Source organism: Felis catus, chromosome D1 (assembly GCF_018350175.1).
Source record: "Felis catus isolate Fca126 chromosome D1, F.catus_Fca126_mat1.0, whole genome shotgun sequence".
Lineage (NCBI taxonomy): Eukaryota > Metazoa > Chordata > Mammalia > Carnivora > Felidae > Felis > Felis catus.
In genome coordinates, this window is record NC_058377.1 from 17,403,562 (window position 1) to 17,973,106 (window position 569,545).

Sequence of the window (569,545 nt, forward strand, 5' to 3'; positions counted from 1 at the left end):
AAACCTAGAAACAGCCCAAATAGCCATCAGCAGGTGAAGAGAGAAACAACCCATAGTGTAGCTATACAATCAGTGGAATATTGCTCAGGAAAAAGGAAAGGAAGGAACTGATCATATATGCAACACAGTGCCTGCATCTCAAAAAAAAAAAAAAATTATGCTGAGTGAAATAAGGCAGATAAAAAGAGTACACAGTATATGCTTCCATTTGTATGAAACTCCAGAAGACAGAAATCTAATTTATGGTGACAAGAAAGCAAATCAGTGATTTCCCGGGACTGGCAGTGGTAGGAGATCAGACAGGAAGGAGCACAGGGGAACTCTGGGGTGGTGGAAATGTTCAGATCATGACTATAATGTGCTTTACAGGAGGGTATGCATTTGTCAAGACTCTCTGAGCTCTGTATACTCAAAAAAGATCTATAAATTATACCTCGATAAAGCTGGGGAAAGGCTGTGTACAAGATTATTATGAACAACCTTAATTTGGGATTTCAATAACACCTTGAAGTTAATAACACTTAAATATAACCCAAACTTAGAATAAAAGAATAAATGTCAACCCCCCTCCCCCACCTCCCACACACATGCTATTATTGATGGACGCTGGCCTGGGGACCCAGGAATACCTAAAAGCTGCCCCTAAGGAGAGTCCTTAAAGAGACGGAATATGAACAAAGGAGGAAAGCAAGACAAAGAAATAAGTTTTCATCAGCCACAGCTTTGCCCCCAAACGCCACTGCAAAACCCTAGTAAGCTAGCCTGGCCCATGTGGAAGTGTTCATTTGCTAGGCCAGGTGGCCTTGAATGGCATAAAACCACCTAAGCCCCACCACGCTACCATTGCTCAAATCCAGGTCTCTGATTATGCCCCGCCCATGTAAGCCACGCCCACCAGCGCCCTAGGGAAAGGAGCCAGAAATGGGCATTCACCCACTCAGGTTTATTTCATTCCCTAAAGTACCACCCTCCCAGCACACACAGCCTAACCCATGGCCAGCACATCCTTACTCAAAACAGGGCTCACAAATTCAAATTCCTATAGGGGTCCACAGGTAAGGTACAGAAATGGGCAACTACCGTGAGACAAGAGGGGGTGGGGGGACTGCAGTGGACCGGGGGATTCGCAAGTGCTACGTGGAGTGCCAGTCTGCAGACCCACTGTTGTGGCAAGCGGGAAGTAGGACTAGTGCTGCTGGGCCCTCTGATTTCTCAAGAAAAGCCAAACATTCAAACTTGTATGTGAACTGTCTCCATTTTAAATACTGGCAACCAGTTTTGGGGGCTACTGGCAACCAGTTTTGGGGACACCTGGGTGGTTCAGTGGGTGAAGCGTCCAACTCTTGGTTTCGACTAAGGTCACCATCTCAGGGCCGTGAGATCGAGCCCCGCACTGGGCTCTGCACTGAGCGTGGAGCCTGCTTGGGATTCTCTCTCCCCCTCTCCCTCTGCCCCTCCCCTGCTCACTTGCAATCTCCCTCTGAAATAGAAAAAAAAAAATCTTTTTTGAATAAAAATAAATAAATATTGGCAACAAGTTTTTAAAACGTTAAACACGGTATGAGCCAAACAAAATACGTGCTCAGGCCAAAGCAACGGAGAACCACAGGGTTGTGATACTGCTCTAGAGGCCGCCATGTAGGGGTCAAGGGCTATCTGTGCCCTTGAAAAGATCGCAGGTAAACTGCCTGTCAAGGCATAAATCCCCTGTTCAACATTTCCAGCAAGTTGTTTTCCAGCACATTCTTAAAATCTCCAGTGACTGAGAGACTGACCACTCCATCATGGGATGGATCACTTTATCCTCTACCCCCTCGGCTGGCTCTGACTATTCATCCGGGACTCAGCCGAGATGCTACCTACTGCAGGGAGCTTCACCGGACCCCCATACCTAAACTGGATACTCTTTATGTTTGCTCCAGTGGCCCCCCAAGACTTCCTCATCTCAATACTTTCCATACTGCATTACTTATCTGTCTGACACTAGACTCAGAGCTCCTGGGGGGGGTCGGGGTGGGGGAGGTGGGAGCTGGGAAGAGGGTGTGTATCTAGTGATTAACACATAGAGTAGGTGTATCAGCTAGCCTTTTCTGATTGCAAGTGATGAAAATCTATCAGGTTCGCTTAAGTGAACGGGAAATGTATTCTCCATGTTAAGTGGCCAGGAAGGCATCAGGTTAGACTCCGACATAACTGAATCAGGGGTTCATACAATGGCAGCCAGCGTACATGTCCATGTGGGAGTAAGATGGTGGCCATGGCGGGGGGGGGGGGTGGTGATCCAAAGTGTATATGTGTATCATCCCCCTTGTGGGAAACAACGTACACAGAGGGTACCGACCCCATAGCACACGCCATTCCCAGCACCTGGTGGGCAGCGAAGTTCTTTGTCCTCCCGTGTGTTTTCTGAGCAATCTCCCTTGGCTGCTGCCTTCCATGGCTGTGTTTGAGACGGCCACTGGGTGGGGAAGATGCAACCTCTAGAAAGGAGCGCTCCACTTACCGAGGTAGTGGGGACCTGAGGACCGCCTTAGATGACGGCATCTTACATAGATTACTTGACAGATTGGGTGTGTCTCTTATAGAATAATTCTCCTGGGTCTTTAGTAGGCTGTTGGCGTTTGCTTCGGGTCTGGTCCGTGGGTTAGAACCTGCAGTCAGAACTCTCGCTGAGGCATAGTCCTTCCATGTGCAACCTGGCCAGTGCTCTGCCCGTCCCCCTAGCCAACAGTTTCCCAAGTCTCCATCCTGGACTCCGCCTTCCTAAGGTCATTGCAGACAATGGCCTTGGGGTGGGAAGGGATTATTTTGCTCCTCAACCCCTACTGTATCCCTTTCATGGGGCAGGGGTTCATCACAGGAGGTGACTGGGAGGGGCCAAGGGGACCAGGGCGTTCCCAGGTCTCAACCCGGTCTCTGCGGCTTCCCACTTTCCTGCCCTTGCCCACACTAATTTTAGGTTTGGGAAAGATAATTGAGCTTTCCAACCCTGCAGGCCTCCATATTTCTGGATTCTCAGCTGTTTGGGATTTCAGGTCACAGCAGGAAGTGGCTCTCTTTGTCAAGCCTCATGGAAGGGCCGTCTGCTTTTAAGCAGGCCAGGTTCAACCTAACCTTTGCCATTTCCCAATCGCGCCTTCCTGAAGGTCACTTCTGTACAAGGTTCCCTCCTTTCAACCCAGGGGGCACCGTCCTGGCACTGCCGGGCACCCTACCTCCACACAGGGTGGTCTGCCATTTGGACATGCCCACTCCCGGAACTAACATCTGTATCACTTTTCTTAAAAAGTAAAAAAAAAAAAAAGAAACAAAACTATCCTAAGTGAAAAGACAGGTGTTGGCTCATTGATCTGAACATCCAGGGTCTGGCTCCAGGCACAGCAGGCTGGAGGGCCACACACAACAGTCTCTCTGCTCCCTTATGTTTTGCTTCAGGTTCCCTGTGGTTAGCAATGCGTAGCCCATAGTTCCAGACCTATGTTCTCACCGATCACCATCCAGTAGCCAAACAAACCCACCGGAGGCCACTCTCCCCGGACCAGACTTGTCAGAGTCCATTGTGGAACTGATCACAGGGCGCGGGAGATGCGGTGCTCTGATTGGCCGGTTCCTGGTCACATGGCTGCCTCTGGAGGTGGAGTCACCCTTACCTGAAAGGAAGGGGAGGAAGAAGGGGATTTCTTCGCAGCGAAAATGGCCGGCGTGTAGCTTCCTCCTACAGGGCGAGTGGAGGCCTAGTGACCAAAACAGCAGAAGTCCCTACAACGGATGCTCAATAAATACCTTATGAATGAACACACAAGGGACTCACCCTCTGAACAGGAGTGGGAACGTATTCTGGAAACACATGACTTACTGTTCCTTCTTACTGAAGGAAGTCTGAGCCAGCGAAAGCAGTGTGTCCCGAGAACATGTTTACATTAATAGGGACGCCTGGGTGGCTCAGTCCGTTAAGTTTCTGCCTTTGGCTCAGGTCATGATCTCGCGGTTCGGGAGTTGGAGACCCACCATTGGGCTCTGTGCTGACAGCTCAGAGCCTGGAGCCTGCTTGGGATTCTGTGTCTTCCTCTCTGTCTCTCTGCCTCTCCACCCCCCACCTCAAAAATAAATAAAGACATTAAAAAAAATTAAATACATTAATTGTGAATTTCCAATGTTCAGGGGTGGCAGATTCTCTCTGGATTATCCAGGTCATGTGTTGAAGCCTCCGCGAGGGTCGTCTGGCACTGCAGGGCTCCAAGCAGAACCCACGAGGCCCAACGAAATTACTTTGAAGTTCCCTTCAGTCGACAAGGCCTTGCCCCATTGCTCTGGACTGAACTGTGTCCTCCCCAATTTCATAGGCTGGAGCCCTCCCCCCCAGTGTGCCTATATTTGGACACAGGACGTTTATGGAAGTAATTAGCATTAAATAAGTCATGAGATAGGGCCCCAGTGCAACAGGATTCATGTTCTTATAAGAAGACGAAGAGAGACCAGAACCCTTCCCGCACACGCACCGAGGAAAGGCCACGTCAGCTGAGAGCAAGAAGGCAACCATCTGCAGGCCACAGAGTGGTTCTGACCAGGAATGGAACCCTGCCAGCACCTTGATCTCAGACTCCCCCACCTCCAGAACCGTGAGAAATAACACCCATTGTTTAAGCCACGCGGTCGATGGCATTTTGTTATAGCAGCCAGAGCCGATGGAGACGCCGCATTCCAGCCCTCGCAAAGGGTGTACTCAGGGAACGTAAGCTCATGTTAATGGCTGTCCACGCAAAGCAAACATAGGAAAACAAACCTGGTTTTGGTAGCAGGAAGCAGGGAGTGGGGCTGGCCTGGGAGGTCATAAAAATCCTCCAGAGTTGGATGTGCACATGCGTGCACACCTCGTATGTGGTTCGAGTTATCAGCCTCGCTGTCTCCAGCCACTGGCGTAGGTCCTCAGGACCCGACCGTCCTGGCGGGGCCACCACGCTAACCACCCCGATATAGACTATAAAGCGTGTGAACTCACTGCCGCTATCCACAAGCCTCTTCCGAATGTGCTTTGGGGCTGTCCTAAGCTGGGGTCCCCAGAAGCAGATCCTGAGAAAAGGAAACACGCGCAAGGTATTTATTAGAGGCACCGGGGAAACCAATCAGGCATTGGGGCCTTTAGTGAGCACAGGGAAGGGTGTGATTTCAAGCGAAGTCCCAACCTCAGCCTGACCCCATAGAAAGCTCTGGAATTTTACATAAGTGACACTGCAGAGGTTTTTTCCCCAAGTTGAGGCAAAGGTACCGGGCTTCTGTGCCACTGACTGGGAGGTGGTGGGTGAGGGTGAGGTCGTCTCACACGCAAGTCCGTGTCGGAGGGCTCCGGGAGCCCCAGGAGCCCCCCGCTGAAGGATGCCCACGCACGTTGTGAGCAGCAGGGCACTAGGCAGGGGCCTGGGTACACAGAAGCATGAGAGGGACACGAGGGGCCCTAGACAGGGCACCAGCCGTGTCCACTACAAGTGCAAAAGCACAAGGATGTTGTGTTAGTGCACCTGCCCCAAGCCCCACAGGAGCAGGCACCTCTTGTCCTCTGGGATCCTAACTCTGACGTGTTTCCTTCCACCTCCCCCACCTTGCTCCCTTCCTGGTGTGTGGTTTTCCCTTCCTTCCATCTCTCCGGACACGAGGTGGCTTGCTTGGAACTGCCCTTCTGCTCCTCCCCCACCGCCCCCCAGCCCAGGGCCCCCAGCGACGAGCAGGACACAGAGTCCTGACTTCCCCCAAATGTGCTGCTCGGCCGGGGGTTCCTTCTCAACAGATGGATTACAGCAAGTTCGCTTTCTGTATCAATCACGTCACAAATCGTTAAGCATATTGACAGAGAGAGGAGCCAGCCCGTGCGCTCGCAAAGGGGTGGGTGTTTTTCTGCTGCTGAGATGGAGGGACCTCTTCTGCCCTGTTGCCAGTCCTCAGGAGACCTGTCTCCCTCCAGGGCCCAAGGCCAGCCATCCCACCTGGCTTCTTAGGCCCACAGGGTGGGCACAGTTCATGGTGATTTATCTATATCCCTGTAAGGACCCTTCCACGGGCCACAGCTTTGCTCAGGGTTCTTCAGAAACCAGAGACAGGAGGGGCTACCAAAGGGAGTCCTTCTCTAAATCCATCCAATAGCAAAAGTTGGTCTAATAGATACTCAGGGCCTCAACCTCTATAGACAGAGCCCCACACCTTCAAGGAGCCCATGGGTTCCTCCAAGGTCATATCCTCCAACCTCTGTCTCTGCTCAGGACCATACTTTCTGACATCATGAGGCTTTCCACACTTTCTAACACTATCTCCTAATCCTCAGAAAAACCTCCAGGCAGTTCATATTTTTATTGGTATTTTTTTTATTTTTTATTTTTTCTATGTCTATTCTTGAGAGAGAGAGAGAGAGCACAAGCAGGGGAGGGGCAGAGAGAGAGGGAGACACAGCATCCGAAGCAGGCTCCAGGTTCCCAGCTGTCAGCACAGAGCCCAAAGCGAGGCTTGAACTCACCAACCATGAGATCATCACCTGAGCCAAGCTCGGACGCTGAACCGACTGAGCCACCCGGATGCCCCAACCTATTGGCATTTTATAGAATTGGCCCAGAGACGTCCAAGGCCACGCAGCTAAAAAGCAGCAGGGCCTGGGTTTCAGACTCAAAACTGTGTGGTTTTACAGTGAGTACCAGTAACTACCACACTATATTCTTTGCCTTTCAACTGAGGTTCCCCCTGTAATCCTGTCAAATAGTCCTCACTATATGTGCTTTCTGATATCTGAATTAATTCCCTCTAGTTGTAGCTTAAACCCACCTTCCGTCTCCTTTATACAGTTTGCCTTCATAATAAACTTCATTCACTAATGGACGGATGCTGGCCCAGACACACTTTTAATGTTTGTTTGAGCACGCTTGGAGGAAGGCGGAAGAGGAGAGGGGGAGGAAAGAAGAGGAGAGGATCATGTGGGAAACAGAGTCACCCCCACCCCTTACAGATGCCCACAGCCTCGTTCTCAGAACGAGGAATTGCTCCCTTCCAGGGTAAAAGGGACTTTGCCAGTGAGGCCTGGTTAAGGATCTTGAGTTGGGAAGATTATCCTGGATCGTCTGGGTGGGCCCAGTGGAGCCGTAAGGGTCCTTAGAAGAGGGAACAGGGGTGTGATGATGCCAGCAGAGGTCAGAGAGGGAGATTTGAAGATGCTACATGGCTGGCTTTGAGGCTGGAGAGAGAAGCCACAAGCTGGGGCAGCTGGAAGAGGCTAGGAAATGGGTTTTCCTGTCAGAGCCTCCAGAAAGAACTCAGCTCACAGGAAACTAACCCATGAAGGAAAACAAGAACGTTGCCCGAACAGTTAGGAATCTATTCTGGTGGCATATTTCCACAGAGTCAAGCTATGGTCACAAGGAGAAAGAAGCCCAAAGGGGTTAAGGTTGCCCAAGTTCACGTACTTAGCTGGCATCAGAGCCCGGACCGTTTGCCACATTTAACACTCCATTCCATCAGCCAACAAACAGATATTTGAGGTAGGAGCCTGTGGCAAAGGGAGTGTGGGGAAAGCTCTTGAAAACATTGCCATGAGTCCTTCCAGAACCAGCTTCCAAGAGCCTGGACCCCTGTCTGCAGAGCTTGACCTGGCCGGCTTGGGCAGCTACCGCGGTCCTATAATGGACATATGCAATACGTCCACGGGCGGAATGTCACAAACGCAGAGGCATGCAATGCTCCCTCCCCTCTGCCACAATTCAAAGAGCTCCCCAAACCATCCCTACCTCCTCCTCCAGGAAGTCTTCCCAGAGAGACAGAGGAGAGTCGTCTGCTCCTCAACCTTACCTTCCCGGACGGGACGGGACGCAGCTATGTTGCCCTAAACACAGTGGCTGTGCCCTCCTGCCTGTTCTCTGCACGTTGTCACTCCACCTTCTGTCTGTATCGTGGGTCTGTCGGCGGTGGGGCGGGGGGCGGATTGTGAGCCAGGACCTAAGTCGACGGTGCTCCCTCGGCACAGAACCCAGCCAGCACCCTGTGCCAATTAGAATCCATTTGCACAGACCTGAGAGTGCCACCCCCTTAAATTCTGTCCCCCAGGAGCCTCGGGCCTCACCCCAGTCCAGGCCCGTCAGACAGTGTGCAGGCTTGTCCCTGTCATCTCCCCCGCAGCTGCCCCAGACCCCCATTTCCCCGACCCCTGCCACACAGCGCCTCCCATCCCTGGCTCCGACTACCCCCACCCTCCCTGGACTCCCCCCCCCACCACTATTGCGTGAAGCCCCACACAGCCCTCCCTGCCAACCTCCTCCGAGCTCCAGCGCCCCAGGTCCAAGAGCAGAAGCTACTTCCCTTGCAGAAGCCACCACTAAAGAATTGTGTTGTGATTTTTCAAAGGAAATTGAAATCCTCTCTTTACTGCTTTCTAAATGAACCTTATAATTTTTCCTTGTCTACAACATCCCTATGAATTGCCGTGTGTGTGTGTGTGTGTGTGTGTGTGTGTGTGTGTGAGAAAGAGAGAGAGAGACAGAGCGTGCATGAGCTCAGTGCCGGCCAGGGGCCAGGCTGGGCCTGCGCCTCACGTAGGGGCAGGGACAGGGCCATCGCCCCGACGGCGTTGAGTGCAGGCTCCACGTCCAGGAGCCACACCTGCACAAAGCAGCCTTCCCCCACCCAATTCTCAGTCCCTTAGACTGGAGCCTCTGAAGGGGAAATGGCTCTGCCATGGCTGACCGGGGAATGGGATGGGACTAGCCCAACCTCAAGGGAACTGGAGGCTGGTGGGGCGGGGGGAGGGAGGCCAGCCTGGGGAGGGGCACAGCAGGGAACTCTGGAAAGTAATGGGTATGAGGATTAAAGGGTGGGACAAAGGTCTTGGGAGACCAAGAACAGAAGGTGGTCCTAGCAGAAAAGTCACAGAAGGATCTAGAAGAGAAGCATTGGGACAGGGAGGAGAAGGAGCCCGGGCCAGGGCAGCATGGGTGATGGGCACATTGTATACCGCATCTAGCTCTCCAGAAATCCCTGACCCTCCCTATGCCTGCCGCTCATCCAGGGAGGGTGGGAGATCGGGGACCCCTCTGTCAGTCAGTAGGAACAGGGAAAGGGGAGTCCAGGCAGAGGGTGAGCCAGGTCCTATCTGTGTCCTAGGAGTCAGCCAGTTCCCAAGTATCCTGCTCTGTCTGAGGACAGTGGTCTTGGATATTTGGGCTGCAAGTCTACAGAATATTGAGAGGGGTTTTTTTCTGCTACCCCGGAGGAGGAGGAAACCAGGACCGACAGTTGAAAACAGAGACATCAAGACTCCCATAGCCTACAACAGTTAGGCTTAGACCACCCCTCGGGGCTTACTAAGAGATAGGCCTGCTGTCCCAATGCCACTGACTCCTCCCCCTGTGCCTGTCCTTCTGTCCGTCGGGGGTGTGAGTCCTAGGCCTCTTCCGTCGGACAAAGAGCGAGGATAGGGGCAGATGTCATGCTTGGGGTAGGACTCCAAGAGACTCAGGGGCTGGCAGAGTCTTCGAGAAGAGCAGTCTGGCACCTCGCTCGGGCAGAAGGTCATCCGTCCGGGCAGAAGGCATGCCGAGCTGCCCTGCACCTGCTGGGCAGGGGAAGGAGACTGGAGATGGCAGGGTGGGGGGGAGGGACAGCAGGGAGTGGCCTGCACTCCCGTGATGCCACATAGCTGGGATAGATAAATTCTCCATGGGTCAGGGGACACTGCAGAACGTAATGGCTTGTGCCACCTCGCTGGTAGCACCCCACAAGAAAACAGCCCACCAGGCGAACGAGAACTTGGTGGTGGTGATTGGCACCGGCCGATGGAGAGAGGACCTCCATGCCCCTGGTCAGGACTAGGCTCAAGTCACGTGTCCCTCCCCTCCCTGTCCTCGCCTCCAGCGGGGAGGAGGCTACCAGCGTGGAGAGGGAACATGCCAGAAGGAAGCTGTCCCATCCCCACCCTCCCTGCACCCCAGGAGGAGGAGGAGTGAAAAGCAGACCACCTCCAGCCCCACTCCAGGCCCCTGGGCCACGGGCAGGGAGGAGAGGTGAGTTTCCAACAGAGGCGAGATTTGAATTCTTAAATCTGGTTTATTTAATAATCAGAAAGAAGTTACAGAATCTGCCCCGGATGCTGTCAAGGGACAGAAAAGAGAGATTCAACAGAGTACAGCTGAAAAGGGTGACTCGAGAAAAAAAACATTTTAAACAAGTATTTCATGTTTATGCCGAATTGAATTGAGCCTGAACGATACACCAGTTACAGGAGGGGCAGACTGTCTTAGACGAGCTCAAAAATGCATGTTGGGGGGGTGGGGGGTGGGGGGGGGTAAGGGGACTATATTTCAGGAGACCAACAAAGTAACAAGAAAGGAAACCACAACCCCAAGGAAATGCTAACAGTGGGGCCGAGCCTCCCAATAGGAGAATCCAAGCGCTGTTCAGAAGCAGACACTGTCCTATTCTCCATTCAGCCCCTGGACACAGCAGAGCTTTGTGGTTGGGATTCAAATCCTGGCTCTGCCACTGGCTACGTGAGCTTGGGAAAGCCATTAAGCCCCCTTGTGCCTCAGTTTTCTCATCCATAAAATGGGAGTGCAGCACCTACCCATAGGGTGTTTGTGAGGATTCCGTAAGTCAATACAATAAAAGTGCTTAGATTGGTGCCCGGCTTGGCCATTTTCCTTCCCTCCGGTGTCCCGTCTTTGGGGCTAAGTTACCCTCCCTGCACCTGCGCCTGTATCTCCCTCTGCCTCTTCCCCTGCTGCCCGCCCCCATCCCCGCCCTCTACCCAGCCTTTCCTCTACCTCCCAGCCTCTCTTTCGCATCCATAACGGTGGGGCGGGGGACTTGTGCGACCCGCGCTGGCCCAGAATCTGCATCGGGGCCTCTTGCGGTCTATGCAGGCTTCAGCTGCTGCTGCCGGGTTCACAGGCTGATGCTTCCTGGGTTTCCTGGTTCGGCTTCTCAAGAACAAGAAGCTGGATGGCCCAGCCCTCCAGTTTAAGCTTGCCCTTCACAGGCCGCTGAAAAGCCGGGGCCAGGGATGGTGGGGTCACGTGATCTCAACCCCGGGCCAAAGAGGCTGCCCCTTCAGCAGAGGCTGTGGGGGTGTGGGTGGGTGGGGCACGGTTTCTCACGGAAGGAGCTGTGTGGGAGCCAGACAGGCCCCACGAGTGGCACACCTTGCACAAACAAGGACACTTACTCTGTCTCAAGGCTCCCATGATGGTAAAACTGGAAAAGCGTTAGAAAGACTCGATGGACAATGATTTGTCCCATCCCATCTGTGTGCTCAGGACGCGGCTACGTGACCAACAGACCCGGCAGCGGAGGAGAGGAGGAAGGTGGTAAGGATGGTCCCGGCCCCCAGGTGAGGAGGCGGATTGGGTCAGACACAGACTTAGGGTCCCACGTGTGGTGAACACCCCAGGAGCCGCCAGAGCCACAGTGAGGACCCAGTGTGCCTCCCTCCCTCCCTCCCTCTCTCCCACCACTTCCCTGCGCCATAGCCTGTGCTTCCCCAAGTCCAGGACCCTGCGAGGCCTCGGGTCCTTGCTCGGCATCCTCCTTCCACCCCTTCAGCAGAGGAGCTCCTGCCTGCTTCGTGCCGGACGTTCTCTTCCCAAACCTGCCAGGTCTATTTCAGAGGAAGCTTTTCCTGGCCCCCCCATCAGCCATTCAGTCCCCGGGGCCCCTCTGTGGCCGACCTTTGTGTCTTCATTTTGTTTGCTTATTTACGTATCAGTCTAACTGAGGTCCTTGAAGGCAAGGATCGGGGCTCAGTCATCGCTAGATTCTGGCCCCTGGTGGCTAAAAAACAAAAAAAAAAACCTTTGTAAAATGACTAGCTGAGTCAATAAGGAATAAGGGCTAACTCTGCCTGGGAAAGTTTCCTTCAAGAGGGAGAGCTCTGAGAGCGGGAAGACAGGCCTGGGGGAAACGAGGCACGGGAAGACGTTCCCTGGAAACAATGTGGGCAGACACAGGGGGATGGGATGGAGCAAGGGAGCCCTAGAATAGTAAGACCACTGACGGGATGCGAGGGCCAGGTGGGCGGGGGGAGCACAGGACGGTCGTGTCCCCGGGCCTTCTACCACCTCAGCCATCTGTCACCGGGTGCCTGCCTCCCTTACCCCACCCCAGAGTCCTCCCCGAGGCTCCTGGCTTGACCCCTGCCGTGGATGTACCGAAAGCCCAGTGTGGATCAGGCTGGCCTGTGCAAGATTGATGCTAAGAGATGCTCCGAGCGCCAGAGCAAGCCCGTGGATTGATTGGCTGTCCTTACCTTGACAGTTGTCCTCGCCTGGAACCCTGCTAGGAAACCACCTCTTCACCTTGTCCCGCCAAGTCCTGGGCAAGCTGGAAGTCCTGTCCTCCTCTGGACAGCTCCCCCCGCCTGGTCCTCCTGAGACCTCCGGTGTCATTCTGGGGTCTTCTTTCTTTTTTTTTCCAGTTTATTTATTTTTAAGTAATCGCTATACCCAACATGGGGCTTGAACTCACAACCCTGAGATCAAGAGTCGCACACTCCACTGACCGAGCCAGCCAGGCGCCCCATTCTAGGGAATTCTTTGATGCCAGTTGTGGAGGGCTCACCCACGGAAGTCCCCTTTACTCAACATCAGGCGACCCAATCTTGCTACTGGCCTCAGAGAGGAAAAGAAAAAAGCCTCAGACCTCAAAGGGATTCTTGCAAACTCCCTCCCCACCTCCCTTTGCCTTCTTGGAGGACATTACGTGTTTTGCCGCATTTCTCAGTTCTCAGACTGTCTTTTCTGCCCCAGCCACCCTCGGAGGGAGTCGGTGGAGCCAGAGCAGGGAAGATGCCCTCCGACTGAGCTCAGACTAAATGCCACCAGCTTGGGGGCATCACCTCAACTTAACCCAGCAGCGGCAGTCTGAGTTCCCTCAGGTCACCCCCCCCCCCCCGCCCTCCCCCCGCCCCCCCGCCGCAACTCTAGACGTTTCACAGAGGAAGCCGTGAGATTTCGGAGGGTGAAAGAAAGCTCCTGTCTCCACTGGGGTTCCCCCCTCACTGCCCATCCCCTGCCGCCTTCCGGATCATCAGCAACCCCAGCTGTAGGAAGAGCCGCCCGGGAGACGTTTGGATAATGAGATGCCCAGGCCCCAGGCCTACAGAGTTGGGGGAGTCTGGAGTTGGCCAGGCTGCCCAAAGATCGAGAAAACAGATGAGGACCCAAGGATCAGAGGAGAAGTGACTGCACCGCCCCCCCCCCCCATGCGTGGCGAAGGAGGCTGGCCTAGAGGCTGGGCCTCCTCGCTTCTTGCCCTGTGCTCCCTTAGCTCCTCCATGGCAGCTCAGCAAAGGTCCTGCCTCCTCCGTACCAGCTTGCCCATACTGGCCCGCGCTGCTGGTTCCCGGACCTCCCTTTTTTCTCTGCTTGCCCGTCTCCTTCCCTCTTTGGGCACCGGGCACCCTCCCCCCGACCTAGCCTTGGCCTCGGCTGCTGCAGAACAGAATGAGCACTCCCATCTCTACAGCAGCCTGGATGCATTGCCTTGTAACCGCTCACCACAGACTGAGTCGCTGGGAGAGGGGGACCCTGACTCTGTATCCCCAGGGCCCGGCACCAGTCACGTGGAGGGAGCTCAGCGTTTGTGAATATTGAGCGGCTGGGGTAATGGCTTCCTTCCTGAGGCTTGTGGGGATATTTGCCGTGTTTAGGGGCAATGCTTGACCCCAGGGCATACCCTGTTAAGGGTGGGATTTTGACCACTGGTGAGGGTTCTGCACGCTTCTAGTCCTCCCCTCGTATCCACACAGGTCAGACGGGCCCTGAGACCTTTCCGCTTCCCTTTGGGGGTTCACAGGCCTCCTCACTTGCGAGGGCTTCTCCTTGACCGAAGGGCCGGCTCCCCTTAGCTCCCACCACCCGCCAGCTGAGCGCAAAACTCCAGGCTCCCCTCACACGTGATGCCCCGATTTCTAGATTACGGGCGAAGGTGGGAACCTGACAGGCTCATTCAGCGGCCTCTTCGGGCCTTGGCCAGGCCAGCAACCACCTCTGGCCGGGGTCTCTGGGGGACTGCCGGGGCAGAGGAAAGCAAATTCGCTTCTGTGGGGCTTTCGACGGATGAGCATACTGGTGCCTCTCTCCGGCCGGCTCCTTCTCTCCGCAGATAATCTCACAGACCCTTGAGCTTCCTGTGACAAGAGACAGGCTTTGTTCCGGAGACGGTGGCGGGCAGGCAGCTGGCGTTGGGAGGCTTTGCGTGATCCTCTGTAACCCCGCCGAGCCACCTCCTCACTGGAGCTGGACCCATGAGAAAGAGGGGAGCAGGCGGACAGGAGACAGACGTCTGCTGTGATCCCAGCTACGCCAAGTGGAAAAGGCCATGCAAATATTTTCCAAGTGATGGGTTCCAAGGAAAGTTGCTGGGGAGAAAGGGAGAAAGAAGAATCCCTTCCTGGACCCACAGTCTGCCTCATTGGCCACACATGTAACCCCAAGGGAGCCCAGACCCCCCACGGCACCTGCTCACTCCCCACACCCACATCTGTCCCGGAGATGGGCTCTCTGGCTCCCTCCTTCTTCTGTTTCTCAGGGTCTGCCTCACCCGACTCCCTCCTCAGAACACCTGGGATTTCAGGACCTAGAAAACTCACACCCTGGACCTTCTTCATCTTCTTCCCGACCAGCATTTCCTGAGAGTCACATCGTGGCTGCTAACACCTCCCACAGCCCTGAGGCGGGTTATCTTTCTCTTGGACAACTGAGACAACTGAGGCAACTGAGGCAACGGAGCCTCAGAGTAATTAAGGAACTTGCCCAAGGTCAATGCAAGCAGCAGATCAAGGAACCCAATCCGGGTCTGAGTTTCCTCCCCGCCTCCATGAGAACAGAGACCCACACACGGGCCTGCTGTGGTCCAGCTCCCTCCCTCCACTTTCTCCTCCAGGCTCCTGGTGCCCCAGGAGCAAGGTGAGGGTTGGGGGTGGGGCAAGAAGTCACCTTAAATCTCTTCCAGAACAAGATGGGGCATGAGCCAAGCAAACTCTAAGTGTCTAAGTGACAAAAACTGAGCTATTTTTTCATGAGGCCTGAGAAATGTGCTCGGGTTCATCTCTGTGGGTTAAATAATTCTGGTCAGAAGACTGTTTTTGTTTTTTTTTTAACTCTCAACTCTTTACTATGAAAAGAATTTATACATCTAGGAAAGCTCAAAGAATAAGACAATGGGGTGGCTGGATGGCTCTGTTAGTTGAGCATCCGACTCTTGATTAGAGCTCAGGTCATGATCCCAGGATCATGGGTTCAAGCCCTGTGTCGGGCTTCATGCTGAGCATGGAGTCTGCTTAAGATTTTCTCTCTCTCTCTCTCTCTCTCTCTCTCCCCCTCCTCCCCCTCCCCCACTCATACTCTCTATCTCTTCAAAAAAGAAGTAAATAAAATAAAATAAAATATTTTTAATTTTTTTTTAACATTTATTTATTATCAAGAAACAGAGAGAGACAGAGACAGAGCATGAGCAGGGGAGGGGCAGAGAGAGAGGGAGACACAGAATCCAAAGGAGGCTCCAGGCTCCGAGCCGTCAGCCCAGAGCCCGACGCGGGGCTCGAACCCACAGATTGCGAGATCGCGACCTGCACAGAAGCTGGACGCCTAACCGACTGAGCCTCCCAGGTGCCCCGAAAATAAAAAAAATTTTAAAAGAAGAATAAGACAATAATAGCCCATTGGCCCCAAATCTACATTCCACAATGAACGTTTTGTCAAATTCGCTTTATCTCTGTATTTTTCTAGACCATTTGAGTCTAAATCGCAGACACCAAGAGAGTACACTCTTAAATACTTCAGCCTGTATCTCTTACAAAGGACATTCTCCTATGCAACCAAAATGTCACCCGAACACCTTAAATAATTAATGATTGCCTAATATCATCTAATATCCAGCCCCTATTGAAATCTCCACAATTATTCCAGAAATGTCTTTCATAGCTGTGTTTTAATATTAGATGCCAAAGGTCGAGCACAGCATTTGGTTGTTATATCTGTTTAGTCTTCTTCTGTCTAAAAATAGTACCCCCCCCCAACACACACACCTTATTTTTGTCCCGACACTGACTTTTTGAAATGATTGAGCTGATGGTCTGGCAGAATGGCCCAGTTTTTGAGCTCTTGTGGCTGTTTCCTTACGGTGCTATTTAACTCGTTGCTTTATTCCCTATATTTCCTGTAAACGGTGCCTTAGATCCGGAGCTTGATTAGATCAGAACTGAAGATTTTTGGTGAGAAGACATCTGTGGTGGCAACTCCTAAGATCCCCGCCTCCTGGTATTCCCACTCTCGAATAGTCGCCTCTCCTTGAGCGCGGGCTGGACTTTGTGACTCGCTTCTAATACGTCGAATATAGCAGAAGTAATGGGTTGTCACTTCTGAAATTAGATGACCTAAAAGCTATGGCTTCTGTCACTGGTGTCCTCTCTTAATCCTGGAGGGAGCTAGATGGCACATTGTGAGGCCGGCCATGGAGGGGTCCAGGTGACTGACGTCTGCCCCCACCATGTGCATGAGCCTGAAAGCAGATCCTCCATTAAGCCTTCAGATGAATCCACAGCCCCCACCAACAGCTTGACCTACAACCTCATCAGAGAGCCAGAGGCACCCAGCTACGCCGTGCCTGGCAGATTCCTGACCCACCGATACTGTGCGGTAATAAGTATTTCTTGTTTAGGCCACCAAAGTGTGGGGTATTTTGTTGTGTTTTGCTATAGACTAAATTGTGCCCACCACCATCACCAAATTCATACGTTGAGACTCTAACCCCTAATGTGACCATATCTGGAGATAGGATCGTTAGGAGTAGATAAGATTAAAGGAGGCTATCTGGGCGAGGCCCTAATCTGATGGAAGTGTGTCCTCATGAGAAGGAGAGGGAAGCTCTCTCTTTTTCTCTCCCCACCATGTGAGGACACAGCCAGAAGGCAGCCTTCTCCAAGCCAGGAATAGAGCTCTTGCCATAACCAGCCGGCTCTGTGTTCTTGGACCAGATGACAGAACCGTGAAGAACACGTTTCTGCTGTTTAAGCACCCCCACTCCCGTGTCTGTGGTCTATGGTGGCCCCAGCGGACCAATGCAGAAATTAATAGTTAACACAACTTCACAGGCGATACTATCAACTCCATATTTCCTCCCATGAGAAGGCACATAAGGCCAGGTGCTCCCACTGATTCTCATCACTTGGTTAAGGTGGCCCCTGCCAGATCTGGCCATTGAGAGATGGTCTTTTCCCTTTTTACAATCAGTGAGTAGCCTGTGGAACAGTACCTCGGCCCCCTGGAATGTCCTGTTCTTCAACACGATCACCGATGCATTGACCATTTTATTGATGTTTGCCTGAGTTGACTATTTCTCTGAAGATTGCAAAATCATAATTTTTCTCATTCTGCCACTCATTCCATACTCATTGGCTAGTGTTCTTTGCAAAGAAGAGTTTCCCCTTCATCAACAGGAATTAACCATAATTCCTCCGACAAAGGCGGGATAAATGCATAATTCCGTCTTTTCATTACTAATTTCCTGAAAAGAGAACTGGTTCAAAAGTCGCTTCCAATAGCGGTGAATGAGCTTCTCTGTCTTTCAGCTCATACAGTTATTTATGTATCTGTTTATCTATCACCATAGTCTGCTGGATATCCATTTGTTCAATGTTTTACAATCATTTGTACTCATAATTCTTTTCAGTCCTCGTACTGTCCCAGGTCTTGCCAGTAAAAGCCCTTCCAAGCTGAGGAGCCTGACTTAAAATTCCAGGCCCCTAAGGAAAGGTTTGCAAAGGGGTCTCTCTTCAGCAGTTTGCCCGCTATTCTTAGAAATCCCTGCCAGACGCCATGGATGGGGTTGGGGGAAGACGAAAGGAAAGAATAGTAAGACCAAATGGCAGGGGTTTCCAGAGCATTTATTCTATTTAGAAAATAAGGTGTACTAGAAAAAGTAGAAACGAGGTATCCGGACCCCTGAGTTCCGGTCCTAGAGGCCTAACCAATTTTCTCTTTGTCATGGAGACCAGGGACCTACTTCTCCGTGCCTCAGTGTGGAAATTTGCCATAAAGCCTGGAGGACTCAGGGACTCCAGGCCTGGATTTCTAGCCCAGAGGGGATGAAATTAACTAGCACATCTGCATTGCCCAGAGGAGGACTGGCTTTGATGTCCGTACGACCCCTGGTGGCCAGGTCATGCCCACTCTGCCCTTGGAGTGGGCTGAACAGAGCCGAGTTCTGAGCTCACTTCCCAGCCCTCTCTCTTTCCGCCTGAATCTACACCGGCCCCTGACTTGAACTTCCTAAAAGGCAGTGAGTGAGCTTACAGGCCTTAGTGAAACCCATTCCGATTGCTTACTTCTGAGCTTTCTGATATTACTGCATAGTGAGAATGCTGTCCTGGCCTCCACTGAGAATCAGAATGTGACCTCGGCCCAGTTTGGGAGGAACCGGAGGCTCCCATTTTTCCTGTCTGCTCAGGCTCAGCCCTCCTGCCCTAGAGATCCCCCTTCCCCATCCTTTCTGTTCTCCCACTGAGACTGAATGTCAAGGTGTTCTAAAAGCCCATGGGTCAAAAGGTGGGGGCAAGCATATCACACCTCTACTCTAAACATGATGGAACTACATCTCAGGGAGAGACTTTCTCAAGGCCCCACCACCCCAGGCCCACTGCAGAGTGGAGAATGGACAATGTGTGAAAGCCTAAGAGAAACCCAGGAACACAAATGATTTGCGAAGTGTCCTTGTACTACAAGCTTGTCCCAGCAAGGGGCCTGCACCTGTGCATGTGTCCAGCCAAGACTCAGCCTGGTGTGTGTGTCCCATGAACACTCACAGCAATTGCTCAGCAACAACAGGCAGAAGTCACTCTAAGGAAAACACTCGTCACCCAGACGCCTCTTGGCTCTCTCTGGTGACAGAGAGCACGATTTCCCTGCGCACAGTCTCCATTCAAGCGCACACACACACACACACACACACACACACGGCTCTCCACCCTCTCGCAGGTGAACCCTCTTCTGTCTACTTCTCTCTCCCACAACCAGCACTCGCACAGGAAGAAAACAGCCTGCACTTGTCCTTGCCGGGCCCTCACTTGACCCGAGGAAGTCAGGGTAACTTCTCAGACTGCCCGGCACTTGCCAGGCACTACGCTGCGGCATCTCGAGCAGCTGAGCTCAGCTGGGGCAGTCTCATCTCTCTGCCTGTCGCCCTTACCTCATGCCAGCCAAGCACTCCTGCTTTCTATTCGGTTCAGCTGACATTACTTAGACGTGCCTGCATTTACCCATACTCTAACATATGTCAGCAATATAAAGATGAGTAAGACATCTTTAAAATTTTTTTAAATGTTTATTTATTTTTTGAGAGAGAGAGAAAGGGACAGACACGAGCAGGGGAGGGGCAGAGAGAGGGAGAGAGAGAGGGAGACACAGAACGCAAAGCAGGCTCCAGGCTCTGAGCTGTCAGCACGGAGCCCGACGCGGGGCTCGAACCTATGAGCTGTATAGAGCAGTCCTTTCTTCTTACACCTCAAGAGATCATCTAGTACACACCCCCTTGGAGACCACTAGTCTTGACTAAAGATGTAGATTTATAAACAACAGCAAATAGGTAGCATATGGCTGAAGCGCTGCAGCTGGACGAGATCCCCCGAGGAGAGCACGGACGTAGAGGGAGAAGAAAGTCCCAAGGACAGGAGATTAAGGAACATCAACGTTTAAGATATGGACAAAAAGTAAAGAAACAGGAATGATCTGAGAAACTGAGTAGGCACCATTGAGGGGTAGGAGGAGAAATGAGATATGGTGGCGCTAGGAAATCTGGGGATAAGAGATGTTCAGAAAAAGCCAACCATGGCGAAGACTTGAAAGGGGGCCATTGATTTGCCCATGCGAATGAAGGTCACTGGTAAACAGGCTGAGAAGAGACGAAACATAGGATGAACAGGTGAGGATTAGATGGTACATTGGCTTCTGTGTACTAGAAAAGAGGGAGCCATGGAAGATTAGCGAGTAAGGGAGTCACAAGAGGACAGCAGAATGTAAGGAAGACTCACTCGGGTATTTGTATGAAAAGTAGGTTAGAGGGGCCAGAGTCTGAAGTCTGGAGGCCCACTAGGAGGATGTAAACCCAGACCAGGCTGACCAGCCTAGAAATGGCCTCAAGCACATTGCTTAGGAGAAATGGAAATTGCCCAGTGACCAACGTGATATTGAGACTTATGGAGAAGGAGGAGAAAATGGACCCCAAGGTTGGAAGCCCTGGAAGCCGAGAAAGTGGAAGCACGATCATTGTTGGGTGAGATTCTCGTGGGCAAATGCGTGTGGGGTGTGGTTGTCCAGGAATGCTTCCTGGAGAAGGTGCCGTGGGAATGCCAATCCCTGGGTGCCTGGTCTTCTATCCTAGGCTCCTTCCGCACACCTAGGCCTACAGACTCTCATGGGTAGAGTCCCCAACCCCTGCCCCTCAGTGCCAAGGATGTGGTCGTGGCTGGATAGTATCCTAGAGACCCTCCAACCGGTCTCTAGCTGAGGAGGCCTCCCCAGTGGTCCACAGAGGCCCCGGCCTTGGATGGTGGTTCTGACTAAAGACACTGATGGGGAGGCCCACCCACCTCCACGTGAGGAGCAAAGGCTACTGACCCAGGTGCCTCTGCATTGACACTTCCTCCATCAAGCTATTTTAAAGATACAATAGGAAGCTATCACTCTCATAAAAAGGGTTAAATCCTGATATGTGGGCTAAATAATACTAAAAACTTCAAAGTTCCAGATACGGTTCTCTGGATAAATGGGGGGGGGGGGGGTGAGGGGACGACCCTGGATTTCCAGAGCATCTCCGAGGGTGGAATTCACTTAGCCTTGGTGAGCCTCCCCTCCGTGCCAGGCCCACGCTCTGAATCTTGAAGGAGGACGAAGAGGAGTTAAAACAAAGAGTGGAAGGTGTTCCAGGCTGAAGGAACTACTTGTCTAAGGGACCAAGTGAGAGGAAGCATTCTATGCCGGCCAGGGTTAAACACATGGTTAAATTCCAGAATAATCTGGCCGCAGCAGAGGGAGGAAGGACAGCCGTCATCCCAGGGCTGGAGAAGTAAGCTCTAGCCAGATCATGACGTTCTTATGTGGTGGGAGCTTGGGTTTTATCCGGAGGGCACTGGGGAGCCATTGAACAATTTTAAGCAGAGAGGAGACATGATCAGATTCGTCTAGAAATGTGGCGGGGTGGCTTAAGAATGTTAGGTGGCAGAATAGCCTATTGAAAGACTAGCTGTGTCTTGCTTTCTCCATTGCAGGTTCCTTGGTAAAGAATGAAAGGTATTTCCACCCCTCTTCCTCCTCACTCCCTCCCCAGGAGGGGAGCCAAGCCACTGTATCTGTGAGGCCTGGGCTTTCCTTACCCAAAGGGGGAACCGACAATGTTTTTGTGTATCTTAAGGCAAAGGAAGAAGTTGCCAGGCTGGACCGCCTCTTTGCTTTAGAAGGCCTGGGTCCAGCCAGGGAGTATCTGTGCTGAGAAGTGAGGCACTAGACCCAGAGAGGTTTGGGCATGAGTGGGGACTTCCAGACAGTCTGAGAATAGCTGTGAACCCAGGGGAGGGAGGAAATCTCATGGCTACACTGCTGCCAAGCAGCCTGTCTCCTCGGCCCAGGCGCTGACGCTCAGGAAGATCCCCGGGCTGGTACCGAAGGTGGCCGACTCCTTTGCACCGACGGGAAATACCCAGAGCGAGCTCCGACCTGGGACTCGGGATCCAGGCCCACCACAAAGCACGGTGTGAGATGAAGCCCATCCCAAGGGCTGTCAGGCTTCATCTCCCTCATTGGTAAAATCAGTGCTTTGTGGGGGGCGCCTGGGTGGCTCAGTTGCTGAAGTGTCCATCTTCGGCTCAGGCCATGATCTCGCGGTGCGTGAGCTCGAGCCCCGCGTCGGGCTCTGTGCCGACAGCTCAGAGCCTGGAGCCTGTTTTGGATTCTGTGTCTCCCTCTCTCTCTGTCCCTCCCCCATTCATGCTCTTTCTCTCTTTCTCAAAAATGAATAAACTTTAAAACAATTTTTTAAAATTAATTTTAAATTAATTAAATTAAATTTTATTTTATTAATTAATTAATTTAATTTTTTTAAAATTTTTTTTAAGTGCTTTGGACTCAGCGAGGCGCACGGCTCCTACTGGCCTGCACATTCCGTGAGGTCAAAGAACACCCTTGAGCGGCCAAACGGAGCATAATGCCTTGTCACAGCACAGTGACAGGCACACAGAGCAGCTGGGGAAGTGGCCAGAACCCCTGGAGGTCTTCAAGGAGAGATTCCTTAGAGATGGAGTTTTGGGGCCCAGCATCAGGCCCTGTAGCCGGGGCGCAGGGGTGCTAGAGTGCCTGGCTCCAGGGGTCCCAAGTTGAGCAGGTGCAGCCGCTCTCAGTGGGGCTGACATCAGCAAGACAGAGGACCAACGTCTCAAAGACCATCTCCAAAGTGCTGAAAAGACCTCCAGGTTTATATAAGGCAAGTACGGGGCAAAGGTCTGTGGGTTCCGTAGGTGGGCAATAAAGGTCAGGGGGATCATTGCCTTGGGGTCTTGCTGCCATGGGGTAGTCATTATTGCTTGAGGGGGGTAGTTTCAGCTTCACCCTCAGGGTCTTTTGCCTGAGGTAAGAGAGAAACGGGAAAGAAGAACTCAATCGGTTAGAAAGCACAGACCGAGGTCCAAATGGAGGTCGTCAAGTCGTGTTTCGGCCCCTGGGTTGCGCGAAAATCGAGAGCAGCAGCCATTTTCCCCGCCTCACGTCCAGGCCCTGGCCTGGGTGGAGGACGCCGCCTGGCCCCGGGCAGGGGTCCAAGGGACAGGGTGCCCGCTTGCTGACCGGCCCAGAAAGCAGACCAAGGTTTCCACTCCTCACTCCGCACTCCTAGCCTTTTCTCTGTGGCTGCACACGAGCTTCCTGCTACTCTCAGGGACACCCTCCCCTTTCAGAAAGGCCCTTTCAGAAGCTGTGGCTCATTTTCCATTCTCTGTCTCCAACCAACTCTGCTCTCTCTTCCTACTCTATTATCCGCAAGTCTTTGCTTTCCTGATTGCTGAATTCATCTCTCCTGATTGCCTTCCCCGGGGACCGGACTCCCCTAGAGAGAAAAGAGAATGTGTGACCAGTGACCTGATGCCCTGGAGGGTGGGAAGGGAAGCCGTTAATGGCAAGAGAAACATAGCTAACTTTACTGAGCAAACTAAGGGTCAGGTTTACAAGCTCTACACATAGGAGAATCATTTGAGGGGCTGTCACCCCCATTTTACAGATGAGGAAACTGAGGCCAAAGAGTACGATCACTTGCCCAAGATCACAAAAGCAGCATGTAGGGAGGGAAAAAAATATTTTCCTCTGTCCACCTTGGGTTCTCCAGCTGTGGCCCTGTAATTAGACTGACCACAGACAGGTTAACAAGAGAAAACAGAAATGTATTAATGTGTGCTTCATCCCACGTACATGTGGGAGCTCCCAATAGTGAGTAATCCCCCAAGGGGCAGATAGACTTGGACTCCTGTTCCGTCTTAGACTACATAAAGGAAAAGGGGGCTTTGGGGCCAAGGTGGCAAGTTGTGGGGTGGTAACCGGAAAAAATGGGGGGTATAGGAGCTGTTTAGTAGGGCTGGGTATGCAGATATAAGTCAGGACCTGTTCCACTAATAAGAGTTGCGAAAAGTCTGGGGCACCTGGGTGGCTCAGTGGGTTAAGCGTCCAACTTCGGCTCAGGTCATGATCCTGTGGTTCATGGGTGGTTCATGGGTTCGAGTCCCGCGTCAGGCTCTGTGCTGACAGCTCGGAGCCCGGAGTCGGCTTCGTGGATTCTGTGTTACCCTCGCTCTCTACCCCTCCCCCGCTCGTACTCTGTCTCTCTCTCTTTCTCTCTCAAAAATAAATAAAACATCAAAAAAAATTTTTTTTAAAGCTGTGAGGAGTCTCCTCTTCCAGGTACAGGAGAGACACTTTTCCAAATGGAAACTTCCTTGATTGATGTCAATTCCCTCTACAAAAGGAAAGCTCCTTCCCTTTTATAGAGCTTTCCCTATACCTGCTGGCTCTCCATGGCCTTTAGCTCTAAATAACCCATGCGCTAAGGAGACATACTTTGGGGGGGCGGAGTCAAGTAATGTCAGCATTTAAGTCCAAATGTCTTTGGCTTTCTTTGTATTTCCCTTCCCAGTCCCCCCCCCCAAACATTCACTGAGCATCTATTTTGTGCCAAACACCGTACTGTGGACCGGAGAGCCAAAGGTGAATGATGCCATGACGCTGTGGTCCAGATGGGGGACAGACCCGGAGACAAAGTGTGGTGAGTGGCATATGGAGGCGTGTGCCGTGTCCTACAGGCCCTCAGGGCAGGGCAGGCTAAGCGAGGCTTTGTTGGGGCGGGGAGGGCATCCCAGGGGAGTTCCAGAGGATGGGTCCCAGTCTATCAGGCAGAGGTGATGGTGAGCAGGGGTGAAGGGACCAGGGCACGAAAGCATGGGCTGTCATACCTTTGCACCTGCAGAGCAGGGGATGCTTCCTGCTGGCATCCACGGATGCCAGGATTGCTGTGAATGAAGGTCAGGGTCGTGCCCTTCCTCCCTCTCAGGGCCCCTTTCCAAGGGGCCTGGGTCAGGGACTCTACCCCGAAGCCTGGCTTCCTGGGGGATGGCTCCGCCAGTGCCCGAGGCCCTCCCCGACAGCCACAGCCCCCTCCCTCAGCCGGATCTTCAGTTTAGCTAAGCTGCTGGGTCCCTTTGGGTTCGATACCATCTAATTGGTTGTGGCTAATCCCATATTAACTCTCCTCGCAGAAGCTAGAGGGCCTCTCCCCACCCTCCATCACGTCCCAGCCCCTACAGAAGCTTCTGTTATCATGTTTATGAGCCTCCACCACCACAGACAGGCAAATTTGCATATAAATAACCTGCCAGCACAGAAGGCTGCAAGAGGCACCTGGTAACGACTCTGTTTATTACTCTGGAGAGAGAAGGGGAGCAGGAAGGCCTTGTGCTGGGTGGCCCAGTCGGGATGGTTACATTTCCACCTGCTGATTAGCTGAGAAAGAGTCTGTGACCCTCAACTGCGGAGGAGGAACAAACATAAAGCCTCTCAGTTCCTCCCCTTTGGGAAACCCTATACCAATCTACGTGTCACCTGAGGCTGTAGGACCCACCTTCGTCACCAAGGCTGGCCCTGCCTGAGCACCGACTCGGGTAGGCAGGTACGGCCCTGGGCTCGGTGCAGTTGGATGATGTGATGCAAAAGGGAGATGGGTCGCGTCCTCAAACAACTGTATGTTGCAGAGGACATGTCACAGACCTAGCCGGGGACACCGACCAGACAAAAACTTCGAGATGAGGTCTGTGCATAGCATGGTGCAGCCTGAAGGTGCTGGCGGGGGTCTTGTTTTGATATTTGCAGGGGGAGGAGCACGTGGGCTGGTTCCTGAAGAAAACCTAGACCTTGCCTGGGTGGAGACCCGAGGAGGATACATTCCAAGCCAGAAGGAACGAAGTGAGTGAAGGCACTTGAAAATAATGCAAGGCTGAGTGGATTATCTGCGGGGCAGGGGACAGAAAGGAATAGGGAGATAAATTGGAAGAGCAGCAGAAGTTATGCTGGTGGGGGGAGTGGCACATGACTAAGTTGTGACTTCACCTCTTAGACCTCAAAGGTTTTTGAAGACAGGGGTGATGTCAGTTGGTGGGGGGGCAGCTCTGCTGGCTAAAGCAGTAGTTGCTAAAACCTCCCCCCAAATGTGGGATGGCCTAACAGTTACCTAAGAAGGCAGGGAGGGATCACCCTTCGCTGGGGTCAGATACCTATTCACACACCAGCAAAGCTTAATTCAGAATAGACCACGCCCCCTGAGACCAGAAACCTGAACATCCATGAGCATCCAGTCTTAGGGGTGAGAGGCACACATTCAAAGCACAGGGAATCTATGATTGGAAAGGCAAAGGGACTGTAGGGGAAGTGAAATAAAAAAAAAAAAAATCTCCCAACCCAGAAAACCTCCACCAAGGTAGAGGGAACAGTGTTCTTATCGAATACGCATTAAACCAGAAGGCGTTGGGCATCACCGCTTATCACCTACGAGAATTCAAAGACAGAATGTTCCTTTATCAATGTAAATTTCCTTGACAAAAGAGCCATTTATGCTCTGATTGTAGAGGTTTTCCCGCATCTGCTGTTCCTCTGTGGCCTTCCGCTCAAAACAATCCATATGCCAAAGGGGCATACTTTGGGGTGGCTTATTCTGGTCCCCTTCGGTAGCCAAGTGGCCACAACCCATTATGTGCATACATATCCCTTGTTTATACACCATGATCGACGAGAACTCATCCTCATATAAGGTGTTGATAGCGCCATTTGTCACACATCCTGCCTTTACCTGGTAACTGGGCGACCATCTGTGTGTTAGTTTATTGGCTTTATCCAGAGGAAAAACAAACGCAGAATTTGCAACGGGAGGTAGTTTTGCAAACGGGAGCAAGGCACCCACCAAAGTTAGGCTCCTACCTTCCCACGGGAACGGAGAGTGATGTGCCCTCTCTCTCTTGATGTTTGCATTTCAAAAAGATGGCTCTCGGGTCTTTGAGGAAATGCCTGAGCTCTGGGACCAGCAGGAGACTCATCTAGCCGTTATAAGGATTTCCAAACATTTGAAAAGGACACAGGAAAAAACTCCGAAAGAAAAGGGAGGGGAGGAAGAAGTCTTCCCCTTATTTTCAACCGGGACAATTAAGTCTCTTATTTTAATTCTTGCCCTTCCAGGACAAACAGGTTCCTGAGAGTAGCTGGGTCCTCCTGGGACAAGTACCGACCATATTGCCAGACCTATTGGAATCCCACCTCTCTGCCTTGTGCCAGCTGGTGGACAAGTCAACTCTCCTCCGCAGGTCGGTTGGCTCACCTTTGAAATGCAGATTAGAATTGCCACCTCCCGGGGTCGTCAGGAATAAATGAGGTACTATTGTAAAGTCACCTGGAGCACATGGGGCATCGTGAAATACTCACCTTTGAAATTAAAGTGTGTGCTGCCGTGAGGGTTGGAAGGGCAGGATGAAGTCGTTCACCAAATCCCAAAGCACCGAACACGAGGGGATTCCTTTAACGCGCACATCAGATGGGTACGGAGCAGATCAAGGGGAACGCTCCTCTGAGCAGCTGGCCATAAATTCAGGGAGCTCATTCCCCGAAGAGATGTCACAGTCTGAAAATATAAATAGGTTAAGGGAGGGTGTAGGTCACTCATGAGTGCCATCTCCAAAGGGGCTGTTAGGGAAGTGGCAGGAGTTGGGGCACGATCCTAACTTTGAGGTTGACAGCTTCTAGGGTAAAGCCTTTCCCATAAAGTGGTCTTGGCAGCTCTGTCACAGGGAAGCTCTGGCCAGACAGATGTATCGCGGGTTCGGACTTAGAGGATAATTCTTTTATTTCTGTGCTCCGCGGCCCACGGGTCCCCCAAATCCCCCAGAATGACAGGCTGCCCTGGCAGTGGCACCGTCCCTGCGGCTCCCTTGCCATTTCTTGCCACAAAGCCCGCCGTGGGACACCTGCCCACCTGTGCTCCAGAAGGGCCACGTCCCTTGAGATGGGGGAAGGAGGGCACAACCAGCCACCGTGGTCAAATTTCATGTCCCTCTGCACTCTCCGGCTCCCTACCCTTTGTCTCCGTTGGGGGGGGGGGGGGCTGCCTTGTTGCCATAGCAACTGGATTCCCAGGGAGGCAGCCATCTTGGGACAGTGATGCAGCCCCAAGTTGAAGCTGCTGGAGTTCAGAGGGAGAGAGCGTTCTGTAGGGAAACCACACTCCCTGGCCACGGTGACCCGCCGCTCTGGGGCTTTTCCCAGCTTGCTTTGGTGAGATCCCACCTTGCCAGCCCCTGGGGAGAGTCTGGAGGCTGAAAAGGAGGAGAAGCCCCCTTCCCCCGCCTCCCATGTTCCCATTGCCCTCTCAGGGAGTCAGAGAGGAGCAAGGATAGGCCCAGCCCAGCGCACTGGGCGGTAAAATCTGATGCCAGGGAGGGTGGTGGGGGAAGGGGGGGGGGGAGAGGAGCCTGAGTGATGGCAGGAAGTAGATTTTCATCTGGGGTGGCTGCGGGCCAGAGGGGGGGCTGGTGGAGCAGGTGACAGGATCAGGCTGGGTGATGGGGGTGACAGAGCCCACAGGGAGGGCTGGAGCAGAGCTAAGCCGGGCGCTGGGGGGTGATTGAACGGGCGGCTGGCTCCGGAGGGATTGAAGCAGGAGACAAAGGATTTGCTGCGGAGCCCAGCGCCCTGATGGAGCGCGGGACGCTTTGATGCCGATGATGGAGATAGCCAGTCGGGGAGGGGGGACGAAGCCGGGGCTGATTTAGCACCTTGGCAGGCAGGACTGGCAGGACGCTTGCTCCTGGGACAGAGCCGCGTGGGCTTTGCCCATCCGTCCCCGGCTGAAGGCGCGGTGACAGAGCAGGCCCGGCCGAGGCGCGCAGAGCTGGGCCCGGAATGCAGCCCGCCAGCACATTTCACCCTTGACGTTCAAACCAATTCCAGGGCAGCTTTTCTCCGGAAAAGGAAGCGCAGTTCAAAGAGAACATAATGAATTGGCTGAAATAAATAGCTGATTAGTTGCAGATAACATCAGAAGCTCGCAGAGCGCAGTGGCGCAGCCCTTGGGCCCTGGCAGCCAGCCCCCCGCGCTCCCCCACCCCCCCACTGCTGGATACAGCCTCCCCTCCCTCTGGGGGCAGGGCTGCAGGCTCAGCCTGCACGTGGGTCCCAAGGCCAGCAGTCTCAGACAGAAGTCCTTGGCTGTCTGGACAGCACCCCCATGGCCATCCCCGAAAGGCCTGGCCTGTTAACGGAGTAAACAGCACGTGGGGAAAGGCAGTCCGGGCTCTGTAGCTGCCACCTTGGACGCCTTCAATGGCCTTTCTGAAAAAGGAGATAAAGCTCAACTAACGTCTGCCCTGACTGCTCCCAGGGAGCTTTCCAGAGCCAAATGAGAAAGGGTTATGGCACCAACTCTGGCCTCCATAAGACACCGCCCTCCATAAGGGAAGGGGGGCTGTTTTGCTCACCTTTGCACGCCCCGGATTGAACATAATGCCTGGCACCGATGTTTGTTGAAGGTTGTTGAATAAATGTGGACCATTCACTACCCCAGTGGCACCCCCAGCCATTCCTAGGTGGACTGGGCCCCCCAAACTTGGGGGTCCAGCCTAGGGGCATTCAGTTGTGACGCTGCCCGAAGGCCAAGCTCAAACGATATTTGGATTGGCCATCATTCTGAGTTAGCGGAAGAAAGGGCAGTTATTTGAAGTTTGATGGAAAGGGCGGGCCGTGAGCTAGATTGCCTTCCGTGGTCCAGAAGCCTCACACAGGAGCAGAGCTGGGCTTCTCCCTGCACCCCACCCCCCCAGCTGAAACTTCCCTGCTCCTTTTCCTCCCAGTCCTTTGTCGGCTTTCTGATGCAGAAGCAGGGATGGGGAGGGGGACCGGGTCATTTTATGACCTCCGTGCGCTATTCAGTCTGATACTTGGGAGGCCACACAATGTATCAATCATCTCAAGCTGCACACACACTCCACATTAATTATAATTTAGCATAACCGGGAGTTGAGTGAAGTGGCAGTTGACTAGTTGACATGTTTTGTAGACATACAATCAAACCTTTATTAATTTTGATTTTGCAGTGTTCCTTTGGCGTCAGGGGGCCAATCGGTTCTCTTTTCAGGTACCAGACACTTCTGGAGGGCCTTCACTTCAGAGGACCCGGGCACCCAGGCAGCTGGGGAAAGGAGGTGGTGCCAGGCCACCCTGTGCTTCCCTAGAGAGGGGAGAGGTGGCGTGGCCTGTGGCTTTGGCATTTTCGTGGGAAGTAGGAGACAGCATCTATGCCCAGAAACAGTCACCATTTGCCCTGTGACCCCGGGAGAGCTGCCGCGATGGTCTGGGCTTTAACTTGGAAGCCCTTTGGAATAGGGTTTTCAGGACTGGAGGCTCCAGGCAGAGGACGATCACCAAGCCTTGTCTCCCCCACATCAGAAGGTGGGACTGAGAGCGTGTATGGGGGCTCCAGGCACCAGCAAGATTCTTTGCCACCTGGAGAGACACCCTACGGGGGGCGTCGGCAGCTGGCACATGAAACCAGGGTCTGACTAGGCCCTGTTTTGGTCTCCAGTGACCCTCACTGGTCATCTCCTATAATTATTGTCCTGTTTCCTGTCCGTCTGGGGACAAGGGGCCTGGGACAGTGGGGCTCTGGCAATGCTGTGTCATCTTTCTTTCTTCTCTTTAATGTTTTTTAAATGCTTATTTATTTTTGAAAGACAAAGAGCACAAGAGGGAGACACAGAATCCGAAGCAGGCTCCAGGCTTGGAGCTGTCAGCACAGAGCCCGATGCGGGGCTCGAACCCACGAACCGTGAGATCGTGACCTGAGCCAAAGGCGGGCGCTTAACCGACTGAACCACCCAGACGCCCCGCGTCTTCTTTCTGACAACAAATAACGTGTGGCTTTTCCACACTACAACCAATTCTGTACTCTCTGAAACCAACCCTGTGTCCCATAATTCAATCCTTTTCTGACGCTAACGACCCAGAGTTAGTGTCAGACCCCCCAGGTCACAGGGCTCAGTCCCACAAGACCACCCCCACTCCAAACACCAGTCACAAGTCCTGACTGACTGGCTGTAAATCATGAGTTCTCACAGCCTCCTCTCAGGTGCAATAATTCCACAGAACGACTCACAGAACTCAGAGAAACACTTTATTTATGTTCACCAGTTTATTAGAAAGGACGCGACCGATGGAAGAGACGCTCAGGGTAAGAAATGAGGGAGGGGTGGGGTGGCAGAACTCCCCCGCCCTCCCTGCGCACCATATCCCCAGCACATCAGTATTTTCACCAGCGCGGAAGCTCTCCAAACCCTGTTGGTTAGGGGGTTTTATGGAGGCTCCGTTATGGAGGCATGGTTGATTAAATCAATGGCTGCTGGTAATTGGAACTCAATCTCCAGTCCCTCTCTAGAGTTCCAAACCTCTAACCCAGGCTCAGGCTTTCTGGCCACCAGCCCCCATCCTGAAGCTGTGTAGCCCCCCCCCCCCACACACACATTCCAACCCAGCTGGAGTCCTGGCATCAGCACGCAAAAGACACTCTTATCACTCAGGAAGATTCCAAGGGCTGGAGGAGCTCTTTGCCAGGAACCCCGGACGAAGACCGGACCAGATGTTTTTATTTTATTTTATTTCATATAGTATTTTTTATTATACCACAAGCAACTTGCAGTTACCCTCCAGTCCTCAGCGGGACGACCAAGTGTGGGCTGAGCTTGGGTTTCTCAAACATCCCCCCAAAGCATATCTTTGGGTCACCAGGCAGACCCCCAGGGTTTTTTCCAGTGGGACGTTTTCTAGGGCAGCCCCACCCTGCACATTGTCTAGTTAATCAGGCCCTAAGCGAAAGACCCAGAGAGACAGAAAGGAGGGTAAAGATACTCTCCCATCGCCTTTGAGCCCCTTCCTGGAGGACCTGAGAGCATCCGTCCTCATTTCCCGGGCTGAGTCTCCATGTCTCGGGAGCAGGACCCGCGCATTCCTTGATAAATAACGCATCTAATCCCAGTTTTTCAGGAGCTCACCTGGTCCAGACTTCACGATAGGGACTTCTCTTCCTCCTCCTCCCACCTGAACATGCAAACACCCCATCTCCCCAGAGGGTAGAGAGGCCAGAACAGACTTCTGGGAGTGTGTGGACAGAGACACGAAAACAAACTTGGCCCCTGGCAATTTTCCTCTCTGGGTTTTATAAACCAGTGCAGTTTCTGAGTGAAATCGGATCCATGTGGGTCCTGATTCATTTGCGCACTGGGAAAGTGTTTGTGCATGAGAGAGAAGGAGATCCCAGGGGCCCCTTTCAGTTGATTTAACAAATCCCTTTCAAGCTTTTATTTTTTCATTAGGAAGCAGAAGTTGCTTGTTCCCAAACCACACACGCACACAAAGGCACATATACACACACCTCACTGGTTTCAAATTCTGTACCTCTCCAGGCCCTTCAGCCTGGAATGTCCCCATGAACCAAGAGTTAGGAGACACTTTTCCATCTCCCCCACTTAGCACCTGCTGAGAAAGGGCCCAAGAAAGAAGTCTAGGAAGAACTTGCAGGAACTGGGTGGAAAGGAGGAGGGTGCCCTCCTGCCCTGGGAAGCCAGTGCCCTTGCAGCCTCCTGTGTCAGAAGGACAGTGGTGGCTCCAGACCCACCTTTCTCCCGTCTGGGTTCAACTTCAGTTTGGTGGGAGGGTCTTGGGCTAAGAACAAAGACCCAAAGGGGAGGGGGACGGCCTGAGCCATGCCGTTGGTTTCCCATTGTCTCTGCTGGGCAGGACCTTCCAGAAGCACCCACAGCAGCCCTTCACCCACAACATCAGACACAGACTCCAAGGTAAATGGAAGAGAAATGGAGTCCAGGGAGAGCTCAGCTGTGGTCCCAGCTCCCCGGTTACTGGCTTTGTGAACGTGACCACGTCACTGAACCACTGAGCCTCATTGCCCTGTCTCTGCAACATCTATAATCTGATTACCTTCCAGAAACCAATGAGGATGGGCACGAAGGTACTTTGTAAACTGCTAAGTCCTATGGAAAGGTGAGGTGTTGGAAGTACCTATCTTGGGAGGTGTCAGTTAACAGTCCTATTTGTAAATGTTCTCAGGACAAGGGCTAGGGCAACTTCCCCCAGTCACTGTGTCATAAGTGACATAAGGCAAGTCCTTCCTAGCATCCACTTGAGTTGCTTCTGAAGCATCTTGCGTCTCACGTCATCAGAGGACCTGAGCATGCTGTCCCGTGACAAGTTGTCCCGACTGTCTGTGTGCATGAACTGTGCACATGTCCCCCGGTGGGAGAGTGAGCGTGGCCGGGACGGGAGGAGGGCGGGACTCTGGTAGGGTCTCCCCTCTGAGGCCTGGACCTCAGGGAGCAGTGCAGCACCTCCGTTGCCTACCGAGCCACAGAGCAAGGTCTCTCTCCTTCCTTCCTCAGAAGGAAAGTCACCTGAGCCGCTTTGGCCGGTTTTCAAATCAGTGGGTGTGAAAACGCACCCAGATCTCAGGTTATGAAGTGGGTCATTTTCATCTGTGCAATTTGTACCCACTGACCTTGTAGCCTCCCCGAAGATGGGGTACCTTCTCACCTCCTCCCTCCAACCTAATCTGCATCTGATTTGCTGGCGTATCTCAGACTCATCTGCACCTTTTGGAGCCATTTCCTTCCACTTAGGAGTAAATGGTGGGGCCAGGGAGCATGCTGATGGGAATGGCACTCACCCAGGGGTGGCCCTTCTTTCTCTCGTGCCCTTCTAGGACCTTGCCTGGCACACAGGGAGGCCCCAGTGCACCGAGCTTTGCAGCCTGCCTCTGTCTGCACCCACAATGCAATCACACAACCTGTCTGTGAGCATAAAAACAGGTTTTCTCTTCTAATGACTCCCTTAACTGAGCTGGTGGCTGCCCTCCCTCAGGGCCCGTGGGTAAGAGCACGGGAGAAAGACGGCCCCTTGCCTCCGCATCCCTCGGCCCCTCCTCCCCTCCGTCTCTTGGAAGCAGAGGTGCACAGATGGACACATTCCTTGGATGGGCTCAGCGCGGGGAAGAGGGGAGAGTACGCTGAGCGACAGGAGGTGGGATGCACGGTCCCCACGGGGCTCCCCCTCTCCTGCCAGCCCCATCTCGGTTCCATTAACCTTGCTCCGCATGTGCTGTGTTAATGGGCTGGGAAGGACGGATCACCCTGCTCGCCTACAGAAAGAGCAGCTGCTACATGTTGCCAACCTCAACGGTGGCTGGGAGGGCGGGACTCAGGGCCCAGGCGGCCCTGGCTTGTGACCTGGCTTCCCGCTGCACCCCTCACCCCTGCCCCAGGGCGATGTGAAGGGTGAAGGGCAGCCTGATGCTGACAGGCCTGGAGGAAAAGTCCTCCCTTGATCCTCGGAGCCCCTCCTCAACAGCAAGGGAGACTCCATAATGTCAACTTCCTAAGTGCAGTAAAAGGGTCTTTGACTAAGCATCCGTTCTATTAACTCTTCCACTTCCGCCGGTGGGCCTCGGAATTCACTCACAGGCTTGTGAGGAAGAGGAAGCCGTGAGGCAGGTTTCACGGAAGCAGGAGGACAAGCAATGTGGCAAGTTGAATGTCACAGGCTCGAGTGGTGCAGAGACCCAGCACTGGTGATGCCTCCATGGCTGAGGATGGGCACGAAGGTACTTTGCAAACTGCCAGGTCCTATGGAAAGGTGAGGTGTTGGAAGTACCTGTCTTGGGAGGTGTCAGTTCTATTTGTAAATGTTCTCGGGGAAGGGCAAAGGTGGCTAGAAATCTCCCAGAGATTTCTCCTTGCCACATTTCACAGTGCTATCCCTGAGCGGGGCTAGACCCAGTCTTGTGAATCGAGGCAGGATCGCAGTGTCAACGGACAAGGAAAGAATAAAGCCATGGGCATGGGAGGGAGAAGTGAGAAGCCACAGAAGAGAGGGCAGATGAGTCCTTTTGGTGGTAGAGTCTGGAAAGAGAAGTGCTGGCTTTTGGGGGGCCTTGGGGAACCACCCTGGACCCTCCCCCCATGTCACCTCGTCTTCCTGCCTAAGCCTCATGCCACAGCTCCTGTCCTGGAATGTTGTCCTGAATATCTTTGCAGCAAATCTCCATGTGCTGGACAGACTCTAGATAAGCTGGGGGAAATAGCCCAGGGTTTCCCCATTTTACCTGATTAAAAATCACATGGGCAGTTTGTTAAACCTACAGATTCCTGGGTTCTTTCCCAGACCAAAGAGCGGGATCTCCAGAATGGATCAGTACGTGCACTTTTCACCAACACCCAGAGTGGGTCTTACAGCAAGTTTGGGAAACAATGGCTTACTCTCGTCCCCCTTAATTCATCCATGAAAGACGGCTGAGTTAAGTGAGCACAGCCACACTGCTTAAAAAAGAGGGGGAAATGCCCATCTGGGGGTGCAGCCGGGCAAAAAAGGAGACTGCACAAATTTCTTAACCCTTCTTTTCCTCCCTAGCCCCAAGGCAGGATATTCTAACAGTTGGAGCAGTTTCCCCGAGGATGGATGTGATATCCGGGCCCCTTCCAGGACCATGAATTAACTGCTGCTCGGTTACCATCTTCAGGGGTAGGCAAGAGGAAAATTCCAGTTCTGGAATTTTCTAAGTCCAATCGTCACTACATATCCATTTTCCTCTGCCTCTGTGGTAATAGAATTTTCAGCTGAACAACATAACAGCCGGAATTCCAGCCTCCCTTTCAGCTTCACGTGGCCACACCACGAAACCGTGGCCAAAGGGATGTGAGTAAAAGTAACGTAGGCAACTTATGGATCAAGGCTGGTAGAAAAGGTACATACCCTGCCCTCCCCTTTCCCCCTTCTGAGGCAGAGCTGGGGCGGGGGGCGGGGCACTTTGGCCCACGTGAAGAGGGGTATAGGAAGTGCCTCCTCTTCCGGGGAAGGTCAGCCTTTTGGTCCTGGTTGGGCGTTCAGCTGATTGGATGAGGCCCACCCACAATAGGAAGAGCGATCTGCTTTCCTCATTCTACCAATGTAAATGCTAAACTCCCCTAAAAGCACAGAAATACTCAGAATAACATTTGACCAAATATTTGGGCATCCCGTGGCCCAGTCAAGTTGACGCATAAGATTAACTGTCACCAAGGGCAATGCTGGGGATGCCAGAGCAGCCAAATGAAAAGGGCCTGGCTTTCTCTACCAGCCCTGTGGTAGGAGAGAGAGAGAAACTATTTGGTATAAGCCACTATTATTTTGGATTTTGGTACAACATTACTGCAGCTGATCCTGTATCTTAACTACAGGATCCTAGGGTAACTTTCACCCAAGAGATCTGTTCACCCCGGCTGTCCCACTTTATGGCAGGGCTCAACCACCCCTAGAAGGTTCCCCCACATCCCTCCTGTCCATCACATAGGTCCTTGTTCCCAGAGATGGGACATAGGTCTTATGGTTCATAGGTCCTTGTTCCCAGAGATGGGACATAGGTCCTATGGTTCATAGGTCCTTGTTCCCAGAGATGGGACATAGGTCCTATGGTTCATAGGTCCTTGTTCCCAGAGATGGGACATAGGTCCTATGGTTCATAGGTCCTTGTTCCCAGAGATGGGACATCAGAAGAAGGACTTGTTTCCCGTGGGCATCCCTAGCACATTCCACACTGAGAGTGGATTTTTAATTTTTTTTAATGTTTGTTTATTTTTGAGAGACAGAGCATGAGCAGGGGAGGGGCAGAGAGAGAGGGAGACAGAGAATCGGAAGCAGGCTCCAGGCTCTGAGCTGTCAGCACAGAGCCCAACACGGGGCTCGAACTCACAGACCGTGAGATCAAGACCTGAGCCGAATTCGGACGCTTAACCGACTGAGCCATTCAGGCGCCCCTCAGAGTGGATTTTTTTTTTAAAAAACCTTTTCTATATTCAACAAAGTTTTTTGCAGTAATAATCATGAAATGAAACAAATAATAATAAAGTACAGAAAAGAAACACAGAGAGTAAAAATGTTCTTATATTGAACTATATATATACAATCAGTCCAATAAAAAATAATAATATTTTAGGTAAATAATTTTCTAGTAATTAATAAGTGAATTTTAATAAAACCCAAACATTTGCAAATGGCTCAATTTAGGCCATACTAAAGCGTACCAATGATGTTATATTTTATCTTTCGGAATCATTCTTTACCTTTAAAACAATTAACAATTAATTTTTTTTAAAGAATAATACATTTTAATTTTAAAGATATTATTTAAATTAAGCAAAATATTTCATATATTTAAAAAAAAAAGCATTGCTAAAAGGATCTAGGCCTTTTTTGTCATTGGCATCATCATTGGCTGCAGCAGTGTTGTATTCAACCAACAAGTATCTGTCAAGATATTGGTTCTGTGCCCAGTGTCATTCTAGGCATGGACAATCGGCAGTGAACAGAACAGAGATCCCTGCCTTCCTGGAGCTCAGTCGTAATGGGAGAGACGTAGGCAAACATGGGAGTGAAAACTGCTAGGAGGAAAACTAAGTCAGGGTCAGAAGGTGGATGGTGACAGGGGTGTTGTTCCTACAGGGGTCCGGGAAGTTCTCCGTGAGGAGGGCTGTAGGAGCCTTGGACCCCATTTCCTACCTCCCTAGCTCAGGGCATCAGGCTCCCTGGAATCCAAGACCACAGGCCCTGAGCTGAGCACCTGTCACTAGGCGGGTGCTGATTCTCCCTCCAAGTGCAACCAGAATGTTACAGGACGTTAACAGGTGGTCCCATTGATCTCAATGCTCCAAGCCCCCAGCCGCGTGGTGTCGGGAAGGCTGGTCTTTTAGGGAGTCACGGCTATATATAGTCTTGAGACTTTTCAGGGAAGTCCCAGGTGGGCACAGGGCCACTCTAGCCTTGTTCTCTGCACCTACCACCCAAGGCCCAGGGCCAGCAGCATCCCTGAGGCATCACTTCTAGGACTCCATTCTACTGTTAGTATCTTGCCACCACCAAGTCCGCTGTTACTGTAGTGAAGCTGTAAGTCAGAGGCTAGGAACGCGGCCCATGATTTTGCCAACACCGGGGAAGCCGAAACTCGGTACCGTCGCTCTTGCAAAGTGAAAAGGGAGTAACACAAAGAGTAACACAGCACGAAGCTGTGCACGGAGAGTAACACAAAGAGAACAAAGAGTAACACAAAGTTGGTTCCTAAAATGTTATCCAGTTAGTCAAGCAGCAATCCCACTGCCCTGGACAGAGTCAGGGGAAGGCCTCCACCATGGCTCCCCATCCCTGGTGGCCATGCCAGGGCTCTCCCAGGCCAGAACAGGTGCTGCTCCAATGAATCACCCCCTGCTCCTACCCCAATGGCAGCTCTGACTTTGCAAACAAGAATAATATGTCTGATCACTCAGTCGAGGGATCGCACACAGATTGAGTGGCACGAGGATTTCTGAGGTGAGTTCGTTCTGAGTGCCCGCTGTCATTCTCTCGGGTGATCTGCTTTCCTTTGGGTGTCATCCCTCCCAGTGCTCCCTCTAACCCCCCATCCATCCGACATGTTCGTGTCCATGCTCCAAGAGTCGACAACGTTTGTCTCTTAATCCTATCTTTTGTATGAGAAAGAAAGGAAAATAAGAAAACGTATGTATCTACCAGCTTCGGATTACAAAAGAAACACAGGGCAGATAAACCAGAAAATAATGAGGTTGGTTATCTACAAGAAGTAGGAAGGAATGGGGCTACAGATGGAACATTTGTGTCTACTCAGAGGTTGACTTCATATGTTGAAACCTAATCCCCAGTGGGATGGTATTGGGAGGTGGGGCCTTTGGGAGGTGACGAGGCAATCAGGGTGGAGCCCTCATGAAGGGGACTACACAGCCAAAAGGACCCACAGCTTATGAACCAGGAAGCAGGCTCTCACCAGACCCAAAACCTATTGGTGCCTTGACCTTGGACTTCCAGCTTCCAGAACTGCGAGAAATAAAGATCTATTGTTTCTAAGCCCCCTGGTCCATGGTATTCTGTTACATCAGCCTGAGGAGACTGAGACAGATCGGGTGGAAGCATTATGGGAAGAAGTGGTACTTCTCTGAGTGTATCTTTAAAAAAAAAAAAAGCTTTTTTTAAATATTTAGTTTTGAGAGGGAGGGAGAGAGAGAGAGAGCAAGGGAGGGGCAGAGAGAGGGGGGGGGGAGACACAGCCTCTGAAGCAGGCTCCAGGTTCTGAGCGGTCAGCATAGAGCCTGACAGAGCCTGATGCGGGGCTCGAACCCACAGACCACGAAATCATGACCTGAGCCAAAGTTGGACACTTAACCGACTGAGGCCCCCAGGCACCCCGAGTGTATCTTTTTTAAAAAAATAGTTTGGGGCACCTGGGGGCTCAGTCAGTTGAGCGTCTGACTTCGGCTCAGGTCATGATCTCAGGTACATGAGTTCGAGCCCCGCGTCGGGCTCTGTGCCGATGGCTTAAAGCCTGGAACCTGCTTCGGATTCTGTGTCTCCCTCTCTCTCTGCCCCTCCCCCACTTGTGCTCTGACTCTCTCTCTCTCTCTCAAGAATAAATAGACATTAAGAGAATAATAAAATAAAAATAATTTTGACTTTTGTAACCATGTCAATAATCTACAAAATTCATACAGATGGGAAGAAAGGAAAGAGTGAAACCAGCGAGCCTAATTATATTTCAAGTGAGAATCATAGCCGCACTGAAGGGGGAGGAAAGAGAGAAAGAACTAATCCAAGTAACTTATGAAAATAGTTTTTTACTATTTACCCTTAACCTGGGGCAGGATAGAGTATGTGTGTGTGTTGGGGATGGCAGAGGAGGGGAGCAGGGGGACAAGCACAGACAAATCCCAAGTTCTTTAGAGATTAGTTTACTGTAGTGGAATGAACTACAGGGTTCTCACTAAGGAAAAAAAGCTATACAAATATAAAAGTGGGAAGGCAAGAAGAACCCTGTGTGAAGAGACTTGAATTATAATTCAAGTATTGGTGTGACCTCGTGATTTTACAAATGTGTGCATGTATATGAATGTTTACATGCATGTGCATAATCCAGGCAGGTGCATATGTGTATGCATATTTGTGTGTGTATTTGTATATGCGTGCACATATTTCCTAGCTCAACCACTGAAAGGGCCAAGAAGCAAAGACACCCCAGCAGCAATGAGCACACCCAGCCCCCAGATCTTGGTCTCTAATACCATTTTCCCTCTAAAAGGAGCCAGGACTTCTCAGAGAAGTGGCTGATTCTAGGACTAGAGCAGAGTAGGGACAAGACAAGCCTAGAACATCTTACGCCACAAAGTAAGGAATTGCTCAAGAAAAAACAACAATAAAAAATGATGGGGTATGTCACAGAACAGAGGAGCCACCATGCTGGGGCCCCCACTGGCCCAAATCTGGACAATTTGGACAACAACAAAATAATGGGCTAGAATAATGAATTATGAACCAGTGAAAAAATGGAAATTTATGAGTCCATATCAATAATAGATATTTATTTATTTAGATGATGATAGATAGGTGATAGATAGATAGACAATAGTAGATCAGCTCTTGCTTATAGTAGAATGTTGAGGACAAACCATAAATGTAGAAAGAACGTTAGAGCTGGGCGATTAGCATTTTACAACCATTGGTAAAGATGGATTGAGTTGGTCAAGAATCATTAGTAGATATTAAATCTAGGAGAAAATTCTGACAAGAAATGGTCTTCTCTTCCCAGACTGCTTACTAGCTGCAAAGGTGGGGGGAAATGATGGTAATTAATAGTGGAGAAATCAGGCAACATATGACTGGATGATCAAAAGTAAGATCACCTGTGAGGAACAAATGGCTGTTATGTGTCTCCAGATGGGATACCCCAAGAAACATGCAGCATTACGTGCATTGATTTGTTCCCAAGTATGCACAACCCCAGCCTAATCAAACTGGCACACAAACACAGAATGAGAAACAGCCTATTTTTAAAATGGGGGCGGGGCACCTGGGCCGCTCAGTCGGTTGAGCGTTCAACTTCAGCTCGGGTCATGATCCCGCAGGTTGTGAGTTTGGACCCCATACGGGGTTGGGTTGGTTGCTGTCAGCCTGTCACCGCAGAGCCGGCTTCAGATCCTCTGTCCCCGCCCCTCTGCCCCTCGCCCACGTGTGCTCTCTCAAAAAACAAATGATAATAAATAAAAATCAAAAACGGGGACACTGTATTCTTCAAAACTGTCAATATCCTACAAGGCAAAGAAGGGCTGTGGAAAGGTTTCAGATCAAAGGAAGTTAAAGGGACGTGACAACCAAACACAATATCTGAGCCTCCCCTGGAACCTGTCCTGGAGGGGAAATGCTATTAATAGATCAAGCAGAAAAAAAAAAAAAAAAAAAATTCTAATCTGGGTGATGGACCAGATAATGCCCATCTTCCAAGTTGGTAAGCACACTGTGGCATGTAAGAGAGTACCCCTAGTTTCAGGAAACATATACTGAAATGTTTAGGGGTATAGAGCCATAATGCATGTAACTTACCACAAATCACAAATGGTTCAGAAAAAAAATATGACATATATACATATAAAATTATGTGTGCATGATATAGATACATATATATAAAGAGAGAGAGAAAGTACACTGTTCTTAGAACAAAGTAAACTGTAAATAATACGGCAAATCTGGGCGAAGAGTGCGTGGCTGTTCTTTGCGCTATTTTTAGTTTTGCCCCTTTCGTGAGTTTGAAATTCTTTCCAAATAAAATGCTTAAAAATACCCTTATGTTTGCCTTGCACTTGACCATTTTTTGGCATGTCCATATGCTCTGGTACTTCGGGTGCTCCCAGCATCCCCCTGAGGCAGGCAGGACTCGCATTGCTATTTTATTTCCCATTTTTCAGATGAGGAAGTGAAGGCACCGGGCCGCTGAGCGTCTCGCCAAGTATTACTTCCGGTGCAACGGGGGCTCGGCCCCTCCCCTCCAGATGTCCAGCGCAGGCTTCCTCCTGTGACAACCACGCGCATTTCTCCCATCCTATCGCGATCCATTACGGTTCCTGCTACTGATCTCTCTGGGAGGTAATGAGTTTCATAATTCTGTTTCCCTGAGTTTATTACTCAGGCCTTTGAAACCCAAGGCGGGAGTCTGTTTCTTCAGTGATCCCCTGGCCCCCTGTGTCCCCTCCGCTGGCATTACAGCGGCCCCTCGTGTGTCCTCTCCGGTGCTGGACACACACTGACTTCAGAACGGGTTGCACGTATTGTCGCCACTTCCGATTTGTTTCTGTTTGTCTCCCTAAGGGCAGGGACCACGTATTGTACCTCTGACCCTCAGCCCCAAGCTCTGTGCCTGGCTCTGAATGCTTGACGGATAAATGGCTGTGGGGCTGAATGAAACCTTCTCTTATTTGACCTAAACTCACCTCAATCAAGTCTCAAAGTGAGCCTTTCATCATGGAATTGGAATTAAGTAGGATTAAAGTTAACACTGTCCTGGCTGGCACACCTCTCCGGCTCCTTCTCTCTTGTTGTTGTTGTCTTTTTGTTTATAAATGTTTATTGACTTATGGTGAGAGACAGAGACAGCGCCTGAGGGGTGGGGAGGGGCAGAAAGAGAGGGCGAGGGAGAGAGAATCCCAAGCAGCCTCCACACCCAGCGTGGTGCCCAAAGCGGGGCTTGATCCCATGACCCTGGCATCATGACCTGAGCAGAAATCAGGAGTCAGAGGCTTAACCGACTGAGTCCCCCCAGACCCCCTGGCCCCTTCTCTTTCTTGCAGGGGGTAGCAGATTAAGGGTGAATCCAGGTCATATGGAAGCAGGTGGGGGGTTTTCCCTAATACGGGAAGGAAGAGCTTCCTAGTGAAAGTGGTCCAGAGGGGGGTGGGAAGCGACAAGGTTAGGGGATGGAGTCGACAGAAGAGTTGAGGTCTGAGGCGGGTGAATAGGAACTTACTACTGAGTCCCAGGCTCCGCATCAGCGGGAGGTTCAGCCCTCAGGGAAATGGGAATTTTGGTGGACCAACCTTCAACGCAGTCTAAGTGACCACCTCCCCTATGTAAGTAGCCCAGAAAATAACTAAGGAAGGGACCCTGCACACCCATCTCAGGGAACCAGACTGATATCTGCCTTCCTGAGTCATCGCCCTCGGGGGACTGGGGGCTATGATCTTCCCAGCACAGCTCCGTACAGAGCGTGCGAAGGTAGAACCTCCAAAGAAACCCCTGGATTTGAGACAAGGCTGAAATCTTATTTGAAGGGATTTGCTTTCGATTTCCTTTTTTTAAATGCATTTTTAATAACAAGCCTGTTCAATCAAAAGGGGGTATTGGACTGCTCGGAAGAGCAGCGGGATCTCCCTCAATGTAATTTGGATCCTTTCCTAAACCCACTTCCTTTGATTCTGCCAGCTCAGATCTGTCTTCAGTCGGGAACTCACAAAGCCTTGTTGTCAGTGGTGTGGAAGAAATTCAGTTAGAAGCGTCCCCAAGTACATCTCTGGACCCATCCTTGGCGGGCAGGAGGGTGAGTTCCCTTTCGCCGGATACCAACGAGCGACATCACACAGATACTTTAAATGTTAGAGCGGGACCCTGGGTCGTATAAGCCCAGCCTCTCATGGCACTGACACCCGCAAGGGTAACCTCCTGAGCCCCCCATGAGGATAGACAGGTTCTGGCTCCTGTGGCTGACCTGTCCTTCCTCTTACAGAATAGGAGGCTGGACAGGCGGCCATGACCCTGGGGCTTGGCACCAACACTCCTGGTTTTCTGGACCATGGAAGAAACAATGAGCCCTCAGCTCTGATAGGCAAGTCTGGGGATTCTTGGGTTAAAACTCCCAAGGAAACCGGGGAGACGATAGGTACTGTTAACCGCTGGGGTTGGGCTGCTCCAAGCCAGTCTTGGCTGGGCCGTGGAAGTCAGTCTAAGGTCAGAGGGCGGGGGGCCCTGGACCTCAAACCGATCTGAGTTAGTCACAGTGGTGTTGCATGGATTCTTCCAGTTCAGAAGAGGGAGGTGTGATCTAAGCCTCTGTGCCCAGCAGCAGTGCCCATGTGGCAGAAGTGGACACACCGCCAGGGGAAGGAGGTGGCCATGGAGCCCCACGGCACAAAGCGAGGCTGCACGGCTTGGGAGAATTTGACCAGGGCAGGAGCCTGGGTATCAGAGCTGGCCATGGCGGGTGCCCCTAAAGCCAGGGTAGAAGATGAGGCCGGAGTCAGACCTAGATTGAGCCAAGTCAGCCTCCTCCCTCATTGGTACAAACATGGGACATGTTCTTTTCAATGTTTTCCTAGAAATGTTCCAATCCTAGAAGGGTACAGATAATCTGGCAATCATATAGACCTTCTCCAGTCCGGGGACAAGGACTGAGTGAGGACCTAATCTCAATTCAGTGTATTCTGAACGCAGTACCCAGAAGGATCTGTAAGAGCTCTCCTCTGTCAAACCTCCCTTGCAGTGGCTGCAAAGCCCAGGGTGTTGTGGTTGCCTGTTAGTTCTCAGACAGCATCCTCTATGGTTCCCCCCACTTTGTGGCCCCGTTCTGGCCAAGCAGGCCTTCTCCCTATTTCCCTGGCTCACCAGGCCTGCGGGTGCATGCTTGGTGTTCTCTCTGTCTGGGTCTGCCTCTCCCAGATATCCCCAGGGCTCTGGCTCTCTCCTGCAGTTCTCTACTGAAGCATCATCTTCTCAGAAGGGCCTGCCCTGACCACCCTATTTTAAATTACAACACCCCACACTCCCTATGCCCCTCCCCTAGTGTAGACCTTATTTACCATCTGATGCACTTGGTGCTTAGATGATCTGCTTATTATTGGGCTCCCCGACCAGAAAATGGAGCTCCACTGGGTTGTGATTTATGTCTGTTTCGCTCACCACTGACTTATGAGGACCCAGAATAGTGCCCGGCACAGAGTAAGTACTCTAAAAGATCCAGAGAGTGCGTGAAGGTGAAATCGGTTAAGATTCCTGGCTCCTAACTTGGCCAGCCATGTCGGCCTGGGCCCCATATCTGACCACCTTCTAAAAGGGTTCCTCTCCCCAGGCCCCAGATTTGCTTAGCTCAGCTCCTGGTCCCCCACTCCCCTGCCTGCCCTCTGCCCTCTCCCACCACCCAGCTCAATCCTGTCCCATCCCCACCACGAGAGAGGTGCCTAACCTCAGCATTTCCCTGTTTCCCGCAGCACTGGATCCACTTGTCTCTATAACAACCTTCTTTGATTGGGAGACTTTTAATTAGCAACCCAGTCCCTCACTGCCTCTCTCTTTCGGGCAAAGCAATTGACAATATCTTTAAAATATATATGTGTGTGTGTGTGTGTTTGTGTGTGTGTTTGTGTGTGTGTGTGTGTGTGTGTGTTGTGTATACCCCGAACCATTATACTCAGGCAAATAAGCCATCAATTTGGTCACAACAGGTGGTCCTCTAGCTATAAGGGAAGTTACAAGCCTTCCCAGTACAAGCCTGCCTGCCTTGTAACCCTCAGCCATGGGCAAACCCGGCCAAAGCCTCCTCCCCACTGATCATCAGCGAGCCAACGGGGAGAAGAGCCCCTCTTCGGGCCCCTTCCCTAAATCAAAGGAACGTATGCTTTCAGAATCATAAAGTATGGGAAGGCCCCAAAGAGAGATTCAATAGACACGTGTCCCATTTTGCCAGGGCAATTCTTTCAAGGCTCGCCGATGTTAACATCCAGAGCTTGCGTCTCAACAGCCCCACACAGACTCCAGGATTTCTCAAAGCAATAGAGCAAAACAGAAACACCAGCCATCTGTCTCTTGAAATTTCCTAGGAGGGGCAACCCGTAGCTGGGAAGACACTCGAAGGCAGTTTTCAAGTCTGAGACGCATCACACTGAGTTATGGGAGCAGAACTTTCGGGAGGCCTTCTCTCCAATGGTATGAACGTGAAGCAGGCATATTTCGCACCCACGGCCACGGCCATGGCCCCTCTACCGCCAGTGGCCACAGCTGTGGGGGGGGGACCCCGCAGGAGCCAAACAGCCTGCAAGAACGCTGACTCGGGAGAGCGAACCCTGGCCCAGCAACGTCCGCAGTCATTCCGGGCCAAATTCAGTTGAAATGAGACGCTTTTCAAAAACGATTTCTAGGTAAGTGGTGGAGAAAATAGGATCACCCCGAACACGCGGAGCAAAGAAAGGAGCAGCCCCGTAAGTGTAGAGATGGGTCCTCCGCCTTCGGCCAGGGTGAGCCCAGACGCGCCTTCACCGCAGAGGCATCGGCCGGGACAATGACTTGTGTGGGTTGTCATGACAATGAAATTGAAACTGGGATAAACAATAGCCACGCCGCCAGCCGCCTAACCTCTGAGCCGACCTGTCATTACGACAGCAGCTGCCTGGGCCTCAAGCAGACGTCAGGAGATGAGCATCCCTGGGGCAGGCTTTCCTAACAGGTGGCCAAACGTGAGGCTGGAAATCAACTGGGCCCTTTTGCTCATTCTTGAGCTACCCTAGGGAATCCAGCAGCCTCCTGTAAAAGGTCCCCGGAGCCTGTAGAGGGACCACAGAGCCCAGAAAGTTCATGCAATGGGCCCACAGACCCACAGCATGCCAGCAGAAAAGGCTAAGAAATGGTACCTCATCCTAAGTGCAAAACCTCAGAAACCAGTGTTTCCTGGGAGTGGCATTTCTTTTTTTTCAACATTTATTTATTTTTTGGGGGGGGGGGGACAGAGAGAGACAGAGCATGAACGGGGGAGGGGCAGAGAGAGAGGGAGACACAGAATCGGAAGCAGGCTCCAGGCTCCGAGCCATCAGCCCAGAGCCCGACGCGGGGCTCGAACTCACGGACCGCGAGATCGTGACCTGGCTGAAGTCGGACGCTTAACCGACTGCGCCACCCAGGCGCCCCTGGGAGTGGCATTTCTAAAGGCCGCTTTCAGCAAGAGCTTCCCGGCATTCCTCACCAAATGGACCGATGCAAAATTGAATTATTGTCTCTGATAGAACTTGAAAATCCCTTTGTACTTCCAAGGCAAATGCAAATGCACAGTCCTGTGGCACCTCTGTCCCACCCTCCCCACCGCCTCTGCTCGCCTCAGACTCCAGCCTAAGCCCCCACCGCATCTGCAGGAGCCGAGCACCAGGAAACAGAATCAAATATGCCCCATAGGGCTCAACTTGGCTTTAAAAAATGGTATTATTTATATTTAATAGCAGCTTCAGAAAAAGCTGCAAATCCTAGGGCATGGCAGAAATGTAAATGCTAACTGATTGTTATTCTTACGGAAACTTAGAATTCAAAAGTTTAATCAACCTCGTTAGCATAATTTGGGTGACTTCAGTCCATAACCTTACCCTGGAGTTGATTATTTATGGCGCCCTGAACAGAAGTCGAAAATTAACTTTGATTTAATGTAACAATTCCATCCCCAATATAATTCATAATGCAGATACGTTTGTCAAAAATAAATCACGTTGCTTCGCCCATCTCAGAACAGGAAACCCAGAAAGGAATAGAAACAGAATCCCTAATCTTTGGTTTCTGTAGTCGTTCTGGCTCTCCCTTCCCCTGCTCAAGTCTGTGCCTGCCCAGGGACAGGCTTTGGAGGAGGCTGAGAGCATCCGTGTGCAGAGAAATCTATGGATCAAGACAGACGGGCCCGGCGGGGAGGGGGGTGTGGGGATCTCTCGGGGTGGGTATCTTGCTTCTCTTGAGGGTTTTACCCGAGTAAGCAGCTTTTTAATGAGGCGGAATGAGAAAACATCACAGGAGGCCAGTCTGGTGAAAGGGCTGTTTGTGGAGAGCACGATCCGATGTCTTGCGTGTGTTCGAGGTGTATCTGTGTACAGTTTGCTTTCACCCGTATCACTGCCTCAGTCTTCACATCGATAGATGGGGCCGATGGCAACTGAGGCCCGAGGAAGCTGAACGCCTTGTCCACATCCCGTGGCTGGTGAAAGGCGGTGCTGATCCTGGAATGCTGGTCTCCCAGCACCATCTGTCAGCAGGTGGAGACAAAGGAGTCCAGCTAAGCAATCTGCCTCCTGGCCAAGGAAAGCAGAGTCCTTGCCCACCCCATCAAGGGACAGTAGGAGACCCCGCTCCCAGAGCGGACGGGAGAAATCCTCGCGACATCACCAGCGTAATCAATTTCCAAGAACTCAGAAGTGGCATTCGTTACGCCTGCTGGAAAACCTCAGAAAATGTAGGTTTCCCACACGTTTGGCAAAAAGCACCGTATAGAACCTCCCTAGATGATGGGGGGCATAGAACTGCTGGGATCCTCTTTATCCCCCTTCACATAAATTTACCTCTGCGATGGACCAAGCTCCCTGCCAAGGAAGAAATCTCTTTCCATGGGCAGTACCAAGGAGCCAGACTGGCGTTGCTGTGTGCTAATTCTCTGTCTGGACTGCTAAAGCCACCCAGACGTGCCAAGTTTTAGCGGCAACAGGTTTGCCTGCCAAGAACCAGCGTCCCCTGCTTCCTCTCCCACCTACAGGCCGGGCAGCGCCAGCTCCCCTTTTCCATGCCAGGCGGAGCCGATGCGATCTCACAATGGGCCGCAGAGCAAGGTGCCAGCAGCCAGAGCCTTGGCCAGTGGCTGGCAAACTCAGACTGTGCCATTTGGCTCTTTGGCTTCTGCTGTGGAAAAGAACTGGCTGAGAAGAGGTAAAAGCTTTTGGCAAAATATGAAGTTTGGGTTCTCTTGATCCCAACCCAGCGGGGATAATCATGACCTGGCATGGCTTGTGTGTGTGTGTGTGTGTGTGTGTGTGTCCTCATGCGTTAATCACATAGCTTTAACGGTTATAGAATTAAGATGAAACCAGGCCACCTGAAACTAACACAGCACTGTATGTTAACTAAGTGGAATTAAAATAAAAACTTAAAAAAAAAAAAAAAAAGACAAAACCAGGCCAAAAGATTCATTGTGAAACAGCACCCAGGGCCTTGGAATAAATTGTGACCAGCCTTAGATTGGGTCACCATGATGTCATAATGCATACGTGGGCACATCCACCACGGGCCAATACTCTATTGTGTCCTCCATCCATGTTCTTTCAGGTGATCTTCTCAATGATATGCAATCAGTGTTTTTATCGTCTGGACTTTAAAGACGAGAAGACTGAGGTTCAGAGCCGTTGAGTAGCTTGCCCAAGGTCACACAGCCACTTAATGACCTATTCAAGGCCCGGACCCATATCCATCCAGTTTTCTTCTTTACAGTTACATGTATGCAGTTGTCTCCTAACCAGACCGTAAGCTCCATGACGAAAGGGTTTGGATTCCCACATCTGAAACGGTGCCAGCATCCAGGCGCAGAATGGGCTCTCGGTAAATATATATTAAGTACGTGCACGAATAAATGAACGAGCCCCACTATGACTATGTCACGGAAGCAAACGGCTTCATATCCACTCCCTACCTGAAGCCCCGGAACAGAGTAGTTAAGGACGGGGCACTGGGGTGTTACACTCCCAGGGGACAAGGGTGAGGTGAGCCTACGCTCTCTGCTCTCTGCATGGTCTGGACGACAGAGACTGCCTGCCTTACTGTCTCCTAGATATTTACTTCATCACACCCCAGTGCAAGCTTCCCGTCGGTCACACGTCTCCCTGATAGGCCCCTGCGCCGAAACGCCCCGTGCCCCTTGGCACCCATGATCATGGCGTAGGCATCCGTCCTCCATCTTGTCAAACAGCTGTCACACCTTGACAGCAGATGGCCTTGGCAATCTTGGCAATCCAGCCGGACAAGTTTCTACCTGAACTTTGGCTCAGCCAGTGCCTGGATGGAGGAGTCAGAAAGGAGACCTAGAAAGGAAAGTACCTTCTGTTTTCTCATTCCCAACCGCACAGGGCTGGGGGAAAGAGATATGCTAATGGCCGTGGGGAAACACCAGTGGGAATATACCTGCTTTGGACAGATAGGAGCTAGGGTCCCCCACTCATCCCCTTGCCTCCAGGTATGCCTGCACACAACTCACCTGCGACAGACCTGTTCTTCCACAGCCCCCAGACAGGAAGCTCTCTGATATCATATCTATCTGCCACGTTCAGTCCCTCCCCATGGGCAACGCCACAGGGGTGGGGAAATCCAACGATCTGATGATTCTCTCCAGGGGCTCGGGATGGAACAAGCATCGGTTCTCAGCCCAGCTTCTCAAATGTATGTGTTGTTACTGCTGCTATTTTCCAGGACCTGCTCTATTTACGCCTCACTCCTCGTTGCTCCTCCTAGGACAAGAGAACTGAATAAATAAAGAAGGCAGGCTTAACCCCTCCCTTGGCAGGGATAGGAATTTGCCAGAGCCGAGTGGGAGCAGAAAGTCCGCAAGACACACACCTTGGGCCCACAAAATGCTTTGTATTTGGCAAAGCATTTGCTCATGTAAGCCCCGCAGCTGTGAGATATGAAGTCCATGTTACAGGTACGAACACAGAGGCGAGGCCAAGGCCACGAAGGTTGCTCTAAGCCATCTTTTGTCTCCTCGTCACCCGGGTTCTCGGTGCCTGGAGAGCAGGAGAAGAGAAACAGTGGTGCTAAAGGGCCCCACCACTGGCGGCCTGTCGCTGAGGCTCCCGTGTCCTGCTCTCCCTCCCCTCTGTGAGGGCTGGGGCGGATAAAGGGCCCGCGGAGCCAATCCTATGTGCCAACTTGACTGGGCCATGTGTGCGGTGCCCAGACAGTTAGTGGAACATTATCCTGGGTGTGTCTGTGAGGATGTGTGGAGAGGATTTACCATCTGAATGGAAACATCGGCTCCTCCTGGGCCTGAAGCCCTAGCCGAAAGGCGCCGCCAGCTTCCCCGCGGCACCAGCTGGCCCACTCCAGATCTTGGGACTTGTCAGCCTCCATAATCACGTGGGCCAGCTCCTTGGCGTAATTCTCTTTCCATTTTGATGTATCTATATCTACACCTATTGGTCGTTTCTCTGGAGAATCCTGACTCACACAGAGCCCCGGACGGGCTCTGAACGGGAAGATGGGCTCTGAACGGCAAAGCCAGGCTGGGCCGAGGCAGGCGGGGACCTCCCATCCTGGCATCCATCAAGAAAGGAAGTGTTATTAAAATTAAAAAAAAAAAAAAAGAAAAAGGAAGGAAGGAAGGAAGGAAGGAAGGAAGGAAGGAAGGAAGGGTTTTCTGCTCTCTTGCACAGACTCTTCCTCAGAAACTGCCCTTTCTCTCCTAAAGCATTTCTCCAAAAATATTCACTGATACCTGCCTTGTAGAGGCACTGTTTTTGGAGTATGAGTATATCAGTGAATGAAACGGACCAAGATCCCTGCCCTCAGGACACACAGTTCCCATTGCAGCTGTAATAAGGAACTTAGATAATATATTGCAAGGGGAGAAATAGGAGGAAAAAATTAAAGATTGACTAGGGTAAGGGGGACCGGGTGTAGCGAAGTGGGGGGCAGGTGTTGTGCTGAGCAGGTGACCAAGGAGGGTCGAGGTGGGAGTGAGATGTGAGAGGTACTGAAGGAGGCAAAGGGGTCAACCAAGCAGGTATTTGGAGGAAGAGCACTCCAGGAAGGGAACAGCCAGTACAAAGGCCCTAAGAGGGGAGATGCCTGGTGGGCACAAGGAATTGGAATGAGGTCAGTGTGGCTGGCACAGTGAAGGTGAAGAGGGCAGAGGGGCAGGCGATGGGGATGATGTCACAGAGGTAGGATGGTGCAGGGCCATCGGAAAGATTTGAAAGGGAAGCCATGGCAGGGCTTCCGGCAGAGGAGGACATGATCTGCTTTGGGTTTTAAAGGGATCTCCTTGGCAATCTCTTGACCCCTTTTTGCAGGGGTGGGGGAGGGGAGGGTCAAGGATAGAAGCAGGAAGACCAGTTGGGAAGCTCTTGCCAAAATCCAGACCAGAGATGGTGTTGGCCCTGCCCAACGTGGTGTCAATGGTCAGGTTCCAGATGGAGTCAGGCGGAAATGCCCCCCAGAGGAGAGTACGTGTTTTTTGGTCTTGAGTCCTGCTCTCTGCCCAGGGACATGCCCTAAGGTGTCCTTAGGGTCTCCTCCCCCCCCCCCCAATCCCAGATATCCCTAGTCACAACTAGGAAGAGTCTTTTTATGAATGGAGCTGGGGAGAATGATGAGAAGGTCAAATTCTATTCTCTTCCCCAACATCTGGAGCAGCATTAAGGGCTGATGATACCATTCAAGTCCTAGAGCCAAGTGTGGGACAAAAAGGAAAGGGATAGTGGTCTCTTCCATAAGTATAGTCAGTGGTGTGCTGGTGAATGTTTGACAATTGGCTCTCCAGGAAAAAAAAGTGTGTAATTTTATGATATGTGTGTAATTTTACTGATAAAAAAATATGTTGCATATATTTTACAAATACTAGGGCCACCTGGGTGGCTCAGTTGGTTATACTTCTGACTTCAACTCAGGTCATGATCTTACAGTTCATGAGTTTGAGCCCTGTGTCGGGCTCTGCACTGACAGCTCAAAGCCTGGAGCCCGTTTCTGATTCTGTCTCCCTCTCTCTCTGCCCCTTCCCTGCCTGTGTTTTCTCTCTCTCTCTCTCTCTCTCTCTCTCTCTCTCTCTCTCTCTCTCTCTCTCTCAAAAATAAATAAAACTTTAAAACAAATACTAATAAAATACACAATAGCCTTTACTGTAAATTCTATAACCAATTGGTTCTCACAAAATGCTCCTGTTGATTTTTGGAGAACTCGTATCTGTAACCAATGTATGGTTGCAATTGACAAATGAGTGTAGTTCCCACATGAATGTTGGTTGATATTTGTATTTACAGTAATGGGTAAAAAGAAAGTGAACCAGCAAAGATGTTCCTTGGGACTCCCTTCTGTTCGTCAATGATGTGAACGACATCTTTGCTGCATCTGATTACTAGTCTTCAATTACTGCGAGAATATTTCCTCGATTTCTTGTGCCATTTACAATGTAATAGCTACACACCCAAAACACTTTTAAGTTAAATGTGCATTATTAAGATTTTCCCCGTCACTGTTTAAGTCTAAACAAACAACAAACCATCAAAGGAAGTCCTGACTTAAAGCATTTGCCAATTTCCATCTCGTGAATACTCCCACCCTGGCGGATTTCAAGCTACCAAGGTGACATTACTGAATGTGGGCTTGGAAAGGGATTCTTAGCCATGAGCCATTATATAATATTTCCAACATACAGATACAGTTGATGTAAATAACCTCAAGCGTAAAGATAATAGTAAAATGGAGTAAAATAATTAGGAGCTAGTAATGAGTTTTGAGTATTTATTACCTTTGCGTTTAATATAGCTTATTTAATTGTAAGTTTATATAATTTAATTTTTAATAATGGCTGTGCTTATCAACCAGCTTGCAAAATCACTGGAAGTTTAACAGTCGACCCTCGTGAGCCAATTCGAGCAGCCCTAGCGCCCCGTCGACCGTGCGGTACTTTCTCAGACATCGCCCATCTTCCCACTGAGAGATCTGCTAGCTACCTATCAAAAACTGGGGACACTGGGGCTAAGGGGGTGAGGTGAGATGCCCAAGGCACCTAGCAGCTGGTGTCCTCGAGCAAGGGTGGCCTCAGGAAAAAGTAGCTGGTCTGTGGTCGGGGAGGGTGGGGGAAATCCGAGAGGGCCAGAGGACGTTTCACACGAGGGCAGTGAGGTCGGCAAAGGTTGTGGATGAGAGGGAGTTCAAGCCTGTGCTCACGTCGCCATCACCAGTTCCCCTCAAGCTGCCTGGGCTGGCCTCTTAGAACAGGATCTTGGCGGATCTTCGTGGAGACGTAGCTGCACCCTAGTTGCATAGGCCGTGGTTGATCAACAGCTTAGCTGCAAATCACTCGCCGATCAACATAAACACCAAGTTCGTCTGCATGATGGACGATCTGCTAGCACCAGCCCCGTCAGAGTCAGTGTATGAGGATCAGGCCACAGGGAGTCAGGCAGAGTGTCTAGCTCTATCTGCCCAATGCACTAGTGTTTTACTGTCCCAGAACTTAGAGAAGGGCCAAGAGAAGAGTTGAGAGGCAGGAGCTGGCAACCCAAAGCTCATAGGTGCACCTGCTTGCTGGGTAGGACCTGGTTTCCCTGGGGACAGCCCTACTGTCCCCTGTAAGTCAAGCAGGGCCCTGTTTCAGCTCCCAAGTTCCTTCTCTACGCACCAGTGCCCCCAAAAGGCCCAAATGACCTTCGGGGCTCCAGAAGTGAGAGTTTTGGTGGCGAGGCCGGGCCCTCCCAAGCCTCCCCAGGCCCACCCAGGTCATGGATGTGAAGGGAGAGTGCTGTGTCATCCTGAACAGCCAGGGAGGCCGAATGGTGGCCAAAGTGCGGTCACTCAGGTTTCGCCCAGCTTAGAAGCTGAGGGCAGGGCAGGCGTCCTTGGGTTCTGGACCCTGAAACAGGTGAGGGCAGCAGAGAGAGTGTAGTCTGGGTCTGGCCGGAAAGTGGTCTACACCCTGGCTTGTAAACACAGAAAGGAGAGCCCCCAGCCCACCGCTGTCTTTTCTGATTCCATTAGCTGTGTGACCGTGGGCAGGTTAAAAAACTTCTCTGAGTTTCCAGTTTCTTCATGTTACAAGAAATGAGTTAATAATACAATAAACCCTTGGCTTCCATGAATTTAATATTTGGCTTTTGGTTGTTATTGTTTTTTTCACTATTTACTGATCTGCCTATTTGCCTGAGGAGCACCCACTCGCTGGTCCTGTTTGCCTTCCCAGAAGTCCTTGGTCTCCTGCCTCACCAGCCCTGATGAAAGCTTGGGAAGAAGGACCCAATGTCTGCTTTTAGCCCCCTGTTCCCTACTCCTCCGTCCAAAAGCTCGTTCCCCCAGGGGGACTTGGGGTCTGGGTTCCGGTAACTCACACCTTATAGTGTGAGGTCCCAGCCAAGCACCGGGACCTTCACACAGGGCTCTGTGTGGCCCTGAGTGGGGCAGCTGTGCTCACTCCCCTGGTGTCTGTACTTTAACCACCTTGGGGATGGAGGAACATGTGGGCCGGGGGGTCCCACAGACCCTAAGGCTCAGAGTTGGCTCTGCTATTGAACAGTGACTGAACACAAGTAAGTGACTTGGCTTTTCTGCCTCCAGGTCCCCTTCCTGCCTCGTGGAAGATCACCTGGGACCACAGGGAGCATGCCTGCCTGGGCCTGGGGCTGGCGGTAGGGTGGGGGCGAGGGGAGGGAGCTTCTTCATCCTGCTCTCCCCCACCTGCCCACCCCACGCTCAAATTTCCTGGCCGCGAGTGACAGCTCAGCTCTAGAAAGGAGCTGAAATTAGGCCCAGCTCAGCCTTGGGCAACTCCTAGAGGGGGGAAGCAGGGGTGAGCAGCCGATAAAGGGAGGCGGACACCAACGTGGGAAGGTTAGGAGGGGAAGGAAGCGCTGATACAGCACTCACGCTGCAAATGTCTGCCATAAATCACTCTCAGGAGCAGCCTGGGAGCCCTCACAGCTGGAGGGAGAAGATTCTCGAAATCCCAGATTCTGAGCCTAAAACGTTCTCCTGGAGGGCTGGGGACCTTAGTCAGCTCTTTGCTCTCGCTGGGGGCCTCAGTTTACCCCACTGCAAAATAGGGAGCACTAGCCCCTCCTCTTAGGCCCTGTGCAGAGACAGTGTCCCCAGAAGCATTGAGGTCCCATGCAGAGGTGTGTACATAAGCAAGGGGATCGTTATTAGCAATTATCATTCCTGACAGTGTTAGTAAAATCAAAAACAAAAACAAAAAAGTCACACAGAGCTCAGGAACATGCTTGCTCTGGGGTGTGGAATAATAACTAATGTTTAGGTAGCGTCTCACAGCATGAAAACTCCAGTCATGTGTATTTTTCTTATTTGATCCCCACAACAAGGCAGCAATGCAGGTAAGGCAGAGATCTTTCCCCTGGTTTTATAAACCGGGAATTTTCCATTTATAGAGGTAAAGGGGCTGCCCCAGGCCACGGAACCACGTAGTTTGGGGGAGCAAGAATGAGAACCCACGTTTTCCCTTTCCGCTGCCTCAACTGAAGATGCTGGGAAACAGGAAACAAGCTGATTCCCAGGAAGGTGAAGGTATCACAGGATTTGGGGGTCCAGGTTTGGCTCCCAAATGTGCTGCTTACGAGTGGTGTGGCCTCAGCTACTTCCCCAGTATAACGGGGGTAATACAAGCAGTCCCAGCTCCTGTGGTCTTTGGACGCATTAGGAGAGATAATGGATCAAGGAGCTCAGCAAATTCCCAGAACAGAGTAAGTGCTCAATTGACGTCAGCGATTGGCTTTCTCATTCCTTTGTTGTTGTTTATTTTTTAAAATTTTTTAAAATTTTATTTTTTTAATTTACATCCAAGTTAGTTAGCATATAGTGCAACAATGATTTCAGGAGTAGATTCCTTAATGCCCCTGACCCATTTAGCCCATCCCCCCTCCCACACCCCCTTCAGTAACCCTCTGTTTGTTCTCCATGTTTAAGAGTCTCTCATGTTTTGTCCCCGTCCCTGTTTTTATATTATTTTTGTTTCCCTTCCCTTATGTTCACCTGTTCTGTGTCTTAAAGTTCTCACATGAGTGAAGTCATGATATTTGTCTTTCTCTGACTAATTTCGCTTAGCATAATACCCTCCAGTTCCATCCACGTAGTTGCAAATGACAAGATTTCATTCTTTTTGATTGCTGAGTAATACTCCATTGTATATATACACCACATTTTCTTTTTTTTTTTTTAACATTTATTTATTTTTGAGACAGAGAGAGACAGAGCATGAATGGGGGAGGGGCAGAGAGAGGGAGACACAGAACTGGAAGCAGGCTCCAGGCTCTGAGCCATCAGCCCAGAGCCCGACGCGGGGCTCGAATTCACGGTCCGTGAGATCATGACCTGAGCTGAAGTCAGACGCTCAACTGACTGAGCCACCCAGGCGCCCCCACATTTTCTTTATCCATTCCTCCATCAATGGACATTTGGGCTCTTTCCATACTTTGGCTATCGTTGATAGTGCTGCTATAAACATTGGGGTGTATGTGTCCCTTTGATGGATGCTGTATCCCTTGGATAAATATCTAGTAGTGCAATTGCTGGGTCGTAGGATAGTTCTACTTTTAATTTTTTGAGGAACCTCCATACTGTTTTCCAGAGTGGCTGCACCAGCTTGCATCCCCACCATCAGTGCAAAAGAGATCCTCCTTCTCCGCATCCTCGCCAACATCTGTTGTTGCCTGAGTTGTTCATGTTAGCCATTCTGACAGGTGTGAGGTGGTATCTCGTTGTGGGTTTGATTTGTATTTCCCTGATGATGAGTGATGTGGAGCATTTTTTCCTCTGTCGGTTGGCCATCTGGATGTCTTCTTGGGAGAAGTGTCTATTCATGTCTTTTGCCTATTTCTTCACTGGATTATTTGGTTTTTGGGTGTTGAGTTTGATAAGTTCTTTACAGATTTTGGATACTAACCTTTTATCTGATATGTCGTTTGCAAACATCTTCTCCCATTCTGTCGGTTGCCTTTTAGTTTTGCTGACTGTTTCCTTCGCTGTGCAGAAGCTTTTTATTTTGATGAGGTCCCAATAGTTCATTTTTGCTTTTGTTTCCCATGCTTCCAGAGATGTGTTGAGTAAGAAGTTGCTGCGGCCAAGATCAAAGAGGTTTTTGCCTGCTTTCTCCTCGAGGATTTTGATGTCTTCCTGTCTTACATTGAGGTCTTTCATCCATTTTGAGTTTATTTTTGTGTATAGTGTAAGAAAGTGGTCCAGCTTCATTCTTCTGCCTGTCGCTGTCCAGTTTTCCCAGCACCACTTGCTGAAGAGACTGCCTTTATTCCATTGGATAGTCTTTCCTGCTTTGTCAAAGATTAGTTGGCCATACATGTGTGGGTCCATTTCTGCGTTCTCTATTCTGTTCCATTGATCTGAGTGTCTGTTCTTGTGCCAGTACCATACTGTCTTGATGATTACAGCTTTGTAGTAGAGCTTGAAGTCTGGGATTGTGATGCCTCCTGCTTTGGTTTTCTTTTTCAAGATTCCTTTGGCTATTCTGGGTCTTTTCTGGTTCCATACAAATTTTAAGATTGTTTGTTCTAGCTCTGTGAAGAATGCTGGTGTTATTTTGATAGGGATTGCATTGAATATGTAGATTGCTTTGGGTAGTATTGACATTTTAACAATGTTTGTTCTTCCCATCCAGGAGCATGGAATCTTTTTCCATTTTTGTGTGTCTTCTTCAATTTTCTTTCATAAGATTTCTATAGTTTTCAGTGTATAGATTTTTCACCTCTTTGGTTAGATTTATTCCTAGGTATTTTACGGTTTTTGGTGCAACTGTAAATGGGATCGATTCCTTGATTTCTCTTTCTGTCGCTTCATTGTTGGTGTATGGGAATGCAACCGATTTCCGTGCATTGATTTTATATTCTGCAACTTTGCTGAATTCATGAATCAGTTCTATCAGCTTTTTGGTGCAATCTTTTGGGTTTTCCATATAGAGTACCATGTCATCTGTGAAGAGTGAAAGTTTGACCTCCTCCTGGCCGATTTGGATGCCTTTTATTTCTTTGTGTTGTCTGATTGCAGAGGCTAAGACTTCCAATACTATGTTGAATAACAGTGGCAAGAGTGGACATCCCTGTCTTGTTCCTGACCTTAGGGGGAAAACTCTCAGTTTTTCCCCATTGAGGATGATATTAGTGTTGGGTCTTTCGTATATGGCTTTTATGATCTTGAGGTATAATCCTTCTATCCCTACTTTCTTGAGGATTTTTATCAAGAAAGGATGCTGTATTTTGTCAAATGCTTTCTCTGCATCTATTGAGAGGATTATATGGTTCTTGTCCTTTCTTTTATTGATGTGATGAATCACATTGATTGTTTTGCGGATATTGAACCAGGCCTGCACCCGAGGTATAAATCCCAGTTGGTTGTGGTGAATAATTTTTTTAATGTATTGTTGGATCTGGTTGGCTAATATCTTGTTGGGGATTTTTGCATCCATGTTCATCAGGGAAATTGGCCTATAGTTCACCATTTTAGTGGGGTCTGTGTCTGGTTTTGGAATCAAGGTAATGCTGGCTTCATAGAAAGTGTTTGGAAGTTTTCCTTCCATTTCTATTTTTTGGAACACCTTAAAGAGAATCGGTGTTAACTCTTCCTTAAGTGTTTGGTAGAATTCCCCTGGAGAGCCATCCGGCCGTGGACTCTTGGTTTTTGGGGGATTTTTTATTACTAATTCGATTCTTTACTGGTTATGGGTCTGTTCAAATTTTCTGTCTTCCTGTCTCAGTTTTGGTAGTTTATATGTTTCTAGGAATTTGTCCATTTCTTCCAGATTGCCCATTTTATTGGCATATAATTGCTCATAATATTCTCTTATTATTGTTTTTATTTCTGCTGTGTTTGTTGTGATCTCTCCTCTTTCATTCTTGATTTTATTTGGGTCCTTTCCTTTTTCTTTTTGATCAAACTGACTAGTGGTTTATCAATTTTTTTAATTCTTTCAAAGAACCAGCTTCTGGTTTCATTGATCTGTTCTACTGGTTTTTTTTTTGTTTGTTTGTTTTGGTTTGGTTTCAATAACATTAATTTCTGCTCTAATCTTTATTATTTCCTGTCTTCTGCTGGTTTTTGATTTTATTTGCTGTTCTTTTTCCAGCTCTTTAAGGCATAAGGTTAGGTTGTGTATCTGAGATCTTTCTTCCTTCTTTAGGAAGGCCTGGATTGCTATATACTTTCCTCTTATGACTGCCTTTGCTGCGTCCCAGAGGTTTTGGGTTGTGGTATTATCATTTTCATTGGTGTCCAAGAACTTTTTAATTTCCTCTTTAACTTCTTGGTTAGCCCATTCATTCTTTAATAGGGTGTTTTTTAGTCTCCAAATATTTGTTACCTTTCCAAATTTTTTCTTGTGGTTGATTTCAAGTTTCATAGCGTTGTGGTCTGAAAATATGCACGGTATGATCTTGATCTTTTTGTACTTGTTGAGGGCTGATTTGTGTCCCAGTATGTGATCTCTTCTAGAGAATGTTCCATGTGCACTGGAGAAGAATGTATATTCTTCTGCTTTAGGGTGAAATGCTCTGAATATATCTTAAGTCCTTCTGGTCCAGTGTGTCACTCAAAGCCATTGTTCCCATGTTGATTTTTTGATTAGATGATCTGTCCATTGCTGTGAGTGGGGTGTTGAAGTCCCCTACTATTATGGTATTACTATCAATGAGTTTCTTTATGTTTGTGATTACTTGATTTATATGTTTGGGTGCTTCACATTTGGCGGATTAATGTTTACAATTGTTGGGTCTTCCTGGTGGATAGACCCCTTAATTATGATATAATGCCCTTCTGCATCTCTTGATACAGTCTTTATTTTAAAATCTAGATTGTCTGATATAAGTATGGTTACTCTGCCTTTCTTTTGTTGACCATTAGCATGATAGATGGTTCTCCATACCCTTACTTTCAATCTGAAGGTGTCTTTAGGTCTAAAGTGGGTCTCTTGTAAACAGCATATAGATGGATCTTGTTTTTTTATCCATTCTGTTACCCTATGTCTTTTGATTGGAGCATTTAGTCCATTGATGTTTAGAGTGAGTACTGAAAGATAAGAATTTATTGCCATTATGTTGCTTGTAGAGTTGGAGTTTCTAGTGGTGTTCGCTGGTCCTTTCTAGTCTTCGTTGCTTTTGGTCTTTATTTATTTGTTTGTTTGGTTGGGTTTTTTTTTTTTTTTTCATCTTTTCTCCCGTCAGAGAGTCCCCCTTAAAATTTCTTGCAGGGCTGGTTTCGTGGTCACAGACTCCTTTAATTTTTGTTTGTCTGGGAAACTTTTTATCTCTCCTTCTATTTTGAATGACAGCCTTGCTGGATAAAGAATTCTTGGCCGCATATTTTTCTGATTTAGCACATTGAATATATCCTGCCACTCCTTTCTGGCCTGCCAAGTTTCTGTGGATAGGTCTGCTGCAAACCTGATCTGTCTTCCCTTGTAGGTTAGGGACTTTTTTTCCCTTGCTGCTTTCATAATTCTGTCCTTGCCTGAGTGTTTTGTGAATTTGACCATGATATGCCTTGTTGATGGTCAGTTTTTGATGAATCTAATGGGAGTCCTCTGTGCTTCCTGGATTTTGATGTCTGCGTCTTTCCCCAGGTTAGGAAAGTTTTCTGCTATGATTTGTTCATATAACCCTTCTACCCCTCTTTCTCTCTCTTCCTCTTCTGGGACCCCTATGTTTCTGATGTTGTTCCTTTTAAATGAGTCACTGTTTTCTCTAATTCTTAAATTGTGCTCTTTTGCCTTAATCTCCCTCTTTTTCTGCTTCATTATTCTCCATAAATTTGTCCTCTATATCTCTGATTCTCTGTTCTGCCTCATCCATCCTTGTAGCCGTGGAATCCATTTGAGATTGCAGCTCAGTTACAGCATTTTTTTAAAGTTCATCCTGACTAGCTTTTACTTCTTTTATCTCTGCAGAAAGGGATTCTAATCTATTTTCAACTCCAGCTAGTATTCTTATTATCGTGATTCTAAATTCTGGTTCAGACATCTTGCCTGTATCTGTGTTGATTAAATTCCTGGCTGTCGTTTCTTCCTGATCTTTCTTTTGGGGTGAATTCCTTCATTTCATGATTTTGAAGGGAGAAAACGAATTAATGAGGTAAAACAAATTAAAAATTAAAATTAAAAAATTAAAATTAAAAAAATATTAAAATTAAAAAATTAAAACACACACACACACAAATCGAATAAATGATGCTAGATCCTAGGTGTGTTTTGGTCTGGGTGTTGAAAGGGACTTGACAGATCAGAGAAAAAAGGGGAAAGAAAAAAAAAGAAAATTGAAAATTTGAAAAAATGAATACACTGAAGTAGACTAAAATGAAATGATGGAAGTAAAATGGAATTTGAAAAAATATACACAAAAGTAAAAAATATAGTAGAAAAAAATAAACAAAAATGTTTTTAATAGAAATTGAAAATAAAAATGATTTTTTTCTCTTTCTGTATTCAAGAAAATGAAAAGAAACAAAAAAGAGAAAAAAAGACAGAAAATTGAATAGGTGGACCAGTGAACAGACTGAAACATGACTTCGTTTTCCCCTAGGTGTCAAACTGTGAAATGCTTTATTGTCCATAAACTAAGCAGGCAGAGAGACTTGTGTTCCTGAAGAACAAGGTTGGCCCAGTTGGGCTGGGCTTAGTGTAATGGCTCCGCTCTCCACTAGATGGCGCTGCTTAGCTTACTGGGGCAGAGCGTTGTGGCGCTCGTAGGTGCGTATGCGCATGCGTGGGAGCGGTTAAATGGCGTCACCCAGCCACCCGGTCTCTAGTGTCTGAATTCTGTTCTCCTCGATCAGCAACCGCGCACCCGTCCTTTGTCTTCGGCTTCCATCTACTCCCCGCTTTTACACGGTTCGTGACCAAGCCCCAGGCAGCACCTCCCTCCCGAGTTTTGTCTCAGATGCGGCTGTGTTTCCCGACTCCTTACTTCTGAGAAGCTGCGGCTTTGACCCGTTCTGCCCGTCTGCTGGAGGGTCTCACCGAGCAATGGCCGGGTGCCGGCCGCACCCAGGAACGTTGGCAGGACCGTGCTGCTGCTGCCCAGAGACTGCGACCGGGGGCCAGCCCGTCCCAGAAAGAGTTTGCGAGACAGTGTAGCAGCAGCATTTCAGGGACTATGGAAAATCACAACACCCATCCGGCACCAGGCTTCACCCCCAACGACCTTGTTCCAGCACCGGTGAATGTGGTTGTTCTCCCGGGGCCACTGGGGCCTTGCCTTTGGGGGCGGGGGAGCCACACAGCCTCTGCCAGGTGTCCTCCCAGCAGGGGAACCACCTCTCCCCGTGTGGCCTGAACCCCGGACCCCGCTCTGCTCCTGGGGATTCGCCCTTCCCACCAGAGCACCACCAGGTACCAGCTGCGGAGTTTCAGACTCTGCGCTCCCCGTTTATAGTCTTAATGGAATTGAAACCCTCTCCTTTCTCCCTTTTTAGTTCAGTCCCTGCTGCTGCTGTTTCCACTATTCCACTTTCTCTCCAGCTGCTTTGGGGGGGTGTGCTTTTCCCATATTCTCCTCCCCCCCCCCCCCCCCCCCCCCCCCCCCCCCCCCCCCCCGTCTCCATCCTCTCTCCACACGCAAAACACCTCCCTGCCCTCCGCGGCTTCTCTCTTCCCAAGTTCACCTCTCCGCGCCGTGTACCTGCTGAGTTCTGTGGTTCAGGTTGTGCAGATTATTGTGTTAATCCTCAGACCAGTTTTCTAGGTGTGCAGGATGGTTTAGTGTTGGTCTGGCTGTATTTTGGGGACGCGAGACACCTAAAAAACTTCCATGCTGTTCCGCCACCTTGGCTCCTCCCCTGTTGTTGTTCATTTATGAGAGAGAGAGAGAAGGAGAGAGAGAGAGGGAGGATCTGAAGCAGAAAGCAGAGACAGCAGCTCTGTGCTGACAGCAGAGAGCCCGACACGGGGCCTGAACCCGCGAACCATGAGATCACGACCCGAGCTGAAGTCAGAAGCTTAAGCAACTGAGCCACCCAGGCATCCTGGCTTTCTCATTCCTAAGATTTGAGGAAAGGGGGATATGTCCTTGGTTTGCCTGCCAACTAGAGGCTGAGGGATGGATGTGGTGACCCACCCTCCCCCAGTTCCCTCCCAGATTGAGGGACTCAGAAAGTCATTTCCATGGTCTTACTCTCCCCCGGAGTCCCCATCCCAGGGGCTTCCAGGCCCACAACAGCCAGCATCACCAGAGAGCCAGAGGACGTCACCAAGGTGATGGGTGTCCTGAGTTGAAGCAGAGGGAAGCATGGATCTAGACCCCGGAAGTTAAGAAGCTTCTGCTCTGACCTTGGCTTTGGAGCTGACTTGAGCTCAAGGCAAGTGCCCAGGACAAAAGATCTGCTTCTGACTAAAGTGATGATTTGGGAGGAAGCTTGGAGCTTCCCAGGAGCACAGGCTCTGGGTCCCGGCTGATCTGAAAGCTAACTCTGCCTCAGTTTCCTCTTCTGTAAAGTGGGCTATAATAGCCATAGTGAGGCTTGAATGTAGTTATCTGGTAACGAGTTTCCCTCCCTTCACCGTGGAGGCCGGAATAAGGCTCAGGAGGCCAGACCACCAGGCAGAGCCACCTGAAGACCTTGCTTCTCTTTTTGTGAATGCCCTCGGGTAGGGTTCCCCGGGATGGGACCCTCTCGTCAGGCAGAACTTGGCAGGTGGGTGTGCTGGTCACAGGAGCACTCAGGGGCTCTCCGCTTCTTCAGGGCATGCCAGCTGCCTCCCCCTTTCAGGATGCACCCACCCAGCTGACACTCTGAGCCCTCAGAGAATGCCCTAACCCCCTCTGTGGCTGCCTGACTTGCCCGGTCCCCGGCTCCCCTCCAGGGTCCCCTTGACCTCCATGCCACACATAGCCATCACACGTGGCCTCCTCCTGCCGTCCTCACCCCTGTGGTGGGCGAGCAAGTCAGGTGACGTGTCGCGAGGCTCCGAGGGCTCCCTGTTAAGTGCTGTAATTTAGCCCGGGTTCTGTGTTTTGATTTTGCCCAGCCGTGTCTGTGTGCATTTAGATTAATCCTGTTAGCTAGTGGGAGCGGGGCTACCTGCTGTTTATCAAGAGTGCTTGTGTGATTCCCTTTTGATGTGTAGCCACCGTCCCCGGCGGAGAAGCCTCCAGTTTCCTTCTGCCCGTAGGAGCAGGGAGAGGCGTGGGGGTCTGGCCTCAGCCACGTTCGATCTTGCCCAGACCCACCCACCGGCTTGCACCGCCTCTTCCATCCTCAGCCCCTACCCAGGTCCCACTTTCACTGCACAGCCTTTGACCTGCTGCATCTCGGAGTCCAGAAGGTCCCAAGGACGTAGCCGTGGCTGCTCTAAAGCCCACAGGAGGCAGGTGCTCTGAGTGTTCAGAGACCCATCCTGACTCTGTTTTCTCGCCCGCGAGTTGGGGTGACTGATACCCATTCCCACTTACGCAGACATTTGCCCTGAGGGTGAATGAGAGTACCTGTTGAGAGCGCTTTGACGGGAGTCGCCCCTGCCGTGTTGTCAGGTACAAGGCAGGAGGGTGGTGTGGTGGAGCATCATGGGAAAGCAGGGTCGGGTTCTGCTGAGACAGGTGAGGGACTGTCATTACTCCCATTTTGCAGGTGAGGCAAGTGAGGCACAGAGAACTTGCTAAAGCTGAGTGATTCCAGAGCTGAGAGCCACAATGGCGGATGGCCTTCCCAAGGTAGACAATCAGTGTGTGTTGACTGAATGAATGAATGCCTTCACCGCCAGGGAACTTACTACCTCACCAAGCAGTCTGCTCGACTGTTGGATAGTTCTAGTTACCGCAAGACTCTTTCATTGAGTAGACATTGTCTGCCTCTTATCATACCTCCTTGCCGTTGGCCCTAGCCCTACTCTGATGCCCAGGGGCTTGGGCCACCCCTGCTGTCTCCAGCCCTAGTGTGCAGCCCACCCCAGGCCAACTCATGTCCTCAGGCACAAGCCCAGGGACCGCAGGGCTGAGTCTGGGGAATGACCACCCCCTGCTGGGTACAGAAAGAGCCAGACCCCCCCTCCCTAGGGAGCAGGATCTAAGTCCTCCTCATAGAGACGAAGCTCTTGTTACAGTGATGTGGGAGCCGTGGGTCCTGGCTTTGTAACCCCCCATCAGCCACTGGGTCAGGGTATGGCAGGGGCAGGACCCAGGTGACAGCTGGCAGACGGGAGGGGTGCACACGGGGGAGCCGCTCCTTCCAGCAATCTGAGCAATCCCACGCTTGGTTAGCTCCGCAAGTGACATTGCCTCCGAGCTGACCAGTTGTGGCCCTGAGTCTGACCTGACTAGAGGGCCGTGAGACCCAATCTCGGGCTGTGAGGCTTGGAGGGCGCTCGGAGAGCCGCAGGGGGGAGGTGACTTCAGGGCGTGAGCCTCTCTTCCCCCCCCCCCCCCATCCTGAGGAGTGCAACCAGCCTGTCACGATGTCAGGCAGGAGACAGCACCTGAGTCCACTGGGGCCCCTCCGGACAAGGTGGAAAGTCTGTTTCCAGGAATCATCCTGCCTGAGCCCTTCACCACAGCAGGGGGCCCAGGGCAGGGCCCCCTTCTGTCTGCCCTTGAGAAGCCAGGCTGGGAGGCACAGGCTGGGGACTGCTCCCTCCTGCGTCTGGGACTGACACCCCCCAACAATCCAGGGCCAGGACCTCCGGCCATGTGCTGGATGCCGAGGGGACTCCCCCTGACAGGGGGAGCGTTGAGAGTCGTCGGTTCCAATGCCACCTGCAAGTCTGGGTGGCCACGGCGAGCCAGGTCTGGGACTCGGGATGAACCGGGCTTGAGTCCTGCTTCTGCCCGTTACGTCACTGCCCCGGCCTCAACTTGCGGTTCTGTAACACGTGGAGTGATGCTTACCTTGCCGCGTCACATGAGTCACTCAGGCCGACTTGCAAAGGTCACTACGTGTTTGGCATTCGTGAAATAACAAAATTAAAGAAAGGGAGAACAGATCAGGGGCAACCCCTCAGGGAAGGGGAGGAAGGGGAGGTGAGGACGTCTATAGAAGGGCAACAGGAGACATCCTCGTGGAAAGGATGGAAACCAAGGAAATGCTCTGTGCCTGGACCGCATCGGTGCCAGTATCCTGGGTTGCGATATCGTACGTAGGTTCTGCAAGATGGCGTTAGCGGGGGCAACATGGGATCCCTTCGTGAATCCACTGCATGTGAATTACCACTGCATGTGGATCTTCAACGGTCTCAATAAGCTTAATTTCTTGAAAACCGTCATTTTATGTCTGCTGAAGAGTAAGCATCTATGACATTATCTGTTCTTCCTCCTCCCCGCCTTGAGTTCTTCTGTGAGCTGGGGTGGCCTGGGAATTGGCATCATATAGAACTGTCATGGCGAATGGTGGGGGGGGGGCGGGGGGGCTGGGTGGGTAAGAAGCGCCTTGACTGTCTGTCTAGCATCTTTTATTTCCATGCCTTCCGTGAGTGCTTAATAAATGCACAAGTGATTGAATGAGTGTGTGCGTGCATGAATGAATGCCCATTACAGAAAGTAAACTGTTAACCTCTCACGAAGTGAAATGGGCTTAAAGCACGAGATACTTGAGGTAGACGCGGGGCCAGTCTTGCAGCCCCCAGATTGGCCAGCCCAATTCCCTGCCTGGCCTCGTCCACCCTGGGGCTGCATCGTGAGGCGTGTCGGGGGGGGGGGGGGGGAGCCAGCTTCGTGCCTGCGAGGACAGCAATGTGACACAGTTTAATTAGCACAAGAGTAAATTACATCAGACGTAGCGAGCCCCGACTTCTCCCGACGGCGTGGGGAAAATGGAAGCCTAGCATTTTCAATTTAAGGTTTAGTTAGATAATACCTATTGGTGCCAGTAGATTACAGAGTGGATATTAAATCCTGCAGGATTTGGAATCGGAGCGTACAAATGGAATCCATAAGTAGGGGGAAGCAGCCGGAAGGAGCTGGCCCTGTGTCCTCGGCTAACAAGAAAGCGTCTCTGCAGCCAGCTCAGACCCGGGTCCTTAAGCTCCCACCAAAGACTCCAGGCCGGTGAGAGGGGTTGGTGATCATTCTAGTGGCTCCCCCAGCAAATTCTCCCCACGTTATGGGTGCGGGTGCCGGGGCCCAAGTGCAACCCACATTTTAACAATCAGAATTGCAACTCACGTGTCGGCTCCTTCCAGCCCTTCCTCTCCTCTCCATCTGGTCAACTCCTACCCTACCTTCAAAATGGCTCAAGCCTTCCTCCTCCAGGAAGCCCCGAACTCCACTCGGATTCCTCCCTGAGCCCCACGAGCCTGGGCTTCTGGGCGTTGCAGTCACCACTGGTTATGGTCTTCAAGGATGACCTCGTACCCCCACCTCTCACTCTTGGAAGAGAGTGACAGGACTTACTCTCCTGCACCCTCGTTCTCAGGCGCACGGGAGAGCCAACGAACGCGGGCTACACAAATGGGCTGTTTGCATTACATGCGTTTTGATTTGTGGGCAGCCGATGAATTCTGAGGATGAGATACATGCGCAGCATTTGAGACTCAAAACGTAGAGAAGGACCTGGTCTGCTTTGCAGGGCCCCGGCTCCTCCCTGGGGCAGCCCGCGGCGGGTGCAAGCCTCCAGGCTTGAACCTCCAAGCAGATCTGTGGGTGCATTTCCCCCTTTCTTGACAAAACAGCAGCATTCGCTCCGTGTCACTCCCCCTTCACCGGCTTCCCTTCACCGCCTTTCTTGGAGCCTGGTCCCATCACTGCCGGGTGAAACATTTCTGGCAGGCCCGGCACGGAGGCTCAGACTCAGTGGAGAAGGAGGATATAGAAGCTTATTAGTCTAAGCAGGATGAAATGTGTAAATTAATTACCTCGGCCACCCGTGCATGTAGTGGCCCGCCCTGCACTCGGGGAAGACAAGAATTAGCCTCCATTCTTACAGTTTGGCAACCCTGCCAGACGCGACTGGGAGGGCCCCTGGCCGCCTGCCCGACACGGGGGAGGGAGGGCCCCAGGAACCAGAGTCGGGTGGTCTTGTGGGACAAGCAGGTCCCTCCCTAGATGGGGGAGGTTGGACTCTGTCTCCACCAGCAGCAAGAGCAGGGGGGTGGGGAGGGGCCTCCCTCTGTCCTGTCCTCGATGCCTGTTCACTGAGCACCTATTTACCAGGTGATACAAGGTGTCGGTCACCGTGGTGACCCTTTCCTAGTTTCCCTTCCTTTGATCCTCACAAAAACCCCAGGGGGCTCTATTATTAGAGCCCCACTTCACGGAGGAGAAAACTGAGGACCAGGAAGAGTAAGTAACTAGTTCTACTGACCCAGCCACTAACTGCCGGGGTCAGGATTCAGATCCAGGACAGCAGGCTGCCTCCCAGGAGGACGGACAGGCAAGGAGCCGTCTCTGGGACCCTGTCGCCAAATGCGCCTTCCCTGCTTCCATGCCCCCTGGCAGGACTCGTTCCCCACACCCCCACCCCAACCTCCCCTCTGGAGCCTGTGCAGCTGAGCCTTGGCCCTCCTCCCCCTGCAGCTGGGACCTCCCACCTGCCTCCCCTGCCCACGGGCTCTCTGCTCTCGGCCAGTTTCCCAAACTGCCTCACCCCCCTGCACACCTAGCCCCCTTGTCGTTGCTTCTTCTGCCATCTGGAATAGCATCACCCGCCACAATTGGCCCCACTGCCCGTGTCCCCGGCCACCACCACTGTCCGCCTGGACCTCCACTCCAGTGTCACCCCACCGTGTCCCGGAGCCCTCTTCTTAGGGCGCTAATGTGATCACTCACCCTCCTGCTGTGGCAGTGCCACCATTTATGGGAAGCCCCAATTCCCCACGAGGCGCTGTGCCCTGGGGCCCTGCCTGCCTCACTGCTGCCCAGGGTCCCCTCCTCAGCACCCCCAGCCGGCTGGCCCCCGCCATCCCCATACTTGCAGAACATACTCTTTCAGGCAGGTCCCCTGCTGGGCGATCCTCACCCCCAGATGCCCTCAGAGGGAGAGCCCGCCTCCCCCAGCCCTGCTCCCCGACGTCACCGTGTGTCATATGTCGTGCTCTGCAGGACACTTATCACATCTAAGTCAGCCCACATTCACCGGTGACTTTATCTTCAGCTTCCCCGACCAGCTGTAATTTCCACAGAGAGAGTGCATCCTGTCTCCCCGTGCTGAGATCTTGGTGCACCACGAATATTGGCAATGAATGAGGAAGCCCCTGGGTCCCGCCATTCGGAATCCTCACCCCCCAGCCCTCTCTGTCACCTGGGCCTGCGCGGTGGACCCAAACCTAGGCTTCAGGTCATCTGGTCCAGGTCGCCCTCTAGGAGGGTCCCCTGCCTGAGCCGTCGAAGACCCACAACCTTGAGTCCTTTTCAGTGACAGGCTCTCAAGGCCATGCCTTCCTCTGACAGATTCACCCTCTGCATGTTGCCAGTCAGTGCTAGGGCCTGCGGTCCACTGAGGGTCTACACACGAGGACGGAAATGCAGTTTGCCCCCAAAGCCACCCCAAAGCCAGTAGGGCAACAAACTGTCAGTCCACTTGGGATTAATTCCTTCACCACCAGCTAGCCAAAGACCTTCCCTTCCTCCTTGACCTGGCTTCTGCCCTCCTTGGAGAGCCCCCAGGGACTAGGGCATCGTTCTCAGTCCCTGGGGGAGGGGGGGTCCTGCCCCCCCCACTCCCCCCCCTCTTGCAAAAGGGTCTAGTGGTTCCCATGACCCCAGTCCCCGATTCCTCCTCCTTGCCTTGGCCCCTCCCAGCCTCAGCCTTGCCGGTTTTCAAACTTAATAGTCAATCCTCAGAAAGATAAAACTGCCTGGGTCCCTCCTGGGAGGCGATTTGAAGGTTTGGTGGGAAGAGGAGGCCCAGACAAGAGCTGGGTCCCCACCTCTGCCTCCCAGTGCCCACCCCCTCTGGACATTCATTCCTGGCCCCAACTTTTATCCTTCCGATCTCCCCGCACAGTCAGTCAGAAGGGAGATACAGATCTCCCCATCTGGTAAGCAGGAAATCTGAGGCTGACAGAAGTCAAGGGGCTCTGCCCCTCAATTTGCTGTCACCTTCGATTTTGAGGACTCTGCCTTTCTATTTACCACCTCACCTGTTGGTCTGCCCTGTACAGAGTCCCCTCAAGCTTCAGGGGCCGCAGAACTGAACCTGACATGCCCACCACACCCCCTCCCTCAGCCTGCCCGCCTGCAGGGAGAGCCCAAGGGCAGCAGCCCCCACACGGAGGGGACCCTCCCCATGCCCCACCCTGCAGTCCCCCGTGCCAGGCTAGGCAGAGTTCGGTGGGGTCAGCAGCAACCTCTCGTTCCTGCCCAGCTGGGGGACTGCTGGCCTGTAATCACACGTCCCACAGTCTAGGGCAAGATCTGCTTAGCTCATGCAGAAGGAGTGCAGAAAGGGGCTCCCCTTGAGAACGAGCTGTGGGGGGCCGCCTTCGGCCTGGGGAGGGAAGCTCAGCGCCCTTTAACTGCAGTGAAATGCTGCCACCTGCTGGCCGTGTCTCAGAACTGCAGGGAGCCGCCGGGCTGGTTCTGGGCCCGGAAAGCCGAGGGAAACCGCCCTTTCTGTGCTCCTGGTCCCTTGTCCAAGGGCGGAAGCTAACAAGGATGGGGTTGGGATGCTGTCGTCGCTGCCGCTGCTGGCTGCTGTTGTTAATGCGACCACAACCACATTACCACGTCTCAGTTATTGATCACTTGCTGTGTCAGGTGCTTTGCACATTGTTCTTGTCTGGCAATCCTTTAAGATGTTTCCTTCTTGTAGGCTGGGTAGCTTGCCAAGGTCACACAGCTGGTGAGTGCTGCAGCCGGGATTCTAACTCAGGCAGTCTGGCCAACTGTCGCCCGAACTCAGAGTCCCAAGTGTCAACTCCCCCAAGAAGTGTCCCAGATATGCCCTCAGGCCTGGCGCCTCCCCAACTCTTCTGTTAACCTTCCCCACCTCCCCCCACCCCCCAGGGAACTGCTCCTTAGCCTCCAAGACCTGTCCACATGGCCACACTCTTCTAGAACAAAACGGAATAACCCCTGACGTCATGGAGTCCCTACTGCAGCGGGTCCTGGAGATCCAGGCCCAGGGCAGAGCTTAGATGGCTCGGAGGCTCCCAGACCCTCCCTTCTGGGCAGGGAAGGCTTCTGTTGGGGAGGGACCCAGGCCCTGACAGGGCGTGGAGGTAAGGAGGGGAAGCTGGGCTGGGTAAGGGGAGCCTCGGGGATTTGCGAATCTGATCCACCCAGTTCTCAAGCCAGTCCTGGTCACGGAGCCCCCGCTGGGACGGAGCTCGATTCCCAGTCCTCCCAACTATCCTCGCTGTGATCCTTAGCTCACAAACTATCACAGCTGGGAAGGGACCTCAGGAATGATCCAGTGAAAACACCACCTCCTTCTGTAGATGGGGAAGGCCAGGCCCAGAGAGGGCAAGCAGCTGTCCCAGATCACACAGCCAGAAGCGACTGAGCCAGGAAGAGAACTCCCAGCGACCTAGCCAGGGCTCTCTGCTCAGCCCCAGCTCTGCCTCCCCCCTCCCGCAGCCCAGAGCCCTATGGCCCTTCCCCCACGTGCTGTAGGCTACCCACAGCAGGCCTAGAATTGCCTAAAGCCCACAGCCTTCGGGGACCAGACACAGGAGAGCAGGGACAGGGACTTGGCTGGGGCTGAGAGGAAAAAGAGTGGAAACAGCATTGATCCTCTCCTTTCTCTCCCTTTCTGGGAGAGACACCTCCCTTCCTCTGCACTCCCGTCCCTGAGCCCCTGTGTCGAGGCCTCCAAGGGGGCCAATGTTTTCACTCATGCTGAGGGAAGCATTCTCAAGAAATGGAAGCAAGGATTCTCCTGATCACTGTATTATCACAGCTCTCACGGTAATGGAGCCAGTGGGGAGTGACGGGGAGCACGGTGCTCAGGGGACATCCCCACCCAGGCCCCAGCAGAGGACCCGGGGCCTCTGGACATGGCTGTCCTCCCGCTGTGCCGGCCTCCGGGTTGCAGGTGGAGGTTCCCGGTGAGGACCCAGCCAAGGGCAGGCGGGGGCCCGGGGGATTCAGCGAGACAGGGGGTGCCCGTCCTTCTCTCTTCTGGAGCCAGTGGCTTTGGGAAGGGCCCCAAATGTTGGGGGACTAAGGCCTTTCTCGGAGAATCTGGGCATCCCTGGAGCCCAGGAGAGTGACCCTCCTCCCGCTCATAGCCACAGGATGGCAGGTCCTAAAGAAGGTCTGGGAGGCGGTAGGGCACCCAGTGCCCACGGGCTGGACCTGCTGGCCTGGGGGAGGGGCTCCAGAGAGCATTGCTCATGGTCAGGGGCTGCGGGGAGCAGCGGCCAACCTGGGGGGCACCGTCCTCACGGCTCCCAAGGGAAGGCACGGAGGTGACACAGCACACTGCTTCCGTGGTAGGTAGCTTCCCTCACACTGCTGCACATCCTCCCGAGATGCCCCGTGTCCCCTCACCATCCTTTCCTGTCTTACCCCTTCCCCTCTGTCCTCTGCTTCTGGCTCATTTCTCCCCTCCCTTTTCTGATTCTAAGGAGCCCCCTCTGGGAAGTCTGGCCACTGGCCCAGCAGGGCAGGGAGAGGGAGGGGGGAAGGGGGTTGTCCCTCCATGATGCACCAGCAGCTAGCTCATTTAGGCACTTTGACTACGTGGCAGGGGAGAGAGCTGCTCCCCTGGCGTCCCTTGGCCTCGGGTAGGGAGAACAAGGAAGGACAGTGAGAATGAAGGAGACTTGCGGCGGGGGGGGGGGGGGGGGGGGGGTCCCGGCCACACCAGGGAAAGGGTGTGTTTTCCTTGCACCCTCTTCCTCTCTCTTCCAAGTCTTGCTTGCCTCTTCCAGGAAGCCTTCCCTGACTACCCCTCCTGGCCTCTCTGGGCTTCCAGGGCCTGGACAGCCTCATCTCCTTCCCGCATGCCCCCAGCCCAGGATGGTGTTGCCCTCAGGAGCCCACCGGTTCTCCTGCCAGGCCTTGGCCGTGGGGTCCCCCTGCCCAGAAAGCCCTCCCCACCACAGAGAAGCGCTTGGCCAGTCTCGGCTCCAGCCACTCCTGGGTCCTGCTCCCCTCCAAGGACTGCAGGATCGGCTGGCTGGCAGGGGGGTAGGGGAGGCGGTCAGAGCACTCAAAGCCCTCTGGGTATTCAATGTACCCCAGGACCCTACCCCACCGTCCTCCCTTCTGTTCACTGTTAGCTGAGGCCCGCCTGACAAAGGTCCAGTCTCCTGCACTGCACCCCAGGGACTCTGATGGGAGGTGGGGAAGGAGAGGAGGGAGACCTGAAGGAGCCACGTCTTCTGGAGGAAAGATGACTCCAATGCCCCCAGCGGTGGGCAAGTGTTCAGCAGAGGGCCCCTCTGGTGACCCTCGAGAAACGCTTGTTCAGTACAGAAGTGGGTGATCAATGGTTTATTCAGGAGGGAAAAGCCCAGGCTGAATGTCCCCCTCCCCAGAACCCTCAGGGCCCTTGGGAGGGACAGCGAGAGGAGGAAGGGCCCCACCTTGCCGTTCCTGGTTTGGTCCCCTCTGCAGGCCCCGAGCCCCATGACGGCGTGTGACATGGAAGGTAGTCAGAGGGAGGAGGAAGACGGGTGCGGAGCAGTGTGGAAGGCACCCTGGGAAACAGCGGCAGTTACGTGGAAATTGCAAGTTACCAGCCCAGCCCCACTTTCCCCCCCCCCCCCCCCCCCCCCCGCTCACATTGCTGGAGAGGACACAGAATTGCAGAACCATGAAAATTCCATAGGTAAATGGCATTTCTCTTGGGGCAGCTGGGCCAGTAGCTGTTTTCGTGGATGGATTGTATCATGGTGAGGAAACTGCTTATCTCAGCTGGTGGAAGAGGGAAGTATCTTGGCTAAGACCATCCTAACAGCCAGGAGAGCCCATTCCCAGGGACTTCAGACTCAGAGTAGATATGGTGATGCCCAAAGTGGCCAGGATGATGCCAGACACTGGGAGCTTTTCCTGCATGGTGGCCAGGGCCTGCAGGCTCCTCCGGGCTGGGCACTGGTGGGCAGGACCAGAGCAGGGCACTTAGGGCCAGTCTCCGGATGGGGCCGGGCTGCTGGGAAGAAGAAGGTGGGCCCATGCGGGTGGGAGATGGGCAACTATCTTGGCCAAGCATCTACTGACCACATCACACGGGAAGGAGCCTTGGAGAGAAATGGCCAATAGGCCTCAAGACAGCAGGGGGGGCAGGAGAGGCAGGCTGCTACCACGTGGGCACCCACGGGAGCCCCAGCAATCCACCCCGGAGGAGGGTGGTGGGTTAGGGGAGGCAGGCCCACCTATGTCCCACCCCTGCGACGGCTGGCCTCTGAGCACAGGAAAGACGGTGACCATCAGAAGTCCCAACGCTGGAGAGGGGCCTGGATGGAGCATGGCTGATGGGGGAGGAGGGGGGAGGCTCCCATCCACCCAGATGAGAAGGATGCCAAGAGGAATAGGATCAGCCGGGGAGGGCAGGGGTGGCAGTGCCTCGCTTCTGTCCGTCTGGAACTCACGGGGCCTCGTTGGACCCCATCGCGTTGCCTTTGTTGACGTAGAACGGTCGGTAATGAGACTGCGGGAGAGGGGGGGGAACAAGAGTCGTTAGAGGAGGCAGATGAAAGCTGAGCCTATTAGCCAGACCCCCTAGCCTAATGTCCCCGCGGGAAGCAGCAGTAACCTGAACCCACAACTCTAGGGCCCTGCGGCCTCGCCTGCAAGCTCTCCCTGCCTTGTGAGCGGGGTCGGACCCCAGTATTATTGGAGTCTCTGGGCTCATATCCTAATGAGAGCTCATTCCCGTCCGTCGGTGAGCAAGAACCTCAGCCCCTCATCAAACCTTCTCTCCGTGGCCCAGGAACACCCCCAGCCCACCAGAGCCCCCATTTGTATACACTTTCACCTCTATGGAACTGCACTATGCTGTTACCAGGGTCTTCCATAGATGGACCCATTTAGGTTTTTACAGCCACCCAATTAAGTGGGTTATTATTACTATCCTTGTTTTATGCATGAACACATCAAGGCACAGAGAGGCTAAGCAACTTCCCACGGCCACCCAGCAGCTGAGTAGGGGAGCTGGGATTTGAACCCTAGCATTTTAGCTCCAGAGCACGCCCCCCAATTCCACCCATGTCTCCGAATGACCTCTTGGGTCTTCAAGCATTTGCTTCTGTCGCCTCCGCATGACTCCCACTGACAGAGAGGGTGCAGGTCAACACCCAGCTGCCCAAACCCAGCCCCTTTGCCTCTCTCATCCTGGCCCCTCATCGGGATTCAGGAAGCGTCCTCAGCACAGAGTCAGCAACAACTTTCCTCCCCCCACTCTGCTCCCAATCAGCTCACCAGGGCCCTGAGAAATCCTCCAGCAGCGAAGAGGCCGGGATTCGCTGCTGCTTGCCTGTGTGAGCACCCCCGGCCTCTCTGTGGGCTTCTGGAAGTGGCTCTGTCCCTGAGCTGGGTCAGGGACCGAGCCCATCTCACCCTCCACTGATGCCGGTACAGGAGACACCGAGGATGTTTCCAGCCCCTGCCCTTGACCTTGCTTGCCTGGAAACTTGTATCTACTGGTAGCTCCTTGCCCACGTCTGGTCCAGAGCAGAACTGGGGGCCTGAGGAATGTGGGGGCCGAGTCCTTAGCTCAGACCTCGGTTAAACTACTTATTAAACAATGCAAGAGGGGCGCCTGGCTGGCTCAGTGGGTAGAGCACGTGACTCTTAATTTCAGGGTTGTTGAGTTCGAGCCCCATGTTGGGTACAGAGATTACTTTTAAAAAACAAAATCTTTAAAAGTAAAAAAAAAAAATGTTTTTAAAAATAAGCAACACAAGAGACAGAAGCCCAGGAAGGAGAAAGGCATGGCCAAAGTCACATAGCTCCCCGGTGGCAGAAGAGGCCTGGACCCGAAGGTGGGCAACAAGGCAACATGAATAGACCTAGAAATGGATGAACTCTTTCTTTCTGGAAGGCTGGGTCAGGCAAATGGGCCACAGGTCAGCGAAGGGTGCTGTCCTGTTAAGAGCCCAGAGTGGTGGGTAGGCAGGAACAGAGCTTCAAGGCCTCTGGGCTTGTCCCCATTTTCCCAGCCTGCCCCTGTCCCCTCCCTGGTTCAGGGTCATGGCACATCAGAGGTGGGAGGACTGTGAGATCATCCAGGCCATCTGACTCTCGTTACAGATGTGGAAACTGTGGCCCAGAGGAAGAAGGACTCACATGAGGTCGCACAGCAAGTCGGTAAGAGGGTGGGGGCCAGACCCCAGGCCTCCGGACCCCCAGGCCAGCCTTCTTCACATACAATCACCTGCCTCATACTTACGAGCATCCTTCCAGTGCTGGGTGCGAGCTGCGGACGTCAGAACCCTACCTGCCAAGCGGTGCTAATGAGCCTTCTCTGCTGGCACCCAGGCTCTCGGAGGTGAGAGTATGTGGTCGGGAGGGGAAGGACCGAGTCCAGGAACAAAAACCCTCTTTCTTTCTCCCCATATCTGCTCTTTGCAGTCCTGCTGCTACCATGCCTCTGGACCCAGCTCCAAATTACACACACGATCACTTAGCTCCCCTCACCAGCAAATTAAAAGATTCTCTCCAATTAAACCAGCCCCAGTCGCCGTGGCCCGGAGCAAATCACTTCCCCACGCTCTGACCTCGAAATGCAAAGACAGCAGGGAGCGGGGGACTCGAGCCCCTGTCCCCGGCAGAGACCCTGATGCCACCCATACCCCAGGGCAGCTGTCTGACTCTGTCAGCGGAAAGAGATATGCACAGCAGAAGGTGGGGGCACAGCCTGTCGAGGGAGGAAGCCCCTGCTTGCCTAGGTCTTGGGTCAGGTCTAAAGGTTATCAGGGGTCACTTCCTCTCAGTACTACATTATAAAACGGGGGCAACAGTCTCAGAGAGGGAATCTGGGATCCCATGAGCTGGCTGGCCCCCAAAGTCATGCTCCCCTCTTGTGTGGCTTTTCAGTTCCTGGTTCAGGGTCATTAGCTACTGAACCCAAAACATCTCTATTCTTAACACTGTAGCCTCTGCCTCGCCGCACTATAACCCCCATGGCCTCTGTGCTGTCAGAGCTGGGGAATGGCCGCAGGGAAGTGGGACCCGTCACTAGGATGTCTGTCCCCTGGATGGAGACTATCACACTGTCAGAGCTGATGAGGACAAAGCTATCATTCAGCAAACACAGGCACCCAGCAGCCATCTGCCAAATGAAAAAAACCAAAAACCAAAAAAAAAAAAAAAAACCCAGGGCTGCCCACTTTACAGATTAGAAAATTGAGGCCCGGAAAGTGTGTGCTTACCCAGACCCACTGCCTATTAGCCCTAGGTCTCTACTGCCCTTGGCTGAGTGTCCGTATTCAGGCCACTGTCGCCTCCCCCCTCCATCCCAGAGATGTCCCCATCCCCCTATCACCTCCCCTGGGAAGTTGCCCCTGGGGAGCCCCATTCAGTGCCCATTCTGGACACACCTATGCCCAGGCAGGCTCTCCTGGCAGTCCCTTACTCACCAGCAAAGTCTGCTTGCCCGATTTCCAAGTCTGGGGCTGGGTCTTGGGGCTCTGGCTCCTGATGAGGGAGGGATAGCCTGCAGAAACAGGAGGCGCCGGTCAGAGGGAGAGGGGCTGGGCAGTCAGGGCCTCCAGGACCACAGCAACACGGGTGCCATCTCCAAAGTGACCACCAAGCTCCAGCCAGCCCATTACCAAGTGTGGCTACCCCTCAAGAGGTATGCAGCAGCTGTGGGGGGGGGGGGCAGTGGAAAACCCTGGGGAGGCTGGCCAGAGGGAAAAGGCACCCAGACAGAGGGAGGAGGAACAGGCCAGGAGGGTGGGGCCAGGCCGCAGGGGAGTGTGGCCGCCAAATCCAGGTCAGGCTCACATTACTCCCCAAGGATTTCCCCCCACCCACCCTGAAGGTTCACACCACTGGCTCTGGCTCTTCCCATGAGCACAACCTGCCAGCGTTTCCACCAGGAGGCGCCCTTTCCAACTGCCCACGCTGCCTGGACAGGGCTCCATTGTCACCACCGCGGGGACTTTGCACACGGCTTCTCCTTCAGCCTCACCCCGTTTCTGTGAGCTCAGCGGTTGGCCCCGGCTGCACGGCCAAGGGAGCGGCAGTGGGGATGTGAGCGCAGGTTTTGTGGGGTGTCGAAACCCATCCCCACGTTCCTCCTGCCCAGTTCCTCTGCCTCTGGCCTATTGCGGGGCGGGAGGCTGGGGCCAGGGACAGGCAGTAATTTGCCCGGTGGCTATGGTCCGGGCTTAAGAGAGCAAGCCCACGGAGCCCAGAGCACATGGGTGCTACCCGGGCCTGATCCTCCCACCTAGCCCACTCCCCTTCAGCCCAGTGGGATCTGGGAGGACCTCTGGACCACAGAACAGTGGAAGGCACTGTCAGCCTCAGCCATCGGCCTGCTGGGACAGTCCGCAGGGCCTGGGGAGGAACGGACTATGACCCGGACTAGAGAAGCTCAAGAAATAAACAGGGTCTGTCCTTGGCTGGGGCAGCCCGGAGCCCTGTCCTGGGCTGCTCTAGAGGAGGATGAGCCGGTCAGGCCCAGAAACCACCTGCAGCCCTGCCAGGCTGCCAGCCAGGCTGACCCTTCTCTTGGTCTGCCCTCCGCAAGAGGGTGGAGACAGAGCAGAGAAGCCAGGTCTCTCCCCGCATCTGGGGGTGGGGGAAGCCTTGGAAAGAGAGGGTTCCACGGGTCCTGAGTGGCAGATGGAGAGAGGGGGGGATTCAGATCTCAATTTTCAGTTCCCAGAAAGAAAAACCCATGCCAGCCATGAGAGAGGGGAGGATGGGGGTGGGGCCGGGGGGTGTGGTCCCGGAGACCAGACAGAAGTCCAGGGGAAGGGTGAGCTAGGGAGGGTGCTGGGGGGGAGGGAGGGGGTGGTGGGTGCGGGGATGCATCCCTCTTCCAGGGGACTCTGGGGAGGAGGGACCAGGGTCCCCTAGAACTGGCAGAGAGCCCCATAGGATGTCCCGTCTGCCCTGCTTGTGGGAGAGACAAGGGGAGGGAAAACAGGCAGGTACCAGGATTGTTTTTAAACAGCCCACTGCCGTCCAGGGGTTTGGAAAACTCTGTGGCGGCCTGTCCCGAGGTGGTGAACTGATAGGGGACTTTCCCAGTGCCTGCTGGGAGAGAGAGAGGCATTAGCAGCACGGCCTGGTCCCAGGAGGGGCCAGAGGGAGTCACAGCTCACCCCGGGGCCATGTTACTCTGGCAGCCTTATCCAGGCAGCGCTGAGCATCTCTGCCTCCTTCCAGGGCCGCGGGAGTAGGTGCAGGTGGGGTCCACCCTCACGGCGGGGGGGGGGGGGGGGGGGGGCTGGGGTGGCGCGGTGTGCGGATTCTGCTTGCACACAGGCAGGCACCTGCCCAGAACCCCCATCCAAGGCCATTACCGGCTGGGATGGGCTGATCTGTGTGAAGGCGACCACAGATGTTCCGGGGCTGTTCCTCTGGGGCTCGGTATATTTGAGGAGGGGCTGTCCTCGGGCCAAGCCTTTGACAGGGGAGGTACTGCAGGCCAATGGGGGGATCCAGGGAAGCCTGAAAGCTCCAAATCACACCAGAGGGTGACTGTCTTCCCTGACTGGTGGCCTCTGATCTAGAGGCTTGACCAGAGAGCAGGGAGGGATGTGCTAAGAGGCAGACAAGGCCAGGGCAAGTGCCGGTTTCCTGGGCCTGGCTCGGGGAGAGGACATCCGTGGGGGTCTTGCGGGCTGGGACCCTCCAGTCACATTGCCTTGTAAGGCAAGCAAGGGGAGGTGGTCCTTCCAAGAATCCCAGCCCTGGGTACAGGCTGGGATTCCAGCCCGGAAGGGACAGCTGACTGATAAAGCCACCCTCGGAGGCCACAGCTTGGGGGTCTGCTGCCCTGCACAGCCCCTTTCTCCTCCCCCTCCCTGACTCTGGCCAACCTGCTTATCCTTGCTTCCGGGCCGGATGCTTGTCCGAAGACAGACGGGCTTATACCGGAGTCCACAGAGCTGTCCCTGGGGCCTTTCAGAAGAGACACGAGGGCCCTGGGCAACCTCAGGGGACATGAGTCACTGACCGCTCAACTTCATCAAAGAATTCTGGGGAGCAGAGTCAGACTCGGGAGGCCTTAGAAGTGGTGTAGTCCTGCCTTTGCGAAAGAAGGCTTCACAGGACTCTGACTCTGCAGCGTGTTGGCAGCTGCTACGTGGCCACAGGGCTCTCGAGTCAACTGAGGCCGGCTGTCGCCGGATGAACCAAGTTAAGTAAACCTTCTGCAGCGGGAGGACTCCAAAGTTAGGCCCGAGGGAAGCACCCTGGGGATGGCAGGGGTGGCAGTGGGCATATGGCATGGTCACGTCCTGACGATGTGGCTCATCGTTAGTGGCCATCGCTGGTGTAGCCCGCGCTTCTCTAACAGCAGAGGCACAGGTGGAGGCAGCTCCCTGGCTCTCAAGCCGGGGTCTGTGCCCTACAGGGCAGGCGGCTGGTGAGGGAGGGAGCAGAGACCAGCATAGAGCTCAGCGAGTGACGGGAGAAGCAGGGCAGGGTGGGGACCGCTCACCTTTCAGGGAGAAGGAGGAGCTGCCTTGGACGGCAGGCAGGTCGTCAGAGCTCTGAATGGTGGAGGAGTATTCCCAGACCCTGGAGGTGTAGTTACCTGGCAGGACACGGGAAGAGGCGTCAGACCCGTGCTCCCCCCCCCCCACTTCCAGCCTCGTATGGGGGCACAGAGGGCAGGACGAGACCATTTCTGCCAATCCGTCCAGCCCCCGTCCCGCTTCCTGCCAATCCTTCCTGCCATCAAACTCATGCTAAACCACAAGGTGTCTGCACATCCCTGCCCAACCTCAAGGCCGGGACTCAGGTGCCAAGTCCTCAATCAGCACACAGCACTTTCCTGGGCCGCCGCCCCCACACTCACCGGCACCTCCACCTCCCGGCTTCACCTCCCTTCCCTCCTCTCCAACACTCCACCCTCCATCCAGGCTACCCCTGAGCTCCCCCAGCGCCCCAGGCACAGACACTCGACCTGCTCCCCATCCTCAACACATATGTTGGATCTTCTGACGTCAGCTTCCCTGTCACTCCCCCAAATCTGTGTGTGCCTCGGCCCCAGGCTTCACGTCACCCTGCACCCCTCGTCCCCCTGGGTCCTAATGGCAAGTTTCATCGTCTGTGTCCCCCCCGGGCTCCATGGGGCCAGGGGGCAGGCCTGTCTGGCCCAGCATCACACGCAGCACCTGGCACTGAGCCCGGTTCCTAGAAGATTTCCTTGTATGGTTGATGGAGGAATGAACGAAAGAACAAATAAATACAAACACATGCGAACACCCAGGGACGGAAGCGGCTGATACTACTCCTGAAACTCTGCTTGCCAAGTTGAACAGGGGGGCAAGTGTCCGTTTGGAAGTATGCCCCGTAGTCTAGAGGAGGAGAGGCAGCGGGGAGGGCACCATGGGGACGCTCAAGTCTGGGGCTTCAGAGCCCCCCATGGATGACGCAGCCGTCCCGGGCCCTCCCTCTCAGCAGTCCGGACAGCCGCCTCCCTGGTGGTCCTCTCCCACAGCTGCCTGCCTGGGGCTGACGTTGGGGCTTGGCGGTCAGAGATGGCTGGGGCCGCCTGCCCACCCCACCGTGAGCCCCTGCCAAGGGGACCTCAGGAGGGCTCTCCAGCACGGCCCCTGGGGAGCAGACCCACCCAGAGCTCCAAGGGGCCAGAGGCCCACACTCTTTCATCCACTTGTTTGGATCCACTCCTAACACTCTTCCAACTCTTCGGTCCACTCTCCACTCCTCCCCTCTTTCAACTCGTGTTTGCTGAGCTCCTCCCTCCAGGTTTGCAGCAGTGAGCCGGACAGACCCAGCGTCTGCCTGGGAGTGCACCGTCTACCATGCATGTGGTAGTAACAGTGTGAACCCAGTCCTGACACAGAGGCCTGGCCGGTGCCCTGTCCACGGGTGCCCTTGACCCTCCAACCCGCCAGATCTCTGGGGGCCCATGTCCTCACCGAAGAGGTCCCCCACCCCCTTCCTCACCTCTTCAGACCTCCCTGTGCCACATCCGAGGTGGGGGTTCTGGTGGAGATGCCCCAATCCCCTCCTTCCCTGCACATGGCTGGCACGCACCTCAGAGCCTCCCGGAACCTGGGTTCTTGGGGTGCATGGCCCTACCCTTGGCACGACGGTGCCCTCGGTGCACCGGGCAGAGGGGTCTCTGTGTTTGGCAGCTCTCCCAGAGGAAGCCGCGTCTCCGCCCCTAGTTCACCTTCTCCGGGTCTTAAGGGCATGCCACTCGCCTCGAAGGGTGGCAATACCTCCCGGATTTCCAGGGACGGCCCCAATTCATATGGTGCCATCCTCTCCCTTTACAGCTGCACTAGTCTGTCTTAACCACCGAGACTTCTCCGTGCAGAAGTGTCCAAATCCATAAAGGACCGGGTCCCCCTCAGGTCCTTGTGTCCCCATGCTTGCTAAGGGAAGCGTCTACACCTAACCCCAGCTCCCAGTCTCCCTGACTCACCCTTCAGGGGGAGGAAGATCGTTTGGACTCAGCGATGCCCAGGTGCCCGGCTGCCTCTCCGTAGCCCAACTAATGAGGTCACACCCGCCCCCCCCACACACACACGCACACACTCTGAGCTCAGCAGGCCCCCTCCCACCTGTCTCTGGGCCCCTAGCCCACCTCAGCCCCCACATTCCCCTCACATCACGGGCCCTGCCCATCTACACACTGGGCCGTTCTCTCACCTTTGGTGCCATAGAGATTGTTGAAGTTCTTCTGGTTCGTCTCCTTGGAGAGGCGGCTGGGGGACCCTGGCTGGTACGATGTCCTGGCCCCACCTGTGAAGCAGACGAGCAGGAACCATCATTGCAGAAAGGTGGGTCTGGTTCAAGGCAGGCCCATGGCTCCTGACTTGGGGGTTATATGGGACTCCTGGTCCCCGAACAGCCCCCCCCCCCCTGCCTGTCTCAGGACCTGGGTTTCACCACCGAGCTCCTCTGGGTCTAGGATAGGCAGTCACTTATTCTGCCCTCCAGCCAGGACACTTGGGAAGGAAGGAGGGCTATTAAGTATGCAAGAACATCAGGTGTAAACCTGGACAGACTGGGGCGTATGGTCACCCTACCCAGGGGGCTTTGAAGGTCACCAGAGGCTGGAAAAGCCAACACTTCCCTCCTGAGCCAGTCCCCTGTGTGAATGAGACCCCAGAGGCCAGGAAATGAGGCGCCCTTGAGGAAGGAGGATCACGTGCAGGGGGCCCAGGCATCAGGCCCCGGGCCAAGCGAGAGCTCTCCAGAGATGGTGAGCGGGTGCCCGCAAACACCTCTCGGGTGCTTCCCCGTCCGGGGACAAGACCTTACACTGCTCGGCAACCTCCAAATTCGGGTTCCCACAATCTTGAGAGGACAGCAGACTGGGATTCATACCCCCACCTCACAGGTGAAGAAAACACATTCCCCATATGTGCCAGGGTCCTTCTTTCGGCCCCTCCCCTCCCACCTAACCAGCACCTGCTGGTCCTTCTCTAAACCCCTGTGCCTGTGGTTCCTCTCACCCAGGTGCCCTCTGTCCGTCACAGCCACGCCTCTTTACTGAGCACACTGCCCGTCTCGGGGGGCCTGGAAGCCGACCTCCCCCGGGAAGTCTCCCTGCCCGAGCCCACTGCCCTGGGGCCCCCAGACTCATGCCAGTGGCCCTCGGGTGGGCCTTGCTTCCCGATCCCCTTGCCGACCCTCCCTGGCCCTTCCTTTGCCTCTACCCTGAGCCTGGGAGCTCCCGGAGGGCAAATTTCCTCCTTCCTCCTGTCCTCCGTGCAGGGGCGGGGACACCGGATGAACCTGTTTCTTCCACCTACAAATGTCACAGCCTGACTCAGTGACAAGCTGAAAGGCTTCCTAGCATCTGAGCCTAATCTGTCTCCTCTCAGAGGGGGCAGTGACCAGGCCAAGGTCACCAGGTCCTGGCTCTGGGACAGCCCCTTGGCAGCTCCGTGCTCCTCCCTCCACCCCTGTCCTTGCTCTGCTCCCCTCCCCACGACCAGACTCACGGTGGAACCCACACTCTCCTCGGTCTTCCACAGAGCAGGGGAGCCCAGCAGGGGCCAGCCAAGGGGAGCGATCGATGCACACCGGGGTCCTCAGAGGGACCAGCTTGGGCAAGGGATGCTGGGGAGGCTGGTCAGTGCAGCTCAGCCACTGACAGACCTGGGACAGAGCCCCGGGAGGGGAAGGGGCAGGCCTCACCAGGAATGTGGGGCAGGGGGCACCCGGGGTGCCCAGCTGCCTCGCCATGCCTCTGCCAGAGCCCAGGTGTTGTTTTCAGGTTGGGTGGAGCACAGAGTTTTCTCCCGCTGAGCTCATCTCTCTAAATCCCCTACGCCCTTCCCATGGTATGTGTGTGTGTGTGTGTGTGTGTGTGTGTGGCTGAGGTGTGTGAATCAGCACTCTGGCCTGGAGGCCCCCCCCTTCCCAGTTCCCTGCGCCTTCCCCACGTCTCCGGTCTCCTTTCCCACCTTTCCCCACACCCCCATTCTTCTCCCGACGCCCCCCACCCCCACTCACACACCTTCCGTCTGAGGGCCCACAGGCCTGGCACACCCACCCTTACATAACGGGCATTACTGTGGTTTGTTGCTAGTGCAAAAGAATGCGACAGGCTACCTACCGCCCCGGGCGAGGACAGGCAGGCTCTGGCCTATACCCCCACCCGGCTGGGACCGTCCAGGCCCAGAGAGGGAGGGCCAGGCGGCAGGCACGGGAGGGAGAGGTGAGGCAATGTGGAGTCAGCCGTCGGTCTCCCTGCCCTTGAGGAGCAGACTGGCTCTGGAGGAGCCAGCCTCCCACGGGACCACAAACACTCAAGTGGAAGCGGAACACGGCTCAGGCCTGGCAGACGGCCGCTGGTGAAAACAGCGGCCAGGGGACCCTCCGGGAGGAAAGGCAAGGAAGAGTTCGGACTGGAGGCAGGGACCCTCCGGAGGGGAGGGAAGCCATGAGGGGCAGGGTGCCAGCAACTTATCTCTAACCCGGATGCTTCTGAGGGTGAAAGAGGGCACTGTTCGAGGTTCTACCGGGACAGCGGGTATGTCCCAGGACTTCCCGAGGCAAACCGAGTGACGGTCACTCGACCAAGGCGGAACCCGGCTGAGTCTCCGGGCCCGTGGTCAGCAACGGCAGGGTCTCTCCCTTACCCTTGGGCGTGAGGTACATGGAGTATCTCTTCATGGCATCAGGTGCACTCCACTCGCTCGTGTAGCTGTTAGCGTAGTTGTTCATGTAGCGGTGGTCGCCCCCTGGGAAGGAGAGGGGTCAGTCACCAGAGGGGCAAGTGGAGAGGAGAAGCCAGCCCTTGGGGGCATCCCTGGGCTCTGCTGAGTTGGCCCATAGCCCCTCTGTCCCAGGGAGAGGCAAGAGTCTCCGACCTCAGAGAAGGCAACACCCTGCCCTCTGCTCCTGAGCTCCCAGGAGGCGAGAGAGACTCTACAGTGGGACATCCGCTTCCCTGGACTGAGCCTTGGCAGTAAGGCCACAGGGACAGCACCTTGCAGTTGACAAGGCGCTGCCGATCTCCGTTTCTTCTTGGTTGTGTACATCCTCATGTGACAGACAAGGAAACTGCGGCTCAGGAGGTAAGTGAAGCCACTTGCCCAATGACACATGGCCCATAAGGGCAGCGTTGGGGTGGGAGCCCTCGTCCCCGCTTCCTCACTTCGTCCCAGCCACTGTTGGTGGCCCGAGGGGATGGAATGACGTCCTCGTGCTGACCCCCATGGCCAAGGATCCAGCTGGCTGAGCAGAGGCACGCAGAGGGGAGTGAGCTGAATGGGAGGGGCACTGACTCTTCCCACCCCACCCCCACCCACCAGTAAACCCCCAAACCCAAACAGATCTGTGGAGCCAAGCTCGCCCTCCCCACCCCAATCCTTCCTCTCGCCACTTCCCCATCTTCTACTTTCCCTCTGCCCTTCCCTCTCCCTCTCCCCGGGGCAAGAGAAGGAACGAGAGGAAGCTCAGACCCCCATCCTGTATCTCCACCACCTGTGCCTAGCAGGGGCCCGACACACAGTAGGCACTCCTAGGTGTTGGCCCAGCCCCCACCCACCCTTCCACCACCATGGCGAGCCCCGGATGAAGGCGATCTGGTGCTTCTTAGTCTCCGGGCCTAAGGCTGAGTCCCTGGTCCGATGGGCAGGCTGGCATCCGGGAGGAGAGGAGGTCTGACTCACTGGCCACCCACCCATTCCCCCCGGCCACCCCGCCCTAGCCAGGGACACTCCCAACAACAACACAGCAGTGACCAAGAACCGACGTGGAGGCCCAGGGCCCCGGGCACAGGTGCAGGGCCACTGACATCAGCAGCACCACCACCCTGCTCCTCGCAGCGCCTCCCTGCACACTGTGCACCGGGCACGGGGCCACACCTGCACAGAGGCCATGGCCAGCACGGCCATGACCTAGAAATGGCACGGCGGGCGGGCGGGCGGTAGGGCTCACAGGCCACCCTGACCCAGTCAGGGCCACCCTCGTTGGTCTGGCCAGACCTCAGATGAGGGGCTCTGCCCTCGAGGTCCTACCCCAGGGACCGTGATCGTCACACTCCCCGACCCCTCTGCACAGCCACCAGCAGCAGCAGCTTCTCGGAAGGGAAGACGTGGAAAACTGAGTAGCTGAGTGTGAATCCTAACTACATCCCCTGCTTAGCTGTGTGCCCTTCGGAAAGCTGCTCCTCCGAGCCTCAGCCTTCTCGTCTGTGAAATGCAGTCCATCCAGCGTGGAAAACAGGCTGCGGTAAGTGGAGAGCTCCCACAAGGCCAGCACGCAGGGAGTACTCAGTCACTGTTAGCCATCGCCATCAGTGTCATCACCGTTGTCATTAGGAGGAGTTCAGGATCCGAATGCCTCTTGAAGCCAAATTATCGTCTTGCTGCAATGGCTCAAGAATCCTCAGGTGTGACTGAATGTCCCTCACATTTCACAGGGACACCGTGTGATGGCACCATCACCAACACATATAGATGCCCCCCTAAACTTCAGCGCATCTGCACGCCGTCATCCCCTTCTCATCCCCAAAGAATCACATGCTCCATCTGGAGACAAGACAGGGACCACTCACTTCCTTTGGGGTGTTTGGAGCCAGAAGTGTCCTTAAGGCCCTGTGTTGGGCCTGGGCCACCGGGTGGGGCCTTGGGAGAAAGTGCTCTGGCTTCAGGCCCTGAAAGGACTAGGCTGGGCTGGTGAGAAAAGACTTAATGGACTAGTTTCTCAGATGAGGAGGCTTTCTAGGAGATGATTCAGTTGGCCTCCGCAGGGGACAGCGTGACTCAGAAGAGAAGCTGACTTCAGGGGAGCTGGTGAATCACCGAGACACATGTATCACATTGTCCCCAGCCATCCCATTAGGCCAGGTCTAGCCTCTGGGCTCAACACCACTCAGTGTAGCCATGGTGACAGGTAAGCTCTCCCTCCAAGCATGATGAGGTTCTAGGTCATGTCTACTGGAGTCTGCAAAGCCACCAGGTTAGCGTCTGGCCCTTACAAATGGCAGCATCTGCTTTCCCACACAGCTGTTGGATTGAGCTCCGTAATCAGATGTAGACCTGAATGAAATTAATCCCTGAGTTTGATGGATGACCCACCGAGAGGAGGCATTTGTGCAGCCAGTGCCCAGACGCTCGCTGCCCTTGAGGGCCCTTGTAATCACTGCATGACCTTGGCAGCAAGTTCAACGGAGGCCTACAATCCCCGAATCCCTTGGGTAGGATGGGTGGTTTGGAACAATGAGGGGCTGGCTGGCTAGGTGCCAGCCCAGGCAGCAGGGACTGGCCTCAGAGGAAAGTGCCCGTGGCCGTGGGACCTGCCCACAGAGGGACCTACCGTTCTCCATGTGATTCCTCTCAATGAAGTTGCGGCTCAGGTCGGCCTTGCACATCTTCTCAACGTGGCGCATGCACACATTGAGTAGGTCATCCTTGAAGTTGCCAAGCGACTGTCCCAGGCCCTCCCCCTCCAGCAGAACATGGTAGGTGGGCAGAGGTGGGGGGAGGGAGTAATTGCTCATCAATGCACCGAATTCCTACCAAGGAAGGAAAGAAGCCATTAGCTTTCTAGGTCTTTGGGAGCTGGTGGGGGGAGGGGGGGCTCCTCTGCAGGGGGCTCTCAATCCAGCTGGAAGACTCAGTACCCGGAGCCAAATGTGCTGGATTCAAGACACAGCTCTGCTACCAACCAGCCACACTTGTCCTCATAAGTTTCTCCCTCCATGAAATGAAAGGGTTTGACCAAACTCCACTGGAGGCTAACAGCTCTGATGGAGCTGGTAGTCAGATATGCGACTCTACGGTTCCCACTTCCACAACTGGACACTTCATCCCACCTCACAGGGGTTTATGAGAGTGACACAAGCTGTAGCATCTTTGGGAGTGAAAGCACTAAGGAAATGCAAGGAACTTCTAGAACGTTCTGGGTCAGCCATGGCACTACCTCCACCTTTACGTGCCATACTCAAGCCTGCCTCACGCTTTGTGCTTCTCCCCTCCCTTCCCCCTCACTGGAGAGTCCCTCCTCTTTCTCAAACCTCTCTGGGCCTTCAAGACCCAGTTCAAATTCCATCTCCTCCACAAAGCTGTCTTAGATTACTCCTGCCTGCTTGCCCTTCCCAGAGCTTCCACAGAACTTATCTCCCGAACCACATGCTTTATCATTTAATTACACACTCTTCTATATTGCTCTCTAATTGTACACATCTTATCTTCCCAGCTGGATTGTAGCTCCTGGGGGGCAAAAACCATATCTGGTACTTTTCTATTCTCCACAGCACCTAGCAGAGTCCTGGGCATGCTGTAGTACCCAAAACACTCTAGCAGTTGGAAGGATGGGTGGATGAATAGACACACAGATAAGATCAAGGACAACACATGGTTAGCGCTTACATGCCACTCCTCCATAACCACAGCAGGCATCGCTAATCAATCCCAGAACTCTTTCCTGCTGAGCCCGAAGCAACGTTAGTACATATCAACTGAAGTTGGTACAAGGTGATATTTGTGTGCCATCTTTAGAGTAGACAGGAAAATGGCTTGGATGAAAAAAGTAAATGGGCAGATGGGATGATGGATGGATGGATGGATGGATGGATGGTGGATGGATGGATGGATGGTGGGTGAATGGATGGACACATGGGTAGTAGATAAATGAATGATGGACAGATGGATGCTGGATGAAGGTCTGGGAAAGCAGATGGAAGAATTGAGGGATTGAATGGTGGAGGAATTCCTTGTTACCTGCAGAAATAGCACTGAGTCACTGATGCTTTGCATCTGCTCCCTGGTCTGCTTGTCCTCATGCAACACCTTGGCCCTCTCGTCCAGAGCATCCACGATCACCTTCACTTGGTCCACAGCATCCTGCTCCCGCTGCTCCAGGGCAGCCCTCACTTCCTCCTTTTGTTTCTCCAGGTCCCTCACCAGGTCCCGGAAGTTTTGCTCCAAGATAGCCTTCTCGTTGGTGGTGAAGCTCTGGGTCCAGAGTGAGAGGAGAGAAGAAAAAAGGCTTTCCGTAATTAAAAAGAAACTCCCTCGAGGGATGTATCTTTAGGTTCCCAACCCAGAATCAGAGCCAGGCAGGGTATTTCTACTGCCCCAACCCAGCAAGCCTGTTTGGTTCAGAATCTCATTCAAAGGCACCATTGACATCATCTATTGACAGAGATGGCCAGGGTTTTTTACAGCCCCTTCTTCCTTATCTATCTGTGACTCCTCCCTGGGTGGGTTGACTAGAGCCATCATTCCAACCTTGGGCGATTCCAGAGACCCAGAAGTTCCCCCATGAGTCAGGCTGTGCTCTATGAAACTCAGCTAGGACCAAACATCATTCAGAAAGTGAATTGATGGGCTGTTTATGCAGCCAGGGTCAAGAGTCAGTGATTTCAGACTGTGGTTGGTAGTTACTCAAACCATGGCAGGCATACATCCAGCCATACTGGCACAAGTCAAAGGACAACGTCATGCATTTGGTGGTCGGGTGGTCTGGTAGACAGAACAGACAATGGAGGTCCCTGGAGGACCGGTTGGCTTTATTTGCTCCACCCCGGGAGGACCTGGAGGGGCTTTATTTGCTAGGATGATGTCAAATGAGCACAAGGTGATGGACAAGATCCCACCCAAATGCCTGGCCCAGACTTAGAAGGGGAACTGGTGGGGAGGCCAGAGGGGTGGGAGGAGCCAGAAGAAGCATGCAGCATAGATGGGGGCCAAGCCTGGCTCCTCGCAGGTGGGACAGGTGGGGTGAGCCCACAGCAAGGCTGAGGCATGGAGGCGGCCCACCTTGATGCGGTCCTTCTCTTTCTGCCACTTCTCAGCTTCGTCTTCAATCTCGATGATCTTGAGCTGCAGCTGTTCCTTCTGCAGCGACAGCTCTGTCTGCAGGGAAGGAGCCAAGGTTGGAGAAGTCGGGGAGGAGGAGCACCAGAGAATCCAGGAGTGGACCCATCCAGGGGGCCAGTTTGGGCAAGGTTCGCCACCCAGCCCTTTGGCCTCCATTCTGCAGACATTCATCGGGACCCTAGGTATGCCAGGCACTGTGCCCTTCATCAGGGATCCAGCAACAAGCCAAACACTACTTTGCTATGAACTCGGGCCTCGGGGGCTGGACATCCCAGCTGTGTCTCTATAAGGACTAAACCTCCGCCAGGTCTGTCCGCCCAAAGTGAGCAGGAAGGAGGTTTGTTTATGGGGTTCCCCCTCCTTTCAATGGACCTGTGGCCACTGGGAAGAGGGAAGAAAGCTCCTGTCTCCTTCAAGCTTGGGGGAGCAAGGGACCCAGCCAAGCTCAGCCCAGCCCAGCCCAGCCCAGGGAGTATCCCGTGGCAGTAACAGTGTGCAACGTTTCTGTGCCATGACGTGGGGCCTGTGTTGCAAGTGGGAGCCCAGACTGCAACCAGCGGGGACTCCTGTCTGGACAGGCACAGCTATAAACCTGTTTACAGGAAAGAGAGTGCAGTCTGCAGTTTGGGCAGGATGGGGACCTCTATTCAGGGTCCCTGGAGGAGGAAGGGGAGACCAGTGAGTGAGGCAGTGATGTGGGGGGGGGGGGGAGGATAAGAGAAGACAAGCAGAGATTCCAGGGACCCCCACTCAGGGGAGGACACAGGCTGCTGGGGTCTGGGGTGGGTTGGGAAGGGGACCAAGGAGAGGTGCCTTGGGAGGGGAGCTCTAATGGATATGGAAAGTATGGATAATACTTTCCTTCCATTTGGGGAAATGCCTTCTCTGGAAAGCAGATACCACAGAGACGAAAGGGGAGGCATGAAGCCAAGGCCAAGCCGATTAGGCCAAGCCAGGAAGCACCTCTTTGTTCTGCTGGGCCCCCTGCCAGTGCTCTCAAAGCACCTTCCAGCTCAGAAGACTGGTGGGTGATCTCCACCCAACAGGCAGGAAGACTAAGGCATCTGAGAATGCCTTGGGGTGCTTGCGGTCACCCCACTACCCTGGGTTTTGAACACAGAGTTCCAAGTCTTTCTCCAGCTGCCTCTTTGAGGAACCCACAAGAAGAGTCAAGATGAGGAGGCCACAAACCACTGGGAATGTGAGCTCTGTTGGCACGGGGTCCTGAGCCCGGTATAGACTTCACCACACGTCACACTTAGAGTGCTCCACCCGGACGACAGGCCGCCACCTGGGGTCCCTCAGCACATGCCCAAGGGGAGTGGATTGGTAGTGGAGACAGCTTCCCTGGCTTTCTTGGAAAGGGTGCCCAGAGGGCCAGGGAGCTGGTGGAGAAGATGGGGAAGGCCCGGGGCAGGAGGTGTGGAGCTCCCTGGCCCCTGATCCCACCCCACACCCGCTCTCTGCCCACGCTCCTGCGCCCTCCAGGCAAGGAGACTCTGAGTTCTCGGTAAGCATCCGCCCCACCGGCAATGGGCTGAAAATCCCATAACGTGGAAAACGCCGTCACCAGAGAGAGAAAATGGTGGTCCGGAGGAAAGAATGAAGGAAGTTGAGGACAGGGTCCGGCCTGGTCTCTGGAAAAAGGCTGGGGAGAAGCCAGGAGCTGATAGACACCGTGGTGGGGGAGCAAAGGACCCCACTGTGGTCACGGAGACTCAACCTTCGCACTCCCTGAGGATGCAGGGCCCGAGAGCCCAGGCCACAGAGAGTAGAGCAGATCCAGTGGCCTGGAAGGACCTGGGTCATAGGAAGAGACAAGAGTCTAGACAATGGGTCTGTGCCAGGCACCTTGCCCATCCCGGGAGAGCTGCTGGGTGAGGCCCGAGGTCAAGGGGACAGCTGGAAGCCACTTCCTGACCTGGCTGGAGGCGGGGAATTGGCCGGGCGCTCTCTCCCCTACCTTGGCACCCCCAGAACAAGGCCTGATGGACAGGAAAGCAGAGAAGGAAAGTGCATTCACTCCCACCCCCGGGCCTGTGGCTGGTGGGGGGCAGGGGCAGCCCTCCCATGCATGAGGCTGGGGGATCCAGCAGGGAGCCCACCCACAGCACGGGACTGTGAGTCTAAACATCTGGATCCAGTTACTGCTGCCCCCAGGCAGGCGACTTAAGTGCTCCGTGCCTCGGTGGCGCTATCTTCCGTGGACACAACAAGAGGCCCGCCCCCCAGGAGGTCATGGGAAGAGCTGGGAGCAGGACAGTGAAGCTGTCAGAAGGTGCCTGGCACAGAGAGAGCCCCGGCCTGTGGCCCAGCATCGTGTTGTGTGGGGCACCTTCCGTGGACCAGGAGCCGTGCCAGACGCTCTCGCTCGGGCCAGGCTTGGCAGCGTGAGTGCAGTGTGGCGAGCAGGCCAGCGGGCCACAGGCGAGCGGGGGGCGGGGGGGGGCGGACAGTGCGATCAGGTGAGGCCTAGCTGGTGTCCAGAGGTGAGGACCGCAGGTGCGGCCTTGGGATATACAGTGAAGGGTGCACACACAGAGGCCTGCATCGTGGGGAACAGAAGCCCAGGGGACCCTGGGGAAAGCGGAATGGGGATGAGGGAAGGCCGACCTTGCCAGTGGGAAAAGGTATGACCAGAGAAGGTGAAGGCCAGGGGAGTCACGTGCAGCCAGCAGCACCTGCTAGCCGCTGTGGGGGGAAGGGGGGACATGAGGCTGGGCTGGGGCCTGCAGGTGAGGAGAAGTCTCACCAGACAAGCGTGGATTCGCCGGCCAAGAGAGTGGAAGAACCATGGAGTAAGAAGGAAGGGGTTAGCACGATGGAGAGCCGGGGCCAGGGCAGACCCTAGAAGCCCATCCTGCGGAAGAGGAGGAGGGAAGAGGGCAGCGGGGCTGGCAGAGGTGTGGCGAGGAGAGCCAGAGGGGAGGAGGGGGAGGCGGCTGATCTGGAAACGTGTGAGGGCCGGGGCACAAGTGGAGCCACACTGTCTGCAGCAGTGGGCGGGAGACTCAGGGCGGAGGAGAGACTAGTCTCCTTCTCTCTTTGGGGCACTGGGGAAGTTGGACACAGGCTGGGAGGGGGCCTCGCAAGACCAGACTTGCAGGACGCAGCGGGATCAGGGAAGGGCCCTTGGCCTGGGAGCTCTGGGCGGCTAGAATGGTCCTTGCTCGCCTCTGGGATGGGGGCTACGCTCTTCGGAGAGGAGGGTTTGGGGTGAGACCCCTGGGGACGCAGCCAGCATCTGTGTGGCCCTTGGCAGTTTCTGCCCGCTTAGCAGGGCTGCACGAAGCTGGAAAAGGCGGGATGTAGGAAAGAAGGTAACGTAGGAAGGCTCCGCGATCCTGGGTTCCCCCACAACACTAGGAGGAGGAACGACACTTAACTGTATTATTGAATATCACCTACACGTCTGGCGTTGTCTCCTTTAACCTGGTGTCACCCCATTTCACAGACTCAGAAACGAAGGCCTAAGAAGATGACGTACCTTGCCCGAGTTCTCACAACTAGAAAGTGGCTGCGGCCAAGATACAACAAAGGACTCAGGTCATAGTATGTGGCCTCTTCACCTGCAGCCTCTTCTCCGGATCTTCCGGGACAGCGTCCTTCCCCTTCAGTCCTGCTGCTGGGGCCTCAGCTCCCCACCCCTCCGTCCCTGTCTGCGCCTTCCTCATCACTTCCTCCTACTCCCGGCTCATTCCCTCCACCCTGCCCAGGCCTGTCCCTAAATGCCTCCTTTGTTCCCTTCTCCTACACTCGTCTGGTTGCCTCCCGCTCTGTTGCCCAGGATGGGCACTGGGTAAGCCACCCTGCCTGCAAATCCTTCTGGCCTTGGGGGACCAGAGGTCTCCCTGAGAGCAGAGTGATGGCACAGCAGCCGGTGCCTCCATCCGATGGGGCCCTCAGACACACCCGAGCGAGCGCTCACCTGGACATGTGACCTGCATGCCCCCAGGGAAGGGGGCGAGGAGGCTGTGATCCTCTTCTGGCTTGATTTGACCGCACGGGCCGTTGGCTCTGATATTTGCCAAATGAGCCAGTTAATTGCCAAATTTGTACTCTCAGACAAATGGTAATTATCTGGATAAGGATCTGAAATGCTGGATGGATTTCCCCATTTCCACCCAGATGTCAAACAGCCCAGCATTAGTCTGTCTCACCGAGGCTTGCTGTCCCTTCTGCTTCCTCGGGTGTCAGGACAGGGAAGGGGCGACTAGGGGCAGACACAGTACCACCCAGGCTGGCTCCAGACCAGCGGCGGGCCCTTGAGAACGTCGCCCCGCCTGTCCAGGCCTCAGTTTCCTCCTGGTGATGTCGGACGTGATCCCTGACTCCCAACCTGGTTCCACGTTAGAATCCCCAAGGGAGACTTAAAAATACAAGATCCCAGGCCTCAAACCCCTGAACCAGAACCTCCCAGGGAAAGGCCCAGGAAGCAGTGTCATGATTCACCCACCAGGTGACTCCAACCTAAGGATGGCTGTTGGGAGCCACTGGGCCCAGTGGCCCCCCTGGAAGGCCTGCCATCACCTGAAAACAAAGTTTAAAATACTAGAGGGGCACCTGGGTGGCCCAGCCGCTTAAGCACCTGACTCTTGGTTTCAGTTCGAGTCTTGATCTCATGGTTTGTGGGTTCGAGCCCCGGGTCGGGCTCTGTGATGGCAGCGTGGAGCCTGCTTGGGATTCTCTGTCTCCCTCTCATCCTGTCGCTCGCACACTCATGCTCTCTCTCTCTCTCTCTCTCAAAATAAATAAACTTCGTTTTGAAAAATGGTAGCGAGGAAACAGTCACCGGAACAGTCCGAACCCCAGCTCTGCCGCTCTGCACTGTGACTTCAGGTAAGTCTCTTAGCACCTTCAAGCCTCTGTCTTCATCTATAAAATAGGTGAAAAGCACACACCCTGTGGGGCTGTTGTCAGGAGTAACATGTAAACATCTGGTGCATAGATGTGTCCATAAACACGGATGCGTCTCCTGCCACCTGCCGGTCCCTTTCTTCCCCTGTCTCCAAATAGTTCACAGGATAAACTGCTTCCCCTCGGCACCCACAGGCGAGTGCTCCCCCATTCATGCCTCTCCAGGCTGCCGACCCAGAGCGCAGGCCAGACCCACGCCAGGGCCACGCAGCTGGTGGTACAGAGGCCGGGCAGGTCACCCTCGAGCAGACAGCCATGGGCCAGGAGGAGTCCTCCCTCCCTAGTTGATGCAGCAGGAGGGACTTGGGATAAGACAGGAGGCGGGCCGTGAGACACAGAAAAGGAGGGATATGTACAATGTAATCTCATCAACCTACTCCAGCTCGTCCAGAGGCAGGAGGGCAGACCGGAGGACATCTGTGGAGCGGGACTAGAACATTCTGGTCTTGGATCCACCAGAGGAAGGACTGTCATGCTTCCGCCTCAAGTGGCCTTTTCCCCAACACTGCCTCCGCTCAGAGGCTCCAGGGAGAGTTGAAACCCAGGAGATGAGCACCCCCGCAGCCCTGGGTGTCCTTTGCAGCCTAATGCAACCATTCAAGGTAGGTCTAAGATGACCTCACCTGGGCCTTCACCAGCCGGCCTGCAGAACAGGTTCTGGACAGGGCTCCTTGCAAAAAAAACCTGTGTGTGGGTTGACGTTTGGGTCTGCAGGGGATGCCTCCAAAGGATGCCGGGATTGACACGCTTATTCATTTCAATCAGTCAACCCACTAACCCCGCTCTGTGCCAGCGTCCCCACGTCTGACATTCCAGCAGAGCCAGGCCTAGACAAACAGCCGTGCTCCAGCTCAGCCTCCCGGCTGGCCCGCACCACTCCCTGCCTACCCCCTTGGCTGCTGGTGCACGCTCGTGCACACGCACACACACTGTCTGAAGTTCCCACCGTTAGTCACTCCGGCGGATCAGACATTTTCCTCTGAAAGCCCCTGTAAAGCACGCGTATCCTGGATCCCATCCCCTCAATGCCCTGCCTCTCAGTTGCTCTCAGATCTTGGAAGAGAATTAGGGGGCTTCTTCCTCTACATGCTGGCACAGATCCCTTCCTCTCCCTGGGCATGTGTCCCCGTCTGCAAGGTGAAGGAGGAGACAGAGGAGACTGCTACAGTCCAGCTGGCCTGGCATTCCGCCCTCTACGAGTTGATGTTGATCTACGGCTGCTTCTGTGTAACTGGGCGGATGTTCCCCAGGCTTGTTTGTGCGTCTGAGCTCTGCCTCCTGACCTACATCGTGAGCCCTCAAGGGCGAGGGCTATGTCTCTGAGTCCTGTGGCAGCCCCAAGCACTGGAAGGTGAACTCTTGAGTTTCTGGTGCCTCCACAGAGGGCTGACCAAGACCCTCGAGTCCTCCAGGGGCACTTGGACTTTTCTTAGGTGATACTTTTGTTTCAGACGCACTTTGCGGGGAAACCCTACGTATAAAGCAGATAAATAAGAATGTATTCTGCTTGTAGAAGTGGGAGCCGGAAGCCCCTGCCTTCTTGGCACCAGTATCTGCCCCCCTCCTTGTCGGGGAGGTGTCAAAGACATCTCCAAGAATCCTAGGACTCCATGGGGGAATTTGAAAACCACCAGTCTAGTCCAACACCTTGGTTTCACACATGGAAAAACCAGGACTGAGAGAGCGGTAGGGACTTGTCCACAGTCCAACGGCTAACGAGAGGCAAACCCCAGGGCTGGACCTCGGTCAGGCCTTCCAGAACCCTCTGCAGGGTTTCGGTTGCAGTGGATGAGGATGATGGCCCTTGCTCTGTTGTGGTTTCCCAGGTAAGCTCCCAAAGGATGGGTTCCATGGCTCTGCCCCAGCCCCGTCTCCCAGCCTGAGGCTTGAAGCCAGGCTGGGGTCCAGGCGTCGGGAAACAGGAAACACCTCCCTGGGCTAAACGAGGCCTCTGAGAAGGATCTTTGGGTCTTTCCTCATTTGTAACCCGTCTCTCTCTGCCCAGGGCTGTGGGCACCAGGGGTGCAGGAAGACAGGAATCGGCCAACTCTCGGTCAGGAAGGCTGAGCAGGGAGGAGTCCCGGGCTGCCCCATCTGGATGGTCACAGAAGCTGTTGAGGAAGGTCAAGTCCCCCACATTGAGCATCAGGAGGTTCACGCCAGGGGGAGGCTGTCCACGGCCACCCGCCGCGTTGCTGTTACAAGAGAGCAGGACGCAGCATCCATGGGGCTTGGGGCAGCAACCACAGCTGAGCCTTTGGCCCAGAACACCTTCCCCAGGTGTAGCACATTCACAAGCCTCCACACGCCTCTGCTCCTCCCCGTGGAAGCCCAGACGCAATCACGTCGACAGAACCCATGCAAACACTTAGGCATCACCTACACAAACATATGCACTAAACACCCACACGCACATATCACACACACACATATACGTACATCCCGCCCACACGCAAACTCCAACCCTCGCCAAGTAGTGTCCACCTACGAGCATAGGCACGTGCACACGCAACCACACAAAGCACACAGGGCCGGCCCAGCTGAGAGAAGGACAAAGGAGGCCACTGGGGACGGCAAGAGACCGGCCCGGGGATCAGATAAACAACAAGAAGCCTCTGTACTGCAAATGCAAACTCTAAAGCCAGAAGAAAAGAACGTTTAAGTGGCCCCCAAATGCCCTCCCCCTCCCCCATCACCCCTGCCCCAGGGGTCAGTCCTGCTCAGGTGGTAAGAATTATTTGGCCCTCAAATTAAAAAAAATTAAAAAGAAAAAGAAAAAGAAAAGAATCGCCCCAGCCAGGCAGAGCGCAGGATTGAGCACTGATTCTCTGATCAGCCTTGAATTTATCCTATGACCTCGGTCAGGCCCCCAGTCGTTCCTGCCCCTCCGTTTGCTCATCCAGGCAGTGCCCCTGTCTCCAGAGGCCTCAGAGCATGAGGGAACTGCCTCTGCCCCCCAGCCTGCAGGCGCAGAGGGGCAAGAAACGTATCCTGAGAGAGCCAGGGACCGTCGAGACTCGAGGCCCAAACCCTGGGGGCCCCCAGCGCAGAAGAGGCCCCAGCAAATTACCTCCTTCTCGGCCTTGGCCTCTTCCACCGTCACCGTGCTGTGATTCTTGTGCTCCTGGAACATGCAGAGGTAACAGATGCAGGTCTGGTCAGTCTGGCAGAAGAGCTCCATGGTCTTGCCGTGCAGGGGACACTTCCGGGCCTCGAAGTCCCGGATGGGCTCGAGCAGCTGGTGGTCGCGGAAGGCGGCGCCCTCCAGGTGGGGCTTGAGGTGCAGCTCGCAGAAGGACGCCTGGCACACCAGGCAGGACTTGACGGCCTTCTGCTTGTTGCCGATGCACGAGTCACACAGGACCTCCTCGGAGCCCGACTTGGAGCGCAGGAGGAGGCCGCTGTCGGCCCGGGGGTAGCTGTTGCGCCGGGCCTCCCCGGGCTCCACGATGGACACCGTGGGCTTTCGGGGCTCCGAGAAGATAGACTTGCGCAGCTCCCCCTTCTCGGCGAAGGAGACGGGCTGCTTCCTGGCGGCCCCCAGCTGGAGCCCGGCGTAGGGGGACCTCTTGCCGTCCCTGGAGTCCATGCTGAAGTAGCTGGAGCCCTTGTCGTCCACGGACTCGACAAACTGGATGATGGGCCGCCGCCACTCATTCCCCGAGAACAGGGCGCTCTTGCCCTCCCCCGGTTTCGGGGCGCCGCCCAGGCTCTTGCCCTCGGCCGCCTCCCCGCCGTGCCCATTGGTGGTCTTGGCATCCTGGCCTTCGCCCTTGGCCCCGTTCTCCAGGGCGCCGTTGGGCCCCGGCGGGCTGCGGGCATCCCTGGCTTCCGGGCTGGCCCCGTTGCTTCTGGAGGCATCCGCGGCTTCCATGGTGGGTCACTGGGCAGGCGCGTTTGGGACTCGCTGGGGCTGCAGGTGGGTGACCTCTCGGGCCGGCGTCTCGGAGGGGAGTGGGACAGGCGGCAGAGCCCAGAGAAACACCTATAGGGAACAGGGGAGGGGGAGGAGGAGGAGGGGGAGGAGGAGGAGCGGAGGGAGAGGAGGGGCAGCAGGCCCAAGCCTGACACAACGGGCCCAGGAGGAGCAAGCAGCTCCCAGAGCCAGCAGAGCGGCTAATTATACAGGGGGCCACGCCCTGCACATTCATACCTAACCTGATTTCTAAAGGACCTGGGTTTTTGTTTTCTTTTTCCTCCCCGGTTTAATTATTTTCCACAGCTCAGCAAGCACACGGCCTGCTTCCTTCCGACGCAGCACCGTCTTCTCCTGAGGAAGTGGGGGGGGCCTCTGTCCTCGCAGGTGGGCAGGCTTTGCTGAGCCAAGGGGGCGCCTGGGGCGAAAGGTGAGGTGTCTGCAGAGGCCCGCGAGACAGAGGGCTATTAATTGGGTCACACAAGCCAAATAGCCTTGTAATTTGCCGGATTTCAGAGGAGAGATTCCCCACCCTGGGACGGCAAACTTGCTTCTCACCTTAAGGGGAAAGGTGGGTGCAGTTCGATAGGGACTGTAGGATGCGCAGCGAAGTGGCTACTGATTATTGAACCCCACTTGCCAACTTCCAGGCATTGACCAGGTACATCGCTTACATGAGCTCATTTCAACCCCACCATGACCTGTTCGATGATTCTTTTTTCATTTATTTATCCTTGTTCATTTATTTTTGAGAGAGAGAGAGACAGAGGATCCGAAGCGCAGAGCCTGACGCGGGGCTCGAACTCACGAACCGTAAAATCATGACCAGAGTCAAAATTGGACACTTAACCAACTGAGCCACCCGGAGCACCCCAATGACCCTATTTAATAGGTGAGAAAATGGAAGTTCTAAGAAGATGATTCGCTGGCCTACATCAAGCGGCAGAGTCGAGATTCGAACCCAAGGCGTCTGAGCTGCCGACGTTCCTTCTTCAGCCGGGGTGTCACAGAGCCGCCTGAACGTCTCAATGGAAGATGACCTCTAGAAGCCGTGCCTATCCTAGCAGCCCGAACGAGATGCACGCGGCCCTTACGTTATTTCTACCCGCCCCCCCCCCCCCCGCCACTGGTATTCTTTTTTTCATGTTTTTTAATAGTTATTTTTTACGGAGTTTTGTATTTTAATTCCAGCATAGTTAACATGTAGTGCAATATTAGCTGCAGGTGTACAACAGAGTGATCTGACAATTCCATACATCACCCAGTGCCCATCAAAACAAGTGCACTCCTTAGTCCCCGTCACGTATTTCCATCCCCACCCCCACCCCCCCTCTGCTAACCAGTAGCTTGTTCTTAAGAGTCTGTTTCTTGGGGTGCCTGGGTGGCGCAGTCGGTTAAGCGTCCGACTTCAGCCAGGTCACGATCTCGCGGTCCGGGAGTTCGAGCCCCACGTCGGGCTCTGGGCTGATGGCTCAGAGCCTGGAGCCTGTTTCCGATTCTGTGTCTCCCTCTCTCTCTGCCCCTCCCCCGTTCATGCTCTGTCTCTCTGTCCCCAAAATAAATAAACATTGAAAAAAAAAAAAAAGAGTCTGTTTCTTGGTCTCTGTCTTTTTTTTTTTTTTTTTCCTCCTTTGCTCGTTTGTTTTGTTTCTTAAACTCCACACAGGAACGAAATCATATGGTATTTGTTGGCCCTTATGTTATTGCTACCAGAGCAGGTTAGAACCTGTTTGGACTAAAAGAGTAACAGTAATGAGAGGGGTGCAAGCAACGGCAGGCCGGGTGGCTGAGGCCCTAGGCCCCAAACCCTTCACCCTCCTCTGTCTCCACAGCAGTTTTGCTGTATGGCTCAGAAAAAAAAAAAAAAAAAAAAAAAATCTGCCTGCCCCTTCTGGGCCAGGCCACAGAAAATACCCTCCGAAAAGAGGCCAGTGAGGGGTGAAACTCAGTCTCAGAAGGGAGCTGTTTGAGTATGACCGTCATATAAATACAGACCTCAGGGAGCAAACTGAGAAAGATGACTGCCACCGCCTTCTCTCTCTGACCACCTGCAGGAACACTGGGGACCCTCAGCTCCTGCCAAGACGTGCTCTCGGGTCACCTCTGGCTGCAACCCATTGCCACGGTCCTGGGAAGCCAACACCCCCATCGAGGAAAGGGCTGTACTTCGCCCAGGCTGGACGGGACGGGGCTTAGCGGCAGGTGAGTGTGGTGGGGGTGGCAGGGTCTGGGCTGTGTGGCAGGGAGTGGGTTTCCCTTTCTTTCCCTACAATCCAGGTCAAGTTCTGGGGGCCCTGCCCCTTTGGCTCACTAGGCTGAACAGCTAATCCTTTGCAATAACAGCCCCTGGGAGCAAGAGCAGAGACAAGCTTTTCACAAAGCAGCCAGGGTCTTAAGAAGAGGTGGGGGGTAGGGGCGCCTGGGTGGCTCCGTCGGTTGAGCGTCCGACCTCGGCTCAGGTCATGATCTCGCGGTTTGTGCGAGATCATACTGGCTTGGGAGCCAATAGGGTGCAGATTTATTGACATGTACTCATCCTTTTTTTTTAAAAAAAGTTTTTAATGTTGGGCCGCTTGGGTGGCTCAATTAGTTGGGCATCCGACTTTGGCTCAGGTCGTGATCTCACAGTCTGTGAGTTCGAGCCCCGCGTCGGGCTCTGTGCTGACAACTCAGAGCCCGGGGACTGCTTCAGATTCTGTGTCTCCCTGTCTCTCGGCCCCTCCCCTGCTCATGTTCTGTCTCTCCCTGTCTCTCAATAATAAATAAATGTTAAAAATATTTGTTTTTAAAAAGAAGAGGTGGGGGGTAGTGTTGGAGATGGAGAGAGCTGGCTTCACGAGGGGCTTTCTTCTTACCTGATGTCTCTGTTCCCAAGCCCTACTAAACCCCCTCTTGTTTTTACTCACCGATAAGTTAGCTAGCTCATTGGGCCTTCTGGGGTGGAGAACCGTTTCTCAAAAAGTCGGGCCCAATTCCCCTGGGCTTTTGCTTGAGGCTTGGAGGGAGAGGTAGAGAAAGAGCAGTACAGGACTGTTGGGTGGGGACACGTCCGTCCCTCTTCCCCTGATAGTGACTCCCCCACCCTGTGAGAAACGGCCTATGGAGAAGAACGAGCAGGGAGGGCAAGGAGGAGAAGAGGAGCACCCAAGCGTTCCGGTTATGGATCCAACATCAGTGTTGGCTGAACTGGACGTGCCATGCTAGTGGGTGTCTGCTATTCCTTAGAACTCAGGGACCTGTCTTCTAGGAGTCTAGGCAAAGATTTTGAGCCTTGGGAACAGGTCAACACAGAGTAGATGCTTGTGGATGGGTGGGTGGGTGGTTGGATGGATGGATGGATGGGCGGACGGTGGATGGATGGGTAGGTGGGAGGGATGAGTAGATAGTTGGCACATTGGATACAATAATTGAAAAGAAAGGGGAAGAAGGAAGATAGGTGGGAAGCAGAAAGGTAAGAGGAAGGAAGAAAGGAAGGAGGAGGGTAGGTAAGTGGGTAGGTAAGTGGACTGACAAACTTTAGCCTTGGCTCCTCCAGGGTGACAAAGCACTGATTTGTGGCATTTGCCGGTTTCTCCCACCCTGGCCGATTCCAAACTACCAACACAAGGTGTTCTGGGAACAGAGGCACGCTATTGGCTCCCAAGCCAGTATGAGCCAGTTCCAGCATATCACAGAGGATTGATGGGTGATTGAAGTAGATAAATTGACTGCAGGAGGGAAGATAGAAAGACGGATGCTGGAGAATGCCGCTCTCAATTGTCCTGGGGGAGGAAGACAGGTTCAAGGGATTTCAAGGCAATGGAAGACAAGGCTAATTTATCTCTTCCGCGAGCCTTTCCCTCTACTGCTGGTCCTCAGGGATGGCTCCCTCCCCTGAGTTCCTGGAACATCCCTGTGTCTCCTGCTAGAGGCATTTAGCTCGGACCACCCAATGTCGCCAATTATTCACTCATTCACACAGATTTCTTGAAAATCCTTCCATGTGCCAGGCTCTGAACAGGGACTGATCACACAGACATGAATGAGAGTCCCAGACCTCGCTGTTGGGAAGCTTACAGCCAGTCTGTTAAGAAAACAGACCAGTGAGTCAATTGTTGGAATCCGGTGTGAACGGCGAATGAGAGACATCTGTGTGAGTGGCTCGGGCTTCCCGGAGGAGGAAAGCCCAGGACGCGCTGAGAGAGGCCTGCGCCTCCCAGCAGGCTGAGTGTGGCTCACTTCCCCACTCCCCGTGCACAGGGGCACCCTCCCCGGCCAGCCCGAGGCAGCGTTTGACGTGGCTCCAAGGAGATTTATTTGGTTCAATTCTCAGTCGATGCTGGGGGACTGGCTTTTTGGTCCCCCTGAGCAGGGGTCCCAGTCCCCCCCCTTCCTTGGGGGACTGTTCCCTGCAAATGCCGGGTGGACAGTAGAGTCTCCTGGGGGTCCCCAGAATCCAGGGGCTGAAAAGACATTCTCAGGGGAAGAAGTCAAAGAAGGAGTTGTCCTTCCCGGACTGGTTGCAGCCTTCACACACTTCCCCAAGCCCATCGGCCGGTGGGGCTGAACCAGAGAGGCAAGGATTTCTACTCACTCGAGTGCTGAGGTCTGGGATGGACACTGAGGACCCTCCATGGGGAGTGATCGCCTCCAGAACCGCCCCCCCCCAGACCCCTCGCTCCAGCTCTGCCCTCTGTGCCCACCAAAGGGCCTAAACACACCCGACCCCACCTGCCCGAGGTCCCACCCCTCTGCAACTCCGAACCCAGTTGCCCAAGTCCCAAGAAAACACATTTCCTGATAACCTGCAGGGCCTATGTGTCACGTGCAAACTGGCAAAAAAGCCCCCAAAGGCCGATGCATCCACCCCTGCGGCTTGGGAGTGGGGGCTGGCTACAAAGGGGGCTCTTCATTTTCAAAGGCCTGGGAAGAAAGGGATCCCGGGAGCCCCCTCAGTCAGTCATCTCCCGTCTTATCCTGTTCACCCCCCAGCCTAGCTTAAAGCCCTCCTGCTGCAACATCTCGCCCTACACCAGGTGAGGGTGGAATTCGGCTGCAGCCCCTCCTCTAGCCCTTGCAGGTTTGGGAGGAAGCAAAGCTGGCAGGTGTGGCCTCCAGAGAAGCATCCTTATGGAGCTGGGGTGAAGTCCGTCTCTTCAGAGGAGGCAGGCCCAGCCAGCCCCCACCGAGTCCCTTTCTCCCACGCCCACCTGCTAGCCAACCCCAAGCTTCCTCCTGGCCTTCTTTCATGAGGCATCTCAAAGCCGTTCCCCTCCTAAGAAGCCTCGCTGGGTTCAACGGGTGGAGCAGCCTCCCCCACCCACAGCTGGGGCCTGGTAGCACCTGACTCCATCACCAGTCACCTTCAGATGAAAGAGGAAACCCCTTACGAGGAGTTAAAACTCCTCCGGCTTCCTTGAAACCCCAGGGTTGGGAGGGAGCCGCTGCCTCTGAGCGAGACTCTGTCTCGAAACGTCCTCCGAAAGACTGGCGAACGAAAAGCTGCCTCCACCTCCTTCGGCCATCCGCGACAAGCTCCGGGGAGGCTCACTGCAGTCTAACTTAGATACTCTCTGTTTTTCCCTCTGAGTCTAACTTAGTCTATACGTTTCAGCCGCAGATGAGGAACTGAGCCTCCAGCTCAGCAAAGGCCGAGATGAGGGGCCATGGCATCCGTGAGGGGGCAGCTCTGGTCCAGCCCCGGCGGTCCTGTGGTTCTTTTGGCCACTCGGCATCTGTGTCCTTTGGGAGCGCCTCTAGCTGTAGATAACAGCGGGAAGGCTGTGGTGGTTCAAAACTTTATAGAAAACTCCTCAAGTCTCATTTTCTCATGTCTGCTAGCCTTATAGTAGGGGGTTTATCCTGAAGTTGGAGGGGTTTAGATTGTATATTAAGAAGAACTTTCTAGGGGCGCCTGGGTGGCTCAGTCGGTTGGGCGTCCGACTTCGGCTCAGGTTATGATCTCACAGTTTGTGAGTTCGAGCCCCGTGTCAGGCTCTGTGCTGACAGCTCAGAGCCTGGAGCCTGTTTCAGATTCTGTGTCTCCTTCTCTCTCTGCCCCTCCCCACTCATGCTCTGTCTCTCTCTCTCTCAAAAATAAATGTTAAAATTTTTTTTTTTTAAAGAAGAACTTTCTAGGAGTCCCTGGGTGGCTCAGTCAATTGAGCGTCTGACTCTTGATTTCAGCTGAGGTCGTGATCCCAGGGTCATGGCACTGAGCCCCAAGGAAGGGTCTGCACTGGGATTCTCTCTCTCTCCCTCTCTCTCGCTCTCTCTCTCAAATTGAAAAAAAAAAAAAAAAGGAGAAGGAAGAGGAAAACAAGATAGACAGCAACAATAACAACAACTTTAAAACCAGGACTGATTTCTACCTGCCTAGGCTGTTTCAGGCCTCCACCTGGGAGGGAAATGGAAGGGGAAGGAACAGACACTCGTAGCACACCCTCAGTGAGCCATGGTCTCAGCCTGGGCGCAGAGAAAATACGACACTGTCCCCTCCTTCAAGGGCCCTTGGCCGACTGGGTCCTCAGGGCTCAAGCAATAGTGTTCTTACCCTTCCTCCTACTCCAGAACGTCCTCTTTCCTCCTTCCAGGGCCTTCTGCCCCCCTGAACAGACACTGAGCCTTAACCGTAGCTCTCAAGCAGAAGCAAGGAGGGGCCTCCCCAGGGGCAAGCGGTGACGTCTGGATCTGGCGGCATGACCCTGACCTAGGACACCTTCAAAATGAAGAGGTTCACAGAGGGACCGCCATCCCCAAGTCCCCTCGCTTGGCACTTGCCTGGGACTCTGTGGAAAAGGCCCTTTGGATCAGGCTGGCTTCTCCCCGTGGCTCCCCATAAACACCCATAAAGGAGGGGGTGATGATTAGTTTCATGTGTCAACTTGGCAAAGCTATAATACCCAGTTATTTAATCAAACACTGATCCAGGGGCTGCTGTGAAGGGACTTTGTAGACGTGGTTAATATCTACAGCCAGTTGACTTTAAGTGAAGATTATCCTCTATAATGTGGTTGGGCCTCACTGAATCGGTTGAAAGCCCTGAAGAGTAAAAACTGAAGTTTCCTGGAGAAACAGGAAATTCTGCCTCAAAACCATACCCTCAGCTCCAGCCTGAGTCTCCAACCTGCCAGCCCGCCCTCTGGATTTTGGATTTACCAGTCCCCACGATGGCATGAGCCAATTCCTCGAAACGAACCTATTTACATAAATATATATCCTGTAGGTTCTGGTCCTCTATGAAATCCTGGCCGATTCCTGCTGCGGCCCAGCTCTGGTCCCCCGGGGGGCGGGGGGTGGGGGGGGGTTGACAGGCTCTTCATGAGAGGGGCGCCTCCCTAAGGGCCTGCGGGTGCAGCCGGGTTGGGGTGCCAGTAACATGCCGGAGGGAGTTTGGGCGGAGGAGGCTTGGAACTTTCTTGGTGTGTGAATCTGGGCAAGTTACTTAATCCCTTGGAGCCCGGTTCTGGGCCTACAAAATGAGACTAATCATAGCTCCTTGGCAGGACTGTTGAGAGATTAAGGAGGTAACAATGGTGAAAATGTCCACAAGGAGCACAGCTCACAAAAACTGCTCGACAAGGTTTTTGTTTAATGCATCGCTTTAAGGGAAAACGAGCAGGGCTTATCCTCTGTTGGAGGAAGACTAAGGAAGGGGGAATTATCTAGGGGACAGCTGGGCTTCCTTCCCGCCCCCGGCCTGGGTGGGGCGAGGCCTTGCACCTGGCTCTGTTCCATGCAACTTCCAGGTACCTTCCAGCTCTGAAATTCTATGATTATAGGGCTGCAGCCCACAGAGAAGGGCAGTGAAAATAATTAAAGACTTGGAAAACACAACCGGAGAGGAAAGGGTGAAGAGCGCTGGGATTATTTAGCCTGGAGAAGGGGTGGTTTAATAACACCCTTCTTAACCAGGGAGGGTTATTTGGATGTAAGGCACCGGCCAGCTCCTCTCCCCTTCTCCAGAGGACAAACAGGAGGGGACAGGCTCACGGCACGGCTGGGGGGACGGGAGTCAGCCAGCAGAGTGTCTGTCTCACCTGAGATAACATCTACTCCTGTAGAGGGTTTGGGGTTTGGGAGGGTGATTTGCAGACCCGCCTTGTGGTTGGCAACGGATTGGGTGACCCCTGAGTTTCCTCCCTGCTGTCCGATTTCTAGAAAGTCATTTCCCCCAGGATGGTGAACGCTAGGAGGAAAGAGGAAAACCTGAGAGCAGACCCAACAGGGGTGGGGAGGCTGGCCCAGAGGTTAGGAGGGGTCAATCGGCTCAAGCCCCGCAGAGCAGGGACCGGCACGGAAAGACACCTGTGCCCTAGGCTGCTGCTCCCAGGACCTCGGGAGGCACCTGCCTTCCCATCCCTCCCACGCAGATTAAACGTGAACCTGCTCGGGTTCTGACAGCGCTAACATCTCAGAAGGACCTCAAGGAGAATAGAATGCACTTCTCACCCTGAGGCTGCAGCAGGCAACGCTCTCTCCCAAGGAACATGCACGTACGTCCACTTCCCTCCTGGACTCCTAAGCTTCTTCCCCAACTCTGTCATCAGAAAGACAACACTAGCCACTATTTTTTACTGTGGGCTCTCTGCCCACAGTAGGTTAGCCCTGATTTCACAACTCCCCCTGGAACGTGGTGCATGGTTCAGATGAGGAGGCAGAACACAGAAGCCCAGAGGGGTGAAGCAGTTTGCCACGGTCACACAGCAGAGCTGGGACTCAGCCCGGTGCTGAGTCTATCCATGCCACACCGCTGAACTTCACTACTAACCTGTAAGATAACATTGTCCCCATCCTGGCAACGAGGGAATGAAGACTGAGAGGTACTCGTGAAGACATCCCAGGTGCCAAACCTGAACATTTCCCCAAAGAACTGAGGATGATGGGGGTCGCCCCCTCCCCCAGTCTGCAGCTCTCTGATCCCCACAGAGGGAGGCAATAAATCCCTGTGACACCCCCCAGCGGATGGCAAACAAGGGTCACTCACCTGTCCACCAGAGGAATCGGACAGAATAATATTAACAAATAGCATTACTACCATTATTCACTAAACATGTACCATGCCGCAGGCCCTAGGCTCAACCCTTAGGTGGATTATCTCCCTCGATACTCCCATAATCTTACAAAGCGGCTACTTTCATTCTCCCCGTGTTGCAGAGGAGGAAACCGAGGCACAGAGAGGTTAAGTAACCTGCGCAAGGTCACGAGGTTAATAAGCAGCAGAACTGGGTTTTGAACTCCACGTAATCGGACTGCGGATTCTAACCCCTTCAACCGTACGGTTAATTTCTTCCTGCCGAGCTAAGCACGCGAACTGATTTTAGAGTCTCACGGCTACCACTGTGAGGTCAATTCCCTCCGTGCCTGCTCCCCTGCATGGCTGCCCCTGGCGCAGGGGTGGGGGAGGACCCTCCCCAGGAGGAGGCCAGGAAGCCAGAATCTGCTCACCCCCCACCCCCTTCCCTCCGGCAACATCTGCCTTCCTGTGGACGGCCTCACCAGAACCAGGGCCCAGACCGCCCACCCAGAATACGCTCCGACTCCTAGGGGGAGCCACAGCCAGAACTAGACCCAGACCCAGAATCCAGAGCCCCAAGCAGGACCGGGACCGGGACTGCAGCCAGCCGCAGGGCCACAACCACACCCAGAGCCAGAGCGCTCCCCGAAAGGCACAGGGGGCAGAGGAGGCTGCCCGGCCCCACAGAGGCAGAGGCGTAAGTCCCAGGGGAGAAGGTGAGGCAGGCTCTGCCTGAGTCACTGCCCAGCCTGAGGGCTCTCTGGAGGGAGGGCTGGTGAGGGGAGGACGTGGAGGGAGAAGGAGCACCCAGGCGCCAGCTCAGCAACACCCTACTCCAGTCCTGCTCTGTTCCAGGGGAGTCCCCCCGCTGCAGATCCGGGCAGAAGCACAGTGCCCTGGGGAAGGGGTGCACAGGCCGGCTGGGTATGGCCACTTCTGGCAGGGGTGCTGACCTCCGGGCCTCATCTCCCGGCCGGGCCCGCCCCGCACCCTCAGAGTCTGCCCAGACAGAACTGTCTGCAGTTTCCAGAAGGCCCTGCCCCTGGGGTCTCACTCTGGGGCTGTTTCCCCTGCTGTGTCTTTGCCATATGCCGCCGTCTCTGGGTCTTAGCTTCGTCGGCATTTCCTCTGAGAACTGCTTCTTGAGCCCTGCTCCCCCGGTCCAGGCTGGGCGTCCCCTCCCTGTGCCTCCCCAGCTCCTCCTGGTTCCCCGGTGGCTGTCCTTGTCACACCGTACGGTAGCCGTCTGTTCCTCCACGTCCGCCGCCAGCCCGTCTCTACGGCCACCAGTGTCTAACTCGGTGCCCAGCACGCAGCGGGTGCCCAGTAAATACCTGCTGAGTTAAGGGATGGTTAGAGCAGGAAAAAAGAGAGAGAGCAGACTGTAGGTGTCTTGTGGGGCCTGCCCTGGAGCCTGAGGTTTCCGGAACGGTGCCAGGCGCTCAGCTGGTTTGTGGCAAGAACTATCAGGGGCACATGGGCTGAGATGCTGACAACAGTCATGAATGAGGCAAGTCACCCCGACGGAGGGCGGGGTGGGGCAGGGCGGACCCAGAGAGGAGGTGCACTGGGGCGCAGCGCTGGGAACGCGGCTCAGATTCCCCTCAAATCTGACAGTTTTCGGGGAGGCCCGGTGAGGAGACATGTCAGGGCAAAGGCAGCCTGTCCGTCCTGTTGCAGGGAGCAGGCTGCCTGCTGCGTAGCCACAGGGTCAAGACAACACCCTGACCCAGGAGGCAGCTAGGCGGGTAAGAAAGGGGAACTGGAAGGAGAGCAGCAGTAGGGACGAAGCAGAACAAGAATGCAGCACAGAGCGCAAGCCCCGAGCGAGCGCAGATTCCAGAAGGGGAGGGAGGCGGATCCCGCGGAGAAAGCCAACGTCAAAACGTACTTCCCAGCCTACAAAACCCCTTCCCCAGCACTGTCTCCCAGGCACGCACAGCAGCTCTGCGAGGTGCAATTATCCTTTTCCTTCCTTTTCTTTCACTTCCTATTACGGGAACCTTCAAAACCACACAATGTAAACATAACAGTATAATTGAGATCCCTATATACCCATCGCCCCACTTCAACAATTATCAAGCTGAGCCGTTCTCTGTATTTTCACTATGTTTTCGCCCACTCAACTTTTATTATTGACATTACTAGTTTTTAGAAAAATTTGCATGCATTGAAATGTACAAATATTCACCGTAAGATGTTGATACATCTTTTACCCAACTCACCCACATCCCTGTCATAATATGGTACTTTACCATATCTCCCTGGAAAATTCTCTCCTGTTCGTTCCCTGTCAGTCCCACCACCCACCTCCACCCCAAACGAATCTCTTTATGTTATTATTCCTTAAGGTCTTTATTAACAGGTGTTTGCTGTTTGTTGACTTTTTTTTTTTAATCAAATTGTAAACTATTATTACCAGTTCAAAGTGAGGTTCTTAAAAAAATCTCAACTTCACCAGACATAAAATGATTTAAAAACGTTTAAAGAGCAGGGCGCCTGGGTGGTTCAGTCCGTTAAGCCTCTGACTTCAGCTCAGGTCATGATCTCACGGTCTATGAGTTTGAGCCCCCCGGTCAGGCTCTGTGCTGACAGGTCAGAGCCTGGATCCTACTTCAGATTCGGTGTCTCCCTCTCTCTGTGTCTCTCCTCCACTCACACTCTGTCTCTCTTTCTCAAAAATAAACATTAAAAAATTAAAAAACAAAAAACAAAAAAAACCTTTAAAGAAGTATTGAGAAAACCCAGGCTTTAAACACGCACATACACACACACACACAGGGGCGCCTGGGTGGCTCAGTAGGTTAAGCATCCAACTCTTGATTTGTGCTCAGGTCCTGAGCTCACGGTTCGTAAGATCGAGCCCCACGTCAGGCTCTGCCCTGGCAGCACAGAGACTGCTTGGGATTTTCTCTCTCTCCCTCCGTCTCTGCCCTCCCCCTGCACATGCGCACACATGCTCTCTCTCCCTCTCAAAATAAATAAATGAAGATTTTTAGAAAGTAAGCACAAGAGTGCCTGGGTGGCTCAGTCAGCATCCGATTTTGGCTCAGGTCATGATCTCTCAGTCTGTGAGTTCAGGCCCCGCGTGGGGCCCTGTGCTGACAGCTCAGAGCCTGGAGCCTGCTTCCGATTCCGTGTCTCCCTCTCTCTCTCTACCCCTCCCCAACTCATCCTCTGTCTCTCTCCCTCTCTCAAAAATAAATAAACATTAACAAAAAATTTTTTAAAGTAATCACATAAAGAGACATCTTGAGATAAACGTAATTAAAAACCCCAAGCTGCATACAGAGTAGAGACAGGTCCAGCCATCTGGTCGACAGGGAAAAAGCAAGCAACTTGAGGTCCTCAGCTCCAACCTTGTTCATTTCTTACTGCTGGAAGCTACTGTTCGTTTCTCCTTTTGGTTTGACTAAACCGGTGATGGTGGCATGAGGAGGCTGGCCTTGACTCAGACCGTCCTGCTCAGCCTCCAGAGGGATCAGACAAGCCGACGAAGTCTTAAAAGTGGGAATTACCCGAAGAGTAGGCGTATGTGGAGCTTTAGAAAAAAACTGTCAAAAGTGTTTCCGGAGAGATTGCACTCTTTTGCATTCCCACGGGCAATGTGCGTGCATTCCAGCTGGTCCACGGCCTTGTCCATATTTGGTGTTTGTGAGGCTTTTAAAATGTAGCCATGCTAGTGGGTGTGTAATGTGCATCGCCGTAATGCCCAAGGATGTCAAGCAATGTTTCATATGCTCGTTGGCATTCACATGTCTTTTTTTCTGAAGCACCTGTTCAAGCCTTTTGCCTGTTTTTAATGGAGTTGTCTGTCTTTTTATTATTGAATCATAGGAGCTCTTTGTATATTCTGGTAACAAGTCCTTGATCAGATATATGTCTTCTGAATATTTATTCCAAATCTATGGCCTGCCTGTTAATTTTCTTAATGGTGTCCTTTTATCAGATTTATCAAGGCATAATTCACATAAGATTCACTAATTTCAGTGAGCAATTCATTGAGTTTTTAACAAAAGTGTGAAGTTCTGTAACCACCATGAGAAGCAGGGTGTAGAACTCCAAAACGTTCCCTCGTGCTCCTTTGTAGTGAATCCCATACCCCTCGCCCCTGCAAATCACCAATCTGCTTTTTTGCACTATAGCTCTGCCTTTTCTAGAATTTCATATAAATAGAATCTGGCACTATGTAATCATTTACGTCTGGCTTCTTTCAGTGTAATGCCTTCGAGATTCATCCGTGTTGTTGCCTATGTAAGTTCTTGGGGCACTTGGTGGCTCACTCGGTTGAGTGTTCAACTCGATTTCGGTTCAGGTCATGATCCTAGAGTCATGGGATTGAGCCCTACATTGAGCTCGTCACTGAGCTTGGAGCCTGCTTTAGATTCTCTCTCTCTCTCTCTCTCTCTCTCTCTCTCTCTCTCTCTCTCTCTTTCTCTCTCTCTCTCTCTCTCTCTCTCTCATCCTCTGCCTCTCTCCCCCACTCGAGCTGTCTCTCATAAATGAATGAATGAATGAATGAATGAATGAATGAATAAATAAATAAATAAATAAATAAAAGTTCCTCTTGGGGCACCTGGCTGGCTCAGTGGTGGAGCATGTGACCCTTGATCTTAGGTTGTGGGTTTGAGTCCCATGTGGGGTATAGGGATTACTTGGAAATAAAATCTTGGGGCACCTAGGTGGCTCAGCTGGTTAAGCTTCCGACTTCAGCTTAGGTCATGGTCTCAGGGTTTGTGAGTTCAAGCCCTGCATCAGGCTCTGCCCTGTCAGATCCTTGGGGTCCTCTGTCTCCCTCCCCCTCTGCCCCTCCCCCACTCACGCTCTCTCAAACATAAACATTTAAAACATCAAATAAATAAAATAAACTCTTTAAAAAAAATTTTTAAGTTCCTTTTTATTGATGAATAGTATCCATTGCATGGATAATCCACAATTTTTTTATCCATTCACCCCTTGATGGGCAGTTAGGTATTTGCATTTGCAGCTGATATAGATAAAGCTGCTATGAATACTTACATAAATGTCTCTGTGTGTTTATTTTTATTTCCCCTGGGTAAATACCTAGGAGTAGGTTTGTTGGGTCATACAGTAAGAATATGTTTAACTTTATTTTTTAAATTTCTTTAATGTTTATTTAATTTTGAGAGAGAGAGAGAGACAGAGAGACACAGAGAGTGTGAGTGGGGGAGGGGCAGAGAGCGAGACAGAATCTGAAGCAGGCTCCAGGCTCCCAGCTGTCAGCACAGAGCCTGACGCGGGGCTGGAACCCACGAACCGTGAGATCATGACCTGAGCCAAAGCTAGATGTTTAACCAACTGAGCCATGCAGGCGCCCCAGCTGTGTCATTTAAAAAGCAAAAAAAATTTTCATGATGATAAATCAAATCTATTGATTTCTTTTTTCTTGTAGGGATTGTGCTTTCCGTGTCCTATCTAAAAAAATCTTGGCTAACCCAAGATCAAAAAGATTTTAAATCTCTGACCCACCATTTCAAGTTAATTGTTTATGGTATGAGACAAGGTTTTTTTTTGTTTTGTTGCTTTTTGTTTTTAGATTTTCAGTTGTTCCAGGACGATTTGTTGAGAAGACTGTCATATTTCTCCCACTGAATTACCTTGGCATCTTTGTGAAAAATCAATTAATCATCTATGTGTAATATATTTCTGGACTCTCTATTCTGTTCCACTGATCTAAATGTTCTACTCCATACCATACTACACTGTCTTACTGAAATTTTACTATAAGTCTTGAAACCAGGTAGTAATTTCTCCAAACCTTGTTATTTGTTTTTCACGTTTTTTGGTTTTTGTTTTGTTTTTTGTTTTTAGTTATTATAGTCCTTTGCATTTCCACATGAATTTTAGAATCAGCTTGTCAACTTCTCAACATACCTGCTGGGATTTTGACCGGGAGTACGTTAAATCTGTAGATCAACTTGGAAGAAGGACTTGTTACCCATATCAAGTCTTCTGTCCATGCATGTTATTTAGATCTTTAATTACTCTATTTAGATCTTTAATTTCTGCCAGCAGTATCTTGTACTTCTCAGTGTACTATATAACTTTTGCTAATTTGTCCCTAAATATTTCATGTTTTTATGCTGTTATAAATGCTATTTTAACTTAAATTTCTAGTTGTTAATTTCTAATAGAAAATCATTAATTTTTATAAATTACACTTAGATGCTGCAACCTGCTAACCTCACTTATTAGTTCTAGTATCCTCGATTTTTTATGAGTTCCTTAAGATTTTTCTAAACGGATAATCATATTGACTCCTCCCTTCAAAACAACCTACACTTTATTTCCTTTTCTTACATTTTTGCAGTGGCTAAGACTTCTAGCACACTGTTAAAGAAAAAGTTATAAAAGCATGGGTGAAAGTGGTCAAAAGGTAAAACTTCCACTTATAGCACTAGTAAGCACTGGCAATGTAATGCACAGCATGGTGACCATAGTTAATAATACCATGCTGTTGGGGCGCCTGGGTGGCTCCACTGGTTGAGCGTCTGACTTCAGCTCAGGTCATGATCTTGCGGTTGGTGCATTTGAGCCCTGCATCGGGCTCTGTGCTGACAGCTCAGAGCCCGGAGCCTGCTTCCGATTCTGTGTCTTCCTCTCCCTCTGCCCCTCCTGCACCTGTACTCTGTCTCTCTCTCAAAAATAAATTTTAAAAAAGGGGCACCTGAGTGGCTCAGTCAGTTAGGCATCCGACTTTAGCTCATGTCATGATCTCAAGGATTTGTGGGTTTGAGCCCCGCGTCGGGCTCTGTGCTGACCGCTCAGAGCCTGGAGCCTGCTTTGGATTCTGTGTCTCCCTCTCTCTCTCTGCCCTCCCCCCACTCATGCTCTGTCTCTCTTTGTGTCAAAAATAAATAAACATTAACAAAAAAAAATTTTAATTTTAAAAATTTTAGGTAATAATGCTGTGTTGTATATTTGAAAATTGCTAAGAAAGTAGGTAGTTCTCATCACAGGAAAAAAATTTTAACTATATGAGGTGATGGATGTCAACGAAACTTATTGTGGTAATCATTTTGCAATATTTATATTTACCAAGTCATTATTTTGTACGCCTTAAACTAATATAATGTTATATGTCAATTGTATCTCAATAAAACGGGGGAAGGTGAGAAATAGTTATGACAGATATCCCATCCTTCCCTTGTTCCCCATCTAAGAGGGAAAACATTCAACCTCTCACCAAGTACGATGCTAGCTGTAGGTTTTTTGTGGACATCCTTTGTTGAAGATTGTGTAAATTTCCTTCTATTCCTAGTTTGTTCAGGTGCCTTGATGTCATTTTTCTTAGTTTTATTCTACTTGGGTTCATGGTTGGGGGGGGGGCGGTTGATCTGTGGTCTCATACTTTTTATCAAATCTGGAAACATTTTAGTCATGAATTTCTCGGTTTTCTTCCTGCCCCCTTATGGAGTGCTAATTCCACGCATATGAGACGGCTTGACATTGTTCGACAGATACTGAAGCTCTGTTCATATTTTCCCAGTGTTTCTCTCTGAGCTTCATTTTGAATCATGGATACTGCTGCATCTTCAAGTTCATTGATCCTCTTTAGTATCTAACTTGTCAGTCATCCCTTCTGATCTATTTTTTATTCCCACATACTAGATATTCAGATATTTTCATCTCTGGAAGTTCCATGTGGGTCTTTTAAATATTATCTACCCCTCTCACATTATGTTCGTGTCTTCCTCCACCCTCTGGAACCTGGGCAGCCTCTTTACGACACCTCTTTTAACACCCTTGTTTGCTAATTTTATTATGTATGTTTCTCTATTGGTTGATTTATCTCCTGCTTGTGGGTTGCATTTTCCTAATTCATTTTATGCTTAGAAATTTTTATGAAATGCTAGGCATTGTAAATTTTATGTGATGGGTGGTGGTTTTTGTTGCACGCTTTTAAGTAGTGCTACACTTTATCCCCGTGCACAGTTAAGTGACTTGTAATCAGTTGGAGCCTTTTGAGCCTTGTGTTTAAGCTTCATTAAAGTGGACCCACAGCAGCGTTTAGACCGGAGTTAATTTAGCCCCACTCCTAAGGCCATAACTTTCTGAGCATTTTACCCCACGTCCCATTATGGTAAGGTCTCTCCACTCTGGCCGGAGAGAGTACAAGTTCCAAGTTCTGTGTGGGCTCCAGAAATTGTTCGGCTCCCTCCTTTCTGGTGATCCTTTCCCTAGCTTGGGGCCCTTTCCTCCCACACATTATGGATCAGTAGCCAAAGACGGAGGGGGCCCCTCTGCAGACCTCCAGAGCTCTCTCTTTCTGTGTAGCTTCCTCCTCTTTGGCATGTCGCCTGCAAGCCCTTGGCTCCCCTGAACTCCAGTCACTTTCTCCTCAATTCGATGAGGCCACCGGCCTCTATTTAGCCTCTCTCTCCCTCTGTTCTGTGACCTGGAAACTGCCTCCAGGAAATGAAACTTCACTTCATTTGTCTCCCTTCTCTCAGGAATCACGGCCCTGTGCTGACTGTTGTCTAATATCTAAGAAATATTTACTATATATTTTGTCCAGTTCTCTGGTTGTCTAAGGTGCCAGGTGTCTGTGACGCCGATCACCAAGCTGAAAGCGGAAGTGTTTCGTGATGAACACAGTTTGGGTTTAGTTGTTTTCTGTGGGTTTTTTGTTTTGTTTTGTTTTTTTTAATGAAGGCTAATTTATTATTTTTTTGTTTATGGTTATTGACTTTTGGGTCCTGTTTGAGACTTCTTTGCCTACCTTTGGATTTCAAAAATATTCTCTCCTATGCTTGCTTTAAAAATATTTTAGGGGGGCGCCTGGGTGGCTCAGTCAGTTAAGCGTCCGACTTCAGCTCAGGTCATGATCTCGCGGTCCGTGAGTTCGAGCCCCGCGTCGGGCTCTGGGCTGACAGCTCAGAGCCTGGAGCCTGTTTCAGATTCTGTGTCTCCCTCTCTCTCTGACCCTCCCCCGTTCATGCTCTGTCTCTCTCTGTCTCAAAAATAAATAAACGTTAAATAAATAAATAAACTTTAGGGGCACTTGGGTGGCTCTGTCAGTTGAGCCTCTGACTCTTGATTTTAGCTCCAGTCATGATCCCAGGGTCACGGGATTGAGCCCTGCCTACGGCTACGTGCTGGGCGTGGAGACTGCTTGGGATTCTCTCTCTCTGTCTCTCTCTCTCTCTCTCTGTCTCTCTCTCTCTGCCCCTCTCCCCAACTCATGCTCACTCTCTCTCTAACATAAAATAAAATAAAATAAAATAAAATAAAATAAAATAAAATAAAATAAAATAAAATAAAATAAAAAACTTTATAACTCTAACTGCTATATTTAGGTCTATGTTCCAACAGACTCTAATTTTTTTATATGTGATATAAGGTTCAGGAGTCAAAGCTTACTTTTTTTGTCTAGACAAAGATGCCCAGTTGTTTCAATACCATTTGCTGAAAGGTTTTCTTTTCTCTGTAGAATTGCCTTGATAACCTCCATCCAAAATCAATTAACTGTGTAAGTACAAGTCTATTTCTAGAACCTCTGTTGTGTTCCATTGATCTACTTGTCTATCCTTACGCCAATACAACAAGGCTTTGATCGCCACAGCTTTATAGTAAGTTTTACAGTGATCTACTATAAATTCTTGAGCTTTGTTTTTCTTCTTCAAGATTATTTTGTTTCTTTTGAACTTCCATATAAATTTCAGCATAAGCCTATAAAATGTTACCACCAAAGCCTTCTAGGATTATGACGGGAATTACATTAAAATCTAGGGGTTAACTTGGCAAAAATGACATATTGTCAATATTGGGTCTTAACAAATATTATATTTCTCTTCATTTTTTTAGGTCTTCTTTAACTTCCCTCAGCAATGTTTTGTAATTCTCAGTGCACAGTTCTTGCGTACCTTTGGTCAAAGACTTTCCTAAGTATTTTGTTATCTATAATACTATTGCAAATAGAATTTTTCATTTTCCAATTGTCTGCTGCTAGGATGTAGAATCACAATCCACATGTTTATATTGACCTTGTAGCTTTCAACCTTGCTAAATTCACTTACGAGTTCTAGTAAGGTTTTTATTCATGTAAACTCTTATGGCATCTGTGTTTTACTTCTTCCTACCCCAAATTTGTGCTTTTTTTAAATTTCTTTTTCTTGCCTTGTTGCATTGACTATGATTTCCAGTACGGTGTTGAATAGAACTAATGCAAATAGACAACCTGATGTTATGAGGAAAGCGTTCAGTCCTTCACCAGGAAAGATGACATTAACTATAGGTTTCATATAATGCTCTGTATCAGATTGAGAAAGTCTCTTATTTTCCTCGTTTACTGAGAGTCTTTATCGTGAACAGGTGGGATTTTGTCGAATGCTTTTTGTGCATTCATTGAGATAATCAAATGAATTTTCTCCTTGGCTCTGTAAATGAGGTGGGTTATAACAATTGATCTACAAATATGAAATGGATAAACCTCGTATAGTCAGATATGTTTTACATATTATTGGATTGAATTTGTGAATATTTTGTTAATACACTGTCTATACACTTATATATGTATAGTTGGATTCAACTTGTAAGTATTTTGTTAAAGGTTTTGTATATATATTTATGAGAGACAGTGACATATAGTCTTCTCGTCTTTGTCAAATTTTGGTCGCAAGGTTATGTGCGACCCTGACAAGACTTGAGAAATATTCCTGCCTCACTCTGTTTTCTGAAAGACTATGTGTAGTGTTGGTATTATTTCTTCCTTAAATGTTTGATAAACCCAACAGTGAAATCATCCAGGCCTGGAGTCTCCTTGATGAAGTTTTATAGCACAAATCCAAGGTACCGGATAGGTATAGGACTACTTTGATTTTCTATTTCATTTTATGTGTGTTTTGACAAGTTCAACACTGTGGTCCTCAAGAAGGGGTGGAGTGGCAGGAAGGCCGAAAAAGAAGAGACAGACATTTCCGTGAGATCCAGCAGTTCCTGGAGGAGACCTACCATATTTCTCCCGGGGGAGAACAGGGCTATTTCAGGCAGTAGGGAAGCATGCTCTGTCGGAGGATAGGGGGAATTCACTGGGCCTCACTAAGGACTTCCCAGTGACACTTTACAACGATGGATGAACCAACATGTGTTCTGAATACAAGCTCATAGAGAAACCTAAAAACTTAATCAGCATCCCAGAGAAGCAGCCTATTTGGTAGACCCCAAGACTGCACCTGCTTTACCTTCATTACAGTAATAACTTTCTTTGTACAGCTGTGTGTGTGTGTGTGTGTGTGTGTGTGTATCCTCAATATTTGAGTCTGCCAAATATGATGTGAGGATGCCTTACAACCTGTGAAAATAGTACAAACTGCATTGTTACTATGCTTTCTATTTCAGTCTCCTGTTTGTTTATCACGAATCAGTTTCCTGGAGATACATTGCCTCCAGGTGTACTGACAGAATCAAGCTTCAGAATGTGAAAACAATGGACAGACTACAAATTTCAGTGATACCCCCCCCCACACACACACACACCCACGGTACTGTGGGTACCCTTTTGAAGAAGGCCTGACATGTGGTCCAGCCAGGCACACGGTGGCTTAAGGTGGGTACAAGAAATGAGGAGGGGCTGGACCAAGGGCCGAATCCCACATACGTATGTCATTCTGGGCATCGCATCTGTCCCCATCACCACCCTGGACTTCGCAAGAGCCTCCTGCTGCACTCCCCACAGTGACTCATGCCCCGTCCAATTCATTCTCCATGCAGCAGCCAGAGGGACCTTTCTGAAACATAAATTTTAGCTGGCCATCGCCTCCTTCTTTCACATGCCTGCCCAACCGAAATCCCTTCATGGCTTCCCATTTCTCTCGGGGAAAAGACCCAAGTCCTTTCTCCTGGGATAAAGACCCTAAGACGGTTCACAGCCTGCATCCTCAGAGCTTGGCACGCAGCAGATGCTCACTGAATGAATGCGGTCCTTGGGCCGGTCAGCACCCCTGAGCCATCCTAATTCCTCCTCGGTCTGTGATGCACATTAAATGAGTAACTCGAGTGAACTTGCTTCCGAAAGCGGTAAAGCCCTGCAAAGTAGTGTTTATCCCCATCCGTGAAGTGGAACTTGGGAAGCACGCAAGCGGAGGGGGCAGAGGTGCGCGGGCGGGCGCCCCCGTGCGGCGAGACCGAACGAGTGCGGCGGCGGAGGCGGCTGGAGGTGGGAGCGGTGGGAAGCCAGCGAGGCCCAGGCTCTCAGCCTCCCAGACCTGCCCGGGCCTGCTGGGCTTTGATGGCTGCTCCCCCGCCACCCCCCCCACCTCCCCGCACAAAGTCCTGTTTCATGCCCAGCGCTGGAATGGGCTTTATGTGTGCCCTCGGGCACCCGCAGCCGGCCAATGGGGGACCTGGGTTAGGTGTCTAGTGAGCATCTGGGGGTGGCAGGGGCCTGAGCTCCATAGGTTCTGTCCAGCATGGGAGGAGGGGGAGGGGAGACCAACCTGACCAAGGACGCAAAGGGGCTGTTGCGAAATCCACCGTCCAGCCAGGTAACCAGAAAGATAAAGGCGGTGCTCGTTCTAGACGGCAGTCCAGCTAGTTAATATCTGCCGGTAGTGTGCTTTGTTCGGGGCTCTATGCCCAGCCTCATCAGGGAAATGTATCTTGGTTTCTGTCTCTGGGTCTGTGTCCCTGCCCTGGGTCTCCTCCCCCTCTTTGCAGGCTGGCACCGCAGAGCAAGGATTCATTTCCCATCCCTAACACCAACCACTGCCTGGCACAGAGCAGGACTGGAAAGCCTTGCTGAGTGACCGGATGTACTCATTTAATGCCACAAGTACCCTCTGCAAGGGTGGGGGTGTGCGTTTATCATTTTCATTTTCCTGATGAGAAATCTGGAGCCCAGGGAGGCCACCTGCCCCGCATCTTGCAGCTATAGAAGTGAGCAGGTGCAGGGGGCCCGGATAGATAAAATGTGCTTCTCATGGGAGATTCCCTGAGCTTCATGGGCTCTAACTAGGCAGCTTCAGGGCAGAGAGCCCACCCACCGTGACCGACCAGACCCACCCCTACAGAGCCCCCCAGCACTGCAGCGTGGGAATGGCTGTCCTTGCCTGGCTCTGAGGTCGTACTCAGGGTCGCTGTTGAAGCAGCATCTCGTGTGCTGGGCCCCTGGAAGGGTGAACAGGAACCTCACCCTCGTCCAACCCAACCCAGCTCGCCCTGCACAGCCAGCTCTCCGTGGCTGTGGTCCGTGGTCAGGGCACGTGGGCAGAGCAGACAAGAACCTGGGGAGACCCACTGGCTACACGGGTTGAAACCGAGAACGGCTGCAATGTGTCCAGGACATTTAAGAGCCGAGGACGAAGCAAAGCCTGGGTTGCCTGCTGTGGCCACAGTGCCCATGAGGACCTCATCGTCGACGGGACCAGCCTCTGAGTGGTCATCTGAGCACCCCGGGAAACAGTCCCTTCCTTTACCTTCTATCACGGAATGTGGCCCAGGCAATGATGGCTTCTGTGCCACCAGGGATCCATCTTCCACCCAGGAAGTCTCTCCTGGAATCCAACTACAATCCCTCCTGCTGGCGTTAGCTCACTCCTCACGCCCTGATCTGAGAGGTGAGGAAGACCGGATCTTCATGCTCTTGCCTTGCCCTGGGCCCAGGAAAGGTTGTCATAAAGCTGAGGAGAGAAAGTGCTCTTGAACATCAGACTTGAGGTCCAGGAGCCTGGCCACCAGATACCAATCTGATGTCCCACAGCTTCTGCCTGACCAGCGCCAGGAGTGACCCATTAGGTTGAGCCGCCAGGCGTGCTGTGGCCACGTCCTTGAACCCCTTATCCATTACAGACACGCAGGAACACGCCTATACTCGGACCGGCCCTGCCGATGTCAGACTGAAGGGTCCCAGCAGTGGGGAGCCAGGGAGGCAGCTGGGACCTGTGTGCTGAGACACTGGCCTGGGGGCTTGGGCTCCTGGGAATGGCTCTAGCATGTTTCGAGGTGAGGTTCCACCGTGGCTCTTGGGGACAGGATCCCAGCCCAGCCAAGCCACGACCACACCCCGGGGCCTGAATCGAAGCAGGACACAACCCCTGGCTGCGGGGAAAGAGAAAACAAGGGGTGACAGCAGGGGCGGTTCTCCTGAACACAGCTCAGGCATCAGAAGGGCTCACAGCTGCACAAGCCTACGCTCACCCCACCGCACGAACGATCCCCTGGTGATCCTCCTTGGAGAGCCCGGAACAGTGGGGAAGAAAGGTGGGTGAGGAAGGAGTGCCATTAGGAGCCTGCTGCCGATGTCCAGGTAGGATCGGGAGGGCCTGGAGGATGGCCTCGGAGGAAGCACACGGCGTACCCAAGCCCCAGCCTGGAGATAGGGCAGTTGGAGCAGTGCCTGAGCTCAGGGATGAAAAGGTAGTCACGGCCCTGTCTCAGCTCTGCCCTGTGCCCGTCCCATCCTGCCCAGGTCACTTGAATTGGCCAAGCCTATGATCGATCTCCTCTTTAAAATGGAAAGGAGAGGGGCGGCTGGGTGGCGCAGTCGGTTAAACGTCCGACTCTTGATTTCGGCTTGGGTCATGATCCCAGGGTCGTGGGATCGAGCCCTGAGTCGGGTTCCACACTGAGCGTGAAGCCTGCTGATGACTCTCTTTCTCTCTTTCCCTCTACCCGTCTACCCTGTTCTCGCGCTGTCTCTCTCACTCTTGCTCTCTCTAAAATAAAATAATAAAATGCAAGGGAGACACCCCACACCTGTGCCAGGCACCTGGTCCTGGGGGAATACAGGGGAAGTGGCCGAGAAGGGAAAGAGGAGGGCTGGTAACCCACCTCTTCCCACCTCTGGTCCTGCCTCAGTGGCCTGAGTTGGGCTGGTCAGGAAACCGGGTGTGGCCAATCAGCTCTCTTGCCCACCACCCCCACCCCCACCCCTCCCCCCCACCCCAGATGAGCTCTAGCTCCTACCCACTTCATCTCAGGAATAAACCTAGAACAAACACTCCACAGTCCCAGCTCTGCTGCTTTTTGTGGGGCGGAGTGGCAGAAACCCGGATTCGACCCCTGCTGCGTAAGTCCTTCCTGGCTACGTGACAGCGGGCATGACGGAGCCCCTCTACAAATGGCCAGCCTTGCTTTGGCCCTTCGTGCGTGCCAGATGCCGGGAGAAGCACTCTGCCCTCACCCCTGCGGCAACCCTCCTAAGTCTCCCGTGTCACAGGTGAGAAAACCAAGATCCAAGGGGTTGCGTGAGCTGCCGAGATCACGCAGCTGGTGAGTCGCAGAGCTATAAGGTGGACAGTCCCACGCTGAAGGAGGCGTTGGGATATCTACCTCCCAGAGCTGCTGTGGTGAGCAGATGAGCTCTCACTTGGAAAGTACCTGCCTGGCACAGGCGTGAGCTCAAATAAGCCTCCTTCCTATTTTGTCCCCGCCACCTTCCAAAGGGAACGGGACTGTGGTTCCTCCTTCTGACCACAGGGTGTCTCCACGCCCTTGCTCAACCAGCCACCCAGGCAGGGCCCTGGCTGACTTTGACACTGCCCTCCATGGGTCTGGCCTAAATCCTTCGTGCTCCTGGTTAGCATATCCATCCCCCCCGCCGCCCCCCACCCCTGTTTGGTCTTGACTGTTATCAGCACAAGGTCTGTGCCACCCACACCCCCACCTTGCCGGGTTGAGCTGAGTGGCCTGGAGGGCGTGTCACTTTCTGGGTGGGCCTGCATCCTGTGGACCCCTGGGTAGTTGGTGACCTCCTCAGGTTCCGGTCAGCAGCTCAAGGATCGGATTTTTTCAGGAAATCCTGCACCCTCCCCATGGTGGGCCTTGACCGGCCTGGAGAGAGGCTCCTGCCACCTGCTTTGGCGACCCCTGCCCAGCCTGACCGAGTAACTGGTGACCTGGGTTTTGCTTTCTAGTCTCCACCACCTGTGTTCTCCTGAAGTTCTCCCTGGGAGGGTAATTAGAAGACGCATAGTTCTCTCCTTTTGGAGGATCAAATGAGGTTAAGTAGGTGAAAAACACGATGTAAGCTTGTTATTACAGTTTAAATGTTGGTTGCCAAAGATAGGGAAACTGAGGCCCCACAAGCCACACAGCATGTCCAGCATGTCAGCGGTGGCCACGGGGGAGAAGCCCGGGCCTCCTGATCCCAACCTAGCCAACTCGCCCAAAAAATCACTTTTGGCTTCGAAATGGCTCCCCCCATGTGACCGCAGTCCAGTGGTTTGAAAGGGCAGCAGAACAGAGATCAGGGGGCCAGAGGAAGGCAGGGACGAAGGGGTTAAGGGGGGCCTGGAGCTGGATGGCTGAAGGCTATTAACAGACCAGTAGGAGAGGAAGAGGCCAGAGAGTGGGTCTGGCTTTGATTAGGTCCCAAGGCCATCTGGAGAATCAGACTCTGGAGATTGGTTGGTTTTATAGGGGGCAGATGGCATGAATTATAGGGGCTTTAATGGGGAAGGGGGCTCTCCCCACAGTGCCTCTGAAAGGGTCTGGGTGGGGCCTCTTCCCTCGCAGCCTGGACCGATTGCATCAGCTTCCGCCCCTGCTGTGCCTTCCTGCCTGCAGTACAGGACCCCTCTTCACGGGTCCCACAGTACCCACCCCCTGAGGCGTCTGAGAGGATGTGCTATCACTCACAGGAGAAAGAGACCCTCTGCTCTGTCTACAGAAGCCACATCGACATGTGGTACCAGCCAGGAGCCACTGTGTGATGGGTGAACCACCACGTGGCCCAGTGAAATGTGAGTAGCCATCTTGCCCCCAAGCTAACTGCAGACCTTAGACAGTAATCCACCCATATCCTTGATGGTGAGGAGCTCGGAGACCATCCTGTCCAAAAGCTTCCACAGAGGCCAAGACCACACAGCTAACCACCCAGTGCTGGACCTGAACCCTAGTCCCCCAACCCTCTTCCTGACCACACTCCCTCACACGGCCTCTCTGGGTGTCCTTTCCTCACGGAACCAACAATACCTGTTGGGCCTCCCTCACAGCTGGGATGGAATGAAATGTTGGCTGCAAAAGGCTTTGAAAAATTAGATCCACCCCGCAAAAGATCTCGGCATTATTGCAGTTTGGTGAACAGAGCCCGGAAGCCCACGGAGCTCCCTGGAAGCAGGTCAGCTAGTGGTTCCCCTCTGAGGAGAAGGGAACCCCACCTGACAGCCCAATTCCCTCTCCAGTGCCGCTCTGCTCAGGGGAAGCCAATAGGGCTCAGCCCAAGCAAACATCTTTAGGGCGATGGGCCATTCTGGAAAACAAAAACAAAAACGAAACAGCTCTCTCTTCCTGCATCCCAAGGCCAGAGATGAATTATCCCCGCCTGGCATCCCAGACGGGGAAGGGGGAGGGAAGGAGGGTTGATAACCAATTCTCCCACCATTTTGGATATTATCTTGGCCAGCCAGAAAACAGCCTGAGCCATGCCTATCACCCTAAGGTGTATATCTCTGACATGACAGTGCCTCTTCTACAAATCTACCCTCGGTTAGATTTGCACAGACGTGTGTGCAGAGGGCTGTCCATACAGCTTTGCAATAACGGAAGACTGTCCCTAGGGGACGGGGTAAATGCATTAGGGCACATGCATACTGTATAATACCAGGCAAAGAATGAAGTAGATGTATATGCGTATATAAATGAATATACGGATATATAAGTGAAATCGACGTACAGGAAGATCTGTAAGATACACTGTTAAGAACAAATCCTACATGGAAAGGTACCCTGTATAATATGTTCCTGTTTCCCACACACGCCAAAAGGAGATGTAAATAAAGCACAGAACGTTTCTGAATGATGCACAACACAGCCGTTAATCGTAGTTGCTTCCCAGTTGGGAGACAGATGGTGTGAGGTAACAGAGGACTTACCCTTAAGTACATGCCTATTTTAGCAATTGGAAATGTGCTACTTTTTCAGTGAAATGAAGGGAGGGAAAGCCAGTCTAGAAAAATAGCTGCTTGGGCTCGGCCACATCCCTCATCTTCCCCCTTCCAATTTCCCGAAGTTTTACCCCCGCTTCCTTTCCACCTGCTCTGACCCACGCCAGCCCATAAGGGTGTTTCCACCTCAGCCACCCTTCATTCTGTGAGGACCAAGGACTCCCTTTCGTGCCCAGCTGCAAGAGGCCTGTGAGGACCTCAAATGCTTGGAGGAGCAAGGTCGCCCCAGGTAGGAGCCGTGGGAGCAAGCCAAGGGGCTTGGTTTCCTATTAACTGCTGGAAGGAGTGGCAGTTAAACACCAAGCTTCAAAGAGTCTAAGATTTTCAAAACTCGCTTTTGGGGAATATGCAGCTTTTATTGGAGGTGTCAGACGTTAATGAGAGTTCTGGATCTTTCCCAGCCCAAAGAGCACTCTCCCTCTCTTCCCCACCCCCCCCACTCCTTCCAGCAACCGGCTAGCCCCCCTTTGATGAATGGGGAGAGGCTGAAGGTTCCAGGGGTATTCCTGTCCCACTCCTCAGCCCACCTCTCTCCACCCCCTACACCTCGAGAGGAAGGTGTGGAAGCTGAGAGGATCCAAGGGGAGGGGAGCTAGGAACCCAAGGGAAGGGCTGGGGGGCAGGTTCAGACAGAGGCAGAAAGGCCAACCTTGCTTACCTGCTCCTTTGGAAAACGTTTCATGGCCAATGATTAGTTGTCCTATGCCTGCCCTATGCCAGTTGGATGAAACCCTCAACACACACTTGCTCCCTCTTGGAAATGATCGTGTTCTCAGATATTCTGAGATCCTGACACAGAAGGAATTGTGAGTGCTCCATTTTGTCTGAATGTATGTAGAGTCACAACTGAGCTTTTCTTGACCACATTTTTAATGCCGGCTCACTTCCCAGTCTTGGAATGTACCTGGTGAGCTTGAAAGGTAGGCAGGATGTCCAAAACAGAGGGGCGCCTGCCAATAAATACACTCTGAGCAGAGGACACAGGCAAAAATATTTGTAGGATGAATATGTGCAGAAGTGAATGAGTGAATGACTTTACTTACAACACAAAGACGTGAAGTAAGACATTAGAATTTATACATTAGATCATGTTAGATATCTAGATTAGAGATTGGAAATTACTCCTGTTAGTTAGGCATTGGGGCCTCTGAAAAGACTATACCATGATTCTTAAAGGAAAGGATCTTTCTCTTAGTCATCTTTATAAAAGATGGATGGATAGATGGATAGATGGATGGATGGAATGGATGGATGCATGGATGGATGGATGAGTGAAAGAATACATAGTCTCATGATCCCTGGAGATATAGGGATATCTTACTATATAAGACAGTAAGACAATTATATATCAAAAGTTATATAGGGGCAAGGTGACCTATTGGGCCTGTTTCCAATCGAACTATCTGCGGCTAGAGCGAGTATTCAGGAATATTTGTATCTAGACTCTGAGCATATGATGGTACTCAGGCTTCTCAGAAGTTACTCCTTTCCAGTCTGTGAGCAGCCATCAGGGAATGCGCTCTCTCCACTGAATGAGTAGGGCGGGGCGGTCATCTCCAACACTACTGGCTCTTGGAATCATCTTCCACTGCCAGTAACCATGGTGACTCTACTTGGTGACCCACCAGGAGCTCGTGGGCCTCCAGATTTCTCAGCAAAATCCCCTGCGAGAAAATGGAGAAAGAGTTCTGTCCTTTTCTGAATACCTTCTTCCCAGAGAGTGTGTCTCAGGTCAAACAGAGAACTAAAGTGGAGATGTGCGAAGTTAATTTGTTTGTGTCACTCAGGGTAGAGCTTAACAGCAACACAACATTGGGGGAAAGTCAACTTGTCAGTTTCCAAGCACCAACAAAGAAAGGCGGCGCAACAGTCACTGGTCTTGAGACACAGCTCTGTCCCCTTCCCCTCCAGATCTCTTTGTTGTCTCTCAATTTTCCATTCTTTCCCTAGAGTCCCTTCCATCAAGTCAAGGACCAGTGTCCTTCAAGGACCTGCTCCTTCCCTCCCCACAGAAAGCCCTCGTGTTTATGGCCTAGAATTTAGCCAGATGCTCATGGAGACTCTCCTCTTGGCAACAGTCGCTGGTGGATCTCCCATGGGGACGCTGTGGCCAATGTCCTCATTAGCCAAGAAGCAAACATGTCTCCAGTCCTGATGAGCACTTGTTCTTTTCCCAGGACCAACACGGTCTGGTCTCATAGGACGAAGGGCTCTTTTTCCTCTTAGCTTGTCTTTGACCCTGCCCTTATAAAACAGTAACTCCAGCATTAATTTACCTAAGAAGGCATCACTCATTCCTGAGCTTGGCTTACAGTCGAAGCGTTACCACATCAGTTGTTAAATGTTCTCAGCCTCTACAATGACTACTTAGATTTGTTCTAGTTTCTAATACCCCCTTGATGAAAGATGTCATGGCCACCGGGTAGTTCATTCTGCCATAATAAGAATTATCATCTAGAATGGTCCATCCAGCTAGATCCTATCTCTGAGGATGGAGAATAGCCCAGATCCTATCTCTGAGCTATGGAGAATATACTGTTCCTGTAATATCACCACTGGGATGCTAGGGGGGAAATGCATCCGGGCATCCCTTATGCCCCTGGTGGATATGTACGAATAACTTGACCCTCTACAGTTTGCCAAGCGTGTTAATGTGCATTATCTTTTCTCGTTCAACTCCTGGGAGGTTGATAGTATTGTTATCCCTAAAGCACAGTTAAGGAAAAAGCAACTGAAATTCAGAGACTTGCCGAAGGTCATATAATTGGTAAAAGACCAAGTCAAGAATGGAACACAGGCCTCCTGACCCTCCTGCTTTCTCCACTTTACCCTTTTCAAAAATTTTATATTTCCACCTAGAAGCCGCTATGCGTGCTAAGACTGCTAATGTGCCCGGGAAGCGTTACAAAAGCCGTTCCCACTTCCTGAGGCTGGGCTGGGTGCCGGGGGCTGGGTGCTGGGTGTCCTGAAGCTGCAGAGAAGCAAATTCCAGCATTTCTGATCTTCTAATGCCTAGAAAGAAACCAGGCCATGAACAAAGAGAGCCCATTACACCATCTCAAGGGAGAGAACGGAGGAAGGAAAGAGAAGGAGAGAAGAAGGAGGAGGAAGGAAGGAAGAGAGGAAGGGAAGGAGGAAGAAGAGACCAGTAAACAATTTTCTAAGGATTTCTGGGAAACCACACATACTCCAACATGGAAAGCACGCGTGCGCGCGCGTGCGCGCGCACACACACACACACACACACACACACATACACCCTGCACATCTGTATGAGGGTGTAATGGAATGAGCATAAGCTTCCGAGCCAAGTGGACCTGGTCAGTTACCCAGCTCTGACATTACTGCCTGTGAGGCTGTAAGTAAGTCACCAGATCGTTCTTAGGCTCTGTTTTTTTCATTTGCAAAGTGTGGGATGTTATGGCCATCCAAAGACTGCAAAAGGCTCAAGGAAAACGTGGAGCCAGAGGCTGGAGGAGAAGGGGAGTAGGGGAATCTGAGCGGAGAGAGACTGGGAGGCCCTAATGGGAAAATGTTTGAGAACTTCAGATAAGTCTAAGAAGTCATAGCGAAGAAACCATTCTCCAGAATTCACAAACCCCAGAAAAAAGTTCAAATTCTTTTCTCCTTACGATTTTGTTACCGAGCCCAGCTCCCCTCCCTCTTGAGAATCCTTTCCTCCCATCCCCACCCTAATGTGTCCTCCAGACTTGGCAAGAGGACTCTCCCAGCTGCCTTTCTGCCGCCATGTTTCTTCCTGCTCTCACCCCCAGGCCCCCGGGCCAGAACCAAAGCCAGCTCTCCCCGGATGGGCAAACCTAAGACAGCCCTGAGCCTCCTGGCCCCAGCTGTCCTCCCTGCGGCCCACCGCAGACACAGAAGCCTAGAGAAAGAAGGCTCACACACGGGAGGCCAATGGCGGGACTTGGGAGGAGTCAATCTGGAATGAAGATTTGAAAAGGTCCAGGGTAGGGGAAGGGCCGGGCCCACTGTCCTCATATCGCAGGCCTAAGCAAAGGCCAAGGGAGAAACTGAGGGGCAGACGCTGAGGTTACCAAGCCAAACAAGGTTGGCTGAGTCCAGAGCCGTGCTCAAGGTCAAAGGGAGGAGGTGGTCGTGCTGAGGCCAGGAAGACACCAAGGGCCAGGGAGGGAAGTTTGGCGTCGATGAGATGGATGGTCTGCAGCCACAGGCGCCCCTGGACCTCCACCCAGTGGATGAGTCAGCAACCCAAGCTGGAGGCGTAGAGAAGGCAATGGGCTGGGTACGAGAGAACCCAAGGCAGCGCCATCAAGCAGGGCCCGTGAGAAGCTCAGGCGTTAGCGGGCCCAGCATTCTTGCACCGTTCCCAGAGAATGATGCCCAGGGCAGCTTTGATCCCTGCAGCGTGGCCCAGCATCATGGGGGCGGGCAGCCTCTGTCCAGGGAGCCGGCCCCTCTCCTCTTCTGCTGCCTCATTAAAATGGACCCTCCCTCCCCGCCCCTTCCTTGTGACACATCCTGGACTCTCCTCTGCCCCCGGCTTCCCCACGACACCCCACCCTCACACTCCCTCTCCTATTCTAGCCTGCCGAGATCAACAGCTCAGCCTTTCTTCAGCCTGAGTCAGCAGGCGGGCAAGCTGCCTCCTCCAAGCCTGGAAGGGCAGGAACGGACGCCCTCCGAAGGCTTCTCCTTGACACCTTGGTTCTACTCCTGGCTGTGTGACCTGGAGCATTCCACATCATCTCTCTGTGCTTGGTTCCTGCAGGGAAGATTCCTGCCAGCCCCCGTGCCCTACAATTCTCCTTGCAATATTACTAGGGCTGGGATCTCCTGCATCCTAGACACGGAGCCAAGGAACCTGTGAGGCAGTTGAAGTTCAGAGAGGTTAAACCAATTACCCAGGATTGCACAGCTGAGTGGAGACTCTGATCTGTTTGTCTCAGGCAAGATGCACAAGACCCTCGACAAGCATCGGTTGGTTTGCTGCAATGAACGCTCTAACAGCGACAGGCTGGAGAAACTCAGTGGGGTCAACCGGCCACAACGGCCTGGGGTCCCCAAGGCCTGGGGCTTTAGTCATGTTTTCCCCAGGATGAAAGATCTTCCCCCAAGGCGGCTGGGCCTAGTCCCAGATTCTCTGATGACTGCCGTGCACCCACCCCGTCCCCCATCTCTCCCACTTGGAAAAGCACAACTACGCACATTCGTCACTCGCAACAAAGACGGGAGGGGTCGCCCACCGCCCTGTCCCCTGGGAGAGTCCAGCCCTGCAAACAGCCTGTGAGTCCTCATGCAGGACTTCAGTCCTCTCTTCGTGGAAGGGACAGGCAAGGGGAAATCAGCCCAGCTCTTGCTTCCTTCTGCAACACCCCCTGCAGCCCAGAGCCTGAGGCAGAAGCCTAGGCTTCGGAGGTCCTGGGTTCTCTGGGCACTGAGTCAAGGCCTCATTCAAGGGAAAGTTGCCTCCACTAGGCTTGGGCCCCAGCTTTCTCCTGTTAATTGAGATAATGACCCAACTCCCAGGGCTGCTGTAGCTTGAAAGGGACTTTGAGATGCTGGGATGAAAGGCACCGGAGTGGAGTACAAAGCCAGTGCAAGCCTGGCCCTGGGCCTTCTCCAGCCCCCATGCTGACTCACTTCCTCCCTCCTGCCTGGATTTTGCCTCAGTGATCCAGAGGCGCTGAACTCTCCATTCAGGACAGTTAGGGGGTGGGATGGGGAGGTCTTCCCAGAGAGTGTAAGCGGGACACAGGCCAGGCATGATTCTCAACTCGCCACCACAGCCCCCCACACCCACCCCCGGGGGGGGGGTGCTGGTCTGGATGCTGGTGGGGATGCTACCACACATTTATAGGCATGACTCTCCTCTTCCCATGGGTGGGAGGGTGAGGTGGCTCAGGGATGGGCATCCTTTAGTTACACTTGAAGACACCGAGGAACAAAGAGGTAAGGAGGCTTCCCGAGGTTTCCCAGCACATCTGAAGGGAGAGAGCAGATCTAAAGCCTTCTAACCCCTGTATCCTTCCCCCAGAGGGCAGCCAGACCCCAGGTTACTCATTCTTTTGAATAGGAGGCCGTCCTACAAGCTTCTTGACCCTGTGCCTGGTGTCACCAGCACTTACACGGGCTTTGCCTTCAAGGAATTTCTGCTCCTGGTCAACCAGTATCTCTTTAATATGTGGAAGGGTCACTAGATAGTTTAGGGTGAAGGAAAACACCTAAGGGTCGGGCAAGGGAGGGAGGTCTTCTGGAAGGTCAGAGTAGAGAGGTGGGCATTGCCAAGGACAGGATCCTGGTGTTGGCCCCTGCCAATGGACTAGAACTGCAAAGTCCTCCAGGTAAGGCTCCTAATGCAATTTGGTTCCCTTCACCTGGTGGACCTCAACCCAGGGGGCTTGGGTTCCCTTCACCTGGTAGACCTCAACCCAGGGGGGTTGGGTTCCCTTCACCTGGTGGACCTCAACCCAGGGGGCTTGGGTTCCCTTCACCTGGTGGACCTCAACCCAGGGGGCTTGGGTTCCCTTCACCTGGTGGACCTCAACCCGGGGGGCTTGGGTTCCCTTCACCTGGTGGACCTCAACCCAGGGGGCTTGGGTTCCCTTCACCTGGTGGACCTCAACGCACCACCCCCCTCCCAAGAAGCTGGGTTGCCAATTCTGCATTCTGACAGAGGACAGCTAGCCGGACCCCACTCTGGGCCAGTCCGGTGCTACAGGCAAACAAGACATGCTTCGTGCCCTTAGAGTAAAGAAGAAACATGCACAAGGCCACCAGACCGAGAGGGACATGAGCTGGCAGGGAAGGAGGTACAGGCATCATGTTTGGGGACTGGGGAAGAAGGACTGGGTGAAAGCCCAGAAGGTTACTTGTTGGTAATTTGGAACCAACACCTCCCCCTCTTTATTGTGTAAGCCTCACCCCCCAGTTCAAGGCCTTCAGTGGCAATCCTTAAATCAGCCAGAACTAGCTGAGTTCAGAACGAGCTCTGAGTGGTTCTCCCCCTGCAAGCTTTCTCATCCCTGGACACCCAGAGAGTAGGGGCGATAATACCACCCGCAGCCAGCAGGTCGTGCGTTCATAGACACGGAGTGTTGGAACAGTTCTAGCCTGGAGCATGCACTTCGGAGGACCTGTTACTTTACTCCTGGTACTTTCCAAACCCTGCTTATTAGAAAGCAGTGGGAGGAGCTTGTGTGATGGGCAAAGAACTCTCCGAGGGCCAGGGTGGTTAAGCCCCAGAACCACAGGCTGAGGGAGATTGTGCAAGGACTTTATGGCAGGGCTTCCCAGGTAGTTGGGGTGGCCTGGACCTGAGGCAGGGCGCTCCCTGCAGCGACCTCTCGGGTTTCCTGGGGCTTGGGCCGGTCCGGAGGCCGCAGGCGGGTGTGCAGGACCCAGAAGGAGTGTGGGGGAGAAGCTCGCAAAGGGTTTGTTTTTCCTATTTTTCTGGGCTCAGGGCTGCTCCTCCTGGCACTGGTCCTTCCTGGGGCCCCAGCTCCAGCTTGTGAGTTTTAACTGGAACAATTTCCTTTGAACTCAGCTTGAATTAGCATCACCATGGCGATGGACCCGAGTTTTCACGAGTCGACCTGGTCTTCACCCCTCAAGCAATTAGCTCCTGGGAGCAAAGCAGGAGGAGGAGGAGAAGGAGGAGGGAGAAGATGAAAGGGGGAGGGTGGGGGGAGGTGGAGGAGCAGGGGAAAGGTAAGGGGGAGAGGGATGGATGAATGAGGAGGAGGGGGAGACAGGAAGCTGGAAGGAGGAGGAAGGAGACAGGGAAGTGTAGGAGAGACTTTCTGAGCACCAAGACTGCCTTTACCTACCTCCCAAGGGCGCACCTGCCTGCAGGAAAGCTAGGGAAGCGAGGGAACCAGCATCCAGAGCTTCCACACACACACACACAGCCTGGGAGGAAAGGTGCACTGTTCCCACTTTCTTAGGGGAGAGCCGACAGCCCAGCCCCCACGGAGCAGTCACCCCCAGGCGGTAAGCCCCTCCCTCCTGAAGGGACCAGGCTGGTAAGAGCCAGGACAGGGCTTTGGAGGCTGAGAGCCGAGGAGGGGTCGGAGATCCCATGCTTACTTGCCCCCTGTCCTCTGTAAATGGCCATGGGAGGGAGGGTTAATGCCAGGGCCACCCTGGCCTGGACTTCACGGTGGTCTCTGTGGCATCATGGCCTGCCCACTTGTCTGCTCCCTCCCTGGTCTGGGAGCTTCCCAGACACCAGCACAGCACCGTGCCTGACACATATTAGCAGGCAATAAGGATTTTTGCAAATAAATTAACAAATGGATAGGCTGTTGTGTCTTTTAATGAGTGGTAAGACCAGGAAAGGGGAATAGCAAACCAGGATCCTCCAGAATTTGATCGAGTTGAGATCCTCTCTTTTGTCAAGACGCTGTCTGTCCCCACCTCCTCCGGGAAGCCCGCAGGGACTTGCCACTCCTAAGGCTCCTCAACCCCTAAGACCCCTGCAATCATCCCCATGACCCTGCAGCTAATTACCGTTTCACTCATCCACCTCCAGAGCGAGGCCGGGCTCTGTGACAATAGGGGCTGTGCCTCGCTCTCCAACTCCTTCCGTGCTCCGAGTACCACGTGTGTGCTCTAAAAATGTCTGTGAATGCATCAACCCGAGTATTTGCACACTGCCTGGACCATCGTTCAGCTGTGTCCCGCACAGGGCCAGGTGGCCGGCTCTCAGCGTCCAGCAAAGGCGGTCCCTGGGTGAGACGAATGTGTAAACAGGACTGGCAGTTACAAGAAGCGAGCAGAGGGAAAACCAGAGGCCGTGAGACGGTGGGGCCGTGGGGGCGGGGCTTCCGAGGACCCTCATTCCTGTCTGCTCTCCAGAGAACGGAGGGGGAGAGGTGTTTCGTAGGCCCTGGGGGGCACAGAGCATTTGAAGACAGCAAAACAGCCTCGGTCTCTTCTCGAAAGGAGTCCGGTGGGAGGGAAAGGCTGGCAGACGGGAGGAAGGCGGTGTGTTCCATCCACGCTGTGTGGGACCTTCTGAACTGACCCTCAAGGAGGGACCCAGGCTTGGCTTTACAGCTGGCGTATGTGTACTGTCTTGGGACCAGGAGCGGGCTCTAGGCACGATCGGCTGGGGCGCCCCTGTGTTTTCTGTCTCCCCCTGGCTCGTACCGTGTCCCCCCAGCAGCCGCCGCCAGCTCTGTGGGTCCAGCCGCCCAGGGCTTCTGAGCTGGCTGACATTGGATCAGGGATCGGCATGCAGCCTAATTCCCCGGGCCTCCGGCTCTGCCCCCGTAAGGAGGGGATAATGACAGCCTCCTTCGCTGGTCTCCAGGATTCCGTGAGGGGCTGCTGGCGAAGCACTCAGCGCAGCCGCCCAGTGTCTCCAAGAGCTCAGTCGGCCTGGGTGGTACCACCTGGCGTCCCTCTGGAGTCTGGTTTCCCACGTGTACAACGGAAGTCAAATCCTTTCTTGGCCTTTTCAGGTCACACCGCCCCGCCTCCCCCGCCTCCACACAAATGACCACCTTTCTCTTCGGCGGACCTCTGTCCAGGCGCCATGCACCATTCGCATCGGTCCCAAGAGCTGCCCTTTTCCTTCCTCTGTCTGCATTTCTGGCCCTTGGCTTCACGTGCTCTGGTACCGTCCCCGCCGGCCTTCCTTCCGCCCCTCCTCACTTCTCCTCTCCCAAGTCCTGCCTTGGGCCGCTCCGTCCCTCCCTCCCCTCCCCTCCTCATTATAAAAAAGAAATCTTTCTCAATACGCCAAAAATGCACTCATCCCCCCACGGACCCCAGTCTAGCACAAAGGGCTGGTTCTTTCTGGCTGCTCTATGTGGTCTCCTTCTTGCCCACTGCCTTTGAATCGTGGCCTCGTTCACAGGGCTGGAAGGGCTCACTGGGGATTTTCCCATGTGGCCGGGCGGGGAGGAGGCAGGGAGGGCCTCCAGTTGGTGGAAGGGGGTGGAGACCGGCGGACTAGCATCTTCCCCAAATTTGGTTGATCCTCAGGGGGAAAACAAACTGCTCGCTTGATATCATGAATAACTCCTTGAAACCAGAAGAAGCCCACTGGATTTGCGGGAAGGATTCAAGACAGAAATCAGGAAGGCCACCGTGGGGAATATTGGGTGTCAAGGACACGACAGAGTTGGCCTTCTCCCTGGGGCTGGATGACAGTCCTTTGGCCTGGAAGCGGAGGAGGGGCTCCCTGATGGATCAGATGGGGTGTAAGCACGCTGGGGTTCTTCAGGGAGTGCTGTGCTCTCTGAGCTCTGGGCCCCTCCCCGCCCCACCCCCACCCAGTGCCCTCAGGTCTCTGGTCCGCAGGAGCCCTGACCTAACCTGGTGAGCAGCCCCTCCCCTCCAAAGCCAGGATGACCTTGCTCCAGAAAGAAAGTCTTCTGATGCATTCAGGAATGGGGGTGGGAGACAGGAGCAGAGGAGAGAGGGTATTCAAGGCCTTCTCAAAGAGGCTCAGGGACAGGCCCTGGGTGGGCTCGTGCAGGGCCTCAGAGCACTCTGCTCCTGGCTGTGACATTCATTTCCAGGCTGGAGAAGGCCCTGGCCTCAGCAGTTCCTGCCTTCCGGTCCCCTGTGGATTTCTGAGTTCCCGACTGTCTTTCCTACATTCCCCCACCAGCAACCTCCCCCTCCCTTCCCCACCCCTACAGCAGCTGGAAGTCCGTGGTGTTCCTGAGTTAATCAAAAACTCCTGTACTTTGCCCTTGAATCCCGGCCATCATTCCTTTGTCCCAGGGCAATAGGGTAGGCTTGCTCTCCTCGGGCTTAGTGTTGGAAGAATAAAAGGCGGGGAGAAGGAGAAGGGAATTAATGTTTAGCTTCCTGCTGTTAGCCGGGCACTGGGCTGGGTGCTCAGCAGATGCTGACCTCACAAGTGTCCTCCCGGTGGGGAGGAGTTAAATGCAAGCTCCCATTTGCAATTAAGAAATTGAGATGCAAAAGCCTTAAAGAAACTGTCCCCTATCTCCCAAATATGAAACAACGGGGGCGGGGGGAGGGGGGAGAATAGCTTGAGGCTTCCACTGGAGTTCTGAGGGGGTTTCTAACCCATGATTAGGTTAGAGAACTCCATGATTATCCGTAGAATACGGACAGGACGCTGAGAAGGGCCCTCCAGGAAGTGCTAGCAGGAACCGAAGAGTGGGGTCTGTGGACAGCCTGCCCTTGTAGGCAGAGGGAGGGTTCCAAGGGGGACTGGGAAGGCCCACGAGGCTGGACGTTTCTTTGGACGTGGAGGCACCACGACAGCCCTGTGTACAGATGGAGGGGGTGAAAGAGCGCCCCAGGCCCAGGGGTCCCCACACTGGGAGCCCTAGGGCATCCTGGTCTTGCTTGAGACAATCAAGAGTTTGGGACACATTGCTGGAGAGGCTGAGTTCATAGGTTGTCCTCATGTGGGCCAGGTGCGGCCTTAGAACGGGTGCCCAGCAAGGCAAGGGGGGCTCGGGGAGCATAGCTCCTTCTCTGCCCCCTCCGCACCTGCTCCCCTGGCCACCCAGTTGCTGGGCATCCTGCCACTGCACTAAACCGGCCCCTCCTCCCCTCCTGGGCCCGAGCGAAAGTCAGTTCTTTTTGCTTCTTTCCACTTTCTATTTCCCACTTACTCTCTCCTTCTTCCTCTGCCTGCCCCCTTCCCCACCCCCATCTGCCCAAAAGAGCAAATTCCGGGGAAGCTTTGCTGGAATCTGGGAGGCCTGGTTTGGCCAAGGGAGAAGAGGAAGCAACTGCAGATTTGAGAACAGGCCCGAAGGAATGAAAGGGGCAGGAGGAGGGGTGGGCAACGGGGACGCTTCTGGCGCGGGGGGAAGGGGAGGGGGAGGGCTGCTGAAATGAGTGGCCCCAGAACCCATGGAGCTTCTGGAGAGATCTAGGGACGCAGGAACGCAAGAGCTCCGGTCAGGTCCCCTGCTCGGCCCTACAGAGGGGGCACCCGGTGGGTGGGGACACTGGGGAGGGGCTTCAGTCCCAGGCCAGCCCACCGGGGTGCCTGGGTAGGCTGCATCGGAAGCAAAAACAGAGAAGAGGGGCCAGAGTCGCAGGAGACTGAGGAGTCTGCAGGAGACAGGCAGCTCTGCGGGCCCTCACCAGGAATGGTGGCCACTCTCAGTCCGGGCCCCGCTCCCGGCTCTCCTCGAGGCCTGTGTCTGAGAACAGTCTGAAACCCCAGCAGCAGGACCGGCTGGCCCCTTCCTCGCCAGCCCAGGTCAACCCCTGCACGGCTGGGCGCTGCCCCCTGTCTCAGCCCCGCCTGGCACATCTCGTTATGGCTCCCAGGACACAGTGACCTCCCTCTGCCTCCCCAGCCAGCTCCTGGAGCACTGCCCCCTTCCCTGTTCCCAGTCCTGCCTCCAGGACTCCCAACAGCCTGGAGACCCTGCCTGCCCAGAGGGCCCGAGCACTGGGACCTGGGAGGGTGGCCTGTGCCTGGCCCGGTCAGCCCTAGAGAGATAGGCCGGGAGAGTCCGGTGTCAGAGCAACATGAAGTCCAAGTGCCCTTTGCAAGGAGATGGCTGAGGCCTGGGGCACGTGGGTGCCGAGGGCAGCCCAGGGAGACCCAAGGAATAGGCGATCCAGGGTGCCCAGAGCCAAAGAAGAGGTGAGGGGCAGCCTCTGTGAGGGAAGGCGCAGAGGATGGGGAAGCCTGGGCATTCCCGGGCTTGAAAGTACCTGACCCTTCCAGGGGAGGGCAGGCCTATCCTGTTACCTGGAAGGACAGGTGCTGCCTGAAGCAGACTGGCTCAGGGTGGGATTCTGTAGGTGGCTGAACGTGAATCACACCTTCTGGGTGCCTCGCACGTCCTTGCGTGGGAGTTGTGAGTCAGCATGTGTTGTCCCGCATGTCTGAGGCGTTATACGTGTGGACGGGTCCCAGGGGGTGCCAGCCTGCGTGTGTCAGTGGGTCTCTGTACCCTGGGGAAGCTGTGCTTGAGGTTGTTCTCAGAAAGTGCCAGCAACGCCTGCGTGCTTGGGCATCCCTGTCCCGCCTCCGTGCGTTAACTGAAATGTCGGGTCCAAGAGTGTATTCGCATACGTGGGCGTGGGCGTCCAGGGACCAGCAGAGGGCTGCCTCTGGGCACAAGAACTCACTGCGGTGTGACAGTTGTGGGGAAGCGGGGAAGCGCCAGTGCGGTCTGAATTCCAGAAAATTCCAGATCCTGAGTTTCCAGCTGTCCCAGCTAAACCGCGCGCAGATGTGTGCTGCTCTGCGGCAGCCATAAACAGACCTCCCAGGATTTTTCCAGAGGAAACAGAAATATTTTGGTGTCTGCTCTGGGTAGGAGCGTAAGAACTGGGGATGGTGTTTGAGGATAGGGCTTTGAAACGAAGGGATCATAAATCAAACGAAAGCTGAAGAGGCCAGGGTGTCCCCCCAGAGGCCAGCAGAGCAGGAAGGGCTCTCTCTGGTGGCTTCTAATCCTTAATAAAGCCCCAGCTACCACCCAGGAGGGTGAAGTCCCAGCTGCCAGGGCCCCCAAGAGCCCAGACCACCACTGCTCCACCTCTCCCTGGCCCTTTCTCTGTGAGCGTGCGGAATCCCTCACGCAAGGGGTCCTGGGCACGTGCCTCGCTGCCTTCTGGAAGATCACACTAGCACACGTCCATACCCCCCACCAAGGGGGACACCTCACATACACATGGACACGAGCCACCACGACGCTGTCACCCACACGTCTAACCACACACCCTCCATCGTCACACACAGACACACACTCGTCCTATGCCAGTATTTCAGGCACGGCCACAGATCCCACACCAACGCCCCACCGCACACAGACCCAACGATATACTCTGGCAAAATGAACACGCACCCCACCACGCAGAGATCCCACACGCCCACCCCCTCCTCTGCCTCCAAGTCCGTTTACCCCTGCCCCCGTACACAGTTCCAGACCTTTCCAAGCCAAGAAACAGGCATGATACTCTTCTTGGCTGCTCGCTCCAGAGGTGAATGTGGGCAAGGCTTCCTGGGCAACACTTACCTGTGCGGGTCTTGGGGGTAGGGCAGAGAATTCGGGCTCACGCCCACCCCACGTCACACTTTTCACTGTGTTCACAGCACTGACCTGAATTTCCCTTGCGTGGTTTTTTATTTTTCATTTTTTAAAATTCATTTCTTTCGCGGGGGGGGGGGGGGGGCAGAGAGAGAGGAGAGGGAGAGAGAGAATCCCAAACAGGCTTCCTGCTGTCAGCCCGGAGCCTGAGCGGGCTCTATCTCAGGAACCGTGAGACTGTGTGAGATTGTGACCTGAGCCGAAATCAAGAGTGGGATGCTTAACCCCTTAACCAACTGAGGCGCCCCTACCTTGCTTATTTGCATATCTGTTTTTCTCTGGCTCCACCCGTGTCACGTAAGCTAAGTGAAAACAGGTCCACTGCACTTAGGGTCTGGAGCTCTTTAAATAGTGGAAGGGAGGAAGGGAGGAAGGAGGGGAGGAAGGGGGGAAGGGAAGGAGAGAGTCTAAAGTGCAGGGCATAGCGACATGGAGGTCAGCCTGGCAGGAGGAAGTTGGGGCCAAGCTCTGAGGCACAGGCTGACAAACGTGGACTCAGACGACTCCCCTAATGGGGAACCACTGATGTGAACAGACCAACAGGTCCCCGGGACCAGCTACTGAAAGTGCAAAATTCCTTTGACTGTGGGGCATCTGGGTTTTAGAAGTAGCCAGTCGATAGCTAAACTATATAGTAACAGGATTCAAGTACGTGACCTTTAGCATTCGTTTATACGCAAACCTCTCATAGCGTTACGGTTTACATTGTAGGGGTGGGACAGACAGAAGCAGATCGTCAATACGCAAGATAAACTCAGCTAAGTCTCCCCTCCTTAGCTTCACCCTGAGACCAGCCAACAAGAACCAACCTTAGATGGAGGCAAGTTATGAGGCAGAAGTCCTATTATCTTGGAGAAAACACATTTACGTGCAACAGCCACGTGGGCGCCTTTATCTAGAACACATGAGGAGTGCGGGCCCAGCGGGCCCCAAAAGGGAAGTGCCTTATCAGTCACCCTGTCCTGGGAGCCCCCCTTTTCCCCCTTCTGAGTGTGGACTAAGCCAGCACCCAGTGTCTCTGCTGCTGGGGAATAGCTCACAGGCGATTTCAAGGCCAGAGGGTAGGTGGGGGCTGAAAGAGTGTCCTTTTGTGAGATTGGCTACCCGCCCACTTTCCCCACAGTAGGATGCTGCGAGGGGGGCGGGGGGTCCCTTTTTAGGCTTCCTTCCATTGGAGGGAGGTTTTATCTCAGCAAACACCATGCAAGAAGGCCTGGACGTACAGGCGGGCACTCTGCAGAATTGTTAGCACCCCAGCCTGCTGTATGGCATGTGCTGAGCCCCCTGATAAGACCCACCATCCCAAATGGAGCCATCTGAAGACTCCAGTCCTAGAGCAGGAAGAGGCCCCGGGCGGAGGCAGGATCCTGGGTTCTGGTCTCAACTCCCGGGAGCCCTGCTGGAGCAGGGCAGAGTCTCACGTCTCCACTGGAGCCAGGTTGAGTCAGGTGCCTCGGGCTCCTGGACAGGATGGCGGTAGGGGCACAAGCTCCAGCCTCTGAGAACAGAACGTCAGCCCCGCCTCGGCCACGGGCCAGCTCTGCTTTCTTGGGCCGGTAACTCGGGCTTTCTTGGGCCGGTTACTCGGGCCCCACAATTTCCTCATCTGCAAAACGGAGGCAACCGTCACCAGTCGGCCCGCTTCAGAGGGAAGGCTCAGGGATCAAATGAGGCTGGAAACAGGAGTTTGCGCCGCGCACATGGGGAAAGAGGCCAGCCATTCCCTCCTCCCGGCAGCAGGGGAAGCGGCAGCAGGAGGGACCAGAAAGGCCCCACACTCAGGATTAATAAGGAGGCTGTTGTGTCTCACAACTGCTAGGCCTGAGTGCCAGCTCTGTCACCACACCCCCCCCCCCCCCCCCCCCCCCAGCTAGGTAACCTTGAACCTGACAGGCCAGCTCTCTGGGCCTTAGGTGCCTAATCTTTAAACCGAGAGAGAAGGAGATGATGCCAAGCCATTGCCAGGCTCCGAAGTTATTCCCTGGTCCCTCCATCCCCAGACTCTGGGGCCTGAGTTCTGTCTTCCATCCAAAGGGAGGCCGGGAAAGAGGCCTCGGGCTCCCGAGTGAATTCTCCGGCTGGCTGGCAGCTGAGAATGGCCGCAGGCAGGCACAGAGGATGGGACTCACCGAGTGCCAGGAACAGCAAAGGACCCCAACTCCTGCTTATACAGAGAGGCAAGAGACGCGGGCTGTGGGGTGCCACAGGGAGGCTCATTTGTGACCCCAGCAACTCATGCGGTACAGTCTCGCGTTTCATTCATTCGCCTGATTCTGCAGCAGACCTTCGTAGGGCCACTACAGCATGCCAGGCACGGATCTGGGGGGCTGGGAATACAGAAGTGAGTGTGTTGCATTAAGGAGGGCACTCTTGGGGCTCCTGGGTGGCTCAGTCACTTAAGCGTCCAACTTCGGCTCAGGCCACGATCTTGCGGTTTGTGAGTTCGAGCCCCCCATCGGGCTCTGTGCTGACAGCTCAGAGCCTGGAGCCTGCTTTGGACTCTGTGTCTCCCTCTCTCTCTGCCCTTCTCCTGCTCACTTGCTCACACACACACACACACACACACACACACTCTGTCTCAAAAATAAATATTTTAAAAAAATAAAAAATAAAAAAAAAAGGAGGGCACTTCTCAGGATGAGCCCTGGGTGTCCTACGTAAGATCTGAATCACTCCTGAAACCAAGACTACACTGTAAGTTAACTAACTTGAATTTAAGTTAAAAAACAAAAAAAGTGAGTATGTTCACAGCCTCGTGGGGGACGAGAGATGTAAACAGAGGGTTCCCACCCAGCCTGAGCAGCGCCGGGAGAGCGGCCATGTCCGGGTGCTCTGGGGCACGAAGGAGGTCCTGCACCCAGCCAAGTGGGACAGCTGTCTCCTTAGACACTGCAGTCAGCTTGCAGAGATGACGGGAAACCCAGAAATTGCTCCGGGGGGGGGGGGGAGTGGTAATGAAAAAATGCCCGAGAGAAAGGTTACCGGGTGAGATAATTAATGTTTTGCTAAGGAGGGAAATAAGAGTGCGCGTTGCTCAGCACGCAAACACCTCAACTAACAAACCACTCAGAGAAAACAGACGGAACCACAGGCTTTTTCTCACAAAGGCTTTTTTTTTTAAAACAGAACGGAAAAGAAAAAGACAGCAGTCACAGACGGGCCTCCCCTGTGGCTGAAAGGACATTCTCCACCAGGTGAGGAAACCAAGGCCCGCAGCTGGCTCCTTTCTGGGCAAAGGCCAACCTCATGCCCCAGCAGCGCCTGACCCGGGGGCTGCCATTTCCTTTCAAGGCCCCCCATCTCATCACTGAGGCCAGAGGAGTTTCTGGCTGTGTTACGGAACAGAGATTTCTAATTCCTCGGGGTGTATGCGGCAGGTGTCACTTTCAGACACCTGGCTCTTAACCTTCCGGGGGAAGGTCGCGTCTTCTGCAGCTCGAGTTCACGGTGGAAGGACCCGATGAATAGGAAAAGATAAAAGGGTTACTGTCGTTGCTGCTTACGTGAACTGTAAATTTGTATTCTGAATCTTCAGGGGCCAGGGCGGGCTCAAATGAGCCACTTTCCAAACGGATGCGGAGGCTTAGTCATGCTCAGAAAACCCATCAGAACTGGGTGCTGTCCGCTGCTCCACCCCTGGGGGGACGGTCTAGCGTAAGGCCTCCCTCTAGACCTGGTTCCAGGCCTCAAGACACAGAAGCTCTTTCCATTGTCATCTCCAGAATGTCCGGGGCGCTGGGGGGGGGGGGGGGGCCTAAGGGAAAATCTGTAAGACAGGGTTGCTGCTGCGACAGCAAACTGACCTTGAACTTCCCTTTTCTCCCCGACTACAACCACATCAGGCCCTGGGAGTGCAGGCAGGGGCCTCAGCTTTGCCAGATACTATTCGGTCTTGACAGCTTTTTTTTTTTTTTTTTAATGTTTATTTTTTTATTTTTTTTTTTCTTCTTTCAACGTTTTTATTTATTTTTGGGACAGGGAGAGACAGAGCATGAACGGGGGAGGGGCAGAGAGAGAGGGAGACGCAGAATCGGAAACAGGCTCCAGGCTCCGAGCCATCAGCCCAGAGCCTGACGCGGGACTCGAACTCACGGACCGCGAGATCGTGACCTGGCTGAAGTCGGACGCTTAACCGACTGCGCCACCCAGGCGCCCCATGTTTATTTATTTTTGAGAGACAGAGAGAGAGAGACTGAGCACGAGTGGGCAAGGGGCGCAGAGAGAGAGAGAGAGAGAGAGAGAGAGAGGCAGAATCTGAAGCCGGCTCCAGGCTCTGAGCTGTCAGCACAGACAGAGCCCAACACGGGGCTTGAACTCACGAACGCCGAGATCAGGCCCTGAGCCGAAGTCAGACACTTAACTGACTGAGCCACCCAGGCGGCCCTTGACAACTTCTTTAACCTTTCCTCAACAATAAAAGAGCAAAAATATTCATGTCGTAGATTTATTGCATTAAATGAGACGATCTTAAAAAAAAAAAAGAAAAAAGAAAGAAAGAAGCATCCTGCTGATGTCAGCTCCCTTCCGCTTCTGCCTGAAGTTTCCAGGAAACACGCTCTAAGAGATTTTCATGACTTATGGGGGTGCTGTTGGGATGAACCCCTTTGGGGGACAGAAGGGGATTGGTGGAAAGGAGATTGGGGGACACAGTGGCAGCCAAAGCCTGGGCCGAGCCAGCGGGCACTCTGGAGCTGGGTGGCCCACAGAGATGCCCCTGCCCTGAGGCAAGGGGGCTGGCCTTGTACCTCATGTCCATGGAAACTAGCCCACCGCCCACCTCAGGAGGGGACACAACCTTGGGCAACGGAGCTCGCTCCAGCTGAGGTGGTCCTTCAGGGACAGAGCTGCGAGCCTCCCAACGAGGGCCTCCCTCCTGAAGGGGGCTCTGGGCCCTGCGCCCCACCACCCACTATTACGGCCTCTCGTTTCTCTCCTCCTACCCCAAGCCTGATGCCAGTGACAAGAGGCAGTTAAATTCCCTGTAGCAGAGAGGCTGACTGGGAACCAGAGGCCTGCCCTTCCTGTTTGGGCCCAAATTCTTACTTAGATATGCTGCTTTGGACAAGTTCTTTCATTTCTTTCACCCTCATTTTTCTCATTTTTTTAAAAAGCTTATTTATTGGGGTGCCTGGGTGGCTCAGTCAGTTAAGCATCCTACTCTTGATCTAGGCTCAGGTCATGGCCTCACAGTTGGGAGTCTGTCTCTCATTCTCTCTGCCTCTCTCTCTCTCTCTCTCTGAGGGGGGTGAGGGGGGGAGGGGCAGTGAGAGAGGGCCGCGGGGTGGAGGGGGAGAGAGAATCCCAAGCAGGCTATGTGCTGTCATCACAGAGCCCAACGTGGGGCTCGATCCCACAAACCGTGAGATCCTGACTTGAGCCAAAGCTTAACCGACTGTCACCCAGGCGCCCCATTTTTCTCATTTTTAAATAGGATCCAATAACCTCTCTGCCCTCCTTTTGGAGTTGTGGGAGCACACGATGCCCTAAGTCCCCCCCTCCCTGCTGGAGGCACAAAACGTGTCACTTGGTGAGGTGAGGAAACTCGATCGCCACCGCCGTGGCGCCCCCCAGAGGGCCTGGAAGGCTCTGCTCCAAAGCCTGGGGGGAAAGCAGCTGCTTACAGGATCCGAAGTGGGTTTGGTGTCCAGACAGCGAGTCCCGAGCCCCTGGGCGCTGTCCACGGAGGGGGGGTTCGGACGCGGGCCTGGCTTTGTCAAGAGGTTGAAGGACAGGTGTGGGGGCGCCCGGGCAGCAAATGGCAGACGTGGTGCACTGGGGTGCTTCCTATGAGTACCTTGTGTCCTGCTGGCGAAACAGGCGGCCCCCCTGGCCCACTCCCCCGCCCCACCCCCACTCCTGACACTTCGGAAGCCTCAGCTGCCACATCCATCCATCATCAGCCTCTCTCCCTGGAGGGAGATGCGCCCCAGAAGCGTCCTTTAAATCGGCAGGACTGCCTGTGCCCCTCCGTGTCTGTCTGGCCCTCCACAGACGTGAATCATCCTTCCTTCCCCAAGCCCCGCGTCATTTCTGGGCATTTCGGAAGCCTGCTGTCCAGACCACCGTGCCCAATGTAATCCCTGCTCTTTTCTCTCCTCACCCCCTTTCCCACTAACCCTTTTTGGTGGGAGGGAATGAGGGAGGCCCTCCAAGGAAATTGAACGTCCGCACCGGTGCCCTCGATGGCCCGGGGAATTCATCGAAGGCACAGCACTGGTGTTCCACCATGGCCTCAGCCCAGCTCTCTGTGCACCTTGTGAACGCTGGTCCCCGAGGCTCTCGGGTGACTTGGAGGCGTGCACACTGGCATCTGGGGGTTGACCTGAGCCTCCCCCTCCCGTTTGCCTGGGCTGCAATAACAGAGGAAAGGAAGCCTGAATTCTAGCAAGACCCCTCATATACCAGTAGTATCAGCCTCCTGAGAACTGCGTAGACATGCACTTGTTGGGACCCACCTCAGACCTGCTGAAACAGAATTCTGGTGGTAGAATTCTCCCCCCACCCACCTCTGCCATTTAATGGGCCCTCCAGGTGATTCTGATGCCGGGAAAGAAGAACATGCCCACTTTTCTCCGGCCTGCTCTTTCTCCTGCATTCAACCTTCAAGAGAGCATGGCGACCTTGACCCTTCCTCAGAATAGAGCGGCCGCCAGCACCACTGCCCGTTGGTCTACGGAGCAAAGGCGAGTGTGGCCTCCCAGCAGAGGATCTTGGTGGAGGTGGTGAGGAGGGAATCCAGAGGAAGGTTCTGGAATGAAGCCCATTATTCATCGGGCCCTTGAGACCTGGGCTGTTCCACAGACCCCGACAAAGGGGTCATGCTTCTACTGTTTACACTACCACCCACCCCAGGGTCAACCTCCTGATCTCGAAGTGGCTTCATATGCTAGGGGGAAACACCCAAAGCCCCGGGGGAAAAAAAAAAAAAAACAACCCAAAGTTAGCAACTCGCCCGAGGGGTCTCAACAAATCACCGGCTGAACCAGACTCAGGCAGAAGGGAATCGATCCGAAAGAAATCCCAGCCTCCGTGGTTACAGGGATTTGTCGATTCATTTAGTCATTGGCCAAACAGCGCCTTCAGACTGCCAGACCCTGCCACGCGCTCGCCTCCACCAAGCCTGTGTGGTACGGTGGCCGTTTCCATTTTCCTTTCTCTCTCTCTTTTTTTTTTAATGTTTATTTTTGAGAGAGAGAGTGCAAGCAGGCGAGGGGCGGAGAGAGGGGGACAGAGGATCCAGAGCGGGCTCTGCAGTGACAGCAGTGAGCCCTATGTGGGGCTCGAACTCACGGACCTCGAGATCATGACCTGAGCTGGAGTTGGACGCTCAACCGACTGAGCCACCCAGGTGCCCCCCGCCCCCCCCCCCCCGTTTCCGTCCTTCTGATGAAAAGCATAGGCTTCCAAAGATGCCCTCGCTCTCCCAAGATCTACACCAAGTAGCCGAGTCAGGATTTGAAACCCGGTGCCCAGCTTGACGCCCAGAGGTTGACCCACAGCTTATTTCCCCCATAAAATAATTCTAATGGCCTCTGCCAGCTGCTCCTCTTATCCTTGAGAAGGCCCGTGAACAGTGAGATCTGTCCCCCGCGGTTCCCGCAGGGACGTAAGCCAACTCTGCTCCCAGGCCCAGGCCCAGCCCGAGCCTGGGCAGAAAGGGCAGAGGAGAATCAACCAGAGGGAGGGCTCTGGCTGTGCCCTTACACTTCGCTAGGCTCGGGGCCTGCCTCGAGACCTCCACCCCACTCTGTGAGCCGGGGGTACCTCCCCGCCCCCAGTTCGGAGGCCTTGGGCAGGGCCCTGTCATTAGTTGCAGACACCACGTCTCCTCTATTTATGGGTTTTTTTTCTTCGCTTCTGTGGTTCTCCCTGGATGAATGCCCCCTTTCCCTGGATTTACAGCATCCTCCTGCGGTGGGGTTGATGTCACTTTAATGAGAGTTACAGCTGCCTTCAACTGTGACTGCTGCATTCCAATTTACTGCCTGGCCTCCAGGAGCCCAGCGGGACTTCTCTGGCTGGGAGGGGTGGCCGTGCTCCCTGGCCTGGGATTAAGGTGGAGGCTGGGGGACTGAAGTCCCTTTCTTGTGCCTGCAGACTGCCAGCTCCGGCTTTGAGCTAGCGCCCCAGGCGCCTCGGTGAACCCCGACCAACCGGGAATGGTAGGAGTCAGGACAACGGGGAGGGGTGGAGGCCTTGTACGGGTTTCACCCCAACACTAGAGGTTTGGGAAGAGAGATCTCTGGGCTTTCCCCGACCCCTTCTCCCCACATCCACCAACCCCCCCCACCCGCCCCACCCCCGCCCCGTGAGAACCAAAGTTCTGAACTAGAGGAGGGCAGGGCAGGGGAAGGTGGAGGCCTTCACAGAAAGCCTGTTGTTCCTAGTTGAATCCAGATGTGGACAGCAGGGAGGAGGAGGGAGGGGGTGCTGGAAGCCGGCCTGAGGGAGGAGGGGAGAGAGGAGGAGGGGAACTGGGAGAGCTGAAGTACAAGCAGGAGGGCCAGAGATGCCCTGGGGTTCTTTCTGGATTTCGGTGCCTCTGATTGGGGTCTACAAGCGTCACCCCAAATTGCCCTCCGTTGTCTCTAATGAATACATATGAGGCGAGGTTGCCAACGGCTGACGCACCTACAGCAAGACTGACACCCCTTGCATGGCTCTTATCTGACATCTCTGTGCAGCCAGGACCTCCCACTCTGTGGACTTTCCCCTCTGCCCAGGACCTCGGCTGCCAGCCCGACTGTGGAGGTGAACACCCGGCCCTGACCAAGAGGCAGAGGTGTGCGTGGAAGTCAGGGGCATTGCACACGGAACTTCATTTAATCCTCACCTCAACCTGATGACATAGGAGATATTATGCCCCTTTTACTGACGAAGAACTGAGGCTCTAAGTCTTAGAGGTTGGTCCCTTATCCGAGGCCACTCAGCTAGAAAGCGGTCGAGCCAGTGTAGACCACAGCCCACGCAGTACTACCCATTCCGGGGCTACAGCATTTGCCCACCTTTACATGAGCCAGAAATCTGGGGGGAGGCTGAGTGATACCACCAACGATCCAGAGACACTCCCTCTAGTTCCTAGAAATCTGAGGTCAGCTCAAAGTTGCCCCATAGTCATGCCGGAGACAGACAGGCTCCCGAGAGCAAGACTTTGGCCGTGTGGATAATGCCCCAGCCAGCTTAACCCGCCCCCGTGCTCTTCTGGGAGGTGGGAGTCATCTCCCCAGTAGAGAGGCCAGTGCTGTCCAGGAGGGCACAGGGTGTTGATTCTCCTCTAGGCTCTTGACCCCGAAGAGGGGAAGGGCTTGTCCCTGCCCTACCCCACCCCCCTGTGGCCCGCCCTTTGCGGGAACAGGGAGCCCAAGATCAGGTCCAAAGTCACAGCTGGGAGAGAGGGATCCAAGCGCTGAGGCAGCACGGACATCTCCCTCTGCCAGCCCCTCTGTGGGACCCAGTAGAGAGTGAACGCCTGGCCCTGGGCAAGAGGCTGTGGCTGGGGTGGGGGCCCAGGGGGTGTAAGTGCAGACGGCCCTGGAGAGCAGGAGCAGGTGCCTAGACTTTGGAGTCAGATGGCCCGGCTGCAGTCCTGCATCCTGCCACACTAGAGGTGGACCTTGGACAGAACCCCGGACCGATCTCAGGGTGCCCCTCTGTAAAGTTCCTGTCTCCTGGGGTGCAAGTGGGTATTAAGTGGGACGCCATATTTAAAGCATCTGGGCCAGTGTCTGCCGTGTAGTGAGTGTAGTAAACGTTAGCTGTTATTGTTCTAGATCCCACTTCCCATGCCACCGCCGATGCCAGCCCCAGTCTCCGTATTCATGCTGGGGAAGAAAGCTCCTTCTGGATGAAACCAGTCAGTTTCTCCAGGACTCCCAAACCTCTCATTCCAGGGACCCAGGGGACCATAGAGGTATTAATTAGCAAAGCCTCAGGACAGGCCCAGGCGGCGAGGAAGCCTTGTTGACGTTAATTGGTACTATCAGATCTTTGCCCAGTGAGGACGAGCCGTGCAGGCTGAGACAAGGTCTCTGCCCTTGGGGTTCACAATCTGCCCGAGACTACACCCCTGGTTCTGCGGCCGTGGTGGGCGGATAGGGCCGGCCGCTCTTCCTCTCTCTCCCCTGCAGCAGGGGAAGACGGGCAAGGGGAATGAAGGAAGAGGGAGGGTTGGGACCATGTTCTCAGGCCAACCAACACTCTTTGAGTGACTTTATGGGGACCAATGCCAAGGGCTATGAAAGATGCCAGGCTCTAGCAATGGCTCTCAACTTGTTTAATGAGCCCGGGAAGCCTGTTTAAAATGCATAATCCCAGGCAATGCCCTCAGTGGTTGAGGTGCAAGGATCTGTATTTTTAACAAGCACCATGGGATTCTAATGAGGCGGGTCTGTAGGACCACACTTTAAATAACAGTGGTCTGATGTCTATGTGTGCAATATTAGGGCAAAGCCAAGCATATAATAGGTAACGGTAAATGCTAAGTGGTGGAATGAGTGAATGAATCAATGAGTCAAATAGGAAGAGACTGTGAATGGTTCTGTAGGGTCAAAGCCAAAGGTCTGCCTTCCCCTAGGAATTCCCTCCCTCAAAGAGGTGGGCCCTTCATCCCTGGTTCACTCCCTCGCCCAGTGAGGACGGGGCCAGACTCTTACTACACAAGTTGCAAGTTGCTAAGAAAAGTTCTAGAACACGCAGAAGAAGCCCCAGAGTCCCTCTCCCACCCCAAATCGATCCAGAGTTCAGGGATCCCTGAGGATTCTAATTCCAGAAAAATACAAATACACACACACATTTGCTTCTAATTTCCAGAGTTCTGGACCCTGAAACTATCTGTGGTTTAGGATCCCTACTGGGGTATCCTTTGATCTGTGAGCCATTGCTAATGGTGGGGAGCTGGACAAAGGGGAGGGGAGGAACAGGAGGAGGGTCCTGGCAGAGGCAGGGAGTGGCCAGGGCTCTGCCTCCTGGAACAGGAAGCCAGGGTTGGGCTTGGGTTTCTTGGCTCCCGGCTCCTTCTCCAGGAGAGCTCAGGAGCCCTAGGGTCACAGTGTTGGAGCTGGGGGGTCTGAGGGACAGCAAGGGGACAGGAAGCAGCGGAGGTGACCTGAGAGTGTTACAAGGCGGCAAAGGAAGGGGAGAAAAAAGGAGTTGTACTGGACTCCATCTGGGGCAGGCATTGGGCTAGTTGCCCACCACATCACATCTCAATGACGATCCCCACTTGACATGGGAGGGAGCAGACTCTGTGTGCGGGCAGGGCTATCTCCAGCCCAGTTTCACACAGCCAGTAGATGGGAGGGCCAAGATTTCAAATTCAGGCCCAACAAACACCAAAGCCAGGATCCCCCCACCCCCAATCTGGGAAACTGGGATGGGCTCAAACTGCAAACCCACTCACTACCAAGGGACAGTTCCTGCTTTCTGTCCTTCTCTGTTGCCACCACAAGCCCTTTGATGGGCTCCCTTCTGTTATTGGCAGGAATGATATGGGGGTTCTGAATGGGCTGTGGGAACCGGATTCCTGCCCCCCTGCCCTCACCCTGATGGCCCTGACCAGTTCCCCCCACTCCCACCTCACCCAAGGTCTAGGGTTTAAAAGCTGCTCTGGTCTCCTCTGACTGTTCAAGGCCATCAGGGCAACCACACACACAGAGAGAGGCTTTTAGGCCTCCAGCTTCCAAAAGGCAGCAAAAAGGTTTTTTTAAAAAAAAAAAAAACAAAACAAAACAAACACTGTAGTTGATTCAGATACTGGGACATTTAGGAAGGATAGGAGGTGGAGCCTAGAGCCCAAGACCTTGGATTTAGACGTGGATCCTAGGTCTAGCCCCCCTCCTTTCTGGCGTGAACTTGGGCAAGTGTATTCACTTCCCTGAGTTTCAATTTCATCACCTATTAAATGAGTAATAATAACTGCCTCCCAGAGATACTAGAAAAATTAAATTAGAAGATGAATCCGAAGATCCCAGGTTCACGGTAAACAATCTGTGCAAAGCCTCACAGCTTGTTACCACTTACTTTTAATCAGTGGGGTATTTGATTTTTTTTAATGTTTATTTTTGAGAGACAGAGAGACAGAGGATGAGTGGGGAGGGGCAGAGAGAGAGGGAGACACAGGATGCAAAGCAGGCTCCAGGCTCCGAGCTGTCAGCACAGAGCCCAACGTGGGGCTCGAACCCACGAGCCGTGAGATCATGACCTGAGCTGAACGAAGTCGGATGCTTAACCGACTGAGCCACCCAGGCACCCTTACCAGTGGGGAATCTGGGGGAAGTAATTTGAAATTCCAAATAGGAAACATAGATAATAATAAGAAATCATTTTTATTATTATTTTTTTAGGTGTATTTATTTATTTTGAGAGAGACAGAGACAATGTGAGTGGGGGAGGGGCACATAGAGAGAGAGAGAGAGAGAGAGAGAGAGAGAGAGAGAGAGAATCCCAAGCGGACTCCACACTGCCCAGCACAGAGCCCAACGAGGGGCTTGAATTCATGAAACGGCGAGATCATGACCTGAGCCCAAACCGAGAGTCAGACGCTTAACCGACTGAGCCACCCAGGTACCCCAATAATGAGAAATAATTTTTAAAAGCTGGGGTTATTGAACTCTCTTCTCACCTGAAAAATGGAAACCATAGTACTGCCTACCTCAGAGGATTGTTTGGGATTTGATGACAATTCGCAAAAAGCCCATGACATTCTCTAGCAGAACGGTAGCACATGTAAATGATTCCTATCATGGATCACACTCATCTGCTGTGCACAGGGACACCATATACAGGTGAAAAAACTGTCCACATGGAGAACAACGTGGAAAACTTAAATTCAAGGAGATTTGTGTTGTACATTGGGAAGAACTTTCTAGTTTCAACTTGCCTAGTAGTAATTAAGTCTCAGGACATTATGGGGTCCTCTCCCTTCACAGAGATTAAAAGGAAGATGAGGGGCACCTCGGTGGCTCAGTTGATTAAGCGTTCGACTTCAGCTTGGGTCACGATCTCACTGTCCATGAGTTCGAGCCTCGCATCCGGCTCTGTGCTGACGGCTCGGAGCCTGGAGCCTGCTTCAGATTCTGTGTCTCTGTCTCTCTCTGCCTCTCCCCTGCATGCACTCTCTCTCTCTCTCTTTCTCAAAAATAAATAAACTTAAAATTTTTTTTAAAATAATAAATTGATAAAAGATAGACGAAACACTCTGTCTCTGGGGCTGCTAGATATGGCCCTGGCTGGAGGCAGGACTGAAAGCCGATATGCAGAGAGCCAATCTTTGCAAAAAGCATTGTCATTATTCATACTATATTGATACATATTGGAATCATATTCTGATCTTCTTTTAAACCTTTTCTGCAAGAGCATATAGGGAAAAGATAATACCAAATGACCAGCATGAGCTTTCAATGATTTACACCATGTATTAGAAATTGATACCATGTTATTAGAAATGACACGTGAACGATGTCAATATACGGGAATACATGTATAAAATAACGCCGGAAAAAAAAAACACACACACACAATAAGAAACAGAGAGCGTGAAGTGCTAAGTTTACAAAAGCCACAAAGCTCAGAAGGTCATTTGGAATCAATATCGATCGGGTTTTATTTTCTCTCAAGTAGCCCAAGGCCATCGTATGCATTTTAAGTATATATATAATGGGATGAATAGGTGAGTTTAGGGCATTGAGAATACTCTGTATAATACCATAATGATGGATACATGTCATTATACATTTGTCAAAACCCATGGGATGCCCAACACCAAGCATAAACCCTAATGTCAACTGTAGACTCTGGGTGATAATGATGTGTCAGCCTTCTGTCATGATTGTAACAAAGGTACCACTCTGGTAAAAGATGTTGACCCTGTGGGAAGCTGTGTGTATCCGGGGGGGGGGGGGGCAAGGAGAATTTGGAAATGCAATACTTTCAACTCAACTTTGCTGTGAACCTAAAATTGCTCAAAAAACCAAAATCTATTAAAAATACGTAAAGCTCTGTTGCGATATGAATTCATAACACACTCAACATATTATATTGTTTTCCCCATCAATACCGTGGTATCTTTCCATTTGTTCAGGAAAATAAAAATAAATCTTTTTTTTAAAAAAGTTGTGACAGTGATCGTGGTTCTGAGATCCCGGTTTGGGAGAGAGGGTGTCCCCTATTTCCATGAGATAAGGAAGAGGTGTGATCCCCAATCTTGGCCGCCACTGGGACCTGACCCTCTGACGCTGGCCCTTCCTAGGTGATTCTGTCAGAGGCCCAGATGATGCCATCAGCCAGATGAGAGCCACAGAAAACGGAGATGCTAAAGGGCCCCAGCAGCAACTGTGACAGGAAAAGCTGATGGCTCTGGGCTGAAATGGCCCCTGTCCAGGCCCAACTTGCTCATACTCAGCTTCCTGATGAGAAGGCGGGACTTCTCAACCCACGCCATAACGTGTTCGTGCACCGAGAACAAACCTGGGCTAAAAATCCAACTGATTTTTTTTTTTTAGTAATAAATTTTCCTCGGAGCGTTGCATAAAGGAAGGCGTATTTCGCCACGAAAAATATAGTAAATACAAAGCACGCAACCCTGCCTGGCCCCCTCGTCTTGCTGCATGCAGACATACTAAGGTCTCTGTTGGAGCTCCATAGAGCAGAGGCCAGGCCCTTCCTCTCTAAGGTCTCTGGCTGTGCGACCTGGTGATGGAATTGTTGGGGTGTGAGGGGACCGGATGCTCTCAGAGACCCACATGTGTGTCTGCTGTGATCTGCACTATACTCTGTACCTTTTGGGTTTTCCCGAAGGGGGAAGAATTACCAGCATGTGCCAATGGCCTGAGGTCTTCCGTTTTGATGAGGTGGCCCAGCCTGCTACCTGGCAGGCCCTATTTTCCATGGACCGTGCCATTAATAGGATTCTTGACAGCAGGGACCCGTGCCCCACGTTCTCTTCCCTACAGCACAGTGCCAGGTACACGGGGCTACAGAAGACCTCAGTTTAGAGCATCCTCGGGGTATAAGGTGCAAGAGCTCAAGGTGGATACAAAGATGGGCGAGATCCAGGACGCTCTGTCCCCAGCAATGAAATGGAAACCGCATGCGGGGTCACAGAAGGAGGCTAGGCCTGGCTTCGGAATGCTAGACTTCTAATCTGAGCGGTGCCACTCGTCCGTGGCCCCAGTGCTCCTGTCCTTCTCGTTCGAACACAAATACTGTGAAATCATTACAACAAAAGCCAGAGGATGCAGAACTGCCAAAAAAGTAATCCGAGGGCTTCTCCCCCAGCCTCCCAATCTCAGCTCACGGTGCCACCCAAGTGCCCAAGGCAAAACCAGGAAGCTGTCCTTGGCTCCTCCTCTCCCTCGCCCCCAAGTGCAATGAAATATCAAACCGTATTTCCAAATTCTACTTCCAAACCACAGCCGAAGTTCGACATGTCTTTACATTCCTGCTGCCGCTACCGTGGGGCCAGCGACCATTATCGCTCATCTGGACAGCTGCAATCCACTTCCAGAATGCTCTTTTTAAAATACACGTCTGATCATGTCACTGCCTTACATAATACGGTGACTGCCCACTGCTCTTAGGAAAACAAAACCCACGTCCTACGTTGGCCTGCGTTACCCAGCCTCTGCCAAACTCCCCTGCATTACTTCGAGCTGCTCTCCGCCCTCACCACTCCTGGTACTTGGTGAAGTTTCTGGGAAGCCCACCAGACTCAAGCTCCACACACAAGCTGTTCCCTCTGCCTGGACCATCGTCCCTGCTCATCAATCCTGATTCATCTTATAAGTCAGCTTTCGATATTGCTGCCTTCCCAGGCCTCCTGGTCTAGGCTCACATCCCCTCTAATTCTCCACGGTACCAGCTACAACAACTGCAATTTAAATATTTGCTTTTGCACGTCCTCTATTAACACCCACTCCCCTTACAGCTGTAGGCTCCGTCCCAGGACAAGGAACCGCTTCATCCGCCCTATCCCACTGCTGTAACTCTAGCACCTGGCACAGCGTCTGACTCTAGATGAATGAATGAATGAATGAATGTCCAGGTGGGGAGCAGGAAAGGCCTTCTGGAAGAACTAGCCCGGAGAAGAAGACAGGTACGTTCAGGACCTTCAAGAGTCGCGGGCTTGGAGTCTATGAGTGAGATGTACCTTCTCTCGCAGCTCTCACTCTTCAAGCTTCTTTTTCTTTTCCTGAAAGTCATCGATTCAGCCGGATTCCATCTAAGCTTCCCCTTCGCCCGGTTTTCGGCCCTGGAAAGGATGGCTGTCCCAGCCTTCTCTTCCCTTCCCGCTCTCTACCCCGGTCCGTTGCCTCTCCGGTCCACTTTCCCACCACACCCTTGGATTTTTGTAACCGAGTAATTGTGTGATGCTGTAAGACTAACCTGAACTTCTGCTTGGGCAGAGAAGTGACGAGCTTCGCGGCCTGGAGAGGCAAGGGAGAGCAAGCACTCCTGCCCCAGCCCCAGCGCCTCCTCCAACTCACAGCGCAGGTGGCCAGCCCTGTGTGCCAGGGCCCAGCAACTGAGAGCCACACCACACCCCAAGCCTGCCAGCCACAGAAAGAAATTGAAAGAAAATAATCTGTCCACTGTTGCAAAGACAAGCCCCTTATCACATCCGTCCTCTCTCTGGATAGAGGGCATTGGTTCCGTTTCCCTTTCAGCCTTCGACGGGACTCTGTCGGCACCTGTTTTCCAAGTCACAGGTGGGGAGAGGGCCCGGCATTTCTCTTCCTACCAGATCGAGGCACGCTGAGACCAAAGAGCAAAGGGGAGACTCTTCCCGATGTTTGGCCGCCTACTCCCCGGTTTGAGAGGTCCCGAGCAAAAATAAAATGGAAGACCTAAAGAGAACACAGGGAAAAAGTGTTCGCGAAAGAGTGTGTAGTCGTACAGAGAGGGTGAGCCAAGGGAGGAGAGAGTCGTGTGCAGGTCACAGAGGGACTTTGTATTTGATACCATGGGAGAGAATAAACAGCATTAAATAAAAATAGCCACCATTTAGTTGGTCTTTACTCTATGCCAAACATACTGTGAAGGGTTTTGTATCCAGGGGCTTGGATTTAATTTTCAAAACGACCCAGTGGGGTAAGCATTTATGTGCCCACTTTACAGATGAAGAAGCAGGCTCACGGAGTCACAGAGCTCGCGCGTGGCCCAGCTCCAGGATTGAGGTCCCGACGCCCTTGCTTTGAACCACCACTTGCAACTGCTTTTCTAGGGCTCCAGATCAGAAAGGAAAGGAAATTGGTTTATGGTGGGGCAGAGGGCTTGAGATTTGACATAAAGAATGTTCTGACAATGAGGGCTGTTTGGTTGTAGTCAGGGTAATTAGGCTTGTTAGAGCTCTTCCTCTGAGGGCCTTTACATTTACAAAGAATGGATGTTTCTATGCCTGGCTGGTTTAAGGGACGCACTGTGTGCGCACTGTGTGTTCCCAGCACGGGGGCTGGCCTGTTTGAACTAACTGGGGCACAAGACAACCGCACATGAAACCGTTAGGTTACAGGAGAACATAGCACAGGCTGTGTGCCTGTGGCTCCAAGCAAGGGCTGTGCGGTCAGACCTGCGTCTGCGTCCCCGCTGGCTCCCCTACCTGTGTGACCTTGGGTATGTTACTTAACCTCTGTAAGCCTCCGTTTCCTAGTCAGTGAAAAAGAGCCTAAGAATAGAACCTACTTTGGAGAGTTGCCGTGAAAATGAACTAAGATGATACACGTAAAGCGCTTGGCACAGAACTTTGACGTAATAAGGATACAATGAATGGTAGGTGCTACGGTAATTGTCACTGGGGGAGTCCAGAGGCCAGAGAGAGAGGCGCTGGGCAGAGCTGTAGCTCGGTGGCTGAGAAAGTCTTCCTGGAAAACTCCAACTTGGTCCCGGATCTTGAAGAGTTTGGTCGGGTGAAACCAAAAGGCAGGACTAGGGACAAAGACAGGGCTTGGGGGGGGGGGGCGGGGGATGAGACATCAGCTCCCGTATCTCAAAAGAAAAATCTAATTTGATCTGTGGTTAAATTAACGGAGGAAGCTGATCGTGGCGAGGAAGTGATAGAGGAGACGAGGTCTTCTCTCTTCGTTTCCAAACCCAGGATTTGAATGGAGATAAAGACAGCCTCAGAGACTTAAAAAAGAAGCCAGACACACAGGGCTTCTTGGCTTAGGTCTCCCGGGATCTCACCGGGGTGACGGAAAGGGGCCTGGGAACACGGCTTGGGGCAGAGTTGACGATGCCTGGAATAGGGGAAGTTAGGAAATGTGGGTGAGGTCCCAGTGACTGTGTGGACTGATTCATGCGAGATCTAGCTTTAACGCCGGATTGGGATGCGTAGCCTATCAGGCAGGGGGACAGTTTCGAGACCCTGGGCATCTCTCTTCTACCGTCCTGCCAGCTCAGGGTGGGAGGGCCTCAGGAACAGCCTTTGCACTAATCCATCATTCTCTGACAGCCTGCCTTATCTCCCTGATGTGAAGATAAACTCCTCAGGGGCCAGGACAGTTCCCCAGGAAAGATGTTGTTTGTTTTAGATCCCCTATGCTGAGCCCTCTGTTAAGTAACAGCTGTCAGACCCCTTACACCAAGCATCACCTGGGCCTTTGTGAAAAATGCAAATCCTTGGTTCTTTTCTCTAGGGAGTCTGCGTGGCTAGCTTTAGGGACTCGGGTGTTTGTTTTCTTAACAAGCACCCAGATGATTCTTTTGGTAAGGCCAACTTGGAAAACACTGAGCTAGATCATCTCTTGAACCCCTTTCAGTCCTGTAAATGTAGGCAGCAGGGTGTAGTAGGAAGATCCCTGGGTGGGTAGTAAGGAGACAGGTTCCAGGCCCAAACCTGCAGTTCACAGGGTCTGGGGCTGCTGTTGGTGCCCTCACAGTTCTTGGCTGCCTGGGTTCCTGCTGTCATCTCCGGTACTAATAAGAACCCTGTGCTGAGGAGAACCTAGAAGGGAAGGAGGCTTCAGAGGCGAGGGGAGTAGTCACCATCTGTGATCAAGATCTCAAAAGAAACAGGGGGACCTAGGATCCACAGAAGTGGAACGGACCTCAGGGAAAAAACAGGTTCTGAGCACCTCCCCGGGGCTTTCTCTTCCGTGGAATTGGCAGGATATCGCAGGTCTCGGCAACTCCCACTGTACACGGGGGAACGCTCAGGCCCAAAGAATTTTTCAAACGTTCCCAAAGCACACAGCTGATCAGAGGAAGCAGGCATCCGGATCTCCCTGCCCTCACTCAGGTCACTGTTGGGGTGCATGGCAGCGTATATCGTTTTGGGACTTGTGGGAGAACCCCTGTTGGTCGATTGCTGGTGTCCCGCGTCCCTAGTCATTCTCCTGAATTTCCCTGGATTTGCTCAGCCTATGAGAAAGGGGGGGTGGGGGGGGGGGGTCTTGGGAGGTGGGCAGGACCGAGGATAGGCCATGAATGGGGTAAGTGAGGGCGATGGGACTGAAAAGAAAAGCTGTCCCGGGGCTCACAAAATGTGCGCAAGTCGAGGGGACGTATTCAGAGAGGTGGCCTGACTTATCAAGGCACCACACCGGAGGGATGTCAAATGAGGGCGAGAACCTCGGCTCACCTCTCCTGACCCAAGACAGTCGAAAGGCTGAAGGCGAGGTGAGGTCTGATTTTGCAGAACCGTTTTTAGAAATTCGCTGTGTCAGAGAAACTAAAAGACCAAACAAAACCCCTAAAACACCAAGCCCGATTATTTCGTCCACGTGGCACAAGAGCAAGCCAAAGGGGCGGGGGCGGGGGCGGGGGCGGGGGCGGGGGGGAGGTGGACGGGACGGGGAAGAGTCACCCGTCCCGCCCCTGCTGGGAGGAAGGGATTTGCCCGTTGAGCCAACTCCTGACACGGCCGGGTCGCGCGGGGCGCGGCAGGGAGGGAGGGAGATTGAGAAAGCCCTTTTCCCACAAAGCCGCTGCGCCGCGGTCCCCTGTCCCCGCCCCCTGCCCCGGGCCGCCGCCGGAGCGCGGGGAGCCGCCGCGAGCCCTTTAAGGGCCGAGAGGTGCGCGGTCTCTTTAAGGCAGGTCCTGGTGGTTTCTGTTTTCCGAAGGAAGTGACGGGGGGTGGGATTGAATGAAAAGTGCAAAACAGAGTCTCGCCGCGCCGGAGTCGGGGGCCGCGGCAGTCGCGGCGCTGGGCCGGTGGGCGGGCGGGGGGGGGACCCCGGGAGCGCCGCGTCCGCCTCGGAGCCGCCGGGGGGGCGCGCGGCGGAGCGCAGTCCACGTGCGTCCGCGCCACGTCGCGGGCCCCCCGCGCCTGAGCCCCCCGGGGAGCCGCTGCCCCGCGCGCGCCCCGAACTAGCCAGCAACTTCGCGCGAAGTTTGGCAGCGCCCCTCTCGGCTCGCACGCCGCGCGCCGGGCCCGCGGAGGGCGGCGGCGGCCCCCGGGGATGCGCCCGCCCGGCCGCCGCGGGGTCCCCACGGCGCCCCCCGCGCTGCTGCTGCTGCTGCTGCTGCCGCCGCTGCTCGTGCCGCTGCTGGGGGCGCCGCGCGGCGTGGGCGCGGGGCCGGGCGCGCCGGCCGAGCTGCGGGTCCGCGTGCGGTTGCCCGACGGCCAGGTCACCGAGGAGAGCCTGCAGGCGGACAGCGACGCCGACAGCATCAGCCTCGAGCTGCGCAAGCCCGACGGCACCCTCGTCTCCTTCACCGCCGACTTCAAGAAGGTGAGGCACCGTCGCTCGCCTGGAGGGACGCGGGAGCCCGGGCGCCCCGGGGTCCCCGGTCGCACTGAGGCCTGCAGGTGGAAGGCGGGCCAGGAGAGGCGAGAGACTGAGCCGGGGTCGTCGGGGTCCCCGGGGCCCAGATCCGGCCCCTTCATTCTGCTGGAGGAAATCCTCCGCCGGCCCTCCAGCCTTTCACCCCTTTGCTCTGGGTGCCCAGGCCCCTTCTCTCTCCCTGACTCCCAGCCTTCTGCCCACTTCTCTTCCAGCTCTCCCAGAGCCCTCCAGGTGCGGACTCTCCTTCAAAAGAGTTGACTCCCTTCTTGGAGTCATTTCCCTGTGCTCTAGAGGAGAAAGTCCTGGGCTGGCCATCAGAGGTCCTGGGTTCTTGCTGTGTGATCTTGGGCAAGTCCCTTTCCTTCTCTGGGCCTCGTTTTTCACCTCTGCACAGGTCGGTGGGGTGGCTCCAGGCCCCTCAGCTCTGACATCTTGGAGTCTATGAACCAACTCTCGTGTTGCACCGTTCTAGGCCGGAGGCATGGCGGGAGGGAGGCCGGGAGGAAAGAGCTGATTGTCCCTTGTCCCTCTGGGACCCAGGAGAAGCTACCTCTCTGCTCCTGGGTCTGGAAGGCTGGGAAGCTTGCAGAAGGAGAACCTGGGGAGAGGCCCTACGTGAGGTCCCCGCACTCTGGGAGAGTTGCCACTCCTTACCGCGCCTGGCAGGACGGCTGGCCAACCTCCATGTTTTGACCCAGATTTCAGGAAGGGGGAAGAAACCAGCCCCTATTCAGTATGTGTAAGGAACCAGAAGGTGGACGTGGCCCCCAAGGTTGTTGGGGTTGGGGGGAGACTGGAGGAACTGGGGGGTTATCAGTAAATGGGCCCGAAAGGGCAGTGAGTGACTAACGGTGACCCAGCAGCAGGAATTCTGGAAGGAAAGAGGGTGGGTGAGGAGTAGGTACTTGAAAGGAGTCTCCTGATACACACACACGCACGCACGCACGCACACGCACACACCAGCCCCTCTTCTGATAAAAGGAGGCCCTGTCTCTGGGGAAGTGGAGAGGTGAGGCCAGTTAGATAGCTGGGCAGCTGGAGAAGTTCAGGGCTATAGAGCCTCGCCCAAGCCATCTCTCTCTCCTCCCTCTTAGAGAGTGGGAGCTTGAGAGGAAAGGGGCAGAACTTGGGGAGGCAGCTAGGGACCCAGCAAAACTGCCATAGAGAAGCATGGTGAGGGGATCCAGTGGACAGCGGAGATAGGGCTTGACTGCCGACCTCTCCCAAAACTACTGAGTTGTCACTGACATGGGACATAGGTGGACCATGGGGTGTGGGCGGTCATCCCAGCTGGGAAGACTTTGTGGCCCTTCCATACTCAGTAGCCCCAAGCTAGGTTCTCACATTCAGGTAGAGGCAGGTGGGTTTGTGTGTGGAGAGAAGGAAGCTGGCGGGGCCAGAATACCTCCTGCCTCCCCACACCTAAACTCCAGGGGAAATTTTGTCAAATGCTTTCTTTTCCTGGGAAATCCCAGAGTAGCCAGACCCCTCAGGGGGCGGTGGTCTCATCTTCCCCTCTAACCTTCCACTGAAGCCCTTTGCACTTGAGAGTGCCCCTCTGGCCAGGACAAGAGTCTCCTAACCTTCCTGCCCAATGCCGACTGTTTTATGGTAGCTGGAACCCTGGGGAGAGGCTTCCCTATTCCTGGGACCTCTCCAGCAGCTGAGGCTGTGGCTAGGACATCAGTGAGAGACACAACGGGTAGGGCTGAGCTTTTATAGCCTCTGGCTGCAGCATAAACTCTTTTATTACTCTACCCTGTGGGCCAGGAGAGGGGAGTGCCCCAGTGGCAGTGGGGTGCGGAACTCGGGTCTGGAGCTGAGAGTTTAGTGGGGGGCTGACTGCCCAGTTGAAGAAGCCACTTGGAGCTGATGGCAAGGGCCCCATTTTAATCCCTGCAGTGGTTCACACCTCCAGCCAGGTTTGACTCTGGTCCAGAGTCTGCTTTTCAGGTTAGCTTCTGACCCAGAACCCGGCATTTCACACCCGCCCTGGCATCTCCTAATTCACCAGCAAGGACTGGAATTGGGGGGCGGAAGGCGCAGAAAGGGAACCCGCTGTCTAAGGGCTCTCCAGCTCCGGGTTTCTCATTTAGCCCGGGGCGGGGCATCATAGCCTTTCCCCCACCCAAGTCGCTGTCTACATTGGCCAGAGCAGCTTTTCTATGCGGATCCTTCCGCGGCCCTCTCAGTCCTCAAGGCCTTGTGCCCCATAGCCTTTGGCAGATTTACACAAGGTTCTCTGTAGACGTAACAATTTTTCCCGTGGGAAGAAGTCTTGAACGTTGTGTTTCTTTTGTTTTGTGTACCAAACACCCCAGTCCACTTAGGAATGGCAATGTTTGCCATTTTCTCACCTTTAGGAGACAGTCCAGACTGAAATGAGATCGATACGGTTTAACCCTGGGCAGGGGACTAGATCTCTGCAGGCCTTCGTTTCTTCGTCTGTAAAATGGGGGTGATAACGGCACCAATCCCGTGGCTATCCTGAGAAGTAAACAGGTAATCCACGTGAAGTGCCCACTATGCGTCGGCTCCCGTGCTAAGCGCTCAAGAAACGGAAGCCGCTAGCTTTCGTAATCGTTGCCCACATCACAGTGCAGCATGGGCCCTCCGTGCTGAGCCTGGACCCAGAGAGGTTGAATGATGGACCCAGAGTCAGTGCTGAGCCTGGAGGTGCCTTGAGCCCCTCATCATAACCTTCTCCTCGAAGCACGGCGTGTGGGCGCTCTCCAGAGAAACAGAAACAATGGGACGTAGAGTGAGATACACGGAAAGAGATTTGCTACACGAGATTGGCCCTCATGATCATGGAGGCTGAGAAGTCCTACGATCTGCCATTTGCAAAAGCTGGAGGCCCAGGAAAGCTGGCAGTGCGGTTCCAGCCTGAGTCCCAAGGCCTGAGTGCCAGTGTCTAAGGGCAGAAGACGGATGTCCCAGCCCGAGCAGAGAGAGCGCACTCACCCTTCCTCTGCTTTTTGTCCGATCCACAGCCTCCCCGGATTGGTTGGTGCCCACTCACACTGGCAAGAGCCATCTCTGCTACTCCTTCTGCCCATTCAAATGTTCATCTCTTCTGGAAACATCCTCACGGATACACCGGCAGTAATGTTTGACCAGCCCTCTGGGCACCCCTTTCCCCCAGTCACACCGCAGCATTGCCGACCAGCCCCTCCGAGCACGGAGCGGTCATTCTTGGCCCGCCAGAATACCCAGGGCTGCAGGGACTGCCCTTGTGCCGGATGCCCTTGGCCCAGCCTCTCCCCACCCCCAGCCCCCTCTCCCCAGCCCCTCCCACCCTCTCTGTTTGCCTCCACTGAGAGGCAGGCTTCTAGGACTGTCTGGCTCTCCCCACCCTGCCACGCTGGACCCGAAGGCGGCGAGGCAGTAACAGTAATCAGAGTAATCCACTCGCTGTAGGACACAGAGCCCGGAGCCCAGGCAAGGATTGACGATAGACTCCGCAGGTCGCTTGGAGCTATCAAGCGGCCCTCCTCTGTCGCTGCATACCCTGCCCCAAGGCTGCTGACCGTCAGGCAGACTGAGCTCTGGCTTTGAAAAAAGTGCCATGGCTCAGTGGCTCCCAGACTTCATGTCCATTAGAATCACCTGGGTAGCTTTGGAGAATCCCGATGCCTGGGCTGCAGCCCAGAGCAATTAGATCTGATCTCTGAGGGCAACGGTATTTTTAAAGAGGCCCCACGATTTCCAGCAGGCAGAAGGTTCGGGAACCACTGGTATGGCTGTTCCAGGGAAGGGAGGGGACTTGGAGGCGGGGCCCAGGTTGGACTCTTAAATACAGGGAGAGCCCACACTCACTGAGCATTTGGCAGCCCGTCATTCTACCCAGGGGAACCCTAATGTGCTTGAAGCAGCGTATAGGCGTTAGGCCTAATTCTACCTGCCCGAGGCACGCACACCGTCCTTCCTAATACACACCCAGTCGACGGTACTCTCCTTTATAATCCAAATCCCATGGATGCAATTATACTTGTATGTGCGTACTCACCGGGCAATATCTAATACCGGCCACGTCCCCGCCCCCAGGCTCTAACCTGGCTTTTTGTCAGTCAGATGGCTTGGTCCCCCTCCCCCAGGTCGGTGTCCCCGTCCAAATTCTCTTTCCCCTTGGCTCCCTGGTCTGAGTGTCCAAAAGCTGAGGGAAGGGATGAGTCATGTTGCAGGCAGTGTGGTTTGGTGCTGACCGGAAGGGTAGGGTGGGCCTGAAAGATACGAGAAAGTCATGTGCAACTGTTTCAGGGCAGTGGGTGCAATGGGAGGGGGGAGGAAGGAACCACAGCCTCCAGAAGTGTGGCAGGAGGGACCCTGAGGGGCTGTGCCGTGGAACCAAGATAAGGGGAGCCATATGGTGGCATGGGTCAGCTCAAGGTCACTCTGAAGGACCCAAGAAGAGTCCTTGAAACTTGAGCCCCGGCCTGAGCACCGATGGGTGAGTGGGAGTCAGGAAGGAACAGTCCAAAGAGCACCAGAGCCCCCGTCTTAGGGGGCTCCTGCTTGGGGTGAGGGAGCAGCGTGGGAAGCTGCATGCTGTCAGATGTAGTCTGGAAGATGTGGAATGTGCAAATGACCGCGCGCTGCCGGAGGCTGTTTATTATAACAGGATGTCACGTCACACAGATGTCAGGCCGGAGAAGCTTTGAGAGACCAGTCTCCCCCTACCCTTTCTGTGTTAGGCCTCTGAAGGGTAGCAGCTGGGAACACAGGGATGTGATGGACGGGCTGTCTTCTTGGGGAGCGGAGGGCAGCAGAGATGCTTTCGGGAGAGACCCAGGCTTTTCTGGAGTCCAGGGCATTTCCTCATAGGAGTTTATGAGCAGTGACCGGATGGAACAACCTGGCTTGTGGCCGTGGGGCCCCCGGGGCTCACAGCAGTCCCTCTGCCGTGTCTGAGGAATTCGTCCCTGGATCAGGGATCTAGAGCCCTGAGGGAAGGTTGAGATATGCTCCCTGAAGCTTGGCAAGCATCTCCCACCCCTGAATGCCAATGTCCAGGTGGAGTCCTAGCAAAAGATCCTGGGTCAGGCAGTGAAGACTGCCACCTGGAACCAGGGAGGAGTGGCCTGCTAGAAATAAGATGGGGAGAGGCAGGGTAGGGCTGTCTGTTTCACAGGAACGGTGCAGCCTCGTGATGAGAACCGCATGTCCCCGTATCTCACGCGCCAAGTGGTCCCTCAGGTCACACGCTGTTGGGTGCTTTCACGCACAGCCTCCTTTGATCCTCCCTACTGCCTCGTGAGGCAGGGGTTACCCCCATTTTGCAGATGTGCAAACTGAGGCTTCGAGCTGTGAAGTGACTGTGACAAGATCAAGTGGCTAATGACCCGGGGATTAGGACCCAGGGATCTTTCCACTGTATCGCAGTTGACTATGTGCACCATAACATAAGTAGGCTTCTTCCAGAAGGCCGAAGATACCTGAATAGGGGAGGGGAAAGGGAAGAAGGAAGCTGACGGAAAACCTTCATGCAGAGGAACAGATCTACAGAGAAACCCTCCTCTCTATAGACCTGAGCTGGACCCCTACCCTCCTGAGCTCATAACCCCTGGTGGATTTGAGTATTGGCCCTTGGCAGCTTTGTGCCAAGAGGCTCTTCCTCTAGAGAGATGGGAATGCAAGGCGGAGGAGGGGGGGGGGGGGTACAGGGACCGTTTGTAAAAGATCTCACGGAGACCACTGAGCATTCACTGTGTACATCTTTCTGCCCTTCGCCAGTTGTGCGTCCTGATGAGCCACTTGACCTCTCGGAGCCCCAGGCCCAGACACGGCACAGGCATGGCCGAGACACTAGTGTGATGTTCACGGTCCGATGAGAAGTGAATCAGAGGCTGTGGCAAAGCAGAGGCCAGAGTAGGCTCGTGAGAAGTGAGGTAGCGGTGCCAGCCAGGGCCCCGGCAGGTCCCCCCTCCCCGGCTCTCCTTGCTCGCTGGCAAGCCCATTGTTCTGGTGCTTTCTTTCTGCTCTAGGGGCCAGTGCGTCATTAGGCTCTTCCGTCCCTTAGGTTGGCAGGTGTTTAAGCGGCTGCCGCTGTGGATTCCGATAAAGGGCAGGGAGCAAGAGAGGCATTTGGGGCTGGGAATCCGGGTGAGAGAGGAGTATGGAGCCCCATCTTAGGAGCCCTGAGTCAGCGGGACAGTGGGGCACAGTCGATCCACATAAAGCCTCACATTGTTCCCCGGGGCAGTTGGAACAGTAGTGACCTTTGGGATTTGGCTGACAGAGAACTGGGGGCTCGGGGGGCTGGGAGGAGGGCAGAGGGCACTGCGCCTGACTGGTGGTGGTGCTAATGCCCCTTAACAAGAAGCTTTTGTCCCAGGACTGGCCCTGAGGGTATGCAGACATCCCTATAATGGGGGCAGCGTTAAGTCCCTGGGCACCCGCCTGGGAATGTGCCCCGCCTGGCTTTGGGTTGACCCCACCCACCCCTGTTCCTGCTCAAGTAGATAGGGCAGAGGGGCCAAGGTGCTCCCGTGTCTGCCGTAGGCAGTCAGCGTGGGTTAGGAAGGTGCTGGTTCCGGGCTGCCTCTCCTCGCCGCCACGGTCCAACAAAACTGGCCCCTTCTCTAGCCATAAAGCGGCCCCAGCCAGGAGCAGAGGAATAAATATTTAGATTGGCTCAGCCCGGGCCTCAGAATCATGCGCTCTGGTGTGTTGGGAAGGAGACAGAGATGGCCGAGGACACTCCCAGGAGACCGTGCCTGCTGTCCAAGAGCAAGGAGGGGTGGGGGGAGCAGGTGCTTCGCAAGGACCCTGGACAGAAGGGTGGGTGGCTGGGAGGGCACTGAGGGAGAGGGCAGCTCCCCACCCTGGCCCCCTTAGTTTTCGGCTCCCCATGGTGGAGTGCTGGGCTGGCGGGAGGTCTGAGATAGCAGAGGCCCCCTCCTCTCCCCAGGTGGGCTCTCTGGAGAAGGGGGCAGAGTGTGACAGTGGGGTGAGGACATTGTTAGACCGTGGGTGAGGGAGTGCGTGAGGCTGCGTGAGAGACTCTGAGAGACATCACACTGACTCAGAGAAAGGGGTGAGGTGGAGACTCCACAGGCGGGGGGACATGGAGGGAGGCAGTGCTCCTGTGAGCAACCAGCATGTGAGGCAGGGGGATGGGGGGGGTGGCCGTGTGCAGCCGAGCCGATGGGAGCCGGGGAGAGACAGGAGCCACTGCATGTGAAAGAGATTGTTCTAGAAGCAGCAAGTACACGTGAAAGACTCCAGACGCGTGGCCCGTGAACGGGGGGAGGCAGGCGGCCATCCCTGCGTATCACTTAGGATCTGACTTGGCTGAGACAGAAAACCGCAACAGCGGCTGAAGCAAAGAGAAGTTTGTGTCCCTCTCCCCCGTCTTATCTGAGGCTGGGGGTCGGCGGTCCAGGGCGGTGTGACCGCTCCGCTGTCATTGCAGCCGAACTCCTGTGTGCTCTGTCTGCAGCATCGCTCCCCTTCCTTGACATTAAGCTTCCCCTGGGGCCTCTCCCCAGGAAGGCTGCACCTGGGCCTGGCACAGGATGTCTGCCGTTCAAGTGCAGAGGGCTGCCCGCCCCCCGCCGCCCCTGTGCTTCCCGGAGTGGCCCTCCACTGTCTCATAGGTGTTCACCCGGAGCCCCAGCACAGCTGAGCCAGCACAGCCTTCCCTCTGCGAGCTGCAGTGGATCTCAGAAGCACAGCCTGGCGGGGAGTGAGTGTGGAGAAGGAGGAGATCTGGACAAGGGCGGACAGGGGAGCTTGGTGGGGGGCGTGAAGGTCACTGGACCGTGAGTCGGGAGACCTGGGCTTCTGGTCCTGGCTCTGCAGCTGTATGACTTGTGGAGGTCACGTCCTCCGCTGGAACCTCACTGGATCGTGAGCTCAATGATCCCCTAAACCCTCTAAAAGCCACAATAGCAGCTGGAGGGCTACCAGCCTTCTTGTTGGAGGCTAGGGAATTGATGGAGGCCCCGGAGCACGCGTGCACGCGTGCGTTCATTCATTCAGCTGATAAGTGGCGACCCAGCTCTGCGCCAGACCCTGAGGCTACGGCATAAGTAAGGCCTGGTCTCCGCCCTTGAGCCAGGGGCAGGCCATGCAGGGCTTGGATGACTTACTGCCCAGGCAGAAGATGCCACATGAGGACGGGGCCCTTTGTCGATGTAGATCAGGTGCACGCAGGCCCTGCACAACTCAAGTTTCCAGTCCAGCTCGAAACCCGTGGCTTCCGGGGATCTGCTAGATGAAGCCCAGACTCCTTAGCTGGGCTCTCAGACCCGCTGCCCCTCCCCTCTCACCAGCCTCCTCCTTCGACCTCTCTCTCTGCCCTCCCTCACCCTGCCCTGCCCCTGGTGGTTTTCCCAGAATGCTTCCAGGCTCTCGTTTGTGGGCTCCTGCCTTCATTTCTTCGTTGCCAGGCACTTACTGAGCACCTACTGTGTTCTAGGGGGGTGGAGATGGCTGCAAATAAGATACTGCCCCAGGCTCAGGGAGCTGAGTCCGGAAGGTGTGGCAAGACAGGGTTGCAAACACAACAGGACTCGCGCTGTAGAGGTTAGGAGTTGGGGCCGGCTGAGTCTGCTGGAGGGTTGGTGAGGGTAGCATTGGAGGGGACGGGCCAGAGCAGGGGATGCATTGGAACCGAGTCCTGAGACACGGTAGGCACATGAGGACAGGGCATCCCCAGCAGAGGAATCAGCTCATGGAAAGTGACATGGCCTCATCGCTTCTTCTGGGAACTACCAGCTCTTTAGTTGAATGCTCAGGGAGTCCAAGAGGAGCTGTTGGTGAAGTGGATGCCAGCCTCTGGAGGGGTCTTTGAAGGGCGTTAGGCATTAGGCAGATCAAGAACAACATGGAGGGATAGATGGGTGTTAAGAGAGCCTCACATTTCCCTGTCTTCTGTAAACGCCTCTCTCTGCTAGAAAGCCCCCCAACATCCTTTGCTAAGGAGCACTGAAATGTCCCTCACTCCGGGGAAGTCTTCCCTCCTTCCCTCCTCGCCTCCCTGCGCCATCGTTAAGGGGAAAACAAACGCCCCTCCGTCCATCCTTTGCCCCATAGCGCGTATCATAAACCTCACCCCTCGGCCGTTATTGGTGCACTGGCTTTGGTTGCAGGAGGCCAGCCTCTCCATGAGCCCCGTGAAGACAGGGGCCCCTGCCTTGGTTTTGGCCACTTCCCTGTCCAGCCTGGTGCCTGTGAAGGCCTTGCCCCAGGTCATGCTAACCAGTGCTCTCCCACGGATTTGCTGATTACCTGCCACTCCCAGAGGACTCCCCCGACCTCTCTGGGCCTCGGGTGCCTCTTGAGGAGAAAACCCTTTGCTCCTGCGTCTGCAGACCTGGAATAGATCACAGTTGGAGCAAGGCCAGAGATGGCAACAATAATAGAGAGTTCAGCCCACTGTGTTCTGAGACCTTTCGCTCATTTTTCCCTCCCAATAATCCCTGGAGGTGTAGGTATTGTTAGTTTAACTCATTTAACAGATGTGGAAACTAAGGTACAGGGAGGTTAATTTGCCCAAGGCTACACGGCTAGTATGAGCAACGCCAGGATTTGAACGTAGATACTTCTGGCTACAGAGCCTTTGTCCTTAACTACTGTGCCGTCCTACAACCTATCTACTCCTGATGCTTACTTAAAACCACAGGCCAGGGGCGCCTGGGTGGCGCAGTCGGTTAAGCGTCCGACTTCAGCCAGGTCACGATCTCGCGGTCCGGGAGTTCGAGCCCCGCATCAGGCTCTGGGCTGATGGCTCAGAGCCTGGAGCCTGCTTCCGATTCTGTGTCTCCCTCTCTCTCTGCCCCTCCCCCGTTCATGCTCTCTCTCTCTCTGTCCCAAAAATAAATAAAAGTTGAAAAAAAAAATTTAAAAAAAAAAAAAAAAACCACAGGCCAAGGGGGCTGGGGGGGGGGGGGGGGCGGGCACGGCCTGGGTGGCTCAGTCCACTAAGCATCAGACTTCAGCGCAGGTCATGATCTCACAGTTCATGAGTTTGAGCCCCACCTCGGGCTCTGTGCTGTCAGCACGGAGCCTTCTTCAGATCCTCTGCCCCCGCTCTCTCTCTGCCCCTTCCCCACTCGTGCTCTCTAAATTAAACAAACAAAGCCATAGGCAAAGGACTTCAGCAGACTGTCTCCACAGCCCACCCACCACACCGGCTGCACGGCTCAGGTCTCTGCCCCACTACCGACCTGCTCCCGCATCGGCCTGCTGGCCGGCTCCCGTAGGGCTGGAGGGTCCTGGGAGCCCTATAGAAACTTCCTTGGCCTGGGCCTAGCATCCGGCCAGATGTTTGCTAAAGCAGGGGGACTTCTTCCCCTGCCCTTTCCTCTGTGCTGGAGGGAAAGGGGACCCCGGGACCTTAGCGGTGAGTCTGAGGTGTAGAAGGTGGGTGGGAGGGACACTGGTCTACGGAGGTTCTGGGCAGGGCAGGCTGGCGGGCTAGGAGGGTGGTCCTGCCTCACGTCACCCTCATATCTGTCTGTGTCAGACGCTGCTTTTTGGTAGTCACGCTGAACCGTGAGTGGGAGCTGCCATACTCCCAGGGCAGGTCTTGCGCAGGACCTCCAGGCATGGCTGGGCCAGGGAACCGAGTTCTAATCCTGGCTCTGCCACTTGCCAGCTGTGTGGCCAAGGGCGGACCACACTGCCTGGACCTGAGCTTTGGTTTCTCGAGCTGGGCGTCAAGGACACCTGGGAGGCACCGGTGCATTGTGGTTGAGAGAACACTGGCTTTGGAGTCAGACCGCCGGGGGTTAGAACTCTGGCCACGTTTCCTCCTGTCCCATGACCTTGAGCAAGTAACCCGTTCCAAACTCAGTAATAATCATCCTCCCTACCTCCTGTTGTTGTGAGGATTTTAGACAGGACGATACATCCTCATAAGAACAGTGACTTATCCCTTCCAGTTATAAGCTTCAATAAATCTTTGCCCTCCACGAGTAAATCTTCTCTCTCAATGAGAAATCCTCGTTCCCTCTCTTCACCCCCAGTCAGATTCCCAATTTAGTGCCCCCATTTGCTGCCGTCACCAACATTGTTGTTTACTATAGAGGCAGGGGAGAAAAAAAAAAAAAACAACTCAAAGCAGGTTTGTTTGTTTTGTTTTGTTTTTAACCCTCCTGTCTGGTCTAAGAGTTCAAATGCTTTCTCTGAACGGTGGGCAGGTGATATCCCCAAGCAAAGGGACCACTCTGCGGCTGCCAGACCGCAGGCATTTGGCTGGGGTCTTGGAGAAGATGCTCTGAATATTCCAGATAAGGTTCTTTTAAAGAGTCATTGCTGAAAATAATGTTGGATCCTGCCTCGGGGTCCTGCCGGGGACACTCGGCTGCCCGGAGCCCTAGGAGGGGAAGTTTCGTATCAGGTCTCACCTGGCAGGAAGTGAGCCCCCAGTGGAAAATACACGAGCGTACCGGCCTCCGGTCTCCCCTCCGCCAACCTGAGCAAACGGAAGGAAGATCGGATGGCCCAGCCTGGCAGGACAAGGAGATTCCAGCCTCAGGGCCCAAGAACGGATTTCCTGTTGAGAGGAAGCTGGGTTAACCCAAGCTCTGATTCACCTTCCTTGAGATCTGGCATCGGAAAGAGCCCCGTGGAACCTCTGTCGCCAGCTGAGCCTCAGTCTCTCCTTCTGCAATATTGGTGGAAAATCTCCCCGCACGTGTCCACACCTCCCTGTGCTGGAGATCATTTGTAGGAGAGGAAAGTAAGAGACCCATCCCTGTAGTCAAGGGACCTCACAAGTGCACGGGGGTTATGGGATGGCAGCACACAGGCCACCTGTAACATTTGCTGATCACTGCCAGGACGAGACTCGAGATTCGCGACAGCTAGCACCTACTGAGTGCTTACTGTGGGCGGGCGTTCTCGGGTGGCCTCCACACTGTTTTCACACAAGCCTACCAGGGAAATGCCTTATCGTCCCCATCTTGCCAGTGAGGCTTACAGAGGCTGGAAGATATGCCTGGGCGCTGGCTAATACAAGACAGAGTTGGGGTACGACCTCCCCTCACTGCCTGTACAGGAGCCCAAGGGGAACCTTGGCCCCTGTCTCAGAGCACTTATACTCTAGGGGGCGTACCATACCCCCTGAGTCACCGCGGGCTCTCTCAGTGGGCGAGGCCAGGGCACGTACGTCGAAAGACGAATAACTACACAGGCCCGTATATGCTCAGTGCCAGTGCAGGGTCATTGGGGTTCTAGAGGAGAATGGTCCTTGTGGCCAGGGTACCTCCCTGGCAGGGAGCATCATGACAGATCCAGACCACTTCTGAGTGGGGCCTGCTAATTTCGCACTGGGAGCAGTTAGCCAAGGCACGGAGCTGAGTGAGAGCAGGGGGACACCTTGGGTGCAGCTGGGTCAGAGCACAGGGTTCCAGCAGCCAGATTGGCAGGGGAACCCCATCCTGCCCTGTGGCCCCTCTCCCTCCTCCCTCTGCTCCCCTCCAGCCTCCCCCACGCACGCAATGAGTGAGTAACAGGAAGGAGCCATTGGCCTGCTGGTAAAGCCATTAGTAACCCCGAGGGGAAAGGGGAAGTGGAGGGGGGAAGGGAAAGGTGAGCCATCCCAGCTCCCCCAGGCCGGAAGTTGGCAACAGCTGCAGCCAGCTTGGGCTGCGTCTGCCCTTAACCCCGTCCCATGCCCACTACCTCAATCTGAGATGGGATGGCCAGGGGCCTGGCCGATGAGAAGCACTGGGGGGCATTTTGAGGAGCACCAGTTTCTAGGCACCGCCCCCCTCCCCCCACCCAACCTACTGACCAAGAATATGAGAAAGACTCTGGGATCTGTACTTGTAAAAAGTTCAACCCCTCCCCTATTATAGCCTGGTCAGGTAGTTCTAGAGGCCGTGACCCGCCCTGATCAGGGTGACGCGGGTGCCACGGAGGGGCGGCATCAGCCTTGAAAGAGCCAGGCACCAAAAACAGGGTGCTGTTTCTTTCAAGGTGAAGTTCTGTACTTTTTAAACAGTTCTGGTTTGAAAAGACTTTTTAGTGGTTCACCATGTGAATTTTCCAGGGGGCTCTGGAACATCTGGGGTGTGCTCCTTCGAATCACGGGTTTAAATGGGAAAGATAAAAATTCCTAGACCAGCAGGAGGGAAATGTCCGTCGCGGGGCAGTGTCCAGGCACGTGTCCTGTCCAAGGCCTGGGCTGAGCGCTGGGTGGGAGGCCCCGCCCACTCCAGCTGGTCCCCATGCTCCTGCCCTTCCCCGTTAGGACGTGAAGATCTTCCGAGCCCTGATCCTGGGGGAGCTGGAGAAGGGGCAGAGTCAGTTCCAGGCACTCTGCTTTGTCACCCGGCTGCACCACAATGAGATCATCCCCAGCGAGGCCATGGCCAAGCTTCGACAGGTGAGTGCTCACTTCGAGCCTTCCCTGGCCCAGCTCCTGCCCCAGAGCCGCCAGCCCCGAGCCTGAACCGCACCCCGACCTCACTCTCCCACCCAGCCCCTGACCCACCCTCACCCCTGGCGCCCCACTCTCACCCCGTAGTCCTGAACCCCTGATATCGCCCCAGGCCAGACCTAACCCCATCACCCTAGATCGCTAATCTGCACTGACCCCTCCAGCCTCAGATTTCAGCTCCTCCCCCTTTATGGTGGAGATCCTGGGCTTGGACTCCGAGGTCAGATATGCCTTCAGACCCAGCGCCACCCCCTGTATCCCGGGGACGTTGCACACGTTGCCTTCCAAGCCTCTACTTTCCTATGGAGAAATGAGTTATACTGAGAGTTAAATGAGAGCATGCATGGAAAGTGTTCAGCGCCGTGTTCAGAACCCTTCAGCCCGTTGACCTGCTCCCTGTCCCTTCCTGGCCCCTGGGCCTCTCCCCCAGCCTCATCTGTGTTCCCTAAACGAGGTCCTCCCCTCCCTTCCCGGTCCCAGACTCTGTTCTCTGCCTGTTGGAAGGTGTGGGACCCCGGGGCATCTGTCCTGGGCCAGCTCGCCCGGCTGCCACCTCCAATAACCAGCCCTGATGACTGTCAGAATGCTCCGTCAGCCCCAGACGCCGGCCAGTGGCCAGCTGCAGAGGCTCGGCTGAGCCCTGGGGATTGGTGTCTCCGGAAGCTGGAGGAGAGGCCGGGTGCCCCTAGACTGCCAGCCTGCCCCAAGGTTCTGAAGGCAACCAGCCTCGGCGTGTCTGACTCTCAGCGATTAGGCAAAGCAGGGCAGGGAGCATTCGGAGGCCGGGTGGGAGTGGCTGTTCCTCTCCACACAGAAGAACCCACGGGCAGTGCGGCAGGCTGAGGAGGTGCGGGGCCTAGAGCACCTGCACATGGACATCGCCGTCAACTTCAGCCAGGGGGGCCTGCTGAGCCCCCATCTCCGCAACGTGTGTGCCGAGGCCGTGGATACCATCTACACCCGCCGGGAGGACGTCCGCTTCTGGCTGGAGCAAGGTCAGCTTGGGATCGCATCACCCAGGCGACAGCGTGGTAACGAGATGCGGGAGTTCAGAGGAGGGACCCCGAAACCGGGCTGGGGTCGGTCAGGGCAGACCTCCTGGAGGAGGTGGTGCCCGTGTAGCTCTTCGGGGAGAGGAGTCAGCCAGATGAAAGCGACCGTTTCCAGGTAGGGACCCACAGACCTGTGACTTCCCAGGTCGTGCGGAGGGAGATACCCAGGCAGCACCCACCTCATTCCTTCCATTAGTGAGAACACAGGACCTCTGTCGGGGGAGGGGGCACAGGTATCAGGGTCGGCACCCACTCCTCCCTGCCCACCCCTGCTGCCCCCCTCTCTCCTTTCCTTCATGCCTTCCCTGGTGCCAGCATCTCTCTCCCGTCTCTGGTGTGGTCCCTGCCTTTTGGCCTGTGTGGCTTTACTGCTGCCCCATTTCCTGATTCCGTTCCCAGGACTGTCCTCAGGTCCTCTGTGTAGAGGGGACAGGGAGATGCCAGGCCCCTGGTCCTCTGCCCAGCCAGCTGAGCAGTAGAGAAGTGCCTGCCCTTCCCAGGGCACCGCTGGATTTAGAAATGGCCAACAGGGGGAGCTGGGTGGCTCAGTCGGTTGAGCGGCTGACTTCGGCTCAGGTTACGATTTCACAGTTGGTGAGTTCGAGCCCCACGACAGGCTCTGCGCTGACATCCTGGAGCCTGCTTGGGATTCTCTCTCCCTCTCTGCCCCTCTCCCACTCCCATTCGCTCTCTTGTGCTCTCTCTCTCAAAATAAATAAACATTAAAAAAAAAGAAATAGCCAAGAGCTGTACTCATGCCCTCCACACACACCCCTCCCAGTAAGCTGCACTCCAAACTGAGGTTCAAGCTCAGTACTGTCCCCCCGAGAGGCTGGTCCGTCCCATGGCCACTGAGCCAAGCCAGGGGCCAGGTCACTGCTGTCTCCCCCAGCACCCCTGTGTGTACCCTGGCCACCCTGACTTCCCAGCATGTTTGTGCTGGTCCTTCCCTACCTGGCCCTCCTCAGATACCACCTCCTTTAAGAAGCTCTCCTCGATTTTCTATTCATTCTCCCCACATCTCTATTCCGTCACATCCTACTATAGTGGTATTTTATTTTTAATTCTTTTTAACACTTATTTGTTTTTGAGAGAGACAGACATGAGCAGGGGAGGGGCAGAGAGAGAGGGAGACACAGGATCCAAATCTGAGCTGTCAGCACAGAGCCCGAAGGAGGGCTAGAACCCACGAACCATGAGATTATGACCTGAGCCGAAGTCGGACGCTCAACTGACTGAGCCACCTAGGTGGTGGAAGGCCTTGAAGTCAGAAAGACCTGGGCTCTCTTCCCACTCCTTACTGTGTGACCGCAGTGAGATCACGAAACCTCTCTGGGCCGGGTTTCTGCTCTATAAAAACAAGAACGGAAATGCTCAGCTCGCAGGGCTGATGGGATGCCCCAAGAGGCCATGCGGGGCGGGCTCCTCCCTCCCTTGCCCCTCTGCTGATGCCTGCCTCTCTCCCGCAGGTGTGGACAGCTCCGTGTTTGAGGCTCTGCCGGAGGCCTCGGAGCAGGTGCACCTGTCCCGCTGCGGGCAGGTGGGGGATGGCGGGAAGCCCTGTGTCTGCCGCTACGGCCTGAGCCTGGCCTGGTACCCCTGCATGCTCAAGTACTGCCACAGCCGTGACCGGCCGACCCCCTACAAGTGCGGCATCCGCAGCTGCCAGAAAAGCTACAGCTTCGACTTCTATGTGCCCCAGCGGCAGCTGTGTCTCTGGGATGAGGACCCCTAGCTGGGCTGCGGTGAAAGGGGGCCGTCTCTGAGTTCGCTGCTCTGGGTCCACCGCCCTTCCCCCAGCCACTGGAGGGGGTGGCCGCCCCCCACTGAGGCCGTAGCTCCCTTCTCTTCCCTTGATCCCGGAGCCTCTGGCCCCATCACTCAAGACTGTGAAAAGGGGTGTGGCATGGCAGGGGTTAACTCATGAAGGCAGCCCCCACTCCCACCCTGTGCCTCCCTTGGGGACAGAGAGAAGGGGGTTCTCCAGATGTGTCCCCCTCCCCTTCATCTCCCCTGAAGTGTTCTCTTTCAAGCAAACAAAATGTGATGGCCCGTGATTCTGTTGAACTCTTTGAAGGTTTAGACCCTAAAAGGTGTCTGTGCCTGTTACACCGACCTCCCCCCCGGCCCCCCCCCCCACACACACACGCACCCCCACTCCCCCATCTGGAAGGAGCTGGCCCCTCTGCACCATCAAATGCCCAACGAGGAGGGGACCACGTCCCAGCGAGGGGGCCGTCGGGGCCCATTGCCATAGCCCCTCCACCAGATCACAGTGCATTCTGCTGATTGCTGTCGTCCCGACACGGGGGCAGGTGAGGGCCTCCCAGCCCGGACGCAAACCACATGTGCCTTTCCCCAGACCCAGACTCTGTTGGGAGAGCAGGTCCCAGCTTCCCTCCTCGAGACAGAAATATTTTTTGTAAAGTTCTGGGGCGGGGTGGGGGGGAGCACCAAGTATGAGGAAAACTTGAATTCCAGATTTTTAATGCAAAGTATTTATCATTTGTACCAGAAATAAAAGTTTAAATTTTTATTTGACAGCTCGTCTCAGAGTTCTGAAAGAACTCTTGGCCAATGCTGCCACCTGGTGGCAGGAGGGGCGTTCGCTCTGCCGGGGACCAGTCTCGACACATCGCTAAGGCACCTGCTGTGTGCTCATTCGCTGCGCAGCAGGGAGTGGATGGACCCGGGACGTATTAGGGAAGGATAAGACAAAACTTCTGCACTTAAGAAGAAGAGACATAGATGAGCAAGTCAGACGGTAATAGTATAAATAGATTAAGGCAAGCAATAAGGCAAAAACTCCGGAACCAAACTGCCAGGGTCCAAATCCTGGCGTGGCTTATTTCCTGTGCAATCTTGGGTCAAGTCACTTTACCTTCCTGTGCCTCAGCGCTCTCCGCTATAAAATGGGCTTAACGGTGAGACTTACATGGGTGTTCATACATCTGAAGTGCCCAGCACAATAGTGTTCATTTTATTCGCTATTATTAATATCGTTACTGTTAGTGAGAAGAGCAGGTATTTCCTCACCTGTGCACCTGAGACGGCTAAGCCAGACATCCTGAAGGTCTCTGTGCTTCCAAAGTACCTTCCAGTTTGAAGAGACTGTAATAGGAAGTGCCGAGCCGGGTGTTGGAGAACTTTCGGGAAGGAGGGATGGCGCAGGTTGAATTTATCGAGGGAGGTCTCCTGGACCAGATGGGATACGGCTTGAAGCTGGAGGATGGTAGGCATTTGGCAAGGTGGAGGAGACTGAGCACAGGGCAGAGACAGGAGTGCTCCAGGGGTCCCACAGGGGACCGGAATCCTTAGGAAGGAGGAGACGGGAGAGTCAAGTCCTTCCTTGTCCACCTTGGAAAGGGAAACAGGCTTTCAGGATGTCCCCGTCCCCTTGAAGTCTCCCCAGAACAGGCTGCTGCCACCCCTTGAAGCTGTATAGACCAGAGGGTTGTGGTGGGAGCCAGGCTTGCTCGGCCAGGGTCAAGTCAGAGATAGGTGGTGAGACCTCCTTTTCAGGTAGGCATGCCTCTTTCTGAACCTGTTTTCGAGGACCAGCTTTAGCTGTCCTTTGGTGGTGGGGGGAGGGGGGTGGCGGTTAGGGAGGGAGGTGTTCCTCCCCAGGCCCTTTCCTCCTTCCCCTGCTGCCCAATCCCAGCCCTCAGTCCTGAGCCCCAATCCCAGCTCTGGGTGGGGGAGGGGATTACTTGGAGAAGGCACCTCCCACTTCCCCACCCTGTCTGTGTGCCTTTTTTTACTGGAGGTGGGGTCCCAGGTCATATATGCCTTTTCACTCACAAGTGGCCAAAAGAATGCTGTTTTTTTTAAAGAGTGCTTTTTTTTTAAATGTAAGTTTGTTTTTAATGTTTATTTTTTCTGAGAGAGAGCGCGAGCGAGCAGGGGAGGGGCAGAGGGAGGGAAACACAGAAGAGCGAGCAGGGGAGGGGCAGAGGGAGGGAGACACAGAATCCGAAGCAGGCTCCAGGCTCTGAACTGTCAGCACAGAGCCCGACGCGGGGCTCGAACTCACGAACCGCGAGATCATGACCTGAGCCGAAGTCGGGCGCTTAACTGAGCCACCCAGACGCCCCTAAAGGGTGCTTTTCTGATCTTCCTTGGGAGTGACTCACACCTCCAAGCCTGCCTGTCCCAAGCAATGAGGGGGCGTCTGCACACTCATTACACTCCATTCTGCCTGGGGCCCCTTCTTTGGTCTTGGGGCATGGGGATGAAAATTAAGATTCCCTGAGACTTTGGGCTGACCCCACACTCAGGCCAAGTCCATGCTACCCCTCATTCCAAACGATCCTCCCAGCCTCCCAGCCCAGCTCTGTCAGGTGCATCCACTGCCTGCCACCTGTGCGGCATCAGAATCCCTTGGGAGCTCAGCCCATTACCAGGGTCAGCTATTTGAGAAGCACGCGGATCAGGCCTTATTTTCCTCAGGAGGCCTTTGTGCACGTGTAAAAACGTAACACACCTACGAGTACTCCTTTCTCTGGCCCGTTAGAGTTTACAAAGTGACTTCATATAAATGAGCTCACTGGTTCCTTGTAGCAGTTCTGTGACACTTTGTGGACGCGGCTCACCAATACAATTATGTGACTTGACCAGGTCAGACAGCCAGTTGGGCCTCCTTGCCCCAGGCATACCTACTAACCTAAATGGGTTATTAGATTGGCCAGCTGGAACCTCGGGGCAGCGGGGAGGGGAGAGGCACGAGGTACTCAGCACCCACTGGGGCCAGTCCTGCAACAGCAATCAACGAATACATGGGGAGGGAGAGGGGGGCTGCCCACAGGTCCCCTACAACTAGAGCTGGCGGGAACAGGCCTCCTGATGGGTCCCTTTTGTCAAGGTAAGCAAGGCCCTGGGTGGGAGGCCAGGAGCCTAGGCCTTGGTGGAGCCTCTTCAAGCCAGAGAAGATGAACACTGTGTCAGGTTCCCCCTGGCAGGGTGACCCCAGCCTGGACTGGGTCTTGCTGGGGTTTTCTGTGGGTTTACTTCGGGTTCCTCTCCCTGCAGTCTTAGTCAAGGGAAGTCTTGTCTTCGCCGAACCTTAGATGTGGTGGGTGGAGCCACGGAGAAGTCTGGCAAAAAGCGGGGGCCAGGACCTCTCCCGAGAAGCAAAGGTTGAGGGTGACCACGCCTACCTGGGAGGAAGGTGGGTACCGGCCTAGTCCCAGCTCTGTGCATTCTGGGGCGGGTCACCCCCATTGCAAGCCCCCAGCTCCTCATCTGCTAGGAGGTGGCCCTTTCCAAGGGCTTCCTGACCCGGCAATCAGTGGGTAACTGCCGGCTGGCGTTCTCCCTCGGATCGTTAGGTGTTGGGCGACTGGTAGACAATTGAATTGTCCACGACTTGCTCTTACAAGCCATGCTGTAGAGAAATGGTAACAATGGAGCACCACAAAGCCCAGGGTTTGGTCGAGGCTGCCAGATGGCCCTCCAGATGCAGTTGTCCAAATTTGCACCCTCACCAGCAGGTGTATGAAAGGCCCTTTTCCCCACATTCCTGCTGCATCGGGCGGGGTTCTTCAGAGAAGGAGAGCCAATAGGATACAGAGAGAGAAAGAGAGCGATTTCTAGTAAGGAATGAGCTCATGTGATTGTGGGGTCTGGCAAAATCCAAAATGCTGGCGGCCGGCAGCTTAGGCAAAAGATGATGTTGCAGTCTCGAGTCTGAAATCTGTATGGCGAGTCACCTGTCCGGAAATTCAGACGGGATTTCTGTTACAGTCTTGAAGCAGAATTGCTTCTTCTGGAAACCTCAGTGTTTGCTCTTAAGACCTGCACCTGATTGGATGAGGCCCACCCACATTATCAAGGGTAATCGCTAAAGCCAGTTGATTGTAGAGGTTAATCACATCTACAATAATACCATCACAGCAGCATCTGGCCTAGTGTTAGACCAGGCACCGTAACACCTAGCCGACCTGACACATAAAATTAACCATCGCACCTGCTGTCGCTGGATATCATGGTATGGTGTTTGCCATTTTGACCTTGAGAAACAGTAAAGCATTCTAGGGATTACTCTCAGACATCAACTGTTGACTGTAGCCAAGTGATGGCTGGTTGTTCCTGTTTCCCTCCCCTGCCCCCACCCCATTTCCTCTCTACCCTCCTCTGCCCTGCTCTGTGCCCCAGGATACCCAACCTGTGGATCGGCCTCGCCTGGGTTCCTTCACCTCTGGCTCAGGCCAGTGAGGAGCACCAGAGATCAGAGGGCAGGATGAGAGAGAATTCCAGGCATCTATCCCCACCCCTTGCTGCTTGCAGACCACACCTCTGCATTGGCTTCCTTTCTCCAAGCACCAGACCTCCTCGGGCCCCTAGACCACTATTTCCTCTTCCTGCCACTTCTGCCCTAGCCTCTCGGTGTCACTGGCCCTCTGGTTCCCTTAATCCCGCTCCCACCTCTGTAAATAAGCCATACTTTCATTAAAGGCACTCCGTGTTGAGTCGATTCTGTTTTCCCGCCCCTGCTGGGACCCCAGAGGAATGGAGAGTGGGAAGGAAGAAGGCAAAAGTGGGCTGGAAAACACAGGCTCGCACGACAGGGACTCCGTGCCCACCTTCTCCTTGGAGAAGATCCCGACCTCCCAAGGGGGCTTCAAGTCCAGCGAGGGAAAGAAGGCGGGTCACAAGCTACCTCGGTGTGGTATCCACATCCCCTGTGGTGGCCATCTCACCGCCTGGGCCCGGGTTCCGGCTGTGTGTCCTGCTGAGGCAGCGTCCTGACTCTTCAGCAGTGACAGGCAGGATGAAGTGACACTAGCTCATGGCACCCCCCTCCCCTACACCAGGGGAAGCAGAAACAGAAGCCACGTGTCTACCCGGCCCACACGCCCACATGCCTCTCCGGATCCCCTCCTGCCTTGATGGTGGGGGAGGTGCCCCCGCCCGACCAACCCCAGGGCTCTGAATCCCAGCCCTTCCCCCTTCTCTTAGGAGACTATCCCCTCGCTCTCTTCAGCTTCTCTCTCCTGCCTTCTTCCCATCAGCCCTGAGAGTATTTTTTTTTAATTTTTTTAATGTTTATTTTTGAGAGTGAGCAAGCACGAGCAGGAGAGGGACGGGGGTCGGGGGGGGGGGGGCGGTGGGGACAGAGGATCCAAAGCGGGCTCTGTGCTGACAGCAGTGAGCCCGATGTGGGACTCAAACCCATGACCTGCAAGATCATGACCGGAGCAGGTGTCCAACGGTCAACCAACTGAGCCACCCAGGTGCCCCCCTCCCTTGTGTTTCTCTACCTCTTGTGCTCTGTGATCTGGCCAGCCTACCCTGCTTGAGGGACTCCAACGTCCCATGCACCCTCCTGGGGACTCCAACGTCCCATGCACCCTCCTGGGGAATGCTACTGTTTCCTCTCCGTGTACTGCTTCCTCCTGTTCCCACTTCCTTCCTCTTTGCTGAAGGTCCCAGCTCCGATCTCTGTTCCTCCAAGAAGCTTTTCTTGGTGCCCAGCCCCCAGAGTCCGGTAGGTCACGCCCTGCAGCAGACCCCCGTCGCACCCTCCATTTTTCTGTGGGAGCATGTGCCCCGGTAGGAGGGACTTGCCTGTTCCTGCTCCACACGCATCACCAGGCTGAGCTTCCTGAGGACGGGGACAGTGTCTGGTCTCCATTACATTTCCAGCTCCTAGCTTAACCCACAGCTCCAGTGTGTACTCAATACGTACTCTGAACGGATGAATGGGCGAATGGCCACTGACCTTCTATGCGTTGGGGCTTAGGATTACACATAGCTCAGCAGCTCCAGAGGGCAGTATGGGAGGTAGGACATTTTAGCCAGCAGAGCTGCCCAGAAACAGGACGGCCACTCGACAAGACCAGGGACTCCCGTCACTAAAACTGATTGGGCTAAGGCCGGCTGACTCCAACTGGGGTTCCACGGGAAAGTCCGGCCTTTGGTGGCGAGCACGGACCAAAGCCCCAACATCACGCTGAAACCAAATTCAGTATCTCCACCTTGTCTGGAATGGGGGCAATTCACCTGAAATTGCCCCATCCACGGATGGGCACTCTCCTCTGGACCGCGGGGAGATCTCTCCAGTCTTGGTGGTAGCGGGGCTCAGGTTAAAGTCACACGCACCCCCCCCCATCACCACAAGAGGGCGCGCTGGCCTTAGACTTGCCCTGAGCGCGCAGGTGGACCCGGAGGCTTACCTGCTCTGAGTCAGGAAAGAACTGAGGCAGGAAAGGACTGAGGCAGGGTTCTTTTGAAGGTGTGATCAGAGTGGCCAGACCCAGGCCCAGTGTGGTCCCCAAGATCGAAAAGAAGGCCGAGTTTTGTTTTCAAACCAAATCCATGTTATAATTGTCTGTTTTTCAGAACCTTCAAGTGCAACGTGGGCCCTGGGCTTGTGTGTGCTCCCTCTAGAGGTGAGCCAAGGCTGGGTACAGGGTGAAGCGGGTGTCCAGGGCTGGCGAATCTGCATTAGGAATATCAGAGGCAGGGAACAGGTCGGTGTCCTGACTCCCGTGTCCTCTCTGGCCCACTCTGCTTTATCCCGGTTCCCAGAGCACCTCTTTCACTCTGTCGCCTTACCCCCTCCACCCCCATTCTTGGCAACGGTGCCATCAGGTTGCCTCGGAGGTGTGATTTTCAAAGAGGCCTGCAAGTTCTTCCTGGCCTCTCCGCTCTTTCCATCTGCTCTTGGGGGAAGCCTGAACTTGGATCCATTCCCTGTGGTTGCCCCAAGGCAGGGAGCTGACCCCCACCCTGCACCCCCACGCTCTGGGCCCTACAGCCCATCTGGCAGACAGAAGGAGCTAGAAGGGACTTGTTGTTTGGTGGCCTTCCAGGACGCCTCGCTCTCCACCCTTCTCCCAGCCCTGACAACTCAATCCAGCTGACATGACAGGAAATGAGAGGGAGCAACAGGGCCCACAGCCAAAAAAAGGCCACTTCTCTTGGCTGAGGTGGAGCACAGGGGCGGGGGGCCCACCTCCCTCCCCCAGGCACCTTCTCTACACGGGTGACGGCACCTCCAGCAATGGGTCTGAAAGGGGAGGCTGGACTCCCCTTTCTGTCCTTGAAGCACAAGAGGCTGAGGGCATGCTCCAGTAGAAATGGGGCCTAGGGAGCTGGTGTGACTTCCCAGAGGTGCAGCCGAGGGGATCAGATGTCACCTCGGGAAGACCAGGAGGATCTGGGGTGGGGTCAGAGTTGATCAGAGTTTGGGAACTACAGTATGCTGGACTCAGGTTTTGGCCTGTCGCTGAAAAAGCCCTCCAGCTATTGAGAAAGAGGGGGGAGGTAAGGGAAGCCGGGAGTGCTCATTTGTGTTTAATTTGCATCTCATTTGCATACGACTCTTTTGATGTCCAAAGGCAATGAAATTTCCTGCCCTTGCTTCTTTTTCCCTTTCTTTGCTCTGTTCCTTTCTAACCTCCAGGCAACCTCCCATCCCTCTTCCCTTCCCCACAGGTTTTCCTCTCCCAGGCCAAACAGAGCCGTGGAGTATTAGGCCCAGGCGGTTGGCACCTTCCCCGTCATCTCCCATCTGCCCAGAACCCAAAAAGTTGGTTTCGTGGAGACTCTGAGTTCTGGGAAAAGAGGGAGGGACACGGTTTTTTGTTTGTTTGTTTCGTTTTGTTTTCTTTCTGCATTCCCATTCAGCTCATCTAATTGAAACGATCATCAAGCAAGTCAGAGAGGGAAGGAATAGAGATTGTCCAACTCTGGCCTTTGCCCCCTACTCTCATGCCCCAAACCCACCCAACCTTCTAAGACCCAGGAAGACCACATGAAGGAGGAACAGGGAGAATGGAAGGGTCTCTGCTGTGCTGACTTGCCCACTTGCTGTGTGACCTTGAGCAAGTCCTTCCCCCGGTGGACCTGGCTTCCTCATATGCATGAGAATCGAGACTCCTTCCACCTCAAGTGACAGGATCTAAGAGGAGGGGAGACTTGCACAGACATTGGAGGGTAGGACTAAAAGCGCCAGCACTGCAGTCAGGCAGATCCGTTCTAAATCCTAACTCTACTAGCCATCTACTAGCTGCATTAGCCTCCCTGAACCTCATCTATAAAAGGAGCCTAAAAATCGTATCTTCCTTCTGAAGCTGTACTTGGTAAATAAGAAAGGACATGCCTAGCATGTCACACCTTTCCTGGCAGATAGGAAGCACTCGGTCAATATTTATTGAATGAATGAAGGTGAGGTAATGTCTGTCACCCTCTCCCCAGGTCTCCTCCTCCCTTCCTCCCACTCCAGGTCTGCAATCCCAAGCTGTGCTTCCAACTGCGAACCTCCAAGGTCCCGCCTCTGCCCCAGTGGGCCCCGTCCCCAAGAGCTCCACCCCCATCTCAACCCCAGGGCCCCAGAATCCTGGCCTGCTGGAGCTAGAAGGCCCTCAGAAATCATTAGACACATGCCCCCTCTGGCTTCTGGAACACCAAAGCCCAGAAAAGAAAGGTAACCGCACAGGAAAAGAGAAACAGGTCCCAGACGCGGTGGTCAGAGAATCAGACCCGCCGTGCGCCCAGCCACACAAATGCTATGCAAACTGACAAATGGAAATCTCAGGCCCACGGGGTGGGGGGGATATAAACCATGTGCAGGCATTTTTCTAGCATGATGGCAGGTGAAAAACTGTTGTAGATGAGAAGTGGCCATCAGGTGAAGGAGCCACACCTGAGGTGGAGAGGGGGACGGGAAAGGAGGGAGAAGGGAAGGAAGGGACAGGTTAGAGGTGTCCTAAGGGGGCGGTCCCTGGGCTCAGGAGGCCTCCAAGAAGCCTGTACCGATCTCTTACCCCAGCCAGAGAAAACAGGAAGACGGTCCTCTTCCCTCTTACCAAGGGTGGGAAGAAGAGAAGACGATGTGACTGGGGGAGGGTGGTTTGTGAGAACCTCAACAGGCACTAATTGGGACCTCCTGTTTCTCCGGGGCCACTGTGGCAGCCACTGGGCTCTCCCCGAAGCCTGTGTGTAACGGGCGCTGTGCTCAGTGCCGTGGGGGCAGCCGGTCAGTTAACAACCGGGAGGTAGGATAGGAAAAGCCCCCCAGAACCCGCCGCAAGGGCTATGAAGAACATTGAAGCGTTATGCTAATTTACTAAAAGATCAGATCACTTCCACCATCAGAAAAAGGAGGCGGCATTTGAACTGTGCAGAGGGCGTAGCATACAGTGCTCAGAACAGGAGCCCTGATGCTTACTGGCTGTGCAACACTGGGCAGGTTCTACTCTCTCAGCCTCACTTTACCCACCTGCTAAATGGAAATAATAACAGCCCCATTTATGAGCTGTTATGAGGACGAGACAAGATTGGAGGCCTTTAAAGTGTTGGTTAGCTCAGGGCCTGGCACCTAGTCAAAGCTCAATAAATGCTGGATATTGTAATAGGGATCATTGGGGTTGGTGGTGGGTAACATACCATCTGGAAAGAACACCTTAAACAAGGCAGAGAGGCAGAAAAGCTCTGGGCGTGTTCTGCGAGCAGGAAATCGTCCTTGAGACTAGGGTCAAGGTAGGTTGGTAGGGACACCAGTCTGGAAAGGAAGGCAAGGTCCTGTGCTCGTGGCTTTCTAGGTTTATAGGCACATGGTTCCTGGGCCTTGGTGCCACCTCCTGGGGCCTAAAGAACGGAGGATAAATATGGGGGGACCTCAGATGGTAAGTCCATGATGGGTGCTCACAAAGAGCATTGGAATGGGAGTCCAGAGACCTGACTGAGCCAGGCTCCATCACTAGGGATGTGTATGCCTTTGACAAGTCACTTCCCAGCTCTGTAGATGAGGCAGGTGGCTGTCCCCATACCCCTGGCGCCGGTAAATAATTGTCTCATCATCTTCTTCGAGAACCTCACGACCACCGCGGACCTGGAGGGCAGGCAAGGGGCGGTGTCTGCGCCGGAAAACGGACTAAGAAGCTGGGCCCCATCTAGCTCCCAGGATGTCGTGAGGATGTACTGGGGGCTAGGTGCGCTCGGCCACCTGTGAAACTCCAACCAGATAGCTGCGAGCTCTGATAGGCACCCTCGGGGGGGGGTTACAGATGAGTGAAACGAGTGCAGGAAGGGAAAGAGCCCGGTCTCTTGTCGCACAGCTGGTGAGCGCTTGAGAGGAGTCCAAAGCCAGCTTCTTTCCAGAACGTCCCCCACGGCTTTTCTAAAGGCTCTCGACTCCTTGCAGCCTTACCCTTGGGGAGTGCGTCCAGACGGAAGCTCCAGCTCCGGCCCCGGCCGGACAATCCCTCGGGGGTTCCTAAAAAGGGCCAGCGGGACCAGGAGTCTGGGTCTCTGCGGGCGCGGTAGGGAGAGGCTGCCAGGCCGGGTTAGGGCAGACAGGTGTTCCGCAGGGTCGGGACCCGCCCCGCCAGCAGCCCCCGGCCGCCTCCCCCGGGCCCCCCGGCTCCTCGGATGCAAATCACCGGTTTGCATGGGCCCGGGGCCAGGCGCGGGGGCCCTGCCAGGGGGGGCGTGGCCGGCGGCCCCCGCCCCGCGCCGCGCCGCGTGCTCACCTGGGGCGTGTGGCGATCCCGGCCGTGTCGAGCGCTGCCCGGGCGGGAGCAGCGGAGCGCGCGACAGCGGCGGCGACGGCCCCGGCAGCGGCTTCCACCGCGGCGGCGGCCGGGGGCGGGAGGAAGGAGACCCTGGCTTCCCAGTGGGCCCGGCCGGGGCAGACGCGAGGGGCCTGGGGGGGCGCTGGCTTTGGCCCCGCCTGGGGCAGGATGGTGAATCTGGAACCCATGCACCCAGGTGAGGGGCGGAGGGAGTGAGCGCTGACAGGTGTCCGCCAAGGGCAGCGGGGGCGAAGGAGAGGGGCACCGTTCTCGGGGGTCTTACTCCCCAGCGGCCAGGAGAGGGCAGTGTGGATAGCGGGTCAGCCAGGGGCCGGTGCGGGTATTTGGAGGGGTTGGGGAGGTGGGGTGGGGTGCGGGAGCCCCTGGAAAAGTAGAGAGGTGGGGAATGGGCGGCGGGGGGGGGGGGGAGGTAAGGGCCGGGAGGGCTTCTGAGGCCTCCAGTCTGGAGACTGGCAGATGTGTGGGACTTGTGTGTGCTGAGCTGTTACAGTCTGGCTGAAGTTGCCCTGCTCACTGATTGCAGAAGGATGGCTCACTCAGTCAGCCAGGGGTGTGGGCCTGGGAGTGCGTAAGTGAGGAAAGTACTTGTATCCACACGTTACGTGTTTTGTGTCTCGGGCGTTTATGGGAAGTGGAGGCAAAGTGGGCATTTGGAAGGTCTGGGGTGGGGAGGGGGGTCGCTAGGAGAGGTGAGGGGGGCCTGGCACTTACAGAGGCACACCTGGGACGGGTGCCATGCCACACATGTATCGATTAGGGCTTGTGGAAGCCTGTGTCCCTGTGTATCAGAGGTGAGTCTGCTGTCCTCAGGGGTGTGGGGGCAGGAGGTGGAGCAGACCCCATGTGTGAAGGCGTGCCCACCCACTCGCTCTGTGGCTCTTGGCAGTACTGTAGGCCCAGTGCATGGTGGTGCTGGGGAATCTGGGTGCAGGGGCTGGTTAGGAGCTCTGCGGCACCCCGGAGGAAGAGCAGCCAGCCACACGGACCTGTTGGATGGGTGCTTCCAAGTCCCCCTTTGCTCCGGGCAGGGAACCTAGGAGGTGCAGATGCTTCTTCGGGAGTCAGTTTCCCCTGCGTGTATGGCATGGGGGCATGGCGTGAGGCAGGGCCCCTCCGTTCACCCTGCTGCTCCATCCTTCCACAGACAGGCTAGGGCAGGAGCTGCTTCATCCTGAGCCGCTCGGCTTGGCGTTGGGGTGGGCTCTCTGGAGGTCGGAGGGTTTGAGTGGAAGACCAGACTCAAGGTGAAGAAGGCCAAACCTGATTTGGTCATTTCAAGTCGCCGATTTGCCTCTCAGAGAGGGCAGCACCACATGACCTTGACTTAGGCTTTCCGGCCTGCTGATGGGAATTTTGTACCACTCCTCCTTTCTGGAGGAGTAGAGAGGAAGAGTGAGGACAGGTACATTTCCTGACCTACCCCCAAGGAGCAGAGCAGTCGGGAGGCTTTGGCCCTTCCTGGTACGTGAGGAGCAGGTACGTGAGGAGACCCAGGGTCCGCAGTTCCCCAGACTTGGTCTTGGCGGGGCTGAATGAAAAAGGCAGGCTGCCGGAGAGATATGGACTCCGAGTGGATCCCCAGGTGCTAGGACATGTCAGGAAGGGCCAGGTGAGGCCAAAAGAAGCATCCAACTGGGTTTCATCCAATATCTGGAGGAAGTCAGTTTCCAGACCCCGTGGCACGGAACGTGGAGCTGGGGACCCCTGGGGGGCAGATCCTCTGTCCTCCCCGCTTTACTTCCTACCAAGAAGCCTCAGGCTGGAATGGGAGCAAGACCTCAGAAAGGTGGGCCCTCAGCCGGAAGTTCTGTAGGGCCAAGATCAGAGACTTCCTAGGGGTTTTCCACCTCATTGTCTCCCGGAGGTTCCTGCTCTGGGGGAAGGGCGAGGAAGTGGGACAGCTAGGACCCAGCAGGGATCTGGCGGAGAGAGGAGAGCTGTGTGGCTGACCGGGAGAGGGCCAAGCCCCCCCACACCTTGGCCTTGGAGGAAGCTCCAGGCTGACCCTTCCCTCACTCACCTCCTGGAGGCAGGGGTTCCAAACACAAAAGGGGAGATTGAGCTAAACCCAAGGTGGGGTCCCCATCTACCATGGGTGGGTTACCTGATCCACCTGTCCACACTTACCCCTCCCCAACCCACTTCTTTAGTCTGTCTGCACTGCCCTGTGAGCTTTCTCAGTCTTGGCCACTCAGCGGTATCTGGTTCCCCTTTAGTGGCACCCCAAAGGGATCTCTCAGTTTGGGACTTCCTGTGGATCTCTCCGACTGGGTCTCCGTTCGAGGGCTCTCCTGGCTGGGTCTTCTTGGGCTTTTCAGTCTGAGGTCAGCCTTGTGGGGCCTTTCAGTGTGGGCTCTGCCACAGGGTCTGTGAGGGAGGGTCCCTCTCTAGGGTCTCTCGGTTCAGGATCCTCTGGGTGGAAATTTGGTCTCTCCCGAGTTTTATTTTATTCCCTCCCAGTAATTCTGTGTCCTGCTGCTTCTTCACATCCAGCGCTTCCCCTGAGAATTTCCAGTCCTGGGCCCTCAGAGACTCCTCCTCAATTGATTTACTGGAGCAATTTGAGTGGGGAAAGGGGGAGAACAAGAGCATAAAAAGTAGGGTCCCGCATTCAGGTCCACGGGCAATGTGGCCCCCGACCCGGCCCAGCTTGCCACTCCTGTGACCCAGGTGTAAGCCATGATTCGGGTCGGCCTGGGTCTCAGCTCTTTGTACTTTCTAGAGCCATCTCTCTCCAGGAACACGAACGCTTGAGCAGGCATGAGGTCACCAGAGCTGGGGACACCCCAGCCAAGGGGGGTCCTCCCACTCCTGGGTCAAAAACAGGCAGAGGGGTAGATAAGAGTCAGGCAGACAGCTGGGGAGGGATAGAAGACACAGAGGAAAACAGTGGGAATGGAGGGGGGACACCGGGTTGGCCCCGGGGCGTCTCTTTCTCTGTCTCCTCACTGCGAGCTGTTTCCTGTCAGGTTTGGGGTAAGTCTCACAGGCTGATACCCGTTACAGCTCGGGAATACCGTTTGGATTTGGAAGATCTCACTGTGAGGGGAAGTGGCTTTCTCTTGAAGAGGAAGTGAGAGAAGTCTACTCCAGGAAAAGAGTTCGAGCCATGAGTAGTTCAGAAGTAGGACGGGTGGGCCCCCTGCTTTCCCTCTGGTAGATGTGCCCCCGTCAGCGAGTGTGTGAGGAAGAAGTCAGGAGGGACCTCCTTCACAGAGATGGATATGGACAGTAGAAGACAGAAGGGTGGGCTCTCGGCTTTCCCGGCATAGCCTGGAACTGGGGGTTCAGGACACTATGGACACTCGGCCTGTAGCCTGGGAGAAATACCGTCCCTTGGACTTGGCTCCTTCAGGCTCACGTGCACACCCCGATTCACAGATGTGTGAAGAGGGGCCGCTCATAGGTCATGCCAAGGCACAGGGAGGGCAAGGCCGACGTCTTGCCCCAGCTTCAGGGTGTGGTGGTGCCGGTGAGGCAGATGAGGGTCTTGTGTCTGGTAACTGGGATCCACACGGATCCACGTACAGAGCAGCCGAGCCTCCCCAGGGAAGGGAGTGATGGCCAGGAGCCTACTCAGTCGCCTGCCTGCAGAGATAAGAACAGCCGGGAAGGCTAGCCCCACCCCACACCTCTCTCGCTCAACCCCCGGCTAGTGCTGTCAGACAGGCATTCGGCTATGGTGGCTTGGGGAGTTTCGGTGTTGGCCCATTTTTAGGCTGAGACCCAAGAGCTCGTCCCACCCATCAGCCTCCTACCCACAAGAACTGGTTCTCAGTATCTTAGCATCCTGTGGGACTTCTGAAGGGCTTCTGTAGATCATCTCAGTCTGCCCCTCCATTCAGGCTCCAATCCCTGTCCAATCCCAAAGGGTCACCATGTCGCTCCCGTGTGGGTACATCAAACGAGAAGATGTCCTGGCAGAGTACGGCCCTTTGCCTCCTTCAAAAGTCATTTTTAGGGGCGCCTGGGTGGCGCAGTCGGTTAAGTGTCCGACTTCAGCCAGGTCACGATCTCGCGGTCCGTGAGTTCGAGCCCCGCGTCGGGCTCTGGGCTGATGGCTCGGAGCCTGGAGCCTGTTTCCGATTCTGTGTCTCCCTCTCTCTCTGCCCCTCCCCCGTTCATGCTCTGTCTCTCTCTGTCCCCAAAATAAATAAACGTTGAAAAAAAAAGTCATTTTTAGACATGATTAGGACTACCTTTTAAGCTAATTTAAAGGATATGTGAGATGACTCTTGGCTATATTTAAAGGCGATGCAGGGAAAGGGTGTCAGAAGGGAGTCTGGGTTACGGGCATGAAATTATGGTTTAGCTCAACAGTTACCCTGCTTAAATGTCAGGAATTGGAAACAGGTTGATTTGAGAATCTGGTCATCAATCCCAGCCTTACTGCCTCTTAAACTCTTACTGTCCCCATGAGCTCCTTCCCTGTGAAGTCAGCATTTGGAGGACGCCTAAGGCTTTCCAGGTAAAGGACAAATTACAGTAGCACCGAGACAGAAAACCAAAGCTATTTCTTGTTATGGGAAAAGGGGGCTAACATAAAGCTGAGGTATCTGTTTAGTTCATTCATTTATCCCGTGCTTACTTTGCACCAGGAACTGAGCCAGGCAGTTTTCTTTTTCTTTTTTTAATTTTTTTTTTTCTCCACGTTTTTATTTATTTTTGGGACAGAGAGAGACAGAGCGTGAACGGGGGAGGGGCAGAGAGAGAGGGAGACACAGAATCGGAAACAGGCTCCAGGCTCCGAGCCATCAGCCCAGAGCCTGACGCGGGGCTCGAACTCACGGAGCGCGAGATCGTGACCTGGCTGAAGTCGGACGCCTAACCGACTGCGCCACCCAGGCGCCCCGTGAGCCAGGCAGTTTTCATTCAGCATTTGGTTTGCTCCTCGAAAGAACTCTAGGAAGGAGCATTATTCCCCCCCCCTTTTTTTTTAGTTGAGAAAACTGAGGTTCAAATAGGTAGCCGGGGTCCCCCAGCTAGTTAACTATAGCACTGGGATTTTAATCCAGGTCTGTCTGCCACCAAAACAAGTGCTCTGAATTCCGTGTGCTACGGAAGCAGGTTAAAAAAAAACTCCTGAAAGGGAAGGCTTGCCCCCCTCCCCTACCTTCCGGGCAGTCTCTCAGACCTCTTCCTCGGCACCCCTGAAGAACCCCTATGGGGGAGTGTGAGCTGAGCAGATCTATGTTTGGTAATGCCCAGCTCCAGGGGTGGAACGAAGCAAAGCCCACTTCTTTATTGGAGCAGAAGATGAGCCGCAGCTGAAGCCCTTTGCAGATGCATCCAGGTGACCCACGCTAGTTATTCTGCATATTCCCGCACGACAGACCGTACAGAAAGTTTCAAACTGCAGCCGGAAGGACTTACATTAGGCTCAAGAAATGCCTTCCTAAACGTAGTGCAGTGGGTAGGGGTGCAGGGTCTCCCCTCCGGGTCTGTGACCGCGCAGGCCAGCGTGGCTGTCTAGAGAGGGCCGCGTGGGGCTCCGAGCATTTACCTGGGAGTCATCGCTTTGCGGGTCTCAAAATATTCCTCAAGTCACAGTGGCTCCTAAAGTTGCTTATTCCAGCCTCTGCTTCTGGGTCGTTCTAAGGGTTGGAGAGCCTCTGTCTGAATCTGCCCCCCACCACATGCCCCCCACCCCCACCCCACTCCGTCTCTGTCTTGCTTGGCATGGCAGTCACCCCTCCTGCACTATAGTCACTACACCCCCAGGGGCCACAGTGGAAATCTCTGCCAGAGCCACACACATCATTGCCCTAAAAAAAAAAAAAAAAAAAAAAAAAAAAAAAAAGTAGTTTTTTTCCCCCGCTTTTCCTGGGGCAGAGGTCCGCCCTTTTTCCTCATCCTGATCATCTCCAGACCTCCGGGGTCCACACTGCCAACTGCCTGATTACCTGATGCAAATTAAGACTGCCTGCTTCACTGGGATTGGCTGGGGAGCCGGGTATGCAAATTGCCTCACCAAGACTTTATCTGGTTTGAAAGAGTTAAAGTGCTGCCCCAGAGAAGAGGGTGGGGGTGGTGTGTGGGGGGGGGGGGGGGTCAACACGATTTGAATAAAATATTCTTCTGTCTTTAACGGCTTCAGTATTTGGGTGGTTTAATAAGGAGAGGAGCTGAGAAGAGTGAGTTAGTTCAAAGTTGCCTCTTTGCTTCTCTCTGCTGATCCTGGAGGAGACTTAGGGGCCTCTTAGGTGGTGGCAGCTGTCTGTTAAGGGTAAATGTTTAATTTATTGAAATGAAGCAGGGCAGAGAGGCCGGACCAGCAGCACTAGGGGGCTGAGATCAGGCCTGGTGTAGGTATTCTCTCTCTGCGGGGCACTGACCCACCCACCATCCCTTTCTCACTGAGCACGTTGAAGGAGTAGGAAAGAAGGTAAGGATTCCCAGAGGAGAGGATCTCCGGAGGGGCCACACAGGGGCTAGGATTTCATCCCCAGACGGTGGGCAGACCTCCGAGAGCCAGATAGAGAACAGGGGCAGGAGCTGGGCAAGAAAGGTGAGAAAGGCAAGCCTTGGCTCAAGGGTACTCTTAACCCCCAGGGTAGGGTTATGACAGGGCAGGGGTGAGGGAGAGACAGATATTTCTGACGCTACTTACAAAAATGAAATAAAATAAATCCCCCCAATCCCAAAGGAAACGAGGGTTGAAAATGGGAAGCCTTCTCCCCCACCCCCCACCTCGCTGTACCCCTCCCCTTGTTAAATTTTTACCAACTGAGACTGGTGATTGAAGGAAGTGGCCATGAAGGATGCAAAAGGTGAGAGGTCCCACAGTAGCTGTGGGGAGGGGGAAGAAAGGCCAGGGAAAGGAGGCAAGCCTGGGAGGAGGGGATTTGTGCCCTGAGCTCATGAATATTCTAATGGTTGTATGTTCAGGGAATCAGGAATTTGAAAGTCTGATGGTTGTTGTAATTACACATTCATCTTTGCTGTTTAGCTAAAGCCACATATGTCATAGCCAGAAAAATTGTGACCTGTTATTAAAATCACTTGTGTTTTCCCTGCAGATATCAAGATGAGTGGGGATGTAGCGGATTCCACGGATGCTCGAAGTGCCCTCAGCCAGGTGGAGACAGGTAAGGGTCTTCTCTTCTGGGGACTGCAACAAGAAAGCCCAGGCAGGAGAGAGTTGTTGAAAATCATCGAACAATGCGGTATTTTTTTCTCACTCAGTCTTTCGGCCAATCAGACCCCAAAGCTGAGAGTCTTAGGAAATGAAGGAATTCCTTAGAGACATGGGATATGCCCCTGGAGTCTTTCAACACTAGATGTTGGTCTAGGGTGGAACACAATCTCTGGGACTAGTCTAGGAAAGGGCCAGATCCTCAAAAACAAAATGGAAACAGAAAAGTTAGGGAAGACACTGACTTATTTTATTTTATTTTATTATTGTTATTTTTTTTTTAACATTTATTCACTTTTTGAGAGACAGAGACAGATGTGAGGAGGGCAGGGGGCAGAGAGAGAGAGGGGGACACCGAATCGGAAGCAGGCTCCAGGCTCTGTGCTGACCGCTCAGAGCCCGACGCGGGGCTCAAACTCACAAACTGCGAGATCATGACCTGAGCCAAAGTCGGGCGCTTAACCGACTGAGCCACCCAGGCGCCCCGAGACTGACCTTTTGATATGCCATTCCAACACCCTTAGAAGCACCAGGCTGTGTTTCTAGCTGCTGCTGACTGATAGAAAGCATGACCTGCCTTTAGTAGATGGGGATTAAGGCCTTTTAACCCCAGATTTCTCAATAGGCCTAGGCAAGGAACAAGCCAAGAGGCCAAATTATGTGCATGTGGGTGGTAAATAGACCCAGAAAGAAAGGCTTGGTGCCTGGAGATGACTTTGCTTTGTGAAGAAGAGAAAGAGGACAGGAAAGAATTGAGAAGAAAGTTTCGTAGCACTCTGCTTTTAACTCCACCGTCCAAGCTTTGCTTTGAAAGCTCCATATAATTAAAAAGAACTTAGAGAAACATGAGTATAAATTGTAACACCACCAAATAACTTTAATAGCCTTCCAACAAGACCTCAATTAGTCTTTCATCTGGATCATTAGAGACATAGAAATTAGAAGTGGAAGAGAATCAATGTCCCCCAGAGCTAAACTCTTTTCCCAAGTCTTCAGGTGCAGTCTAGTTCCATTCTAGAAGCTTGGGTCGAGGACAAGATAATTGGGGGTCTTGTCGGGGGCATCTGGAGGATATGTTTACCATAAGCTTTTCTGCCGCCCTATTTAATATCGAAACTGCCTATCGCATGGGTAGCAATACGCATTGGAGCTGTAGGTTTTATATTTTGCTTTGTGAGCACGGACAGCTGGGCTAGGAGAATACGGGCCAGTTCCACTCAATTTTCAACTGATTTAACCGCTGAGTATGTTTTACTGAGGGTCTGCGGAAGGGGGCACATTTTCTCCCCGGTTGAGAAGAAAATTCCCTCCAACCTGAAGAACTGGAGCAAGGCTTTAAAATCAGTTCAGCTGGAGAGTGGTAGGCGCAGCCTATTCCCTGGACAAGAATCAGACTCCAGAAGCCACTATTCAGGAGAAGTTGGGCGGCCCTTTCCTGGTTAGCAGGCTGGCGGGAGCCACCTCTGCTCACCTGGGCCAGTTGTACTGCCCCCGGTGTGTGGGGCCACAACTAAGAGAGTGCCAGTGCGGGAAGACCACACTTAGCAGGCTGGCACGGGTGTTCTGTCACCAGTGACGCAACCAAGTTCAGGGTAACAGTGTTGGGAGTGGGAAGGAGCTACGTGGGACCCTAGGAGGTGAGCCAGGGGAGAAATGGAGTTCAGATCCCTGGTGGGGGTTAGGAAGGTTAAGGCGTTAGAGATAAACCGAGCACTTTCTAGCCTCCTCTCTGGGACCGCGGGAGCTAGGTGCAGACTAAGTTGAAGGAGAAAGAATCCGAACATTAGCTGGGACTTTGGGAATCTGCTTGTCCTCCGGTTTCGTACGTGACCTTCTACCAGCCACTTTGCCTCCTTAGGAGGCAGGAATAGAAGACCTTTGAAGGGTATGGATTTAGAATCACACAGACCTAGGGTAAAAATCACAGCTTAGCTGCTCACCACTTGTATGATCTGATAAGTTAATTTAGCCTCGTCATTTCTGTACGGGGGGGGGGGCAATTAATGCCCAACTTAGAGCGTGGGTTGAGAGCTCACTGCAATGATGTTTAGCACGGTGCTTGACACATGGCCACTGTGATCATTACCTTTGATGGCATCATCAAGATTCTGTGATTCTGGAGTTTACAGAATGCACATCGGGGCTAAGCACTTTGGGGCTCCCGGTAGCTGGGGTGCCCTTCTCGTCAGGTCAAGTGGGTCAGCCCTGGAGGCTGGTTTTTCTCATTTCACATTCAGCAAAGGATTCTGTGTGGGTCTTCTTCTACTCCATGGAGACCAAGAAGTTTGTGCTGTCTGGAACTTCACCCCCTAGATTCTTTACTTCTAGGGACTCAGCGCCGTGGCTGGTAGCACCCATACTTAGGTGATCATCAAATTACTGTAGGTTTTTAAGGGCAAGAAAAAAGAGCTAGCTAATTAAAGTAACCAAACTTCCTGGAAAGTCATTCTGACTCATTTTTTTACAGAGAAAAGCTTATTATGAGTCACAATGGTTACCAACTTGGTTAAATGGCTTCCTTTGGATTTTTAAAAGGCAGATTCCCCTTCCCAGCAGTGCATGAATTAGGGGGTGGTTTGTCTCTGAGTTTTAAAGGAACTACAAACAAAGGCGACCTAGAAACCCCCAGCTCCCTGAGAGCACCTTCTGTGTTGTGTGAAATCCCCAAGGGGCACGAGGGTTGGGAACTGGGAAAGGGAAGGCATTTCCCCATCCACACAGGCTAGGACTGCAAAGGAGAGCATTCTCAGGTCCAGACACAGACCTCCTGGCTGGCAGAGACCTGGCAGGCAGCTCATTCTTCCCTTTCCTCCTGCTTACGAGGAGCCGAAGCACGGACAGAGGATCAACTAACTGCCGAAGACCTCAGAGTATCTCTATGGCAGCGCTAGGGACCAGAGAAGCTTCCTATCCCGTTCGGTCCTCTTCCTACACCACCTCCCCCCCGCCACCAAGAGAGGACTGAAGCCAAGTTTCTAGATTTCTGAATCATTAGCTTTTCTATCCTTTCTTTTATTTCCCTGACGGTTGTTTTGCCTTCATTCCTGAGACTGACAACACTTTTTTTTCTGTTCTCAATTGGGTATTGAGTGGTCGATAAAAATACACAGGCTTACCCACATTTCACAAGCCCCCAGGTCTGTAACTGACAACGCCTAAGCACCCAAACGGCTAACCTTAGGACTTTAGACCACACTGGTCACCATGTAGCCTCAAACACAGGCAAGGACAAATACGGTGGGCACGGAAAAAAGGAGAGAAAGTCCAGCCACATTCACAGAGCCTCTTCCCCACACCTGGGCACCTGTATGTGTATTCACACTCACCGTCTCATTTCACTCTTACCATCCCTGTTTTTATCAATGAGGGAACTGTGGCCGAAGAACGAGAAACTAGGGGCACCCGGGTGGTCCAGTGAGTTAACCATCTGATTCTTGACTGTGGCTCAGGTCATGATCTCAGGGTTCACAAGTTCGAGGCCCATGCCAGGCTCCGAACTGCTCGGGATTCTTTCTCCCTCTCTCGCTGCCCCTCCCCTGCTCGCGCCTGCGTGCGTGCTCTCTCTCTTTCAAAGTAGATTAATTTAACAAAAAAATAAAAACAAAAAAGGAATGGAAAACTAATTCGCCCAGGATCATACAGCTTCTAACCAGGAATCAAACTCAGGCCTGTCTGACTCCATTAGATTCTTATCTTGGCTCTGCCATTAACTCCCTGCAGATTATTGGGCAAACATTTCCCCACCGGGACCTTTATTTTCCTCCCATGAAAGAGGGATTTGGGCTGGATGATGTCTAAGAGCTGAACCTTGAAAACAGTGTACACGTTCTGCTTTTCCAAATTCTCTGCCATCACTTTCCACGTCCTGTATTCGTGGGAAGGCTTCCTTTGTGTGGAGCCCTCCCTCTCTACCCATGGCCCTCTGCCCCTCCCCCACTCATGCTCTGACTCTCTCTCTCGCTCTTAAAAATAAATAAACCTTAAAAAAATTTTTAATTTTTTTTTTCAACGTTTATTTATTTTTGGGACAGAGAGAGACAGAGCATGAACGGGGGAGGGGCAGAGAGAGAGGGAGACACAGAATCGGAAACAGGCTCCAGGCTCTGAGCCATCAGCCCAGAGCCCGACGCGGGGCTCGAACTCACGGACCGTGAGATCGTGACCTGGGCTGAAGTCGGACGCTTAACCGACTGCGCCACCCAGGTGCCCCTAAAAAAATTTTTAAATAAAAGAGCTCACTCGAGCACCTAATGTATTTGGCCTTTGCAACAATTTGGTGCAGGTAGATATCATCATCCCACTTTGAAGAGGAAACTGAGGCTGGTGATGGGAAAGAATGTTCACTGCTTTTCCCAAGATCCCACACCTAGCAAATGACAGAATCAAACCTGGGTCTTCCTGGTGACATTCTACCCCAAGATGGTGGTGGGAAGACTGGGGACCAACACAGGAACCAGGGATAGAGGACACAAGAAAGTGGTAACATCAGGAGAGATGCCAAGATTGTGGAGGGTGGCACTGGTCGGAGGGGCTGGAGGGAAGCCAAGCCTCTGGAAGGTGGGTTGGTCTAGTCCAAGAGGCAGAAGCCCTGTCTGGGGCCAAAACACGCTTGCCAGGAAAGAGCAGGAACTCTGGTGAACTGGAGGCAGGGGTGAGAATCTGGCCACAGAGAGAATTTCTCCTTCCCTTCTCTCCTCCTGAGCCGGCCTCACCAATGCACCAGTCTCCCCCGACCCATCCCTTTGAGGGGGCAGTGAGGCGGGCTTGCAAACCCAAACGGGAGCAAATTCCTTGGCCCCCTTGTCCTGCTCGGAGATATGGGAAGGAAGAATCCTGTGACGGGGGCCAGGGGAAGCCAGGGAGCTAGAGACGAGGGAGGGGCTGAGCTGAGTCACTTGTCCATTCCTGCTGCCCTTCTCCACCCTCGGTTGTCCTGTCTGTGAGGTGGCAGGACTAATCCCTGCCCCACCTTCCAGAAGGACCACCAAGGCATCTTAGCTGTTTGGGGACACTTTGCGCATCACCCTGAGAACCTCCAACATGGTTTTAGGAAGGAATGGGCATGATCACGTGGGGGGGGTGCATACAGGCTAGTGACTCTCGTGAGACCCCACAGGAAGAATAAGTAACTGACCCAAGACTACAAAGTCCCTCTGAACCAATTCATTCCTCGCCACCTCCAGCCTACTGAGTCCCCAAGAAAAGAAGCCGAGGGTAAAGAAACTGTCTCAAGACAACCAAGAAGCGAGCTTCCAGGCAGAAACAGGCAGAAGCCTTTTAGAGATGTCTGTGGCTTTCGATCCAAATATTTACGGAACACAAATATTCTTTCAATGACCGAGAGGACAGCAGGCATCTACGAAGTACTTGAGGGGAAGGTGAAGAATGGTCTCCTATTGACAGCCCGTTCTAAACGAGGTACACGTGCACACACACACCCGTCCTTTTCGTGATTAAATGGGAGTGGGTATGAGCGTGCTTTGCAAAGTGTGTGCCAGTGCACCAATACAATCCATCATCTTGGTTGATAATTATCAGAAACGTTCAGGAGACAAGACAAAGCTCTGTCACTGAGGAATGTGGGACAAGTCAACTTGTGCCCTAGACTTGAGTTTCCTCGCTGTAATGGGAGGGGGGAGCTGGAAGAGGAAGAGGAAGAGGATGGATTCATGGGCTCTAGGATTTGCCCCGGGTGGTGCTGGTCCTGTGGCCCAGTCTGCACCTGCTCTGTCCTCACCTCTCTCTCGAAGAGAAAATTGAAACCCCACAGTCCTTCCAAGTGTCCAGGAGGGACTGATACGAATTCTTGAGGATGTAAGGATTCTGGGGATGTAGGGATTCTTGTCCATGCCTCTCTGTTCCCTTGGAGACATTTCAAAACCATCCTTGGAGAATGAAGGAATCTACTGTTAGGTTTTCTTTCCTCATCTGCCCTCCGTCCTTAAGAAAAGCTAACCCCTGGCGCGCCTGGGTGGCGCAGTCGGTTAAGCGTCCGACTTCAGCCAGGTCACGATCTCGCGGTCTGTGAGTTCGAGCCCCGCGTCAGGCTCTGGGCTGATGGCTCAGAGCCTGGAGCCTGTTTCCAATTCTGTGTCTCCCTCTCTCTCTGCCCCTCCCCTGTTCATGCTCTGTCTCTCTCTGTCCCCAAAAAAATAAATAAACGTTGAAAAAAAAAACTTTTTTAAAAAAAAGAAAAGCTAACCCCCGGGCGCCTGGGTGGCTCAGTCAGGCAAGCGTCTGACTTCAGCTCAGCTCATGATCTCGTGGTTTGTGAGTTCAAGCCCCACATCGGGCTCTGTGCTGACAGCTCACAGCCTTGGGCCTGTTTGGGGTTCTGGGTCTCCCTTTGCCCCTGCCCTGCTCACACACACACACTCTCTCTCTCTCTCTCTCTCTCTCTCAAAAATAAACAAACTTTTAAAAAAATCTTAAAAAAAAAAAAAAGGGGGCACCTGGGTGGCTCAGTCGGTTGAGCATCCGACTTCAGCTCAGGTCATGATCTCACGGCTCTTGAGTTCGAGCCTGCTCAGAGCCTGGAGCCTGCTTCGGATTCTGTGTCTCCCTCTCTCTCTGCCCCTCCCCCCGCTCATGCTCTCTCTCTCTCTCTCTCTCTCTCTCTCTCTCAAAAATAAACATTCAAAAAAATTAAAAACAAAAAAAAGAAACAAAAAAATCTTAAAAAAAAAAAAGGAAGCAAAGAAAAGCTAACCCCATAATTTCTCTCGGCCACTTGTTCTTGTGGGATACAATCCTCAGCGCCTAGAAGTCCTTTCTCCTCTCTTGCGTGAGCCCTTCTACACTGCAGCGTAAGCCTGTTGCCTCTTGTTACAGCCTTCTAAACCAGAGTGTTTCTAGCTTCTGGGACAGGGAGTAAGTACTAACTTACCACCCACACTTCATACTGTGGCTCCGACTGCCAGAAATCTCAGGAGAACAGTCTGTATCCGGAGTTGCCTGTCTGCCTGTAGCCGTCAGAGAACCTTAGCGAACAAAACAACTACAGCAGCTGTCCTTTCCACTCACTGTTGTCCATCCTCGATTCCCAAACCCAAGTCCCCAGGGCAAACAAGGCAGGATCGTGCTGCCCAGATGAGCCACGGGTGACCGGGCCAGCCCTACCTGGCACCAGCCCTTGTCATTCTGGGGGGAGGGGGTCTCTTGAAGGAAGTGGCTCCCCACCACACTTGCCTCCATCTTTGCCCCCCCCCCGGAAGCTCGTGGACTTCCTTTCTCTTCAGCCTTAGAGGGGACAAAGCGAGCCCTTAGAGAGCCCAGAGCGGACCCCCACGTGATGTCTCTTACCACCCCCGTGGTTTTATTAGTGGCCATTCCTGACAGCATGGCCTCTCAAAGGATCTGGGGGTACAGGGCCAGGTGTTTTTGCTTCTAGTCTGTCACCGACCGGCACACGGTCCTACCGTGCGGGACCACAGATCACACCCACCACACACGTCCGACGGGGCCCCAACTAGTCTATACCTGCCATCAACAGCAAGAACCCACTCATCCCAAGCTTGGGTTGCTGTGAACATTTGTAAACTCACTCCCTATGTTTGTATGTATCCGGTCTCGGACCTTCGCAAACAGTTCACGGAGCGGCCCGGGCTGTTGGAGCACATTTTGGGGTGCTCTGACTTAGAGGAGTTTGCACTGTGTCCCAGAACGTCCCTGCCCCTTGACACGCCATGAGCGGTGGGTACATCCGACCTTGGGTATATCTTATGATCTTCTCCACACTCCTCCCCTCCCGCTGTGGGTGTCCTGGGTGCGATGACGAGGAGATCTAGCAGGAGAGGCTGGTCCCCGGCTGTCCTTTGCTGGCAGGGGTGGATGACACCCCACCCTCTGCACGCACAGTGGGAGACTCGGGCCACCTCTACCTGCTGGGCCTCAGCCCTTCATTAAAGTGCCCGAAACTTACAGCCCACCCTCACCCTCCCAAGTGTGAGTAAATGCTTTTGGTCTCTCGGGTCCACCCTCTTCCTCAAGAAACAATTAGGGCAAAGAACACCTGGTGTGGAGAAGCGCTGACAGAATGGGGAAAAAAGAATTTAAGGAGAAATGAGCTCCCCAACTGGGATGGGTTTTAGGGGCTTGAAGAGCAGCCCAGGTCCAGGCAACTGAAACGCCCCTCCGTCCCGCTGGCTCACAGACAGACCCGCTTACACATCCGCGCTCACAAAATCTCCACCTCGAAGCCCTCTGGCCCACGGGGGGGGGGGTGCACCCCACTGGTAATCTTCCCTGTTGGCAGAGGCTGCGCTTTCAAAGGCAGGCTGGGGTTCCTGGGGGGGGGGGCGGGGTGCGAACCTGCCGGAGGTACCGGGGAGACAGGATGGCAGAGTCTCAGGCCAGCACTTGCTAGTGGGTGCCCCCCACCACCCCGTCTTGGAACCACCTCCCCTGTGAAGGGCGTTGCCTGCGATCACCCATCCTTAGGAAGAGTCGCTGAGAGGGAGAAGCAGCTTTGGGCGGAGAGGGAGGGGATCGGAGCTGAGCATCCTTCAAAAGGAAGCTGGATGAGGTCACCCCAGCTAGGGCTAGGTCCCCCTCACGGGAGCCCGAGGGTCTGGCTGGGCAGGGCAGGCTCAGAGAGGGAGCTGAGCCCTCGGGCTGCGGCATTTCATTTCTAGAGACTTCAGCCACTGACTTCTCAGTCCCCTCCTGCCTCTTCCGTGGGCTGGTGCTCACTGGGGAGCTCTTCTGGGGTAACAGTAGGGCACTGGGAGGCTCAGGGAGGGCAGGCCTTTGTGCTACGCCAGGAGCATGGGAAACTGAGCTGCGGGCATCTCCCAAAAAGCACCAATGCTGTTGACTCAAAAAATAATAGGTGTTCATTTGCATGACATTTTACATATAGGTTCCACGCTGGGCTTTTCATCTCCTACCACTGGTACCTTGGCTAGGTCTCCCCTCTCCCGCCGCCCCCTTTGGGGGCCCTTCTCTGTCCTCCAGACTCCAGAACTTCCCCACCAACACCTAGCCCATCCTTGGATTAGCCCAGCCCAGGAAAAAACACAGCGGTTGACCCTCGCTTGGGTAAGCTGGGTCCAGATTTGAGAGAAACGCAGGCAGCCTGGCAGGTCTGGGCCCCGCCGGGCACCTTAGTTAGGGGTGCCCCACCTGCCTGCCCTGGGCCCCAGCGAGGACCCTAGCAGGGGGCTTGTTCCCTCCCCCGCCCCCTAACCTGGTCGGGCTGGGAAGAGGAACAAAAAATCTAAACCTGAGAGCCCAGAGAGGTGCCGAAAGGAGAGGAAACCCAGTGGTTGCTATGACGATGGGGTCTTGGCGCCCGATTTGCATAGGGCGATGATTTCCATACTGCAGGGTGAATTTCCATATCCCTGCCTCAAAGCCTGTTGGGGCGGGGAGGGGGAGAGGGGAGAGGTCATTTGAAATTCAAATGAGGATGATTAAGGTTTTCTTGAGGAGGGAAGCTCGGACAAAGGGGGTGAAGCTGGCTGGCAAATGTCTGCCCCAGGCTCAAAGTTATCAAAGGGAGGCGGCAGTTGGCTGGCTCCCTCCCACCCCGCCTCCGCAGGCCTCTGGAGAGCTGACGGTGGTCAGGCTGGGCTGGGTGCTACTGGCCTCTGCCTCCTGGAAGAACCAGCGAGGTCCCCCTCCTGCCATTGGACTCCGCTTACCCCTCCATGTGCTGAGGATGCCTGAGCTCGGAGCACCCCTGGCGTGTGTTCTAGTTCTGGGCTCAGGCCCACCTCCCTCTGGTGACCACAGACTGGCCACCTCGGTTTTTCTAGCTGTGAGATTGGAAAAAACAATTTGCCCTCTCTTGTTTGGCCGAGGAGATGTGAGGACGGATGGATTCTGGCCTCTATCACCAACCTGCTCTCTTAGACAAGCACTTCCCATGTTTGGGCCTGGAGGTCGTGCATTGGATGACAGGTGTGAACTTGAGGGTCTCTAAAAATCACCTCTGGCTCTAAGATGCTGTGATCTGAGAGCACTCTGATCCTTTGCACACACCAGTTATTATTTGTAAGATGCTTTGAATGAGGTGAATTGCACCAAGGTACAGTCATTAAGAGCGTAGACTTTGGAGCCAGGGTCTATATGTGAATCCTAGCTTCTCTCCTTACTAGTTTTATGACCTTGGGCCAGTTCCTTGATGGTTCTCTGCTCAGTTGCCTAGTCTGTAAAAAGGGGGTAGTAATTGTACCTACCTTATGAGGGTGCTGTGAGGATTAAATGGGTCAGCATTAAACTGAAACACGTACATCACTGCCTGCCGTAGAGTAATGCTGTTCGCTAGGATCAGTGTCAGAAGCGTGAAGTATCCACAGAGTGGAGCAGGGACTCGACAGCCAGTCCAGGGAACCTCCATGAGGACTATGAGTAGACCTGCCCATGAATCCATCCGCTTTGGCCAACACACTGTTGTGGCCGTTTCCACTTGGGAGCGGGGAGCACACTTCAGGGAAGGGCCCCAGGAGCAGCTCTCAAAGCTAGGTTGGCCTCCCCACTGAGCACCTGCCCAGCTCAACCCATGTGGGCTCCTCGTACTGATCCTGACTCTCAAGTCTGTCTTTATTTCTCAGGAGATACAGAAACGACAGAAAGAAGGGAAGGGAGCTGGTAGAGTGACGCGCCCTCCCCCCCCCCCCCCCCCCAGGATCCAGTGCCAAGAGACAGGCCAGATTCAATGCGATTAGGTGACGCTGATAGTTCTGGAAAACCCAAAAGTCTTTTATTTCTTGCCAGCTTCTGCGGCAACTGCGTATGAGGCTTCGTTGGCGAATGGCGTGAGGCAGCATGGACAGCCTTTGCCTGGTAGATGGACTTGGGTTTGAGTTTCTGCTCGGTGATTTACTAATCAGGAACCTTGGGCAAGTTGATTAACCTCTCTGAGCCCCCAGTTCCCCCATCTGTACAATGGGGTAATAAAAGCACCTACTCACTGGGCGGTTTTGAGGGTTGAATGGTGCATGTGTGTAAAACGTTTATTACCGAGCTTGGTGCGTAGTAAATGCTCAATAAATGTCAGCTAGTAATTATTCCTTATTATTTGAAAACAGTGTGTTGATGCCAAATTGTTTGAAAATTCTCTGATCCAGTCCTATTCTCCTGTTTTATGGGGAAGGAGACTGGGGTCAGAAAGGGGGAATGACTTTCCCAAGGTCACAGTGGGGGTTTGAGACCAGACATTTCTTTTGGAACGCTTTCCCCACCCCGGGGGCTGTATCCTCTGTCCTTTTTTGTTTTTGTTTTGTCGTTTCACTGGACTAAGCCTCCTCCCTCTCCCCAGCGCCCTTCCCTCAGAGGCGGCTCCTCCAGCCCCAGAGAAGAGAGGAAGACCTTACCCTGCAAGAAAGAAAGGAGAGGGAAAGGTCATGGGGTCTGGACTCAGCAGCCAGCTGTGTGACCTATAACAAGCCCCACCCTGTCCGAGCCTCTACTCACTGATAAAACTGGAGCCCTGTAGCTCCGGCCGGCCCGATAGACCCCACAGGCAGGTGAAGGTCAAACGCAAACAGGATATAGAAGGTGCACAACACAGCCAAGGCACGAACCCAATGCCTCTCACCGAGGCAAGGGCACTGGCCCTGGAGCCAGCTTTGAGGCCCAAGTTGCTTCCCCCTCCCACCTTCCGTGACCCCCAGGGCTGGCAGTGGGGCCCAGCCTCGGTTTCCTTGTCTGTAGAACAACTTGTGAGGAAGGAGTGAAACCAGAGTGTGTCCTTGGCAGCTTTTGGAAGTGTGAGTTGTTCTACAAGTGTGAGATAGCATCTCCCGCCTCAGCTTTCTTCCTGCACACGTGCCCCTCGGAGCTGTACAAGGACATCTGTGCCCACGGGAGAGCCGGAGCCCCACCGAGTGGCCCGCTTGGGCAGCTCCTTCTGTCCTTATCCCCCACGGCTTCTCACCCGCCTTCACTCTGGCCCCGGGGAAGAGGGCTAGGATAGAGCCGCTCCGTCTCTGGCTGACCTTAAACCTCTTTCAACCTCTTCCCTGCTAAGGCTGGGCCAGGGGCACAGTGGCGCCGGTCTGGACTTGACCTTTAAAGAACCCTCCGGCTGTCGTGCAGACTGGAGTCTGACCCTGGACCTCTGGCGATTTGTTCCTGCTGTGTCATTCGTGGCCTGTGTGACCTTTAGCTCATCACTTGTCCTGTCTGGGACTCAGTTTCCTTACCTGTCAATGGCGGGCATAGTACTAGGAGTCCGTAGTCCCCCAGAGCCAGAGAAATTTCTGGTAGCAAATAGCAGCTGAAGTGCTTCTCTGAGATGTCCTTAGTGCAGCCAGCACTAGGCTTATTTAACAGAGCTCTTCCCCTGGAGTTGGATTTTTGTATTGTTTTCCAGGCTCAGGGGACTAGGAGTGGAGACTTTGGTGGGGACCTGGCTCTTCTGGCCACATTCCTTGCCGCAAGGACCTGAGTCCCTGGCCTGTCTTTCTGGAACTTGGCACATCCGCCCAGATGCTCCTTCAGCGTCGCCTCTGATGGTGCTGCCCACTTTGGGCCTCCTTGGAGATGTGTGTGGCATCCCGTGTCCTGCCAGCAGGAGACGAGGGGGCAAAGTAGGGAAGCCCCAGGGAGTCCCATCTATGGCTCAGGCTGAGAAGTAATGCGATTGCATTTCCTAACAAAAAAAAAAGAGAGAGAGAGAGAGAGAGAGAGAGAGCAGACCGTGCACGTGAGGAGCCTTTCATTTGTACAGAATGACCTGGACCTGACCGATCGCAGAGGGAGCCGGGAGGATGCTGGACTTCTCCCCCAGCAAAGGGGTGCAGTGGGGCCCCTGTTCCCACCGTGGCTCGGCCCCAGGCTCCTGATCTGAGCGAAGGGGCGGGAGAGCTAGGCTTCGGGGATCCTTCTCCCAGCCGTGCATGTGGCGAAAAGGCATCAGGTGGCTCACTCACATAGGCCACGTCCTGAGGAATCCCTGAGGGTACCTGCTCTGCTATTCTACCTCGGGGCAGGGAGGAAGAAGCTTTAAGTCCTGACAATTCCCAACTGCACAGATGGCCGGAGGTCAAGGGAAGCTGAGAGGTCACGCTGTCCTGGGGTTAGCAAATGGGCTTCTTCAGGACAGCTGATCCTGACCATCAGTGGTGGTCGCTGAGCAGGGACTTTAGGAAAAAGAAGAGGGTGCAACGATCCACCAGTGGTACGGCCCTGGGCATGGCTTGCACCCACACGGCGTGCCTGTGCTTGCTGTCCACACCCTTAGAGGCAAGGTGACTGAGGACACTCAGCTAGTGGGCAGCTGGGAGCCAGATCTCCCCAACCCCTAAGCTAGAGCCCTTTCTAGGTCCTGTATCCCATTCCTCAGGGGTCTTCTGGGGTCCTCCTCAGGTTCCTCCTGGGCATTTCTTTGCCCCTACGAAGGAGGTGGCAGGAATGCGGACAGAAACTTTTTTGTTTTAATATTTAAGGGAAATTGAAGGCTACGGAGATTAAGCCACTTGCCCAAAGTCCGGCGTAAAACAGCCTTTGAAGTAACCCTCGAGCTCAGGTTCCCGAGTGTTCTCTGTACAGAACGCTGACCATTAGGCAACACCTTCCAGTGCCTTGGAGGAATCTCAAGTAACAAAAAAGGTAGGCATGGTGTCTGTGGGGTCCTGGAAAAAAAAAAAAAAAAAAAAAAACTGCTTTGACTGGTTTCAATGGGAAGTCTCCTGGCTGGCTCTGGTGGCTGGCTGCCCAGGAGCGGCTCCAAGGTCCTGGTGGCTTTAATAATTGCTCTCCCAGGAAGTGCCAGCCAGCTGCCAGGTGGTTCTAAAGTGGCGCTGGGAGTCTTACTGGGTTATACTGGGTGCGGAGCTGGAGAGCGGAGGAGCCGTCCAGAACTGGGAGAGGTTCAGCCTCGTTGCGTTGCCGAGCACTCTGCCTTGTTTGCCGGGCAGAAGTGAAAAATCCTGCTGGGACAGTTCTCCATTCCTGTGCTCTCCCTCCCTCCCCCAGAGAATTGCTCCCCAGGCAAACTCACATCCCAGTGCTTGCCAAAGCTATGCAAATCAGCAGGCTCTGCGGGCTCAGAGGTGGGAAGGCAGGGGGGCTGGGGCGGGCTCCTCCTGTCCACTGTGGGCCGGGGGTCCCCACAGGTGGTACGCATCCCTTAACCTGGCGAGACTCAGTTTCCTCCTCTGTAAAATGGGGTGTGTAGTAATGTTTCATCTTCCCAAAGGCAGGGAACTTGCCTTGATGATCTCCTGAGGTCTCTTCCCAGGCCCCTGAGCCAGGGTTTCAGGGTGTTTGTTCTCTTCCTGCTTTCATGCTGGAAGCCTCATGGCCCAAAGGTTGCCAGGGGACAATGAGAACCCAAAGAAGCCTGGAGAGACTCCAGGTGGTGGCTCTTCCAGCTTGGCACGGATCTGACCCGTTTGCCCCCCAACGCCTCCAAATGGGGGATTCTGAAGCTTCCTTCTTGAGCCCTTTCTGCCCTTCCTCTCGGTTCTGTGTCCTTATCTTTTATGTGTGTGCAGAACAAACAGGATAGAGGGAAATGGTGAGTAGAGCTCTCTGGGCCTCTGCACGGGCTGCAGACAGGGACCCGCTTCTGGGAGGGGAGGAGAGATCGGGGTACATTTCAATCAGCTGCATTGAAGGGAAAGACTTCCGAAATGGAAGGAATTTTAGAGGTTCCCTGAAATCCTCTTGCCATCAAATTGTCCCTCCATTCAAAAACCACTTCGGTTACATCCCTGAAACCAGCAGGCTCTGCTTGAATATTCCTAGCGATGGGGAGCTCTGTTGACGTGAAACTGTGGTTTGCACGGCTGAACAAATCCACTTTTTACAAAATCCTTTCTCATACTGAGATGAAACCTGCTTCCTAGAAGCTTCGCCATTGACCCTGTTCTGTTCTTTGCTGCTGTAGGCTAAGCCTGGTTCACTTCCATGCCAATATTTGGAGAGGAAGGAAAAGTCCGCTGATATTTATTTAAGCACTTACTATGCACGAGGCCCTGTGCCAAGTGCTTTCCAATGTTCCCTCATTGGACTGTCTTACAAAATTTTTATTTTGAAAAACTTCAGACAGAGAGAAAAGAGAGAAAACAGCTAGTGAACAGCCATACACCCATCACATGGATGTAATCGTTGTTAACTGCTTGCTATATTTGTTGCATCCACTTGTTTCTGAAGCATTTTTTTTTTCTTTTTCCATTTTTGAACGATTTTTATTGTGGACATTTTCAAACACACACGACGATAGAAATGAATACAGCGAACCCCCGTCTACTCATTGCCTACTCTCGACAACCATCACATTTCTGCCTTTTAAAAATTGTTCTCTTAATGTTTATTTTTTGAGACAGAGAGACGGGGTGTGAGCAGGGGAGGGGGAGAGAGAGAGGGAGACACAGAATCCAAAGCAGGCTCCAGGCTCTGAGCTGTCAGCACAGAGCCCGACGTGGGGCTTGAACTTACGAACCATGAGATCGTGACCTGAGCCCAAGTCAGATGCTTAACTGACTGCTGAGCCACCCAGGTGCCCCAAATTTCTGCCTTTCTTGCTACTGGACTATTTTCTTGTAAATTATAGACATTATAGCAGTTCCACCCTAGATGTGGCAAGGATGCATCTATAAAACAGGACATTTCCCTTCTTAATTACAATACCATTATTACACTCAAAATGAACCTCATAGTTAATTCTCATGGCAATGCTACAAAGAAGGCTTCACCTAAAGGCAAGTGTTCCCGGCACCCCTGGACTTCATCCTCTTAGAGCTGAAAGTTTGTACCCTTTTACCAACCTCTCCCGATCCTCCCCGCCCCCCTACTTTTCTACTCCCACGCTCTGTTTCTGTAGGTTTGACTCTTTAAAAACATTGTTTTGAGGTTCCACATGTAAGTGATACCGTGCAGTATTTGTATTTCTCTTTTTTCACTTAGCATAAGGTCTACAGGTTCCATCCATGTTTTTACAAATGGCACGATTTCCTCTTTTCTCATGGCTGAATAATATTCCTCTGTGTGTGTGTGCATGTGTGTGTGTGTGTGTAAATAATATCTTTATCTATTCATCCATTGATGGACTCTTAGGTTGTGTCCCTACCGTAGCTATTGTGAATAATGTTGCAGTAAACATGGGAGTGCAGATATCTCCTTAATAGCATGTTTTCATTTTCTTTGGATAAATACCCAGAAGTGGGATTGCTAGATCATATGTAGTAAATAGTCTCATAGTTGGGTATAACTTTGTGCAATTTGACGACTTTAGTGGACTGCCCATGTGAAGTAGACAAGTAGATTTCTGGGCTAAAGTATTTTATTTTTTTTATTTATTTATTTTTAATTTTTTTAACCTTTATTTATTTTTGAGACAGAGAGAGACAGAGCATGAACGGGGGAGGGTCAGAGAGAGGGAGACACAGAATCTGAAACAGGCTCCAGGCTCCGAGCGGTCAGCACAGAGCCCGATGCGGGGCTCGAACTCACGGACCGTGAGATCATGACCTGAGCTGAAGTCGGCCGCTCAACCGACTGAGCCACCCAGGCACCCCTGGGCTAAAGTATTTTAAACAGAATTCCTGATTTTAAAAAAATCTTTAGTTTTTTCTTTTTCATTTTTATTGAGGTAATAAAACATATAAAAATTAAAACTAAAATTTAAAGATAAAATGTACCATCTTAACCATTTCTAAGAGTACAATTCAATCTCCCCTGTCTTTTATATATACAGTTGATTTTCTTTAATCATTTTTTAAGTTTATTTATTTTGAGAGAGAGAGAGAGTACAAGCGGGGTAGGGGTGGAGGGAGAGGGAGAGAGAATCCCAGGCAGGCTCTGCACTGTCAGAACAGAGCCTGATGCAGGGCTCGAATTCACAGAACCGTGAGCTGACATCAAGAGTTGGACGCTTAGGGGCACCTGGGTGGCTCAGTCGGTTAAGCGGCTGACTTTGGCTCAGGTCATGATCTCGCAGTTTGTGAGTTCAGGCCCCACGTCGGGCTCTGTGCTGACAGCTCGGAGCCTGGAGCCTGTTTCAGATTCTGTGTCTCCCTCTCTCTCTGCCCCTCCCCCGTTCATGCTCTGTCTCTCCCTGTCTCAAAAATAAATAAAGCGTTAAAAAAAAATTAAAAAAAAAAAAAGAGTTGGACGCTTAACCGACTGAGCCACGCAGGCCCCCCTACACTTGATTTTTTCAAACCTAAGTGCAGGGCTTTGCATTTATTCCTGTTACATTTTACCTTTTTGGTTTCGGCTTCTTCTTAGAAGGTGCCAAAATATTTTCCAATCCTGATTCTATCATCCAGTTTTCTGTATTTAGTCTCCCACTCTGCCTTGAATCACTTCCAAGCTCAATCAGCATCCAACCTATTTATTTGCCTAAGCCGTTGATCAAAGGCGAATGCTTGGTTTGTCTGTGTTGGACACTGGATGCAGCGTATTTTTTTTTGATGTAAGCTCTACACCTAACGTGGGGCTGAACTCATGACCCCAAGATCAAGAGTCCTATGCTGTACTGACTGAGCCAGCCAGGCATCCCATACAGTGCCTTTACCGGGAACACTGTACGAGTCTAGGAGTTGGGAAATCAAGCTTTGGTCTTGATTCAAGTTCTCTGGGGCTGTGTGTCCTCTGCAAGGTGCTTCCCCTCTGAGTTTGGACATCAGTGTCCTTCCTTTCAACTCTTCCTTCTGTGTGTCTGCCCCTCTTTGGTTTTTTTTTTTTTGTTTTTTTTTTGTTTTGTTTTTTTTTTGCAAGTAGCTGCCACCTTCCAAAGAGGGAGCCAGGGCTTGGAAATAAGATGCATTGAGGTTTCAGCAGGTGGTGGCACCCATGATTTTCTCAGGTCAGAATCAAAGATTTCTTTTGGGAGCAGTTTCTTGGCAATCTGGATCAAACACATGGTCGTTCGGCACCTACCTTGTGTTGGACACTTTTAGGCCCTTGAGCTGTAGTAATGCTGGCCTCTGGGAGCTCATGATCTCATGAGGGAAACAGACACAGGAACCACTGGGTCTAAAAATGTGATATGTGCGATAAGAGGTATGAATAAGCGATGCAGAAATACAGACAAAATCCCTTATTTTGCTTCGGGTAAGTTTCACGGAGGATGTGACATTGGAGTGTGGTCTCGGAGGACAAGAGTATATTTTCTAGAGAGAGCAGGGCACAGCATGTGCCAAGTCCCTAACATAGGACCAGGCTCAGCCTGATCGAGGAATGGCCCAGGATGTCTGGAGCCCAGGTCTACACCTGGGTAGCGCCTCCCAGGTCACCAGGCACGGTCACCAGCTTTATCTCACTTGAGTTTTACTATATTCCCGGAAAACGGGTGGAGAGGGGATTATGACCTGATTTTGCCATCGAGAAGGCGGAGGCTGTGGGGCTGCCTGCCTCGACCAAACTCACACAGCTCAGGAGTGATGTAGCTAAGGCTTGAACCTTAGTTCTCTGACTTCAAGTCCGGGACTGTTTTCCAAGTACGCCCTCCTGCTCCTCCACAGGGCATCACAAAGGGGTATCAGATAAGTTCCTGGTCACTGTGGACCACTCTCTCACATAATATGGTAATTACATCCCCTCCTTTCTCTGTGAAAGAGCAGCAGCTTCCTCACTGTGTCAAAAAATGAATAAACTGAGTCCTGGGAATGGCTCACCGTCATCTCTCTATCTAGAACATTAGCAATGGGCTCAGAATCAGAGCAGGAATCGCTATGGGGAGCTGAGCCCTTACTACGTATGGCTCAGCTCAGACACTCTGCTCTGCTGGAGTGTCATGGGGCCTGTCTCCTGGGAGGGCCTGGCCAGCCCAGGGACCTCACTCAGTTGGCCTGGGATTCAAAGAAGATGAGGCAGAGATACTGATGCAGGTAAGAATGAATTTGATGAGAAGGAGAAATGTTCTCGCCAGGCTCCGAGGGCAGCAGAGGCATCCTCATGAGAAGAGGCCTCTTGAGAAGGCCATGGCAAACCTTCCGGGCAAGAGCAGTTGTTAATTTTGTTGGCTGGTGGGTTTTAAAATTAATCTCTGAATTCTGCTTGCTCATCTTTTGCATTTTGTGGATCTCATAAACAACACGATAATTGCATTCGCGGAGATCGGAAGCAAAGAACTTTTTTTTTAATTTTTTTTTTTTACTATTTATTTTTTATTTTTGAGACAGAGAGAGACAGAGCATGAGCAGGGGAGGAGCAGAGAGAGGGAGACACAGAATCCGAAGACAGGCTCCAGGCTCTGAGCTGTCAGCACAGAGCCCGATGCGGGGCTCGAACCCATGAACTGTGAGATCGTGACCTGAGCCGAAGTCAGACGCTCAACCCACTGAGCCACCTAGGCGCCCCAAAGGCCTTTTTTAATTGTCCCCAAAACTGATGACCTCCTCCAAGTCAACTGTCTTGGCCCTCCACCGTTTCTCTCATTTTGGTATTACCTCCTTCTGGAAACATCTTCCCCTCTTGTCTTCCAGACACCATACTTGCCCGGGGTTCCTCCTACTCGAGTGCTCACTTTTTCTCAGTCTCCTTTGCTGGCTCCCCCTCTTCATGCCAACCTTGACCACTTTATTATTCTTCATCTGGACTCAGTTCCTTTGTAACCTCACTGAGTCCTATGGCTTTAAGTACCACCTTTAGGCTGATAACTACCCAATTTATACTTCTGACCCCACACCTCTCCTGAGTCCAAACTCACTTCCCCGCCTCTCCTGGGATACCTAGTTGGCATCTCAAACTTAACACGTTCAAAAATGTAGCTTTTGATTCCCTACCACTGGCCTCCCCTTCCCTGATTACCCCCATCTCAGGTAATGGCACCACCACTGATCCCGTCAAAAAAGCCCAAACCCTAGGAATCATCTTTGATTCTTCTCCGTTCCTTGCACCACACCTCCCATCCACCTGCCGGTCCTGTCAGCCATCAGTTCAAAATGCTTTCTAAATCCAGGCCTTTCTCACCACCTCCACTGCTACTGTCCCACGCACCCTGCCGCCCTCTCTTCCCTGGGCCTCTGCAATAACACTCAATTGGTCTTCCTCCCTGCTCTCCAACCCCCTACCAGCCCATCGCCGTGGGTTCGAACACCTGCAGTGTTACTCCTCTGCTCAACCCTGCATCACTTCCCATTGTCCTTGGGTGAGAGCTGAAGCTTCCACCGTGACCTGTCTGCCAGAGCCACGTCATCTTGCCCCTGGTTACCCCATTCTTCACCCATGCCAGCTTCATTACTATTCCTCAGCCCATGCAAGCCTGCTCTTGCCTTAGGCCCTGATACTCGTGTCTGGAATGATCGTCCTGAGACCTTTGAAAGGTTGGGTCTTTGCCCCATTCAATGAAAGCATGAGGTCCCCTGAGTGGCCTTCCCAGACCACCTGCCTAGGAACAGCCTCTGACAGACTCTTCCCCTGACCGTGTATTATTGTTCTCCACTGTAACTATCTCCGAAGGAAGTTATGGATTTGTTTTCCCATTCCTTTTATGTCTCCTCAACTAGAAAAGAAGTCAGGGACTTCCGTCTGTCTTCTCCAGTGCTGTGGTTCGAGTGCCTAGAACAGTGCCTGGTGCCTCGAGGGTACTGAGTAAATGCTTGTTCAATGAATGAAGTTGTTCTTTTGTCAGATTTTAAAATTAGTCCTTATGAGGCCTATTTTACAATGTCATGAAAGGGTTTTTTTTTTTTTTTTAGATAAAAGCTCCTCAAAAAATAAAATACAGGGGCACCTGGGTGGCTCAGTTGGTTGAGCATCCGACTTCGGCTCAGGTCATGATCTCGCAGTTTGTGAGTTCGAGCCCTGAGTCGGGCTCTGTGCTGACAGCTCAAAGCCTAGAGCCTGCTTCAGATTCTGTGTCTCCCTCTCTCTCTGCCCCTCCCCTGGTCATGCTCTGTCTCTCTCTCTCTCAAAAATAAATAAACATCAAAAAATATGTATATATATATTAAAAAATAAATAAAATACATAACTACCTGATTACCTAGCATTTCCACCTTGGGGTATTTATCCAAAGAAAATGAAGACACTAATTCGAAAAGATATCTGCACCCCCATGTTCAATGCAGTATTATTTACAATAGCCAAGATAGAAACAACCTAAGTGCCTGCTGGCAGATGAATAAGTAGAGAAAATATTATATATACACATATATATACATATATATGTACATATGTATATGTGTACATATGTGTATGTATACGTGTACATATGTGTACATGTATATATATACATATATATGTATATATAATATTACTGTATAATATATAATATATAATATACTACTAATATATGTGTGTATATGTATATATAATATTTTATATTGTATTTAATTAATTATTTTTTTTTGAGAGAGAGAGAGACAGAGACAGAGACAGAGACAGAGAATGAGCAGGGGAGGGACAAAGAGAGAGGGAGACACAGAATCTGAAGCAGGCTCCAGGCTCTGAGCGGTCAGCACAGAGCCCAACGTGGGGCTCAAACCCACAAGCTGTGAGATCATGACCTGAGCTGAAGTCAACGGACTGAGCCATCTAGGGGCCCCTAAGTTTTATATAATAATAAATATAAAAATAAAATATATAAGCAACAATAAAATAATATAATAAATATATAATATATATACTAAACATATGTTGTAATATATATATAATGGAGTATTATCCGGCCATAAAAAAGAATGAAATCTTGCCATTTGTGACAACATGGATGGACCTTGAGGGCACTATGCTAAGTGAAATAAATCAGACGGCGAAAGACAAATACCATATGATCTCAGTTATACGTGAAATCTAAAATGCAAGCAAACGAAAAAACCAAAAGACAAGCTCATAGATCCAGAGAACAGATTCGTGGTTGCCAGAGGTGAGGGGTGGGATAGGTGAAATGGGTAAAAGGGGTTCAAAACAAAACTTCCCGTTGTAAAACAAATAAGTCCTGGGGATGTAATAGACAGCGTGGTGACTATAGTTAATAATACGGCATTGCATGTTTGAAAGCTGCTAAGAGAGTAGAGCTTAAAAATTCTCATCACGAGCAAAAAAATGTGTCACTATATATGGTGATGAATATCACTCGGTCTTGTGGTGCTCGGTTCACCGTGTATACAGGTAGTGAATCACGTGGTACACCCGAAACTAACATAATGTTATATGTCAGTTATACCTCAATCAAAAAAAAACGGATAAAAGCAACTTTGCCTTCAAGTCCGTCCCTCTATGCACAACCACTTTCAGTCTGTGGGCCCTTCCTACCTTTAGCACCCCTTTGCAGATTTTGTATATCCTCTTAATTGATCTCAAGGTCAGGCTGCTATCCAGAGGTCACTCCACATCTCACAGTGTGCCTTTCTTGTCATGTCCCCATTTTCAAGGAACTCATGGGCTAGCGGGAGAGAGAAGCACACAGACAAAGAAGGAGTGGTCTGATGGGCCATGTGGTGGTAGCTAGGGCTCCTGGAGTCCAGAGCGGAGGGGGACTGATTCTGCAAAAGGGCGCAGTGCACAGAGGCGTGGAAACAAGATAGGCTTGGTGTATTTGCACCTGAGCTCAGGATACCTGGTGGGGGCAGGGGGGAGTGAGGTGGGATTATGAGGGAAAGTCACATGGGGAATTATACATTGTGCTAAGAAACTGGGACTCCATTCCTAAGCTAATGAAAAGCAGAATTTTCTGATGGGAAGTTCTGAATTCATTCACTTGTGCATTTATTCTTTGATCCAACCAGTATATTTTGAACTCCTGTTATGTACTAGGCTCAGTGCTAGACTCTGAGTGTATGTATTTAGTAAATAGTCATTTTTCTTGCTACTACAGAGCCATGGGGCACAAAGGAAGCTTGTTTGGCGGTTCCTACCATAGAGTTATAGGAGAGGGAAACTGTTATTGTAGCTAACGGTGGAAGCAAGCCCCCTAACAATAGGTGTATGTTTAAGCAAATTATGGTCCACAGAAAGGAATATTAGGGAACCATTAAAAATGATGTTTGCAAGCATAGGAGAAAAAGAGATTTGTGATGCTCCTTAATAGTATAGGGGAAATATTAATGATGTTCACTGGAAAAAGCAGAGTAAAATTTATACAGAGTGGTGAATATGAATGAGGAAAAACAAGTATAAAAACAGACCATCATGTATACCCAAATATTAATTACAGCTGCCTCTCAGCAGAGCGATTTTTTTTTCTGCTACTTTATACTTTTTCTGTCCCACATATATTTCTCTATTAAGCACACATTTTTACTTGTTCAACCCAACGTTTATTATAAAAGAGAAGAGACAAGCCAACAAGAAAGGAAAGCTGGAGGGGAGAAAACAGACACCTGTCTACCTGGCATGACTTAGATGCCATCACCCCAGGAGGGCTGGGATAGTGGAGGAACCTCTTAGGGCAGCTCCATTCGGACCCGTGGCTGGTCACTCCTGGCTTAGCCACAAAAGCGTAGGCCATATCTCTGTGTGAGGGAGTGGATGTCTCCGGGATGGCAATTTCAATCCCAGTTGACTCTTTGTGACCTCTGACAAGTCAGTCTTCCTGGTTGTTCACCTCCCTGGAGGAGATATTCCAAAGACGCCTCCAGGAAGCAGGATAAGTGGAGGATCCTGGCCACGGGGGAAACGGGGGTTCTTTTTCAAAATATAGACAAGCCCTTCCCAACATCCCCATTCCTTTCCAACCTTCTATCTGTTCCAGTCCTGCTAGCAATTCATGTTTTCGTTTTTATCTCTTTCAGGAAATGATCGAAATGGCCTAGATTTCAACAGGCAGGTAAGGATTTTCAGAAGAAAACCTTTATAAATGTTTGGGAGCGGGGGGGTACTTATACTTCATCAGGTGCAGGAGATGTAAAGATTATATCAAGTTTGAGGGTGTTTATTTATGGACTCAGCTTTCAGGCTTAGACGGGTCCTATAAAGAGCCTTTGTGTCCACCCCCTCCCCCAATCCATAATCCAATGTTGGGGTCTCCTCTTCACTCTCCCCTCAAAAGAGTGCTGACAAGTGGAGACAATTATTATTGAGGAATAAGCATACGCCTGATGTGGTGCAGAATCAAGATGGCAGCTCTTCCTGTCCCAGCTTAGCCTCAGTTGACTCTCGAGCGAGTCTGTGGGTGTGGACCAACTGTGCGGAGAGGAATTCATGGAGGCACAAAAGATGGGGTACCTGGGTTCCTCAGGGATTGAAAGGAGAAGAGAAGGAACAGGACGGGGTGGGGAACAGAACAAAAGAGCCCAGGATGGAGTATCGAGCCTGGCTCAGTGGGACGATGTAGACAAGCTTGGTGCCTTTAAAGAAAACCAAGTCGGGTGGGGTTCGAGTTAGTCATGGCGGGGGAGGAGCTTCAGGGGTGGGAAGGTGGTGTTGGACAGACTGCAGGCTGTGGTGTGTAAATGGAAGGATGGAGCTGGGGGGGGGGGGATGACTTTCCCCTTGAGATCAGGGGCTTGTGGCGACACTAGGGGAGAGGACCGGGACAGGGTGTGATGTCAGAGCAGATGTGGGAGGATATGTTGGGGGGAGGAGAGCTAAGGTGGGGTCAGCTGAAAAATTAATTTATTCCGGGGCACCTGGGTGGTTCAGTTGTCTAAATGTCCAACTTTGGCTCAGGTCACGATCTCATGGTTCATGGGTTCAAGCCCCGAGTCGAGTTGGGCTCCTTGCTGACGGTGAAGAGCCTGCTTGGGATTCTCGCTCTCTCCTCACTCTCTGCCCCTCCCCTATTCATGCATTTTTTTCTCTCTCCCCCTCAAAATAAATAAATAAACAAAAAAATTAATTTATTCCATTTGCCGGGGGCGGGGGGCGGCGTGGGGCGCCTGTGTACTATGCCGGGTGTCGGAACACAAAAAAATTAAGACGTGGTCTCTGCCCTGAAGAAGCTTATTTATAGTCTAGTATGGGGAGTGGAAGAGAGAGAGAGAAGGAGAGGCAGAGGGAGGAACAGAGAGAGACTCCTAAGGGAATAATTATACGCTCGCATCCCTGCTTCACTACAAGTATGTAGAAGGTGTGTCAACCAGAAATGCAAAGAGTTCATTCTTCCTGGGAGCTCAAGGCAGGCTTCACAGAGGAGGTGATACTTGAATCTGGCTCTAAAGGGTGAGTAGGAGTTTGTCAGGCAGAGAAGAGTGGGTTGGAAGGGAAGACAATCCCAGTGTGGGGGTGCATCGGATAATCACGGGCTCCCTCCTGCTCTGATATACTCCGTCCAAGTTTAGGTGGCAGCCTGGGGTGGGACTGGAGAGCAGACTCAGGCTTATGTTCTCCTTTATCTCGAGCGTGATTTGAAGCCACTACTAACGTTTTCTAAAGGGCTGGGTACTTTCTGGGTGCATCCCTCGTGGTCAGAGAGAGGAATACTCTGGAGTCGTCAGCCAAAACCTGGTAGGCAGTCACTTTTGTGTATTTTGTTCGCTGGGGAAGTTTGCTAACGACTCTCTGAACTTGAGGCCTGAAACAGAAAGAGCCTTCGGTTAAAGAGACAGCCTCAAGGAAGAAATTGCCGCCAACCTGGTTGATTAAACACCGGAACGGCCAAGGGAAAGATAGCAGAATCAGCTTCTCACCCCTGGTCTTTAAATGGGAGACAGATTCTTCTCTAAGGGATGGTTTTGCCAGGTTTGCTTTAAGGGCAGGAGGACGGAGGAGATTCCCAAGGATTCTGTGATCCTGAAGGAGAGTCCTAAGCAGGTTGGGATGTTGGCTCACCCTGAGGACTCAGGATGGCAGCCTGGGGCCCACGTCTCACTGTCCAAGGCCCTTGGAGAAGATGCATGGGAGGGGCCCATTCCACACCGAGATATGACCACACCAGCCCAGTTTGGAGGTGGCCTGCTCCACAGGCCTGGTGGGTTTGGCTGCCTGTGCGATCTTTTGGAAGCTTGAGAAACCCTCGTGCTTGGGACGAGGCTGGGGGACAGCCCCTCTGGCCCTAGGCAGCCTGCAGAGAGGCCCCTGACCCTTTGAACATCTTCTGGGGTGTGGCTTCTCCACCAGTCGGGAGACAGTTCCTGGCTTCTGGCAAGAGTGGGCCTTGAGTCTCCTCTGCTTAGATGAGCCCCACGGGGTGGGTTGTTCCCTCCCTCCCTCCCCTGGAAAGGGTGTTTGGATTTCTCATTACTGATAAGAATGGACATGACATATCTTTCTTTTCAAGAAGAGGGGAGTTTTGGAGAAAGAGGCTCAGCCTGGTCACACTCCTTTACACGCTCATGCCGGAGCCCTCTGCTCACGAGCGTACACATCCGTGGGCCCCACAAGGCCCCTCCTTGCTACGTGTCACTCTGTCCCTTGAAGCCATCAGATACCTAGCCCCACCGCCTCACATTCACACGAGCTCGCCTGCAGGCCTCCAGGTGGGCACCCGGGGTCTCCAGGCCACCTGCACACTTCACCATGAGGGGGAAGTAAACCAACATCCAAGTTCGACGCGAGGCACTTTGGGCTCCTTACAAGTGTTACCATCCCCACCAGACAGGAAAAGATCGGTGACTCCTCGGCAGCCATCCCCTCCCCCCCTTTTTTTTTTGCAAAGGATTTGGGAGAGTAGATAATTGGCCAAAGGTCACATGACTGACCAGCTGGCAGAGCCAGGATTCGAACTCCCATCCCTTTGACTCCAGAGCCCATTTTTCCCCTGGTGCCTTGCTACATCCTCCCCTACGGTCTCTCTCCTCTCCCGGCACACACACGGTCCTCAGGGAGAGGCCTGGGAGCCAGAGGCTGAGCATGACCTCACGGTGACTAACTGGGAGGAAATGGCTGGCGGAGGGTGTGGGGAAGGGAAGAAAGAGCGGTTGCGTAGGAGCGGCCGGTATGGGACAGAGAAGGGGTTGGCAGACACAGGAGAGCAAAGGATGAGCCACTGGCCTCGGTGAAGCCCAGGTTGGAAAGCCTCAAGCCAGCTGTTGCAACTGGGAGTTGCAGTCAGGACTGGCCATAGGGCAGTCCTGTAGCTGCAGGAGCAAGGGACATTGGCTCATCAGGAAGTTTTGCGCTGAATCTGTTAACTTCCTGGTCCCAGGAAAGCCGCCTGAGCGGGGTTGGGGGATAGTTGTGGGAAGATCCAGGGACCCAGAAGCAGGGCCACTCTGAGCTCCCTCTGCGCTCCCTAGGGAAGACAAGCGAGTGGAAAGGCAAGAGGTTAAGGCCAGATCCCCAGACAGGGAGCCGGACTTGTTGTCCTTTATACAAACCTCTCCATCTTTCCGGGCCGCGGTTTCCTCTCGGATAAGATAAAGAAGTCTGCGCGAGGTGATCTCTCAGCCTCCCGCAGTCTGTCTGTTCCGTTCCCTCATTTTTCTCATGCCCTGTTCTGACTGGTTGGTTTGACTCCCACCCTCCTTTCGCTTTTTTCTTTGAAAAGAAATAGGGAGGAGGGTGTCCAGCTCTTCACCCTGAGCTGTAGAGAGGGGTGGGGGAGAACTGAGGCCCATGAAATCTTTCCAGTCGTTACGATTTTGTGTGATCCAGTGAAAAGAATCATTGGAAATTTAGGGGCAGAGGCAGAAGGACCCAGCAGCCTGGATCGGTGGCCAATCGTTCATTCTTTGAAGAACTGGGCGTTCCTAAGCGTGAGCGAGAGGGTGTCGTGAGTAAGGAGACAAACTGCAGAATTATGCCGTGGCTCCGTGAGCTCCTGGATACCGCCTGAGCACAGCACCAAGGGGATGAGGTCCGAAGCGGGTGACTTCGGGAAGGGAAGAGCAGGGGGTTTGACTGACAGAGTAGGGCGGCAAGAATATTCTAGGCCTAGGAGACGGTGAGTGTGAGGGCTCACTTGCAAAAAGGCCTGGCTTCAGGGCAAGTGTGAGAAGATCAGCATGGGCCCAGATGGTGGGTGGTGAAGGCAGGACTGTGGGTCAGGCCGGGCTGTGAAGAACTTTGAATGCCCAGCAAGGCATTTTGTCCTGTGGGCAGTAGGGAGCCACTAGGCATTTTCCAGGGTGACTAGTCTCATTTAATGGAAGGGCATTGGGGGGGGGGGGGTGAGGAGGGAAGGAGGGACGAAGGAGAGGCCTGATGGAATGTTGCTGTTGTAGGAAGAAGCAGGCAAAGCTAAGGAGAGGGATTATGGCGAAGAGGTCAAGCACGCGAACACAGAATCAGACTGCCTGGGTTAGAATCCTGGCTGTGTGGCCTGGGGCAAATGCTTCAGCTTTGGGGCACCTAGGTGGCTCAGTCAGTTAAGCATCAGACTTTGGCTCAGGTCATGAGCTCAGGGTTCGTGAGTTTGAGCCCCATATAGGGCTCTGCGCTGACAATGCAGAGCCTGCTTTGGGATTCTCTCTCTCCCTCTCTCTCTGACCCTTCTGTGCACGTGCTCTCTCTCTCTCAATAAATAAATAAACGTAAACAAATTCTTCACTTTCTATGTGAATCTCAATCTCCTCTTCCGGAGGGGCACCTGGGTGGCTCAGTTGGTTAAGTGTCTGACTTCGGCTCAGGTCATGATCTCATGGTTTGTGAACTTGAGCCCCACGTTGGGCTCTCTGCTGTTAGCACAGAGCCTGCTTCGGATCCCCTGCCCACCCCCCGCCCCCCCGCCCCTCTCCCATGTGTGTTCTCTCTCTCTCTCTTTCCCAAAAATAAATAAAAACATTAAGAAAAATTAACCTTCTCTTCTGGAAAAAGGGGAGAATAACGGTACCTGTCTCACAAGGTTGTTGTGAGGGTTAAATGAGAGGGTGTGTACCTTTGTGACAAGGGTCTAGAACGTCTGTGCTGTATAAGTATTTGCTATTCTTATGATTATGTCAGCATGCGTGGAGAGAACCAAGTTCAAGAGGGAGATCTGATAGAACGTCAAGAGGATTGGGGCAACAGGTTGGACGCAGACAGCAAAGACATAGGAAGAGACCAGCACGATTCTTAGGTTTCTAGCTCGGGATGCTAAGCATTAGAGGGACTGCAAGCAGAGATCAAGAGGCCAGGAGCTGGAGCAAGTATGTCCAGATGGTAGAAGGAGGAGGAAGGGGCAGATGATGGGCTGCAGGTACCGATACAGGGTGAGAAGTTGGGATCCGGAGCCTGGGGCACAGGTCAGGATGCATATCAGGGAGTCACCGTGGAATCATGGTAACTGAAATGGTGGGAGGCAGTGAGGTCCCCTGACATGGTTTGCAGAATGGGATGGGGACCCTGGGAAGACCCACAGAAGAAACACATAAAGGGACAGAAGAGTGGGTGCCTGTGGACAAGAAGAAGAAGGAATGGTTAGGGGGACAGGAGGAGAACCACACCCACAAAGGAGAGATTTTCGTGACAGTGGGGACAGGCCCCAGTGTCTGTAGAGCCCAAAGCCTGAAAACAGCTTCTGGTTTGTCAGTGACAAGAGCAGCAATGGCCTTATTGTGGTGGCCGTGGTAAGAGCAGATGCCAGATTGCTGTAGCCGGGGGACAAGTTGGAATCCAGGAGATGAAGGAAATATGGACATGAGGCGACAAAGGGGTGGGGTGTTGGCTTAAAATGGAGACGGTGTGAAAGGAAGGCTTTGGGGGATGATGGAGACCTTGGGTGTGGGCCTGGGGAGGGATAGGAGATGCCATCAGCATAGGTGACAGAAAAGAGAGAACATGGACAGAGGGCAGACCCAACTAGAAGGTGTGGTCAGAAGAGGAGAAGGACTCGTCCGAGAGAGTAGAGGGGCTGGGTGCCCTGTCACTGAGTTCAGGAGCCCAGAGGACCCCGTTTCCATTCCCTGCTCTTTGGACCAACAGCTAGCTTCAGAAGGACGTTGGGAAGTAGAACCAGCTTCCGGGGGTTGGAGAGCCCACAGTAGCAGGTGCGCACCTAGGAGGCCTCAAGCTGTTCTGTCCTGGTGACTTCTGAATCCCTCATGCCCTGGGCCGTGAGTTTCCACCAGGTGGATCAGAGCGACGTTTCCATGTATGTTGTTGAATGCCATCTTGCTGGAAGACTCCAAAAGTTCTCTGAGGCCAGAAGGAGATCTGAAGCAAGTTGGCAGGTATCCTTGTCCCTAAGCTTCCTGCCACCAAAGTGGAGAATCCGTGACCTGGGGTTTTCTCTCAGCCCTAGGCTTGATGGCTTTCTCAGCCCACCTGCGCCAATATATGACTTTCTCACGCCAGCCAGCCCAGAGCAGTGACCCCAGTGTGCCCCTGTATAGCAGTTAGCTTTAAATGGGATGGGATTTTTCTTCGTTGTTTTCTTGAACGTGAACGGCCATGGTTCTCTGGCAGTTCCTGGTATGTGTTGATTTGTAGTGTTCAGTTGGCTCGATGGGGCATCCTTTCTAAAATCAGCAAAATTCAGGGGCTCCTGGGTGGCTCAGTCGGTCAAGCGTCCGACTTCGGCTCGGGTCATGATCTCACGATTCATTAGTTCGAGCCTCGCGTCAGGCTCTGTGCGGACAGCTCGGAGCCTGGAGCCTGCTCTCCCCCCCACTCAGTCTGCCTCTCCCCTGCTCACGCTGTATCTCAATAACCATTTTTAAAAAATTATAAAATCAACAAAATTCAGCCTAAGGGAAGGTCTGCGAGGGTCCAGAATGATAGGCTTCTCCAGAGGGGCCCATGAGGGGAACACAGGGAAGGCCAGACCAGGCTCTCAGGCTGGCAAGTGAGGGTCTGCAGTGGTCGCATGTGAGCCCTCTCCCCTGGACACTCAGGCAGCAGTCTCAGGAGAACAGGCATCACAGGAGCCGAGCACCAGAGGGCAAGGGAAGGAGCTAATTGACCAAGTTCGACCATCTCATACCACAGACCTGTACTTAGCTGGGTAGTAAGGAGTCAGAGGGGACTAGAACATGGGCCCTGCCCATAGGAGCTCTTGGCCAGTGGGACAGAAAGTGCAGCGGAGGAGGCTGTGGAGGAGAGGGAGATCCCCTGCACCGTGATAATAATGCCAATGGGGCTGGTTCTGCGAGTCTCAAAAAGCTGGACAGGCACGTAGAGCCAGGCAGGGGTAAGGGACCCAGGGAGCCGGAGGGAGGCTCTGAGATCTCCCTGCGAGACCTTGGGGAATGGGCGTTAAGGATGGGAAGACTGTCGGTCCTCTGACACTTGTTTCCATCTGCGGCAGCACTCAGCTCTGGTTCCGTGCTTCCAAGTGGAGACAGGATTTGGGGGGGGATGGGGGACGGTCAAGCTAAGAGAGAAAAGAGGCCGAGGAGCCGGCGAACCTCATTTTGCTCAACCCCAGGCAGTAAGGGTGGGTTGAAAGTCTTGATACGTAATATCCCTCCTTTTTTTCCCCTCTGAGGTACCAAAGCAATTGAAAAATAGACCCTGGAGCCTGACAGAACTGTGGCTGGGGACATGGTTTTGCTGCAAGGCCACAGTGGGCTTTCAAAGAATTAAATACAACCCCCCCGGCATAGGTAGAGGTGATAGAGAACAGACCTTATAGTACCCTTCTAGCCAACAGGCAGGTCTGAAAAGAGGGACCAGAAGGGACTAACCCCCACACATCCACTTCCTTCTAAAACTTGTTCCGGGGGTGCTTGGGTGGCTCAGTCAGTGAAACGTCCGGCTCTGGCTCAGGTCACGGTCTCACGGTTCGTGGGATCAAGCCCCGTGTGTCGGGCTCTGTGCCGACAGCTCGGAGCCTGGAGCCTGCTTCCGATTCTGTGTCTCCCTCTCTCTCTTCCCCTCCCCAGCTTGCTCTCTGTCTCTCTGTCTCTCTCTCTTGAAAATAGATAAACATTAAAAAAAAAAAAATTAAAACGCAACTTGTCCTCAGCTTTACCAGACCCAATGTCCCTTGTAATAAGGATTCTATAAAGCTCCTTTAATATCCTAGAATGAAATTTATAGAAGACATAAATAAGCATCAACAAGATGCTCTGATTTTAAAAGAATGGGAAGTAATTTAAAATAAAATAATATGTATTTCAGCAAGGAAGTCTTTGTGCATACTCCCCTGGCATGTTTAGCGAGATAGTAGGATGCTTGTGCCCCGTGACAGACACAAATCCAGACTGATATCAGTATGTTCTACCGGCAGCTCAAAAGCCAAGATTTTCCAAAACGTTGTTAAACAACTCTCAATACAGGTCCAAGCAAAATAAGATAAAAATCTTTCCTTCATTTATACAGAAAATGGCATCCGTGGGAAAAGCCGGGGTGTATTAAAAGTGTGCCAAAGTAGGGCGCCTGGGTGGCTCAGTCGGTGAAGCGTCTGACTCTTGATTTTCGCTCAGGTCATGGTCTCGCGGTTCGTGGGCTCGAGTCCCGCATGGGGGTCTGCCCCGGTGGTGTAGAGCCTGCTTGGGATTCTCTCTCTCCCTCTCTCTCTCTGCCCCTTCTCCGCTCACTCTTGCTCTCTCTCTCTCTCTCTCTCTCTCTCTCTCTCTCTCTCCCTCTCTCAAAATCAGTAAGTTAACTTTAAAAAGAAAGGAAAAAATAAAAGTGTGCGAAAGATACTCTGTGCTCGCATGAATAATGAAATTGGGTTCTAGGCTCACGTGACTCTAGGCCGGCTACTGGCTGACACACAAATGTCCCATGGGGCATTTGAAAGTTGTATGAAAGGGGCATGGACACAAGTGGCCCTTGTTTGGTATAGTCTTCTGCATTGCAGGAGGTCTGGAGTGCCTGCCTTCTGCCCAGTCCATGCAAATCGAGCCTCCTCATTAGCCAGAAAAACCGCCCCATTGATTTCAGGAAACAATTTCCAGGTTGCCCGTCATCCCCAGCGAGGACAGCTGACCTAGACCCACCAGGAAAACAGGTCACTTCCACCAGGAGGCAGAGCGCAAGATTTACCCGTGGCTGTAGTCCTTGCGCGTAGAAATATAAGGGAGTGGGAAACAGAGTCTCCCCAGCACTAGAAAGACGCACCCCAGAAATAACACGCGCAGCCTGTGCCCTCAGAGAATGTACTTGCTATGCAATGGGGCAGACAGGTCCGAAACATCCCTGAAAATATCAGAACAGGGGCTATGTAAGCCATTGCTGCCTGAAGAGGAAATAAAACTGGGTTCGTGGAATCACCAGGTAGACGTGCAACAGAATTAATTTTCAGGCAGGAGATACCTGGTGAGATTGTATCAGTGCTTTCTCCAGAGTGATTTCCCCACCATAGCCAAGATACTACAATAATGGTATTTATTGGATCCTGCCTGTGTGCGGGCACGGAGTGCGAAATGCATCATCGCCTGTTATTATAACGCAAAGGTCCGTTGTTCCATTGAATACTTCTGTCAATCCTGTGAGGTATTGGGCTCATTCCAGTTCTGTAGATGAGGAAACTGAGGCACCGAGAGGCTAAGGAATTTTCCCACAATCACGCCATCCAGAAGCAAGTTGAAAGCCAAGCCCGCCGGACTCCAGATCTGCGTGGCTGTGCGCCCTCCACGGCCCTGCTTCTTTGGAGGAGGCATCAGTCACCATGGGTGAGCCGATCGGCTTCCCTGGACCTCACATTCCTCATCCAAAGATGAGAGACCACTAATAGGGCCTACTTGCTAGGCATGTTGCAAGGATTAATTATAGCCAGGATATAGGACTTAGAATAGTCTCTGACCTACGGTGAGCAACCAATAAACATCAGCTCTTATTATTTTCTGGTGAATGAGAACCCATCATTTTCTCTTCCTCTCTTCTCTCTGTGTGGCTGCTAAGCTGGGCTTGCACCCGTTTAGATGGACTACGGATGCTCCTAGAAGAGTACTTTTTTTTCTGAGATCCCCGAGCACTCAGTCTAAGCCCCGCCCCCCTCCACGCTTGGGTGGGAAGCAGGTGATAAGAGTCTTTGCTTTTGGAGAGGTGCGAATTCCTCTTCCTTTGCCAGCCAAGCTTGGCTCTTTGGCCAGAGGCTCAGATGGTCAGCTGTTTTGCGTCTGCGGCCCCGGGGCAGCGGCCCCAGCATTAGATGGACCGAGGCTTGCTGAGAGCAGGGCAGTGAGGCAGATGAGGAGCGGGAGCGGCTGGGGCTTCTCAGGAGGCCTGTGCCCAGCACACTCTGGTCACCAGGCTGCGCAAACACCACCACAGAGCCCCTCTGGGGCACCGGCTCCGGCACTGGCAACGAGTCCCTGGATGCCTCTAGACGGGGCGTGCAGAGTGTTCCTCTCTGCTCAGGTGTGGGTGGGAGAGCAGCAAGGATGCAAGGCAGAGGCACGCATCCAGTCTCCCTGATTCTGCAGGGATACAGAGGTGGACTTTCCTTGGAGATCTCGGTGAGTTGCCTTTGGCGGATACCGGTGAGACCCTGGTGGGACTAAAAGCAAGGCCAGGTCTCCCCCATGTGGGAATCCTTTCGGAGCAGCGGTGTTGACAGGGAAGCTGGATCTGGCCCCAGTCACGGAAGCAGCTGACACCACGCGCTGAGCCCTCGGCTTAATAAGCACCCTGGGTTGAGTTCTTCAGCAAGTAGTATCTCGTTTAAAGTCCAAAAGCAACCCAGGGCAGTAGCTTTTGTGATCCCCATTTTCCAGAAGAGGAAACTGAGTCTTGGAGAGCCCAAGGGACTTGCTTAGAGCCAGGATTCAAACCAAGGATGGGGGAAGGTGCCAGGCGCTTTACATAGAGTTATATCTTATTTGCTGTTACTTAATTGTTACGCCATCCTGGTGAGGTAAGCGTTATTATTCCCATTTTGTAGCTGGGGAAACGATAGCTCAGAGAGGTTAAGTAACTTACCCAAGGTGGAGCTCAGATATACAACAGGCCTGTGTGATTCTATACTGTGTCGGGCTGAGAGAGACGGAGAGAGAGAGCGCGCACAAGCACTCTCCTGCAGGTGAGACACGACCTAACGTTACCCAGAGCCCCTCATTCGACATCTCTACAGTACTTTTCCACGTCTCTAGAGTCCTCTCACTCATATCGGCTCCCGCAGACCTCTTACAGCCACGGCTTGCCAGCTGGGGTGACAGAGATCGTATCTGCAGGCCCAGGGAAGGTTGCCAGGTAAAGGGTGGGGTGGAGAAGGGTTCCCCTGGCCCCACGAGAAGCGCCTCCCTGGGCCTGTGCGTGAGAAGGGCGCAGGGAGAGGACTGTTTGCCTGTGTATGTGCCTGCAGGGCAGGGGGTGGGACCCGGATTTCTCTCTGCCCCCTACCAGGAGATTACTTCTCCCAGGCTCCCAGCTGCAGCTGAAAATACGCTTTTTCCATCTCAAACTTCCTTCTCTTGGTCCAGCCCAAGAATGGCTTTGAAGGCCACCCTCAGGGCTCAGGCGCTACACCAATGTACCTGGTCAGTCGCCTCAAGTGGTAAAGTGGCTTGCGGCTAAGTGGGGAGCTGAGGCCTGTTCAGTTTACCTTTATTCTGAGTCTCCTCGCCAATCGGCACCGTGTTCAGTACGGGTCTGTTGTCTCCAAATTCAGCTTATTCTGCGAATCGCAGCTGCCCCCGCTGCTCTCCAGAGTCAAGACTCCCCTCCCTCTGCCCTGCGTGGCCACGAAAAACCCCCTTGGCTCACAACCCCCAAGGATCCTTGGTTCACATCCTGTTTTGCTTTTGTTTCTTAGCGCCCCTCTCCTGCACCGGCATCTTCTGCGAAAGTAGCACAGGCTTTGTTGGCATAGACTACCGCAGGGTGTCCCTGCTTCGAGGCTTACAGGTGACAGTGTCGTGGTCAGAGGTCCAGCTGTGGCATCACACAGACCTGGATTCAAATCTTGGCTCTACCAATAGGCTCTGCGTCATCTGGTCATTCCACCTTCTCTCAGCCTCAGTTTCTGCCTCTGTAAAATGGGGGGAAATAATAGCACGGACCTTACAGCATTGTCAGGAGGAGGATGAAATGAGATTTTGAATGTAAAGTGTCTGGGACACAGTAGATGCTCAATGAACATGAGTTATTGGTGCTGTCACAATAACATTGGCCCCAGCTGTCCCATCTCGCGTCAGCCTGGCTCCTGTGTGCCTCTTCGTCTTAGCTCTGCCCTCAGAAGGCTCTGGAGGCCTGGGGTTCACCTTTTTCCAGGTGGCAGTTCTGCTCAGATTCAGATTCTCCTGAGTGTTCTTACCCGTGTCCTTGTACCTGACTCATGCCGTTGCTACCTCAATAATAAGAGAAATATGCCAGGCTTGGTCTGTGCCAGGTAAACACAGGCATGTCTCACTGTACCTAAGAGGGTGGCTCCTGAAATGCACATTTAAGTCAAAGTTTGTGAACTAAATCTGATTTTCCTCCCAAAAGAGAGCCTGCTATTTAAAGGAATGTTAGACCACATCTTTTCAGGCAAACGAAGAACGCCCTTTTACAGTCAGTTAGAACCAAGCATCATCTATAGTATTTGCTTAAGGTAAATTACAGATTAATCTTGCCTTTCCCTCTGATGACATCTTTCAAAGAAAAGTGTGCGATCCTGGGCACCTGGGTGGCTCAGTTGGTCGAGCGTCCAGACTCCTGATTTTGGCTCAGTTCGTGATCCCCGGGTCGCAGCATTGAGCCCTGCTTCGGGCTCCATGCTGAGCATGGAACTTGCTTAAGATTCTTTCTCTGTCTCCCTCTGCCCCCTCTCCCCCTGCTCATACTCTCTCTCTTTCTCTCTCTCTCAAAAAAAAAAAAAAAAAGAAAGTGTGTGATCATAGCAAGAAAGTTGTTTAAACTTTACCCCATCCCTATGAAGGGGTGCATCTGAAGGATCGGAAGCAGGCTTTGTAGACCCCTTGTGTAGCTGGTAAACTGAGGCCTGCAAAGATTTGGACACCCAGTCGCTGGGGGTACACGCTGATTCCTGCAGGGGGCAGTGGTGGAGTACTTCAGTCCCCCTCGCTCTGGCCCGGGACCCTTACGAAGAGGAGGGATCAAGTTGCTAGAGCAGGAACCACTGAACCACCGGGCCAGAACAGGTTAACACGGCTCTGTCTGGAAGGGGGAGCAGTGCAGCCGCCCAGAGGCAAGGAGTCTCTTCCTCTCTGACATGAACCAGAACCAACTTCCTTTCTCAGGACTTGGTACTTCCCCTTACACTTAGCCTGGCAACACGGAGGGCAGCTTCCTGGCTCGCAGAGTACTTCCCAGAGCTTGGCCTTGCCCAGGGGCCTGGGAGAGACAGACACTTTCCTGGCATAAAGCAGAGCAGGGAACAGCAGGACCTGGGGTTCGGACTTTGCCCAGGACCTGGCAGCTCAGTGAGGACCCAGGATTCTTCGGGAATGCTCAGGCAGGGAACAGGATGCTCTGCGGGAAGAGGATCTGGGGAGTCCAGCTTCACAAGAGGGCTTCAGCTCCCCTCTTTCCCAGATCCTAAGGACTTCTAAGTACTGCCTGGGTGCTTATTAGAACCCATGAGAATCCAGGGCTCCTGGGTGGCTCAGTCAGTTAAGCATCTGACTCTCGATTTTGATTCAGGTCATGATCTCATGGTTTGTGAGTTCAAGCCCTGAATCGGGCTTTGTGCTGACAGTGCGGAGCTTGCTTGGGATTCTCTCTCTCTCCCTCTCTCTCTCTCTCTGCCCCTCCCTTACTCACTCTCTCAAAATAAATAAGTGAACTTAAAAAAAAAAAAAAAGAATCAATGAGAATCCTCCTTGGGATGATGGAAGTGTCCTGAAGGTAGAGAGGAACAGGTATACACAAGCATCTTGAGTCTGTTTTGAGTGAGCCCTGGCATCAGCTTTCATGCCTCCTTCTCCAGGGCGCCCTCTGGGACCACCCCCTCCACCTTCTGTATCTCAACAGGCTTCTACTGGGAGTGGGTCTGCCCCCCCCGACCAGACTGTGAAATAATTGAGGAGAGGGTCTGTGGTTTATTTATTACAGTAGAGGCGTGTAATAGAGTAGACACTCAGTACATGTTTCCTAAATAAATGGATTGAGAGATAGTTGGCATGAGCCCATCCGCCCACCCACCCGTCCCTCTGCCCTGGGTGTCGTGAACTCCCATCTCTCTGCTTTCGGGGGCCTACTTCCCTTCGTGCTGCTCTGCTCCTGGTGTCTTTTTCTCAGCAAGTGATCCACACAATCTCACACCTTACCCCAGGAAGGTGAGCTTGTTGGGTTTATGCAAATAGAGTATGTCATGGGCTCCATCCAGTCTGCTCCGGTAAATATTTCCCAACTCCGCAGTTTGCTGGCCAGCGCTGGGAGCTGTTGGCTGAGGCTCAGTGGTTGCTGGGGTGCTAGGGGCCACCCTTCGGGGACCCAGGGTCTGCAGAGAGGACTCTGACCGACCCAGTGTTTTAAACTCTTTGAGCTAAGCTAGTAACCCAAGCCAGAACGGGCCCCTTAACAAATGCCCCTTGGTGGGTTATGTGGCTCTCCTGGGACTGCCCTCTCCTGGCCGTTTAACGGAAACAGTGGGAGCTGGGAATATCCAATGACACCTGATGTCACTGTGACTATTTTTCATCAACCGTGGAGACAAGTTTGGGTTGAATCTCTCTATCTGGAGTGAGTCAGAGACATACAGACTCTCAGGGCGAAAAGATCCCTCAGGTCAAAGGTCCCCTGTTCCCAGAAGGGCGCCACAGACCTCTGCTATCTGGCACAAAGGCTTTTTCTTCCTCCCTTCCATCTTGCGTGTCAATACTCTGGCTTATTCGTAATATAACATCTTAGGACTAAGCTTTCACTGTCTGCAGTGACATTTTAAATGAAAAAACAGAGCAAATTTTTATAAAGCCAGATATATTCAGTTTTTACCATCTGAGCTTTTGTGCGCGCGTGCGTGCGTGTGTTAAAATATTAATTGTATGTGATGAAATGGTCTCACACCCCTGTCAGATGGCCCTTGCCCCCACATCTGTGCCAAAGCTCGCTCAGGGCTTTTGGCCTCGCTACCCAAAATACAGCCTACTCCAGGGTCAGTGGTTGTACTGTTAGGCCACTTTTTCTCCTGTTGGACCCCGATCAATGTCCCCATGGTCACCATCTCTAGGAGTTGTCACTCTGCCTGCCTTAGCTCCAGGGCCTGAGTCCTTCTCCTCCACCTGACAGCCCTTCAATATTTGAGAAGAGCTATCACCCCAAAACCTTCCCCTTTACATGTAGACATTTGGAATTCCCCGGATGATTCCACACATCAGGTTCTCGACTGCTTTACTTAAAGCAACGACACGCAGAATACATGAATACCTCTGGTAGGAAAAAAAATTTAATAGTAGAGATAAAAAGGAAGACTTTGGATCCCTGTCCCTCTCAGCCCTCCTCCCAGAGGTAAATCCTGTTTTCACTGTGGTGTGTAAATGTCTAGAAGACTTTTCTTCCTGCACATGTGCGGACATGGGTACAAATGCAAATGTCCAAATGTTTGTGGGTTTTGAAAATTCACACGCATGTACGTCTATGTGTATAAATTATGCTGTGTGTATTCTTCTGCAACTTTCTCTTTAAATTAAAAAATAGGATTTACAGGGTCATCTAGGTGGCTCAGTCGGTTGAGCATCTGACTTTGGCTCAGGTCATGATCTCCTGGTTCACAGGTTCAAGCCCCGTGTCCGGCTCTGTGCTGACCTCTCGGAGCCCGGAGCCTGCTTCGGATTCTGTGTCTGCCTCTCTCTCTGCCCCTCCCCCGCTCATGCTCTGTCTCTCTCTCTTGAAAATAAATAAGCATTAAAACTTTTTAAAAAATAGGATATATAGGTTGTTTCATGGCAGATAGTTGTATGACTTTTGTTGACGACCATGTAACATTCTATGGTTTCAGTGTAATTTTATTTGCTTACCACCCTGTCGATGGACATTAGGTTGTTTCAAGTACTTCTTTTTACGGTGTTCTGATGACCTCTTTGAACTCATTTGTGCCTCAATACTTTGATACACATATATTTCAGTCTACCGATCACCCTCTTTAAGTATAATATCCACAGGTGGACGACGTTCAATTATCAGATGACATCCGGTTAGGCCAGAGCACAGTGGGATCATTTGTGCGTTCACTGATCCATTTACTCATTCAACAGATGTGTATCGAGGAGGTACTGTGTCTGTGTTGTGCCCTGATTGCAGTCATTCACAGCCCAGATGAGACAGTAGTAGGCCTGTCTTCATGGAACTTATATGGTCAAATAGGGGAAGCTTCCTTGATGCTCTACTTCCATTCGTGCCGCCGAGCCTCCAGATTTTTTAAGAAGATAATTCTATCACACTGTCAACTTGCATGCTCTTAGAATTCATTAATGTCTCTCGAGTATTTTTAAATGTTAAATGTTGCCTCAACTTGTACATTTAAGTTTCATATTCTAAGTAAACGATTGTGACATTTGCTCCCTATGTTTTATCTTATTCCTTTCTTCCCTTCCTTCCATATTTTCAAGCTTTCAAAAAAAAAAAAATTGACATCTTTGGGCAAAGTACTAGGTAGTCCTGTTCCTCACACGGAGATTTATGAAGTACGCGTGCTGTATCTTCATCCAATTTACTGATAACATTAGACTGGCCACACGCAGAGTCCTACGACATGTCGCCGGAGACCTCCCACCTGGATGACGGTGACGTGTTAATTAATCCTATCTCAACCCATGTGACCCCATCTTGACCTCCAGAGACAATACATACATACATACATGCATACGCGTATACGAGCGCACATACGTGTATGCTCAGGCCTACTATGTCTCATCTGTGCTGGGAATGGCTGCAATCAGGGCACAACACAGCCATAGTACCTGCTCGATACACATCTGTTGATGGAGTAAATGGATCAGTGAACGCACAAATGATCCCACTGTGCTCTGGCCTAACTGGATGTCATCTGATAATTGAACGTTGTCCACCTGCGGATATTATACTTAAAGAGGGTGATGGGTAGACTGAAATATATGTTTTATCAAAGTGCGTGCATACATGTACTGTACGCACGCATACAATAATTATAGCATTTGCCGGATCCTTATTTCTAGGAACCCTGTATGAAAGGAAATCAGCCTGGTGTGGTGTGACTTTTCAAGTCCGTGTGATACAGTGGAGAGAGAGTTGATTCTGGATCCGCTCAGAACCAGGTGGTATTCTGCCACTTCCTAGGTGTACGATCTTCGGGAAATCATTTGACTTCTCTGAGACCCAGTGTCCTGTGTTCTAGGATTGTTGAAAGTGTTCACGCATTCACTCCCCGTAGATCTAATAAGCACCTACGAAATGACAGGCGTCGTGCTCTGGCAGCAAGCAAGTAGGTCTCCCAGGTAATAAATGAACAACAGTCATTACCGTCATATTGTTTTGGTGACCAGAGCAAGGAGAGCCTTCCTTGGAATGTTTCATAGATATTTTAGCCCTAGCCCTTGAGATCTGAGTAAGAATCAGAGATTATTTCCCTTTTATAGGTAGGGAAACAGATACATGATTAGAGAATCCTCTGACTCAGGTTCACACAGCCTTTTCATAACCAATTTGGTAACTGCTCCCAGCCCTAGACAATTGAGTTTACACTGTCAATTACAGTGGTTTGAACAACCATCATGCCGAGAGCCCTATCCCAGGCTAAGAAGGGTAATAGGAGAGCTATGTACTCAATAGAAATTGAACCAAAGGGTGAGCCCAATGTAAAAGGGAGCTACCCAGACCTACTGTAGTGCCTCACTTATCCAGGGAGCCCGAAGCCTCACCCATTTAGAACCCAACTAAGAATAAGGAAGCAAAATGAGACCTCGTACCAAGCCCTTTCTCAGGGCCTTAAAGTTTTATTTTAGAAACAATTGTAATGTGTTTAATGATCTGGTGTTTCCATCCCTTCGCAAATAAGAACTGCAAATTTGAGCTGGTAGAGGGGGCTGCTAAAAGCAAGCATACCAACAGTAGCAGATAAAAACCTGGTGGGAGAAAGGAGTTTAAAAACCTGGAAAAAAATAGACCTGCAAAGGAAGGAAAGAAAGAAAAGAGAAGAGAAGAGAAGAGAAGAGAAGAGAAGAGAAGAGAAGAGAAGAGAAGAAAAAGGAAGGAAGGAAGGAAGGAAGGAAGGAAGGAAGGAAGGAAGGAAGGAAGGAAGGGAAAGAAAGAAAAAGAAAAGAAAAAGAGAAAGAAAGAAAAGAAAAGAAAAAGAGAAAAAGAAAAAGAAAAAAGCAACTAGGGACTATTTAGTGCTGCAGCCAACAGAGGCCAAACACTTGCTACCCCCAAGGGCATGATTGCTTTTAAGAGGAGTTCACAGTTACGACTTGAGTCATTGACTAAATTATCTTTCAAGTACTCTTTAAGGGAGAGTAGAGATATATACATTACCTTTTAGTAAGATCTCTAGTCAAAATGAAACCAATATATCTCTATCCCAAGCTGCAATAAAAGTCTTTGGAGCTGCAAGGGATAGGTTTTGGGACTGAAAATTCTGCTTATCTGGAGGGAGGATATCCTAGGGATTTTAAAGATGTGTGGAATTTTTGTTTTTAAGTTTAGTTACTTAATTTGAGAGACAGTGCAAGCAGGGGAAGGGCAGACAGAGAGGAAGAGAGAGGTGAGTCACCAGCAGACTCTACGCTATCAGCACAGAGCCCGATGCAGGGCTCGAGCCCACAAACTGTGAGATCATGACCTGAGCCAAGATCAAGAGTCGGAAGCTTAACCGACTGAGCCACCCAGGCGCCCCAAGATGTGTTGAATTTTAAAGCAGAGGACTCGGGTTCAGACCCTGGGCCTCCTGCTAGCCAGCTATGTATTTGGGGAAAACCTACCTCTCATGAACTTTGTTTTCTTCAACTATAGAATGGAAAGACCATCACCTACCTCTTCATCTTATGGGGATATTCTGAAACTCAACCAAAATTGTATGCTTGAAAGTGCTTTGTAAACTGTAGAACATCACAGAAAGTTCTAAGGTCTGTAGGCCACATCCTAGGTGTTGCCTGCTGGTATAGACAGTGACTCAAGAAGTGGGGAGAGAAGGAGATTGGGTTATTTTTGCTATTATTATTTTTAGCTATTGTTATTGCTAAACATGCACGTGTGCACACACACGCACATACAGCAATATCTGTATGTATGTTTATTAACATCGTGTGCCCCTTAACTTCTCAAGAGTCCCTCTGCCCAGGAAAAAGAAGGAACCCTACAACTAACTTTAACACCTCGTAAGCTAAAAAGTTCTATACGGATATGTGACATTTTGAGTGCTTACTGTTTTTAACCTTTCTTTTTTTTTCTAAGTTTATTTTTGAGAGAGAGAAAGAGACCGACAGAGTGCGAGCGGGGGAGAGGGAGAGAGAGGGAGACACAGAATCCGAAGCAGGCTCCAGGCTCAGGGCTGTCATCACAGGGCCCGACGTGGGGCTCAAACTCCGGAACCAGGAGATCATGACCTGAGACGAAGTCAGACGCGTAACCGATTGAGCCGCCCGGGCGCTCTTTAATCTGTTTTGTTTTTTTTTTTTTCATTTAAAATTCATAATTAGCTTTTAAAAAATTAAACATTGCCGAACTGTGCACGCCTTCTGGAAACCCAAACCCTCTCCGCTCCGGCTATTGTGAGCAGTTGGGGTTGACCGTGGCCTTTCAGATACCCGTCTGGGGTCGCTCTTTGAGGCCCGCAGGCGTTCACCAGGGGATTCCTGAAATAAACAGCCCTTTGTTACAAAGGATAAAGCTTCAAGGGTGGAAATATATGTTCTGTCCTAAAGTCTCTCCGTTTTGTCTCCTCTGCCTCGTCCTTATTGGTTTGGCCTTGGGCGCATGTATCCCTATCAGCTCTTACCTGGACTGTTGCCATCAATAGCTTCTTAATCAGCGGCCCTGCTTGCGGTTTACCCACTTCAGACCCGTATCCCACACCGCCGTCGGCGTAACTGAGCTGAGCAAAAGTCTCTCCGTGCTATTCCCCTTTCCTCTGGTGACCCTTTGCCCCCAGAGTCCGTCGAAACTCCTCTGCACGGTGTGCGGGGCTGCCAGGGGGCCCTGGCTGCTCGTCCAGGCCTTCCCCTCCGCACCCCCAGGCGGCAGCAACATCGCTGGACTGCTGGTTGCTCTCGTCCTCTGCAACTTGGGACGAGCCGTTCCCACTTCCTGACATGCCCTTCCGTGCCTTCCCTTGGGGAGCCCCCTTCCCCGTTCAGGGCTGCTCAGAAGGACTTTTCTTCTGGGGGGCTCTCCTCACCTCGCTCCCCTTCCTCTGGCCGTGCTGTGCCCTGCCACGGTGAGTCACAATCTTTCCGTGCCACCACGACGCGTGCTTGTGATTGCTGTAAGCATTGCGTGGTTGCTGTTTACTTTTCGTGTCCTGTGTCCTGATTAACCCGGCAGGCCCCCGTTCATCTTCGTGCCTCTAGTTCCCCCTTGGTATACAGTAGGTGCATACTAAATTCTCGTTGAACTAAACTGACCTGGGAAGGGGACCTTTATGGGACAGGAAACCTCTGTGTTTCAAGCATGCCGCGTGGAAGACCAGCTACTCCATGTTGTCAGAGCAGACCCAGTGTTGGAAGGCCACGAGGGGTGCCTCAGTTTATCTGGAGTTCCACAGCAGTTCAAGACACGAGGCCCTCGGTCTTGCTAGAACACTGTTCTCAAAGGTAAAAATCACCAGGGCGACTGGGTGGCTCAGTCAGTTGAGCGTCTGACTCTTGGTTTTGGCTCAGGTCATGATCTCACCATTCGTGAGTTCTAGCCCCGTGTGGGACCCTGGGCACTGACCTCGAAGCCTGCTTGGGATTCTCTCTCTCCCCCACTCCCTCTCTGCCCCTCCCCTGCTCATGCTCTCTCTGTCTCACTCAAAATAAATAAACAAACTTAAAAAAATAATAAAAGGTAAAAATTACCAGGGAAACCCATTGACTTACACTGGTAACCCATGCTCCAACTTTCAGGGGCAGGCTTCCAGGTCACAGGCAGTCACCCAGGAAATGCCAAGGAGAATCCCTTTCAGACTTGTTGCAAACTTTACGTTCCAAAGCTATGTAAGCCCCACATGCACATAAAAGTCCCAGGCCACCCTTATGAAAATGTTTACACCAACCACGTACCAATGTGAAAACAACATGGAACTTAGAGGAGGTAGGGGTCCACAGGGACATTTTCGGATGGGAAATTCTGGGGGGAGGCCAATGGGGTTGCCTCACTTGGACCAAGTGGTACAGAAGAAGAGGGGGAGGGTCTGGAGGCGAATGACCCAAGTAGAAAGTCACGCTGCGCTCTTCCTGGCTGCATGATGGTGGGCGCGTTCGGTCGGCTCTCCTGATCGTTCCTGCATCTGTAAAAACGTTTGATAAGATTATTGGCCTCGTGGAATTATCATGAAGGATAAATGATGATATATTTGCAAGTGCTTTTGGATCTCTAAAGTGCTACAAAAGTATTATGTTCTCTCTTTCTGGAGCTGATGTTCTTGTTCGCCTACCCCACTTAGCTTCCTGATAATGAGGGAGGGAAATGAGCAAATATCAAGCCCCTGGAGTGAATTCCTGCAGGGGAGAGTCAAGGAAATGCAGAATACTGGGTCCCAAGCCAAGTACTACGTTATCATATCTAGTCAATTGTGCTCTATCTGGACATGAACCTTAGTCTGTGTAGTAATGAAGAACTCTGAATGGGAACTTTTCTTTTGATGAAATCTCATTAGAGCAGTGGGATTAGGGTTGCTACTGAGTTATGACAAGGAAATGTAGGAAACAATATTTTGAGCGATCAAAACACGAGACCGAGCCATGCGGCCGTGCAATGGAATGGACGGAATAGTGTGTGGGGAGTTAGGAGACCTGTCCTCATGGGCCCTGGGTCTCCGGGCCGGGCTTGCCTGCCACTCTAGGTCTGTGGCCCTGAGCAAGTTGGTCTGCCCCTCCTTGGGCTTCAGGAGTCATAGCTGTGAAATGAACGGTTTGGGCCAGGTGCTAGCTGCATTTCCTTCCAGTTCTGATGGGGAAGGAAGGGAACCAACACTTGTTGAATGTCTGCCACGTAGCTGGCACGGTGTGCACCGTGAAGAGTCTATGATTCTGTGAATCCATCACTCGCAGGTGAGACTTAGGTTTACGTAGAACTATGGAGTCACATAGACTTGGACCGGAATCTCATCTCTATTATTTACCTGCAGTCTGACCTCAGGCAGGTTTCTTAATATCTACAAGCCTCAATCTCTTTTGTCATCTGTGAAATGGGGCTGGTGAGACAGTCAGCATACTTTCTGCTCCCAAGTCTGCTCCTGCTCTCTTTCATGCATTATAAATTTCTTAAGTAGATTCCATCTAGTCTCCTTTTCTTCTTTTGTCTAGGCCTAGAGAACCGAATGAAGTAACTTAAAATATTAGATCATGCAACCAGGGGTGCCTGGGTGGCTCAGTCGGCTAAATGCCTGACTCTTGATTTCGGCTCGGGACACGATCTTGACGTTCGTGAGTTCGAGCCCCGCATCGGGCTTCACGCTGTCAGCACGGAGCCTGCTTGGGATTCTCTGTCTCTCTCCCTCTTTGCCCCTCCCCTGCTTGTGCTCTCTCTCTCTCTCTCTCTCAAAATAAATAAATTTAAAAAAAGATCATGCCACTAGTTAGAAGCAGGGATGGGACCAAAAGTCAGAACTCCTGGTTGCTCCTGAGCCTTGCACTTGCTTCCTGGATGTCTTTTTCTTTTTCTTTTTCTTTTCTTTTCTTTTCTTTTCTTTTTCCTTTCTTTTCTTTCCTTTCCTTTCCTTTTTTTTCTTTCTTTCCTCCTTTTTTTTCTTTCTTTTTTTTTCTTTCTTTTCTTTCTTTCTTTCTTTCTTTCTTTCTTTCTTTCTTTCTTTCTTTCTTTCTTTCTTTCTTTCTTTCTTTCTTTCTTTCTTTCTAAATCATCTCCTGCTCTGAAAAGGACAGCAAAGGCCTTCCATGATAGGCAGCCCAGGTGTATGCAGAAGAACCCAGTGTGATGCCAAACTGCATTCACTCACCAGACACTTCCCAAGAATAGCCACTGGGCTCAGGAACCATTTTCAGAGTTTGATTCAGAGAACGTGCTCAGCATTTCTTCCCCCACTGCACCTCCTACCTCCTGCCGTTTCACTTCTTTGGGGGCAGAACAGCTCTCTGTGTGGGCAAATCAAGAGTTGTGCGGAATTCCTCTCAAGACAGTAGTAGCTCTGGGCTCTTCTCTACCAGGTGGCCTACTAGGAGAGCCAGAAGGGTGTGATTCAAAGGGGATCAGGGTCAGAAAAAAGAGAGCCTCCATCAACCCACCAGAAGGGAACATGGTGGGCATCTCGGGAAGGCTTTGAAGGAAGGGAGAGCGTGACATCGTTCAAGTCCTGGCCACCAAGAAACATTTGTGAGGATTCGTCCTCCATAGGGACGCAGCCCCTTCCCAGAGTTTTTAAACTTGAATGCATGGACTTATGTGCCAGAGGGAGAAGAAAACTTTTATAGGCTTAAAATGATGGGGTTTTTCACGCATGTGTCAGCACTAGCAATGCTATGTCTTAAGAACTGAAGCCAAAGCATTAAATAACATGACTGATAAGCTTGTTGCATTTCCAGAGTCGGTGCAAGCCAGAAAAACAAGGATGCCTCTTTGAAAAGGTCCTTTTCAGGAGGTAGCAACCCCAAGTGGCCCCGGCTTCCTGAGGAGCTACTAGTTTATTCAAGGGTCCCCCGTCTCTTCTCTTCCTTTGTCTAGAAGTTTGATGCGGGCAGGGAGAAGATCCCAGTGTCCCTGGGCAAAAGTGCCTCGAAGCTGGTCTGTCATTGCTCTGACTGGAAACCTGGGTGAGGCCATCTCCCCAGGCACTTCCCGGAGGCATCTGAAGGCAGGAGTCTTGGACTCCCAGGGAACAACCAAGAACCACAGAAAGAGGAGAGTTTCCCAAGCGAAAATGCAAGCCAACATCTCCTGGGGGACTTTCAGCCCTGTTCACCTGAGATGAGTTACTTGCCTGCCCCATTCTACCACTGGAAATATATTTTTAGGATCTTTTCATGAGCAACATGTTCGCTGCCAACCCTTTATAGATCAGTTACAAAACAGAAACTCTCCTTACTGCTAGGAGAAGTGTAGAAGGGGGGGGAGAAAGAAAAAAAAAAATCCTGCCTGTAATTGAAGGCAGGTTGGGAGATGTTCATGCTTTGAAATTCTCCTTCTTGTGAAATGTTTATGAAACACTTTCCACAAACGAGTTATGCAACCAGGACAACAGCTTTGATCGTTTTCATCGCCAGTGATCTGTTCATTAGTGTGGGGCTGCTTCCCCGAGAGAGAGAACCATGTGAAAATGTCATGGGTGGGGCTAAGGAGGAGTACCCCAGCACCCTCGTGCCCCATCACATGACCCCAAAACATGGTTCATAAGGAGGTCCGTGGGTCTATCTGGGCCAGAACGCCACCTTTTCCATCACCTACGGTCTGTGCTGTCTCCCACCCCTGGAAAGTTGGTAGTATTGTTTTGTAGAAAGGGAACCGGGGGGAAATCAGAGGGTCATTCCCTTAAGGGACTTGGCCAGTGTCTTGTTATGTAACTTTATCCCCATCTCTAAAACTCTCTGGGCCTCCATGAGATGGGAAGGCAAATACTTGTCCCCACACCCCTGGCTGGGAGTGTGAAGCCGAGTAAGGAACGTATGAAGGCTTCCAGCCCCTCAGAGGGGGCTCTCTCTTCGCGGAATGAGGCTACTGCTTTCTCAAGCAGGTGATGTCAGGGAGTTCATTGGGATTAGAAAAGATAATCACCCATGATGACTTTTTACCTCCCTGGTCACTGCCCAAGACTCAGTGTAATACCTGTACACAGCACAGTGGGTGGAGAAAATCCTGAGCGAACAAACCTTGTCTAACAGATGGACGGGACGGTCAGTGGCTATGACAGGGCCGAGCCCTCTGGGCGGCCCGTGTCCCCAGGGATTAGTCCGTCCCAAGCAGGGCCTGCAGAGATATCCCTTTGCGTGAGAAGAACCACCAAAGGGACTCTGGAGACAGTCTTCATGATTCCAGGCAGGCTGTGGGTTTGATTGGGTTTTCACAAGTACGGGGGAAAGTGGATTTTCGTCCAATTTGCCTCCGGTTCTCACATTAGAAGTCAATGGGATTCCAACAGAAGTCTCTCTATCTCGTCTTCCAGATCCACAGCCAACACCCAGTTGCCTGGAAAGGCTCCAATCTTTTCCATTCGACAGCAGTGAAAGGGATTTTTTTTGATTTGGAAAGGACTTTGTTTCTTAATTTCTTAGTTTCTTCCCCCGTGAACTCTTAAGAGAATTGCCGAAGGAGGCTGTTAAGAGCCGCTAACGTATCTTCCTCCCTTCCTCTCTTTCTGAGACCCACCCACCAAGGCAGAGACTTCTAGAATCTGTCACCGAAAAAGAAATCTCCTTTACTGTCTTTCAACCTGGTTTGTATAGGACTCTCTTCCTTGGGGGGTTACTGTCAGCAGCTCGCACCCATAGGCTGATGAAATATGAGAAATGAAAGAGTGAAACGTTGCCGAAGCAAAAAGTCACAACAATGACACACGGGGCTGTCAGAACGCCCCAGACGAACACCCAGAGGAATTTCCTGCTATCAGTCGCTTCATTTTTAGAACTGGGAGGTCAGCTGTGCCCCTCAACGAGTTTGGAGGGCAATTGATCCGGGAAGCAGATGAAAGGGTGAGTTTTCTTTTATGATGGCGCTGGTTTCTGAAATTAAGTGTTGCAGGAAGACCTGGCAGTGATTCTAACAGATAGCACCCAGGTTGGAGGCAAAGCACATGTTTTCAAGCTCTGTCATAGCTGCACCTTCTTATCTCCATTGCGCATAATGAGTCTATAAAGGAACCCTGCCACTTGCCTCTGAGCTGGAGCCCCGCCAAGCTGCCCGCGGTGGTTCTACCCAGCGTGGCTTTGGCTCCAATTTTCCATGTTCTCCCTCTGTCCCCCTTCCTCCATCCTGCCTCACCTATCCCCGCACTGGGAGAGGGATGCACCGGGGCAGGAGCGGGGGGGGGGGGATCTACAAAGGAGACGTGGCCCCCAAAAGGCTTTGCTTAACTAAAATCTCTTCGAACAAACCTTAAGGGTGGTGGTGGTGGTGGTGGTTTTAAATAAGTAGTTGTATCATCTATTTCTGGTTTTTTAAAAACCTGCTAACAAATGTTTCCCCAGAATCGAGGATGTGAAAACTCTTAATTTCTAGGGGAAGAAAGTAGGACACCAGAGCTTCTTAGACGGAGATGCCAAGCCTGGGTGGGAAGAACCGAGGGACCCTGGGGCAAGCGATTGGGGCCGTCTTGGCAATCCCTCCCGGCTGGCCGTGTCTTTAGAGTTTTCACAAAGTCTCAACCCTCTGCCCCCACTGTCCTACTTCCTGTCTCTCTCCCTTCCTCTTCTCTGCTTCCAGTGCCCCAGAATAAGTCTCCTTAGGTGAGAGAAGAGAGGAATGATTTGTAAAGACTGTCCCTGAAAGAAGCATCCTCTTCCCAACTTTGGTGGCACCAGCCCTTGTTGGTGCCCTTTTAGGTCTGCTTTAGAACACCGCAGCAACCTGGGCTAGCCAAGTCTGCCAAACGCACTATGGAACTGGAACTTGTGATTCCATTTTAGGACTGGAAGAGAGAAGAATCCCATAGAATCATCAAACAGATGGAGAAACTGAGTCTCGTACAGGCTAAAAGATTGCTCAGGGTTACGTAGTAAGTTCAAGTCGGGGTGAGGACTTAGACACAAGGTCTAGCTCCCTGTTCAACGTTTTCCTGACTGTATCCCCCTGGAGTCTATGGAGAAATGGGCTCTGTTTGTGTCTTTTAGGTAATTAACTTGCATTAATTCCCATTATGTGCAAGGTACCATATTTAGGACATTAGCTCTTTCCTCGGTCTCTGATATCACTCAGTAGGATCTGCCTAGCTCATCAACCAAAGGGAGTTCTTTCTTTAGTGATCTAAAGATTCATTTCACAACAATGAAGCATAAATATAGCCATTGGTCTGAACGTTTTACTTGGATTAAGTTAATACAGGAGTGATTCCAGGATGTCTGTGACATCCCCAGTGTAGACCAAGAAAATGGTTTAAGCCAGGACGTCTATGGCCAAGAATTTCCATCAGAGGGTCTCCCTAATGTCTCCCTAATGTCTAGATCCTATGCTCTTTGTCATATTATATGAATTCAGAGTCACTTGGCTCCCCCTGCCCCAGTGGACTTCCTGAAAAGCCGCAAGAGTATAGTTCTCTGGATGGGCCCAAATAGTGCACCCATCCAGCCCTGCCCTTGGACACCCGAGAGCCCCACAGGTGGGTGATTGGTGCTGTCATCCAAGACAGCACTGGGTGAGACAGCACTAGCCTCTCTCACTGGAGAGAGGCTAGAGAGGTTTTAGAAGCCATCACAGCCCCCTTGGGCTGCCCCTGCAGTAGTGACTATGAGGGAGACGTGTCCCCACCTGTAGGGAGACCAGCAAAGACTATCATCAGAGCCGCATGGGTGCAGAGGGCTGACTGCAGAGGCAGCTCACCACGCAGAAGATAGATAACTGTGGAAAACAAGGGGAAGAGAGAGGGGAAGCTGGCTCCCAGACTTTGGGATTTTGTGGACCAGGAAAATAAACAAACAGTATGGGGAAGACTGGTAAAGGGTTGCCTTTTTTTTTTTTTCCACTTTGCAAGGTGGGGAGTTTTTAAAATACCATTTAGAAAATGTTTTTTTTATGTCTATTTAGTTTTGAGAGAGAGAGAGAGAAAGAGAAACAGCATGAGCGGGGGGAGGGGGGCAGAGAAGGAGGGAGACACAGAACCCGAACCAGGCTCCAGGCTGTGAGCTGTCAGCACAGAGCCCGACACGGGGCTCAAACCACAAGTGGTGAGTTGAAGTTGGTCGCTTAACCCACTGAGCCATCCAGATGCCCCTTAAAGTACCATTTAGAATCAGCATCATGTCACAAAAGAAATTCTAACCTCTCCCCCCAAGAAAAAAGGAAGAACGCCATCTCCAAATTTAAAAGAAATGTTTCAAGTCCCTGCAATATCCTTCTTTTTTTCCCGTTTCAACGAGGAAGCGCGTAAACTGCACCGTGGGCCTGCACAGCCCACAGAATGTGCTGAGGAACCATGGATCTCCGTGAACCCCCCTCCTGCAGACTCTGACTCCAGAGTGCCATTTCCCTGTCTCTTACGGCTGCCCTGGGCTGAGGTACACACACAGGCAGGCACACCAAGCCCCAGCCCTGTAGGTACTGTAGGCACGGACCTAGCTCCTTACTCTCGGGGCTGGTCACTAATCCACCTTGACCTTCTCTACGTTTCTGCTTCTGCCCGCCTGGGGAGGCCCCGCACTGATGCTCTCCTGCCTCCACTTACACAGATTAAAACTGAGGACCTCAGTGACTCCTTGCAGCAGACCCTCTCGCATCGGCCATGTCACCTGAGTCAAGGACCTGCCATGATGTCTGGAAACCAAATGTCTGGGGTAAATGCCAGCCTGATGCCGGGGAGCCCTGATAGTATCAGTGGGCCGGGGAGTTGAAGTCGAGCATTCTCCACAATGCTTGACCTCTAGACCTGGCTCTCGGTGAATTCGTGGTCCGAAAAGCCCCCTGTAGGGAGTGTGACCGAGGGATTCAGGCCTGGGGTGGAGGTGGGAGTCCATAGGGGAAGCCCGGCTGCCTCTACCTGTCTGGGACCAAAAGGAGCCGGCCTGGCCAGAACAATGGACCTAGCGGCTGTGGAGCTGGCCCCCATTTCAGGGGGCCCTATTGCGACAACCATGGCTACAGATATAGAGCATTTCTGTCTCCAGTGAGCCCACTCTCCTCCCTCGAGGTTTTGCACCAAAGCCAAAGTAGAACAGAGTGTCGTGCGGGGAAGAGGAGGCACCCTGAAACAGTAACAGCAAACGTCAGAGAGGGCGGATGTCCATGTGGCGAGCCCCTCTCTTGGTCTGGATCACCTGGGGAAGAAATGCCACCCCTTCCCTGGAAATACTTAAGACCGGAACGTGTGCCCGTTCCTTCACTTCCTCATTCAGCAGGGGTTTACCACCTCTTCGTGTACAGACCTAAGCACAGCCCTCGGGGGGCACAGAGCCCTGAGGATCTCGATCCCCCACGTATCGGAACTGCTGTCTCCCTTTTGAGGGCTGGTGGGAGGAGCCCAGGGGCAGTGGCCTTTCTGCTTCATCAGATCGGTTGTGTTAAGAAATAATAACTTGTCCTCCTTCCAGGAAAGGCTCAGGCCCAGGAAATGGCCAAGACGTGGCTTTTAGTACAGTCGAGTGGCATGAGATTAAAGAAACAGAGTCAGACGATCGGGATTTCATGTCATTTCTAGGGTAAACCTCTGAGAGCCGGGTAACACTGAGCCTGTGCCTTCAACGTTTACCGTCTACTTGGGAGACAAGACTGACACGCACGAAAGTTAAATAACAAGGCAAAGTTTAAGTACACTAGGCTGAGAGGCACTGCTTGGCTGAGTGCAGGAGCTGTAACAATGCCAGCATTAATGGAATCGCTACTACGTGCCAGGCACTTGGGCTACACAGAGGCATAAGGCAGGGTCACTGCCAACAAACTCTCAGAGTCTGGAGCCCCACGGGACAGATGGGCAGCAGGCAGATGGAGCCGGCACCCCCAGCGTGTAAATTCGGCGATTTATGTGTCTCCCCATGTGCAGGACATGACCTCCCTCCATCCGCTCCAGCAGCTCGTGCTGGTTCCTGGCCACCTCCAGTCCGTATCCCAGTTCCTGCTATCCCAGACCCAATCTGGGCAACAAGGTAAGAACTCGGGCGTTTTCCACATCGATCAAGTCCAGCAAAGTGCTGCTGCGGCTTGCTGGATAAAGGAGCCCAAGTGTGGGGCATGGGTGAGTGGCTCACTCCTCTGGCATTGAGACCCGAGGAAGGGAGCCTGGCATTGCCCCCGCCAGGCTGAGAGTCCTCGGCTTTTCCCTCTCATCTTCCTCAACTTCACGGCCAGTAGAGACTGAGGTGCAAGGTGGCAAGGAGCTGGGGGCGGAGGGGAGCACAGGAAGGAAGAGCTCCTTGGGACATGCAGTGCAGACAAGTCCCAGTTCCTTGGAAATCTTTCAGGACTGATTCAGACTTTCACCTCCTGGAAGCCGGCCTTGACTCTGCTTGGGTAGAGCAGCAGCGCCACCCTCAGGCGGGAGAAGGGGTTTTCAGGTTTTCTTTGGCACGGAAATTACTACCAGAGACTGGCTCCTGGGCCAAGAGCAAACAGATTAGAATATTCATGATAATAGCTGGTATTTCTTGGACGTGATTTGCCAGGAGCCCTGATGAGTGATTTTCCTGGCATTTTTCAAAATAACCTTGTGTGGTAGATAGTCATAGTGTGTCTCTGGCGACATAAGAAAAGTCCGGAAGTTTGCCCGAAACCTGTGTTCCTGGCCATTGACCTGCACTGCCTGCCCACCACCCCCCTCTCTCTGGTCTCCACTGACTAGGGCCAAAGTGATAGAGGAAGTAGGAGTTTGCCACCTGTGTACAAATCCCAGGTAGAGGCTTTGGAAACCCAGAATCCAAACAACGTGCAACTCTGCCTTCCATCCCTAACACCTGCCTAAATTACAGTCCCTACCCCTAGGTTCTGAGGCATCTCAGAGTATTTTTATGATGATGACTGAGAACATACTTGAGCCTTTAAGTACTTATTTTAGCTAAACAACATATATCACATTCCTAGGTAACAGCTAATTCCCTTCTGTTTTAAAAGATAGTGACGTGAGGGGCACCTGGATGGCTCAGTCGGTTAAGTGTCCGACTTCGGCCTAGGTCACCATCTTCTTGTTCCTGAGTTCAAGCCCTGCGTCGAGCTCTGTGCTGACAGCTAGGAGCCTGGAGCCTGCTTCAGATTCTCTCTCGCTCTCTCTCTCTCCCTCCCTCCCTCCCTCTCTGCCCCCTCCCACTTGCGCTTTGTGTCTCAAAAAATATAAACATTAGAAAAAATTTTTATTTTTTTTATTTCATTTTTTATTTTTTTAACGTTTATTTATTTTTGAGACAGAGAGAGACAGAGCATGAACGGGGGAGGGTCAGAGAGAGAGAAAGACACGAATCTGAAACAGGCTCCAGGCTCTGAGCGGTCAGCACAGAGCCTGATGCGGGGCTCGAACTCACAGACCGCGAGATCATGCCCTGAGCCGAAGTCGGAGGCTTAACCGACTGAGCCACCCAGGCGCCCCTAGAAAAAAAATTTCAAAGACAGTGATGTGAAAATGGCCCAGAGGTAGACATATGACCAGTGAGGTCAGTGTATGATGCAGGGCAAAATAAACAAACAAAAAATTTTCTGAAGGCAGAAAACTCATTGGTTAAAAAAAATTCTTTTTTTTTTTTTTTAAATCACTTACTGGCTGTGTGTCCTTGGGAAACGTCACCTAACCTCTCTGAATAAAAACGGAGCAAAATAAAATAAAATGGAAAAACAGTAAGAAATAGAAAAATAGTAAAATTCTACCTCACGAGGTTATTGAGGGCTATTCCAAATAATGCATATAAAAAGGCTTCGTGTATTTCAAAACGCAGTATAAATGTTAGATTACTATTAGCATTTAAGCTTCTGACTCCTGGCTCGGAGCTCCTTATGAGAGATTTTTGTTTACTTTAATAAGGAAAAATTAAGCCCTGACTTTTATAGACTGAGGAGCGTAAAGGTCAGCTTCCACGGATGCCGTACATCAGTGACCTGGAGCCTCTTAGGGACCCCAGAGACCCCAAGGTTCTGGTCTGTGCTGAGTGGTTGCAGTGACCCGGCCCATTGTTCTGGTAGCTCAATGGCTTCATTCCCGCAGCGGCAGTGAGAGCTCCTGGCTGAGGACCTTCCTAGAGGGAGGCCACTCTCATGACCACCAGTCAGGCAGAGCCCTTCTTGGGCCGTTTTCCTGGAGAGGGAAGGAGAAAGCGGTCGTCAGTACGACGAGCAGGTGGAGGCCATACCACCAGACAGAGTTTCCAGAGGCTTGGCCCCTGGTCTTCCCCTTCTCTCTCAGCTCTTCCTCCCAAGTAGAAAACATCCTCGTTCTGCCAAGAGCCTCTGGCCAGCCATGTGCCGCCTTTTGGGGCTCTCTGGCCCCATCTATGTGGCCTGGCATATTTGCAGATTTGCCCAGGTATTTGTGGCTGTCTGCAGGCAAAATGGAGCTCCCCGGCCCCTCCGTTCTAGCTGCTTTTCCTTCCCTGTTGGATTTCTTCAGCCTGCTTAGCAGCTCCCAGAGCAGGCTGGCCTCGACCTCCTTAGCCCGTGCAGCACCATTCCAGGCAGGCGGGCGGGCAAGCCGGAGGACTGGTTTGCGGATGGCTGTTTACCTGCTTATCCGTGTCTCGTTCGCCTCCACCTGCGTGTGGCAATGCCTGGCAGTCCCGTGGGGGCCCTTTGCACAGGGCTCGGGGTGGGTTGAGGGACCTGACGAGGTAGCAGGGGGTGGGGACGGTTATCTCGGTCCCGAAGCTGTGGAGCGTGTCCTTCAGACGGCCTGGATTTTATTTTGTGTGTTCCTTTGTCCCTCCCCTTCCACTCAGGTCTGCAGCCAAATCTTCTCCCCTTTCCGCAGCAACAGAGCTCTCTCCTCCTCCCGCAGACCGGGCCTGGCCTGGCGTCCCAGGTAAACAACCACATTCTTCCTGCCTCCCCCTGAGAATGCCTCAGCTCTGGACAGAGCTGCTCACCGGTGTTCCCCCACCCCCTCGATGCTGCACTTACACCTCTGGGAAGAGGGGCTAGCGAGGGATTATCCCTGTTCACACACGAGGAATCCAAGCCACGGCCGGGAGAAACGATCCAACCAGCATCGCCAACAGCCCCAGGACTGGAGCCCAGAGATCTCAGCTCCCAGGCCGTCCCGCTCAGCAGCGCGGGTCCTCCACACCAGCCCTGGTTTCGCTCACTCCTCTTAGGACCATCCAGGTCCTAAGGAGGGCTGACTTTCAGGGATGCCACGGCGACCGCCAGCCCTGCCCGGGTCCTCTCAAGCCCCAAGGAGGAGACCAGAGTCCCCACCAGGCCACAGTCTCTCACCTCTGGGTCCCTGTCAAGACCCACTATCCTCGACCACCTCCTGCAGTGAACTTGTGCGGGTCAGGAGGTCCGAGACCGGCGCGAGGGGCTGTTAACAGAGCTGCTGTGTTGCCACACGGTACCTGTTTGCCAATTACAAGGAGGCACCTCTTCCTCTGGCCGGACGTGGCCTCATTCTAGGTGTGTGGCTAAGAGCAGCAGGAGCTGTCTGGTATGTGCCTCTCCTCCCCTCATCTGGGTGCCCCCGTGCACAGCTGCAGGAGATGGCTCTGCAGAGACAGATTACAGGGCCCCACTGGCCCTTCTGTGCTCGAAGATCCCCACGGATCACTAAGGGCCCTGACTCTAGAGGGCTAGAGTGTCCACTGAAGACATCAGGAAGGGGAGAGGGTGCCATCTAGTGGCTAATAGGAAGGGGGCCACTGGAATCCTAAACTCACTCTCTCCTGGGGACTCGGAATGTCATCATAGACTTACATCTGGAAGAGATCTTATAGAGGCCTGAGATCAACTCTCATATCTTACGACATGAGAATCCAAGAGGCCGTTCAGGAGGTTATTAAGATGGTCCGGGGCAGCGGTAATGAGGGACTTGCTCAGGGTTGTGGCAATAAGAGTAGAGAGGGAAGGGCAAACGAGGACCTGTTTGGGGAAGACAAACGAATGCAATTTGGCCTCTCGTTGGATATGAGAGGAAGGGAGAAGAAGGTCTAGCAAAGAGCTCAAGAAGTATTTGTTAAAGAACAAAGGAATCGATGAGAAGGAAGTCTCAAAGAGAGTTGAAGATTTCCACCCCCATCCCGCAAAACAGGACCAAACCCATAAGGCTCCAAATCATTCTGTCCTAAAAGATCCTTTGCCAGGGTCCTCTCACCTTCCTCATCCTGAGGCTGCCCATCTGAATTGTAAATCTGCAGGTCTCGGAAGAGAGAAGGAGGAAAGTTCACTTTAGTCTAGGAAAACCGTAAACTGGGAAGGAGAAAGACAAGGGCGGATATAGGTAGTGCTGTCCACGTGGGCAGTGGCACCTGGACGGGACGCAATGCCTGGACCCCTCGGTCTGGGTTCCAGAGCTTGTGTCATCGTGGATGTCTCCAGGAGGGGGATTCAATCCAACCCCAAAAGGGCGCCACATGAACTCTAGGTTTTAGAGCCCATTTTTCTATGAAAATGAACTAAAGGAAGACTATGTCCTGACAACATTAAATGAGATCAACGTATATTTAGATAGCACAGGAATACCTTTGATTTAGAAACAAAAAAACACAGGACGCTTGCCCCGCTCAGTCGGTGGAACATGCGGCTCTTGATCTCGGGGTCACGAGTTCAAGCCCCACATTGGGTGTAGGGATTACTGAAAAATTAAATAAATAAACTTAAAACAAAAACAAAACAAAACGAAACACACCCAAACAACACTCTCATGAAAGAAAATGATGGGTTCGAAAGTAAAATGGCAGTCATAAGGGTTTAAATTTTTCTGGAAGGTCTATTAATATAACAAGTCTCGGATGTCCTCTGTTATCTTCAGTTAATGCCTGTTAAACCCCTCAGTTACTTTGCTTTGTGGAAAAGAACAGGCAAGGCAAACAACCTTTTCCTTGTCCCATTCTGAGATTTGCTTTTGGAATCTTAGTAAACAACCCCGCTAGCTCCTTTTACGGCGGAAAATTGAAAGAAGGAAGTTACCTGCCCAGAGTCAAACAATGAGTCATAGACTAAAACCCAAGAAGGCCACCTCCCCATCCTGCAGTCCTGTGTCTGCCCCAGCTATTCTAGCTATTTGCTATCCCTTTGTAGAAACCCAAATTTTCACTTCCACGCCCCTGAAAAAAATAGGAATCAAGCGCGCCCAGACATCTGTCGCCTTCTAAGCACACAATAGAAAGTGCCATTTGATCTGTGCCATTGTGGATCTGTTTGGCATGTGTTCCCTTTTAGGCGATTGGGCGCCCCGGGCTGCCGGGATCTTCTTTAGACCCCCATCTGGAAGCGTCCCCACATCTCCCAGCGCCGAAGCATCTACCCAGCTCTGGAGGGGCTGATGAGCCCAGTGACCTGGAAGAGCTGGAGAAGTTTGCCAAGACCTTCAAGCAGAGGCGCATTAAGCTGGGTTTCACACAGGTTTGGTTTGCGGGGAGCTAGAAGGGATCGGGTTGAGCGAGCGGAGACGGGGCTTCCCGAGTGTACATTTGAGGAGCGGCCGGACGTTCAATGTGTTTGGGGCAAGCCCACGTGTCCCTGTGTTCCCTGAGAACAGGGCACATTTTCTATTGGTGAGGGAACTGGGGGACACTGCTGGGAAACGGGTGGGAGGAATGAGAGCCAGACAAGGGGTTGGGCACATGGGCACGGCCCTCTCCGAGTCTGGGGAGGGAAATGAACCAAAGTCTCCCTCTTAGAGGGAAAAAACCTGGAAAGGAGTCACGGTCACGGGTGGGTGCTTGAAGGTTCTGTCCGTGCATGATGGGCGCCAGGATGGTGGGGAACGTGGACGAAGAAGAGAAGGAGCCCGTCCCTCCGGCTTCTCCCTCTCGGTCCCCACATGCAGGGAGATGTGGGGCTGGCGATGGGAAAACTGTACGGTAATGACTTCAGCCAGACCACCATCTCGCGATTTGAGGCCCTCAATCTGAGCTTCAAGAACATGTGCAAGCTCAAACCACTGCTGGAGAAATGGTTGCACGATGCAGGTAGGCATCCGGGACTCCCGGGTGGACGGTGCCCCAGAGGATTCTGCAGGGAAGGGGCTGGTGACTTGTCTGAGTTGAGGCTTTAGGCGGTCAGTGTGTAAGACCCCTTCTCCTCCTGGGCCTGGAACCACCTAAGAAATAAGATACAGGAGACAGACAAGGGGAGAGGGAAATGTCCTCTTCGTTGCTGAGAGGGCCCCTTGAAAGAAATGGCTTCAGGTCTGTGGCCGTGAAGACTTGGCCCCCTTCCCTTGTCCACCCTACGGCCACCCAGCCACCTGGGGACGGCTCACCAGAGACAAAGTTTGGGTCTGCAAACTTACTCACCTTGCGCTCTGGACCCCTTCTAGGTTGGGAAGACAGGGGAATGGGTTCTCTAGGATCTCCTGGGGGAGCCGGGAAGGCAAGAGTCACAACACAAGCCCTCTGTCTGGCTAACCTCGAGGAGGTCTCCAGAGGGCAGGGAGTCACCGTGAGCAAGACTAGTGGGGGAAAGTCCTACAGCAGGAGCAGGGTCCGCAGAATTCTGTCAGCTGGGTGACCTGGGAGGCATTCCAGGAGGTCAAGGGTGCAAGCCAAGGGCAAGACGTTTGGAATACTGAATGGAGGAGGTTGGTGTCTGGGGACAGTGGGTGACAGGGTTCTTACCAGGACACCATCAACACATCGGTCCGGAGAATTCTTGGTTGGAAGAGGCTGTCCTGTGAATTATAGGGCATTTAGCAGCATCCTTGGTCTCTACCCCCCGGGTGCCAGCAGCACCTGCCGCCCGTTGAGACATACAAAAATGTCTCCAGATATCCCAAATGTCCCCTGGGGGAGCAGTCGTGGTGCAAAACCGCCCCAGCTGAGAACCACTGGTGCAGGCAGAGAGGGAAGGAGCAGAGCCGGCACCGGGCTGGGCTCTGGTCAGGAGACACATGTTCACGAGTACTTCCTGTGCAGAGGAAGGAAAGGGTGGGATGGGCAGACAAGGGGGTCAGTCACCCCCTCAGAAGTCCCTCCACGAGGGGCACCTGGGTGGCGCAGTCGGTTAAGCGTCCGACTTCAGCTCAGGTCACGATCTCGCGGTCCGTGAGTTCGAGCCCCGCGTCAGGCTCTGGGCTGACGGCTCCGAGCCTGGAGCCTGCTTCCAATTCTGTGTCTCCCTCTCTCTCTGCCCCTCCCCCGTTCATGCTCTGTCTCTCTCTGTCCCAAAAATAAATAAACGTTGAAAAAAAAATTAAAAAAAAAAAAAGAAGTCCCTCCACGAGGAAACATGGAAGGTCAAGGAAGCTGTCCCCAACGACTTGTCCCTTCGTCAGCTTTCTTCAGGGCACTGAAGTGACAGAGATGATCAGAGGGTCTTAGGATCTTTGGGAAGAGACCTTACGGGTCATTTCTAGTGCATCCCCCCTACCTGATGCCTGAATCCTTCCTGTGGGGTATATCTGCCCACCGATCATACAGCCTCAGCTCCAACACTTGCCCTGAAAAGAAAGTGACACCAGCACCAACATTCTGCCACCAAGTGCCATTGCTTTTAGCTCAAAACACCAGTTCCCATTTTACTGAGCATCCATATCCAAGCATCCTTGCAAAAGACAGACTCATGAGAGTCCCTTGTAGGAGCCCTGCCTGCACCCACTCACACCCACACATGCCGCTGATGTCTGAGTGTCCTTGAACCGTGACCGCAAACACTGGAGGCATTGGCGTGGGAGTCGCGGAAGACCTTTGCCCAGAGCAATGAGGACAAGCAGGCTTCTTGGCCTGTTCTGGTTCCCCTTCCGGGAGGAGGGGGCTGGTCCCAAAAGAGCCACTGCAGAGCCTACTGGGCAGCATTGGTGGATCTCAAGGCCATTGACACAGAGCCTCAACTGGCCATGCATTCTCTTCTCTGAGCTTCCTTTGTCTTTCCACCTCCGGACAGAAACCTCTCCATCGGACCCCTCGGGGAGCACCCCCAGCTCTTTCCCCACCCTCAGTGAAGTGTTTGGTAGGAAGAGGAAGAAACGGACCAGCATCGAGACCAATATCCGCCTGACTCTGGAGAAGAGATTTCAAGATGTGAGCGGCTCCTCCGGGTGGGAACGGGTGGGCTGATGTGCAGAGTTGGATGAGCGGACACACTGAGGCCCCTCGGTACCACACCTGCCCTGGGAAAGGGTCGGAAAGCAAGCCCAGGCACCCTCTCCAGGCACCCATGTGTCCCAGGGAGCGGGCGCCTTCGTCTTGGGTTTCAGGAACTTCTTCCCCCACTGACTCTTCTTGCCCTGACATTTTTAAAGGGCCCGTTGTCCCTCTCACCGGGAGATTTAAAGAATGGGATATAGGGGGACGCCTGGGTGCCTCAGCTGGGTAAACATCCAACTTCGAATCAGGTCATGATCTCCCAGTCCATGAGTTCGAGCCCCACGTCAGGCTCTGTGCTGACAGCTGGAGCCCAGAGCCTGCTTCTTATTCTGTTTCTCCCTTTCTCTCCGCCCTACCCCTGCTTGCTCTCTCTCTCTCTCTCTCTCTCTCTGTCAAAAATAAACATTAAAAAAAAAAAAGGGATATAGAGTCCCAGTGGAGCAAAGGCAGAACACTACATATAAATTCTTTCTTCTTTCTTTCTTTCTTTCTTTCTTTCTTTCTTTCTTTCTTTCTTTCTTTCCTTCTTTCTTTTTTACCTTAGTTGACATACAATATTATATTAGTTTCAGGTGTATGGCAGGGATTCAACAATTTTACCCATTACAAAATGCTCATCATAACAAGTATAGTTACCATCTGAAATTCTTTACTTTCTATGCATTGAGTTGTAGTTTTAGAATTATCAATGTAGTAAATGCTCGCTGTAAACAATTAGGAAAATATAGAGAAGTAGAAAGAAAAAGAAATCTACCATCAAATGGCACCTAAATGTATTTCCTTCTGTTTCCTTCTCCACCCGCATTTAAATACTTGTGATCATATAATATGATACATTTGTTTGAACTTGTAGCAAAAGCATATTCCTGAGCCAGTATGTAGACGCTAATAATAATACCAGCTTTGTGCCCTGTGGGAGCTAGGGAAGAGAAGAAGGAAAACAGGTGTGGTCTACACAGCTTCTAATCGGGATCCCTTGGATACCAGCCTTCAGAGCCTCTATCCACACGACCCAGGTCCCTAAAGGATGTGCCCTTGGCCTCATTTAATCTTGTGGGCCCCAGGCCTCCGAGACTGCTGCCCGCTCCAGCGAATTCATTCGCTGGTGCATCTGGCTCAAGGATTTGATGGCTGCATCCTGCTGGCACAATGACAAAAGCTGGCTTTTCCTGCTGATTAGGTTTCTGGGAGCAGCCTGAGCAAGGGAGGGGGTGTGTAGGAAGGAGGGAAAGGGGCTGAGATCAAAGATTGGGTGGAGGGAGGGGCTGGAACAAGAAAGTGCTGAATATATAGGTCTCCACAGTCTTGGGTCCACATGCTTTAGTTTACGTTTTCCTATTTTGAGGTGGGACAGGAAGCGATAACACAAGGAAAGGTTATCAGGTTGTGTGGCGAAACATGGGCTTCGGGATCCTGCCCGTCCCACACACATGTCAAAGGACTTCTCCTTTCAGAACTTCTCCTGAAGTAAGAAGGGAGGGAAGAGAGCTACATGTGTGGATCCTGTATTTTGTGGCAGGCCCTGGGCTTGGCAGTTTACACATGGTTTCTCATTTTAGCCTCGCAACAATCCTATACAGTAGACCTTATTGTTCTCACTTCATACATGGTAAGACTGAGGCTCAGAGAAGTTACGAAAGGCTTCTAAAGCTACACAGTAGACGATAGAGCCAGCATTCCATCCTAGGTCTGATTCTAAAGCTTTTGATCCATCCATTGGCCTATCTTGTTTCCTTGGAACCTCTGGCCCCCACCCCTGATTCTTGACCCTGTTCCCCCTTCCTGCTGACCACACTCTATCCCTTTGGTCTCCGCAGAACCCCAAACCCAGCTCAGAAGAGATCTCCATGATTGCAGAGCAGTTGTCCATGGAGAAGGAGGTGGTGAGAGTCTGGTTCTGCAATCGACGTCAGAAGGAGAAGCGAATCAACTGCCCCGTGACCACACCCATCAAATCTCCCATCTACAACTCCCGCTTGGTAAGTGGCCAAGAACCAAGCTGCCCGCCAAGCATTGGGGGGGGGGGGGCGGCGGGGGAGGGGGCAGGAACAGGAATGGTGCCTGGAAGGTGAAGAGTCTTCTCCACCCGGGGGAAGATGGCCGTCGGGTGTTGAGAGGGGCATACAATAAATAGGCAAATAGATGCCATATGTGAAATAAACATAATATAAAGGAGAATAAAGAAGGGTAAGGGGAGTGAACGTAATTATGAGGAGATGCTTTATTTTTTTTTAATTTTTTTTTAACGTTTATTTATTTTGAGACAGAGACAGAGCATGAACGGGGGAGGGGCAGAGAGAGAGGGAGACACAGAACCGGAAGCAGGCTCCAGGCTCTGAGCCATCAGCCCAGAGCCCGACGCGGGGCTCGAACTCACGGAACGTGAGATCGTGACCTGAGCTGAAGTCGGACACTTAACCGACTGAGCCACCCAGGCGCCCCAGAGGAGATGCTTTTTTAATAGAGAGGTCAGAGAGGACCTCCCTGGGGAAGTGACATTTGAGTGGAGCCCAAAGTGTTGGAAATAGATGAAGTATCTAGAAGAAAGAGTGTCCCAGGCAGAGGGACCAGCAAGTAAAAAAGTCTTGGCATGTTTGAGGAACAGAGGGAAGCCAGTATGGCTGGGGCAGAGTGAGGAAGGAGGCGAGAATAGGAGGGGAAATCAGAGACATAACAGAGAGCGGACCACCCAAAGTCATGGAGGTCACTGAAGGACCCTGGCTTTGGGTTTGTATGAAATAAGACACTGGAGAGCTGTGAGTGGAGAAGCCTAAACTGACTGAGGTGGAGAACAATCTACGTGGCAAAGGGACACCAGTGAGGAGAACTATAATAACCAGGCTGAGAGTAGAGGAAGCTTAGGGGAGGGTGGTAGCCAGGACGGTGACAAGAAGTGGTTGGATTCTGAATATACTTCAACCGTGGAGCCAACGAGATGTGCTGAGAGCTCAGATAAGGAGTGTGAGAAATGAGGCCAAGATGAGTTTAAGGGTTTTGGCGTGAACGACTTGTTGGAAGGCGCTGCCATTTTTTTTTTTTTTTTTTAAGATGATGAAGAAAGCCAGAGATACAGGTATGAGGGGGGAAAAGACTAAGAATTTGGAGCTGGTCAGATTAAGCTGGACATGCCTCCTAAGGATCGGAGAGGAAGTGTCAAGCGGACAGTTGTGTGTCTGATTTTGGTGGTCAGGGGGAAAAGTCAGGGCTGGGAATAACGTGGACGTTTGGGGAGTAGGAAATATCTTCTGCATCCAGGGAAAGATAGCGTCTGGAGGAACATTCTCTTCCTCCATCCCTGGGGATGCCATGGTTGGAAGGTTAAGGGAATTGGGGGCAAGGCCACTGTCCTATTCAGCCTTGTCTGGGGTGGAACACAGCTGTTTCATAAAAACAACACCATTGTTCATTCTTTCACCAAACATTCCTTGGCCATCTACCATAGAGTGACCTTTGTGCAGAGTGCTGGGGATACACAAATAAATAATATCTGTCCCCTGTCCCGGAGGATCTCACCATCTAGCAGAGGAGACAGACAAAGAAACAAATGATAAACAACATCATAATTTCTCTAGGAGAATTTAGGAGTTGCGGCTAACAAGGCCTTGCCAAGGTGGTGGTTAGAGAAGGCTCCCCCAAGGAGATAATTAATACCTGAGCTGAGTCTAAAAGGAAAAGGAGTGAAGAGGCAAATAGGTGTGGGTGGAGTTCTCCTGGGGGGAAAGTATAAGAACAGTACCAGGGAGCAGGGAGAGTGTATGGCATGTTCCCAGAACTATAGGTGGTCCCTGTGGAGGGATGTGGAAGGATGAGGCTGGACAGACCAGCAAGGGCCAGACTGAGGGGACTATGTACAACGCTAAGGAGACGGCTGGGAGAAGTCACCGAAGGATGTTGAGCAGGCCACTGACACCATCAGATTTGCTTTCCAGAATGATCACTCTGAGTGCAGTATAAAGGGAGGTTTGAGAGACATGAGACTGGTTGCGGGGAAACCAGGTAGGATGTGGCTGCAGTTACCCAGGAAAGAAAGAATGGGGGCTGAAGCAAAGCTAGGGACTAAGAACGAGGGGAAGGGAGAGAGTCAAGGGACAATGAGAAGGTGGAATTTTTGGGTCTTGGGTTATGAATCGGAAATCAGATGGCGGCAGGGAAATGACGAAGGAAAGACAATACTCTGGGCTGACTGTCAGCATTCAGGTTGTTGGGCTGATGGAGCCAGTGGTTGCTCCACGGATGGGACAGTCAGACACAGGTGGAGGAGCGGATTCGGGAGCAGGAAAAGGTGACGATTTCCATTCTTTACATTATTATAAGGTCCAGTGAGGCCTGTGGGACACCCACGTGGGGCTGTCCTTGGGCACTTGCATTGATGGGTCTGGAGGTCCGGAGAGAAGGCTGGGATGGAGACGTAGGTCAGGGAGTCATAAGCATAAATTGGTGGCTGAAATCCTAGGGGAGGAGGAGCTCAGCTATGCTGTTTGCACAACAGAGCCAAGAGAAAAGTCTAGTCTTAACCCTGGGGAACACCAGCAGGTGAGGGACAGGTAAAGGAAAAGGATCCAGGGAGGAAACTAAGGAGGAGCCAGAAGAGGCAAGAGATTGCAGTGAAGGAGATGTGAGAAGCCCTGTAGGAGTGCTCCGGGAACACAGACAAACACCGAAGACGAGAGACTCTCCGATCCGAATGGAGGCTGGGAGCGCTGACCCCCTAATTTGTTCTTCAAACACATTAGGAATTAGCAAGAGCGCCATACCAGGCGGGAGGAACCATCTGTGAGAAGGCATGGGATTATAAAACGATGTGCTGCATTTGGGGAATCACAACACTGCCCTCTGACTGAAGCTAAGGTTTAGGGACTAAGAGAGGTTGATGAGGGCTGGCTCACGACTGGCCACAGGTACTAAATTACCCTGCAGGCTGTGAGAAAGCAATGAAAACGTTAAGGTGGAGGCAAGGGATAGTCAGTCATCATTCTTTTCTTAAATATTTATTGAGCAGCCACCACATGTTTGGAACTGGGATATGGTGGCGCACAGGACCCGTATGATCCCTGCTTACGGTCCCAGCAGGGAAAATAAACACTAAGCAAATGCTCTTTGTGATGGAATCTCTAGAAGAGACGGAGGGTGATTTAGAGGGCCCTAACCTAGTCCCGGTGTCAGGGGCTTCTTGGAGGAAGGATGCTCAAACTGGCAGCAGCAGAATGAGTAGATGTTAATGGGGGTCGAGGGTGCACAGGGAGGACAGAGCATAGGGAAGAATATCCGAGGCAGAGGAAAGAGTGTATGCAAAGGCCCTGAGGCTGGGATGGGTGGAAAGGAGGAAGCATAGAAAGCTGGCATGGGCTGGAACCCAGGGAGTGAATGAGTGTGAATGAGGAGGCTGGAGGGGTAGGCGGGGGCTAGATTCTGTCAGGCGTGTCAAAGAAATGGAACCATGTCATAAGAGCATCGGAATCTTTAAACATGGGGCTTTGGGAGGTAGGTTCTCGCTTTGGTCCAAGCCCAATCCAAGACACCCACATGGAGAAAAGCAGTGGGAGGCATGGAGGAGCCAGGAAGGAGCCTGATTTCGTTCTCATCATTCATTTCACACTTACTTACTGAGCACCTACAAAGTCCTAGGCACTGCAGTCGGTAGACCTGAACAGACATCATCCTGCCCTTGGGAAGACTACAGCCTAGCGGAGGGGGGGGGGGGGGGGGGGGGGAAGATGTTAAATAAATAATTACATTAATGCTTGTGATGTTACAGAGGCAGCAGAGAGAGAGCATGTTCTGATCCTATCTTCTCCTCGGGTCTCATTGGCACAGTCTCCTTGGGACTAGGACATAGTTTCTTCCGCTTCTGATATGAAGTGATCTGCAGGATATACAGTTAAGCAAAAAAAAAGAAAAAAAGCAAAGAGCAAAACACAATGGTGCAAACCAGTGTGGGCTGAATGCTAGCATTTATGTAAAAAAGTAAAAAGGGGGAACCATAGATACGTCTGCTTGCATATGCATAGCCTGCCTCCAGAAGGAAACAGAAGAAGCTGGTCACAGTGACTGAACACGTTATTTATTTTAAAACAACAACAAATGTCTTGGGTGTGGCAGTAGGGAGGAGAGGAGAAGAGGGAGGGAAATCATTGATAACATCTCTTACCAGGAGGCCTCACACCTGCCTCCACCCTTCATGGGCCCCCCCCCCCCCCCCCCGGCCCTACTGAGGAGGCTCATTGTAAAAAGGGAGGTAAATGAAGACAGCAGAACCGTAGCTGATTAATTGGGAAATGAATACATGCCACATCCTGTTGGGATGAGAGGATCCGAGCTGGGGAGGGGAGGGATATCAAATCACAGCTCCCTGAGAACTTCCTTCCAACGTCCTTTGGGAACATCGATTGGAGCTTCCCCTGTCGGCAAGAGGAGAATAAAGGGAAGGCAAGGTATGCAGATTTCAGCTCGAATGAAGAGGTGACCGGTGTCCAGAGACAGTTGACAGCTTCCTTCAGGGGGGAGGGGAACGGACGCTTAACAAGCCTGGCACTCTTTGCCAGGCATTGACTTGGAAGCTTTATGGACATTATCTTATTAAATCTTAATTAAAAGGAAATATAAGGGAGGTATTACCTCTAGTTCACGGATGAGAAAACCAAATCTCAGCGAGGTTAGGTAACTCGCCCAAAGTCACGTGGATAGTTACGATGGAACCACGTTCTCACCCCCAGATCTGTTGGGCCCCGAAGCCCATTCTTTCTATTACAACTTGTTCTAGGTCGTGCTGAGGCAGTGATTCTTAAGGGGGAGAGTCCTGAAGAGTAAGGAGGTTCGAACTAAATGACCTTAAGTCCCTTCCCAATCTCAGAGTCGGTAATGCTGGGAGGTCTTCAGGGCAAAATGAAAGTTTAGCCCCTCCAGTTTTCTCTGGAGAGTGGGCGGTCGGCTCAGACACCAGGCCAGGAAGCCTGAAACAGGTTGTTAGGGCCGGGCTCTGCTGCACCGAGCAAAGGGATCTCATGGAAGAAAAGAACGAGGCGCTGTAGCCAACTGACAGCATCTGCCACGACAGGGGCCAAGCCCTCGGTACGCGAGCTTCATCCTGGCAGTGCCGAAGAAGCCTTGCCAGGGGGCACAGCAGGGAGGGCAGGGCCCCGGGGTCTGCAGAACTGGAGCCGATGCTGTATGTGGTCCAGAGGCCCTCTTCTGGAAGCGGGGGACCGAGCAGAGGTTTGGAACTAGGCAACCAGCCAGGAAGCTGAGTCCTGCTATCTGCGGTCTGGGGCCCAGCACCCTGGGAGAAGCAGTCAAGACTGGAGAAGGGAGCAGACACAAGACATTTACAAACCTCTGTTGCCTTTCAGGTCTCTCCCTCTGGGTCTCTGGGCCCCCTCTCTGTCCCTCCTGTCCACAGCACCATGCCTGGAACAGGTGAGCTTTACAATGGGGTTTCTGAAGAACTCCAGAATTCCTTTAAATGATGGGATAGTAGACCTGAAAGGTAACTAAGTCAGCCTTCCTTAAATGTATTTCAATGGCTATTAAAATCTCTGCCAGGTGGGGCGCCTGGGTGGCGCAGTCGGTTAAGCGTCCGACTTCAGCCAGGTCACGATCTCGCGGTCCGTGAGTTCGAGCCCCGCGTCGGGCTCTGGGCTGATGGCTCGGAGCCTGGAGCCTGTTTCCGATTCTGTGTCTCCCTCTCTCCCTGCCCCTCCCCCGTTCATGCTCTGTCTCTCTCTCTCCCAAAAAAATAAATAAATGTTGAAAAAAAAATTAAAAGTATAAATAAATAAAATCTCAGCCAGGAGAAGAAGGGTTCTGTGACCACCTAAGTTTGGGAAGTGCTGAAGAGGCCAAGTTCAAAACGAGCGTTTGCTTTCTGCTTCCGCTGCCGTACTTTCTCAGCACCAGAGTGCATTTCACATCCCTGAAGGAGCTGTATAGAAGGCAGGGTTTTCCAAACCAGTTTTCTGCGGAACTCTATTTTTCAAAAAGTACCTACAGCCTTCCAAAGAACTAGCAGGGGTGACCATACGTCTGCCTGTGCCCAGGACAGCCCCACCGTCTGCCTCTTGTCCGGACACGATCAATAGCACTGCTCCCACTCGTCAAAGTATCTTGGCCTGCTTGGATGGCAAGATATCTGTCCCCTTATTCACGGGACGTTGTTAGGGAAACCCAAAAATGAGGATCCAAGCCTGTCCCCTGGCTGTACTCTTTCTAGGAGATACACGGGCGTCTTTCTGTGGAGACAGAAACAGGAGAGGGGCCGGCGACCTTTAATTGTGGCCTCAGATGCTCTTTCCTCTCCAATTCCCTTTTCTCGATTTCCTCCCCTCCTCCTTTCCGAGCCTTCTTGTTCCTTTCCCCCTCCCGCCTCGCAATCTGGGGCTACATACGCCCAGCCCAGGGTGTGTCCCGGGGTAGGATGATTTTGGCATCTGTCCTTTTGCGTTTGGCAATTCTTGGACCCGCAGAACCAGCCATGCCGCTCTCCAGGGCCTGCGCTGCAAAGAGCATTTATGATGAGTGTCCCTCTGGGGCCGGGTGTTGATGCAGACGAGGCAGGAGGTGGGCCGATGGGTGGGCGGTAGGGAGGGGGCGGGAGTTCTTTGGGGATACACGTCTGAAGGGCCAGGTCACGAGGTCCCGGGACCCAGCAGCATTATTTTCCCCTTGTTTTGGCCTCTCTTCGTCCTCAGTAACGTCATCCTGTTCCCCTGGGAACAACAGCGGGCCTTCGTCTCCCGGCTCCGGACTCCACGCCAACAGCCCCACTGCATCTCAAAATAACTCCAAAGCAGCAATGAGCGCCTCCGGTTTTAACTCTTCGGGGTAAGGTGGAGGAGAGAATACGGAGACATTCCAGCAGGATCAAGGGACCATGCAAGAAGCTGGGTCACTCCTTCGGGGCAGGAAGCCTGCCACTTTCTCGGAGAGGAGAGTTGGGGTGGCAGGACGGGGACAGAGTGGACAGCCAGGCTGGACCGTATCCCTAGGGAGTGGGCTTTAAAAAGAGAAGCTTCGGCCAGCCAGCAGTCCTGGCAAGAGGCTGATGTCAACAAAGCCAATATTTCCATCCTCACGGGGAGGGTGGAAATTTCTAAACACTCCTATAAGGAAGGGCCAGGTCCTTCAGTGGGCTTAGGGGTTCTCCACTCCCTGCCAGGAACCCTGCTCTTGGGGCGTTCGGACGTGAGCGGGAGCTGTCAGTGTGGCTGACACAATGACAGAGGGAAGTATTGCCTCCCTGCCCCCGCCCCCATCTCGGGTTCCCACCTGGCATGCAGCGAGGTAAGCCGCCCCTGGGACCAAAGAGTCTGCTCCAAAAAGTATTCTCAGAGCAGGTGCTTTGAGAGATGGCTCACGGATTCAGAGCACAGCAGAGATTTGAAAGTTAGGCAGTACCTCGTCGGAAGAAAAGAATCCACTTGTCCAAACCCAGGCCATTCCACAAGGCAGCGAGGTCTTACTGACCGATAACTGTTGCACACACCAAACTTCTGGATCTCCTCAACCACCCCTGCCAAAAAAAAAGGGGGGGGGGCGAAAAAAACCATATAATGCACATGTTTTACTGTGTTTTGAGCTAGAATTCACATACCCTACAATTTACCCCTGAAGGTACAATCCAGTGCGTGTTAGTGTAGTCACAATGTGGCATAACCATCACCATAATCTAATTCCAGAACGTTTTCATCGCCCCGGAGAGAAACCCTACACCTGTTATAGCAGTCACTGCCCATTTGCGTCTTCCCTCAGTCACATTAGCACCTTTTAGCATTGACTCGTTTTTTTTCCTTCCTTCCAGATCTTGGTACCGATGGAATCATCCCACCTACCTCCACTGAGACCAAAAAGTTTCTCCTAATCCACCTGGCCCTGTATTCCCCACTGGAAGGAAGGGAATCACGCCTTCTGTGTATGGACAGCTTACGGTCAGAAGAGTGAAAGAGAATCCCCACTGTCAACCCAAACTCTTGCTTCTTCAGGAGCGAGGGCCCCCAGAGATCTAAACTGTGATTGAAGCATGTGCCGACTCCTAGTGCTCTTGAAACATATGCCCCTCCTCGCTGTTTACCATTTTCACCTTCTTTCCCCGTGCTCCTATCTCCTAGTTCTAAATATCTCAGACGGCTTCACTGTGGCAGTAGTCTCTCGGAGAAAGGACACCTTGCCACGATTTCCCAATGCATCCGTGGGCCTCTCGGGGACAGACGTTTGCCTGGTGTGCCAAACAACCGGAAGGAGAGATGATGGTTTTGACTCTGAACTTAGCCTCCACCTCTGAACCGATTCTAAAATCTGTGAAAAGATTTGAATCTGATGTCTCCACCAAAGACTTGATGTTCTCTCCGCTCAGCAAACTTTTCTGACTGAATCTTCATTTCACCCCATTTTCTCTTTAGCCCCCTTTTCTAGAACCAAGATCCAGTCCTGATTGCCTTCTCCATCTTCTTTACAGAAGGCTGAGCCACCCCCAGCCCCCGGGGCATGTTTCTCTGCCCACAGGTGCTCTTTTGTTTGCTATACCTGCCCCGGAGCTCAGGAGTGCTTACTCCTTCTCTCCCTCCCTGTCCTTACCTGGGTCCCCTCTCTCCCTCCCCGCCCCCCAACCCCGGCTGCAGAAGAAAGGACACAAAAGCAAATACGTTATGTTATGTTGGCAAAATACCTGTATATAGCCCTCTCCAATTTTTGCAATGACGTTCTCTCCTTAATGTGGAATTTTCCAACAAAATGTTTAACTCAGGTGTGAATTTTGAAGATATCTCTGTAATATTTTATCTTCTTTTTAAAAAAAAAAAAAGAAAAAGAAAGGAAAAAAAAATGCCAAAGTGTGAAATACTGTGCTAGCTTCCACAAGAGTTCCCACATGGGCTGGGAATCTTTGTTGACTTCTCGGGAACATTATCTCTAGTCTCCTTCTTTGTGGGCCAGTGTGTAGAGATGTAACATGAAGCCATTCCAGAGATGGTAACCTTTTTTTTTTTTTTTAAAGACTGTATATCCAAGAAAATGTTGAGATTCAAAGGAATCTCTCCGTTCCTAAATAAATTTGTATAGTTATGATATAAATGATTCCACCGCTGATAAGAAGAGGTTTAGATGATTGTTCTGTGTCTTTTGTTGAGGGGGATATGAGTGCGTATAGTGCAATGGGATGGGGGAGCACTTGGCTGGCTCAGTAAGTGGAGGAGGCAACTCTTGATCTCAGGGACATGAGTTCAAGCCCCACGCCGGGCGTAGAGATTACTTACAAAAATGGGATGGGGAAAATGTTGCCAATTGGTGCATTAAGTCTGTTACTCCCCAGACCTGCTGCTGAAGATGATCTACATTAATACAGGGCTTTGAAGAGTTCAGAGTTCTTACTCTTTCTGACAGAGGAGGAGGAGGCTGGTTGCCTCATTTTGTAAGGGGGAGGATAGAAAGGGGGAATTTTAAGGCCAAGTCATTCAGACTTAAGAGGTGGAGGCAGAGGCTGAGGAGGCTCATATCCCAGATATCCTGAAGGTCAGTTATTCAATATCCACAATGGAAAGCAATAGATATGAAAAACAAAGCATAATTCAACAATCAAATATAGGTGGCCTTGGAAATGCGCTGTGACTTTTGGTGAGGGGCTTGAGGGGCAAGCAAGCTCTCCTGGTGGTTTTTCTGAGGTTAATAAAAATTTCAATCGTTACCATGCCCGAGGTTGACAACTGACCTGTGCGAAAGGGAAGCCCTTCTAACGGCTGATGGGGAAAAACCAAAATTGGGATGAAGCATTTGTTGCAAATAATATCCAAGTGGGGAATCTATGTGTGAATAATCAAGACTTAACTGTTTCTGATGTTTGAATGGGCCTTATAGTAAGACTAATCTTTCACGACATGAAGCTGGAGAAGAAAGCCTATTGGTAGTAGTTACGGTCTCAAGAAAAGATCTGGTTGGAAGTGGCTACGTATGCAGCAAAGAGACAGCAAGAGGAGCCTTCGGCGCTGATTTAAGTATATGAAAGGACCATTCTGCCACCCACCAGCCCATGTGTACAAAAGTGTGCATACACACGCAGGCATGTGTATACTCTTTGTATGCTCATGGGTGCCAGAGCCAACCCTTTCTGTGGCCATCCTGGCTACCATGACATCTTGTTCAGGTAAGTGCTGAAAGCCGATATCCTGCGCTGTCCACACTGATGGTTTTCATCCATTTCACCTTTTAAAAAAACTTTATTTTTTTTTTTTAGAGCAGTTTTAGATTTAGGTACAGAGATTTCCCATATGCCCCTGCCCCCTCACATGCATAGCCTCCCCCATTATGAACATCACTCACCAGAAAGTCCTTTTTTTTTTTTTTTTAAACCAAGAATGAACCTACATTGGCCCATAATAATCACACAAAGTTCACAGTTCATCTTAGAGCTCACTCTTGGTGTTGCACATGCTACAGGTTTGGACAAAAATATGATACATACCCACCATTGTAATATACAGGGTATTTGCACGGCCCTGATTCTCAGTGCTCTACCTTTTCACCTCTCTGCTCCCTACACCCTTGCAACCACCGATCTTTTTACCGTCTCTAATAGCTTTGCATTTTCCAGAAGGTCATATAGTTGGAATCATAGCACACACCCTTTCCAGATTGGCTTCTTTCACTTAGCGGTGTGCATTTAAAGTTCCTCCATCTCTTCATTTCCTTTTAGCACTGAATAAATAATATTCTGTTGTCTGGATACACCACAGTTTGTTTACCCTCCACCAAAGGACATCTTGGTTGCTTCCAAGTTTTGGCAATTATGAAGAGAGCTGGGGGGCGCCTGGGTGGCTCAGTCGGTTAAGCGTCCGACTTCAGCTCAGTTCATGATCTCACAGTTCATGAGTTCAAGCCCTGTGTCGGGTTCTGTGCTGACAGCTCAGAACCTGCTTCAGATCCTCTGTCTCCCTGTCCCCCTCCCCTACTTGCACACTTTCTCTCTCTCTCAAAAATAAGTAAACATTGTTTAAAAAAATTTTTTTTTAAATATGAATAGAGCTGCTGTAAACATCTGTGTGCAGGGGGCGAGGTGTGGACAGAAGTTTTCAATTCCTTTGGGTAAATGCCAGGGAACATGATTGCTGGATCATACGGTAAAAGTACATTTAGTCTTGTAAGAAACCTCCACCCTGCCTCCCAACAGAACGTGGCTGTACCATTTTGCATTCCCACCAATGTGCGAGAGTTCCTGTGGCTCCACATCCTTGCCAGCAAGGTTTTGTCAAGCATTCTGGATCTTGGTCATTCAAATAGGCGTGTAACAGTATCTCAGTTATCTTAATCTGCATTTTCCTGAGGACATAGGGTGTGGAGCAGTTTTTCATGCACTTAACTGCCATGTGTATGTCTTCTTTGGTGAGGGGTCTAGCGAAGCCTTTGGCCGACTTTTTCATCAGGTTATTTGTTTTCTTATTGTTGAATTTTAGGAGCTCTTTGTATATTTTGGATAGCAGCCACTTATCAGCTGTGTCTTTTGCAAGTATTTTCTCCCAGTTTGTGGCTTGTCTTCTAATTCTCTTGATATTTGTCTTTAGCAGAGCAGAAGATTTAAATTTTAATGAAGTCCAGCTTACCCATTATTTCTGTCCTGGGTTGTGTCTTTGTTGTTGTATCTAAAAAGGCAGCACCATACCCAGGGGCATTTAGGTTTTCTTCATCTAAGTGTCACCTTCCTGAAATTTTATAGTTTTGCATCTTACATGTGTGTCTGTGATCCATGTTGAGTTCATTTTTGTGAAGGGTGTGAGGTCGGTGTCCAGTTGCCTTTTTTTTTTTTTTGCATGTGGATGTTCAATAGTTCCAGTACCGTGTGTTAAAGGCACCATTTTTTCTCCACTGTATTGCCTTGGCTCCTTTGTCAAAGATCAGTTGACTCCATTTATGGGGGTTTCTTTCTGGGCTCTCTATTTGACCATACTTTTTTATGAAAGAAATACAGAATTGTAGCCTAACTTCTCAGCCTCCAGTAGCTTCCATTGTCCATTGTCTCGGACAATTGTTCAGCAGAGCCAACCCTGGAAGCAGGCACTGATTTGCCTCTCACAGCCACGTGATGCCCTAAAATCCCAGTGAAGTTCAACCAAAGCTTGGTTAGCTTCTTCAGCGGCTAATTAGGCACAAGAGAATCGAAGGGCAAAACCCAGTCGTTGTCCAGGGGGAAAGAAAGAGAAGAATTGCTCCTGCTCCTTTTCAAATTTTCACACTTCAATTTTTTGTTGACTCAAGACTGGTGGGCCCCACCGTGGGCTGGAATACTAAGGCCTTTTGGTGCAACTCAGAGAATGAGTTTAGTTTCAGGACTCAAATGAGGAATCCTGCCCTGAGCCCCCCAGGTTTCGTGGCTCCATGCCTCTCCTTCCCACACACTCTCCGTGTGCCTCTCATAGCTCACGTACTGCATTTGCTGACTCTTCTGCTTCTAGACTGTGGGGAGCTCCCTGTAGTTGAGTCTGTCTCTTTTTCTCTATATGCCCATGACTAACACTGTGCCTGGTACCTAATGGGAAATTAAGATTTTTGAAAATGAAATTCCTTTTTTTTTTTTTTCTTTACCTCTAACTAACTTCTAGTGCCCTTCTTTGAGGTTAGGAGCTGTGAGCTGTGAATGCCGAATAATACAGGACACGTCTGTAGGGGCTTCTAGTCAAGTGCAGAGCCATACTGCCTGGGTTCATACTCAAATCTACCTCCTACTAATCATGTCACCTTGAGCAAGTTCCTTGAAATGCTCTGTGTTTTAGTTTCTCCCCTATTAAATGGGGATGACAATAGCACCCATCTCAAAGGGCTGTGAGAATTGACTAGTTAATATTTGTAAAGTGCTTGGAACAATGCCTGGTACATTAATAAGTGTTGTCTGCTATTATTGTGATTATAAACATAATTATTGTCATTATTATTCAAATAAATTGGTGGAGAGCTTCCTGTTCCTGTTCTCCCTTATAGCCCAGAACTTTTGTGGGGGGCGGGTGGGGTGGGGGGAGATACCACCGTTGAGGATTATCTGATCTGGTAGAACAAGTGTTATGGCCAAAGATATCTAAATTAGTAAATGTAATCCTAGGTAATGAAGCTTGAACCTGGACCATCAGTCACCCTAGGATCAAGGCTCCTAGAAAGAACTGGCCCCTTTCCTTATCGCCTCAGCCTTCAGACCCCTGAAGCCTTTTAATACTCTGTTCTTTCCCGGAAAATGGTGGCAGCAAGAAGGTGGCAGCAAGTAGGGTGATAGGGCTGTAACGAAAAGGAATAACTTCTAATTCCCGGGCCTGAGCACTTTCCTGGCTAATTAATTGCGTGCTTGTTTCACAACTGAGACTCCAGCGGGAGGGCTGCGACTACGTCTTACATCTCCCATCGTGCCTAGTAGGGGTGCGAGCCCTCAGTAGGTGCTCAGCCACTGGTTATTGGATGGGCTGTCCCCACATGGGGGGAGGGGGAGGCGGGATGGGTAATTATTGAAACAAACAACAACACACAAACAAGGGCAACAACCTGCAGGTCTCACGTGACCACCAGGTAACCCTCCGCTATCCATCCCCCCCATCCTGGGCCCCGAGCGAAGGAGGAGTACCCTTCGGCTCCCTTCACGGACGTTCCCCGTCCAGCCTGGGTTCTGCGCTCCGTCCTCCCAGCCACAAGGTGCCCCCAGACCCCCGGCTCCTCTTCCGCCGCCGCCAGATCCTCGTCCTCTCTCCCTCTTTCCGCCGCTTCCTGCTCCGACGATCCGCGCTCCGAGCTCTGGGGCCCAGGCGCCCGAGGCTTCCCGATGCGCTCGGCCAGGTAACAGCGCGGCGCGAACCGCCCGGCTCCTGAAGCGTGGCTGGGCTCGGGACGCCGGGGGCCCGGCCCGCCCGGCCCACTGGTGGGGAAGGAGGCGGGCAGATGGTCTGGTCCGGCCTGGCGGCCGAGGGGTGGGGGTGGGGGGCTCCTCCTGCCTCGGGGCGCGGGAGGCTTTGCTTCGCCAGGCTCGGCGACCGGCGGGATGCCCGTACAGCGGCGCGGCGTAGGTGCGCGCAGCCGGGCGTGGCCCGGTCCGCGGGCGCGTCCGAGGGAGATGCGCCGGTCGCGGTGCCTGCGGGGCGCCGGGGTTGCTGCTCGCCCCAGCCACGCCTGCTCCGCGGCCGCCCGCCAGGTGGGTCCGCCCCGCGCTCCTCCTCCCGAATCTGGCCCGGGAACGGGAGGAGCGAGGACAGGGGCCTTGGAATTCTGTGCCCGATCGGCCATCTCAATACCCCTCGGTTCCTTTACCCAAGAGTAAAAAACCGAAATCCAGAGATGGACTGACTTTCCCAAGGTCACAGACTTGTATCTGCCATTTACAAATGTCTATTCTTTTAAGTGTTTGTAAATAGACTACTGTTTCTTCTGTTCTGCCAGGGAATTAGGATTCAGGGAAGAGGACTCTAAAAATACTAATCAGCAGATCCAAATGAGCTGATCCGCATTACTGGCCGGTGACCCTGGCATTTAGAAGGAAATAAGCGAGGACGGTTCTTTTCACTCTGGGTACTTTGTATTTCTGGGCCTTGCTCCGAAAACTGGCCTAGATGCTTTACAAAATTTATCTCAGAACTCCTTGTCAGAACTGGGCCGGATTAGAGTTTACAATCCTCTTTTCTTCTCTCTTTCTTTTTCCTACCCCCACCCCCCCCCCCTTTTTTTGTAAGGGAGGCTCAAGAGGTGACAGTGATTTGCCCAGTGTTTTATGGCTAGTTAGGGGGCACAGACAGAATTGGAACTCAGGTCTGTGATTGACACCTACTGTTTTCTTGAATAGAAAGCTGCTTTCAGCTGAAGGCAGCGCAGAACTTGACCTTCATAAAGCCCTCTCTGGATAGCATTCCTGGGAGCGGCTTGTGTACTGAAGTGTGTTGGTCCTCAGATATTATTTCACTTGTCAGAATAGGGTTAAGCAATAAGTGTAGCCATGCAGAAAATTCCTGCAGAGATGAGACAGATACCTGAAATTTTTTTTTTTGTACGAAATTTCAATAGAGGAGCTAACGAATATTAATACCATCTTGGTTTTACTTGAAGATTTTAGTCCTATATGACTTAGATTGACTCAGTTACAGTCCTTCTTGGCCTGATATATTTCTCATCAGTAAAAATTTCAAAATGTAGCTTTCTGACTGTATGTTTAACTAAATAATTGCCTTAAAGATATTTTTCTTTTTCTTTTTTTTTTTTAAATCTTTTTTTTAACGTTTATTTATTTTTGAGACAGAGAGAGACAGAGCATGAACGGGGGAGGGTCAGAGAGAGAGAGTCACAGAATCGGAAGCAGGCTCCAGGCTCTGAGCTGTCAGCACAGAGCCTGACGCAGGGCTCGAACTCACGGACCGTGAGATCATGACCTGAGCCGAAGTCGGCCGCTTAAACGACTGAGCCATCCAGGCGCCCCAAAGATATTTTTCTATATCAACAAAAACTTCCCACATGCACCTCCACATCCCTCTGCTTCCCTCTTGGTTAGTCTTTGAATTGGGTTTCGGAACTGAATCGAACTCGGATTATTTTCTCTTCCAAAATATCTGGAGTCTGATTAGTTCTATGTTTAGGGTTACCTCAAGTTTCCATTTTAACTGGTAAAACTGTGACCTAAGTCCCAATTTCAGTTGAGTTTAATATCAGCTTCAAACCACATTAAACTCCTACATGTCATGTGACCTCTAGCAGAAACCACAGGCGGTAGTCCTGTTTTTTTCACCAGAGCTTCTCATTGGAGTGAACACATTATCGAAGACGTGTACTATGTTCCTCATGTATCATTGTTCAAGGTCAGTCATCACTGACAGATTATTGACATGTACTCATCCTTATTTTAAAAAAATGTTTTCAAAGTTGGGGCGCTTGGGTGGCTCAGTTGGTTGGGCATCCGACTTCGGCTCAGGTCATGATCTCACAGTCTGTGAGTTCGAGCCCCCCATCGGGCTCTGTGCTGACAGCTCAGAGCCTGGAGCCTGCTTTGGATTCTGTGCCCCGCTCTCTCTGCCCCTCCCCTGCTCACGCCCTGTGTCTCTCTTTCAAAAATGAATAAATATTTTTTAAAAAAGAAGAAGATTCTCAGCTGTGTAGATCAGGAAGAGTTTCAGTGAAGGCAATGTTTTTGTACTCTCCTATAGAAGAAATGAAGATTATATTCGAATTGACCCAGTGCTGTTTTCTTAGGGTATATCTTGTTTTTCTGGTTTCGGTCTTTTCATCATAGGATGGCACTAGGTCTGTGTCCGCAGGTGCTGTGCAGCCTGGGGGGCTGGCTCTCGCTCTACATTTCTTTCTGCCGCCTGAACAAGCACCGAAGCTATGAGTGGAACTGCCGGTTGGTTACTTTCACCCATGGAGTCCTCTCCATAGGCCTCTCAGCTTATATTGGCTTCGTTGATGGCCCCTGGCCTTTTACCCACCCAGGTAGGTGGAGACATTAGAGGGCTTTCCCTAACGGATTATATAATTTGGGGGCAGTCTTGGAAGGATGGGACATTTTCACAGAATGTGTACAATATTGAAGAGGAATTACCGTTATAATTTGTACCGGGAGTCTTCATTTTTAACTCTGATATTGTATGGGTCCCTATTTCTGCTTTTCATAACTCTCTGCTTTTGAAACAAATTTTAAATGCCTGTTACGTTGTAAGCCACCGAAATGTACAAAAACATAAAGCTAATATCAGTATCTTCCACCACCACTCCCAAACAGACACAAATGGACTGTATTACACATACTTTTTGATAGCCTGCAATTTTCACTCGATTGTATTTTCGAAGGACATCTATATAGATTTTTTTTACCCGTCTTAATTGTGATATAATATTGTGTTGTATGCATACATCGTCATTTATTTAACTCATGTCTCATTATTTGGGGCACCCATATTGATTTTTAAGCTGTTAAATGTCTGAGTATTACTTCCTTAGAATAAAAAAGTTGTGTCCCCTTGAATTAGTTTGCTTGGGCTGCCATAACAAAATGCCACAGACTGGGGAGCATAGACAATAGAAACTTATTTACTTCCGGTTTTGCAGGCGAGAAGTCCAAGATCAAATTGTTGGCTGGTTTGGTTTCTTCTAAGGCTTCACTCTTGCTTGCAGGTGGCTTCCTTCTTGCCGTGTCCTCACGTGGTCTTCCGTTGGGGTGTGTGTGTGTGTGTGTGTGTGTGTGTGTGTGTCCTCATTTCCTTATTTTAGAACACCAGCCATATTGGACTAGAGCCCACCTTCACAACCTCATTTTAACTGAATTACCTCTTTAAAGGCCCAATCTCCGAGTACAGTCACATTCTGAGGGAATTGGGGGTTAGGGTTTCAACACGTGAGTTTGCAAGGGACAGTTCAATCCAGAAATCGCCTAGGATGTGATTTTTTTTCAATTCCTTAGATCCTTTTTTGTTTTAATTTCCTTAAATTTCTATAGTGAGCTTCTGAGTTTTTCCCCAAACTGTCCAACTGATACGAAAGCAGCTCTTAAGCTTTGTGTCTCGTATGAAGGTTTCAAATAGATTTCAACGTGTCCTGTCCTTGTACTTGATTTTCTTAAGCTGGGAACACACTAACTTCTGGGGTTCTTTCCAAGGCCCGCTTTCAAGAAGGGTCAGGGCCACCAGTGTCCAACAATCTAACCCATTAAGCTAAGAAATTAATCCGACATCCAGGGCAGAATAACTGAAAGAGTCTGGAAACAGACCTTTAAAGCTGGTTAAACAAACACGTAAAATAAAAAGAAGAAGAAAGCAAGAAACTGTAAGATTTTAGTTGAAGGAACAAAATAACTGAGTGGACACGGAGATAATGGCTGTTGCTCAGATCACTCATTGAGAGCTGATTCATCAAATCCAGCATTTCCTGGGCCTGTCACATCATGTGGTTTGATAAAGACCAAGGTTTTAGATTTTAGTCTTGGTTGTCATTACAATGCATGTGCCTGCCTTTGTTTTTGCTTTCAGTGACGCAACTGATCATCGTGGCCCTGTTGTGGGAGACAACAACATAGGACCCTCGTGCAAGGTCACTGTTATTATACAATTCCCGGTCACTCAGTTTGCTTCTGTCTCGGTTTATTGCAGGCTCACCCAATACACCTCTCCAAGTGCACGTACTGTGTCTCACCTTGGGCTACTTCATCTTCGACTTGGGCTGGTGCGTCTATTTCCAGTCTGAGGGGGCCCTGATGCTGGCTCACCACACCCTGAGTATTTTGGGCATCATCATGGCCCTGGTGCTCGGAGAATCAGGCACAGAGGTCAACGCGGTCCTCTTTGGAAGTGAGATTACCAACCCCTTGCTACAGATGCGCTGGTTTCTCCGAGAAACAGGGCACTACCACAGTTTCACTGGAGATGTGGTGGACTTCCTCTTTGTGGCTCTGTTTACCGGAGTGAGGATTGGCGTCGGAGCTCGCCTCCTTTTCTGTGAAATGGTCTCCCCCAAGCCCAAGGGGTTTGTGAAGGTTGGGGGAGTGGCGATGTATGCTGTCTCTTGGTGTTTCATGTTTAGCATCTGGCGCTTTGCGTGGAGGAAAAGCATCAAAAAGTACCACGCCTGGAGAAGCAGGCGGAGGGAGGAGCGGCAGCTGAAACGTAACGGACATCTCAAAACGCGCTAGCCAAGGCTTCCTCCAGATGCCGGATCGGGTTAGTCAGCCACAGGACCCAGGTTGGAGATAACGGCTGTTCTAGAATCAGGCTCATAACACACTTAGGTTTCAAGAAAGGGCTAAACGTATCAGGCAGTGTGGTCAGTCTTTGAGGGGAGCCCATACCAGTATTAAAACACTCACGTCTACCGTGGCGCAGGTGTAGAAAGTGAGACTACTCAGTGGTAGTTGTGAATGAGTCAGAGCTGTGAGGTGGGGGTGGGCACAGCTGCCTTCCTTTTTGTTCGTGGTGTCCCCGGGTCCTCTTGTCTCTGGGATGCTTGATGGTTAGACCGCTCAGGAAGGAATTTGAGAATTTCTTCGAGAATTGACTCCTTGAAGAAACCCGTGTTCCTGCTTTCCGTGTAGCAATTTAAATAAAGTCACCCCATTTACTCTAAAGTGAGGGACTTCCAGGAAGATGCATGTCTGGCATTCTGAGCCTTGGATCAGGGAAGGGGCTGTGCTTAAACAAAGGGAAAGGATGAGAGAAGCGACCCTAAACCAACTGTCGAGGGGCCCCAAGACACCCCCAGGTTTGGTGCTTTGCTGAGGGGACTCAACATGACTCAGAATGTAGTGCAACTCCTAGCTGTGATCAATTACAGTGAAAGGATTCAAGGGAAGAGCAGTGAAGGGAAAAGGTGTTTGGGCAGAGTCCAGGGGAAACCGGGCCCGAGCTTCCAGAGTCCTCTCCCAGTGGGATCACTGAGGATGCACTGATTTCCTCTAGCAACAATTTGTGGCGATACGTGTAAAATGTCCAGCGAGGAAGCTCATTAGATGCTCAGTGCCCCGGTTTTTTACTGGGGGTCGTGCAGGCAGCCATCGCCTGGCATGTAGCAGAATTCCTGACCCCCAGAAGGAGAGCAGGTGTCCAGCCTAAACCATATTGTTCGCACAGTGTAGGCACGGTGAGCCATTCTCATCAGTTAATGAAAGGAGCCCTCCTGAAATCTAAGTTTCCAGATGCCAGCCAAGGGCCAACCTTGCAAGGAGGCCTTTCCAAGGACAGGAGTTCAGGCCTGCTCTGGCAACTCTTTTCTGTACAAAAACCAGGGAGTTAGGGCTTCGGATGAGAGATGAATGAGGTGTGGGCAGATTTACCGAGTCCTGTTGTACGGGTTCTGCCCTACCGAGAAAATGATGCCAATTCTCAGGGCTTTTGTGCATTAATCTCCTAGGCATGAGAGGCTGTGACTGAATTCCATAGGGATTTAGCATGTGGATTCCACTGTGCTTGAGATGGCAGTTCAGGTTTCAGCCCTGCTATACATCCTGCAAACCAGAACCAAAGAGTAAAGTGTACCGGCCTCAGGGGGATGAGGCGAATTTTATTTTATTTTTTCCCCACACACATTCCCTGTAGCCCACTTCCTACGTTTTCTTTTCTCTGAACAAGGTGCCACTCTCTATGGATAAAATCGGATGGCAAGGCCAGTCCTAGAAGGAAACAAACAAACAAAAATTTCTCAGTGCGATAGTCTGTCATCCCACCCAGGAAAAGCAAGAACGTAAGCTTAACATGAGAGATTAGGAATCAAGACTTTCTGGGTTCTTTTAACTAATTTTGCTCCTCACTTGCCAGATCACTTGGGCAGGTCCCTTGTGTTCTCTATCTCAGTTTAAACCCTGTTGTGAATGAATGTAGGACTTTTATGGGGAAAGGGACGATTTATTTGTTTGTGTGTTTGTGTGTTTATTTATTTATTTATTTGCTTGTTATTTATTTATTGGATTATGTCATTTAGACCCCTGGGGATTGATTTGCTTAATTGGTGAGTAAACGTGTGGGGCTACCGAAGTCTAAGCCTAGGTCAGTAGGAAGTCTCCGCCCATTCTGTGGTCACCGGTAATACGAACCTAACGAGGGGTCTTGAAAATGGATGTCAGTGCCCAGGCATGACGGAGCGTTGGAATGGCATGACGTCATCATTACTCTGGGAAAAGCAACTTTCAAGGCAGGTTGACAGTGGTCTTTTAAAATGACTGTCATTTGGTGAATGAGTTTTGCTGCAGATGGAAACAATCTGACAGTAGCATCCCGTCTCTTTTTTTTCCCCTGTGATCAGTATCCCCAGAATGCTGGTGAGCTTCTTTCCAACAAAACTGTGGTCAAAGTTGGATGCCGGGGAATGCTGATTCCAGCAAAAGCCTAGTGAAAAAGAGTGGCTTGGCTCAGGAGCTTAAAAAAAGAAAAAGCTGGCTCTTGAATTTTGGCTGGTACCAATTTTTTTTTTTCTTTTTACTCCTCAGACGTGAAGGGATTGCAGACCTCGGTGTTTTAGGGGTACTCCTGGGAATGTACGCAGGTTTCTTTTGCGTTTTGAATAACCTAAATAATAAGAGAAGAAAAAATAGCTCACTTCAGCTTTTCTTGATGCTTTAACTAGTAACTCTGAAGGAACCTCCCTGAGAGAAAAATGGGAAATGAAGGTGACTCAGCAGTTCAGATGCTGAGGTTTGACATCACGGGTAAACGAAGGGCTAATTAACCTGTGGTATGGTCGGACAAAATGAAGTATTTTAGTCATTTGCATTTGGATTACTATGTAATAATTCCTAACACTGCTCAAGAAAGATTTATATTTCAATAAGATTTGTACTAAATTTTATAAAAATAAATTTTTATCAACCCAGAGTCTGCCTTTGTATCTTTGGTGTGATTTTGCCAAGAAGTGTAAAAAAAAAAAAAAAAATGGCGTGTAGAAATGTTGACCCATATTTATAATTATCTGTGAAATACCACTTATCTGCTCTTAACCATCAACCATTCCTAATGCTGTTTACTTTTCGGGGCAACAATCTACATACAGAATACAGAAAACAGTTTGCTGAAGACTGAGGAAAAACTTCCTTTCTTTATTTTTGCCATTTGTCTGGGCAGTTGCCTTGAAGATGATGTTGAGTGGGCCCCATGAAGATAAGGACCCTCGGCTCTCTTCAGAACTGTACCTCCAATGCCTAGGGCAGTGCTAGACACATAGTAGGTGCTCAATAAACATTGAAAGAAGAATGGGTAAGGATGTGGTTTAGGATAGCCAGTCTCCCTCCCCTCCCCCCTCCCCAGGGAAACCTCAAAGAGCATGCATGGTGGATTGTGTCACTGGTGTCATTTTTTTAGGTAAGGGACCAATGACCATGGGGAGTGTGTTCCACCTAGACTGGTGGGACTCTTCTGAAGGCATTCTATAGTTAGAGCCTTTAGAACCGTCTAGAGCTACCAACAGTTCTAAAGAGGCTTTCAGGGATGTTTTTACCATTAGAGCTTTGTGGGTGAACGTAGAGATTTTCATCATTGAAAAAAATAGCTCTGGAATGAATAACCACTGGCTTAATTAAATCCTTTGCTTACCATCTTCTGAAGCTTTCCCACAGCAAATGCCTTCTTTGCTCACAGCTAGAACTTTGGGTCTGTTTAAGTTTGGAAAGATCTTGAAAGCAGCCTGCCAAGAGGTTTTGTATGCAAGGAAGGGAAGGTGAATTAGGAAGCTTTCCAGTTTGTTTTATTCCTGAAGCTCAAGTAGCGAGGCATTCTTGAAGGAAAGAGGAGAACTCCTTTTTTAAATGCGTGATTTGACGAGTCATTGGGTCCAATTAATTTCGTGCCTATTTGTTAGGGTATGGCAAAATGATATTTACTGTGTTTAAGAAAGATACAGGTTTGGAGATAAGGTTTGCATTTTGGTCATTTTATGCAGATGGATAGAGCTCTTCCCAGTTATATGCCAAAAATATGCAATTAAAGGAGTTCTCAGGGTAGAATTATCCTGGGGTACACCAGCAGGTGGCAATGTGTCCTGGTCTGATCATTAGGAAAGTGGCTTGGAACTTTTATCGGGTGCTATTCTTTCCCAAAATAAACATTACAAAATTAGCTGGCTGTGCCCTGAAAAAGTAAAAAAAAAATAAAAAATAAAAAATCAAGCAATAAAGAGTCATCTTTGGCCTCTGTTTATCTTTTCCTTTTTTTACCCCGTTCTAACGTCAGCCTTAGCTCATGCATCTATTCAGGGATAATGATCTTTTCACGAACTGTTGCAGGTTGACTTTTAGAACCAGCATCATGAAGAGGTCCTTGTTTCCCCTCTCCACATCCACTCTTTCTTAAATTTGCTTTATTACCTGACTTCCACAGAAAGGCTGAAGACGCTCACCCACCAATGCAGGTTTGAACTCATTGACTCTGAAAACAGGTAAAGGGACAGCCACTTAGGGCAGTGGCCCGAGGAACTGAACCATATTGTATGTGGTACTTACAATTGCTACACTACGGGATTATGCAATCATAAAACTAGATGGATATCGACATGTACCCGGTAGGAAAAAAAAATAAGCCCCCTCCCCAAATATTTGGGAACTCTTCAGAGAGAACTGCAATGCTTTCTACCGGATAAATGCACTTTATTTGCTGCTCCCATTTCTCTCCACAGCAAGCTTGTGAAGTCGCTGTGGAAAGCACCATGCTTTCTCCATTTGGCAACTCAGACATTTCACTTTGCCAAGGCAGAAGCAGCTTAGAAGCAATATTATACCAAGAAATCCTGGCTCCAATTCCCATACTCTCGTTCCCCCCAGCCCTACGCTCCACCGTCCTCTAACTTTGCCCCGGCAGCCAGGATTTGTGAGCGGCCGCCCCTGTCCTGGGAGGAGGCCAGCAGGTGCCCCAGGTGAGCGGCCAAGGCCAAACCCTCTCTTTGCTGGGGTTTGCTGCGGAAGAGAGGGATGGTGTCCTGGCACCTGGACCGGAGTGCGTTGCCAGCAGTTTACAAGTAGTCGTTACGTGTTATCAGAAAATAAGAACAAGTACATTCCATTAAGGAATAAACGTTTCCAGGGCAAGGGGGCGGGTGATGCCTCTCATCCCGGACGCCTCAGCACTGGTGGAGTGCTCTTTGGCGGTCTCCGGGTAAAGCCGAGTTAGTACAAGCTAGACTCCAAAGTACAGCTCTCCGGCGTTCCCGGGGCCTTGAGGGCGACGCTGGGTCGGTGGGTGGGACTCCCGGAGACGGCCGGTTCCCACCTCCCTCCGCCCCGCAGAACTACTTTTCCGCTCCCCCAAACAGGACTCCGGCGGAGGCGTCCGCGCGGCCCTGGCGCGCGGGCGGGCGCGGGGGAGACGAGCGAGGCCGGGCGGCGAGGGCGGCGGGGCGGCCCCGCGCGCCGCGGAGGGATCCCGGGTGAGGCGGCTTCCCGAAGTCAGAGGGGAGGAGGCCAAAAAAGTCGACGGGGGAGGGGAAGCGCGAGCTCGCGCTGGACGCGGCCGGGGCCGGGAAGACAGAACCGGAACCGGAACCCGTGCGCGCGCCTGCGACCGTCGCGCGGCCCCCACCGCCGGCGGCCTCCTCCGCCCGCCGCGCGCGCTCCCGCGAGGGCCCCAGGACCCGGCGAGCCGGTCCTGCGCTCCGAGTGGTCGCTCTCGCCGCGCCGCCGGCCTCCGGGGCCGGTGCTTCGAGGCCGGGCCGGACGGGAACCTCCCGCCCCTCGCGGGAACCGCCGCCTACCGGCGCGTCGGGGAGGAGCCGCCGCCGCCCGTGCCGACTGCGGAAGAGTCCGGGCCTCCCAGGGATGGGGAGCAGCCCGCGGCGCTGAGAGACCAAGTTCCTGTCACCTCTGGCTGCGGGACCCCTTCCCCCGGCGCCCGCGGTCGTCCCAGCGCCCGGAGCTTGGTGGGGGCGGCGAGGAAGACGAGAGGGGTCCCCCGGCCCGGGGACATGGGGCCGCGCGAGCCTGGCGCGGGACGGCCCGAGACGCTGCCTAGGCTGCGGCCACGAGCGGCCGGCAGCCCCAGATAGAGAGCGGAGACCACAGCGGCTGGCCCCGCGGCGGCGGGGACTCGCGAGCCCCCGAGACTCCGGAGGAGGAGCCGACACCCAGCCCCGAGCTGATCCCGCCCCAGCCCCGGAGGGACTCCCGGGCCCCTTCCCTGCGGCTCGCCGACTTCCCCCCCGTGACGGAGTTTTCTCCTTGTGCCTTCCCGAGGATTGCTCTCTAGCTCTAGAACTCGCCTTCTGGCAGACTTTCTCGGGTTGTTTTGGGAGATACCCTGTTTTGCTCCGACCTACATCCCCTTTCCTTGACCCCTTCCAGTCGGACGTTCTAGATGACTGAATGGAGTTTTGAGTTGGACTTTTGTGTCCCTTACGGAGTCGGGCCTGATCCCAGAGCACTGGGGGTGGGGTGGAGGTGTTACTGTAAAATGCAAGTTGGATAAAAGAAGGACCTCTCGCCAAGGGCCCCAATGAGCGGCACACAGTCCACTATCACCGACAGGTTGGTATGAAGCTCCCCTTGCGCTTTAGCTTCCCTGGGTTCGGCCTGACCTAGCAGAGAGTCCGTGATAGCCGATTGCCTTTGACCAGTGAAGTTGACAGGCATAGGAGAGAGGGTTGTTTAGGAGCTCTGCAATTAGTCTGGGGTTGCTGCCAAGTTACCCGGTTGATTGGATTTGGAAATGTAGCTTTTTTTTTTTTTTTTTTTTTTCTGGGGAGAAACTTTTCTCCAGATTCTCGGCGAAGGGGTAGGTAAAACCATGATTGTGGTTTTGTGTCTGTACCGTGCATTGGGATTCTGTACTTATCTTGGAACCAGAGGAAGGTCATTTTGGGTGAAGGTCAGTGCCCGAAGTCGGCTGGGGTATTGGTGCATCATCAGTTTTACTCCTGCCCTGTAGTTCTGCAGACCCTGTTAGATTTTTAGGAATTGCTATTTGTAAACTTCATTCTGAGACTGCTGCATGGTGGTTTTGGAACTTGATCTTTGAATGTTGACCTGCGTAGCGTTGATTATCTAATAATTTTACAGAATGTTGAAATTACTGGTAAATCACAGGCTCTTGTTGGAGCTAAAAAAGGGGGGAGAGAAAATCATGGGGCTTGATTTTAATTGCTGCATTTTTAGTATTTTGTCTTTGAGAAGTATTTACATTTAAGGGATACAAACCCTAAGCGAATTAGGTCGTACAAGCATGGCAGGTGGATTTGTTGAGTTCTGTGGGTCCTTTATAGGTTTTATTTATGTTGCTGGTGGTTGGTAAGTGGAGCTTCTTTACCCTTAAGGGTTATTCTTTGGAATATTATTTTAAATGATAAATTCCACTACTATATTTTATTTCTCACTTTCATGATGGCATTGTATGCTGATTCCAAATTTCAGTCAACCTTTTTTTTTAGTCACTGTTCAAACCATTACATCATCAAAAAAAAAAAAAAAATCAAATGACTGAACTAGGGGGCCAAAGAAAGCACTTTGATGAAAAGCGCAACCATAGTGCTCTTGCAAAAAAATAGTTGAATTTCCTAATAAGAGAGTTTCACCCAATTGTAAGACTCATTTGTTGATTTTAAAAGGGCCAAATTCCATTATCATACCATAACAGCTACTCCAGAAACAGAACTTCCTCTTCCTGTTGATGCTTTCCAGTGTCACGTGAATGTTCACCTAAAAGATTCCATCCAATATTTAAACTGTAGTCTTTGCGTATTTTTCTTTAAGACGAATTTTGGTTTTCAGCTCTTCAGATGGTACCCGTACCCTGAGTAGCAACAATTCTTATCTTAATTTCCTTGAATCATCCCCAGTCCTTTAACTTTCAGGGTGTTTTGGTACTGAGACATCACTTGAACGGGTGTGTGGGTAATTGTTTTTATTTTCCTGGTTCGTTCAATTCTTGCCCTCTCTGTTGAGCCTTTAGACAAGAAGTCTTATTAGGAAATAGGGTAGTGTTGGTAGTTTTTACTGTGGTATTAGGGGTGTTTAATTTTGTAGAAACAGAACCTAGGGTCACCAGCGCATTTCACATGAAAATCACCTCATAGTGCCCACCTGATAACCTTTCTTCTTCTCTGTGCTCAGAGATTTTTTTTTTTTTTCCTTTTTCCATTATCTTGGAAAGAAAATCTTGGGATTTGGGTTTTTTTTTTCTCATAGCTTAGATGAGATACAAATATACAATAAGCATGCAGTCAATGAATGTCCTTTACCAGGCACTGTGCTAGGCACGAAGGATTAAAAGATGAGTATTCTAACTATAAGATGAATCTGCAAATTGGTTTGGGTATTAGTATCCTTGAATTAGTTCAGGGGCTGGCTGATTTTATAGATTTTTTTTAAACAGTAAAAAAAACCATTTAATAGCCATTTAATTTAATATGCATTGCTGAGACAGTATGGATACCTGTATCTTAGGAATTTACTCGTTTTTTTTTTTTTAATGAGATTATTCTTGGGTGACTATTACATTTTCTTTACGTCTTCCGTAAATATCAAGCATCTATTTGTGCATTAGAAGAGTAGCTGTCTCTGATCTGAATATATGTTGGAGTGAAATATGGAAGTGCTGGGTTCGTGTTACTTTTTTTCTAGGGTACCTTAACAAAGTTATGAGTATAGAATAGTTCTTAGCTTCTCAGCTTTACCTCCTTCATCCTCTCTTCTCACGGTCCACTTCCAGCATACTGTAGGTATATTTTGCTGATTCTAGAGCTATTGGCAAATTAACAGTGCCAGTGTAGCTTTTTAAAGATCCTTTCAAGTTTGAAGTACCGTATGTGGTATGGCTTTGTTTTGTAGAGTGTGCAGACCCACCAGGCCAGCTGTGTGAGTTAGAGTTCTTTCATTGTGGTGCTTCTGACTACAGAGTCTGTCTGTCCTCAGTTGAAATCAGACTAGCTGGTTTTGGGCGTTGTTCTGTTTTGCAGTTTGTGGCAGGCGACACATGGCTGAACAAGATAAGAAGGGTTTTATTCTTGTGTTAGGGACGTGCTGGGGCTGGGATGGAATTCAGCTATGTTTAGGCTCTGATTGGTCACTGTGGATACTCAGAACTCTGTTATATCCTGTTATTATTTTGCAGTTAAATTAACACATTCATTTACTCCCTTCTCTTCCTCTTCATCTACTCTCCAGACCCCTCATGCTCCACTTTTTGAAAGGTACAGTCGTCAATTTGAAATCCAAACTATGTTCATGGTAGCTACTGTTTTCATGTAGGGTATATGAATAGGTTTTTTTGTTTTTTGTGTTTTTTTTTTTTTTTAAATCTAAGAAGCTTATGAATACCATCTAGTGTCTTGCTTTGTAACTTCTGTGAGATGTATAGTTTTCTTTCCACTTTGAGAATCAGCACTTGAAAAGTGGCAGAAATATCTGATTACTGCTCTTCACTTTGCGTTGATTGCCGTGTTCAGTCCCCAAACGTATCCTAATTGTTGGCAGTCCTCTTAGATGCCTGTCTTCTGTCCTGGAGCGTTTAGGGGTCTTATGGCCCTTGGAATTTCTTCTGAGAGATAGAGGCGAGGGAATGCTCTTTCAGTGGACTCACTAAATGATTTCAGGCCAGATTCTAGAACAGTGAATTTTCCGGGACGATACAGGTAGGATTTTGTTATAGGGGTCTTACTTGAAATAAATAGACCTTTGTCTGGTCTAGGACTTGTGGATTTTGTTACTTTGATTGATAAAACAAAGGTTTTTGATATATTGGCGTTTCCTTAGTACTGGGTTCAAGTTTGAGCTTGTTTAACTTCAGCAAACTTTTAGTGAGTATGCAAACCTGTGACTTTATACGCATGTACCCAGTAATTAACGTTTTCATTCATGATGCTTTTTCTGCCCTCATTGCCACATAATGCTTTTGATTAAAAAAAGAAAACAAAACACTCCTGTATGAGTGCTATTTTCAAGGTTGCCTGAGTCATATGCAAGGTTAGATTGTTTGTAATGTTTACTTGTGAAGTCAGTCATTTGATAAATACAAAATTGATATTGGGGACCAGGATCATAGTGCTAGCTTTGTATTCAGTTTAATGTTGTTTTCTTCCAGCACAGTATAAAATCTTGATTCATATAGGCGTGCATTAGTACATTCACTTGCACACTTTTACATGAGTCAGCATGTACAGTGTGAAGTTTTTAAAAAAGTGCAGAGCTATAGTCTTCCTGATTAATGGCACATTTATAAGATGTTCTCATTTATTTAAGTGAGGTGACAAGAGAATCTTTAGTTGAATCACTGCAAAAATATGTTAACCTGGTGATGCTGCTTAACCCATTGATGATTTCTTGTTAAAATGTAGATAGCATTGAGTTAACATAGGATTTTTTAAATTAAGTTTGAATTTTCAGTTTAGGAAATGAAATTTGAAGCAAACTGATATGGGTCACAGAGAGCAGGATATTTTAATGGTTTTCCAGAGGTAATTGGAGAGACTCTTACATCATGGTTGTCTGACAAAGTTACTAGAAATGTTTCTTATCATATAATTGCTTATCTCCTAGAAATTGACCATGTCACATTTTCAGGAACAGCGAGCTGGAGCTTAACTTCTTTCAGTCTTGTTTGTTAAAACTTGGTTTTGATGATGTTTTAAATGTTCGTTTGATGATATTCTCTTTTCTCTTTTAATAATTAAGAGTCTTCAAAATGTGGTGGCATTTGAACTGAAAGTATAAAATGAGTAACATTTTGTTTTCTTTTGAGTAAAACACTCTTGTGTATGTAACAATATCTTACTGTGGTGTAATTCTTTAACATTTACAATGTTTCTGACTCCCCCCCCCCCCCCGCCCCACCCCCCCACCCCCCCTTCCCGGGTCAGATCATCATTTACACTTCAGGCAACTCATAGAATTTAAGTCAAGATTATAAAACTGGAAAGGACAGAGCCACCATTTTAACTTAGATTTTTCTGGCTCTCAAGGCCTCCCCCCACTTTTTACTTTAAATTATGGTGTTTCTATGTGTATTATTTTTTTTCTTACTTTCCTTTAGTAATTTTCCAATCTGACCAAGTTAGATTTTTCTTATAGAATGCTTTCTATCCTTTATACATTCTTGCCTGAAGTATCTCTGGAGGATAAAGCTCTCGTCATTTCCTCACGAGACTGAACAACAATCTGATAGATCTTGTAGTCAGGAAGTTTTTCCTGATCTTTAGCTCAGACTTTTGATTTGTCCTGTTACTTGTATGTACTTGCTGTCCTCCCATTTTGTGTTTATATGACTCTAACTGGCTTAGACAGTTAATCAGCACCTCTTCCCTACCCCCACCCTATTCTTTGCTTAGCCAGTTTGTATTTCTGATTTGTTGTCTAACAATTATCCTGCCCCTCTTAATGTTTTATTAACTTTTCCTCAGTCGCTCTCCTAGTGCAAAGTGATTTTGTTCCTTAGATGTCTGTATTTTATCTTTACCCATATTCTAGAGCAGCAGTTTCCAACTTCAGTTTAATGTAATTCACAGGGTCTTCAGTTTTTTCCAGGCATAGCCCAAAATTAGGGCTATAGAGATTCTCACTTTTATTTTAGATAGTTTTTACAATGGATATGGGAGATATCACAATCAAATAAAACAAATTTATACAAACAGCATAATTACTAAATCAAGCAATTATGTATGTTCTAAAAGGCTTCTTTACAAAGTGATTCTTTAAAATATGAGTGCCCCTAATGTGACAAGTGTTATCAGTTATGTGACAAATGGGTAGCAAACAAAAATAATAAACATTAGGAGGAATCTTTGCTTGAAAATCAATCAGAAGTGAATATAAAACATTTCTGAACTTGTAAGTAAATGAAGAGATGTGATTGTAGCTCTAAAGTAAAATATCTGTTGCAGTGGGGTGAGATATATCTGGAAGTTGTTCCTTTTTTTTTTCCCCCTGCAGTAGTTTTTCAGTCTCACCTTAAATTGTATGTCACTTCTTGCATTTTTTTTTTTGTTTCCACATATTAGTGAAAAAGAAATAGACCTGCAATGCTTAGCGTTATTCTTCCAGTGAGATGCACTATTGTTAATATTGAAATAATACTGTCTCTTTTTGTCACTGTATTTATAAGAACTGTTACTAATGATAAAAGACCATAAAAGAAGGAAAAAGTACGCATTAAATTATTACAAAATACATAAGATTGTAGACCTCTTGAATGTTTTATTAGTAGACCTTTTTCACTGATGGTAACTTAGTTTAAAATTATTTAAATAGATGTCTTTGTTCTTTTGCCTTTTGCTCATGATTTTGTTTCCTCAAACTTTAGAATTTTGGAAACATGCCAAACTGAGGGCATTTTACTTTTGCAATTTAGAGTATGTAGAGGACCAAGATAGCCAAGTTTGAAAGGTTTTGTAAGGCAGCTTCTACCTCCCAGACAAGCTTCTGAAGCTAGTGCTTTAGAATCATTTTTAGCTTTTTGATTCTGTGGAGGTAACACTTGATGGTGCTGAAGGTTAGAGGCTTTGCCTAAATTGCGTAAGCATACATTATTGACTTTCAGTAAAAGAAGAAATTTACACCAAGTTTGCCTCATTGAATTAGCATGTACCAATGCAGCTGACAGTTTAGGTTCATACCAAAACAGGATCTTTTACTAATTCAAATGCTGAATCCTGGTTTTTGAGATCATAGTCACATGATAGGCCTGGGTGGCTTCCCAGTGTTGAAAGACAAGCAAATCTAATGGCCAATGAAAAATTAGATTTCCTGTCTTGGGACTGTGAGTAACAATTCACGAAGAAATTCACAGAGAAATCTAAGAAGACCCGGTTTAGTTAATGCTTACAGTTAATTGCCACTTGTACACGGCTTTTTCTTTAATGTTACAAAGCTTATTGTTGTCATTTAATGATACTGCTCTGAGACTGTACTTTTGGTCAAATATTACATTTAAATACTGATTTTAGGTTTACATACTGACAAGGTCAAAGAGGATTTTGTGGGTCTTCTTTGAATTCAGAAAATGTAGATTATATTGTCGTAAACCGGAGATTTCATCGGCATCTGAAGAAGTTATATGTAAAATTATATGTAATATAATTATATGTAAAATTATATGTTAAAATTGGTCATGTAATGCAGAAGGTGGCTGTATCTTATCTAGAAGAATCACAAGTCCCCAAAGTACAGATGGTTCCCAACTTACCATAGTTTTTTAAGACTTTAAGACAGTGCAGAAGCAATGTGCCTTCAGTAGACACTGTACTTTGGAATTGGAATGTTGGTATTGTTCTGTGCTAGGGCTGTGTGGCACGGTACTCTCTCGATGCTGGGCAGAGGCAGCACGTCCGCTGTTCCCAGTCAGCCGTATGGCCACAAGGCTAAACAACCAGTATACTTAGAACCATTCGGCACCCCGAGAATCATTCTGCTTTTCATTTTCAGTATTGTATTCGATAAATTATGTGGGATGCTCAACGCTTTATTATGAAAAAGGTTTCGTGTTACATGATTTTGCCCAGCTGTAGGCTCATGTACGTGTTCTGCGCACGTCTCAGGTAGGTTAGGCTAGGCTGTCATGTCCCGAAGGCTATGCGTTCAATGCGTTTTTGACTTACCGATAGTTCCCACTTACGATGGGTTTATCGGGACAGAACTCCATCGTAAGTTGAGGAAGATTTGTACACTTAAATCCGTGTAAGAAATCTCACGAAGGGGCTTAAATATATCCTTCCATTGATTTTAGATGGGTTATCTGCCTGCGCTCCGGACACAAGCTGGTATGATGTGGTTTGCCTTGTACTGTCTCTGTGGTTTACTCAGAGGAAGTGGTTCTTGTGGGTGAAGGTCTGATCTTTTCAGAGATTGTTGGTGGCACATGCACTGTCAGCTTATTTCCTGTTTTATTGGCTTTTGGGGCAAGGCCTTCTCAGAGCGAGTACTGCTGAAGGGGTATTGAAATATTTTGTAACAGCAGGATGGATGGTTATAATGTTATGTAACATCTACCTTTCAGGGGATAGGAAGGTTAAATTAATGTCTGTGAGATGCTTTGAGATCTTAAGATGAATAGTGCAGACATGCTTGTAATCATATTTGCAAGTTACTGCTTTGTTCAGATATTGCTCAAATTTAAGGAGAAAACATTCTTATGCAGTAAAGTGTTAACTCTGTGGACCTTGACTTCTGTAGCCATTCAGGTGTTGTTTAATCGCTGTGATAGTCAGGGTTAGGAGTTCTTCCTTTTTTTCTTTTCTTCTAACCATAATTTTACTGTACATGGGTTAACTTAATGGAGTGGATACCTTATCTATAGTACTGGTTAAGGCTTGTTCACAAAACTTAATGGTTCAAGCATGCTTCTTCACTAGTTTAACTGGCCTACAGAAATAAGAGAATTTCCTTTGAAATCAATGGCTGTACCACTCGTATACAAAACCCTGTACTGGCTTTGCTCGAACCTTAAAAAAACTGATCGAATTGCAGATGTTATACTTTTATTTATTTGCTTATTTTTGGCTTGCATTTACCCTTTGTTGCTTTAAAAAATTAACAATGAATACTTTCTGGGAAGAGGCTTTCTTTAAAGCTACATTGCCAACTAAGTTTTGAGTTCCTCAAAGGTAGGAGAATAGTTCTTATTCATTTTTAAGTGATTACTATTTGCTTTACTGTGTTTTTATTCTTTTTTAATATAAAGAACCATAAGAAGAAAATAGTCCAAATTAGTCAACCAGTCAGATAGTGTTGTTCAGGTTAAAAAAAAAAAAACACACACCAGAAAATTCCAGTGATATATAACAGTAATAATAAAGTCTCCCTCTGATCTTACCTCTATCCCTACACACCTACCACTTCTCATACTCTCCTCAGCTAAACTTTGTCTATCTACCAAAACATCCTTACAAATATAGCAGCCTATCATTTTAATATTCTTTATATTTAGCCGGTAGTAGGTATATCTGTTTCTGCTAGGTTGTATTACCATAACAACAGCTTCCAATTTCAGTGGCTTACAACACTGGTTTATTTCTTGCTTGCATTACACCTTGTTAGCTGTGGATTGGCTGTAACATTTTTGGAGCCCTGGCTGAAGGAGTAGTCCCTGTCTGGGATATGTCATTTGCATGGCAGAGGGAGAGAGCAGGAAACATGCAAACATGCAGTGGCTCTTAAAGCTTCTACTCAGTCTGGTGTACATAAATCATTCACGTGTCATTGGCCAAAGCAAGTCATACAGTCAGGTTCATTGCAGTGTGCCAGGGAGGTGTACTCCTCCTACAGGTGGCATTGCAAATCGCATACTGATGGGTGAGGGTGTATAAACCTCAAGGAAGGAGAGAGGAGAGGGAAAAATTAGGAACAATAACATAGTCTACCACAGGAAGTACTCCATAAATGCTTATTAGATGGGTTGTTTTGAATCTGTAAAAATTTTATTTTTTTAATGGAATATTTCAAAGATACACGGAAGTACAGAGAATAGTATGATGAACCTCCATGTACCTGTCATTAGCTGCAATAATTACCAGTGTATGGACAGCCTTGGTTCATCTGTTTGCTTGCCCTGCTTCTCCATCAGATTATTTTGAAGCAGTTTCTCAATATTTCACCCGTAAATATTTCACTAGCTCTGAAAGATAAAGTCTGAAAGTGTGACTTCCTTTAGTAAAGTTTTACTGTCTAGTAGTTTGAGGTAATGGTACCAGGGACTGACAGGTGTCAAGTAGGAGAGGATGTTCATGGAGTGTATCTGGATTTTGACAGCCAGAAACCTATTTTGATTTCATTTTGAGTGTTTCTGGAGGAGGCTTAGCAGCAGAATGTCATCTGTTTTCCCAGCACCTCCTTTTCTCCACTTTAGAGGGAGAGGGAAAGAGAAAGAGAGAGAGAGTGTGTGTATAGCAGAAGCAGGTAATTAACCCCTGGAAAAAATAACATGGCAACAGATTTGATTTGCAGGAGGTTTCATTTCTCACTGAGCCTCTGTTGGCGTGGTGCCAGTTGAAAGGAATCCCAGCCCTTAATGGCTCTAAGTGTTCTGGGAGTTCCCAGTCAGTGATGTTATTTACTCTGGAGGAAGAACATCAGAATCATTTCTAAAAATCTTCTATTCACCTTTGCTATTTGCTGGGCAGAGAAAGGCTCGATCAATCTGTAAGGAGATCCCTAAGGTGATCTAAAAGTAAGGAAGAGAGTCTAACTTTAGCTTAGAAATAATTAAAGCCACTTTCCTCTGCTCAGGTTAGTTGTCTGAGGGACTTCAAGCCTCCATTTTGACTTAAGACTTTATAGATATTATTAGCATACAGCGTAATACAATAACTTGTCATTTCTACGTTATGCATCTGTGATCATCAGCTTCACAAGGAAATTCTTTGGGGAAAGGGGTATTATGTAATCAACAGTGGGAAGCAGTCAAGCAGATATAATCCTTCAGTTTGTAGATTGGCAGGTGACAGTGAGGTGATCAAAGAGGATTTTTACAGACTAGTGAATAAATTATTGTATATAATTTGATTAACATGGTTATTTTAGTATAGTACGACTAGCTAATTTTGTTTTCTTAATGGGCTTCTGTCCCTGTGCTTAGAAACACTTAGGATAAAATGGTTTTTCTAGGTATCCAAGTGGTTTGTTTTCTTTAATTAAGTTATGTTGTTAGTCTCATTTCAGAATCCATGTAGTAACTGCAGTAGAAAATGCTTGGCTTGTAAAACCATTAGCTTGTAAATAAATTTTTTATTTAAATTTGAGTTTTTCTTGGCATTGAACTGATTCTGACTTTGGTTGCTTGGAACAATATAGTCTATTTAAAATGTAAGTAATATTTTCCCCATGGAGAATAACCCTTGGACTTGCCATTGTTCGTGTTATTTTTTTTGTTGTATCACAGTTGAAAAACATCGTTTTCAGAGATAATAATTTGTCAGCACCTTTGTCAGAGTAATATATTTGTACCTCGGTTGCATTTGTTAGTTGCACATTTTGGGGAAAGATTTGTGATTTCTAGTTACTGTATTTACTCAGAAGCTCCGCAAGATCAGAATTCTCAAGACAGCATTTAGAAGTAAGTTGGGTGTGTTGCCTGGATGCGACCAGTAAAAAAAGAGAAGCTTCTCATCATGCAGTTATTGCTTAATAGGATACAAGGTACAGTCCTGTTTCTAAAAATAGGAATTAAGCGAAATATTATGTGGATAAATATTAGCAATTATATTAATTTGATTCCACTGGCAGAATTCTTTTTGAGACTATCCTCTTTGTCAGAAATTAAAAGTAGCTGTGAAAGGAAAAGGTGTTTTAGTTCTTAATTTTATGTGTGTGTGTATCTATATATTATGTATATATATATAGTCACACATCATATGTATATATAGCTTTTGTAAAAGGGAGCAATGGAAGGGAACTGTTTGAGGATGATGCAGAGAAAAGAGCCTCCTGGGTTTAGGGTGTCAGACTTGTTCTGCTACTTCTATCTGGGACCATAGGTAGATTTACCTCTCAGAACAGCAGCTTAGTTTTCTCATCTGTGAAAATGCGGATAACAATACTTACTTGGCAGAGCTCTTGTGAAGGTGAAGTGAGAAAGTATTTAAGTACCTAGCGCGTAAGAGGTCAGTAAGTTACAGTAGCTGTTAGGTTTTCCTAAAATTTGATCTATGCATGTAAAAGGATTTTGAATTCACAGGTATTTTCTGCTGCTACTGCTGTGATGGTGTTTTCTCCTTGCTGAGATAGTATTCCTTATCCTTTATATTTCAAACTGTAGGTTGTCTTTAGAATTAAGATACATTTGGAAGGGAGGAATAGACAGGGAGAGACAGTTATTTCAATTCCGACTGAAATAGTAACTAACCTGTCTAGTTGCTGAAGCGGTAAGACTTTTAGGATTGGCAATCAACTTTTACATCTGCCTTGGATCCCTCAGAATTTGTTGAGTTCTGTCTTTACAACATTCCTTCATTTGTTTATTCATTTATTCAGTAAATAATGAATGGCTGCTCTTCCTGGGTCATTGTGTTGGCAAAGTTATTTTGAGCTCTTGCTACCTGTTGATTTATATTTAACAAGTAAGAAGTTTGCCTGTGAGAGTGACATCCATTGAGTCATGCTGTAGATTAAGGTGAGAAGTCGTGTATTTTGGGGAAATAAAATGATTACTGATGAAACTTACCTTATTTTCCAAATTAAATTATTTCCCATCACAAAAAGAATTCACAAACTGTCCTTTTATGTTTCCTTTTTCTTTTTTCAGTTTAATTATGTTTTGGTGAGTTACTTAAAGTGGAAAGGGCAGTGCTTTAAGGTGAAATTTAAGAAGCTTTAGATGTTCATTGCTTTTGAATAGAAGAAATCACATTTTATTGATTAGACATTGCTTTAGTCACTCTTGGAGGGAGACCCTCTCATTAGCTACCTCTTTGAAGGTGCTAGCAACCTGTTAAGCTTATACTTTGTACATCCAGTGGTAAATATGTTGATTTGATCAGTGAAAGATTCTGGAAAGTACAGTAGTTTGTTTAGCAAGACACTGCTTAAATCCTGATGACTTGGTATACTAGTATTTTATACTTCAGAAAGGTGGAAAGGTGAGTGTGGGTAAAAATGAACACTTTAAAGTGGATGCAGTTTAGTCTTACAAAGAAATTTGGGATGTGGTAAAAGATTTTTGTATTTATTGACTGCGTATTAAGTGCTAGGCACTGTCCCAGGAACTTTTTATGCATTGTCTTTTTTAATCTTCTTAGCTGTGTAAGTTAAATATTGTTGTCTCCATGTTAAAACAGAAAAATGAGGCTTTAGGACATTCACGAACTTGCTTAAGGTCACATAGTTTCTAAGCAAGAGAGTTGGGATTATGATTCCAATGTTCATTTTTCTTTGGCCTTCTGATCTCAGGCCTGCTTATACTGAGTCAGATTGGCTCATCTCGATCAGTCCGTTGATCTTTTGAATCAGTTGGACGAAGCCCAGAAAGTGGATTTTGTCTTCAACAACACCATTAAAGTGTTGTCTTGCATTATAATTTTATAACTATATTTTAGTCTTTCTATTTTTAATCACCTATTCACTTACTCCCTTTTCCAGATTGCTGACATGAGGGATTTTGTCTCATTTCCTCTAAAGAATGGCTACATTGTGTTTTGGTTTCTTATTCATTGCTTTAAATACACACATCTGTAAACATTGGACTTTTTTGAAGCCTGATATATGTTGCTTATAAATCATTTTCCATTATAACTATTCTAAAGTTCTTTTAAGAAGTTGAAGGCCCATCTAAAACAAGTTTTGTGGGGGTTTTTTGTTTTGTTGGGGGTTTTTTTGTTTGTTTTGGTATTGTAAGCACACAAAGCAGTAAGAAGGGACTTTAAAAATTGTTACACTGAGTACAAGGAAAAGAAGGCAGCAAATGAATGATTTTAATACTAGGTGCCTTTGTGAAGTATAAGTGATTTGAGTAAATTGGGTTTAAGTTTTTCCTAAACAAGAGTCTTTGGTTAAGTGGCAATGGAGATAATTTCCTTTTAAAGATTTCTTGTTTATGATAGTGATCTTTCGTTCTTTATCATTCATTTTATATATTCTACCTCTTAAAAAAACGTGTAAACACTTTTACTCTAAAGCTCTAGATTTATCTTCTGAGCCATAAAAGAGTTAATTTTAATCTTTGTTTTTTCCTCGTAAATGATTTTTTTTTGTTGTTGTTACTGAAATCCTGCGGCACGAATCATTTTAGTCCAGCCACTTTTTATGTCATAACATTGGAAAGGAAATTTGCTTAAGAGATATTTAAGTGTATTTTTAAAATCTAATCCTTTTTAGCTATAAATTGGTTTTTTTTTCCTTGCGTTTTCTTAGTAACCTTAGAGAGTCTAGAACAGAGGTAGGCAGATAGTTGATTTAAAAAAGAAGCCTACAAACTAAATCTTTTATTGAATAAGTACTACTTCTAGGTAGAGAAAGGCTAGGAAATTACAATTTGAGAATTTTACTAGGTTTAAAACCCACAGAGAGGATGCCTGCAAAAAAGCCGTGCCCTTTGAAGCATTCTTATGGATGTGGAGACTTTTCTAGCCCTTAGGGAGATCTGCAGACATCCGCTATGCTGAGTTCTGGGAAGCTGCTTTTTCCCATGCTTGCAGCCTCCCTGTGGGGTAAAGGTCTGTTAATTTTGCATAAATATTTACCATATCTCATTTTAGCTAGCATTGCTTCCTCACACTGTTAGCAATAAGGAAACCTTTGCTTATCCAGCTTGAAAAGTTTACTGTTCTCTATATGACTAGTCTGGAGTATGTTCTGTTATTTTCTGAGGGTTGCTGAAGGTGAAAATCAGACTGGAAAAAAATAACACGGAGGTAAATAACCAGTTCATAGTCTATAAATAATCTGGTTATTATAAAAATATTTGCCCAGGCTTATTTTTTGTAATTAAAAATGGGAAGATTATTATCTCACAACAGTGTAGTTCACTTCAGTCTTGTCACATGTGACAAATCAAACTATTGTCCCTTTCATATGTTTATTCGTATGATGCTAGTACTAGTTTACATTTATTATACTTTTACAGTTGTTTTCTCACTTAGTAACAATAACAGCTTCCATTTATGAAGCATTATTCTAAATGCTTTATAAGCATTGTAATTAATGCATAGAACAGTACCACAGGGCAAATGTTATTCCCATTTTACAGATGAGGAAAATCTTAGATTTATAGCCTTCATTGACTAGTCCAGTATTTCCCAGGTAGTACATTTTTGGACCCAAGTTTCAAATCCGGGTCTTTTGACTCTTAGTTTGTGGTATTTGCTACTGCACGTAATTTTGGGGACTCATCCTTTCTGTAAAGTCAGAATCCACAAATAGAAAGTATAAAATTATTTGACTTTTCAGCCAAAGAAGGTTGTTTAGTTTCTTTTAACATAATTTGAAGCAGCAATCCCTTTTTTTTTTTTTTAAGATTTAAAAATTTTGGGGCGCCTGGGTGGCTCAGTCGGTTAAGCGTCCGACTTCAGCCAGGTCACGATCTCGCGGTCCGTGAGTTCGAGCCCCGCGTCGGGCTCTGGGCTGATGGCTCGGAGCCTGGAGCCTGCTTCCGATTCTGTGTCTCCCTCTCTCTCTGCCCCTCCCCCGTTCATGCTCTGTCTCTCTCTCTCTCTCTGTCTCAAAAATAAATAAACAAAAAAAATTTTTTTTAAAAGATTAAAATGTTTTTTTTTACATAATCTCTACACCCATCTTGGAGCTTGAACTCACAACCCCGAGATCAAGAGTTGTATGCTCCATAGACTGAGCCATCCAGACTGCCCCTACAGTAGCAATTTCTAAATTGTGTTCCAGAGAACATCAGGACACTGTAGTAGAAATATCATTTTTTATTTTGCCAGATTGTGTTAAGATCCTTCCATTGTCTCTGGCACACAAGGCAAAAGGTAGAATATAAAATGGAATCAATATGTCATCCCCAAACTTTTATTCTGTTATTTAAAAAAGGCCCAATCCATCTTGTTAGTCAAAAGCAGTCCAGCATTTGTAGTTTCATAGGATTTATCCTGGGAGCTTTATCAATATGAGTACATCTTAGATCTTGTCATTGCTTGGAAGGATTCCACTTTGAAATTTTTGTTTTTCTATCTCTTCTCTTCCTTCTCCCTCATACCCTTTTGCATGAACTCTTTATTTGTATGGTCATCACCAGGCTTCTCTTCTCCTGTCTGATACCATCTAGAACCTCTGCTCTTCCTCAGGCTTTTATTTATTTCTAGTTGAGTCCTTTTGCCATTTCCTGCACTTTTCTAACCACATAGTAGATACCCAGTAGGCTTCCTGGATTACCTTTCATTTGTCTTTAGAGTAACCCAACAAGTTATTTCAAAGATGATACCTTCTATTTTGACCTTTCTAACCCTTTCTTTACCTACCTAGGAGGTAGTAACCCAACCATTAACCTCTCCACCCAAAATATATTTATTGAGTAAAAGTTATATAATAGGCGCTGTAATATTTTATACATAGTATTGTACTTAATTTTCATAATGATCATGTGAAGTAATGGGTTTTGTTATAAAATGTCCATTTGACACGGGAAGAAATAAGCTCAGAAAGGTTAAGTGGTGTGCCTAGTGAGTGATAAAACTAGGATTTTAGTCTGAATTTGTCTGACTTTACAACCTACGTTCTTAAATACTGTGGTATACTACCAGATATATTAGCATTGAATCAGGCAGTTTCTGCCTTTGAGGAGTTCTAGACTAATAGAGGGAGACAAACATGTAGGCAGCTAAGTGCACAAGGTACAGTAGGGACTTGGGAAGAATCAGTACTCTCTGGGTAGATCAGAAATAGCTTCACAGAAGAGGTGAAGGCTTCTGTTGAATCTTGAAAGATGGGGCATAGTTACCAGACAGGTGAGGAATGGAAGAGCATAGCAGGTAGAAGTAGCAATATGATCAAAGGCACAGAAGTGAATTACTCATGGTTTCTAAGAAAGCATATAGGTGATTAGAGCAGAGGGGTTGATGATGGGCATAGCAGTTTATAAAGTTTGTAAAGCAGTGATGGGAGGCACCAGATTATTTTTATGTTCTGAGGAGATGGGGTTTTATCTTCTGGATTGTGGGAAGCCACTGAAGACCTGGGACACCTGGGTGGCTCAGTGGGTTGAGCGTCCGACTTTGACCCAGGTCATGATCTCGCGGTTTGTGAGTTCGACCCCGTGTTGGGCTGTGTGTTGACAGCTCAGAGCCTGGAGCCTGCTTCGCATTCTGTGTCTCCCTCTCTCTCTGCCCCTCCCCCACTCATGTTCTCATTCTCTCTCTCTCTCTCTACTCTCTCTCTCTCAAAAATAAACATTAGAAGGGTAATAAGATCAGTGTTATGTCATAGCATGATCATTTGGGTGGCAGTGTGAAGAATGGATTAGTCTCAAGAAGCAGTTTTAGGGGCAGAGAGACCAAGAAGGGACATTTTTCAGTAATCCAGGTGAAAAGACGAAGTTCTAAACTGAAGTTGTACCAACATACAGAAGAGAGAAGAGACAAATAGAGCTATTAAGAAGGTGTTAAGAATACCAGCAGTATGAAAAGGGTAGGTGGCGAAAGGGAAGACCTTTCTGGCTTGGGTGTTTGGATGTTGGTACCACTTGCCAAGATGGGGAATGTAAAAGACAGGAGGCACAGTTTTGTTTCGTTTTATTATGTTTGTTTGGCTGACTGGTTAGATGAAAGATTGAGGAGAGGATAGATACAGTAAGGGGCAGATTTAGTTTAAGGTACTACAGTAGTTGTCTGTTGCTGCGGATAGATTATCCCAAAACAATGCATAAACTTGCTACTTATGTTGGCCATAAGACACCTGGCTATTCAAATTTAAACTAGTTAAAGTCAGATAAAATTGAAAATGTAATTCTTCAGGCACACTAACCACATTTAAGTGTTCAGTAGCCATATGTAGTCAGTGGGTACTGTGTCGGACATTAGACATAGAACATTTTAATCAGTGCAAAAAGTTCTGTTGGACAGTGCTGCTAAACATTTATTATCTCCTATAATTTGCTGTGATCAAATCAGGGAGCAACTTAGCTGGGTGGTTCTGCTTCGAGGTCTCTAATGAGGGTGTAGTCCAGATGGCTGCTTCTGAATAAGCAAAGGCTTCAGTGGAGCTGGTGGATCCACTTCCAAGGTGACTCACTCACATGCTGGGTGAGTGCTTGTCGTTGAGGCCTCAGTTGCTCATCAGGTGGACCTCTCTGTGAGGATATTTGAGGCAGCCGACTTCACCCAGAGCAAATGATCTTAGCAAGGTGGGAGCCATAAGAACCTTTATGAGCTGACCTCAGAAGTCACACTGCTGTCGTTTTTATAATTGTCTGTTGGTAACACAAATCGATTCTGTTTGGGAGGGAACTGTACAGAGCATGAATTCCAGGAGGCAAGATTCTTTGGAGGATGCTTTAGAGGCTGCTCACCACAGGTACCTATGAATATCTGGGTGTAAGTGGCTACTCAGTGACATATATGTGAGCTCTATAGAAGTGAGGTCTTGGCTACTGCTGTTGTGTTTGTTATGGTAGTTGAAGTAATTTGAATAGGTGAGTTCAAAAGAATAAGATTGTGTGGGAAGGCTGACCAAAATAATAGCTTGGGTCACATGTTTGGGGGAGGACAGAATTGCTCTCAAAGGCTATTAAGAAATGGTTACAGAGAATCAAGGGAAGGGTTACAGAGGAGTAGAGGAGTACCAGGAGAATACAGATATATGTACAAAGGAAACTTCATGAAGGTCTAAAGTGGAAAGTAAAATGTAATTAACATTGTTAAGTAATATAAAATAGTGAAGTAAAACATAGGAGAGTCATTCTTTCAAAAATTACTTACTGAATAACTGCTGAGAACCAGAGAAAGATAATATAGAGACTAAGATAGTTTCTAATAACTTATACAGGCGTACTTCAGAGATAGTGCAGCTTCAGTTCCGGACCACTAATAAAGCAAGTCAAATGAATTTTTTGGTTTTTCAGTGCATATACAGGTTATGTTTGCACCGTGCTGTATATAGTCTGTTAAGTGTGCGATTGTATTATGTCTAAAAAAAGTACATGCCTTAACTAAAAATACTTAATGCTAAAAAATGTTAACCATCATCTGAGCTTTCAGCAAGTCCTAATCACTGATTACAGATCACTATAACAAATATAATAATAATGAAAAAGTGAAATATTGTGAGGATTACCAAAATGTGACACAGAGACATGAGGTAAACCTGTTGGAAAAATGTCACCGATAGACTTGCTCAATGCAGGGTTGCCACAAACCTTCAATTGGTGCAAAACGCAGTATATGCAAAGTGTAATAAAATGAGACACGACTGTAATACAGTCTGAGGAGACATGGTTAAGGGAAGTTTTCTTGGAGGAAGTAATACCTTCGCGAAGAACTTCTTTAACAGGTAAGGATTCAAGTTAGATGTTTAGGTGTGTATGGGGGGAGGTGTGGTGGTGGTCGTGATATGGATAATACAGTGGATGTATATGAAAGTATATTTTTTTATGTGTGGGATATTGCTAGAACGTGAAATTTGTGGTGAAGGAAAGTGGTGAGAAAGAGAATGAGAAGATAGAGTGTTCTTGAATGCACGGTAAGGAATTGCCCTTATCTTGTAGGCTATTTTTTTCTGTACTGAAATTATTTGGATACTGCCTTCATAATTTGCCCTAGTCTTATAATCACAGAACTGTCAGTTACTTAATTTTTTTAGATGGAATTTTATACATATTTTTTTAAATTTTCTGGCTTTTTTTTTTTTTTTTTTTAGTTTATTTATTCTTGAGAGAGAGAGAGAGAGAGAGTGTGCATGCATGTGAGCAGGGGGAGGGGCAGAAAGAGAGGGAGAGAGAAAGTCCCAAGCAGGCTCTGCACAGTCAGTGCACAACCCACAAAACTGTGGGTTTTGTGGGGCTTGAACCCATGAAACTGTGAGATCATGACCTGAGCTGAGATCAAGAGTCAGACAGTTAACTGGTTGAGCCATGCTGGTGCCCTTGGAATTTTATATTTTATGTTGCTTGTAATTTTAACATGAGTTGTTGTTAATACGTTTTTTAACATTACTTTTTAAGTTGAAAATCCATTTCCAAAAGTAACTTGATTTCCTTATTATAAATAGAAAATCACTATTCTTGCCACTTACAGAAGGGAACGGTAGAAAAAATTACACAACTGCTCTTAAGTTTTTAAAAATTAAAAATGAAGTACAGTAATGCATCCTTTGATTAGCAGAAATGTCTGCCTGAAATAGCAGTTCCTCAGTGAGAAGACTGTTTTTAGTTGGCAATAGGGGATATTTGTTTGGACACTGCTTGGTGTATAACTAAGATGAGACTTGAGGTCATTAAGACAGATGCATTGTTAAAATTTTGATGTTAACAAATACCAAGAATCTCAACGCTCAAGTATTTTTAGTTGGAAAGGTCAGAAGCTAGTTAATGGTCAACTTTGATCAACAGTTTATACTAATAAATATTAGATCTTTTATTCCAAGAAATCGCGTAAAGGAATTTCTAGAGTCTGTTCTTCTGAATGTGTCCAGTTATTTATTAGGTGATGTTCATGAAATGGAAAAAGGAGTTCCTCGTCTACTCTTTGCTGCCATCTGGTTTGGGAAAATTCTTCTGAAAAAATACCAAATCTTTCAAGCATCTTTTATAACATTTGAAATATTTTCAGTGGTTTTTCAGAAGAGTCCTCAAGTGGTCCTTTTAGAGCAGAAAAAAAAAAAATCCACCTCACATATCTTGTGATTTTAGTCTTGCAGTTATCTTGTTCACTTTGTTTTGTACATGGAATACTTCAATTCGTTAGGATAAATTTAAGTTGTTCACATGAGCAGATATATTTGTCAAGATGTGCTTATTTGCAGAGCTTGTCTCAGTCACGCATATGATCTCACAAATTGAAGATTTCTTCCAAAATAGTTGAAATTCTTCCTGCATCCCAAATGGATGTGTGAAGACTTTTCCACTGTTTCTGCCAGACTATATACATAGTTCCAATTTTGAAGTTAAGATAGGGAGTACTTTCATAAGATTTTTAATGAATGTTTTTAAGCTCTAATGGCCGAGAAAAAGCATGCAAATAACAGCATTAGAGATGCTACAAAAGTGCCAAAAAAGAGTATCATTCCTGATGTTAAGATACAGTTTTGGAGTATCTCAAGATGGCTGGTTAGGGCTAAGAAACTGTTGGAGGAAATGTGGTAAAGATGGGTGGTCACTTAGGAATCCTTGAAGTACTGTAACATCAAGGGTAGCTAAACATGGTCAAGTCTTGAACGATGTAACTAACATATTAGGAAGAAGGGAGGGGAGAATCAATCTGTTGGTTAACCTCAATTTAGTGCACTCTATTTCCTCTGTAGAGTGTGACTTATACCTGCAGTGGGTTAAATGTTTCTGTCCAGTAGGCCCCTTTGTAATATATCTAAATACTTCTGCTTCCGGTTGAACTGTATAATCCTAACCTGTTGTACTTGTATTAGAATTAGATAATTTAGTTAAATACTATGAAAAACAATGAAATATGAGCATAAAAAGAGAAGTATTTCTATGACTGAGTTGTGTTCACTTTGGAAATGTGAATAGAGGCTTGTCTGTAAAGAAATGGCTTTTGTATTAGATGTGACTGAAAAACAACTATTAGTTATTTGGGAAAAAAGTAGAGCCTAGTGAGTATTTTTGGTTTCTTGGTCTACTGTAAGGAAACTGAAACAGGAAATAAATCATAGCTGAGGTATTTTAGTATAGTTCATACAAAAAAGATAATAGGGCACTTCAATCAACACATCCTTACTTCAGGAAAAGGCCTTGATCCTACATTTAAAAATTGGTAAAGAAATGTACACTTACATATTTTATTGGTTTTTTTTTTTTAACGTTTTATTTATTTTTGAGAGAGAGCAAGCAGGGGAGGGACAGAGAGAGGGAGTCAGAGGATCTGAAGTGGGCTCTGCACTGAGAGCAGCCAGCCCGATGTGGGGCTTGAACCCGTGAACTGTGAGATCATGACCTGAGCTCATGACCGGATTCTCAACCACTTGAGCCACTCAGGCACTGCTTATATATTCTAAATTGAAATGAAGTTTAAAGTATATATGAGGTTTTTTTTTTTTTTTTTTAACATTTCCTTACTTCAACTTTTTTCCACTAAATAACCTATCACTATTATCAGTGAATTGAATGGAAGTTTTTACTGTATGGCTAAAGGCATGTCATGACTTCAGATTTGAAGAGAAGGAAACATAGAAATGCCTCTTTTTCTAGGCTGCTGTAATGACCATGTAACAAGTCTGCTAATTATTATGTTCCTACTTCCAAGAATGTTTTATTTACATTTCACTTTTAATTTTTTAAAATTAAAAAATTTGTATTTTTTTGTATTTTTTGTCTACTATTATCTTCTATTTGTGGCAAATAATATTGGCTTTTTATTTATAATCGTGAAATAAAGTTTCCATGGTACTTAAAGGAAAACATTAAGCAACTAATAGTTCAGGGCTTATGTGACTGGCAAATCAGTAAGGTAGTATTTAAGTGTGAGAAACAGTAGCCCATGGGTTAGAGTCAAGTTCCTTAACATGCATTTAAGACCACTCACAATTTGGCCTCTAACTTTTCTGGTGATGTACCTCACCACTTTCAGTTGCCTCAGTTTTCATGTTGGTCAACACAGGGACAGCCTCTCCTCAAGAAAATTGAGCCCAGACTGGATCTGGAAGGTAGCTAGTCCAGAGGGAGTTTGATAGGACACTGCTTTGGATGCTTTGGTGCTTTTTTTTTTTTTTTCTTTTTTCAATTTCAATTTAAGCAAATATGTAATGCCAGGGAGGATTGTGGTAAGGACTGGTTTTTATACTCTACAGTTGAGCATATAAAGTAGTTTTAAACTTTATAGAAAATAATTGGACAGTATAGCTCAAAAGCCCAAGAAATATTTCAACCTTTTGATCCATTAATGCCAATTTTAGTATATATCTCAAGACATAAAAGGAAATAAAGATTTCGTTGTCAGTTTTTATGGAAAGATGTCAACCACACCATTATTTGTAGTAGGGGCAAAGAGGAATCAGTCTAAGTCTGGTGTCTCTGAAGAGGTAGACCTAGAAATTGTGGTGGCAAGGAGCTGTCAGATCAGTGTTAAGTTACTGTATGACGTTTGATAGAATATTTTATATTCAAGCACTGAAGACATTTTCAAGTAAACTTTAATGGGAAAGCATCCATGGCATGTGAAAAGTAGAAGATAAAACTTCAAATATAGTGCCAGTTATGTTTTAAAAACATACAGTGCTTGGGGCGCCTGGGTGGGTCAGTCAGGTAAGCGTCCAACTTCGGCTCAGGTCATGATCTTGCGGTTCACGAGTTCCAGCCCCCCCGTGGGGCTCTGTGCTGACAGCTCAGAGCCCGGAGCCTTCTTCGGATTCTGTGTCCCTCTCTCTCTCCTCCTCCCCCACTCAGACTCTGTCTCTCTCTCTCTCTCTCTCAAAAATAAATGAAACATTACAACAATGTTTTAAAAACACATATAGTGCTTAAAATATTTAATATATAGACTTCTAGGTCATGTACTAATTTTTAAAATGTTTCTGGGTTGGGGTGCCTGGGTGGCTCAGTCAGTTGCACATCTGACTTCGGCTCAGGTCATGATCTCGCGGTTTGTGGGTTCGAGCCCCACATCAGGCTCTCTGCTGTCAGTGTAGAGCCCTCTTGGATCCTCTGTCCACCACTCGCATGCACATGCTTTTTCTCTTTCCCTCTCTGTCTCAAAAATAAATTAACATTTAAATAAATGTTTCTGGGGTGTGAGATTATGGATGATTTTTATTTTATATTTTATATTTATCTGTATTTTCCAGGCCTTCAGCAATGAATATATACTGCTTTTGTAATTAGAAATGTTTTGAAGTGAAAACTCTATTTAGTTTTTACTTATTTATTTATTTATTTGATTTTTATTTTAATGAAAAACTTAGTAATCTGAAAGATGACCAGAGGGAAGTAATTCTTTTTTTTTTTTTAAAGTAAGCTCTAGGCCCAACGTAGGTCTTGAACTCATGACCCTGAGATCAAGGAGTCACATGCTCTACTGACTGAGCCAGCCAGGCACCCCGAGAGGGAGGTAATTCTTGAGACTAGGAAGGCAGTTGGGAGACTACAGTGGGAGACAGAAGTTCTACAGTGGGGCAGTGGTGATAGGATTGTAGAGGACCTGAGTGACCAATAAGATAGAGGGGTAAAGGAAAATGAGGGCTGTGGAAAACCCTCATTTCTGCATGTTCATTGTAAATATAAAGAATTTGAGACGGGGTGCCCGGGTTGTTCAGTAGGTTAAGCATCCGACTCTTAATGTGTGCTCAAGAGATCTCACAGTTCATGAGTTTGAACCCCAGAGGGAGTTCTGTCTCTCGCCCTCTCTCTCTGCCCTTCCCCCGCATGTGTGTGTCCATTTTCTCTCTCTCTCTCAAAATGAATAAACTTAAAAAAAAATTGAGACGAAAGTTTGGCTCTTAAAAAATGTATTCTTATTTGCAGAACATATAAATTTAATGTGGTCATTAACAACTTCAGATTCTGTTTTCTTTATACTTGAATTCTTTAAATCCTGTATGTTGTTGAAGATGCTGTTTGTAATTTGTTAAGGCTAAGAAGAACAAACGTATGACAGTAAAGATATATTTCTGACATCAGTCACCCTGTGGATTGCCAGTCAGTGGACCTGGGTTTCTTGACAGGTATTAGCTGATTTGCTCACCAATTTGTGAGCACCACTCCTGAAGTTATAATCTTAGTGAAAAAGAGCACCTCTCAAGTAGGAAGGATAATTTTTAGGTCAAACTGGAAAAATTACGTGTACCTCTGGTAGCACTTCCAACAACAACAACAACAACAACAACAACAACAACAACAACAACAAAAGAGTTGGGAAAAAAAATATCCTGCCAACTAACTCTTCCTCCACTGCAAGACTCTGGGAAAAGAGTTAATTAAAAACAGAAAACACTACCAAAGGGATATTTCTTGGTGACCCAAAATTTAAATTAAAACATATCTGCTTTGGGGAAGTTACATTAGATTTCTTTTAAGATCTTTTCATGATGCTGTGGGCAATAAAGTAATGCAGTGAGTGCTCTGTTCTTGTGTATCGAATATGAGGTTCCTTAATTTTCCACAAAAGTATTGATCTCTTCCTTTTTTTGACTGAGCAAACAGGTAAATTACTATGACCACAGTCTGCCCCCCAAATCCTGACTTCTGTTTCCTAATTCTAAACTTACCCGCCTTCCCTTCTTGGAGGTCACATGATAAATACTCCATAGGTGGATAGAAATAAATAGAAAAGGAAGAATTTTAACCAGTCACTGCTACACTATGGCCAAGTGGAGCCGGTAGTTTTAAAAAAGCTTCATTGCTGTCCAGTAGTCGTCTTACTGCATGGATTCTTTGAGCTGTTACACAAGTAGGGAGGGATCCCACAGCATGGGAAGGAGAGAGTGTCCGATTGATCTGGGTTCTGCTCTTCACATCTCAGAACTGTTAGATATGTGAATAGTCCTGAAACCTTTTCTGTAGTTTTGGGGAAAGGTATGTCAGTGGGAGTTTCCCAGGGATCACAGAGCAGCGCAAAAAGATCAATTATTTCTGTTGTTTACATGCTTTGAATGATTTTTGAAAGGTATTTTGGAATACTTTGTTTTACTGATGACATAAGACCCAAAGTTTCCACGTGGAATGTAGAATTTAAGATAGTACCTTTTATTTGAGTAGCATTTTTATTAAAGGGGATCAGCATTTGTTTATTACCTATATCTGAAGTACTGGGCTCTATCCTTATGTCATTTAATTCCTCACAGCATTCCTGTAAAGCAGGCCTTCAGTTTAATCATTTGTGAGGAAATTGAGGTTCAGCGAAGTTCAGTAAGCTTCTCAGGGTCACACAAAGCATTGAACGGCTGTGCCAGATTTTGACCTCATTCTGACCAATAGCAGAACCCATGTTTTTTTCTCTCTGTACATCCCTTTTAGAAAAGTTCTATTAATAAATATCGTCTGGCCTTTCAATTAGTTTTATTTGCCAGCATTTATAATATAGGTGGTTATTCTTTAGCTGCTGGAAAAGTAGAATTGGTTTTATCCTTGGTTTCTAGCTATCTCCGTGATAGCAGTGTGATCTTATTAGTGACTGATGACTACCGAAGTGTACACGCAAATCTTTTGTTTTTAATTGAAAACTTACAATAAATTTCAGAGATAAGGGAGAGCGATTTCAGAACTGGCGCTTGCTGATACGTTTTAGAGAGTTTTAAGTCAGTGAACTGGTGGTATAAGCTCTTTTAAATACTGCATCTATCATTTTATAGACGTTAATTGGAGTGTTGCAGTTTTAACAAAGGTAGTATTTGGGAGAAATATAAGAACATTTTATTCTTCCAATGAATTCTAAATTTAAAAAAGGAAAAACCATATGCTTTCTCAGTGTCATTAAACAGAAGTCTCAATTAGCTGTAACACCTAATTTTAATTTTTTCTTTTCCTCTCATTTCATTGTGAAATATTTCAGGCATAAGGCAAAACAAGAGAAAAGAATGTAATGGATATTTTTGCACCCTACTACCCTACTACCTGGGGAGAAGGCAAAGAACCAAAATAACAGTTTTATGACAAGTCATGAGCGGCTTTTTAAAATGTCTTTTCTAATGACCTCTGGTAAAAACCTGAAGTGATAATAAAGCGTAACTCACCAAAACTATCCTTTGCATGGACTAAGGTACTGTTACTTTGGATATTTTATAATCTAATTTACAAAGCATGAACTTGGATTATAATCTTGAAAAGTGGTACTCTAAACATTTTTGTGTTTATACTTGTGCTTGTACTGTACCTTCATACTTTTGAATATTGGAATTTTTAGTGGCACCCTTAAAGCCACTATATAAAAGAACACTTGAAAAGTAGTAGTAACTACCAAGTAACTAGTACTACAGTAAAACTGCCTTATAAATTACAAAAGAATCTACAACTACCTTATTATTTTTTTTTTAATTTTTTTTTTCTTTCAACGTTTTTTTTTTTTTTTATTTATTTTTGGGACAGAGAGAGACAGAGCATGAACGGGGGAGGGGCAGAGAGAGAGGGAGACACAGAATCCGAAACAGGCTCCAGGCTCTGAGCCATCAGCCCAGAGCCTGACGCGGGGCAAGAATCTACAACTACCTTATTATTTACTAGTCACCATTAGCACTATAATCTGGGTTTCAGTATAACTGTTTACTGCTCTCATCTGCTGATAATGTTTTTTTTTTCTTTTTTTTTTTTGCATTCTGGAAGTAAAATTCTCATGTATTCTAACAGAGATGTCATCTTTAACATGGGCCTGATATCATTTAATGCCTCTGAATTTATTTGTGCCTCAGTAGACGCACCGTGTCATATACCAGCGTAATACAGAGTTCTTTCTGGCAGACCTTTCTCCCAGTGTGTTACTAATCAGTTTGCTTTGCAGGGTTCAATCTGCTCTCAGACATATCTTGATCTTCCTAGGCAAGTGAGCAATAGAGTTTAGGAATCCTTTTGTGGTTAACTCCTTACATTTGAAAGAATTATTTGTGGGGCGCCTGGGTGGCTCAGTCGGTTAAGCGGCCGACCTTGGCTCAGGTCATGATCTCGCAGTCCGTGAGTTCGAGCCCCGCGTCGTGCTCTGGGCTGACAGCTCAGAGCCTGGAGCCTGTTTCAGATTCTGTGTCTCCCTCTCTCTCTGCCCTTGCCCCGTTCATGCTCTGTCTCTCTCTGTCTCAAAAACAATAAAATAAAACGTTAAAAAAATTAAAAAAAAAAAAAAGGAAAGAATTATTTGTGAGAAACTGAAGTTTGTTTCTTAGAGGTAAGACAGGTGCCCAATTTTTGTAGGGTTTCCCCCCCACAAAATTTTCCACCTTTTGATAGAAACAGACAGGATTTGCAATCAGATACGTTGGGTTTCTAATTTTGTCTCTAGCTTTTGTTAGCTAAGTGACTTTAAATTACTTAGCCTCTCTAACTTCAATTTTGTCTCTTTATCGGTAAAATCTGTAATTCTACTTCAAGAGGTTTTGAGTAATATATATATATTTTTTAGTTATTAGATTGTAGGTGGTTGATAGTTTTTTTGTTTAAGGGGAATCTAGCTCAGTAAGATACCTCCCTCTAGAGTTAAAAATAAATGCAGACACAAAGGCTAATTCAGAAAGAAACTAGTTGCAAACGTTTTTTTTCCTTAGAAGTAGTTTTTTAAAGTGCGCTTTTACATGATTTTATTGTATAAAATTTTAGACATACATTAAAGTTAGAATACACAGGGAACCTTCATATACCTGTTACCGACTTCAGTACTAAAACTATACTTTAATTTTTTTCAACCATAGAAGAAGGTATAATGAAGACAGATTCCCTCTCTTCATTCGCTTGCTTAATCTGATTTACCAGACATAACAACCATTAAGTTGCTTTATGTAAACGAAGTTAATCTATATGTATTGTTTTCTAACTTCAAGTTTTCAATTAGCAATATACTTTTCAAATATATTTTATTTCTTTATTATTATTATATTTAATGTTTATTTTTGAGAGAGAGATAGAGCGTGAGCAGGGAAAAGGCAGAGAGAGAGGGAGACACAGAATTCGAAGCAGGCTCCAGGCCCTGAGCTGTCAGCACAGAGCCCGACGCAGGGCTTGAACTCACAAACCGTGAGATCGTGACCTGAGCCGAAGCCGGGTGCTCAGCCGACTGAGCCACTCAGGCGCCCCATAATTCTTTTTTTTTTTTTTTTTAACGTTTATTTATTTTTGACAGAGAGAGAGAGAGACAGAGCATGAATGGGGGAGGGTCAGAGAGAGAGGGAAACACATAATCTGAAACAGGCTCCAAGCTCCGAGCTGTCAGCACAGAGCCCAACGCTGGGCTCGAACTCATGGACCATGAGATCATGACCTGAGCTGAAGTCGGACGCTTAACTGACGGAGCCACCCAGGTACCCCATAAATATGTTTTATTTCTATGTGAATGCCTATACTCTGTGGTTGTATAGTAATTTACTATATCGCTGTATAATTATTTAGTAGAATAATGATGGATGGTAAGACTTCAGGTGATTTTTCTATGTTTCTTTTCCATATTCTTTTCAGTGAACAATTTTTTTTTATAATGGTGGAAATAAAAAACTAATTTGTGAACAAAATTGAAATACGAAAATGTATTTTTGTGGTTATTTCCCTATATTATGCTTCCTTTAAATATGATCTAGTGGCTGTCATTAACCATCTCCTCCTACATGCCTCCTGTGTCCCTCTCCTATGATCATTTCAGAGTGTAACCTTTGTTCAGTGTAGGAGAGATGCTTTGATGTCTAGATAGGCTTTTTCTCATAAAAATGATGTGCCTAGTTAGTACTTTTTTAAAAAAAATGTAACAGTTCTGCAATTTTGACATTGCTGGCATATTTTTTCCTTGGGTAGAGAAGAAACATTCACTCCTTTGGATTTAATCACCTATAAAGAGTAGGGAGGTACTTCTGGAGATAAAGTTGGATTATTGTGTACAGCTAACTATGTATGTGAATGTTGTGATACTTGATAAAAATAGCTTTGTTGAACCACTGACCATCTCTAGCCAACTTTTCTGCTCAGCTCCAGAGGTTCATATAGCTAAGTATACGACACATATAACATAGCAGAAATCACCTTCCAGAAAGCAAAATTTACCTCATGAATTTTGGTATAACAGAGAGCCCTCATGTAGTTACAAATTTAGGGAAAAAAGTATTTTTAAAAAACATTTCTCGGGGCGCCTGGGTGGCGCAGTCGGTTAAGCGTCCGACTTCAGCCAGGTCACGATCTCGCGGTCCGGGAGTTCGAGCCCCGCGTCAGGCTCTGGGCTGATGGCTCGGAGCCTGGAGCCTGTTTCTGATTCTGTGTCTCCCTCTCTCTCTCTGCCCCTCCCCCATTCATGCTGTCTCTCTCTGTCGCAAAAATAAACGTTGAAAAAAGAAAAAATTAAAAAAAAAAAACATTTCTCTTGGGATAGTGAAGATTTTATATGATGGTTTTAGTGAAGACTATGCTCTTAGGAATAACTGATTACACTGAATCATACAGATAAGTGATTCACATCACTAATATAACTATTAAATCTACCATACAAAATATTCCAGATATTCCAGACTGAAACTCCAAATGCTTTTGGATATCAACTATCAGTTGAAAGGAACATTAATAATTTGCTTTTACCCAATCAAATTTTTCTGGGTGTGTAAAAGAAATGAAAGAGATTAGTATTTCACTGGAAGATTAAGAATGAGAAAGAACATAAATGACTTCACAGGCTGAAGACTGAAGAGAGAAGACTGACTTTAAACTCAAATGAACATGTTCAAAATTGCTCTCTCCATTTCTCCTCCCCCCATCATTAGCCACTGTATTTCTCAGATTTTAGGCAAAGTTAATCTTCTCATCATGGAAACTGTGAACATTCATTAACAACTGGGTTTCACTTTGAAATTTATACAGCAAACACCAAAGAATGAATTGTTGTTATAATCCATGGGAGTCTGGAGATTGACGTCAAAACACCAGTACAGCTGTATAAGCAGTAGGAAGAGTATTTTTAACGTCCCTGTTAGATCATCTTTTGACCTTTCTTTTTATGTTCTCTCCTCTTCCACTAAATAGTTAAAAAAAAAAAAAAGCTTTATAACATAATTTTCTGCCCAAGCTGTACTGAATTTCTTTAACACCTGTACAGTCCTTTTCTTGATTCCCTTCTCCTTGTGTCTTTCCTTTTCCGGTAGTGTTCTAAGTTCTGATGTAATGGCCTTTTTTATTTGGTAGTGGAGGGAGGGGGAGTTTTTTCTAACATTTTATTTTTAAAACAGGGTTAGATTTACATAAAAATTAGAAAGCTAGTTTAGAGAGGAACTTCAGACTTGCACTCAGCTTCCCCTGTTATTATGTATTACATCAGTACGGTACTTCTGTTAAAGTTAATGAGCTTTAATACATTATTATTCACTAAGTCCAATGTTTATTCTGATTTCCTTAGCTTTTATCTCTTGTTCTTTTTCTGTTCTAGGATCCTGTACAGGATGCCATATTTCATTTTGTTGTCATGTCTCCTTGGGCTCCTCTTGGATGTGACTATGACTTAGACTTACTTAGACTTACTTAATGATCTTGAAAGTTTTGAGGAGTACTGGTCAGGTATTTTATAATAGCCTCTACATTGGAATTTGTCTGTTTTCCTTGTGATTAGACTGGAGTTGTGGGTTGTTGGAAGGAAGATCACAGAGGTATAGTGCCATTTTCATCATATCATCATATCAAGGGTAGTACCATCAACACAATTTATGACTATTGATGACCTTGATCAACTGTCTGAAGTAGCGTTCATCAGGTTTCTCTACTGTAAGTGTTGTACTGTTCTGGCCAGAATATCCAAGTTAGGTGAATTGCTTTGATAATTGCTTGGGCTTTAGGTATTGAAGTAAGTCATCATATTGATATAGTAGTCATTGAAATGTTAAATATTCTTATAAATAATATGTTTGGAGCTAAGAATTAAATTTTAAAATGCTCAGCCTTTCAAGTATTATTTTTGAAATAAACATTTGTTTTTTGGTGGAATTCTAAGGATCTTATGTTTAAAGCAACAACTTGGGTTTTATATTTTAGGTAGGGAGTGAGAGAAGTTAGTTTATCAGCCTTTTAAATTCTGGACTTACTCTCTTCATTTTATCTTAAAAAAAAAAAACTTATTTTGAGATACCTATAATAAACTCCACTCATTTTAATTGTGTATTTTGAAGAACTTTGACAAGTGTATGTAGTTTTAAACTAACAGTACTGTAGTTAAGATAAGAACATCTCCATCACCCCCAAAAGCTCTCTCCTACATCTTTTCATTTAGTTTCCTACAACCATTGATCTGTTTTCTGTTACAGGAGTTTTGCCTTTTCTAGAATGTCATGTAAGTGCATCATCCAGTGTATGTAATCTTTGTGTCTGTCTTCTTTAATGCTTTTGTGATTCATCCAAGTTGTTGCATGTTACGGTAGCTGCTTCTTGTCATAATATTCTGTTGTGTGAGTATATCAGAGTTTCCCTATCTAGTTATTTGTTGATGGATATTAGAATTGTTTCCTGTTTGGGCTGTTTTGAATAAATCTGAACATTTGCATGTGAATTTTTGTGTGGTTTACATGTTCATTTCTCTTTCGTAAAAACCTTGAAGTAGGATTGCTAATAAATTATCTGACAAATGTATGCATTCTATATAAGAAACTGCTGAACTGTTTTCCAAAGTGATTGTATCATTTTACATTCCCACCAGCAAGGTAGGAGAGTTTCAGTTGCTCCATATTTTCATGAGAACTTCGTATTGTCAGTCTTTTTAATTTTAGTCATTTTAGTGGGTATGGATGGCCATCTCGATGTATTTTTTAATTTGTATTTCTCTTATGATTAATGATGAGGATTTTTCATGTGCTTTTTGCTGTTTGTTTTCTTTTGTGAAGTATGTGTTAAAATCCTTAAAAAATTGGCCTTTCTTCTTATTATTGAGATATAAGATATGAGTCCTTTATTAGGTGAGTGTTTTGAAAATTTTTCTCCCAGTTTCTGGGAGACACTTTCTTAAAAGTGTCTTTCAAAAAATAGAAGTTTTTAATTCTGGTTAAGTTCCATCTGTCAACTTCTGTAAAAGAACAACTATAAAGCTTTTGCTTTTTGGGTCCTACCTGAAAAATCTTGACCTAACCCAAGGTTGTAAGAATTTTCTCCTAATTTTTTCTAGAAGTTGAATAGTTTTGCTTTTATGTTTAGTCCAATTGATACATATCAAGTTAACATTTGTATATGGTGTGATGTAAGGATTGAAGTCTCTGTGTGTGTGTGTGTGTGTGTGTGTGTGTGTGTGTGTCTTGGCATATGCTCCAGTGCTGTTTGTAGAAAAGACTATTCTTTTTTTATTCAATTACCTTGGCATTTGTGTTAAAAACTCAATCAGCCGTCTACACATGATTCTTGTTATGTTCTTTCTGTATTGTGTTCTGATCAATATGCCTGTCCTTGTATCTTGAGTGCCTTAATTTTATCTTTTCTTAAAAATTTTTTTACTGTTTATTTTTGAGAGAGAGAGAGAGAGAGAGAGAGAGAGTGAGTAGGGGAGGGGAGCAGAGAGAGAGGGAGACACTGAATCTGAAGTAGGCTCCAGGCTCTGAGCTGTCAGCACAGAGCCCAGTGCAGGGCTCGAACTCATGAAGTGTGAGATCATGACCTGAGCCGAAGTCAGACGCTTAACTTGACTGAGCCACCCAGGGACTCCTACCTTAGCTTTATCTTAAGGCTTAGAAATAAGATAGTGTAAGCCTTCCAGTGTTCTTGTTTTCTGAAAAAAATTGTTTTGGTTCTTCTAGATCTTTTGTATTGAATGGATCTGAATTTGAGAATCAGCATGTCAATTTGTATTTTTTTTTTTTTTTTAATGCTGTGATTTTTTGAGGATGATTGTGTTGAATCTAGATTAGGTGAGGGAGAATCAGTAGCTTAACAGTATGAGTCTTTTGATTCATGGACATAATCTCTTCCTGTATTGAAGTATTTTATTTCTCTAAAAAAATCTATAGTTTTCAGTGTATATAGGTCTTGCACATAGTTTAACTTTATCTCTATATATTTCATGTGTTTTGAGGTTATTGTAAATGGTAATTAAAAATTAATTTTTAATTTGTTGCTAGTATATAGAGTATAATTGCTTTTCATATGTTGATATTGTGTACTGTTATCTTGCTAAACATTCTATTTTTTTTAAATATAGATTTCTTTTGGATTTTTTTAAATGTTTATTTTTGACTGGGGGGCGGGGGAGAGAGAGAGAGAGAGAGGGAGACACAGAATTTGAAACAGGTTCCAGGCTCTGAGCTGTCAGCACAGAGCCCAATGTGGGGCTCAAACTCCAAACAGCAAGATCATGACCTGAGCTGAAGCAGATGCTCAACCGACTGAGCCACCCAGGCGCCTCTCTTTTGGATTTTTTTCATAGATGATCATGTCATCTGTGGTTACAGACGGTTGTATTTTTTTCTTTTCAGTCTGTAAGCCTATTACATATTTACTTTATTATCTTATCTCTCTGGCTAACATGTTAAGTAGAAGTTGTGAGAGTAGACATGTAGACATCCCTGCCTTGTTCTCATAGAGGGAAGGCATTTAATTGGTTACCATTAAGTGTGATGTTATGTGTTTGTTTTTTATAGATGCTCTTTAGCAGTTTGGGGAAGTACTTTCTATCTTAGTTTGTGAGATGTTTTATCATTAACAGGTATTGAAGTTTGTAAAATGTTATTTCTGCCTTTATTGAGATGATCAGATGGTTTTTCTTTTTTTAGACTGGTGATATGGTGAGTTACATTGAACTTTGAATGTCAAGCCAGCCTTGCATCCCCAAATGGGGATAAACCCCATTTGGTCACTATGTATTTTTCTTTCTATATATTAATAGATTTGGTTGGCTAGTATTTTGATGAAGATTTTTACATCTGTGTTCATGAAGGATATTGGTTTTCATTTTCTTGTAATATCACTGCCTTGGTTTGATATTGAGTGTAATGTTGGCCTCAGAGACTAAGTTGGAAAGTGTCATGGGTTTTCAGAAAGAGTGTGTGTAGGATGTTATTACATCTTCCTTTAAATATTTGTGATGGTTCCTCAATGAAGTCATCTGAGCCTGGGGTTTTCTTTGTGGGAATGTTTTTAACCAACAGTTGAAGTCACTACCTAAGAGCACCTACTGTTCTGACTTCTAGTATTATATACTAGTTATTCAATAACTTTTGTTTTGGACTAATTTTAGATTTACAGAAAAGATGGAAGACAGGGTAGAGAGCTCCCATATATCTTACACCTAGTGTTCCTCATTGTTAACATCTTACATTACTATGGCTTATCTATCAAAACTAAGACACTGGTACTGGTATTAACTAAACTACAGACTTTATTCGGATCTCACCAGCTTTTCATTAATGATCTCTTTCTGTTCCAGGATCCTATTCAGGATACCACATTGCAGTTTTCATGTTTCCCAAGTCTCCTCTGGCTTGTGAAAGTCTCTTAAGCTTACCTTGTTTTGTATGACCGTAATAGACTTGAGGAGTAGTGGCCCAGGTATTTTTTAGATTTTCCCATGGTCTGGGTTTGCTGCTGTCTTTGATTATTAAGGTTATGCATTTTTGGAAAAGATGCCGCAGGGGTGAAGTGCTCTTTCATTTCGTATCGGGAGTATATGATGTCTGTATGGCATCCATATGACATCATTGGTGGTATTAACTTTGACCTCTTGGGTAAGGTAGTGTTTGCCAGGTTTCTCCACTCTGAAGTTACTCTTTTTCTGTTTCCATACTCTGTTCTTTAGAAGCAAGTCGTTTATGTCCAATCTACACTTAGGGGAGGAGGAAGTATCTACATATATGATTTAGAATTCTTCTGTAAGAAAGAATTTTGTGTCTTCTTTCTTTCTTTCTTTCTTTCTTTCTTTCTTTCTTTCTTTCTTTCTTTCTTTCTTTCTTTCTTTCTTTCTTTCTTCCTATTTATTCAGTTACTTTTATCAGTATGACTAGTGTATATTTATTTTATACTTTGAGTTCTAATCCAATACTATGTTTTTATTTTGTTGCTCATATTGTTCCACCTTTGACCACTGGAAAGACTTTCAGGTTGGCACTTGCATGTATCTCTTTTGTGTTTTGAGTACATCCTTATTTTCTGGTACTCTGAGATGCTCATCTTATATTTTCTTTGCCCTAGTTGCAGCCATTTTCCCAAGGAGCTGTGATTCCTTTTACTGGAGAATGGCATTTAGAGACCAAAATGTAGTTGTTGGGTATGCTCATGACTATTGGGATGCCATTGCTTTTAAGCCCTCTCAAGGGACAGAGCTAGCTAGGTAATATATGTATATATAGGTAATGTGTGTGTATGTTATGTGTGTGTATATGTGTGTGTGTGTGTTATATATATATATATATATATATATATATATATATATATATATATGGCCATATATACACACCTACCTGTAATTGTTTTTGTACCTATTTGTATATATATTAAACTTGAGTTCTTACTGGTATATCTGATTTTAATTCAGTACAGAGTTCACTCTGGTCTTCTTTTCTTGTTTATATGTGATTTCCCTATTTGACAGTGAGAAACCTGGCCCCAGCCATATATTATCCATTTACTTAGTTGTTCTACTTCAGTATACACGCAAAACTGTTTCAGAAGTGTTAACCTGTATACCCATGGAGAAACAAACCTTCCAATTAGAGTCCAGTGTTTATTTTTGTCATTAGCCTTACAATTTCCAAAGTTAGTTGGGAATTAACTAGTTAGGTCAGCTCCTTTTCCCTCCACCCCTTTAGTGCAGTTATGTCATAATTTGTAACACAGTTAGATTCATTTATCACGGTCTGCATTTCCTCTTGGAGTCTTCCAACATTTTGGCTGATGGATTTTTGCTATTGTTTGGTCTGTATTCATAGAAGTTCACTCTTCAGAACATGCAGTTCTGTGTTTTCTGACTAAAGAGTAGAGTCTTGTATCTATGACCCTAGTATCATATGGAAAAGATCCTGCATCCCCAAATGTTTCAGTCTGCATCTTCTTTGTAGCCAACCACTCTCCCCTCCCCTAATTCCTAGTAACTGCTAATCTGTTTTTTTGGGTTTTGTGGGGTTTTTTTTGTTTTTTTTTTTGTTTGTTTTTTGGTCTAATTTGCTTTTACTTTTGCATTTTTCAGAGTGTCCTATGAATGTAATGATATCAAAATCTTGGGGTTTTGCATCTGACTTCTTTAACATAGTGAAATGCATTTAAGATTTATCCGTATTGTTGTATGAAATGGTATTTCATCTTTTAAAAATTGTTGAATAATATTCCGTGTATGAATGAATCATAGTGTGTTTATCCATTCCCCCATTGGAGGACATATTGGTTACTTCTGATATTTAGCACTGATGAGTAAAGCTGCTGTAAACATCCACAGGCAGATTTTTGTGTGTACATACATCTTCACATCATTTGGGTAAAATCCCTCCAAATTGTGATTTCTGGGTCATATGGTCATATGGTAAATTGCATCACTGCTGCTGTACTAAGTGCTTATAAGTCACAAATGCAATAAATTTATTCTTTAATATTGTCCAAGGAGAGGATTAAAATCATTAGTGTCTAGTCTAGCAAATCTGAAAATCTACTCCTCTATCTGTCCTTTGGTTCTTCCTTCATTTATTTTTTACAAACTGAATTTACCAAGGTGTGGTTCCATGGAAGCTGATTCCTCATACATCACTGACTGATTCTGAGGTTATGTGAATTTGCTTATAAATTCACAGAACCCTAGGCTATAATTTAAGTGAGTGCAATGATTACTGGGTTTTAACTTAAAATTAGATACATTCAGATGTTTTAGGGAATATGTTTTATCAAACAAAGAATATGGTTTTTTGTTCATTACTAATGTACTGACCCCAGAAATTATGTGTGTACAAATTGTCAAATTGGGTTGATGCTTCAGAAAAGGAAAACAGAGGCTAACGAGTCCTCTTGGAGTGGCAGTGCATTTGTTAGGGAGCGGTATTTGAGGCAAATTACTGTTTTAGCAAAATTACATGGCTTCCAGGGATTAAATTGAATGACTGTGTGTCCCTCCCTCATTGTACTGTAAGTGGCAGGGATGCAAGTTAACAGAGTGCCAGACATCATAATGCCTGGGGCATAGTTAGAGACCAGGGAAGATTTACAATAATCAAACACAGACAAAGTAGCATGAAGAAATTTCAATCCTCTCAGCCTTGCTTACAAACTTAATTAGGCTTATTGGGGCAGAAACTATTTTTCCTCCTCCCATATTTTATCTGTTTCTCCTCCATCGCCACCTCCTGTCCCAGATTATCATTGAAGAGATCACACTACCAACAAAGAGACCTTTTTTATAAATCTTAATTTATTTGGTTGATTTGCCTGTAGGGAAAGGAGCAGTAAGCAAGAACAAAATTTTAAGGTATTTGAAAAACTGCATTTTTCATAGAGAACACACTGTTTTTCCAAAAATCATACTTTAGGGGCACCTGGGTGGCTCTGTCGGTTAAGCATCGGACTTCGGCCAAGGTCATAATCTCACGATTCATGGGTTCGAGCCCCTGCGTCGGGCTCTGTGCCGACAGCGGAGGCTACTTTGGATTCTATGTCTCCCTCTCTCTCTGCCCTTCCCCCACTCATGCTCTGTCTCTCTCTCTCAAAAATAAATAAATGTTAAAAAAATTAAAAAAAAAAATCATACTTTATTCAGGAAATTCTGAAGAAAATTAATTTTTTGTAGCTCTACAATTAGATCTTTTACGAGTATTTTCAATATTGTGGGAGTTGCTTGGCCTGCTCCCTTAAAAAAATTGTCAGTTAAATCTTTGTTTTCTTGAAGTATTTTTATGGTGTAACCGTTGAGAGTAGTGTTCATGGATGCTGTTCTTTGCCTTTCCCTTAGCAGCGTAGTGGTGGGCTTCGGTTGATGATAGTAGATGATTGGGGGGTGGGAGAAGAGGTGGGGTTTCTTCCTCTCATCCCTCTTGTGGGCAGTAAAATCATCTGGCAAATGCCTTTCCAAGGATGTCGAGTGTATATATAAAGGAAAAGCCTGAGATTGCTAAGGGAGTGGTGTTTTGGTGAGGATTTCATTCTCTTTTACTCCATGGAAACGAGCCTTTTGAGGTTTTACTTGTCTGCTGATTTGTCCGGTGATCCAGGTAATCTATAGCAGTCTTTGTTTTCTCGGTGGTGTATGAAATGTAGCAAAATGGTAGAAAAATAGCTTCAGTGAAAGGGATGTACCTATCACGGAGGAGCAAGATAGAAAAGGAAAAGGATGTTTTTACATTATTCATTATTCTTAAAATAGCTTTTAAGGTTTGTTTCATGTTTTAAAAAACCTAATTTGACCTAAAGGAAGAAAATTTCTAGTTTTGAAAATCTGTGTTTTAATTGCTTAGCTTGAGAACAAAGGTTTAACATCCAGCATTGCAGGGATATTTTCACTCAAAAGGATAGGAAGCAGCATCCTTTTTTTTACCTTTTTTAGAACTGAAATGATATAACTTCTCTTAATTCTGAGCTAGGGACTTTGATTTATTATTCTGTAAATTGTGATTTAATTATCTGAAGCTTCAGGATGGTGGTTTCCCTTTGATACCCAAGGGACCTCAGATGAGGTATGAGAGAACAGGGATTAATCCTATGGTGGGGGGAAGGGAATGTTTTTGTAGAGTAATTTTCATGATTATTTTTTAATTTGAAACTAAAATGCAGCAGCACACAGTCATTTGGAAAAGGTGATCTCCATGGTGCCAAACACTCCTATGAACTTGAATTATTTTATCCTTTGTTCAATTTGTGGTGTTTTTTGCCTTTGTCAGCTAAAATGTTGGTTATAAATATGAAGACGCTGCCGGATTACTATGTGATGGCATTGGAATTGCATTTTGCTTTTTTTTTTTTTCTGCATTCATATCTGTATTCATACCAGAGCAGAAGCATGAATGTGAAAAGAAATAGTATAAAATGCTGCAGGCTTTTTTGTTTCCTCCTGAATGTGTTTTTCATAGTGGAAGTTATTTTCTTGTGGACAGAAAGACCCAGGACCATGATTTATGACGCTAAAAACTGTTTAGTGCTACAGACAGCTCTGTTTAGAAAAGATTGCCTGAAACCATTTTTAAGTATACTTTGAAGCTTTCAGTTAATTTGATCATCCCCATCTTGGTGATTTGAGTTATCATACTGTTTGCCACATTTTGAAAGCTGGTTGACCCTTAGAATATTAACAAATTAACGATTACTTATTGAGTATTTACATTATGTTCTGTACTTTAGGTATATATGAGGTTTATAGTCTAGTAGAGGATATAAAAAAACTCATGCAAATGATGTGCTATTTTTGGTGCCAAGATATGAATACTGGTTATATACTCAGGTACTAATATGTAGGTATTTTTCATAAACTGTTACATTTAATTCTCATAACAACCCAGTCACAGAATTACATCTGGCCGTCTTTTGTAGTGGAGGAAATTTATATTTTGAGAGGTTAAGTAATATTAACAAAACCATGAAGCCTAGGCCTGTCAAATCCCAATCTCTTTCCACTGAGCAGATGAAAACATTTTATCACAATTATTGTACATGACAAAGAGTGTTGCCAATAGAGTGAACAGGAGATAGGGATCCTAATCTCTGCCAAGTACTGGGCGATTGTGTAAATAATTTAACATCATCTGTAAAATGTGAGATTAAACTAAGTCACCCTAAAGTAGAGCTCTAACATAATGTGATTCTATTTAGTGTAAGAGATTTTCACGTGTGGCTTATGGAAACAAGTCTCATTAATGTGTCTTGTTAAAGTATGTACCATCTTCTAACTTCTTACAGTATATATTTATTGAGATCATTATTATCTGTTTTCTCCCTCTTCCCTTTACCCCAGATATATTGCAAGGATCTAGGCTAGGGCTTGACTATAGAGTATGTAGTTATAAATTCATTTATTGAATAAATGAATGAATGAATGATAAACTTGCATAGTACATTGGTAAAATAGATAAGTAACTTTGTGCATTTTAATACCAACACATTCAGTTGGGGCTAAAATTATTCATTTTGTTATTCCAATGATCTTTTGAAGAACTAAATAGTGTGAGAATCTTGAAAAGAAGAGAATCTACAATCAAGTTTAGGCAAGTAAAGTTTGCTAAAATTTCTCCATATAAAATTATTGACAGTATAGAACTTGATGACCATAGGCTTGCCCAATATTATATTTAAAAATACTGTACTAAAGCATTATTGGATGCTGCCACATAAGCAAACAAACAAAACTCCATAGCTTTTTGGTTTATCCTTTAAGTTATATATACTCTCAAATGCTATTAGTTTACAATGAGTAGAAAATACTCAAACCATTGAGTCTTTTTACTTAAAATATTTCTTAAGTGGCTTAAGGTATGGACATAATGTTTACTGGCAGTTTTGGTTCATTTGACCATTAGGCTTTTTGAGATTTGAACAGCTTTATTGAGGTATAATTGTATAATAAACTATATATGTTTAAAGTATACAGTATGATAGGTTTTGATTTTTGTCAGTTAAGCATCTGACTTTGGCTCAGGTCATGATCTTGAGGTTCACAAGTTCGAGCCCCACATCAGGCTCTGTGCTGACAGCTCAGAGCCTGGAGTCTGCTTCAGATTCTTGTATCTCCCTCTTTCTGTCACTCCCCTGCTTACGCTCTGTGTTCTCTCTCTCTCTCTCTCTCTCTCTCTCTCTCTCTCTCTCTCAGAGTGTATTTAACTTTTTAAGAAACTGCCAAATTGTTTTTTGAAGTGGCTGTGTTATGTTTTTACCAGCAGTGTTCCAGTTGCTACACAGCCTCACCAATATTTGATATTGTTAGTCTTTTTCATTGTTTGTTTGTTTGTTTGTTTGTTTTGAGAGGGAGGGGGAGAGAGTGTATGAGAAAATGGGGCTGGGGCAGAGAGAGGGAGAAAAAAAACCCAGACAGGCTCCCTACTGTCAGAGCAGAGCTCGACATGGGGCTGAAACTCAATGAACCATATCATGACCTTAGTCGAAGTTGGATGCTTAACCGACCCTGCCACCCAGGCACCCGTGGTATTGTCAGTCTTTTTTTTTTTTCAATTTTTTTTTTTTTAACATTTATTTATTTTTGAGACAGAGAGAGACAGAGCATGAACGGGGGAGGGGCAGAGAGAGAGGGAGACACAGAATCGGAAGCAGGCTCCAGGCTCTGAGCCATCAGCCCAGAGCCTGACGCGGGGCTCGAACTCACGGACCGCGAGATCGTGGCCTGAGCTGAAGTCGGACGCTCAACCGACTGAGCCACCCAGGCACCCCTTGTCAGTCTTTTTAATTTCAGCCATGTTAGTGGGTGTATAATGGTATCATGTAGGTTTTATGTGCATTTCATGTAATAACCAGTGATGTTGAGCACCTTTCTATGTGTTTATCATTCATATGTTTTTCTTTCATGACTTGCCTGTGCAAGTCTTATTTTTTAAATTTTTAAAAATTAATTTATTTAAATTCAAGTTAGTTAACATACAGTGTGGTATTAGTTTCAGGAGTAGAACCCGGTGATTCATCACTTACATGTAACACCCAGTGCTCATCCCAACAAGTGTCCTCCTTAATGCCTGTCACCCATTTGGCCCATCCCCCTACCCATCTCTCCTCCATCAACCCTCAGTTTGTTCTCTGTATTTAAGAGTCTCTTACGGTTTGCCTCCCTCTCCATTTTTATCTAATTTTTCCTTTCCTTCCGCTCTGTTCATCTGTTTTGTTTCTTAAATTCCACATGTGCATGAAATCATACGGTATTTGTCTTTCTCTGCCTTATTTCACTTAGCATAATACACTCTAGTTCCATCCAAGTTGCAAATGGAAGTCTTATTTTTAATTATGCTGCCTTTTTCTTAGATACTTGATTTGGAAATACTTTGTTCCAGTCTTTGACTTGTCTTTAAATTCTTTTAGTATTCTCTCCTTATTTAAAAAACAACTTTATTGATATGTTGTTCATATTTCAAAGATCAGAAGTTTTTAACTTTGAATTCCAGTCTGTCAGTTTTGCCTTTTATGGCTTGTGCTTTTGGTATGTCTAAGAAATATTTTCCTAATCAATATTTTCTCCTATGTTTGCTTTTAGAAGTTTTATAGTTTTAGCTTTACTTTTAAGTCTGGGATACATTTTGAGGTAGTTTTTTAATATGTTATGAGGTATAAATTGAAGTGCATTTTTTTGCATATGGATATCCAAATAGTCCAACACCATTTGTTAAAAAGACTGGATTACTTTTGCACCTTTGTCAAAAATCAGTTGTCCATATACAGGGAGTTCTGTATTCTGTTCTGTTGATCTCTTTGTTTCTCTTGACCCCGATACCACACTGTCTTGACTACTGTTGGTTTGTAGTAAGTCTTGAAATCAAGTAGAGTTGATCCTCCAGCTATGATCTTTTTCAAAGTTGTTGGCTCTTCCAGGCCCTTTGCTTTTCCATATGAATTTTAGTCAGTTTATTCATTTCTGGAAAAAAGCCTGTTGGGATTTTGATTGGACTTGCCTTGAATCTGTTGATCAGTTTGTGGATAAATGACATCTTAACGGTATTGAGCTTTCCAATCCATGAACATGGCATATAGCTCCATTTAATTAGATGTTAATTTTTCTTAGCCATGTAAGTTTTCAGTTTACAAGTCATATATCTTCTGTCAGATTTACCCCAAGTGTTTAGTGTTTAACATTTTAACGTTACCATGAGTGATATTGTCTTTTCAATTCCTTTTTTTTTTTAATGTTTATTTTTGAGAGAGAGAGAGAGACAGACAGAGTGGGGGAGGGGCACAGATATAGGGAGACACAGAATCTGAAGCAGCCTCCAGGCTCTGAGTTGTCAGCCCAGAGCCCGACGGCAGGGCTCGAACTCACAAACCGTGAGATCATGACCTGAGCTGAAGTTGGATGTTTAACTGACTGGGCCATCCAGGCACCCCTCGATTTCAGTTTCTAATTGTCCGTTGTTAGTACAATATATAGAAATACAATTGATTATTGATTTTGAATCCTGCCACCTTGCTAAACTTATTAATCAGTTCTAGTAGCTTTTTTGCTGATTTCATATAGATCATCATGTACTCTGTGTAAATACAGTTTTACTTTTTCCTTTCCAATCTGGATGCCTTGTATTTATTTTTCTTGCCTTACTGCACTAGCTGTAAGAATAGTACAGTGTAGAGTAAAAGTGATGAGAGGGTATGTCCCTATCCTGTCTCTGACCCTAGAGGAAGAGCCTTCTGTTCTTCACCATTAACTACAATGTTAGCTGTAGATTTTTGTAGATGTCACTTATCAGATTAGGCTCTTTTTGTGAGTGTTTATTACTATAAGAACTAGAAATATAATCGATAATCCTGTTGTTCAAATTAAGTAAAACAAATTTAAATAGAAAAGAGCATACTTATGTTTTTAAAGAATAGAGACCTTCGACTGAGCCTGGTGGGCTCAGTTGATTAAGCGTCTGACTTTGGCTCATGTCATCATCTGGCAATTGGTGGGTTCGAGCCCCATGTTGGTCTCTGTGCTGACAGGTTGGAGCCCGGAGCCTGCTTCAGATTCTGTGTCTCCCTCTCTTTCTGCCCCTCCCCTGCTCATGCTCTGTGTGTCTCTCGCAAAAATAAATAGTAAACAGTAAAAAAATAAAAATAAAGAACAAAGACTTTCAGAGTATTTTTCAGTATAATAATTACTCTTTTTAACAGAAAATTCTACCACTGCCAAAATTCTGGCATTGCAAGAAGTTACAGCTAGACAAGTTTTTAGTATTTTCCCTGTATTTAATAGTTGTGACATAAATTTGAATTCAAATATATCATAAGAATATGAGGAGGAAGTAGAAACTATAGATATATAAGAAGAACTTTAATATACAGTTGACCTTTGGGGCGCCTGGGTGGCTCAGCCGGTTGAGCGTCCGACTTTGGCTCAGGTCATGCTCTCACGGTCTGTGAGTTCGAGCCCCGCGTCGGGCTCTGTGCCGACAGCTTGGAGCCTGGAGCCTGCTTTGGATTCTGTCTCCCTCTCTCTCTGCCCCTCCCCCGCTCATGCTCTGTCTCTCTCTCTCTCTCTCTCTGTCAAAAATAAATAAACATTAAAAAAAATTTTTTTAAATATGCAATTGACCTTTGAACAACATGAAGGTTTTTAGGGGCGCTGACACCCCTGAGCTGCCAAAAATCCATGTTTAATATTTGACTCCCCCCAAACCAAACTAATAATGGCCTCTTGTTGACCGAAGCCTTACGGGTAACAGCACATATTTTGTATGTCCTGTGTATTATATACTGTGTTCTTATAATAAAGTAAGCGAGAGAAAAGAAAATATTGCTAAGAGCATTGTAAGGAAAAGACATTTACAGTGCTGTACTATATTTATAAAAAAAAAATCCACATGTAAGTAGACCTGTACAGTTCAAACTCATGTTGTTCGAGGATCAGCTGTAATAAACTTTTTTTCATTCATTTATAGACTTTTTTAATAAAAAAATTGAAATACTGATTTTTAAGAATGAAGAGTAAAACCACGTTACTGTTACTGTAGAAGTATCTTTCAGATTTAGTGTAACCCTTAACATTTTACAGATGATGTTAAGTAGATCTCTGGGGGAATTACCCCTACTCTCATGAACTCTGTTGTCATCCAAATCTGAATTTCCAGGCCAGTCTCTCTGAACTCAAGGCCTTGGTAGACATGTCTACCATGGCATCCAGCAGGTACCTTGGCAAACATCAGACTGCTTTTTACCCAAGCTTGCTCTGCATTTCTTTCCATGGTGAGTGGCACAGTTAAATGTTTTGTCATCTAAGCCAAAATCCTGGGAGTTTCTTTCCTTCTCCTTTCTAGATCTGCTTGGAGGTTCAATGTTTATTACTGTAATATTATGTTTACTATTTATTCCCTTTTCTTCATTGCCTTTGGTATTGTTTAGATCCTCGTCACTTAAAATATCTGTGCTGTTACTATTTTCTAATTGGTTTTGCAGCCGCCAGTTTCATACTTTCCCTGCCCATTCTTCATTCTGTTTCCAAGGGGATATTTCTAACATACATATTGGGTCATATTACTGCCTGGCTTAAAACCTGTCAGTGTTCCTGCGTGGTCTCTAGCAGTGGTTCTTTGGAGAAGACCCGTGTTTTAATGGACCTCTTTTGAGATTCTCTCTAGAGATTCTCTCACCCCAAAATGTTCCATGCCTGTAGAAGCTGGAGTCTGGGTTAAGAATCTTTCTAGTCCTCCATATATATATATATATATACACACACACACACACATACATATGTCCTCCATATATATATATATGTATATAGACTCCTCCGCAGACATTATTACTCTCCCCCAACCCAACCCTCATGCTCTAGCCTTACTGAGCTACTTGCATTTTCTCCAGACACATCAGTATATGCTTCTTCCTTTGCTTAGAATGTCTCCATTTGTCTCTTTTCCTTGGTTGAAGTATTAATTCATTCAAGAAATATTTATTGAACACCTTGAGGAACTGTGCCAGGTGCTGAATTTACCATGTCTAAATTAGAGCTGATGATATAGACCAACATTAAATACAATATAATTACAGAATGTAAAAACAAACAAAAAAAGAGAGAGCAGGGTAATTGTGGGAGGCAATAGCAGGAGGAACCCAATTTAAATTGGGTAACAGAAGTTAGGAAAGGCCTTTCTGAGGTAACAACCTTGAAGCAAAGACCTAAAGTTTATTCAGGAATTAGGTTGGTGGGGAGAGTTTCCCAGATAGAGCAGCATGCACGATAGCCCTTTCTGGGGGAAGCATGTGAAGCACTAAGGGAAGGCCACTGGCTGGGGCATAGTGAGCCAGGAGAGTGGGAGGAGCTGAAATTAGAAAGGTGACAAGAGCTTGGGGCACCTGAGTGGCTCAGTCGCTTAAGCATCCAACTTCAGCTCAGGTCATGATCTCGTGGTTCCTGAGTTCGAGCCCTGCATCAGGCTCTGTGCTGACAGACAGCTCAGAGCTTGGAGCCTGCTTCAGATTCTGTGTCTCCCTCTCTGCCCCTTCCCCACTCACCCTCTGTCTCTCTCTGGCCCTCAGAAATGAATAAACATTAAAAAAAAGTAAGAAGAGCTGTATTTTATATTTGGGTCTTGCATGTCATGTTTGGTGTTTGAATTTTTTTTCTTTTTTTTTTTTTAATTTTTTTTTCAACGTTTTTTATTTATTTTTGGGACAGAGAGAGACAAAGCATGAACGGGGGAGGGGCAGAGAGAAAGGGAGACACAGAATCGGAAACAGGCTCCAGGCTCTGAGCCATCAGCCCAGAGCCCGACGCGGGGCTCGAACTCCCGGACCGCGAGATCGTGACCTGGCTGAAGTCGGACGCTTAACCGACTGCGCCACCCAGGCGCCCCTGAATTTTTTTTCTTAAGTGCACTGGGAAGTTATTGAAAGAATTTAAGTGGGGGAGGAACTCACTAAGATTGGTGTTTTGAAATTTTATGGCTCCTGAATAGGAAAATGAATTGGGGGATGGTGCAAGAGTAGAAGTGGCAAGACCTTTTAAGTGACTTTTTTTTAAATGTCCATTCATCTATTTTGAGAGAGAGCAGGGGAGGTGCAGAGAGAGGGAATCCCAAGCAGGCTCTGCACTGCCAGTACAGAGCCCGATGCAGGACTTGAACCCACGAACTGTGAGATCATGACCTGAGTCAAAATCAAGAGTTGGACACTTAACTGACCGAGCCACCCAGGTGCCCCTAAATTATTACAATAGTATAAACTTGTGACAAGGTGGCTAGCTCTGAGCTACCAGTGGCAAAGGTCAGAAATAAACAAATCTGAGATATGTGTTGAGGGTACAATCAGTAGAATGCAATGATGGATGTTAACCCATGAAAATGGAGACTTTTTTAGTTTGTGTCTTCAACCTTTAGAACAATGCTTGGTATACAGTAAATGCTCAATAAGTAATGTTGGATGGATGGAGAGTTGAATGTATTGGATGTGAGCGGGGACAGGAATGTGTCACTGATGACTTCTAGATTTCTAACTAGATCAGGTAGGTGGACAGATCTATTTATTTTAGATGGAGAAGAAGTTTTGAGAGGCTGAGTAAGGATTTAGTTTTGAATTTATTGAATTTGGGATGTCAGTGGTATATCTCAATGAATATGCCCAAATAGCAGTTGTTTAAAGCCCAGAAGATAGAAGAAGTCCATTTCCTGAGCCTAATACTCATTATTTCATCAGACAAATATTTGTTGAGCTCTGTATCTAGCACTGCCCAGGAATGTAGCAGTGAACCAGAGATCCTGCCATCATGGAGCTTATATTCCTGCAAGAGAGGGAGGGGGCATGAGTGGGTAGTTAATGTATCAGATGATCATTTTTTAAAAAGCATTTATTTATTGATACTGTGTGCAGAAGTGTAAGTGTAAGATATAGTGAGGATACAAAATGAAGACAAATTCTCCATTGAGGAGATACTAATGTTTTGTTGATTGGCAGTAGGAATGGCTTTTGTTACAGGTATTTATTAGTTTCTGTATGTTAATTGGTCCAGTGCTCACCCTCAATCCTTTTACTATGGCTCCTGAGTTCTTTATTTTGAAGATATTTTTATTGGATGGATTTTGTCTTTAAGTAGGTTTTTTTTCCCCCTCTCCAAGAAGGGCTCATAGGTGCTTTATATCCTTAATTTCTCTAAAGATTCCTTATATTTTAATTTCCAGTATACATAGAAACTTTTTAAAGAAATTTTAGACATTGTGTCATTATCTCTTACACTGGAGTCCTATATTATGGCATATGGAATCTTACTGTGGAGAAATCTTAGGCTAACTTAATCTTTCCTACTTGCATAAGACTTAGATTTTTTTGTCTAGGTACTGCTATAACTTTAAAAAAATAATTTTTAAAAAACTTCCAGGGGCGCCTGGGTGGCTCAGTCGGCTGAGCGTCCGACTTCAGCTCAGGTCACGATCTTGCGGTCCGTGAGTTCGAGCCCCGCGTCGGGCTCTGTGCTGACTGCTCAGAGCCTGGAGCCTGTTTAGGATTCTGTGTCTCCCTCTCTCTCTGACCCTCCCCCGTTCATGCTCTGTCTCTCTCTGTCTCAAAAATAAATAAACGTTAAAAAAAAATTTTTTTTTAAATTCCAGTTAGTTAATATGCAGTGCTATATTAGTTCCGGGTGTACAATATAGTAATTCAACAGTTCTGTACATCACCCTGTGCCCATCATGACAAGTGCACTCCTTAATCCCCATCACCTATTTCACCCATCCCCCCACCCTCTTCCCTCTGGTAACCATCAGTTTGTACCACTGTAATTAAGAGTCTGTTTCTTGGGTTCTCTCTCTCTCTCTTTTCCCCCTTTGCTTGTTTGTTTTCTTAAATTCCACATATGAGTAAAATCATGTGGTATTTGTCTTTCTCTGACTGACTTATTTTGATACTGATACTGACAGCTGATACTCTTTAGCTCCATCCATGTCACTGCAAATGGCAAGACTTCATTCTTTTTATGGCTGAATAATATTCCGCTGTATATATATACCACATCTTCTTTATCCATTCATCAGTTGATGGACACTTGGGCTACTTCCATATCTTGGCTGTTGTAGATAATGCACGTACTCCTTTGAATTAGTGTTCTCGTATTCTTTGGGTAAATAGTAGTGCAGTTGCTGGATCATAGGGTAGTTCTGTTTTTCACTTTTTGAGGAACCTCCATACTGTTTTCCATAGTGGTGGCATAAGTTTGCAACCCACCAGTGATGCAAGAGAGTTCCCTTTTCTCCACATCCTTGCCAACACCTGTTGTTTCTCATGTTGTTGATTTTAGCCATTCTGACAGGTGTGAGGTGATACCTCATTGTAGTTTTGATTTGCATTTCCCTGATGATGAGTGATATGGAGCATCTTTTCATGTATCTGTTGGCCATCTGGATGTTTTCTTTGGAGAAATGTCTGTTCATGTCTTCTGCCCACTTTGTAATTGGGCTATTTGTTTTTTGGGTTTTATTAGTTCTTTATATATTTTGGATGCTAACCCTTTTTCAGATAAGTCATTGCAAACATCTCCTCCTGTTCCATAGGTTGTCTTTTAGTTTTGTTCGTTGTTTCCTTTGCTGTGCAGAAGCTTTTTTATTGTCATACTGTCCCAATAGTTTATTTTTGCTTTTGTTTCCCTTTCCTCAGGAGACATATCTAGAACATTTTACTATGGGCAATGTCAGAGAAATTACCGCCTGTGTTCTTTTCTAGGATTTTTATGATTTCAGGTCTCATATTTAGGTCTTAACTTCATTTTGAATTTATTTTTGTGTATGGTATACGAAAGTGGTCCAGTTTTTCTTTTGCATACTTGCTGTCCAGTTTCCCCCCCACCATGTATTGAAGTGTCCTTTTCCCATTGGGTATTCTCTTCCACTTTGTCAAAGATTAATTGACCATTTAGTTGTGTGTTTATTTCCGGGTTTTCTGTTCTGTTCCATTGATCTATGTGTCTGTTTTTGTGCCGGTACCATACTGTTTTGATGACTGCAGCTTTGTAATATAACTTGAAGTCTGGAATTATGCCTCCAGCTTTGCTTTTCTTTTTCAGGATTGCTTTGGCTGTTTGGGGTCTTCTGTGGTTCCACACAAATTTTAGGATTCTTTGTTCTAGTTCTGTGAAAAACGCTGTTGTCATATAACTCTTTATTTAAAAATCTTATATTTTCATAACTTTAGCAGTGTGTGTGTTAGTGGTGATTATTTTGTGTCTGTTTTTAGAGTATGGTGTATTGTTCAGATTTCAATTATTTTGTATTTGGGGGGATTTTTTTCTAGTATATTTTTGAATATTCTTTTTTCCTGTAAAAAGATTACATAGTGATTAAGAACAAGAATTGTAAGGTCTGGGTTCATGTCTCAGCTTCTCTGCTTACTATTTGACTTTGGGCAAATTCCTTAATCTTTCTGTGCCTTAGTTTCTTCATCTGTCAAACAGGGATAATAATAGTATTTACTGAGGATTAGTTAATATATGTAATACAGTTACAACAGTTACTGGTACATGCTATATGCACAATAAATGTTAGCTGTTATTGTTAACTATTCCTTTTTTCTGTTACTTACTGTTCTTTTCTGTCTGTGTTCAAAAGACCACCTATGTGGCTCACAGCAAAGTTCTTGGTTACAGGATTTTCTGTGTTGTGTTCTGATGGCAGGTGCTGTCTTTCCCTCATTATCTCCACTTTACCTCCAGCAGTATCATAAACCTAGGAATGTGTCAGCATGTTTTTGTTTTTTAATTTTACTTCCTCCTGTTGTTCTGAGTCTCTACGGAGTCCCCTTCTCCTTTGTTTTATCCCCAAACTGGATATTGACTTCCTAAAAGAAGGACAGTTAGATCTTCATTTCAGATCTGTGATCTTTATGTTTAGGGAAATCAGTTTCCCGTTCAGGTTTACCAAGACTGTTTTGGTAGAGATCCAGAATTTAATAGATTTGGCAAGTATGTTTTGTAGTTAGCGGTTTAAGGTTATAATCATGTCCTTCTTTCATAGAAGATGGATTTTTTTTTCCCCCTTCTCTTTTTGCTTTTAGTGTCGAGGAAGGCTGGTGGAGTAAAATTGTTTTTATTATCTTTCATCTTTACTTGGAATTTCATGCATATTTATTGAAGGAACCGGTGGTTTGTGAGATGGTCGCCATGAAGAAACACCTTCAGGTGGAAACAGGTTTCCTTTATGATGCGTAGCTGGCAAGTTGCCTACGTGGCAAGTAGATGTTAACTGAATTCTCCACTGAGCTTTGGGATTTGGACACGCAGATTCCGTAGGATTGGGAGTTCTTTTGTAACCAGTTTATATTGGCTTGTCTTTGCCTGAAACTATATAAAGAGTGTGAACACCTTTCTAGCTAAATATTTTGTAGTTATATCACATCTAATTTTCTGATGCTCACTGAAATGAGAAAATGTGAAAACTTTTGGTCAACTATAAAAAACTATACAAAGGGAAGATAGTATTTTGTGGGAAGGCAGTGGTCTAGAGGTTGAGAGCAGGGACTCTAGACCATGAGGTTTTGAATCAAGGGTGCTCCATCAACTGATTATGTAACTGGTATAAGTTACTTTAACCTCTTTGAACCTCACATTTTTTTGTTACAAAAGGAGGCTAAAAATAGTATTTATCTCTTAGAATTATTGTTAGAATTTATATATATATACAAGATAATATATAATATACATATATATTATATGTAATATAAATATGTTAACTCCAGTGAAACTAGTCAGGTAAGTTTTAGCTATTATTATGATACTTGTAATTGTTAATCGTTATTCTTCTGAATAATGGAGGACACGTATTTGGAGCAATTTGTCTAGCGTTATTTTTAACTCCCAGGTGTGGACTTGAAGGTATGGAGTGTTCCTCAACTAATCCTTCTTTCCAAATGAGTATTTTTCAGGGAATCCAACCCCAGGAAATACGCAACAGCTTACTGTGTTATTCTTCACCTCTCTGACTTACAATTTCCAGCCAGTTCATCTCCTCTTTAAATACAAGTTCAGTAGAATGTTTTTTTCCTCATAAGAATTCAGAAACATTTGTTCTGATGATGAGCTCATTTAAATTTGGGTTTGAGCACTGATAGAAAACCGAGCTGGGTTCCCTTAATGGGGAGTCTGGCCATTCATCCTCCTTCACCCTCCCCGGGTAGAATTTTTTTTCAGGAACTAAATAGCTTTATCTAGCAGGGTCTTCCTGCCGTTAGCAGTGGAACAGTACAAAGGCCACATTGAGCATAGCTGCTGGGGAAACCCTTTTTCCTTCTCTGGCCTGTAAATGCTGTTCTGTCTCTCTGAAAAGCCCTGACATCAGCTCTTGGAAAAATCCAAATACTTGTGTTAGAACAGGACTGAAACACTTGCCTGGGCAGACACTAAATGGCTGAACTATAGTTCTAAGTTTACCAGATGCCTCTCAGTCATGTTACACTTAAAATTAGAAAAAGTTACGTCTGAGTTTCAGACATTATATAGACAAAAATTTAACAGCCCACCTCTCCTGTGCTCATTTTATTCTTTTTTTTTTAATAAAGTCTAACTTTAAGATAATGTGGAATTCATACATGGTGGGAATTCATACATTCATACATGTCATTCATACATGACAGAACATGTCACATTATAAACTTTGGTGTTCTTCACATGTTAGGTGCTTCATAAGTATTTGATGTTTGGGGCAAAATACACTGTTACTGTAAACAAAGACTGAATTAGACTTTCTTGGTGTTCATGTCTATGGCATATGAAGGTTTATTCATTCTTCAGAGTGCTCCTTTAAAACATGAATCAGATCATCACTTAAAACCCTCTAATTTTCCATTGTACTTTGAATAACATCTAGATTTGTTGACATGGCTCACATTCTTACATTATCTGGTCCCCTGTATCTGTTAATCTCATCTCATTACTACTCGGTCATTTTCTATGCTCAAGCCACACTGGACTTTGTATTTCTCAAATACACTCAGCTGCTTCTCCCTTGTGAACCTTGTACGACTGTTCCTGTGCCTATAATTCTCTGGCCCCATATCTCCTCATCGCTGGCTCTTTCACCTCATTAGGTGTCAGGTCAAATGCCCTGGAAGTCTTCTGTGAGTAAACAGAATTAACCCATTTAGTCATAGTCACGTCTCTTTTATTTTTCTCATAACACTTACCACTGTCTGAAATAATTTGGTACAATTATTTGCTTTGTCTAGTCTGTCTTCCTGTAGAATGTAAGCTTCTTGAGAGCAGAGGCTCTATCTGTTCATAGATATAAATCTCCCGTGACTAGAACAGTGCATGGCACAGATTGCTGTTTGTGTAACTTAGTGTGTGTTTGGTGGCCCGTTAACAGGAAATCTAAGAAGTAAGAACATTTACTGGCTCACATAAAAAGAAGTCTAGAGGTAGGGCTCAGGGATTTTTTAAAAAATTTTTTTAATTTTTTTTTTTTTAACGTTTATTCATCTTTGAGAGACAGAGCATGAGCGGAGAAGGGGCAGAGAGAGGGAGACGCAGAATCCGAAACAGGCTCCAGGCTCTGAGCTGTTAGCACAGAGCCCGACGCGGGGCTCGAACTCAGGAACCGCGAGATCATGGCCTGAGCCGAAGTCAGCCGCTCAACCGACTGAGCCACCCAGGCGCCCCAGGGCTCAGGGATTTTTGATCTCATGGCTTACCTGTGTCAAGAGCCCAGGTTCTTTCTAATTCTCCACTGTTGCCATTAGTGTCAGCATCATCTTAAACTAGTTCTTAAGGATGAATGCGAAGTAAGTAGCAGTCAAGGCTACATTCTTCCTCATTCCTGTCCAGTGGGAGAGAGGAAAAGAAGTTTCATGTTCTTTCTTAAGAGTAAGAAAATACTTCCACAGATGTTTTTAGTAAACTTTGTTTCTATTCTCATCGTCTCTTTCTGAACCAGTTACCCAGCAATGCATTTACCATTCAGTGCAAAAAGGCCCATCTCTGTTGCTGCAAATGGGGTCATCTTTCCTTGAGTCATTCTGGGGAAAGTGGTAGATAACTGAATAGAATTGGGGTTAGAAGGAGGGCTGTGGTGTGGATTGGGAAGTACTTATATCCTCTATAATTCTAAATAAACATGTTTTGAATGAATGAATTCATTTATTAAACATACATTGAATTGTCAAGTATAAGCTCAGTGATGAACTAGTTAATTAGAATACAAAATCAGATAAAATACTGTCCTCACCTTCAGATAATTTAAGATCTAGTGAGAGGGACAAGTTAACAGATTATTAACATTATTTCAAAAATCAATTGAAGAAGGTAATTTAATCCAAAAGAAAGCAAAAAAAAAAAAAAATGAACAGGGGAAACAAAGAACATATGAGACAAACAAGCAAATGGCAAGATGGATAGGCTTAAATCTAGACATATCAATAATCACATTAAAGGCAAATTGTGTAAACACCCCAATTAAAGGCAGAGGTGATCAGATTGGATAAAACTGCAAAGCCCACCTATATACAACATACAAGAAACACACCTTAATAAACATAAAGACATATATAGTTTTTTTTTTATATTAAATACAGTTTATTGTCAGATTGGCTCTTCCCAACAGGTGCCCTCTTCAATGCCCATCACCTACTTTCCCCTCTTACATATAGTTTATTTTTATTTTTTTTTATTTTGAGAGAGAGAGAGAGAGAGAGGAGACAGAGCATGCGAGTGGAAGAGAAGGCAGAGAGAGAGAATCTTTTTTTAAATTTTTTTTCATGTTTATTCATTTCCTGAGAGAGAGACAGAGTACGAACAGGGGAGGGGCAGAGAGAGACAGGGAGACAGAATTGGAAGCAGCCTCCAGGCTCTGAGCTGTCAGCACAGAGCCAGACACAGGGCTCAAACTCACGAACCAGGAGATCAGGACCTGAGCCGAAGTCAGAGGCTTAATTGACTGAGCCACCCAGATGCCGAGAGAGACAGAGAGAGGGAGGGGGAGAGAGAGAGAGAAAAATGAATCTTAAGCAGGCTCCACGCTCAGTGTGGAGCCCAACAGGAGGTTTCATCCCACGACTTTGGGATCACGACCCAACCCGAAATCAAGAGTCAAACGCTCAACCGACTGAGCCACAGAGGTGCCCCAAGACACATACAGTTTAAAAGGATGGAAGCAGATATGCCATGCTAATATTAATCAAAGGAAAGCTATAGTGATACATTAATATCAGATAAAGTTGGGGCGCCTGGGTGACTCAGTCGGTTAAGCGTCCGACTTCGGCTCAGGTCATGATCTCACGGTCCATGGGTTTGAGCCCCGCGTCGGGCTCTGTGCTGACAGCTCAGAGCCTGGAGCCTGCTTTGGATTCTGTGTCTCCCTCTCTCTCTGCCCCTCCCCTGCTCATACTCTTGTCTCTCTCTGTCTCAAAAATAAATAAAAACATTAAAAAATAATTTAAAAAATCAGATAAAGTAAATTTCAGAGCAAAAATATTAGGGATAAAAAAAGTCATTACATAATAATAAAAGCATCAAGTAAAAAAGAAGAGATAACAGTTCTAAACTTTTATGCACCTAATAACAGAGCTTGAAAGTTCATGAAAGAAAAACTGATATAACTTAAAGGACAAATAGACAAATCCACAATTGTTATCAGTGATTTCAGTATCCCTCAATAATTGAAAGAAGTAGACAGAAAATCAGCAAGGGTATAGATTCCTTAACACCATTGACCAATTTGATCAAATTGCATTTTATAGAACATTCTAGCCAATGACATAGTACACTTTTTTCTTTTTCCTTTTGGGCAAGTACACACAGAACATTTGCTAAGATCATATTATGGACCACAAAGTAAGTTTCAGTAAATTAAAAGGATTCAAGTCCTATAAAGTATGTTTTCTGACCACAGTGGAATTAAATTAGAAACCAATAAAAGAAAGATCTCTGGAAAATCCCCAAATATTTGGAAAGTAAACAACACACTTTTAAATTACCTATGGGTCAAAGAAGAAATCAGAAGGGAAATGGGGGCAACTGGGTGGCTCAGTCCGTTAAGCATCCAACTCTTGATTTTGGTTCAGGTCACAATCTCATGATTTGTGAGATTGAGCCCTGCATTGGGCTCTGCGCTGACAGCATGGAGCCTTCTTGGGATACTCTCTCTCTCTCTCTCTCTGTTCCTCCTCTGTTTGCTTGCTCTCTCTCAAATAAATAAGCTTAAAAAAAGGGGGGAAATAGGAAATTATTTTTTGCTAAATGAAAAAAAACCCCACAATTTACCAGAATTTGCAGGATGCCACTAAACCATTACTTTAAAAAGCATTAAACACCTATTAGAAAAGAAGAAAAGTCTAAAGTTGACTTCTTTTGTAAGAAACTAAAATAAGAGAAAATTAAAAACAAAGTAAGCAGAAGCACATTAAGGAGGGCACTTGTTGAGATGAGCACTGGGTGTTGTATATAAGTGATGAATCGCTAAATTCTATTCCTGAAATCATTATTACACTATATGTTAACTAATTTGGATGTAAATTAAAAACAAAAAGAAACAATAAGCCAAAGTAAGAAGGAAAGAAATAATAAAGATCAGAGTAGGAGTCAATGAAGTAGAAATAGAAAAACAGTAGAGAAAATCAGTGAAAGCAAAAGCTGTTTCTTTTGAGAATATCAATAAAATTGTTAAACCTCTAGCCAGGCTGATGAGGAATAAAAGAGGGAAGACAAACATTACCATTCTCAGGAATAAAAGAGGTGACATCACTACAGATTCTACAGATATTAAAAGGATAATAAGGAGGGGGGGGCGCCTGGGTGGCTCAGTCAGTTGAGTGTCTGACTCTTGATTTTGGCTCAGGTCATGATCCCAGAGTCATGAAATCAAGCCCCTCAACAGGCTCTGTGCTGAGCGTGGAGCCTCCTTAAGACTCTCTCCCCCTCTCGCATGCTCACTCGCTCGCTCTCTCTAAAAAAAAAAAAAAAAAAAAAAAGGATAATAAGGGAATATTATGAATACTTTTATGTCAGTAAGTTTAACAACTTAGATGAAATATGGTTTGGGATTTTAAAAAGTCTACCAATATACAAACATATGTAAGGTATAACTATGTATTATATATGCATACATATATATGAACATGTAAAATACATACATGTGTGTATGTGTGCAGATATACACACAGTTGTATGTATATACACACATATGTATACACATTTACACACACATATATAAACATATAAAATGAACAATATATTATAACCGAGTGGAGTTTATCCTCTGAGTACAGAGTAGATGGAAGCTAATTTTCTCATTGTCACATAAAGGAGTTAGGCAAGGAGGGAAGATCAATGAACCTTGTACTGGATTAGAATTATAGACATCAGTATGAACTCATGTTTAGCTTAATATATACATAAAGATGGATAGATACTGAGGCAGGTTTTGATTTTCTAGTTCTGTCTGCTGAGGAAGCATAGAAATAACAGGAAGCACACCTAGAACCCAGATCTTGGTTTCTAACTACCAATCCCCAGTGAATAGCTCATTGGAGAAATGGTTGATTCCAAGGCTGGATTAGGGGAAATAAAAGAGGAGTCTAGAGCACCTTATAGTGCCGGAAGCAAGGAAATGCTCCAAAAAACAAAAGGCTGAGCTTAGATGACTCAGTTGAGTCTGTTCAGCTCAGGTCATGATCTCATGGTTTGTGACTTCGAGCCCCACATTGGGTGCTGTGCTGACAGCTTGGAGCCTGCTTGGGATTCTGTCTCCCTCTCTCTCTCTCTGCTCCTTCCCCACTCGCCTTGTCTCTGTCTCTCTTTCAAAAACAAATAAACATTAAAAAAAAAAAAGCTGGGGACATGTCAAAAGGAAACAGGTACCGACCTGAAATACCTGTGAATGGCTTAAGTTGAAACCGTTTGAGCAGGAAAATAAGTAATGTATTGGATTAGAATTCCAAGTATAAAATAATACATATGAGTTCAGTATTGACATAAGTGATTGCATAAATAAGAAAACAGAAATACTCCTTACGGAAGAATTCCAAATAGCATGTGTACATTCTCCTTTATCCAGGAGATGGAGCTTAATCTTCCTAACCCCTAGTATTGGTTGGATTTAGTGACCTGCTTTTAAAGAATAGAGTATGAAAAGTGCAAAAATGTAACTTTACAGGGAGAAGTCTGGTAAACCCTACCTTGACCAAATGATCATGGTTAACATGATTACATGATTACAAGGGACAAGTCCAGTTGTACACCCCCTGATGTGTGATAAGAAGGGAACTTCACTTCTGTGGTATCCCAGAAATAGACCTACATCTTTACAGACAACTGATTTTTATTTTTATTTTTTTAAAATTTTCTTTTAACGTTTATTTTTGAGACAGAGAGAGACAGAGCATGAACAGGGGAGGGTCAGAGAGAGAGGGAGACACAGAATCTGAAACAGGCTTCAGGCTCTGAGCTGTCAGCACAAAGCCCGATGCGGGGCTCGAACTCATGGACTGCGAAATCATGACCTGAGCCGAAGTCGGCCGCTTAACCGACTGAGCCACCCAGGCGCCCCGGGACAACTGATTTTTAACAAAAGTGCAAAGGCAATTTAGTGGAGAAAGGATGGTCTTTTCAACAATTGATGCTGGAACAGTGGGATATTCATATATAAAAAAAGTAAATTTTTATCCATACCTCACACCTTATACCAAGATTATTGCAAAATATGTCAAAAGACCTGAAAGTAAACTGGAAAGTTCTCAAACTTCTACAAGCAAATATAGGAGAAAATCTCTGTGACTTTGAGTTAGTCAAAGACTTCTTAGATATGACACCCAAAGCATGTGCAGTGATCCTGTTTCTAAATGAGGTCATATATTCACAGGTACTAGGGATCAGGACTTCAGTGTTTTGGTTTTTTAATAATTTTTTAAAGTTTATTCATTTTTGAGAGAGACAGGAGGTGAGCAGGGGAGGGGCAGAGAGACACAGGGAGACAGACACACAATCCAAAGCAGGCTCCAGGCTCAGCTGTCAGCACAGAGCCCGATACAGGGCTCAAACCCATGAACTGTGAGATGATCTGAGCCAAAGTCGGACACTTAATCTACTGAGCCACCCAAGTGCGCCTTCAATGTACCTTTGTGGGGAGATACAATTCAACCTATAACAAGTGTGGTAGTGCCCAGTTTAGGGGTTGCTTTCACGTTTTTTTTTTTTTTTTTTTTTTTTTAAATTTTTTTTTTCAACGTTTATTTATATTTGGGACAGAGAGAGACAGAGCATGAACGGGGGAGAGGCAGAGAGAGAGGGAGACACAGAATTGGAAACAGGCTCCAGGCTCTGAGCCATCAGCCCAGAGCCTGACGCGGGGCTCGAACTCCCGGACCGTGAGATCGTGACCTGGCTGAAGTAGGACGCTTAACCGACTGCGCCACCCAGGTGCCCCTAGGGGTTGCTTTCACGTTTAATGCAGGGGAACTGATAATCTCTGTATGCACTTCTGTGCAGTTCCCACACTGCATAAGTAATGCATCTTCCTCGTCTATGTTTACTTGTTTTTCAAATGTAACTCTGGTATTATAATTAGAAAATATAAATACAGCTTTTTGGTAGTTATTCAATTTGTGGCTTTTATATGGTTCCTCTGTTTTGTTTTCACTTTTTTTAAAGCATTTTTTTTTCAACGTTTATTTATTTTTGGGACAGAGAGAGACACAGCATGAACGGGGGAGGGACAGAGAGAGGGAGACACAGAATCGGAAACAGGCTCCAGGCTCCGAGCCATCAGCCCAGAACCTGACGCGGGGCTCGAACTCATGGACCGCGAGATCGTGATCTGGCTGAAGTCGGACGCTTAACCGACTGCGCCACCCAGGTGCCCCTGTTTTCACTTTTAACAGAAAGAATCTCCTTCGTCTATTAGAAAAATTTTGTCAACTTGAACGCCAATGTAATGTTACTCTGGCCCTTTGTCTTACAAGGTCTGTTCCCCAAATGTCTCCTTTATTAGCTTCTTGCTGCTGTGTCTTTCCATAAGGGTTAGGCATGAGTCCACGGGATTGAGCTAAAGGAACAGTGTGTCCTCTCTTTTCTCTTTACCTGGCACACACACAAACTCCTCTTCAAGTCCAAACTCCCATGCGGATTCTTTACTATAGATAAATGCATCCTAAGGAAGAAATCAAGAGGGAGTGCCTAATTTGAGTTACAAGGTTATTTGTTACAACAATGCCTGTTATACTGAAAAAAAATGGGCCTAGTCCAAATATTTACAAAAGATAATTGGTTAAATTGAATAGCCTATCTCAAAGCACTCTGTAGCTATCAGGAATTATTTATTTAGAGATCTCTTTCTCAAATCTTTATCTTACTTGGAAGCTCAGAATATAAAATAAATAAAAGCTAAGCAGCTCTGATGTGCAGGGAACCTAAAACTCCCTCCCATCTACCCACTTGGGCTCTCTGAGGGATGTCTTTTGAACCCTTAAGGTTGTGTGCAGCACAATTTAAAATCAGTGCTGTAGTGAACTATTTAATGATGTAAAATTATGCCAATGTTTCATTAGTCAAAAAGTCTACCAAACAGTATGTCCTGTATGCTGTAATTGTTACAAAAAGAAACTTTTACACTGTAGCTATACTATATACAAATAGAGAAGTCTGTATTTTTAGTAAAGTTGGGGGAAGTATTCATAAAAATACTGGGTATTGAACTCTTGGGTGATTTTTATTTTCTATTTTGTCTTTTTAATTTTTAAAACTTTTGTGCATATATTTTTTGGGGAATAAAGAGGATATTTCTTCATGTTGAAAAGTAGAAAACTATTGCTTTCTAGGAAACTTTACACTTTTGGAAAGATGACAGTCTAATTCTTCAGTCCCTTGAGAGAGAGGAGTTCTCTTGAAAATGTTAGAAAAATACTATTGGTAACATAGATCTATTTAGAAATTAATGTCAGTAGTCTTACCTGTTGAAAGTGTGTTAGGATAAGTCACATTTTTAGTATCTAAAGAAGAAAATAGAACTAAATGTCAGTGAATTAAAAATGATTCCCAGATCTGGAGTGATGTAAGAACCATGTCAAAATATTTAAAACACACTTTCCCTCCAACTTTCCAAATTCAGTGTTGTGGTGAGCCATGTTACTGATAAGACTGTATACCCTCTACTCTAACTCCATAGTTTTGGGCCAAGAAAAACTCTTGTAGAAGAAGATGTGAGATAGCCTGCATATAACTAATTTTCTCACCTTTCCCTCTCAGAATCAGAGGTCTTTTTTTCCTTTGTGCTGGTTTGAAAGTTTGGGGTATTCAGATTTGTCATAGAAAATGTGGTTTCTTGATAGACTAAGTGGATGGCTAAGGGGAATTGAAGAATTGGTAATATTTGATGCCAGAACGAAAGCATTTATGAAGAGAAGTCTCTAGTTAAAAAACCAAAAATTGCATTATAACATTCACTGTATACATAGCTGGTAAAAGTGTTTTTAATGAAAAAAAATTTCCTTAGAAGAAAATAAGACATTTTTATGAAGGTGGGATGTGTGTTATATAGAAGATTTAATTGTAATGATATTGGCTATGATCAGTTTTTTTAGTAGCCTTATCTTTACTGATATTTTATATTCATATATCCTGTAAGTTTTATTTATTTATGGAAACATTTCACCAACTAAGGAGTGTGACATATAAATGTAATGATATGTAATCAAAATGCTTACTCATAATGCATTTCTTAAATAATTGTAACAATTATAAGTAGAAAGCATGGAACGTCCTTAATCCTTATTCTCTTAGAGTTCTTCCTGCAAAGTATCTGAGGTTTTTATTTCTTTGTAAGAAATAGGTCTATGTTGGTTTGGTTCAAAGAAATTGTGCACATTTTTAGAGTATATGGGTGCTAAGTTTATACTTTTCTCATTCCCTGTGTTTCCTTGTGCTGTGACTTTTGGGGGGTAAATCCTTGTTTATTCAGCTTTGTGGTATAGATATGATATGAATTAGCTTTCTTTGTAGTCAAGGAATGAGTGCATACCAAGTACAATAGCTGAAGGTACGCAGAGATCATGACTAATACTCTGTGATTTGGGTGTCAGTGTAAATCCTGACTGGTTTTCCTTCTCCTAAAAGATTCCTATTATCATTGTGTTGGCACTTGCTAAGAAATGTTTAGGAAAATTTAAGAGAAATCTGTTATAATTTGCTTTTTTGTTGAATTGGTATTCCTTGCTACAAACTGCTATTTTTATGGGTGTTTCAGACTTTTTCTTTAATAAAAATGGCCAACTGCAAATATGTCGTATATGTGCTTTAAAGTGATACAGAAGAATTTGTATTTTGAGTGGAACTTTTTTATATACTAGACAATATGTTATTTGACATATTATTTTATATTTTAATTTTACATTTTCATAACATTCTCCAGTTTACATTGATGGTGGAGTTTGTCTCAATGACACCTCAATATAAAAGGTAAAAGCTAAGACTTTCTGCTTTTTCAGAAGTACAATTGTGACCTTTGGCAAATCTACACAAAGCAGTTTGTCCTAACAAATTTTGCTCAGTTCTCTCTTCAGTTTACAAAATTTGAACATTCAATCTTAATGTATTTTATGTAAAATCTTGTTCGGAAACATGCCTATCCTAGATTAAGAGGACATTTTTTTCCCTCTTATTTTTATTATGCTCACAAACATATTCTGATTCTTTTTTTTTAATTATTTTTTTAAATGTTTTTATTTATTTTTGAGACAGAGACAGAGCATGCATGAGCAGGGGAGGGGCAGAGAGAGAGGGAGGCACAGAATCCAAAGCAGGCTCCAGGCTCTGAGATGTCAGCACAGAGTCTCACGCGAGGCTCAAACCCACGGACCGTGAGATCGTGACCTGAGCTGAAGTTGGACGCTTAACCGACTGAGCCACCCAGGCGCCCCAAACATATTCTGATTCTTGAAGTGTGTCTGCATTGCTATGAACTGTCCTCTTCGAACTGCTTTTGCTGCATGTCAGTTGTCTTTTTTTTAATTTTAATTTTTAATATTTATTTATTTATTTTTGAGAGAGAGAGAGACAGAGAGAGAAGGGGAGGGGCAGAGAGAGAGAGAGAGAGTGTGAGAGAGAGAGAGAGAGAGAGAGAGAGAGAGAATCCCAAGCAGCCTCCATGCCTTCAGCACAGAGCCCAATGCAGGGCTTGAACCCACGAACTGCGAGATCATGACCTGAGACGACACTGGGAGTCTGACGCTCAACTGCTGGAGGCACCCAGGTGCCCATTTTCAGTTGTGTTTAGGCATTTTTTTTATTTCTTAGATTTCTCTGATATCCCCGTGATTGTTCAGTAGCATGTTGTTTATTTCCACATTTTTGTGGTTTTTCCAGTTTTCTTCTTAAAATTGATTTCTAGTTTCATACATACCATTGTGGTCAGACTAGGTGCTTGATAGGATTTAAGTCTTCTTTAATTTATTGAGACCTGTTTTGTGGCTTAACATGTGATCTGTCCTGGAAAATATTCCATGTGCACTTGAGAAGAATGTGTATTCTGTTGCTTTTGGATAGAATGTTCCATATATATCTGTTAAGGACATCTGGTCTAATGTGTTGTTTTAGTTCAGTTTTTTCTTATTGATTTTCTGTGTGGATGATTCATCTATTGATGCCTATTGTATTGTTATCAGTTTATTCCTCTAGGTCCATTAATATTTATTTATTATGGTACTCCTATGGTGGGTGCATATTTATTTAAAAACGTTATATCTTCTTGCTGGATTGACCCCTTTATCATTATGTAATGCCTTTCTTTTTATTAAAGTCTTTGTTTTAAAGTTTATTTTGTCTAGTAAAAGCATAGCTACGATCAGCTTTCTTTTCAGTTCATACTTGCATGGACTATCTTTTTCCCTACCTTTAATTTCAGTTTCTGTGTTACTTCTGAAATTAGTCTCTTTTAGGCACCATGTATATGAGTCTTTTTTTTTAATCCATTCAACTATAATGTACGTTTTGGTTGGAGAATTTAGTCCATTTACATTTATAAAGTAATTATTGGTAGGTATGTACTTATTGCCATTTTGTTAATTGTTTTCTGGCTGTCTTTGTAGTTCCTCTCTGTTCCTGTCTTCTTTCCCTCTCCCCTGTGGTTTGATAACCTTCTTTCGTTTATGTATAGGTTTTTCTTCATTTTTTTGTGTGTATTTACTATAAGTTTTTGCTCTGTGGTTACTGTGAAGTTCACAAATAGCATCTTTATTTATATAATAGTCTGTTTTAAGTTGATGGCAACTTAAATTTGAACACATTCCAAAACTACATTTTTATCCCCCCCACATTTTGTTTTTGATGTCATATTTCATAGGTTTTTATTTTAGGTGTCCCTTACCTCACTATTGTAGTTATAGATATTTTTATTACTTTTGTCTTTTGACCCTCATACTAGCTTTATAAGTGATTAATTCACCACCTTTACTGTATATATTACCTTTCCCAGTGAGATTTTTTACTTTCATGTGTTTTCTTGTCATTAATTAGTGTCATTGCTTTTCACCTTAAAGAAGTTCTTATAACTTTTTTTTTTTTTTTTTTGATAAGGACAGTTTAGTGGTGATGAACTCCTTTAGCTTTTGTTTATCTGAAAAATTCTTAGTTCTTCTGTTTTGAATGATAACCTTGCCAGGTAGAGTATCCTCCTCCCACTCCCCCACCCCCCAGGTTGGGTTTTCTTGGTTGGAAGTTTTTTTCTTTTAGTACTTTAAATATGTCATCTCATTCCCTTCTGGCCTGCAAATTTTCTGCTGAAAATTCTGCTGATAGCCTTACCGGTTTCCTTTGTACATAACAAATTGTTTCTCTCTTGCTGCTTTTAAGGTTCTCTCTTTATCTTTATTTTTATTTATTTATGTTTTTGAGAGAGAAGAACAAAAGAGGGGGGAAGGGCAAAGGGAGAGGGAGAGCCTCTCTCCCTCTAGTGTGGAGCCTGCTGTGGGGCTTGATCTCCAACTGTGAGATCATGACCTGAGCTGAAATCAAGAGTCGGATGCTTGATCGACAGAGCCACCCCTGCACCCGGCTCTTTATCTTTAACTTCTGTTGTTTTAATTTTAATATTGCTTTGTGTGGATTTCTTTGGGTTTGTTTTGTTTAGAACTCTGGGCTTCTTGGACCTGGATGTCTGTTTCCTTCCCCAGATTAAGGAAGTTTTCAGCCATTATTTCTTCAAATAAGTTTTCTGCTCCTTTGCCTCTCCCTTTTCCTTCTGGGACTCCTATAGTGGGGCTGTTATTACACTTGATGTTATCCCATCTGTCCTTTCACATATCTTCATTTCCTAAAGTTTCATTTTCCCTTTTGTTTTTCTTTTTCTTCGCTGCTCTGTTTGGGTGGGTTCTGTTGCTTTGTGTTCTAGCTCACAGATTGTTCTTCTGCTTCATCCAGGGTGCTGTTGAACCCCTCCAGTGTATTTTTTAGTTCAGTTCTTGCATTCTTCAGCTCTGTGACTTTTTTTTGGTACCTCCTTTTATTTTCTTTCTCTTTGTTGATGTTCTCACTGTGTTCATCTTTTCTTCTCCCAAGTTTCGTGACCATCTTTATGACCATTACTTTGAACTCTTTATCAGGTAGATTACGTATCTGTGTTTCATAAAGATCTTTTTCTGAAGTTTTTGTCTTGTACTTTTGTTTGCAACCCATTCCTGTCTCCTTGTTTTGCCTGAGTTTCTGAGTTCGTTTCTATATATTAGGCAAAACGGCTACATCTCCTAGTATTGATGGAGTGGCCTTCTGTAGGAGATGACCCGGAGGCCCAGAAGTGCATTCCCCTTGGTCACCAGAGCCAGGCTCTCAAAGGGCATCCCCTGTGTGTTCTGTACATGCCTGCTGGTTGTGGTGGAGCTATGGCTATGGCATTGGAGGTGGTGAAGAGATGTTTGCCTGGCTGTGGCATGGTTGGGCACTGAAGAGGGGGTACCAACCTCCATTAGCAGGCTAGAGGGAGATTATAAAAACGGTGCCCGCCAGTGCCAGCCTTAGCACGATAGAATGTGATCACAAAAATGGCACCTGCCAACACTCTGTTCTTGGAGAGAGAACCATCAGGTGCCTTCTTCTCTGGAAGTTGCTTTAAGATGAGTAATTCGGTCTCCTTTACATGTGGTCTAGGAACTTTTCAAACTGCTGCTTTTGTGCTAGGTCTCAAGGTGAGTGAGTCTGCCTGCAAGACCTTTAAGAGTGTTTTAATTTTTTTTTAATTACCTACATTTCTATGGTTCTCCTGGATGTAATCTTAGTTGATACAAAGTTCTGAGGGCTTGTCTTCCTGGTGCAGGGCCCACAGGTTGGGGTGCCTGATGTGGGGCACAAACCCCTCACCCTTCTGTAAAAAGTTCCATATTTTTTGAGATCCCTCCCAATTGTGGGTCATTGCCCCTGGGGTGGCATTTTGGCAAGAGCATGTCTGTCTCTGCCTCCCTTACCTGTTTCAGTGTGGCCCTTTTATCTTTTGTTGTAGAGGCACTGTTCATTTAGTTTTCACAGAACTTTTTCGGAGGAAATTCTTCCATTTTAGCTGTTGAATTTTGTGTCCATGGGAGGAGGCGCGTTTAGGATCTTCAGGCACTGCCGTCTTGAGCCACTTTTCCAAACAAATTCTGAAATAGGGAATCGTGAAACAAGATTGAGATTTTAATCACTATCAAATGAAAATTATGTATCGTCATTATTTTAGAAATCATGAGATTATTCTGTTGAGTCCAGTTTATTGTTTATATAAGCCCAGATCCATATAATCATGGATTTGATGGTTTGACTGATGTTGAATGGGATGCAAATAACTAAGTAGTTTGAGGTTCTCATACTTTTTTCTGGCAGTTCTCTTTGTTTTTTGAAGTGAGTAATTTGAAGTCTAAAAAGACACTGTATAAGTTAATGGTGATACTCATGATTTCAAAGGAAAGTTATTTAGAAACCTTACAGGAAATATTTGCAAAAGTGATACTATTCCAGATTATCAATGAGTAAATGAGAGCCTGTAATAAATAAGCTGTTACATTAATTGTGAACTACTTTTCTCAGTTCCGAAACAACCAGTGTCCAGCTTACAATATCTGACAGAGGCAATTAAGATAATTTAGAATTTACTGTTTGATTTGTCAAAGTACGTCCAGGAAAGAAGAGCCACTTACTGAGGGTCGTCATGTGTTTCAAGTTCTTCAGTAACAGTGACAGTATACCAAACCATATTTAAGAAGTTAGCTTGAGATCTTACATTACATTTCAGTGAATTGTTTTTGGATTTTACACCAGAACTGAGCTCCTTGGTCCTTGTCATTTTGTGGTTTTGTATTGCAAGGTCCAGAGGTTTAAAACTAATAACACCATGAAAAATTCTCCATGAGTCATCCTGTCAGCTGTAGCTTCTGTCTGAGTCTTTCTGATGTAACTAATGTTTTATTGCCAGCTCAGCTAACAACTTTTCATGCTTTGGATCTATATCCTAATAAAAAGGTACAATGGTAGGTCATTTTCAGACTTTTATTTTTTGTTCTTTCCATAATTTTTAGTTCTTTTAGTGACTTTCAGCCAGGCCAGTTATAAATTGTAGGTGGTGACAGGACCTACGACTGGTGTTTTTTTGAAGGGGGAGGAGTGGTAGTGGTCATTACTACTTTTGGTTCTATGAATCTGACTGTCCAGAGATCTAAAGCTCGAATTAACAGTTTAGCTAAAGTCAGCAGTATGTTCTAAATCCCTATACTTATGGGTACTTATGGGTACAGATGCCCTTTTAGCTGTTTTGTTTGTTATTTTGTGAAAAAATGATGTAATAGTAGAGCTAGCTGGTTCGTATTCACGTTGGAGTAATTTCAAATTTAAGTGTTGTACTTTAGGCTATTTAAATTATTTTGTAGAAACAGAGAAGTAAAAAACCTAATTTATATCCAGGACACGGGATGCCTTAATCATTTTGATATTTTAAAGGAGATGTGGAAATAATGCACTCTCTTGCTAAGAAGTGACAGGTATGGTCAGCACAATTTCACAGCCTTAAAAAAAAAATCACTGACCCTACTTGCCATGAAAATTAAAAGTTTTGGTTGTAACCTGATCTTTTCTTTTACCCTGCAGCATCTGGGAAGTTTGTTAACTTGAGTATTGACGTTAATTTTATATAATATGGCTTGGCACGTTAAACCTATGGTTTCATCATTGGCTTTGGATTTTGCATTTCTGTGGATTTTGCTGAACTGAAAGCCTATTTGAATATTGTTAGTCTTTAAGTTTATTTTTCTCCTCTACTTAATTTGTAGTTATGTCTCTAAAGTTCAGATTTTATTTGCATTTTAACTAATAGCTAATAATCATTAAGTGGTTATTCTGTGCTAGGCAGTGCTTCTCATTTAATGTTCCTCATTTTGTAATCTAATCCTCAAAACAAATTTGTAAGGTAGGTAGTAGTATTATCATTATTTTACAGATGATTGTTAGAGAGGTTAAGCAACTTGCCCAAGTGCAAGCGCCTTTTCAAACTAGAATGTGAACCTTGTTCTTTGTTTTCTGAGACATCCCTGTTCCTGAGGCCTTGAGATCACACGTGATTTTCATTGCCTATAACTGTATTGGAACACTGTATTTTTTGCATTGATATTTGCCATCATTTTATGAGGATTGAGCCTTAGAATTATCTTAGCTGTAACCTATTTTGCAGAGTTCTTTGTCTAGAAACTCTCCTCACTGGCATGAATTCCAATAAACTAGTGCTATATGTCATGGATTCCAAGGTACACAGGCTTTTCACCCTGCATTTTAACATTGCTAAAGTCAGGATGTATCTTACAATGGAATTTTTTGGAATTCTAAATTTAGTAGCTAACATTGCTTGCTAATGAAAACTCGACCACAGTCCAACAATGTAGGTAAAATATCCTTAACTTTATTCTCCTCATTTCAATCATCCCTTATTAAGAACCATCCAGAGTCCCAAATTCTTCATCATTACTAACCCCAAGAAAAAAATATCTACCTTGAAGGAGAGAGAGGGTAGGAATTAAGGTTTGAGTGTGATAATCTCTATTTTTTCTTTTGGTAATACATTTCTCATAGGAACAGTGTCAAAGGCTAGCTCTTTTCTCACAAAAATCAAAAAAGGAAAAATGACTTCTTACAGGCTCTTCATTATAAGCAAATATGTGAAAACACAAAGGTTGGCGGCCCTTTCCAATTCTTTTTTCATCTACAACAAATTCTGTTTAACAAACTTAAAGGAATATCCCAGTTAGAAAATTATGTATGTGTGTATATATATTATATACTTAAATATGTGTATGTATATATGTATAGTTAAACCTGGCTATAATTAGAAGTTTTACTAGAATAAATAGTTAGTTAGGGTTTATGTAATTATCAAATCATAACTCCCTTTATACTGTAATAACACATGGGTGGAGTGTGAAAATAAAAACTTTGGGGAGGCCTCTATGTGTTGCTACCTGGGGCTTTAATATTAGAGCTCAGAACTTGTAAGAAAGGCATCCTGGACACTTGGGTGACCCAGTCGGTTAACCATCCTTCTCTTGATCTTGGCTCAGGTCATTATCTCACAGGTTCGTGAGTTTGAGCCCTGCATTGGGCTCCTCGCACTGACAGTGCAGAGCCTGCTTGGGATTATCTCTCTCTCCTTCTCTCTCTGCCCCTCCTGCACATGCTCTCTCTCTCAAAATAAATGAATAAACTTAAAAAACCTGGCATCCTGGGGCACCTGGGTGGTTCAGTAGGTTAAGTGTCCGACTTCAGCTCAGGTCATGGTCTCATGGTCCATTGGTTCCAGCCCCACTTTGGGCTCTGTGCTGACAGCTTGGAGCCTGGAGCCTGCTTTGGATTCTGCATCTCCCTCTCTCTCTGCCTGTCCCCCAGTTGTGCTCTGTCTGACTGTCTCTCTGTCTTTCTCTCTCAAAAATAAATAAACGTTAAAAAAAAAAAAAAGAAAGAAAGGCATCCCGAAGTCAAGTGAGTCAATGTAATTATAAGCTTGAGGCCCTTGGTTAGGATTTGTGGCGTATGAGTGTGCTTGCTTAAGGTTATCAAAAGTAAGGGCATCTAGTTGCTTTATCCCAGTGGCTCAAATTTTGACAACCCTTTCCTTTTTATTTATTTATTTTTTAAGTTTATTTTTTTGTTTTGAGAAAGAGAGCACATGCACAATTGGGGGTGGGGGTGGAGGGGGAGAGAGAGAGAGAGAGAGAGAGAGAGAGAGTGGGGGTGGAGGGGGAGAGAGAGAGAGAGAGAGAGAGAGAGAGAGAGAGAGAGAAAGAATCCTAAGGAGGCTCTGCACTGTCAGCGCAGAGCCTGATGTGTGGCTCAAACTCATGAACTGAGTCATGACCTGAGCTGAAATCAAGAGTCAGAAACTTAACCACCTGAGCCACCCAGGCACCCCAGTTTCCTTTTTAAATTATGGTTCTTCATATTAGTACTTGGACTTTGTCTTACATCTGGAAGAATACATACACGTGTATGTAAATAAGCACAAACATGTTCATTGTTGGCTAAATGCCCAAGTCATCAATATGGTGTTTTCAAAAGCCAGGTACAGTTTAATTAAGTACATTAATATAATGTCTTCATTCAACTGTAGCTCTTTTACATAAATATCGAACTAGAGGAGATTGTCAGTTTTATGCTTGGGTTACAGAATGGACAAGGACTTGAAAATAGAGGATTTTGTGTGGAACCGTTTCATCAGCCTGGTGTCGGGCTAACTGCAATTTAGTGATTAGAGAAAAATTATTGTGATTTAAAAATTTTTGTTCTTCATCTGTGCTTTAAGAATTTAGTAAGTAGATTGTGGTAAGCAAATTTTCCTGTACAGTAGTCCTTGCTCATCTTTTCATTCCATTTTTATCTTCTTTCCCCTCCTCTTCCATTCCCTCGTAAGAGAAAACCGCTCAGGAAGCTGGTTTTCAATCAGTAGTCTGGGAACTTCCGGGATTCTTTACCAGAATCTCCCTGGATGTTGCAGTCAGCCCCTGACGCAAGCGGCCATTGTTTTGGGGTAGGAGTTTCTGTAACGGCTATCAGGAAGAGTGGCTGAGGTTGCTAACTGCAGGTATTATCCTTTGCAGAAACTCAGCTGGGAATTCTTTCCTGCCAACTTTTATATTTGTTTCCGAATTAAAAAACATTCCCACCTCCCCACTTCCCCAACAAGTAGGGATGGACTTCTTAGGAACTATTTCTAAAAGTTTGATAATCGTTTGTAATTGGTACATTCAGTAGAGCAATGTGCTCTTTACCCCAGAACCCCTTTTCCCTGACTTTGTTGTGAGTTAACATGCACTTATCATGGAAGTTTTTAGATTCTTTGTCTTTTTCTTTGGATCAATTTTGGCTTATGTAGGAGTTAAAGAAAATTGTAATTAAACTTTTATGTTAGAGGGTTTTTTCTTTTTTTAACTAAACTATCTCCATGACAAAAGTCATTCGAGCGTCATTGTTTTGTTTTTTTTCTTACTGTGTTTACTAATAACCTTTTTTAAAGAAACATTTTATGGCTATTCTTAAGAAAGCCTGTTTTTATTACGCAGGCTAAATAATCTTTACATAAAATGCCATAGGTTGAGGTGATTTCTGAAAGGACAGACCTGAAAAGGAGAATGGGAAGAAATTTGGAAACACTTAGAGACTTAGTGTTTATATGTAACATCAGATTCTTATCAGGAAGCCCCAATAATATTTCTTTAAAAAAGACAACCAAGAGGAAATGCAGTATTCTTTATAGCTTATAGAACTGCAAGAAGAAAAGATGTAACCTTTGTTTTCTACTTTTGGAACATATTCTTAATAACTGATAATCCTGCGATGGTATTTTCTCTAGATTTCTGTTATAAATGCCAAATGTAAATAAACAAGAATTGTGATTTGACTATGATCAAAGGGTAGTAGATGCAGATCAACAGAGCAGTAATCAGCACCCAGATATCTTGTGGGGGTTGGGGAGGGGGTGACGGAAGGGAGGAAACTTTCTCTGCCAGGGAAACGAGGTAGAATATTTTAACGGTAAGATATTTCTCTTTACCTCAGTCTTTTTAACCTGTAAAATGGAAATAATAATATGTGTATATAAGTACATAAGGATTAAATGAGATAGTACATGTTAACAGTTTAGAATAGTGCTGAGCACTGAATATTTAGATTTTAGTGACAGCTCCTAGCACCTGAAATTTAAGATTTAACAAAGGAGTTAAGATATTAAAAAAATAGAATGTAGCTTTTTTTGTCTGCCTGTTTGTTGAATCTTGCTTTGGGAAAGTTAGTGTAAGATTTAAATCTCTTATTCTGGTTTAATAGAATGAATAAATTGAATAACAGTCTTACCAGTGAGATAACTACATTTAACCCTTTTTTTTTTCTTTCCTTTGTTTCAGGTTTCCCCTCAAAAAACCTATAAGGTAAGTTGTTCAGTTGCCCTTCATATGTTCAGGTTAACTCTTAATTAGAAGCATTCCTTCGAAATTATGGTGGATTTTTGTGGCTTTTGAAAATGTGGATTTTTTATATTAAGTAGTTTAAAATATCAAAATGTTTTACAAATTTAAAATATAACAGGTGTTGCATATTTTTTCTGGAGAGAGCATTGTTTTGATAACATTTTCAATGTTTTTAATGTAAGCATTTTAAAAGTTTGTTCAAATTGATAGTTAAGGTCACTCCCTATGAAGAGATTTAATTTTAAAATCTATTGTGACTGTTTTCAGTTGTGAGTAGCTTGGGGAGTGCGAATGGATTGCCAGTTTTTGATGTGTTTTATCACTTGGGTAACTACAGCTGCCTTTAGTTAATGAACTTTGGCAAACTGAATCAGTCTTAATTACTTTAAGCCAGTAAAGGGAAAAATCCAGAATGTTCAAATATGCCTGTGCCCACATCCATATCTCCATATGTATTCATACCCTGGGATTAAATGCCTTTTCCTCAGTACTTGTTCTTCAACATCTCTTTCTCATCCTGGTTGTTGTGAATATTATTTACAATGTAAGTAGTATATGATTCCTAACTATTATACTACTTTTGTCATTTTTAGTGACAGTGTGGTCCAGGATACCAATGCTGATCTTGACATTTCAGTTAATTAGTAGTGTATGTGTTACGGTGAGGGTCTTATCTGCTGCCCAGCCACTATTTGATCACTGTAGTTGGGTAGGCCATAGGAAAAATAATGATTCTAGTGTCAACTGGGCCTGCCTGACTTGTGTAGCTAGAGCTATAGTGAGGCTCGCCTAAGATTTTTTTTTTTAACTTTTCTCATCCATGCTATATTTACACAGTGATTTTGAAACTGATCATAGTATATGTAGAGTCTGGTTGAGGAATGTGTTTAATTATTTTCAGGCACTGTTTTCTTACCTGTTCGGTGGAAATAATAGTAACTTGTGAAAACCACTGAAAGAATTTATTTCTAAGAATAAAATAGATTTAATGCTAAATACTACTTTTATTATTTTTAAGCACTTTATATAACCAAATAAATAGACTCTTTATTACACATAGCATAGACTGAATTTAAAACTTCTTGAAAAACATACGTTAGAGAGATTTATGAGACTGTATAGGGTAAACTGATCAGCAATTTTTAAATTAAGTTTTTATTCTGTTGATTTGCTTGTAGTAAATATTTGATTGCTTTACTTTAATTTAGGCATGGAAGTATTTTGAACCGAGAGTCACCAACAGATAAGAAGCAGAAAGTTGAGCGCAGTGCATCACATGATTTTGATCCCACAGGTAAAACACCATTTTTCCAAAGACTATTGAGAGTAATGAAGTTCAGACTAATACAGCTTAAGCTGTACAACTACCTGAAACACCAGGAGGTACTGTTTGGTCTGTTCAGGACTCTCCTTCCTCCTCAGTGATGTAATATAAAACCTGTGCATTCAGGAGGAGTTGCATGCATTTTTAACACTCAACACTATGGATTCCACTATGGAAGCATCATTGTAGAGTGTGATTTTTAAAAAAATAATCATGAGAAGAGAAATAGTTATTATATCATAATTAGAGATTCCAGGCAGACCAAGGACTTAGTGTTAAAATGAATCATAAGTATGAACAGTAGTAATTCATGAAATCAAAGCAGTAACAACTACAGATTTCTGTAGTTATTTAAAAATTCATGTGTGATTGTGGTAAATTGGAGTATTAGATAAAATCCAACTTCAAAAATTAATGATCGTACGATTTTAGAGTAAGCAAATGAATAGAGATCCCTTTTTCTTCAGTCAAGTATTCTGAGCTTAGAGAGTCTTAAGTAATGTTGATCTTTCCTAAAGTTTTCATGCTAGTAGACTTCTGATTATTAAATTCTTAATTTTATACATACAGATTGAACTCCTTTTGTAAAATACGGTCTTTTGTTTTCTCCTTATAAACTCTCTCAGTATTTAATTTATAAAAAAATGCTTGATAATTTTGCTTTTGTCATTTGAAACTGATTTGTGTTCTCTGTGCTCATAACAATTTCACTCAGTTGTACGTTCCTATGACAAAAGATAAAGTAAATGAATGTTAAGGTCTTAGATACACAAATAAAATATCTTTTTTGATATTTTTTGTTTATAAATACGATTTTTAATTTTTAAAAGTATATTTTTTGTGTCTAATATTTCATATTCTTAGTATAAACTGTTATTTTGAAAAAATATTATTATCTAGACAGGGAAGAATAGGAAGTGAATAGCTAATAATTTACTTGCATCTTGAGTAGTAGGTAAAAATGAAGTCCCGATCATCAATTTAGGCTTTGTGGTGGGGTATAACTTCTGGATTTCTATTAAAAGATAATTATCTCTGATACTTAACTTTGACATCATGAGGCTCAGTGGCTTTTATTTATTTATATGATTAGTTACTGTCTTGCTAATGAGTTTCTGCCCAAGTGCACCTAAATAGTATAGTCTTGTTAGAATGACTTACTCTGTATTGTTCACCTGTGATGTGCTGTCTCCAAAGACAGATTTCGCGGAGGGGTATGCAGTGCTTCAAAATGAGATTATCACAGCTTTTGGTGCTTTTGTCATCTCTACAATTGTCAGATGATACATTTTGTAGACTATTCATGTGTTGTTTTGTTTGAACATATTTTTATTGCACTATCTTTTCTTCGATAAATCTTTAAAATATGTCATTACCTGTGCTGTTCGTGACTGTTCTAAGTGCTATCACCTGTGATGTTCATACTTTGTGTTTGCACGATTTAACTTGATCATGATTCATTCTTTTTTCCCCCATGAATTTTTCCCCTTACATTGGTCTCCATATTTTCTATATCTCTCTCCTTTTCTCCCGCTCTTGTGCAGATAGCTCCTCCAAGAAGACAAAGTCTAGTTCAGAGGAGAGTAGATCCGAGATATATGGTAAGCTAATGTAGCTGATTCAGCCTTGCACCTTTGGAGCTTGCTTCATGCTGTTTCCTTTTTTTTTTTTTTTTTTTTTTTTTTTAATAACTGCAGCCTTCCTTGTGTCTGCTCTGCATGGCATGACCTACTGCAGGGAAAGGGAGCCGGGGTTTTAATGTGGCTGCAACTGGGAAGCTTAAGGTTGCTAGAAACTAACATTGTAGAGTAAGGGTAGGCCACACGACCCATCTTCTCTTCCATCTTGTGGATGATGGGAAAGTGATGATGTCTGATATGTTTGAGTCAGCCTCCTCCATGTAGCATGGATGGGCTTTGAATTCTTGGCATCTTCTTCCGTGTCCCATTTGCAGAGATTGGATCATGTAGAATTTCATGGCACCAGTCTTTCCCTCTAAGTGTAGCACTGGTGTGATTCAGAGGTGTTAGCAGTTCTTTGGAATTCTTATTTGATTTTTTTATTTGTTTTTAATTGCCTTCATTATCTGAAAATGCTGTTCGTGTATGATTTATCCACAACAGCAAAAATACCTTAAGTATTTTATTTCTGTGGCTTGAAGAATTTGTTTATGCCTTTTATAAGTTTCCCTGAAGCTTATTCTGAATGGGAAAATTTCAAAATGGTACCTTTTAAAGGTATTTTTCACAAAGAGCAGGTTTAATCTGAATGGTTAACTTTTTGCAACAGAAGATTGAAACACTAATATTTCTGGACTGTGTCCTGTCTTCCAAAGAGAATATAAACCATGTTTGTGAAGTTCATATGTGTTCTTCCCCTTCCTCTGCACAGTGTTACCTGCCGTCCTCTTCCCTTGTTTTGGCATCCAGTTCGTTTTTTGAGAAAAGTGAATAGGAGAAGCACTGCTTGCAGCCAAGACTTTTAAAATAACTGAAAGACTAATAAGTTACTTCTTTTTACGAAGATTCCAAATTTGTCCTCAAAGGAGAACCAGGTCTTCTCTAAAAGAACAAAAAGTCTATCAAACGGAAGTTCCCCCAGATGTAGCTGTTTCCTAGCTTGACATACATGAAAGGAAACAAATATATGAGAATGCCCCTCCCCCCTTTAAGACATTTTGTAATTTGTATTTCCTGACACTTGAGCCCACAGTGTCACATACTTTTTAATATTACGAGGCTTCAGTGTTTGGTTATAAACCAGTTAATGCTTCTCTGTGGGATAAATACGGTTCTTTGCTTTGGTTTTGGTGACCTTTTTCGTGCAGTGAAACCTTTTACAGTAGTTCAAGATGAAATGTGCACCGTGCTGTATGGCATGGCAGGTTTGTGTTTTTCCTCCCTTCCAAAGTATTTGGCTTCCCATAAGTAAGAAATAGCTTCTGAATTTCTCGAGACTCTGTCTTTCTGTTCTACATAGAGAGCTTCCTATGGTTTATCCTCTCCTTCGGAATGTGAACACCATCTTTACGGCCCCCTTCTTTTCCAGTAGCCTTTGCAGTGTTGTATTTCACCTCCCCACCATTTTCCTAGATCTGTGGTATGTATGCAAAAGCTTGCTGTTTGATTTGGATGTTAATATTTCAGTGATAGGAATATCAATGCTAGTTCAGGCATGCCATTCGCTTGTTAGTAATAGAAACATTTTCAGTGGTAATGGGGAAACAAGGTGTGGCTTCTTTGTATGTTTGTTTCTTGAAAACCCTCGAAATACCTTTTCTGGAAGGAACTGAGCCGTGAGTCTTTAAAAAGCACTTATAAAAGGGATGAGTTGATCGGAACAGAGTTAGCATACTAACTTAAATCTCTTTGACATTACAAATATTTTGTCACCTGTGTGAATGGACTCCTTCAGACTTTGTGCAGTTAGCACAGTTGGAAAGGAATCTCTAGGGAGTCCAGAAAAGCTTGGAAATACTGAAATATGATGGAGTAGAATTGTAGCAACTGCTGACATTGCTTTAGTGTAGGGTCTCTTAACAAGCCCACTTCTAACTTTTGAGATTATATATGGTCTTGGGGTAAAATTCATTAGCTCACTACTTAGACGAATGCTAGTTCTTTGCTTACAAATTACTTATTTTGAACTCTCTTGGCTACTTTAGAGCTACTTTGTGAGGTAGATTTACTTTGCTCATTTTAAAAGGAAACCAAATGTTTGTTTTGTATGGGCTTCTTTTGTTAAGTTTCTGCCTGGTGCAGTAGGTCAGTACTTATTCCATTTCTCCTTATTTTTCCTTCTGCACCTTTTGGAGTCCGTTGATCACGAGCAGATCGTGTTTCTGATTTGCAATTTTAATTATACTTAATTTTGTCTTTTTCTCACTACTATCGTAATGGAAAATTCTGTGGATTTTTGTGGGATATGAGAGAAGGGCAAGGGAATTTTGAGTTTGCAGCTTCTTCCTACCTTCTGTCTTGTTTCATGAAGAGATTCTAGCTGATAGTATTATGTACAAGAAATTAACCCATGTCTTTTTGAAGCTGTCTTAATCTGCTGGGACTACTATAACAAAATACTAGAGACTTGGCTTAAGTAACAGAAATGTATTTTCTTGAAGTTTTGGAGGCTTGAAGTATGAGATCTGGGTGCCAGATTCTGGTGAGCTCTCTTTCCTGGCTTGCAGATGGCCACCTTTGGCTTTGTGCTCACATGGCCCTTCTTTGGTGTGAGCTCATGTAGAGAGAGAACAATCTCTCTGGTGTCTCTTCTTCTAAGGACACGAGTCTCATCATGAGGACCCCACTCTCTTGACCTCATCTCATTCTGATTACCTCCCAAAGGCCCCATCTGCAAATACCATTACGTTAGGGGTTAGGGCTCAGCATATGAATTTGGGGGGGGGGGGACACAAGCAGCAGTCCGTAACAGAGGCAGACTATTAGTACTTGAACTGTCCTGGTTGGATACTTCAGAGTGTATTTTTAAAAAATTCTTATTTTTTTAAATTCAGCTTCTTCAGATTCATAAATATAAAAGTCCTTGGTTTGACTCTTACTCTCACCAAGTTATTATTCTTTCTGCTTTCTTCTTTAGCCTGACAAACAGCATTCTACAACATGAACCTTTTATTTCCTCATAAGTCATTCACTTCTTAACCTCTTGAAATCTGACCTCTGAACACGTACTATCTGGAAGGTGAACCAGAAGATCCTTAAAAATCAGTACTTTTTCTCAGTTCTCACCTTCCTCTGAACAATTTGGCAGTGCTGATGCCCTTTTTTTTTCATTTCCATGGTATTGCATTAATCTGGTCCTTTTCTGTCTGCGATTGTTTTGGCTTTTCTTTACTTGATTGCTTTTTCCCTCTTATAAATGTAGGCATGGTCCACTTTTCTGTCCTTGATCTTTTCTCCTGTTTCCAGTCTTCTGTTTTTAACCATTTCCTGAATACTTTCACTCTAACCATCCTTCAATTTTTTTTTTAATGTTTATTTTTGAGAGAGACACACAGAGTGCAGCAGGGGAGGGGCAGAGAGAGAGAGAGAGAGAGAGAGAGAGACACAGAATCCAAAACAGGCTCCAGGCTCTCAGCTGTCAGCATAGAGCCTGATGTAGGGCTCGAAGCCACGACTCGTGAGATCGTGACCTGAGCTGAAGCCAGACGTTTAACCAACTGAACAACCCAGGTGCCCCTAACCATCCTTCAAATTCGGAATGGCCAGTGTGGGATTCATCATTGTTCCCAGTGGCCAGAAATCAGACTTTCTTTTGATTTCCCTGATTCTTTTCATGGTACTGCCGTTCTTCCATTCACCTAGTCTCATTTTCTTGAAGTTACCTTTGACTTCTCTCTTTCCCCTGTCCTCGGTAGTCCACTGTTTGCCAAGTCCCATTGATTCTACCCTCACGTTGTTTTTCAGCCCTCACTCGTTGGTTCTATTACCACCACTTTGTTCAGTTTTCCATCACAACATAAGACTATTTTCGTAGACTCGTAACTTTGTTTCACATTGATTCACTTCCTTTTCTCCATTCTACTCTTTCTGTTAGTACTACTAAAGTAAGGATTTGGTCATTCACTCACTTACTAGGAGAGTACAGATAGTTTAGATATGCTGTAATTTGTTTCCAGTTTATCATTCTGCCTTAATCTCCTACTGTTAACTTCTACTACCACTCACCTAGAGATACCAGCCCCTCCTCCAAAGTTTCACTTTCCAAACATAGCTTGGTATTCTTTTTTTGCTCATGCCATTCCCATTGTCTTGAACGGTTTACCTCCTTTTAACTCTCCTTCCTACAAGGCGCCATTCAAATACTACCTCCAACATAGGGCTTTCCTAGGTCCACCCCACTCCTCTGTTGTCTGACCTTCGACATCCTGCTTTGTGTCTACTGTTTTGACTGTCTTGTTATTTTTTATCTTCATCTGTGCGTCTCCTGTAGTGTCTGACACAGGGGGAGCACACATCAAGTGAGTTATGAATGAGTGATTATTGATATTGGAATAAAGTATTTTAGTAAAGAGAATCGATAGAATAAAATGGTAGCTCACCTTGATTGGATCTTTCTTGTCTTCAGAAAAATTTTAAGGTAGAAGAAAATTTAACTTAGAAAAGAGCCTCGTTGCTGGTAATAGTCTAAACGAATGAAATCAGCCTACTTGGAAGTTAAGGCTTCCTCTTGCTGGCAGCATTGTGCATTTAGAATCCAGAAGCTTCTTAATCAAAGGATTATCTGAGGTCTTACTCATAAAACATGTATGTCTGGCAGCAGTTTAAAAATGAGCTGTTTTTTATGAGGTTGCACATGGTCTTTCTCCACACCCTTCCCTGAAGCTAATTCTTAAGAGGTGAGACTTCGAGAAGTTTGGTCATGTAATAAAATCAAAGGTGAAGAAAGACTAATGTGCTTTCCCTGGAATAAATGCAGTATGGAAGGGTTCACATATTGCCTTGCGTATTTAACACTCCATTTTCCGTAATTTGCTCTTTGGCACTATGGTTGTTGCCTTTCTCCACATATGTCTTATAGTGAAATCAGAGAGAACTTTCTCCTCTTTTTCAGGGGACCTTTTCATGACTTCTTCCCTCCCCACTCCAAAGCACTACAAAGGCTTGATTTTTTTCACTTTTAAAATACCCTCCTTGGTAATTACCTTTTAAGTAACAAACAGTCATTTTATATTGGTTTCAAACCAATATAACATTCTGTTATAACAAGAAAAAGAAATGTCTTGTTATAAAGAGAAAATAAAATTTAGGAAAAGAATAGTATTTATATAAATTTTAAAGAACACTCTTCACTGATGATATGAAGTATGATGTCTGTTAGCTTCCAGGTGAAATATGATAAACTTTAAAAAACAGGAAATAAAGAAAAATTTATTTGTAACTAGAGTTATTTTAGGGTAGGTGGGGAATCAAATTACTTTAGTTAGAATTTAGGCAAGGCAGGAGATTAGTGTCCTTATAAAAGTACTTCACTACTTTGCATGGTTTTCAGGCCTATGATTTTACTTTTTCCTAAAAAGTGATTGAATATGGTTTAAAATTTCCCATATATAAAATACATGCAGATTTACTTAGTGAATATACAGTGAGTACCTATTGTATGCCAGGCACTATGATAAGGGATGGAGATGCAAAGATAATAGGATCTGTACGTGCTTTCTAGGAGTTCACAGTCTAGCACAAAAGAAGAATCTTAATACATTTTGGTAAGTACTGTAATAGAGATAGGCACTTGTTTACCAGTGCTCCGTATGCCCTTAACAAGTGGATAGCTGTGAAAACAATCTTCACGTGGCACTAAGAACAATGGGAATGAGGAAGTATTACCATGACCAAGTTTCAGGGGAGGTTGAGCCTCACCATTATCTTACTTGTTGAGCACTCTCTGCCTGTCTTCACACATGGCACTTGGATGCAGCTCCAAAGTGATTTGGGACCGTATAGAAACTCATACTCAGAGGTCAACACATTGTATGCAGTTATCACAGACAATAAGTGATTCAGCAAGACAGAGCCACAAACAAACTATGAACTACATGTGTTTGTAAAAACCAGAAAAAGTAAAAATGGTGGACGGTGTTTGTTGGTTGGTTGGTTTTTAATCAATGAAATTTGAAAATGGCTGTTTTGGAGTTAGGACTCCACTGTTATCTTTCCCTTCTTTTATAACATACAGGGCCTGTTATCTGTACCATACTTGGATTCTTTATTAAACATCGTCATTGTTTCTCTATTTGTTTCTCTTTTGTCCTTTCCTGCCAAGATTTTAAGTTCTTGGAGAGCAAAGGCTTCTAGTAGTTTTGTACTTTTCACAACACCTATAGACTGTGGTATTAAATAACTAGTAGACAGATGTTCAATGCAAATTTGTTTAAGAAAGTGGGTTCTAGTTTGTCAAAAAGGATATTTCAGTGATATAATAATTTAATCTTCGGTGATTTCATTGTTGGTGTATTGGTGATTTCAGTGTTAAGGGTGTTAAGGGTGAGATTTGGGTTAAAACAGCTTCTGGTCTACAACAAGTAGAACATTTCTCCCAATGAGGCGCCTGGGTGGGTCAGTTGGTTAAGCTCCTGACTTTGGCTCGGAACATGATCTTGTGGTTTGTGAGTTCAAGCTCTGCATCAGGCTCTGTGCTGACAGCTCAGAGCCTGGAGCCTGCTTCAGATTCTTTGTCTCCCTCTCTCCCTTCCCATCCCCCGTTTGCACTCTCTCTCCCAAAAATAAATAAATAAACATAAAAAAAAAATTTCTCCCAAGAAAAAAGAAAAGCATTTTATTTGATTTTCAATGGGAAGGGACATAATAGATCTAAGCATTTGAAAGACTGGATTTCTGAATTTTGAATGGAACAACAGCTTAGTTTTTAGTTAATTACGACCCCCAATCTAAGGTTTTGCAGATGGCATAGATTCATAGGACAAAATAGGATCATTAATTTGAATTCCGTGGATTCTGAATCGGCTGTATATGTAAGTCATGTTTTCTTTTTGTATTGTTCTAGTAGTTCTTATATGTTAAAGTATATCAGATTCTCAGATTAGCAGATAGAATAATAATAAATGGACAATATAGTGGGGTTGAGGAGAGGAGAAAGATAAATAGGATATGTACATAGCTCTTTCTCTGTTTGCTCTTCTCCTTTGGTCCTCATCTCCTTTTGATGTAGAATTAAGAGGGAAAAGTGATCAAGCTGGACAGTTTTGAATTGTAGAAAACAGGTTTGCAGTATTCTGAGGTAATTCTACTATATCGTTCAAATTTTAGCAGTCTGTTAGGACCCTAGACATAGTTGCTAAAATTGACGGTGATGGATTTTTTTTCTCTCTTATTAATGACTTTCTTTTCTGAACTTCCATCTCTAGACTCCTCAACTTTTCCAATTAAAGAAAATTTCTCTGTGTCTGAACATGTGCCAGTTCCTGAGATAAGATTGTAAACAAGATAGAGACCCTATACTCTTGAAGCATATAATCTAGTGAGAAGAGAAAAAGAAATAGGAATCAATTGTGAATGATAATGATACTGTGGGCATAACAAGAGGGTGCAGTCTGTAAGGGGGTACCCGACCCAGTCTGGATGTTTAGGAAAAGCTTGTAAGAGAAGGTGATTTGTTTCTTGAGGCCTTCTTGCTGTCTCCCATATTCTAACATTGCCTTCTTATAAGAAGCCCTACTCTGTAATATTTCCCGTCTCTATTCCTTCCCCACCCAAATCTAATTTGCTTGTTTTGTTAAAACAAAACAAAATGAAATTTAGACAAAGACATAAATGGGGATTGATCCTTTTAAGGAGCATTCCCATTAATGACAGGAGTTTAACAGAAAAATGTTGTGTTGTTGTTTTTTTTTTTAATTTATTTTGAGAGAGAGAGAGTGGAGGCAGGGGTGCAGAGAGAGAGAGAGAGAGAGAGAGAGAGAGAGAGAGAATCGCAAGCAGGCTCCACGGTGTCAGCACAGAACCCAACACAGGGCTTGAACTCATGAATCATGAGATCACGATCTGAACCCAAACCAAGAGTTGGACGCTTAATTGAGCCACCCAGTTGCCCATAAGTTAAAAGTGTTTATTAATTGATTTTTTAATTGATGGCATGGAGAGATGAGTATTATATTTCTGAGCATGAAAATCCAAGGGCATGCTACCCCTCATCATAATAAAATAATAACATTTATGAGCCGTTATTTATGTTTGTCAGGCATTAAGCTAAGTACTTAATATATATTATATTCAAGTGAAATACACAAACGTAGCAAAACTCTTAATGCCCATTGCTCCTCTCCCTCATTTTTTACAAGCATCCTATTCTCTACAGGGATCAAAAAAACAGTCTGTTTAAGAAGGCCAGTGGCTTAGCACAGCAAACCCCAACATTAGAAACCTTTAATTCACTGATTTTTCAGCTCTTGGGAGGTGGGATAGGAGAACTGGGGAACATAGATATAAGTGTGAGAAAAATCTCTATATTCAACGTTGCAGCTGTCTTGATTTTTATTTTAAAGTCATGATATCTTACTTTGAAATTTCAGGGGCACCTGGGTGGCTCAGTTGGTTAAATGTCCGACTTCGGCTTAGGTCATGATCTCATAGCTCTTGAGTTCGAGCCCCATGTTGGGCTCTGCGCTGACAGCTCAGAGCCTGCTTGGAATTCTCTCTCTCCCTCTTTCTCTGCCTCTCCCCTGCTCATGCTTGGTCTCTCTCAAAGATAAAAATAAACATTTAAAAAATTTAAAAAACAAATTTTAAATAATTTTAAAGGAAATAGATCATCAAATATTTATTTTTCTAATACCGGGCATGGATTTTAAAAGATTCTGATAAGCCATTGCTCTTATTCTAGTCTGATTCTTATATTGATTGTATTATGTACTAGAAATTTACAAAGAACACTTCTTCCTTGATTTTATAACTTTTCCCAATTACTTGAAGGACGCAACATTAAGTCAAACATTGAATTCTGATAGATTATCTTTCCTCTGTCCCGTTTCAATGTACTGTTTTGTGGAAGTGGCGAATTTGCTAATTCAAATACTGTTTGGTGTTTAGTAGTCTCTAGAATTGAGGGTTAACAGATTTTGATATTGAAAATCAACTTTCTTGAGGTACAATTTGTATAAAATAAGTTGCAGTCCTTTTAAGTGTACCGTTGGATGAGTTTGACAAATGAATACATTCATGTAACCATTACCTTAATTAAGATACAGGACCATCACCCCAGAAAGTTCCTGCATGGCTCTTTGTTCCTGCGTGTCTCTTTCTTACCCTTCCTCCCAACCCTGCCCCTAGGCAACCACTAATCTGCTTTTGTTACTGTTCTTCAGTTTTGCCTGTTCTCCATTGGAATACATAGTATGTACTCTCTTTTGTATCTGTTTTCTTCTGCTTAGCATGATGTTTTTGTGATTCTTACATGTTTGCTACACGTGTGAGTTATTCCTTTTTTTTTTTTCCTTGCCAAGTAGTATTTTTTATAACGGATACACGACAGTATGTTTATCCATTCACGTGTTGATGGACGTTAGAGTTGTTTCTAGTTTTTGGTTCTTATGAACAAAAGTGCTATGAATGTTTGTGTACCAGTCTTTATGTGGACATGGGTTTTCATTTCTCTTGGGAGTGAAATTGTTGTGTCATGTGTAAATGCATACTCACCTTTTGATTGGAGTACTCATGTTTATAAGAAATTTCTAAACTGTTTTCCAAAGCATTTGTACCATTTTACACTCCTATCAGCAGTGCATGAGCATTCCAGTTGCTCCACATCCTTGCTAACATTTGATATTATCAGTCTTTTTATTTTTAGCCATTTCTAGTTAACGTATAGTAGTATCTCATTGTAGTCTTAATGTGCGTCTTCCTGATGACTGCAGATGTTAAGCACCTTTACCTGTGCTTATTGGCCATTCAGTATCTTTCTTTGTGATGCGTTTATTCAGATCTTTTATTCTTTTTCTTTTTTAGATATAATTTTATTTTTATTTTTTTTTTTAATATGTTTTGTTTATTTTTGAGACAGGGAGAGACAGAGCATGAACAGGGGAGGGTCAGAGAGAGGCAGACACAGAATCTGAAACAGGCCCCAGGCTCTGAGCTGTCAGCACAGAGCCCGACGCGGGGCTCAAACTCACGGACTGTGAGATCATGACCCGAGCCGAAGTCGGCCACTTAACCAACTGAGCCACCCAGGTGCCCCAATATAATTTTATTTTTAAGTAATCTCCACACCCAACATGGAGCTTGAACTCACAACCCCGAATTCAAGAGTCACATGCTTCACTGACTGATCCAGTCAGGTGCCCCGAAATCGTTTGTTGTTTTTAAAAGGTGTCCCCCTAGGGGCGCCTGGGTGGCTCAGTTGGTTAAGCAGCTGACTGGCTCTGGTCATGATCTCGCCGTTCGAGAGTTCAGGCCCCCGTCAGGCTCTGTGCTGACAGTTCAAAGCCTAGAGCCTGCTTCGGACTCTGTGTCTCCCTCCCCTGCTCATGCTCTGTCTCTCTCTCTCTCTGTCTCTCTCTCACAAAAATAAATTAACATTTAAAATAAATAAAGTAAAATGTGTCCCCTATTGTTGAATTGTAGAGTTGTTGTTTAAATATAATAAAGATACAAGTCCTTTATCAGATATTTGTGTCGTGAATATTTTCTCCTACTCTGTGGCTTGCCTTTTCATTTATCAGTGTTTGGAAGAGCAGATATTTAAAATTTTGTGTCCAATGTATGATTTTTTTTCTTCTATGGTTGATGCATTTTGCATCCTAAAAGATCTCTGCCTACCCTAAGGTCTTGATGATTTTTTCCTGTGTTTTCTTATGAAAAGTTGAAACCTTTGTGTTTAGGTCCATGATTCACTTTAATTTCTCATGTAGGGTTATGAGTGAGGTTCATAGTTTGTGTTTCCTGTACTGTGATATATTTATTCCAGGCTTTCGGTTGTAGTAGGCTCACATACTTGTGACATTGCACAACAGCGAGAAATACGTGTATTCATTAACATGCAATCTTTAACATACCCTTTGTTTTGTGCATCAGACTTATTTAAAAGGTCATGCTCTTTGTATAAAAATCTTTATTCTGAAGAAATTTTTATTTTCTCATCATCACTATACTTGCATTATTTTCCATATTTTGTATATTGATTTTTGGTGAAGCATTTAGATACTGCAAAGCTGAAAGTGTTAAATCTCTGGCTAACACAGAGTTCAGGATCTTTAGATCTTGATCTGTGATCAAACAGCCCTGGGTGTCAATCAGGGTTCTGTGATGGGACATCTCTCTTCCTCTGGTTGTGGCCCTCTTTCTCTCGCCTTGCCTTGACTACTTTTGTTTGCTGTCTAGCTAAAAGGAAAACAGTTCTCCTGTAGAATCCAGGTGAGTGTGTGAAAGAAATGAACTGGTTGAGCTCGCAGGTTCTTTCTTTGTCTTTTCTACTTTTTTCTCCTTTCTGTTTATTTTTTCTATGAGCCGGGGTCTGTCTTTGAACTTGTTCGTTTTGGGAGAAGATCTGCCGGTGCTCTTCTTTGTATAGTCAGTTTCCCTTACATAGTCATTTTTTTCTGAGTAGATTTTTCTGAGAGTGAGATTGGATTTCTCTAGGGTTTACCAGGGGATGCCTCTAGCCTTATGTCCCAAAATACTTGATTTTCTTGGGTTTAAATACTAATTAGAGCACCAAAAAACACAGTGCGGTGGGGAGGATTTTGTGTTACAGATAAATAGCAGAGATGTGAATAGGCTTCCGTTCTGTCTCCTCTCTAATAATTCATCTTTTCCACTTTGCCGTAGCTGTTTTTAATCTTGAGGCAATTCTACTCTACCTGTCCAGTGAGAGACCAACATATATGGCTCTTCGTGATGTTCTTGTGTTTGTTTTGTTTATGGGGTTAGTACTCTGATTTTTGATAAAGGCCTCACATGTCATCTTGTGTTTCTCCAGATAGAATACAGTTCATTACAGTTCATTATTAATATGTAATAATGTCTTTTTCTCTCCATTTTCTCTTCCTTCTCTCTTTACCCTGTGGTTCTTGTGCAGGTCTTGTTCAGCGTTGTGTGATCATCCAGAAGGATGACAATGGATTTGGGCTGACGGTCAGTGGAGACAATCCAGTCTTCGTACAGTCTGTCAAAGAAGGCAAGGCATTTTTTAAAACAGTCTTGTCACTTGGGAGCAAACAGAGTAAGAACAGAAAAGCTTCATGTTTCTTGCGCATAATAAAATAATCACATGCATTGCTGGTCATGTGGCCTGTTGGGCTAGATCAGTCTTTAGTGTCATATTTATAGGTACAAATTTACCCTAGGTGATTTTCTTTGTACTCACTAGGACGAAAACAGTCTCATATAGTTCTAGAAACCGTATGACTCCTTGTTCATGTTTATTCATTATCACTTACAGAAATTTATGGACTTTTATTTTTTTCATGGTACCAGAGATATTTTGGTAGACCAGATTAAAGAAATGGTTATATGCTCAAAAACATCTACTTTTCCCAAAATGATAATAATAATATGTTCTGTTACTCTGTGTCAAATACTTTATTTGGGTACTGTAGTTTGAGGTAGGTATTTTTCATCCCCATTTTATAGGTGATATTGAGGCTTAGAGTAAGAAAACATAAAATTGACTGATTTTATGGTCACACAACTAGTGAGTGGCAGAGCCCATGTTTTTTAACCATTTGGTTATGTTGCCTTTTTCAAGAAGATTATCAGTACATGGCAAATGAATTACATTTTGAGTAATTAATTTTTCTTACAGATGGAGCAGCCATGCGGGCTGGAGTACAGACAGGTGATCGAATCATCAAGGTAAGGAAAAGATGGAATTTATGGTAGATTAAAAAAGCATATATTAGCCATATGTTGGGTTGGATTTGTTTTTTGGATTGGATTTTTCACTTGGAGTTTTACAAAAACAGTGCATTATATAGGATGTATTTATAAAAAACTTATTTATTTTAAGGTTAATATTATTCTACTGAAGGGCATAATAAAAGACTCGAATAAATGGAGTCTTGTTCTGGGATAGGAAAGTAAGTCAGTTATAAAGATCATTTCTCTACAGACTAATCTGTTAGCAAGAAAGTCTCATCAAAATATACTAATATGATTGAGGAGATGTGTCACTACTTGTGAAACTGATGATTCTTCCAAATGAATTTTACAGAGGTATAAGAATAGCTAAAAAAACAAACACATGTTATGTGTATGGGTGTGTGTGAGATGAGATGTAAGGATTAATTCAAAGCAAGTGGCTCTAGTCTAGATATAGACCTATCAATCCAGAAACAAGCCTGGAAATCTGACAAGCATGAAAAGAGTGGATTGGTTACTAATTACTCTTTTTTTTAAGCTTATTTATTTATTTTGAGAGAGAAAGAGGGAAAGAGAGCACGCACACAAGTGGGAGAGGGGCAGAGAGAGGGAGAGACACTTCCAAGCAAGCTCCACACTTGTCAGTGCAGAGCCTGATGCTCTGCCGTAATCAAGAGTTGGATGCTTAACCGATGGAGCCACCCAGGCGCCCCAGTTAGTAATTATTCTTGAGACAGTTGAGTAATTTGAATACTTAAAATCAAATTACTGTACAGGAAAACACACCATGAATGTATTTACAACTACCTGGAAAAAAAATATTTGAAACTTAGTATAGAGTAGGATATCCTTGCTTGTAAAGAGCATTTTCAAATTCCTAAGAAAAGAATAAATAAATAGCTTAATAGAAAAATAGGCAAAGAATTTTATCAGTTCCCCAAAGTAACTGAAATAAATATAGAGAATATGTCTCACCTCACTGATAACAAAGAAGTAGAATTTAAAATGGTGAGTGAGGGGCGCCTGGGTGGGTGGCTCAGTCGGTTGAGCATCTGACTTGAGCTCAGGTCATGATCTCACAGTTTGTGAGTTCAAGCCCCACATCAGGCTGTGCACTGACAGTGTGGAGCCTGCTTCGGATCCTCTGTTTCCTCTTTCCCTGCACCTCCCCAGCTTGGGTGCGTGCTCTCTCTCTCAAAAATAAACAAACATTTAAAAATAAAATGGTAGGTGCAAATATATTTGGTTGTGAGGAATTTTAAAGATTATTGATAATACACATTTGGCATAGTTTAGGTATGGTAAAATGGCTGTTTTCATAAACTTGTGAGTATAAATTGGGTAGAATCTATTTGGATGGAAATCTGTGAATTTGCATCAAAAATTATATACTTTCAAAAAGTATATAACCTTTGACCAGAAACTTTGCTTTTAGGAACTTAAACCTAAGAAAGTAAGTTTACAAATGTGAACTGGTATATATACAGGGACATTCATTTCATCCTTATCATATTGAAAATTTGTAAACAGGCCAAATGTGCATAAATGGAGGGTGAGAGAAAGAAATTCCATTTCATCTACATCTGTTAAAAAAAGAATGGATTAGGTCTGTGTGTACCTATATTGAAAGATATCCACAGTAGAATAAAAAAGTATTTGCAGAAAAAAAGACAGATATAATGTATATGTATATGTGCCTGTGTATCTGGTGTGTGTTTGCTAAAATAGTGTCTCACAGATTAAATTTCTTGGGTTAATAGTGATCATCTCTGGTGCACATGGTTAGTATTTTACTGCTGTTTTTGACACTGACATATTTGAACTTGTAAAAATTAGCATTACTTACATCAACAAAAATAATGTTAGATCCGTGTTTGATATTTATATCTTAATTTGGTTTAGTTGAGACTTTGGATAACCTTTCCCACAGTTAGCTTGTCTGAAAATTAATTTTCATTGTAAAGATTAGGTCACGATTGGAAAACTCAAAGTAAATTGAGTATTGTGGAAATATTGCTTATTTTTTTATCTTTCAAAAAAATTAGTATGATTTTGACAAGTAAGAGAATTTGTAATTAAAAGCAGAGAAGTCCTTTTTGTTTGCAAGAGTCCTTCACTGTGAAGGACTTATAAAGCCTGTTGCATGGTGTATTTTGTCATTTTTCATGGTAAATTGTAATGTCCTTTAAATCAAGGCCCTATTTTGCATTCAACTTCATTTGATTGCTGAGTATACGTTATAGAACAGTGAGAAAAGTGAATATTGCACCCAATACATACATATTTTAATATAGTTATGTGTACTATGTTATATTATAATGGGTTGTACTATGTATAATAATTCCTGAAGTCGATTTCTCCATTCTCAGTGAAATGTACCTGACATGCACTTTCCATTTTCTTAAAGGTGAATGGTACATTGGTGACTCATTCAAACCATTTGGAAGTGGTGAAGCTAATCAAATGTAAGTGTTATTCTTAGTGTTAATTGGTTTCTGAATTCCTTAAAGTAGGGATCAGCAAACATTTTCTGTGATAGGCCAGATAGTAAATATTTTAGGATTTGTGGGCCTTACAGTGTGCTAGTCAACTTTGTCATTGTAGCACAAAAACAGCCATACACAGTATGTAAATGAACGGGTGTGGCTGTGTTTCAGTAAAACTTTATTTTGTCAGAACAGTCTGGGCTGGACTTAGCCTCTTGGCTGGAGTTTGCTTTAACCCTGCATTAAAGGAAAGTCTGAGGCGAAAATTCTTAATTTACTAATAACTATCTTCGGTCCACTTCGTATACATGGTTGATTATAATATCCTTGTCATTCTTGGTAATATGGTAATACGGAAAGCATATGGTAATATGGAAATGCATGAGTCATCTGAGGGGGAAGAGATTGAGAATTGAGATGGAATGACCCAGATGAACTGAAATGGAACTTTAAAAATCATCTGGCATAATCATGTTTCCTCAGATAAGTAAATGATTAAATAAAATGCAGGGTAGTGATCTCTTGGAAATCTCCAGAGTTAAGAATTTAGAATCTTCTGCATCAGACTATTCCACAGTAAAGTAGACTACAGTTGGGGCACCTGGGTGCTCACTCAGTTAGGCATCTGACTTCATCTCAGGTCATGATCTCACGGTTCATGAGGTCAAGCCCGTCGTTGGGCTCTGTGCTGACAGCTCAGGGCCTGGAGCCTGCTTCGGATTCTGGGTCTCCCTCTCTCTCTGCCCCTCCCCCACCCATGTTCTGTTTCTCTCATTCTGTCAAAAATAAACATTAAAAAATTTTTTTTTAAAGTAGACTACAAATAAATAGTTATTTATAGCTGAGCAGAAACACTACTGTTTTATTTAATCCATTTTTTTCATAGACTGGACATCTTTTGGATAAATTTAATAAATGGCATTCCTCCTTGGCCATCTTACTGTTTAAAACAACCCTTGAATTCTTTTACGTTTATCAGACTCCCAGTGCTCTAAATGGTCACTGTGATCATAGTTCTTAATCTCAGTATGTTTTAAAAAGAAAAGGGACAATCAAAATTAGGTCTGCGTTTATGAATAAATTTGATTATTTATATGATGAGATTGTGATTTATGCATTTTTATGTGCTACATAAATATGGCTTATGATAATAACTAAATATATGCCTGATAACTAACTATTGCAGAGTATAAAAAGATGATTTCTTTAGTTTTTTAGGTTATATATTTTATCCATTCCAACGTAAATTTTACTTAAAAAATTAAATCCTAGCACTATAGCAAAAGATGACTTATCTAATAACGAGAGCCTAGCTAAAAACTTAAAGCATAAAACACTCTGAGTGTCCAACAGATATAAATTTGCAGTGCCTCAAACCTGTGTATACTATAGCATACTAAAGTATACTATACTTACACTGGAGGTCCCCCATGTCCTACTGTGTAATGAATGCATTTTCTAGACATAATACAAGTGATTTCAAATGGAAGCAGTTGAAACATAGCTGAGGAAGGGAAGGGAAGGGAAGAAATAGGAAGTTAACAGAGGCAAGCACATGGATAAGTAAATAAGACATAGTAGATGACTTTCTCACAGAGAGAAATATAATAAAACCTTGAAAAGTATATGTACCTAAAATACCCCCAAATAATAGCATTTGTGACCAATAAGTGTTAAAAAAAAAAAATGGTTTTTAGGACCCCAGACACTGAAATAATTGACAGTGAGTTCCATGGACAGTTAAATAGGGAGAAAAGTATGAATGCATTTAAAGGTTCTATTGGAAAGTCTAAGAGGAAGATTTTGTTATTCAAAGGTCAGCTATCTAGAAAAGTCCTTAATTTGAAAGTCTCATTTTTTCTCAATGCTAGATAAATGAGCATCTGTTGTCGAGTCTTTCTGGTCAGGGTTGATTTTGCTTTCTGTGCTTTCTTCCCCCTGTAATATGCTTAGTGAATTTCTGTCTTCTCCACAGTTTAAAATAAAAACTCACTATTTATTTATTGGGTTTTCTTCTCCAATTTTCGTGGGTTTTTTTGGTCATATGCATTTTTTAAAGTTAATTTAAAAGTGCATCATGATATTCTAGAAAATTGGTTAATCCCTGCCTCATTATAGCGTCTTAAAATAGGATCATTCCTTAAATTTACATTTGAGATATTAATTGAACATAACCATTAGTAGATGGTTGCTACTAACACACTCTTCCCTAAATTAAAAACAATTCTTGGGACTAGAAATTTTATTTGCTTTTATGTAATATCTGATATTTTGAGTGGTAATTTGCTATCTGAAAATGGCACTGTTCTTTTAGATTTTTAGGGGAGTAACAAAAGAGAAATGACAAGTTGGATTCTTTTTTTCTGGAGCGATGGTTAGCAGATCGTGCTTGCTTACATAACTGGATCTTATAGAACTGTCAAAGATGAAGTAGTGAAATGCTGTAAAAAAAGGTGACAATGTTCTTTTTCCTTCCCTCCCCTTCCTCTATCTACCCCTCCAAAGCTGGTTCCTATGTAGCTCTCACTGTTCAGGGACGCCCACCTGGGTCGCCCCAGATTCCACTTGCCGATTCTGAAGTAGAGTCATCAGTCATTGGACATATGTCTCCCATCATGACATCCCCTCATTCACCTGGAGCATCTGGGAACATGGAGAGAATTACTAGTCCTGTGCTCATGGGGGTAAGAGGGGGAACACTTCTTTATAAATGCTCAGTTTATATAATGGTGCCTTTGCTTTATATTAAGACTTTTGAAGTGTTGAGCTGACAAATTCAAGTTCAAGATAGTAGAAAACAGCTCCCTAATATAAAAGTTTACATAATACTTTGAAATGATTATAGGGTATTGGGATAACACATTTAAGTAACAAATACTTAACACCTGCCGTATACAAAACAAGAAGTCATTCACAAAAATACAGTTAAGATACCCTATGTTCAAGGTCCCTAGTTATCTTAGAATATATAGTTTAAGAAGACAGAGGTATTTTTGTTTGTGTATTGTTGTGTCCCCAATGCTTAAAATATTGCTCGGCATACAGTAGGTACTTAAACCTTTGTTGTTTGAGATAGAATCAAGGGTATATGAGTAATTACAAAGGCAGAATGTAGGCATTACGAAGGGGAAAATACTAAGTTCTGTGACAATTCAAAGGGAGGAAGTACATCCAGTTGTAGTAAGGAAGGACTTTATGGAAGGCTATTATTTGAATTGGACCTTGAAAAATGGGTATCACTTAAGTGGTGGCAGTGGGAGAAAAGTAGCCCAGGTAAAAGAAGTAGAATAAACAGAAACAAAGAGCCAAGAAAGCACCAAGTATTGGGGGGAAGTTGCCAGGACTCTCGTTTGGCCGGTGCCTATTAAGGCTTGAAGTAGTGGGAGATGAGGCTTGAAAAAGGTAAGACTATTTGAAAAATCACAACTACCAGACTCATTTACATGTAACTGGGTGGGCAGTAAGAACCTATTAAAATTTGGGGGGAGCGAGAGAGTGATTTTAGGAAGGCTAATTAGATAAAATATTATAGGGTTGTGAAGCAAAGAGAGAGGAGTTAGGGAGCTGTCTTAATATTTCAGGCGGGAAGTACTAGGAGTCGTGCGTGGGGATTGGTAATACAGATCCAAAGGATGGAAAGTGTAACATCTTATTCTTGTACTTAAGGCAACTTCATTTCTCCAGCTAATAATCAGTATTTAATGTTTTCTTGAACCTAGTTTAGTAAAAGTGAAATAAAAGGGCTGAAATTTCTCAATAACCTTGTCATGTCTAATAGCCTGTCTTCATAACTGCTATTTATTTTAGCTTCACTTTCCCTGTATTGGTTCTTTTTTGTTTGGTTGTTGTTGTTGTTTTTTTTATCTTTTTTCTAGGAGGAAAACAATGTGGTTCATAACCAGAAAGTAGAAATTCTGAGAAAAATGTTACAGAAAGAACAAGAACGGCTGCAGGTACTAAATTAGAAATGGGGCTGTTTACAGGCCAGTGGAAATGTGAGTGGGCATAGTTGAGTTGATATTTGTCATGATCACAATCACGCAGTATTGTAATCAATGCCATCTGCTAATTTATTAAGAATGGACTTTTTCTATATTTTCTTGACATAAGTAATTAATTCTCAAAATATTTTTATAACTTTTCAGTTATTGCAGGAAGATTACAACCGAACACCTGCCCAAAGATTGCTAAAAGAGATCCAAGAGGCCAAGAAACACATTCCTCAGCTGCAAGAGCAGTTATCCAAAGCCACAGGCTCTGCTCAGGTAGCATCGCTGTTAAAAATGCTACCCAACTTTTTGCAGGAGATTTTTCTTCTGGGAATGTGTTCAGTTCAGAGGGTTGCAGTTGCCTTTTTTAAAAGTGATTTTTTTTCTAGCCTAGGCCAACAGGATGTCCTGTGTAGCATGTTACAGAAATAATGATGAACTAAAAGAAATGTGGGCTTCTAATTCTCTGCTTGCTCATGATATCATGTTTCTTTGTTCCGTAATAACTTTAAAAAGAATTGAGTGCTTTTGCTTTGATGTAACAAACTACCAAAATGTATTCAGACGCATATATTTACATTTTTGAGACTCATTCTGCCATTTTGTAACAGAGTGGCAGTTAAGTTTTTAGGAACAGATTTTATAAAATGACAGGCATTATGCTAAATACAGAGGCAAGCGTTTTCTTGCTTAATCTTCACAACAAGCCTCCAAGACTAGATACTACTATTGTTTCCCCCCATTCTACGTGTACACTTAGAGAACCTCAGAGAGAGGAAATAACTTGTCTGAGGTCGTGTACCTCAAAAGCAGCGGAACTGGATTTAAACCCAGTCTGATGAGTTCAAAGCACTTTCATATTGTTTACAACTATATTTTTACTGGAATTTTAAACTAGATTTAAACAGAGTTTGTTACATAGGTATAAGTTATGGAGATGATGGTCTCATTAGAAAAATAGCTTAACCGGATTTATATTCTGTAATATTCATGTTTGGAATATGAAAGGCTCCTTATAATTTATCTTAAAGCAAAACGGACAAATTACCTGCACCATTTAAACTGAGTAAAAGCTCTTGATTTATCATGCTTCCTGAGTCTATAAGTGAAAAACACTGGTTCATAGAAAGCCGCAGATTCTTTGAGATCATCTAGCCTCATCTCATTTTAAAGTCAAAAAATCATGCGGTTGAGAAAATAAGGGGCTACACTGGTTAAGTGACTTACACAAGGTCGCAGAGCTGTCAGGTCTCCTGACTTCCTGGTTTGGTGTCCTTTCCATTTACACAGTATTTTTTTTTTCATTACTTTTAGTCCCATTATCCCTATGAAATTTTGAGTCATATGCCTCAGTAATGTTGACAGTTTTATGTTGTTATAATTACTGAGCGAAGACAACATTCTTATTCTGTTCAAACAATAAAAACGTGGTTCCTGATCTAAAAGCCTGTAATAATTTATATTATAGTATTGTGTCCCAGAATTGGCAATTTTTTTAAATTTTAAAGTGTTAGAAGGTAGTTAACCAGAATCTATAGTGTAATAATCTTTGCTGTAATGGGCAGGAAATATGAATTATACAATTTAACCTTTTTGTTCTCTTCAGAAGTTTGAACTTTTATTCTCTTTGCTAAATTCAGATCATGCCATTTTAGAACCACAGAATTAGTAACTACTGATGCTTTAAATTTTTAAAGGTTTAAACTTTCTTGATCGCATCAAACTGGCCAGCTTTTACCAGTCTCCGTTTAGATTGCAGCGTGAGTCTGTTTCTTTATGCAGTCAGTAATGACTTTTTTTTTTATTGTGTTGGTGTGTTTGTGTGTGTGTGTTTGTGTGTTTAATCTGTTTTAGGATGGAGCTGTAGTTACGTCCTCCAGGTCTTTAGGTGACCCCCCGACAGTCAGTGAGGTAGAAGCAGACCCTGGTGACGGACTAGGGAGAATTGACTACAGCAGCGGAGATGCTTCTCGGCCCAGTAGTGACAGCGCGGAAGTAAGTGTTCTACGTCTTGGTCTTGTATTCTTCTTTACAGCTCCTTTCCATATTTGATTTTAAGTTACGTGAATAAGAGGTGTTCTCTTATACTTTCTTTTTATCACCACCGCCTTTAATAGAGCAATCTGATGAGCAGAAATCCTGGCCACTGTTGTATATGAGCTTTTAATTCCAGAGTTCACTTTTTCCCTTAGACACACATTGCCAAATGTTTCTTTTGAGGAGGTGGAATTTCCCAGCAGGCCTCTTGTTTGTGGGTTGAGAAGTTAATAATGCTAGTGTTTTTTTACTGAACCAAGAAGCCAACTGTTGATATCTTTAAGTGCATGTTAATATTCCATTTGTGGTCAGAGTGACTCAGTCTTGAATCATGGGGCACTTTGCCATTACAAAGAGGAAAAGCCTTAGTCCTGTTAGATAGACTTGAGTTAATAGCCCTTGTTTAGTAATGCTTTCTTGATTAACCCCAGAATTGCCAGATAAACATGGGTATTTGTTAAGAAGATCATAAGAAAATATTTCAAATTGAATATGATGTAGCACCATAGTCATACGAGTACTTAAAAGCTAAGTTCACTGTTGCTTACTTAGCAATACTTTGTAAATGGTATGCAGTGATAAGGATAATGACTTAAAAAAGTAGACCACCCTCTTTAAAAGTGAGGAGGAAAATAGTCTAAACCAGTGTTTTGGAAACTGTAGATCATGGAGTCAGTTTAGTGGATTAGGGCTAGCATTAAAAAAGAAAGAATAGTATAGGAAATAATGCTTTGCAAAATGTAGATGAGGTAACTGTTACTTCTTGTGACTTTTGTTATATACACATGTATGCGTGTGCGTGTGTGTGTGTGTGTGTTCGTTCGTATGATGATTAACAATGTAAAATTTCTCTTTTTAAATTTTTTTAACGTTTATTTTATTTATTTTTTGAGAGACAGAGCATGAGCGGGGGAGGGGCAGAGAGGGAGGGAGACACAGAATCCGAAGCAGGCTCCAGGCTCCGAGCTGTCAGCACAGAACCCAATGAGGGGCTCGAACCCACAAACTGCAAGATCATGACCCAAGCCAAAGTCGGACGCTCAACCAACTGAGCCACCTAGGCTCCCCAACAGTTAAAATTTCTTTTTCTTATTGAAGGTTGTGATAAAAAAGTTTGGAAGCCACCAGTTAGAGCCATCATTCAGGCCACCTTTTGAAGCTTAGGCCCAATGACTCAGTCCTTCATTCAGGGAAAATTTGAGGATTTTTTTTTTTTTTTTTTTTTTTTGGAAAGACAGTGCTAACATAACAGTCTTATGATTGGTCGATAGGCTAAAGGTTTTAATGAAAAATTTCAATTTTGACTCAAGAAAAAGACATTTACTGGCCATACACACCATATGCTATAATGACTCGTTTATGTTACTTATTTTAGTTAATTCTCAAAACAGCCTTATGAAGTAGTACTATTGTTACCATAATTTTACAGAAGAAAAAACTGTGGCCAAAGGGAGTTAACTAATTTGCTGACTTACCCCGATAGTATGTGATCTGCCTACATCTAGCTCTAAAGTACCATTACCTGAAATATAAACAAAAGCCCTGAGGAGTAAAAATGCATAACATTTTGGGAGAGCAGTGACAATTTTACTGGTATTTGGGATGATGAATGGAATGGCTACAGTTTATCTTAGAAACAGAGGCTTGAGTTCAGGTTTTAGAGGCCTTCAAGTTGTTCTAGAAGTATTGTTTTGGGGAGGTCCTTCTCACATTCTCCTTTTGGATTCACTGCTGCTTCTCCTGTTTTCATGGCTCGTCTTTACCATTCGATAGTTTCTTGAGAGGACAGGGACAGTCTTATTTGACTCCATGTCTCCAAAGTCTGGCAGATCCTACAATCAGGAATTCAGGACAGATGGTACAAAAGAAAACTTTGAGTTTTACCTTGTATTTAGAGGAATGTTACAATAAAATATGTGGGTTAGAAATACAACTTCATGGAGGCACCTGGGTGGCTAAGTCAGTTGAGCATGTGACTCCTGATTTCGGCTCAGGTCGTCGTCTCATAGTCATGAGATCGAGCCCCACGTTAGGCTCTGCACTGAGTGTGGAGCCTGTGCTTAAGATTCTCTCTCTTTCTCTCTCCCCCCTCGTCCCCCGCTAAAAATTAAAAGAAAAAAAGAAATATAACTTTATGAAACACAGAGTGAATTGGCAAGTGTAGAAATAAACATTCCAGTGACTTGAGATTATTTGAGATGTACTTGGTGTTTAGTAAGTATTTGTTTTTTTATTTTTTATTTTTTTTTAATATTCTTTGAGAGAGAGAGAGCACGAGTAGGAGAGAGATGGAGAGAGAGGGAGACACAGAACCTGAAGTAGACTCTAGGCTCTGAGCTGTCAGCATAGAGCCCAATGCAGTGCTCGAACCCACGAACCTTGAGATCATGACCTGAGCCGAAATTGGACACCTAACCGACTGAGCCACCCAGGCGCCCCTATAATAAGTATTTGAATGAACAACAGAACGAATGCAAGTTTGGGCTCTATCTTGCTTGCAGTGGAGAGGCACGATCAGAAACATGTCAGTGTGGCAATAAATTGGAATAAAGAGACAGGGAGATCTGTAAGGAAAAAAGATTGCTTGGCTTAATAAGACCCTAGCAAATATGTGCTGAATGGCTAATAAAGAGTTACCATTTATTGACTTCCTCCTACTTTGTGTCCACAGTCATGCCTACGGTACAAATATTCTTTTATTAAACTCTCATAATAATATTAAAGAAGCAATATCACTATCTTATAGATGAAGAAATTAAAGCCAGGTAAATAAATGGGTGTTGTGGAAATCCAGATGAGAGATAATACATCGCAAACTAGGATATTTACTTGAACACATAACTAGTTTAATTCCTACAAGGTCTGTTGGAAGCTTAAGATGTGCTTTGTTTAGCTTGTGGATTTCCATGTTTGTTTCATTTGTACTCTGTTAAGACCACAGGAACCAATGGGTCTTACTTTTGAATCAGTGCTTTTACTTGTTTCCCATTTTCTGCTCCCATTTTATAAAATAATATTCTTGTAATGTTTGTGATACCATTGCTATTGTAAAATTCCCTGCTTATGCTCACCTCAGAGAAAGCTGTGAGGAACACCCATGTACCCGGTTCTCACAGCAGAAGCATGTACATCACAAATCAGCATCTAAAGTGTAGAGCATCTGTCTGGTTTTTGTGAATTTGTGGCTGATATTTTAAAAAAACTTACTTTGGAAACTTTTAAACCTATTCAGAAATAGAGGCTAACATAATGATCCCTTTTACGTACTTGATCACCCAGCCTCAGAAGTCATCAACAAGTGCTCAAACTTGTTCTGTCTGTATCCCTCATTCTTCACACCCTCCAAATACAGGATTCTTTTCAAGTAAATCCATGACATTATTTCATCAATATGTGTCTTGAAGAGAAAAGAGGACTTTTTCAAAAATACAGGCGTAATAACATTATCAAATCAAATTTCTAAGTATGTAATTTGATTACCCTAATTGTCTCATAATGATCTTTCTGCTGTTGGTTTATCTGAGTCAGGATCTAGTCAAGGTCTTCAGCCTTTGGTTCATAAGTCTCTTAATTTGTTATGTCCTTTTTTTTTTTTTTTTTTCTTGCTGTTCTTTTGTGACAGAAACTGGGTCATATGCCTGGTAAAGCAACCCACATTTTAATTGTATTTTCATGGTGTTGTTTAACATGTTCATCTCTCTATATTTCCTGAAAGCTACTAGTGAGATCTAGAATCTTGATCAGATTAAGAGCTGTTGTTTGGCCAGAACAGTTCATGGGTGGGACTGTGTATATCCTGTTACATCACATCAGGAGGTGGATGTCTGGTTGTCTTTCTCTGACTGTAAGTTTAAAGTGTGCAGACTATGTCAGCATGATTCCTTCATAATCAAATTTTCCATTAAGCTTTTATATAATGTTGTCACCAGTCACTGATGATCAAAATGCCTGCATCCATTCTTTAGTGGTTTCAAAAGGATGATATAATTTTGTCATTCCTTCTATATTTATCAGATGGAATCATCTTATTTTTTTAATTTTTTTTTTAATTTTTTTTTAATGTTTATTTTGGGGACAGAGAGAGACAGAGCATGAATGGGGGAGGGGCAGAGAGAGAGGGAGACGCAGAATCGGAAACAGGCTCCAGGCTCTGAGCCATCAGCCCAGAGCCCGACGCGGGGCTTGAACTCACGGACCGCGAGATCGTGACCTGAGCTGAAGTCGGACGCTTAACCGACTGAGCCACCCAGGCGCCCCCAGATGGAATCATTTTAAAAGAATTTTGTCTTACTAGCTTTTAGGTGACCCTAAAATATAGCTGATACAGGAAATGCGGGATAAATACTTGATTCTTATCCCATCATGTGCCTGTTTCCAGAGGAGTTGGTACCCTAACAAGATCTAAAGGTCACCAATGTGGGGATGTGTGTGTGTGTGTGTGTACACACACGTGTGTAATATTTTGAATTCATAGATTTTAACATATTTGCTTATTGTGTTTTAGTCCATTGCAGTCATTATTTCTTTTTGTTGCTTAAATTGTCCGTTTTTTGGGCAGTGGGAGCTCCTTCTAGTTGTCTTATGTGTTCTTTTAACATGATCTCCCAGTAATTTTGATAACAAGTTGTCAGCAACGCTTTCTGCTGTGACAAGATTATTCTATCTTTATCTTTATGTCTCTTGTCCAAGACCCAGAGTCGTCCATTTGTCCAAGGTGGAGCTTATATTTGAAGCTACTGTTTTTATCTTGTGCTGTCTTAGTATATGTATAAATAGCATGCGTGTTCCCCGTTGGCATTCACACAAAAATCTCTTGCACCTCATTTTCAGCTGCTCTGACGAGTGGCTCCCCTGCTGTGGAGTGTTCCTCATCCTCCAGAATCGAAGTTCCACACATCATATTCTTTGTGTTTTGTATTCGGTCATCCCAAACATACCCTGTAAATTTTAGAAGAATGCACACGTCACTTCTACACGATACTCACAGAAAAATAGAGACTTAATCTCACTCCTATAAATAGGCCAAAATGCTTTTAACTTGCATAGAAAGAAACAGTTGGGGGCAGAGGGGGTTAGAAGTGGTGGATAAAGACAGAGTTTGACTTTGACATAACTAGTTTGAGAGATACATAATGCATCCAGTTAGGTTTATTTGGTAGAAATTAGCCCTCAGTCCTGGAGATGAGGTACAACTATTCTGTTAGTGTGATATTGTTCATCAGCATAAAACTCAAAAGGCCAAGAGAATAAGTGCCTTGCCAAAGTCGGGGAAAAAAATAGTAGAGTGAGGTATGATGCAAGATCCTTTGTGGTTTCAAATACAAATGTGAAATCCGGAACCTTGTTTTCCACCCTATTTTTTCTTGTCCCTTTTTGGGGAGCCTGTTGAAATGAACTGAATGTCTTTTTTTTAGAGTCCCAAGAGTGCCCTGAAAGAGAGGATTTATCTAGAGGAAAACCCAGAGAAAAGCGAAGTGATTCAGGACACTGTGAGTATGGAGTCCATGAAGCGGTAGGGCTTCCTTTCGCTTTCCTTCCACTTCAGTAACAGACACCCCTGATATTTGTGTATTTGGGGATGGAGGGGGAGTGGGGAGAGAAGAAGCTTAAACTGATTCAGTAAGATTTGATAAATGGAGAGCTACTCCATGATAGTAGTATTAGGTGGTTCAGTGTTACTTTGCTTATTGTGGTAAAAAATGCGTAACGTAAAATTTACCATTTTAGTAATTTTTAAGTATACAGCTTATTGTCATTAAATCGTATTGACCTTCGTGTACAACCGTCACCGTATCTGTCTCCAGAACTTTTTCATCTTCCCCAGCTCAGTCAGTATCCATTAAACACTGACTCCCCGTTCTCTTCTCCCCAGAGCACTTAACAACCATTGTTTTACTCTGAATTTGACTAGGTTCGGAACCTTATATAAGTAGCATCATACAGTGTTTGTCCTTTTGTGACTATCTTATTTCACTTAGCGCAGTGTCTTCGAGGTTCATCCATGTTGTGGCCTATGTCAGAATTTCCTTCCTTTTTAAGCCTGAATAATAGTCCATTGTTTGCATATACCATGTTTTGCTTATCCATTGATCTGTCAGTGAACACTTGGGTTGTTTCTGCCTTTTGGCTTTTGTGAATCATGCTGCTGTGGCCATGGGTGTAAAATATCTATTCAAGTGCTTTCTTTTAGTTCTTTTGGGTATTTATTCAGAAGTGAGATTGCTGGATTTTGCATATTCTTATGTGAATACTTTTAACACTCTGCTTTTGTTTTCTAATTAGATTTGTATAAAGTTTTATAGTAAAAGATTTAATTAAACAGCAAGTGATCCGTCAATTATTAGCAACATAAGGGTTATTGAAAATTCAGAGACATGGAAACAACTATAAAATCAAAAGTTGTCTTGACAACCACTCTGAACAAATTTCTGTTGTTGCACCATTTTTTAAAAAATTACAAAAGCCTTAGAGTTTAAAAAAGAAGCAGTAAAAATGTCAGAATCAAGGTTAGAAGACGCAAATACAAAGGGCTGCAGCACACTTAAGGAGGGAAAACTTAGCTACATACGACTTCATGTATCTTGCGGCTACATGCGCGTACCTTCAGCTCTGAGATGCACGTGGCCCCCGAGTCAGGATCGCCCCACTGTCCTTGCTCAGCCCCAGATCCTGCATGGCAGCTGCTGTGAGGTTTGAGCCAAACTCATGCCTTCCTTGTTTCCTCCCCAATTTTTATTTCCTTAATACTGTATGGCCTTTGATTTTAGTATTTATGGACCTCATACATCGCATATTTTTTATATCGTATGCTCGTGCCCTCACACTGCCTTCTTCCTGCTCAGTCCGTCCTTGTGAGTGAGCTGACAAGTGGATGAGCTGTGGCACGGGAGGGAGATCTGCCAACCTACATTTTCGTGTTTGCAACTCTGGTTCTTTGTTTCTATACAAAATGATTTTAATTTTGTGCGATTGCTTGAAAATTTTGTTGCATTATGCCAGCGATTTGCAACCGGGAGTGATTTTGTCCCTCAGGAAACATTTGGCAGTGTATGGCAACGTTTTTGATTGTCATGGCTGGGAGGCTGCTGCTGGCATGTAGTGGGTGGGTAGAGGCCCAGGATGCTGCTTAACATCGTACAATGCACAGGACGGCCCCCACAACAAAGAATTGTCCAGCCCAAAATGTCAGCAGTGCCAGGGTTGAAAAACCCTGCATTATGCACTTAGGAAAATGAATTGAAAATGAAAAAACAGGGTTCAGTGACAGCTTTCAATTATGCGATGTTAATAGAAGTCTTTGTGTTAACCTCTTCACTCACTTCATCTTATCATTTCTATTCTCATTTTTCCTTTGTCTTGTTGTCTTCGTTCACTTTTCCTAATCTAGCTTTTGAGAATTGTAATTATTTACAGAAGCCAACTTTCTGTCTGGAACAAGGTTTATATGAAATGAGTGGAGTACACAGAGATTAGAATCAGATATCCAAGAGTGTAGTGAGCAAAAGGTGTTAATTATTTCCAGAGGAAATGTTTTTTTCTCCCTAAGAACAGTTGATACTGTTGTGGTTTTCTTTGCTAAAATGATTCATTGCCTTGAAAATTTGAGAACCACTTCTTTGAAAGTGAAGCACTTAAAGAAAATCAATAAAATGAAATCTGGTCGGTTGACTGAACCATTTCTTTTTGATGATTTGGCTTCATTTTTTCTCTGAATTTGACCAACAGATAATTTCTCTATTTTTTCTCTCTGAATGTTACCAGGACACTCAGTCACTCATCGGGAGCCCCTCTCCCCGAATGGCACCTCATATTATTGGAGCAGAGGATGATGATTTTGGTACTGAACATGAACAGGTGATGGCTTTTTTTCTAAAAAACAAATTATTAATTATTTGAGATGTTTACTTTGTTACAAAAATGAATGCTTTTGGGAGATTGAAATTGTATTTGTAAAGATTTGAAGCTGTATCTTAGAGCTAAGATTAATTGCTTGGCTTAGTTGTTTATTTTAGCTTTGACCAATAGAAATGACTTTGCTTTTAAAGCTGATAAGAAGTGATTGATTTACACTAAAGTACTTCCTTTTGGGAGAGGAGGGTGCAATTGTAAATATATCTTTTTTTGATTTAAAATTCCAATGGTTTGGAAATATGATTGGCTTGATTCTTGGTTTTGTATCCCATGATCTTGCTAATAAACTCACTACTTCTAGGAGCCTTTACTTTTTTTTAGTTTATTTATTTTTTTTTTTTAGTGTTTATTTCATGTTTGAGATTGAGAGGTAGCGTGAGCAGGGAAGGGCAGAGAGAGAGGGAGACACGGAATCCGAAGCAGGCTCCAGGCTCTGAGCTGTCAGCACACAGCCCGTTGCAGGGTTCGAACTCACAAACCTTGAGATCATGACCTGAGCCAAAGTTGGACAATTAACTGAATGAGTCACCCAGGTGCCCCTTGGAGCTTTTTAAAATAACTTTTTGGGGGCCCCTGGGTGGCTCAGTGGGTTAAGCATCTGGCTTGGGCTTACTTAGGTCATGATCTCTCAGTTCATGAGCTTGAGCCCCATGTCAGGCTCTGTGCTGACAGCTTAGAGCCTGGAGCCTGCTTCAGATTCTGTGTCTCCCCCTCTCTCTCTGCCCCTCCTTTGCTCACTCTCTCTCTCTCTCAAAAATAAAACATTAAAAAAAAAATTTTTTTTTAAATACATAAAATTAAATGGCTTTTTGGGATTTTCCACATAGACAACCACATCGATTTCTTTGTTTCCAATCTGTTTATCTTTTATTTCTTGTTGTTACCTTTATTGTACTGGTTAGGACTTCCACTATGAGGTTGAATTGGAGTGGTAAGACAGGACATTCTTGCCTTCTTCCTGACCTTAGGGAGAAAGATATTTAGTCTTTCATCATTAAGTGCGATGTTAGCTGTAGGTATTTTGTAGATACTGTTTATTAGGTTATGGAAGTTTATTTCTATTTCTACTTGCTGAGAGTTTTTTTGTCACGAATGAATGTTGAACTTTGTTAAATAATTGACATCATACAGGTTTTTTTTTTTTTAATTTAGTCTCTTAATATGATAAATTACATTGATACTAGTATGTTGGACCAGATTTGCATTCCTGGGATAAGCCACAGTTGGTCGTATAGTGTATTTTCCTTTTTATATATTACCAGATTCAATTTGCTATTATTTTGCTGATGATGTTTACATTGTTTTTTATGGGGTATATTGGTCTGTAGTTTTCTTTTTTTAGAATGTCTTTGGTTTTGATGTTTAGGTAATGCTGTCCTCTTAAAATGACTTCAGAAGTGTCCCCTCCTCTTGTATTTTTTGAAAGAGATTGTGAAGAATTGGTATTATTTGTTTAGATTAACTTTCTTTAATTTATTTAAACATGAGAAATTAAATGGAAATTGTGAGTCAAGATTACCTTAAGTTGAACTATTAGTTTTCTGTGTTCAGTGCAGTTAGGGAATACAATTATTCTAGGAGTTGTCTCACTTAAACTTATACATCTCCATTTTCGTACAACCATTTCTGCGATTAGCTCAAAAGGAAAGGAAGACACCTATTTCATTATTAGGCAAAAACCTCCCATTACCTTTTTAGAAGTGTTGCTACACTGCTTTTTTACTTACTGACTTGTAGACATCTGAGTTCCTCGGTAATTATCTATTGAACTTGCATTCTCCTAAGATGGTTTTTCTTCCAAGCTGTTTCCAAGAGATTATTAATTTCCAGAGGGAGAGATTCCGTAAGCCCAGGTGCTCATAAGTTCCGGTGAAGTTTTTAAGATGTTGAATTTTTTAGGGTATGTCAAAGTGAAATTTGGGTAGTTGTGTTTAACCGAGCTTACCTTACATTTTGCATCTGTGTGGTGGAGTTACTGATGTATCATTATTTCCTTTTCTAGATCAATGGACAGTGCAGCTGTTTCCAGAGCATTGAACTGCTAAAATCTCGCCCTGCTCACCTGGCTGTTTTCTTACACCACGTAGTTTCACAGTTTGACCCTGCAACGTTGGTAATGTATTTGATGATTTAGCCAATTCAGAGTTCCTACATTGATTCTTATACTGTAAAACTTTGCACTTCTGCAAGATGAGTTGCTAAGCATATACGGATAGATACATAAGATAGTTGAAAGTTATTTATTTTTAAACTTCCTTGCATGGTAATGATTACATTGTCTGTAGTGGCCTACTTGTGGGAAACTTTGCTACTCAGTGAAGATCTAGCAGGTTATATTTTTCATGATTTCTCACTTTCTTTCTCTTTTCCGTTTCTTCCTCTACTGCAGCTCTGTTATCTCTATTCAGACCTATATAAGCAGACCAATTCCAAGGAGACTCGGCGTGTCTTCCTCGAGTTTCATCAGTTTTTCCTGGATCGATCTGCAGTAAGTTACCAAGTTAATATTATGTCATCTGCACTGTCGTACGTTGAGTTATTGGTCTCCTACTTCCAGTCTGACCTCATATTTTTGGACATTATTGTTTTGGACTTTCTGACATCTATGTTGTGTCTCAGTTACTGATTACTCTTGACTGTTGCTCTTATTATTTTTAAATTAGTTGTAGGCTTTGAATTCTCACAGTAGGTCTTAGGGGGTATACACGTACATTTGGGCTTATACATGTGCATAATGAGAGAGTGAAAAGGAGAACCCAAATGATATATGTATATATTGGGATCCAGAGGATATTGCTGGTATAATGAACTCTGGTTGGCCTCTTTGAAGTTTAGAGGCACAAGTTTAAAAAGTGGTGGAAAAGATCTTACATGAATGATAATAGTGTTTTATTTTATTTTACCAGTAGAAGTCTTTATGAGATTTTTAAACTAATGGGTTTTATTATTCTTGGCCTCGTGGTAAGGTAAGTACCAGCCCGTAATGCTCCCTGGATAATTGTGCTGCGGTTCCTGAGGCATCTTCCACGTTTGCTCCTCTCTTCTATGACTGTGTCACAACTTCCCTCTCCTGAAACCTCATCGCCTCCTCTCCTGCCCTTTCTCAGCTCATGACCTTGCTGTTTCTTTGAGAAATTTGAAGTATCTGCAGGTGAACTTCTACCAGATATCAGCTGCCTTCATTCATCATAGTATATGCTCTGCCCTTTCTCCTGATGTTGTGGAGAGACTGTCTTGTTTTATACCAAGGTGACTCTTCCCCTGTTTACCTGGACTGCATTTCCTTCTTCCTACTTGACAACATCATCTAGCAATTGCCATCCTTTTCTCTGATATCGTCAACGTTTTGTTTTCTGTTGAATCGTTCATGTTAGCATGCAGACGTTGTGAGTTTACCAGTCCTAAAACAAACATACCCAGAAACATTTTTGTCTCCACTTCTCCCTCCAACTCTTACCTCATTATCTTTGTATTCCTTTACAAAGTTGCCTGCACACCTACTCATTGCAGAATACAGTTACCTTTTCAGTGAGGCCTTCCCTGACCAACCTACTTGAAATTTTATTCCCTTCACTTTCTGTCACCTGTCATGTGTTATTTTTGTCCATAGAACTTTTATTTTGTTGGTTTATTTTGTCTGTATTCTTACTCTTCTGCCCTGAATGTAAAGCTCCATTAGGGCAGATACTTTTGTTCTGTTTGTTCATTGCTATTTTTCCAACACTGATCGATCCTGGAAGAGTGGTCACTTTGATATTTATTGAGTGAATGAGTTAGGGTTCTGATTATACTGCCACTGTTTAAAATATTATAGGGGCGCCTGGGTGGCTCAGTTGGTTAAGCAGTCTGACTCTTGGTTTTGGCTCACGTCATGATCTCATGGTTCATGGGTTTGAGCCTCACGTCAGGCTCTGTGCGCCGCACAGAGCCTGCTTAGGATTCTCTGTCTCCCTCTCTCTCTGCCCCTCCCTCCCTCTCAAAAATAAAACAATAGACTTAAAAAATAAAATATTATACGTATACTCATTAAGATGATTTACTTCCATGAGGAAACTATAGTATATTGAAGTATATTTGAATTTCACATTTCCTTTTTTTAAAATCGAAGTATAGTTGACATTCAATATTATATTAGTTTCATGTGTACAACATAGTGATTTGACAATTACATATATAATGCTCACCATGGTAATAACTATAGTTATCATGTCACTATACAAAGTTATTCTAGTATTGTTGACCTGTATTTCCTGTGCTATACTTCTAATCCCTGTGACTTATTTATTTTTTTACTTTTCTTATAAGTTTTTAATTCCAGTTCATTAACAGACAATGTTATTTAGCTGAAAGTGTACAGCATAGTGATTCAGCAATTCCATGTATCACCTGGTGCTCATCACAAATGCACTCTTGAATCCCCATCACCTATTTAACCCATCCCCCACCCCACTTCCCTCTGGTAACCCTGTTTGTTTTCTCTAATTAAAGAGTCTGTTTCTTGGCTTGTCTCTCTCTTTTTTTCCCTTCGCTCATTTGTTTTCTTAAATTCTACGTATGAGTGAAATCATACGGTATTTGTCTTTCTCTGACTTATTTTGCTTAGCATTATATGCTCTAGCTCCATCCATGTCGCAGCAAATGGCCAAGATTTCATTCTTTTTTAAGGCTGAGTGATTTCCATTGTACGTATATATACCACATCATCTTTATCCATTCATCAATCACTGGACACTTGGGCTGTTTCCATATCTTGACTATTGTAAATAATGCTGCCATAAACATAGAGTTGCGTGTATCCCTTTGAATTGGTGTTTTTATATTCTTTGGGTAAATACCCAGTAGTGCAATTGCTGGATTGTAGGGCAGTTCTATTTTTAACTTTTTGAGGAAACTCCATCCTGTTTTCCAGAGTGGCTGCCCCACTTTGCATTCCCACCAGCAGCGCATGAGTGTTCCTTTTTCTCCACATCCTTGCCAATACCTCTTGTTTCTTGTGTTGTTGATTTTAGCCATTCTGACAGGTGTGAGGTGATGTCTCATTGTAGTTTTGATTTGCATTTCCTTGATGGTAAGTGATGATGAGCATCTTTCCATGTGTCTGTTGGGCATCTGGATGTCTTCTTTGGAGAAATGTCTGTTCATGTCTTCTGCCCATTTTGTAATTGCGTTGCTTTTTGGGTATTTAGTTTTGTAAGTTCTTGTTATACCTTGTATAGGAACCCTTTTGGGATATGTCATTGCAAATACCTTCTTCTGTTTTGTAGGTTGTCTTTTAGTTTTGTATGTTGTTTTCTTTGCTGTGTAGAAGCTTTTTGATTGAGATGTAGACCCAATAGTTTATTTTTGCTTTTGTTTCCCTTGTCTCAGGAGACGTGTCTAGAAAAAAGTTGCTATAGCCAATGTCCAAGAGGTTACTGCTTGTGTTCTCATCTAGTATTTTTATAGCTTCAGGTCTCACATTTAGGTCTTTCATCCATTTTGAATTTATTTTTGTGTATGGTATAAGAAAGCGGTCCAGTTTCATTCTTCTGCATATTGCTGTCCAGTTCTCCCAACACCATTTGTTGAAGACATTGTCCTTTTCCCATTAGATATTCTTTCCTGCTTTGTTGAAGATTAATTGCCAATATAGTTGTGGATTTATTTCTGAGTTTTCTATTCTGTTTAAAAATTTTTTTTTTCAACATTTATTTATTTTTGGGACAGAGAGAGACAGAGCGTGAACAGGGGAGGGGCAGAGAGAGAGGGAGACACAGAATCGGAAACAGGCTCCAGGCTCTGAGCCATCAGCCCAGAGCCCGACACGGGGCTCGAACTCACGGACCACGAGATCGTGACCTGGCTGAAGTCGGACGCTTAACCAACTGCGCCACCCAGGCGCCCCTATTCTGTTTTAATTGATCTATCTACGTGTCTGTTTTAGTGTCAGTGCCATATTGTTTTGATGACTACAGCTCTGTAATATAACTTGAAGTCTGGAATTGTGATGCCTCCAGCTTTGCTTTTCTTTTTCAAGGTTGCTTTGGCTATTTGGGGTCTCCCGTGGTTCCATACAAATTTTAGGATTCTTTGTTCTAGTTCTGTGAAATATATGGTTGGTATTTTGGTAGGGATTGCATTAAATATGTAGATTGCTTTGGGTAGCATAGACATTTTAACAATATTTGTTCTTCTGATCTTTGAGCGTGGAATGTCTTTCCATGTCTTTGTGTTGTCCTCAGTTTCTTACATCAGCATTTTATAGTTTTCAGAGTACAGGCCTTTCACCTTGTTGGTTAGGTTTATTCCCAGGTATCTTATATTTTTGGTGCACTTGTAAATGAGATTGTTTTCTTAATTTCTCTTTCTGCTGCTTCATTATTAGTGTATAGAAATGCATCAGATTTCTGTACCTTGATTTTGTATCCTGTGACTTAACTGAATTGGTTTATCAGTTCTAGCAGTTTTTTGGTGGAGTCTTTTGGGCTTTCTACGTATAACATGTCATCTGAAAATAGTGAAAGTTTAACTTCTTCTTTACCAATTTTGATGCCTTTTATTTCTTTTTGTTGTTTGATTGTTATGGCTTGGGCTTCCAGTACTTTGTTGAATAGAAGTGGTGAGAGTGGACATCCTGTCTTGTTCCAGACCCGAGGGGAAAAGCTCTCAGTTTTTCCCTATTGAGTAAGATGTTAGATGTGGGTTTTTCAAATATGGCCTTTATTATGTTGAGGTACGTTCCCTCTAAACCTACTTTGTTGAGGGTTTTTATCATGAATGGATGTTGTACTTTGTGACTTATTTATTTTACAATTGGAAGTTGGTACCTCTTAATCCCCATCACTCATTTAACTTATTTCCCACCCTGTTTCCCCTCTGGCAACCATCAGTCTGCTCTGTATTTATAAGCCTAATTCTGTTCTTTGTGTGTGTTTGCTCATTGGTTTTAATTCTTAGGTTCCACATGTAAATGAAATTATACAATATCTGTCTTCTCTGTCTAGACCATTTGCCTTGTATAATACCCACTTGGTCCATCATGTGGTTGTGAGTGGCTAGGTGTCATTCTTTTTTATGGCCGAGTAATAATTCCACTGTGTATATCTACCACATTTTCTTTACCCATCCATCTATTGGTGGATAGTTAGGTTCCTTCTATATCTTGGCTGTTGTAAATAATGCTGCTATAAACATAGGGGTGCATGTGTCTTTTTGAATTAGTGTTTTTGTTTACTTCAGGTAAATCCCCAGAAGTTAATGTCACATATCTTAAGAGCTCCAAGCTAAGTCAAATCTTTATTTTGCTGCTTGTGATCTGTATTAAATTTATCAGTATTAAAGTGTAATAACCCTGATAGATTTATTTGCTGATTATTCTTTCATGTCACAGGTGGTTTATTTATTTCATATAAATACAGAAATGAGCGTGTATATACTTTTTTACATTTATGCTAGCAATACTTCTAGGACAGTTGATTTGAGCTACTGTGTGACAACATCAGTGAAAGAGAAAACTTTGAAATCCATTTCACTGTTCTTCAGATGAATTTGGAGATCTCATAATTTGCAGCAGACTTATTTTTTAATGTAAAGCTTTAGATCTTACAGGAACTGTTTAAATTCTCAAAGTATATGACAAGTAGGTATACATTATAAAGTAAGCATGAAGAGGTTAAGATACTTTCTTTAATACAAAATAAGTTGTTTTCTAAGATACTTCCCAGATTGATGAGAGGGAAAACACAACTATGTGGTAATAGGACCGAAAACTGCAGTTATTATGGGGAAAATCCTAGCTAAGAAGAAGTTAATTATGACACGGTTACCTTAGATGGGTCAATAGTAAAAACTATGGATGGTTATTGGAGATTTAATACTGCAAAGGCTCGACATTGACATCCAGTACCTTCTCATCGGGGCATGAATGTTGTGAGGGTTCTTTCACTTTACATAGGAAATTACTGGTAATATGTGGTTTGGAGTCTCAAGTACAGCAAAAAAAAAAAAAAAAAAGTCATGATTATATATGACTAAATTTTTCATACCATATATACACAGTTTCGGTGTTAGCTATATTGATTCAAATGATGTATATAACTGATTATATTAACCAGTGATTATAGATATTTCCTGTATATGATTACTGGGGGAAAGGGCCTATTTTCATGTGGAAACAGTGGTACATTCCAGAGCTGTGAAATTTGGATGGGATAAGTGAGCTTAAACCTGAATGTGATTGTAAAAATAGTTATTCAATTTGTATCTCTTCACTTTATACAAGTCCTTATATATACACCTTATATAAGTATTTAGTGTTGTTTCACTTTTTGTTTGCATTTTTGTTTTAGCACCTGAAAGTTTCTGTTCCTGATGAAATATCAATAGATCTAGGTAAGTTTGGAGTATCAGTATTCTGGAGAATTATGTCTCTGTTAGGTATGTAGCACAGTTCATCTCTAAAGGTTTTATCTGTCATGTGATAATGAGCAGATCATCTGAATCACAACAGAAAATAGATTCTGTAATACATTAAACGTATATGAAATTGGAATTGTGAGGTAAAAAACAAAATGTACTGAAGACCTTCTCTTTGTCTTACTCCAACTTTGTACCAAATAGCATTGATATGTTGCCAGTTATAATGCACAGGATATACCTTCACATCAGGTAACTCCTTGCCTTTTCTTTATGCAGAAAAAAGAAGACCTGAGCTTATACCTGAGGATCTACACCGCCACTATATTCAAACTATGCAGGAAAGAGTCCACCCAGAAGTTCAGAGGCACTTGGAAGATTTTCGGTAAGCTTGGTGGCAGATATAAACTGATATGGTAGTTCTGAATTAACTTTCTGTTTAGGTAGGAAAAGGTTACACATTAAGTCCTTGGCTTAGCATATGGTCTTTATCACTGTGATTAAAATGTAAGGAATACCTAGAGTCGAACAGTTGGCATGGTACTGAGTCCACAGTCCCCATTCTGTATGCTTTCAGGATTTGAGCTCAGGTCTCCTCTAGGCTAAGTGTGTTCCTTCAGGATGTGTGTTCTGTTGAGTGATCGCCTCTAGAATTCTTTTCCTCTGGTGTCCTAGGTGACAGGGGCCCCAAAATAGAAAACTGTGACATTTCGCCTGTTGCTAGAAACTCATAGCCATGGAAACTCTGATGAAACATCTCCAGAGGGAGACGGTTCTTCTCTAGGCCACCTCAGGAAGCTTCTCCTGTTCCCTTTAGGCAGAAACGTAGCATGGGGCTGACCTTGGCTGAAAGCGAGCTGACAAAACTCGATGCAGAGCGAGACAAGGACCGGGTAACTTTGGAGAAGGAACGGGCATGTGCGGAACAGATTGTTGCCAAAATCGAAGAAGTGTTGTAAGTAACAGAAGCATGTGCAAATGCACCTCTCTCTTGAGATGCTCCCTAATGCCTAAAGCACACTTTGAACAAACTCAAAAGGGGAGTCAGACCACGTGTGTGGAGCCATGTATTTTGGTTTTAATATTTTAATTTTTTTTTTGATTTTTAAATGTTTATTTATTTTTGAGAGAGAGACAGAGCATGAGCGGGGAGGGGCAGAGAGAGAGGGAGACACAGGATCCGAAGCAGGCTCCAGGCTCCAAGCTGTTAGCACAGAGCCTGATGCGGGGCTCAAACTCACAGACTGTGAGATCATGACCTGAGCCGAAGTCAGACGCTCAACCAACTGTGCCACCCAGGCACCCCTAATGTTTTAATTTTTAAATTTTGCTGATGTTTTAGAAAAGTTCTTGTGTTTCTTTTTCTGGGTATCGGTAAAATGAGTAACTACAAAATGTCTAACTGATCAGAAACACTTCCAGTGGTTTTAGTTCATGGCCTTTGAAACTGTTTGAGGTCAGAAAACATTTACAGTTGATGACAGGAGTGAGAAAAGCCTGTAGTCCCCTAGAGGGTTAGGGTTTCTCTGCTATTTCATGCCAGGTGACAGATTGAGCTCTGTTCTGTTGCTTCAGGTATCTGAGTTAATAGCACCTCCTTCGTTAAACTTTAATGTTTGATTTTGAAATATTTTTACTTTTAGGATGACTGCTCAGGCTGTAGAAGAAGATAAAAGGTAATATAACTGGGTTTTTTCCCAAGAATTTTACAAAAAAAAGAAACTGTCTTTTCTAAGTCCTAAATTATGATTTCTTTTAACTTCAAAGTATAGAGTGTCTCCCTCTGGTGGCCTCTGTTTTATTTGACTAATATTCTAGTGTCTTGAGTAGAGTCCTTTTCTATTTGCAACCAGTAGATACCTGCTTAGTTTTTTCTTGATGAATGAATTCTAAGAATTCCAGTATTGAGTTTTTTTTTTTTTAAGTCATTTGATGTCTTTATTCTGCCCACCCTCCCTTCTCAGAGTCCTTCTTTGACTTAATCCTTTTCCTCCAGTTCAACAATGCAGTATGTTATCCTTATGTACATGAAGCATTTGGGAGTAAAAGTGAAAGAACCTCGAAATTTGGAGCACAAGCGAGGTCGGATTGGATTCCTTCCAAAAATCAAGGTAGGACTGGGTACTAGTGCGTTCAGGTCCCTGTGCTTCTTTACACAGGGTCGCAGTGCCTTCCTTCGTCTTCATATTTACCGATTCAGCAAGTTAGTGCTGGGCGTGCTAATGTGTGTAAGACGTGGTCCCCGTTCTCAAGAAAGTAAAAAATCTAGTGAGACATTCAGGCATGGAAACTAATGATCAGACAGTGTGAGGAGTGCAGATAGCACTTTACGCCGAGTGCCATCCCAGCTCTGTCACAGCCTCAGTCTTTCCTTTTACGGCGCCGGTCACAGTGTGTGATTATTTATGTTTTCGTTTAGTTTTTGTCAGACGGGGCGGCTCTGTGAGGGCGAGGGCCTCCTTCGTCGTGTCCCCAGCTTTTAGCACTGTGCCATCACGCAGGAAGGGCTTATTGTTTGTTCAGCAGAGGAATGAATTGCTTGGAACTGGCTCCCGGTAAATGTGTTGTCAAACTACTTCTTTGTTTTCCAAAATTGTCAGCTTGAAATAGGTTGAAAAGACATCTTGAGTTTGACGTGCACACGGTACTGTGTGCCGGCCTCTAACGAGTGCTGCGTGTGTGTCTCTCACTTGCATTTAGCCAGTTCTTTCAGCTGACCATTAGAATTGCGTTTCTGTGTTCGACAGCGACAAAAGAACTCGACTCTGTTGTGTGTCTCTTATCTCTCTGATTGTACCTTGACTCTAGCAAAGTATGAAGAAAGATCGAGAAGGCGAAGAAAAAGGGAAGCGCAGAGGATTCCCCAGCATCCTGGGACCCCCAAGGAGACCAAGCCGTCATGACAACAGTGCAAGTATGTGAAGCCGGAAATGGCGCGTTCTCACCACCTCCCTCCATCTTCCCTTCAGAGGCTCAGTTAACTAGAAGTATTGGAGAAAGGTGTTCTTGAAATGATTCCACTGAATTTCCAATCTACCGTGCTGGCATTCAAGGTTATTTCTGAGCTAACTATCCCCACGTGGCTCTATAATTATCTTAAACACCTTCTTTAGGGGCACCTGGGTGGCTCAGTCGGTTAGGCGTCCAACTTCGGCTCAGGTCATGATCTCGCGGTTTGTTAGTTAGAGTCCCGCGATGGGCTCTGTGCTGACAGCTCAGAGCCTGGAGCTTCGGATTCTGTGTCTCCCTCTCTCTCTGCCCCACCCCGGCTTGTGCTCTCTCTGTCTCTCTCTCTGTCTCTCTCTCTCTCTCAAAAATAAATAAACATTAAAAAAATTTAAAAAAGACTTCTTTAATTGTAGTATCCTGTCAGTTGTCCATAACATAATTTACTTACCTATTCGGATTTTATTTGCATTCAACTTCTGTTAAATCAAAAAAAAAAAAGTGCATGGATTTCTCCACCATTCTTTGTTTAATCTTTTTATACACGTATTACTCACTCTCTCCATACTTATACAATGTCTCCACCTCTCCATTGTGCTTTATTTCCTGATCTCCCTCCACCCTCAGGCCTAACGGAGAGAGTTCGGCCCTCTGCGGGAGAAATAGGGAGGGTGGTACCACCGGGCGGGAAATTAGGTCATGTAGTGGTCTTCGACCGGGCAGCACCGCGTTGGAAAATATTGGCGAGGTTGGAGTGGGAGTGGCATTGTGCTAACAGCGGTGCTGGATGTCCGACGCCAGTAGTGGTGTCGAATACCAGTAGTGCCCCAAACACTGAGAAGATGAAGGAAATTTTTAGAGACGAGGTGGAGAAAATGGAATATGTCTTTTTTTTTTTTTTTCTTTTTTGGAGAGAGAGAGAGTGCATGTGTGAGCAAGGTAAAGGGGCTGAGGCAAAGGGAGGGAATCTTAAGCAGGCTTCATGCTCAGTGAGCACAGAGCCTGACACAGGGCTCAATCCCATGATCCTGGGATCGTGACCTGAGCCGAAATCAAAAGTTGGAGGCTCCACTGGCTGATCCACCAGCTACTCCAAAAATGGAGTCCTTCACAGGTGCTGTCCATGAGTTCCAAGGGATACAGAAGGAGAATTTTAGGAATTAGGGAAGGGAGAAGTTTAGGATTAGGGAAGTACAGAGCTATGTGAGGGTGCGCAGTGCTGTGGGGGATGATGACCTAAGTGTCTTTAGCTTCTCGTGGTTACTGATGCAAACAGGGATAGTGAGCAGGCTGCAGATTAATCTCGATCGTGTCTGAGGCACGTTATGATGGTGCAGCTGTGAGTGTTGAGGGGCGGGCGGGGCCTTACCAAGGCTCACAGAAGGCTCCATCTTCACTCTTACAAGTGAGTACGGTTCTGTGTGCGTCCATCTCTTCTCTCAACACGCTCCCTCCCCACCTTTGCTCTCCTCTCCTTTTCTCCCTCTTGTCTCTCCTTCTCACTGCCACCTTCTCCTCCCTTTCTCTTCTACCTTCCTCCACCTTCCCCTGCCTTCCTCTCTCTTTCCCTCCCTCCTTTTCTTTTTTTCTTCCTTTCTTCTTTCCCCCTTTCTTTCCTTCCTTTCTTTTGCTCTCTTTCTCTCCCTTTATTTTTCTCTTTACTTTATTCTTCTTTTCCTTCTTTCATTTCTTCCTGTCTTATCTATCTCTCACACAGTAATAATTCACAAATATTTTCCATGTTCCAGACAATTTTTAGATCCTTTACATCTTCTTCTTCTTCTTTTTTTTTTTTAGATTTTTGAAACATACATTATTAACCATTGCTTTCTGTTCAGTTGGCAGAGCTATGGAACTACAGAAGCAGCGGCACCCTAAGCACTTATCCACACCCTCTTCTGTGAGTCCTGAGCCTCAGGACTCTGCCAAGTTGCGCCAGAGTGGGTTAGCAGGTGAAGGAACAGACGTTGGGTACCTGCCAGCCAATTCCATGTCCTCTGGGGCTTCAGGGGCCACTCTTTCCCAGGAAGGAGGGAAAGAGAATGATCTGGGTGAGCGAATGCTGTAGTGCAACTTAACTAAGTCTCAAGACTTTAAAACGGTCACACTAAGTCAGCAATAGAGTGGCATATTATTTTAATCAAGCCTGAATCCCAGTTTAACTTCATTTTAACGTTTTAATATCTTCTACAGCTGGTGATAAATCTGTGCTAAGTGATCATTTTGAATTCTCACCAATTGAGGAATATCGATCGAGCGCTCTGTCAGGCATTAGCTCTGTATCCGATGCTAGCACACAGAAGTGACACTTAGATTCTTGCCCTGTGCCGCTTAGTCCCGTGGGGAGATAGTCACACCAATAAAAAATTCAGATTGTGCCCGATCCAGTAATGGAAGGGTAAAAGAAGTGTTGAGGGGATTTAGTAGCTAGAAGCAGACCTGGGGGGAGGCTGAAGAAGACTTTTTTAAAAACCTGAGATACTAGAGGTGTTTTGTTGTTGTTGTTGTTGTTGTTGTTGTTGTTTTAATACTATAGGGAAGCCAGGAAAGAGGAGGAGGTTGAAGATGCAGGGGACAGACTATATATAATGAATAGGGAAGAGCTTGGAGAAGGAGAGAGGAGATGAGAGGCAGAGCGTGTGTGAAGGGCAAGGGGACTTGAGGAGTAGAGGAAGATGTAAAGTAATTGTAGGTCACTGGGAAAAGAGCTTATTACCATATTTCTTCATACTTGTTATAATGGGTTTCTTAAGCAAGTGAGCTGGGTGAATCAGTGGTTTTATTTGGAGAAGGGAATGCCTGTCTATACTGGCGATTTTGGAAGCAGTTCAATTTCTGGTATGACAGGGTCGAGGATAAAGCTATGGGAGTGGTCACTGAAATGGCATAAAGGAAGTAACTAGAGATGAAGAAAGTAAGGGGCCAACAAGCCAGGGGTTTGAATACCTTAATATCCCTGGGTTTTGAGGTCACCTCATGTGATAGCAGCAGAGAGAGGGAAGCTGTGAGCCAGCAGCCAAAGGTTCAGTATTGCTAGATGATTGTCGTGAGGAGGGAGAGCATGTGATAGTATCTCGGAGTGAGAGTCTCAGGCGGCAAGAGATTTTTATAGGAAGGCAAGATAATGGTCTGACAGTAGTATTGAGGAACAAGGGTATCTATCTCCGCTCTGCCCTGAAGTACACAGCGTACGATGGAAACATCTGTCTCCGTTTGAGAGCACTGTAGCAGAAGAGGTCATCGCCAGTGGGATAGGCAGGTTTTTATTTAAGGCAAAGAAGGAGGGGTGACATTTGTAGAAAACTCTGGAGGTTTTGTCTTACGTGGAATTCTGAAGATGTTGGGTTGAGTACGTGCATTAATTCATGGCTCCTAGCTCTCACTGAAATAAAAACATGGCAGATGGGTAACCAGTAACAAATAAATAAAAACCATGAAGAGAAAGGAAGTGGAGGAAGAGAACATGTTATCAATAAGTAAGAGATTTCAACAGAGTTTGGGGAGATTAAAAGTAGACAAGAGTGGTTTGATGAGTAAAACAACATAGAGGAAGCTGGAGTCCATAATCCGTACAAGGGGTCCCAGGCGGAGAGCCAGTCTGCCCATTAGAACCCTGGAAAGATGTTGGGCTCAGCAGTTGGCATGTGTTACATGGAGTGCATGAGTAAGAAATAAAGCTGAAAATAATTAATTGAAGGCCTGTAATCACAACAATGACGTCAACAGTTTCTGATCCTTGCATTGTAAAATGTGAGCCGTCTGTCATTTATGTACCAGAAGAACGTGAGTGTGCTCTTTTAGAGGAGTTGAGTGAGTTGTGTAGGGAGAGCTGGGTAGGTCCTCCTTGACATTAGTGCCCTGGAGGGCATTAATTAGGACATTAGTTCTAACAGTTGGGGGCCTGAAGCCTGACAGTAGACATGCCAGGGTCTCACCCTGTCCAGAGAGCTCCCAACTGAAATGGATCTGCTTGTGTATAGCTGCAAAGGAAAGCCCCAGCAGCTACTCAGATACGAATAGTATTACTCGCTGTTGAAAAAATTTGCTTGCTAGAGTCAAGACCTAAGATAATACATTAATGCCAAACCTATTGATGGCGTAAAAAAAGAAAACGAAATAAACAGAAAAACCGCCCCTAGCAGAAAACCGTAATTTAGGTAATAGACAAGAACGTTGAAAAAATACCTCTAAATTAGATAGTATACTTGGGGAAATTTTAAAAATAATTACATCTGTAAAACAAGAATAACAGTACTATGAAAAAGGAACATTCAGAAACCAAAGAGAAATGATTTAATGTAACTATTACAATACAATAACTACCATATTAGTTATCAACTGCTTTGTATAAACCACCTCAAAACTTTATAGCTTAACACAAAAAAACACTTATTGCGTCACATTTTTGGTGGGTGGGGAACTTGAGAGCAGCTTAGCTGGGCAATTCTGTCTCATGTGGTTGCAGTCAAGGTGTCTGTCAGTCATCTGAAAGCTTAGCTGGGGCCAGGAGACCTGCTTCTACACTCAGGGAGGTGGCTGGTGGCAGGGGGACTTACTTAGCTCCTTGCTGGAGGCATTGACTCCTCACCACACGGGCTTCTCCATGGATCTGCTTGAGTGTTCCATGACACGGTAGCCAACTTTCTCCGGAGTGATCCAAAAGACAGAGCAAGAAAGGAGCCTCGCTATCTTTAATGAGTTAGTCTCTGTGGGTGCACATTGTCACTTCAGCAAGTTAGAAGCAAGCCCCTAAATCTAGCTCACACTCAAGGGACAGAATAATTAGGCTCGACCCCTGAAGGAAGGAGTATCAAAACTTTGTGCACGTTTTTGAACCACCAGAGCTACCAAGAATTAAACAAAAAAAAAAAGTCCGTAAAAATAAAGTCAAGGAAATATTTCAGAATGTGTATCAGAAATACCAAGAGACAGAAATTGGAGAGACAAGAATTATATATAGAGAGAGAGACTCGAGAGGTCCTATATCTGCCTGTCTGATGAAAGATCAACAGAGGAAATGGAGGAGAGACAGAGAAATGATGAGAGAGACCATCTTAAGGGTAAAGAAGAATAGTTGTCTTCACTGGGAACCACCTACAGTGAATAACAAGAACAGTAATAATAACAAGAGCCATACCTAAAATGTCTCTGGAAATTTCCGTGCATCAGAGATACAGAGTCCTGAAAGCTTTGAAGGGAAAAAAAAAAAAAAAAAAACCCAAAAAAACGGGGATTATGCTGCATCACATTTCTCATTATAACACGAGGGGCTAGAATACAAAGGAGCCATGCCTTTCAACTTGCTGAAAGAAAATCATTGAACTTAGAATTCGATATCCATCCAAATTACCCATCAGAAATGAAGGAAGATACAAAGACATTTTCAGATATGCCACGATTCAAAGTTTAGCTGAAATGCACCCTTTCCTTGAACATGATTTGAAGATACACACTCCGGCAAAATGAGAGAAAACTGAAGAAGAAAATGTTACGGGATCCAGGAAATGGTGGAAACAACCCAGAAAAGTGGGGACGGGCAGGCAGTTCCTAGATGATAGTTATGTCACAGGCCAAGGGAGCAGCTGCTCCCGACTAGAGCACGAGACTAGTAGATAAGAAAAAGGGAGATTCTAAGCAGTTGATAGTATGATGTAGCAAATGAAAAACTCTGAGAATTGATAAAATGATAGTGCTTTGACAGTTGTAAAATAAAGCCATCCAGAAATGCTCAGCGAAACAGTTGTTCAAGAAAGTTAAGTCATGATTTAAATGTGAAACAAAGTTAAGTGGCATAATCTTGAAGTAGCTGATGGAGTGCCTGACCTTGATGCAATGAGCATTCTGTTTCTCATGATCCATGAGTTGCATCTTTGGACCAGCAGAAAAGGAAACATAATCCTAACTAATATCCCTCTTAACCTGGCAGGAATAATATGTATATGTAATGTGTTGTATTTTGCTTATGACACTGTGTACATTGACACGATAATGTAAGCACTCTGTTGGTTTTCAGGCTTTTAGAATCCACCTAATAGGCAAGGCACAGAATATTTAGTTGTGGCCATAGATCAGGGAAATGTAAAACTCCATCGACTGATTCAGGTAAAAATGTAGTTGAAAGAAATGAAGGGTAGAAGGAGAGAAATACAATTAAAGGGAAGGATATGGATAAACCAAATACCTAATTTGATATAGAGAAGATTTAAGGTACTAACTTCTTGATGGAATAAAAACACAGGTATAATTCTATCATTTAAACTTAGATAATAACCAGTAACTCAGCTAGTAATAATAATATAATTATTATCCATCAGGAAGAAATGGGAGGAAAGTGAAGGTGGGAAGTATAACTGAGCAAAATCCTCAGAGGGGGAAGAAATGTATATTACCTAAAGGTAGTAAATCAAGAAAAAGAAGTATGAGGTTATTATTTCAAATTGGACCACCATAATAACTAAAATTTGTATGAAAAAGATTAGCACAGGGGTTAGAGAAAGATAACGTCAGCAAATGTTTCTCTTCTGAGTTGTTTACGTGTCTTATGTTGGTTTTTAAAAAGTTGCTTAAAAATAATATTTCTGTTTATTTTTTAGTGCATTTTATATTAGAGTTTTGGTTCTAGCTAACCTGTAATTGAATTACGAATGTGCTACGGATGGATTGAAGCTCTCATTGGAGACTGATTTTTTTTGGAATCGTTGTCTTCATTAACACCGTCTAAGGGTCTGACTTTCGTCTTTTCAGGATCAAAGCAAGTTGGAGAAACACCTGCATCTGGAGACTGCATGGATGGCGCCCCTCGCACTCCCAATACCATCTTCGATTTCCCACCTCCTCCGTTAGACCAAGTGCAGGAGGAAGAGTGGGAGGTGGAAAGGTAATTCAGTGATATCTTATGGAGGACGGGTAGGCCAACTTCACCTATTTCATCGTATAGTATTCCTGCACTTTGTAGCGTTTTCCCCACATATGCTTTTAAGAAAGGAACTAGAGCTTATAGCTGGTAAATCTTAGACAGGTACTGAAATGTTTTTAATTTATTTTATATTCAATCATTATAACTTCCAGAAAAATTGTTTATTAGCCACTGTAGTTTAACCCAGTTTTGAGTATCTCTGGCATAAATTTCTTTCTCTTTTACTTTTTATTAAAATATAGTTGGCACACAATGTTACTTTAATTTCAGGTGTGCATCGTAGGGATTTGACAAGGTTATACGTTCTGTTGTGCTGGCCACACGTGTAACTGCCATCTGTCCCCCCACAGCAGCTATTACAACACCATTGACTGTATTCCCTGTGCTGTGCCTTTCGTTCCCCTGACTTACACACTCCATTAACTGGCAGCCTGGATCTGTCACCCCTTCACCCATTTTGTCCATCCCCTCACCACTTTTTTTCTGGCAGCCACCACTTCTGTATTTATAGGTCTGTTCCTGCTTTCTTTGCTTCTTTGTTCATTTGTTTTTTAGATTTCACGCATGAATCGTATGGTTTTTGTCTTTGTATTATTTCACGTAGCATAATACCCTCTAGGTTCATCCATATTGTCACACATGACAAAAATCTCATACTTTTTATGGCTGAGTAATATTCCATAGTGTGTGTGTGCGTGCGTGCGTGTGTGTGTGTGTGTGTATATATATATATGTATATGTGTGTATATATATCACATCCTTTTTCTCCACATTCTCACTGACACTTGCTATTTCTTGTCATTGTGATACTAGCCATTCTAGCAAGGTGATATCTCGTTGTTTGATTTGCATTTCCCTGGTGATCAGTGATGCTGAATATCTTCCCATGTGTCTGTTGGCCATCTGTATGTCTTCTTTGGAAAAATGTCTGTTCAGGGTCTTTGGCATAAATTTCTTGATTACCATTTTGTTTTTACGTTGACCCTTTATTCTCCATTATTTTTAGGGTGCCTGAACATGGGACACCAAAGCCCTTTCGAAAGTGAGTAATCCTGAAGTAACTTTCAGTAGAGGCATATTTTAAGAAATAGAAAACTAACATTCTAATTTTAAAGGAAAAAACCTGTGCATGGATCCGTTAGATAGTATAAAAGAAAGTTCTTAGTAAACACAAACTATTCACAAGATATTTATAGAGTTATATATAACACATGTAAATCATTTTGTATGAGAGGATGATGTTTCAGGCCCTGCGCTAGGCAGTACTTCAGAAATATGACTTATTTGCTGTAATATAAAAACTTGTGCTATTTCCCGTTGTCCACCTGATGTCCTCAGAATAGAATTCGTTATTTTTTTTTTCCCATCAGATTCGACAGCATAGCTTTTGGAGAAAGTCAAAGTGAGGATGAACAGTTTGAAAATGACTTAGAGACAGATCCACCCAACTGGCAACAGCTCGTTAGTCGAGAAGTGTTACTGGGACTAAAGCCTTGTGAGATCAAAAGACAGGAAGTAATTAATGGTGAGTGTAATTAGATTTTGTTGTTGTTCACACATAGTGAGTTTTATTAGACTAAAACAAGCCCCCGAGTCTTGGAGTTTGCTTCAAAATTTCTGCTAGCCTTTTGTTTTACATAAAAGGGAACTTAAACTAGATAGCTGATCCTTGAACTTTCCAACTCAAAAAATGCAAACGCTTCTATGATTCTTAATGATAATTTAAAAGGCAAAGGTGTTTAGCTTTCAGGGTATTTAAGATTCATAGCACTATAGATCTTGAACTTGAATAGTCATTAAGACAATATGGGTCCTCTCACTTCACTTTTATGCCAACTTATTTTTATGCATAGATTATAAGGAAGCTCAGGCTCAGGGTGATTGGTTGAATTAATCAAGACCACACGGCTAGCTGATAAGTGATAGGGAGAAAACTGGGAACCAGTCCTTCCTTTATCCTCGAGCAGTATTCTTTATTTTACCCCAGCATATATGTGACAGAAATGGGGGTGACACGGAGGCTGTGCCCTCCACTGACTTTAGGATGCTATTTAAATAAATATCCTTCCTGTGTCTGATCACTTTGAGACGTAGTGAAATAACAAGTCTGGCCTCAGAAATGAGGGTTTGTAGGCAAATGAGATAACCAAAATACTATGACTTCTGAAGAGGTCTCAACTGAAAGACTATATACTATTTGGGCTTTAGCTTTCTACTGTTGTTGGTGGGTACTACTGTGAAGAGACAGAAGTATTTGGGAGTACATTGTTACCTTTAATATACAGAATGGCTTTGAATGATATTTTTCATTTGTTGGCATTCAGCTCTTAGAGCCAGTATGTAGGAGGGTCTCATAGATTCAAGAAAGTGACATCAGAAATACTACATCCTTTCAAGACTATGAACAATGATTATAGAGCTAATTTGCTGCTTAATTCCAGTTAAAGCTTGTGTTTGGTCTCATGGAATCATTCTAAATGAGGTATATTTCATATTTCCTTTTTTTCTGCTTAGAATTGTTCTACACTGAAAGAGCTCATGTTCGAACACTGAAGGTTCTTGATCAAGTGTTCTACCAGCGAGTATCCAGAGAAGGAATTCTGTCACCTTCAGAACTACGGAAAATTTTTTCAAACTTGGAAGATATTCTTCAACTTCACAGTAAGAAAAATCAACTCTGATCTTTGTGGTTAACATTTTTAATAGATGAAAGATTGTGAGTGCATAAAGGCACCATAACAGTAAAATCTTCTAAATGTATCCATGTTAGCATTCCTGAAATTATATAATAATATGTGAGCACATAACTTAAATAAAGAAGTGATCTGATGTTTGAATACCTCCCTCCCCAAACACCCACTCACACCATCAGCCTTTTGTATATAAAGTATTAGCACCAGGAGTTAAGGTCTAAAGTTGATGTCTAAGATAAAAAATATGAATAATTAAAATTACCCTTGGAAGTTTCTTCTCAGTTGCAGTGTATGTGTTTTTAAAAATATATGTCCAATATAATGATGTATATATTTTTTGGATATAAAATATACAGTATATAATTTCATGATGGAATAATTTTCAGGAATTAAATTATTGTTGCTTCAAAGGTTTGAGTAAATATATAAAAAAATTCTACCTTGCTGGCTTTCCTTGGTTATAGTCATCTCAGACTTTTGTAGACAGTTTCTCTTTTTGTAAGTCACTGCTTCTCTGTGATCCTTAATTCTCAAGCTTTCTTGCATCAATGATGCCATCAGCACCTGCCAACGCCTGCCTACCAAATTGATGCCTTTTACGTCTTTGTGGGTGATCTTAGGTTTCACCGGCATGAACTGACAAGTTCAGTGTGATTATATCCACTGCCTGTGAATGGGAACGTTTTGAGAGCAACAGTAGGCAGAATCACCTGTTCTATTTAAATTTCTTTATGAGCATGGTTATGAGGGAGTCTTGAAGTTAGATGCATATTTGATACACCTATACTGTATGTAATGTGCTAGTTTCCACATTGTTTTATGCTTTGGCACCTGTTTTTCAGAGAGAGCTCACAGGTATCTGTACATATAAGAATTGTGTTCCGATTTATATTTAAGGAGGCAAGAAGCAGCTACACTACTGTGAAAAAAAATTTTTTTTTGAAAATTTAGGTTCTTGGTACAACCAGTAATGCAGGCTGTATACTTAATTATTTTTTGCTGTTTTTTTTTCCCCCCTTAGTTGGATTGAATGAGCAAATGAAGGCAGTTCGCAAGAGGAATGAGACCTCAGTTATTGATCAGATTGGGGAAGATTTACTGACCTGGGTAAGGAAATTTGCTATTTCATTTTAATGTTTTTATAGACACTTGAAGATCACATTCAGGGTTGAGTAACTAATCTGCAAATTTGCAAACTCATCCATGTTGCAAAGCTCCTGTAAAGATGAAAGGGGTCCAAGTATGTATTCTCTTGGGTAATATCAGTTTTTTGTTGTTGTTAGTATCTTAGAAAAGGTGCTCATTCAAATTAAGTGCTCTTTTTTCATCAAAGATATTCTTTGTGTTTTAACAAATAGCAAAGTGACTCTTGATAAGAATAATTTAACTAATGTAAAATTTTAGCCGTCTTCCGTTGTCCAGGTCTCAGAATCGTGCTCTAAGACATTAAACAATTGTAGATCCAGAGCTACCATCACAGAAGTAAAGAAGTGACAGTTATTTACAGTGTAAGGAAAGAGTTCGGAGACTGTCATAGCTGTTTCATAGCTGTTCTGTTTTTCTGTCCGACTCTGTGAGTGTGTACCCCACAGTATGTACTTCTGAGCCAAACCCTGTTTTAGATGCTAGGGGTACAGTGGCAGTCGAAGCAGACATGGCCTCTGCCTGCGTGGAGCTTACAATCCCTGGGAAGACAGTCATTAGTTCTTCCAAGTGTGTTAAGAGTTACAAAAAAGGGAGAGGACAGGTTATTAGGGGAAGAAATAGCAGGGAGACCCAAACTAGGACATAGAGAACATTTTCATAAGGGAAAGTGAATTTGATCCAAACTTTTAAAGTACTATAGTCAAGGCTGTGATAATAGTAAAGTATATGATCCTGTTCTCAAAATGTTAACCCAAGTTGAACAGGAACTGGTTAGATGTGCCCACAGAAACTTATTTTACATCAATATGCAGAGGGCTCGAGAAAATGCCACAAGATTTTGCTAACTCTACAATGATAACTTTTTAAAAAATTAAATGCTAGAAAGTTGACTAAAACAATGTCCATCTTAGTGCTTTTGTTGATGGTGAGATCATGGCTCAGAATCTACTAATCCAATAGTAGATCTTCTCTCAGCCACTTGACTCCTAGAAAAAATTGCCGAATCACAATCCGGTCTCATTTTGCATTTACCCAACTTTCCAAACCATCTTCTCACAAGGCCTGCTCTGGCATTATTGTTACTAAGGAGATTTAAGTCCTTGAAAAACCCAACTCACTTTACAACTACTTTGTGATGGTGTGGCTCGTTTTGTTCCTTGATCTCAGGGTGACAGTGAAGGTTGCAGTCGCGTTCTCTTGGCTTGGCAGCACACTACTCAACTTGAAACAGAAAATCCATAGTATGACATGGTAAAGCATCAATTTTCATGTCAAATTTGGACTTAAAAGCTTAAGTCATGTGGACCTAAGATACCAATCTTGATTCCTATACAGTTTCACTTGGATCTCATATAAGTAGTGTTTGCCACCAAGTGCCAAGTGAGATTTATCATTAATAAGGTACAGAGGTGCAGTCAGTCCTTTTGCCATAGTCCATTAGACTGCATAAACCTACTACATGGTACAAATAAGGTAGAGAAACCCCTTAACAGAGTGGGACAGAAGAAAATTAATTTTAGAACATGTAAGAAGAATCGTATTCTTTTGTTTTTTAAGATTTTTTTTTTTAAGGGGTGCCTGGGTGGCACAGTCAATTAAGCATCCGACTCTTGATCTCGGCCTAGGTCATGATCTCACGGTTCGTGGGTTTGAGCCCCGTGTCAGGCTCTGCACTGATGGTGCAGAACCTGCTTGGGATTCTGTCTCTCCCTCTCTCTGCCCCTCCCCTGCTTGTGCTCTCTCTCTTTGTCTCAAGATAAATAAATAAACTTAAGAAAAAAATTTTAAGATTTTATTTTTTTAAGTAGTCTCTGCACCCAACATGAGACTCAAACTCAGGACCCTGAGATCAAGAGTCGCATGCTCCACCGACTGAGCCAGCCAGGTGCCCCAGAAGAATTGTATTCTTGACCATTGTGATGTACCTATAAAAAGCTAAGGAAAAATAGAATGGACTAACCAATTTGGTTAGTAACTGTGAGGTACAAAGTGTTTGCTTAGGGCAAAGCATTGGCCAGAAATACTACAAGCAAAAATCATAAATAGGCCTTTAGATTTGCTCTATTTTTTAAAACAGGCTTGGAGAGTATTTTTCTGGTATTGGTCCCTTGAGATCACCTTATGTATACTAAGCTACTTGACAACTACTGTAAGAGGAAAAAAGCTACTTGAGGTTGGGATGTTACTTTCTTTTGTAAACCCAGCTGCTGTTAGTATATATATGGCACTCTGATTGACTAACATACCAAAAATTCTGCCAGTCTCATCTTTCAATGTGTTAAGTGTCATATTTATAATAAAATATCAATTGACACTGGAGCAAACTATTAAAGTTTTCACATTGTACGTATGCTACTTGAAGAAAGGATACCCTGAGTTTAACTACAAATGCACTACAAAAGGATTTTTCACAAAATACCTTCACATACAAACTTCTGGAAATAATGGCTTTATTTTTAAAAAAATTTTTAATGTTTATCCATTTTTGAGAGAGAGAGAGAGAGAGACAGAGCACAAGTGGGGGAGGGACAGAGAGAGAGGGAAACACAGACTCTGAAGCAGGCTCCAGGCTCTGAGCTGTCAGCACAGAACTCAACGTGGGGTTCTAACTCACGAGCCCTGAGATCATGACTTGAGCTGAAGTCAGACACTTAACCAACCAAGCCACCTAAGTGCCCCTGGAAATAATGGTTTTAAATGGGAGATTATATGAAAAGCTTCTATGTAAACTATAGAGCAACTATTATGAACATGAAGATGGTTAAAAAATAATTGAATCTGTACTTATATAAGACTATATGAGTGAGGCACTTCTTAGGTGTTTTATAAGAGCCTAAAATCAGTATATATACAAACTTAAATTTAGAAATTTAAAAATATCAGTAGAAGGTGTAATTTTTGGCAGAAGAGGTTCATAGACTCATGGGACCCTCCCCAGAGAGGTTGAAGGCATGGACCTCTACCCTCCGTGTGGATGAAGCAGCAGCGTTTCAGTTTTATTGTGACAGGAAAACTGATGACTTGTTCTGGGTTTTCATAAAAAGCCAGAGCCCACAGCGTTTCTTCCTAGAGCAGTTAGCAATTTTTGTGAAGGGGTCCGCTTATAAGAAAATCAAGTTTTAATCTCAGTCTTTAAGTGTTTTGTGTCTTACATTTCCCAAGTGTCAATCTTTCTGTTTCATGTCGAAGTGGCGTAGACTGAGCAAGTGATAAGCTGTGGTAGCCTGTGAGCAAGAAAACATTGGAACGTGGTCAGAAAAGGTCTGGCTGTATCAGGGTCGGACCCGTGTAACAGAAAAGCATTGATAGCGCACAGACATATGTAGATTTCCGTTTCTTGTCTTTTGAGAGTAATTAGTGGGACGTGGAAAGAATCGTGGTTGTCTCTCATTTTGCCTGGCCTGAGATGGGCTCCATATGCCGTTCTCTATTGTGTTCTTTGCATTCCCGGCACAGTTCAGCGGACCAGGGGAGGAGAAGTTGAAACACGCTGCTGCCACCTTTTGCAGTAACCAACCTTTTGCCCTGGAAATGATCAAGTCTCGTCAGAAAAAGGATTCCCGATTTCAGACTTTTGTGCAAGTGAGTTGAGTGAGTCATGTAAGGAAAAAAATAATGCAACTTTTTTTTATGGAATATGGAATAAACTGGGGGGAGTCTCAGACCAAGATTTTTAAAAGGATTATGTTAATATTTTTGCAAGTCCTACATGATCTCTTAAATTATTGGAGAGTATAAAGATGATGTTGGAATGGTAAATAATAAAGAATAATTATCAGGGTTAAAATACTTGACAGAGAAGTCCACATTACCACGGAGATATTGTCAGGAAGTGTCCCATGTACGCCAGTGACACAATACGGTCACAACATGAGAATGGGCTCGTAACTAGCCAGGGAAGAGTGTAACCACGGTTATGCTTACAGAGGTGTTGATATTGGTATATATCAAGGGTCAGTAAACTGTGGCCCACGGGCCATATCCAGCCTCTTGCCTGTTTTTATGGAATTTTATTGGAACACAGTGTAGTAGATTTTTACTGTGGTACAAATTACCACAAACGTAGCAACTTAATGGGAATGTATTATGTCACAGTTTTTGTGGTTTAGGAGTACAGGTGTCATTTAGCTGGGTCCTCTCTTCATGCTTTTTCACCAGGCTGAAATGAGAGCATCAACTGGAGCGGCAGCTCTCATCTGAGACTTGGGGTCCTTTTCTAAGCTCCCAGGTTGTTCACAGAACTCATTTCCTTGTAAACGTATAACAGAGACCCCTGTCTTCTTGTCGTCGTTGACTAGAAACTGCTCTTGTCTCCTAGAGAATGCCCATATCTCTGCCATGCAGCCCCATAGGCAGTTTACAAGATGGTTGTTTCCTTTCTTGCAGGCCAGAAGGATTGTGTCTGTCTGACAGCTTTCTTTTAAGGACTCCTCTGATTAAGCCAGACTCGCCTAGGAGTCACTCTCCTTTTTGATCAATACAAAGTTAACTGGTAGTAATCTAATCATATGAGTGATATCCTATCACATTCACAAGTTCTTTCCACCCTCAAGGGGAGGTGATTATACAGGTGTGTGCACCAGAGAATGGGAATCTAGAAGGCCGTCTCAGAACTCTTTACTACACACGGCCATGTTCATTCATTCACGTGCTATCTATGACTGCTTTCGTGCTAAAACAGCAGAGTTGAGTACTTGTGACAAAGACTGGATGGCATGCAAAACCTTAAGTATCTATCATCTGGCACTTTACTCAAAAGTTTGCAGACGCCCTGTTAGAGATGAGCTGGTATATATCCGGGCTGATGATCCATCGTGCCCACTTTGGAATGGCAAATACCAAATCAGCCAACTAACTTTTGGTAGGAATGCCAGTCATAGGAAAATGTAGCTAGATTTTCTGAATATGTAAAGATAAAACGTTTATCACAAACAAGCAGTTCTTAGAGTTGATTATGGATGTTCTCAGTTTTTGCTTAAACAGGTAAGAAAGAAGCCATTGGCTTAGTGATAAAGGCTCCCCTCCCCCATTACGTCAATAAAGGAGAAAGCCAGAAGTACAGTGAGACCGTGTTATACCTTGCCATGTTTTAAGTCTTGGTTTAATAACCAGAACTGTGATGTTGTAGACACATACATGATGAATATATGGTACATGTTAGGTAACTAATAAGAATCACAAATTCACCTATTTTACTTTAATTTTAGGATGCCGAGAGCAATCCGCTGTGTCGTCGTCTGCAGCTGAAGGATATCATTCCTACCCAAATGCAGAGGCTTACTAAGTACCCTCTTCTGTTAGATAATATTGCCAAATACACAGGTACAGCATTCTCACTGAAATTAAAAAGCCTAGGAACACAACAAAACAAAACAAAAAACCCATGTCCTGCTGAATAATCTCTCACAGAGTCCTGGTGTCCGAGGGTTTGATTTCCAAAGAATATGGCAACATTTCCTAACAAGATTCAGTCCAGTCTTCTTTAGGCTGTTTGATTTAATATGCTCCATTAGTAGCTCTTAACACAGCATTTGGCAAACTATGGATTGTGGGCCAGATCTGGCTCATCCCATATTTTGTAAAAAAGTTTTATTGGAACATACTAGTGTTCGTTTGTTGACAAATTGTCTCCGACTACTTTTGCACCAAACAGAATTGAGTGGTTGTGACAAAGGCCACTTAGCCCCTCAAAGTGTAAAATATTTGTCATCCAGTGCTTTACAGACAAAACGTACATCTGGCGCTTTACAGAGAGCACCAGCCCTTCCTCTAGCATACATCATATTTGCTTTGAAGAAGGCGTATCCTGGGCAAAGAAATTCTGTGTATCTAACACGTACCTCCATGAAGCCCCAGCAGTGCGCTGTAACCCCAGCTCTCCTGTTTAAAAACAGGAGGTCAGTCTGAGTTTCTGAGTTGAGCTTTTAGGTTCTTACACGTAGTTCTCATTAATAATTTTATGCAAACTATTTCCTGTACCTGAAAACTTGGAAATACTCATGCACGTTCATTTGTGAACACACCTGTTCCAGATAGGTGGGCCGTTGTTCTGAGGGTTGTTGTCTTAAATATTCTGGTTTTGTCATTCTTTACATTGTAGGCCTCAATGTAATCTCAACACATTTTGGTGAATTTTATCTTCTTTTAATGATAAAATGTTGTAATCTGTTTTCTTTCCTTAAATATATTCTCAAATTCAAAGAAACGTCTTCTGCAGTTATTTTGAGTTCAGTGTTACCGTTAAACAGTTATTGCTGAACAGGTTCCCTGGACATAATCACATAGGCTGTGCCCTCAGGGGAGATTCCAGGGGGAGAAGGGGTCCCACTTGTATAGCTTACAGCATGAATGAGACCCACCCCCTGGAGTATGTAACATGGTGGGGCTGACACTAATGCACAGCTCCTTGAATTTGGGCTTAATTTGGGCTTATTTGTCCTAAGACATCTCACCTGCCCAAAGGCTATCTGAATTGAGATTCTGCTGTAGATTTTGGCCTGATATAAAAATATTCAAACTCTTCATACATATATATATACATATGTGTGTGTGTGTGTGTGTGTGTGTGTGTGTGTGTGTGTATATACACACACATATATATGTAAAATGTATGTTCTTTTCTGACTTCCTTTATCTTACATTTTGGATTTTTCTTCTATACTTAGAATGGCCAATGGAAAGGGAGAAGGTGAAGAAAGCTGCAGATCACTGTCGTCAGATCTTAAACTATGTAAATCAGGCTGTCAAGGAGGCAGAAAATAAGCAGGTAAGAAGGGAAAAACAAGAAGATATAGGATGACATAGGGAGAGTATTAAATTAGTGTTACCTGGGATCTGTGAAATAATAATTGAAATTATCATGACATAATTGACAGGTGGAGCATTTGTTGGCTATTCATGTAGTAGGTGGGTCCGGTTCAGTCTGTGGTAGAGCATCAGTTTTGTATTTGGCTTTCTTGAGCATCTGTAGTAGTTCGGTCTTCCATTTATGTGTTCATTCAACAAATATTTCTAGAGCACCTGTATCCTGAGTGTATGCTGAGTATAGGGTATAGAGTGCTTAAGTAAATAAGTCAAGTAAGTGCCCACATTGAGCGTAGTTTCTGGCAGGAGAAGAAGGTACCGAGCAGATTGTGGTGCAAGTATTTTATGTAATAGCTGCTATGAAGGAGACTTTGGAGTGCTAAGAGTGTATAGCTTAGTGCTGGGGTACAGGGAGAGCCTGGTTTGAGGGTGTTGGGTGGTAGCCATCAGAGAAGTCTTCTTTGAGGAGGTGACATTTAAGCCAAGCCCTGAAGAATGAGTGGAAATCAACCAAAAGAATATGGAAGGGGGCATCCTTACAAGTAGAGGGAGCAGCATGTGCAAAAGTCCTGGGGTAAAGAGGAAGCATGGTCTGTCTGAGGAACTGAAAGATTAGGTTAGTGTGGACCATGCCTAAAAAGTGAAGCCGGAGTGCTAACAGAAGGACACACAGTAGGCCAGGACCAAGTCACACGGGGCCCTGTAGACCATGTTTAGATTCTGATTTTGAGAGCAGTAGGAATTCATTACAGACATTTATAAGAAGAGTGACGTGTTCAGATTTTACACTTTGTAAGTATCACTTGTACTGGTCCGTGGCAGAGGGGTGGAAGGGGGCAGGGAGGAGATGAAGGAGCTCAGTCTGTTGCAGCAGTTCAGGACAGGTAGTGGCGGCTCGAGAGGTACAAGAGTTGGAGAAGTGGAAAGTAAAACTAACAGGATTTGGTGACTGATTTAGAGAAGGATTTGAAGGGAGGTGCGATGGTAGGAATAAATCCCAGGTCTCTGGTTTGCACATTTGGGTGGACAGGACGAGTGAAGAAGGCCCCAGATTTGTAGGGAAGATGAGGAGTTCAGTTTGGAATATCAGGTGAAGATGTATAGTGTGCCGTTGGCTATCTGGACCCACCTCTAAGAGGACTGCGCTGAAGATAAAAATGTAAGATTGTGAGTATATATAGAGGTTAATTGAATCCGTGGACCTGGATGTAATTTCTTAGGAACTGAATTATGATGATGGCTCTGTTGGTAAAGCTGTAGGAAAACGGGAACTTTCAAATGTGTTGTTTGGAGTGTAAAATGATAAAACTCCAGAGGGCAGTTTGGCAATATGTACCTAAATTAACAATGCATACGTTCATACATCTACCCTTTGACCCAGCAATTTTGTTCCTAGTGATTTACCCAGGGAAAATGAAGATATGTGCCCACAGATTTGTACTGGAGTGTTTATAGCATAAAGCCAATGTGGTGTAGTCATAAACTAGAATAATAAATACCAGCATAAAAAGAAAGGAACCTGCTGATACAACGTGGATGAACCTCACCAGCATGATGCCAAGTGAAAGAGAGCAGATAAGAGCACATATATATAGTTTTATTTATGTGAACTTCTAGAACAGGCTCAACTAATCTGGGGTGGGAAAAAAAAGTCAAAAAAGTGGTTGCTATTGGCGATGCGGGGCCAGATACTAACCAGGAAGAAGGACGAGGGAACATTCTGAACATCACATGAGGTGATGGCAGTGTTTCATATAGGAGTTTGATTGCACAGGGGCATACGTGTGTAACTTGTGGAAAGGTACGCTTAAAGTGTGTGCATCTCACAGGTACATTTTACTTCAAAAAAGTAACCGTAGGGGCGCCTGGGCGGCTCATTCGGTTGAGCGTCCAACTCTTGATGTTGGCTCAGGTCAGGATCTCATGATGGCATCGAGCCCTGCATCAGGCTCTGTGCTGACAGCGTGGAGCTTGCTTGGGATTCTCTCTCTCCCCCTCTCCTTCCTTGCTTATGCTCTCTCTCTTCTCTCAAAATAAATAAATGAACTTAAAAAAATGTTTAAAAAGTAACTATAAATAAATATTGACTCTTGTTAATGATATGCACACTAAAATGTTTAAAGGTAAAGTGTGCTTACATCTGTAAGTTATTTTGGAATGCATTCAAAATGTGTTGTGCCTTGATGGATAGCTAGAGGGATGAACAGACATATAATAAAACAAATACAGCAAATATTAACTGTGGACGTAAGTAATGAGTGTATAGGTGCTCACAATACACATTCAGACTTTTCTGTTCACTTGGACATTTTGTAATCTTGGGGGAAAATGCACATACGCTTTGACCTAACAGTTGTTCCTTTAGAAATTTATCTTACAGATATATCTACACATGTCCATAAAAATATATGTTTTAAGGCCTTTATATCACAATATTGTTTGTTATAGGAGATGATTGGAAGTAACTTACATGTCCTTCAGTCAGTGTAGTTGGGTAAACTATAGTACGTTCATAGAGCTGAATACCATACGGCCATTTGAAAAGTGAGTTCTCTCTATATGTGCTCATGTGGAACAGTCTCCAAGATACAGTGATGAGTAATACACACACACACACACACACACACACACACACGTACACGTACACGTACACGTACACATGTGTATGTGAATATGTTACCATTTGAGTAATTAATATATTAATATGCTACCATATCTTTTTAAAAAGGATATATACACACACACAGCATGCACAGAGAGAAGCATACTTACATATGCATATATTCCGTTTGCTTAGAATTTTTCTCATAGGCTACCCAAGAATGGGTATCAAGATTGAGGAGGCAAGAGGACAGGATTGGAGTGAGGCTTCGTTTTCATTGTGTGTCTTATATTACTTTTCGGAATTTGTACCACGTACATGATTTACGTATTCAGAAAATAGCCACAAGCTAGATAGAGGTCAGTGAGTTTGGAAAGCAGATTGAACAGGAACAACCAAAGAGGCAAGAGGAAAACTAGGAGGGTGTGATGTCTCCAGAGCCAGCGGAAGGAGGGGGTTGTTTTAAGAACGAGTGAGCTGTCGGTTATGTCCGGTGTTGCAGAGAGCTCTGTAAAATACAGGTAAAAAGATGTCCATTTGGTTTAGGAACAGAGAGGTCATTGATACCCAAAGCAGTAACCTTGGCTCCATCTTGTCGTACTCGCAGCGCTTAGAAGACTATCAGCGTCGCCTCGATACCTCCAATCTGAAGTTGTCAGAGTACCCAAATGTGGAAGAGCTCAGGGTGAGAGATTGTCTAATCATAATTTAAAAAATGAAATACAGTTTACTAAAGACCTTGCAGGTAATTAACATCTCTGTGGGAACATCCATCACCTGAAGGAGTTCTTATATCACAGATTGTCTGTATTTATGATTCTTTTCTTCGTTTGCAACATCTGGTCTGCGTGAAGCTTAGTCTTTCATTAGAGGAATCTTTTGTGTGAAACGAACTCTTTGTAAGAGAAATTTGCAGGAGACTAAGGGAACATTAGTAATTTAGTTTTATTTTGTTCTTACAGTCTGAATGGGAGTAGGGCTGTTTACTCTGCGAACTTTCTAGATTGTTGAGTAAAACAAGATAATAATTTTTTCATGAACCTCTTCAGAAGCATAAATGTTGAAACCATTACAGGAATGGTAGTAAAATATCTAGTAATTGTCATTTCTGTTACATGGGGCTTTTGTGTTAAGTAACTGCTTAGGATTTTTAATCTTTCTTGGTCTGTTTTACTTGGTGGTGGTTTTTGGCAGATATATTTGGTGGCTGGTTAATCAGACTTCTATGTCCTATATAACAGCTTATCAAAAAGCAGGCTTAATATGCTTAGCCCCATCTCTTCCAGACAGTGGGATTTTTCTAGGGCTACCTAGACTAAAAGATGATTCTCTTACTAAATTATTAATATTTAGAGCAAGACTGATCACCGCCTCGACTTTTTTATGAGTACTGTTCTTCCTTAACTTGGTTTGGAACTAGAGTCTGGCACTCGCAGGCCTCCTGCAGATAAGCTAGGCACCCCCCTTATCTAGTTATTCATAGAAAAATGAGGGATGGGCTGCGAATCCGGTGCTGATCATTTTCATAAGCTGCTGTCATGTGTTTAGTGTGAGATTTATAAGACAGCACTCCTGAATATTTTCCTGCAAGATGCTTCCTCCCTTTTTAGGAGATTCTATGCAGCTTACTTTAACTTGATCTTTATTCCATGGTCAATAGTTGATAGATCTCGATAATGATACTGAAGGTAAATGGCGTCTTTTATGTGAAGAATTTTTTGAAAAGCGACTGTATGGAATATGATCTCCCTAAGTGTTTGGAAATAATTTGTGTATAATCGTCTTTGTTTTGGCAGAATTTGGATTTAACAAAAAGGAAGATGATTCATGAAGGGCCACTGGTCTGGAAGGTGAATCGGGATAAAACTATCGGTAGGTGTAATGTCTGTCAGTATGGGGGAGAGTGGAAGAAAGAAGAAAATAGTAAAGTTTCCTTATGCCCGAGAGAAGAGATGACCGTTCACAGTTTTCAGCTGCAGCCGTGAGCAGCGCTGCTCTTGTATTTTTGCAGATCTGCTTACGCTGTGTTGTTATATGTGAAGTGCATTACATATTCATTTGGGGTGAAGCAGAGGTTTGTCATGATTCTGCCCTGTCTCCATCATTCTTGTATTCTAATGAGCTTTCCAATAAGCTTTCTTTAAACTGCTCCAGTTCAAACTGTCTGTGGTGAGAAACCGTAGTGTTTTTTTTTCCTCATCGGTCCCAGATTGGCATGTGTGTCAATACAATATAAAAATCAATATTATTATTATTTTAAAGTTTATTTATCTTGAGAGAGACAGAGAGAGTACAAGCAGGGGAGGAGCAGAGGAAGAGAGAGAATCTGAAGTGGGCTCTGGGCCATCAGCACAGAGCCCGATGTGGGTGGGGCTCGAACTCATGAAACCGTGAGACTGTGACCTGAGCCAAAATCAAGAATCGGACGCTTAACCGACTGAGCCACTCAGGCACCCCTAAAAATAAAACTAAAAAAGGCAATAGCAAGTTAATTTTTAACATGTATTAGACTGTATTAGATTTAACAGAAATAAATTTTCTGTGTCAACTTGTTAAAAAGTTTATAAACCACATCTCAGTATCTGCACTCATCACCTTCTCTATGTTTTTGTTTCTAGATCTGTACACGTTGCTGCTGGAAGACATTCTGGTATTGTTACAAAAACAGGATGACAGACTGGTGTTACGATGTCATAGTAAGATTCTGGCATCTACAGCTGATAGCAAACACACATTTAGCCCTGTCATTAAGTTGAATACAGTGTTGGTTCGACAAGTGGCAACAGGCAAGTATGTCTGCAGAGTGACAGGAAGCTTCGGGTTCGTGATACAGTTACAGGAGATGTTCGGTATTGTTTAAGTAGCCCAACTGGTATAGAGTTTTGGTTTTTTAATGTTTTTAGACAAATGAAATTTATTTACTAGGGAGAAAGTAAGAGTTTGTGCCCCCAAATTATTTGGGATGCCTAGATTCTCTGAGCAATTTTCTGCACACTACTTTGATCTTTATTCTGTGTTCAAATCATTGATTGACACCAGTGAAGATGGAGAATTGAGAGGTAATCCCAACGAAAAGGCTTTCATGAGAGTGGTGTATTTTTTGATTTGTGAAAAAACCGCAAACAAACAAAAATGAAGAGATGGGTTTAGTTTGGGGTACTTGAAATCCGTTTAAGTCAGCAAGTTATATGTTAACTGTACCAACAATGAGATCCCTTTTAAAACTTGTTCGTTCCACAATGACAAGAAAAATTGGTGACCTCTTTTCTCCAACATCTAGCTGTTTAGCAAAAGGGCAATTCAAAATAAGTGCAAAAAAGTCAGTTCAGTAATTTAGATATATTGACACCTCTTGTTTCTAATAAGTGACTGTGGAATCAGTGCTGGTTTTTATAGTCTTTGTTTTATTGACATATGATATATACAGCATCGTCTACGGTAAGTCGCACAAAATTGTAACGTGTAGCTTAACAATTTTTTACAGAGTGAACATGTTTAAAAGTGAACACATTAACCTTTACCTAGATTAAGATGCAGAATAAATCAGGACACTAGAAGCATCCTTCATGGCCCCTATAGGTCACGTTCATGTCGTCAGAGTGATTTTTGTCTTGTTTCTTCCAGATAACAAAGCTTTGTTTGTCATCTCCATGTCGGACAATGGGGCCCAAATTTATGAACTGGTGGCACAGACAGTTTCTGAAAAGACTGTGTATGTATTAGATATAGCTACCTTACCCTAATGGTTTTTATTGTCCTGAATATAATATTCTATAAACTTCATTTTTGTAATCGTCGTTTGCCAACCGAAAACTATATGGAAAGAAGCTCTTCCTCTGTATTCTTTTAGAGATGTTTTTCTAAGAAGCTGTTCTTTTTTTAGGTTGACCTTTCCTATTTTGATTCTATTCTTTTGAAAGTATCTTTTCTGAAGAAAATTTCTCACAAGTGTCATGTGAAGCTTTTAATGGGCAGTGTGTGCATAACGCTGTTTGTTAGGTTTTTCATTAAGGTATAGCATTTTTTATAGTCTGCTTACGTTGCCAAAATAAAAATAACTCTCTGGCAGAAGTAGGGTTTTCTGTTGGATTGGCTTGGCTTGATTTCTGGTTTGTTTGTTTGTTTGTGTTGTTACTTCTTTCTGCGTGTATTTAAAGGACGTTTGTTTTTCCTTCCACTTTTGGATTCTGGAACCTTTTCAAACTTCTGCAGCTGGCAGGACCTTATCTGCCGGATGGCCGCATCAGTGAAGGAACAGTCGGCGAAGCCAATCCCACTGCCCCAGTCACCACCTTGCGAGTGAGTGTGCATTTGCATTGTAGTAGGACTGACTTCGCGTTTTGTCAGGAAGGGACTAGCTAATTCTTAGATCGTGTCACAATGATGTTTTGGCAACTCGTGAAGCTGAAGGATGGTTTTCTTTCTTCCATAGAGGAGACAACGATGAAGAAGAACCTCCAAAATTAAAAGTGGAGCATCATAGCATTTCAGTCCCTGGTCTGCAGAGTCCAGGTAAACTGATCTGTTAGGTTTGCCTGGAAGAGTGGAGTCTAAATATTACTAAGACGCAAAGAGCCTTTACGTCTTTTGGACTTTGCAGATTCTCGCATAAGCTGTTTCTTTTAACAGACTTCACTTATGAGCCTTTCGTGTGCCATTTTAACACTGCTCCAAGTGCCGTGTCTTTCACTTAACAGCAGATGATCTCTGTACTCTTGTGGTTATTTTTTCAAGTATTTCCTGAATGCTTCACATTGAAAGTTAAAAGTTTTGCTTAAGATCTATTCTACTTTTTCTGTTCCATTGAACAGACAGAGATTTGGGATTAGAGTCTCCCTTAATATCGTCAAAACCTCAGTCTCATTCACTGGGTGCCTCTGGGAAGTCCGAGGTAGATGATCTGTTTGTGGCTGAGAGACAGTTTGCTAAGGAGCGGCATGCAGATGGGACTCTGCAGGAAGCTGGAGCAAGTTACCAAATCCCAATCCCAGACCCGCACTTGCCTGCCTCAGAAGAACGGTGGGCCTTGGACGCACTAAGGAATTGTAAGTGCTGTTCATAAGTTAACACAGATGTTTGTGAAGTGCCAGAGTTGTGTCGTGTACCACGCAGCCATTTAGGGAGAACCCAAGGAAGTTTAAACTCTGACTTTTCCCTTAAAGAATTGTACTATCTCGTTGGGAAGATGATAGAACACTTCCTCCCACCTTGTAAAGTAACCGGTACGGGTTGTTACAGTTGATCTGGTGGTGGTGACCAGAGAGAGATGCATCAGGAAACAAGGGGGATGTGATTATCACCTTGAAGAATGGGCAGGATCCAGGTAGGCATGTAGAAAACATGCAGATCAGAATAGTGATAGGGCCAGAAGCACAGAGGCAGAAAACACTTGAGTGTGTTCAGAGAGCCGCAGGTAGACCCTGTGAGCTCAAGGAGGCAGGGGAGATAAGGTGGGAAAGGTGGAAGGTGGGACGCTGAGGCCAGCTGTTGTGAACCTTGAATACCAGCTTGAGTCCTCCGAATTTGAAGGGTGGCACAGCGCAGGGGCGCGCAGTGTGATCTGATCGACACAGGGCTCGATCCCACAACCTTGTGATCATGACGTGAAGTCAAAATCAAGAGTCAGATGCTCAACCCACTGAGCCACCCAGGCACCCTATCGTTTCCTTTTTTTATTTACCAGAGATCACGGGCTCAATTTGAAAACTGGCAAGCTATTTAAGAGGAAGTGACGAGCAGGAAGTTGGGAGTTTTAAGCCTGGAGCTTTGGGGAGAGGATAGAGAAAGAGATGGGTTTGAATGTCAGAGCCATAGGAATTCATCATATCTCTCGGGAAATGAAGGTAGAGCAGGACAGAGGGCCAAAGACTCAGACCTATATGGAGACAGTCTCCCTAAAGAAACAAGATAGAAATTAAGCCAGAGTGAAAAGTACGGAATTGGTCAAGTTCTTTAAAATCTAATTCATTCTAGAGTCTCCTGATTCTGACAGTCAGAATGATTTCTGATGGTTTGACTAACACTGTCCCACTAGTAAGGTCATTTTTAAAAAACTAATAAATATGTTCTTATCCTTTGAAACTATACATGCTACCAAATCATTGAAATTAAATTTTTATTATAAGGCAACCTTATTTTCTTCACCATGTAAGGAGATTTTTTGGATTATTATAAAATGACAAAATAAATGTTCTGTGTGTCTAATAAAATTAGAAAAAATAACACCTGTGTATACAGTGTCGGCTTCTGGAAAAAGCAAAACTTTCAGGGCTTCTTTTCTAGCATAACACAGCTTTTTAACATCTTTTTAAAAAGTACTTTCAGGGTATTATTCAGGTTACATGGAATCAAAAATAGACACAGGCATGGTATTAGTTAGCTGTTCTGAACAGGAGTATCTCCTCATTCAGAAGGCTTACTTATATCTTTTCAAGTCTTGTTTGATATTAAATCTTTTCTAGATGGTGCTTTATCTCATTTTTCAATACAAAACAAAAAAAATGATGGTATGAAATTAATATTTTGGCTCTACTAAAAAGATACTTTTTGAAATAATTGGTAGTTCCGCAGACGAATTTAATTCTGGCAGTCTGAGGCTATTGTTGTGAATGTGTGTTTTCTCCTCCCTCCTAAATCTTTCAGTGGGCTTGTTGAAGCAGTTGCTTGTACAACAGCTGGGTTTGGCTGAGAAGAGCACTCAGGAAGACTGGTCACGTTTCCTGAGATACGGAACAGCGTCTTCCGGGGTGCAGACAGACAGTGTAACCCAGAACTCTGAAAATAGTAAGGCCTGTCCTCCTGGTGAAGGACAGGTGTCCTTTAGAACTGAAAGTGGTGACATTTCCACTTGTTACAGTCCACGGACTTCAACTGAATCTTCTGCTCCACGAGATTCAGTGGTACTGGCATTCCAAGATAGCCAGGCAAGTAACATTTTAGTAATGGACCACATGATTATGACCCCAGAGATGCCTCCTGCAGAGCCAGAAGGGAGTCTTGATGAGAGTGGAGAGCACTTTTTTGATGCCCGGGAAGCACATAGTGATGATAATCCATCAGAAGGTGATGGAGTGGTTAAGAAGGAAGAGGATGTTAATTTGCGCATCTCAGGCAAGTTTCTTTCACATTTAAACTTTGATTTTGATGGTCATTAACTGTGCTGTGTGCTGTGCTGAGATGGATGTTTCGGTATCTACGCATTCTCGTGTGTGTGTGTGTGTGTGTGTGTGTGTGTGTGTGTGTGTGTGTGTAGCATTTATCTTTCATGCAGTAAATGATGACTGAATCTGCTCTATGCCAGACCCCAACGTAGGTGCTGGGAGATACGGCATTGATAACGCAGAAAAATCCACTATTCTTGGGAAGCTTAAGTACTAGGAGAGGAAAGAATAATGGTAACTGAGTAAACAGATGTCAGACAGTAAGAAGAATTAGGAGGAAAAATAAGTCCGAGGCGGCAGAGATTGATAGGGCAGTCGGCAACCAGGGTCGGGGTGCAGAGGACTCTAGGAGAGAGCGGCCGCTGGTCAAGAGCAAGCGTCTGGCGGTGGCTAGGTGCAGGGTGAGGGAGAAGGTGGTGCACCATGAGGTATGAGGACTGTTTGGCTAGGGCACTTGTGGCAGGATCATATGGGGACTTTGCAGTTTGCAGCTTTTGACTTTTAAGACACTAACACGAAGTTTTTTGGAGATTTACCATGAAAGTGTGCTAAGTTTAGCTTCAAGCCAAAGTGCGAAGACCCCAATGTACTTAAAACTGAACTTGAGGATCGGAGAATTAATGGCTTTTCTCCATCTTTAGTGGCTTTGAAAGTTGTCAGCATATCCCCTCGTCTCTGTTTTTTGATGCGAGGATGGCGGCACCAAGCTCATCAAGCTTTTCCGTCTCTGTCAATAGGAAACTATTTGATCCTTGACGGCTACGATGCGGTGCAGGAGAGCTCCACGGATGAGGAGGTTGCTTCCTCACTCCCCCCACCGCCCACGACAGGCGCCCCCCCCACGGACTCTGCCGGCCAGCAGCAGCATTCTCCCCAGAACGCCCATTCCGATGGGGCGCTCTCACCGTTCACCCCGGAATTCCTGGTCCAGCAGCGCTGGGGAGCTATGGAGGATTCCTGTTTTGAGATCCAGAGTCCCCCCTCTTGTGCAGACTCACAAAGCCAGATCATGGAGTACATTCGTAAGATCGAGGCTGACCTTGAACACTTAAAGGTACCTCAGATGTCCGTGTCCTCGTGGCTGGGGTAAAGAAACATACCTAACAGAGAGGACGTACAGAACAACTGACATGCTGATGACATGTCATGTCAGTAAGCTTGTTCAGGTTCTAGATTTGCTGTTTTCTTTGACCAGTATCCATGAACAGACCTGGATAAAAAGCCGAAATCAGCACTGTTTATCTGGTTGCAGATCACAAAAACAGGAAAAGGTTGTAGCACTGTAGACAGCGTGTTTGTTTGGGTTTCTAAGTTTAAGAACCCAAATATATTTGGGATGACTGGCTGGCCTCCATGAGAAAATGTGAATAGCAAGCTGACGGAGGTGGGGTTTGTGTCGTTATGAACCTAGGCTAGAAAATGCTTTCACTTATTAATTATCTGCAAATCGTCAGGTGATGCCAGTAGTTTCCCAGCCGCTTTGACACATAGACATTGGCTCCAATGGCCCCCGTAATCTGAAAACCTGGACATGAATGGATTTTTGTGAGTTGGTAGTTGAAGCTGTCACCGTATGGGCCACTATTTCAGAACTGACTTAGGTGGTAATTTCTGAGAAAAGGACTTTATCTTAAAGTTTGTCATCAGTAGATACAACTGCTAGAGCCCAAACATTTTTTCATTACTTTGCAGACAATATTAAAAGTGATCTTAGCCTTTTAGCTAAAGACTGGTCTTCCTTTTTTCTTTTCTTTATTTACACACACAAAATTTTTTTGTGTTTATTTATTCTAGAGAGAGAGAAAGAGACACAGAGTGTGAGTTGGGGAGGGGCAGAGGGAGGAGACACAGAATCGGAAGCAGGCTCCAGGCTCTGAGCGGTCAGCACACAGCCTGATGTGGGGCTTGAACCCACGAACCGCAAGATCATGACCTGAGCTGAAGTCAGACGCTTAACCGACTGAGCCACCCATCTTAGTTTTTCTTTTAACCTCACTTGGTCGGTGTTCCCCTCATCCCAGAGCTGATGAGATATCTCTTAGGCCATTGTGGGCAGATTGGCTCTGCCACCGTTCATGTCACCTATGGGACCATTTTCAGGGTGACTCTAGGGGTGGGAGAATCACCTTTACACGAGAAGGTTTTAAGTTATTCACTCAAGGGAGAATCTTTTTACAGGAATGAAGTTTCCTCTTCTTCCCCACTAACAAAATTGTTAACGACATTAATATGGACATTTAGAGGCATGTACCAGTAATATGCAAAAGCTTTCTTTCCTGTTTTCATAAAGAAAGATTAGGATGTTCAAATGAAAACCTATGGGTTTTATTTTACAGAAGGTGGAGGAAAGTTACAACATTCTTTGCCAAAGGCTGGCTGGATCAGCCCTCACAGACAAGCACTCAGGTATGTGAAAATTGTGGACTCCAGACTCTAGAATCATTCTGCCTGAACAGTACATCGGATGAAATGATTTATTATTCTTTAAAGTGGAAGCCTTCTGAGATTCCATTTCTCTCCTGTCTTTAAAAAACTGCTTGTTTCCAAACATCATCTATCAGGCAGAGGCTGCCATTTGCTGACTGTGCTCTTCCTCTTGTGAGAGGAGCCGCGGCCATCAGTTTCTGTGCGGTCCCTCCCCACCGCACACTCCCCCGTTCCCCCGCCCCCGTCTTTCTTCACCTTTACAGAAGCAGAAAGCAGGGCGGTGGGAAGCCTGGGCAATCCTAGGTTCCTTAGAGATCTGCCAGTGCTGCTGCGAGGGGGCTTGGTGCTCCTCGGGCCTGGCTGTACTCCGGTGTCTGTCCCGACAGCCAGAGCGGTGCCTCCCCGCGACCGCAAATGGATCTGTGCTCGGTGACGCGATTTGTACCCATCTGCTTACGTGCTTTCGAATGAGGCTGTTCTGATCCAGTGAACAAAAGACCCAGCCATGCCCTCAGACCTCACCTCTCGGTATTCTCTGAGTGTTCATTTGTTCTTCTTAATTGGATCTCCGCATGTCTTTATTCTTCCCAGATAAAAGTTAGAGCCGCGTGTCCTGGAGGTGACTGAAGGTTGTTGGATTTTGAGCGTCGGCCTTGTATCACCCATCCTGGCTCCACCGTGGGTGCAGAGAAGAGTGTGTCCCAGAGGGTCTGCCTGTGAACCACCCCCCTCCCCCCACCCCGGGGCAGCCATGTGCCCGGGCGCCCAGAGCGGGACTAGTTCTTCACAGTCTGGCAGCTGCACTGGTCTGTCAGTGAGGGAGTATTCGTTCTCTCACTCTGCTCTCCTCACTATCGGAAATTCATTTTGATTCACAACAGAAACCAAATGTATAGAGCTTTGGGTGTAGGATATGAAATTTTACTTAGACTTAAGAAAAAGAGAAAATCAGATGTATTTATTTGACTTCATTCCGTATTTGAAAGCACATTTTAATTTTTATTTTGCCATGTTTTGTTTTGAGTAGTGAGAGTTTTAGCCCTTTGTATTTAGTACACCCAAGGGTCAGTTGCTCCTGAAGCCAAGAGTTCAGGATAAGGTGTTAGGAGGTTGGGTAGAGAGGTGAAGGAGAGGGGGAAGTAAGCAGGGGGAGCAAGGAGCATCTAGCTTCCACTAAACTGTATTCCATGCCCTCTGCTGCCCAGTGGGCGTCGTCTTTGAGGGTCACCTCAAAGGCCTAGTATGCCCGTGGCTCCGCTCCTGTGTGCAGAGGACTTGAGCCGTGTGCTACCCAGATGGGCAGAGAACTAGGTGGGCTTCCTCCCACGTGAGGCGAGCACCTCTTCTCTGTAGCCGGGATCAACCCCCAATTAACAGAAATCCTCAGTGTACTAAAGAGCAGGCACTTGAAAATGGGTGTGTTCTTCTTGTCTTCTTTCTATCGAGGGTAGGGATTTGGGAGGGAGAGGAAAGCAAATTTTATTTTCTTGGCTATAAATTTGCTATTCTTGGTATTGTTTCATTTTTATAATTATACATTAGACTTCGGCACTTGTGTAAATTATCCCTGCAGGTTGAGCGGGAAGTAAAAACAAACGAATGGAGATGCTTCAGATGGTGGCAGGGGTGGGGGTGCTGAGGAAGGGGGGGATGGGAGCGGGGAAAAGAGTTTGGGAAGGTTATCTAACTGAATCACTACTGAGTTGAACCATGGCTCTCATTAGCCACGGGTACTGCTGAATATAAGGCCAGTAAAATTTTAGTACCTGGAGGTTTGACTCTTAATATTAATTTTGCACTGATGGGTGCCAAAGGGCTCTCTGAGTTCAGAGGAGAGCCGCGAGTGGAGTGGAGAGAGATGAGGTGGAGAAGGCAGAGCCGCTCAAACCAGCTCCCGAAGCACTTCCTCTGACTTCACTGCCGGAGCTTTTTCCACACTGGTGCATGACCGACCTTAAAAGTTGCAGACCAGAGCATACACTGGATACTGTGGGCAAGGGGTTGCTAACTGCCTGCTCTAGAATGAATTGTAGTATTGGCTGCCCCCTGCAGAGGGTAAATGTTTCAGAATTGTAACTTGAGAACGCCTTCAGTGATATTGGCTTTCTGTGGTTTTCTTTGTGCATCGGGTATATGTGTTTTGGAGTATTTTTGCCAACTAAAGCTAAATCGTGGGTCAAGTCTTCAAATTCTGTTACTACATAAAGAGTACCTCCACTGCTCATTTCAGTAGTGCCCTCTGAACTCTGTGGGTAATCAGGAAGTAATTTTACTCTTCCCCCGCACTCTCATCGCAAGCGGTAAGGATTCCCTACTGCTTTTGTAAACACCACTACAATTTAACAAGCTCATCTAAGTCCGGATTCCTATTTCCTGCCTTTTTCAAATCTGACCTATGTTTTGAAGTAGACCAATTTGGACTGTTGGACCTCATCTATAAATTAGAATTCTATTCTGAGTCGTAGACCAAGTATCAATTAAATCTGAGTGGGCTTAAAAATTTTAGAGGCAGAAGCTGGCAAGTGAAGCTTGGGACTTGAACTTTCTGTATCTCTTAAGAGAAGCGAGTGGAAAAGCCAAATGATCGTGTAGTGCTGCTGGAGATGACGTAGTCACTCGCAACCAAAAGGGCAGCACGCCCGTGGCCACCTGACACCGGGGTCATCAGCTGGCATTTAATCTGGAGAAAGGGAACTGTAAATGGAACTTTTATCTTAAATTCAGACAGTACAGGGTAATCCCATAATTCCCTAGCACTCAAGAAGCTTTGTAGGTCAACAGCGTTTGGGTTTCTCTTCTAGCTCAGCCAGTGTATCTCGCCCTTAACAACTATTGGCTTTGCTTTTCCTGCAGTTGAAGCTCTCCTTGGAACAGGGCTAACTGGAAAAATACTTTGACCGTAGCTCTAGTACTTCCAAATAAACTCATATCTGGATTTTTAAATGAAGCCCCAAGACAAAGTCTGAGTCTGAAAAGATTCCACAATTTTGAGTGTGTTCTTTTTATCCTCCCAGCCTACCTTCCTCCCGCCTCCTTCCCAGCATTGCCTCCTACACCTTCCATTTTTTTGGCCGTTATAATCACAGCCATTTTACTTTGATACCATATCTGCCTTTCAGGACAATGGAATTAGATATTCCTAGTGTCTTTGAGCGACAGTGGTCCCCAGCGAAGCTGTTTTCTCCCAGGTTACCTGACTAGAAGCTGGAATCAAGGGTGGTGAACACAGCAACCTTCCCAGAGCAGGAGGGCTGGGCTTTAGCCATCCAAGTGACCCGCTGTGACCCTGTGCTCTCTCTTGTGGGCCTGATGGCTCCTTTGCTATTAAGTGGCAAATTACATTTGGAGTGTCTCCTTCCTTTTCAGAGAACAGAGTTAATCAAGGCAAATCAGCAAGCCCCCAAAGTGCTATAATTTAAAATCATGATTACATACTTTAAAATCAGCCAACTTGGACTGCTTGAGTTATCTTGGCTTTTAGAACCTAAACTGTAACTATTCTATCGTACCGTAAGAAGGCGCATTTCATTAGTTTTCTGGCTTCCCATTCCCCAAAACAACTTCTAACCACTGTTTAAGACAGTTTTTATTTGTTTTTTTGGAGGCAAGAGGGGGAACCCAATGTGAGAGTAAAGGAGAAAAGCTTATTTTTTCTTCTTTTTAGAAGCTAGAGAAGATAATTAAGGCTTCCTGTGAGTTGTCTTTTACTTGCATACTTTTTTTTTTCTTTTGATGTTGGTAAATTTGGTGTATTACATGGAGCTTCTCTATTTCAAACTGGAAACTGTCTTCTCTGAAGGTGGTGTATGATGTTATTTTGAACTGCTAGAGCTTTGGTCAATATTTCCTTCTGTATACGTCACAGAGGGCACCATTGAGAATTGTGTACAGAGGACCTCAGAATACAAAATTGTCAGGACCGTGTAGTCATCTTTCTGCTGGCTGGTTTCTTCCCCCTCCTGTTACAATTTTTGTTTTAAATCATGGGGTTTTTTTCGTTTTTGTTTGTTCTGTTTGTTTGTTTTCTGACCCACCCCTTTCGTTGATCTGCAAAATAGTTCCTTCTTCGAGAAAAGAGTTTCTTTTGCCTCGTTCCGTATGCCTTCCCCACTGGTACTGATGGTTTTGATAATAAATTGGTGGAAGAACAACGTACCTCGTAGAAGGAAGCCCTGTCTGCCATTTCCAGGTGCCAATGGCTAAGCAGATGTACTGCAAAAGTGGTAACTGTAATGTGCACACTATTGGTTATTTTTAATAAGCCTCTTCCTACTAGAACGTTTTATTTTCCTTGTTCACCATACAATCATGTACTCTTTAACAGAAATTACTTTTAAAAAAATCTGGAACTATCTTTAAAAGAACTTTATTAATAATCATGTATTTTTACTGATCACATTTTGAAATGCCTAAAAGACTTTATTGTTCTAATTATCCAGATGTACCTTTGTAAAATAGCTCTTTTATGAATTAGCTGATAAGGCTGTATGTTTCTGGAACAAAATATTGGTCATCTAAAAACTTTCTGTTTTCTGGGGTCTGGGAAAATAGAAAATGAGAGTTCAAATATTAAATATGCTTAAAGGAACCAAGTATGTGGCTTTTTATTTATGTTCTTCTTGGTTTGTCTTCTCCGAGTTGCATTAGAAAAGTTGAGGCCCCAAGGAGGCCTTCACTCATCTTACTGGCAAGTGACTGTCGGGCAGCTTCCTGCTTGTTAGAGCATCTTTACTAGCCAGATGAGCCAGCTCGTCTCTGTGACGGGCCAGCGTCCGTGAGGACACCGACGGCGGGTGTTGCCGCAGCGTCCGGGGCGGTGCTTTTGCTCTCTCCCAGCTTCATTGAGACATAATTCACATTTCGCACGGTTCACTCATTTAATGTGTACAGTTCGATGATTTTTGGTATGTATTTTTTAAATTGTAAAACATATGTAACCTAAAATTTGTCATCTTAACCATCTTTTAAGTGTATAAATCAGTGGGATTAATGGGGCAGCTTTTATGGTTCACTTGAAAATGACTTTGGTTTAATGCCACCCTAAATGAAAATATGATGTCTTTATCACCATTCTTATCCGCAGTGCTGGACTTCCTAAAGTAGCAATATTTCTATGCTTTTATGGACCCCGTTTCAACTTTTTGGGCTTTTTGGTACGTTGGTTTTGACGCAGAGGTATCATTCGACTTATTCTTGGGATGATATTTTAGTTTTCAGTCATTCGGGGGCACATTTGGCTGATAGATCTAATAAGCGTGACAAAAAATGCTCAGTATTTTGTAGGATTTTTTAGTTAAGCTTTCTAAAACTGAAGAATACGCAAATGTGCTTTGCAGAAATGAACCTGTTTGTGCTTGTGGCTGTGTTTATGAACATAACCGGTAGGGAAACGCATGCCTGTTGCATCCCCACTCCTGGATGGCCATCTTCTAAGAAGAGTGGCAAAAATAAAATACTGTCGTTGCATATGAGCAGTTGCTTTCACTTTTTGCTGTCCTCTTCCAAGCTAAATGACTGGCTCACCGAAAGTTTAATACCACTTTGAAAGATAAGAGGGTCTATCTGGATGAATAGTTGCTTTTCAGTTGGACTTGATGGCTTCCTACTATGACGAATGTCCTAAAATATTACAGGTAAATAGCTAGATGTAGGTGTTTCCCATCTCTTTCTCTAATGTCAAGTGTAATTCGTATTACGAACTGCAAGCCCTTGCCTGATCTTAGCCGTCAGGGAGTGGGTTGGTTCTGCCACCTGTTATTAGGGAGACACCATCATTCCCTGAGCGTCAGCCGAGGCCTTGATGTGAGATCATTTAAGGTAGGTAGAGCTCTCTTTCTGTCCCAGTCTTTCCCCCTTATTTGCTTAGGGTGCTTTGGTACCTACCTATAACTTAAGGCTTCCTTTATAGCATTTTATTCCAGGGGATCTCTTTCTTTGTACATGTGACCATGGGGTTGGGGCCACCCAGTCAACATTCTGATCAGTAACAATAATGAGGGTGTATCTTGGTAATTTTTTAAAGTTTTTGGAGGAGCATCTGTACAGAAATTTTTTTCTGCCCTCTATTATTTTAAATAATAAAGGGCAGCCATTCTCAATCTTTTTTTGGGCAGGGGGAGAGTGAACAGGGGAGAGGGGCAAAAAGAGAGAGAGAGAGAATCTTAATTTAAATTTTTTAAATGTTTATTTTTTGAGAGAGAGAGACAGAGCGTGAGCAGGGGAGGGGCAGAGAGGGAGACACAGAATCCAAAGCAGGCTCCAGACTCTGAGCTGTCAGCACAGAGCCTGATGCAGGGCTCCCGGAGGATCGGAAGCGGGCTCCATGCTGACAGCAGCTAGCCTGATGCGGGACTCAGACTCACGAATCGTGAGATCATGACCCGAGCCAAGTCAGACACTCAACCGACTGAGCCACCCAGGCCTCCCTAGTTTTTCAAATGCCTTCAGCCTGTCCTGGTGGAAAACAACCAGATCCCCATTTCTGTTCTTGCATGCAGTCTGGTGGGCCATGTTGTCTTGGTTGAAGTCTATGAAGACAATCCGGCTTCACACATCTATTTTAAAAAGGGGAAAAGTATTTTAATAGCTTTCTTCAGATGATTGTGGATCTTCTTCTTGGATACCACACTGAAACTTCTGACAAGTAGTAGTTTCTTAAAAGAGCTGCAGTGTGGAATCTGAAGCCCCATCAGTAACATTTTTGTCCTTTGTTACACTAAAATCCATCAGTCCATTTCATACTTTAAATGGGTGAAGGATGGAATCTTTTACCTATGCATAATTTTGTAATATCCTGTATCAGTAATTTGGGAAACACTGATTTGCCGAATTATGTAGGCCTTCAAATGTTGACCCTTTTTTTTTTTTTTTTCTAATGTTTATTTTTGAGAGAGAACATGAGCGAGAGAGGGGCAGAAAAGAGCGAGACACAGAGTCAAGAGCAGACTCCAGGCTCTGGGCAGACAGCACAGTGCCCGACCCCGGGCTCAAACCCACGAACCTGAGATCATGATCTGAGCTGAAGTTGGACAGTTAACCGACTGAGCCACCCAGGCGCCCCCGTTTCTTTATATGGTATCCAAAGCTCACATTTATTGGCCTCAATGACTGATCTCATCAGAAAGCTTCATGGTGGTGGACACAAATTTCCAAATCGGTAGTTCAGTGAAAATAGTTATGACTCTTTATGTCCCTGAAAGAGTCTCGGGGACTGCCAGGGGTTTGGAGACCATACTTTGAAAACTGATCGTGTGGTGAAAAGACCCTGAACTAAGACAATCCAGATTCACTTCTGCTTACTTGCTGTGTCACCATAAGCAGGTTCCCTCTAGATTCCATTTCCTCAGCCGTAAATGAGAGTCAGTAATACTTAACGGAGTTGTTGCGAGGAGGGAATGAGAAATTTCCAGGCGTGCGATTGGTGCCTAAAGATGGTGGTGGTGGTGGTGTTTTATTCTAGGAGTTGAATACGTAAAGCAGGGACGGTGAAAAATGATTAATGAATTTAGAATATGTGAATATCTCTCTTACTAATGCAGCCATATTTCATGTTTTATAATGGTTTTGTATGTCCAAACTCTAGGCTCCTGTGTGTGGTGTGTGTGTGTGTGTGTGTGTGTGTGTGTGTGTGTGTATGAGAGAGAGAGAGAGAAGGAGGAAGGGGAGGAGAGAGTGTATGTTCATTTTTTCAAAATTCGTTGCTAGCCTCTATAATACACTCTTTTAACCTACTTGTTCTTTTAAATGTAAAGAAAGAAAGAAAAAACTTGATTTAGTAAGAACCTTGGTTTTTAAGAAACCTGTATGTTGGATGTGTGCTGCTTTGGTGTTACTGTTATAATGGGGCGGAGTGTGGTTGATAGTCGATGTTCCAGAAACTTCAAAATCATGTGTATGCAATGTGCTAGTACTCCTTGGGTTTATCTTCCAGTTAAAGCTAGATCTTGGCTGTTTTGAAACCTCTTTATTTCCTTAAAATATATGAGCTGCTTATATTTTTTTTAACTTTTTTGTTTATTTTTGAGAGAGAGAGCACAAGTGGGGGAAGGGGCAGAGAGAGAGGGAGACACGGAATCCGAAGCAGGCTCCAGGCTCTGAGCTGTCAGCACAGAGCCCAACTCGGGGCTCGAACCCACGAACCATGAGATCATGACCTGAGCCAAAGTTGGATGCTTGACCGACAGAGCCATCCAGGCGTCCTGTGCTGCTTATATTTTCAACTAATGGGAAACTGAGTTATATTGTGGTTATTTAATGAGACTTCGTGTTTTATCTTCCTGAAAATGCATATGTTGCCATATCTACTGTAGTGAAGACCATAAACAATTTTCAAATTCATATGAGTATGAGTTTCATATACTTTGAGACCTTTTCTAGAGAACCCAAACCCTGTAGCCCAGACATCATGGCCTGGAGTCCCATTTGTGGCAGGGTTTCTGGGGTTTCTCCCTGCCTTCTCCAGTTCTTAGGGAGAGCCATAATAAGACCAAGGAAGCAAGACCAAACTAAAGTTCTTTCTACTCTCTGCTCTTATATTATTAGTTCATTGTCTAACCTAGAACAAGTCATTTACCCTATCTGGACCTCTGTTTTCTCATCTTATACTGAGGAAGTTAGATGATTGTTCTCTTAGGTCCCTCCAATGCTGATAGTCCTGTGAAATTGATGGGTAGTCTCAGGTAAGCTCTATGCTTTCCTGACCTCATGTGTTTCTCCAAATAAGAATATAATTTTAACATCACTCACTGAAGTCTGTCCTTAGAAATTTTTTTCTCCCGTTCTTTGGAATCTCTTCTGATAGATGTCTCTAGTTCAGTATTATCTACGGTCTGATGAAGCATTATTTACATTTCTTCTTCTGTCCCAATCTCACTGCCAGTTTGTAAGAATCTTGGGGGCTTTGGTGGAAGCAAATCTGACATTGCTGGTTAGAGGAGACTTTTTGAGCATTGGCTGAGGAGAGACTGACAGATCTTACCTCCGTTCCCACTCGTGTCCTGAGTGATGGCCTCTTCTGAAAGGTTTATGAAATTTGGCAAATTCACAAAAGTTGAGTGCCCGGAACATGAGGTAGCTGGATTGATTATTTAGCAAGCAAATGCACCATCAGAAAAACTGGTCCAGCCAGCAAGAATAAGTCTTAGAGAACTTGGAAGCTTTCATGCAATCAAATGTCTGTGAACTAACAGCTCAAGTGAAAGGAAAAGAGACACAACAAAACTGTCCCTATGTCTTGCCACCTATTGAAAGTAAAAGCTTCAAATTTTCTCCACTTTTTTTCTTTTCCTTTTAGAAAGTGGCCTCTTCAAGATAAATTCTAACTCCATTGGACAGTCAGTGACATTTGGCTCGAAGACACAGAGAGCCTAACGTTTGCTTCCTGTGGGGGTATTTGCACCGTAAGAGGAGTATGTAGGGAAGGTTCTGGATCTTTAAATGTGAGTTATGATTGACTGGCTTATATTCTCAACTTTTTTTTTTTTTTCCTGTCTCTTCAGAGAAGTTCTGAGCAGATTGCAGTTAAGACTGGGCACATGTAGGCAGATTAAAATAAGCAGGGATCTTTCTATCTTGGGTCAGAGTATCTTGGCAGCCATGACTCGCGGGTTGACTGATTAATTGGTCAGTGTATTCCTAGCTTTGTTTCAGAAAACAAAGAGTTGGAGGAGCATGGTGTTTGAGATATTTTGGGGGGGGGAAATAAAATACGGGCCTTAGAGGAAAGAGGCAAAAGACCAGGATCCTTTACAGCATTTGTCACGAGGGCCTGTGATTTTTTTTTTTTTTTCCTCTCAAAGCACCTTCCTGATTTACCCCTTGCTCTGTTCCCACCACGACCAGGTCACTCTGCTCTTCTGTCTGTCATGCACATGGCTCCCTATCCCATTTTCCAAAAAGCCGCCAGTCCCCTCGTGTCACTGGCCTGCCCAAGAACCATGGTGGCTTTCTGGTGACTGCTGTGTGGAGACTGAACTCTGCTCAGTTTCTGAGACGGTCATAATTTATCTGGGCGACTCGATTTCCCTCTCCCAGCCACTGTGACCCTTCCCCTCCAGGAAGGCTCAGCCTCCTCCCCGCCTCCCTCACCCTGCCTCCCAGGGCCTGCCTCCACCTCGGCTTTTCCACCAGCCTGAAACCTACCTGGCCATGTATGTCTTGCTTATGTTTTCGAGCTCACTTTTTTCATTTTTATGCAACTGCCAGTTGCTGTTCGCTTTGCCTCATTTTTTTCTGCAGTTGTGCTTTTCCGCTGCATTCCACCAGACCCCCCCTTTTCCACTTAGCAATACGAGTGTAGGCGAGTAGCCACTCTGCAGAGTAGTGTGCTACGTCTTGGGAGGATGAAAAGCAGGAGCTACAGCGCACTGTGTGCGAACCGCATGTCAGGTCCTACCCCTAAGTGCGTGGCCTCTAATCTCCATGGGCACCCCAAGAGGTAAGGGGTTTTTCTCCCCCCAACTTTTTTTTTTAAATACAAATGAGGTAACTGAAGTTAGTAATGACTCTTGATGATCCTCATGGAATAGCTAGAATTCAAGAGAAAGTCTGGCTTCCACCAAAGCCTTGTCTTTACAACCCTGCTGTGGAAGTAGTTTCTTCCCTTAGAGGTGCCTACGGCCGAATAGCGAAGACAGGTGCACGACTGTCACTTCTCTGTCGTTCTCCCTGACTGACTTAGAAGTCACTTACGCCGGACCAAGGGGCAGAAATTTACATCTCATTTCAGCTGCTTGATCTTGGGACAGGTTTGGACACAGCTGAATTCAAAAAAAAAAAGGACAATTCCAGCAACTGAGAGTAGAGTGGAAAGGGGAGAGTTAGTACCTAGGGAGGCTGGCGGAAAGCTGTGGTAATAGCCAACGGGAGGCTCGAAGTCGCTCGGGACGGAGTAGGGGAAAATGGTGTCACTGAGGTACGATTTACAGATGTCGGCACGTGAGTCACCGTGCGGGGGAAGGAGGAGTTAAAAGACGGTCTCGTGGACCTGAGAGACTGGTGTTGCCATTAGCAGAAGTGAGGAAGCGTGAAGGAGAGAGGCCGTGGGGAGAAATTAGTTTCATTTGACACGTTGAGTTTAGACAGCGGCCTATCAACAGAGATGTCCCCCTAAGAAGCTGCAAGTGGGCTTCCGGAGCGTCACTGTATTGAGTCATACCTGCTAGTGTCCTGGCTGGATATAGAACCGGAACACCGTGTCCACAAGAGCTCGGGGTGGAAAGTACTTCAGAGTCCCATCAGCTGATGAACAGGTCAAGGAAAGGCGCATCCACACGATGGAATATCATCCGGCCCCGAAAAGGAACGAAGGACGGGCACGTGCCACAACAGGAAGGTCCCTGAAAACTCCGCGCCGAGTGAAGAAGCCGGTTACAAAATACCACAGATTGTAGGATTTGTTTACATGAAGTGTCTAAAATAGGCAATTCCATAGAAACAGAAAGCAGATTACTGGTTGCCAGAGGCCGGGACATGGGAGAATACGAATGGGTATGGAGGGATCAAAAGGTTCTGGAATTCGACGGTGGTGATAGTTACACAACCTCGCACATACACGAGCACTGAATCGTATGCTTTAAAAAGGGTGAGTTCTATGGCATGTGAATCATACCTTTTGAAAACTGGAAGAGAGGGGCGCTCAGTCGGTTGGGCATCCGACTTCGGCTCGGGTCATGATCTCGCGGTTTGTGGGTTCGAGCCCCGTGTCGGGCTCTGTGCTGACAGCTCAGAGCCTGGAGCCTGCTTCGGATCGTGTGTCTCGCTCTCTTTCTGCCCCTCCCCTACTCGCGCTCTTTCTCTCTCTCAAAAATAAATACACATTAAAAAAATTTTTTTTAAATGGAAGAGGAAACAGTACCTCAAAGATCACATACTTTGTTCCCATACGGGGTGACTCAGCGCCTTCTTCCATCTCTGCTCCCACTCGTTCTCAGTGCTTAAAGAGCTCCTGTCACAGGGACCTGGCTGTCTCACACACCTCATGGGCTTGTGTGGATGAAAACAAAGCAATAAATGAATGTAAAGCGTGTAGTACCCAGCACGTAGTCAACACTTGATAAATGGCAACAATTTTTTCTTGCTTCTCACCTGCCCTTTACAACACTAAGTACCTAGTAAGAGCTCAATTACCACACGTGTTTGGTCATCGGACGGCCGACAAAGCCTGTTGAAGCAATGACATTATTGGAATAATCTGTGAAAATGTGAAGGTTGGTTAGTGGTTTTATTTTTTAAAAAAAAGCCACAGGGCTCCTGGGTGGCTTAGGCAGTTGAGCGGCCGACTTTTGCCTCAGGTCAAGATCTCACGGTTTGTGGGTTCGAGCCCCATGTCGGGCTGTGTGCCAACAGCTCAGAGCCTGGAGCCTGCTTCGGATTCTGTCCTCTCTCTCTCTCTCTCTCTGCCCCTCCCCCTCTCACACTGTCTCTTTCTCTCAAAAATAAGTGAACATAAAAAAAAAAAAAAAAACAAGATTTGAAAGAATCTCGATGGGATCTACCCTGAGGTGCTTTCGGATCTGGACCGCTGCATGACAGCCCAGAAAGATGCCAGGCGGGCTTTGTGTTTAGTTTCAGGCCCTCCCCCAAAGATCCAATGATATTAAGAGCTGGGGGCTGTCTTTGTTTAACCTAGACCCCCAAGCCTTCGTAATATCCCTATGTTTCTTGGTAACTGGAAGACAGAAAGGAAGATAGTTTGGAAAGTGAACGAGAGTAATGACGGGTCGTCTCGTAGATTCTTGTCCTAATCTCGGAATTTTTAATCGTGGTTTTGGCTACGGTCGGGCAAGAGCTAGGAAATGATGCGGCGCTAAAATCCTAGACAGGAGACAATCTACGTAGGTTTCACCATCTGGAAGATCTGGTGACCTTTTACAAGCCACTTGGTAACGTTACATTAGTCCAGCGTGGTCCTGTGTTAGCTGGAGATGTCTGGGTGACCTGTTGCACGGCTTCATAAAACACTGTAATAAACCCAAGCAGAGAAGCCTTCAGTAGCTCTGCCCCCGGGGAGCGTCTCTCCCACCTCTCATTTCCTCTGCTTCCTGCTGCCCACTCCGTACCCGCTCCCCACACGGGGCGGCTAGAACCTCGAAACACCAGTGTGCCTTTCAGGGGCTCAATACAACTGAAATGTCCCCACCTGCTCCCTGAACTGGTTGGTTTGTTTCCAGATGTCGCTGGTGTGAAACATTTCCCCTAATCGATGTCTGAACCTCCTCGAAATTCATCCAGCTAGGTGGCACACACCCTATTCAACGGAACTCCGTGGCTGGGAAAGTAAACCTGACTTCTCTCGCCTCTGGAGACAGCATGGTATTTCTTATTATGTGAGGTTATTGTTCTGCCAGGACATTATTAATGAGCAGAGTCCCTGCTGGAGATGTCATTGCTCCTTCCTTCCTTCAGCTGCCAAACAGTTTGGAAGTAACTTGGAAACCAAACTTAATTTCTTGAGTCATCTCCTCTGGCTTTGCGTCTCTTTCTCCGTTGCATGCCACTGTAGATAATTTGGTGCCCTTATCTGTCCATTTCCTCTGACCCTCGCCACCGATAACATGATTAAACCCTCCACTCTGGTGCTTTCCATTTGCTTCAAATTATTTCTGATTACGTGTGCTGTATTTTCTTTATTTAGACCCAAGGTATAATTAGGGAAGAGAGCTGGACAAAAGAGTCCCTTTTTTTCTTTCTCTCACCATGGTGTTGGGGTGAAAAATGCCGTCCGGCACGTCGGGTGAGATCCCAGCTGGCCCACGTCTTTTGTAGCAGCCAGAGGGGGGAAGCTGCCTATCTACACAAATCCAGATGTGCGACGGTAGCTTGTTTATCTTACTTTGTGTTTAATGAGATTCTTCAGATATTGCTACTTTGAAGTATTGCTTCTATTTTTATTATCTAACATTTATTAAATGGCAACCATGTGCTCTGTTAAACACAAAGAATCGTATGCTTCTGTCTGAATTAAGAATCTAGAATGTATATGAGATCAGTTTCAATGCCAGCGACTAAAAATACACAGAGTGGACAGTGTATGTCGTCCTAGGGTATGTTTTCCAAATATTTTCTGTGCAATTAATAAACATTAGACCCTGCCCCTGGGAGAGACAGATACAAAACAAGGCACAAGATAAGAGAGATATAAATAAAATACACTGGAACTTACTTTAAAAGGAAGATGGATCTAAAAATAAGATTTAGGGGCACCTGGGTGGCGCAGTCGGTTAAGCATCCGGCTTCAGCTCAGGTCGGGATCTCGCAGTTGGTAAGTTCGAGCCCCGTGTTGGGCTCTGTGCTGACAGCTCAGAGCCTGGAGCCTGTTTCGGATTCTGTGTCTCCCTCTCTTTCTGTCCCTCCCCTTCTCTCTTTCTCTCAAAAATAAACATTTAAAATAAAATAAAGATTTAGTTTTTGCTCTTGTCTCAAGTGATAGGTTGGTTTTTCTAGCTACTTTGGGTTTTGGTCTTACCAATGTTTCCATTCTCTCAAGAACGTTTTGATCTTTTCATTTGGCCCAAGGCAAAATTGGCTTGGCTCAGTTACAAGGCAAAAGCCTGGAACTTTAAGGAGCAGGAATTTGGACTGCAGCTCACTTCAAGAAGTGGCAGAGACTTGTTCAATTAAACACTTTGTTCCACAGGTTCTGTATGTATTACATCATGGGGGCGCCTGGCTGGCTCAGTCGGTAGAGTGTGTGACTTTTTTTTTTTTCATGTTTATTTATTTACTTTGAGAAAGAGAGAGAGTGTGCCGGCTACAGAGAGAAAGAGGGAGAGGGGGAGAAGCCCAAGCAGGCTCCACACCGCCAGTACAGAGCCTGAAGCAGGGCTCGATCCCACAAACCGTGGGATCATGGCCTGAGCTGAAATCAAGAGCTGAACGCTCAACAGACTGAGCCACCTAAGCGCCCCACATGTGACTCTTGATCTCAGGGTCATGAATTCAAGCCCCATGGGCATGGAGCCCTCTCAAAATAAAAATTTTAAAACTGAACAAATAAATTAAAAAAAAATGTATGTCTTACATCAGGATGGCAGAGTAGCGGAAGGGGAATTTTCTGGTTTAAAATCGGAAAATACAACTTGAAGGCTCATAACTTACTATTAAATGGCTTCCTCTCCCATCTTTGAGATGCGGATGACACCAGTAAGCCCAGGGCCGTGATGAACAACAGATACGATCGATCGTGCCTTGTGAGAGCGTGTTATAAACTGTAAAGTGTTGTGCTAGTTGTTAGTGCCTGCTGTGTCAGAGCAGGTGGGCCAGGGGCCCACGTGATAGAAGCAAAAGGTATTTCTCTTGAGAATGCCTGCTATCTATTTGCATGTATATGTAAGAGATTTATTTTGTTTTTAGTGAGTAGGGTGCATGGGCCGCAGTGTTGAGCTGAGGGCTGAAACTGAAAGGGGCCAACTCCTAAAGAGGGGCCTCTCCATGCCTCTCAGGAGTGAGGGAGCTTCTGGAGGGCAGGGACCACGTCTGCTCATGCGTGCGTCCCCAGCACCTAGGACAGGACCGGGCGCGGAGCAGCCAGTGAGAAGAAATTGTTCACTAAAGCCAGCTGAACCCTGAACACCACGCCCCGCGGTAACTGTTATTTGACAAACTTTCTCCCCTCTGCCCCCACCCACTTCTTTACCCAACTGTGTCACGAAGCAGATCTTCTATATGAACGTGAAAAAAATAAAAATAAAAACATCTTGTCTCTGGGGGCTGGGAGAGAGGAGACTCTCATTCTATTTTGGTTATTAAATGTCTACCCATCTATATGTAGGTATTTTACGCTCAGGGCTGGTTTTGCCTTTTTTTTTTTTTTCTTTCCCCAAGTTCATTTCTCTATTTTTCTTACCCCGCCAAGAATCTTTTTTTTTTTTTTTTTTAATTTATTTGTAATGCTTCTTAACAGAATCTGAAGCGGGCTCCAGGCTGTCAGCACAGAGCCCATCGTGGGGCTCAAACTCACGGACCGTGAGATCATGACCTGAGTGGAAGTCAGAGGCTTCACTCCTTAACCGACTGAACCGCCCAGGCGCCCCTTAACCCGCCCAATTTTGAAGTCGACCGTCTCACCTCTACTGCCGGCCTAATTAGCGTTTGAAAAGCAGCGCATTCCATCAGACTGGGGTGGGGGGGAGCGGAGGAGACCTCGGAGTCGATTTGTATTCCGAGGAACAAGGTGTTATTGTGCAGGCTAAGATTCGCCAAAGTGCTTAATGCTTGAAAATGCATGAAGAAAACCATCCTTCCTGCAGCAGGTGTACAGCCTGACTCCAAGGCATAAAAGCAGTAGATATAGTGAGATACGTGTTCATTTTCCTCCACTCACTGTTTTGCTTCCTGAGTGTGTATGCATGTGTGCGCGTTGTAAGAAGTCATTTAAAAAACAAGCACGACGTTCATCTACTCAGATTGGTCTTATTTTGGAACTGCCGTCCTTTCTTGTAAACAGATTTCCTTTTTTAACAAGGCCATTAATGCTATTTACCTAATAACGCTTGAGTATATCAATCGTATTAATTTTGTCGATGAAGCATTTAAGTGATTATTGCATTTCCTAATATTAAGTATCTTCACTACATTTTAAAGGAAAGCGCCCACGCATCTAGACAGAAAAACCCAAATGCATACGGCATGTTTTTACTTTTGACAATAGGAGTTACATTTCTCCCAAGATTGAATTTTTTTTTTTTTTTTTTTTTTTTTTTTTTTGCCTTGGGCCAAGGAGACAGACTGAGAATCAAGGAATTTAGAGATGGAGGAAACCTCATTCAACCTCCTAATCCAATGCTGGAATCCCTTCTCTGGCAATCCTGGCAGATGGCCATCCATCTGCTTGTATACTTCCAATGCTGGGGAGCTCATTATCTCCTGAGGCGACTCATAAATTCTTTCTTATTTGAGCTAAAATTGGCCTGTAATTTCTATCCGTTTGTCCTGGTTATGGAGCAAATAGGAAAGGTCTTAAGTGTCACATCTTCCTTTAGTCTTTTTTCAGTTAAGGTAACTGGATTCTTCTAAATTAAGACTCTTGCCTGGAATCTGGAAGAACAGAGGTGGAAACAGCTGAGGGTTAAGCCATCGCAGAACACAATACTTGTCACAACTGCGGCTAGCTGGTAAGCACCCCCTCTAGGGGCGCCTGGGTGGCTCAGTAGGTTAAGTGTCTGACTTCGGCTCAGGGCATGACCTCACAGTCTGTGAGTTCGAGCCCCATGTTGGGATCTGTGCTGTTGGGATCTGTGCTGTTGGGATCTGTGCTGTTGGGATCTGTGCTGACGGCTCGGAGCCTGGAGCCTGCTTCGGATTCTGTGTCTCCCTCTCTCTCTCTGCCCCTCCCCAGCTCTGTCTCTCTCTCTCTCTCTCTCTCAGAAATAAATAAACATAAAAGAAAAAAGCGCCTCTTCTATATTCAAACTTGGGCATAGCCCACTACGTAGTACAGTTCTTGGATGTAACTCATCCCTCATTTAGGAGTTGTAAGAAATCTGTCCTGGGTGAAGAGAAATCCTACTATCTCATTCTTTTTACTATTCTGAATTCCTTCAGAGGGCACAGGCTCCTAAAACTCACTGTGAGCTAAAATGTAAAGGTTTTCCTTTACAAGGGAAAATTAGGGGCACCGGAACATAAATTTTTGAAAGTAGGAACCATGTCCAGTTTTTCTTTCTGTCCCCCTTAGTGCCCGATATCATTCCTGGCAGATAGAAGCTGCTTGCTGATTTATTGGTTTGTTGAGCTCAAAAAGAGAACTGGCCAACCTTATGTTGAAATATACACGTATTTGGGAATGCACATACACATGCATCTATCTATCATGTATCTTCCTACCTACCTATCTGTAGAGAGACACATATATACACATACACATTTTTTTTTTTACCTTTATACTATCCTGGGGTCATTTCATAATAGTTCATAGGAAGACTTAATGCCACAGTACAGACAAAACCGTTCTCTGGGTCAACTGCAGACCCTAAACACCTGGGGTAATGTGACATGTGGCATCTTATTCATTTATTTACTTATCTTGGCATCTTTGTATCCTGAGGTGGCTGGCTTGGGAAGGTAGACCCTCTCCTGTGTGCCCTCCCTTGCTAACGTGCTTGTGCTTTGCCCCCAGGTAGAATGTGCCCCCCTGGGCACCCCTATTCCTCATCTTCCCACCTCTCCCTCCTGCTCAACTGGATTGCCTCTTGTTACTCAAGTTACTCTTGTTATTGGAGATTGAGAAGGAAAACAGTGGAAGGGGGAGAGAAAGCATAACTTCTTTTTTCGTATAATTTTAAAAATTTTATGTATTTATTGAGAGAGGCAGAGGAAGAGAGATTTTTAATATTTATTTTTAATAAAATATTTTTTAATATTTTTAAATTTTAATATTTTTATATTTTAATTTTAAATTTTATTTTTTTTTCAACTTTTTTTTTTTTTTAATTTATTTTTGGGACAGAGAGAGACAGAGCATGAACGGGGGAGGGGCAGAGAGAGAGGGAGACACAGAATCGGAAACAGGCTCCAGGCTCCGAGCCATCAGCCCAGAGCCCGACTCGGGGCTCGAACTCACGGACCGCGAGATCGTGACCTGGCTGAAGTCGGACGCTTAACCGACTGCGCCACCCAGGCGCCCCTTTAATTTTAAATTTTAATTTATTTTTTAATATTTTTAATTTTTAATAAAAAATAAAAAATTAATTTTTTAATAAAAAATATTTATTTTTTAATATTTTTAATATTTATTTTTTATTTTGGAGAGAGCCAGTGTGAGTGGGGGAGGGGCAGTGAGAGACAGGGACAGAGGATCCCAGCGGGCTATCTCACCAACCGTGAGATCGTGACCTGAGTCAGACACACAGCCGACTGAGCCACCCAGGAGCCCCAAAAGTACAGCTTCTTCAGTCTTTGCCTAGTCTTTACCCAATTTGACTTAGGTGGGCTTACCCCTTCCTTCCTCACAGCGATCTTTGTCCGATGTCCTTCACGCAGCTCCCTCCTGGAGCCAGAAGCCCTGAGTTTTAACTCAGCTTTGCTAGATAGAAACCACTTCACTGAATGGTTTCTATCGATACCGTGGTATAATGGAACCTGCCTATACTGAGCGTGAGAGCAAACGAGGAAAGGTGGGTATGGAAGTATAAAGCCCACCGCAAGTAAAATGCATTTTACCCTCCGACCTCGGTACTGGTTACCAGCCTCCATGGTGCAGGTGAATGCCACTGCCCCTTTCCCACACAGGATGCAGGTGCAGTCGAGCGGCGGGCCTCCAGCTGCAGTATAGGTCTGTAGAGGCTCCAGGCAGAGCATTCTGGGTGCCCACCCAAGCCCGTGTGTGCTGAGGAACCTCGGTCCCAACGCTGCAATTGCCAAAAGCCACATGCCCCTGCCGCCACCCCCACCCAGTCTGCCAGCCTAGACTACGACCCTGCACCTGAGTTAACTGTATGGGAAATATCATACAGAAAACGACCCGGTCTCAGAATTGGGCCGTAAGCGCTAGAAGGAGATGTACTACCTCTACGAACCCCAAGAGGCCAAGCCCTGGATTCACCTCGTCTTCTATTTCGTCTCCAGTGCCTGGCACGTAATAGGCACCAAAGATTTCCTGAAGAAGAACTGACTGCCATGGCAGCTGATCTCCTCTGCAGAGCAGTAAATGGAAACTGAGACACAGGGTGGGAACGAATCTGGATCTTACATTAGGATAAGGAGCAGGACCACAGGAGAGGCAGGTTGTATTCTGAGCGAGGAGGATCCAAGTTTTCGCTGAAATTTCAGTGTGAGCAGTATTCTGTATGTCTAGACTAAGCAAATGGAGATAAGAGAGGTTGGGGGAAGGGAGCTGCATGATAACATAGTTGTCAAGCGGAGGTGGGGCTTCTTCCCCGTTCGACGGAGTCTTCTGCCGAGCAGGCTTGGGGGCTATGTACGTCGAAACCCACATGCACACAACCCTTGGCCATAATGTCGTTATGCAAAACCAACACTCAGCGCATCCTTTAAGGCATGAGTAAAAACTTGAAGTAAAAATCAAAGAACAATTCTCTCTCTAATTTCAATTCTGCTTCTAAACTGGTTCTGTTAGACATTATCCTTCAGGAATGAACCATTCATCCCCCACACAGGTGACGAGAAGGACACAGAATTATTTTCATGTAATCTGGAGTTTGAGCGTAGTATGCTAGCGGGGTTGCTGCATTTTTAACACCGCGTGGCGATAAGGATATTCAGTCAGGCTCTTGCCGGCTTCACCCTCAAGCCCCTCAAGTCGAACCCCACCTTCAGCTTACGTTTGTAAAGGCTTCAAGCTTAGCAGGGACCCGTGGTTTCATACCGCCGGTCAGGTAATCCCATCTGGCTCATTTAGGCCAGCGACAGAAGCAAATTTGATTTTCCAGAATGGCAGTCCTCCGTAGCCCTTACTTCACGTTGCTTCATTCATTCAACACAGTTACCAAGCACCTACTATCCCAGGCATTATGCTGTTAATATGGATTTTTTAAGTCCATACTCTCATTATGAACTTGTGATCAACGTTCAAAGGGATCTTTGGAAAAGAGATGGTAAATTTAAGAACAGCTATTCTGCTTTGTGGATATACCTGAGGCTAATACAAAGAAGGGAGAAGCTAAAAATAAATCCAGGAGAACAAGTCTGTAGTCTTTTAGTGAACGCAGACATGAAACAAGTAAGCAACCGTAAGCTCTAATAAGTGCAAGAGAATTCTAGAGAGGGGAGTAATTAATTCTGCTGGGAAGAGACCAGACAGCAGGGTAGGAGAAACTTCTTGTAGGAGGAGATTCCTAAACTGGGTTTTGTGTATATGTGTGTGTGCATGGGGGTGGGGGTGTCTCCAGGCAGAAATCAATGTGTTAAAGCAGAGAGACATAGAATAGGAGAACCAGAGAACTAACTGTGGGCAGCCTGGCATTGATGGGGTATGAGACGGGCAGTGGTGGACGATGGGCGAGGCCGGAGAAGTCAGCAGGGAGCATATATGCTGAGGCGTGTTGGACTCAGTTTTACTCTATAGGTCATAGGGGGTCGTGGAAGGGTTTTGAGCTGGGGGCTCATTTTAGGTCCATCCCTCGGGCAGCCATTTGTGGGGCGTTCGGAAGCCAGTCTAAAGGCGGGGGCATCAGTTTGAGACTGCACTGGTTTCTAAGAGACAGTGACACACTGATGGCATGTCCCATGAAGTCAAGCGTGGACAAGTCACTTGGTCACTGTGGTCCTCAGTTGGCCCTACCGATGCAGTGGGCTCGTTATGCACTAGTGATAAACCTCCAAAGGGACCTTTGGAAAAGACAGGGTAGGTAAATTTAAGATCGAGTAGTCTTCGTGGATATACCTGAAGCACTTTCAAAGAAGGAAGAAGCTATAAATAAATCCAGGAGCACAGACTCCTTCCTCAGATCCACTAGAACTCAGATCCATTAGACTTCCCCATGATGCCCAGGCTGTGAGGGATGCTTTACTCTGCCTTTTCCTTCAAGACATCAGGAGCACCCGGGTGGCTCAGTCGGTTAAGCGTCCGACTCTCGATTTTGGCTCAGGTCATGATCTCACAGTTTGTGAGCTCGAGCCCCGCGTCCAGCTCTGCACTGACGGTGCACAGCCTGCTTGGGATTGTCTAAGTAAATAAATAAACTAAAAAAAAAAAAAAAAAAAAGAGAGAGACAGAGGAGAGCATCCTTGAGGGTAGCTGAGCTGGACCAGCCTCATTCCCCTTTGACATAGCCCTCTGTGGAATCTCCAAAATGGTCTGGGCTAACCTCCCCACCCCATCTCCACCCCCCAGCGGAGCTTGGGAACTAAGCTTGTCTGGAATCAAATTCTGGTGGGCAAGTGGCACTGAGGTCGAGGAGTAAAGGAAGTAGAGAGCAAACTGTGAGTACTCAGCAGCCGGAAGCAGAAACAAGGCACAGCCGGGGCGGGGCTGGCGCCAGGGTGGGGCTGACCACGGGCTCTCAACCCTCTGACTTGGAAAGGGGCAGAGGCCTGAAGGGAAAGAAAGTCAGAATCACCCCTGCAGGGAGGGGAGCGACTGGGGTCCTCATTAGGTCACTGCCCAGGCCACCTCAGACCTGTTAGCAATCTCTCTGACCTTGTCAAAAGCTCCTTCCCGCCTCCTTGGTTAATAGGCTGGAGCTCACCAGGCAAAAGAACATGAAGCATTGCACTTCGTGTTTTTCCTCCCCCACCCGACAGCTTCTATCGTCTTGCTGATCTTGCACCCTTCTAGTTTAGGGCCCTGGATCCACGCTTGGCATTTCGGAGTTTGAAGTAACTTTAGAGATTTAGTCTGCTTCTCTCCGGTTTGGAGATGTGGAAACGGAAGCCGAGGGACGTGACGTCCCTTGCCCAGGAAGGATCCCAGGGATGCCCCTCTAATGTACTTGCTGCTTAGCCCAGGGCCGTCCTTCTGTCCATTTCGCCAAATGAGGCGCCAGCCCCAGGGACTAAGGCTGGAATTAGAACTGGATTCTGTGTAGCTTGTTCGCCCCCCGCGTGGCTGGTTTGCGGGCTTCCTCCCCTGCGAAGTGGGGTTAGTGTCACCTTGCAAAGTTGAGGCCAAGGTTATCGAAAACGGCACTGTTAAGTGCGGCAGTCACGGCACACAGTAGGTGCTAAATAATGTCTTCCCCGAAGAGCATGCACCACGCCAGCGTGTGGGGTGGGGGATGGGAAGTCAAGTCGGGAGCCACATTCCGGCCTGCGGCCCGGGTGGGTAGGGGAGTGGGAAGAGCAGGACGGCTGGCCTTCCCTGGGGAATGCACTGACCACGAGAGTATCCCGTCCCTTCAAGCCCAACCGGTGGGGCTGGGGACAAGCGGTCCCCGGAGGGTCTGATTAGGCTGTGGGTGTGCGGATAGTGGGTGTGGGGGCCCGGGCCCTCGAAGACGGGAGGGCTCTGCGATCAGTTCGCTTGTCTCCTCCCCAAGGCCGACGTGCGGGGTGGAAAAGAGGAATAACGTTTGAGGAGGTCACGTGGCCTCGGGCCTCCTTCCTCGGGATCGGGGCCCCGGTCCCCAGCCTCCTCCTGAGGGCAGCCGCGCCGTAGTAAAACGCGCACCGCCCGCGTGTCAGACAGTTGCGTTGCCCTCCCGGTCCCCGCCCCTCGCTCCCTTGCTCACTTGGGGCCCCGCGCTCCGGGCTGGACCGTGCGCCTCTCCCAGCCTCGGGGTCCTCATCCGAAACCCGAGGAGACGGCTCCTCCCCAGCCGCTTGTACTCAGAAAGCAGCGCCCGGGAACTCGTAGACGCACGCTGTGCCTGTCTCTCCAGCCCCCTGGTTACCATTCGCTCTTCTGCCTCCGCAAGCGAAACCTCCCGCTCTCCATCTTCGCCGCCGCGGGGCCGCAGTCTCCGGCCCCCGGGCACGCTCGGCCCCCGTGCGCTTCCCACGCGCCCCACCAGGGGGCGCCCTTCGCCCGCCGAAGCCGGCCGGGCCCTAACTCCGGGGGCCAGAGCGGGCTGCCCCCCTCGCGCCGGGCGGTGCAGGGCGCGGGCCGCGCCGGGGTTCCGCCCTCGAGGTCGCTACACCGCAGCGCCCGCTCCCCCGTCCCGCGGCCGCCGGGCCGCGCGCGCCCCTCGCGCCCGAGCCCCGCGCCTCCCGCTCGGCCTCGGTCCCCCCCAACCCCCCCGGGGCGGCGGCAAGTTTGCCCGCGGCCGCCCGCTCCTCCTGCGCCTCGGCTTCGGGGCGCGCCGGGCGAGGCTCGGAGCGGGCGCCCGGGGCGTGCGGGCCGCCCGGCCGCCGGGCCCCGAAGGGGCGCCCCCCCGGCCGGCGTGCGCGGGCCGCCGCAGTTCCGGCGCTGGCCGCCGGGCGGCGCCCCGCGCCTCGGCCGCGCTCCTCCCGCGCTGCCCGCTCCCCGCTCGCTCGCGGCCGGACACAGACTGCCTTCAGCTGCCGGCGGATCGCGCTGGGGCCGCCGCGGCTGCTGCGGAAGCAGGGAAAACCGGAAAACAACAGCCCGGCGGCCCGGCCCCAGCTCAACCCCCGGAGTGCGGAGCCGCCCAGGTAAGGGCAGGGCCCTCCGCGGCGTCCCCCCAGCCTGCCCCTTGCGCTGCCCCCCGCGTCCCGGCCGCGCGGGCCCCGCGCGCGCCCCCTCCCGCGCCCGTCCCCCCTACTTCTGACGTCTCCGCCTCTCCGTCCCCCCGGGGCCGCTGCCCCGCACCCTTCCCTGCCCCCCGCCCCCACCGTCTCCCCGGCGCCCTGCCTCCCCTCTCCCGCCTTCAGCCCGCCGGTCCCCTGCGCTCGGATCCCTGCGTCTCCCGGGCTCTGGACCCCCCATCGCTCCGCTCCGTAGTTCCTCCAGTCTCCATCCCCGTTTCCCTCCCTCCGCAGCCCTCCTCCGGGCTCGCGGTGCTCCCGCTCTGGTCCTCCCCTTCCCCTGTGCAACTCCCAGACCAGCGTCTGCCCCCCTGCAGGGCTGCCGGCCCCTGCCCGCCACCGGCGCGCTCCCCCAGCCCTCGTCACCCCCGCTTCCCGCCCGACCCCGGCTTCACTGCCCCATCCCAGCGCAGCCCCGGAGCCCACGGGGCCCCCCTCCCCCTTTCCTCGCTGCCATCTGCCTCCGCTGCCCCCTGCCCCTGCGCTGGACTCCGGCCACCACCACACCCCCACCCGACACGCCGGCTCGCTTCGGGGGACCGGCGTCCTATCAGGAATGACCCTCTTTTCCCCGGACTAATGAGGCTCCCACCCATCTCACCCTAGTTCACCCGAGTGGGAAGTGAGGGAGAAACTCTGGAGACCTGCATTTGGGCGTGTGATGGGGGAGGGGGCTGGAGGAGGAGGGGGGGGGAGGGGAGCTGATTGAGATTCTCTCCAGTGAGGACTGGCAGAGCGGTGAGCTGCTCAGACCTGGCCAGGGTGGAGGGCCGGCTTGCGACAGCTGGGACAGGGGTTTCAAGGCACTGAGAGCACCTGTGTCTCTTTCCCTGGCTCCCTTGAGCTGAAGAAAGTGAGAGAGGAGGAGCTGGAGCCCGGGGAGAGTTGGCCAGCCGGCCGGGGAGGGGGAGGCCGCGGTGGGGGGCTGGGCCAGGGCCCTGGGGCCTGCCTGCCTGGCAGTGGTGGGGCACTGCGGCCGGAGCTTCTCCCCCGCTGGACCTTTGGCTGCACGGCTCTTGGCACCTCTACTTTATGCTGCCATCTTCCTCCCGGTGCTGTTGTCTGGTGATGCCACGAGGTGCCACCTCCCTGCCTCCCTCCAGTGGCTCTCCTGGGCATGTCTCCCAAGGGCCTGGGTTGTCTGGAAAGAGGAGGGGAGCTCTGGGCACCGCTGGGGCCCTTCGAGACCAGACCAAGTGGTCCTGGGACTGGCCAGGAGTACGGAGTCCTGCCAGGAACAAAGAGAAGTACCTTCACTTAAGCTCCCTATGGTCACCTGGGTGACGGGGACACTTCCCGGAGCATCTGCAGACAGCAGGCTGTCCCCTGGGATAGAGGCGGTCTGGGCCGGCAGTGGGCAGCTGAGAGAGCAGTGTGGTCCCACTTTGCTCCCTGAAGTGTCTGCGCTCGTGTGATCGGGGCGAGGGGTCTGGAGAGGTCAGCCGTGTTCCGCTCCCACCTGGGACGGAAGCCCCAGGAACTCCACCGGGCATCATCAGGCCGGTGGTATTTGCTGAAGCTGCAGCCCATGTCTCATCATTAATCAGGTTTATTATTTTCCACACTGGCTGGATGTGTTCCTCAAGGTCGCGACCCTTTGGAGAGTTAATCTAATATGCACACATTACAGTGTCTGGGTTTGTTTAATTTTCCGTATTTTGTTCATTTCTTTCGGAACGAACCTTCCGCGGGGAGCCATGGCCCGGGCTTGCCCACCAGCTTCCTGCCTGCGTGGCCAGCTCCGTCCCGCAGTCCTCCTGTGGGCCTGCCACCAGAGACCAGAGGCCAGGCTGGTCCCCGGAGCTCTTGGCAGTGCTGGGTGGGGAAGAGGTGGGGTGCAGCGGAGGGGTCCTGGGGAGGACATTCTGGTTTCTCTTTGTTTTCCCCCTCCCCACCCCCCACCCCCCCCCCCAGGCGTCTTGATCATTGGCTGACATTTTCTCTCCAGCACCAAAAGTTCTTCGTAGACACTGGGTCTGCATCTTGGTCTGGCTTTCCAGTCTGCTTTTCCCCGGGGATGGAGAGGGAGGGAACTTGGGTGGAGTGGGAGAAAAGTGGGGACCCTGGAGAAGAGGTCCCAGCCGCTGGGCCGCAGGGGCTCCTGGAAAGAGATGGAAGGAAGGGAGAAGGGCAGGAAGACCTGTCCTGGGTGAGGGAGGGTAAAGCTTGCTGGAAAAGCAAGAGGAGCAGCAAGTAGGAAGTGGCGGTTGTGTGGCTGGGGTGGGGGGGGCAGTGGCAGTGAGCGTGTGGGAAGAGAGCACCTTCTGTTACTTCTGCGTAGTACGAATCCCTTATGCGTGGAACGAGTGCCACGGGTTTCCAAATGCTTCATCTGATCTCTGCTGGGGCCCTACAAGCATTTCATCTGTACTGTCACCCTCAAGGAGGTATCGTTGAGCCCCCAGAAACCGAGGCTCGGAGAGGTCAGATGACCTGTCCGACGCCCTGCAGCCGCTCCCGAGGCCGCCGGGCTCCCGGCCCGGTGCTCTTGTGCCGCAACTTGTCTCTGCTCTTCAGCCCTCTCTCCCCCCATCCCCTGCTCCGGTTCATCTTTACGTTCTCCGCTGTCTGCTCAACATTCTCTCCTCCCCGTGGGGTGGGCCGGTCGTTCATCCCCACTTCCGCCCCGGGGCTCGGATCTGGCTGATTCTTGGTTCTGCACCCTCAGCCCCTCGCCTGGCTGCTCCAGCACCCCGGATGTCCGGCCATCCCCACCCCAGGCAAGCTCTTCCTCTTGACGGCCTCCTGCAGAGAGTTCCTGCTCCTCCCAGGCACTGGTCTGGACCCCTCGGACCCCTTGGTTCTGTGTCCTTCTGCCTCCCCCACCCCACTCCTCTGCGCCTCCCCCTCTTGGCCCTCGGTTCTAGACAGCGGTGCTCAGCCTGACCTTTCCTTGCCCACTGCCACTGTCCCGCTTGGGGCTAGCAGCTCACCCCCGGGTTATGCTAACACAGCCTCCTCCCTGGGCAGCCTGCAGGCTCCGCTTCCCAGCACCTGCTGCCACACCCCCTTTCCTAGGAAAGATGGTGCTTGTAACATGTGACCACGTCTCGGGGAGTCTCCGTGCCCCGCCCCACCCCACCCCCCAGGGTTCCTGGTGTCACTCTCTGAGTGACCTTGAACAAATTGCTTAACCTCTCTGAGCCTCACTGGCCTCACCCATATAATGCTGAGAGCACCTGCAGCTGGGCTCCTCTTAACGCTGCCCTCTTGCCGCACTGGTTTCGCTCCCAGCTCCTGCCTGCCACTGCTGCTTATCCGTCTCTGTCTGTCGCCCACCCAGAAGGCAAGTCCCTTGAGGAGCCAGGCCTTCTGCCTCGTGCCTTTTCGCTCCCTGATTCCTCACCGAGCGCGCGCGGTCACTCAACACCCATAGATTGGCCCCTGGCTTAGAGTAGGAACGTCAGAAGTAGTTGTTGGTTGGTTGGAACGTTCGGTTCCGGAAAGTAGGGTATGCCTTACGTTTAACACGTCCACCACGAGAAAACAACTTATGCCACGGTACCGGGCAAGGTCACTCGTGGGAAGGATGGAGGGAATCAGTTTGAACACTGTATTGACCGCACTCTCTCTGCTGATTTCACGGAGTCGCCCCAGCTACCTGGTGAGTGACACGTGAGCACCTCCAGTTCTACAGATGGGGGAGGGGCGCCCATCGGAGCCACGTCGTAGCTCAGGGAGCGCTCCAGAACCCCACCACTCCCTTCCCCTCTCCCTGGGCCTCAAACTGGGAGGGAGCGGCTCTTTGTGAAAAGATTCGACACAGGTTTTCTTCGGACAGCTCGACGCTTCCGCCATTTACACACCTCCGCGAGGCAGGGCCCAGCGAAGCAGGTCTGGGGTTTGGGTGGAGAGCACAGGAGGGCACACATGAGGGCTGTGTGGCTGTGCTCGGGCCACCCCGTGGTAGCTGGCGGCCGCATGGGGCTGGAGCTCGGTGAGGAGGAGGAAGGACTCGGTGGGCAAGGCGGGCTGCCCAGGCAGAGTGGGGGCCGGGGACGTCCTGAGGGCCGGGGAAGAAGGGGCCCGGCTGGGCAGGGGCAGGGCAGGGCAGAACTGACTCAGAGGTAACCAGCCTTGAGAGCCGGAAGGAAAAGGTTCAGGTTGGTGCATCGGGTTCGCGGAGGGACCCTGGGCGGAGGAGTGAGGGCCCCATCAGGGGTCTGAGGGCTCCAGGGGGGGAGGTGGCGGGAGGAGGGTGCATCTGAGTGGCGTTTCCAAACTACAGCAGAACGCACGGACAGATTGGGAACAGCAGATGAGGGAGGGGCAAGTGTCGCCGAGAACTTTGAGATTTACAGCCCCGGAGGATGGTGATGCCGCATCAGAAATAGGGAAGCCAGAAGGGGAAGCCGGCCTGAGGGAGAGCTGACGAGTGTTGTTCCCAGACATGCTGTGAGGCAGGCGGCGGGAGCATTTGGGGATGGAGCCTGGGTGGCCTGGGGACTCTGAGCAGCCTTGTGCGAGGCGGGCGCCTCCGACCTGGCACCAGGCTGCTGTGCGGGAAATGACTCCTGTGTGTGTCACCCCCGGGGGGGGGCCCGAGCCCAGCTTCGCTCTGAGCATCGCTCACAGGAGTGTGTCCCCAGTGCCCAGCACTGGGCAGGTGCTACATGAGTATTTGTCTTATTAAGTGGCCCCAAGTCCTGTTTCACAAGTATTGGTTCCAGAGAGAAATTCCTGGTGGAACGCAGTGGGTGAGGAGAGTGGAGGAGGGCCGTGTGGGCCTTGGGCTTCCGGGAGTGGGGTGTGCCGGGGCTCCCCCGGCTGCCTCAGTTTACTCTTTGCGATCTCGGGCACATAACACACCTGACGTCACGGAGCGCCTGACTCATGATGATCATCCTCTGCTGGCTCTCTGGAGGGGGGGAGGTGGAGGGGGCACGACTCCCAGGATGGAGGTGGGGGGGGGCACAGCCGGTGGTCTGGGAGAGCGGCTGCGGAGTAAACACAAGTTGAGAATGGGCGTTTAAGGGCCAGAGTTAAAGAGGAGGATTTAATAGAATGAGAAATCAATAGCCCAGAGGAGGCTAAGATGCGAAAGTGAGAGGCTGCCTACAAGGGACACTTAATGAAAAAGAAAGATTTTAAGAAGCCGTGGAGGATGGCGGCACCTGTCGGGGCGGCCGGGGTAGTTGCTGTTCTCCAGCCCGGAGGCTCCTGAGCAGGGAGACGGGGTCTCGGGAGTGGACAGCGCTGCCCTCACCTTTTGGGGGCAGCTCTCTGCTGCTCTCGGTCTTTCCGAGACACCCTTTTCCCTGCGCCAGAGGCTGTGTGGTACAGTGGTCGGCCACGCCTGGCCCCGATGGCACGGGATGCAAATCCGGGCCTTTGCAGCTGCAGCGGCGCGCCGTTGGGCGGGAGCGAAGGAGCCTAGGAGCAACCCAGCAGGTGCCCCGAAGGCCAGCGAAGGGTTGCGGTGGTGGCTGTTACAAGTATGGTTACGTTTCCATCTTTACAGAGTTTCTCATAGCCCGGCTCGGCTCATGAGCCGCCACGGAATCACGTCCCTGGCGAGGCTGGTGACGGGATGGGAGATGGGGCATGGCCCTTTGGGACTTGTTTTTGGTGAAGTCACTTGGTCCAAGTTATGAGGTGGGTAGTGACGGAGCTGGGGTGTCAGCCCAGGGCCCCAGGCTCCCCGGCCTGCGTCCTTTCCGGGGGGCTCTGTGGCCCTCCACACAGGAGCGAGAGGGGAGGCAATGAGCGACATCAGTAAACCATTTGGTCCCATCTTGGCATCCAAACCAAATTGGATTGGCACCAACCAGGAGAACGATCTTAATTCTCGAAGGCTCTTAGATTGTGAACTCCTTGGGGGCAGAGATATGGCCTGTGTTTTTGTCTCTAGCAGAAGGTTCGAGTAGTAGGGACAAAGTGTAATAATAATCCCTAGTGCTTTTCAAATGCCCGTTATATATCAAGCACAATACAAAGCGCTTTCCGTATCTTAGTTCATCCTCTTAAGAACTTTAACCTTGAAGATAACTCTTTATGGTTCTATTATTATTTTAGGCACTATTTAGGGTACTATTATACCCATTTTATAGGTGAGGAGGCTGAGATTCAGTGTAGATGATTAATTAGCCCAAAGTCCCCTAGCTAGTAAGTAGCAGAGTTGGAATTTGTACCCAGACGGTGTGATTTAAAAAAAAAAAAAAAAGGTGTTTTTTTGTTTTTTTTTTAATTAAGTAAACTTTACCCCCAACATGGGGCTCAAACTCACGACCCTGAGATCAACAGTTGCATGCTTTACCAAAGGAGCCAGCCAGGCGCCCCTCAGGTGGTCTGATTTCAAACTAGGTGTCAGAAATCTCTTTGTGCCTGTGTGGGTGCACGCACGTGTATGTGACACATGTACTGGGTTTCCCCTGACCTCCTGGAGTCCCCCTGTGGCTGCTTCACTGTCTTGTCCCCCATCTTGTAGGCAAGGAGGCCAGCTTGGAGGGGCATAAGTCTTCCCTACACTCTGGTGCTTTGCTTGTCTTTCCTTGGCCTGATTTCTTTGACCCCCAAGCGAGAGGTCACTGGCAATGTGGGGGAATCGGTTAAAGACCACCCTCATCAGAGCCCCTGAGTGGGCCCTGAATCCTGTGTCAGTCTCTTCCATCCGGGCGAGGAGGGCCTGGGGTGGAAGCCAGACCAGGGCAGCGCCATGAACCATTGACGAGACTCTCTCGTCGAGATGAGAAGTTTGAGTGTTGATGGAGCTCAGGTGACCCTTGGCTCCTCGAGGTCACAGCCGCCCCACCCTGCCCACACCAACCAGCATCAGTTTACCAACCATCCCCTTTAGGGCCCTGGGGCCCAGCTGGCTGGCGTGGCTACCTGCATCATCAGGAGGGAGGTCTCGCTGGGGTCTTGGACTCTCAGAGACGTGACGGGGTGTCTCTGGAAGAAATCTGATGGAGCACCCCTGTCACACTTGGGCTTGGTGATCTTTCCAGCATCTCCCCTAGCCCAGTTTAGTTCGTCAGATCATGATAGAAGAACGTCCCCGGCAAGATGGAGACAGGGTGGGAATTTGGGCGTCTCTTTCTGGAGGCAGCTACCTCTCTCAGAGGCGGAGAAGACTAGAGGGAGGGCCAGAAGACCCCTGGGGAGTCATTTCCTGGGGGTGGTTGTGGAGCTTCTCCCCAGCTGCTCTCTGCTCCTGGGCTCCCGTCAGACAATCAGCCCTTATGCGGAAGCTGCCAGTGCAACTTCCTGGTGGGGATCCCATAGTCAAAGGCTTCCAGTGTTCTTCTTGGTGATTTCTGCCCCTGCCCCAAGGATCTCTCTCAGAGGTAGATGGGGCACCTAGGGAGTATCGTCCCAGACTCTCCGAATTTCAGCAACTAGCTGAAAACCAGTGTTAATTTGGTGGAGAGGTTGGATCAGATGCCAGGACTCCCGTCCCCCGCTCAGGGCTCTGTCTGCACACCCAGTGCCTTCTGAAGGTCACCCCGCGCTCCGGGCAAATAGTGGAGGCAGTCGTCCTTGGGCGCACCTGCTCTGCCCAAGGTTGAGACTATTGCACAGAATCAAGCAGCATTGGTCCAGAAATGCCTATTTTCCTGCTCGGAAAACTGAAACCCAGGGTAATGAAAAGTAGAGCCTTGTTCCTGGAAGGAACCTGATCATTTGTTCAGCATCCTACCTGATGCTGTCCTCTCATCTGCAGACGGAACGTCCGCTGGCTAGTTATCCAGCCTCGGCTGCCTCCTTTTCCTCCTGTTCCTCCTCTTCCTCCCCGTCTTCTGAAAGCTGACATTACTGAGCACTTACTATGTTCTAGATGCTTTACGTGTGCTAAGTTGACCTACCAACAACCAACCCTGTGAGTAAACTGAGGCCCAGAGAGATCCTATAGCTGGCTCAAGGTGATAAACTAGCGAGTGGTATAAATTTGGCTGTCGGGGCCATGCTCTTGACCACTTGTGCGACAGCTGGAAACGAGGGGACATGTGAGAACACCCAGCATGCGGTCTGGCATACAGAAGGCGCTCAGGAAATGCTAGCGATTTTCTTCAAAAAATACCAGAAGGTTTTACCTGATACTGAGCCAAATCTACTTCCCATGGGTCCTTGTTCTGCACCCCTCCTGGGAACCCCAGAAGGTACTTCTACCCTTCTTCCTGTTCCAGTCCTCGGGCTGTGAAGATACCTCATGAGCAAGCAGCAAAGCCAGCATTCAGTCTCTTCCTCACTGGGTTGCTTTCCAAGACTCTTTTCCCCACACGGAGTCCCCTGCCTGGGAAGATCAGATGGCTTGGTGGAGCTCAGAGAGATGTCTAAGGCCAGGACGCCTGGGCGGGTAGGTGCCTGACCTTTGGCCACAGGGCTCTGTGGGTAGTTGCCACACATCCATTCCCAGTGATCGTCTCCTGAGCGCCTCTGGTGTGCCGGGCACGGCCACAGAGTGGCACTGACCGGGCGTGCCCCAGGACCGGGCCCTTATATGACACGTGCACAGACCCCTTCTGAATCTGTCCGATGCTACACTGGGCCTCGTGTCCTGGGGGCAGGTGGCTGAGGACCGAGGTGGCCCCCTGCTCCTTTGAGCTCCTACGAGGCTAGGTGATGCTGCAGATACCCCGCCCCCTCCCCGAAAGGGCCAGAAAGTTCAGATGACCCAAATCTAGTAGTACAGAGTGGGCAACTAGGTGGAGAAAGCTCGCCAGTTTGAGCTAAAATAGCACCGTCCCGTTCTCCTTTGAAAAGTGAGAGTCCTGCCAGAGTCCAAAGTAAATAGGCTGGAACATGCGATCTGCCAGGTGGGGTGCAGATTGGAAGTAACAAGGCCACCGGGCTGTGTGGATAGTGGAGAGTCGGCTGAGAAAGTGCATTTCCATCAGCACGAGGCTGGCCAGGCAGGCGGCTGGCCGGCCGTCCCTCTGACCCTCTGCTCCTCTTTGGAGAGGGGGTTAGCCGAGGGGGATACTTGACCTGGGGCCTCGGGAGCTGGGACGGAGCCGCCCTTTGTCCCATGTTCCTAAGCCGATAACCGCTGCTGATCTTGTTGTGTCTTGTTGTGTCCATTGTCCTGTGTCATCACTGGAGCCCCGGCTGGGCACTGGAGGGGTTATTAGCTCCATCTGACCCAGGAGAGAAGGGGTGCTCCAGGAGCCGGAGTTACTTGCTTGCCTTGGGTCATGCAGCTGAACCACAGCACTGCCCTTTTTCCGCATCCATGGCTTCTCCACGGTGGCCTGTGCTTCTCCAAGGAGCCAGTAGGTGTCTCTGTTCAGCCCTCCAGCCCCCGCAGAGGAGGGACTTCCATTGGAGCAGCTCTCTTGGGGGAGGGTCAGGCCACACTCTGATGCCTCCAGGAGGTCAGCAGGGGTCATGGTCTGTCTGTTCTATGAGACGTGAGCTCCTCTGGCCCAGGGCCTGGGTCTGTTTCTCAGCATTGCATCCCCAATAACTAGGACAGTCCCACCATATAGTAGGTGCTCAATAAATATTTGCAGAATGGTCGGCTGCTTTTGTGAGCCCCTTGTCTGCAGAGGCCGTGGATGTGGCATCCCTAAGCTAGTGATGAGCGTTAGTTCTGGAAAGCTTGGATGGGCTGCTTCAACTCAGACTTGTTCAGTTGTGAGGATCTCAAAATACATTTTCTCCTTGCATTGCGGGGTTAGCGTGACCCATAACGAACAGAACCAGTACAAACAGTAACTGTGCATGGCGGGGGTAGGGGGGGTAGGGGTGGTGCCGGGATGGCTCAGTTGGTTGGGCGTCCACCTTTGGCTCAGGTCATGATCTCGCGGTTTGCGAGTTCGAGCCCCGCGTCAGGCTCTGTGCTGACAGCTCAGAGCCTGGAGCCTGCTTCGGATTCTGTGTCTCCCTCTCTCTTTGCCCCTCCCCTTCTCACACTCTGTCCATCTGTCTTTCAAAAATAAATAAGCGTTAAAAAAAAAAAAAAAGCAACCATGGGTCTTCCTGGACCTTGGCCCTGAGCACTTCACGCCGACCTTCAACCCAGCCGAGCCTGGCACGAAGGGCTGGGGGGCCTGGACAGGGGTGTCTAGTGAGACCAGAGGTGGCCCATGCGTGGGTGAGGGGCTCTGACTTGAGATCAGAGGGGTGGCTCGGGGAGCAGAGGCCTGAGCCCCGTGGATGCTCCTCCAGACACGCAGGGTGAGCTGGGACCGTGTGTGCCCTGAACTTCGTTCACTTGCACGTGGAGTTAGCTGTGTCGGAGGGCGGTGGGCAGGGCGGGGCGTGGCTAGGAAGAGGGACCCAGGATGTAGGGGAAGAGAGGAGGTCCTGCTTGACCTCCCACCCCCTGGATTCTGGGGCGTGATCAGGAGCTACATGTGGAAACGGGCTCAGTGGCTCCGGCCACCTGCTGCTGGCCATGGTCAGCCGTGTCAGCCTGGTTTCCTCCTGTGCCCATTTCTGCTGATGGGTGGTCGTGGGCTGAGAGGGGTCTGGGGCCGGGTCTGGGGTGACTTGTATTCACCGCAGGGGATTTAGGGATCAAGGGAGATTTAGGCTGACCATCTTGTTTTACAGTTGAGGGAACTGCTCGCAGAGGGGAGGTGACTTTGCCCAAGGTCACTCGGCTTGCAGAATCGGGGTTCCCCTGACCCCTGGTTTGCTCTTGTCTCGCGCCCCCTCCGACTCACAGGGAGCCTCCTTTCGAGCCAGGGGAGCCAGTGCCCTGCTCCACTGCCCTGCCCCTCCCTGGCCGGGGCCCTCCCCAGCTTCTAGCCATCCATCCTGGACAGGGTGCCGAATGAACCACAGATGCAGGCCCTCCTCTCTGGGAGTTGTGATCCCAAGAGACGTGGGGAGAAGAGGCGGGGAGAGGCATCACACGGACCCACGGCGGGCAGTACCCATGGGCCTGTCGGGTACGTGCCCGGGTTAGCTGTGCGTTGAGATCCAGGGTCCGGGTTGAAACGCACAGAGCAGGACAGGCCGACGACTCTCCTCGGAGCGATCCACAGAAGCTTCTTAGAAGAGGGGACTTCCTGGCAGCATGAGTCCCTGTCTCTATTTACTGTGTAGCCTTAGTCATCTCAGTTACCATATCCGAAGCCTCTGCTCAGCAACAAAATGGGGACAATAAAGAGCCTCTTTTCCTAGGGCTTGGGGAAGAACAAATCAGGTAGCATCTGTGAACGGGCATCTTAAATCACAAGGTGCTTTCAGTACATACTGTGTGACTTTATTTATATAAGATTCAAGAACCGGCAAGGCAATCTTCGGTAACGGAAGTCAGGATAGTAGTTACCCTTGCAAGGGGGCGGGGGGCTCCCTCTAGAGACTGGGACCTGCTCCGTGTCTTGATGTGAGAACTGATCATATGGGAAATTCACTGAGTGCTACGTGTATGTGCACTTTTCTGTACATACGTTATACTTCTGTTTTATTTTGTTTTATTTTAAATGTTTATTTTTGAGAGAGAGAGAGAGACCGAGTGTGAGCGGGGGAGGGGCAGAGAAAGAGGGAGACACAGAATCCGAAGCAGGCTCCAGGCTCTGAGCTGTCAGCACAGAGCCCGACGCGGGGCTCGAACTCACGAACCGCGAGATCACGACCTGAGCCGAAGTCGGACGCTTAACCAACTGAGCCAAGTATACGAGCCATATACTTCTGTTTTAAAAGTTTTTAAAAGTGGTTATAATGGCTAAAGTCTGGTCGCTTGAAGGGGAGGCCTGGAATGGCATTAATAGAAATAGAAGGTGATATTTGTTGAACACATTTTAGGCAGGGTGCCGCCCCTTTCCTGTGCATTTTCTCATTTGGTCCCTTACAACAAACCCCATTTTGCAAGTGGGGAAACTGAGGCTCGGAGAGGTGACATAAATTGCCCCGTGTCACCTAGCCAGCCCGTGGCGGAGGGGGGCCCAGGTCAGGCGTGACTCCGGGGCCGGCGTTCTCGGCAGAGTGTGAAGGACGGAAGCGTTGCCCTGACCGCCTCCTCCGCTAACCGGGGGCGAGACTCCTGGCCTGTGCTGTCGTCGCAAATCCGACTGTGCCAGGCTCCTGCTGGGCCCGGCAGCTTGTGGTGGAATGTGCGGAGCGGCCACTGTTGCCCTGCTGGTCCCAATCTGGAGACGCCTCTAGAATGCGAGTCAGTGGGAAGCAGGAGCCAGAAGGAGCGCGTTTGTCTGGAGAGGAGCGAGCCGTGCTGAGCTCAGTGCGAGGGTCTCCGGGGTCGCGGTGGGGAGGGGGCGGCGTGGAGCCCTCCGGGGTGGATCCCCGCCAGGTGAGAGAGGGGGAACGCAGTATTTCTCCCAGCAGTCGTAGAAGGAGGAGGGAGCCGCTCTTCCTAATGTATTTGCATCTTCATAGACACCTTCCTGCTCAGGAGAAGCCAAGGCACACGCTGGCATCTTCCAGTGGGCTGGGGGCTGGGGGGAAGATGGGAAGTCAGGTGCTTTTGTTGCCTGTATTATTTGGCTAAGTAAGTCAGCCAAACTCAGACTAAGCCGCCCTGACGTGTGGCCTTGTCTGCCGGGAGAGAGGTGGCATTGTGTTCGTGTTTATATGCAACTGGCAAAACGGATAAAGCCTCATTGTTGTCCAAGGTTTCCAATCAGATGGTGAAAAAGAGGGCCTGGTGGCTTCATTCAGGGTGCCGGAGGGCAGACAGCTTCTTTACCAGATGAGCCTGCTCACCTCCTCTGGGGGGCCTGCCCTGATTTAACCCCTTTCAGCCCTTTCCCGTCACATCCCGGCCCTCAGCAAGGACATATACACTGTGAATAGAGTAAATACATTTAGCAAGTTCTGGTTGTTTATGATTTACTTTGTCTGAAGTCTGTCTCTAGGACACTGATCCCGTTACCCCCATTTGACTGGAGGCTGACTGAGGGCAGGGAGTATGAGGACCCTTCCTTTGAGCCTGTCTTGGGGATCCCATCTACTTACCCATCTGCAGTGCTCACTCTAGCTGCCCAGTGTAGCCTTGGCTCTCTGCCCCAGGATGTTTGCACATGCTGTCTACCTTGCTTGGAACCCCTTCCTCCACCTCCTTTCCTTCTCTTGCTTCACTCCTGTATATGGATTCCTCTTCCAGGCAGCCCTTTCCTGCTGCCTCCCTCAGCCTGAACGAGGTCTGTCTTGTGTGCTCCATAGCCTCCAGCACTCCTTCCCTTTGGAGTCTCCTTGACTGGGCCGTGAACTCTGGGGAACCAGAGATTGGATTGGGCTGTCCTGGCCACTTCTGTGCCCCAGACTCCGACCCAGGGCCTGGCATCTCGCTGCATGTTTGTTGAAAGAGGTGAGACCATGGAGCGCCCAAGAAGGGAGCAGGGTTCCAGAGCTGCTTCTTCGGGAGCCCGGTTGCTGTGCCTGCCTGTGCCGGAAGGCTGCCCTTGTCTGTGACTCCTTCCAGCTGAGTTTGAGCCCCCGAAACAGCTGCTAGAGGCAGGGGTCGAAAGCCCAGCCTGGGCGCCAGCGACCGCATCCTTTTTTGCTCAACGCTGAGTTCCTGGCAGCTGCACACAGGTGTGTGTTCTGTGGGATAACGGTGTTCCACAAATATGCCTCGATAGCGAATGTGTAAGACCCCTGCAGGGAGTGGGGAGGGGACCAGGAAAGGGTCTGGCCATCATTTATCCTTCCATGGAAGCGGGTGGGGGTGGTACCCGTATCCTACGCTTCTTGGTAGAGAGAAGCCTTCCTCCCACGTGTCCCCCCCCTCGGCCACCATCTCCGCTACGGGCGTGCTTGCTTTTGGGTGCTCTCGTATCCAGCCTCTCCATTCGATGCTCCCAGCAACCCCGGGAGGTGAGTGTTACTGACCCATTTCACAGATGAGGAAACGGAAGTTCCGGGTGGTTTCGCAGGCGTGGTTGCACCGCGTCACCTGACTGGTAAGCGGGAGAGCTGGGATCCTGGGATCCAGTTCGTCCGGCAGAACAGCCCTACCATAGCTGCCCTTCCTTCCAGGCAGCTCGGTGCCCTGCTTAGGAATCGGGGAGCCCCAAGGGTGAGTCCTCAGAGCACCTTCCTCTTCTTGCTTGGTGCCCGAGAGTCTGTGACCTTGGAAGGGCCTGTGTCCCAACCACAAAGTGTGGGTGGGAGGGGGAAGTCTGGCTTTGACGAATGGCCCTGTGGTCCCAGGACATGCAGGGCTAATTCAAGTGCAAACAGTGTATTAGTATTTATTACTCATGCTCCACTGCTAATAAAATTTGAGTTTTAAAAATAATGGTGAGCAAATGAATTGGTCGATGGCCTGTGGGAAGAGGATGCAGAGAAGGATATTTCATGGAGCGGAGTGACAGGGGGACCTAGCTCCTGCAGGTTCCTTACTGGCTAGGGGATGGGAGGGACCGTTACTGGGGGCAGCTCTCCACTCCTGGTCTGGTTCGGGGAGTCGTTAATCTGCATGTTACGTTTGTCAGAGAGCATTTGTCAATGGTGGCAGTGCCACCCTCCGGGCTGGGTGGATACCTCCCAGGTATCTATTTCAGTTATCTGTGCTTAAAATGCGTACTTTGGAAAGTCACTTCCTGCAGTGACCTATGCCTGCGATCAGTGGGCACCTCTGCCTTTGACGCCGGAGTTGGGACAGCGGGCTGGTTTCTGCCAGGCAGGGCAGGGACCTAAGGAGTTTCTCAGACAAACCGAGGGACAGACCGTAGGCTCCGCGGTGTCAGAGTATAGGAAGAGGGAGAGAGGGCCCTGGGGTGTTGAGGGGACTCGGAGCTGGAGAGCATTTTGGGGGTGAGGACAGCTCTGATCGTTAGACCCCTCTCCCCTCTCCCCTGCAGTAGACCGCACCTCTAACCCCTGTAATTCATCGGTCCTGCTTGCGTCTCAGGAGCAGCGTGGGCTGGCAAGAGTATAATTTAAGAAAGACAAGGCCTGCTACTCTGTGACTTTGAGCAAGCCATTGACTGACTGATTGATATTTAATAAATTATTTAATATTTATATATTATTTAATGTTTATTTTTGAGCCAGAGAGTGTGAGTGGGGGAGGGGCAGAGGGAGAGAGGAGACAGAGAATCCAAAGCAGGCTCCAGGCCCTGAGCTGTCAGCACAGAGCCCGACGTGGGGCTTGAACCCACAAACCGTGAGATCATGACCTGAGCCAAAGTCGGGCGCTTAACTGACTGAGCCACCCAGGTGCCCCCTGAGCAAGCCATTTAACCTCTTTGTGACTTGGTTTCCTTCATCTGTAAAACGGGAATGATGAGCCCTGGCCCGTCATAGATCAAGAGGGAAAACGGGGCCGCATGAGCAGAAAGGAGGTGCCGGGCCTTCCGATGTTTGGAGACCGCACTCACCCTTTCCTCAAGAAACTGCTTCGCTTCAAGCTGGGCTTCTGGAGGGCTTAGAAAATGGGAGGGGTCTTGGGATTTGTGTGTGTAGGTAGTACTCGGGACAGCTTTCAGCAGGTACCTGTCGGGAACAATGGAAGGAGGAAGGGCATCTTCCTCTTCTCGCCCTCCCTGCCCCCACCATGCACCTGCTCCATAATGCTGCCCAAAATAGTGCTCGGACACCGGGCGTCACCAGTGCGCCGGACTGGGCGCTCTGCACGCCTGCTGTCTGGCTCTCACCCGGCCTTAAGGTGGGCACCCGTATGATCCCCTCTTCCTGCAGCAGGAAACTGAGGCCCCGAGCTGTGAGGGGCCTCCCCAAGGTCACAGTTAGAACCGGGCTCTGCCTGGCTCCTTCAGCACCCTGTTGCCTCGAGGTTCCGGCCCAAGGATGTCATGCCCAGGGTCTTGTCAGTGACCTTGGGGTGTCCCCGTGAAGTGGCTGCCCTCCGTTTTCTCCCCTTGACCCCAAAACGGAGGCCTCCGTCCTGCCCTGTGTCTGGATGCCCTGAACGTGAAGAAGGATGTCAGTGCCCCTGGCACGTATGTTGCCTCCGAAGTGCCATGGTTTTCAGGGAGCTGGACTTCCAAAGGCTGAGCCGGGGCCTGGGCCCACTCGCCTGGTTGCTTGATTCTGATTTTGGCCTCTTTGAGTCTGTGGTTGTTTCTCCCGAGTCCTCAAGTGAGCTGGCCACCTGCTCTGAACATCCTTGCCCCAGCCCCAGGCCCGGCTCTCTGCATCTGCCCAGGCCCACCCTGCACCCCAAGGTCTCTTGATCTGTGTGTCCCATTGGGGTCTACCTGAGCAGGGGCACAGTGACCCTGCTGGGCTATCGGGGAATGTCCCAACAACTGGGAGGCACTGACTCAAGATCTTCCCTGAGGGGGAAAAGGTATTGTTTAGACGTTGCGTGTAAATGAGTAATTTTGTAACTGTTAATTGAATGTCCATTGATTGCCTGTCAGAGGTTTGATTTAATCTGTCCTTCCCTTCCGAGTCTCAGCAGACTGCTTAAACACTTTGCTTGCTTGGTCCTCGTTTTTCTTTCCCTAACGCGGACTCCTCCCCTGCACCCCCCAACCTCGGTTTCATTTCACTGGCTTCATCATGAGCATCTTTTGTTTCCTGGTACCAGCCTTGGCCTCCCTGTAGCCACTAGTCTCTCCCAAGTGGATTCGCATGACTCATTCCCCAACTGGAGTTTTCTAAAGTATCTGGAGACCCAGGTGAGGACAGAGTCGGCCTGGTACATTTCTCTGGGGATTTAAATGCTTTGAGATGTTCTTTGGAAGACAGAGAAAAGGGGTCTGGAAACTTACAGGATGAGGCCTGCTTTTGCTCGTTCGTTTATTCGTTCGTTTCGTTCATTCATTCATTCGTTCATTCATTATTTTGGGGGCATCAGCTTTATAGCAGGCCCTGTGTTCAACTTTATACCAGGCCCAAATTGCCTGAGAATTTGGCATGATGTCTAGGCGGAGGCCAAGGCAGGGAGCCATGGGGACACAGAGAGGACATTGGAATCAGACATAGGCAACAGGGAAGGCTTCCTGGAGAAGGAACAATACTTGTACTGCAGCTTGAGCGGATTTCAAAGTACCAGTTGGAGTTCGTCTGGCAAAGGAAAGGGCAAAGGCATCCTGGGCAGAGGGAACAACGTGTGGTGGCTGGGCCAGAGCGAGACCGGGAGAGAGAGGTGGCCAAGAGTAAGGCAAGGGGCTGATCGTGATTACAACCGAGCACCCACTAAACATCAGGCAGGGGCAAAGGGCTTTCCTTGGATTACCTAGTTCACACCTATGACAATCCTATATACAGGTACTATTAGCATCTTTTTTAAAAAAATATTTATTTCTTTTGAGAGAGAGTGTGTGAATGGAGGAGGGGCAGAGAGGGAGAGAGAGAATCCCAAGCAGGCTCCACGCTCTCAGCACAGAGCCCGGGGTGGGGTTCCAGCCCACAAACAATGAGATCATGACCAGAACCAAAATCGAGAGTCAGATGCTTAACCGACTGAGCCACCAGGAGCCCCACCGTTAGCATCTTTAATCACTGAGTTGGCAGAGCTCAGATCCCACATGTCCTTGGTAGAGGACGAGAGATAGGAACTCAGGCAACTGATCCAGGGATGCTGGTTCCTTCAGCACCCCTCTATCTCATACCTGTTGTCTGGCCCCAGGATGTCGGGCCAAGGGTTGGGTCAGTGACCTTGGGGTATTCCCTGCAGAGCCAGATTATGGAAGGTCTTATGTGTGTGCGCTAAAAAAGTTTAAACTTTATCCTGAAAGTTACAGAGAGCCACTGAGAAATCTTAAATAGAGGAATAGATAGATGAGATTTGCTTTTAGAAATAATTGCTCTAGGGGCACCTGGGTGGCTTAGTTGGTTAAGCGTCTAGCTTAACCAGGTCATGGTCTCATGGTTTGTGAGTTCAAGTCCCACATCGGGCTCTGTGCTGACAGTGTGGAGACTGCTTGGGATTCTCTCTCCTTTTCTGTTCTCCCCCACCCCCTCTCTCAAAGTAAATAAATAAACTTAGAAAGAAAGGAAGGAAAGGAAGGAAGGAAGGAAGGAAGGAAGAAGGAAGGAAGGAAGGAAGGAAGGAAGGAAGGAAGGAAGAAAGAAAGAAAGAAAGAAAGAAAGAAAGAAAGAAAGAAAGAAAACAAACCACTCTGGCTGCAGTATGGAGGATGGGTGGGACTTGACCCAGACCAGAGGCATAGAGAGCAGTAACCTAGTTTGGCAATGACCCTGTGCAAAAGCTAGGTATTGACTAAGGCAGGGGGAGCGGGGGCTTTGGCGGCAAGGAGGAGGCAGGACACCTAGGGGTTGACTGCGTATGGGTGAAGGGTGGTGGGTAAAAGTCAAGTGTTTAGATGATTCTCAGATTCTTATTTTAAATTGTTTAAAATTTAATTCATTTTTATTTTTTTATTTTTTTTTTAAAATTTTTTTTTCAACGTTTTTTATTTATTTTTGGGACAGAGAGAGACAGAGCATGAACGGGGGAGGGGCAGAGAGAGAGGGAGACACAGCATCGGAAACAGGCTCCAGGCTCCGAGCCATCAGCCCAGAGCCTGACGCGGGGCTCAAACTCACGGACCGCGAGATCGTGACCTGGCTGAAGTCGGACGCTTAACCGACTGCGCCACCCAGGCGCCCCTAATTCATTTTTAAAATTTACATCCAAGTTAGTTAGCATATAGTACAACAATGATTTCAGGAGCAGGTTCCTTAGTGCCCCTTACCCATTTAGCCCATCCCCCCTCCCACAACCCCTCCAGTAACCCTCTGTTTGTTCTCCGTATTTAAGAATCTCTTATGTTTTGTCCCCTCCCTGTTTTTACATTTTTGCTTCCCTTCCCTTATGTTCATCTGTTTTGTATCTTAAAGTCGTCATATGAGTAAAGTCATATGATATTTGTCTTTCTCTAATTTCACTTCGCATAATACCCTCCAGTTCCATCCACATAGTTGCAAATGGCAAGATTTCATTCTTCTTGATTGCCCAGTAATACTCCATTGTATATATATACCACATCTTCTTTATCCATTCATCCATCGATGGACATTTGGGCTCTTTCCATACTTTGGCTATTGTTGATAGTGCTGCTATAAACATGGGGGTGCATGTGTCCCTTTGAAACAGCACACCTGTATCCCTTGGATAAATGCCTCGTAGTGCAATTGCTGGGTCGTAGGGTAGTTCTATTTTTAATTTTTTGAGGAACCTCCATACTGTTTTCCAGAGTGGCTGCACCAGCTTGCATTCCCACCAGCAGTGCAAAAGGGATCCTCTTTCTCCGTGTCCTCACCAACATCTGTTGTTGCCTGAGTTGTTCATGTTAGCCATTCTGACAGGGGTGAGGTGGTATCTCAGTGTGGTTTTGATTTGTATTTCCCTGATGCTGAGTGATGTTGAGCATTTTTTCATGTGTCGATTGGCCACGTGGATGTTTTCTTGGGAGAAGTGTCTATTCATGTCTTTTGCCCGTTTCTTCTCTGGATTATTTGGTTTTTGGGCATTGAGTTTGATAAGTTCTTTATAGATTTTGGATACTAACTCTTTATCTGATATGTCATTTGCAAATATCTTCTCCCATTCCATCGGTTGCCTTTTAGTTTTGCTGATTGTTTCCTTTGCTGTACAGAAGCTTTTTATTTTGATGAGGTTCATTTTTGTTTTGGTTTCCTTGCCTCTGGAGATGTGTTAAGAAGTTGCTGCGGCTGAGGTCAAAGAGGTTTTTGCCTGCTTTCTCCTCGAGGATTTTGATGGCTTCCTGTCTTACATTTAGGTCTTTCATCCATTTGGAGTTTATTTTTGTGTCTGGTGTTAAGAAAGTGGTCCGGGTTCATTCTTCTGCATGTCGCTGTCCAGTTTTCCCAGCACCACTTGCTGAAGAGACTGTCTTGATTCCATCGGATATTCTTTCCTGCTCTGTCAAAGATTAGTTGGCCATACGTTTGTGGGTCCATTTCTGGGTTCTCTGCTCTGCTCCATTGATCTGAGTGTCTGTCTTGTGCCACCCTTTTTTAGTTTTTTAGCCAAAGGTTACAAAAATGTATTTTTTGAAAAATACACGGATAAATCTCACCAAAATACAGTCTTGTCAGAAGTCAACTTATCGTTATGATTCCCAAATCAATGAGAAATATCTTTGTTGATCGTGGAGAGGCCTTACACTCACATTCCCTAAAAATGAGAAGGGAATACCTGTAGCTGCTGCAGGCTGGGTCTGCCTGCTGATGAGGAGACTCACTTACTGCACGGACCTTACACTGAAGACCGTTAGTTGATGGTGCATCCACTCACCAGCGTTATTTAATAGCATGTTTCCCCAAACACGGAAAAGATGCGTATCGAAACTCCACAGGGTGAAAAAGAAAGCATTCCTAGTACTTGGTACCGTCTAGATGGGACCGCGAGGCTCATTAGCTACAGGATTCCTCACCGCGGTTTCCCCATCCAGGACAGGGTGCTTGCTTCTCCCCAGTTTTACTGAGATACAATTGACGTGTGTGTCTCACTATGTAGGTTTAAGGCGTCCAGCATGATGGTTCGACTTACGTATATTGTGGAATTGATCAATGAATTTAGGTAGCATCCATCAGCTGGTAGACAGATAAAAAGAGAAAGCAAAAAAGAAAAAGAGAAAGAATTTGCTTCCTTGTGATGAGAACTTAGGGTCAACTCTCTCAATGGCTTTCTTGTGTAGCCTACACCCGTGTTAATGACAGTTGTCACATGCACGGCACCCTCTAGGACTTCTATTTATTTTATAATTGGAAGTTTGTGCCTTTTGACCACCTTCCTCCAATTGCCCCTCTCTCTCCCTGCTCCCCATCCCTGGTGACCGCAAGTCTGACCTCTTTTTCTAGGCGTTTGGATGTTTGGTTTTGGCTTTATTTATTTTTTTAGATTCCACATATAAGCGACATCATAGGGTGTCTGGCTTTTTCTGTGTGACTTGTTTCACTCAGCATAATGCCCTCGTTCGATCCCCGTTGTTGCAAAGGGCAGGATTTCCTTGTTTTTCGTAGCTGAGTAATAGTCCACTTACACCGTTCTCCTGTCTTTTCTGTTGCGAGTAAGCCTGCAGCGAACACTGGGGTGCGGATACGGCTCCGGCATCGTGTTTTCATCGTCCTTGGCTGAATACCCCGAAGTGGGATTGCTGGATCGTATGGTAGCTCTCGTTTTAATGTTTTGGGGGAGCCTCCATCGTGCTTTCCGCAGCGGCTGCACCAGTTTGCATGGCCACCAGCGGTGCACGAGGGTTCCCTTTTCTCCACATGCTCATCAACATTTGTTGCCTCAGACCCTTCTTTTGGGGCAGCTGGGAGTCATTCACCGCGGCCGGGCTGGGAGGAGAGGGGAGACCAGGAAAGGCCTCAGGCAGGGGCGCAGGTTCCGCCAGGGGTTCCTCAGCCCGAGGGACCTGAGCCCGGTTTACTGGCTGAGGAAGATCAGCAGAGGTAAAGAGCTGAGGGTGCCTTCATTTGCCAGAACTGACGGGTTTCCTGGGACCTGGGACTAAACCTGGGATGTTCCTGGGCAAACTGGAACGGTTGGTCATCCTGGGAGAGTTTACTTCCGCTGGCGAGCTGGTCAGTGTTTGACAAGGAGCTCTTCTGGAGGAAGCCCTGATGTGTAGTATCTACTGAATGCCGTGGTGTGAACGCTCTCGCCGTGGTGTGAACGCTCTCATCACGGTGTGAACGCCCGTGTATGGGGGGAACGGTCTTGCCACAGTCCATTTTAAACCACCAAGATGATGTCGCTGAAGGCAGAGTTGGGAAGAAGTATCACACCTAGTCTTGTGAGCTGGTTTGGGCTTGCTCTAGCTCACATCAGGAGAGAACCAGAGGGAGGGACCTGGGAGACCTGGTCCCTCGATGGGGACCAGAGCGAGGCAGAGGGGCTCTGGGTCACGGTTAATGTAGCGATTGGGCATGGATTTCAGACCAGTCCCGGAAGTGAGACCCCGCTTGGAGGGGGTGCGGTGGGCCAGGGACCAGGGCCGGGAGAGCGAAGAGATCAGCCTGGGAGGGCGCGTGACCCCCAAGGGCAGATGCGGTCAGGAGTGCAGGTTTCTTCTTTTGGGGAAAGAAGAAACAGTGACCAGGAGCCCTGCAGCCCCGGGGAGCCAGGTTTGGCAGGAGGGAGAAGCCCCATGGGGGCAGCCAAGGGCATGTTTGGACGACCATGTCTGTGCTGTGACTTGGCTGCTAAGGGGGGCAGTGGGGAAACCCTCTTACCAAGCGGGCAAGGTTGGGGTGTGGATCAGCAGCGCTGGGCGGGCCTGAGGAGTCAGGGGAGACATGGGCGGGGGCCTACCTGCAGGTTCTGGAGCCTCTTTCCTCAGCCAGGCCCCTCATTCTGACTGCAAAACTGAACGCCCAGCCTGGGAGCCGGCCCTCCCCCCAGGACTGTCCAGGCTCCCCGTTTGGAATAAGGCTCAGCTTGGAGAGTCCCTCTTTCTCTGTGCTGCGCTTTGTCTCTGCTCTTGGGCATGTTTCGGGGGTGACCCAGACAACAGGAGCTGGTGCAGCTCTAGACTAATGACTTCTGGGGCTTAGGGAGGCAGCATAGTGGCCTCGGCATCGGAAAGACCTGAGTTTAAGTCCCCTCCTCATCATTTAAACTCCAAGAGACCTTAGCCAGGATGTTTAACTTCTCCAGTCCTCAGTTTTCTCCTCCATTAAAGGGGAATAACAGTAGCCCTCACCGTATAGACCTGTGAGGATTCGATGAAATAATCCATGGAAAGCATCGGGCACCATGTGCCCGTGCGCATAGACATCGCTCAGTTCACGTTAGATGTGATCGCTGTGGACACGTGTCCCTTCCGGCTGTGCCCTCAGATGTTCTTTCGCATCCGCATCTACCTCCTTGGGTGAGTGGGGTGGTTTGACTCCCTGTCTCCACCGCTAGAGGTGGAAGGGAGGCAGCTGAGGGGACCTGCAGTTTCTCTGAAGCCCTGTCCAAGTTCAGGGTCTTCTTAAAGGAACACCTGCTGGTTGGCATTCTGGTTGGCACCTTCCAGTGGCAGCTGAGAATGAGTCTTGGACTACGACCTAAAGGGAAAACATCCCTGTCTGTCCCTCCTGCTCTCTATTCCCTCCCTTCTGTATTCCTATCACAACACTTCCTATCTGCTAGTATGCTGTATATTTTAATTATTTTGTTCATTGTCTGTTTCCCCTCGCTAGAATGTAAGCTCCGTGAAAGCAAGAATATCCGTGTTGTATTCACTGCTCTATCTCCAGCATCAGAAACAGCCAGGGGCACCTACGTGGCTCAGTCGGTTGAGCGTCTGACCTCGGCTCAGGTCATGATCTCGCAGTTCGTGAGTTCGAGCCCCGCATCGGGCTTACCGCTGTCAGCACAGAGCCCATTTCAGATTCTCTGTCCCCCCAGTCGCACTCTCTCTCTCTCAAAAATAAATAAAACATTAAAAAAAAAAAAGGAACAGTCAGTGCCTGGTATACAGTAGGTATCAAGTAAATATTTATTGAATGAATTAGTAAGTGAAAGCCCCAGACATCCTGCAGGCTTATCCTTGCTACTTTTGTCAGCTCTTACATCCCTGTTCCAGAATCTTCCACTGTTTATAAAGCCTGATCTAGACGGGCTTGCCATAGCGTAGTACAGACAGCTTGCTGGAGGCCCAGGAGGGAGGGAACAAATCATTCTACCTAGGGGGACCCTAGGACACGATTCACAGAGAAGACGGTATTGAACTAGGCTTCGAAGGATGAATAGGGGTTTTCTGAGTGGGCAAGAGGAGAAAGGCTGTTCCAGGCAGAGCCGGTGGTGTGAACAGAGGGCACAGTGGTATAAAACGTGGTTCATGCAGTGGTGTGAATGGCATGTTCACAGAATAGTGGGGGTCTAGATGTAAAGACGCTGAGGTCTAGAGGAGATGAAGTGTAAGGCTTGGGATGGGGTCTTGCCGATGTCTGTAATCAGGCCTAGGGGGAGGCAGCCGTCGTTGAGAGCCCAGCGTCTGAGTCCGGGCTGCTTGGGTGCCCATCCCAAGAGAGCTCTCTCCCCCGCTTACAGCTGCAGGCTTCTGTTTGCTGCAAAGCGGGGATAATGGCAGTACTCACCTACAGGACTGTAGTGAGAATTAAGTGCGTTAAATCTATGAAGCACTTAGTACCTGAGCGAAGTGATATAAAATATTTACTATTATTACTATTACAGCAGGAGCTCAGTGAATACTGAGTTTTTATATCCACACCCTTGCACATATGCTCACATTGGCATTGCCACACCTATTCACCCCTTGCTCGTGCATAACGAGCCGTCCTTAAGATAGGAAAACGAAGCCGTCACCTGCCTTCAAGTCAGCGGGCCTGGTGTTAATTTTTCGGTAGGAGGCACGATTGTATGTGCGTCGGGTATTTGTAAACTCAGCGGGCTCCTGCTGGCCGCCTGGCTGCATTTATGGCTCGGTGGGACAAAGCCAGGGTTGCACTGGGAACCAGGACCAACAAGAGGTGACGGTAAACTCATTCTCCGGGGAGCAGTGGGAAATCGTAAAGGCGGTTCTGGAAGCATCGCGCTGAGACATCGTGGAGAGGGTGAGAGGTGCTGGAAGTCTGCAGACAGGCAAATGTTTTCACAAAGAGGGAAAAGGTAGGCTAAAAAATCTGGTAAGACAATAAGTATGGTGCCCTCTTCCGCCAATATTTTGGAAGAGTCTGTGAAGCAGGTGGTTTTGGAGCTCTGGGAAAACAAGAGAGGCACTCACCAGGGCTGGCAGCAGTTCAGGAAGAACACGCCAGGTCAAAGCCCCCTCCCTTTCTTTTTCAAAAGCTTACCACGTTTGAGTATCTTAGACATGGGTGTCTTAATCTCAGAGGGTCTTAACCCATGTCTTGATGGTGTCTTTAGGGGTAAGATGGAAAGCTGTAAAAAAAAAAAAAAAAAAAAAGGTGGAGGAGGAAGAGGAGGAGGAGGAGAAGGAAAGAAGGAAGGAAGGAAGGGAGGGAAGGCTATAAACTCCCCTGCGGTACAGACAGGTGGATTCATAGCCAGTTGAACAGTCGGACCCAGGGCATTGATTAAGGATGGGGGTAGACCTAGCAAGAACTCATATTTGTGTGACGAATGTTAACTGAACCCTTTCTGTAGGTCTCTAGTGCCAAGGGCGTCATCCTTGGGTCCGTCCCGGGTGACATATTTATCGAGGTCTTGGATGGGGAGAGAGAAGGCAGACTGACGAATTCACACGTGGCACCAGGCCGGCCAGGGAAGGGCTACCCCACTGGCTGACACAATCAGCGTGTAGAACGATCGACAGGCAGAAAGATGGGCCCAAACCAAAGACGATGGAATTAGCCATGAGCGAATGGGAAGTCTTGCGTATAGATTTTCTAAAAAATCAATTACACGGTCGCAGGATGGGGAGGCCGGGCCTCGCACATCCTCGGCAGTGGGGCTGACCGCGAGCTCCGGCTGCCCAGTGCGTGCTGAGGACCACCGCGTGCTCCGCCGAGGGGCGTGTTCTCCACCCTGCACCCTCATGAGAGCGTGCTCACGGTGCTCTGTGCTCCGTGCCAAGAGTCTTGCTCTGAGACATGCTGACAAGAGCCGCAGTGCATTCCGGAGCAGGCTGGCAAGGTGGCAAGGGGCTGCAGGAAGGTGGGAGAGAAGATTCCCCGTGGCTGCTTCAGACGTTTGAAGGTTTGCAGTGTGGCTAAAGGAGAGAGCCTAACTTCTCTGTGTCACTGTCCCTTACTCTTTGCCCCACGAGTGGACCTATAGGGCTCCTCCTTTTCTTTCCCACAGCTCCATCATCCTCTCCTTACCTGGCTAATGGATTGTTTAAAAATGAGGGAATGGAAAGCAGGGGGAAATGTGAGTTGCGGTCAGTGGGGAGAGCACCTAGCTGGAGAAGTGTAAATACACTACGGTCCCAGCTGCATAGCAAGCTTCAGAATAGTCAGGATCACCTGGGTGGCTCAGTCGGTCAAGCGTCCTGCTTGGGCTCAGGTCACCATCTCACGGTTCGTGAGTTCGAGCCCTGCGTCGGGCTCTGTGCTGACAGCAGGAGCCTGGAGCCTGCTTCAGATTCCGTGTTTCCCTCCCTCTCTCTGTTCCTCCCCCCTGCACATGCTCTCTCTCTTTCTCTCTCAAAAATAAATAAACATTAAAAAAATTTTTTTAAACAAAATAGTCACTGTCCTTAATAGGGATATTGCATTGCTACTTATTGGGCACAAAGGCAAGGCAGATGCATGTGTATGAATGCGACCTCGGGGACCTCGCCAGAGCAGCTTCTGTACTGCCTAGGGGAGTCCTCCCTGGAACCAGACGCAAATGCCTCCTGGAAGTTCTTTACAAACCTCCCCCCCCCTCCCCCCCGCCGGACAGAATTAAGCCTTCCTTCTCTTCTGGTCTCCAAACACTTTGTGCCCACGTCTGCCAGGTGTCTGTGCATGTATACATTATGGCCGTGCGTTTGCAAAGCTGCCCTCCCACCCCCACCACACCGTGGAACTGCCTTCCCCTCGTTGTCGCTTCCGCCTTGGCCCCGCGCCACGCACAAAGTAGTTGCTCAATAATGAATGAGTGAATCTGTTGTAGAATAAATACACATTCTTCTGTGCACAGGTTGGAACGTATACTCATTTGTTCCTAAAAACCGCCCAAACAAACAAGCCTTTTCCTTGCTAAGAGGATGCAGCCAGGGTGGAGGGCAGGGATGTATAGATATTTGTATGTCATACAGCAAGGAAAACCACAGAGCAGTTTGTGATTTATTGCCAAGGCCAGTGTTTAAATAAGAACCTCGTCTTAATTACTTAGCTTTAATAAACAAAAGTGTGTTTTGATGTCACAGCCACCGACTTTCATACATTACACAGCCGTAATGAGGGCAGAAGGCTTTCTTTGGAGACAGGAAGAAACAGGCATCCGACAGCACCCACCGTGTCTGAAGCTCCGCACATCCCTCCGGGTCTGTGCTTGTCTCCAGGTGGGTCTCCTTTCTCAGACGGGTTTGGTACCAGGTCAGTGGGGAGGGGGATGTTTGTGGAGATGCTGTCCCTTCCTGGGAAGGAAAGTGGAGCCCGGCAGTTGGTTACAGGCAGGTGCTTGTATAGGGAGGTAGCCCGTGTCCGGGGCCACCCCTGCCCCCACCCCCGTCCACACCAGGCAGGTGTCTGATTCCCCACCACGAGGTCTACTTTGCAGAAGCCTCCCTCTCCCAGGGCAGGCGCATCCAGCCATTCCAGATCCTTGGGACTTAACATTCCAAGCATATTTCCCCTTTCTTTCTCCGTGAGTTAGAATCAATTTTCACATTAGTAATGAAATTGTCTGTATTGCATTAGCCATTATCATTGGCTTCCTTGCCTCTCAGGGCTGGCCGGGCACACTGCCTCAGGTTCTCCTTCTCCTTCTGAAGTGCCGAGATGGGCCAGGGGCTGGAGTTTGCTGCTTGTCTGAGACCTTTAAACAGGCAGCCTACTTGGTCAGTCACCTAGAGCTCATCCTAGCGAAGGAGGAAGTCAGGAGAAAAAGAAGGGCTCGTTTCTCCATGGGCGAGTCAGTGCGATTCATTGACAAGTTGAGTCTGCACAGTGACAGTGGTGACTCCAGGCCAGGACTCAGGGCTCCGACTGTATCCCAGGATGGGCGAGGAGCCTCCCGGCAGAGGGAAGGCCAGTGTCCTCGCTGGGCCAGGGGCCAGGTTGGAGGTTTCTTTTCTCCTGACTCTCTGTGCTGGGAAATTCTGTGCAAGGGAAGGGAAGTGGCCCTGACCACCTGCCCCCAAAGCTCCCGGGGAATCCCCAAGGCCAAAGCCACTTCCAGATCAGTTGAGAGGACTCAGGCTCTGGTTGGGAGAGGGCTCCCTAAGGTAGGAGGTTAGCACTGGGGCACTCTGCTGAGGGGAAGGTGCCCTAAGAGGGATCATCTCCCTGTAGGACGAGAGCACAGCCCCCCTTGCTGGGGTGCTGGGGTAGCTTCATGGGATGGTCCTGGGCCTTGCGTCACTATGGTCTTGAAGAGGCTCTAGGTAAAAGGTCCAGAAAATCACAGGGTGGACCCCTGTGGATGAACCGTGAGCATCTTAAACTCGCCGTGGTAATGGTCCCTTACCTTCATATCCGTGTCACAATAGGTCACCAAAGGAAGCCGTTTTGCAAACACAGTCTCCTTTGCTTTTTACGACAACACCATGGGAAAGAGTACTATTCGCCCCTCTTTACAGCTGGACTCCCAAGTCCAGTGCTCTGCCTGGGATCCACAGTTGCCCCTTGTGGCCATTTACCGTGAGGGAAGCTGGCCAGGGATCTAACTGGAAGTATTTTAGGTCCCACAAATCCTATTTGATCCGGGGCTTAATTCGAGCTGCCATCGGCAAAGTTATTATCATTATCCAAGGTATTTAAAGTGGTTAAATATTCAGAGCCATGTCAGCCTCTCCCAGCTGAACAGGGTCGCCAGACACAGAAGGCAGATGCCTCCACTGGGAGCTGGACAGTGGGTCTCTGCAGAGGGCGTGTGTGCTGGGGTGGTTCAGTGGATCCCTTTGGGGGGTAAGGAGGCAGCCAGGTAAAGGGAACCGGCAGCTGTAGGCTGTTTGGCTCTTGAAGGCCTTCCAAGGTTGCTCACCAAAAGGAATTTAAAAATACTTGAGTTACTGTTGGGGCGGGATGGGGGGTTGGCTATGACTTTGTCACAGGTGCAGAAAGTGTTTGGCAACAGACGGCGTAGGGTAGGGCAGATGGGGATAAGAACAGAGTCCGTTGTGAACTGGCCTGGCCTCGGTTCATTGAGCCCCTGTCCGTGATGGTGACCCCGGGTTTGTCAGAGGGTCTGGCAAGAGATCACCGAGGTCCCACAGAGCTGGGCATCCAGCCGGGAGAGAGCAGGGTGGCTTTATCATGAGAACGTATGGCATGTTGCTTTAAGGGGGGGAAATAACCCAAACCACACAGTGCAGGCTCTCAGCAAAGGGGTGTGGTCATATTACCAAGTTTCTTCCTGAGGATGCTCACCCGGGGTTTGTAACCTGGGGTTTATTAGCACGTAGGGGTCACTGATAGGGTTCAGGGTTGGGGTACAATGTTGACAGCATTCATCAGGTTCTCAAAGAGGGCTGTAACCTCAAAAATAGAAAGAAATGGGGCGCCTGGGTGGCTCAGTCGGTTAAGCGTCCGACTCCGGCTCAGATCATGATCTCGCGGTCCGTGAGTTCGAGCCCCGCGTCGGGCTCTGTGCTGACAGCTCAGAGCCTGGAGCCTGTTTCAGATTCTGTGTCTCCCTCTCTGTCTGACCCTCCCCCGTTCATGCTCTGTCTCTCCCTGTCTCAAAAATAAATAAACGTTAAAAAAAAAATTAAAAAAAATACAAAGAACCACTTGTTTGTTTGTTGTATAAGCCCCGCCCCAACTGGCCCTGCCCATCACTTCAGTGTATTCCCCCCCACAGCACCCCACTCCCCCCCCCCCCCACCGAAGGTTGGGGTCCAGGCACAGGATTTAGATACAATTTATTTTTCTTTCTTTCTTTCTTTCTTTCTTTCTTTCTTTCTTTCTTTCTTTCTTTCTTTCTTTCTTTCTTTCCTTCCTTCCTTCCTTCCTTCCTTCCTTCCTTCCTTCCTTCCTTCCTTCTTTTCTTTCTTTCTTTCTTTCTTTCTTTCTTTCTTTCTTTCTTTCTTTCTTTCTTTCTTTCTTTCTTTCTTTCTTTCTTTCTTTCTTTTAATGTTTATTTATTTTTAAGAGAGACAGGGAGACACAGAACCCAAAGCAGGTTCCAGGCTCCAAGCTGTCAGCATAGAGCCTGATGCAGGGCTTGAACCTGTGAGCTGTGAGATCATGACCTGAGCTGAAGTTGGATGCTTAACTGACTGAGCCACCCAGGCGCCCCTAGGTATAATTTCTTGAATGTGCTGTGCTAGCTCAGGTTTCAGGGACTTTGCTGGCGTTACTCTGTCTTTGCCTTCTTCCCCAACTACCGAACTCCTACTCATCCTCTAAAACCCAGTGCAAGCCTTTGCTGGGCTGTTCCCTCTGGGCAGAGCTGACTGCCCCTCCTTTGAGCCGCCACTAAACCTTCACCAACTTTCCTGGAGCACCTGTCACTCAGGGTGTTGACACTGTTGATTCCTGGGTCTGTTTCCCCAGACGACTAGGCACTAGCCCTTCCTCAGGGCAGGGCTGGTCCTACTCACTTTTTTAAAAAAGTTTTATTTATTGTGAGATACAGAATGTGCGCAAGTAGGGAAGGGGCGGAGAGAGAAGGAGACAGAAAGAATTTCCAGGCAGGCTCCACACTGTCTGCGTAGAGCCCGATGCAGGATTTGAACTCACGAACCATGAGGTCATGACCTGAGCCAAGGTCAGACGCTTAACCGACTGAGCCACCCAGGTGCCCCTGAGAGCACATTTGTGTGTTTGGGAGTCAACCCGAGCATGGAGCTCTGCTCACTCAAAACCACCTTGTCTTCTAGTCTTTAGACTGTTCTTTCGGCTGAAACTATATTAAGTCAATTTAATGGAAGGTTATTTTCCTCAGATACTTTGTTTCTAATTATAAAATGATAGATGCTCGTTGAAGATCATTTAAACATACAGCGAGGCAAATGTGAGAGGGTGGGAGTCTTCAATCATCCTACCATGGAGAGTAAAATTAATAACAGTAATAATGAGTGACATGTGTTGAAGAATTGTGACGTAGTAAGCAACCATTCTGAGGGCTTTAAGACATTATTAACCCGTATTCATGATTTTTTAGTTTTTACTCAAAAAAAAATTTTTTTAATGTTCATTTGTTTTCGAGAGAGAGAGACAGAGCATGAGCTGGTGGGGGGGAGGTGCACAGCGAGAGAGGGAGACACAGAATCCGAAGCGGGCTCCATGCTCTGAGGCGTTCAGCACGGAGCCCGACGCGGGGCTCGAACTCACGAACTGCCAGATCATGACTTGAGCCAAAGTTGGTTGCTTAGCTGACTGAGCCACCCTGGCACCCCAACCCTTCTTTATATGTGAGGAAAACAGATTCAGAGATGTTAAGTAACTCAGCAAAGGTCACACAGCCAGAAAATGAGGACATTTTAATGTACACAGTTTGGCTCCAGGACTCCCTGTCTCTTACACGAAATAGCAACAGGGACACCTGGGTGGCTCAGTGGGTTGAGCGTCCGACTTCGGCTCAGGCCATGATCTCGCGGCTCGTGAGTTCGAGCCCCACGTCGGACTCTGTGATGACAGCTCAGAGCCTGGAGCCTGCCTCAGATTCTGTGTCTCCCTCTCTCTCTGCTCCTCCCCCGCTCGCACTCTGCCTCTCTCTCTCACAAATAAATAAAAACATTAAAGAAAAAAAAAATCACTCTCTAAAAAAAAAAAAAAAAGAAAGAAATAGCAACAGCTATGAATTTTGAAAGGGAGGAGTTGGAGCTGTTTACTAGGTTTTAACTACTCAGGACTCCAGAAATCTTGATTATAATTGTCAGGTAGGGACCACCAATTCCAAGAATCTTTAGATAACAACACCTAGAGGTTCTTTAATTCAGGCTTTATGAAGACAGAGCAAGAGTTATTGAGAACCATTGAGCTGCACTCCATAATGAGAAGTTCATTCGGTTGATGCTGTGTGATGAGCCGTGGATGGAACAGGGTCCTTCCCGCCTCAGCGAGGGGCGTGGCTCAGGGCCCGAGTGCTTCACACTTGACCTGTGGGCCCCACGTTGTGGTCAGGTGCCCCACAGTGTGGCCTGGGTACCCTCACTTTCTCCCTGAGGCGCCTCTGTGGCCAGCGACCAAGAATCCTTGGTCTTTGTGGTTGGTCCAAGTGTTGGCCCTGAGACACAGCGGGTTCTGCGTCCCCTCTCCCCTCCCCGCCCCCCCCAGGGTCCCTTGGGACGACATCCTCCCTCGCTGAAAACCACCCCTTACAGCATTAATTTAGCCATTTCAGACTCGTCGATTCATCCCCCGTTGATGGGGGTTTGCTTGTGGATTTCTCGGGGCTGCACCTCAAGAAAAATGGCCTGGAACTAGATGTGGTCCAGAGAAGTGATCAGGGGTGTGTTCCAAGGAGGCGGAGAGAGGGGAGGGAGGGTGAGCCTGTGAGAACAGACCGGACAGTTTGGAACGATTCCCTCTGGAATAGCGAGGGACTTCCTGAGGGACTGTGCCCGCCCGCTTCCTGCCAGGCTGTGGGTGTGTGGCTTCTGCACCTGCTGTTCCAATCGCCCGGTTCCTTCTCCCCAGAGATCCACTCTGAGGAGGGGGGCTGCAGTCTGGGCCGCAGTGCAGCACCTCGAGGGGGCTGGGCACAGCATGACCCCGTGGGAGTCCTGCCACACAGAGTGTGTGGAAGGCGGAGACTGGAGTCTCTTGTGTGCACAAGCAGGGCGCCTGGGGCCGTGGACACCTCCATGTGTCCCTGCCCCTTCCGAGTCACAGACACCCTCCCATCTACCTCCAGCTCCTTACTGTGTGGTTCCTAGGACTAAGGAGGGAATTTGGGGGTGCTTTAGGCCTCCACGGACAGGCTCTAAAACGGAAACATAAGAAGTCTTATATTTCCAAGATTCAGAATCTTGCTGGAGAAACCAATTAGGACTTCGATCTCTAATCCCAGGGTCTGGGACCGAGCACAGCTTCCGAACGGTGAGGGGGCTCTGCCATCGCTTTGGCCGTCCAGCTTAAACCTCCTGCGTGCAGAGGCTCCCCCCGGGAACCTCCCCCCCGGGCTCCAGCAGCTTTCCCTCTCCACGCTGGCGCCTGGTCTGCTACAGGCCCTTGCCTGGGCCGCCCCGCTACGGAGTGCTCCCTCCTCTCTCTCCCCTCCTCCCCTCGTCCTCCTCCTCAGGCGCTGGTGCGGTGCTCTCCACCAGGAAGCCTCACTTGGAAGCTTTTCCTAGAAAACACTCCTCTTCTCTTGCCCCCTCAGCACCCCGGGCAGACCTCCACCGTGGCCTTTAGTGTCTTTGCTAGTTTGTTTTGACATCTCTCTTTGCTGCTAGACCCTGGGTTCCCGGAGGTCCGAGACCTTGCCTTGGGCATCTCTGCGTGTCTAGCTCCTAGCACCCGGGGACCTCAGCGCGTGGCTGGATGGCTGCAGGGACAGACAGACGAATGTGGTGAAGCAGAGCGGGACTCCCTCAGGCTGGTCACACCGGCGTGAGGTCTCACACACGCTTTCAAGACAGTAATCGGATGAGCGAGGGGAGAAGGTGCCCGAGTGGGGGCTGGAGCTGGTGAGCCCAAAGCACGGAAGTCTTCCTCCTGTTTCCAGCCACTCAGAGGTCGTTTTTAGTCCTAACAAAAACATGCGGGTTCTCTGCATGGAACATCAGAAAATCTTTCTTAGGGAGAGACCAGAAATTACGTGAGCTCATCATTATTTTTTAATTAAAAGACAGCAACTGCTTGGTATTTGGTACATTCGGGCCCCTCCCTGTGGGTCCACTAATGCGCTGAATTTATTTTTTATAAGAATCTGTTATGAACCTGCTCGGTGGAGAGAGCCTTGTTAGAGCTTTAAGAAACTTCTCATTAGCGGGATAAATGTGCTGGGTGCAAGGGGAATGTGCAACGCACGGCTGCTGGGCTCCTGCCAGGGTGAGCAGGCTGCCTGGCCTTCTGTCGGGGGGACTCCCGAGTGTTCCTGAAGGAGCACACACGGGGGAAGGACGCCGGGGAGACGCACGCGTAGGCATCCAGCTGAGAGTCTTTACCTGGTGCCGGGACGCAACTCAGCCTGCCAGACTCTCCAGAGGCCCCTGCTCCCCTCCCCTCCGCCCTGCCTGCACCGGGCCTCGGGCCATGTTACAAGTGCTGGCCGTGGTAGGCGTGTAGATAAGTAAAAGACCCAGGACACGGATGTCCAGGTGATGGGCCTTTAATTCTGACTGTGCGGCAGGGGTGGGTGAGGACGCACAGAGGACGTTGAAGCGGAGCCTTGATCGTTAGGTAGAATGGCATGAAGTTGAGGAAAAGGCGTGGAGGCCGGGAAGGGATGCCAAGCAGAGGGAACACCCGAGCCGAGGCATGGTGGCGTGGGAATAGGAGGGGTGGTCAGAGAAGGTCGCTCTGTCTCGCTCTGCTGGACGTCAGGCTTGTGGGAGGGAGGAGAGGAGTAGCGGCTGGAGGTGGCGTGGTTCCCGATTGCCTTGCTGGGGGGGGGGGGGGGCGGGGATCAGAGCGTTCTTTTCTTTTTTTTTTAAAATTTTTTTTTCCAACATTTATTTATTTTTTTGGGACAGAGAGAGACAGAGCATGAACGGGGGAGGGGCAGAGAGAGAGGGAGACACAGAATCGGAAACACGCTCCAGGCTCTGAGCCATCAGCCCAGAGCCCGACGCGGGGCTCGAACTCATGGACCGCGAGATCGTGACCTGGTTGAAGTCGGACGCTTAACCGACTGCGCCACCCAGGCGCCCCCAGAGCGTTCTTTTTGAGGCAGGAGGGTCTAAGGGGAACGACGGGACCCTGTTGGGGTTTTGGGAAGGGTATTGTGATGGCAGTATGGAGGGCCAACAGGTGGAGAGTGGGGGTCTCCAGAGAGACCTGAAGGGCACACGCCCTAAAGTGGAGGCACGTCCCTGGGCCGCCTACCCCAGCCCCGAGACCCCTTATGTTGCATCAGCAAACTTCTTTGGGGTCAGACATTTTGTGCGGATGCACAACTCCAGACTCACGTTCTAGGCCAGAGAAGCGTTGCATGTCAGAGCCGGAATAGGCCCGAAGGTCACTCTCCCAGCCCCTTCATTTTACAGACAGGACGCCAGAGTCCTGAGGGGTTGAGATTCATCGAAAGTCGCTCAGCAGAGGCGGCGGAATTTGCAGGGGAGAAAGGGCAAAGAACACCTGCGCCCATACGATGCCCCGTCAGACACGCAGGCCCAGGCGCCATACGTGGGCTGTGGTCTTGTGCGGGGCCGGGTCTTCCCTCTTCCCTGCTTCACCGTGGCAGGCAGCTGAGGGATCGTGGGCTCTGAAGGATGCTCTCTTTCCTGGCTGGTCCTCTCGTAAGAGACATGCCCCCTGGAGGCCCAGTTAGTGGCAGTTGTGGACAGATGCAAAGTGTAGCAAAGAACGAGTGATAACGTCCGGCCAGATGTGAGCGGTAGTAGCAGGTGTTGAAAGGGCTCTTTCCTTTAAAAGGATTTAGAGAAGGAGAGAGCGAGGGGAGGTACAGCCAGCATCCCGGCCCTGAGCCTGGAAAGGTGACGTGTCCCGGAAATGCCGCTCAGCTCATAGCAGCCAGTGGACCGGGGGGGGGGGGTCAGTCTCTGAGTGGACAGAGCCCCTTGGGCCTGAGCACCCCCCCCCACCCAGCCCCTGACCCCCAGCTGCCCGGGGTGCCTTCTGGAAAAGGCACCCGTGGATATCGAGGTAGGAAGACGTAAGCTCTGCAACACCTCCAGCCACTCTGCTATCAATAAATTAGCTTTTATCATTTAAGCCAGTTTGAGTTGGGTTTTTTGTCACTTGCGTGGATTTGATTCCAAGTGCAATGAAAAGCCGTTAAAGGATTTTGAGCTGAGGGGTGACAGGATCTGATTTATATTTGAAAAATACCGCTCTGGCAGCCATGGGGAGAAGGGACCGTGGCGGGGTGAGAGTGGGAGCTGGAGACCACTCAGGAGGTGGGAGAAGTGGCTTAAACACGGGGGGCTGGTGGTGGCCGAGCGGGCAGATGCCACGGTCACGGTGCACGCTGGCATAAAATCAGCGGGACTGCCACCCACCAGTGATCTGGAGGGATGTGGGGCGTCTAGGAGGAGGACCAGGCTGCAAAGTGACATCTGACAGGTTTGAGGAGGGAGGGGCTGGGGTTTCTCCATCTGAGATGCTGATTATATGACCGAGTACAGAGATAACAGGTCAGCAGTCGGATGTGGGTCTCTTACTCAGGCTAGAGGTCCAGGTTGGGGAGTCGCCGATTATTAGGAGGAAAGACAGTAATGTGCGGAGAAAATAGAGATGCTGAGAAAAAGAGGGGTGGGGACGGAGCCCTGGGGGCTGAGAGCCAGGCAGAAGTGGAGAGAGCAGCATGGAGATAGGGAGTGAGGAGGCCAGGGCAGTGTGGTACCCAGCATCTCACGGTGGGGAGGGCCTGGAGAATGGGGAGGGGAGGGAGCAGTCAATGGCGTCCATGGTGCTGAGGGGTCACACGGGAAGGAGACAAGTGCAGAAGTGTCTGCAGGGTTTGGCAATAGGGGGGTCCTTGGGGACCTTGATCAGAAGCCAGACAGGAGCTACGGAAGAGCAGACAGGAAGAGGGGACTGGGGGAAAGAGCGTGGGAAGGTCTTTGAGGGATGCTGTGAGCAGACGCAAGGACAGGAGTAGTGGCTAGGGGTTGGAATGGAAGGTGCCAGTGAGCGTGTTTATTTTTATTTTTTTATTTCTATTTTTTTTAAGTTTATTTACTTATTGAGAGAGAGAGAGAGAGAGAGAGAGAGAGAGAGAGAGAGAGAGAGAGAATCCCAAGCAGGCTCTGCATTGTCAGTGCAGAGCCCAATGCAGGGCTTGAACTTCCAAACTATGAAATCGTGACCTGAGCTGAAACCAAGAGTCGGATGCCTAATAACTGACTGAGCCACCCAGGTGCTCTGAGCGCATTTTATTTTTAAAGTCTGGAGACACCAGAGCGCGTGTGTATAGTGATGGAAATGACAAGGGGGTACAGTGACCAAACTGATAATAGGGGAGAGGGGGTGACTTCCAGAATGAAGACCTTGAAAGAGGGAGGGGTTGGAAAATAAATGGTTTGGCGTATAGTTGGACGGATGACAGAGAATGTGACAAAAGACAGAGGCAAGTCTGTAGACCAGGTGGTGGGAAGTTTAGGGGGCTCCCGTTGACTTGTGTTCTCAGTGGACTGGGGGTCAAGGCCATGAGCTACAAGTGATGGGCAAAGGCGTAAAATGCCAGTCTGAGGGAGTTGGGGTCGCTCTCCCAGGGATCTGTGGGGGGAATTGCAGACAGGACAATGATGAGCGCCTATTGGAAGCTTCTGGTTATACACTAAGGTGCTAGTAGCCAGCTGGTCGTGTGGGTTTGTCCAGAAATGTTTGGGTGCTGAGGTGCGGGCATGGAGAAGATGTGTGGTTGAGGGCAGGGGGACTTGGGATTTAGCTAGGTGAGAAAAGGTGGGGAGGAAGGCGCAAAGGATTAGGGGTAATTTGCAAGGGGGATATGCATCATTATAGCGTGGTATAATGACGCATATCCCCCAACTCTCTAGATAGAAGAGACACTGGAAGTAAAGGTTTGGGGTCATCAGCTAACAGGCAGCAGTGAGGGTTTAGACAGATCGCCACGGGAGAGTGTGGGGTGAGGAGGAGGAAGGTCACTGACCAAACCTGAGAGTCAACACTTATGGGGTGAGTGGGGGAGCCTTTCGGGGAGACTGAGGGAGGAAAACCAGGCGAGGCGGTGCCATGGAAACCACAAGGGATGTGGAGATGCTGTGGCCAACTGTGTGGCTTGCTTCCAGGCAGTCCCCGAGGCTAGAATTGTTTACGTGGAGGCCACCCGGGAGAGAGGAGAAGGTGAGAGGAGAGAGGTGGAGGGGCCAGCTGGAGCGGTGAAGGAAAGGGAGGAGGCAGCAACAGGGAGTGGGGTCAGAGGATCAACAGTGTTAGATACGGAGGGAACCAGACCCAGGTCTAGAGAAATGAGAAATCAGTTAATTTTCCAAGAAGCTGTAGGAAAAAGAAGTTATGATCTGAACTCGGGGGTTATATTTGGAACCAGAAAACAGCACTTGTCTTCCTCAGGGCCTGGAGCTGTGAGTGAGAGAGTCCTCTGGGCCTGGAGAGGCGGGGAGAAGTTAAAAGGGGTCAGAGAACAGGCCAGGAGTGAGGACTGGTACTGTTGACTCTGAACAGGCCGAGTAAGTGCACGTTGCCTGCCCGTCTGTCACCTGTGCCCCGAGATTTCTCACCCTGTACAGAAGCTGACTGTGGGCTCCCAACAGATTGTGGGCTCTTAACACTGGCAGAGTGGGGGAGGGGCCGGGGGAGGGTCCAGGCCCCAGGGTCAAGGTTAGGCTGTAAACCCAAGAAACCACTTTGGAGGGAGGTGCTGCTGTGATGGGTTCCATGCAGGGACACTTACGTTAAGGCGGATGTTGTAGATTTCGCTCCCCCCCCCCGCCCCCCTACCTCCACAGCACCCCCCGCCCCCCCCCCCCCCCCCGTACCTGCCCCATGCTATCGGCAGCCACAAAGCTCCCTGAATGAAAGAAAGGTGGATGAATATCTGACGTTAAAAAACTAAGGTCAGGCCCAGACGGGATTAGCAAAAATATCCGTGGATTGCACGAGTGTTTTGAACCCAGGCTATCACTGGCAGGGACAAGTTTCTGCTCTGAATAGTCGGCGGGGGCAATTCATTATTCTTTGCCGTGAAAGCCTTTGCATGTGGCCTAGCTTGTTCCGCCCTCTGTTTTGGTGTCAGGGCGGTGGCCAGATCTCCGTGTGGGACCACAGTGTCTCTCAGTCTTATAGCCACCCCCCCCCAACCCCCGCCCCGCACGGGCTCCTGCCTCCCCCTGGGTTTTCTTTTTCTCCAAGCCTCTCTTCCCTCTCCCCAAGCTGGTGTGTGGCATAAAGTCAAGGGGGGAGGTCCGGGGCCCTGATCCCTTCCGGTCTCCTGTGAGGGGCTCGGTTGGAGAGCTCCTGGGCATCTTTTCGCCTCCTGCCAGATGAGGAATGTGCTCAGCTTGGGGGTGTGGGGAGGCCATCCCTGGAGGAGGTGGGGGGAGGAGACTGCAGCCACATTGTAATGCCAGCATCCTGGAAGGGTGGCCCACGGGAGCCCACTGGCGGGGCGGCTGCTCCAGCTGCCTGGGAGACCAGACCACAAGCTGCTGCCCACGCGCCCTCCAGGCTCTGCACGCTTGGGTCAAAGTGCAGGTGTCGCTGTGCCGTTGACCCATCCTTATCATGACTTCATGCTCCGCTCCCACAAATGGAGACGTGAAGCCCCAGAAAGCACGGTGTTTCTGTGCTCTTCGCAGGCTGGGATTCCCAATGCAGAGCCCAGCTAGCGGCTTCCTGTTTATTCATTAGGTGTGGGAGCTCTCATTACTGAGTGGTGAACCAGAAGCCACGGTGAGGCAGCGGGGCCAGAGGAGGAGTGGAGAAGCGTCTCCGCAGCTGACACAGCACTCGGAGGTCTGGCTTTTGTTTCTCTGAGTCGGATTTGCACCGAGGTTGCTAAGAAAGCTTTCTACCGGGTCTGCTATGTGCTCGGCTAGCCTAGCCAGCACTCCCAGACTTGCTCATCTTCCCTCAGTAGAATTCACAGTGGGGCTGAGGCTGCTGCCAGATGCACACAGCGGGCATCCTTCCCTCTCCCGGCCCACCTGCCTTTCCTGACCTACCCACTTCTAGGCAGTTTCTTTGGCAGATAGAATTGAGAAGCGTCCAGTGTCTCCATAGGGAGGTGGGAGGAGGGGCAGAGGCTTTGCCCTCCACCTGCAGTTCTGTCGCCTCCCAGGAGAGCTGTGAGTGGCACAACGTATGCAAGTTCCTTTTATGTCTGTCCCCAGCCACTCTGTCATCATGAGAGGCCTTGGGGCTTGTTCCCACCGTCACCGTTACAGATGCCCCTGCCCACTGAGAATCATGGCCGGGCTCAGGCCATTAGTCTCAGGGGCAACAGAAATTGCTTTGCCTTGGATTTGACGAGTTAGGCAATGACGGCGTTTATACGGGCCCTTCCTACTTATGTAGAGGTCATATTTCTAGTGGTTTATTTACAAATTGGCTGTTGGCGACTTGAAACCGGTTCTTAGAGAAATACACTTTCAGGTGGTGATTAGGTTTCCATGCCGGCATACAAAGGGCTGTTGAACTTGGATGAAAGCCAGGGATCAGATAGTTGGAAGGGGTGGGCTACAGGTCAAGGTTTAAACTGAAGAGAAGATTGCCAGGGGTGGGGGTAAGCCTGGGTAAGGAAAAGGTTACTGCCCCTGGGTTCCACATAATAATGCAGTCAGACTGGGGCATGCATTCATTCATTCATGATTCCTCATACCCATATACCCTCATACCCATATACCCATATACCCATATACCCTCATACCCATATGCAATTCCTGTTTTCTCCATCCTCAAAATATGCCCCAAATCTAACCCCTTCTGCTGGCTACCACCACCCTAGTCCCATTTGCTTTCCCTCTCCACCTCCCTGCTTCCATTCTCCCCCTCCCCATGCATCCTACCTGCTCCTCCCCCCCACACCTATTCTTAATATCACAGCCAGAGTGAGCCGTTTAAAATGCAAGTCAGCTCAAGTCATTTTGTCAGGATGACACAGGGTGCGTCCAGGAGGCAGCACCTACCCCTCCACCCCCTATCCGATCAATTCCGCTTACCTCCTGCCAACGCCACGGAGAGACAGGGATGAGGGTTTCTCTGGCACCTGCTTTCTTTTGGATCTGCCTAGTTTCCTTTCGTCCCTAGGTTCTTGCTTACTTCCTCAACATCCTGGGTGACATCTGTCTTTGGAGCGGGCTTAACACCTAGCCTTTGCTTTAGGACAACAAAAATGGCACCTCTTTCCTCTTACCTACTATGTATGCACACGAGAGGACAGGAGAACACTTCCTTCTTTCTTTCTTTCCTTTTTCTTTTTTTTTTTTTTCCTGCTGTGCTCCATAGGTTCATAATTGCAGTAATTCATCTCTTCTCCACTCTGTCCTTAATTGTGAGTGGCAGTCACGTTCCCGCCCCTGTGTCAGTCTAGTAGAGCCTCTGATTCCTCCTCCTTAGTCACTCCCCCCTGCTCCATCTGGCCACCCTTCCCTCCTGGGCCTCCAGCCTCCCCTTCCTGGGGTGGGCTGACATCCCCCACTTGGCTGACCCCTCCGGGCAGCCTCCTGCCCCTGGAAGGCACCCGCCTCCCGTTCCCGCTGCAAAGTTGGCCTGATAGGCTTAGATCACCCCGACTCTCGGGCAGGCAGCTGCCTCTTGGAGCTGCCCCGTGCCAGCCTCCGAGGCTGACTGTTTTCTCCTCTGCCTCCATCAGTGCGTTTCTGGGCCCTGTGTGACGACCACATAGAATTAAGGACTGCAGGAGCCCCTGGGGGTCATTTTTCTCTTCCCTTGCCCCCTGCCGCTGGCGAGCACCGAGGACGAACCCTCTTCCCCGGCCAGGGCCTCCCATGTCCAGCTCATCTTCCATTCCCTGCACACCTCTTGCAGGCACCTGTCCTCGCGTTAGGGGAAAGAACGCTCTACCTCCTGCTGCTGGAGTCACCTGCCTCTGATGCTGCACTCCTGCCGTCCCAGCCTCTTCTCTTGACCACTTGTTCAGTGTCTCAGCCTCTCTGCCGTCTGGGTGACGGGAGCACCCAGCCAAGACAATCCGAATTAATTTTGCAAGTAAAATTTCATCAGACGACCTATCAAGCGCTTCACTAAATCAAGACATATTACATCTCGTGTGTGCCCTGGGCCCATTTATCATGAAAGTCAGCCCCCGAAATGCCAGACGAGCTTAGGCCCGAAAGGAAGAACATTCTTATGTGAAGTGAGAGGGGTCTTCCTTGTCTCCAGACCCGTGACCCCAGAGGCCTTTCTCTGCTCTTTTGCCGAGAAGGCATTGCTGGCGGTACTCGGGATTCAGGGTTAGATGGTCTGGGAACAGAACCCCTGCTTTGATGCTTTCTAGCTCTGCAGCTCTGAGCAAGTTGCTCAACCTTTCTGAGCCTCAGTTTTCTTAACGCATAAAATGGAAATAATATCTACCTTAGAGGGCTATTACGAGATTAAATGAGACGATGGGGCACCTGGGTGGCTCAGTTGGTTAAGCATCCAACTTCAGCTCAGGTCACGATCTCGCGGTCCATGAGTTCGAGCCCCGCGTCGGGCTCTGGGCTGATGGCTCAGAGCCTGGAGCCTGCTTCCGACTCTGTGTCTCCCTCTCTCTCTGCCCCTCCCCCGTTCATGCTCTGTCTCTCTCTGTCTCAAAAATAAAAAAATAAACGTTAAAAAAAAATTAAAAAAAAAAAATGAGACGAGCCTACGTGAAGTGTCTGTATTAGAGTAAGTGCTCGGGAACTATTAGCTCCTTTCCCCCTTATGAAGTAAGTAAAAAGCCTCGTGGATGTTTTTGGTTCATTCATTCATGCTGACGTAGAGGTATGAACAAGTGAGTCGATGAACAATGAACGAGTGATCGATGATGTGCCCGTGACGGTTCAACGAATTCAGTTGACAGAGGGGAGCGAGATGGTTTCAGGGGACGTTTTAGGTTCACATAGAAAGAGAGCAGGCAGACGTTTTCACCTTTGGGACATGGTATGGGTTCCATCGGTGGGTCCCTGTCTTGTGTCTTACTTTTCTTCCTGCTCTGGCTCATCACCTGTGAGTGGGTGGTTTTACAGAGACCTCTGAGGTCCTTGATTGGGCCTCACCATAGTGATGCTGAGGGACGCTCACCTTTTTGCTTTGTTGTTTGGCTTTGTTTTTGTCACCTTTCCAGGCTAGAACCGTTTAGGAGCAGGCAAAGGGAGGTAGAGGCACCTCCTCTCTTATGTGCTGACAACCTACGTTAGGATTCCTTCCAGAGAAGGAATGGTGGTGGTGACTCCGTGGGGGGTAGCAAAGACCCCCTTGGGCCAGGGAGTGGCGATTCTGCTCTAAGCTCGGCCTCCTGGGAGCTGGGAAAGTGAGGTCCTGGGCTCCCCAGGCCTGGTTTTGGAGGGGGCCCGGGCTCCCCAGCTTCCTCTATCTTCTCAGCTGTGCATGCATGAGGCATGTGGGCACCAGCACCCCTGTGAAGGCCGGTCATGTTTCGTTGGGTGCTTACCAGTGCTGCGTCCTGAGCAGAGAGGGCCAGACAGAATCTTTCCACCGGGAGCTCCCAGACCTAGTCAGGCTGTGCTGCTTCACTACAGAATGAGTTACAGGGTATAACTTCCTTCTTTAAGTGCCAAAATGTAAAAATATATATATATTTTTTGGCCACTTTAAACATTGCCATCCAAATGGCCATGAGAAAAGTATCACTAAAGGGCGCCTGGGTGGCTCAGTCGGTTGAGCGTCCGACTTCGGCTCAGGTTGTGATCTCACGGTCCGTGGGTTCGAGCCCCGCATCGGGCTCTGTGCTGACAGCTTGGAGCCTGGAGCCCACTTCGGATCCTGTGTCTCCCTCTCTTTCTGCCCCTCCCCTGCTCGTGCTCTGTCTCTCTCTGACTCTCAAAAATGAATAAACGTTAAAAAAAAAAAGTTTCACTAACAGGCATCTTTTTTTTTTTAAGTTTATTTATTTATTTTGAGAGAGAGAGGCAGGGGAGAGGGACAGAGAGAGAAGGAGAGCGAGAATCCCTAGCAGGTTCTGCACTGTCAGCACAGAGCCCGACGTGGGGCTCGAACTCACGCACCGTGAGATCATGACCTAAGCGGAAATCAAGAGGCATTCATTCGCTTAACCGACTGAGCCACCTGGGCGCTCCCTGTACACAGAACACAGTTTGATCATTTTTCTCATTACTCAGGGTCATTATGATAAACATGAGCTATCCCCCGGATATTCTGTGGCCCACATCACGTGGCCCCAAACCGCTAACTTCTTGGGTCCTTTGTCTGTTTCATGATCTTCTTCCCTCTCCTCTTTACCAGTTGCTTCTTGTCGCCCTTGCCAGCCTGCCTGCCTCCCTGATCTTCATGTCCGTTTTTGCATTTAGTGTGAATAAACTCTATCTGCATTAGGCATAGAGTGGAGTCTGGGAGGGTCTGTTATTTATTTTGAAGTCTTGTTTCTTCTTTGATCTCAGAGTTGAGTCCCCTGGGTAGGTGGTGGTATCAGACTGCCTTGTTTTGTTGCTGCATTGTTTGCACACATGCCCGGTTTGGGTTTTTTTTGTTTTTGTTTTTGTTTTGTTTTGTTTGTTTGTTTGTTTGCATACATGCCCGGTGTTTAAGTTCATTTATTGAGACATAATTGACATGTAGCATGATATTAGTGTCAGGTGCACGACATAATGATTCGATATCTGTATAGATTGTGCAGGGATCGTATATGACCAGTTTTCCAGATGGATTTTTAGATCATGGTAGACAAGAGACCTCACCTTCCATGTGTTATGCTCTCCCCTCAGCAGTGTTCCGTGTGTGACAGGGACCTCAGACATATGTGCACACTGAATTTATCAGTGACTCTACTTAATGAGATAGGAGGTGAAATTGAATATGGCATAGAAGTACTACTTACTAGAAAAAGAGTATTTCTATCATGTCTACAAAAGAGACAGTATGATGGTGGGTAAGGCTCGGTAAAAATTGGGGCTTTAATTTCAGCCCTTCCCTTTACTGGTTGGGTGATTTTAGATTACTCTGTGCCTCAGTTTCCTCGTCTCAGAAATGGGATTGTGACAGTGGCTGCCTCATAGAGTTGTGAATTAAATGACAAGATAGCTGTTAAAATCGCTTAGCACGTACCTGGCATGTAGTAACCACTCGGGGATGTTAATAACAACGATAAAAAGCCTAAACGTTTGATCTGGTTTGGGAGAGTGGTGTGAGCTTCGTGGGTGGTTTTCTAGGGGTCATTCCTCTCTGCCCAGGATTTCCCCCTCCTCCTCTTCCCCCCTCCCATGCCTCTGGGAAGATCTTTCTTTGGCCTCGGCGCTAGATGGATATTAATGCAGAAATATGAGGGCTGGAGATTTCCACAGCCTTTGAATAATAGGCATTTGGAAAATTAAATATTTCTGTCAAGTATGCTATCAATCTTGGCTGTTTAGGAAGGTGAGAAATTAAAATTGCAAAACAGCCCGGGAGGGGAGCGAGTTGGCCAGCCCCCTGTGTGTGGTCTCCTTACGAGGGTGGCTCTCAGCGGCAGCAGCTTTGGAACAGGAACGGGAGCGTTCCCCGGGGGGTTGAGGCAGGCAGGAGAGGGTAGCTTGCGGCAGACTTTGAAGTTCAGCCCGTTTTGATGGCGACTTCCCGCTTTGTGTTCTAGATCTGCATCTGGGGGCAGCTCCTGCTGGGCTTGAAGCCGCCTTCTCTTCTTTCCCTCCTGCTTTGGCCCTACTGCCCACCCACCAGCCCTGCCCACCCACCAGCGAGGCCCCCTGCCCTCCTGCCTCGGAGGAAGCGGGGGTGCTGCTGACCAGAGCCGTTCCGTTCTGTTAGTTCCTTCTGCTGCTGGAGAGCCACACTGAAAGGGCATGCCACTCTGGGCGTCCTCTGCCCCCGCAAAGGCAAAAGCTGTGAGAGAGTCTTGTGGAGAGGAAGGGCCTCCCAGACCACACAGAGGAGCAGCACACATACTCCCCAGGGGTCAGGATGCAGCAAAGACAAGGAGACGCGGGGGAGGCCTCTTTACATAGGACACCGTCTGTCTTCCAGAAGAGCACGACCATTCCCGCAGTTGCTTCTCTCCTCCCCAAGCCCCAGGGTGGCCCAGAGACCCTCCGACTTATCTGTGTTTCTCTTTCCTGCTGCTTACCCATCCAGGGATCGGGGTTTGACTCTTGTCTACACTGCATACATCTGATGTTAGGAGTGTGAACCAGCCCCCAGGTTTTGTGGACCCACATGAAACAGGCTACCAACAAACCAAAGCCCATCTGGGGGAGAAGGGCCAGGGCTGGTGAAGATACCCTAAGCCACGTGCTGTTCTTCCCTTCATGCAGTCACTTACTCAGCAAGCGTGGATAAGTGGTTGAAACACGCCCTATGTGCTGGATACCGAGGAAATACACGTAGCGGCGAGAACAGACCGCTTCCCTTGGGCCGGGCATTGTGCGACATCCTTTAAACACATTAATTCGTTTAGCCCCAAGTCTTACGATAATATTGTTATCATCTGTTTTAGTTGCTTTTTTAATATTTATTTTTGAGAGAGAGAGAGAGAGAGAGAGCGAGCATGCGTGCGTGGGAGAGGCGGGGGTGGTGGTGAGGAACAGAGGATCCAAAGCGGGCTCTGTGCTGATAGCAGAAAGCCCGATGCGGGGCTTGAACCCACGAACTGTGAGATCATGACCTGAGCCCAAGTCGGAAGCTTAACCAACTGAACCGCCCAGGCGCCCCCGTTATCCCTTTTAATGAGGAAGCGGTTGTGATTCAGAGAAATGAAGTGACCTTCCCAGATGGAAGAGCTGAGAATCAAACCCATATCTGACTTCTGATCACTTTTGATCATTTGCCAGTAAGGCCTTGTTGAAAAGTCAGGAGGGAGCCGGGCTCTGTTCCTGAGAAGCTCAGTCAAGAAGGAGAGCAGGTGAGTATATCTGAGGGGCAAACTCAGGGAGTAGGGAGGGCTTCCTGGAGGAGGTGACGCCTAAGCTGAGTCTAGAAGGATGTACAGGAGGCAGCCAAGGGAAGAAACAGAGGTGGTGCTGTTATGCTCAGAATTCGTGATCCCCAAACACCACCAGGGAGCCGAGTCCAATGCAAAAGCAAAAGAGCCTTTATTCGAGCTAGCTCGAGCTCAATCCCCTACCTGCACTGATGCAGTGGTGAGATACCGGGGAGAGAGAGCGAGTTTCAAAAGCACAAAGGTTTTATTGGGGTCTAGGGGCAGTTGGTGAGGTAATGGCTGTGGCTTCAGTTGATTGGCTGGGGAAGGGTCTGAGTCCTCTTACGCAGGTCGCCGGGTGTGTTTTGATCAGAAAGTTTGAACGGGGGAGGTGAGCGGGAGGTAACTCAAGGGGAGGAGGCGTGGTCAAGGTGAAGGACACAGAACAAGATGGAGTCGGCCGGTGTAGGCCCGCCCTTTCAGTGCATAGTAAGGCTGAGGGAAGAGCTTCAACAAACACCCAGAATTGAGTGAGAATTTGTGTCTGGGTAACGGCTGGCAGGCTGGAGCCAAGGTGCAAGGGAGAGAGAAGCCAGAGAGGTGACAGGGATCAGACGTGAAGGGCCTTGTGTCAGGCTAAGGGCACCAGAAAGCCACTGGCAAGGATTTATCCATAAGGGAACAGGTTGAGATCCTCTGGGGATGGTAGGGTGGCTACACGACAGGAGGTGGAAAAATCATGAGGCTGCGACAGATATTCACGAGAAATGTAAGCTTAAACTAAGGTCTGCAAGTCGACAAACTTGGGAGATCTCTAGAAGGCAGAATCCACAGGACTTAGTGCTGGTTAGATACTGGGCTGTCATGTGGAGAAAAGGGAGAAACTGGGTCTGAGGGACCAGGGTGGGCAGGCTGTCCCCAAAGACGTGTGGCCCACCTGCTTGGTGGCAGTGGGGATCCTCACCATGGACACGAGCCCTGTTCTGGCCTTATGTGGTTGAACTAGATGCATTCTGACCACTGGGCTGTGGGAAGCATGTGATTATTGAGATGTCAGTCATGCAGGCAGGGGCCCAGCTGGCTCAGCGCCTACCCCACCCTCCCCTCCCTGAGGCAAACCCCTTCTTTGTCCCTTACAAACGAAGTAGGCTCTTTCTGTATTGGACATATGGACGGAGTCTATTATTGGCCTCTTTTCCTGTATGGCCTAGGGGTTGCTTGGCCAGTGAGTACTGCGTTTGGACCTAGCTTCTCCTAGGTTACTAGCATATGGCCATGGGGAAGGCAGCTGTCGGGAAGCCTTCAGTGCAGGAGAGCCAAGTTCCAAGTTCCCCTATCCCCCAGCCTCTCTGGGCTCTAGGGGACACTTTCTAGGGCCTGGATGAACTAGTGCCCAAGGAAAAGCTTGTAAAAAAAGAGATAAGACAACCCCTATATGTCCGGGTTCCGGGGAAGAAAGCAGGGTGGGTGGGTGACAACCTGAACTTTCTGGAGTAAAATGTGAACTTCTACGAACTGAGGACCAAAAACTAAGTTCAGTCTGAGGCCAAGCTAGGCCAGCGGCTGGCAGGGAGTGGCAGCAGCCATCTTGTGGTTAAGGGTGGGATGGGTGCCCTTTGTTCACCATCCAGCAGGCTTCTTCTCTCGGCTTAGCTGACCTAAGCACTCATGGAACTCTGTCCTTTGGTCCTCCATCCAAGGAAATTCCATGTGGCACTCCTGGTTATTGGCTCTGAATTCCCCGCCACCCTTCCTGGAGCTTCATAGAAGCCCACCTCTTGTTCAGAGAGTTTATGAATCCCCATCTGCCTGTTCTGGGATCGGTTGTGCCTCCCGGGCCTACCTTGAGCACCAGCCACCAGTCTCGTTTGACTCCTGACTGATGCCCGAGGGCCTGGCACATTATCTGCCCCTCCCGGAGTAAGTGTGCCAGCTGTGTCTCATGAATTCAATACAGACTTCCAGGAAGCCTGTGGAAGCCTTTGGAAGTTGGGGTTGGCGCGGGGTGGGAGTGCGGGGCGGGGGGAGGGGGTCCTCGTCGCCGTCGTGGTGAGAACGTGTGCAGTGGGGAAGCTGGGGAGTGGGGTTGGTGACGTCCGGGAGGAATGGATTGGTGGCCCGAAGGAAGAGCCCTGGGGCCTGGGCGTGGACGGCGGCGCGGTGACCGGCCGAGCTTGAGCCCCCGCCCGGCTCCCTCTCACCACGTGTGCGCTAGGCTTTCGTTACTCTGGCAACTCGTCCAGCTCAGACGGCGGCAGGCAGCTGAATCCAGCCCCTTGTTAGGGGAGAAAATGCTCTCATTGAAGCGCCCGAGCGGAGCTTCTGCCTTTTATTGCAACCGGCGCCACCGGCTTCCATTTGTAAACTTATTAGTGTGCGCGCGCGGCGAGAGGGCCCGGGAATCCGCGCTGCAGCGCGCGGGGCGACGGAAGGGGGCGACGGCCGCCGCATGCTAATCAGGGGGCCGGGCTGAGTCGAGGGGTGAGCAGGGGCAGCCGGCTGTGAGCGCCCCTGCCCCTGCGTTGCCCTTGGCCCTGTCTGCTCCGATTCTCCGACGTTACGCTACGCCAGGAGTGGGGTCCAGGCGACTCACGGTTGGGAAGGGTCTTAGGACCCAGAGAGGAGACAGGTGTTTCCTGGGGCAGGATCCCCACCCCCCCCCAACTCGCCCACCCATCGGACGCAAGAGACTGAGAGGCTTCCTGCCCTTGGGGGGGGGGGTTCCCCAGGCCCTGGGCTCCCTGCAGACGCAGCCCGTGGGCGCTTGCCCACCCCGCGTGGGGAGGCAGCCGGCGCCCGGAATGACGATGCGCCCGCGCCTCCTTATTCTGAAAGGGCAGCGGCCCGGCTGCGGTAGCAGGTAATCAGCCGGACAGATGGGGCCGGGCGCGGAAGTAGATGTTCTCAGTGGAGACGGGCGCCCTTCTCCCCGCCTCGCTCCCCGAAGCCTCCCGAGTGGGATGACGAACAAAGCGTGGGCCTTCCGGAAGTCGGCTGCTTTGGACCCATCTCAGGACTTCGCACAAGGGCAGCTCTTTGTTTACAGCGCCTCTCTCCCCACACCCGACCCCCCCCCCCCCATTTCCTTCTCTCCCACCTCCTCCCCCTTTCCGGTGATCTGCTCCACGCGGGGGCGGGGCGAGGGGGGCCTGTCTGACACCCCCTCCCCCCTTCCCTCCGCCCCAGTCCTGCTTATCCTGCTGGGGACCCTTCACCAGGGAGGTGACACACGCTTGGGGCCGAGGCAGTGATGCTGGGGCAGGCGTGGGAGGACCGACTGCGGAGCCCGCGTCATCCGGCCCGTGGGGAGCGCTGTGCTGCTCTCCTGCCAGCGGGCGGAGGTGCCCGGCCACCACCGCCACCGCGCGCGCGGCTCTGCCGGCTTTGTCGCCACCAGCTGCTGACCTCATTAGGGCTCGTATCATGGAGGAGCGGGTGGTTAAAGGACCATAAGAACCAGAGCTAAGTGGCTGCGAAGATATTGACAGCCTCCCCGGAAACTCGCTTTCCAATGAGCTGCTGTATCCCCTCCTTTAATTAGCAGGAGGGAGCTGGACAAGTTGTTACAACTGCAGGGAAAACGATAAAAGATGGCTTTGTATTAGTGTGGCAAATTTTATTAAACTGAGAGAAAGGGTAACTGAAACATGACAGCCGTGTGTGTACTGCCTCCTGAATTTGTAATAACCCAATCTTGTTCTGAATCATCCCTGCGTTGGCAAACGGAATATAAAGCATTTAACAGATCCAATATTGTAGGAGGTACAACAGAGAACAGCCGAGTGGGGAGGGACAGGTAAGGGAAGAGGGCCTCCAACCCAGGGCAGCCTTCACTGGTTAATGAGACGCGAGCAGAAATAGGGGGTCTGGCTCACGGCTTTGTCTCATTAATTACTCCTGCCCCCCCTGGCTCTTTCTTACATCTCCGGGTTTCCGCTTATAATTCAGAGGTAATATCTGGCCACAAGAGAAAACTTAACTAATAGCACATTAGTTGGTAGGGAATGGACAAAGCCATCTTTTCCTAAAGGGAGTAAAGTAAGACAGGAAATCAAGGGGAAAGAGCTGAGCTAGGCGGCTGTTCTGGGCTTGGAGGGTGACTCTGGTACTTAAGCTGGAAGGGGGATGATGCCATGTTTAGTGTGCATTAGCTGTGGTGCCAGTGACTGTCATCTTGATGGACACGTGGGTGAGGCCCAGAGAGGTTAAGTCCTATATCCAGGGTTTAGTAACATGGCAGCTTGGTCTTGCACTTTGGGCCTTCAGACTCTAGGTCTCAGATTTTAGCTGAAAAATGAAAAGGGGGGAAAAAAAGTATTCGTTGGTAGAGACCCTTCAGTGAGGAATTGTAGTTCTTGAACCCTAGGGGATTTCAGGATCTTCCGATGGAGGTAAGATATTATTTACTCTACCCTCTGCTCTTTGGGGAAGTGACTGGTCCAGAGATGTTCAGCAACCTGTTGGGGGTCATCCAGCCTGGAGTTGACTGTGGAGAAAGGAGATCAGATCCCACATTCCTTCCTACTGAATAAGGCCTCAGATGTTGGATAAATCCATGCTTTTTAAAAATAGGGTCTATTTAAGATGATCGAAAGCTACATCTGTGGACTAAGCTTAACAGCTTCTTCCTGCCATTTTCTTCTCTCCTGTTCTTAGTGGAGACAGACGTGCAGATGTGGAGACATGCTTACTTGTCCCTCTTCCTAGATCTGAAGGCTGGCCTGTAAGGCTGACCTCTCCCCTCGCTCAAATTTTTCCTGCCGAAGACTGAGCTAGACCCTCTGAAGGGTTTTGCTTCCCATTCAGGAGTGATTAACATGTCCCTTTTCCCAGCACGGAGCGGAAATGAGCAAAACAGCTCTGCTAAAAAAAAAAAAAAAAAGACAAAAATATGTAATACAACCCCAGGCTCCAGTTTGGGTTTGCAAAGTGGAAAACAAAACAGAACCATTTTCCAGGTACTTTTATGTTATTGCCTCTATAATGTGCCCAAAAATATTTTCCAAGTGATTCATCTACAATCCAATAAGAACAACGGCTGTTGCCATTCGTATGGAAGGAGCCGGAGAGCATTAGTGAGCAATTTTATTTTATGAAGGGGAAGTGGCACAGGTGTTTGGAGCCATTTGCCTCAGGCATCAAGGACTGTGCCCGGGGCGTCTGTAGCTCCAGGCAGGGCAGCTGGCACTGTTGCAGGTTGGATAACAGACCAACCAGACAAGAATACCCCATGGTTAACTTTGGGACAGGGCTCCCCAGTGGTGGAGGCTTTTAACTTCAGTGCTCTGGTCTCCCGCCACTCAAAGATCTCTTTGTAGTCTGCTAATTTTCAAAAAGTATTGTTAACAGTAATAATTCACATTTGCGAGGGACTTTGGAGTTCACAGCGCTGCCTTTTTTTTTTATCCGTCATCTGATGGAATCTTGAGAACCACCCGGAGATTGAAACAGATACTTTCACCCCCATTTTACAGATGAGAAAACTGAGGCTTCGGAAAGTTTACTACTTTGTCCACAGTAAGAGCCTCCCCTTTTTTGTCCCCCCTTCTCATTTCCATATGTGAGTGTCCCCTCGTAGATTAGTGGGGATTTTATGTTGAATTCTGGCTTGGAGCAGGAGGTGTGGGCTTCCCTAAAGGGTAACGCTGCACAGTGGCGGTCAGCGGGACAAGAGGAAAGCTATTAACTAGGCAACATGAATGGTCAAGAGCACGTCGAGGTGGCAGAGGAGAAACTTTGGGCCTTACTCTGGCGAATACAGACTTGGAGGAAGCCAGACTGTCTCCGTACAGATGGGCAGGGGCTAGGAAGGGTAAAGCGAGAGCCCCGGAGAGGGTCTAAGTGGACCGACGAAGGGCAGATTGGGTAGATGAGTGTCCCTCTTGCTCCTTTCCCCTTTGTATTTCTAGGCTGTTGGAAAAGTCTTACCGAATCATTCTAGTCTCATTGGTTGTGCTTTGGGGATTAAGGCAAAGGAACTGTGTCCGCAGCAGAGCATTATTTGAAAGGGATGGTGGCTGTTTTCTGAGACCACCCTGTTGGTGTCTGCAATAATGAGTGGGACAAGAAGCAGCTTAGGGGACAAGGGTAGGGGAAGAAGGAGCCTGCTGTCCGTCTCCCTGGAAAGCCTCCCTCTACTGCCAACCGTAGAAGGTCAGGGTTTGAGGATTTTGAAACCTGATTGTACACCGTGACACGAATATACTTGCAACTATACTGAACTGCACACTTCAGTGATTGAGATGGTAAACTTCATTTTGGGTATTTTACCAATAAGAAAAATCACTGATTGTAATAATTGCTCATAGTTATAAGTCAAAAGGCTTATAAGGGTTCTAACAACAGCCAGTATTTCTCTGCCTTACCCTTCCCTTACCTCTCAGCCTCCCTCCTTAGAAGCGATGGCTTTCAACTTGGTATGTTTCTTCTGACATTTACATATCTCTATAGGTCTAAATAATATGTACAGTGCGGTTTAATGCATTAATTATATTATCTATTGACTTTCTCTTTATGGTAATGAGGATTTAGTTCTCTTACATTGCCGTGTCCTCTGATTCTTACCCTCTATATAGAATATTTAAATTTTAGTTAAATCAATACTCAGGATTTACATTGTGCCTATTTGAGTATTATTCACAGCGGACTATTATATTATGGTTGTGTTTCCTTTTGTTTTTTTCTTTCCCTGAAGTTAATAACTGCTTTGTTTGGCTTAATTTTTTTGCTTTCATTTTCTTGGTACTTACCAGTAGCCTCTCAGGAGAATTTTCCTCAGCGCACCTGGATGGCTCAGTCAGTTATGTGTCCACCTCTTGATCTTGGCTCAGGTCATGATCTCACGGTTCATGGGATCGAGACCCACGATGGGCTCTGTGCTGGCAGCACAGAGCCTGCTTGGGAGTCTCCCTCTCTCCCTCTCTCCCTCTCTCTCTACCCCCATTTGTGCTCTTTCTCTCTCTCGCTCTCTCTTGAAATAAATAAGAAACTTAAAAAAAAAAAGAAGAAGAAGAATTTTCTTCTAGGTCAGTCTCGTCAGACACTTAGCTCCAACCTGCTCCCTGGAGACTTTGCCTCCACCCCGCTGTTGTGGCTGGATGACCAGTAAGGCTGTTATCCTGGGACTTTTTCTGGGACTTTTCCTCGTCTCTGGTCCCGGGGATTCCCTTTGCCTTCCTGCATACATTCCTTATTTCTAGGGCCTCACATCTTCTTCTTTTTTGGCTTGGAGTTTACTAGGAGTTTTTCTCTGGTTCAGAAAGTGTGCAGTGGCCAAAGGCCTGGTGAGGACAGTTCTCAGTGTGGTGCTACGTGCCCTGGGCTGGTGCCTTCCGCACCAGGTGCACAGCACTCTCCTCTCCTCCACCCCCCATTCCCCCGCCCCCCCCACCCCCCCAGCCGCCTGGGTAGGATCTCCTGCTTTCTATAGCCCCTGTGACCCTATTTCTTATCCCTTCCCCCTGCTGAAGCATTTTGATTTTTAGGAAGGCAGGGCCCTCAGACATGTCACACTAGTGAGGATCAGAACTGTCTTGAACCCAGATCCACAGGGTCAAGTCCAGTGCTCTTCTTCCCTCTGAGCTGTGTGATCTGTACTCCTCCTACCATGACCAGGACCAGTGCTCCCTGGTCCTTGCCACTGATCATCCCTCTGGTCTCACTCAGCATCCCTCCCTTCTTCTCCCCTTCCTCCCTAGCCAGTCCCATTGTTGATGTCTGTCTCTCCAACAGTCCCCTGCGCCCTGGCCCGGTCCCTGTCCAGGGCATGGTGTCCCCCGGGGGAAACCCCAGAGTCTGCGAGATGACCCGGCATCTTATCCTTTTCTGGGTGGCCGGTCTGCTTGGTGCCTCCTCCCTTTGTCTGCCACAGAGCCCCACTCCCTCTGAATTAGCAGGAAGTCAGTGGAGGGGATTCCCTCTACGACAGGCCTGGTTGCCTTTGCCTGGAAGAATTCGGGTCTGAATCAAGCAAGGGAAGGAGTAGCGCATCGGGGAGAGAGTCAGGCTCCTGTCCATCAAGTCCCTTGTAACTCTGTAGGTAGGCACGTGTTGTGGTGGCAGACAGGGTGGGAGAGGCTGTCTTCTTCACAGGCCGGCTCTGGGAGGACTTGCCTGGCCCTGCTGGAGGAGGCTGCCTCCTATCCTCTCCTTTTTCATCCTCTCCTAAAGCATCACCTTTCCTGGGAAGGTTTCCGGGCAGAGTGGAAGCAAGACGGCCATTCATGCCGGAAGTCCTGCACAAATACCATCCACAGATAATTCCCGCTCTGCCGTAGCTGTTAGTTTTCATCTGCCTCTCCACAAAACCTTTCTCCGAAGTGCTGAAGGGAACATCACTGATTGATTTGTGTCTTTCTCCTTTACATTTCCTCCGCTCCCTCCCTCTCCTTCTGATTGAGCTAGAAATTAGCAATGAAATGACCCAAGTAAGGCCATTAAATATTCTGCAAGGAGAGAGAAAATCAAAACTGTACACCATTCATTCATTCATTCATTCACTCACTCTATGGTATCTTACTGATCGAAGAAAGCCCTAGGCTCCGGTGTCATAAAAATCACAGCATCTTGCTGTTTGAGGTATTAAGCGTATTTAAAGCAGTGTGACCACTTGTGGACTGTAGTCACCCCAAGGCCATGAGCCCGGTTGGTTTTGCTCACTCGGTATGGGGCCCTCAGGATCCAGCTTGAGCAGCAGGACAGGCAGTTTGCTCAGAGTGAGAGCCCCATAAATGTTTGTTGTTGATGGTGATGCTTGATCAATAAAGCTAATCCTGCCATTGTCATCAGGGGATAAATCAGAACTCGCGTGTGTGAGAATTTCCCCTTGAACGTGTTTCTGAGGGTGCTTAATCAGGCTCTTTATGGTTTCCAAGAGCTGGGGCATGATGAAAAGGGCCTTGGCAATTTGCTGCTACGGAGAAGTTGAGCAGAAAACAGGGACTCCGTGAATTAGTCCGGGCCCCACCGCCCACCCACGCTACCCCACAGCTGCAGGGGACCCTGGGCCTCAGCTCAGCAACCTTCAGCTCAAGCTTGCAGGTTCCTTGATGTCAGCTCAAATCTTGTCGCCCAAGGAGGGGGGAGGAGGAGGTGGATGTCAGGATGGAAAGTTGGAACTGGAGCATTTGGGACTCAGATGGTGGGGAGCCGGTATATGAGAGAGCAGAGTGGGAGGGGGCAGGGGGAGCGGGTGGGGCTAGACTTGCAGTCAGCCGGCTGTGGTCCTGGCCACCACAGACGGTGTGTGCAGGGGCCTGAACCAGGAGCCAGGGAGCCACAGAGGTCCAGGGCTTGGGGTTCGGGACCCGCTGCCAGCCCCTTCTGGGTAGGGGCGGCCTGGACCAGCAGTTAAGCCTTTGCTCTCACTCCGGCTCTTCTGTACCTCAGAGGCCTGGACAGAAGGTGGCTGAAGCGTGGCTAATGGCAAGGCCTTGGGACTCCTGCTGACTCCCCTCCACTGGCTCAGTCCTGACAGCCTCTCCTGGCACGTCCTCTCGCCTCCGGGACCAACCCAGGGCCTCCAGGACAGACTCCCTGATGTGAGATTTAGCTCTTCATCACGTGCCTTCTCTGCAGCCTTATCGTAGGCTTCCCGAGAGCAAGTTGGGAACCCCTTCCCTAGTCCCAACATGCCCTAGCATGTGTCAGGGTGTGGCAGGGGCTCCATACGTGGTGGGCGAGTGGAGCAGTGGGCCACACGCGATGTGGCTATGCCAGAGTGGGCAGGGAACCGGGCAGAGAGCAACTATCCAAGATGGAGTCTCTGGGCAGGATGGACCGCCATGGTTATGGTGTTCCCTCAAGGCGAGAATGATGGCGGGCTGGTACTAGTAATGACAGCAGCAAACACTTGAACAGTGCGTGCTCTGCCCCAGGACCTGTTGGAGCACCTTACGCAGATATTTTTCACTTAATTCCTCTTTATTTTTTTCTCGTTGAGTTCTTAGTACAGCCTTATGAGGCAGGTGTTCTTATTACTCCCATTTCACAGATGGGGCAATGAAGGCACCTGGCTTACTCCTTGGCATTCTTCACGTCTCTCTCCTTCTGGAAGGCTCTAATGCTCTCCACCTCCCCGTCACTGCGTTTCTTGCTCCTCCTGGCTGTTGGCTTGTCCCCCTTCCCTAGGACTGACCGTGTCTGGGCAGGGATCAGGCGTGTCTTGCTCATATTGCAGCCCCTGGGGCCTGGCGTGCAGTGCATATGGAGTAGATGCCCAGTAAATGGGTTTGAAGGAGTGAATGAGCAGACTGAGAGCATCCTTTGCTGTCTCTCTGCTGAAGCACTCCCCGATCAGTCCACGGGGGGGGGGGAGCTCTTTCTTCTGTATTTCCCCACATTGCCCACTGAGGGTCCATACTGAGTGACAGGGAAGGGGTCCCTGCCATCGAGAGGTTTCCCACATCTTCTGCAAAAGAATCCCTCCCCTGGAATTTCTCCTGAAGCTCTCCTGTGCTTTTTTGAGTACCCCCCACCCCCCACTTTGCCTTCCGTGAGTTCTAGGAAAGGGCACATGAGGGCCGTTCCCAGTAGCCTTCAGAGGACCCTGCCATACCCGCCCCCACCCCTTCCCTCAGGTAGACGAGCTGAGATGATTCAGTTTTGCACATTCGTGCCACGATCCTTTGCTTGCTCCGTTTGGGGACATGCGTATTTTTGGCAAAATCTGCAGCGTGGTAAGTTTTCTGCTCAGCCTGTGGCGGGCCGGGGGTGTCTTTCCATTTGTTGTCTCACGCCTCTCCTCCCCTCTCCTGGCCCAGCCACTGCCTTTTACCTGATTTAGTTTTCGCACCCGATTTGGTGGCTCCTCAAGAAACCCACCTGCATTGCTTCCCTCGGGCGTGTGGGTCTTAGCACCATCCTCCAAGCCCTCCTGCCCCACCGTGATGTTTTTGCAGGAGACGCCAAGGGTTTCCCGAACGGGGTGTGCTTGTGAGAGTGAGTGTGTTGGGGGCACGTGCCTCACACACTGACCCGGGTCCCACTGTGTGTACAACTCCTGCTCTTAGCTGGTTCTCTGCCACTTTCCCTCCAGAAACCACCAGCCCCTCTGACCTCCTGCCTGGCATCAGAAAGCTACTGAGGGGGGCCCTGAGCAGACTGGCTCAAAGGGGGTCCAGGCGGCATTCAGCCACCACTGGAAGATACAGCCCCTTTTGTTTTCTAGGAGGCGACCATAGGAAAAAACAGAGTATGAATGGTCATAATTTACTGGGCTCCTGAGTGAATTTGTATATCATTCTGATTATTGAACGTGTTGCCTAATTGTAGCTATAAAAAGGAATGGTCCGTCTTCCCCATGAAAGCCTGGTGCTGGCTAATTGTTGTTTAATTAGTTGATTCCAGTGGTCGAGGGGTGAGTTTGGAATTATAATTACAACTCCTATTATTTCAGAGAGATTGCTGAATTAATTAGTGGGACAATAGGATTCTTCATTGTTGACATCTTAAGAATCCATAATAATAACTTTAAACTGGGTTGCGATAATGGAAGTTGGTAATAGATTTGTCTTCTCCGCTGGGAGAGGCTGGACTTCAGGAGGACCAGGGCCTCCCTTTCTGTCCCCTCCGCCCAGGAGAGGGATGGGAGTGTGGAGAGGCAGGGGTTCTTGACTTGGTGAGTTTTGCCTGGCCAGGGGTGGTGGAGGAAGTAGGGAGAGATCACACAACACAGCGGTGCTTGGCTTTCTCATGACCTGAGCAGGTGGAGGCCAAAGGTAATGGGAGATGAGAGAGAAGAGGAAGGGAAGGGTCCAGCCAAGAACGTGTAGGGTTTAATTCGAGGGTCGATGACGAACCTTGCTTGTAGCTCTGGTGATCGTGGACAGCCATGCTGGCCAGGAGCAAGTGGCAGTGTCTCTGGAGAGGCAGGCCCAAGTGGTGACATGGCCAAGGTCATGCAAGGAGCTGTTGGAGCTGGATGGGTCCTCGTGAGCCCGTGTTCCCAAATCCCCTCTGTGACTACCAGCCTGTGCCGTGCCAGGGACAAGGTTGGCTGCTGTTTGGTTCCAGGTGACCTTCTGCTTCAGATCTGACCGTAGCTCCCGCTGGGCATGCCCATGTGGGGGTGGGGAGCTGGGAGGATTCTGCTCCCTCTTCTCCTAAGCTTTGCCCTCGCCTTCCCTCGTCATTTTCCTCCTCTCCCCAGGAGTCACCAGAAGCATCTTCCATTCTGGATATAAAAGAGAAATACTGCACTGTTGCTTCAGCAAGAGAGGTGATAATGAGAATATAGGAGAAACTGTTTATCCAGGTAGTTAATATATGAATCATCTGAAGGTCACGTGGCATCTTCCTTTCAAAGAGAGATTCTTGTCCCAGCCTCAGCTGCGCACGTGGAGAAGTAGGGTGGGGTACGGTTTTGTCCCAAATTCTGTGTCTTGTGGAGTCGAGCCGTTAAGCAAATGCCTGAGATGGAGGGGGGCCAGGTGGTTTTCTGGGTGGGTGAGTGGGTGGTGGCCTCTGAGTCTGAGTGTGGAAGGGGGTGAAGTCCTGTGGAAAGCACAGGATGGGATGTCAGAGATCTCTTGGTTTGGAAGGACCTTCTTCCTTTAGCTTCTGAAGACAGTTGCCCAATGAGAGCGGCATGGGACCCCATTCCGGGCAGCATGTCTTGGGTGCTCATTTTCCCCTTTCCCCCACCCGTGTCCCACTCTGCTCTTCCAGGGCCAGGTATCCACGAAGGGAACAGGGGGCCCGGGGAGCTTCTTGGAAGGCAGATCATTAAGATTCAACGGGACATTTCCTGCCGGACAGGGGGCTCTTAAAATGCAGCTAATTTAGATAGCTAGGGGATCACAGAGTCGTTTCACCTGTCGGCTAGCAAAGGCCAGACGTGAAATTATGCCAGTCCGTGCTGTTCTGTCTCCAGCCCTGCACAGCCTCACCCCTGGGCTGCAGCTGCGCTGGCCCAAAGCAGCTGCTGGCCAGCGTCCCTCCCCCCTGGCGGCCAGGTGTTGCAGCACAGCCACACTGGGGGTAGTTAACAGTGCCGAGAGCTTCATGAGGATCGGTGATGCCGAGCAGGGCCCAGCAGCCGCGAGCCCCTGTGCAGTGCACAGACTCCTTGGCTCTGGCCCTGGGGACCACAGCCGCAGCCCAGACATCCTTTTGATCCCCTTGATCCCCTGCAGCGGGTTTTCCAGAGCCTTGATCTGTCAGGATCCTACCCTTTTGGCAGAGTGAGCCGAACAGCTGAAGGGAGTGAGTTAGAGAAGGGGGTGCAGTGTGCGAATGCGTGCATGCGCGTGCATGCGTGTGTGTGAGACAAAGAATCAGACGGGCAGACAAAGGGAGAGAGACAGGGCAGACCGGGAGAAGGAAAGAAACAAGGCTGGGGGCAGGGAAAGAGTAGGGCGGTGGTTGCCTTCCCCAGAGCAGGGACGTTTGGTCAAGGCTGGTCTCAGCCGTGAGTCTATACCCACAGGAACCTGGAAATAAGAACATGGAGGGGCCCAGGTGGGCACAGTCCACAGTCCTCTGGGGCTCTCTGGTCTGCGTCTCCCCACTCTTGGGCTGAGAATGTGCTGGATTAAAGACCTCCAAGAAGCCAGAGAGAGGAGGGGGGGTTTAGAGCTGCCCGTAGGCACGCGATGGAACCAGCTGTAGGTGTGGACCCCAGGAGGCTCTGCCACTTACAGTGGGGGCGCCCTCTCTGAGGTCACGTAAAAGTGAGGATGCTGTTGCCAACTGCATGGGGTTGTCACGAGTGTTAATGAGACAACACAGCAAAAACTTCTGGGACATACCGGGCAGCGGGCGAGCCGCTGTTAGCCACCTTCCCTTCCTTCTGTAAATGAGCTGCCTAGTCATACGCATGCTTGGCTCTTAGTCCAACACGGTATAATCAGACTCTGGAACCCGAGAACCATTTTGGAGCTGCACAGCAGGATGGGGAAAGGGGGCTGGGCTCCCCCCTACAGTGCCCTGTCACGTATTCCTCCGTCTTGTGTGGCCCACCTCCACAGGTACTCAGAGTGAGAGGTGGAGAGGGTTGCTCATGCCAATAACCCCCCAGCGGCCGGGTTTGAGCCCTGGCTCTGCCCCTCACTGGCTGTTGCAAGTTCTGGGTTAGGTGCTCCCACCCGGGGGTGGGACATTCACTGTGCCTTCCCCGTGCCTGAGTCACGTCTCACCCCACGGTGAGTGCCCTGGAAGGCTAGGAGGCAGATTCCTTCCTGAAGATACCAGGAAGTCCATGCAGCCTTTGTGCCTGCCTTGGCACCGGGGATTCTGGAGAGGCTAAGGCTGGCATGATGGCATGTAGGGGGAACTGGCGGGGCACCTTTCCAAGGAGGTGACATTTTACTCTTAGACCTGGAAGGTCAGAAGGAACCCCACACACAGAGGTCAGGGCAGAGCCTTCCGGGGGAGGGGGATTAGGCTGGAGCAAAATCCCCCACATAGGTCATGCTTGGTGTCCTTGAGAGACAGAAAGATGGCCAGAGTGGCTGGCTCGCGGCACACAAAGGGGAGGGTGTGCGGCCAGAGCTCCAGGCGTGGCCTTGGGGGCCCGGGAGGAATTTTGGATTTTGCTCTCAAATGAGACGAGGAGACAGGGGCGTCTTAAGCAGGGGGTGACATAATCTGATTTATATTTGAAAGTAATTCTGACTGCTCTTTAAGAATAAACTATAGGGAGGAAAAGTCAAGAAGTGACTGAGTAGCAGGCTGGCTGAAAGCTGACAGAGGCTTGGGCAGAGGGCGGCCCTGGTGACAACGACACAAGCCTATCGGGCAGGATTCAGATACGTGTGCTTTCCTTTTTTTTTTTTTTTTCTTTTTTATTAAGGCCCACTTCACATGCACTAAAATTCACCATTTAGCGTGAAGTTCTGTGAATTTTGACAAATGCCCACGTTGTGTGACCACCGCCAGCCAAGATACGCAGCGTTTCCCATCGCCCTGCAGATTCCCCTGGGCCCGTTTCAGCCCCTCCCCTGCCACCACCCCTGCCACCACCCCTGCCAGCCACTTGTCTGGTTTTGTCCCTATGGGTTTGCCTTTTCTAAAAAGTCATGCAAACGGAATCATACAGGATGTAGCTTTTGGAGTCTTAGCACCATACGTTCCTTCAGTTAGCGTCACGTATTTGAGAGTCAGCCATGCTGCTCATAAATGAATAGTTCACTCCTTTTTACTGCTGGGTAGTATTCCATCTATGAAAGTTCTGGTTTATTCATTCACCACTTAAAGGACATTTGGGCCGTTTTTCATTTTTGGCAGTTTCAAGTAAAGCTGCTGTAAACTATCGCATACAGATTTTTATGTGAATGTAAGCTTTCATTTCACCCGGGTCAATACCAAGAGTGGAAATCCTGGGTCATCCGGTGAGCATGTTTAACTAACCACTGACCTGTTTTCCAGAGTGGCTGTGCCGTTTTGCATCCCCGCTAGCGATGTATGAGAGTTCTCGGTGCTCTGAATCCTCACCAACACTTGGTGGTGTTCTTTTTTTTTTTTAAAGTTTATTTATTTTTGAGAGAGAGAGAGAGAAAGAGAGCTGGCGAGCACAAGGCGGGGAGATCATTACTTGAGCCAAAATCTAGAGTCAGACACTTAACCAGCTTAGCCACCCAGTTGTCCTTTTTTGAAAAATTTTTTTTTTCAATTTTAAAAATATCTTTCTCTATTCTAATGGATAGGTAGCGATACCTCATTGTGGTTTTTTTTTCTTTTTTTTTTTTTTAACATTTATTTATTTTTGGGACAGAGAGAGACAGAGCATGAATGGGGGAGGGGCAGAGAGAGAGGGAGACACAGAATTGGAAGCAGGCTCCAGGCTCTGAGCCATCAGTCCAGAGCCTGACGCGGGGCTCGAACTCACGGACCGTGAGATCGTGACCTGGCCGAAGTCGGACGCTCAACCGACTGAGCCACCCAGGCGCCCCTACCTCATTGTGGTTTTAATTAGCTTGTCCCCAGGGACTAATGATGTAAGTATCTTTTCATCTGCTTATTTGCGGTCCGTCTGTCTTCTTGGGTGAGGTGTCTGTTTAAGTCTTTTGCACATTTTTGTATTGCTTGTTCGTTTTCTTATTGTTGAATTTTGAGAGTTCTTTATATATTCTGGATATAAGTTCTTTATCAGAGATGTGATTTGCACATATTTTCTCCCGGTCTGTGGTTTGTCCTTTTCTGGTCTCCCACACTTGCTGTCTCTTGCTCTCTCTTAAATCATAAGACCCCAGGATATTTATGAAAATAGAAGGAAGACTAAAACCTCTGTAATTCTTTTATCACAGCCGACTCCTCTGTTGTCATTCAGACAATGGTTTCAGAAGACAGCCTCTCTGAGGCTTTTATCTTGATGGTCCAGATTTTATAGTTTCTGTTTTTTTTTTTTATTGTAGTAAAAATAACACAAATTTAGTATCGTGACCATTTTTACCTGTAAAGTACCAGAGCACTAAATACGTGTATACTGTTGTGTAACCAATCTCTAGAACTCTTTTCATCTTTCACACCTGAAATCTTACACCCATTAAGTAACAGCTCACTACTTTCTGCTCCCCCAGCCGCTGGCAATGACCGTTCTTTCTGACTGTCTGAATTTGGCTACTCGTTAAGTGGCATCATTCCGTATTTATACTTTAGTGACTGGCTTATTTCACTGAACACCGTGTCCTCACGGTGTATAATCCATGTTATAGTATGGGACAGATTTTCCTTCGTTTTTAAGTCTGAATGATATATTCCATTGTATACACATACTACTCTTCAAATGTCAGTGGACATTTGGATTGCTTATACTTTTTGATTATTATGCCTCTATAAAATTATAAAAATATAAAAATATCTATAAAAATATCTCTTTGAGACCCTGTTTTCAACTCTTTTGGCTTCTTTTCATATCTCTTAACAGTGCCTTTGGAAGAGCAGAAACTCTTAATTTGATAACGTCTAATTTGTCAGTTTTTTTCTTTTATGGATTGTAGTTTGGTATTGTATCTAAGTACTCATTGCCCAATGCAAAGTCACAAATATTTCCTCTTCTGTTTTCTTCTAGAAAGTTTATAATTTTAGATTTTTTTGGTTTGGTCCATGATCCATTTTGAACTATTTTTATATATGGTGAGGGGTATGGTATGGGTTAAGGTGTTTTTTTGTTTTTTGTTTTGAATATGTGTGTGTGTGTGTGTGTGTGTGTGTGTGTGTGCAAATGGATATCCACGTGTTTCAGAACCATTTCTGTTTTTAAAAATTTTTTTTTCATGTTTATTTTTGAGATAGAGAGAGAGACAGAACATGAGTGGGGGAGGAGCAGAGAAGAGAGGGAGACACAGAACCCGAAGCAGGCTCCAGGCTCCGAACTGTTGGCACAGAGCCTGACATGGGGCTTGAACCTACAAATCGCAAGATCATGACCTGAGCCCAAGTTGGACACTTAACCAACTGAGCCATTGGGCCCCCCTCAGAACCATTTCTTGAAAAGATGATCTTTCCTCCACTGAGTTTCTTTTACATTAGATATGTTTTTGAGATGGGATCGTTAAGATTTGTGTTTGGCTGTGGAACACGAGGGAAAAAAGAGAGGAATTAAGAGTGACTGAGTGTTGGCTCAAGCATCAGGTTGGATTATGGTGCGAATTTCTAAGATGGGGGAACATAGGGGAGAACAAGTTTGGGAGCTGGGAGTTTGGAGTGATGTTTTGGAAAAGCCCATGAGGCATAAGAACATTTGGCAAGGAGACAGCTGACAAAGGAGTCTGGAGTTCAGGACAGAGGTAAAGGCTGGAGATATACGTTTTGCAAGTCACTGGCGCATAGAAGCAGGTCAGCCAACACGTAGAGTGCCATGCGCCCAGCGCAGCAATAGAGTTGTGTGCAGGGGGTGGCGGGGCTCTGGGGTAAGGCATAAGGTGGGGAGCACGGAAGGACCTTAGGGGAGGTCACATGAGTGGGTCTCAGTGAGTGAGTAGGAGTTTGCCAAGAGAGGACTGGGGAATGGCATTTCAGGGGAGGGATTAGAACGTGCACAGGTGGAGGGGCATAAAGTGTACGTTCTTCAGGAAGCTACAAAGAGTTTGGAGAAGCCAGAGGAAAGATGCATGGGCAGGAGGATGGGGAGGGGATGAGTCTGGAAGAAGACAAGGCCGATTCAGGAAGAGCCATTAGTTAGAGAGCAGAGTTTAAACTTTCTCATGTGGACATTGGGTGAATCAGTGACAAACTTTCTGTGACGTTTTGACCATCCCTCTGTCGTCACATGTTTGTTTCAGGTAAAGAACCAGGGCCATAGGGACCAGGAGACAGGAAGCAGGAAGGTCAGGGAGGAGGAGTTTGTTCACTGTGAGAAGCAGAGTGTCTGCACTTGACAGGGGTCGGAAGGATGGAAAGTTAGAGATGACAGTGAGGACATTTAGGACAAGTACCCTCCTCTTTTAGTGTCCCCTCCTTCCGCCCCACACCAGCAAGACTTACCCTTCTGAGTTGTAGAGTGTGTTTGTCCCTAGGGATCCCTGATTAGCTGAATCTCTCTGTGCTTTGGCCTTCCCCAAACCTGATGTGCAGTTGAAATCAAGACACCTGCTCGTTTCTCCTGTGCCCGGGCATGGCAGTGAGGGGGGGGGGGGGACCAGACAGGCCTTCCGTGGATGGGTGATGGGTCTGATCCTTCATCTGTTGGCCTAATCAGACCCTGTCTGTCCTGACAGGAATACAGATGCGATGCTTCTTCTTCACTCTGTCTGAAATTGCTTTGTAATAACAGTAGGAGTTAGAGAGGCATTTTTATTGATTAAACAATCGAGGCGATTTGTCTTTACAAAACTGAAAATATAGAGGTGTCTCTTTCTCCCTCTGTATACATTACGCATGCTTATTTATTAGAGGCAACAGTCTCTGCTTATAATCAAGCTGATGTTTATGATGGGGCTGCTTTACAATGCCAGGCTGAGATGATATAATGGGAGCGGGGGTGAAAAGAAGCCTCATGTAATGACACTGACAATCAGGGGTGAGAGGCCCCCAGGGAAGGCGGCGCCGGCGGGGATGAGTGGTTGCAGGGAATCGTGGAGCCATTTTGATATGGAAAAAGGATTCTTCTAATGTCGCATGGGGAGAACAACGTGGCTTTGGATCGGATGGCTCAAGGTTGGAATCCTAGCCCTGCCGTTTATTGCCTGTGTCACCTGGGAGACATTACTTACAGTCTCTGACACCCCAAATAGGGATAAGGACATCTAATAGGATGGCCTATGTGAATCGCTTAGCACCGCATGAGACATAGGGACAGAAGGGAGTTACTCTCTTTCTTGATCTCTCCAGAATGGGGTTCCGGGTCGGGGTGGGCGTGTTAAGGTGCTTGGGACGGCAGCTTGTGTACCGGGCAAGTCGGAGCTGCTCAGGATTGAAGTTCGGGCCCAGCACATTCATCCCAGATCCTGCTTGTGAGGCCAGCCTGCTGGCTCACGCAGCAGGCACGCCTGGTGTTGGGCTGTCTTGGGCCCTGTTGTTGGGCCCGGATTCCCGGGCCAGGTACCAGTTAGCTGTGGTGCTGGGTGTGTTTTCACGGGGAGGCAGCAGGCGGCTGGAGGTTGGTGAGCTGCCTTTCCCACTGGGTGGGTGGATCATGGCCTTGTTGGACAAGGATGCCGCTGCTGGAGCAGCCGGCTGCATTATTAAGAGATCTTTCTAATTCCAAACTGATATGGCGTAATTGTTCCAGCCCTGCAGGGCTCTGTATGAAAACCGCTGGCAGTCACTTGGCTCCCGGGTTTGCTAAATCGTATTCATGAATTCAGTTTATCACCCTGGATTGTGAGCCTCGGCCCACAGACAGTGGGCATGCAGACTCAAGAGGGCGGGCGGCTGGAGGTGAGCAAGACAGATGTCCGGAGCACTCATCTCTGCTGGTTTGTGGCTAGACTTGGCCTGCCTTTGGGGACGCCCAGAATCCAGAGGGAGGCGAAAGAGCTTAGGTGGGGCTCTCTTCATGCTTCTGTCCTCAGGTTTCGCGGTGCCTGGATTTGGGGTCCGTGGGGGCAGAAGTTTCTTGGAGTATGGTGTTCTTGGTGTTGGAGTGTTAGGGCGAGGTGACCACCCTGCCAGTCAACTCTCCTTCTTACTGCCTGGCAACTGATCAGTAAGTACATATCTGGTACTTACTGTGTGAAAGCACAGAAGGGGATAGGGTTTCACCGGGAGGAGGAGGCAGCAAGTAATACAAAGTCTTTACTGGCTAATCTCGAGTAGGTTTTCAGAGGGCAGGGAGTTACGGTGAGCTAGATGAGTGAGGAAAGTCTTACAGCAGGAGTGGGGTCTGTAGGATTCAGTTGGTGGGGTGGCCTGAGAGGCATCCCAGGAGTCAAGGGTGTAAGCCAAGGGCAAAGTGTTTGGAATAATGAATGGAAGAGTTTGGTGTCAGGGAATAGTGCGGGACAGTGTTCTCAACATTTTGGGTCAGATGATTCTTTGTTATGGGGGCTGCCCTGGCATCGTAGGATACGAAGCGGCATCTCTGGCCTCTACCCACGAGGTGCCAGTTATATCCAAGTCTTACAGCCCCAAGTTGTGACAACCAACTATGTCTCTAGACTTGCCAGACATCTGCATGCAGAGTTGCCCCCAGTTGAGAACCGTGGTGTAGGGGATAATCAGAGATAAGAAGAAAGGTTGGTTGGGCCATGTCTGGAAGGGCCTTGGGTTTCACATTAAGAAGGTTGGGACTGTATCTAACTCAACAACAGAAAAAAATCAACCTGACTGAAAAATGGGCAAAAGACTTGAACCGGCATTTCTTCAAAGATCAATAAAGGGCCAATGAGCATATGAAAGGATGCTTGATATCATTAATCATCAGAAGTGCAAATCAACATCACAGTGAGATATCACTTCACACTCAATGGGAAGGCTACTACCAAGAAAAAAAAAAAAAAAAAAAGAAATACTAAGTGTCGACAGGGGTATGGAGTTGTGCACCGTTGGTGGGCCACAGTGGAAAACAGTAATATGATTCCCCCCAAAATTAAAAGTACAATTGCTGTATGATCTAGAAATCCCACTTCTGGGTATATAGCCAAAAATAATTGAAAGCAGGATCAGAAGAAATATCTGCACATCCATGTTCATAGTGGCACTATTCACAATAGCCAAGAGGCGGAGACAACCCAGGTACCTAGTGATGGATTGGTGGATAAACAAAACGTAGCACATACATAGAATGGAATATTATTCAGCCTTACAAAAGGAAGGGAATTCTATCACAGGCTACAGCATGAGGACATTATGCTAAGTGCTATAAGCCGGTCACAAAAGGATGAATTTGGTTTGATTTCACTCATACAAGGTATATTGTCAAGTTCATAGATAGATGAAGTAGAATGGTGGTTGCAGAGCTGTGGAGAAGGGACAAAAGGAAATTGTTGTTTAATGGGTATAGTTTCACTTCTACAAGAAGAAAAGTTCTGGAGATCTATTTCACAACAATGTAAATAAAGTTAACACTACTGACCTATGTGCCTAAAATGGTTAAGAGGGTAGGTTTTAGGATATGTGCTTTTTACTATAATAAAAAAATCAAAAAAAGAAAAGAATTCTGGAAATAACGGGGAGATATGGGCAGGTGATTCAGAGGTACTACTGTGCAGCCATCACCACCATCCATTTCCAGAACTTTTCCAACTTTGCAACCTGAAACTCTGTACCCGTTAAATACTAACTCTCCATTCCTTCCTTCCCCAGCCCCTGGGTCACCATTCTTCTCTTTGTCTCTATAAATTTGACTACTCTAGCTCTCTCATAGAGAGCCCCTCCCTTTTGTTTTTTGTTTGTCTTTCTTTTAAACATTTATTTATTTTTGAGAGACAGAGCGCAGGCAGGGAGGGGCAGAAAGAGAAGGAGACACAGAATCTGAAGCAGGCTCCAGGATCTGAGCTGTCAGCACTGAGCCCCATGTGGGGCAGGAACCCACAACCTGTGGAAAACAGTGGAAAGATCATGACCTGAGCTGAAGTTGGATGCTTAACTGACTGAGCCACCCAGGCACCCCAGAATATTTGTCCTTTTGTATCTGGCTTATTTCACTTAGCTTAATGTCTTCAAGCTCTACCTTTTCATTAAATGTTTTTATTTATTTTTAAGAGAGAGAGAGAGAGAGAGAGACAGAGCACAAGTGTGGGCGGGGCAGAGAGAGAGGGAGACACAGAATCTGAAGCAGGCTCCAGGCTCTGAACTGTCAGCACAGAACCTGGCGTGGGGCTCGAACTCACAAGCCGTGAGATCATGACCAGAGCTGAAGTAGGACACTTAACCGACTGAGCCACCCAGGTGCCCCACGCTCCACCTTTTTAAAAGCTGAACAATATTCCATTGTGTGTGCATACCCCGTTTGTTTACCCTTTCATTCATCGAAGATTCCCCCCCCCCCCCCCAGTTCTTTCGTCATCAAGAGCTTTTGCTCAGTTTGGAACTACCTTCTCTGCCAAGGGTCACCAAAGTCAGATGCAGTATGGCACCCGGCTGGCTGGTAACATAAATGTCACAAGCAGGCCAAGTGGAAGGCAGTTGTTCAACAGCTTGTATTGGGCCCAAGAATGACCCCTATCTAGTTATACTAGCTAAGTGGTTCTCAAGTTTTACCGGGCATCTGCATCATGTGGAGAGCTAGTGAAAACACAGATTGCTGGGTCCCACCCCCAGAGTTTCTGAATCAGTAGAGAGTCAGGAATTCTGATGAATAATTCTGATGCTCCCGGTAATTCTGATGCTGCTGGTCTGGAGAGCCATTCTACTTTGTAATTTTAACTCATTGCCCAGGCCAAACAAGACAGCTTGCAGGCTGTAGGCCTCTTCCTAGCAGAGGTCAACATCCTACCCTGGCCACCTTCTGAATGGTGAAGACCTGCCTTGGGAAGGCTTGACAGTTTGGAGGCTCCTACTTTTGGCCCAAGATAGTGTCAGGAACTCCTCTTGGCTCAGCCACTGGAACCTCCTCCGTGTTGGTTACCCATGTTTCGTTCTACTGGGCCTCTTGAATAAGATGACACTACTGGGCTGGAGGGCAGAGCTCAGAGTGTTGGGAGAATGCACAAAGACACTGAGCCTTTGACCCTTTAGCTTTGGGAGCATTTCCTGTTTGCACTCTGTGCCTGCCGGTGGGGGGGACTCAGGCAACAAAACATGACCCTTCCCGTAGAGGATCCCCTTGGGCCTCTCACCACCCCCTGCCTGCATTGCCCGTCTGTCCATGATAAAGGCTGTCCTCCGCAGGGCAGAGCACATTTGTCTCTTTTAATGTATATTTAAAAGGTATTGATAGCCAAAAGGGCCGGGGGGACCCATGCACAGCCCTGCCTTGGCAGCTGGCATTTTCCCGTGTAAAGGCTTCTTTCTCCTTCGCTCCCAGAAGGCCAGACCAGGAAAGGGCCTTAAAGGTCATGCGACCCAAACCCTTGAGGCCAGAGAGGGAGGTAAGGGTCACAGGGTCACTACCTCAAGCAGGGGCAGAGTTAGTCCTGGGACCCTGGTCTTTCTTACTGGTGCATCTTGCCAATTCAAGGACATACCTATGTATGAGGTACGTGCATAGGTAGAGGTACATACATACCTGGAGGTCTCAGTACCTTGGCTTTTTCTTCTTTCTCTTTAGTGTTTTCACCTCCACCCCAGCACCTGCCCCTGACGCTCCCTCTGCTTCCTCTCAGCTGCCCCGCCCTTCCCCCCAGGCCCTTGTGCCTCACTTCTTGAGTTCATCCTGCCTGAGCAGGACATTTCCTCGCGGCCTCTGACTCGGTCTTTCCTAGGGCAATAGAGTGAAACTGTCACGCAGGCCCTGACGTCCTACCTGGAACAAACACTTGGCTTTGCGTATCAGCCTGGTGGCCTGGGTCTGTGGTCCCAGACGAATTCTTAGTTATTAATCCCCTGCACCCTGCTCTCCAGCCACCTGCTGCTGGCCTGTTGTCTCCCGCGCTGCTGTACCTCTAGGCTGTGCACAGGGCCTGAGATGTAATTGGGACTCAGTGCGATTGTGGAGTCATAAGTGGGTGCATAGATATGCTTTGTTCCTTCCCTTGATTTGGATTTGGGTGTCTTCTTGGGAACTCCAAATCCGACCTTACAGGGACTCATGCTTGAGCGAGTGACCCATGTCAGTGGGATCTTAGGCCCTTAGGAGGCGGCCTGTGCCACAGGGTCCCTTTCTCCAGGCCCCACCTAACCTTCATTTGTGGCACACTGACTAATGCCAGGCACCTGCTAAGTGATTCACACCCATTGTTGATTCTCTCAGCAGCCCCTGAGATGGGTAGGGCCATCTTTATTGGTGTTGAGAGGTTGAGGGACTTTTAAGGGTCTTGCCTTAACTAGTCCTCGGCTCCCTCCCTTCCTTGGCTTTCTGGAGGCTGTTCTTGAACTGAGGCTTGAGACAGTCACTTCCTTCTGGTCTGGAGGGGTAAACAGAGGCAAATCACCCCACGTGGAAGGATCTGGCCCTATCTGGGGACTGGGCTGTCTCACCCCTCTTCCCAGGCCTACAGCCGGCCTCTGGCGGGCGGGCCTGGGCATGACGGTGCCCCTGCTTGGCAGGGGAGCGAATCCGTCACCAGGGCCATCCTACAGCCGCCTTCCCTGAACGAGTCTGTGCAATTCCATGTCACTTCACACTCCTCCTCCTGAGGTCTTCTCATCGTAGCCAGAGTTCTCATGTCGTCAGTTTAGCCTAACAGCGTGTTGGAAAGGTGAACCCCAGATGCCTCAGGGTGCGCCCCTGCTCCCTTCTGCCCTTCCCACCCTCCCCTCTACTGCCGCCTCTCCTCGGAAACTTCCCTAGGTCAGGGCAGTCACACACAGCTGTCCCCTGTCTTTGTCCGGGGGCTCTGGTGTTTGTTTGAGGCTCTGGATTGATGCTCACAGACCAATGTTTTTGGTGCCAGGGAAGTGCTGATACTTCCGCTTTGCTGAGTTGCACGGTCCTTGTTCCGGGCCCCCCTTCGAGCTCCCCCTCCTCATCTGTGTTTGCCGGCACAGGAGCTCGTGTTCCCATCAGATGAGTCAGGGGAGAGATCTTGGAAGAGTAATTAATTTGAGCAGATGCGTGTCAGTGTCCTAGGAAATACAAGATGTCGGTACAAACCACCTGTGCTTGCTCTGACCGCAGAGCTCCAGGAATGCAGGTGGGCCCCTCTTTAGGAAAACCCACTAGGTCAAGGCCGTTTGCATCATCAAAAAAAAAAAAAAAGTCACTTTACAGAAGGATTTGCTGCTAGGTTCCTTAAAATTGGAGCTCTGTTAGTTTATGTAACTGGTTTACAGGTCATTAAGTACTTGACAGAGAGGCTTTAGGGACCGAAAAACTTTATGTTCGAGCTGAAGAACCAGTGCCAATTACAGATTCTTCAGAAATGAAGCATCTCAGAGATTGTGCGTAAGCCCTTGGGGACATGCTGTCTGGCTCGCCAAAACATGGCCGCACTCACCCTTTTAGAGATGGTTGCCGGGGATTCCTACAGAAATGTACCTGTTTTTCTTTAATGATGGACCCTGCGCTACTTTCCCGATTGATCCCCCCCTCAGCGCTACATCCCCTGGAGGCTCTTAGGGGTGGGAATACCCCGCTGAAAATCAGGGTTCAGTTCCTGACCTTAGAAGATTTTCCTGTAGTCTCCTGCTTCTCTAGTAGATTCCCGCTCTGCTGCCCAAGGCTCCCTTGCTTACCTTCTCTCACTTCGGACCTCCCTGCTCCCCTCCCACCCCCCCCTCAGGCCGAGCCCAGCATCTCTCCGCAGAGGATGCGGACCAGAGCCTGCTCCAGCTCTGCCCCTCTTCCTGGCCATGAGCGGAGTCGTTGGCACACTGGGCCCAGCTCCCTCACCTCCCAGTCACTCTCCTGCCCGCTTCAGTCTGACCTCTGTCCCCACCTCCCCTCCCCCCTGGGCAGGTCACCGGTAGCTTTCATGTGGCCCGGTCCTCCCACGGACCCTTTGCTCATCTTGGCTTCTCAACAGCATTCGGCACCCTCTTCTGCTTGGAGACACTTTTTCCAGGCTCTGGACACTGCACTCCCCTGGCTCCCTTCCCACCCCCCCCTTGTGCTTGTTCCTCCTTTCCTCTTGTCTAGATATCGCTTCTGCGCTGTTCTTGCTAGGTGAGCACACCTGTTCCCAGGCACTAAATACCATCTATACAGATGACTTCCAGATTCCTCTCTTGAGCTCTGATCTTGCAGTTCCTTCCGTGTCCTTGGATTTCTCATTCAAATGTCCTACAGGTATCGCAAATGTGTGTGTGTGTGTGTGTGTGTGTGTGTGTGTATATATATATATAATCCCCCAACAACCCAAATGCTTGATTTCTTTCCCCAAATCTGTTTCTCCTTCAATCGTCCCCTGTCTCACGAAATGGCGTCCAGCAGTTTGCAATGCCAGAAACATGGGTGTCATCTCTGACTTCTCCCATCTCTCACCTCCCATCTCCTATCCCGTCACGTCCAGCCGGGGTACCTCCCGCATGTGTCTCGAATTTATGCCATCTCCCCTACCACCCATCAGTCCAGGCCACCATGTTCTTTCCTGACCTAGGACAGTAGCCTCCTCCTTGGTCTCTCTACTTCCGCGTTTGCTTCCTGTCCTTCCCTTAGCACGGCATTTTAAAAACATAGGCCATTTCATGTTACTCCTCTGCTTAAAACCCTTCAGTGGTTTTAAGGATAATGAATAAAATCCCGACTCCTTGCTGTGCCTTATGAGGCTCTGTATGATCTGGCCCATCCTTGTAATTATCCAGCCTCAGCTTGTGCCCTCTTCTTGATTTGGTTGTCCTCCAAACAGCCATTTCCTCTTTCCTCCCCTCTTCCATTGGAGCAGAAGCCTGATTGTGTTCACACAGAGGGGATTTTTTCCACGAAAGTGGTGGTGGTATTTTCAGGGGAGATGAGCCCTTCCCTCCACCTCCGTGCCAGGAGGGGGATCATGGTAAGGCCATGACTTCAGTGCCAGTGATTGGTTTCATGGCGGGTGTGTGATTGGTTCTGTGCCTTGGGACTCAGGGAAATGTCTACCGGCAGCTTGTAGGAAAGGCGGGAGATTTGTGCATGGAGTTGTTGCCTCCATGGCACCCTTCCTGCTTCTCAGATGCTGGGTGAGGATGTGGTCCTGGACACCATGAGGCGAGACGCTGCCAGTGCCGAAGGGGTACAGATGGGGGAGCAGGTCCTCGAAGACATGATTAAACTGCAGAATCCAGCCTGTAATCAACAGTCTCCTCTTGAGTGGGATAATACATGTCTTTACGGTTCCGGCCACTTTTCGGAAGGCTTTCTGTTGCTTACAACTGAACCCATCCTCACTGATACTCTTCCTCCACTAGCTGTGTCAGCCCTTGGGCAGGCCACGCTCTTTCCTGCCCCAGCAGGTTTGCACATACTGTCCCCTCTGTTTGGATCCTCTCTACCTGGTCGTGGCCAGCGCGTTGGGTCCCACGTTGCCTCCCCATCCAGATTTTCCTGCCCCTGTTGTTTCTTTGTCTCTGCTCTGATGAGTTTCGTTGGTAGCCTCTAGCACATTTTGATAGTATTTCTTGTGTTTTACTCTTTTCTTCCCGTCTAGACTGTGAGCTCCATACGGGCGGAGACCGTGTCTCTTGTATGCTACTTTGGCCCAGCCGCCATGTACAGTACATCACGGAGAGAAGGTCCTCAGCTCCTGTGTTCACTGATCGCGTGAATGGAAGAACAGTCTGATCCATGCTAATTCTCCCACCTTTGTCTTCTGCTACTCAGTGACATCTCACACTTTGTACCCTAGCTGTACTGCCCTATGATATTATAGTTTCTAGAATGTTCTCTAGTCTCTTTCTCTCTAGACCTCTGCATGTGCCTGGCACAGATCTTTCTTCTTCTCACGGATACTCCCAACACTTCCGTAGGTCTTGGCTGAGATGCAACCTCTTCCCAGAGCTTCCCTCCCCAGACCATGTTCTTCCAGGATGTTGTTCTGACCCAACAGAGCCCTTACTGGTTACCACCCTGGTAACCAGTAGACATAAGACAATGTGGTGAGTGTGGGCAAAGGGGCTGTGGGGACACGGATGAGGGAACGGTGAATTATGCCTGGATAGTAGGATATGGGGAGCCAGGGAGAGCTTCAGAGATGAAGTAGGGAAACAGCCGGAGTAGGATTCCAGCCCACAAAGTTATTTCCAAAGAGGAAGGATGAATATCTGTATTTATGTATCTTTGTTTATGTCTGGGTATCTGTGTCTATAGAATGTATAGAAGAAGGGGCCAGGGTAGGGAGGTAAGTGGATGGGGGGGTGGAGTCTGAAAAGGGGCTTCAGCAGCTAGACATGTGTTCCATCCAGTTTCCTCCTCACCTGGTGCTTCTTTATGTGTAAATACTGGGACGGGGCATCGGAGGGTGGGGGGTGGGGGGGGTGGCAGTTGCTTCAGGACCTTGGCTTGGTCAGGGACTACTCTCACACAGCTGAGAACACACCAGCCCCACGCCAGTCCAGCCTCAGGTGACTTTGTTCCTACAGTCCCTGGTCGCCAGAAGCATCTCCATTCACCTTGGAAGGCTGACCTCTTTCCTCCTGGGTTCCAATCTGGTTCTGCTCCTTAGCTGCTGGGTGACAGGGTGCAAAGCCCCTCCCGCTGTGACAGGGTGATGATGCTTCCCAAGTGGGGTTCTTGAGAGGACTCAGGGGGATGCTGAAGCATGCAAAGCACTCTGGGAGCTCCGTGATTGCTAGATCCCTCCTTGCTCATCCCCTTCTTGGCTGGCTCTACCCAACAGGTGTTGCCCTCTCCCCTGCTCTTGCCTCAGCCCTCCAACTCCCTCAGCTGAACCCCATGGCGGACAGCAGAGTCTCGGTGTAATGTGAAGGCAATTTCTTTCGCTGCTTCTTTTTAAACAACAAAAATCAAATTGCCTCTCCGTCGTACTTGGCTGCCTCAGCCGAGCGCCTTGCCAACATTTTACATTAAGGGATCTGCGGGGGTCCTCCAGGTTGTGGGCTGTGTGTGTTTTGCCTATTTGGTGCGGCTCCCACTTTGTCTAATTTCCTGGTACAGTGCAGCATGCTAATTTTTTTCTCCTCAGGTACGAGAGGAAAAGGGAAATTGCGGCTCTGGATGAGTCCCTCCTCAGCGGCCTCCGTGCGATGCCCCCAAAGTCGTGCTGTAGCCCAATTAGAAACCTGCTTGGCTTTTAGGAGCCCGAGTGCCTGCCGACGAAGATTCCTATTCTGGGCCCTAATTACCGCTTGATGGAATGAATAAAGACATTGTGTTTTCTGCATTTTACTTACAGAGTTGCTGATGCAGTGAATGTTGGATGAAACGTCTCTTTCCTCCAAAGAGATTAAAAACCAAGCGCCTCAGCGACTGATCCAAGTGGCTGTCTTGGCGACAGATTCCCTCCTGCCCCTGTGTGGCCCTGCGGTTTAAGCTGATCTGAGGTCAGGGAGCGTGGGTCCTAAGAGGGACCTGTGCCTGCTACTCTTGTGTGCATCAAGGTGGAAGGACGCCTTGGCCGTCTAGTGTGGCTGAGTACAAAGGAGACGAGGACTTATGGAGCGTTTGCTGTGTTGTCCAGGGTTTTCCCATCCATTCTGTCATTTCCTTCTCACAACGACATTTTGCAAGAGGTTGCCAGCCCTATTGTGAGGGTGAGAAGCTCGGAGGCCTGAGGCCACACACAGCTAGCAGGTGGCAGAATGGTAGTTTGAATTCAGCCTTCTGGTGCTGACTTTATGGTCTTTCCTCACTGGCTCCCGGACACTTCCTGGCCTGCTTGGTCCGGTCCGCCTTAACCCTGAGGGAACCAACCAATTCTTTTTCTGAAGAGTGGATGGCAAAGCGTGGTGGTTAAGGTCCGCTGTGTAACAAACCTCCCCCCAATTTAGTGGCTTAATGCAACAAACATGGGGTGCCTGGGAGGCTCGGTGGGTTGAGCGTCCGACTTCAGCTCGGGTCACGATCTCACGGTTCGTGAGTTCGAGCCCCGTGTCGGGCTCTGTGCTGTCCGCTCAGGGCCTGCTTCGGATCCTCTGTCTCCCCAACTCTCTCTGCCCCTCCCTTGCTCATGCTCTCTCTCTCAAAAAATGAACAAACACTAAAAAACAAGCAAACATTATTGTTTTTCACAGCTCTGTGTTAGCACAGTTGTTCTTTGGGTGTGGACTGACTTGACTAAGGCAGGGTCTGGGATGGCCTCACTCGGTCTCTGCTGGGGCAAACACTGTAGGGTCTCCCCCTTTCCCAAAAGGCTATTCTAGGCCTCTTTTTCCATATATATTATAGGTGGATGTAGACAGAGACATCGGTACAGATATCCATCCTTCCTCTTTGCCCGTAACTGTCAGTGTGAACCCTATATTTACTCGTTCATGAGGCAGTAGAAGGTTCCTCGGAGCAGAAGAGGGACATCCTAATGGACAACCACTTTTAGAGCTTCTGTTATTTTATGTCAGCTCATATCTGGTTGGCCAAAGGAGGTCACACGTCCATGCTCAGATTCAAGAGGTGGAGAAGAGACGCCTCTTAACTGGAAGGGCCAGGGAGCCCCATGACGAAGGGCATGCGTCCAGCAGTGGGAAAGCTGTGACCATTTTGCGATCTCCCGTAAAGGGTAATGTTCTTCAGAAGGCTGTTTCTCGATTCCTGGTCCTGCAAACTAAGGGCTTGGAGAAGGGGGCCTTATGGACCCTCTGTATCTGGACAGGATGTCACCAAGGCTGTGCCAGACAGGTGTTTCTTTTCTTTTCTTTTTGTAACGTGCAGAGAATGAGAAAACAGCACCTCCCTTTGGTAGTTTTTCCACAGCCTCATAACTGGCCATTATCTTCCATTATTTTTTTCTTTCTCTGGACCAGACGCTGGAGAGTCCATGTTTGGACTTGGTGGTAGGGCCTGTTCCTGCTCCGTGGCTTGTGGCTGCAGGCATGATGGAGGGGACAGCTCTGAGCTCCATGCCTCATCCTTTCTCTGGGGCTCATTTCTCCGTCTGAATTTTACATCTTTCCACCCCCGTGATCTGGGAGATGCAGACCGGAGAGTTTTAGGCTCACTGAGGGAGGGAGAGGTTCAGAGGAATCAGTGCGGTGATCGAGTCTCTATCTATCTTGCCAGCTCCATCTCAGATCCTGTATTCCTGGCCCACCAGCTCTCTCCGCCAAGGCCTCCAAGGCCGTAGTGACCGGTTTTGGGAGTAGAAACCGCTCTCATCAGAGATTTGTGGCCACCAGTTCCAAGGCAGCCTGCCTTCGGCACTTTGGGGGCGTGGGCTTCATTTCAGGGTTGCTTCTGAAGCTCTCCTTCCAATAGGGAGAGAACAGGGCAGTAGGAGGTATAAGCATCTTGGGCCTTTCCCAAGCTGCACCTTCTTGGGATCTGTTACTCTGAGAGCAAGTCAAACACAGCAAGGCCCCGAAGGCCTGTGACCCAAAGGTGAGAGGCTTTGGGGCTGCTGAAAACTGTTGTCTGGTTTTTGGTTTTATCCTTTCTGGCCTTGGCTCGAGCACCTAGCACAGGGCCCAGGAGAGAAGCTCCAGAAGGGAACTGGAATTCACCCCTTGACCCCTGTGCAGGTGGCTGAAGCCCTCTGGCAGAAGGTTCTGGGGAGGACGGTGTTGGCAGCTCCCATTTAGATGGAAATGTAACTGGTGGAAGGGGGGGGGCGGAGAGGTGAGACCCTCAGTGTGGGGGCCCTGAGGCTATCTCACCAAAGGCTACACTGTTTGCTCTCAGAGGAGGCTGCCTCTCTGGGGGGGGGGGGGGGTGGTGGAGGGGGGGTGGGAGTGGGTGGGGGGGGGGGGTGAGGCACCCAGCCCCTCCTGGCCCCAGGCTGACTCCTTAGGCACCTGTACTGTCAGCCTTTATGGGTCGCTCAGAGCCTAGAGAGTTTTGAAAAGGTGTTATGAGGGTGGGTTTTTTTTTTTTTTCCCCTTTGTCTTAAAAAAAAAAAAAAAGATAAAGTGTTTTCCTGCAAATGAAATGTCAGATCAGCTTTGTTGGCCCAAATGGCAGCCTTCCAGAAGCAGTGCCTCAGGCTAACCCGGGGAAGGTGGGGTTCCCACTCTCGGGCCTCCCCACAAGGCCTGCCTGGTTCTTGTCTGTTCCTTCAAGAGGGCTGAGGAGCCGTGGGTCTTCATTTTGCTCCTCCCCTCGGGGCTGTGTGGGGATCCCCTTCGGGAATGTTTTGTATTATGTATTAAAAGTGAAATCGGGGGAGGGGTAAATCTGTCGCTTGCTTCACATACCCAGAGAGGTCGGGGACCTGGAAAAAATAAAAAAAAAGATCGAGGACTCACGAGAACTCACCCAGCTCCCTCATTTTGGGCCAGAAGGGCCTCGGGCAAGTGACCGGATTCGAATCACACAGAACATCCTCGGCAGTTTGTTTAAAGATCAGATCCCCATGTTCAAGGGGGAGGGAGGCCGTAGCGAGGAGGGGAGGCTTTTTCCCCTTTGCTGGCGATTTGCAAGCAGCTTGTTTCTTAATTGATTGTGTGTGTGGTGGTGCCTTTGTTGTTGTTGTTGCTGTTGTTGGAATCACTCCCAGAAGTAAAGGGGCTGAGATGAGCAAAATAAATAAGGGATAAACAGGCCCCTCGCGTGGGGGAAGCGGAAAGTAAAAAGCCACTGAGAGTTTGGGGTAAAACTGACTCCAAGCTGAATGGGGCACAACTGAAGCCGGCCCGGATGTGTTCTTCATCCAGAGTTAATGAGACGGAAAAATAGCAGCATAAATGATGCAAACCTAGGGCGCGTTTCCATATTTTGTTTTCTGCTACCGTGGGGCTAAGGGGTTGGTGTTTTCTTTAAACGTGGAGCCCCGGGCTTGAGGTGGGGCCCGACTTTTGCAGGCCCCTGCAGGCCCAGAGGACTGAAATGGAACTCTAGCCTTCTGGGCCATTGATCCTCGCCTTTGATTTTGCCTGGGTCCCTGCCACCCAGCTCAGGCACCCGCCAGGTACCCTGGGGCCGGCTTCCGTCTGCTCTCATCCTTCTCTTTCATCTGGGCATCTCCTTAAATTTCCAGCTCGCACCACTTATGGTATTGATCCCAGAGCTCCTGAGGGCCAGCTCCATGCAGATTGGCCCCTCCTCTCTGGGTGTTACCTTTGACGGGCCGTGGACCCCCCACTTCCGGTTTCTCTGTAATGATGAGGGTGTAGGAAACATCCTTTTGCGATTCTCAACTGGTAAGCATTTTTGCTTCCTGGGGCCAGTCTCCATTTAGTGGAGAAAATAGAGCTCTGTAGGAATTGATTACCACCCTGCTGACTTCTCACAGGCCGGCAGCCCCATTCAGGGACTGCTAGGCCCTTTCTGGGATTGGGTGAATGGCCCTAATGGGGACTGCCTGAAGAGGAAGGAAGGGACCGGCTTGGCATCACAGCCCTTTGGGGCGAGCATTGATAGCCCATTTTGAAGATGAGAAAATAAAGGCCCAGAGAAGTGAAGGAGCACATGCCAGTCTTTTTTTTTTTTTTTTTTGAATTATTTATTTTTGAGAGAGACAGAGCATGAGCAGGGGATGGGCAGAGGGATACAGAGAGAGAGAGAGAGAGAGAGAGAGAGAGAGAGAGAGAGAGAATCCCAAGCAGGCTTCACACTGTCAGCACAGAGCCCAAGATGGGCCTCGATCCCACGATCCATGAGATCCTGACCTGAACTGAAACCGAGAGTCAGATGCTCAACCGACTGAGCCACCGAGGCACCCCCTTACTGTGTTTTCATTAGTATTTCGTTAATACTAGAAACGTGCCCACTGTGTTCAGTGCTAGCTCTGATAAGAGAGGTTGAAGGCAGAAGAGAAGGAGGAAGAAGGCTGAGGAATGATTTTTGACTGGGGACTCTCCAGAGCTGAGATCACAAATTGGGGGCAGGGGGGTTGGGTCCCATGGGCAGACTTGCTTTGTCCAGAAATGCCGTTCCTTTGAAATGACTTTGAACATCTTTGGGCAGGGAGGCACTTTCCAGTGAGGCCACAGGCCCACCTTTTCCCGCTGCCACCTGCCTGCCCAGGTCACACTTAACTTTATTGGCTTGGCTGGCTCAAGAGAGTGATTCTACACATCTCTCCCCAATTCCGCGTTCAGTGACATCAGGTTGGTAGCTTAAAATTGGCCATTTTGGGCCTACTCACAGCATAGATATCAGCAAACACTGCACATCAGAGCTTTTTATTTATTTGAGTTAGTTTATCACTTGAAAGCTGGTGTACCTGCACCCCACTATGGATGGGCTTTCATCACTTGCTCTAAAAACCTCTCCCAATTTGTTCTAGCTTGTTTACCTAAGTTAGTTTATTTAATTCGGTCTCATTTTCTTCTCTCAAAAACTCTGCATGGGGGATGTCATTGATCCTATCTTGAGGACAAAGAAATGCCTGTAGGGTAGGGCCAGAGCTGGGATTAAAAGATAAGTCCTTTGCCTTCAAGTTCAATGCCCCTTGCCGGCTTAGCTCCTTAGTTCTCAACTGGGGGCAGTTGTGCCCGTCAGGGACATCTGGCGACGTCTGAAGACAATTTTCGGTTTTCACAGGTGGAGGTGGCACTCTTGGCATAAGTAGACGGAGCCCAGGGGTGCTGCCGCCCCTGCTACAGTGCACAGGGCAGCCTCCGCAGGAGTCATCCAGCCCCACGTGTCAGTGGGGTCAAGGTCAAGGCGCCCTGGCATAGCTGATGTTGCCCCATTGAATATTTCCCTTCTTTTCCTGTTTCAGGGAGAGAGGAACTAAATGAAGATAACTTTCATTTTGGCCAGGAAGGGGGAGCACTGTCTGGGAAGAGCTGATGGTCCAGCCAAGGCAGATTTTAGAATGGGGCTGGTTCAGCCCTGACTGGTGTAGGCGCAGACCAGGGAGTCCAAATAAGCTCATAGTCACCACCAAGCAGTGGGAGCTGTGCCCTGAATGGAGAGACATGGGAGGATTTCACAAGAAAAAGAAGTAGGGGGAAGGTGATAATAAGCAGAAAGAGTTCCTGTCCCAAGAAGGACAGCCAGCCAGCTGGATTCTGTTAGCCCTAAAATCTGAGCTGGAGAAAAACGTAGTCACAATTCAAATGAGAGGTTTAGAGGGGCCACATTGGTGGTTCCCAAATCTGCCTCATTGTCAGAATAGGCCAGGGAATTTTAATAAGGAAAAAAAGGGGCGCCTGAGTGGCTCATTCCGTTAAGCGTCCGACTTCAGCTCAGGTCATGATCTCATGGTCCATGAGTTCGAGCCCCGTGTCGGGCTCTGGGCTGATGGCTCAGAGCCTGGAGCCTGCTTCTGATTCTGTGTCTCCCTCTGTCTCGGCCCCTCTCCCACTCATGCTCTGTCTCCCTCTCTCTCTCAAAAATAAATGTTAAAAAAAATTTATAAGGAAAAAAAATTTTTTTTAAGTTTATTTATTTATTTTGAAAGAGAGAGAGGGCACGCGCACACACGTGGGGGAGGGGCAGAAGAGTGGGGAGAGAATCCCAAGCAGGTTCCGCACTGTCAGCACAGAGCCGGATGCGGGATTTGAACCCATGAACTGTGAGATCATGACCTGAACTGAGGTCAAGAGCTAGATTCTTAACCTACTGAGCCACCCAGGTGCGCCATTATAAGGAAAAAAATTTTACATGGCCAGTCCCCACCCCAGACTTAACTGGAAATACCAAGAGCGAGGCCCAGAACTCATGAGTTTTCAAAAGTTTCCAAAGTGATCGTGATGATCCACCGGGTTGGAGGTCCCCTGGGATAGATGGATGTGAGGGCCACTCAACATCCAAATGAGTATTTGAGGGAGGCTAGGAATCAGTAGTCATTCATGCACCAAATGTTTGAAGACTCGCCCCAGGCAAGGCTCTGGGCTTGCTGCAGGAGGGCACACAAGCCTCCTGTCCTCTAGGTGAGCACAGGATAGTGTTAGGCACGGGTGACAGTCGCTCTGAGCCTTGTTTTTCTCACCCGTTGGACAGGACAGGTACTACTTAGAGCATAGGGTCTCCATGAAGTTGACTTCAAAGAACAATGTGAAAACCATCAGCAAGTTCCTAGCTGAGCCTCTGGGCCGTTGGGTTGTGTCCAGACTGTTCCAGGCGCTGAAGGATATTGAAGTGAGGATAAACTCCAGAGAGCTTAGAGTGTGGTAGGGAGGTGAGTGTGTAAGTCCCCAGCTGTCACGTACAGAACACCAGGCCGCTCTGTACACAGAGTAACACGTGCCCTGCTTTCCGTGGGTCTGGGGCAAGAGCGTACAAGGCCAGGGGAAGCCTCTTAGAGAGAATTCTCAAGGAAGTTGCCAGATTTTGCAGGATGAGTAAAGTTCTTTAGACAAGTAAGGTGCAGAGGGCTTGTAGACAGCCAGCGCGGAACGTGCAAAGGGGCAGGGGTTTAAACAAGCTGTGTCCCGGGGCCTCTGGATCTCACCTTCCAGAGTCTCTAGGCCCTTCATTGTTGCCCTCTTTTTCCCTCTTTCTTCCGTCTTTTCCTCCTGGGGAGTGGCACATATCAGGTGCAGACACTCGAAAAAGTTCACCTGCTCGGCGCTTGATTTATCGTTCAAACCTTCGGTAACCGATTTCCAGTCTCATAAAATATTAAATACATCCATATATTGAATATCACATTTTGATATGTTTTCACGCCTCATTTGCCACTGAAGTCAAGGACAGACTCACATTTTTCATGGCATGGGGCCCAGATTTGTCCTCGTACGGTATCTTATTATATCCCCTTCCCCACCCCTCCGGTGCAGACCCGCATTCCTCGGTGTCTCACTTGAACAGCCACCCTGACAGCCGCTTGGCATGGACCCGTGAAGGCCCAGGGCAGGGAGGCCACATATATCATCTCCAGGAAAGGTTATTTACATAGCACTGTAAACATTTGCAGAAGGGCAAGGTCTCTGCCAAGCATCTCCAGATCCCACATCAGACGGTGGCCAAGCCAGTGGCAGAGGGTGAGGGGAAGAGGCTGTATGATCGTTCTTTCCATCCAGTCCTGCTCTTATGGCTTCAGCCGACATGTATTGAGCACCTCGTGAGTGTCGGGTGCTGAGCTAGGCCTTGGGGGTTTTAAGATGCTAAACCATTGGCCTCACCTTCAGAGAGAAAGATAGGTACGCCATTCAGGGCACGAGAGTGCCCCAGGGGTCCAGATAGAAGCATAGGGGCTGTGAGTGTGGAGAGGAGGGCATGGAATTCTCTCCTGGGGGGCCCTGGGGGGAGGCTGATGGGCAGCAGGAAAGACTTCATAGAAGGAGTGATCCTTGAGCTCAGGGACTAAGAGTAAGTGTGCAGAAGGAACAGGGAGGATGAGGACGTACCGTGAGGGAGTGTGTGCTGTGGAGGGGTGTCCAGGCACTTGCCAGGGGCTGCGGGCGGGGAGCTGCCAGCATCTGTGCGGTGGGTAAGCGAGAGGGGCATGTGGAGAGTGATTCCCGGGATAACGGGGTGGTGACGCCATTCAGAGAGAGAATTTAGGAGGAATAATCATTTGGGAGCAGAAAGGGGGTTGGCTAGTTCAGCTTGGGCGTGTTGAGTTTGGGGTGCCACAGGGAAGCATCCAGCAAGCGGCTAATTGATGGGAGGTGGAATTTAGGAGAGGGATGTGGGCTCGAGACACAGATTTGAGCTTCATTTGGGTAGAGACGCGGCCAACGCCATGGGCTCAGATGAAGTCAGTTACAGTCATGTAAGGGGTGAGAGGAACGGGTGACTGAGGAAAGAGCTGGGGAACACGAGAATTTATGGCACAAGCTAAGGAAGAAAAGCCACCTGAGGAGTGACCAGAGAGGACAAACAAAAGCCAAGTGAGACCGCAGGAACCCAGGGAGGCAGTTTCCAGGAAGGAGGCGGGAGGAGGTGACAGGGGCTACCAAGAGACAATAAGATGGGACTGAAAGCATCTGTCGGGCAGTGAGGAGGTCAGTGAGGGGACTCTAGGCTGGGGGCGGGGGGCGTTCTCAGTTGAGTGGTGGGAGCAGAAGCTAAGAGCAGAGGCAGTTGTGTGACGTTTATGAGCAAGGAAGTGTCAAGGTCAGTGTGGCGTTTCAGAAGATGTTTCTGGAGCTGGCGTGCACGATCGGAGAGAGGAGAGGCAGCGAGGAGGCTGCTTCAGGCATCCCGGGTCCTGGCCTGGAATGTGGCAGTGGGCTTAGAAGAGAGGAGACAGATGGGCGGCAGCTTGTGTGGAAGACTTGATAGGGCTCAGAATCGCTAGGCTGAGCGGGGCGCTTTTATGGTGGCTCTCGGGCCGGCCCCGCTGGTCACACTCTGCTGGGGGCTTTGCAGACTCTGCTGTATCATGAGTGTGTGTGTGTGTGTGTGTGTGTGTGTGTGTGCAGAGGGGTGGGGGGGGGATGGTTTCAGGGCTGAACGCTGTTGTCATTGACACACACATAGCCGCTGCCCAACCCCTACCGAGAGGGTGACCTTGGCCGCGCTCCTAACCCCTCTGAAGCTTTTCCTCATTGTGGGGAAAACAGTGATGCTCACCTCCCAAGTTGTGAGGCTCCAACGGCTGGTATTTTCAAAGCGCCGCATGGGTTGTGATGACCTGTGTGGGTTTTTAACTATCATCAGGACCCGCGTCTTTGGGAGGCCCAGGACGGTACCCGCCGGAGCTGATCCTGCTCTCCTGCCCTGCTTCTCTGCTCGCTGGGCCCCGAGCACCCCCCGGTCGCACCCTTTTGGAAGCGCCGTCGCGTGCTGACCTTGGGTGCTTCCCCCTCAAGGTGGACAGGCCTGGCTGGATGGCAGCCTGTGGACAAAAAAAGTGACCTAGCAGCAGAAGCCTTTTCTTCTCTTCCCTCTTCCATTCAGGGCTGGTCGGCAACCCACTAGCAGGGAGCTTATTGAATCTGATTTGCTGAAGTACAATAGCAAATTGATTTTGTAGCCACCAGCGCCTGTAACAAATTCCGAGTGAAGTTTGGATAGCACCATTGTGGGGTAATGACATTTTAATTGCGTGTCATATTTAGTCTGGCTACGTTTTGGAGGCCTGGGGCAGAGGCCCAGCCCCAGCCTCTCCCTCCCCCGCAAGCCCAGTCTGTGTGTCCCCTATCAGAGGTGTTAAACCCCCTTGCCCAGCTGCCTCCTGCCTGGGGGACTGGGCAGTCGGGGGTGACGCTGGAGACCGCTCTGGGCTCAGATTTCCCCCCCTTTCTCGCTCGTCCTTTGTTCTTCCCTCTCTGCTGCTTTCTCTCCCTCTTTGTACTGTTTTACAGACCTGCCCCCTGCCACTTTGTCCTCCTATTGCCTTTGCCTCTTCCACACTCAGTTTTTCTACCCCTTCTTTTTCTGATCTTCCCTCTAACCTGCTGTGTGATCTTGGGCATGCCACTTACCCTCTCTGAGCCACAGTCCTCTCATTTATGGAACCAGGTGGTTAGGCTCGTGTTGGCCTCTGTGATCCTTTGGTGGGGATTCGATTCCTCCATGTCCCTCTCTCCCTCCCCCGTGCCTTTTGCTCCCTCTTGGGCTTTCTCCCCCTCGCTTCTTGGCTTCAGTTTTGCTTTTTATGACCAGCCTGCATTTGGGCCAGGCAGGGAGCAGGACCTTCCGCTCTCCATGGTACGGGCCTAGGCTGCCTTTTATGGCCTCTGAGCCATCCACAGGAGACGGATTTAGGAGACAGCCGACTGCTCCCCTCCCCCAGAACAGCCGAGTAATTGAAGAAAACATGAATGTTAATGATGCATTTAGCATTTGGAAGTTAGAGGGGTGATTAATATGTTGTAAGTTGTATATTAACACCTTCACTGTGGCATAATGAAGACAAAATATACACTCTGAGATGAGATTGTTTATTCTCTTGTGCAGCACTCCTGGATCCCGGCCCCTTAAGCCTGAGAAAACACCGTGTTGCTGTGTGTGTGCAGGAGGGAGTGGGTGGGAGGGACAGCTTTCTGGCATCATGGGTCCTGCTAGTGAGCTGTCCCTCCCACCTGTCTCTCACCTGGCCCAGGAGCTGGGAGCGGAGGGCGGGGGAGCATGGCAGGTGGAGAGCTGGGGTCAGCGGGGGACCAGACGGTGGAGAACAATGTTCTCCAGAAGCAGTGTGCCCGGAAGACGATGTGGCATGTTCTTTGTGGCTCGTGGAGTAGACTCTAGGGGTTGGAAGGAGCAAACGGGGTGCATCTTCAGACAGCCCCACTTCAGAGAGGGTGAAGTGAGGAAAGACAGGAAGATAGGAACCCCCTGGGGCGTCAGGAACTTCAGGGACTTTGGGGATTCGCCCCCCTGCTCTGGGGAGGTCTCCCCTCCTGGATGGGAGGTCCTTGCTAAGTCATAGGCTGGCCCACATGAAACATGTTGATGGGACAGTCTGACTACATTCTTTTTCCCTGTTGGTGCCTTGGCCAGGCCTTTTAGACTAGAGCCAGGGGCGCCTGGGTGGCTCAGTTGGTTGAGCGCCTGCCTCTTGGTTTCAGTTCAGGTCATGATCTCATGGTTCGTGAGTTCAAGCCCCGCGTCGGGCTCCGTGCTGACAGTGTGGAGCCTCCTTGGGATTCTCTCTCTCCCCCTCTCTCTCTCTGTTCCTCCCCCACTTGTGTGCTCTCTCGCTCTCAAAATAAATAAATAAACTTAAAAAAAAATAAAAAAAAGACTAGAGCCAGAGTCGGAGAATGTCAGAGCAGGGAGTCTTGAAAGAGCCTGCCATAGTTGATCATTGGAAGTGGGGCACAGCTTGAGGCAGAACCAGGGATGCCAGACCGGAGCGCTAAGGCTGGGGACGGGTCCCCCCCCCCCGCCCCGCCCCCCGACGGCGTCGCTCCTTTGGCTGCGTGGACCTGTGGATGGCTCAGTTGTGCAGGGTGGCCAGGGAGGAATTCACGTGTGACCGTCCCCTGCAAGTTCCAAAGTACAGAACAGTGGGTAGTATGGGCACAGTGGGCACAGATTTGAATCTCAGCGCTGCCGCCTACGGGCTGCACGGCTATGAGAAAGTCATTGCTTTATCCAACGAGGCACTAATACTTAAGATGTAGTGCCGCTATGAGGACCGCTTGTATCCCCAAACAGACCTACTCCACCGTGATCGGAAGTGGTGTGTGCGTGCGCGAGGGGGAGTGTGAAATACCAAGCACGGTTTCTGCCACCAGAGGGAGGCACTCCCAAAACTGAGGCTACCAGTGGTGCATTGTAATTCTTGTAATTCTTGAACTCTTGTCATCATCGTCCCCTTGTGTGGCTGCAGCCTGCCCACCCGCCTCCCGCCTGCCCTTCAGGATTGAACTGATCGCCTCCTCTGGGGCTGCCGCCTTACCGCCCCCCGCCCGCGTCCGGATGTCCCCCCTCGTGCCTGAACGTACCAGCTTCTCATTTTCCAAGATTAATCATCAGTTTTTTCACGCTTGGCGGGGAACGCTGTGCTTTTGGGGTTAAGGGTCCCCTCGTAGGGACGGGGAGCCCGAGACCCAGCTTACCTCTTTACAAGGCCAGTGGTACCTTCGGTCCTGCTGCTTCCACAAAACCGTCCCTGATAATTCCATCTTTTCTGCTCATTCTTCTCTTGACTTCCTTGTCATCTTACCTTGTCCACCGCTCACTTGCTTACGTAGTCTATTTCCTGCAGGCTCTTTGGGGATATACCTTATCTCTATCCCTGTTGGACACCTCTCGCCACTTTGAACTTTCAGGGTATGTCTGTAGTAGACTCTACTATTAATATCGTCTAAATGGTGTTTCATTGAATAAATGAATGAATGAATGAATGAATGATTCCTTCCTATATTTCTAGTACAGGAACCTATCAACCTGTTATCTCATTGTTTGTTATGCTAATTTTCTTACTCCTCCAGGGTTCTAAGCTCTCAGAAAGCGAGGATCTTTTGAAATACTTCTGTGTCCTCAGAGTACTGGACAAATAATGTTTGTTTGTTTGTTTTGTTTTCTTATTTTTTTTTTCTAATTTTTGAGAAAGAGAGAGTGAGAACAGGGGAGGGGCAGAGACAGGGGGAGAATCCCAAGCTGGCTCTGAGTTGTTAGCACAGAGCCCAACATGGGGCTTAAACTCACGAACCATGAGATCACGACCTGAGCCAAAATCAAGAGTCAGATGCTTAACTGACTGAGTCACCCAGGCTCCCTTGGGCAAATAATGTTTAATGGGTAATTAGTTACTCATTGATTTCTTCAAATTCTCTATCCTATTAAGACTTTTGAAGAAAAAAAAAAACCTTATTAGCCTTGCTAAGGGGTGACAGCATTCGAAAGAATTGACTGAGCCTGAGTCCCAGCGATGAAACATATAGCATGTAGGATTCAACATGATGGGTAGAAATCCTAAGAGTTTTTCTGATCATGCCCTGATAGGCACCGATTACATTAATGAAGGCAAAAGATTTCAGTTGAAGGGAATTATGAGACTTGACAATAGAAGCTGTAAATGTCTCCCTCATTAACAGCTTGGTTAATTGAGCTGCCTCCTGGTGGCTAGTGACTGGCACTGGGGCTTTCTCTGTGACATCTGTGGAAGGAAGAGGGGACCTCTGCTTGCTCTGCCCCAGGCTGAGACCATGCCATGGCTCTGAGCTGCCGTCACGGGTGGAGTCCTGGGCTAGGGGCTCTTGTGGGCATGGGGTAGGGAGCATGGGCAAGGGAAATGACCTCTGAGTCCAGGGAGGCGAGCGGGGCCAGGGTCACGTGATGTGAACCTGAGTGTGCATGAAAAAAACACTCCAAACAGTCACGCACCTAGGAAGTGTAGAGCTCTGTGTGTGGGTGGTGGGGATTCTGGGCTAGACAGTCATTTGAGCCGGAAGGGCCGGCCTCTGCCGGGTCATCTTGGGGTGTGAGGATAATGGGAATGATCACCACTATCTGTATGTAGTCGTGGGTGAGAGAACACGGGTTCTGGAGGCTGGAGAGACCTACGCTTGCAGCTGAGGCCAGCCACTTCCCAGCTGACTGACCTCGTGTGAGTCACTAAGACCCTTTGTTTCTTCATCTCTTGTGTGGGGTATTCTAGTAACTACCGGCACACCCGTTTTATCGTGCTTTGCTTCACTGCACTTTGCGGATACTGTGCTTTTTACAAATTGAAGGTCTGTGGCAGCCTTGCCTTGAGCAAGTCTGTTGGTGCCGTTTTCTCCAACAGCGTTTGCCCACTTTGTGTCTCCATGTCTCATTTTGGTGACTCTAACAATATTTCAAATTTTTCATGATTACTATGTTTTATTTATGATGATCTGTGTGATCAATGATTACAACTCACTGAAAGCTCAGATGATGGTTAACATTGTTTTAGCAATAAAGTATTTTTTGTTACCATTTTATTTTTTTTTTATTTTAGAGAGAGAGAGAGTGAGCAGGGGAGAGGGGCAGAGGAAGAGAGTGTGGAGTCCCACATGGGGCTCAATCCCACGACCCTGGGATCATGACCTGAACTGAAATCAAGAGCCGGATGCTTAGCCGACTGAGCCACCCAGGTGCCACTAAAGTATCTGTTTTCATGTTTATTTATTTTTAAGAAAGAGAGACACAGAGTGCGAGGAGGGGAGGGGGAGAGAGAGAGGGAGACACAGAATCTGAAGGAGGCTCCAGGCTATGAGCTGTCAGCACAGAGTCTGATGTGGGGCTTGAACCCACAAATGATGAGATCATGACCTGAGCTAAAGTTGGATGCTTAAACAACTGAGCCACCCAGGCGCCTCTAAAGTATTTTTTAACTTAGGGACATACATTGTTTTTTAGACATATTGCTATTGGACACTTAGTAGACTACAGTTATAGTGTAAATATGACTTCTGTATGGACTGGGAAACCAGAAAGTTCATTTGACTTGCTTTATTGTGATCCTTGATTTACTGAGCTGGTCTGGAACTGAACAACGTCTCTGAGGCATGCCTGTATTTCTCTGCATCTTGTAGAAGGAGACGTGGCTCCCCAGCTGGGACTAGAACCCGGGTCTTGTTAATTCATGTCTTACACTTTTCCACACGCTACAGCCAAGGGAAAGGGGACCGTGTCTGTTTAATTAGCTAATGTTGGTAAGAGCTTTGGAGATACAAAGCTTTCGATAAGAGCTAATCCTCTTAATTCTGCATAGGGCTAAAGTGTGAATGGAATGTACGAGGCAAATAGCACTGAGGGAATTGGCCAGGAGTGCAGGGCAGTCGAGAAAGAGAGGGAGGGAGAATGCGTTTGTGCATTTGTGTGTGCATACATGTTCCTACGTGTGTCTGTGCGTGTGCACACATTATATATGCTCGCCTTGAGGGTGCTGCGGAAATGATGGAAGGGGAATAATGTATCAGCTCGGATTTGGGGGAGACGCCCTCCATGTCTTTCCATTACAGAAACTGTGTGATTCTATCCTTGGTTGGAAGGTGACCCCAGATTTGGAGACAGGGAAGCTCTTACGTTCTGAATACACATCTATGTGGTCCAAGGGTATGATCTAAGAGCCTGGCACAGGGTGGGCTTTCTGCAAGCCTACCCACTCATTGTCTCAGGATGTCTGGTAGGATTTAAAAATCGGCCTGATGAATCCTTCTGGCGACGTCAGCAGCCCTGCTGTAACCTGGAATTGGGGAGTGCGTGAACGCTCTGTTCTACTTTGACTCAGTGGTACACGACCTTTTCTCCCAGCGTTCAGTTTTGGTCTTACGGGATTGGTGGGTTCACCCTCTCCTCTGTTCCGTCCTTCTCTCCATAGGAAGGCTCTGCCCACGTCCTTGCCAGTTTCTTTCTTCTTCCCTCCCTCCTGCCCCCCTGCTAGGTGATGAGAGCAGGCCCTCGCCACAGGGCCCGGCCCACACCCTGTGTCAGGCTTGCTCCCCAGAGGCCCATCTGGGATGAAGACCCTAAGTGCAGGTGGTTACTCGGGAGGTGATCCCGGGGAACCATCATTTGCCTGAGAAACGAGAGCAAAGAAGACAATAGAGCAGGTTCGAGGTTGTCACTGTGGGCAACCAGCACCCAGACCACTGGGGACTGTGAGGGATCCAGCAGGGCAGTGGGCAAGCTATCCTGTTGGCCACTGACTGCACACTGTGGCACGTCTGCCTGTGTACGTGGGCTGCAGAGACCAGAAAGTTCTCGGGTGAGTCGCAGGTGCCTGCAGCTGGAAGTTCTCGGGTCGCTGAGTGCGAGGGGCAGTGGGTGGGGCCCCCTGGCTTCTCCCGGCCACTCTGACCCGTGCTTGGCCCGCTGGGGTAAGGGGAGCTCCTGCAGCCGTCCCCCGCTCGCACTCAGATGCCGGCCACCATCTAGGCTTAGGAGCATTTCTGCAATTTGTATTTCCCGAAGAGCCTGGCAGTGGTGATCTGATTTATGAAAACCGCAAACAGGCAATCATTTGTCTAGGGTTTCCTGTGTGCCCAGACAGCGTCCTAAGTGATTTTCCTGCACACCTCACCTTAGTTCTCGTGCTCTTCCGCTAAAACAGGTCTCATTATGCTTAGTTTCCATTTGAGGCGACCGAGAGGCGCGGGGTGCTTAGGTGGTTTGCCCTGGTTCATGCAGCTGGTAAGAGGCAGACCTGGGACTCTAACCAGGCCCTTCGACCTGCCCTGCACAGCTCTCCCGCTTCGTCTCAGGCTCTGGGGGCCTGCTTATGCCGGCGAGCATGTCGAGGTGCTGAACGGGGTGGGTGGGCCTCCTTCTGCAATGACACCCATATGAGATAGAGTTGGTCTCAAAGTCCGTTAATTACCCCCTGGATTATGGATTGATTGGTACCTGCACCTGGATGGATGGAAGCCGCCTTTAAACCAGGCTCTGAGGCATGGCCCAGCCTCCGGCCCTTTGATGAATTTGTCTCTGCCTGGCAGGGTCTGGCAGCTGCCCGGGCCCAGCTCTCTCCTCCATTCCAGGAAGCCCGGCTATGCCAGCTCCTGCTTGTCACTCTCTTTGTCCCAGGGAGCCCCTGGAGATCGCTCCGTAACACATTCTACCTGTTGGGCCTGGCTGGCACTCCCCTTGCCCCCAGGGCCTGCTGCAGTCACTTTGTCATCAGGCTTCATGATTGTAGCTCACGGACCGAGGGTCCCAGGGCCCTCTTTAACTGGGTGCTCAGTTTTCATTTTAATCGTACAGCTGAGGAGCCCTGGAGTAGGAGATCTTGATTTAAAAACCACTAATTGCTTGTGTGTCCTTGTACTTCTCTTCTCTGGGCCCTAGTTTTTTCATGCGATAAGTAATAGAATCCATTATCCCTTGTAGCACTTAGATCCCAGGGGTCAGGGAGACGTAGGATGTGACTGGGTTACACCAAGGGCAACAGGCTAACGACTGATTTCAGACACAAGTCTCCCTTGGGTCCTCGCCATCTGCCAGCCCACAGTTCAAGCACCCAGGGTTCTTATAACAGTCACAGAGACCTGGGATCCTGCCTGTCCTAGAAGCTTGAAAAAATTGCTGGCCATTGATCTTTTTTTTTTTTTTTTTTTATATTTATTCACTTTTGAGAGAGCATAAGCAGGGGAGGGGCAAATGGAGGGGGACAAAGCGTTTGAAGAGGGCTCTACACTGACAGGCTGACAGCAGCGAGCCTGATGTGGGGCTCAAACTCACGAACCATGAGATCATGACCTGAGCCAAAGTTGGATGCTCAACCGACTGAGCCACCCAGGCGCCCCACTGCTGGCTATGGATCTTTATGGGGGTAAGGGGCAGAGGGAAAATGTGGAGACCCATGCATGCCTAGTGTGGCTGGGGAGAAGGGCTGTGGATGAGGCCAGATTTGAGCCACTGGAGCTTGGGCCAGCCCCGGGAGCTGAGGGGCCAGAGGAACAGACCAGGCCATGATGGATTGTACCCACTGGGCTTTTGGGTCAGTAATCCCTTCACTGAGGGATCCCAAGGTACGGCTTAGCCAGAGCTAAGTCATAAAGATAGCACTGGAGAACAGAGCTTTCATAAGGAGGTCCGGAGGAAGAACCCATTAGATTGTTCTTTCAAATTGGCTATGACAGACATGGCCCTCTAGGAGCCATTACCAGCTCTCTCTCTCATCAGATGCAAGCTGGCTACTTTGTTCCAGAAGATTTGACCCTAAGCTGTCCAGCCAGGGTGGATGGAATAGGAGGTTGGCCCTACAGTGCCTCAGCCTGAGCTGGGCTCAGCTAGCATGCCCGAGTGTCTTCAGCCTCCCAGCCAGCCCTCAACCCAGCCCTCTCTGGACACCGTCTCTGCTTTCCCAAAGAAGAAAGCAACATTGACCGAGCCACCTGTTAGATGCCTGGCACTGTGCTAAACTCTAGGGGATTCACCGGTGGGCCAGACAGAGACCCTTCCCTCGAGGGGCTTAGCTCCCATGGGCAGAGACAGGACATGTGCACACGTTCCTGGCATCTGTGGAAGATGAGTACAGAAGAGGAGAGAGTGCCGTGGACTGGGATATAGGTGAAAATTCCCCAGGATTCACCAGTGTGAGGGTGGGGAGGGGGTGGGGTTTCTCTCTAGGACAACGGCATAAGCAAAGGCCTGATGGCAGGATCGTGTCCCGGCCCAGCATGGATGAGCCAGGGGAAATGAGGCTAGATCTGTAACAAGCACCTGGGAACAGTGGGCAGCTGTAGCCCATGTGCAGGAAGGGAGGCAGAGCCTTGCGTGGGCGGTAGAAAGCTTGGAGCTGGACAAACGCCAGGTGCCGAACCCCTCCCAAGCATGGTCAGAAAACGCAAGGTCAGCAGGTGAAGCCAAGTCGAGCAGACAGGTTGCAGACATGAGACCAGGCTGCTCGGATTTTACCAGGTACCCCTGTGCATCAGGCAATGAACCGATGAGCTTTTCTCGCTCTGAACAAGCCTGTGATACACCATGATGGCCTGTGCGAGTGATGCCAGTCTCCACCCCTCCGCATCAAGCTCTTTTTACCAGGCTCGGGGGTTCCTTGAAGGCCCCCCTCAGCCTCTGCTAGATTGGTCAGAGGGGGTTCCGGGAGTGATAATAGACCAGTGCGGCTGGAGCAAAATTCGCTTAGGTCAGAAATTCTCCTTGCCAACCTTCTCTGAGCCCCCTGAATGTTGGTGAAATGTTACACATACGTAGCGATGGGTATTTTTCTGGAAAAGAGTCTGAAACTTTCAGTCAGATTCTCAACATGGCCTTTTCCCCTCCACCAGACGGCTAAGGTTTAGCACCGCAAGGAGGTCTGTGAGAGCAGCATTCTGTCTGCCTCCCTTTGCATTGTATTCCCGGGTCCAGCCCAGCACCTGACACTTACTCAGTGCCTGCCTTGGCCCCTTGGGCCACTACAACAAAATACCACACACTGGGTGGCTCAGTAACAACAGGCCCTTGTTTCTCACAGTTCTGGAGGCTGACGGTCCAAGGGCATGGCAAGTTCAGTATAACCATCTTTTCACTCTAACCTCACATGGTGGAAGGGGTGAGGGAGCTCTCTGGGGCCTCTATTATGGCCCTGATCCCATTCACGAGGGCTCCACCGCCATGAGCTAATCACCTCCAAAGTCTCCCCCTTCCCGATGCCATCACATCGGGGGTGAGGATTTCAACATACGAGTTTGGGGGGCGGGTATATGCAGTTTAAAGCAGTGCTCAATAATTGTTGGATGACTAGATGATTAAAAGGCATAATGGTTCATGTGGATGGGGAAAGCTTTTAATGCAGACGTTTACGGCCCTGTGGAAAACTTCTTGTTCAATTTATTTAATAAGCATTTAGTTAGCGCCTGCCATTTGCCGAGTGTTATAGAACTATTACTGCCTCAGCGACTACCACCACTCTGTCTGTGCTTCTTCCAGCCCCTATTTATTAGGCCTGCGTGATGTGCCAGGCATTGTGTTAAGCCCTCTGCAAACACGATCTCATTAATCCTTACAACAGTCCGGTCGAGGACATATCACTACAGATGAGGCTCAGACAACAGCTAAGTCACTTGCCCGAGATCACACAGCCAGGAAGCGGAAAAGCTCTAATTCCACTTCAGGTCTGCCTGACCCCAAAACCTGCATCCTCAGGTTAATTTCAGGGCTGGGTGGCTCAGTGCTGAAAACAAGGACTCCTCTAGCCTCGTCTCTGTTGCTGCAGATTGGCTGAGTGATGCCATAGAGCGGTCTACACGGCCTGCCCAGCCCAGAGCCCCTATCAGCTAGGGAAGGAACATCACTCCGAGTCCTGGGTGAGGTCAGGAAAGCTGCCGGGGCTGCACTGAGTCTGGAGGGTTGGCGGGTGACCCCGAGGGTCCTCTCCCCGCTCATGCCTTCCTCGCGGTCCATTTTCTTGTCTCTGATCAGCTGGCTGCTTGGAGGTCTGCAGGCCCCTCGCCAGATGGGATCAGGGGATCGGGCACTTGGAGCTGTCAGGGAGAAATATTGGAATCATTTGAACAGGTAATCATAGGATATTGTGAGCTTGTTCGGTGCAAAGAAAGCTCATTGGCGCAGAAAGCCTCTCCCAGATAATCAATGGGCATTGCATCTGGGGGATTTCCTGTGGGTTGGACACAAAGGAGGCTTATGTAGGGCCCTGGGAGTGGGACAAAGGCCTGGGCTGGAAAGAGGCCACCAGGAGTGGTGGCCCTGCTGTCCTAGGGGGAGTTGGAGTTAGCGTGCCTCTGCCTTAGACTGGCAGTTGAAAAGACTAAGATCTAGTCCCATCTTGGTTATTTACTAACCACACGGCCTTGGCCAAGGCATTGTTCTTTGGGCCTCAGTTTCCTCCTCGCTGAAAGGAAGGGGCTTGCTTGCATGATTTTAGTCCATTCACTCTACACTTCTGTCATCCCTAGATGCTTCTCAGCTGGGGCAGCAAAGGGCCTTTGTAATAATTAACACGGCATGGGGTGTAGTTTGTGCTTGTCTTCGTGTGTCTATTATTATTAGCCACAACAACAAATATGGAACAACTGACGTTCCTTTAGGACGCAGTACACAGGGACTCTGTGGGACAGGAGGCCTAAAGAGGGTAAGTGACTTGCTCCAGGCCACTGTAGCCTGCAGGGGGCAGAAGTGAGTTGCTTGTCTGCACTTGGACTCCAACGTCCGGGATCTCAGCCGGAGAGATGGACCAGCTTTTCCGTCTTTCTGATGTGATCCAAGAAATACGTTTCAGAGCCCAACCCGGATTACCCACAGATAGTTGTATTATCAAACTGAAATACTATGTCTGTGTGCTGTGATGGTTCCTATCTTCATCGCTCTTGGCTTTGTCTTTTCTGGATATCGTTATTGTATTAGCGTCTCGTGGCTGCCGTAACAAGTGATCACAAACTGGGTGGCTGAAAACAGCAGATGTTTCTTCCGTCACAGTTCTAGAGGCCGGACGCCCCCAGTCAAGAATTGTGTGTTGTCAGAATTGTGTGCCTTCCAGAGGCTCTAGGGGAGAATCTGTTCCATGCCTCTTCCAGCAGCTGGGGGCTTCAGGCCTTCGTTGGCTTCTGGCTACATCACTCCAGTCTCTGCTGCCTGGCCACACGGTCCCTTGTGTCTCTGTGTCACGTGGATACGTGTGATCCCATTGAGGGCCCACCTGAAAACCCAGGGTAAGCCTTCCCCCCAAGGTCTTCGGCTGAATCAAACCATTTGCCATCTAAGGTAATATTCCCAGGTTCCAAGGATTAGGATGTGGACCTAGCTTTTGAGGGACCACCTTTCATCCCACTACAGTTATGGACTCGTGTATGTTTCAGTGTTTTTCCGTCCGTTACCCTCACTATTCTTGCTCATCAGATAGGACCCCAAACTAATAAACACTGTATGTTAACTATACTGGAATTTGAAAAAAAAAAAAAATCAATGAAAAAAATACACAAAATTAAAAAAATATTGGATACGCCCTTGTTAGCCTGGGTGCAATTCCTTGCTAACTGGAGCAAGACGTCACAGGCTTACCTGGGCATTCCTTGCCCTTGCCCTGGAACTTGTCCAGGCTGCCCTGATTTCTCTCAGCGGTGAGCACTATTTCTTTGTGATACAGTTCATCCTATGTCATTAAAAACATATACTGGTTGCAGTCTACTTAACTGATTTCAAGGACCCACAGTTTGAAAATTACAGTGCTGGCCTATTCTGCCTTTCCTTGTCCTTCCCACAAATTTCAGGAACTTCTTTCTCCTCTGGCTGTGAAGCACTGGCAAAGGCAGAGCCATAGCTCCATTCGCTGGCCCTCCCTTGGCCCTAGGACCCCTGGCTGACGGCCTCCCCTTTCTGGGCTTCAGCTCTCTCCTCCCTTCCCCTGCTCTCCCCTCCCCCACGTCCTCGCCTCCCCATTCTGCCCCTCTACATCACTGTCGGGCCTCCGCTTTGCCATTCTAAGAGGCTAATGTGAAAATTGCTCACAGATGGCACAAACAATATGGAAAAGAGCCTCTCTCTTCATTAGAGCAACACAATATAGTGTTTTTAAATGATTAAATTGTTATCGCAATAATTATGCCAAAATCCAAACATCTCCGTGTACTGCTTCAGCCTCTCATCAAGGGCTCCTGAGGGCCCCCGTGGGGGTCCTCAGGCAGCAACACCTACAGACAACCCAAGGACGGGCTGCCCAGTCCTTTCTGTGGCCTTCAGTGTGGCACCTGTGGACAGAGATCTGGGCTGTGTGGTTGTGCCCACTGCAGCCTCTCACCTGTAACCAGGTGCAAAGGCTGGGCCCCAGGCCAGGCTCTAGCAACTTTTTGCCTTTGGTGGCCTCCCTCCCCCAGCAGTCCCCTCCTGGCCCCCCATCCAGGCTCTGCACTCTAAATAGCCCACAGGTGCTCCTGGAGGTCTCGCCCGCCTCTCTGCACTGGCCACCCCAGAATTCCTGGTTGTCTCAGTACCGTCTCTCGAGCCAGCTGGCAGAGGAGGGAAGGCAAACTGAGTGAAGTCCTTCACAGGACAGACCCTTGATCTCTTACCCTTCCCAGAGTGTTTTGCATTTTTTGGAATGCCTTGGGAATTGCTGGCATTTCCACCTTCCTTACCCGTTCGTGCGGACCCTCAAGTCTTTCTTCCAGTACTGTGAACAGGCTCCCGCCTCCCCTCCTGCCCTCCAGCCCTGCCCCGCCTGCTGCCCCAGAAAAAAAGCTCAGAAAACCACACCAGAGAGAGACCGCTTCATGCATCTGGTTATCTGATGGGGAGGCCATGGGGTGGAAGAGAGACTTCGGTAAGGTGAAATGCACCCGTGTTAAATAAAAGTAAAGACCGGCAATCATGAGACTTCATTTTAAACAAATATTTAGAAATAGATTTTAATTTCACGGTGTGATCAGCTGGGAAAGAGATCGAGCGGGAGGGCGATAAGGAAGGGAATGACCAAGGAGCAGCTGGGAGGGAAAACGGAGCCAGAAAGAGAAATGAGTGAATTTTTTTACGCTTATTTATTTAGAGAGAGAAAGAGAGTAGGGGAGGGGCCGAGAGAGGGAGGGAGAGAGAGAATCCCAAGCAGGTTCCGTGCTGTCAGTGCAGAGCCTGACACGGGGCTCGAACCCACGAACTGTGAGATCATGACCTGAGCTGAAATCAGGATTCGGACGCTTACCAGACTGAGCCACCCAGACGCCTGGGTGAATCGTTAACAGACTGCTTCATTTTAGGTTAGGCATTCCGTGTTACTGCCTCTTGTCATTAACATTGGAAATGACTGATTGGTCAGCTCTTCGGCTGCTCTGTCTCTTTAGATCTTGGAGTCCCCCCCCCGTCTTTTAATAGGGACCGCACCATCTGTCCAGTAGAGGAAACGTTTTGGTCGGGGTTTCAGTGGACAGAAGTTCCATCTGGCCTGTGTTGTCTTATCTATTCATCCCCGGTTCCAAGCAGAGTGCCAGAGATACGGTGTCAGCAGCGGGTCTGGTGGGAGGGGGTGGGTGGACCGGTGAGTCAGCACTTCCAAGTGGAGTTGACACGTCGGGGGACACACTGGTCAGCAGGGGGAGACGGGCAGATGAGGGTGTGGGGAGGTGTCCGTGGTGGCCACCCCTGCCCCGCCCCAGGCTCTGATGCACAGACACCGCTCCACACCCCTTGCATTCAGATTCTACCTCCGATTAAGGGCCCTGACACAATATCTGAAGAAATATGAAAAGCCAAGTTCATCTGCCAGGATAGAATTACATTAAGGAGGATGAAATTAAAGGCTTTTCATGGAAAGAGATCTCTAGGATAATTTGATGGAAGACTTTAATTATTTCAGAGTGCCCCCAAAAAAAGATGCTTTAAGAAAGAATTCATTTGGGGGAATCGCATAAAAATGTTATGTATGAGTACCTCTTTGAGTTGTTACAGCTGCTATTGATCTAGAGCCTGTTGGCAGTCCACGAAAGGGGGCCTCAGTTCCCTGCCCATTCCCCTACACGCTGGTGACATGCCCCCAGGACTCTGCCCCCAGGGGAACAGCGACCAAGTCATGGAATGTGGGTTTGAGTTACTCTCATTAGACACCAGGAAGAACTTTGCAGCCATTTTACCGGTTTAATTGACTTGGTGCAGATACTTTTTTGGAAGGAAACTGGTGAGCATCCCGTGCCACCGGAGGAGGAAGCGTGACTTGTGTTGAGTGGGAAGGCAAGCTGTTCAAAAGGTTGTGCTGTCTCAGGACCACACGGGGTTGCGGTTCTAGGACCCTGTATCCGATGGCCTGACCGTCTTTCCACCACCAGACCAATACTGCCTGCAGATGAGCTCGCTTCTCAAGCTCACCTTGATCCGGGCTTTCCCCGGGGAGCACCGAGCCCCGAGAGACCCCCCCAGAGTTCGCGCCGTCCATCACTCTGTCTGAACCTCCATTTGGATCCAATCTCAAGGATGGCCGAGCTGCTGTCCACTCCTTGCTCTGCACCTACAAAGTCTGGAAACCCTCTCGCTGTTCTGTCAGCCCATGCCTCCTTGTCCAGGGCTTTGCAGGAGGACGGTAGAGTCACCTAGCCAGAATGTTCTAGGGCAGAACACAATAGAATGTTTGCGTGTACCTGATGTGATTGGCAGAGAGCCGGCCTGAGCACTGACCAACACCGATGGTCAGCACACCAGTTCCCGAGTGCCACCTGGTGCCTGGAGGCTCAAGGGTCTCTTCTGCCTGAGGCTCCAGGCACACGAGTCAGTGGCACCCGGAGCAGACCTGGCCGTGCTGGTCTATTCTTGGGAGCTCCTGGGCTGGTACTGGGGGTACACGTGGGTTTGTATGGTTCACTGGCCATCTGCGTCATAGTCCAACTTATTTACTGTGAATCCCCAAGGATAGAACATAGTAGGTGTTTCACTAATATTGGTTGATGAAGGAGCATCATGGAGCTTAAGTTACTCCAGATCTTTATTCATAAGAAGTTACACCACTTGCCGTTCACTCGCAGAACTGACATTAGATGGGAGCCTTCGCTCTCTCGGTCTTCCTTCCCCAGAGGAAAAGGCGCATAGCAGGTGCGGGGAGAGCACCAGACTGAGAGCCGTAAAGCGGAGCTCTAGTCCCCGCTCTGCCGGCGTTGGCTGTGAACATGGGCTCTTCACCCAAGTGTCCATCCGTGCTTCTCTGCAGTGGGGTGGGTGGGCTCCGCTCCCCCCCCCCCCCCCCGGTTCTGGAGTTTTCTCTCCTTCTGTCTTCCCTGCTCCCTCCTGGGCCCCGTGCCTCTGGGAGCGCCAGGCTGGGCAGTGGGATGAGGCCTGCAGGACCTGCTGTTGCCAAGCCCCCTCCCTGTGGTCCTCACCTCCTGCCTGCTTGCCTTGTATGACCGGGGCCCTGCCATCCTTTATCAATCTGCTGCACACACACAACCCCGGGGCTGGCCAGAAGCTCCTGAACTCCCAAGTCACCTCCTGGGGAGAAAGGCCACCTGTCCTGAGGGGCAGGCACTGCAAAGCTGTAAGTACAGCTCTTGGCCCCTCGGCTCCTGGGCCCCAGGCGGCACGAGCACGCGGCCTGGGGGCACCTGCTAGAGCAACGCACAAAGGCCTGACTATCCTTGCCTGGAGCAGCTGAGCCAGACAAGCAGAGAGGAGCCCTTGAGAGAGGCCCCCATCCGTCTGCGCACTCCCCAATTCCAGCAGGATTCCAGCAGAGTGCGAGTTGGGGAGGGGCAGAGAGAGAGAGGGAGATACAGAATCCAAAGCAAGCTCCAGGCTCTGAACTGTCAGCGCAGAGCCCGACGCGGGGCCTGAACTCACGGACCGTGAGATCATGACCTGAGCCGAAGTCGGCTCATTCTTCAGGTCATAACATATCCCCGGCAGAATAAATGGCGAGGCACACTCCAGAGAAAACTCCTGAGCTCACGTCAAGGTGCTGCCCACAATCACCGTGCCCCTTCATTCCCCTGAGCCTCAGTCTCCCTATCTGCGCAATGGGCGTAGAATGCCCACGATGGGATGATAAGGGGAGAGCTTGTGACAGTGCTTTGAAAAGCGTAGCCTTGGGGGAGAGGGGGCAGCCTGCGGCAGGGGTGCTAAAGGAAGGCTGGGGGAGGGAGGGAGGCCTGCCCCATGGAGGGGGTGCTATAAGGATGGCTTGGACGCGGGGAGGAACTCCCCACTTGGCCAGCTGGTGGGTAGAGGGGAGGGTGAGTGGGCTCCGTCTTTATCCCCCCCGGGCCTTGATGTGACATCTCTGACCCTGGCTGCTCATGGATTTGAGTGCTGTCTTCTCAGCTTAGAGGAGTTATTTATCTTGCCCTGGAAATATATCTTCAGTCCCTGGCATCAGGAGACCCCAGCCACCCCTGACACCACTCACTGCTTCTTGGCTGCCCGTTCCCTTGGCAGAAATGAGGATTCTGACTCTTGAAAACCTGTTTATTTGGTGTTCACTGGGCCTCTCTGACTGTCACATGCCCCTTTGGGTGAGAGCATCCCTTGGAGACAGTAGGTTCCTAAAGCCAGGAACTGGGTTCCCAGCATCCCCCGGACAACACATAGCCTGTGCGGAGAGCCAAAGCCCATGAAGCCACAAAGATTGTCAGCTGCACCCCGGCACCGTGCACTGGTCCATGTTATTGTCAGATGGAGGAGGAGAGGGTCTTGTGGGAGCCTGCCCCGCGGGGCCCAGGCGGGCCCTGAGGCCTTGGCAGTCTCGTCAGCTTTTGGGGCGGAAGGCGTCTCCAGAAAGGGTAAGAAACCCCATGCTCAGTTCTCATTTTTTTCCCTCCTACACCATGAAAAATAAATGTGAAGTAAAGAGGGTTTCAGGGAAAAATGCATCCCTCTTCCCTCCTTCCCTCCCTCCGTCCTTCCTTAAATATTTATTGAGCAAGCTGTGTATGCCTTACATTATGCTAGGACATCGGGCGTGAGGAGCGTGTCTCCTGCCCTCTCAGGAACTCACAGCCTAGTCCGGAAGATGAAATAACCACCAAACAAGGTAGTCAAAGCAGGCCTGCACGCACGGATGGCAGTGCCATAGCCATTCTGGCCTGGGCCAGCTTGGGGAAGCCCAGTGGAGTCCGGGAGGGCACCATGGAGGAGGTGGCCAGAGTTGGGCCTTGGACGATCGTGGGGGTTTGGAGAGGTGGGAAGCATGTGGTGAGAACGGAACTGGTTCAGGGTGGTGGTTGATGATCCGAGTTTGTATCCTGTCTCTACCACTGGATACCCATGTGGTCTTGGACAAATCACCTTGCTACCTGAGCTTCAGTTTCTTCGCTGCAAGAAATGGGGGCAATACCAGCATTTCCCTCATCGGGTTGTTTGAGGATTAAGTGAAATAAAATCCCAACCACGTGGGGCCAGGTTGCTCCAAAGTCAGCACACCTTTAAGAAATGGTGATCACTGTTTTTCCCACCGCTGCTGGTGCTGTCCTCTGCCCTTCGCCTTCCAGCTTCTCCCCCTCCATGCGCCTCGTGCTCTCCCAGCCTCCCTGAATCTCTCTTCTGGGCCACACGTGCACCTGGTTATGTGCTCAGGCCTCTGGCCAATCCCCTCTTCCCAAACAGAGGAGGCCAGAGCACCTCTAGCAGGTGTGAATGAAACCCAGCTTCCCTCCTGCTCTCCTCCAATCGTCCTCCCCGGCAGAGAGCTTCCCCGCCAGCCCGCTGTTGTCTGTATTGACAGCTCCAGCCACCTTGGCCTCCCTGGCATCCCCCCCATGCTGGGCAGCTGGGGAGCTGGCCTTTTGCTGGGAGAGGCGGGATGCTCTGCCCTCCGAGGCACCGTCTGCCCACCCCTGCTGGAGCCTGACATTTTGTCTGCACCAGGCCAGAGGCCGCCGTGCTGATTGGACCTGGCCCAGCCTTCCTAGTGTTAATCCAATATCGTGAGCCTGCGGTTTGGACTGGCAAAACTCTGGTGCAGAACGCCCGGCCCAGACGTGAAAGGTACTCGGTGTTTGTGCTGGTGGCAGGGGCGCAGTGGGCCCAGGGCGGGGAGCACCCCTTCCCGGCTGGGGTCTAGGAGCCCACTGAGCTCGTTCTGCAAGTCAAGTGGCTGGAGAGTTGCCTCTCTTTCCTCCCAGCCCCAGGCTGCATGGCTGTGAGTCTTCCCTGTCCTTCACAGCCTTGGCCCTTGGCCACCTTTCACCTGTCAGTCTCTGGGGTGAACAGAAGGCCCTTCAGCCCAGACTTGCGAGCCGAGCCCCGCGGGAGTGGGCAAGCCAGGCCTCCAGGGGCCTGCTCTTTAGCTCAGACAGAAGGCTGCCTGACCATTTGGTGATAATATTCTGAGAGTGTTTCGGAAACAAACTGAAACATGCTTGAAGGAGAGCAGTGAATCACAATCTTGGGCTGCGTGTGTTCCTGGCAGCCTGCTGGGAGGAGGAGGCAGTCCAGGCTTTGAAGCAACACCCGTGCCGTGGTTCTGAGCTAACAGCCGTCTCCACCCGTCCCTGCGCTGCCAAGAAAACATGACATCCGAAGAGACGCCAGCTCCTGACTCCTCAGGGCGCCGGGCTGTGTTCTGGGTGGCTGGGACCCTGTCTCACGAGCTCCCGGTAAGGGAGAAACTCTTGGGGGTGCGCTTCTGTTACGGTTCCTGAGTCCATATCATGTTGAGCTAATGAGGGGCGCTTGGGTGGCTCAGTCAGTTAAGCATCTGACTTCAGCTCAGGCCATGATCTCGCGGTTCCTGAGTTCGAGGCCTGCGTCGGGCTCTGTGCGGACAGCTCAGCCTGGAGCCCGCTTCGGATTCTGTCTGTCCCTCTCTCTGCTCCTCCCCCACTTGCGCTCTGTCTCTCTCAAAAGTAAGTAAATGTTAAAAAAAAAAAAAAAAAAAGCGAATGATTTAGTTTTGCCGACTTTAAAATTATTCCAGGTCCCTTCGTGCATTACTATCAGGTGCTGAGGAAGGGTGCTGTGGGATGCTGGGAAGTACACTGACCAGGTTCTGGAGTCTTGGCTGTGGGATCTCGGGCAAGGCCCCTTCTCTTGTCAGACCTGTTTCTTCCTCTGTGAGATGAGAACGTGTGCCCAGGTGACGTCTAAGTTCTTGGAGAAGCCCTCTGGCCAAGGAGATAAGAATGTGCAGGGGCCATAGCGTTGGATGGTTTAGGTCCAGGTCCCTGCTTTGTCGTTGACGAGATGGCTAGCCCATCTCTGCCTCACTTCTCTTGTTTGTAGAATGGGAGTAATCCTAGCACCGGCCCCTCCCGGGCTTTCGTGAGAATTAGTAGAGATGCACAGAAAGCATGGAGTGCAGCGTTTAGCTCGGAGACAGCACCCCAAACATGTCAGCTGTCACATCTCTCATTGCCAGCATCATTATCATCACCATGCCTTCCATTTCTGACAGAGCTGGCTGCCAGGCTGGTTGGGAGTTCCGGAACACTTCTCAAACTTTAATGTGCTCACAAATCACTTGGAGACCTTGTCAGAAGGCAGATTCTGGGGCGCCTGGGTGACTCAGTCGGTTAAGCGTCCAACTTCGGCTCAGGTCATGATCTCGCCATCTGTGAGTTCGAGTCCCTCATCCGGCTCTCTGCTGACAGCTCGGCGCCTGCTTCGGATTCTGTCTCTCTCTCTCTCTCTCTCTCTGTGCCTCCCCTGCTAGTGCTCTGTCTCTCTCTCTCTCTCTCAAAAATAAATAAACATTAAAAACAAACAAACAAAAAGAAGGCAGTGGAGCCCAAGGTTCCACATTCCTCACAAGCTCCGGGGTGATGCCGCTGCTGAGGTCTCTAGGCCACACTCTGAGTAGCCAGGGCACAGGTGCACATCTCGGACATCGAGGCACAGATTGGGTAGACGTGTCATCCAGGGCCAGGCCTCCGGGTGGGATGGGAGCCTCTTGGGGTCCAGGAAGAGATGTGACAAGTCTCGTAAGTTCAGAAACCCAGTCATCAGAGGAGAGAGAGAGAGGGTGGAGGCCGGTAGGGGCCATGAGGTCAGGAGAGGTCTTTCCCCACTGACGTCACGAAAGAGAGTTTGAAGATGATCCTTTCCTTGAACTCTTAATTCTCATAGTTGAGGGCTGATTGTTACGACGGCCTTATGAGTCTTGGGCTTGCCTCTCAAATTACATTGAAAGCTCTTTGAGGACGAGGGTCTGTGTCCTATCTCTTCTCACCCCAGAGCTCCCCAGAATCTAGCTGGATTTGCAGGAGGCGTGCGGGACACATCGGCCTGGAGCCCCAGCCTCGGAGCTTGGTGGGGTGGGGGGTGAGGACGTGGGCTTTGGAACCGGGTGGCCCCGGCTGCAGGCCGGCACGGCCACGTACTGTCACGCAGCCGACAGGGGCACGCGCCCTTCCCTCCGCAGGCTTCCTCATCTGGAAAACTGGGGACGGGAGCAGCCACCTGTGAGATTCATGGGGATTAGGTGACAAAGCATGTGAAGGGCCCAGCTCATGGCGGGGCTTGCGTACCCGGTTGCTCCCTTTCTGTCCTCCTCATCTCCCTTCTTTATCTTCACCTGCATCCTCAAGCTGCAGCATATGCCCTCTTGGCATCCTGGAGCCACTAGAGCTCTGTGCTCATCTCTAGGGGCTTTGCTGTGCCGGCCAGGCCTGCCTCCACGTTCGCCCTAGGCCGTGAGTCATGAAGGTCTGAAACTTGTCCCGCTTTTCCTGAGTGCCCCTCCCCTTTCTGCCTGCCCCCAGTTCATCTTGCAGAAAACTTTTAGGAACGGTGCTCGGTGCTCGGTGCTCGAGGCGCACTGCCCAGGGAGTCCTGCGGGGGTGGGGGGGAGGGGTGGAGAAGCGCCAGCGGAATTGGGGATTCCCAGTCCCCTGCAGGTGTCTGCACCCAGAGCCTCCAGAGACCTCTGTGTTCGTGGGTGAACAGGCCTTTCTCCCGGGAACCTGGGCACGTTCGTTCTGTGTGCCAAGAATGGGGACACTAAGGTCCATTTCTCTGCGGGGCGTTGCTTCCTAGGGACACTTGCGTTGGGGGAGTCACTGCTAGTGCCTCACCAACCGCCCGTGTCTGTCACCCTCCTATTAGAGTTCACACGTGGTTTCCTTCTTCCTCGCTTAGAGCCTGTAAGGCCACGGCATCATCCTCATTTTATGGACGAGGAGACCTAGTAGTCACCTGGTTCACCGAGGGACACAGATGGCAGCACCTCTGTCACCTGGCTCTAAGTTCATCGCCTCTTGCCTTGGGTAACAGCTGCCCTCGGGGCCACTGGTGCCGTGGCGAGGACCGGAGTCAAGCAAGAGCGCTGTCTGTGCGGTGACAGTGATTTCCGAGTCTTCTTGGTCTGAACCTTCATTTAGGATGAAATGCCGTCGGCAGGGTAATTATCATCACCGGCATATATTTAAAGCGCTTAAATATTTGAAGCCATGTGAGGCTCGCGCAGCTCTCTGAATCAGAGAGGCAGCTACTCGGGGGCCGTCTCCTAGGAATCCCAGCCCTTCCTGATTAGGAGCAGACGGCAGGCCCTCTTGCGTCCAGCAGGCTCCGGCTCGTCTCTGCACCCCCGAGCACGGGTGTGTTCTCATGTATTGATCTTAAAATCTTTTGGCTTAGAAGTTTCCAGCAGGTTACCCCGCATCTGAAGTGAGGCTGCTGCACCTGCCGTTGGTGGTGTTCAATTAGGGACCCGAGAAGCTATTCACTGTTACTATTCTATGATAAATTCTAAGTGTGAAAACGGTTACCGATGGAGCTTTTTCAAGTAAAGAGGTTAAAGATGAAAAGCTTCCTAGGTGAAAGGGGAAGGGCCGTGTTGGGGCGGGGGGTGGGGGCAGGGCTGGGACAGGGCATGTGAACCCCTCTCCCCTCTGCCGGGTTTTGGTGGTGGTCGCCGGGAGGAGCCAAGCAGAGGCAGAAAGAAAGCATGGCCGGGTTGGGAGATTTTCGTGAGAGTAGCATCCCACTCGCAGAACGTCTACCATGAGATGTGCAAAAAAGGCCGCCGCAAACCTCTTAGCTTATGCAGCTGAGTAGCTGTGAGCGTGTGGGGGTAGCATAGCGGTTAGCAGTGTGGACTTTGGGGGGCCAAATGTGGGTTCAAATCCCACATTGCTCCCACTTGAAACTGTGCAATGTCAGAACAGCAGCGGCACCTTGCCGAACCCCATCTCTAAAATGGGGCTCTTTTGGGGCGCCTGGGTGGCGCGGTCGGTTGAGCGTCCGACTTCAGCCGGGTCACGATCTCGCGGTCCGTGAGTTCGAGCCCCGCGTCAGGCTCTGGGCTGATGGCTCAGAGCCTGGAGCCTGTTTCCGATTCTGTGTCTCCCTCTCTCTCTGCCCCTCCCCCGTTCATGCTCTGTCTCTCTCTGTCCCAAAAATAAATAAACGTTGAAAAAAAAAATGGGGCTCTTTAAACCTGCTTGTACTCTGTGGGAGGATTAAGAGCGATAATGTACGTGAAGTGCTTGGCGTGGTGCCTGACATGTTGTAAGTCACCTAATAAATGCCAAGAGGTGGACTGTGGTGCCCTGTGCTTGACGGCACCCTCTTTGTCTCTCTCTGAGGTGGTTAGAGTATTTGTTGTTGAACGTGACAGCTAAGATTCGCTGAGACCCCGCTACATGCCAGGGCCGCGTGTGAGGTCGCACAGCCCATGGAAGGTGCGGGAGGGATTCACGCCTCCTTTCTGTCCGTTGCTGCTGCTTCCCAGGTGGGAGCAGAGGTAGCCCGGAGAGGCCTCCACCTGTTACACGCAGTCTTCTGCTCCCTCAGGGGTCCAGCCCTGGTTAGCTCCCTGCAGAGCCTGTCTGTAGGGCCCTGCTCTGTTCTTTCTGGAAGGAACTCTCCCAGGTGCAAGACTCCCAGGCTGGCAGCTTGCCTTCCCCTAGAGGCACTTCAGAGAAAGTCTTTGTTCCCCTGGGGATCTATTCAGGGCAGAGTCTGTCAGACGGGGGACCTGTTGCTATGTCTGGAAAACCCACTGATCTGGAGACAGCAGGTTTGGGAACAGAGTTGGGAGACCATAGAGGTTCATCTCCAGAGCTCTCATGAGACCCTCACAGGCAGGAGGGGGACGATTCCCAGCTCCCAGGGGTTTTCTCTCTCTTCTCTCTGCCGGTCTCCTTGTCCAGCTCAGGGAGCCAGCGGGCGTATGACTGCCTGGATGCCGGGGCAGATGGCCAGACCGGGTGGCCTTTATCTCCTCCTTCCCCGGGAAAGCTAGAGGCCACCGTCTCCCCCACCCCCTGCTCAGTTGCGCTCAGTCTTGACAGCCAGGGAGCAAAGCCTGGGAGAAAACGGACCACTGGGACCCCGGGACCTTGAACAGTCATGGGATTTGTTTCCTTCTCTTTTCCCCTTTCCGGACCGAGAAGATGGGAGGACAGTAGGGGGCAGCTAGGTGTGGCCAGAAATCCCTTTGGAGCCTTAGGTCGTGGGTTCCAGCTCTGGCTGCTGTGAATTTTTGTCAGAGGTAATCTGGTTGTGGGGTCACACACCTAGCAATTCCCTCCCGCTCAGGAGCGGGGAAATATTTGGGTAATTCTTAGAAACGACGGAGCTGCCCAAAGCGCGCTGGATCAGCTACGTAAACTAAGAGGCAGAGGTCAAAATCCTGTTTGTTCTTTGCCAGCCTGCAACTGTAGATTCCCTGGCGAGCTGTGCGTGGACACACCCGTGACCCCCGCCAGCTTCCTTCTGCCCCGAGCATTTGTACATTTCTTCGTCTACTCCCTCCAGGGCCCCCTGCAAAAGGTGCCTCCCTGTACCGTGCCCCTTTCTCCAGGAAGAAGCGAGAAACTCAGCATGTCACACGGCCTCCAGGTTGAGCAGTGGCTTCAGGTGCTGTAAAGGGCCCTAGGGAGGTGCCTGCCATTGATGACTCCTTGTTCCTGCCCAGTAGTAGTTACGATTTTGAGTTCAGGCAAATCCACTTTATCAAAAAGGAAATCCCCCAGGGAGGGGTAGTACTGTTGGACTGCTTGTAGTCATGGACAATTTAGTGTGAATTAATCTGATGCTACAGAGTGTGTATTTAGTGTGAATTAATCTGTGGCTACAGAGAGAGAGGTACAGTGTAGAGTGGAAGGGGCATAAGGTCACTTGGGTGGTAGCAGAGGGATAGTGAAAGAAGGGAGCCAAGGGCATCGAAGATGAACAGGATCTCTACTTTGCCAGCTTATCTCTCATTTGTCTTAATTTTTTTTTAAATTTTTTTAAATGTTTATTTTTGAGAGAGAGACAGGGTATGAGTGGGGGAGGGGCAAAGAGACAGGGAGACACAGAATCCGAAGCAGGCTCCAGGCTCCGAGCTGTCCGCACAGAGCCCGACGCGGGGCTTGAACTCACGAACCACGAGATCGTGACCTGAGCCGAAGTCGGATGCTTAACCGACTGAGCCACCCAGGCGGCCCTTAAAATTTTTTTTTTTAATTTTTTTTTTTTTAATGTTTATTTCTGAGGCAGAGAGAGACAGAGCATGAGTGGGGGAGGGTCAGAGAGAGAAGGAGACACAGAATCAGAAGCAGGCTCCAGGCTCTGAGCTGGCAGCACAGAGCCCGACGTGGGGCTTGAACTCATAAATCGTGAGATCGTGACCTGAGCCAAAGTCGGACGCTTGACCGACTGAGCCACCCAGGCGCCCCTTAAAATTTTTTTAATGTAAACTTTTTCATGGAAGTCTGTCAACTGTATAAACAAGTGAAGAAATCATAAGAGTACGGGTTTGAAATTTTACAAGGTAAACACACCTTTATCCAACACCTGGGTTAAGAAACAGCACAGTTGACCCCCCATAGACGCCCAGCTAGTCCCTGGGACCCCAAGGTCTCCACTCTCCTGACTCCCAGTTTGCCTCTCTTTGAACCGTATGAACTCAGAGTCCTACAATACGCATCTCTTGCGTCTGGCTTTCTTTTGTTCAACCTCCTCTTCGTGGGATTCATCCATGTTACGGTTTGTTTTCGTTGCTGTGTTCCATTGTGTGGATATGCTGTAGTTTATTGATTTTGTGCTTGGTCAGCGTTGGGATGTCTAGTTTTTGACTGTCATGAATAATGAGGCCTTGAAGGTTCTTGGACGTGTCTTTCTTGTAAGTTATTTACTTTGAGAGAGAGTGTGCATGCCCGCGTGCACATACACACACACGAGCAGGGTGGGGACAGAGGGAGAGGGAGGGAGAGAGAGAGAGAGAGAGAGAGAGAGAGAGAGAGAATCCCAAGCAGGCTCAGCTCTATCAGCACAGAGCCTGACGTGGGGTTCGAACCCACAAACTTGAGCGGAGCTGAGGTCAGGAGTCAGATGGTTAACCGACTGAGCCACTCAGGTGCCCCAGACATGTCTGTCTGTCTTAGTTCTCTTTTACACCTCAGGGTGGATGGTGTTCTCCTGGGAAGCCTCCTCTGACCTCCATCTCCAGGGGAACTTAGGGTCCCCCCGCCCCCTGCCCGTTGCCCCCTCCATGGCACTCTGTAGTACTCCCCGAGGGCAGGAGTGTTGAACAGCAACATTTTAACTCCTTAGGCCGGTGCATGGCACTGAATAGATGCTCAGAAGTGTTGGTTGAACAAATGAGTGAACAGATTTGCTTAGGGCTGGTCTTTATACCAGCTGGTCTAAGAAAAGCAGTTTAGGAAAGCTGTATTGGGTCATCGTGGGGACCGGCCAGGATTCCTCCCTGGAGACGGTGTTGCTCTCTGCGTCCTGAGTCCCTGAGAATGGGACTGGAGTTTAGGACCGTGGTCAGAGATGTCTGGCTGGGCAGGAGCAACCTTTTCTGGAAGTTTCCCAGACACCTGGAGACTCAGCTCATACAAAATGAGCTTCTCCCCCCTTTGTGTCTGAGGACCCCGGTGCCCTGGGCTGCCCTGGACGTAGGCCTTTGGTAGCTGGCTGGGAGGGAGGAGTCGGGAACAACAGAAGAGAAAAAGAAGATGCAGGAAGGAAGGGAAAACGGGGGGGTGGTGGCAAGAGGGAGAGCAGACACGTGAACAAATATTTTTCCTCTCCTTCCCAGAGGCAAGGCTCGGAGCCTGTGATCTCGGGGGAAGCGAGTGACCTCGTGTTTGGACTGTATTGTTTTCACTAGCAAGTGACAAAGTGGAAGCAGGAACATGAGGCTGTAGAAATACAATGTCAGGGTGCCCTCGAGGGATGGGCTCCTTTGCCCACCCCCCCCACCCCCACCCCCACCCCCACCCCCCCGCCTCAGCGCTTGGCAGACCCCTATCGCAGCCCGAGTGAGAAGCTTCTCGGGCTCCCTGGCTGAGCAGTGTTGATTGAGCAGGCTCTTCTTTATTCATACACCTTTTGCTGAGCTGCATAGCAAATACGCTGTAAATTTCAGTGCTTTAGAGAGAGCTTGATACATAAAACAGGACTACCTCCCCTAATATAACGGAGGCTGGTCAAATTCCACATCATACATCAAAGCTATTTGGGGTGCCACTGCTGTGTTTCCGAAGTAAACATTACTTCTCAAAGAGGATCCACACCCAGAATAATTACTTCTTGGAGTGATCTGAGGCTAAAGCTGGTTTAATCTATTCATTTGCCTCAGCCCAGTTTTTTCCCCAGTGAGGAGTGTGCTAGAGCGCTGAAAGCCCACACTGCAGAAGGCTTCTTCCTCCTGAGCCCCTTTGCCTGCAAAACCGCACCTCCCCCGTTCCCCGTTATCTTGTTCCTGGTGATGGCATCTAAATCCCCATGTTATGCATGTCTTTTCATTAATTTAACAATTAGGTCGTGCTCACTATCTGCCGGGCCCTCTTTTAAGCTCTTTAGCAAATACTCACTTCACCTTCACGGCTCTAGGCAAAGGCACCTATCTTGAACCCCATTTTCCAAACAAGGGAAACAAGCCACAGAGAAGTTAAGTAACCTGCACAAGATCGCACAGCTAGTTGGTGGCCGAGTTGCGGTTTGTCCCCAGAGTCCGAGCTCTTGATTACCACGCTCTGCCGTCTCTCAATTACGTCTTCTAAAGTGGCCTGATAACCAGGGGCCCACCTTTTTCAGCAGTGAGAAATAGCTTTCTGTGCCTTTCTTAACATCCTTCCTATCCGAGATGGCCCCTTGACCTTAGAAGAGTAGAGGGTCAGCCCCTGGGAAGGAAGTTCACACCTGCGCAGGGCTCAGCTGAATCCAGAGCACCACGGACAGGTGCAAGAGTGAACTTGGAGCTTAGGCCCAAACGGTCTGAGCTCTGGATGGGAGAATTCCAAGGGCTTGCTTTTAACTGTCTTCCTGGTTGACAGATGTGCCACAGGTGCTCTTGACCGTCCCGGGGTTCGCTGTCCCTTTTCCCTGATGGTTCGTCCCTCTGTTCTTTGGAGGGTGGGGTGTCATTCTCTCCCTGGCCACCCGAGTTTCTCCTCTGGTGGCACCAGCATCCACACAGTTGTTCATTCTAGAAGCCTGGAACTCCTTCCCATTTCTTCGCGATCCACGACTTATCACCTGGTATGTTAGCTCCACCTCCTAAAAAGGTCTCCGATGCAAACCTGCCTCTCCCTGTTGCTACCTTAGTTCGGGTCACCCTTAGATCTCCCCAAGACCTCGGCTCCCATCCAACCGATCGCTCCAGACTCCAGACTTAACCCTCTGACACTGTTTTCAGATTGCAGTCAGAGTGATTTTTCTAGAAGTAATTAATTCTGATTGTGTCACTCGCTTAGTTGTAACCGTTCAATGGCTCACATTACCCTTAGGATAACATTCAAATTTCTAAGTGTGGCTGCCAAAGCCTTAGATGGCAGGGTCCTGCCTCCCTCTGGGCATCATTTCTCACTGCTTTCAGATCCCCGAAGATCTCTGTTTCCTCTCCCCTCCAGGTCACTCCCCTTCCCTCTGGCTGACTTTAGCTTAAACATGCTTGCTTCTGAGGAGTCCTCCTGATGCCCCGACTGTGGCGTGGGGGACCCCTTCCCAGTGTTCCCATGGCAACCAGCCACACTTCCTCCATGATAACACTGTGCACCTCGTATTTGAATTTGATGGCCGTCTGTGTGTTTATCTGTTTTCCACATTGTCATGTGTCCCCGGCACCTAGTACGGGGCTGGTTTGTGGAAGATAGTAAAAAAAAAAAACAAAACATTTTAGGGGTGCCTGGGTGGCTCAGTTGGTTGAGTGTCTGACTCTTCATTTCAGCCCAGGTTGTGAGGCCAGGGTTGTGGGATCGAGTCCCACGTTGGGCTCTGCATTGAGCCTGGAGCCTGCTTGAGATTCTCTCTCTCTCTCTCTCTCTCTCTCTCTCTCTCTCTCTCTCTCTCTCTTTCTCTTTCTCTCCCTCTGCCCCTCTCCCCTGCTTGCTTGCGTGTGCTCGCTCTCTCTCTCTCTCTCTCTCTCTTTAAAATAAAGGAAAAACAAAACCCCAAAACATTTTAGTAGTACTCACTACGTGAAAAGGGTGTTGATCAAGTCAGGAGACTTGGGTTTTAGAGCCTGCTCTGTCTGGCACCAGTTCTCGACCTTGATCAAGTCATTTGCCCTCTTTGAGCCTCAGTTTTGTATCTGTGAGGTGAGGACCATGTATTAGGTGATTTCCAAGGTCCCTTGCAGCACTGAGATCCTGGGATCTGTCTTCACCAAGAGTTAGCTTTCCTTCACTCTCTTGATTTTCCAGGCTGTGAGGACCTGCCGTCACCCTGCCCTTCTGTCCGTCTTCCTATCCCTTCGGGATGTGCTGATAAGCAGAGCCTGGCTTCCTGGCTTCAGCTGGGCTCTGACACAGCCTTGGGTTCTCCTTGTATCCAGGACGAGAACGCCTTGAAATTCTCTGATGCCCTTCTCACTTCATCTTGTTTGCTGTCAGAACATTGTAAATAGGAAGCTTCTAATGCTGCCTTTGTGTCTGAATTGTCACAGGAATCGATAGGAAGTCCTCGAATCTCCATGCTCCTGAGGCCTCCCTTCCCCCAGCAGAAAGAAATGGGAGACTCCTGGAGGCCACAGCCCCCGCCCCAGAACACACACAGCCTTATCCACCCTCTGAGGATAGAGTCTTAATACCCACTTACTGCTCACGTGTTTCTCGTATTGCTTCACTACATTTATTGAGCACCTTATGTATAGTAGGCGTTGCTCTAGGTACGTTGGACACATAAAGAACCAAGCAGACAAAATTCTTTGTCTTGGGGAGCTTATTACGTTTTGGAAGGTGTGTGTAGGGGCAACCCGTATACATGAGGAACATAAATAAGGCAGTAAATTACATAATAAGCTAGGAGGTGGTAAGTGCTATGGGAAGAAAGGAAAAGTAGAACAGGGAGAATGAAGGCCTCCTGAGACTGGGATTTGAGTCGGGGTCTCGAAGGCGGCGAGGCCATGTGCCAGTCTTCCGGGGAAGAATGTTCAAGGCGAAGGGCAGAACCCATGCAAAGGCCCTGAGGTGGGACTATGCACGGAGTGCACGAGGAGCTTGGGGGACTCAGGGTTACACTTCAGAGCGCAATGCCGGGTGCATAGTAGGCCCGCCACCAGTATTTATGGGAGGCCTAAGCACAGACTGCTGGGCCTGCAGCCAGACGGGCCGCAATTCATCAGACCGGTGCCATGTACTAAATCTTCTGTGGTCCCGTGGGAGAAGCTGGCGGGTCTGAGTCAGACATGCTGTTTGCATCCTGGCCCCTCGCATATTAGCTTTGTGATCCTCGACAAATCGCTTACCCTTTTGCTGAGTTGCTGTTTCTTCGTCTTTGCAGGAGGGTTCTGACGAGGGCCTCAGAGGGGTTTTGTGGGACCGGATAGCGAAAACTCGTGGAAGAGGCTTACTCACCTGCACATGCATGGCGCAGAGTGGATGCCCAGTGATGTTAGACACCCTCTCCCTAGTCTTTGGGCCAAATGTTTATTTTCTCTGAGCCTCAGTTTCCTCTTCCGGAAACAGTATAGTCATTACCAGGCTGCCTTCTGCCTAGACTCCAAGTCAAAGGACGTAGGTAATAGTACTTCCAACGTAGATGGCCAGTTTCCAGGGGCAGGGGACCGTGTTTATGTGCGTACGCACAAACGTGTGTGCCTATGTGTATAAACGTGTGTAAGATTGTGTGCGTATAGTTCTGCAGGACCCAGGCGGGTTTCTCTTTTATGATTCGTAAATGCTTCAAGGGCGGGGACCCTGCCTTTTATAGAAGACCTTAAGCGTCTCACACGCACTAGGTGCTCAGTAAATCCTTATTGAATGAATGAACTTGTGCTAATGGAAATGCTCTTTGCTGGATTAAACGTGTGGACAAAATCAGTAGAGCTGTTTGCTCCCAGGTAGTAGGAATGTGGTGCCGTTGCGAATTAGATTTGGAATATATTTACTGGGCGCTTAACTATGTGCCAGGCACTGTACTGAGCACTTTATATGCATTTCTCGTTTAAAACTGCCAACGGCCCTGTGGGGTAGGTGCTGTTATCATTGCTGTTTTATAGATGCGACATCCGAGGCTGAGAGGTCAGTGTCTTGACCACAGCTAGTAAATGGGGGAAGCAGGGATTGGAACCCAGCTTTCTGGAGCTTGCACCTGCCTGAAATGTTACTGCCCCTTTTCATGGTCTGATCTCTCAGGAGGAGGAGGAGGAGGAGGAGGAGGAAGGCTGCCCTTGCAGCCAGCCCGGGAGGAAAGTCCCTGCAGTAAAGGCATTTCTCAGGTCATTGGCAAATGACCCTTTGCAGTAAAAGGGGAAACGAGGAAGGGGTGACCTTGCCAGCAGGAGACCATGAACCATGAAGATGGTCAAAGACAAGGCTTGCATTGTGCTGTGTGCCTGAATTTGTCCTTTTCCTTCTGGCTTCAGAGCATGTTAAGAACTTGGTGGAAATATGAGAGCCATGGGCCTCATGTTTCCCTGTTAGATGCCTAAAACCTGGCTACACGTATATGTAGATGCACATGTGGTATGCAATGCACGTCTGTATGAAGGGTGTGTGCGTGTGTGTGTATCTACAGCCTTCAAGATGGGCATAATGGTCTGTCTCTACAAAGCCTCCTGAGCTGTGCTTGGGTAGCGCTGGAGCTCTCTGCCTTATAGCAGCACTGCTTTGGGCCTTCGCTGAGTGACTGCACAGCCTAGCCTGTGCCCAGTGACCGATGTCTGTGCCTATCTCTCCTTGAAAGAACGTCTGTGTCATATTAGCTTTTCCCCCACTTGCCCCTAACGCCTAATAAATGCATATTGTGTGTATGGATGAGCAGATGAATGGTCTTCATGCTACCGTGACCTCCACCAGCTTTGGTGAGCCCGTCGTCTACCCCTGGTCACTCGTGTGGGGGCTGGTATCACGGAGGGTGCCCTCCTGTGGGGTGGAGCCCTTGGCCATGCTGGACATCCTTGGCATCCAAGCTCATGTAGGAGTATCAGGCTGCGTGGAGCTGGATGTTCTTCCCTTGCTCTCGGATCTGTGGAGGTGCTGGCCTGGACAGCCAGCTGTGGTCTGCTGGGAGAACTTTCTTTTGCAGTTCTGGAGCGTTCCCCATCTGGCACCTGCTGGCTTCGCGTCCCCTTGCCCGCTGGCTTCTCCTTGGGTCTGTATGGAGAAGGAAAGTGTTGGGAAGTCGTTCCTCCCCATGTTTAATGTGTTCCCTGCCTGCTGTGTCCCCCTGTGCTCAAGTTCCGGACAATTACCCTCCTGCCGGGTTTTGTTGCTGAGCACAGCAGGTGGGCCTTGTTTGTAATTCACTTGCACCATTAACGCTGGGTTAGCGCCATAAGGGCGACTGATCCACTCAGTGCCCCCCAGCCCCAGATGCCACTTGATAGCAGGATGTTAGATTGGCTTGGGGGTCGAGGCATTTCAAAGCTCAACCTGAGGTGCTTTCTCCAGTTGAGAACTACGAGAACTTGATGTATTGGCAGTCACAGAGCGCTCCCAGTCCTCCACACTAATGGGAAGTCTGTACCCAAATACCAGTCCCCTCAAATCACGGTGATTTGGCTCGGGACGATAACAGCAATAGTCACAATAACATAGTAACAGCTCTCGGGAAGCTCGGTACCAACACTACTAAGATCACAGCGAATCTTTGAAAGCCGCCTTAGGAACGTCTCACATCTTCTCCATTTTGTGGGCAGGGAAGATGAGGTTTGGGGGAGGCTACCCACTTTCCCAGGGTCGTTGCTAGTAAGAAACAGAGCCCCGGCTCGGAGAATGGTCTGAAGTGGACACAGAGTTTGTGCTCCTAACCCCTGCCTTGTCCTGCCTTCCTCTGGGAGGAATTATGTAGAGTCTTGTGGATGGAGATGGGGGGCAGGGGGGAGATCTCCCAGCTTGCCATCCTAATTATTTTTTTTTCCCTAGCATTGTTACTAAGATGAGTCACTGAG

At 48.6% G+C, this 569,545-nt stretch overlaps 5 protein-coding genes and 7 long non-coding RNA genes across 32 annotated transcripts; 8 read left to right on the top strand and 4 right to left on the bottom strand.

The window, feature by feature from the left end:
- Positions 1-22,106: 22,106 nt before the first annotated feature.
- LOC109491833 lies at positions 22,107-27,702 on the bottom strand. The gene is made up of 3 exons (XR_002145378.3): positions 27,562-27,702; positions 27,015-27,210; positions 22,107-22,632 (listed from the first exon to the last, which is right to left on the bottom strand). It is a non-coding gene; the product is annotated as an uncharacterized LOC109491833 (long non-coding RNA).
- Positions 27,703-27,727: 25 nt separating this feature from the next.
- LOC109491834 lies at positions 27,728-54,078 on the top strand. 11 transcript variants are annotated; one of them, XR_006586032.1, is made up of 6 exons: positions 27,728-27,860; positions 29,719-35,385; positions 41,414-41,591; positions 42,924-43,038; positions 48,552-49,917; positions 52,818-54,078. It is a non-coding gene; the product is annotated as an uncharacterized LOC109491834 (long non-coding RNA). The 11 variants fall into 11 exon arrangements; XR_006586031.1 differs by lacking the exon at positions 52,818-54,078 and having other exon boundaries at positions 48,552-48,821; positions 49,051-50,584; XR_006586037.1 differs by lacking the exon at positions 52,818-54,078 and having other exon boundaries at positions 48,552-48,617; positions 48,714-50,584.
- Positions 46,876-48,552, bottom strand: LOC109491835. The gene is made up of 2 exons (XR_002145383.3): positions 47,795-48,552; positions 46,876-47,481 (listed from the first exon to the last, which is right to left on the bottom strand). It is a non-coding gene; the product is annotated as an uncharacterized LOC109491835 (long non-coding RNA).
- A 19,210-nt stretch (positions 54,079-73,288) lies between the features above and the next one.
- Positions 73,289-99,232, bottom strand: TRIM29 (tripartite motif containing 29). Of its 3 annotated transcripts, none has more exons than XM_045038423.1 (11): positions 98,240-99,232; positions 90,193-90,288; positions 89,152-89,385; positions 87,746-87,944; positions 85,063-85,164; positions 82,619-82,711; positions 80,433-80,528; positions 78,920-79,018; positions 77,389-77,465; positions 73,595-74,459; positions 73,289-73,509 (listed from the first exon to the last, which is right to left on the bottom strand). In XM_045038423.1, exons 1-10 carry the CDS (start codon positions 99,041-99,043, stop codon positions 74,397-74,399), a joined length of 1,863 nt encoding a protein of 620 aa, XP_044894358.1. In that variant the 5' UTR covers positions 99,044-99,232; the 3' UTR covers positions 73,289-73,509; positions 73,595-74,396. The 3 variants fall into 3 exon arrangements, with proteins under 3 accessions (XP_044894358.1, XP_044894357.1, XP_044894359.1); XM_045038422.1 differs by having other exon boundaries at positions 78,920-79,021; XM_045038424.1 differs by lacking the exon at positions 78,920-79,018 and having other exon boundaries at positions 98,240-99,227.
- On the top strand, positions 91,055-94,775 carry LOC123380365. Its single transcript, XR_006586040.1, has 2 exons — positions 91,055-92,642; positions 93,707-94,775. It is a non-coding gene; the product is annotated as an uncharacterized LOC123380365 (long non-coding RNA).
- Positions 99,233-159,938: 60,706 nt separating the features above from the next.
- OAF (out at first homolog) lies at positions 159,939-179,042 on the top strand. 2 transcript variants are annotated; one of them, XR_006586041.1, is made up of 5 exons: positions 159,939-160,688; positions 173,947-174,081; positions 174,950-175,130; positions 176,657-177,502; positions 177,732-179,042. XR_006586041.1 is itself a non-coding variant. In XM_019812919.3 (4 exons), exons 1-4 carry the CDS (start codon positions 160,416-160,418, stop codon positions 176,920-176,922), a joined length of 855 nt encoding a protein of 284 aa, XP_019668478.3. In that variant the 5' UTR covers positions 159,939-160,415; the 3' UTR covers positions 176,923-177,728. The 2 variants fall into 2 exon arrangements, 1 of the variants encoding a protein (XP_019668478.3); XM_019812919.3 differs by lacking the exon at positions 177,732-179,042 and having other exon boundaries at positions 176,657-177,728.
- A 116-nt stretch (positions 179,043-179,158) lies between these two features.
- Positions 179,159-181,659, top strand: LOC123380366. Its single transcript, XR_006586042.1, has 2 exons — positions 179,159-180,048; positions 180,216-181,659. It is a non-coding gene; the product is annotated as an uncharacterized LOC123380366 (long non-coding RNA).
- Positions 181,660-187,773: 6,114 nt separating this feature from the next.
- POU2F3 (POU class 2 homeobox 3) lies at positions 187,774-267,402 on the top strand. 2 transcript variants are annotated; one of them, XM_019811427.3, is made up of 13 exons: positions 187,774-187,901; positions 194,746-194,814; positions 218,495-218,529; positions 246,833-246,937; positions 248,140-248,242; positions 251,009-251,091; positions 253,446-253,628; positions 254,056-254,197; positions 256,110-256,246; positions 258,130-258,291; positions 263,659-263,725; positions 264,997-265,129; positions 266,106-267,402. In XM_019811427.3, the coding sequence occupies exons 1-13, from the start codon at positions 187,874-187,876 to the stop codon at positions 266,143-266,145; spliced, it is 1,287 nt and encodes a 428-aa protein (XP_019666986.3). In that variant the 5' UTR covers positions 187,774-187,873; the 3' UTR covers positions 266,146-267,402. The 2 variants fall into 2 exon arrangements, with proteins under 2 accessions (XP_019666986.3, XP_044894360.1); XM_045038425.1 differs by lacking the exon at positions 187,774-187,901 and adding an exon at positions 208,256-208,418.
- A 4,416-nt stretch (positions 267,403-271,818) lies between these two features.
- TLCD5 (TLC domain containing 5) lies at positions 271,819-279,594 on the top strand. Of its 3 annotated transcripts, none has more exons than XM_019811429.3 (3): positions 271,819-272,101; positions 274,558-274,732; positions 276,385-279,594. In XM_019811429.3, the coding sequence occupies exon 3, from the start codon at positions 276,489-276,491 to the stop codon at positions 276,921-276,923; it is 435 nt and encodes a 144-aa protein (XP_019666988.1). In that variant the 5' UTR covers positions 271,819-272,101; positions 274,558-274,732; positions 276,385-276,488; the 3' UTR covers positions 276,924-279,594. The 3 variants fall into 3 exon arrangements, with proteins under 3 accessions (XP_019666988.1, XP_011284710.1, XP_023094962.1); XM_011286408.4 differs by having other exon boundaries at positions 271,964-272,101; positions 274,533-274,732; XM_023239194.2 differs by lacking the exon at positions 271,819-272,101 and adding an exon at positions 272,185-272,453 and having other exon boundaries at positions 274,533-274,732.
- A 2,730-nt stretch (positions 279,595-282,324) lies between these two features.
- Positions 282,325-432,623, top strand: ARHGEF12 (Rho guanine nucleotide exchange factor 12). 5 transcript variants are annotated; one of them, XM_006936730.5, is made up of 41 exons: positions 282,327-283,226; positions 354,808-354,831; positions 356,079-356,164; positions 357,739-357,795; positions 369,743-369,841; positions 370,469-370,518; positions 372,932-372,989; positions 375,516-375,694; positions 376,886-376,963; positions 377,156-377,275; positions 378,854-378,994; positions 384,451-384,525; positions 386,798-386,890; positions 388,950-389,060; positions 389,337-389,435; positions 395,275-395,317; positions 395,621-395,726; positions 396,159-396,296; positions 396,985-397,017; positions 397,338-397,452; positions 398,150-398,255; positions 400,126-400,338; positions 405,032-405,164; positions 406,210-406,245; positions 406,574-406,728; positions 407,718-407,864; positions 408,918-409,003; positions 412,499-412,624; positions 414,250-414,364; positions 415,708-415,808; positions 419,056-419,133; positions 420,245-420,320; positions 421,067-421,234; positions 422,073-422,160; positions 422,661-422,747; positions 422,881-422,960; positions 423,260-423,493; positions 425,091-425,558; positions 426,346-426,662; positions 427,945-428,014; positions 428,627-432,623. In XM_006936730.5, the coding sequence occupies exons 1-41, from the start codon at positions 283,195-283,197 to the stop codon at positions 428,635-428,637; spliced, it is 4,632 nt and encodes a 1,543-aa protein (XP_006936792.1). In that variant the 5' UTR covers positions 282,327-283,194; the 3' UTR covers positions 428,638-432,623. The 5 variants fall into 5 exon arrangements, with proteins under 5 accessions (XP_019666989.1, XP_006936792.1, XP_006936793.1 ...); XM_019811430.3 differs by lacking the exon at positions 377,156-377,275 and having other exon boundaries at positions 282,325-283,226; XM_006936731.5 differs by lacking the exon at positions 357,739-357,795.
- Positions 380,466-395,989, bottom strand: LOC111556578. Its single transcript, XR_002736117.2, has 4 exons — positions 395,860-395,989; positions 383,856-383,974; positions 382,304-382,433; positions 380,466-380,868 (listed from the first exon to the last, which is right to left on the bottom strand). It is a non-coding gene; the product is annotated as an uncharacterized LOC111556578 (long non-coding RNA).
- Positions 432,624-520,498: 87,875 nt separating the features above from the next.
- On the top strand, positions 520,499-527,385 carry LOC123380367. The gene is made up of 2 exons (XR_006586043.1): positions 520,499-526,136; positions 527,183-527,385. It is a non-coding gene; the product is annotated as an uncharacterized LOC123380367 (long non-coding RNA).
- Positions 527,386-569,545: the final 42,160 nt, after the last annotated feature.

Bases quoted from the DNA above. Each gene is read 5' to 3' on its own strand.
- TRIM29 (XM_045038422.1), bottom strand. From the start codon at position 99,043: ATGGAAGCCGCGGATGCCTCCAGAAGCAACGGGGCCAGCCCGGAAGCC. The intron at 87,945-89,151 runs GTAACAAGGAAT...CTTCCTTGGTAG, and splicing joins ACTCAGTGCTATTTCTGCAG to GAATTCGGTGCATTGATGAG. The intron at 80,529-82,618 runs GTGAGAGAACGG...GTGTCCTGCCAG, and splicing joins CAATCTCTATGGCACCAAAG to GTAACTACACCTCCAGGGTC.
- OAF (XM_019812919.3), top strand. From the start codon at position 160,416: ATGCGCCCGCCCGGCCGCCGCGGGGTCCCCACGGCGCCCCCCGCGCTG. The intron at 160,689-173,946 runs GTGAGGCACCGT...CTTCCCCGTTAG, and splicing joins TCACCGCCGACTTCAAGAAG to GACGTGAAGATCTTCCGAGC. The intron at 174,082-174,949 runs GTGAGTGCTCAC...CTCTCCACACAG, and splicing joins CCATGGCCAAGCTTCGACAG to AAGAACCCACGGGCAGTGCG.
- POU2F3 (XM_019811427.3), top strand. From the start codon at position 187,874: ATGGTGAATCTGGAACCCATGCACCCAG. The intron at 187,902-194,745 runs GTGAGGGGCGGA...TTTTCCCTGCAG, and splicing joins TCTGGAACCCATGCACCCAG to ATATCAAGATGAGTGGGGAT. The intron at 246,938-248,139 runs GTAAATGCCAGC...CCCCATGTGCAG, and splicing joins CTGGAAACCAAATGTCTGGG to GACATGACCTCCCTCCATCC.
- TLCD5 (XM_011286408.4), top strand. The intron at 274,733-276,384 runs GTAGGTGGAGAC...GGTTTATTGCAG, and splicing joins CTGGCCTTTTACCCACCCAG to GCTCACCCAATACACCTCTC.
- ARHGEF12 (XM_006936730.5), top strand. From the start codon at position 283,195: ATGAGCGGCACACAGTCCACTATCACCGACAG. The intron at 377,276-378,853 runs GTAGCATCGCTG...AATCTGTTTTAG, and splicing joins AAGCCACAGGCTCTGCTCAG to GATGGAGCTGTAGTTACGTC. The intron at 412,625-414,249 runs GTGAGTTGAGTG...CTTTAATTTTAG, and splicing joins GATTTCAGACTTTTGTGCAA to GATGCCGAGAGCAATCCGCT.